The sequence below is a fragment of the Gymnogyps californianus genome, chromosome 1, assembly GCF_018139145.2.
Source record: "Gymnogyps californianus isolate 813 chromosome 1, ASM1813914v2, whole genome shotgun sequence".
NCBI classification, from domain to species: Eukaryota; Metazoa; Chordata; class Aves; order Accipitriformes; family Cathartidae; genus Gymnogyps; species Gymnogyps californianus.
The window spans coordinates 155,837,987-156,411,963 of NC_059471.1; the positions used below are offsets into that span (position 1 = coordinate 155,837,987).

The following is a 573,977-nucleotide window of genomic DNA, read 5'->3' on the forward strand; positions in this document are numbered from 1 at the left end:
ACTTTCTTCCATTCTTTTAAGGTATAACCAGTTCGGAGATTAAGTGCTAATGAAGTTTTATGTTGCAGAAATGCTCTATTTTTGTTACTTCGGAGAATGCTACTGTTTGTATGCCAGGGCACACCTGAAGGGTCTTATATTCTTCTTCCATGATCTGGACCATGGTCAGGCTCTCTCCCCCTCTTTTTTCCCCACACTTTCCCCAGTTTCCCATACTTGATGTCTAAAAATCTATTCAACAGCACTGATGTCTCAAGCGGTGGGTATGTAAATATTTACTGGCATGACTGTCAACAACAGCAGGAGCGGGGAAATTGCTACATCCTACCGTTCAGGGAGCCTTCAAGTTCTCTCTCACAGTGTGCAGTCGATGAGAACAGGAAAGGTTTGCAGTTTGTACTTGACTTGATGTGTTTTTGCTCTCTTGGTTCCTGTTTTGTTGCAGATGTCATTCACGTAGCTGTGGAAGGCTTTATCAGCTCTTGCGGAGACTTTCCTCTGCACAAACCACTCAAGGCTGGAGCTGTAGTGGACAAAAATGGAGCCTGTTGATCTTCTGGCATTTGCCTCTATAGAAATGAATAGTACAACGGTCACCCTGGCTTTGATGGCGGTCTTCCTGGTCCTGCTGTACTGGTAAGTGATAACGGTGATACGGGCTGCGTATCAGACACAAAGCCTGCTGAAGCTCCCCCAACATCTATAGAGTGTTTTATTTGTAAGGGGAAACTGGAAGATAATTGGCTAGAAGGGACACGGAGGGGGAGTTGGTTTGGATGCAGAGGTTGAAATAAATACTCACAAAACTCGTGATGTGTTTTAGAGAATTCGCTCCTTGCAATATTTTCTCATAAGTGCTTTACCAACAAACTGCTAACAAAAATTGTCTTCAAAATTAAGAACTTATTATTGTTGGTTTCCTATTAATTTCTGTAGGCGGCAGGAACACTGGTGCTGGTCAGAAAGAAACTGAGTACTTGTTGGACCTCTTCTCTGTACTATGCTGCACACTTGTCCCTTGCCAGGTTTCTTGGCTTAAGTGTACAGATACTTTAACTGCTGCTTGAATTTCCTCTCTTGTTATTTCCACACTGAGTAGTGGATACAAATCAGAATAACAGCAGCCCTAATGGTTAGCACAGCAGGCATTGCAGTGAGCTGTGCTGAAAAGAAAACCCCACCCTGTCCAGATAATTTATTTCAGAAATTAAATTAGCTGAACTGGGAGTGCTTTTCTGACTGTTTTTGCTTGAATACCTCTTCAAATCCTGCCTTCCAGTCAACAGACGTTTTTTCTCATTTGTATGTATGTTCAAGAAAAAGTTTCAGGGACGGTGGTAAAAAAAGAACCTCTGACAAAAACTCAAAGCTAATCTAGAAGAGAATAGTGATGGCACCATGAGTTTAGCACAATTCTTGTAGCAGTGTAGTGACAGATCACTTCTGCACATATTTCTTCATTCTTTGACCCTGTTGAGCTTTGTTCAACTTCCTTCTGTGTCAAGGGAGGGTCTAGAGAGACTAAAAATAGTCAGGTCAAGCCCATGTTTGATGTGCATTGCCACATCAAGTAGGTGGGTGAGCCTGCTTTCTTAATAAGATCTGCCCAAATAATCACAAACATCCAAGTCCTACTTCCTTTGAATTTTACTGGGAAAAAGAATGGCAGCACTAGATCTTTCAGTAAAACCATGGTGTTTAGCTGCTGACCTGTGCATGTCTGTGAGCTTAAGGGGATGCGAGGGAGGGCAGAGGCACATCCACAGTACAGAAATGCAGCAGATCGGCTGGTGAGATCTGGCCGCCTGTGAGTCAGCTGAAAGAGCCTGATGCTTCCACATAGTACATGTCAAGATGTGCTGAGGTCTCTGAAGACACAGAACTGCTCTGTGTAAATGCAGGGTACGTTCTGGTGCATGCTTCTCCAGAGCCTCATTTTCTGGTTCAATTTAAGGAAGGCTGTTCCTTCCCTTGAAGTGAAGACATGGCAGTTTAGTGCAGAATTCAGTCTTGCCGTAGACATACCTAGCTCTAATTGCAGACCGAAGTCAAAGTTAAACCAGGCTCCTGGCTGTGGACAGTCAGCTGCTGAATTGAGTGCCTACCATATAAGTAAGTTTCCAAAAGTTCAATTTAGGAGTGAGGTGGGAAATTGCCTTACAGTAGAGATACCCCATTCAGTGTTTCTCCTTTCCTGGCTGAAGGTGAGTTCTGTGAAGGCATCAAGTAAAGGAAGCTGGAGTTTTATATGGGAAAGTGTTTTATACTCTTATCTGCCAATGGTTATTACTAACCAGTCTTGTTGATCTACAGATACAGGTTGATTTTAAGTAGCTTATTAAATATAAGTGCCTATAGGTCACTCTTCCAATGAGAAGCTGGTGTTCCTTAAACTTGCAATGAAATATGCTGGGCAACATCTGTGGGCTATTGGTAGGTTTGCCTGGTGGCTAAGCTATTCGGATCCATTTATTTCAGTAAAATTCAGTGACTGAACCTGTAAGGTTAATGGCTTGAAGCACATCTGCAAGTGCAGTGGTGGTTGTTCAAACCTGTCAACCTATTAATTTGTCTATTTTTTATAAAGTTTTTTTATACTGCATGTCTGTTTAAACAAATGAGTAAAACCCAATGCATGCTCACAGCTTCCTTTATTCATGGCTGAAACCTTGGGTTCAAGGAATTATTTGAAGAGTATGTAAAGGGTTGCTAATAGGTATGCAGGTCCCTAATTCTAGAGAATGTTTTTATTGCAGTCATGCTGCATACCCAATTGTCTGGCTCTTCTAGGAGTCGGAAAACACAAGTGTTATGTATGGCAGGAGTAATAATAAAGTGATAACTCTTCAAGTCCTTTGACGTTTTTGTTCTAAGCCTTATTCTCATTTTTTAATAACTTCTGAATTCTTCTTTTTTAGCTTTTTCTGCCAGCATTGTATCTTTTCAGAAGGGCAGTAATGGGGGAAGGGAGGAATGAATATTTGCTGTTGTTAATTTTTTTATGGTAGTAGCTTATAATTGATCGGGATCATATTGTGTCAACTGTTGTGTGAGTACAAAGAATAGGCAGTTTGTCCACCTTGATGGCTATAAAAGGCTTACAGGCTAAACAGAAGGCAGTTGCAGGTAGAGAAGGGAGTCAACAGATCTAATGCACACTAGGATAGCAACATGGTGATGGCAACTGTCGTGTTACTGAGCTATTTCCTTAGCATGACTTTTGTGGATGGGGGTACTCGGTAGTTTAAATGACAGCCTTGAGCTGCTGCCCATCAGCTCAGCCTCAGTCACTGTTAGCATGTGTATTGTAAGGCCAGCTGTGATTTATCACAGTTCAGCTGGCAGGTGGTATCTTTCTAAGTTGTGATAAGACCAATCTCTTCACATTTTTGGGTAAGGTGAGGTCATATGAAACAGGGAGAAAAGCAAGGGTTGATTGGGAAAGGGAGGAGAGGCTGTAGCTGCATAAAAATAAACTTCTAGAGAAGATACAGGTCTTAGGAGAAACTTGGATGATTTGATAATTTTTTTTTAGACTGTTATTTATGGTACAATGAAGATCATCAATAATTCTTTATAACAAATCCTCTAATAGCACATCTCTGATTTGTCATGCGTTGTCATCAGTGTAATATGAAGGTGATGCTTGTAGTGTATTGTGTCAATTTTAAATCAGTGGAAAATTCAGCAACTATAATCTCTCAGTGTTTGTCTTCCACATGACCTTAAGTCAGCTATAGAGAGGCTTTTTAAGATAGCTGATTTTATGTTGGGAGTAGAAAGAACAGAGACGCTTTTGGGTACCTAGTCTCTTCAGATTTGAAATGGGAAGAACAAACCTGAGGTTGCTTTTTTGGTAATCTGTTGAATTAACAGGCTGCTCAAGCCTGCTTGCTGTCCCCCATTCCTGAAGGACTTAGTTGTCTGCTACCCTCCCCATCCTTACTACTTGCTCTCAGTAGGTCAAAGTCTCTTCTTGCAGACCTCATATCATGGATTCTTCGATGGCTGTTGCTACCTCATTACTATTGTGATAGACAATGAAATTACTGCTTTACCAACCACAAAAAGGCATAATATGGCTAAATACATAAAGTTCAGTAATACCAGTGGCACAACACTGAGCACTCTTAAAAAATCTCTTGTCCTTGTCCTTCCCACTCCCTGTGATTTCTATTAGCCAAACTGATTATCAGAGCAGTTTCTTTTAAGAGCACTTTCTTTCTCAATTGCAAGGACTGCTGTCTCTATTTGCTTAATCTCTGTAAATCTCAGTTTTTTTTCAGGCATGAAATAAAAACAAACACTTAAGGGAGGAATGAGGTTAACATTTACAAATCCCAGTGATATTCTCTATCGAAAAATACAGTTGTATATCTATGCAACATATTGTTCATTTTCATTTCAAACATACGCTGAGTTGGGTATCCCATGCTTGGTTGTAGCTGCATTGCTTTGTGTCTTTCTTTTTGCTGTCTGGGAAGATGTTTGATAAAATGAAAGCAGAGGTTTATCTTGCTTTAAAGTTTAATGTACCATAAGCTTAGCATTATGAAGAAGCTGTCACAGCATTCAGATACCTGTGTTCAAACTGGATTATCAACTCCTTGTCTAAACAAACCTGCATTTTTTTAGAAACATGGAGGTTGGATGGGAGGTGTTTGTTTATGTTTGTAAGATACATGTGTAATTGCATGCTTTCAAACATAGCAAAACATATACTAGCGGTGTTCTTGTCTGTTTCTGAAAAGCTAAATCATTCAGAAAGATGCCATTTTTACACTGAAGTAATATTAATGATCACTTGTGTTACAGAAATGTATAGAGAGATTGAGAGATTTGGGTTCCACTGGATCTGGATACTGTCCACCCATTGCATAACAAGTCAATCCTGACCCAAAGCATTTGTAGTCTCTGATAAAAAAAAAAATGAAAACTAAACTTAATATTTTTTTTTTCTGTGGCCTTAAGCCTAGACATTTGTATACACTTAGATGCAGGAGATACTTAGACATGGGTGACAACATGTGTTAGAGTTCATTGGTTGGTACCATACCTGTACTAGACCACATCAGAAGTTAATCTCAGGACAGGCAGTATCTTGATACAGGTGACTTCAATACTATTGCTTGTTTGGCATTGCTTTACATCTGTGGTTTTGGAAAGGGCTCTGAAAGAGAAAGTTTAGAGATAATCTGTCTCCAAATAAAACTTCATTCTGGTTTTGCAGAACCTTGCTATTTGGGCTTGAGTTAGGCAAAACTGAGATCAAATAGATCTCTGTTTGTTTGTTTGTTTGTTTTCCAACTAGATGCCACCTAAAACTAGATCTTGCACCATTTTTTGCTCCTCAAAAAATCAGTATTTACAAAAGATGTTTGATTGCTAGATCTCCAGGCTTATGGTTTGAGTGCAGGCATAGGGTGAGCAGGTTATTCTCCCTAATGCATCCAGATAATGCTTCCAGAGAGATCCAGTGTCAGGCAGTATATAACTTGGATTCTTTCTGGAAGGAGCACCAAATGTGGGTGGGTAGGCCCAAACTTTTCCAGCTGTCACTGCTGCTATCAAAGGCACAGGGCTGCAAGGACCACTATGGCTGGAAACAGGCCTGGGTACAGAGCATCAACATACAGCCATAAAGATGTACAGCTCTGCTCTCATGTCAGGCTCATTGAGTTGAGAGGTTCAGAGAGGCATCCTAATCCTCAGAGGTTAAAGCATGCTGGTTTCCCTCACTGGCAGAAAGCAGAGCTCCGCAGACGGCGAGTGCTCAGGGGCTGGTGCTCCTGTGCTGCTGCTGGGCTCTGGCTGTTGAGCTCTCCTCCTTGCACATCCCTCCCACAGCGGGGGCTGACCTCAGAGCGGGGCTCTAAGGTTACAGTCCCTAATGAGTCTTCCCCTGTTACAACCTTGTAGCTTCTCAGTTTGCAGTGAACCCTGCATCAGGTTTACAGGGTCAGAAGGCAGGGAAGTTTTGTTTCTTTATATTCTGTTAACCCCAGCTGTTGTTTTTTTTTTTCCCCCCTAAAATGGCCATTATGTCAGTGGAAGTCATTCTACTTCCCTCCCCTTCATTCAAATGTCCCATTATGACAGCTAGAAGGATCTGACTCAACAGGAAACACCAGCAAATTGCTGTTGATGACAGAAAAAACTAACAGATTCTGAATTGTCTTTGTCACGCAGCTCTACATCAAGCAAATCTGGAATTCCCACTAACGTGTCAAACATAATTTGATCCCACAGCTGTGCAATATATGGCCTCGTCTTTGAGCTAAATCAAGCATCTCTAGGTGAGCCTGAGAAGGAGCAGAGTAAGCTACTGAATTATAATTTGGAAAAGTGCCATGCCACAAATGACTAAATACTTTCTTTCTCTGAAAACAAAGTAGATTTGATCATCCAGAATGAAGTTCACTCAGTGCCCTGATTATGCTGCTTTTAGGTAAACAAAGTTCTCTTATTTTTGGGCGACAGGTAGAACAGTTTTCCATCATTGCTTTTGCAGCTTCAGAGTTAAATTCTCTGGAATGTCCTCAGAGGCTGTTATAACACCTTGGTTATCCTGAGAAACGTAGCTGAGCCTCTAGTGCTGTGCAGCTTTGGTTTTCTTGCTTGCACTTCACTGCAAAACTCAGAGGCCTCTTATGTTTAAGTTTGGTTTTGGTTTTTTTTAAATTTAGAGATTACATTGCCAGCCGTGTTTATTTGAAGACCCTCAAGTGCTTCCTGTTTTTTTTTTGCTTTTGTGAAGGTGCATTTTACCCTAACAACTCTGTATAAAGGAGTAAATCTCCAGCCTATTCATTCCTCCTTGTCTTCGTTTTTCCCTAAACCTTTTCATGCCTCTCCCCATAAAGTCCCTCAAGCACAATTTGTTTTTAGTGCATGGAGATTATAGTGTTAATAGTATGTTAGGGTAGACCTACAGGGATAGGTTAGCTTCCTTTCACGAAACAAGTATATTTACCTATATTGTGGCATTGTCTCCAGATCTAGTGTCCAGTGGAGCATGCTACAAAGCTGGCTAATGCTCACAAATGCCACCAGGCCAACAGGAGCTGGACACAGCCCTTAAGCAATCCCATTTCTGCTTTCCCTTCCTGCAGGACTGGCCCTGGTCTGGACTGGGTTGCACAGGCACGTGAGGTTGGCAAGGTGGGGAATTACTCTGGCTTCTCCATCAGGCAGCTTCTGCCCAGGAGTCTTCTCTGGAGCTTCATTTATCTCTTCTGGACTAGCACTTTGGTTTTAACTTCCAATCTGCTGTTTGCCTTGGGGCAGGTTGCTTTGTTTATCTATCTTGGGGATATTCAGGCACCTCGAAAACTAATTCTGGGTGCTCTGAATTAGCTTCTGGGAGCTCCTGCCTCCATCTACTGACTGTATTAGGAACCTGAGGAACTTAACGCACTGCTCTTGGTGCAGTAAATGGAATTGAAATTAGATGATGAAAGAAGGCAATGTAAACAACCTCCTTAAAGAGAAGGCTCTGCCTGTGTGAGCAGTGGGGCACTCCATCCCATTGCACCGGGGTTGTCTCTTGCTGTGTCTGTGCATTTAATTGCCAGGCTCAGAGGGGCCTCTCAGGGCTGCTGTAATTCCTCTGAACAGTGCCATGAACTCTGCTCTCCCCTGAACCCCAGGGGAGCGTATTGGCAGTTCTGTGACTGCCCTGCACTGGGGTGACTAGTTTTGCATCCTCATGTGCTCCAAGGCGTGTGGACTTGTCACTCCACATCTTTCGGATAGCAGACCAAGTGTCCTGCCAGCCTGGCTGTGCTCCTTCTTAAATGGAAAATTAAATCAATGGGCAGTTTTGACCGCTGAGATTTCCTCAGAGTGCTGAAAAGTAAATCTGTGTTCTCCCTTCTCTTGTCTCCTTCAACACTGCTCCCATCATTAAAAGAAAGTTGCCTATATTCTTCTTCACTCCTTTGCATCAGGCTTTGTCAATAACTATGTTCGGTGTGTTTTGTCCTCATTGCTGGCTCACCGGTAATTAATGCCTTTGATTGCCATGCCTTGCTCTTCTGTAGGAAAGTTTTATACAGTATTTAATGGAGCTGTCTGAAAACTATTTTAAAATAAAATATTGACATATTATTGAGAGATTGTCTTTTATCAGTTCCCCTTGACGTACCCAAAACCTTTAGATGGATTTTTCTATCTGTTATCTCCCTAGGTTTGTTTTTGGCTTTTTTCCCCATTGAAAACAAAGTTTACTGTTCCATGAGCTCAGTGTGTGCTAACTGCTGAGAAACAGCCAGCAGAAAGAGCTCAAAGTGTTTTCTGGCTTGGGTCTGGAAATGCATTTATTTCACAGGAATAGTGGAGGAGCTTGAGAAAATGATGTTCAATGTCTGTCTCTTCAGTCCCTTGCTTTATGTGCCATTGCTTACACTGGTGACAATTTTTTTTAAAGTTCTGCTTGTTTATGTTACATGTATTTTCTATGGCTGGAGTAACTGTGCAGGTCAATAAGGATAGAGTTTTAATGCAGGGGTCATCTAGCATGTGGTAGATTCTCCATATCCATTCCTCTGGTAGCTTCTTCCCTGGCCAGTCCCTTCTTTCGTGGTTCTGCAGAACCTGTGGGGTTGTTGTAGGAGTTTATTAAGGAAGCAATAAACAAGGAAAAGGGCAAAATCTGTTATATTGGTTTGTTTCTTGGATAGGAAAAGAAGCTGGATGCCCAGCAATGGCTGAAGAAGGACTGGGAAGAATGAGTGGGAACAGAAGCATATGACTCCATATGAATTTGAAGTGGGTAGTTACAGATTGAGGCCAAGTATGTTTGGGAAAGTTGAGGCTTGAGGAAAGGACCTGAACTGAGATGTATGTTGGGAATAGGGCATGGGGCAGTGGCTGCATGCTTGTGTTGACAAAGTGAAGTCTGCTTCCTCGGAAAGAATATTTCCTTTCAGCTAGTAGAAACCTTATGATACTTGTTCGGAGTTGAGGGGTATGGAAAGGGTGAAAAGGCAGTGGACTTGGCAGAGGAGATGGGTAATTGGTAACTGTCTGATCACAAGGTCCTGCTGTATGAATGCTCTTGTATGAGAACTATTGGCAGAGTTTTGAACCTGTAACCCTAAGTATTCTTTTAACGTATACAGTAGCAATAAATCTGATGTAATCTGTGCATGCATGTTTGTGGTTTCTCATCCAAAAAGCTCCAAAGAGCATTTATGTAAACACCCTCTCAGTAGAGCTATAACAAGATGAAGAGGTCGTCGAGGCACGTGGTTTGAAATGTGGGAAAGACATGAAATATAGCCACCCTGGGAGAGGAAGGAGCAGCTAAAGGATCTTCAATGTGTTGCATGCTAGCATGAGGGACAGAGAGTGACGGTGGTCAAGAATGCAAGGGCCTTCTTCCAACTCTTAAAATATCAATATGTGATCTGTTTGCTCTCTGAAGACTTTAACAAACCTAAATTTTAAGATTTTCTGAAATACTCATCATGGGTTGAGATGCAGCAGTCTCTCCAAGAGAGACCTCAGTATAGGCTTCATGATAGGAAAACTGAGAAGCTGTATGTTTATGTAAGAATAGATTTCAGTAAGTAAAACACTAATATTCTGGATTGTTTCATGTCTCTGAAAGTTATGACGTATTGTACCCAGCATGGGACTCTGGGTTGCCCAAGTATTTCCTCAGCAGCCAGTCTGGTCAGAGCTCTGGCCGAGTGAGAGACAGCACAGCTTTAAGAAGAGCAAACACCTCTCGGTGGTTCCAGAAAGACTTCAGATCCACTCTGTAGCTAATGAAGTGGGGCTGTTCTGGAGTGACGTTCAGCAGCCTTCACTTCTAGATATGTATCTGGCTTGCTGTCTGTCATCTCCTCTTAAGAGCTAAGAATAGGTGGTGCAAAGATAAAGGATCCTCAGTTTTGTGATAACTATTCCTAGCTATGGCAACAAACCTTGAGCCTTTCAGATCTCAGAAGAATAGTATTTTAAACTTTGTTTGTCTACCAGAAAGTTTGAGACTTCAGGTCATTTCTCACAGTTTGGACACCATCCTCAGTAGTTACGTTTTTAAACTTTAAAAAATTAAAATTATTAGCAGTAGTTAAGTATTTAGTGGTTTCACAATTTATTTTCTTTCCTGAGATACGACTTTTGCTTAATACAAATGACAGTGCTATCAACTTGAGTAGAAAACCAGCTGTCTGGTGTTCTCCTAGGACACAGAACCCTGTTGTTGAAAGAAAGAGATCATCAGATTTTGGGTGTCAGGCACAGAGGAGTGAGGAATCTCCCCAGAGCAAGGTTGCAGCGGGAGCGTGGAATATCAGCTGTGAGCACAGGATGGTGGAAGGACCGTAAGAGTCTGTGCCTTTGCAGACCATGCATCTCATAAGAACTGCTGTATTTACAGTGTAAGGACATTCATCCTGCCAGGACTCAGGCTGGGATTTGAGACTTGGGATTTGAGTAGCTTGTCCCCTAACCTGCCTCCTCAGCTTTAGTAGAAGCAAGCTATTAACAAGCATGGTAAGGAGGCCCCATTTCCATGATAGCTGGTGACTCAGTTCCTCTTGCAAGCCTTGACTGTATCATTGACGGACATTTTGCTATTTAATTTTTGACGTTGCTAAGGATTCTGTGCAGTAAAGCCTTTTCTCCCTCCTTCCCCCCCTTCTTATTTACGTTCCTGAGTGAGAGCATAGCCAAGCAGTGAGCTCAGTGCCATGAAAGCATTTTATATTTTGAGCAGAGATAAAAATCTCATTCCTTCTATAAACAAAACAAATCAACAGATGATGCCCAGGAGAACCATTTCTCTATAGCCATTTTGCTCCAGCTGCTTTCTATTCTGTGCAGCTTGCAATGCACCATATGAAATACGTGTGTGCCTTTCTGTGTGTGCAAAACACAGGTTTCCTCCAGACAGTGGCAGCTCCATCATAAAAAAACCTCTGCATTTTTTCTTTTACAATGCTGTAATAATAAGATTACTAATAGAGTTGAGACGTTTGGTGGTTTAATAGCATATAGCTTAGCAATGCTAGAGGATATGCTGGAGGAGCTCTGCAGTCACAAGCCACTGTGTCTTCACTCTGAATGGGTTTGGACTCTTGTCCGTGGGAGGATGAGAGGCAGAAATAATCTGAATGAGTTTGAGTGCATCGTAAATATGGGGGGGGTGAAGGTACAGCCAAAATGCTTGTTCAGAGTTTGCCGCCCTGTGTGTGCTTGCGTGTGTCTATGTGTCGGTGAGGAGTTCCTCTCTGGTGCTGCCATGGCTTTGTGGCCGGGCACAAGTCTGTTGCAGGAACGAGTGCAGTGGAAGGCAATGAGAAGTGGCCCCTTCAGCCTGTTGGAAGCCCGTGGTTGATGGCACCTCTTGCTTTCCTGCTTTTGTTTGGCCATGGTGAACAGTTCAGAGGCTCAGGTGAATGGCCAAAAGCTGCACTGGCAGGCGTGAGACCCAGCAGCACCATGGAAGGAGATCAGGCATGGGAAAGAGCAGAGGGTGCTGGATGAGGAGCTGGTAGATAAAGTACACGGCGAGGTCTCACATGCTTGGGAATAGTTGCGGGTCAGCCCTTGGCAGAGGTGCAGCTGCAGATGTCTCTTATCTCAGCAGCGTCTTTCTGCTCATCTCCCCCTCCTGAAATGTGTTTCTGTACAGGAGGAGGGTGGCTAAGCCAGATGTTCCTAAACTGGGGCCGGGGCGAGTAGTATTTATCCTTGCAGGGGCAGGGAAAGGTGATAAAAGTTTGAGCATTGCTAGGTTAATGGACTGTCTTTTTGCCATAAATAGTCAGTAGCCTCTGAGACACGGGGGAACTTGGAGCTAGCAGGGGAGGCAGGAGGGCAGTAAAATTTGGCAACACTTCTTCTGGTCATCTTGATAAAGCATGGTTTAGAAGTGAAGGAAAATACCGTGGTTTCTCATCCAAAAAGCTCCCGAGAGCTTTTATGTAAACACCGTGTAAGTATACATGTATGTACGCATATATGTACACATTTATATTTATATATGAATACATAGCAAGTGACTCAGGACAAACAACTTCTAAATAAGAAGCAGAACATAACTGATCTGATCCTTGGATAGATCGCGCTCAGTGCCCAAAGCACCCCCCTTATCCCATCTCTAGCCAAATGACTTCTGGCAGATAAGGAAATAACCTTGGGTAAAACCAATAGAACTTTTATAACAGAGACGTTAGCTATTGACCCTGAATGTATTTTATGACACCACCTTGGTTTTGCCTTGTATATCTTCATTCTGTTGTTGATATGTTGTTCTGTGTTTTTGAAAAACTGCAGTCTCCACACACCACTCCAGTATCTGTCATTGCGGCACTCGGGCTGCGGGTTCACACTCATCAGCACTGGATCGTTCACTAAGGCAGATCTGATCCGGACTGGGGTGGGGACATGAGACAATTTTGATTTAATTAACTGGAGTGCAAGACAAGTAATTTATACTATTTCTGCTATGCTACTGGGAGAAGATAGGCTGCACCTGATCTGGTTCAAAGTTCACTTTTCCATATTAACAAATTTGAGTTAGCAGAGCTTGTTTCTACCAGATCAATGCTTTGGGTGGTGTGGCTGGGATGGTTTTGATCAGAGGCTTCTTGCCCTAAACCTGCATTTACTCGGTCGTTAAAACAGGGTCTCAAACTTGCTTGAGAGCTCAATTCCATTTACTTTGTGCAATTGCCGTGGTAAAGTTCGGGAACAGCAAGAAAAGTTCGGTAGAAATTTCACCAACTGCCATATGCATGTGAATCAATTTTTTTAAAACTTGTATTTGTGAATGTGTTTCTCAAGGTGATTTGCTTATGTCTGAGGATTTAGGCTTGTAGCATCTATGGAGCTCAAACTCAGATCTTTAAGGAAGTGAAAGGTAAGTGTTGTAACACAGCTGACTTTTTTTCAAAGAAGCAAAATATTTTAGGTGCTCAGTTCTTTTGAAAATTTGGCTTTAAATGGGAGTGGTTAACAGTCAGAAATCTTGTCCCAGTTGTTGGTGGCAACAGCTGGTTGTTTTTCTGGGTGACACTATTTTGTGTCAAGTTATAGAGCTGACTGTAAAATTTAAAAACGTTTTGGTAAAGTTTACATGGGCAACTTGTCTCATTCAATATCCAACAAATTCTGAACTCTTAAATAACCTCTCTAAGCTGATTTACTAGTGCCAGCCCTTTAAATTCATAGGCTGAATTTGGCTTGCATTGCTTAGACCAGTGATAAAACAGTGGTGTGGGTTTTTTTCTCTTACCTGAGAACAGTTAGAAATAATTCTCTCACCTTTCAACTTTCACATGGACCTTTTTCTGACTGAAAAATGTTGTTAAACATAATATTGATATAGTAAAAGAGCAACCCACACAGAAACCGAAGCTGCACCATAAATCCTTCTCTGAAGTTGCTCACACTGGTTATGTAAATAAAAGAAAATTGATGCTGTTGCGGAATTGTGATGATATAGGGGAAATTGCTCTTACGTGATAGAAATTGTGTGTGTGTGTGTGTGTGTGTGCCCATCTATCTGTCCACCCACGCACCCACCCAGCTCCTTGTTGTTTTGGTTTGCTCTGTAGCTGGCATACATACCACAGCACCACTACCTGAGGCGGAAAACGTCCTTTCTCAAGGTTTCACAGAGGATCATTACAGTGGCTGTTTTGTCTTTTCCTTGCTTGGCAAAGACCTTTTGACTGAAAAATATATTGCTCAGTTCGGGAAGAATTACTGTATGTAGTCAGACACTAATGACTTACAGTTGAATGTGGTGGGTTTTGGTTCCCATTCCAAATAGTTTGTAGAGGTATAGTGCACGAAGGGACATTTCAGCCCCAATGACTGTTGATCCCCAAGGTTGCAGCTGATCCATCTATGGTTTTTTATTTGTAAATTGCATTGCATTTGGAAATAGTTGGTGGCCAAAATCATTATCAATGTGTTAATTTAAAGATCAGTCAGCATTTTCAAAGGCTGGACAGTTTCAAGAGCTTTCTCTGAGCAAGTTGGAGGCTTTGTCTTGTAGGCTGTGAGCAAATTGTTGCAAAACACAAGAGAGTTGGTAGGAGTTTGTGGAATCATAATTAATTGACAATGGTTTTTCAAAAACCACATTTTCCAATTTAAAATAAGCTGTTAAAATAATTTAGAACAGTGTTATGATAGTCCCTTGACACAAGTGGGTAGCTTTGGGTTAAACATATAAATAATGCTGAAAGGACTATATTTAGTTCCAGACTGATCCAAGGACAACTGAAAAACTGAAGGTCAAATAACGAAGAAAAGAAAATTATAGCCCTCCTTGTTCTGTTCTGCAGCATGCTGCTTGGCAGCCGTGAAGGTTCAATACTGGGGAATTTGTCACATACAACTATTTATGATTTGTGCTTTAAGTAAAGCAAGTAAGCATGAAGTGTGTGTACTTATTGACAAAAGCACATCACTGAGTCTTGTCACACTGAATCTAGACAGCAGCTCCTGAGTATTGCAGAATTTCTGGGGCCTGGATATTAAAAGATCTGTGAAAGACTAATTAATCAATGACGGCTTTCCCCATGCTCTGTCTTGACCCTTGGGCTCTAGCAGTTTCTACCTGGAACACTGAGCTAAAGTGTAACCAGGTGCTAAATGGTGGGCTAAGACCATTGCGTGATTTTTTTTTTTTTTTTTTTTTTTTTTTTTTTTTTTTTTTGTACAAGCTATTAAAACTGTTGAATGAGAGGAACTTCAGGTCACTGCTGACTTGGGAGAACTAGGAGTCCGTGCTTGAGCAGAAATTTGTTTAAACAGCCCAAGCGCAGACCTCAATGCTTCCATTTGCAGAGACAAGGCAATGAGCTTCAACCCATCTAAGTCAACCCCCCCGTGGTGGTGGTTTTCTCCTCCCCGACAGAGGGACCTAGTGCCTGTGCTGCTGATCCAGGCAGGATCCAAGGTAGGTGCTAGGCTCTATTCTCTTCACCTAGGAAAAGTATTTCACTTAGGTGGCTGCAGGTAACACAGGCACTATTAGAGCCACAGGACCAGATCTTAGTGGGTCATGCCTATTTGTTCAGCTGAGGATCTGCACAAGGACGGCGAAACTCAGAATGCTCAGGCTGATGATAAATTGATGGAGATTGTCAGTGATGTGATTCGTGCAATCATGTTTATGTGATATTTCACTTGACCTAATCTTGCCAAGCCTGATCACACCTGCCTGTCCTCTTGCACAGCCCAAAGCACTTGCCTACTGGCCAACCAGGCCACAGTTCCTGGGGCCAGATCCCTTTCCTGGGGTATCCACTGGCCACTTTGCTCCAGCCAGTTGACACATTCTGACTGCCATGATTTTATTAGGGGATTTTGGTAGTACATGGTGTAATTAACTATTTTCAGGGGCTTTATTCCCTTTAAACTAGTTTCACACTAGCCTTCCTCTCCCAGAACTGCTTATGAAACCTTATTCAGTTGAAACTGCAGGGTGGTATCTCACAGAATAGTGGGGTTTTCAAATTGAGTAATATACTTTATATCAAATCTGTACATTGTATGGACAATGTCTATTCAGACAAAACATTGACTACCAGTTGGGTGAAGATCAAATGCATCCTTAGCGGTCGTCAAAAATGAATGGGAATATATGTGGTCCAACTTGTCTAGCAACTTGTCCCAAGATGGATGCATTCAACTCTGAAACTGCAACATTCAGAGAAACTGGCTTCTTTTTCTTAGATGGAAACCATGTCTTGCATAATCTGTGTTTTTGCAATTTCACTTTAAATCTAGGATTTGCGTGTCAGAGATAATGGGAAACAATGATTTCCTTCCAATTATTAGCTGGCTGTTGTTTACATTTCCTACGAGCAAATCTCTCTCTTTTAAAAATATTTTTGTGCATGCTGTGTCTAAAAAGAAATCAAATTAGAGGCCCAGTAGTTAAGGCCATCCCTTCAGCAATGAGTTAATCTCTTTGGAGATGCGAAGAACAAATTGGGATTGTCCTCAGCCAAGGTCCCAGCTGATGCATCATTTTTGGTCTGGTTGTTTCTTCAGCTCCTGAATTTATTATATGTTTAATCTTGACTGTGTTTTAGAATAAGATGTAAACTCAGTTATGGCTTAGAAGATTGGTTGAAGTCTTATCCTGGTGAAGGCCCGTATAAATTGAAACTTGAAATTTGGTCTTAGAAGGTTGTGTAAAACACTAATTCTTGCAATTGTGTCTCTTAACAGACACGTTTCTAACAAATGGTTGTTCGCCCACTTCTTTTTTCTTTCAATATTACAAGGACCACTGCATGAATGGCATATCTTTTCATTAGTTTAGTGGTGCTGTTCATTTATAGCTTCATTTCCTTTACCTCAGACTTTTACAGATTATTTACAGACTAATTCTGAGTTCATAAACTTAGATATGCAAACATATGATTTTTTTTTTTTTTAACCACCAGATATTCGTGATTTGGGTGAGGAATCCCTGGGCAGAACAGGGAATTCAGCAGTGCCACAGGTGAATGTGGGTACAGCTCTGGCTTTGTTTTAGTATATGAAGCATGACACTTGCATGTGCATGCACAAGAGGAGGAAGAGGAGATAAATTCCTGAAACTTCAATTTCCCTTACAGTTGACTACCAAAAAGGAATTAAAAAGGAACTCCCAGCCCTCACTATTTATGGTATGTCACCACAGCGTATTTTGGAGTTGTTTTTGAAGGGCCATTAACCTCACTATCTAAAAGCAAGCAAGCAACTAGCATTCTTCTAACTGCCAAATGCAAGTTAAATGGATGCTTTTAAATTAGTTTTCATCTATGAAGAACATTTTGTTGTTCATGTTTAGTCTGTAAGGGTGCTCAAATGCCCCAGTTAAAGTCAGAGCCAGCTGCATCAGGAGAAATAATCTTTACACAATGTGCTATCTAACTATGCATGCCTTTGTGATGAGAGGAATATACCTTTCCTAAGAAAACCAAGTAAGAAATATCTTAGCAGCATAGAAGGCTTGATTATGATCTTTATTACCTTGCTGTAAAGCAAGAGCAGCACCGCTGAACTCTGTGGAGTTGCTCTAAATTGAAGTGTGAGCTCTGAAATACAGAGCAGAATAAATTCACTTTATATACTTTAACTTGGAGAAGACAAGTCTCTGTGGCAGTCCCAGCAGGATTACCAGCATTCAATCAATTTTGGGGCTTGTATATCCCAGCATTGTAGGTAGGCTTGGGAAGCTTACTTTGCAGTAGAAATGTCACTGCTCTTCCACAGAATGCTCCAGCAAGAGCCAAACCTCCTAAATAATTGTCATCCCTACTGTTCAGCGTGTGAACGCTGGGAACAGAAGTGTTGGGGAAATCTTTTGCAGTTCTGGCAGAAGACGTGTCTCTTGGAGAATAGGAGACTTTCCACTGGCACAAGTCCTTACTTTTAAAGACCTGTCTATTTGCTGAGACAACCATCTGGCCATCTTTGAGGGATGGCAGTTTGCGGTGTGTCGCTGCTGGGGGTGGGTGTTATCTTTCCAGGTGGCTAGGAAAGCCTCTTATGCTTGCACGCCATTGCCATGGGCAGAATGCACAACTGCAGGATTTTGAATGCTTAAATTCATTATTCAAATTCCAAAATATTGTGCAATTATTGGGGGGGGGGGGGGGACCCTAACCCTGATGATGACTCTCACTTTTGCTATTTAAGCCATAAACAAGTCTTTACTTGCTCATAGGTTTCAGGACTTTGAAATTGCTTTCAGTTCTACCTAGCAACCACAAGCCTAGAAATAAGCTTTAGTTGGAGCCCTTTATCTATGCCCAAACTCCACTTCCTTATGCAATCATGCAGCTTTAATACTGATGCTTTCAGAAAAATCCAAATAATGAGGGATTCATGATGAAGCTGTGAGATTTTGTTGCCTGGTTTATTCTTGTGGAGCAGAACTAATAAAACTTTAAGGAAGAAGCCTTAGCCAAGTTTTAAAAAGTAGGCTATTTTTATTGTGAAAAACAAAATTAAAAAAAAAAAAAAAACAAAGCTTGGAGATTGAAACTCAAGTTAATTTAATTCATGTGGCCAGTGTAGGCTTTTTGGTGAGCTGGAACAAGACAAACAGGTGTCAGGTGCATAGAAAACGAAGTAGTATCAGTATGTTGGCTATGAACTGAGCCCTGCTTCCTCATCCTTGCATGCATGACATTACGATGAAAGTTGGCAAAAGGAAATATGATTACACGTGGTTAAACGTTGACAGCCGAGGAGCCTGGCTTTCTGTTTACAGAGGTAAAAATGACAAAAAAGTTGGGAAGTAAAGCTTCCTATGTGTCTTTACACAGTCCTGGAAAATATGAGCTGAAAAAATGTAAGACAGGCTGTAATAGCAATCTGATTTAAAAAAATAATAATAATGTTTAAGATCTCCAAAATGTTCTAATGAAAAAAATACTCTGATGCAAATTGCAAAGAAAAATCACTGCTCCCCCCAGGTGTGTGCTGTATTCCAGAGAAACAGAGAAATGCATGCTAATGGGAAAGGGGGAACAAGTTTTCCTCTGTCCTGGACTTTTGATATAATTATTTAGCCAACGCTGAGAGAATCTCTGCATACTCTAAAACTTCAGTCACTTCTGAAATATTGATCTGGGAAGGTCACTAAATTCCAGAGCTAGTGAGGTCAGGGTAATGAGATCAAGTGACAGGCCCAGTGGTACCCACTGATTTAGTTGTTTAGACACTGTAACCAAACGATGACCTTCTTGTTCTGCAGCCTCTTTGATCTAACTATGTGAAAACACAGCTGCTTACTGAATATCGCATGTTAGTATGCAAGTAGGCGTTAGGGTAAATTTTCGTGACATTTACTTCAATTATTCTGGTGTCGGATTATAAAAAGGAGTATCACCCACCTGCCCAGCTTTATCTGTTACTCAGAGCCCTGTTTTGCTCTCTGTTGGTGTAACTAGTGAGAAGAAGGCTATGCAGGGTCTGCAAGGTACTCCCCCATCAGACTTGGGGGAAGGTGGAAAAAAATCCTCCTGAATGAGGCAGGGAGCAAGACCTAATCTTCACAGTCTTCTAGAAAGATGTTGGGGGGGGGGGCGGGCAGGCAGGGAATTACTGCTATTTACAATCCCGGCAGCTTTGCCTAAGGACTAGCCCTGGATCAAAGTCTCTTCTAACAGATGGGTGGCTTCAGGTCGCTGTGACTTGTGCAGTGTGTGCTGGCAGAGGACCCTCTGGCTCACAGGCTTTGCGTGAAGAGACTCATGGATGTCCTGCTCCCACGCTCAGTGCCGATTCCTCGGTGTCTGCTTTCCCCTGTGCCTCTCCGTGCGATGCAGCCTGTGGTACTGGTGTTCAGCGGGCAGGGCGAAGCCTCCAGCGCGGGACCTGGGTCTGCCCTGGGCTCCGCCTCTGTGTAAAACTGCTCATGGTACAGGTCTGTTCCGAGATGAACCTGTGTTTTACTATTCTTTGTCAATCTTTATATTTCTCTTGCTTTTGGATAGCTGTTTGGTTTTTGACATCTCTGCAACACAATGGTTCCCTCTGGAGATACTCTGCCGTCAACTCTCCACTGCCTGTGCCAGAGTCCACAAGGCATTTCCTTCCCCAGACAGAAAAACACAGGTATGGAGCAGAAATTAAGCCTGCTAAAAGCAGTACCATACTCCCATGGAAATATCTACCCAGATCCATATGAGATCATACACTGGAGCCCAGCTGCTTCCTGCCCCAAGTTTAAACACTGTGAGCACAACAGTAAAGTTTCGTGATGTATGGATGTGACCTGGAATCACTTAGAGCAGAGGAATGGGATGGAGAATTTATGTCTAGCCCAGGGCAGAGCACGTGGGCTCCTGGCTATTGTGTACTGTTGCCTTTCCACTTGCACACAAGCTTATCAAAATGTTTTTGCAGGCTTGCTCCAACTTCCCTGCACAGCTTTTAACTCTCCAGTTGAGGACCTTTGTGAACTAAGCAGTAGCAGGCAGCGCTCAAAGAGGGTGAATGGTGAGAGCTCAGCCAGAGCCAGGCTAAAGAGCCAGGCTGCTGCAGAGCTTGGCAGGAGCTGGGAGCCTGCAGTGCTGTCTCTGCAGGTATGCTGACTGGTCTCCTTTCCCCACAGGCATAAGAGTAGATGCATTTAAAAATAAATAGGAAGGCAGCCTGGAGTGCCACTGTGTGTCCCTCTGAACATGATTCGAAAGTGTGCACTGGGGAAGTTTAGAGATATGGACTGGCATTAGAAATACAAAGTGCATCTAGAGAGGCACCACAACTCCCTACAAAGTCAAGCAAAAATAATCCCATGATGATTTCTCTCCCTACACACATACACTTCCACGGAGACTGGTGTGGGGTACGGAAACCTGGCCCCACAGTACTGAATGCTGAACAAAAGATGAAAAGATGGTTGCTGGCCTAATAATCTTGAACACATTGGAGTCCAGTTTAGTTCATAGTCTCTTTCATGTGTACAGTAAGCAATAAGGTTCAGATCCTTAAAGTATGTTTTGTGTTTAGTAGGGAGATGGTTGTCTTTTGAGGAAGACAGGCAATACTTCAAACTTTCATCCACACTGAAGTAAAGAATTGAAGCATCTTCTTTATACGATTTTTCTGTTTTTTTTTTAAAAACACTGTCTCTCCCACTTTGTATGTAACATTTGCACAGCGCATGCATAAAAGGTGAGCAGAACAGTCACTGTAGGCACTGGCAGATTTTTGCAGTGTGCACAAAGGTCTGGAAGAAGCAGTTTGGGAATGTCTTCCCTCCTGCCAAAAAATGTCCCTTAGCTGTAGAAAAATAATTTACTTTAAGGTGGGGGATTTTTCTTTTTGCATGAGAGTGTAGATGTTTTATGGTAAAATTAAATAGTTGAAATGCTCTGGTCTTTTTCTTCTTGTGTTTATGTTTGTTCCTTGCTGTGGTTACCCATCAAGCACCAAACCAAATTGCTAAACATAGTATAATGCCAAAGCAAAACTGCCAAGCATGGTCCAAATTCATAGCAAGGCAAGAAGTATAATTATATTTTTTTTATTGTGGATATCTGAGGAATCAGCTGAGCATTTGTGAAGTACCTGTCTGAGCTTTTATCAGGTTGATTTCTAACGTGGATTTATATCAGAATTTGTATAATGAATGAGTGTGGAAGGAATTATTTCTGCTGCTTAGCATTATTTGTATGAAATACTCACCTAGAACAGAAGACCTCATTGAACAGTTCAAAGAAAAACAGCTTTCAAAGCATGCACTTTCTCTCTGTTATAGGTTAAAAGTATTATGCAGAGGCTTAACTAGCTAGCTGTATTCTGCCCTTGCATATAATGCGATAGGGAATGATAATTTACTTTTGTGTTTCATATTGTGCAGCTGTGAGTTGGCTGTGAAGACTGGAAGCATGCTTACACCCATACGAGATGCGTGCTCCAATTCCACCGTTGAAGAGTTGGAAGAAGTATTGCTAGAAAACTCCACAGAGTGCTGTAAAACTGTGTCAGGAGCATGTTGCTGCAGGGATCAAATAACTAAACCTGTGAAAAGCTGTTGTCTGTTCTTCTGATATGATGCGTGTAGATAATAGAGTACTTCTCAAAGAAAATTCTGAAATGGCCAAATTTGAAGGGGACCGGAAAGTCACCTTGCAAAGCGATGAGCAGTTCATGTTTATTTGCTTTGTTACTTGTATGCAAATTGAAAACATACACACATGTATAGCAGGGAAAGTATGTCCAGAGTATTTTCACATGTGGCTCTTGAGGTGTTAAATCAGCCAGCACCTTGAATTGCTGCAACGCAGGAAATTGGAGCTGGGTCCTGATGCAGTTCAGGGTGAGGCTGGCCTGCCCAGGAGACCTCTCACTGGAGTCAGTGGGAGCTTTCCTGGAGCAAGGTACCTGTTGTAACGCACGGTATCATGGCCCAGTACAAGTCAAGGAAATGGATTTCAAAGATGGTGTAGTCAAGGGAAAACTGGGAGAATGAAGGAAGAAAGTCAATGATGAGGTGCATGAGCAAGTCACTGAGAAAACGCTGTTTCAGTAGAGGGTCTTAGGTAACTGTGGGGAATGCTGGTAGTATTTTCTGCTTTATTAAAGATGGGAACACTTTGTTAAATTTAAACCCTTCGCTAACTTTTAGCTATCCGGTTCTTATAGCAACCCCGTGAAGCGCATATGTAATATTGAAATGGATTAGATATAGGTTGTGATGGAGACTGTGGGATTAGAGTTCACTTTCCCACAGTGATCCTCTCGCTCTGGGCTGTGTTTTTGCCCCCTGTACAGCTGTACCTGGCTATGGGCATGCTCCTGCTCAAACTCTCCCTGGGGTTCAAAATACCACAGTCTTGCTGGCATAACACTGCCAGCCGTGGAGCGTGTGTCACCCCAGCAGGCTGTCGGTACAGTTTCTCTTTTCGAGAAGAGGAGAGGGGGGGATGCTTAGGAGGGAGAGGGTGCTGCCATGAGAGGTCACATTTCTGTAAGCTTTTCTGTAAGCTTTGCTCTTCCCCAGTTTACAAGCTATGCTGGAGAGAAGGGCTGATGTACAGAGATGTCAGACTGTGCTAGAGCAGAGTTGTGTTCTTACATAGCTCAATATTCTGCTGTATCTGGGAAGAAAGCCTGAATTATTCAGTCATAATAACTTGCATAACTTGCATGTAAGAGTGTTTATAATCAAGGACTTGGGTTCTGTCCATATTTATGAATGACCAGGGCTGAGTCTGGGCGCAATTCCAGCACTGATACTGTGTGTGAGTTGCACAACTATTGTGGATACGTGACATCGCTGCTCCATGCTAGGCCATGGCACGGACTGGACATCTGGCAGAGTTTGTGCTCCCTGCTTTGAAAAGCTCATGGACAGTGGGGATTGCTACTGTATAAGCACACAAGCCCGGCACACTTAGAAGTCCTTCTACTGATTTAGCCACTATCTCTGGCTAAATCAGAGATCCCTCTCCTTCAGATGATTTAATTATTTACAAGCCACCCCTTGAATTTACCAGGAGCCTATCTCCAGCAAAAATAATAATAAAACCCCCCACTCCAGCTATTAACTTCCTTCAGTACTAATTGTTGACTTTTTTTGCCTTTTATTAATGGCATATGGATACAGAGTATTTACTGTACTTGATGAAAAGTTGGGCAAAGTGTTGCAATTAGTTCCACAGCTGCTTTGGTCATTGATATTAAACACTAGTACTTCTCTAGAGGCCACTTTAAATGGGAACCTGATCCAGGCCATTATTACCAACTTCAGCTGAAGGAGTGGAAGCCTTGATGTTACCTCGAGGAGAAAAGTAGCAAAACTGCCATATCTCAGTTTCACTCACACCTCAAGGCTCTGCTCCGTAATGCGCTCTTCCTGCACCACTACTGGGCCCCACCACATAGGGGATCAATGTATTGCTTTCATCCCCTAGTTACCACCTTGCAATGATCTAGTCACAGGCAGTCTGTTCGTTGTATTTTCCTCCTCTTCAAGGTCCCCTGTGTTAGGTGGCCGGGTGAGAGCCCCTGCTGACAGGACTAGCTCCCGGAGCTGGTCTTCAGCCCCTCCTGGAAGTAATCAGGATGCTCTCAGCCCTCCGTGTCTGATCGTGCAAGGCACAAAGCAGAGAGACCTTCCTGCTCTGCAGATCCTATGGTCTAAAGCAGAGGACTGCTGGTACTGCTGTATTCATTATATGCTAATAGCTGTTGGCCCGTGTCCTGGATGAAGGCTTTGCCTGCTGTACTGATATCCATCCAATTTGGGTAAATACTGGATTAAGCAAGAGAGAGGCAGCGAGAAAATGTCACGCCGATCTCCCAGAAACAACCTGTGATGTATGACTTCTTTGCCTCATCCTAAATGAATTAACACTGCTGTAGAAAATGGAAAAAACAATCCTCTCTATGCTTTCTACTTGTACATAATAAGAGAGCAAATTTTCCTTCCTGACCACACGTTGGCAGGTCAGTAGATTTCTTCTGAAATGACACAGAATAAGGATCTAGAATAATGTTCCTGTGGTTGCATAAGATACTCTAATTTCACTTCCTTACCAAAAGTAATCTCTTTTTTCAAGAAACACAATTCCAAGTTAGTGGGAAGTTGCCCTATTTATTTCTAGCAACTATGAGTAACTACTGACAACATAAGAGGAATTTGTTTTGAGGGGGAAGCATCATTCCCAATTGTAGCGTGTCGTGGGTCATTTGGTCATAGAAATATTCTGTTGTTTCTCTTCTGGAGATACAATGGACTTCCCTCTGTTGCTTCTAGAAATGTGCATGTACAAAGCACACAGCAATGGAGCTCTGAAGGAGCTCATCTTTCCAAGTAGGTGCTTATCCAATTCGGTTTCAAGTATATTTTTGTCCAAAGCCAGGATGCAGCATGTTGGTCGTGCACTCTGCTTGAGGAGTTTTAATTCTTCGTAGTTCTCCGATGGCTGGACCAGGGCAGCACAGCATTGTCCCCATCCAGCAGCAGGAACACAGTCCAGCCCTAAATGGTTAACTTCCTCACGGTGGTCTGTCACCAATTATCAGGAATGTCACTTCTCTTTGAAGACTAATTCTCTTTGGGAGGAAGATGGTGGCTGCTGTTTTTAGAAAGCAAAAAATGCAATTACCTCTACCAAAGGAAGGGAGCAGCTCTAATAGGATTTTTTTTATCAGACTATTTTTTTAGACTATTTGGGTAATTCAGTGATTATTACTGCACAGTTCTTTTTCCTTAGGGGATGCTCGACTGTTCCAAAAGGTTTGTTAGTTTACTTAGACATTAAAGGGGCCCTTATGAATTTAGATTATGGTAAAGTACTTCAAAGTGTCCCTAGAGGTCCAAGCTGCTTTGAACTTAACCTTTTCTGCCCAGTCTTGTCATATGTGTGAGCCCAAAGATTGTAAGCAAGAGGTCGGTGATTCTCAGTCTTTTTAATACTTTGACCTATGTTACAACAGGAAAAAATAAACAAACCAGATTCCCTCTGATCTAGCCAGGAAGAAAGAGAGAGGACGGTTTCAGTGGGCCTCTTTGTAACCCTCTTCTTAACCTGCTAGCTCTCCTGACCCATTAAATAGGACAAGCAGGAAAAAAACAAACAAAACCCAACTTTAAATACCCATTGCCTTACCTCTAACTGCTTTCCTTTAAAATGTGTTTGGTCCTCAGGGCACCTTGAGATCTTACTGTTTTTAATATAAAATTTGAATAATGAAGCATGTGAGACACTTGCGATTGGAAAAATATGAACTTTAATAAAGCTGGTCACGCTGCTTGTGAGCTGTGCATATCACGCAAAAATGTGTGGCTAGATCCTCCACTGGGGCTGTTGCAGTGACTCCAGCGGCGCTGTGCTGATTTACGTGAGGTGAGAATCTGGCTGGCATCCCGTATTATCTTGCAATGTGACTGTGCAGCTGTAATGCAATCTTACTCAGCTTGTTGGGTTCAGAGGCAAAATAAGTGCCCATGGTTATTTTTAGAAAAGCACGTCATCAGAGGGGTTCATATGATTCTCTCTCCTCATATATTTCTTTTTTATTGCTGTTGACCTACCTGAGCTCTTTGGTGTCTGGAGATTTTAAAAAGAATAATTCAATATTTTTCTCCACTGGGGTAGCTGGATGGTGTTTTTTCCCCTTTCTATTGCTTCACGGTGTTGGAGGCTATACAGGCAAGGCATTATGTTGCACATGATGCAACACAGCTCTTGTTTTTCTTGAAAGGTGGGTCCGACTGCACCTCTTTTCAGTTTTCAGGTGTCTCTACACAGCCTGCGTTCTCCTTCACTCTTTAAAATAGAAATTGGACTGCTTGAGGGTTTTTTGGGTCATGTACTTCTCATTTTCCCATCTGAAATCTGAGCCCTCAGACCTTACAGTCATCTTGGCTACAGATAATCGTGACGGTTGTTTTTCCCATTTTGACCCTTTGCTTCAGTCCCTGGGCTACAAAGGGAGCACGAGGGCTATTGGTGTCCTTCAGATCAGGGTCTGCTACCGATCAAAAAGCCTCTTGGATGTGTGCATCCTGTTTATATGCCAGTATCTCCCCTAATAGTGTTAGGGAGGAGGAAATTTGGAGTGTCAGTTATTTTTGTAAGCAAAAAGTGCTGCCTATTTCCCCGTGAGGCATGAGCAGCTCTTTAAGAACGTTTGGAAGCATGAAGCAACAAGGTACTACTGGGCATTATCACCAGCATTCTTTAAACTATTTTTATTTGCACGTACTTTATCTCCAGCATTTCTTCAGTCTGAGAAGATCAAGCAGACGCCACATGTACAGTGTAGCCCAGACAGCCAGATGACACAGTACTGTTTTGACTCGAAAGTCAGACTTCTGCTAAGCATCAAGGGGCGAACCTTTATCTCTGCACGTAGTGCTGAGGGGTGTAGGGAAGAATTCATTCCCTCAGTCAGTGGAGCTGATCTAGATTTTCCATTGCAGTCTTTAACTGCGAGCCTACTAGCTACAAGGCTCTTTTCTCCAAAGTAGCTCTGGGACCCCGCACAAAAGTTAGATCCACCAGCCCTGTACAGGTTCCTCTCCCTTATCTATTTCTCCTCTGAAATTCAATTGCTGCAAAGAAAGTGCAGAATCCTCTGCTTGGTGCTCACATAAAGGTAAATGAAAAGTCTTTCCATTCTCTTTCTATCCCACCTCTTAATGAAGTGTAATCGCCACCTTGGTCATGCTGGAATGAAGATCGCCAGTGCCCCAAAGGAAGTGACTGGCTTCCCCTCAAGAAATATGTAAACCATAGAGGTGGTTCTTGAAATGAAGAGCTTTGAAATAAGAATTTGTCAGTAGATTGTAATGTAGAGTCACTTGGACTGACATGGGTTCTGGGCTGCAGCTTGCTGTTAAGGGCAAAGTCTTGTCCCTTACAAAAATCCTTAAAAAAAAATTTCTTTTAAAAGCATGAGGTCATCTTGTTCTGTGGAAAGTTTAGTGCATTTTTCTTCCCTGCTGCAAGGTAAGCGTAAATCAGACTGTGTTATGATAGAGGTGCTCACTGAAACAAATTCCTAATAAAAGAATAAACATGGAAGTAATCCATCTGTACCCTCCACATTCCTCAGTGAAGCTTTCCTAGAAGCACAACTTGGAAAGGAACTGGTGGGGTGGACGGGGGATACTGCTTGCTAGTAAGCACTGACAAATGAGGAGAGGTGTGTTAAAGTTAATTCTGTTTCCCAAAAGGTAAATCAGACTCCCACTGTACTTTTATTTTGCCAGCCAAGCTAATCCAACCCCCACAAGCCTTTGCTTTCAAAAGCTGGAGCACTAACACAGTGTGGAAAGCTCCTTCCATTAGCTCAGATGTGCATCATCTGGACTTGCTGGTTGCAGTATTATCCTGAATTTAGCTACTGAAGCTGGCAACCCTGTATATTTATAAATACCTTTATTAACCTCCTTCCCTGCCTATCCTTTCTGCCCTTCCAAGAAAACCCCACCTTCAGAAACAAACCACCTCGTAACAGATCCAAATTCAAGTACGCTATTCCATCTAGGTTAAATTTTGCATAGGCTTGGCCTGGGTTTGTTTGTGGCTTGCAGTCTGTCTTGTCCAACCAGAAGACTACATTTAAATAACACTCGATAAATGGATGCTTATGACAAATGTCAAGAACTTTTAAGAGGAATATCCATGGAGGAAGCATAGAAGAGGCTTGACCAGTTTCATCCACAGTTCCAAGCTACTGATCCTAAAAACTAAATTGACTACTGAGCAGTGTTTAGATTTGAAACTGTGGTCATTGAGAAAGAAGAGAGAAGTGGCTGTCCTTTATGGAAGAGGAGTTACTCTAACACAACTTTAGCACAGAGCTGTACTTCTTATACTGGTTTCTGCAGCACCTTTTGCTTTAAGACTTCAACTGTTCAATAAACAAACCTGGAATTCTTGCAAGAGCATTGTTTTTCCCATCTAAAGGTAGGAGAGCTTGAACACAGAGAAATGATTTGCCACTGGTGCACAAGTCCATGTCAGAGCTAAGAGTGGACCTAAAATTTCAGGCTTTCTTGGCGGCGTGCTAGTTCTTGCGCATTATATTGTGCTTGTGTGAAGAATGAGTACCATGAAACTATATCTCTCCTCCCCAGTGTAGCTGCAGTGTTTCCTGCATATTGATAACAAAGCGAAGCATCTGTAATAAATTCCAGGAACCTTATTTCAGTTGTTCTGCAGACAGTGATTATAGAACAAGGGGAAAGTTGTGGTATCAATGAATGCCTTGTCACTGTCTGAAAGCTGACTTGGCTTGTCTGCACCTTTCCGGCCCTGCATCACATGGACTGAGCCGAGTTCCTAGCGAGTTTGATGCACTTGTGGTCTCCTACGTAAATGACTTGGACTGCAAGGAAGAATACGCAGCATTCATCTCAACTTCATGCCCATCCTGGGCTGTTATTGAAAAGACAGTCTGCAGTGTCAGATGGCTGCTGTTATTCTGTGCTGTTAGAGAAAACGTAGCTTCTTCTCATGTTTCATTGCCTGCCTATCTGCTGCTGCTCCGTGTAGCTTGTTTTACCGTGAGAGCCCCCATGCTGAATGATTAACACAGTTGTTTGCCCTTGCAGACTGGGGCAGGTACCCAGAAGAGGTGGTCTGGAACCATGATGGGAAAAGGAGGAGGCTGTGGCCCGAGGTTTGCTGGTACACTTTGTGTTTCCTCACCCATGCAAGTGCCCAGAGCCACCACAGACCCTCCAAGGTGTCCTTTGCACCGTGCCCGTGTACTCGCTGGCTCTCGCAGCTCTGGCACAGCAGTGTCAGTCCCTCAGTACTGTGGTGTGACTGCCAGCTCAGCACAAATCCTGCTTCACCTGTCCCTTTGTAGGATCTGGTGGTACGCTTCCAGCCGTACCTCACAGTACTGAGAGACCTTTCAGAAACAGCATTATGTATGGGGGGGATGGGGTGGAGAGACAGAGGGGGGAGGGTTGTTTAAACTGTCTCCAAATAAAGATTTGCTCCTGCTGTCTGTGGTTAGTATTGATTTAACATATTTTTGCTACAACTCAATTTAGCCTTTACTCTCATCCAGCTGTGGGAGCTCTGGCTCGCAATTGCCTGTGCGATTAATCCTTTTGTGCATTTCTTTCATTGTATGCATAGTGTCAACTCTCACCTAGCACATCACATGCTGAAAAAATCCAGAAATCTGCCTTGTTTTCATTTTCTCTGTTGTACGTACACATCAGTGTGGGGGTTTTTTTTAAACAAAAATATCCACGAAAACAATGCTGTAGTGTTAAACTTATATCCCTCCCTCCTTCCCCTTCTCCCACACCCTTCCATCCTTCCTAAACCCGTTAAAGGCATATATAATCATTTGGCTTTCTTGGCTTACTGCCATATTTATTACACGAAAGCAATGCACAACAGCACCTGTGAGCTTTATAAAGGTCTTATTCATCTGATGGGCTCACGCAGCACTCGGCACGGAGACGAGGAATACATACAAACAGAGCGGGAGGAAATACTGAACGCGTGCTTATGGGAGAACCTACGAGGAGTGCGGGAGGTAGGGTGAGGGGATTTTTTGAGTTGAGGCCTCTTTTGTGTACTTTCTACTGATTGATGAAGGCGAGCGCTCACCCAAGCCACCACCCGCAACTCACTCCCACATACGCACACATTCCTGCCTATAGATCATGCTCCCCTCTGGATGCACGCGTAAAGGGCAGACGCAGCCGTCAGCTCTTACCGCTGTCCTGTGCCTTCTGGGAAGAGACTGTCCTCCTGCTGCTGTGCGTTCTTGAGGGAGGTGGCCGTGGGACGCGATTTCTGACTTTCTGTGCGCACAGTCACGCTTGTGCATTGGCGGTCAAACAGGACAGTAATATTTGTTGTGTTTTGCTCTTTCTTTTTTGGCACATAAGTAGGGGATCATATAAACAGGGAAAATAGTTCATGCAAGCTGTCTTTTCCTGCAGGTATGCACACACACCTGCACAGGTTTATCTGGAAGTTTGACGTTCTTTATACTGAATTAATAAAATAGTTGCAAGTTTTTGTTGGTAATTTTGAGAAATGTTCTTGCAATTTTTTTGTTAGTCTCTTTAAAGAAAGCCAAAGTGGTATAAATTAATTTTGAACTGGTATAAAGGTGTCCACACTATGTTGTCTGCAATGAATTTAATCAGTGGAAGTTTTATGTCAAGGACAAGATCTACTGAAATTAAATGCTCAACATCCTCCTCCTGTATTCTGCTCTGTTCTCATAGTTACATGCAGGTAACCCTTATTTTAAGATCAGTGAGATTCTCTTGCTTGCAGACAACATGATTAATTAACTGAGGGGCAGTAATTCTGTAATCAGTAACCCGTGCAGAGTGTTAGCAGCCCAGACGAAACAGCCTGCTTGTGTATCCTCTAGAGCACCATCATGGGCATTTCTTCTTCTACAAAGAGAGCCTGTGCTGGTGCAGTTGGACAGCAGAGTCTGTTTCTGGAAAGGGTGGTGAGGGATCGTGGTAATGAATTCCCTGAGACCCAACATAGAGGCAGACATTGCCTTCACCGACTGGAAGCCAGGCACAAATCTGAAGCTCTGCAGTGATGTGCCACCCCTCTAGTGTGAGTTCAAACTTTGATGGAGGAGTACTTTAATTTGAGGTGAAGTGATTAAAAGAGCTGTGGATTTTTCTTCCCCTCTGCCAGAAGAGAAGCACCATCTGGCCAGGATAGGATGCGTTCCACCTTTCCATAGCAATGCTCCTTCCTTGCTCTCGGAGAAATAAACTGGGCTTGATGTATGATTCTGTACTACAAGATGGTGATGTGCAGGGAGTATGAAGAAGCGTGGTCCTTGATGGATACAGCTCTGCTGGCAGAGCCTGGAGTGCTCTGATTCCCCTGGTAGAGCTCCACTTGGTCCTGGGCACAGTGGCTTTGCTACACTGCAGTGGAGCACGGCTTTGCTAGTGCAGGGTGAGACGTCGATGTGGTGTACTGGTAGTCCTGTAACAGTATGGATTTTGTACTACAGTCATAGTTTTGCCATGGCTGTGTGAAGGAGATCAGGAAAACAGCTTAGGATCAGTCTTTTGGATGCAACAGTTTTAAGAGCCCCGTGGTGCCTCCCCTCCTATCCCGGGCTCAGGCCAGCCGCAGTTCTGGATTAAACCCTCAGCAGAAGAGGAGAGACTGGTCAGGACAGCGAGTTAGATAATATGAGGGTTGTGGAGTTTCTCAAGAAGCAGTTATGGTTTTGTTTTCCCTTAAACAGAAATTAGGTTATTTTTTTTCCATAGAAGTCTGTGGAACTATGTTGCTATAAAATCCTATTAAGAAAGATCATACTTGAACACTGGCTTCTGGTTTTAGTGGGGTTTTCTGGATCTTTCCTAAGATTGTTTTCCTGTTGGTATGTCAGTTACAAAGAGATGCATTTGGAATCTCATGTAGTCTGTGAAGCTTTAAAGGTTTTTTCCACTTGATAAGGTCCGTTTTTGAGAACATAATGTGTTTATTACAGGTTATCAGATCACATCACTTATAATTTTCTCAGAAAAGCGATCAATTTCTTAGAATAAAATGGCATTGAAAAAAACCATTCAAGTGTTTCCTAATATAGTGCCCCTTAGCCTATCTGTTGAAGGTTTTTTTTTTCTTGTAATATCTATTTGCACAGTGCCTAAGTGCTGAAGTGCATTTTCCTAGTGTTATGGTTTGCATGAAATGTAACTCAGGAAACGTGCAGTACACCCTCTACGAAGGCTTAATATAAAATCTAAGCGCTACTTAGAGTTTAATGTAAGCCCTGTTTTGATGGGCTGAAGTAGGATACCTGCTGACTCTTTGCACAGTGATTAATTTCACCTCTACAGTTTGATTTGCAATTGATGTTAATAAGGGGATGGCTAACAGGGAAAGCAGTCAGCATGAAGACAAGTGTGGAAGCCCTACCTTCGACTAGAAGCAATAATAGGTGTGGAGCTTTAAATTTGACATGGCTTTTTTATAGCTTGTGAAATACAGGAATGGGTAGGCCTGTCAAAAAATAAACAAAGGCATGTTTTCTACTTTCCACTGCTTATAGTGCAGCCCAGCAATAAACGGCAGTAAGCAAGCCAAAGGTAGGGATGAGAAAGAGTGTGTCAGGGTAAGTCTGGAAAGGGGGCTCCTGAGATGCTGAGCCCAGTCCCCAGCAATTGCAGGTACCTGTGTTATGCCCTAAGCCTTTTCATAAACTGATAAAGCTTTAAAGCTCTATCTTATTAGGTGATTTTGGCTCCTCTATGCGAATAAGCTCAGTAACACATATCCTTGTCTTCATGCCTCAGAACTCATTGATTTGAGGAAATTTATTTAGGAGACCAGTAAGAGATGTTGTTAGGAAAGGGGTAAGGGGGCCAAAAAATTCAGCTTAGTGGCCGGATTTTGGGAAAACTTTTGCAGACGGGTGGATGGCTTTCTCATATCTATGAAAATAGGAAAAAGAAAAGATGGGAAGACCGATGTCTTCGGTAGGACAGAAAGGAGGGGAGACACAAAAAGAGAGTAAGTGAAAGATGTAGGAAAGAGTTGTGTGATTTTTCAGTTCATAAAAACAAAGATGAGAAGACTTACTTACATTTTTAATTCTGTTTGCAGAATATACCGTGTTAAAGGGGAGGGGTTTTTTAATTCGCTGATTGTAACTAGAAATTCAGGAACAGCCTTATAAAAGCTAAGCACTGAGCAGAAGCCAGCAGTGCTGAGCAGTTGCGTGGTACAGTGACAGCCAGCAGATGCAAAAAGCAAACATCTGTTGTGCTGCCCAGCACTCACGGGCCAGCTTTGTGCCTGAAGAACAGGCCAGGGTCTGTGTGTGTATGGTTAAGACTTTGAAATGTCATGGGTAATGGGGAAGGGAACATATCTGAGTCCTCTATAGCGCCTCCATAGAGTGGTCCTCTATGGCAGGAAAGTGGGGTGCATGCACCCCAAGGGATGTGCAAGGTAATCCATTAGAGTGCAGGAAGAAAATATTTTTTGTACCATTAATTAAAAAAAAAGTATACTACATCTTTATCTCATCCTTTCTTAATTTCTATTTTTGTGTATGCTTTATAATGTACATAATTTATTAGTACAGTAGTACATGTATATAATTTATAAATAAGTACATATACATACATTGGGAGTGCGTGCTCAAAAATGTTCTACTGTTAGGGGTGTGTGATCAAAAAAGTTTGGAGATCACTGCTCTATGGATCCCTTAGAAACAGCAAATGTAGCAAATTAATTGATAAGATACAGTCTGACAACTTGGACAATGCATTTTTTAATGCAGATCTACAGTGTGCTGCGGACATTACTGCTCTGAAAGTCGTGCATAGGGATGTTCATCCATCAGAGAACACCAGAGCTAAAAGGGCTTCTTCACATTGCTTTGGCATGTGGCTGAGCACGGCAGTGAAGCTGGACTGTCGGCATTGCCCATTCCTACATCTGGCTAAAGCATTTACGGAGGAGGGGGCGCTGGGAACAGGACCAGTGTTGTCACACTAAATGTAAGAAGTGGGTTAAAGCACTTATTTGGCAATTGAGAAGTAACCGTCACATTACCCGAATTATTTACGTGCTTCACCCTCAATCACCCTAGTGCCCATACATCAAGGGCAAAATCCTTATATTGCCTTTATCACGCTCAAGCCTTGCTGCTGCTGTCCGTAAGTCAGATTTTGTCAGCCTTTCTAATGCTCTGCAATATTTTTTATTCTAGCAGTACAGCCAATTAACACAACCATATCAAATGAGATTACTTGCAGAGTGGGTCTGATCCAAACCCCACTGAGGTCAGCTGAGGAACTCCCATGGTCTTCAGCACATTTGGGATAAGGCCCAGAATAATGAGCTTGTTGAAATAGGGTGGTTGTATGAGTCCCTAGCTCTTTTCAATAGATTTGATTGAGCTGTGCTAACAATTTTTTCCAACTGGAAAAAAACAGATAACAGCATGTTTGCATACGGGCTTGTGCTCTCCTCCTTTCTCTCCCGCTCCTCCCTGCATGCACATGTATTTAGCACAGAGGCAGACGCGTGGTTGTGTCAACTAACTGACATGAAGCAGCATATCTCTGATAAAACTGGGACTCTGTTTGATGTAGTTGCAGTCAAATGTGCTTGATTTGAATAAGATTTTTTTGAAATCTATTTATGCAGATTTTAAAGCCTGTAAGGTAATGAGTCAATAAGACAGCTATTAACACTTCAATCTTTCTGATACCCAGAATAAGAGAAAGAGATGGATGAGATCTGGCTGCTGTAGATTTAGCCAGCCTTTTCATGCTTGGGTTAAGTTAACCCTGTTTTATATGCTGAGTTTCACGTTTGAGTAGTTCCAGATTTTTGCAAATGTGAGGTTCAACTACATGAAAGACTTTTTAGGTGTGTGGAGATGTGCACAGTGATATTTCTTGACTGCATCCTTCCTCCACTTCCACATTTATATTTCTCTGATAATGTCCATTTTTCAAAGTAATCACACAATAACTTTCACTGACCTTAAAAATTGTGTGCTAGGACTGCCTGCTCATGACTGTCCTCATGTTTTCTCTATATTGATCACAGCAGGCTTGAATAATGAGCTTCAATTTCTGTCATTAGTGCAGGCCATGGAAGCACTGTGTCCAATTATTTAAAAGAAAAAACACAGAAAACACTTGATTATATATTTTAGAAAGGAATTTTCTGTTTTCATGTAAGGTCCCGGGATAAATGACATATACACTAAATCTTTTGTTTATTTTGCTTGCCCCTTTCAGGGTGTGATCTTAGTTAATCTTACTGAGAGTTGCCTGTGTACAAACACAGGATGCTATTGAATGTATGAAGTGTGCCTAACATTAACATATTTACGAATACTACATGTTCAGACTGACTAATTATACGTGACAGTGCAGATAATTAGGGGTTCGTGTAGTCACGCACTTGGTAAAATTGTACAGACAGTTGTGTCTCAGCTGTGTGAAAATTGTGTCTCTACTCTTCAAATTAGAGCTTTTGAGGGCTGAAGAAATTTTATACACAGAACAGGTAGGGCAAACCCAGCAGTTCAGTTCTTGCCTTGCAAGACACAGAGCAGACGTGCGTTAGTCTGCTTCTTGCCGATGCGGCGTTTCTCAGGGCTGACCTACAGGTCTGTGTGTTGGTGAGATGGGGCACCCCGTTCCCTGTGCTCTCTCAAAGCCCTGGCCCCCTTTCTAAGACACACACTTAACAAATCCCTCATTGTTCATCTCATCCTTCCTCTCTTCTATTTTCCATTCCTTCTATACACTGTTACTTCTTCCTTCCATTACTAGAACAGCAGCAAACAGTTTCAGCTGGGCGTTTCTGTCATCTTAACTCTTCTGGCCAATGTGGTCAAAAGTTCTTTCCTCTGCTGTCTTCAGGTGCCTATATTTGGACACTTACATGTACACAATGTGAAGATTTCTTCTTTTCTTTAGAAAAAGTTGGGTGCCTGCAACTTCCCTTTGTTTCTGGAGAATTTCTGTGCAATGTCTAGTTAAGATAGAGCCCCTTTATTTGAGTAGCTAAATGTAGATTTAGGAGCTTTGTCTTTTGACACCCAAGTTGCTTGAAAAATGTGGTTGCAGGCAGCGATGCAAACTATATAATCTTTCTCCATTATAATGAGAGAAACACTGAAATACGTTTCTAATAAGTGAGGATAATGCGATGTGGAATATGCAGCCTCTGGGTTACTACTTGTTGTTTTTTAATTAAATCCAGGAAAGTTTGTTTTGTTTAAGATCTTTGTAAGCTGAGAGTTGTGGAGTACTGGTTGTGTGCAGAACTGCTGTTTTGCTGCTTGAACAGAAACAAGACCACAACCAATTCACTGGCAAGGTGGATAAGCCAGAGCAGCTAACATGGGTGCTGTAATTACTGTGTACTCAGGGTGCCTTGGCTGCCTGAGCTGACATACCATCTTTCATAAGCACTAAATTATCTTTAAAAACAAACAAAAACTACCACACGCTTGCACCATTTTAGAGACAACCTATTTTATCACCAGCCACAACTTGCTAATGGAACAATAGGAACCACTGTAGCCTCAGATGACTGGTCCGAGGATGTTTCATAAGGGCTTCTGAGTCATCTCCTGTCTATTCGTTGCAATGTTTCACCAACCAGGTGCAGGCAAGTAAGAGACTCAGCTACCCTTTTGCCAACATGCCAGCAGCTATAACTGTAAAAACCTCTTTGTCTAAGCTCAGTCACAAGCACTTCAGATAACCCAGTCTCCAAATTTTGTCCCATCACCATGTACTGCTGTCAAATTCTTCTTTTCCTTTTCCTTTTTCCTTCTCAAATGCTGGTTTCTAACATCACAGGTCAGTCTTTTACTGCTTTGCTCCATAGAAAGAAAAGCTATGATAGGGTGCATGTGAAAGCCTGTGCCAGCGGTCAAGCAACAGGAGGCAAATTGTGCACACACAAAAAAGGGCTATGCTGTGCCATAAAATACAACTCTGTTCAAGTAGACTTGTTTCAGAATCAAAAAAGCAACTGTTCTTCTGGCTCTGATCTCTGAGGAGAGAAGAGTAGTAACACACCTTTAATTTTGAGGTTTAAGTGCATAGGTGGCCTGGCCATAGTAGTAAGTCTCAGGTGTGTGTTATGTTGCTAATGGAATAATTAATGCTGCCTGCCTGCATCTCATAGAGACAGCTGCTGAAGGATATGTGGTCTCCTATGAATGCTTACATTTTGAAGTTGAGAATATACCTTATGAGGTCTGTTATCTAAGAGCAGGTTAGAAGAATGAGTTGTTTCTCAGTTTATGTTGAAGAGAAGACTTGGTTAGAGGTTTGCTATATCAATACGTCTTTTAGAAAGTGCTCTACTTATTGGAGAACGTGTTTGGGTGCACTGACTTTGAAATGGTAGGTTTTTGCAACTTTTTTCCTCCTTCCTTAAAAGATGCTTTAGGTTACTGGCAGTTACTCTAAGTTAGAAACCATTCTTTACAGCTGTTCATACATCCAGACATGCTCATCCCTCTGTACATCCAGAGGGTTGCACAAAATCCTCTAACGATGTTGTGCTGTAGTTGTAACATTCAAAATGGTGACTATGTTGTGGTCTTTCATCTCTGTCTGTGATCCTGCCCTTTAATAATAGACATTCCCCTGTGCACATGTAGAAGAGTTTTTTTTTTGTTTTCCCCTTTGGGAATCACTGTTCCCAATAGTTGCCTGGTTTTTTTTATTATGATGATTTTTTTTTTTTTTTTTAAAGTGGAAGACTTGTGGAATGATTGGTTTCCCCAATAGGCTTTATTTGGTATGAGGAAGGGAGAATTGTCTTTCCTCACAAAGGTCTTTGTGTTGTCTTTAGATAGAAGGCTCCATGCTCTAAAACATGTTTAATGAAACTGCATGGTAGGATAAGGTAGTAAAATAAAAGCCAAATGCTAGATTCTAATAAAACTTTCAATACAGAAAGGCCTATACATGTCTGGGACTGCTTGGCTAATTGTTAGCTGGCTTGGTATCTTTGCTTAGGCTCCCACTTAAAGAGACAAAGTATTTGTCTTTGCAGATAAGCTGTGGGCAATTTCTAGCCAAAGCCTTTTTGTTGCTGTCTTTAGCTGTGTGACTGTATTGGTGTGGAAGGGGCCAGTTCCCTGACTTTGTCACTGATTTGTATTGGTAACACAAATCCCTACCTGATGGAAGAGGAGGAAAATAGTCCCTCTTCCATCGATAGCAAACAACAATTAGAGCAATAGTTAATCACTTGTTTATTTATAGACCAGAATGAGCTATGCTTCCATCTAGTTTGACTTCCTGTGTATTCAGGCTGTGCATTTTCCTTTAGACTTTGTAGGGGGAAGTGCTGTGTGGTGTGGGTTTTTCTTTAGTTGTCTTTTTTTTTTTCTTTGAAATAAAGAAAGGGGAGTCGTCTTCTAAAAGCTGAAAGCTACACTGAGTCCACTAGCTTCCCTGGTAAACTGTTTCAATCTTTACGTGCCCTCCATCCCAAGAAATAGCATCTGAATTCAGGGTTACATTTCTGTAATGTCTATACCCAGCTCCATGAGTGTTTTGGCGTTGTCAGGGAGGGTGGAAAGCTGCTCGCTGTCAGAGCTCGTTCCTGTGTAAGTATTTGTAGGCAGCAGTCAAGGCACCTCTCAACTTTCTGTTCAATAAGCTGCATTAACTGAGTTCCTTAAGCCTCCCATTTAAAAGTTCGTATTATTTTTTCTTCCCCATCCTTAGGCCTCTTTCTACAAGCCTCCTTTGAGCTCCATCCAGTACTCCCACACCTTTCCTGAACACGAGTGTGTGTAAGAGTTGCACAGTTGTCCTACCCATGCTCTACATGTTGTTTCCTCACTTCTGCCTGGTAACCCCTTTTTATACCCCTGGGGATAATGTTGGTGCTTCTAGCCCCACCAGCAATGCTTCCAGCTCTAATCGAAGCAGTGACCGAGGACACGTCTGTGACCTTTCCAAGCAGAGTCTTCCATCCTGGAGGTATGATCTGTGTTTCTGCTTCCTAGATGTATCATCAGGGCTGCCAGATGACTTCACTTCCCTGTTCTGTAGCTGCAGCCTGTCCTTTTTGCTCTGTGCTATCCTACCCATCTTTGTGTCAGTGGTTAACTTTGCCAGGAAAGAGCTTTAGAGCCACTGTATCTAAGGGAAACATTTCATGTAGTGACTGAGCTGACCTAATAGCTTGCAGCTGCCAAAAGGGATATTCTGCTTCCCATCAACCAGTTGCTGGTGCTGACTCCAGCACTCGTTTGGCCCCTTGACGAACCTGTCATCGGGCTAACTACATGGGCACCCTTCCCTCTCCTAGATACAAAACCACCAGCAAAGTAAGTTCATTTCTGCTGGGCTGGTTTAGCGGCTGCGTCAGCTTGGGAAGGGATCAGATGAACATAGGGAAAGCAGCAAGAGGGAATATGTGGAGGTGGGTGGTAGGGGGAAGGGAACAACTCTTTTCAGCAGCAGTGAGCTCTCCGATTGTCTCAGCTGCCTCCTGCAGCCCTACTCTAATAGGTGACCTGCTGGCTGGATTGTACCCATATAAATGCCATGGCCAGGATGGGTTTGTCATAGTTCGGGTGAGTGGGATCATTGTGGGGGTGTGTGATGCCCAACAACTATCAAACAGCTGCCAGGACAGATTTCCAACTATCAAGTCCCATGGCCACTCCAATGGCTCTATGGCAGCAGGATGCTAGAGAGAGACCCGTGGATACATTCCTGAGCACAGAAAACCTGGGGTCAGATTTAAGTGGCTGTAACTCATGATTCCTTTTATTAGTGAATAAGAAAGTATCCCTGTAAATCCTCCTAGTAAGAGTCCTTCTGATTAATACCTCATGGTTATTGGCCACGTTTTGTGGCCAAGCATTGAGCCAACTTTTAGCTTGTCTAGTTTGGTGTCACATTAGTTCTCCATGTAGCATGAGGTCTTTTAGGCGAGATGTTATGTGGTCTAGTGGTTCTAGCACATTGGACTAGACCAAGTAGATGCTATTGGAAGAGTTGTATTTATCAACCGTACCTACACCCCTGCCAAAAAAACCCCACCCCAGCCCAAAATGAAAGGCTTGTTTGACAATACTGAAAGGCATTAATTACATTTTTAGCCTCTCCTCAAATTCCTTGTTGATGGCATCCCAAATTGATAGTTCCATTATTTTATGTAAGGATGATGTCAGGCTAATTGACTTATCATTACCTCTACTTTCCTCTTGTCCCTTTACATTTTGGGATTATGCTGGCGGTCCTTCAAATGCTCTGAGTTGTGCTAGTGTTCCAGGATTTTTTAAAAATCAGTATTGTTAGTACCGAGCATCTTAGCCATTTTGTTAGGCATATGTTATATGATGCTACTTAATTTTGAAAATGTTCACCTTCAGCAGGATGCTGCCTTGTTTTTTCCTCGGTTACAAATTGTACCTTTTCTATCGTATAAGTTTAAGAAATGGTTTTTGAAAGTATTGTTTGTCTAAATACTGATACCTGTGAATGCAAAAGTGAAACCAATCAATCTTCTAAAACACTTCAAGTAGGCAGCCACCCGATTCTTTCCTCACATAACTTCCATTTTCCTCTTTCCTCTTCCAAGAATCCTTAGGCTTTGTTATCTTTTTTCTATTTTATCTTGAGGACAGGGAAATTGCCACAGCAGAGAGCCTTTACACCAACTCACAGGTCCCTAGGCTAACGTGGTAGTCATGGGTGGGTTCTGGCCCTTTGCATGGATTTGAAGTAAAAGGAGTTGAGAAGGGCTAGGTTCTCCAGTGGGCAGCACGAACAATAGAAGAGAAGAAAACTAAGTGGGACTGTAGCATAGAAAATCTTCAGCCTTGCATGTTAGGCTTTTCTTGAGCGCTGTTCAGTAGGGGAGCTTCCCAAGGAGGCGGAAAACAGCCCTTTCTGAAGGGAGCTAGTGTGAATGCTCTATAGCAGAGCGTCATCTTAACGCGCCTCTGCTGCAGATGCATCTTCAAGGGATCGATGCATGTTAAAAACGGATGCTTAGTGTGAATAAAATCATGAATGATGTTGTATTGGGTCTAGCTGAGATGGAGTTAATTTTCCCCACAGCAGCCCTCGTAGTGCTGTGCTCTGTATTGGTAGCTAGAACAGTGTTGATAACACACCAGTGTTTTGGCTACTGCTGAGCAGTGCTCCCACAGCATCAAGGCTGTCTCTCCAACATTGCCCCCCCCACCAGTAGGCTGGGGGTGGGCAAGATCTTGGGAGGGGACATAGCCAGGACAGCTGACCCAAACTGACCAAAGGGATATTCCATACCATATGACGTCTGCTCAGTATAAAAGCTAGGGGGAGGAGGAGGAAGTGGGGGCATTCGTTTGTTTACGTTTGTCTTCCGGAGCAACCACTATGCGTACTGAAGCCCTGCTTCCCAGGAAGTGGCCAAACATCGCCTGCTGATGGGAAGTAGAGAATAAAATCTTTTGTTTTCCTTTGCTTTCGCGCGCGACCTTTGCTTCTGCTTTATTAAACTGCCCTTATCTCGACCTACGAGCCTTTCGTTTTATTTTCTCCCCCTGTCCAGTTGAGGAGGGGGAGTGATAGAGCGGCTTTGGTGGGCACCTGGCATCTGGCCAGGGTCAACCCACTACAGATGTACAGAACCCCTTGTGGAAAATGAACAGTATCCAAAGCATACAAAATTGTTAGGTATTCATTTTGTTCTATGGGGAAATGTACAGATTTAGTGTGTGTGTATGCATGCACATGAATGTACATATATAGATGTATACATAAATATATATAAATATGGTTTCCTAAAGGATTCAAAAGTATCTTAGCTTGAGTTAGCTATTCCTAGTGTAGTGACAGAGTAAGAAAATAAAGCAGCCACTATGCAGTGTGGTATGCCAGTATGGGAATGCATCACCTTACCTGGGCCTTTGCATTGCAACCATGGTTTCACTTACCACTTGGGGGAGACATTAAAATTAAAGCTTATCTTCAGAGCTCTGGTAGTGGCCAGTGAGGGTCACCTTTTCCCAGGTTGCCGTGTTTGGCACATGGTATATTAGATTTGTGCACTACTACACTTTACTTGGTTTGAGTGGATTGTGCTAGTGCTTTCCTGAGTGTCTTTTTCATGTTCCTCCAATTCAAAGATCTCTATCCATTGCTTTTTTTGCCATGATTGGATCTTCCAGTCTAGCTTCTTTTAGGACAGGCACTAAACTCAAACTCCTCAACGATAAGTAAAAGTATTTGTCTTCAGGCATCCAGCTTCATGTCTTATGGTTAGCTCCTTGGAGACAAACTAAAGCTGGAAATAATGATGCAGATCTGTAATGAGCCTTAAAAAAATTTATCGTTGTTTTAGTTAGCACAAGAAATACACAAATCCAACTGCAATAATTAATGAACCTATTTCATTGCATCAGAGTCTCTTCCTTATATGTGGCTCAAGGTAGCGTTGAGATCCAGCATCCCTTTTCCAGTACGTGACTTCTCTGAGACTGTGGCTGGCTGAGAGGCCCTTTCCTTTCTCTCGACAAGCCTCTTTCTTCCTGCCAGGATTGCTGTAATTTGTATCATGCCTTGCTCTTATTCTCTTCTGCTCTCAATCCAATTCTGTTGTCAGTCCTTTTATTTTTATCAACTTCTTAATCTCTTTTAAAGCCTCTGTGTATCAGCATCTAGTTTCTTTGTTCTGCCTCTGGAAAATATCACCGATCTGCACCCAGGCGCTTGCGGAGAGGGTGAAGAAAACTGGCTTCTCTGGGCTTCAGCTCTCCTCTTGCCTCTCTTTGAAGGTGAATCGTTCATGGTAATGACTCACTATCGTTACCTCCCTGTGGAATTTTAGTTCATTGTGGTAGTTAAAAAGTAATCGAATGACAGTGCGCAGACTTCCCTCCACTTTAGGGGACCCTGTGATGATGATTTATTTATCATTTTCGTTTCAGCAGGAGCTACGAACCCGTCAAAGATCAGGGCTCTGCTGTGCACGTGAAGGCTGTGCGATGTAATGGAAAGATGGTCGCTGTCTCACTGAATTTGCAGTTGAGGCGTTGAAGCGTTTTGCTTTCATGTGCCAGGAGCGTTTGAGACTGTTTAACTGAAGGACAGAGGGTGAGCTGGGACAGGGGTGCAATAGCAGGTCCTTTGAGAGATGCTGTGAAGGGGGTCTTTAACAGATTCATACGGTACATTACTCGTGCAACAGTATGTCAGATGTTAAAAACCCAAGAGTCAAAGGAACAGGCAACAGTAATGGACTTTCCTTTGTTAGCAGAGAGCAATGATTACAAATTGCATCCAGGAACCTGCCAGATAAACAGTTTGAGAAAGAACATGACCGATACGAGAGCAAAGACGCTTCATTAAAATTAGCTCTTCCTGTCATGTGCACAACTGCTTCATGGAGAGGAGGACTGCGGCTGTGTGGATTATGGAAGATCCAGACAAGCAAGCTGCAGAGTAAGCTGTCATGTGCTATGACACCAAGCAATGCAAATCAACTCTGTTCCAGGAAAGCCATTTCCATGTCAGCCTCTACATGAAAATTATCTGACTTGAACAAGGGTTTCTTTATGAAGTTAAGAGAATTATTCCTAAGGATTGGAATTTGTCTGTGTCATGGAGGAATGGCCAGAATGGACTTCAAAGTGCAGTCAGAAGATGAGATAATGTGCAACAAGCACTTTTTTTTATAACCAGCCCAGAGAGGAGCATGTCAGCTTAAAAAGTATGTTTCTCTCTGAACAGTCCAACCTGCTGTTTTACAAGTAATGCACAGTGTTACTGCGTTTTTTCAGTGATTAAAGAAGGAAAATACCTCTCAGTCCATTCTGCTCTGGGTTTGACGCTTTGTGCGTAGCCAGTGTTGCTATTCCTGCGTGTAGTTGGTTGCTCAGTCTCCTTATGGCTTGAATGGGTGATTCAGAGCTCCAGGAAACCCCAATAGCTTTTGTTTTGCTTTTAATCTGGATGGCACTTGGGAGCAGCACTTGAGCCCACTTTTTTTAGGCAGTTTTTCGAGTTCAGAGAATCTCCTTGAAGTTTGCTTTCTGCGATCCTTTCATCCAGTCTGTTTGAAATTCTGCTTTTCCTTTGACTTTTTTTTGGCATCTATTCAACTACCTTCTGTTTTGTAGTAGGTATCAGCCTTTGTTAGTGGCCCACGATAGCTTACTCAGGCTGGTGATGGTGATTGACTGCTCAAGCACACTGAAAAGTGATTGAAATAATTCCGCTGCTCTTCTTGTCTCATGCATATGGTTGCTAATGGGTATTCTGCTAGTGCTGGGGTAGGGAATAAAAGTTACGCATATTCCTTACTCTATCTGCTTTGTCTCTTACAAGATGAATTCACATTATGAAAAGGACTGAGTTACTCTTCTTTCCTGTGGGGTAAACTCTTGCCAGTCCATAGGTACTCAAGAAGTCATGAATGAGGTGCAAAGGAAAAGAGGAGGCTGAGTTTATTTTCTGTTATTTTCTCAGAAGCCTTTGAACCCCGCTTCTGTACTTCCACTCACTGTTCGTGTGTGCAGGAGCCTTGAGGTTGGAAGGATTGTCTCTTCTTCCCTTCAGAAATTAACGATGACGTTCCTTGGTGACCGCAGTGCTTTGCTGCTTTTCACGAAGGGAGCCCGGACACCCTTCGCTTTAATTCTAGTAGTATTAAATCATGCAGCAAAACACAGAGCTCTGGACTCGCACTATTTAGATGCATGTATGGTAGCTTCTCTTGTTTAATTCTGGGGCTTTGCAGCCAGCACTGGTGTTATTTCATGATGTAGCAGATTGTCATTTGTTCCCTGAAGCATTCTCACTTCCAGTGGGTCCTTCTATGCTGCTTCATGTGGCTGGTTCAGCCTGCCAGGACATGGGATCGCTCCTCCAGAGGTGTTTGTGCCTCCTTTGTACCTGAATGGTGTGGAAATGAAATGTGTATGTGTGAAATGTAATTTAATAATTTGTGGTGGTTTTTATTTGTCATTGGGAATGATGGAAAATGAGAGAAACAAAGGAATAAAAATCTGAGCAAGAAAAGAAAAATAAAGAAGCATCCTTTCTCCTTGTGGCATCAGAGTACTCCCAGTTTTCAAGTCATGGGGAGCAGGCAGAGTCTCCAGTATTAATTTCAAGGTTATCATAGGCTGTCTGGTATGTACAGTATTACACCATCTTTCCTGTAATTAAGGGTCAGACAACATTGTCATTGTCACCCCCCTGCTATAATGGATTAGAACTTGCATAAAATAACTAGCTATGAGCTGAGATTTTATGTGCGCTTTCAGAGTGAGAGCCAGCACTTCCTTTATTTTTAATCTGGCATACTTTATTATAGGCGGGTCTCTGAGCACCACAAATTAAGGTTGTGTGATGCTCCCATTATACAACTCTATTTTCAATTGCCTATTGCTTTATCAAACTCTAAGCAGCTGGGCTTGAAGTTTTCCAGGGCGGGTGTCTGCCTTAGGTGGAATTATTGAAAAATGTCAGTTAAAAGGAGCTCCATCATTTCTGAGACAAAGGCTAAAGACAAATGTTTGTTTGTTTGTTTTATTTCTGGGATCTTTCTGGGGTTTTTTTATTATTACTCTTCAGAGGTGGTGTTTGATTTTTATATTAGCTTTGACGCAGGGATTCAATATTTGGTGAGAGGACTTTTTTTTGTCAGTGGATGTACTTTTTGCCTTTCTTATGCAAATTTGGGCAAATTGTAAGTCTTTGAAAAATTGCAGTTAGCACACATTCACTGGAATCTCTTATGTTTATATATAATTTTAAGCTAATATTTCTGATTCTGTCTTTGCTAAGCATATTCCCACCCTTTGTCTGTGCTGAGGGTTGGCCAGGCAGCAAGTCCCTGAGAGCAGTTCAGCTTGCTCCAATTACAGGGACTGAGAAAAGCATTTCTGTAACGGATCCCCTATGTGATAGCATCAATGAGGCTTGGGCACAAGAACTGCAAGTGGGGAGCCTGTCTCACCTCTCCACAAGCCCTTTTCCCCTCGACTCACCCACCACCTGTGTGCAGCGCTGCTGGGGAGGAGGGAAAGGTTGTGTACTGTGGGTGTTGAAGTGATAAGAAAGGAGGGGACTTTTACAAACAGTCTGGTAAGAATGCAATTAGGGGAGGAGAAACTGGGGTAAATCACTGCGTGGAGGAGGGTGAATGGCTGATACAAAGCAGTGTGGGACTATGTTGGGAAGGGATCGGTTGGGGAGCTCATGACGGGAGGTGAGGCAGAGGCTGGGTGAAGGGAGCAGTGCAGGTCTGCTCAAGTGAGAAGCAGTGATTGGGGCTGGGGGTGGCAGCAGGTCCACAGATGAGGAAGAGCGGGGAGGTGGCGGTGCTGCCAGAGGAGCAGATGAGGGCTCACTGGTGAGGTGTCAGCGCCCAGCAAGGAGCCTAGCGTTTTGGTTTAGGAACTCTTCAATTTGGCTGTTTTTTCTCTCTGAGGAAGTATTAGAGAGACCCTCTGGCAGGCTGCGCCTCGCAGCTCCCTTGCGTGAAAGACAACCTGCTTCTTCTGTCAGCTCCACCATTAGCTCACTTGGCAAAGGCCTCTGCCATAGTCCTAGGGTCTTTTGATGACCCCTGGGGATGCAAAATGATGCAATGATGTGATGGATTTTTAATGAGCTTTTAAAAAACCTGAGAACTTGCACAGAAAATTGCATTAAAGGCACATTATTGAGGTTGTAAAGTCAAGCACACACAAGTTAGGAAATGCCAGAACAAAGTTGGGCTGTGGACCATTAATTCAGGCTCTCTGTACACTATGAAATGATCTCTGGCACTCTGATCACATCTGTTTCTGGTCGGCAGGACCTCTGCCACATTCAGCGCACTGGACGGATGGTGACCCCTTGATGTTAACTTAAAAATAAATAAATAAAATAATTATTTCATGTGCTGTGTAATCATGAGGCCTGTCTGCATTTATCCAGAACTGTCTAAAGGGAGGTTAATTGTCTCTGCATTCTGTCAGAGCTGCTCATTTGAGGCTACAAGTGGGGAAGGTGCCTGGAGGTTTGTTCCAGTAACTCTTTTTGTCTACGCTTTGGTGCCTGCCATATGTATGCTGACAGGCTGGTCTCAAAAAGGGAGGAAGGACTGTGTTCCCCACCTCACCCTTCAGTCAAGGAAGACGTCTCGGGTCCAAAAGCACTGGGAGGCATTGAGCCTCTTGAAGCAATTTTGTCTTTCCCAGGGCTTTCCCTGGCAGAGTGTGACTCCATGCAGCCCTTGTGCCAGCTGGTTCTTAATAGCACTGAGTGGCTCTGTATATACTGTTGCTGTTGAGGAATGTGGCACAACACCTGAACTCTAAAACCAGTTTCCTGACAGCAACAGACATCAAGTTGTCTGATAGACCAGAACTGCATGGATTAAAAAATGAAAGGCAGCTGAGGTACGTATGCGCTAGTGGGAATACAACTTGCCTTTGCCTGCACAGCACATCACTACTTGATGTGTATGCTAGATAACATTTCAGGAATGCAGCCACCGTAGCATTGCAACCCCTTTTTGACCCTATGAAATAATGGGCCAGTGGCCTAGTGAGTACCTCCTTTATGGCAATGAAAAGCCAGAATGATCAGGCTCCCAAGCAGACTTTCCTCCCTTGATTTAAACATGAAACTGCGTCCCTCATCCATACCATTATTCCTGGTATGTAGGATTGGTTGAGATGCATACAGAAACAGGTGCCATGTTTTCTGCAAATGGAGTTGCATCACTAGGATATGAACTTGCATAACAATTAGGAAGACTAATTAAGCTGAAACTTCATGTCCTTTTAATTTTGTAATTGGACATCTTAATTGCATAATTAAGATATGTAATTACTTGGGGAGGGAGAAAAAAACTATGAAATTTTACTATGGTTTCTGAAAACTGTGTTTCTAGCAGTGCACCTGTTTATGCAAACTTCAGTCTTCCTGGCTGAAGGAAGAACGTTTACGGCTTTGAGGTGGTACCATTTTCTTCTGTATGCCTCACAATATCTGTGTGAATAAAAAGAGGGAAGAGGAAATTAGTCCTTAAGAAAGGTATGGTACCAATGGTCCTAGGGAGCGAAAGGAAGGCTCGGCCTGTGGTTAAGGCAGCGGGATTGAGACATGAAAGCTGAGCTTAGCTATCAGCTCTGACCCAGGCTTCCTGCAGACTTTGTGTATGGCCTCACATATGCACCAGACCTCGGATCTGCTGTGGACACTCCTCCTGGCAAGGAGACCACCCTTTGTGCTCACATGGGGTGGAGGTCCCACCTCCTTTCCTAAGGATATATGTTGCTCTAAGGACGCAACAGCCTCTGCTGCTGTTGACCTCCATCATTTTGTTTAAAGGTGTTGAGCCAACGGTGAAGGGCTGAAGCTGTGGATTTATGACTCTTGTTCATTTGCTCTTTATTTGGAAAAGTCACCGCCCAGTGTGAAGGGGCTGCACTCTGAGAGAGGTGATGAAATATTGTCATTGGCCTGCTGTATGGACCATCTGTCTCTCCCAGGGCTACTCTGGAGCATGGTGAAGCGTATTGCTTTTCTGTATGGGCTTTTTCATTTAATTGGCCTTGATTCACTGCTAATTTTTTTTCTTTTTTTAAATCAAAGCAACCCCCAAAACTTTAAACACACTGTGACAACCTGCAGCCTTATTACAACCAGTCCCTTGAGCCTATCAGTTCTCTTAAGATAAGAGACACTAAAAAAATTGTTCAGCAGACCAGAACAGTATGGATTAAAAAATGATTGTTAGCAGATAGATGAGGTATAAATTTAATATTGGGCATATAATTTGGCCTTTCCTGCACATTATTCCTGGTGCATTAGCAAATGTTTCAATGAAATAATAATCCTATGGTCATTTAGGTTTTGCAGCTGGAAAACATCTGCCCCTGTGGAGGCAGATGGTGCAAGTGTGTGTAATGTCTGTCTTTTTCTTGTGCAATTATGTCAAAATTAAAACACTGGGAGTGCATGCAACTGATTAAGGAGAGCAAGTGTTACATGAAAGTTCTCATTATCTCTGAAACTGGTATTACAACTCTACAAATTCGTAGTTAAAAGGTATAGATTTTTTGAGCTTGAAAATGAAATCGCAGTACTCAAATAGCCTTATCCCAAACTGGCTAAAGTCTCTTTTGAAGCTTACCTCTAGAATGTACTTAAATTATACTTATGGATATTCTGTATCTTTTTTGGAGGAATAGTAATAATTCCTTATTCTGAGCCTGATATTCTACACAACCAAGTGTATTTCCTTTCAGCGAAAACCTCCATTTCCACCAGGGGTACTGCTAGGTAACAGTAAAGGGCAATTTGTTAACCTTTGACCAAGGTTAGAACAGGTTTTAAGAGAGATTTACTTTTCCCATTTTCCTTTTTTCTGCTTTGTGGGAGAGTGCTTCAGGACCTACCTGTCTTTTGGGGATGGTCAGCTGACTTAATTTTGTGGTTTGTTTTAATTTTAGTGAGTACACTTTCTGGAGGTAATAACCAGAGGTGGTTGTATCCATCTGGGTGGTATCCACTTTGGCTGCAATACTCACCCACTTGCAAGACCTGGGTTCTGCGTGTTCCTCTGTCGGAATGGGACCAGATAATGATTTTCTGTCTTAAATATCGTGAGCATCAGACAAGAGGAAAGACTTACGTGGTGGCAGCTCTGCAGTGACCCTGCTGCAGTATTCATAATGCAAAATTTCCCAGAGAGGGCTAAGACCAGAAAGTCTAACTCTGTAGCCAGCCCGGGGATATCATCAATGTTTTGGTGAGACTGTGCTGTCTAGGCAGTGCTCCCAGGAATGCTTGTATATTTTTATATGAGCCATCATTGAAATGTTGGGGAGGCTACCATTATTGTGTATATTATCACTACTTTGTGAGCAAAACACATCCCAGTGTTAACTGGGATCTGGTATGGGTATATGTAAATAGAGGCAAATAGGAGAAAATGCATGATGGTTATCTCTTGTTTGGCAGGAATGATTTCCATTATCTCAGCAAAATACTTTGTTTTCCCACTCAGTCTTCCACAATAACGCACCTCCCAGATCCCAACAATGAGATTAAATAACATCACTTTTTTATCTCTGAGTGTCCTAGTTTATAGCTTTCAGATATTATTAGGTTGTGCGTTACTTAGATGTAGAAGGAATGACGCACTTTCTCTATTGAGAGAAATTTGGGGTAATTTCAATGGTATGTTGAACTCTGTGATGCAGAATTGGAAACTGTAATGTTATCTGCTACACAAACTGATTGCACTTAATGGTAGACTGTATAATACTTTTTCTTGCAGTACTGATCAGTACTGACCTGGCTGGGCAGATGGCTAGTTCTGTTGATTATATATCCATCACAACTTATGTTAATTATCTGTTGAGTTTAAGTCTTTCTCCTTATTTTTTTGCATGGTGTTTTGTGGAGAGAAGTTCATATTTCAGAGAGCTTAAATCTGCCATGCTGGCCTATAGGAATGTATTTGGCATGTTAACTTTCTTTTAACAGTCATGTTTAATATATACAGAGAGCATCTAGCTCTGAGAGGCCATCAGAACATCTTCAAAGAGTTATTGAATTGTTTATTGATCTACTTCATTACTGCTGTTCCTCTGGTTCCTTTTGATGTCTTGTCACTTTGTTCAAAATATAATGCCAGGGTTTTAAATTAATAGTTGTGTAGGAAGCCCTACATGTGTAAATATTAGGGTATGTTTCTCCTTTGAGTGAGAATGTGCTAGACTGTCCAGTAAATATTGCTGCCATCAGAGTTTTATCCTTTTTCATGCCCCTCCCTTTGCACAAAGACTCCTTCCTCTCTTCCTCTTAAGAAAACTGAAGTGTCTGAGGTTTTATCTTTTAGGTTTTGTAACAGTCTAATCTCTTATTCTGCCATTGGAAGCTTACAGACTAGTTCCCTGCTTAGGAAAATAAATTTGATTAATTTTCCCTCCTTCCCTTTAATTTTTTCCATGTGTCTCTCTTATATTTGTTAAATTCATGAATTAAAAGTGCCTGCTGATTTTTTTTTTTTTTTTCCCTTTCCTTTCATTAATTTATTTAATCACTTTTTGAAGCTTTTTAAGCTTCTGGAATAGACAACATCCTATGGCAAGGAGTTCCATAGTTAGCATATTGATTACTTGGAAAAGTGCTTCATTTTTAATCCTGCCACCTGAATATTAATTTGTGGATTTTAATATTTTTTTTTAATAGTGGGTAATAATTCTTTATTTATTTTCTAGGCCATGTGGGATCTTAAATATGTCATATCCTGCATCAGTTGCTGCTTTTTCCCAGATTAAGATTATAGCCTGTTTGCTTATTCCTTGTACAGAAGTTGTTCCATATCTTTGGTAATCTTGGTCACCTCTCAGTCTCTCTTCTATTTCTAGATTTTGCATTTGACTTAGCCGTCTTAGTCCATTGGCTGGTCTTCTACCCTTAGTGTGCACCCACAGCAACAGCAGGAGGTTGCTTCATATCAGATTAATTTTTGTGATAAATTAGCACAGAAGTGTGTTAAGTGGCAGAGTGAGAAATAAGACTTTCTGCTGGTGATAAGGCAGGCTCGGAACCATTTCATTTAGATGTACGCCTTCTCCAGACGAATGTCTTGTGACTGCCTACAAGGCCACCCTGCACTCTTCCAGCTTCTAGCCCACCTCCCCTTCCCAGCAACAAAACCCAGCCACTGTTTTCCCAGTGCGCTTCGCACGCAGCTCTGAGTCACTGGCCAAGTGTGTGTCATGGGTGTGCTGAGTAGCCGAATCACATAAATTAGCCTGTTCAACTTACCGGTTGCTTCTGGCTGAACAGGCAAAGGTTTGTGCCATGAAGCTGTCAGATTCATGTATTACTGGTGTTCATTGTGTGTTACACAGGACAATTTTTCTTTCTTTTTTTTTTTTTTTTTTTTTTTAAAAGAAGCCCCCAAGTCACTCCTTCCTCTCTCTCCCCCACCCAAAATGGTGGGAATGAGCTGAAATATTGCAGAGGTAGGGAAAAAAAAGGCTCTTAATATTTAAGGTTGCAGAAAGTAAGCTGTTACATTAGAAATGGTCAAAGTTAAGGTTACCTGTGCAGTGTTCGATCTTCCTTCTTTTGTGCATACAGCATTGTCAGTCTTGAAGCACTTGCATGCTGTTTTCTTTTCTGCAAAACTGCAGATATTTCAACAATACCAGAAGTATTGTGAAATCATAGGGTATAGCTAGATGTGTTTATTGATGAGATTTCTTTTTTTTCCTGCTGGCCCTACCCTTTCGTTGTTTTATTTCGGTGTGTAGCTTGACTACAGTGCTTCTGTTTGCCGTCTTGTTTTAAACCGTGTTTCCTTACCTTTTGAAAACCTACTTCAAGTGTAACTGAATAAAAAGCATCAGAGAAAACCACGTTAGGAGGGGAAAAAGGAAAGCAAATCCTTACCTGTGTGGAGCTGCCAGTAATGTTCAGAAGCTGACAAAGATGGACTGCTCATCTAAGCATAAATAGTCTTCAGAGTCTGTGTGTTTCTTGCCTTGTGAAACTGGGTGCACTCTACTCATTAGTTTTTGTTCCTCTCTAAGTATTTGGTGATCACATCGTTTACTTTGCGTAGTGTGAGGCTCTGTTGCAGTCACTTTTCACTTTGCAGTACATGAAGACCAGGAGTCTACAGAGTGTCCAGTCTACAGTGAAATTAGCAGTTAACTGTAGCCCAGCCTGGTGTTTTGTGATCTGCCATGTATTTTACAGTGAAAACATCCAGGATAAAATGCCACAAAATTGACGGGTTTGCATTGAGAGAGATTTTCATCTTTTCCACCGTTTACATACTGAAGATGAGGACTTTGTTATGACACAAAGACACTTTAGGAAGATTTCAAACAGCAGCAAAAAATCCTCTCTTTGGGGAAGAAAATGTATCATGTAGGCTGTTTTGTCATTTTGAGGTTAAAACTTTTTTTCCCCAAGAATATTAGCTGTTTCAATAAGGAAAAACTCATATTTTTTAAAGCGGTTAAGTAGCCAGAAAGTCAATAATATGTATAAAATGTGTAATAAATGTTGACTTCTATGCCTTTACTCCACGATACCCTGTCATACTGAAATAGTGCCCTTGCATAGACTGAAGACACATCATTTCTATTGAGAGGGTTTGTGTTTGTGAAGGTTTGTACTGCCCCATAAAAAGAACATTGTTGCTATTTAAAAATGATCAAATCTCCATCTTCTGATTATGATTTTTGTGAAATATTTTCACAAAGAAAACCCATTAAGAGAATAGGTACTGTGCTGCAGGAAATCTTCTCGGGGAAACAGAAGTACAAAAAGCTACTAACTCCATACTCAAGTCCCATTCTGCTTTGCTGGTCATATGAGATTTGATTCTCTTAATTTTATATATTTCATTTCACAACACCATTCTTTCCTGTCCCTCCCGCTGGAGGAAAGGACCATTTTCTGACACCAACTCTTCTTTTCTCTCCTCCCTCCTTCCTTACCCCCAAGAATTGTGCGCTGTTTGCCCATTAGGTTAAACCAGAATATTCCTGCCTGCATCGTGTAGGGCATTTCAAATGAGGCATGTGTCGATTATTGGACCTGAAGGAGGAGAGGCCCAAGTCATAGCAATGGGTTAGCATAGTCTTTGGAGTCAACAAGGCTGTACACTGCGATTAAGAGGGAGTCAGCCCATTGGGATCTGAGGGCACTGTTGTGCTGTCTCTGTTATGTCATTCAGATGACTTGCAGACTCGATAGACTAAAGCAGTTGATATCGCGACCTCTACACTATATGCAGTTCACAGTTTTTATTTTGAGCTAGATTTAATTTGCTCCCCAGGACTAAACAGTCTCACTGCACTTGGAGTTCAAAGCTGAAGGACTGCTTATTAGTTCAGACCTGCCCTGGTAAGAGATGAAGGATTGGAACAGAGCTTCAGGTTCAGTTTCCTCTCAAAAAAGTTTGGTCGCATGTGCCAAAACTGCCCCGGACACAGAACCATCATGCAGGGGGAGAGCTTTAAAACTATACTATTGCTCTGAGCTAAGGTGTTAATATAGACACAGCCTTTATTAATCTTAAAGATCTTTTGCCCTGGTCCTCCTGGTGATAGCGTTGAGCATGATAGTATTCAGTATTTTGTGTCTTTGGCTAATCAAAGCTGCTGCTGTTAGCTCCTGCTCTTTCAGGTTTCACTAACTGAAGTCCACTGACTTAAATCCATCGTTTGTATTAAGGGGGAGGGGAGGGGAGGGGAAAAAAAAAAAAAAAGACTTTGGGGTTGGGTTTTTCTTTTTTCTTTTTTTTCCAGTATTGTCCCTGTCAACATGCCACAGTTTCACCTGAAACAAGGGATGCATGAAGCTTTTCAGTCTGGGTTTTGTTTCCCTGTGTTTTTTATATTTGTTTAATTTGCTGACTGGCAGCTGTAAAATCACTTAATCAGCATATCTGGCCCAAATACTAGGCTTGACTTGAACATACTGACAGTGTCTTGGCTCATGCACAACTGAGACTAGTTTGAATTCTTGTTCTGTAATCTGTATAGGTAGTGGTGATGGAAGAAGAAGAAAATAATAGTCTGAAGATGTGTCTTGTTCCTTTCCCCGTCGTGCCACAGTAGTCATACCCTGAATGCCTGTTTTGATCTCGCTTCTAACCTCACGTAGCTCTGGAGAGTCGCTTCTGACTTACAAGACCCTCTGTGGGAAGAAGAGCAGCTCTCTATTTCCACTGCTCAATTTGCAGGCCTGTGTTTGAGTCCCTTCGTTCTTTTGCCATCTCTGAAGCACCAGTGTATTGCATTTATTTCTGTGACCTGGGGAGCTGCTGAGCAGTGTCACTACATTGGCAGTTCTGTTTGGCCAACACAGAAAGCATCTTCTCCCTCTCTGAGGGAAGTCATCTGAACTAATTACTATGGTAAGTCCTATCATGACAAAATCCAAAATTAACTTAGTACCTTATTTTTTTCCAGGTACTCCACATCTGCATTCTCCAAACTAAGCAAAGTAGGGATCCGACATCCTCCACCTCTTCCTTTCATTGGAAACCTGCTCTTTTTCCGTGAGGTAAGATACGTTTTTCTTTGCATCTATTCAAAGTGATGGGAAGAGGGGACAGGAGGTAGGAGGAATTGAAGGGAATCCTACACTTCAATGGTACCATCTCTTCAAGCATCTTCCTCTGGAAAGAACAAACAAAACTCAGCTTTTTGAGTGAATTGGTAGAAGCAGTTGTGTGCAAGCAGCTCTAATTTCAGGGTAAAATAAACTTGAGGGAAAGAAAATGTGTAAGCTTCTGCAGTTAATTACTTCAGCTTTTCCAAGAAAGTTCATGCCCTCAGTGAAACAAACTTAGTTATGTGAATAGAGCAGATTATGTTAACTAGCCCCAACTGGTTTGTTCTGAGTGGTTTTGGCTCTTATGACCTTTCTGTTTGTTTGTGCTTTTGCTGATTGTACACATTTATTTTAAAGCTTGTAACAGTGCTTGCTCCTAAGCAGTAACTGGAATTAGGTACCACTGAACGCTGTTGCTCTGTGCCCCAAATATTGGGACTGGGAGGAGGGAGGAAGGTGAAGTATTGGGATTCTGCCTCCAGGTTTTGTTCCTTTATTTTTCTCACCCTTCCCCTTTCATCAGTCTGCTAATGCTGTGTTTTTGTTCCTTGCTCAATTTCAGTAATGCTTCTGAGGTCCAAGATCTCTTAATACTGAGGAGCTGCCATTTCTCTGGTTGGATCTTACAGTAAAATCTCTCTAGTGTGTCTCTGTTGCAGTCCAACAACTTTTCAAGAAATCTGGGCTAACTCCAGCTGCTGCCCAATTTCCTCTTTTAAGTGCATAGTCATAAATATCTGTGCTGAGATTTGAATTATTAATGAGAATATAGTGCCTCTTACCTTGGTCTTCATGGTGATTGTTCTGTCAATATCTGACTCATTATTAGGTAAAACCCATTTAAATACCAGTTTTACATGTACATCTGATTTCATTTAGAAAATAGCATAAAAGGTAGACTTGATCCGCTCTTGATTAATTTGAACTGGAATTGACAGGGTGACTTTAACATACAGGGGATGCTGGTGGTGTGGAATATAGACCAGTTCACCCTCACTCTTCTGGTTTCACTTCAGCTGGATGGCATGAAGCTACTCGTTCTGTAGCTCTTTGGTGACAAAATCCAGTTATCATTAGTCACCTGCTAACACTTACAGTAGGAAAAGGAGCCTAGAGACTAAATTATTTTGATATGTTGTAGACAAGCTTACCCTGTACCAGCATACAAGTGGAAAGTTTTTGCGGACCCTTATCTATGATCTGTTAGGCAAATTTCATTACCAGAATTGCATTTATTAAGTTCACTTAAAGCAAGCTAATGGAGAAAAGATAAACTTGATTTTACTAACTTTTAGGAAAAATATAAATTAAAGGTAGCTGAGAAATTATATCTTGGAGTACCAAGAAATAATAATTCCAGACAGGGTTTTGAAACAGAGTCGAGTGATGCAAAACCACAAGCACCACCAGGCTGTATATCCAGCCATATGACATTTCACTGTCCATCTTCTCTACAGTCCTTTCAGTGCCGGTAGGAACAGGCAGGGATGAGTCCAGGCTCTTTGTAATTTTTCTTTCTTCCCTCATATATTTTGCCATGTTTTCTGGATCTGCTCCTGAGGCCGCTTTCTTAGAAATAGTGCCCATAGCAACGCGCCGTTAATAGGAGGGCTGCTTTTATACTGCAGGCTGTTCTCTACGAGAGCGTTTTCAGGGACACAAGTGCTCTCCCTGCAGTCAGTAGAGGACAGCTTCCACTTTCCCTTCACCAGCAGGGGAGAACCAGAGGTTGCCCATCACCTTCCTGGGGACGGAGATGGTTTTAGGGGCTTAGCTGCGAGGGGCACAGCTGTTCACAAGCAGCGGTTTGTTGGGGGCTGGGGTTACTTTTTTTTTTTTAAAACAGGAAGTAGCAAAATGTTGATTTGTTCTGTTGCTACAGCTATAATGTTAAGGAGTTCTTGCACTTGCATATTTATGCAACCACGTCTTTTTCACTGAATTGGCTTTTTAGAGAGTCTCCATTTTAAATAGGCCAGCTCCTTCTTGGTATTGCCAATGCTGTGCAGGGAAAACGCAGGAGCTGCGCTCCCACTAAATCATCAGACTAGTGGTTTTCAACCCATGAACATTTATTTCAGAGGAATTCATGACTGGTGACTAAGAGGAATGAGTTGATGGGCGCCGTATGGGAATCTGCATATGTGTAATTCATACGTTTCCAGTGTCGAATTTGGTCTGCAAATCAACACAGGCTGAAAAGCCCTGCACAACAGTGAGATCTAGAAGAGAAAGGGAAATCAAAACACTTCAACATACACAGCCTTCCAGTCCAAAAAGTGTCCTCATCTCATGGTTTCAGGCTTTCCTCCTAGAATATGATTGCGAGAAACTTAAGGAAAAAATAGAGGAGGAGAGGGAGTCCCTTTGACAAAATCAAGTAAATCTAGGACCTGGGGATTTAAGAAAAAACATTAAATATCAAAAGCTCCCAACAAAATTGTGGGAGTAAGCAGTATTTTTCAATTTGTAATGGCATAAATTCAAGGATTTGCTTGTTTTTTCCCTTACTTGGGTGTAAATCAGTTCTACTGAAATGAACAGAGGTTCCTGTTTTGCTCCACTGTATATGTGAACAGAGCATCAAGCCTCATCATCCTTTTTTTTGCTATTATTCTTCTTCTGTAAGTGTGCCTGAGAACAAATGAACAATTCAAGCAGGATTTGACCAATAGCGCTGGGTTGTGGGGTTTTTAATAAACTTTCAAATGTATTTTAAACAAAAAAATCTTATGGAGAAAACATTTTCTTGAAAGAGTTGTTTCAGGGATTTCTTGAACAGTGTATTTTCTTTGAGTAAAATAAGACTTGCTGTTAATATAGTGTCTCTGAGAGAGGAAGTGCTGAAAGTTAAGGGGCTAAGGGAAATGCAACAGGAAAGACCTATCTCCATCACAGAGAAGCAGACTTTAAGAGCTGACTTGGGGAAAACAAAGTTATTTTACTGTAAGTCACCCCTTCTCTCTCAAGTACAATAAAGGGAGATAATCGCACCCTGAAACTAAAATATATCCAAGTTAATCAGCTTATCTCAAAAATAAGATAGGAAATTATTGCAGTTCTGCAGCTGGGAAATTATCCTAGTCCAAGATATTAGATTAAAAATTCTTCCATTGCATGAGAACAATTTGTGGTGGGTAAGTCTGATGTAATAGTAAATATGATTAGGCTGTTTAAAAAAAGCAGCATGCTCAGTTTTCCCAATAACGGAGCAGACTTGCAGCAGACGGACTGCTGTTTTGCTAGAAACTCCTGACTGTTCCCCCACCTCTCCACGTACTGCATTTTTCCTACCAGCACGTGGAAAAACGTGAGATTTGTTTGCAATAGCTGTGTAATGGGAGACACAACGGTATACACAGCATGGACTTTCACACATGGATCTGCATGGGCTTCAGAGCAGCAGGTTGCAGAAAAACTAAACAAAACTCTCCTATTAATTCCCAGGCTAATGATTTTATTACGTGACAAATGCTCTGAAAACCAAGGCGGCACACGTGCCACATTACCCTTCCTCCCAAAGAACCGCGGCAAACACTTGACCTGTTGCTATGGCTGGGCTGTGCTTTTCTCCCCCTTTCCCATCCCTGTTCTAAAAAGGCAGCTACGCTGTTTTTAAATGTCATTGGCTCTGACATTTGCACGGCTCTGGTCGCCTGGTACTGTACCTGTGTGCACTGTTCTCTACTCAGCCTTCCAGAGAGCAGCACTGTGCTGCTGCAGCCTTGGGGCTGGCGTCTCTGATGTTTTGGGGTGGTGGTGGGTGTGTGGTTGGCTGCCTTGTTTTGGTCCTTGGTAAGCGGGATATGCAGTTGCGCCCTGCGTACAGTTGGGTGATGTGCTTTGGGTCCTTATAATGGCATGATCGTGTGTTGCTTTCCTCCTGTTACTCCTAGCAAGCTCCAGTGACGCTTTTGACTGGCTGTGTGCTTGTATCCCTGCCTTGCATTTTAATGAAAGACATCACTCTCTTTAGCCCCTCTCTGCTTGGACAGGATACTCTTTGTTTACTCTGTTTATTTCTGTCTGGCCTACTTGTAGATCCTGGGCTACCCCAGAGCGGCCCATTTCTGCTGAATGGAAGTGGGGGCTGTGTGGGTGCTTTGTCTTGCTTTCAGTTTGGGATCTGGCTGGGCTGTGTTGTTTCATGGCTGATGGGTGGGAGAGGAGAAGGGGGGAGTGTAGGGAGGAAGCAGAGAGCAAACATGATCTTTTTCCACTACGCATCTGCCAAAAACATCCTTTGAGTTGGACGTAAAGAAAAATAGAAGGCAGAGTCCTTGCAGGAATGAAATTAACCCCGTGTCTAATTTTCAGCCTAGAAAGCAGCGTGTCAGTGCTTAGAGAGAGAGGCTGCAGTGTTTACTGTTCTGGAATTTAATGACACAGCATGTAAACCCAAACAAGGTTGGAGGTTGGTGAGGGGAGCAAAGAGGGGGGAAAGGGGGAAGGGAAGAAGAGGAGTTCTCGGATAGGCTGTGGACCTGGATTTAATTACGAGAATAATAGACTTAGACTGACAGTGAAAGCCTGCATATGGTTTTGTGTTGCTTCACACAGATAAACAAAAGAGGAATGGGATAGGGAGCATGTGTTTTGCCACTTGATAGCTATCTGCGTGGAACCAGAAAGGGCGGCTGTGGCATCACCAACCAACCTGGCTATATCTCCCCCAGTCAGCTGTGCGCATCTGCCATGAGCTGCTGACTACCTGAACAGACCTCACGGGGTGTCTCAGGTCTTCTCTTATGTCCTGGGAAACCCCCCTTGATTGGGAGGCCTGTATACGCATGCATTTCATGTGACATGAATACATGTGGTGCAGATCTAAACCTAGCCATGTCACAGTCTGCAACATGACAGAAAACCTGGGGTTAGATGTGTTTTTATGTGTATATTCATATGTCTATAAAGCCAGTCTCTCTCCCCTTCAAATACATGTATATTCCTAGTTTCAGCTGATACTCTGTGCTACCTCCTTTGATCAGACGTTAGCGTTGTCAGATACCCTGACAAATTCGGTGCAGTATCTGTTTGTGGGAACCTAATGCAGGAAATCAAGACATTGCAATTAGCTGTCTCCCACTTGACTAAATGCTGTTTGCACCCTTCAGCACGAGCTGGACCTCTGGTTTCTCAGAAGAGCGTTGGGCAGAGCTTTGCTGTGGCTCACCCCAGCTTCTTCCTGAGCTTGTGGGATCTCAGCAGGGTGAGCCTGCCTCTGGGGGAGCAGTGCGTACACCTCAGAAACCCTTCTGTAGAGGCACGATGTTCTCGGCTTTTTTGTGCTTGATGTTTCTGATAGCTGTGTTTGCAAGGTATCCCTGAATGTGATGTCAACTTTAAATAACGTTTATGGAAGCTGGAGACGGTATTGGGGTATACAAAGCAACTAGCAAGTTTTACGTGATGGAAAAAGGGGGGTGAATCATTGCTGTTTTGCTGGTGGATAATGGTGACCCAAGCGATGAAGGTGGTAGTGGTCATGACAGATGCTTTTGCTCTTTTGGACTATACTGTTTTTCCTTTGAGGGAAGAAACAGGTCCCTTTTGTATTGCAAGGAATGGCATGTTGACTGCGTGGCTTCTGGCTAGAGTAGCTCCCATATCTATTTGCTGAGCAGGGCTGGATGAGTGTTTCCTGTAGACCTCAGCAGTTGCCCCTAGAAGGAGATGCAGACTTCGTTGACGAGCAGCTTCATAGTTTTGGTATTCTTTAAGCCATGTTTTGGTGGTTCCTTTTGGCATACTTTATGCTTGCTTTATTAAACACTGCATGAGGTGAAGAGGCAATGACTGAGGCAATTGCTAGCTGTGTGTGAAGGGCTTTACCTGTTAAGTGGAAAGGGGATGATGTTGTCCATGGCAGCACAGCACGTGAGAAGAGAGACTCTTCGATCATGCTCCTGGCTTTCTCCAGACTCCCGGTGTGATTCTGGGCAAGTCTGACTGGGGCAAAGCTTTCTTATTTTCTGGGTAGGCAAGTCTCTCTTGCTTCACCTTGGGCCTCTTTTTACCCACCTGCAAAATGGCATAGATGGTGTTCTGGAGTAAACAGGTCTGCTTTTTCATCAGGTTATGGTGAAACATTTTGAGCAACTTCTCTGGGTACTTTCTCTGGTAGATTTGGGGAGGCTGGTGTCACTGCTGTCTTTAATGGACTGGGCCACTTGAAGGCTGGAGGTAGATTAAATGATTTGGCAATAGTCGCAGAGCAAGTGAGGCTGTAAATTAACGCCAGGCCTGAGCTCTGGTCTGTGAATGAAGGTGTCTGAGTAAGGTGGGTCCCCAAGATAACAGCGCCAAAGGACACTTCTCTGCTGTTCCATTCCATCCTTGACCAAAACCATTACTCTTTGATGGGTTTTTGGTGGCAACTGACAAATGACTACCCAAGATCCATCAGAGCAGAGGTCTGCATCATTACAATGACACCTGGCTTGCAGGAGTGGTGTAGGGGAAGTTTGCCATGTGTTATGTCTTTTGGAGAGTATATTTGCATCTTCATCACGTAACCTTCTGGAAGTTGCTATGTAGCCTGCTCTTTAAGCGGTGTGTACTGCTAAATTAAAGCCAGCTCTGGCATGACACGTAGCAACAGTGAACACAAAACAGCCATGCTACACAGTAGTTGGTTTAAGAGAATGAAGATGATGTGTAGTTGCAATGATAGTAGCATACAGATAGACCGAGTGTGATCGCTTAAACTGGAATTTACCTTGGACTCCAGGATCCCTGTGATCATGCACAAGGAGTAGGATTCCCACAAGAAGTAGGGACCTTCACCTTGAAAAGCAGCGCAACAGTGATATGACTGAATAGGAGGACTCCTGTAGCTGTTGTAGTAAACTTAATGGGCTTCTACACACGGACTTAAAAAAGCAGGAATATTTCTTAGGCGTGATTGTCTGCTGCTCAATTTTGGCTGTAGTCACATCAGTGTGGTACTGGCCTGGAGAGAATGGGATTCAAGGACTAAAATCTTTTAGTCCTTGAAATTAAAAAAGAAAGCAATAGACTCAGGGCTGCAATGAATAAGAGCAATCTCTGTTGTTTTAAGTGAAGTTGTACCTTGCTCACATTACCTGTAAATCTGGAGTTTAGTGGCATCATATGCTGCTCACCTTATTGCGATGTGGAGAAATCCGTATTCAGAAAACCAGTTCTTCTATGTCAGCAGGATCAGTATGGATAATAATGGCCAGGTATCAGTTGTAAAGCTAAAATTATAGCAGGCTCAGATTGGTTGTTGAGAACAGTTGTTATCCATGAGCCAACAAATTTAGCTGAGTCTTAACTTCATTAGCAGTGTCTAAATGCATTAGCCATATGCTCCTCAGCATATGGGTAAATACCTAACAATTTATTTTCATTAGGGTTTTCTTACAAGTGCTGCTAACCCAAGCTCCACTAGAAATGTTTACAGCATGACACGTCTCTTCAAATAAGAAGCGGCCTTCTGTACAGCAAGTCATCCTGAAAGGGTGGCAAGCAAGATACTTCCCCCACCCTTTCAGAGAGTAGGAAGGTACAGCTGCTGTGGGTCTGATCCATGGCAGCTAGCTGGGCTCGGTTTCTGCAAGGCTTTATATTAAAATGAGTAATAGAAAGCTTTGGAGAACTGCCTGTTCAAACATGTGCCATTAAGTCCCTGGTATTCATGGTGTGCTGTCTTCTGGCTGCCTGTGGTGCGCCTTGGGTGGCATCACCTCCTGTTAGCTTTATCTGGATGTAAGACTCATGACCCTCTGGGTTCTTCCCCCTTCCTCCCCTCCCCAGGCAGGATGTAGAAATGAAATATAACTTTCCCTAAAAGGGACTGTGTGTGAAATTGGGTCTTAGTCATGGCCCATAGTCAAATGGATGCAGTGCTGGGAAGGGCAGGGTGGGTTTGCAGGATGGGCACTGGGGCAGGGCTGTGAGGGCTTCAGTAGCTGCGGACGTGGGACAGATGCAAAGCAGCCATTGTGTGCTCGGGCTTCTCTTAATTTGTCAGAAATAAGTGAAACATTATTTTCTGGAGCACTCTTTTTTTGGTTAAATATGCGATTTGATCCAGAAATGCAAGTTGCCTAGAAAGACATGGAAGTGTAAGAAAGGACGAGTCTTGTTGGAGAGGTATAAAGATCAAAAGTTAATCTAGTTCTCCATGTCTTTAGAGGCCTCAGCACATGTCTAAGTGTAGATGATAATGTGAAACCAGAATCAACCAGAGCTGGATTCTAATCAGGTTTGTCTGAGAACTGACTGGGGTTTTTTGTGGTTGTTTTGGTTTTGGTTGGTTGGTTTGTTTGTTTTTCAAAGAAAAGAAAAAAGAAAAAAAGTGTTTCGACAGGAAGTGTAAACAAACCTGTGTGCTTTAAAAACATGTATTTCAAATTGCTGGGTTTTTTTCTGTTTTCACCATGCAATGCAGTGAAATGGATGATACAGTCTTGGGTCATCCTTGTACTTTTTAAGTTTTCATTTTGTTTCTTTGTTATTAACCTTTTTTTCCTGCTTCCATTCTGTAATTTTTAAATATTCCATGCATTTTAGATGATTTCTATTAAGGCAAAGGGAAGAGTGAAATGCTCTTTGGACAGCTGCACTGGTGCAATTTTAAATATTCGGGTAGAAAAAACAACCCACTCACTGAATATTAGTGATTTTTATTTCACCCTGTGACAAGAAAAAATAAAATTACAAGCAAGAGAAAAAGAAATTGAAACCTATATATATGTTAAAAAATACTCCCAAATACATATTTTCATAACAAACTATGCAGAAACTCCATTAAAATAATTGCAAATTACTCTTTACTATTTTATGAGCTTCCATAGTTTCTGTGCATTATATCTGATGGCTTTTTTCAATTCTGGGCATATGTAAAGCTGTTAACTTTTCATAGGTAGCATGATGCCAGAGGTGATTTAGGTAGGATTAGTGAAAGCTGGGCTACAGGGCCCGTAAGAAGTCACATCTGATGATGAGTTAAGGAGTTTAAGTATTCTCTGGGAAGCTGAGTGGGACTTTAAACACGGTGATTATGTTCCACTCAAGAAAAGGGAAAAAAGATACATGGCAAGAGTAGGGTTTGGAGGGAAGTGTCCCTTTGGACACACAGGAAAAGGGCATGGGGAACCCCAAAATCTTCATTGATTTGCCTCTATTTGCTTTTATGTCTATGTACCGAGAGGAAAGAGCAAGCCCTGGATAGGATAAGGCACCCTGTGGCTCTAGATGGTAGCCTAGGAAAGAAGTACAAAGAGGTATGAACAAGAAATGCATGATTGATATATGATTTTTGCAAAGGTTACAGCTTGCAAAGAGATGAACAAACCTACCTTGATCAGTTAATACGCTGCAACATATAATATGTTGTGAAAAGTGTGTGGCAAGGCAGTTGGAGGAAGGGTGGCGTTTGAGTTATCCTTCTTTATGTTCCACATCTGAGGACGGTCTTGGACAGGAGCACCTTGCAGCCGAGGTGGGGTGGAAAAGGCGCTTGATCACACACAAGGGGAAAATGGGAGAGCTTTGGGAAAAAAAGCTACAGTTGGTGACCTTATACAGGGGTCTCTATTTTAATAAAGAGTCTCGTATAGTTCATGACAGATAGAATTAGGAACCGTGCAAGTATCTTGTCGTTATATTTGTGTTTATATTTTTCACTACCTTTTTTTTTTTTCCCCAATGCCCCAGGGAGCCATCTCGAAGACCTCATAAACGTGAGATTTCATTTTCTAATGCTATTTCATTTCCTGGATGGAGGACCTGCCACGAGAAGACCAGACCTCAAATTATAATAGCCCTATAAATAACTCCCTAAGGCAAAAGGAAAAAAGAAAGCCTTTGAAAGACAACCGCAAATGCAAAAATGGAGGTGTTTGGGTTCTTGCAGAACCAGACTCAGCAGCTCTAGTTAGAACATCATTAATTTAGTGTAAAGTTTTTTTGGGCTTCCCTGTTTATCTCTGCGCACTGTTTACTTACAAACTTGTACCTCAAAAGTCCTCTGAGGTCTTTTACTTGAGTTTAATTTTCTACAGTGTTTTGGTGCCTTTTGGCCTGTCTTTAGAGCCTGCTAGAAAATGGAGTTTCCAGGTAAAATTGAAAACAATCCAACAAACTGACTAAAACAAATACAATCACAAATCGAGTAAAAATAGTCTGAAAATGCAACTTTTTCTACTTTCTGGGTGAAGTCGTTTTATTTCAGCAGACCCAGACTGTCTGCCTGCTTTCCACTGGAAATCTGTGCAGAATTGGCACATCGACTAGAATAAAAACATTCCCAAGGAATCGGCATGTTCTGTCAAAACATTTGAACAGCTCCTGTCTCCTGGAGCACAGCGCTGCTGCAGAGCCGGCAAAGGGAGCTCTGCAACGCGCGGTGCCGGCTTCCCCTCCAACTTCCCATCTCGAATCCACCTTTTCGCATAATTACGGGCGAAGTGCTTCAGGTTACATTATATTTAGCTGTGGTGGGAGTAGAGAAGGAGGTTTGTGGGAGCCTTTTGCACCATGGTGTGACCTATGTAAGGGCTGTCCTTTCTCTGTTCCCCCTAAGGCTGTGTTGTATATGTGAGGAAAAGTCAGGAAGGCGAGGCTGTAGGATCCTAGTATCTTCCTGTAGCAAGCCAGGGTCAATGCACTGGCCAGGGACAGCCAGGCTGGCAAAGCTGAGCTCCAGAAGAAGTCCTGCTGCGCAGGGACAGGATTCCCACTTGACAGGTGCCTCTGTGCCATGCCTCTCGCTGCTGCATGACTCTCTGCTACATGTGAGCTCAGTCTCCAGCAACTAAGTTCAATCCCTGTGTTGTGGAGTAACAATATATATATTTTTTTTTTTAATGACTTGATTGATTTAAAAAAAAAAAGAAAGAAAATTGTAGTCTTTGGCTAGAAGATACACAGCAATTGCAGAATGTAACTAAGCAAAGTGTGACTAGCCTCAACCTTTGCAGCAGGACACTGATTACTTTACTTTTGCTAAGTAGTATCTTAGTCCTCTAGCACTGAAATGAAAGGGGTCTTGCTCGTAGGCTCTACTTGGTATGAATGAGAGTGGTAAAATCAGGCCTGCAGCCAATTTACCAGAGGTGCCGTCTGTCTGTTATTGAGACCAATTGCTTAGGAATGTAATTATATCATTCTTGTTACCAAAATTGATATCCCCCAACTGACCGCAGCTAAATGAGTTTTTATTTTTGCAGAATTTCTGGGCTGTTGCATGATAAGGCATTGTGGTGGACAGCATGCAGTCAGTGGTTTGAAGCAAATGAAGTTTTTCTTCATATTTGAAACAGAGATGTGTATTAAGCAATGCTTTACTGTGCTGATGAACTAGCAGATGGTGTCCTTTAAGGCTGCACATGTGACAGTAGCCTGTTTGAATGAGCATCGTACCTACTTGTCTCAGCCCCGTCCAGCAGAAAAATTCTTTATAAAATAACATAAAAGTAAACAAGGTGGGAAGGCAAGCAACCCTACGTATGTGCTTATCTTACACACCGTGGCACATGCCCACATAGCAATTCAGAGCCATTTTGATAAAAGTGGCATCACTGAGAAATGTGATGGAAGAGAATGAAAGAGAATGATCCGTGCCATGTGGAGCAAGGAGGGCAGAGGTGGCTGATAAACCAGCCCTAGCTCTGCTTGGGTTAGTGGCAGAGCAGCAATCTTACAGCGGGTGGGTTGTGAATGTGCATTCCTAACTCTATTGCTTATCCCCTGGGCCAGAAGGGCCAGATGTGTTGCATAGGCAACATATTTAATCTGTGAATGATCATTCCTGATGGATCCCCTCCAGCCAGTCCAAAAGTTGCATTACTGGGCCCCAGCCCACTTCATGTAGAAAGACAAGACCACCCAATCTGGTGCCTTTAGGGAAGGGAGAAGGTGGAATTACTGTGATTACTAATTTCACATTTTATGCAAGCAGTTGTACACTCTATGGCCAAAATGCTTATATACTGGTGTCTGACCCAAGGCAGCTAAAGCCACACTGTGGCACCTAAAAGTGTAACCATATGATTCTCACAGGGGTTGTTACTTTCAAACATTGCTATAACTCCTTTTCTTTTATTTAGTTATGCAAAGTTTAGCATGCTGCACTTGTAAATTTTGGCCTGAGCATAAACCATGCTGACAAAATATGGTCGCCTCTGGGACTGAGGCGAAGGCAATTTACCACAGTATGGCCATGTGGGAGGGGAAAACCTGTTAAAATCCTTCTATGGACAATTATGGGAAATACATGTTAAAAGGCTTTGAGACCTTGCACAATGATGAGCCCATCTTTTCATAGGAGAGGTAACAGGCTGAAACAACAGTGTCAGAATTGAAGCCTCTTAATATATTATATTACTGTCTTGCAAAGATCTGAGACTCAGGTTTGTGCAGGCTTACCACTGTCCTAACACAGGAGTAGTTACTTGATTTGCTAATATCTTATCATCTGCAGAGGCAGACCTGGAAGAAAGGAAGTGTTCTTGCAGTTTCACGGGCAAGGAAACTACGGGCTGTGGCTATAACAGTTTTGCTTCGCCGCCCGTTGAGACCAATGGCCAAGTGCCCACTGTCTCTGCTGGGCACGGGAGCAGGTAGCGAGTGACTCCTCCAAGCTTGCGCAGAAAGAGGTGGTGGTAAGGCTGCAAACTGCCTTTGCGTCTGACGGGCTCTGGCGCAGTGCTGCAATTGCTGCCACCTTCTCAGAGCCTCCTGTTGCTGCAGGAAAAGTTTATATTACATGGAAGAGGATAACGCCTCAAAACATCCCCACTGGAATAAATAAGCATCTTAAGTTGAGAGTTCAAACACAACTTGCTTTTCTACTACTTCTGTAGTCAGTCCGGTAATTTTTGTTGGGCTTAGGAAAAATAGGAATAAGTGTTAAATTCATGCTTAAAAGATTGCCTCTCTTCAGAGAAATTTGTTGTCCTTTTTCTCACTTTCAACAAGGAAAACTTGCTTTTACAGCAGAGATTTTGACGTTAAGTGTCTTGATAGAATAATAGGCATGAGATGGATTGCAATCTATTGCCTCAAGACTTTGCCAATCATAAACTAAAGTCAGTTAATGCATTGAGTTAAATCTTGCTAGATTGTGCAATGTGCTAGTAGTATTAAAAAAAAATCAATCCAGAAAATATATTGATTATATTATCTCCATAGCAACAAACAATAATGGGATAATGTTAGCTTAATAATTGTGCTTTGTGAAAACCTTTCAGAATAATTACTGCATTGTAATCTTTTCACGATGTGGAATGCAATAACGCTTCTTCCTTGACTGCAGTCACCATCAGCACTGCGTCAAGAGATGCTGTTTTTGTGTGCATGCATATGTATTCATGGGTAATTTTGCTCCTGGTGAAACAATTTAGCAGACTATTTTGGGATCCATTTTTAAATGGTCAAGACCACAAATTGGCAATTGTTTTCTATGTGGTTTGTTTTCTCCCACCTCCTCTGACAACTGGCTACTGTAAAAAGAGGCTGTTAACATTCCTTCTCCTCTGTCTTTCTTTACAAGGCACAAAGATTTTGGCATGTAACAAAACTAAATGTCCAGCTACTGTGTTAAGGATTTGCAGGAGAGAGGAACTCTGCTCTAAAGATAGTGCCTCAAAGCTGTTCCTTTAATTGAATTTCATCTATCATCTTCTAGAAATGACCTGTTCCACAGGAGCTGAGATATTTGCCTGTATTTTGGAGGACCTGATTCTCTTGTGCATCCTGCATTGTCATATAAATAACCTGAGGTTGTTATGAATAAATATATATATATTCTTACATATAAGAGGGGGGTGTATAACATTTTTAGCTTGAAATTTTAGCAGGAGAGTCACAGGAATAGATAAATACACTCTTCATCTGGGTCTTGCTTTTATTTTTACTTCCAGATCAACCCTGTAATTTTGATCTTGAATTAAAAAGAGGTGTTGACCCAAATCTATGATGGAGAGGCCAAGTTTTTAGAGTGGTCAGAAGACCCCGGTTTAATCCCTGAAGTTTAAGCAGCCCCTAAACTGTCCTGTCTGTATAAAAGCCCTCAGGGACCTGGCAGTGGATCAGGAGTCCATTCACCTTCTGGTCATGCAACTATTTCCTGATGTACGTGTTGCACAAGGACTGGGTTTAGAGATCAGCAGCAGAGAGCAGGCTGCTGCCAGATCTTGCACCGGCAGGAAATTCTCCATGGCTTTAGCAGGGTGCCCTGTACTACCCCCAGTGGTATGGTGGGATGCCTCTTTACTTCCCAGGGTATGAGTGGATGACACATTCTCCAGTGGTCACTCCTCCAGCCCTTTTCCTGTGGGACAAACCCTGATGTCAGACTTCTAGCACTGTTGAACTTTTAGCACCAATTCTTAACAGTGCATCATATTATTTTGGTTCTTACTTCTGGACAGAATTTGTCCTTCAAATGGCCCATAATTTGATCTCTTACCGTTTACCAGACAGGGGTCCCCTTTTCTTTGAGGACCCCCAGGAGAAAGCCCCTGCTTTGGAACCACTATTTACAATATGTGACCATCTTGGAGCCAGGAATGTGCAAACCCTCAGCTCTGTAGGTGGTGGCACTTTGGTACTGTATACATAAGAAATGCAGTACAGTGCAAGTGCTGACAGCTTTCCATTTGAGATGATGTCTTCGTAAGGAGCTTGATTGTGCTGTTGTCCCCTGCCATTGTTTTCCTCTGCAGTCCCTCCAGGTTGTTGCTTTATGGGGAGGGTGTGATGGAAGAGTTGTTTTCTGTCCCAGGCAGTGGTTACTTTCTGCCAGTGGCCCAGTCCCCTAGGAATGTGGTTAATTCCCAGGGAAAGGGAGGAGCAGCGGTTGCTGTCGACTTTCCTGCCTTGTGCCAAAGCATCTAGTTCTGTGTAGCCATTGTACTGAATGAGGGTGCCAAGACCCTCTCTCCTTTTCTGGGTGCAGACGAATGCAGTTATGAAAGGGCAGCTAAATGCATTGGTTTCTCTGGAAAATATCTGGTATTTGCAGGTGTGTAGCATCATTCACTTAAAAAAAAAAAAAAAAAAAAAAAAAAAAAAAAAAAAAGCCCAGATGGATTGACAAGGTGCTTTTTCTGATGATGCTGCAGAATCCGGCCCTGAGTGGTGATCTAGAAACAGAAATGAATGGCTGACATGAGCCAATTCAATCCCTACCTCCAAAACCAAGCTCTTCTGTCTATGAAATTGTCACAGTTGAAGCTGTGACTGTGTTTCTGCTTGGCACCCCCTGTGCTCGCCCTAGGTGCTGGCCAGTGGCCTTGCTGATCCCTAGAGCTGTCCCAAATTCTCAGTCCACTGCAGCCTCCTATTTAGTTTCCTTGTGCTGTCTTAGCTCCTACTGCTCTCCACAATCCTCTCTCCAGCCCACACAGGGGTTGGCACTGCATGTTTCTGTCTGTCTCTTCCTAATCCCTTGTTCCAGGGAGGCCTGATATGGCTTTCTAGTGTGTCTGTTTTCCATGCTTGGATCCTACCAGCTACCTTATGGGTGGCTTGGGTCTTAAACAGTGTTTGGCTTCAGGACAGAACATGAAGAGTAACTTACCTTATGAAAACAAGGAGATTTTGCTGGAATAATTATTTTAAGATAGATGGAGAGTCAACTGCCTGGTGTGATGCGGCTGTTGGGACTGCAGCTTGTCTTATTCCCGAAGGGATAAAACTATTCTGTCCTGCACAGGATCTTACAACACATTTCTGTCCATAGTGGTTTAGGATAGGTCTGTCCTACCTGGTGGACTGTCGGTCTGGGAGCAGGGTGAGGCACACTGAGTGTTTGTTCACATGGCTAGGGTGAAGATACTTGTAGCTCAGCAGCCACGTACCCCCTCGTGCCCTGCTGAATGTATGGGCTCACCTCAAGGCTTGTGTGTGTCAAGCTGACTTGTCTGCCCTTAATCTTGTGGCTTTTACAGAGGTGCCATGTGATAGATGGTAGTAAAAAGGGACCTGTCATGCCTATGCCTGGCCTGTCCATGCTACAGATAGCAGCAAGCTCTGTTCTGCATCAGAGGCCAGTACAATCTATAGGGACATTTTTCTCCTTTCATGCTTGAGAGTGTGCATCCATACAAGGTGGGAATCAGACAAGAGGAAGCTGGGCTTGTCCAGCTATGTTAAAATACAGAAATAGTCCTAGTATCTTTCACTAATGCATTAAGTGGCATGATTAATGTCTGTCATGTGTAATGCTCTTTTCAGGTCTATTCCCTTGATGGAGTCCTCTGCATGCAGCCTAGTGCTTTGATTTGGACACTGTTGTGTGTCTTAGTGTCATCATGATAAAAGATCAAACTCTGGGAGCTGAACGCAGATGGAGTTTGTGATAATCTTTAGTTCTTTCAGACATATGTTTCATAGTTTCAAACTTGGTGGTCACAGATAATTAAGTGGCATTGATTTCATAGTCAGTTCATAAACAATGGTAGAGACTCCTAGCACTATACAAGGGAAATGTCTCTGAGGAGGCCAAGGTATTATCACCCACTGAATGAGTAATGTTGTTTCCGAAAGCTGAGGTTTTCTTGAAACCCACCTGTCTAAATAGTATCTACTTAGGCACTAGTGAGTTAAAGCAATATGAGATAGCCCAGAGTTTGCATCAGAAAAGAAAACTTAAACACTGTCATCCTAATTCTGTAGGTGAAGATGGAAGATTTGCACGTGGACATGTAATTTTTCCAGTACTTATTTCAAAGTCTGTTTGCACTCTATGGCACCTAAGAGAGACTGTTGCCCAATGGGATTGGTTAATATCTTTTATCCTTAAAAATGACCTTTTCATAATCTGAAGGAATCTGCTGTTGATGGATCTGAGAAGGAGGGTGGCACTCTGCAGAAGTGGAGAAGCTCCTTGGAGAAGAAAAAAAGAACCCCTGTCTCCCTTTCTTGGGAAAGAAGTCAACTTTCATTTCTCCAAATGCCAATTTGTTGCCCCCTAAAACAGTGCTGTGCTGTCAGAGTACTCTCAAAATGTTTGTTTTCTTTACATTTAGCTAGCATGTCTGTCTGTCCTACAAGAAGTTGTTTCCATTTCTTTAAATTATGCAATTACTGCTTTGCTTCCCTTAAGGGAGGCCAGCAAAGGAAACTAATAAAATTCATTCATCATTAGTAAGATGTGCTGAATGCTTACGCTAATCCATCTGAGAGACATTGAGCACACAGTGAAAATACACATTGCAATGGTCTTCTATTGCACAATGAATTCCCTCCTATAGAGAGCACTGTAATTCTCTGTTTTCCTGTTGTAATTTGAGGATGTAGTAATATTAAGAAAGGCAACAAAGATGGTTAGTGATCCAGTGGAATTACATACAAGAAGAGATTGTGTAGGAGAGAATTACACTCAGTTTGGAAAGAAGATAACTTAGAAGAGATTTAGTGGAAATTACATACTCTAGTAAAAAAAAAAAATCCATCATTCCTTTCTCTTTTTTCTAGTTTCTTGACTTATTATAAATATATGTTTATCACAGGATCAGAAATTGCAGTGAGTCTGTAAGACCTCATATGGAGCCTTTCATGAACACACATTGCACAAATTGTATTTCTCTTTGTACATGTCTTCGTAATGACATGTTTTCTGTTTTTGATAAAGGTTCCTAGAAGCCTGAATAGGTGTCTTCTGTGACATTTACTATTAAGTAAAATAAGGGCCTAGCAGGTTTAAGTGTTAGCTAGACAATAGTCCTAATAAAAATAGTAAGGTTGCAATTATAGCTCTACAGCAGATATAAACAAGGTCTAAGCTAATGGCAGGCAACTGCCAAATAGATAAAAAGAAATATTATTTTAGCCAGTGTAATCAGTCTGGAGAATTCATCATTGCAAGAATCAGGGAGTCGAATACAGCAGCTGGAATAATTTGAGGGTCTGGATAATTTTATGACTAATTACATTTGTAGCTATGCATATTATGATAAGAGTAATTGAATCTTAAGTTAACGGTTGGGTGAGGAAGAAACCTCCCTCTATCTAAAGCATTTTAGAGTTAACCTTGTATGTAGGGTTGTTTTCCTCTTGCCTTTCTCCAAAGCTTCGGGCATGTGATACGTCTGAAAGCTCAGAAATAGATTGAATTTGTTGATATTCCTATCTCATATACTGTCTGTGTTTCTGTGGCAGAGAACGAAAGGTTTTGTAAGATAGCAAGAAGGAGTACTGAGAAACCTGCAACTTGTCTCTGGCTTTACCGTTGCCTTCTTGTGTGGCATTTGGCAAATTGCTTAATCTTGTCTACTTCCAACTCCCCACCTGCGATAGATGGGCACTTACCATCCCAGAGATGTTGTGGAAATGAAGTTTGTAAAGTGAAATGAGATTGAAAAGGGAAAGACAAAAAGAAAGCAAGAATCTCATTGCAGTATGCCAAATTAATGTATGAGGCCATATCTATACAGGAATGCTTTGGAAAGTTAAGGTGAATCAACTAGAAGTGTGAATGCAGCGTGCACATATGAAAATGCAGTAAATCTTTTCCACGAGAAGACTCTCTCATTCTGGAAGTCGCTGTGTATCACCTTGAGGGGGTGGCCTAGATGGGCTGGGTTATTCATCCTACACTCCATTTTTTTGAAGTATCCACATCTTATCTCCTGTGCCTCAAAACCCTCCTTGAGGTTCTTGCCCCCACTATTCTAACTGGGAGGCTGTTCTAAAATCTTACTACTTTGATAGTCAATAACTTTCATCTAATTTCTAGCAACGTTTATCCATGGCCAGTTTATACTCATTTGATCTTTTAGTAATGTAGGCCTTTATATTAAATAAATATTTTTCCCTCCCTGATGATTACTCCCAGTACATTTATAGACAGCAAGCATGTCTCCTCCCTTTGGTCTGCTAAAATGAACCTTTGGTTTGCTAAAATGAACTCTCCTAACTACGACTTGTAAGACAGGCCGCCTGTTCCCTGAGGATCCTTATAACCCTTTCCTCCACTCATTCCATTTTTAATTCATTCCTTTTGAACGTGCTCATCAGATTTGCATGCAGCATTCCAGAGAAAGTGTATCCCAGATATTCTACATTTGTAGTTTCTATCATACTTGTTGTTCATTGTTATCCTGTGGTTGATGTGTCCATCCACGTTTTTCCCTTCTTGATTACTTTCAAACAATAATCTGCTACTGCAGAAATTCTTGGAGTTAACATAGTCCCTCTAAGGGCATGAAGCTTTGCTTTCAACTAAAGACTCTCCTCTGTTGCAGTTGTTCAGGTTCCTTAGGTCATCCAGTTCTTCTGATACGACAATCTCAATCTCTTTGCCTGCTGAGGAAAGAATCTGTCTTTCAACCCAGAACCATGAACATACTTCACTAAAGTCTGTCTGCTTTTTGTGCCAAAGTCAGTCCTCAAAACATTGAACAAGGTTTGTCCCAAGACTGACCCCTGAGAAATCTATGGGTTTCCTCCTTTCATGCCTGTACTTCTTCTTTCAACTCAGTCCATGCTCATTTCCCTACAGCTTGCATGTTTACTGTCTCTTGATTTTTTTTATCCTGATCTTCATCCTTTTGGGTGTGATGACTGTTCCCCTGCCACCAGACCAAATGCATTACTGAAATCTGTGTATGTCTTCCACTGTTGGCTCACCTAGAAAATGTGTTATCTTCCCAAAGAAAGATAACACGCAGTGTATCCCATTTCCCATTCCTCTGACCCTCTTTCCTTTAGGTATTTGCTGTGAAGCAGGGTGCCAGGATGTTACCGGTGGGCCAGAAGTGGGGCCTGAGGGACTGTTAACTGGCTGCAGCTGCTCCATCCAGCCGTGCCACTTACACAGTGCTGGTGCTTACGACTCAAATGTTAAAAACATATGGTGGGGTTTGTGAGAAAATCTGAGGACCGTGTGTGTTCCATGCACTGGGAAATCTTGCACGGTATTGAGGTCAGGCTTGCAATTGTGTATTTAGTTGCTTGGCTTCCCCTCCCTCCCGCTGACTCTTCAGTTACCAGCCTATTAGAATCAGCCATTAACCTGGTTAATGGGGAGAGACAGCAAATACCAGAAAGGATGATGTGCTTTTCTTAATTCCCTCTTGGAAACCTGACTGTTTTAAACTGTAAATGTCTCAAGAAAAGGCTGAAAAGGGTCCAAAACATGTCTTGCTTTTGTAATGCAGGCACACCCAGGCAGAGGAGAATGAGATGAGGCTGTGTTCTCCTTAGGACTTCACTGGCAAGTGATCTTTGGAGGTGAAAGGGTTGTGTCCTGCCAAAGCTGCCCAGGTGGCTTCGAGCTGGCTGCATGCAGGCTTTGGGGTGGTGAATTGGCATGACTGGATCATATTGTGCCATCTGATTCTTTTGGGTGATATGATCCATTGAGGTGATATCTTGATGCCATCTGATCCTTTGGGTGATATGAGTCAACCCGAAGAGCCTCTGCCCTCTCTGACCCAGGGCAGGTGACAGCAGAAGGAGAAGAGAGCGATGAAAGGCATGGAGTAAGGGCAGAGAGAAAGGGAGAGCTCATGCAAGAGGGGAAACAACCATCTTTCAGGAAAGGACTTGAGCAGTTTCTCCGAACAGTGATGCAACAGCTCCTTGTTCCAGACAGCAAGGGCTAATACAGCACACAGAAATAAACCTGCCCACTTAGTTTTTACTAAAGACCTGAAAAGGTAGAAGGAAAAAAATTTACAAGTTGTTTGGTATTTAGTTCAGGTACTCTTTTCTTTAATTGTGTAATGAGAACACATTGTCCAAATTTTCATATGCAGATTCAATTAGTGTTCAGTTAATTAGCCTTTACAGATGAGGATTAACTTAATTACATAACACTAACCTCTCTTAATAACTATTAAGGGTAGGAAGGCTGCTTGTAATAAATTTGGAAGGGCTATATGTGTTTTTTAAAATCTGAAATGGCATACACATAAATTAAACCAAATTACACACAGAGGACAGCCATTAAGGGTAACGATCAAAGGAAACAAACTATGTATATAGCTCGGAATCAGGCTGGTTAGAAGTTCATGCTGTTTTCCTCCTCTTGTCTGCTGGCATCCTAGTGTTTTCACTAGGATTATTACTGGAGATGATGTACAGTCTGGGGTCATTCCTTCAAAGTGGGCTGCAGTCTGATACAAGGTTGCTTTAATTAAATGTTAGCTTGTATTAAAAAAAAAATCAATTTGGGTACTAGGTTACTAGAAGTTGTTTTTTTGCAGGTGGTCTAAGGAAAAAAGACATGTGAAGCCCATTGAATACTAAAAATATGATCCATAAATGTCATTCATTGTCATTATGTACCATAAATAACTGTATAGATTTTTGTCTCGATATGAGGTATGCACTCACACAATGATGCTGTGGTTATTAATATCACAGTGAAACAGAACATCATGTCTGACTACAGGGTGGTGAGGGTGGAGCATATATGGGACTAGTGATGGGATGTGGAGTCTTTGGTTTCTGAGTCACAGGTTTGAATCCAGGCTGTCTTGGTAAGTGACTGACATCAGGTAACATGTGATGCTTTTCAAAAACGGGCAACAAAAGAAGCCTTTTTCCCTTGGCTATTCTTGCATGGGTAATGTTTCCCACTTGCAGTAGATTTTGATGGGCACACCACATCCATCTCCACACAGCTCAGTAGCTTTTGTGGCATTCAGTACACTACAAAATTCAAGGGCTACCCTCATTGCATTCTGGAAGTCACTTTTTTGGAGTCCAAATTTTGAGTTACTGTCAGGAGTACGCATCTGCTGGATCCCAGCTTTGTGGCCCTCTTCAAACCATTTTATCTAGTGACCCTTAAGGACTATAGCTAAGTTCATAAACCACATGATTTGTTTTCCAGCTGCAGCAAGCTGAAATGTTACAAAGCATCGTCCATGCAGTCTGAGTCACTTTAAGCTTGAGTTTAAGCTTAAAGTCACTTAAGTCCCCATTTGCAGCCACGAGATCTGCAGGTATTGAGCAACTAATAAGAATAGGTTGGATATGCCTCATGTTAGACACCCCAAAAATTGAAATGCATGGTACTACTGCCTCTTTCTGAAAACTTTGGCTTAGTGCCTACACCCATTTTCAGCAAGGAGGGAAGATGACATTGCTGCAGATTTTTTCCTTGCTGTGAGGAACTAGCAAGGTGAATATGCAACAAGGAGGAAATTGCTGAAGGATCCATATTGGAGTAGCAGAATCTATTGAAAAAAGGAAAGGGGATACTTGAGCCAACGGAGTCCCTTCTGAAGCCTTTTCATGTATGTGCTGCTCAAGCTGAAGCCTCAACGTTCAATATCTCAAGATAGATGGTTGGCAATGACCAGACTTTGCTCTGGCTGATGCAGACCCAAATCTTGTTCCCTTTCATAGGGGTTGCACCTGTATCCCTGAGAGCAGGATTTGGCCTGGTGAGTGGATCTGCCCACAGATGCAGCTGATGATACATGCTCAGAGGAAGGGGAGAATGCAAATTCCCTGTAGGGAGGCAACCGCCAGCCATATAAACAAAGAAGCCTTCTGGGTGTGCAGCAGTCAGCCCACTTGAGCTGCTGTTTCCATGGTATACCAGATGCTGTAAAATATGCTTTCTTCAGGGAAAGAAGCTTTTCATACTCCTGCATTATCTTGTTTGATAATGGGCTGTCATCAGGCTGGTACCTCACTGTAGGGGCCACACGCAGCAAGTCCCCCCTGCCCCAACCCTTTTCTGAGTTGTTGATGACAAGCCATATTCTGCAGCTTCCAAACGAAGAAAAAGCTAAGTGATTTTTCTGACTTGGAACAGCATTACTGACTATGCTTTTACACTTCATTGTTACGAGTGACTGTTTAATGTGCTACAGTTCCTCCTGATGTACATGGTGTCATCTCGTAATACTATGCCTTGTTTTGCTTTTCAGTTTCCTTCTGTTTTCATAAAAAATCAGAATACATATGTTTCCATTTTCCCCTGATTATCCCCTTCCTAACCCCCACATTGCTTCATTATAGCTCCTGTCTTATGGCTGTTTAAGCCACTGGGTACGTGTCAGCAGGCACCATTTCTGAGTTTGCTTCCTCTCCTTGTGTTTGCCCACTGGGTGATCTTGAGTCAAAGAGAGGTCTCTACCTCCATTTTCTTGTAAAACAGTTGCTGCTGGTGGGTAGGTACTTAGTTATCCTGTAGGTACTAAGTACAGTTGCAATTATAAACCTGGACAAACCTGCAATAATAAGCCTTGGAGCAGATCGACCTCAGCTGGTGTAAATAAGTTACCAAAAGCACTTACGAGGCTTGCTGTGTTCCAAACATGACTCAGAGGAGGAGGAGGATGTTTTCGAGGTACCTGTCGACTGGAAGCCCTGTTCAGGGATGATGCTGCAAAACTGGCAGAGCTATGTGGACGTGGCGTATCCCCTCACTGTGTACTGAGACCATCACAGGTTCATTGGCCTTCCTCATGGCTATCAAGAAGAAACACAAGAGCCTTCATACGACCCCAGCTTCCTCCAGCTGAAAGGCGTGCCTTGGCTTGTAAGGGATGCACACACACGTTCCCTCTGCCTTGCCCGTGCTCTGGCCACCGCAGCCTCACAGGGCTCTATGCGTGCTGTTTGCTCGCCTTTCCCAGGCAGCCTGACGAGACCTGCTCCTGGGTGCTCACCATGCCTGTGAAGGGGGCCAGGATAGCAGTGGGTCCCGGGGGTGGATGGTGGAGGCAGGCAGTGTGGTGTGTGTGTGTGTGTGTGTGGTGGTGCAGGACGTGAGAAAGTATCCTGGAGTGTAGAAAACAAGCGCTGTTTTTACTCGCGAGTATGCTTTTTCACTCTCTCTCCCAGCTACTTTTCAACTCCTTCCCTCCCCCCATCTTGCAGGCTTGTACTTCTCACTTTGGGGAAGAAAAACTAAGTGTGGTTAATTTTAAGCCAGTGCAATCATTTAGGAGACCTGGAGGTGGAAAACCAGTTATTGGTTAACAGGCCTGATTTGAAATGTGTTCTGCCTGACCCCTCTACTGTAGTGAGCCAGGAGCAGCGCTTCCAAGAAGCTGGCTTTCTGGAAGGCTTTTTCACTGAATCATTTAAAGCCTAGGCTTCTTGTAAATGTTAATATCCTGCTGGCTCGCTGGAATGCAGCTGGTGGATACAGCAAGTGCAATACCTATGTGCGTGCTCGCAATCCAAAGCAAAACTTAGCAGGCAAGGTTCAGGCTGTAGTTTGGGATGTCCTCGCTGAAGGCTCAGGCTAGGAGGAAAGTGGGCAGGAGGGCAGACCCGATTTGGCATCGTCTCCTAAGACTGGAAGTCCCTTTGCCCCGTGCAGCTGTTAGTGTTGAGATACAGCAATGCTTTGCACCCCGTGTTCGGCTCTGCCCAGTAACCTCGAGCAGTGCCCTGTGTCGCTCTGGTGCCTCAGCGTGGCTGTAAATGTCAGCTGTGTTTACGCAGGTTGGAGTCACTCTCCCAGGCAAAGCGGTCAGAGTGCACCGATGAGCTGAGCCTGCTTTACGCAGTCTTAGATGGCTGCCTGGAGAATAGCACTGGCGGGAATTTGGCCCCAGGATTTCCCCTTGCATCAGCAGGGGAAGGCAGTAGGCAACCTTTGTAATGCTGAAATCATACCAATTGCAGGCTGAAATCCTGCTACTGCTGAAGTATCGCTATAGCAAAATGCAGGTCGGTGTGAATGCATGGGTACCTTTTCCCCTCCCTCGGTGTCTGCAGATAAAAGCCTTTTTGAGATAGCTGTTTGTGTTTGTGGTATCACAAAGGCTTTGTCCACCTTAGTTTCTGTGTGCTAATGGATGAGGCTTTTCTGCTTACTTTAGTAGTAAAGTATTTTTCAGGTGAAAATATATATTTTTTTCAGGCAATCATCTAAACCACCTCTTTCATAATTTTATCTTTAGTGTGTTTTCTTACATGCTATCCAGTGCTTTAGATTTTTGTAGCTTAAGGAAAACTAAACTTCTTGCCTTAACCTGGAGACATATTGTCCTGTAGAATAAACATATTGCAAGTCCAGGATTAAAAAAAAAAAAAGCACAACTGTATTAAGAGTAAAAAACAATTGAAGGACTCTATAAGAGGAAGACTGTAGATGGTGGCAAGTGCTCTACTAATTTGAGTGATAAGTTAGCACCCAAGGGTGATAAGTAGGATAACTATTTTTGATTACCAGATTTTCTTTTGCTTAGTGTGGTAAAATGCTCCCAAAGCATACACGCATTACGTGGTCTTGTTTATTTATGTCTGCAGTTAATGTATTTACAATAGTTCATATTGTTCTAGCCAATATTCTGCAGTATGTCATAAAAAATAAGAAAGATTTAATATGAGGCATAAGTATTCTACTTTGTTAGTGAATTTTCTCTCAAGAATGAAGATAGATCACAATAGTCTTTCTTGCATTAATATAAATGCAGATTAATGCAGTCAAATGTGTTATTTTTCCATAGACAAGCTACAAACACAATGCAGTACGATTCTCAAATATCACAGTTTTGTTAAAACAGATTTTTTTATATTCACTTTTGGGATACATTTTGCACACCTTTCAGATTAATCAATTTGAATTCATTTAGGACACTAACAATTTAGTATAGTGGCAGGTTTATTTAGATAAATGGATACCGATTTTCATCAATTATGAAAACGAAACACAGTAAAAATTCTAAAAGTTTGTTAAAATAAATCTACTTAGTATTCTGCAGAGTGTCCCAGGTGACTGCCTCATGCTAAACTCCAACTTTGCAGGTTTGGGGTTTTTTTTAATAATATAACTAAAACCAAAACAAGACAATCTTTCCACATTCCCTGTGTTTCTCTTGTGTGTAGTAAGTCATATACTTATTCTGTTATTAATTTCTCTGTTGGTTTTTCCATCCACACACATATCAGAAAAAAATTATGAGTCAGGACCCAATCATGAAATTAGTTTTTAAAAAAAAATAAATCATGAAATGTTAACATAGTTTGGAGTGTAAACCTTCATGAAAACATGTTTCATGGCTTTCCAGGTCTTTTTGGTGGTTGGGATTTTTTTTCAGTCATCATTTCTAGACTCTACTGTCACAGATGGACAATGAGAGAAAGGTGAGGTTATGAGTTAATACCATGGCTCTCCTAGTTGAGGTTCAAAGCTTTGGTGTGAGTGTTAGCAACACTGTATAATAGAGTTTCTGTTAAGTACTGTTCTAAAATACTTTGTTATTTTTCTTTTATCCAGGGTTTTTGGGAAAACCACACAAAACTCATAACAGAGTATGGACCTGTTTGTGGGTAAGCTTAGCAGTGCCATCAGCTTTCTTCTTTTCTGGCTGTTGCTGTTTGGGTTTGTTGGGTGGGAGAGGAGAAAATTCCAAGATAAGATGTTCATCAAAATGCAGAGTGCAGTGTTTCAGTCTGGGGGACAGAGGTGGAGGTTGTTTGATTACATGCAGACAGTAACCTTGGCTTATTTTAGTTCGCATTTGGTGTTGGACTTCACTCTTCTCTCTAATTGTAATTATGCACATAAAGTTTAGTCTTTTTCAGAACTGTACAAAGCTACCAGCTTTCAATATTCTCTTTTCATCTGCATATTCTTTATACTTACGGTGAACAGTGGAAATAATAATTTATCGTCTTAAAAAAACCTCACTTAGTTTATGAAATGGTATGAATTTGGTTCAGCTGTTACTATCTATATTTATGCAAAATTCCTAAACTTAATGGAGTACAGATTAGAAATGAGGCATTTCTCTCTCTATAGCTCAGCTGTGCTATCTTAGCAGTTTATTAGGAATGAAGAGTTTAAGCAGTATATACCTTCATACAAGCTCTTCCACATTTCTGTGAATGTCATTTCTGTTCCAAGAACTACTATCCAGTTGTCATCACTTTAAATGGAAATGCAGTTATTTCATAGTAGTTTCTATCGTTGTGGTCAGTTGGTGTTTCTAGCATAACTATTATTTCAATATATAAGTATCAAGCAATATCCACAAAGTACAGACAATGTCAAAAATTTTTCCTGTGTTCTGCAAGGGGTTTAAGACACTTGTAAGAGACCATATATGAATGTGTGTGTGCATATTTGATCATAAATGATATAAATATGCTTTGTATGCTCTTCCAGAAAAAAAGCTCTATCGGAAAGAAGTCAGGCTCAGCCATATGAAGCATTTGATGCTCCAGTCACAGCCACCTTGTGGCATTTATGCTCAGCCCTAAGGACGAAGTGCTGCAAGAAGTGATGGAAATAATGAATTCCAAGGGTTAGGTACTTGTCTAAGAGGAAATAATACAGTGTCTTAGCTGGCCAGGAATGGAGAAAGATATTCATTAACACTGTGGCAATTTGTATGTTGTGTAACAAATGGAAAATGACTGAGGCTTATTATCTCCGTGACCTTTGGTGTGATGCCCTTAAATGACAATAATGTAAGAACACTGGCATTCATTCCTCAGTGTATTTCCTTCCTTATTAATATCATGCCTATTTTTTTCTAAGCTGAATTTGAGACAAGTTGCTATTTAGTCGTCTGTCTGCTCACCCGGCCAGGCAGAGGCTATGTCATCAGAGAAGGAGATGTATAATTACAGTGTGTGAGCGGATAGATAGAAAGTTTCATTTTTCCAATCTACCCACAGCTGTTAGGGAATTAAACCTCTGTGAGACTTGCATGGGCTGCAAAGCTGGATGATGGTGATAGTGGTCATCCAGGACTGTTCTGCCTCTTTGTGATCCTGTAGGTAGGAGGAGTGAGCAGATTGAGCATAACTACGTCCCATTTATTGTATGCATGAAAAACTCAATTTGTGAGGGATCTAGGAGGCTGGCAGAGAAAAAATGCTGCTTTTTGATATCTCCCAGGAAAACAAGGCTGGGCTCAAATATTGCTGTGCTTGAGGTAAGCTTTATTTGTAGTTGAAGGAGGATGTTTTAAAACCTGGCTTGCAAGCTGCTGTTCAATAGGTGTGGTATGTGTCGGGGGGTATTTATCATGGTCCTGTCAACTAAAGAAATTCCTTCTCCTTCCCTGTACATCTTCTGTGTGATTCTTTCTGTGGTTCTTTGAAATAGGCAATAAATGGTAGGTGTGTTTATGTGTATGGTCCCAGCAAAGTATTGGATCTGGCAGTTGGAAGAAGATGTGGCATTTTGCTTTTTCCAGATTGAAAACTGCTTTCCAATAAGCATAAAGAGCAATGATCTTTATTTCTACAGTGGTGAAGTGAGTTGAATACAAATCTTTGGAACTGAAACCTTTTTTTCTTTCTAAGGTCACTTGAATAGTCTGAATGATACCATCACAACTGTTTTCTTTTGTGTGTGAATTGGTTTCCTTGACAACAGGATGTCAAATCAACTTTTCAGCTTTAATCAAATCAAAACAATATATCCCTTCCATTCCAAAAGGCCTCAAGTCGTAGAGAATTATTTCAAGTAAGGCTTTTGTAGGTCACAATAGCATTTTTTTTTTTCCCTTCGCTCCTGTGTGCGGATCTAAAGGAGAGGTGATGGTATTACTCTTTTATAGAGAGAGACAATGCGAATAGTCTTCAGTTTTGAGTGTGTGCTGTGAAAACTGTTTTCATACAGAGATGGCCCAAGATGGAGGCCAAGGCAGAAACAAACGGCTCTGGTTCGGTGCAAAAGCAGAGTTGGAGCATTTCTGTTCAAGCGGGGAATCCAAGCCACTGATGTGACTTTTGAAGAGATCCTGCAACAGAGTGATAGTCTTTTGGTTCAACTATAGTTTGGAGTACCTTCTATAAAAATACCTTGTCTAAAATATGTGTGCTGGTTCTCCATAACAAAAATAAAAGTGAAGAATATCCTATTTGGAAAGCAATGTACTGATACATGTTAAGATTTGTCTTGAATATTCTCCTTTTTATGGTAAGAGTTTTGCAGGAAAGTAGTTCTGGTTTCTGTGGAAATTAGTGCCTTATTTTTTGGATGAGCTTTGATGTTTTGATACTTTATTTTCACTCTCACCATATCCAATTGTTCCATTTCAGTTGTAGGTTATGGCTACTGATCGGAAATAGATGGTAAGAGTAGACAGAGAAACAAAGAGCTTCTGGGTTGAAGAGGAGAAATAAGAGGAGAGAGTATAGTTTATGGAATCAGAAGAGCAACTGCTACAACATGAGCAGAGCTGTAGAGGCAGTGAGTTAATTTTACCTTACATACACACTGCATATGCATTCGACCACTCTACTGCAATTGCATCATTATGACTTTATAGCACTGTAAGCATGTATGGCTGATTTGGAGTTAGAGAATAGTGCCAAAATAAGTAATATATTCTTGGCCCAACAACACACTACCAGTGAAGGAACAGAAAATACGATACAGCCCCAAGCGGGCAGGTGATTGCCTCCGGGATGAACAAACCTATTCTGCCTTCAACTGTAGCAATGCATTTAGATGTGGGGAAGAGTGTAAGAGTTCATAACATAGACCTCACTGCGTATAATCAAAAAGTAACAACAGGAGATTAAAATTCAGTGCAATTTGTAGGGTGACACTCTTTCTTCACGTCCTTTTGCATCTGAAACAGCTTATAGCAGGTCAAACCCTGTTCTTACTCTTCCTTCACTTGAACTCTCAACTTCAACCTGCTGTGAGAAGTCTGAACAGCTATGTAGTAGAATAAGTGCTAAGGAGGACAAGAACAAAGTAAGGCAGAGGTGAAGAGATGGGTCTAGGAGTAGCAAGAGGATGGAGTTTGGATTAAACCACCTCTAGAAAGCAGATGACAATTGGGGTGTTTGAGCTCAGGGTTGTCAGGCTGTGAACTGGCAAAGGGAGGCAACAAGCTCAAAATCTGCATTTTCTAATGGGGGGAGGAATTAATGAGAACATTTCTGACAAGATCTAGTTGTAAACCATTCTCAGTCCCTAATAAAACCACCAGCAGCAAACTGCATCTACCCACGCTGAGCCTATGCCTCCAGCATAAGCATACCAGGATCAGCACAGTACCACAGAAAGCATGTCAAGGTGCAGGCACTCCTGAAGCATCTTGTGAAAACACAGATGTGAATGGAGCTCCGTTTCCATATAAAGAGTATCCTGTTTTGCAGTTGGGTTACTTCAACATGTTTTTAAGTAATACACAGAAAGAACTTAAAATAGGACAGGCGATTTTTCTTAAGGTGCCTATGGGATTACTCAATGTCTGATCTGTGGGTGGTGTTTTTTTTTTTTTCCTTAAAGACTTCCTAATGTTCCTTAAATGATTACCTAATAAGTCATTATTGGAACCAAGATCAAGCCTGGTCACTTAAATGACTGGGTGGTTTAAAGGATTAGGATAGATCATGGAGCCAGTCACTAACTTGAAATGTGTCCAGGGGTGAGTTGTGATTGTAAGCTATGCTGGCAGCTGACAGCTTTTCAGAAGTCTATGCAGCCAGAGTTGGTTCTGTCTTAACGCTTGACTTCTCCTCTCCCAAAAAAATGTCGCTGCAGATGGCACTAGTTAGCATTTCTGCAGATGAGTCCATAATCAAACAGCTGTGGACAAGAAATAGGCTTTTCTTGCTGCTGCTCCTGGCCTCTGCATTGGGGCTGAGGCACACTGGTTAGTCACTGTGGAGGTTTGGGGCTTTCCCCTTTTGTGGACAGAAGAGGGACATATGTTTCTGGGATTTGGGCATCTGGAACTTTTCTTAAAGCCTTATCCTTCCTTCTGCCCTCCTCGAACACCTTGGCACAAACCTAAGGTGGATAGGGGCAGGATCTCCTCCTGCAGGGAACAGCTGATGTCTTCATCATGCAGTTAATTTACCTGAAGAAACAGTGTCTTTATTGCCATTTTAATGTCACAAACTTTTTTTTAACCTGTTTCTAGCCTTATTCTGCTTTATGTGGAAAGAGTAATCCCAGGACAGGTATTCTCATCTTTGTCTCTGAAGGCTCGTGTAAAGAAATAATTTAGTTTTATGAAATGATCTTATCCTTTTGCACTGGGGGTCTAATGGACTTACTTCCTCTCCTGTGGTCCTTCCTTTATTTTGATATTTTAAACAATTTACTTTTCATATTTCAGCTAGAGAAAATCATACCTGGGCAAGGATAGGGGGGAGGGCAGAAAAACAGGCTTCCTATTTCTGACCTATAGCTCTTCATCATCTCTGTTTCACATTTAACCTGATAAAGATTTTTGGGAGCCTCACTTGCCTGGAATTTTGTTTTCTTAAAGAGTGATATACTTTTCTGGTCGGAGTCAAGCCTTTCATATTCCATCAAGATTTTTCTTCTCACTATGTTTCCTCATTTATGTGTTGTGATAAGGTCCTTTGACTCTGTAGGATTGTTGATCAGCCCCAGAATGGCTATTGTGCATTAGAGTTATCTCTTTTTCCTTTAAATACCTGCAAACTGTGGATACAGTACAGAAGAACCTTTAAACATGTGCCTAACTTTGAGCACATGAGTAATCCCATTAAAGTCAATGGTATTACTCAACATGCTTCAAGTTAGGCAGAAGTTTATCTACCTTGCTGAATCAGGGCCATAAAAGAAACAATTGCATTTGTGCCTGAAAAATATTTTTACTGCTGTTGGTACACATAAACACCTAGGTTTATTGTAGCTGAAAGAAGTTAATGGTGAGAAAAATATTTCTTCCCCCTCCCCACCCTCTCTTTTGACAGCACTTTGCATGTAGACAATTTTATTGCTCCTCTGTGTAATGTGCTAGCCATTCTCTCTGAAATGGAAAAGATTATCTCAAAAATTGACTGAACAATAGGAGAATCTTAACATTCTTAAATTAAACTTTCAGACCCCTTCTTTCTTTTTTTTTTTAATTAACGCTTTCAGAATTTGTTAATAGTAGCCTATTTTTTAAAAGTTGTGTTTTAAAAAAGAACTGAAACCCAACAATATTCCTGGCAGAAATGTAGTGTCATGGTACAATGCTATATCTCCATCTGACTCCCCACACTTAACCATAATTAGGTATTGGTTGTAGTTAGTTCCAAAGGTTAAATCAAGCTGCTGGAACAAGTCCTGTGAGTTACTTACGGGTATATCATCACCAGTTTTCTTCTTCTCTCTAGAGCTAATTGGTCTTAAAAACATAGCCTTTTATGGGACTGATGCCTAAAGATTTACCCAAAAGGTGGCATACCACACTGTTTTGAGATTTGGAGTCTAGTGTTATTGTTACAGTTGTAATCGTTTTTGTGCGCTGCCTGATCATTATGGAGTATTTTACGTTCTGTGTATGGAGACCTGTGGGATGCGGTTTATAGGCAGAATTTATGGTAAATTAGTTGTCTAGTTTAATTCTGGCATGTTTCAAATATACTTAGGTCTCTGGAACATTGCAAATCGATGCTTAGTGTACTAGTAATGTTGAAGGTATTCATTAATGAGCTCCTAGCCATGGACAAATCTTATGTGTCGACTATGGCCTCCCATGAGAACCATGCAACTTGAGCTTGTCTACTCTGTGATGGCTGTTGATTTGTTACTGTAGCCTCTTACTGTCCTGATCAGGTCCAGGGACACTTGCGTTCTAGGTATTCACAGACAGAGACTCAAAGGCCCACTGAAATGTCAGAGTCCCAGCCCTCAGCACAGGCAAAGCCATTTGGATGGAAATGTTTGATACAAGTGCTAAACTATTCTGCATGCAAAGCTCTCTGTCTCTTCTCTGAGATTCCAGACGTTGCCCTGGGGTGGCTGAGCTGCAGGCATGTGCTCACTGCTGCGCTTTTTCCAAGTTTCTTTCCTCCATCCATGACCGCTCCATGACTCTACTGCAGCTGTTCAAGCCAATGTAAGTCAAAGACCTGATGTAATCTTTTACCTCTGGAAAGAGAGTGTGAAATCCAACCAAATGAGACAGACAACATTTTATATGCTCTTGGCAAGGCAGCAAAGGACAGTGCCTGTCACCTGCACCATGTTCCTGATGCTTGTTTCTGTACTCACGGCATATGCAAACTGCTGTGGTTGTAGCTTCAGCGAATTAGTATTTGTGTAGAGGCAAATCCCGTGGTTGGTACGGCTCCGCTGAGATGGCTCAGAAAGGCTATGTGAGGTTGGCCAGAACTGTGTCAGCTCCTAAGATTGACGAGGGAAGCAGAGAGCAGGCCCTTGTACCATATCTTAGCATTTGAGGAGCCTGATTAAATCTTGGTCTGCTTCTGCATGTGCAGGTAGCAGCTTTGGCTAGGAGGAGGTTTCACCTCCATTTGCTCCTGGGGAGGTGTTTCTTCGTTCCCCTGTTTCCTTGCATGTTGGTAGTGCAGCACTTAGCTGTTAAAGCACAGTTCTTGTGAGTTCCAGGTTAAGATTATTTGAAGTTTCTTTTGAAAACATGCTGCCTGAGGAGCGTTTTACACCTAATGTACAGCACAGGTGATCTTTGATCTGTACTGCCTGCTTCTTAGCTAATTAATGCTTAAAATTGTCGTTTTAAAGGGCTTGGGATGGGACGGCTAAACAGATTGCCTCTTCTTATCATGTAACACCGTCATGATGAACACCTGCATACCAGACTGTGTCATCCTAATTCAAGGCAGGGGGAGGAAATATTCTGAGAGAACCCCACAGTTATAAAAACTAGTTTCCTAGACTTAATTTCACCTTGAACTACCCTCTTCACCATCTACCAGAGCCTGCATTTGTTAATCTTCTTAACAGGCTGTAAAGTCCACCTTGTAATATTTTCCCCTTTTGCACCATTTGGGAAGAAGCAGGCTGAGGGCTTTGAAAAGACTGAAAAATCTGAGGCATTATTTCAGTATACCAATCCTACTAGAAAGTAGGGGAATACAGCAGTATTGTAGAATTTGCTGTGCATATTAAATGCTTTCATTAGAATTTCCTACAGCACCCAGAAGTATTGATGCAAACCTGAAGTGGATACATACAATATGTAATGTTCAGGAGCTATTAATGGTCTCTGGCTTCACCCGCTATGTATCTGATTATGAACTGGTGTTCCCAGTGCCATGCACGGTAATTTTTAAATGAAGTTCCTGAATCATTTCCCCCCACTGTACACAGAGGGAGGAAAATGCATCATCCCTCCCAATGTGTGTGTGTGTGTCCCCTTCCCTTTCTTGCCAGCCTTTGAAGCAGATCAGCTTTAAACTAATGCTGCAACTCAGGAGCTCCTCCTGCCCTCCTTGGTCGCCCAACACTTTACAGGAGAATCAGGTTACTGCCTCTCCAGGTGACTCCTCACTGCCAGATTACCCTTCTTTGTGGCAGCCCAAAGAAATCCAAAAGCAGCTTGTGACTGCTGTCTCATGTGCCATGAGAAGCATCAAGCAAAAGGGATTTCCCTTCCCCACATATCCCCCACTGGGGCCTGGAGAAGAGGGATGCAGAGAAGAAACTGCAGATCAGCAGCCCGTTGCATGTCCCCATTCTCTGTAAGCCCCAGCACAGGCTGGAGCATCCATGGCTCTGTCTCCTCCTCATGCCCACCTGCTAGGAGCTCCAGGATGCAGATGCTGGTTAGACCCTGTCTCCCCATGCTGGGGAGTCCTTAGACAAGACCTCGTGGGGCCTCTGCCCCTTAGGACGCCAAAACATTGCACAGGAATGGATTGGGGATGTCTCTTATTGAGTTTCTTAGAAATAGTCATATTTTCCCCTTTGAGGATGACTACACTTTGCCAGGTATCTACGGAGGTGCTTTCCATCAATTGCTGCCTGTTGTCCTTCGATGGTGCCACCACTTTGTTGGCTCTGGGGTTTGTTCTGTTTTTTCTTTTTACATTGACAACCTTGTCTTGTGGGCTTTGTATTCATGCTTCTTGCTGTAATTTTTTTCCCCCTAAATATTTGCTCTGGCTTTTTCTTTCTCTTCTCTCCATCCTCTTCAGCCCTGTGCTATCTTTCCTCCATGCTCTAATTTTTATTACTCCCTGTTTTTCTTATCCATGTTGAGCTGAAAACAGTAACATGACCTGACAATTTTTACGTCATTCCAAGGTTTTTATGTACTTCCATAAATCTCTTCATTACTTTTTTATTGTTTTGTCATATATAGGTTTTAGTTTTTCCTCTACCTTATTAGTCTGGGGATCAATTTTAGTCTACTATGTTTTATTAGTGGTAAGGGGAACAAAATATCTCCTTTTTCTGTGTTGGTTTGGCACCATCTTCAAATTACCCTTTTTTCTGTGTTTGACTACCTCTCTTCTTTCCCTGGAGAGTCTGCTTTATGTCAGACCTTCTGCTGGTAGTGAACTGGGTATGATTTCATCAGGCAATAGGCAAAAGTATACCCCACTGCAGAGGAAGAAGTTGTTTTCAGCTGTTATTCTATTTATTTTTTTTCTAGCTTGGGGAGTGTGGAATGAGCTGAGCCACCATTACCCTGGGGATTGTGAATCTTTCTTTCCTTCCATTAAATTTGGTGGCTAAACCTGAAGACTTGTCTTGAAGGAGGATTTACCTTAGTCATACTGATAAAATTGTACTGGTATAATTAAACAGCTATAGTAATGTCAAAAAACCTCCCATGCACAGACACAGCAGTTCTGGAATGACACAAACTACATCAGGGAAAAAACTGACCATCCCCGCCATCAATTAGTGTATCTATAGGGGTGTGCTCCCATAGGAGTTTTTTCTAGTCTAACTTTATTAAGTTCAAATCGCATCTTGTCCCAGAATCTCCTTTCTCCCCCACGTAAGCAAGCCTGAAAATAGTGGTCTGGACCTTCAAGCTGTTTACTTCAGTGCAGCTCCCTTAAAGGCATAGAGCTGTGACTATATGAGGATCTTGACCCAATGTTTTTAGGTCTCTCTCATGTTATATAACTTCAATTTTTGGATGATGGTGCCTATTGAGTAAAATAGGTTTTGTACAGCAAATTTTAAGACGTAGCCAGACGTCTTAAAGTAGTTCACAGAAAAAGGAGTGAGTTGGGAGCAATGTTCTGACTCTGTAAGGGCTAGCAGTAGACATTTTATCACTCAGCAATAATCCAAGCTTTTCTGTCAATGTTGGAATCTCTTTTATTGAAAAAGGATCTTGGCAAGGACACTGGGAATTGCTGCAGAGTCTTTCAAAGTGACATTATGAGAGGATCTTGGTTCTTTGGGACCTTTTATCGCATGGAACATCTTATGAAATACTCTGTGTGAAGGGCCAAAGTAAAATGTTATCAAAGCAGCCTAACAATTTTATATGTCCACTGGCTGTCCATTTGGCCCAGTAGGAAATAAGCTATGCATGGGGCAGGAGAAAAGAGAAAGTACATCTACAAGTGCAGCACAGAGGTAAATGTTAAAATAGGTCAGATGGTAATGTAATGTCACATGGAAAGGCATTAGCTGTTAAACATTAAATTATTTTCTATTAAAATAATTTGAATTCTGATTTTTGAGGCAGTGAAGTGTTTTGCAAAATGGGAAGATTAATACTTGAAGTACCTAAACTTATTCTTACTACAGACCCAACTTTTCTCCTGCGTCAGTAGCATTTTATTTGCTTTTGTCCAATAACTAACACAACTGGATTTTCATGAACAGTGAAGAATATAATCGAGTTTGTGAAACTACTGTAGTTTTCTTCATGTTCATTTTCTTAGCAAAATATTTAAACAAATACACAGTTTGTAAGCCCTCAAGTAGGCCCTGATACCCCTTTGATACACCACTGTGTTTATACGTACTCACAGGAGTGCTCTGCGCGTTGCATTCAGCGTATTTCCCCATCCCATGCCTCTTTTTGAGCTTGCCATTTTGAATATTGGATTTCTGCAGGCAGCTGTTTACATGATTCGCTCCGACGGGCACCCCCAAAATCCGCAGGCTGTCCCTGCCTGCCACCTCCTGCCGGAGGAGTCGGAGCAGCGGATTGCGCTGAAGTCAGAGGACAAGCCGGTGTTGCTGGCAGCGCTAAAGCTGCCATGCAGGCAGCGTGGCATATTTAACTGTAAGGTCTCTGCTGGATTAAAAAGGCTCCAGGTGAGGAGAGCATGATCAATAATTACAAATATTAAAAGTGGTGCCTTCTCTTGCTTTCCTACCTTTTTCCCCTTCCTTCTTTGCCTACAGGACTCAAAGCATCTGAATCCCCCAGACGATTGCTCATGCATTTACATTTTCATTTGCTTGGTTTATAGCAAGATTGTTCCAGCTTTTGGGAGGGGCAGCTATCAAAGACGTACAGGCACTGCCATTGTGTTTTATTGTTCCAGTCCATTTTTCCCTGTGAATGCAGGTGGGAGTTTTTCAGTGGGTTGGTTTTGTGGTTTTGCTTTCTCTTTCTTCTAAGCATTTATAACCCTTTTATTGTCAGTCTTCAATCATTTTTGATAGATCAATATATTTACTTCAGTGATGGTTCATCCTACAGTTGTGCTTGTATTTTTTTGCTTTGTTTATAGGGGTTATGAATAGATTCAGTGGGTTGTATCTCTGCTATACCTCTGTCATTGCGTGAGGATCGAGTCGCTTTATCTTGCCCCAATACCTGTATATTTAGAAGGAATATGAAGTGTCTGAATGAATGAATGACCAATGAAGCATTGGTCTGCTTTCAAATCTACTTGTTTTCCCTTTTTCCTAGGTAGACTTTGAGCAATTAAAAATGTAACTTTTGGTTCAGAAATTGCCTTCTCAGAAATCCTAAGTACGATTGCTGGTGTTTCATGTATGCTTGAACATTTGGAGGGAAGGGCTCTAGGAAACTGCTCCAGCAGACTCCAGAGATCCAGAAGGCTTGGGGAGTAACATAGCAAAGCAGTGTTGGATGATAACATTTACTCAGATGACTCAGAAATGAGGCAGGTCCATGGGAGTCCTGAGGTCTTTAGCCAAGCAGCTACAACCGAGAAGAAGAGGAGATGTTCTTGAGCCTACATCTCGCTCATGTCCCTGGGCAGCCAGAGGCTGGCCGGGACAGCTGTTTAATATAGCTGTGAAGAGAGCTCAAACATGTGCAACATGCACATGGGAATCGGGTCCCAGCATCAGTGTGATATGCTGCGTGCTGGCTGGCCATCAGAAGAAGGAGGTGGGTGAACAGGACCTGCTGCTCCATGGTGAAAGGGTACATCCATGGAAGAGGAGAGGGCTAAATGTACTCCTCCATCCTCAGGGATTTGGGTTGTTTCAGTATACGGTGTCATATATGCCATTTGTTATACAATTATCCCCTTCGCCCCCCCCACCCCCACCCCCCCCCAAACCGAGCAGCAAAACAAGCGTGTTTGTTACAACTGATAGTATGTACAAGGTGGTAAATGGAAAATAGGTCAACTAGGTAGTGCTCTTACTAATATTACTGTTTGAAACATGATCTGTGTCTTATGACTGCACATTAAATATTGGGAAAAATCCCTGAACATGCATGGAATTCAGCGAGGTTTAATAATTTAAACCAGGTGAGCATATTAGCTGTTCATAGGATGTTACCCCCATAGTTGTCTTACCAGAACTGTATACATCCTCTTTTTCAGTACGTCCATTTTTAGGCTGAAATAATTTGCCATGTTATGAAAGTCATGACTCAAGTACTTCTGAGCAGCGTGTTGTCCATTTGTAACAGCAGATTTTCCTGGAAGTCATTACTTTGGAGTGCCATTGTCAGCTGTACACATCACTCCTGCTCCTCTCATTCTTTGTGGCGCAGATTTGGCTGTTGTTGTTAGCGAGGATGTTACCACTGATGCACAAGCTATCAGGTTTTTCCATTCTTTTCTTTCTTTTCTATCTCTGTTGAATTGCAGTTTCCTTTGTCTTCTGCGTGGTGCACTGAAAGAGGTTAGAAAATTTATCAGGGTTATTTTTAATGGGTTTTTAAAGTCCGGCACGACACAGATTGAATTGATTCAGGAAAATTTCCTGGAGCTGCAGTGGTTTTTATTATTAAAAATATTTTTATCATTACAATTTTTCTGTAAGAAAATACATCTATTTTTTCCTTTTAGTCCTATAACAAAGCCCTGCTTTCTAATGTTTCCACATGGTCAGATATTAGCCATTTCCCAAGATAATTTAGTTTGGTCATGTGTACGGCTAGCATTTTTATTGTAAAGAATTCTGCTAGTGGTTTCATGATAAATGCATGAAGCATTGGGAAATGACTTTTATTGGGCTTAGTGTGCATTTAATAATGCATTAACAAAATTAAATGATTTTGTGTGTATGTGTGTAGATCTTAAGAATGTATAGAAAAAGTACACACTACCATAGGTATGCAAGGATTTTAAAAAATGAATCTTTCCTATGTGCATTTTGTATGCTGTAGCATAAAAAAGGACATTCCCAGGAGCTCAGTAGGTGGTTACTATCCTTTTTACTTTGTTTCAACATATGTTTTTAAGGCAGATAGGGAAAGGAAAGTGAGTCCCAATGACTGTCCCCCTCGTGGCCAGTCTGGCAAACCCTTACTTGCCTGAGTAAGGCTGTCCGGTGTTGGCTGGGATCTGTGTCTTTATTGCACGCAAACCAGATGAATGGATTGCCCATTGCTTCCCACTTATGAAACCCTGCTTTCATTTGCTTAAACTTCACATGTCTTCAGGCTGGTAGCCATGACCAAGTCGTAGCGTCTTGTTTCTTATTCAACAAAACAGTGTATGCATGTGTAGTTACGCAAAACTCAGTTTGGCTTACTCATTTCACCATGTTATGTTTATGATGCAAAAAATCAGTATATTGAGTCCCACCTATCATTGAGGAATTAAAATTTCCTAATATTAAGACAGTATTATTTCAGAAATCCATGCATCTGCATTAACATAAACAGAGCAAAGGAATAAAAAGGGATGGTGTGCAATATATTGTATCTCTCTCATTGATTTAAGATCAAAATGCCAGTAAGAAGGAGTAGACTGCAGAAAAATTATGTATATGTTTATTTCAAACACATGCAAAAATAAAATATTGTATCGTCCACCACTGCTGATCATATTTACAGGAGGCACATCAGCTGTCTTGCCTATGAAGAAATCAAAGATAAAGTGCAGAATTAAAACAAACAGGAACAGCCTACTGATTTTGAATGCCTCTATTCTGAATGCCTCTTTTGAAGATATGTATGAGGACATGACTTTTCAGCAGATAGAGATACTCAGTGTTTTCTGAAAGCCTTTTCTTTCCTTCAGGGCTAAAATGGCTAACCAAAACCGGAGATGTGAAAAACTCTAGTCACGCTTGAGTCCTGGCCGTGATATGTGAAGTATATATGAGATGAAGGTTGCAGAAATGCAGACTTATGGATGGCTTTTCGTTGTATCCTGATGTCAAGTCTCAGGAAGGAAAAATAATACAAACCTCAATTTTATCGTGGTCAGAGATGCCTTATGAGAGGCAGAAGTCAGATCACACAGGTTTTGTTTTAGTCATCTTGAAGTGTGTTTGCTTATATGAAGTTTAGTGATGGGCGTGTAACTAGCAACTTTATTACACTTGTGGTTTTATTATAGTCAACCTGTTTTATAGCTTGCTGTATCTTGCCGTGTCGTAGTAGCACAAATTATATTTAAATCCTTTGACCTCCTTCCTGTTTCATTTTCTCCGTATGGTCGCACATATGCTCTCCTCTTTTTGTCCCCTGCTCCCAAATTTTCCTTGGAGCCTGCACCACGACACGCGCATGCTCTCCGGCTTTCTGGGACACTGAGGATCTTCCCTGGCTTCATGGCCACCCATTCGGATGGGTCCCCCCTGCTTTGCTAGAAAGCAGCCCTGCGCCACACGCCCCTCTTCTATGTGTTCTCTCAGCCATATTATTCAATGTAGCATCACAGTCGTATCCTTCATCTTCTTCAAGTGCGCTGCTCTGTCTCCATATATCTTGTACGAAATGGCTGTAGCCCTGCCAGAGTAATACTGCCTGTTAATTGCTTACCTGTCTGTCAAGAGAAGCTGCTTAGAGCTTCTGACTAGAAATCAGGATAAGAGCTGAGCATATCCCTCTTGTGCCCTTACGTGGAAAAAAAAAAGATGGAGAAAAGGCAGCCTTGTTTAGCCCAAGTAACATTGTCTGCTTATCCTCCTCAGCCATCTTGTAGCCTTTTTTCCTTTTTCACTGCACTGATAAAAATAGGTAGCACTGTTGAATATAAATAATAGACTCATGTAATCCAAACAAATGAACACTGTGTAGATGGCAGCCAGTAAAGTTTGGACACACAGAAAGTTTGCTATCTCCCAGATGTAGCCTTCCCTAGAAATAGTAATCCAGTGTGCTGGAAATAGTAACCTGATGGTTTTTCTGTCAGGGTATGGCAAAGGACTACTTTGGTAGTGAATTAGGTGCAAAGAGCTCGAGATGAGACTGCCCTCATGCCGTGTCTCACAAACCCACAGAAAGGCCGGGCACAGAAATATGCTGAAACCCATAGGAAACGTCTGCTGCACCATCACATGAGGTCAGTCAGGCATACTGTGCTTTAACGAGCGCAGACAAAACAAGCTTTGGTGAAAATGTCACAGTCTAAACATGGGTAACAAAACACAGACTAATACAGTCCAAGCTTGGTGGGAAACACCATGGGAAAAGATTTAGAAATCTCCTTCTGGCACTCTTGCCGAGGTGAAGAGCAATGAGTGCTTTAGCGTCACCCAATAGCAGTAGCACCGCACACCCAGGCGGGAGGAGCAACTGGTTTCTCATTAATATCACAGTACTCCTCATTTCCAGTAGCATCCTATAAAAGCAGTACCCTATTTACAGCTTTCATTTCGCATTAATAAAGTGGAATACTGATGTAGCTAATCAGCACTAGTGGTATGATGCAAGCATGCTGAGCGGCGGCGGCAGTGATGGCAATCATCTTAGCCCAGTTGCCAGGATAAAAATAAACCCCACCAGCCCTGGGAAGTGGCAGCTCCCCAGCTGCAGAGGAGCACAGCCCGGGACCCCACGGCTCCGCACTGCCCTGGCACCCAGCTTCTCCTGCAGCCCACCTGGAGCAAGAAAAGAAATGATTCTGTTATCCCTGTCCATCCCCTTTGCTGCTTCTCTTGCCAGCCCCTGAACGTGGGCATGAGTTTTTGTACTTGCGCTTGGATCTGGACTGAGATTTCCTCAGAAAACCAAATAGACATAGATTGCCAAATATGCTTGTATAATTCAGAGGTGGTTTTTTTTTCCTCTTCATGGCACTTTGTGAGCTTAATTTAATCCCTGTCATTCCTTATATGTGGGTAAATGTCATCTACTTCATTTCATGAATGAATTAACACAACCATGCAGAGTCTGCGTCTCCTGCACTGCTCACTTGGAAGGGGGAAGGGATTAGTAAATGTGTGTGACACCCTCAAGTTGCTAAACCCCAGCTGGGGTTAGAGATGCCCAGAAATAGATCTCGTTTGCACCCTGGTGTAAGGTACTTGAAAGACTCTGACAGCTCTGTACCTTGTAATGGCCCCAATCAGCCGCCCTCCTCTTTATTGTCAACCCTAAATACATTACTTTGGTACCATGAATCTCTTACTGTACCTGACAATGGAGGAGCTCCTTTAAAAATAGCTGTGCTTTTAGTGGTGGGGAGAATATAAATAATCCCGGAATTTTCTTCCTTTTTTGATACTTCCTTAAGCATGTCAGAAAACAGAAGTCTTTTGGCGCAAGGTGCAAGTTTGAGATAGTGCAGAGGTTCTTGGTATGTAGAAGATGGCATTTTTAATCCCGGGTATGTGGACAAAGAGGTGGATGCATAGCAATACAGAGCGGCGCAGAAAGTGTGCACGAGTGTCTGGGCATCTTGTTAAGTGATATTTTTAATACAGTCAGGAATTAAATTAATAGTTCTGTGTGCTTATTTTAAAGCTTTCATGACATGAAAAGAAGCATAGTTCATCGAAAAAGGAAATGAGGAACAATTTATTCTTAAATAGAAGTCACTATGGCCATGTCTTCTTTTTCATGAATTTACACAATGGGTTGGATTAGTCTCCGGCTGAGGGCTGTGTGTGTGTGTGTGTGTGTGTTAGCAAAGCTGTGCTTTGAAACTTTTCTCTGTGCCTGAGACTGCTCACTGCTACCAGGGCTTCATTTTCATGTGCAGTAAGTTCACCTGTTTCTAGGGTGTTGTGGGGTTTTTTTGGTTTGGTTTGGTTTGGTTTTGGGTTTTTTTTCATAAGTGGTAATGTGCATGTCTCAGTTCTCTAATCTGGAGATGCTCAGCTTGTCAGTGCTTTATAAAAATAGTCCAGGAAGGCACCCTGCCAGCTAGAGTCACAGCCCAGGACGCAGGAGAAGCGGCATGGGGGTTAGCTCCTGACTTTCCAGCAGACTTCCCCCTGCCTGAAGAAAGCCGGTGTGGGATTTTCAGGTGTACAGGGCAGCTGAGGAGCTCTGTTCCTGCAGGGAGTAAGAAAAAAAAAAATAGGTGATTGCTGGCAATTCCCGGCTCCTCCGTACCTGCCTGTGCCCTAGTCCCTCAGATGGAAAATGGAGGACGTTGTTTGTTTTCCCCACTGCTTGTCGCTCCTGTTTATTTAAATTGTAGACTCCACAGGCCTAGAATAAGCCTTCTACTTATGTATAACTCCTGCCAAATTAGGGCCTGAGGACCTTGGAGGCCTCTAGCTGCTATTATAACACAAATAATAATGGGACTCTCAGTACCTGACAATTTTTTGTTCCCTCCTTTCCTTTCCTCTTAGCCCAAAGTAACCCTTTCTGCGTAGATTGTTTGGGCTTTGCAGCTGTTTGTTACATATCGCTTAGTCCTACAGAGCCTGAATTGCCTGCAAGAGCTGGAAGGGGACAGGGGACAGTGTTCATGACAAATCAATTTGCTGACCTCTGAAATAATTAAGCAAGTAACACCAGGCTTCAGTCCTATTTTAAACAAGCAGTGCGCTATACGTTTTTTTGCGTTTCTCTGCCTGCAGTGAATGGATGTCTCTAAAGAAAAGAGGCAGAGTGATCGAGGAACTTTTTTTTAAGGAAATGTCTCCTAAGAAAATTAGTCTTTTCCCCTGTATCTCTGTGTCTTTGCATACCTCTCCTTCCCCCCCCCCCTTTTTTTTGGTTCTTTGTTCTTTGCTCTTCCCTGAGGAAGATAGAGATAATAAAATTTTCTATTTTCATTTAGCTTTCCAGATGATCTTTGTGTACTTTACCAGTCTGCAGCATAGAAAACAAAGCCTTGTTTATTGCCTAACAGCATATATGTGTTTTATGATTCATGTGATGTGTTTGTAATACATGGGGTTGATAATAGATAGGGAGATCAAAGTCTTCTGTGAATTGACAGCAGCACTATGAACAAGGTGAAAGGGTTGCAGGTGTTTCCCACACGGGTGTTACACAAAAACATATGGCCCTTTGCCATGATGTACTGCGCACACACTCCATTTTTTCCTGTGCAGCAAGGCAACATTGCTGTGAGCTTTGCTCAGAGGGCACGTCCGTGGCTCAGGGCCTGGGGGACGCTGTCAGAAGCAGATGACCGTGCAGCATGGCCAGAACAATATTGGGGGCACAGAAAGAATAATGCTAAATTGGTCCTTCAAATTAAAAGTAGCTGACTGATCTGCTACATCGCCTGAGAACAGAAATCTGCGTTCCCGAGGAGTCCCTGGCAAACATTGGAAAGGGAGATGGTGTGCTTGGGCGTTGCACGAGGGACTGGGCAGTCCCATGTGCCTCTTGTCTCACTGCTCCTACCTCAGCTCGTAGTTGGACTTGGCAGGCATCTCTTACCTCCATGGGGTAATTTTTGTGGCCATGGCCACGGCAGGCACAAGGTGCAGGTTGAGACACCTGGGCCACATCTCTGCAGAAAGCAATGGTGGTGCATGTGCAAAACAGCAGAAATCATGGCTGGATTGCTGCTTATTCTTGTGAATAAAAGAAAAGATGTGTTTAGTAAATGACTAAATCATTGCAAAGAGGACTGGAACGTCTTGGGTGAAACCTGAACACAAGACAGAAGTCTCTGTCCTTTTCATTAATTGCCCTAAGAGTGGTGCTTGTCTGCTCTTACAAACCAAACTGCTGCAGTTGAGTGTGTTGGGTGTTTGTAGCGTCTTCAGTTATTAGAACACCCTGGATGCAGATTAACTTCCTTTGCTCAATATACTATAACATAACCACCCCCTTGACCTGCGAGCCCTTTGTTAAACGCGCTGGAGGGCAGCGTGCCTTTTCGGCAACTTCTGGGAGTAGATCCATGCCCTCCATTGAACACTTCTGAAAAACTTTTTGCCTGGCCCTCCTGGGGACAGTGCAGCACAGGGCTGCCCACTTCTGCGCTGGCAGCCCACTGGGGTGATGGCTCGTCATCTGCCCTTTCTTCTGCTGGAGGAAGCTAATGCTGTCCTCATGCTGTTGATGTGCTGGTACCAGGTCTTTCTTGTCTCACCTTCCAACGGAGCTAAAGCTGCTGGTCTAAAAATGTGGATTTTTTCCTCTGTTTTGGAGGGCTGCAGTTTAAATGGAAATTTAATAGAAATTGCCCCAACAGCATAACTTAAATAACTGAGGCCTCATCTATACAGGAAAATTACACTCATATGTGGGTCATGAAATTCATTTTTACCTGTATGACAGTGTTACAACAGATTGCCATGTGGAAAGAGTTGCATCGCTCTGAGGAGGCCATACTACATTCATGTGTTCTTGTTTCTCTGCAGGACTGAGCTAGATAGATAGTCCTAAGCATTTACATTGCACCCTGAATGCCCTACATGAAAATATTACAAAGGGTTGGGTCAAGCAGTGTAAAGGTACTGTATCACTGTAGTTAAAGGTAGGACTTTTGTGTGTGGACAAGCCCTGTGAAAAGATTAACCTAGAGGAAGTTAATAAAAAGTGCTGTCCTAAATTATTCATGAATCCATTTGTAATGCATTTGCCGGGAGGCTTTTGTTTTTCTCAAACTCTTATTTATTAAAATCTGACAAGAATATCGGGTTTTGTTCAATAATAAATCTAAGTCTATGTGAGTCTGGTGATATCCTCATGTAGTAATACAGAATCAAAATGAAGTTACATGGCAGGGGTGAATATGTTATTTACTTGGGAAGAATAGATTATTGTTCAGGAGGATTTTATCTTTTACCCACCATTTCGGAACAAGTGAAAAAAAAAAACCTAGTTGGGAGATATCCTCTTGGTTTGTGACTGAGGCCTTGATCCTGCAAAGGATTTTAAATATGTTAAAACTCAGTTAAGCATCTTTCTGGTGGTTTTGCAGGTTCTGGACCTGTGTTTGCTAAATGAAATAGCTCAGATGATCTTGTTTCATGCTTAGCTCTACTTGTCCTTTTTCCTTAACTTCACAGGAAGATCATGGAAGTCGTGCTCCCAGCCTGCGGATTTTGACTTCCAAAGCATGTCCATACACACCCTTTTCTTTTTGTGTCCTAGAAAAGGCTAGAAAGATTATATACAGAAAGTAGGAGAATGGAAAAAAGCCAGGAAGAGAGCTTGTGCTGTTTGGGATACAATAAAAGATGGTAGTCTGTGTGTGCTTTACAGCAGTAGTTCCTTAAAAGCAGGCAGAACTTTGCTTAAAAAGCAATTTAAGATATTTTTTCAGTGTTTTCAATTTATTAGTTTTAGGAGATTTTTTGCCCTTCTTCTCCTTCTCTGCCCTTATTTATAACTGGGTAAGGAAAGGAAAAACAGGTGCCTATAGATAGAAAATTAGAGAAGAGTAAATAAAAAAGAGCGAGCCTAGCTGTGGAAGCAGAACTGGGAGTTCGGGTGACTGGTCTGAGCCGGAGGATGATGAATGGATTTGTTTGCATAAGCTTGGCTTGTGAGTCACTTTCTCATAAAAGCAGCTTCAGTAGGAGAAGCTCCTGCCCCAAATTTTAGTCCTGAATGCTTTCAAGCACAAAGTTCACTGTGATATAAGGACTCCAACTGTGAGTACTGTCCTGTTATTCCAGTGGACCAGAGCTGGAGCTCTGCAGCTTCCCAAGTTTGAAATAAACTAGAAGTGTCTCTCACTCACACACACACACATGTGCTTTGCATGATGTATCATGTGGTGCCTCTTGGTGGTCAGAGTTAAGCTATCTGGGTAGACATAATCAGCTTCTGATTCAGGTTTGGAATCTGGTATTAGGGATTTGGTCCCTGTGAAAAGCTGTGTGTTGGAGGACCATCAGTCACTAACAATTAAATAAGACAAGGAACTTGATAAATTTGGAGAGGGGAAGGGAAAAGCAAGGTGTGAGTGTGAGAGGTCAGTATTCATGGCTGATCATCCTGGGTAGGTTTGCAGCAGCACAGGTCTTCGCCTTGGGAGCTTGCTTTGCCTCTCTGATGCCAGAGAAATTGTACAAAATACATGCGGAAGGGGCACGTAGGGCATAATGCTCTTTTACCACAGACTGTGATCAAAGCACTCTTTAAAATGAGGCCTCAGCTCTTTCTTATGCACCTATTAGCATTCTGAAGAAAAGTTTGACCATTAACAGACAGCTACTTTGCTGTGGTTTAGCAAACTGGGAGAGGTGAAAAAGGTTTATTTTAATAGAATGTACCACCTGTATCTAAGGTTCAAGTGGAGCCTGTGGGCTGGATTTGGGAAATAACAGTTCCCTCTGGAAACCCACCAGAGAAGATGATCTCTTCCTTCCTGAAGAAAATTATTTTCTTGTTCTGCTCTGCCATTTGTTTGTTATGAGTTTTGGTGATATGGAGGTCAAGGTGGACTGTGAAACCCTGCTTTGGAATCAAGATATTTGTCTGACTTGTTTGCCCTCGGTGAAATCAGCACTGCTGCAGCTTCATTGCCATGGGAACCTCCAGTTACTAAATTTAATTCAGCCCAGGGTTTGCTTGTCTGTTCTGTTGCTGCAATGTAGACAGGTGATAAGCAATATATTGATACTAAGGTGTATCATACCAAAATGATTAGGCATCGATATTACCACGGTATTGCAGCATCTGTGGTATTGCTCTTGTGTTCTGCTCTGAGCTGCCTGGCCCTCCTGTGCCTGCCTCCAGCCTCCTCTTCCTCTCTCCTGGCAGAGCAAAGGCAGCGCTGCCTGCATAGTCAGAAAGACGGTCCAGCAATCGGCAAAGGTAGGGACTGCAGGCAACCTCTGCTTGCTGGTGGTACTTCTCCCTCCCCCTGCAGAGCAGCCAAGCATGGAGCGCCCATGGACCTTGGGGGGGAATGCTGCTGGAGAAGGGAGCGCTGCACCCCTAGGAGTTGTGGCATTGAGGTGGGTCCCAGTATCTCTGCGGCATCCATGATGGTGTGAAGTCCCCAAAGGACAGACCCTGGCTCCACAAGATCAGATTAAACTGGGAGCAGGGAGATAGAGGGTGTACAAGCAGAGAGTGAGACCCCTGCCACCCAGTCTTCTTCTGAAGTTTTATTAATTCCTTTATACTTGGTGAACCTTTTTTTTTCTTTTTTTCTTTTTTTTTCCCCCATTGGTGTTATGTAAGGTTCAGATGGTATCTGTTAGGCAGTTAAGTTTGTGATAATGCAGAGCCTGATGTCTGAACCTCGGTTCCAGTGCTAGTAGAAGTGGTGGAAATGTGCCTTTACTACAGCCAAGCTGGGGAGACTTCGTTGTAGGCTCATTGACCTCAATGCAAGGCTCATTGTAGACCGGGCTTTGTGACGGAGAGACATTTCACGTGGCTAACTGCAGGATAATCGATTTTGTAGGTCTTTCATGATTGTTTGGGTTGTTGATTTCTAATGTTTTGTCCCTCTGTAGTTTGGTTTAGTGATACTACATCACTTTGTACAGAATTCATAGTGAGCATAGAGTGTGTAAACCTTTACGTTAAAATCTTGGCTGAGTATTGATTAATCAGTAAAAGGTTTTAAGCTGTTTCCTTTAAATTCCAGGACCATACGTCTTAATTTAATAGTTGAGAGGGATGGGGAAAGATACTGCTTTACCCAAAGGAATACATTTTCTGTGTTATTTGTTCATGACAGGTATTTTCAAGCCAAAAGGGGTATTTTAGGGAAGGAGACGGTTCTCTGGTGGTCGTTATCTGATAAAATGACTCTCTGCTTTCTTTCATGTAGGTATTACATTGGTCGCCAGATGTTTGTGGTGGTCTCCACACCAGAGATGATCAAGCAAATCTTAGTGACAGAATTCAGTAACTTCACCAACAGAACTGTAAGTAGACAAAAAGGTTGGCTTTGTGGATGGAGTTGGTAGTACTGCTAATTTGAGCTCAGACCGAAACTGACTGCAAGGGAGCTGGAAATAGAGAGAAAAAGTGCAACGTGGTTCAATAAGACTTAAAGCTATATAAACTCAATATATACATTCAGTCAAAGACTCCTGTTACCAGGACACTCTGAGGATGAAAAAGAATGTCCTTAAAAGAGACGCACTGCCCTTGTGACTGAGCCACCAGATGGATGCTGAAGAGAGAGGGTTTCAATATCCAATTTTGCCACTGACCTCCTGTGAAATCCTGGGAAAATCACTTACTAGCTTTCTTCCTTGGTTCTCAATCTGTAACATGGGGACAGTATTATTTGCTTTCTCCCACCCATGGTCTGTTTTTTGCTTTTAGACTTTCTAGGGCAGGAGCAGGCTGCTTGGGACAGGGACATGCCTCCCACAGCTACTGTATGTTGCTTTGTCATACTTATCCCTCTGAAAAAAATAAATAGCAAAGAATGAAGTTGGAGTTAGCAAGGACTTATACATATGCTGTTGGTTACACGCTTATATATTAAAAAGCTCTTTTTCAAGTACTGGTTAGAACAAATAATGAGGGGGGAGCGGCCAGAGGGACTGTAAACATTTCCAGCAGTTCCTCAGCATTTTACAAGGAAATACTGTCACTGTGACTGCACACTGCCTCAGTGCCATCCATTCCCTGCTTCCTCCTGGCCTCTTTGTATGCTCAAACGTGCTCAAATAAACTCACATGTATTCAGGAGGGTTGTTTGTGCCCTCAGGGAAAATTTCATCTCTGATCAGCTGTCTGTCTCCTCTGTCCCTCTGATCCTCTGTGCAACCAGACAGTCTGTTTGCAGACTTCTTGTCTCCTTTGCTTGCTTCTTTTGTTACATGAGGTTCATCTTGTGACTACTTGTATCTTATTTAATAACCACTTGTACCAGTCGCCCTCCATTCTGCCTATAACTCATATCTGAATGGAAGAATCCCAGTGTGCAACCTTCTTAGGCTGAAGTTGTTGTGTGTGGCAAGGGTCTTTCCCCCATTTTCTCTGTATTTGAAGGAATTTCCCACCCCTTCCCTTCTTCCACCCCCAAGCAGGAACTCTGTTTCTTCCTGTCTATAACTTTCCCATGCTCTTCTCCTGTATATTTGATAGGAGTAGACTGTACTCACTATTCATAGCAGTAGCTGGTGCCCAAATAACACCTCCCTGAAATTAGAGAGCATTCCTTTGAGGGTACATTCAGATATTCATTCTGCTCTTAATTTTAGTCAGCCTTGTCATTTGAATATATCTGTCTGTGCATTGTCACCCTTCTTATTTGGCAAAATTTTTCTTTCTCTCCAGGCTTTTATGGTCAGAGGTTTATCTCTCTTTCTTGTGGTTGTACATCCATCTGTCATGCTCTGTAACATTTGTGTTCCTCTCTAAAATTCAGGTAGGTCAAGTTACTATAGCCAGTCTCTCTCCCTGTCTTTCCTCATCAGGGATCTGTTAGGTATAGCTGTCTATGTAGGTTCATATCTTGCCCCTATCACTTAACTGTCCCCTGAACCATTTGTGGCTTTTCTGCACAACATCCTGCTTTATGGATGAGTAACTGTGGCACAGACTGAGTGACATCCCCGCCACTAACCAGAAAGCCTGTGACAGATGAGAAAATTTAACTCCTACCCCTCTCTCTAACAAAATGAACAGTTTCGCCCCCTGTGCCCTGTTGCTATTTCTGGCTTGCTTAATGCCCATGAGTCTAATTCAAATGAACTTGCTTCATCTTATATGCTTTTATCTGCTTGTTCCGTGGTCTTCTGACACAGCTGCAATCTTTGAGCATTGTTATTTCTCACTTTCCACTTTGTTCCCCCTCTTCTACCCATTGCTTTTCACTTACTGAAGATAAGCAGCCTTCTGTTTCTGGGTCCTTCCACATCTAACTTGATGATCTTTTTCCCCTCTTGAATTTTCACACTGGAAGCCCCCTCTCCTCTTTAATTCACAATCAACTGTCTTGATGAAGTTTTCGGCTATCCTGTACACTAAGGATTCTATATGAAAATAAATAATGCTGGATGGTATGTAATGAAGGCCAGTGGTATTTATTCAGATGTGATTTTGGTTATATGTGAATAATAGTTGAAAGGCGAGAGTGAGAAAAGCACTTTCCAAGTAATAGAATTCTTTCTTCTCATATTGACTGAATAAACGTCGTTTTAAGACTTTTAATAGGGTTGCTTCTGTTTATGTATTTTAAAATGACTCAAAGCAAGGTCCTATAATTTAAGTGAGAGTTTATCTTCACTAGTGAAGAATTCAAAATGCAAAATAGATCCTCCTACCTTATTTTACCCATTGCTTCCCCAAATGGTCTACTGATGAGTGGTTGTAGAACTGGCTTTGGAGTTAGTGCTGTTCACAAAGCTAGGCTAATATCTTTCAGTCCAGACATGGCATACACTTCTTATTTCAACCCAAAGCCTTTTTTTAGCTTGAGTGTCAGTCTTTAAGGGTGAGAAGGATAGGAAGGGAGTGAGACTGGTAGGTTTGAACAGGCCTTAGGAAAATCAACTGTGCTTCCCCCCCGCCAATGCATTTCCAAAATCAAGATTTGTACTTAATCCACCAGAGGTGAAATGTGAGTTATCTAACCCAGAATTCCACAAAGAGAGATTATTCACCACACTATGCAGCAGTTGTAGCAATCACATGTTAGCAAAGCGTCACTAAGTTGCAGGCTGTGCAGGACTAATTCTGAAAGCTAAGTGTAGAAAAAGTTTATATTCTGTGTTTATTTTGCTGCTCTTTCAATTAATCTTAAAGTATGTATATATTAGAGTAAGAGACAATGGGAAATTGAACTTGTGAAGGGTTGCAAACAGTGGATGAACTTGATAGACAGAAGAGGATAACATAATGATTCCGTGAACTCCGAGCTTTTATTAAAGCTGTCTGTAATGTGATGTCATGCCTTTGAGTGCTCGTAAGAAGAATGACCTTAATCTGGGATCATGCACTTGCTGGCTACTTGCTGGGAAGTCATCAGAAGACCTTTATGGAATCAGGGTGGTTTTAATTTGCTGAGAGGACTCTTCTGGAAGCATCTTGCGTCTCCACATCCAGAGAGACCTGGACCACTTCTACACTTCTCACGCACTGAACCTATCCACTCACTCATTATATGGACAAAGTAGATTTTGCATGTGATTAGAAGCCAAACTCTTGTTCACTTTATGCAATTATGTTTCCCTTTTATTATTATACATTTCACATCTTTACTATGAATATCTTTCAAATATTGCTGTAAAAAGCCTTTTAGGTTCCCTTGCCATCTTCTGTTGTTTCTGAGTTACTAATCAGTAATTCTTGCAACAGAAGTGTATGGTGGCTGCACATCAAATCTGCATTAAGGTTCACTTCCTTTTAGAACAAGCAACCAAGACCAGCACGCAGGGTGTTATTCGCCTGTAGGCATGGGATATATTTATTGTTAACTGTATAATCACAGGCAATAATGACATTCTACTTTCCCACTTAATTTTGACTTGATTAAGGTAAGCATTGTAGCCATTTAAAAACAAAAATGTCTACTGTAATGTACCTTCATACTTGAGGCATATGAAGCCTTTTCCCTATGTTTTTAATTATAGTTGAAGAAAAAAACATGAAAATTAGCTTATAGACCTTCTGCCAAAAAATATGGAATTGATTTTAATTTAGGTTAACCATGGAAACCTCAGCCAGCATTCTAGGCAGGGCTGTGCTGCAGTAAATGGTACCTTTTTCTCACAACTATGGTAAGTTGTCTCTTGAATAGAAGTTTTCTTTTAAGAGCACTAAGACCGTTTTTAGCTGCATTACTGTGTTGTGAGTGAGATATAGGTTTACGATGTTTGTTGCATTCTGCCAGGCAGGATAATGATACATAATCTGTTTTCAGATTGTTTTTAATTTCTGCATTGAAAATTTGTTTTTGAATTAGTACTTGAGAATCATTAAAGTGTACTTTTAAAAATGTAGGAGCAGAATGTTAAGATGGAGCAATGTGAAAAGAGCTATTACCTGATACATAATTTAAATGACTCAGAAGTTGTAGGCCAAACTATTTGCTAAAAATGTGGATCAGTGAGCCCTAAGGCAAAGTTAAGTACCGGCTAGTCAAGGTTTGCCAGGCTGCTGGAGTCAGTGCTCTGCCAGGATTCATGTGGCTATCACAGGTGGAAACTCATAGTTGATCCAGACCAAATCCTTAAATCTGCATGCCAACCAGCTGGAGGAGGGTGACGTTTTTAAATATAATAATCTACACCAATTCCAATAGCTGTAAGAAAACACCACTGTTTTCTCATCAGGAGCTTTGCTGTTACAGTGGAAAAAGTAACAGTGGATTAACAACAAATAATAATGAAGTAGTAAAAGTAAGAACAAAAAAGTAGCAAAGAAGTTGATATAACATGGCAGTGCAACTTCTTTGTATCCCTGTTGAAGGAAAAGCGAATTGCCTGAGCTTCTTTTCTTTTTGCTTGTCTATCCTTCCCCCTCTCCTAGTTCATCTGTGTGGGACATGATTATTCTTTTCACGTGTAGAATTTGCCTGTTACACTAAGCTGTTGGCTTCATCTTTATTTTGTTAAATCTGTAAAGCTTCAGGCCTACCTGTGGCATTAAACAAATAAAATACAGCCACCAAATAGGAAGGAGGCTATTTTCTGCATCTTGTTCAGCTGTGGTCCAGGATGGCTGCCATACCCCTGCATTGGCTGTTCTTTCTGGTATCTTATTAGGGGACACAGTACTGGCAAGAAAAGTGTCTGTGTATATTGCTCTATCAAAAGGTCTATCCAAATTTGATACAAGATGCCCTCCAGAGGTCTCTTCCAACCTCAACCGTCCTGTAATTCTGTGAATTTTGGGTCAGGCCCACAGCCAGCATAAATCAGCCTACTTCCATTAACTTCAGATGACCCTACACCAACTGATAGCGATTATGCATCTCCAGAGCAGGGCTGGGATGCACAACTGGCTTCAAACAGCTGAGTGGTGCCTCAGGAACTGTCCCTCTGTGTGTGTGTATGTGTTCTTGGCCTTTTGCAAGTAAAAGGTCACTTGTGTGTCTTGTGCAAGAACTTACTTGATGCATCCTGACTTGGTTTTTAGAGTACAGGCATTGCCTGTACGCAGCAGCCCTGCTGATGTGCTGTCATTTGGTAAACGGTGGTAATTCAGTTGTGTATCCAAACCCATAGTCTGACCAGGCTTATGGGCTGGGCTGTTTCTTCAGTCCCTCTCTCACAAATATGGGTTTTGTTTTGAAAAATAAACCCAGCAACATATTCATTTGGAGACGTGTCATATAAAAATAGTTAAGGAATGAAGAGTTGTGTACTGTTGCCAAAAGACGCATATACATGCTGTCTTGACCCTGTACCCTTGGTGGTTTGGTTTAGAAATGTTTCTTTTCTTCAAATTAAATGCCCTAGGATTATTTCCAGCTGTGTCAATGCCATCATCATTATCATCCTTTCACGTGAATTTCTTAGTTTATTTCCAAATTGTTGTTGCAAAGTGTGATGAACTCAGTTTGTAAATAGATGATGAGTGTGCTTTGTTGGAGGCTCACCTTTGCATGGGCACATGGTTTGAAGCACTAGTGACACACTGTGACAGTGGGTAAGTCAATATTTGGAAAATGATTCAAAGAAATGAGAAAAAATGGTGAAATATGTATCATGAGATCTTCATTTTTCTACCCTTTAAAATGACTGTTCAGTGGGATGGTTTAGTACACATGTGATGTTCCAGTGTGTGCTAATAATTTGATTGTGATCTTGAGTTTTAAAAACAAGCTGGTTTTTGTGGCAGCAGAGGGAAGGAATGTGCTTTAAGTTTGTTCACTGCCTCAGTCTTTTTAGATATGTTTCTTCATTTTCCCATTCCTTCATCTTGTTTCATCTTGTTTTTTGTTGGGTTCACATAGGACATGGAAGGTGACCAGCATAATGCTTCTGGACACAACATGTCTCAGGATTAGTTGTTACATCTGCATGTGTGCATGCATGCATATTTGTATGTATTTATGGATGCATACAGATGCACACATATTTGATTTGGGGTCTCTGTGATTTGAAGAGATGCTGAATCTCTAGTCCTCACTAGAGCCTTGCGGACATCAGTTGTGCCATATCTTATTATGGAAACTTCACAAAATGTGCTGCTTTGTACATGCCGTGGTGACATTTCAGTTCCTGATGCAGCAAAGCCATCACACCTGATGGCAGGCCATGCCTTGAACATCCAGTTCTTTGTGATACAGAGCTGCGATGTTCTCTTCTCCCTCCCTCCCTCCCTTTGTAGGACAAATTTAAGCAAGTGTCGATCCTGCCACATGTACACTAAGGCTCAGTCTTGTTGAGCTGAGAATATTCAGTGCTTCCAAAAATCATTCTCTGCCTTACGAGGGTAAGTGAAAAGGTGTCCAAGCAGTGAATTTATTAAGATTTACTTTTTTGCCTAGCAGTTTTCTACAGCTGCTAGATCATAGTTTGTTTGAAATCTTGGCTGGTACAGCATCATTATAGAAAGGGAATTACGCTAGCGGGGAATGCATTTGGCTGTATAGCGCTTAACTGTTTAATATTAATTTGTTTGACTGCATATTTGTGCGTGCTATTGTACAGCCATGTGAGCCCAGATGCGTGAGAGATTTTCCAGTGCCAGTGTCTGCCGAGCAAGAGCTCTTATCCTTGTTTTGACCTAATGGTTCTCACTGGGCTGTGCCAGAGCAGGAACTCCTAGGCTCAACAACCATAATGATGTATCTGCTTTCTTTCCCCAGTGTGCCTCCATGGCTGTCTTCTAGACATACCAGGATACCTTTCTAGCTTGGTCAATGTGTGTGTAACTATTTTGCTGCCTTCTTTACCTGGTAAAATAGCTTTTAATTCTGGATTTTTTTTTCTTTCCTCTTTTTGCTTTCAGAGCTTGCTGGTTAATTTTTCTGAGCAATTAAATCCAGTTTTGTTTCAATGTTTTAAAGTAGCAGTGCATATGCTTGCAACAGACACTTTAAAATTAAAATAATAAATATTGAGAGGGTCATTTCTTTCAGACTGTGTATAACTTTTTATGCATGCACAACAAATTGCCCCTTATTCCCCATATGCTGCAGCTAATAGCACAAAACTACTGTTGTCAAATGATCACTGCTATTGACTGTAAAATTAATCAGACTTTGGCTTCAGTTAGCCTTAAAGAAAGACTTGATATATTAGTAGACCGTGTTCTGGGAACCACCTGATCCTCTGAATCCCAGTGAGATGAAGTCTGGTTTTGTGATTAGGGCTCTAGGTTGGGATTTAGGAGCTCTGAGCTCAGTTTTTGGCTTTGCTACAGAATTCCTGTGTTCACAAGGGCAAATCATTTAGGAAGTGCTTTGTCACCTTAACAAATGTAAAAGAATATGTTGGGAATTTCCAGCTGAACATTATCATTAGTGAATGTTAGTGCTTCAGAACTGACGGCAGAGGGTTGGGATTTGGTTTATCTGTTAATTCAAATAGTTGTGGTGGGAGGTTTTTTTGTTTGTTCTTAAAAGAAGCTTCAGAAATGTAGAGGAAAAAGTTTTATTGAAAAGCTCTTTTTTTTTTTTCTTTTTGAGTAGCTTTCTATTGTGAAGTATTTAAAAAAAACCCTGAAGTACTAAAGTTAATATTAACAGATTCAGTTGAATGTATTTTGAGGATTATCTTCTCTTAAGTTTGTCATTTTTATTTGTAATTCTAATTCAGAACAGGAAACCAAGTGAAACCTCTGTCCTGCAAGGTGGGAAAGCTCATTTGTACCTACCTTGAACACCTGGCATGTGCCTCTGCTGACTTCTATTCCTAAAAAGATGTTAGCATTTACTTATTTCTATGCACATTCTTATGTCTCGTTTAATTCAGTTGGCTGTGAGTGTGTGTTTACCTAAGTATGTTTATTAATAGTCTGTCCACAATGGGGACGTTCCCTTAAATAGGAGCCTTTATTTTTCTGCGCCTCACATGGTCTCTTCTCACATATTTAAGTATTTGATAAAGACGAGTTTCTGAAGGTTTAGGAAGATATCGATAACAACAGTTTGGAGTGCCGCAGAACAGCTTACAAGCAAGCAATCTAAAAACGCTGACTGTAGTTAACAATTAGTTTAAGGATGGTCTGGAGGAGAACCTCGAACAGATATTTTATTTTCTTTGAGCAGTTACTTAGATGGTTTGTTGTTTGACGAAGGTTTGCAGTGTTGTCGTGGCTGGAGGCAGCTCTCCTGCAAGAGGTCAGCATATAGCCAGCAGTGGTGGTCAGACCGTAGTTGGGCTTGGAGAAAGCCACACTTCTTGTGAGGCTGCTATTTTAACTGGCTAATATATTGTTGTCCAGGTAGGTCATGTGAATTTGTTTGCTTAAGGTTTATGAATCTCTAATTGAGTAAGCAAACACTAATATTTGTCACATTTCCAGGTAAGATAGATAGCAAATAAAACCAGCTGATCCCTCCTGTATGAAGGGCTAGCAATGATGGTGGAAACAGATGGGTTACACACAGATGGAATACAAGAATAAAAACTTTCCACTTTTTCTCTTTTCCAGACATGGGTTGTCTCTTTTCAGATGCCGTGGGCCATAAACCTTGGCAATATAAAAGCAATGCAATTGACTGTAAGGAGGCTAGAAGGCTTAAAAACAAGTTTCCTCTTCCCTCGCCCCCATCAAGACATGATGAATCAGTAGGTTGAGACCATGGCTGATGTTGAGATGCACAGTCATCTTATCTTTTACAGGATTTATTACGAAGTGAGTTATTTTTCAGCATGGGTCTGAGTATTTGAATCTATCCCTGAGTCTTTCTCTGGTTTATTAATGGGCTGCAGTGCTGCCATCACCATGGTATCCTGCTACCTCTTCCCCTGTGAAGACTGCAAAACCGCATGTTGATGAAATTTACATTTTTAATTCTCCACTCTCCAGGCCTATACGTATAAAAATGGTTTGCAAAACCATGGGGGAACACAAACACAAGGACAATCTGGTATCGAGAAATGACTAGGGTTGCTGTGTTGTTTTGTTCGTTTTTAATGCTCTCTCTTTATGCTATTATACTGCAGCCATCATTGGTTCAATACCTGCTCCTAGGTAGACACCAGAACACCAGATGGATTACGTACTTTACAGCACTAATGATAGTGGCTGATAATGTGTGCAAATCTCCCTTTCACTGATTGTTCAAGGCAGTTAAGAAATACTGAATACAGCTGTACATAATTACGCTTCTTTTGAAACTAAACCAGCCTGTGAAATTTCTGTTCCTGGAAAATGGTCAAAATTAGTCAATAACAAAAACAAAACAAACAAACAACAAAAACCCAAGCCCTTTGCATGTGCTTAGTTAATGGTATATTGTGACATTCTGTTTCTTAGATGCAAAACTTCCCTGCCAACTCTATTGAGACTTACAGGGGGGGAAAAAAATGCTGCATAATGAAACTACAAAAAGGTGGTTTTGCTGCAGGTGTAGCAAGAGCTGATGTGACAATGCTCTGTGTGTATGCACTTGTTTATGTCAGAAGAAGTTTGTGTAGGACTAAGTATGTATGTGTCTTAGTGTGTTGCAGGTATGTGAAAGGATATTCCCTCTTTCTACCCACTCCCTATTTCTTTCACGTTTCTTTGAGTTACTGTAAGATCAACTTTTGAAATTATCTTTTTTGGCTTGTTTATCCTCACCTTTTTTTTCTTTCTTCTATCATTCTGCAAAATTTCCTTTTCTAAACGACAGAAGAAAACAAGATCAGAGTTTTATTAGGTTTTGCCTTCCCTTCCCCCAGTTTTTCTCCTGTTGAAACTTGCCAATCACTTTTAAAGCCTACATTGGGCTTTTCTGCAGCACAGGAGATATCATTAAGGCTTTAAACCCACTAATGAGGGAAATGTGCGCTGCTTGAAGGCTCCTGCAATATTAACTACATCCAATTATGTTAGGTAAACGTATGAGTATAGTCAAAACAGGATGAAAGCATATCTTTCTATTCAGGCCAAAAGCAGTCTTCTGAGCCAATCTTTCATCAAACTTACATTGGCTATTTATTTACTGGTTTTGCAGCACTTTTTTTTCTTTATACTGCAATGCTGAAGACAAACAACGCTTACAGACAGGAAAGGACTATCTATTCCCAGGGCTCTGTTCCGTATTTAAAGAACACGTTTTATTGCTGGATAAAATATGTGAAATCTTAAGGCTGATAAATATTTTTTCCTGTTTAAATACAGTATTGCTTCCTTATCTAATCCTGTTCTTAGCTGACTGTGTTATGAGTAGGTGTGAAACATGTGAGTGGAGATGCAGTTCGTGCTGGTCTTTGCTGGTCCTGACCTTTGATTTCTGTTGATTTGTTGTTTTTTAAAGGGAAGTTCAACTTATCCTACTTCTTTAGGCATATGCTGTGGGGATATTTTTTCTGAAGCTTATTCGGTCTAATAGCATGGGTTTTCAACAGTCCCTCATTTCTGACTTCTGAAACTGTTATTTGTCAGTAGCAGATTGGTTGTTTTGTTTACAGTTTTCTCCCTTTTCCCTATTCTTGACATATAGTAGAGCGTCATGTCCTTTGATTCCTGCCTTTCCCAGTCTGCTTTTGTTAGGAGAAGAGTAATTAGTTTGTCACTTGTTCCAGAATTGATACAGGCTCAGATCACAACATTCAAGTTGGCCTCGAGCGATCAGAGTTCAGACCCAGTACTTTGCTTTGTTTGCATGTCTTTATCCACATTTGGCGATAACTCACCTGCTCATGAACAAAAAGTCCTTTTGAAGCATCTGATGATACAGGAACCCGTTCAGGTCTATGCAAGTGATGTTTCACAGCACAGAGAAGTGATTTACATGTACTACCTGGAAGCCTAGAACTTCAGCACTGAGCATTGGAGCAGATGTGACACAGCAGTATATGATAGTTTGAATGGTTGTCGTGTATCATGCCTAAGATCTGTGTAGCCTAGCTGAGTGTCCTCTTTCAAAGGTGGCAAGCAGCAGAAGTGAAAAGACCAGCATAATAGCAAGACAGACAGTGACAGTAACCTTCCTTCTGGCTTATCTGCCCAGCCTCCAGCAACCAGTGCTGTGGTGACATCCAGTGCCAGAGGTTGCATCTGGGCATCATTTCTCTCAATGGCTCTACTGGCTACAAATCAGTTTCCCCCCACCACTTTTGAACCCTTTCTATTAACGATTACGCAAGCAGGTGACTTTTTTTCGTGGATGATCTTTTTGTTTCAAATGTGATAGGAGTTATATTTGGGGACTTGTGTGTGTGCAAGTGAAGTTCGTTCCTCTTCAGTGAGAGTTAATGTGATACACATGGGCATTATTATACTAATCCTTGCAAGCCTCTGCTCTTCATTTTAAGTCTTTTAAAAGTAGTATTGTCATCTCAAAAATAGTGGGAATAATTCTCCCTTTAGTCATCCATTCAGATAGCTTAATCCATTTACCTGCCGTTATGTTTATTTTTTAACTTAAACATGTGAAAGATTTTTTCCTTTCCTTTTTTTTTTTTTTTTTTGATGTAAGGGTAATATTCTTATCTAGTACAATGCTAACAACCTTTTGTTAAGATGTCTTAGCTGGACTTACCATTCCCACAGCAAGGCCTACAAAATGGATCATGTGAGCATTCCTCATCTGGTTCAGCTCAGAAGCTAATCCATCTTAGTTTATGTATCAAGGCGGACTTTTTCAAAACTATGCAGGCTGACTTGGCACTGAAGCAGATGATGAGTGCTCACAAGGGCTCTCCACCAGCTCCATCTCAATGGTGGTAATCTCCAGTAGATGGGGGGTGGTGACCAGCTGATGGGGTAGTAGCATCTTAAATTGATGCAGCTGTTTTTGTAGTGGTTCTCTGACCAGAGCCTGGAAAGTTCTTTTCTGAGCTTTACAAAATTACCTACCAATTAACTCCAGTAGATTTGTTCTAAGCAAAAATTTTTGCCATCCTGGTTTTTTGCTTGTGATCGTACACTATGTAATGTTCGTTCTGCAAGATTAAAACCTCCATGGGAAAGGATGTTTAGAGACAATGCGCTCCTTACCACTGACAGTGTGTTACAGCTATAAATCTTATGGATCATAAGTGAAAAATGAGTCGGCAGGTCTTATTTTAGTCTCTAGTGAGAATTCTTCTTTGTTTATATAGCAACCACATATCTTGGCACCATTTGTTGTAAATAGTTGATAGCAAATAGTTGGCTGGTCTGAGCCTTAGGAAGGGAACACGCTGCAGTGCGTTATGTAGGTGCTGGGGAAGCGCTGCGCTGTGCACGCAGCGCTCCTGACCGCGACCAAGGAAAGTTGCAGAGCACTTGCCAGTGCTGCTGACTTTTCGTCAGTGTTAAATTCACCACACTTAAAAGAAAAAGGAAAGAGGAGGAGGAATGTAAAATTCAAGTCTTCGCACTGCATGGCTTGCTCCCAGCTCTCCAGTGTAACGAGTGCTCCCTACTTTGAGCACATCTGGCCACTGCTCATTTTGACGTCGATTCACCTGTTTCTGAAGGCTCGGTGATGGCTAGAGGAGGCTCCATTTAGTCCCACAGACACATATGCGGCAACAGATATATACAGGGATCAGGAAACAGCTATTCTGCAGCAAAAGAAAAGGATTGTTGATCATTGTTAATTATTTACTCCTACCAGTCTCCTCTCACTGGTGTTAAGCAGTAGAAACTAAAATAACTACATTCTTTACTGAAATAATGTCCCATTCTTCTTCTTTTCGTTTCACGCTTGCTCTTGCAGAAAAGGGTTTGGGGAAATAAGTAGTAAAAACAAGAACTATCTTGCACTGTTCCCCTCTGCTAGATTAATTGTAAGTTGAAGATACACAAGATATTATTTTTTTCACTTTTCAAGGCAATTGCAAATGACAGTTTCCCCATTTCCTTTTCCATTTTCAGTATGCGCATTTAGATGAAGCTAAAACTGCACTCTTGCACTTTTTATGCAGCTTTCCTAAAATAATTCTGAATAATTTAACAATGGCTCAGAAACATTCCAGTTTAACCAGTCGTTGACCTTCAGTCATGTTTTAATGTCGTCAGGACTATACTGGTATTTCATCAGTTCCAAAGAAGCTGTATTGTAGCAGAGGAAATGGTGATATCTATAATTAAAGTTGCCCAATGTCTTCCATTACAATGTTTACCTTTCAGTAGCTTATCAAACTTTAACTGCTTCAATTAATATTTTCCATTTAGAATTTTTCAGTCAAAATGGTCTCGCTATTTCAGAGAAGCCGCCTAGGGAAAAGATAGGGTTATTTATCAATTGTGGGGGAAAAGAAACCCAGAGTCTTTTTCTTTGACTTTGGCTTTGTTCCCTCTAGTGTAAGGGCTGGATATAAAAACCACTTTGAAAATCTGACCAAACTGCTAAAGTTTATAAGCCCCTGAAGAATCTTAGTAAACACAGACTCAACAAAAATTATTAAAGAACAGGGAAACTCACTTGCTAGTATCGCTCTCCGGTGACAGGGCTCTACAGATCACTAACTTCTTCCACAAGTTGTCATGTGAGCTTTATGTCTAAAGGTTGAGAATCCTGAGTTTGTGACTGATTCATTTCACGTGAAAGACTTTTTTTTTTAATATGTAATATTAAAACCTTTCAGGACATTATTTTCTTTATAAATGTTACATTTGCAAAATCAAATAGAGATCCTGTGGGGAAAAACTAGTGCAGGATAACATAACTAAAGAATTGGACCCATTTTTGCATATGCTTTAGGATACAAAGACTGCACTCAGTCTAAGAATTTCAAGCCTTTTAATGCTTTATTTTGCTCTCTCAATTTCCTCCTAATATAATCATAATTGACTGCAGTAGGAATAGATAGCATGCTATATTGCCAGCATCAAGAATTAAAAAAAAAATATACCTTACATGGCCCTTAATGTTTTCTGAGTTTTGATTAGGAAATGTGTGGAAGATAGAAGTTTCATGTTGTGGCTGATTTTGAAGAGTCAAAAGCCGAAATAAAAATAAAAGTTGATTAGAATATTTTGTTTCAGTTACAGCTTCTAATGTAAAGCCAAAGTTGTTTTAATCTGCAAAGTAAAATTATTTTGTTCCAAAAACATATCTAACAAGATATGTTGTTGGAACTTTTCTCCATTTTTTCTTCCAGAAAGCCTGGAAAAACAAATTGATTTTGCAGTATTTCCAGTTTCTCTCAACCATGCGGCTTTATTTAAGTTTCTCTAACCAGCTCTGGTTTTATTTTGTTTAATGTTTGATTTCAGTTGTTAGACGGAATGCCCCCTCCCTAATTGGTGTTTCACCATGTCAGATTAGACATTCTCTGGATGCCCCAGCTGCTGGATGGCGCAGACTTGGTTTTTCCCTCCTCAGTGGTCAAGTGGGGCAGCTCTCATTTCCTCACTTTTTTCAGCTGTTCTCTTGGCGCTCGTGGTAGCTTTTATATTATATTGGCAGTGCACAGTCAGTTTTGGCTGTAAGAAGTTAGGCTGGTCCCAGGGTTAAGATTTATTCTAAGTAAAAATTTCAGCAGGGTTTTAGACATGTTGCAGAGGGTTATTTTTTCAATTTCGAGATCCCTTTTATTTTTCAGGCTGTTGTATGCTGGGGGGATTCAGCACGGACCTCAGATGTGGGAGAAGCAGCTGTGCAGATGCAAAATGAGTTCTTGTGATGTGGGAGCGTGTGCTGCACTAGCCAGCACTGATGGTTGGAAACTACAATCCCTTCCTTTCCCCCTCTCCCACCCACCAGTAAAGCTGGGCTTGGAAGCGCAGATACTGATAACTTGCAAAAATGCTAGGTGCATGCAATCAAGTGTGATGTGCATGCCAAGTATGGTGCAGCCTGGCGATTTCACTGATGCGTGGTCTTCTAGAGAGTGAGGCCTCTTTCCTCCTTCACGTGGCAAGTCCCAGCAGGCAGGACTATGGCAACCTCCACTCGAGTTCCCCATTGCCTTTCCGTGTGCGCCTGGCTGTTGTGGGGTTAATACTCAGTGAAAGGTTGCAGGTGTTTCATTCTCATGGCTGGCACACACTCTTTCCCTGGGCATTCCATAAAAGAGAATCTAAATCCCAAATACCGCTCTGTCCTAGTGTGCATTTGCTGAGCTTCCAGCTTGTCTATGCCTGAAATGCTAGCGCTGGCTTTTTGGGCAATGTAAGGGGGGAGAATTCAGGATCTGACCCATCCTTCTAGTTTCATGTCACAGTGACAGTGCAGTAAAACTGAAGCAATGGGGTGGTGAAACAGGCCCTCCAAATGCTATGTTGCCTGAAGGAGGCCTGTTTTGCAAGAAAGGGATCAGTGAGCTCTGGGGCGTGGGCTCCAATCTGTGGGGTTTTTGGTTGTTTTTAAATTTTATCTTATCTAGAACTCTTAAGATGACAAGATATGGCGATGTTCTTTACGCTTCATAATCCGCACTGCTTGCTATTACAAGCCTAATATGTTTGAGAATGCAAAAGTAGCTGATACTGTTAATTTATTTTGAACGAGGTACTTGCTGATACTCAGAGGAGCATTTTAGCTGCTCTCCTTGAAGAAATCAAGTAAGAGCGATGTGAGGAACAGTCTGGTTACAGGTTGTTTGGGAAGTGAGGCTGTTTTACTGAAATTGTGAGCTCCAGGGAACTCATAAGTCCTGTAATATTATCTGTATGCAGTAGGACTTTATTATTGTTGAAATTATTTTATGACAAACTCTTAATTCTCGATGTGCTCAAATTAATTTGTGAGAGTCAAATGAACAAATGCTATTTCATATAAGCATGTTTTGACATGCTTTGATAAATTAGGATTTATTTTTTTTTTTTACTTAATTGAAACCAGACAAATAACCACAAATATGAAATCTTGGAAGATAAAATCCTGAAAGTGTGCTATGCAACTACTTACCAAGTTTTATAGCCTACCTCTTCTTGAGGGACAAATAAATGAGGAACGAAAGTAGCTACTAATATCAGGAAAATGCATTAGTGTTTTGACAGATAGATGTGGAGATCTTAATACATGAAGTTGGTTTTTTCCCTGATGTGTAAATATACACTTAATGTAATTAGAAACAATTGTGAAGTAGCAGGCAGGGAATTCAAATTCTTCAGTTAAGCGGATATTGCAAATGTGATTTGTTGACAGCTTGTCATGCTGCCATTACATCTGACCTGGAGTTTTCTTTCTGAACGACTTTTCAAAGGAAAACTAACATAAAAAGAGACATATTTAGCCAGGGAGTGCTCTGTCTCTGACTAGCAGCAGATGCTTAGAGAAAGAGCAGAAGAACAGGGCAAGTGCAGAGTGGTATTTCCTACAGAATAGCCCCCTAACATCTGACTGTCCATGGCTGACTTCCTCAGCTGGAGGTTGCATCCGTGTTTTTAATTGTTAATAGCCCTTTTCTTCCAGTAGTTTGATTTAAATAGCATCTTGAACCCATTTGTATTTTTGAAAACCATGAGGAGTCTTCACAAGCAAATTTTTATATTTGCTTTGTTTGACATTGTTTTCAAATTTTCATTTTGGCATTGGGGGGAAAAAAGGTGAAAGACTTTTTCCTTGAGTTGTTTCGCGCATATTGGAGGTCATTGGTCTGAAGTACTGATTCCAAATGTTCTGTTTCAAATTAGATAAATGACAGTTTGAAGTATATTTTGTGTATCAGGATGTTGTCACACAGGGAATAGGATATTAGGCAACAACTTTTAGGTGCTACATGGGAACTTGTAAGACTGATAGAAACCCTTTGAAAAGACTCAGCTTTTGGTCATAGTTTACTACTTACTCACTTGTTTACTTTTAGTATTTCTCAGTGCTTTGAGATTTTAAGCTAGACTGGCCAGTTTATAATTTTATTTCTATATTGCAACATCTGAGTGAAAGAGGTCAAACCAAAATTGTCAATAAAGTATGAGATACATGAAAGAGTGACGTGTTTTATATATACTCTGATCTGAAGAAAAGTTTTGTATGTGAGTAATATTTTTAAACTAAGCCATTGGTAAGCCTCCCCTTCACCTGGCTAGCTTGCCTCTGCTAGAAATCAGAAAGTTCTGAGCATTTAACTCCCATTTAAGGAGCTTAATTTGAAAATACAGATTAAAAACTCTTGCTCAGTCATACCTCGTGCTTGGAAGTGCCTTGAGTCTCTTGGAGCTGGTGATTTCAACACCGAGGTTTCTCAGGCACCTGCAATTCTTTTTCTAAGCATGGTCAGAAGCACTTTGGTGCCAAAGTGCTTAGCAGTTTTGAGACCTACCTCGTGTCCAACCTAGGAGACCTATGAATATGATGTTTCAAGAGGAGATGGACCTCACAGGTACCTTTGAAACTGGCTGGTGGTTCAGGCTCTGAAGAAAATGTAGCAGCAGCAAACATGTTCCTTCGAGTCATGCAAGAAGGTAGTGGAACTGTGCCTTTTCAATACAGGCCTCAGGGACAAGGGGAGCTGCCCAGAGTGCAAGAGAAAGGCTTTCATGCATTTTTCTGCTGGAAATCGTTCCAAGACGCTCATCTCATCTCTCTGGGAAGTGCCTTACCTAGCAACCTGTAGGTGATTCTTGGGGAAGATGAACTTGCAGCCTTATGTGTTGAAGCTACTCCACATTCCATGCGGTCCTTGGCATTCATGGTAGAGAAGTTAGTGAATCTCTGCAGCTTAATAGGGCAGTCATCTGTATCAGGGAGGCCAAGGTTTCAGATACTACTACAAAATATTACTTATGTATCTTTATCTAATGGCAGTTTTATAGAAACAGACCTTGGAGAGGAACTGGGACTGAAGCCCTTTTCACAAGGGGAATGAATGCTCTAAGTCCAGTCTCAGTTCACTCCTAAGTATTCCCTGGAAAGGACAGGAGGGTTTAGAACTATCCCACCCTGCACCTTCCCTTAGCCTGTACTCCTGCTGTGATAGTTCTTTCCTTCTTCGTTATTCTTATTTCCTTACTTTTCTTCCCATCCTTATCTACAGGAAGGAATTACAACTTTTTTTCCCGTGTGTGAGTTCGGTTCCCTCAGCGACGGTATGAAAGGGAGTTACCACCATGACTTCCTTCACTTTTCAGTTGAAACAAAGGGAGTAATCCCTGATCACAGCTGTAGTGGCCTCTCTTGCACATTGTGTTATGATGTCCATGAGGAGGGAGGTGGCGAGGCCCTAGGGAGATGTGGGACTCTTCCTGCATTGCTGTCATGGCAGCTTGGACAACTCTGTGCTCAGCTTTGGTGAATCCTCTTCTGAGGTATCTAACTGCATACCCAAGGCATTTGGGTCAGGATTACGACAGGGGTCACCAGCCTAGAGGACAGGCAGTGGGAGGCTGGGTAGTACTTATAATCTCTCTTGGTGTTCTCCAGAATCTCCAAGGGTGCTGCAGAGGTGTCTCTGAATGAGCACATTATGGAATGTGATGTTCCTGTGTAATGGAAAGATCTAGCCCAAGTTCTTATGGACATTGCCTGCCATTCCTATGTATGCCAATGATTGAAAGCATGGGAATATATCTGTAGCAAAAGTTATTGGGGACTGGTTTTCTCCAAATTCTCCTTACAATCTGTAAAAGGAACCTTCTGGTCCTCAACCTTTCCTCTAGGAAAAGTGTGCATAAACAGAGAGGCTTTTAATAGTCTTATGACTCAAAGAGTTGCAGATAATGTCTCGATGTCCAAGCGGAGAGCAGTGATGAGTGGCATTCCTCAGGGGTCGGTATTAGGACCAGCACTGTTTAACATCTTTGTCAGCGACATGGACAGTGGGATTGAGTGCACCCTCAGCAAGTTTGACGACAACACCAAGCTGTGTGGTGCAGTCGACACGCTGGAAGGAAGGGACGCCATCCAGAGGGACCTTGACAGGCTTGAGAGGTGGGCCCATGCAAACCTCATGGAGTTCAACAAGGCCAAGTGCAAGGTCCTGCACATGGGTCAGGGCAATCCCAAGCACAAATACAGGCTGGGTGATGAGTGGATAGAGAGCAGGCCTGTGGAGAAGGACTTGAGGGTGCTGGTTGACGAGAAGCTCAACATGACCCGGCAATGTGCGCTTGCAGCCCAGAAAGCCAACCATATCCTGGGCTGCATCAAAAGAATTGTGACCAGCAGGTCGAGGGAGGTGATTCTGCCCCTCTACTCCGCTCTCGTGAGACCCCAGCTGGAGTAGTGTTCAGCTCTGGGGCCCCCAGCATAAGAAGGACATGAACCTGTTGGAGCAAGTCCAGAGAAGGGCCACGAAGAGGATCAGAGGGCTGGAGCACCTCTCCTATGAAGACAGGCTGAGAGAGTTGGGGTTGTTCAGCCTGGAGAAGAGAAGGCTCCGGGGAGACCTTACAGCAGCCTTCCAGTACCTAAAGGGGGCCTACAAGAAAGCTGGAGAAGGACTTTTTACAAGGGCATGTAGTGATAGACAAGGGGTAATGGCTTTAAACTGAAAGAGGGTAGATTTAGATTAGGTGTAAGGCATAAATTCTTCACTGTGAGGGTGGTGAGGCAGTGGAAGAGGTTGCCCCGAGAAGTTGTGGATGCCCCCTCCCTGGAAGTGTTCAAGGGCAGGTTGGATGGGGCTTTGAGCAACCTGGTCTAGTGGAAGGTGTCCCTGCCCATGGCAGGGGGGTTGGAACTAGATGATCTTTAAGGTCCCTTTCAACCCAAACCATTCTATGATCCAACATTAAAAAGCCCAGTTACGTCAGCTGGAAAGTAGATTTAAATATTGTGTTTAAAAACTGCTTCTCAGACACAGCAGAAACTGCATATAGAGCACAGGTTCTCTAGTACAACCTGAATTTTTTTATAATACCAAAACTCCTAATTAGTTAACAGTAAATACTTTTTTCTTTGGTTTGATTGTTTTGACCCCAAATATGCAAACTGACCGCCATATGCAAACTGATGAAGGCGTGGACTTAATTTTGATCTTGCTTACACCAACAAATGGAATGATGTGTGACTTGCATCAGTCTGGGTCAGACTGCAGGAGGCCATATGTGTTTATTTTAGCGTTTATGAATGGTTATATTTACCTCATTGCAATGACTCGCTTTGGTTTCTATTGACAAAACCATGACTTAATAGAATGTTTGCGAAGACAAGAACAGATGTTTCCAAGCTGCTTGCCACAGAGAGGAAAAAAACCCAGTATTTACTTGTAAGCTGGTGTTGGCTGTGCCATTTTTTCCAATGAGTAATGATGAACAGTAGCCATTAGTCAGTTGCTGGAGATCCTGACTTGACAACAAAGGAATGGGCTTGGAGATGCCTTTTTGTATAGTCTGATCTATACAGTAGAGTGGAAGACAATTGCTGTAATCACTGAAACCAATTCTACCTTGTAACACTCTTTTGAAGTATCTTAATGACCAAGGAGAACCTAAAAGCTTAATGAAATAGATAATGCATGGTATTTTCTTCCCTTCTTCGCAAGCATGTTGGTTTCAAATTAAGCTAAAAACTTTTGCTAGACACTTCTATGAAATTGCAAAGCAACATAAGCTTTTTGGAGTTAGTTTGGTGATTTTCTTGTTCCCTCTGCAGCCATATGAACTCCTCCTAAATCATAGATACTAAAATCAAACTTGTTTTAAATGGACTTTTATGGAGGGGAAAAAAGTGTAATAGACTATCGGCAGGGTTAACGATGATCAGGGAGGGTTTTTGGGAAGGTGTTTGTGAAGAAATATCTGTGCACATAGTTTTAATGTGCAAGGAAGGACTGACTTCAGTCACCCGGGAGCAGCAGTGTGCGGTGTGTGGCATCTGAGGATTGTGGATGTGGAGTTTTGGAAAGGCAAATGAAGCATGAATGTACTTTGGGAGAGACAATACCTGTGTGTAGCGATTGCCTCTGGTGTTATATGAGTGGGAGGCCCCTCGCAGGCAGAGCAGAGGTGTGGAAGGGACCCAGTGGTCTCCCACACTGGGGCACGGCGCTCAGTGGGCGATGCCAGGCCTTTGCCCTCCGTGAAGGCTGTGATCTTTGGGCAAGGAGTTGAGTCTTGCTCCAATATGATGATGATTTGTGAAGAGAAGAGATACACATTTTGAAGAGATGTGGCTATAACATCTGTGTAAGCAAGAACCTGCTAGATGGAAATGATAATGAATTACAGGGTATGTCACATAAATGAACTCTCTTTTGTTTTTAAAAACATGCAACACAGTGCTCTCCTGGTTCAACCAGAAGTTACTACACAATGTGTTTTTGAATGTCATGAATGCAGGGAGAGCTGAACATGACTTTTCCTCTTACAGAACACCAAGCAAGTTTTAAGGAATATACTGTATCAGTTTACCAACAGGGAATTTTTAAAACTAATATATGGAGGCATCTTCTGCCTTCCCACTTTCATGATCCACTTAATGCAGGCTTGGTAAGATGTATTCCTGGAGATATCTCGGGGGGGGGGGGGGGGGTGTTCTGTTACTTTTTTTAATAGGAAGTGTTATGTTGATCTGTAAGTGTCATGCCACTGCCACTGGCTGGATGAAATACCGTGTGAGCAATTCATGGGCTTACTGGTTCCACCTGCTGGCTGAACTGGTGGTGATGACCTGTCAATCAAGTGGGGTTGAACAAGTAATCTTATGAAAAGATTTTATGAATAATTCCTGTCTGAGGTATGGGGATAGAGTCTTCTTTTCGTGCTACAAACTTTCTCTCTGGTTTTTCATTAAATTTCATTTCATTAAATTAAATTAAATTTAAAAATGCAGTTTCTTAAGTAGGACGGCAATACCGAATCACAAGTGCATTTTTAGTAAGAGAAGGACAGCAACCCTCTTTGAAAATAAGAAGATGAACAAATTAACCCACTGATGTGCCAGTGCTGCTGCTTGCTCATCACTTCTGGAGCTCACCCAGGGAGAGAAAGGCTAGACCTGTTCCCCCTAGAGCTATCACAGATACTGCATGGCAGGCACGAGGGCTGGGAGAAGGACGACCTCTTGCATTGGGAACATACCCCAAAAATTTCCCCAAAAAGGGAAAAGGGTGGGGGGAACCCAGAGCTAGACTTTACCCTGGATACTGCAATGTCCAAGAGTACAGAAGAAAGGCTGGAGGTGAGAGGAGCGAATGTCTCTCATTAGCATGGGTTGTAGGGTTGAGACTAGGGCTAGAGTTCAGGGGAGCATGGGCATGGGATTCCAGTTAAAGCTGGATCCTTTCCTGGAGAAAGCTAAGGATTTACATGAAGGCAAATGGTGTTTGCTAGGTATGACTAATGCCAGAATTAGTGTTGGAGCTACTGTTAGGATTTGGGATTTTGGGTGCTCTAGAGCTTCGTTCCTTGTTTGAATCTCACCAGGCTTTCAGTGCTGAGGGTTGGCTCCAGCCAAAGTAAATCTTTTTTGATTGGTTTTGTTAGCACTAGGCTATGATTAAGTCTAAGTTTAAGATAACAAAGTTTCTGAGATCCTGTTTTATAGAGTTTCATTTCTTGCTGTGTTGTCAAAGCACACGGAGTAGATTGGCAGCTGGTTCTGAGGAGTTGAATGGTTTATATCGTAGGTTTCGGAGCTAGTAGGTTTTTAAAAGTCTTTAGAAGTACCCTTTAGGTTCTTTGAAGATTCACCTATTCAGAATATTTTAAGAGTGCGTGGCTGCATTAGCTTTCTTCTGCTGGTTGCAAACCTTCATCCTTCATTTTTCTACCAAAGGAAGAAGAGAAGGTTTCTGAGGGAACATCGTGGTGCTACTGCCCTTCCTCCTGCTCCCGGCAGTCATTGCTGGCTACCAGAGGTTCAGTCTAGCCTGCTAGTGACAAACTCAGAAAAGGAGCAAATGATTTATGAATCACACAAGGCTACAGTTATACTCCAGAATAAAATAGGGACAGGGTATTAATTAGTGCATGAGTAGGTCCTACAGATGTCCATGTTGACATGCTTCTTAGCTACAGTTATACTCCAGAATAAAATAGGGACAGGGTATTAATTAGTGCATGAGTAGGTCCTACAGATGTCCATGTTGACATGCTTCTTAGCATGGTTTTGTTCTGTATCGACTAGCTGTCCCCCAGGCATGGTCTGGGCACAGTTCAGGAGGTGAACATGCACCACAACCATAAGCAGTTTGGATATGGCCGATCTCTTCAGGAAAGTGATTTAACCTCGGGGACAGGAAGTGTTCTGTACCACTTGGTCTCAGAGCCAGAGAAGATTTGCTTGCCTGAATTATTTAGTAATACACAGCAAGCCAAATTGACTCAGGGACAAACAAGCCAGTAACTGGGTCTGAAGGGTCAGTCTAAGGAACAGCTTAATGGGGAGGGAATTCTTGCATCAGTTGCAAAGATGCTGCTCATCTGCAAACGTTATTTTGTTTTCTGTTTTAAAAGCACTAGTGTTTTAAAGGATTTATTTGGAAGCATATCCCTCCAATTTTCTTTGTTTTTTCTGATGGCATGTCTGTGATTGTGGGAACTCAGTAGCACTTGCAGGTATGCTGCAGTAGATTACCATGCTGCCTGTAGTTTTCATGCAGCATTACTGTACCGCGGTCAGAAATGGTTGATTACACAGGAGAAGGAAGCGCAGAGCAGTAGTTGAGTATTTAGATAATGCTAGATGGAATATGAGTCTGATTGCATTTGACTTAAAAGCAACCTCCTTCCCCGCCTAAAAACCAAAATCCCACCCCTGAAAATATTACAGCTGCCTCCCATGGTAATTTTTTTAGTGATTCTTATAGGCTCAAGAATTCTCAGATACAGCTAGTACTTTGTCCATTCAGAGAGAGGTGACACTTCATCTTTCACTAAGATATTTCAGGCTCATTCTCATACCAAATCCATTTTCATTCCTGCTATATGAACCTGTAACATAGATTATGCAATTAGGAGGAAAGTGTTTGCAGAAACGATAAGGAAAACCTGATAAATTAAATCCGCTATACACTGTCAGTCACGCTGATGCTATTCCAATAAACACAAACATGTTTTTGTGTACCCAGTTTAAAGAGACAGAGTAAAATAATTTATGGCCAAAATTGTCTTTCCTTCCTTGCAGCTTTTATACATATATACTACACACACCAAAAATATGTTAAGGGAGCATTACTGACATAAAGTAGAGTGCTAAAAAGGCAATGCTATGGTTAGTGTCGTAGTTATAGCATTATAGTTAACAGGCTTTCTGTTCAGTAACTGGGCCCCTCTCTGTGAATGCGCTATATACAGTCTTTATGCAATTAGGAGCATTTTTAGGGTGAATGTTTGGTTTTAGGAAGGGGCTTTGCTTTCAAGGCAAATGCAGTCAGATTTATACCACATCTGTTATTATCTAAGTGGAGCCTTGTCTTCCAGAGGAGATTTGTCTTACAGAATGCACAGATTGGGCAGCCTTCAATTTAGGAGTGGATGCAAAATACTTTTCCAAGTGTTGCCTTATAATTTTTTCCTTTTTTTTTTTTTTCTGTACACTATTCAAACCTTGCTTGGAAGACAAAATCAGTTATTTCTTTGTGGGAATTGTTATTCTGCTCTTTCACTGTAGTTTCTGAGTGCCTCAGAAATGTTAATGTATCATTAGCAGTTCTGAGGAGGTGATGTGATATCTCCACTTTATAAATCACGAGTGAAGGCTGGTGGTTGAAGCACAGGTCTGAGAGTGTTTGCTAATTTGGGGGCCCCGTTCAATGACCTGATTTCTTGGACTCATGCATTTCATGTGATCAAGGCACATTCCCTGTTGTTGACTTCAGTGGCATTAGTGAATGCTCAGGAGCTCTGCAATCTAGGCCTCAGGGCTTGAAACTGAAGACCAAAGATATGAGGAATACTTATTTGGTGACTACCTGAGTCAAGATTTAGTGTAAAGGGCTTCTCTAGCAGTACATAAGAACTGTGGAGCAGAGGCTAGCATACAGTACTTTCTCCAAGGACAATGCTAATTTCCAGTTGTCCGGAGCGTCTTTCTTCTGATTCTACTGTGCCTTTGAATATCTGTAACAAATGAGGCAGCGGTCCAGTGAGTGATGGTCTCTCTAGCTGCACTTCTGATCCTCAGAACAGATACCTACTGACAAGTTAGAAAACAGATCATTTATTTAAAGAGGATACTCAGAGAAAACAATCCAAACCACTTCAGCTTTGACAGCCTGTCCCAAGTTTTCCTTGTTATTGCACGAAATAGGATAGTCTATGTATACATTAAAAATGTGCCCATATTTTATCTTACAGTAGTCATCTGATGAGAGTATCTGAGTCAGTCTCTTCCTTCAGGTTAATATCCTGCTATGTACTCTTCTACTTAAAAACAGCTCATCTTTGCTCAAAACTGGTCTGTAGTGTCAGCTCAGTGACATTAGTTTACTACACTGGGTGGTGTTGCTGAGAATGTAAAACTATCCCATTAGCCTATTTGCAATATAAAATAGGCTTCTGCATTTTACAAGCTTATGCAGGGTAGCAAGATTCTGGCAAGTGTAAAGGAAAAAGGTGTTAAGGAGAGCTGGCAGCTCCTTAAAGAAAAGATATTAAGCGCAAACTCTTCCAATAAGGAGGAAAGTTAAGGAAGTGCAGTAGAAGACCAGTGTAGCTAAATTGTCAGCTCTTCATGGCCTCTGAAGAGAAGAATTTTTTTTACAGAGTGGGAAGTAGGTCAGATTTCCAAGAACAAGGATAAAAAAATAGCATGTAGGGACAATAAAATCAGAAGTCTTGAGGCACAAAATGAGATGAAAGTATCCAGGTATGTAACAGGTGGTAAGAACTCATTTTTCATGTACATTAGTAATGAAAGAAGGACTGAAAGAAAATATTACAGGGTGAAAGGGATCAACAGATGGCATTGGGAAGGCCAGAGTGTCTTTGGTTTTTGTGGGTCTTTCCCAGTAAAGCGGATACTGCTGCTACTGATAACATGGGGACTGTACTGCCACTGCTATCCTGGGCAGGTAGGCAGGGGCCTGGGTGCCAGAAGATCTTACGTGCAAATGAGTGTCTCTGTACAGCCTGATATCTACAGAACTGTACACCTTCCACCCCCACCCACCAATTTTAAGATGGTTTGTCTGGAGGACATTGCTGTACAATACCTGAAATACTGATTGGAGATGACTTGGAATGTGTTTGGAAACAGTCCACTGTTGGAAGGGAAGCATGAGCTGGGAGGATCCCAGAGGTGGCTTCTTTGCAAGTGCTATTTTGTACTTTTGTTAATGGGTTAGATGATGGCACTGAGTGCGATAACAATTTATTTAGAAGGCACTAAGCTGGTAAGCCTGAAAGACACTATGAAAGAAAAGGCTACAATTCAAAGGGGTCTTGATCAGTTGAAGAAGTAATCATAAAAAGAACGGTCACAGTTCAACAAGGACATGTTCTATATATGACTCTTAGGAGTAACCAACTTTAATGATAAAGGCCGGGGAATAACTTCCTAGGGAGTCATTATTCAGAAAAAAGTCTGAGAGTTGCAGGGAACCACAAGCCAGTACATGAGTCGACATTGTCATGCTGTGGTATGTAGCATTCCGGGGTGAACAGAGAGGAATATAGCCTGCAGAATGTATGGAAAAAAAAAATCCTTCCTTGTCTGGGGTACCATGTCAAGTCACAGGAAACTATACCTTGAGAAAGATGTAAATCAACGAGACTATGCAGAGGGAAAGCAACAAGACTGAACAAATGGTCCCAGAGGACATGACTGATAAGTACGTATTGAGTGAATTGGTGTTATTTGGGGTACATGGCAGCAATATGATTAGTGGTTATTATAGCCTTCTGTGTATATGGGCTGCTGCAAAGAGGGAGAGAATAACCTGTTTTATATGCCTGTGACAGCTCAAAGACTAAAGACTGTAAGTTCCAGCAAGAGAGATGGTGCTACCATGGTAAAAGTAGTCCAGCACTGGAAGAGTTTGCGTGGGGAGGTTATTGAATCTCCATTGTTGGAGGCCTTCAAGAACAATTAGGAAACATCCTCTGGCAATAATATAAGTTGTAGCAGATTCTGCTGTGGGGCTGGACATCTCCTGATGCCTCTTCCAGGCATAATTGCATTGTTTTCTGACATGCTTCCTCTTTCATCTTTTTTATCCTTTTACTCCTTGGGGAATATCACTATTCTCTGGATAGCGATTTCTTAGTTGGGGCGGGGGGATTAAAATTTAGCAAATCCATAGCAGTCATCTTCGTACAGAACTTCATGGGGCAGTGCCTTAAACTACTATGTTTGACCAACTGCTGAAGCTGTAAGAGTCCCAGGCCATGACTTCTTAGTGAGAGTGTTCCTTATAGACAGAGTAAGGACTGGGACTTGCTTTCTAATAAACGTATTTTCTAAAGACTTTTAAAATGCATGTAACAGTCTGACATACCAGCTGTCACCAGAAATCATGTCCCCCACCAACACCCTCATGCGGTGTGTTGGCACTCATGTCACATGGAGAGGGAGTGTTGACAGGTCCTCTTGCTAGTCACCTTTGAAAGGGAGGAAAGAAGCCAGGGTTCAGCAAAGGAGAACTGGCAATTGCAGGAGAACACCAGGAACAGCAGAACCAGAACAGTCTGAGCAAGGAGTTACTGGACTGGCCCGGGGCTTTTACAAGCCCAAGAGGAAATGCGTGCAGCAAAAGGGAAATTTTGTCCAGCCTCATCCATGTTTAGCTTGGTATTTGGGACTGATTCGAACCTCTGTTGTTGTGGGACAGCAATGCAACACCATTCATGGCCAATCTTTCCAAGTTCCAGAGTCTCAAGTAGCTCTAGTTGCATTTGTGTTAAAAAGTGAATCGTGTTTTCTTTTGACTTAGAAGCCGAACTTGATTTCCAAGCCAATGCTTGACAGCATCCTTTGTCTTCGTGATGACAGATGGAAGTGTGTCCGGAGCCTCCTGACCCCAGCCTTCAGCGATACCAAACTGAAAGAGGTAAGGTATAGACAGTGCTGCTTTCATAATTAAGAATACATCGTCATTTTCTTTTGCGCAGGCATCTACTTTATATAGGTCCATATTAAGGATAGGTAAAACCTGTTACTTTGTGCCGGTTTATTTAGACCTGAAGAGCATGTGCAGTAGAGCGTACGTATGGTGTGGTCCAGGTCATAGACTGGTGAAATCAGAATAGCTCACCTGAGGATATGATCCTCTGTCTTTATATAAGCCAGTTTGTCCATAAAAGTGTAGCAAACTCAAAAAGGACCCTTACACCTTCCTCCCCCCCGCCCTGTTAGAAGTAAGCTAAAGTACGGGAAAGGTTATTGCTCCCAGTTGGAACATAGCTTTTCATGATTTGCAGAGTCAGCAGCTCTCACGTTAACATGGGAACTGCTGTCAGTCTATTTTCATTTCTCCATCTCCTCCCCCCCCCCCTTTTATTCTTTAATCCTTTCATATAATAAAATTAGTCACTGGAACAGAATGTCATTGCCAGATAAATACCCCTGACTGAAAATAAATGTCTTCGCGCTGACCTGCTGCTAATTTCGTATAAATGTCTCAGCATTTACTTAGCCATGGGAACCCATTACCTGGTAACAAAGTCCTATTCCAGTGACACAATATCTCTTAATTAAATGCAGATAAATGATTGACTGGTTAAAGTCTTCTTTCAAGGGAAAAAAAAACCACCACAACAAAAACCACCTCTTTCTTTATGTATTTTATTCTGAAAGGGAACCATGCCTCACTCCAGTGCCCAGTCCTGGGTTGTAAAATTTTCCACTGGGCAGACGCTTGTGTTGTTTTGACATGCCGCTGTCGAAATCCACAGTAACATCTAAATGTGTCTGGCTCTCCCAGCTCTATAGACAGCGGTCGCTTAGCAACGCTGGCTGTCACCTCCTTATTATGGTAAATTCTAATTGGTCGCCAGCCTGGCGGAGATGCTGATTAATCACGACTGACAATGCCATTGGTTATGCGCCCCGACATTTGCTCTGTCACCGGCTCCATCACGAAATTTTAGCAAGGCGAGGATGTTTAAATATGCAAGTGATTAGTTGCTCATGGCATGGTGGGGAGAGGAGAGTTTTGCATTTTCCTAGCGGAAATTAATCTGCCTTACTGCAGGTCATCGGCTCTTTGCTGGCGGACTAACAAAAGATAAAGCCGCGCTCCCCTCAATTTGCGGAGAGCAACCTCTGCCGGCACCAGCCGGGCAGACTTGACTGAGGAGAACGGTGAGGGCGAGCAGGCGGAGGCCCTGGGCATTGTGCTTTGGGGCTGGGCATGCATGGGTTTGCAGGGTTTGACCAATTAAACCGGGGCGGGACAAGAAGTCACGGTGCTCACTTCACACTGCTTGGTGGTGGAGCTGCAACGCAGGAGTAGTGGTAGGAGGTAAAATGGAGGGCTGGCTAGTGCCTGGTAGCTGTCTCACATGCAAAAATTGAGATCTTTATTTTTAGCCTGATGATCAGCTTTCCCTGTGTTGCCTCTTCCAAACTCTGTGGAAGGAGTGCGCTTGTGCGCGGGCTTAAGGTGACCTGGAAATGGTCACTTTCTCCTCCCAGTGTACAGAAAGTGGGAAAACAAGGAGTGGAGAAGGTGTCTCTGAAAGGCCCAGCTTTGTTCCTCTGTCCCATGTCTTCACCAGAAGGCAGTCCATCCCTACACAGAGAGGCACTTGCAGTAAGTCCATGTGAGATTAAGAACCTCTTTTGAATGGATGCACTCCTCAGCCTTGCATTTCGTTTTCTACCCAAATACATGAACAGTCCTGGGATTTGAAGTTAATGCAACTTAAGTCCTCGCCCATGCGCTTCTCTTGCTGTTGCTTAATTTAGAAGCCATACCAATACTTCTCAAAGGAAATCAATGCTCATTAATTATGATCTCACTTTAACTCTCCCATGTTTAGTACTCTCTCAGAACCTCTACAGGAGCATGGAAATAAAAATACCATGTTCTAGTATTTGCCATACTACAGAGTATTCAGAGTTATGTAGAAGACATCCTTTTTATAATAAACTCTTCCTCTCTACCTCAAAGGAGTTACAAATAAGCTAGTTTTTGTATTAATTTATTGCATAAGAACCTGGATATGTTGTTTTATACGTATTTATAAATACTGCTAGACACATTCCTCATTTCTTCTAAGACATTGATTCCTTTGCCACAGAGATCTGAGCTCTGACAAAACCCCACACCAAAGTCTTCCTTTCTGTTCACTTTGGATGTGTGCCTTGCCTTCATTTCCCTTTGCAAACTCCCCAGTGATGCTGGAGAGACTGCAGACCTCCCAAGTGGCTTTGGAGAGTGGTTCCCCTCGAGCACTGCAGCTCCTAGTGCCACTCCGAACATAGACTTGTCTGTCTGGATGCTCTGAGAGAACAGGGAGCTATTAGCCTGTGACAGAGCAATAAATGTTAACAACTCCTTGTGCTCCCCATAGCAATCACTTCAGATAAAAGATGCACAGAGGGCCAGAGAGTTGAGTGTAGATTCCTGATATCTCCATTTCAGAAACACAAGAATCTACTACTAGGCTAAAAGACAGCTTCAGCACTAGCAAGAACAAGAAGCCGGTCATCCACTCTCTGGCCTGGCTGCTGGAGGACAAAACCCAAGACAGAGCTAATGTATGTGGCTAAGGTTTGACCTGCGATGCCCCACAGAGGCATCTAACTGCTGTGGCTGGGGACAGAGGTGTACTTTGCCCTTGTCTCTCCACGGAAGCCGTGTAGTGCCACGGAGAAGTGCACTAAGCTTGAGGAATTTCCCCTTAGTTTGGCAAAAATCTCCAACAGCCAGTCACCAAATGAGGAAAAGTTGATCCCAGAAATTTTGAAGGTTGCAAAGTTGCAAGCAATTAACTGAAACTAGAGGTTATAGAGCTGTTGGCTAGCCAGTGTACTGATTGCTGCGTGTATGCAGAGAGTTGTTTTCCTAACATTTTTCAAGATTTTCTAGTATCTTCTCCAGCTTTCTCTCTCTGTCTCCTCAATTTCTCTTTAAAAGCCGTGCACCGTTGCACTGTTGCTTTTATAGATTTCTATACATTGTGTGTTCTGCCTTTTTAATTTTCTTTTTCTAAAGAGTATGTAAAGATTAGTAAAGCAGTCCGCTCCAACTGAAGGAAGTTTTGGCTCCAGATAGCATTAAATTCAAATACTATAGTGGTGAGCATAGCATAAATCAATAGACTTCTAAGCTTGATCCTGCAGTAAGATTTGGTAGCATCCCACATGAGATGCCACTGGAGTTGGTAGCAGATTTGATAATAAACTCTTTCCAGTGAGATCCCTGAATGGACCTTATAGTGCCATTGCTATGGGAGCACTAAGAATGAGAAATGAGAGATAGGAGGCAGGAGACCCAAGAAATTTCACTTCCAACTCTGCCATCATTGACTGCCTGTGGGGATTCTGACAGAAGCTACTTAAATTCTCTGTGCATGAAATGACTTTCATCTGTTAAATGGGAATAATACTGACCACTGAAAGTTGATCCAAGATATAACTCATAAGGAATTGGTGAAGTAAAATACCTGGGGGTCCTTAAGGAAAAGAAGCATTCCCCGGTGTTCCTGTCATGCTGTATTGGGTTTGTGTGGCAAGGTTTTGGTAGCGGGGGGCTACAGGGTTGGCTTCTGTGAGAAGCTGCTAGAAGCTTTCCCTATGTCCGATAAAGTTAATGCCAGCGGGTTCCAAGACAGACCCGCCGCTGGCCAAGGCCAAGCCAAGCAGCAACAGTGGTAGCGCCTCTGTGATAGCATATTTAAGAAAGGGAAAAGAAGTTACAGGGGAGTTGCAGTTGCAGCAAGAGAGAGGAGTGAGAAGATGTGAGAGGAACAACTCCGCAGACACCAAGGTCAGTGAAGAAGGAGGGGGAGGAGGTGCTCCAGGCGCCAGAGCAGAGATTCCTCTGCAGCCCGTGGTGAAGACCATGGTGAGACAGGCTGTCCCCCTGCAGCCCATGGAGGTCCACAGTGGAGCAGATATCCACCTGCAGCCCATGGAGGACCCCACGCCAGAGCAGGTGGATGCCTGAAGGACGCTGTGACCCTGTGGGAAGCCTGCGCTGGAGCAGGCTCCTGGCAGGACCTGTGGCCCCGTGGAGAGAGGAGCCCACGCTGGAGCAGGTTTGCTGGCAGGACTTGTGACCCCGTGGGGGACCCACGCTGGAGCAGTCTGCTCCTGAAGGACTGCACCCTGTGGATGGGACCCACGCTGGAGCAGTTCATGAAGAACTGTAGCCCATGGGAAGGACTCACTTTGGAGAAGTTCGTGGAGGACTGTCTCCCATGGGAGGGACCCCATGCTGGAGCAGGGGAAGAGTGTGAGGAGTCCTCCCCCGAGGAGGAAGGAGCGGCAGAAACAACGTGTGATGAACTGACCGAAACCCCCATTCCCCATCCCCCTGCGCTGCTCAGGGCGGGGAGGAGGCAGAGAAAATTGGGAGTAAAGTTAAGCCCGGGAAGAAGGGAGGGGTGGGGGGAACGTGTTTTAAGATATGGTTCTATTTCTTATTATCCTGCTCTGATTTGACTAGTAATAAATTAAACTAATTTTTCCCCAAGTCGAGTCTGTTTTGCCCATGACGGTAATTGGTGAGTGATCTCCCTGTCCTTATCTTGACCCACGAGCCTTTTGTTTTATTTTCTCTCCCCTGTCCAGTTGAGGAGGGGAGTGATAGAGCGGCTTTGGTGGGCACCTGGCATCCAGCCAGGGTCAACCCTACCACACATGCTCTCCACAGCTATTATGTATTGAAACAAGCTGATATGTTAGTGATCTTTCTGTACCAATCTTAATTCCCTATTTAGTATTTCTTATTTTGTTCCTCTTCTTTTTGCTGTGGTGCCTGTGATGATCCTGCAGTTCTGAACCCCTTGTCAGACTTGATAAATAGCTTTGCTCTCTTTTACAGCCAACACCAGCAGAAAACCTATTGATTTTTATTTATTCTGATGGTGCTGCAGTAGTCTTGTCATCTTCTATCAGTATGCTGGGAATCCTCTCCTCCATTAACCAACCATTAAAAAAACAGAACACAAAAATTAAAGAAGAGAGCACAGCATAATGTAGCATTGTCCTAAATAACCTGTGAAGTGGAGTTTGTGTTGAAGCATTTTCTTTCAAACGAAGGGAGACACAAGGCAGAACTTGTGATAACATGGCAGAACAGTGCAGGAAAATCCTCTAGTGTCACTCTCTGGTATGTAGATCTTCCAGGTCCCACTAGGACATAAGATCTGACAGTCCAACCATTGAGGTTTCCTTGATTTGCTCTTACTCTGCTCATGCATATTGGTCAGAGGCATTTTGGAAGGGTCTCTGGAAATTGCTAGTTACTCAGCAAAGCAAATGTACTCACCTGAGACAAAGCAAATCACTAACGTAAAAGCTGATATGTGAAATGTGCATATCCTTGAGCCACAAGTCAGTGTCTGGTTGAGTTGCTCACTTTGGTAAGTTGTGCCCATGAATAGCAAGGCCCCACTGTGAGGTGATGGAAACAAATCCTCTCACAAACATCTTCCTGACACTCTGCTCTTTTCCTGGTTTTAGTCAGGGACTTGAAATCTGGTGCAGAAGCAATTCTTATGTTAGGGATGTATCCTTTTTCCTTCTCCTTCCTTATATTTCATCCCATTTGTGGGACAGGAGGCCCAACACAACTTCTGTGTACTGTATGTGAACAGTAAAGTCTCCAGTGTGTTTGTCTACAGCGAATGTGATCCAGCCTTCTACTTTATAGTTTGGGTGCTAATAATAAGGGGGATAAAAATAGTGAATACTGAGGACCACATCTAACTAGAGGAACGTGACTCTGATGCCTTTGAACAGTGCAAACATCCCCATGCACTGTGCGTACGCCGAATCAGAAACTAATTGTTGTTATGTGCCAAATAGCATATTGGCAGGATTTATACAGCAAAGCCCCTGGCATCATGAAAACCCTAACCCCAAATGCTCTTCTTTGGCAGAAAGAAAGAAATTTGGACTCTGGGCTACTCTTGCTATTAGATAACTGGCAGATCAAATATTTACAGGGACCATATTGTTTAGATTTTTCTTCATCCTGTTACTCTCAGCCAATCTGAACACAGAGCAGCTGGGGTTTGTTTACCCACCAAGAACTGAATCTCAGGCAGGTTATGCAGCTTTTATGTTCTGACTGGCAAATGATAATATATAGGAAGTTACTGATATCCAAGGCAGTGCAGATCAACATGTCTGTTTCTGTGCCGGTTTTCAAAGTTTGGTATAGTTCACCTCCCCCAACGCTACTTTATTTTTCTTGATAATTGAACAAAGAGTTTAAAGTGTTAAGGGACTTGAGAATGTTTCAGTCTGTGGTCTTTGTAGTTAGCAATCTTGGACTAATTTATGTCCCTCAGAGGAATAAAAACCCAAACCCGAACCCAGGATTCCCGAGTAGATATCCCCCATAGCTTTCATATGCACATAATTGTCTCAATGATATGACTCTGTCCTATCATGCTAACAATAAATCTAATCCATGTGCCCCCCTCCCCATTTTCCTGGTTAGATTTGCTAATAAAAATATCTTATGGCTAGAGATGAATTGCAACGGTATTTTGAAAGGCTGGTGGAATGTGGAAAGTGCAGAGGTGCTGTGAGATGCCCTGGCCAGGCATACGTGCCCCTGCCATCTCTGCCAGCTGTTGGAAAGCAATAGCAACCAGCTGGGTGGTTTCAGGTCTGGTGATGTGATGAAGAATAAAAGAGAAAATAAGGCAATAAAAGGAAAATCTGAAATGATCGCCATCTGTTTAGGAAATATCATACCTGTTAAAATATGGATTTTCATTTTGTTCTCCTTGACTGGTTCAGTTCATCGGGGGGGCTGGACCCAGAGATTATAAAGCGTTTCACCCTGGTTCAATCTGTTGAACAGAAACATGTTAATTTTGTTGAACCATTTGAGAAGAAGCTCACTGCAGGGGACCTTCTTTAGAAAGCCAAAAGGGGAAGAAAACTGCCACATAACGTGGTGTGCACCTCCCAAACACATAGAGCTACTTTTACCAAATACTAATCCAGCTTTAGAATTGTCTTGTGAGACTGTGGCAAAGCCCAAATCAATCCGGCTTTGAACTGAAATAGCGACAACCTGCTCCGTCCCATATAGGTATGGGACCTTGAGAGCAGCTAGACACATTCTTGACTCAGACTTCTGCCTTTGGAAAACAAGTTGGATGCTCCTGCATTGGCCTTTTGACTGCGTATAGTCTTGCCCATGTGTTAGGATGGCAGTGTGCCTGTGCACAAAGTGTTATGCCAGTTTCACAGAGGTAGAAGTGCCAAGCAAAATGGACTTGGCTGGGCAGGCTGCATAGCTCTTGGAGTGTGCTGAGAGGCTGCAGTAAGTCTTTTTTGGTAACAAGAATGTCAGAGGAGTAGGACAAGTCTGTTCTCATGTTTGTTGACATCCGTATGCTGAAAGAGCTTGTTCAGGAAGGAAAGGCAGGTTTCTGTGCGTATGTCTGCTGATGCTTGGCATAATTGTTGAGGCAAGACTGTGGTATTAAATTGTAGGCTGTAAAGATCTCTCAGCAGTCTATATGGAGAAAGAGCCATAGCAGATAATGCGTTAGGGTCACGGCTGGATTGCTGGTACACCCTTCCTCTGCCCCCGTAGTAGGTGTAATCAAGGCAAGTGTCTGATGCCTTTCATATGTAAAAAGTTAAAAAGAAAGAGAGAGAGACTTTAATGATGACCACTAATGAGGTCTTGATGGTTACCTCTGTCATGGTTTCCATGAAGCCCTAAAGAGGAGACTATTGCACTGTTAGCTACAGCCAGGCTGTGGGTAAGTCTACCTGACCATCATGTGTCAATGACTGGAAAGAACCATCAGCTGAATAAATTCACATGAATGTCCATTTGTCATGGTTTAACCCCAGCCGGCAACTAAGCACCACGCAGCTGCTCACTCACTCCCCCCACCCAGTGGGATGGGGGAGAGAATCGAAAAAATAGTAAGAAAGACTAGTGGGTTGAGATAAGAACGGTTAAATAGGACAGAAAGGAAGAAAATAATAATAATGATAATAATAATAATAATATGACAATAATAACACTAAAAGAATTAGAATATACAAAACAAGTGATGCACAATGCAATTGCTCACCACTCGCCAACTGATGCCCAGTTAGTTCCCAAGCAGCCATCCACCCCTCCCGGCCAACTCTCCCCAGTTTATATACTGGGCATGACGTCATATGGTATGGAATATTCGTTTGGCCAGTTTGGGTCAGCTGTCCTGGCTGTGTCCCCTGCCAACTTCTTGTGCCCCTCCAGCCTTCTTGCTGGCGGGACATGAGAAGCTGAAAAATCCTTGACTTAGTATAAACACTACTTAGCAACAACTAAAAACATCAGTGTGTTATCAACATTATTCTCCTACTAAATCCAAAACATAACACTATACCAGCTACTAGGAAGAAAATTAATTCTATCCCAGCCAAAACCAGGACACCATTTAATGGTATCACCACTCCAGAAAACCCTTTCCTCAGGTAGCAATAGCAGTTTGCCCTCAGCAAATTGTAGTGGTATACACGGTGCTTTTCTAATGTACATGTTAAATCCCTAAAACTGAGGGACAGCAGGATGGAAATGCTGGGCCTCTGATGCTAATATCTTTACAGGACTTTGGGACTATGGAAAATATTATTCCTTCTGCCCTGCAGCATATGTAGCCTGAATGTAATGTACTGGCAATATGGATCGTGATAAATCATCAGTTGGAACAGGAAATGATTAAAAAGAGAGGGGGATGTCTTTGCTTGATAGCTCTCTGTGTATATAGGCACAGGTGGGCAAGAACCAAAGGTCAGGTAAGCAATAGGGCCTCTCGAATTTCGGCCCAGAGCTGGAGAAGGGCATCCCTGTAATGTGTAGGTTTATTTTTAGCAGATAGTCCCAACATTTCATCTTACCTGTGCAAAAGTGCCTGACTACACCTGCAGAGGATCCTGAGAGCTCTGTCCCATCTACTGGATAAAACTAATTCAGAATAATTGATTTTTTTTTTTTAACATTTTAATGTTTTTCACAATACAATGTGTTCCTTTCTAGATGACACCGCTAATAAACCAGGCCTGTGACGTCCTGCTGTGTAACTTGAAAGTCTATGCAGATTGTGGCAAAGCTTTTGATATCCAGAGGTATGTTCAACATGCCAGAAATTAGTAGCAGATTTAAAAAAAAAAAAAAGTCAATAGCAGCAGTTATTCTAAATATGCACTTACTGTATAAAAAGATTTTTTTTCTGTCCTCGCTTTTATAAGTGGAGATGATAGTTTAATAGAGGATGTGTCTGATAGATGCCTTTTCTTCCTGGGGGCAGCCATTGCATACTTGAAAAGTAATTTTGGAAAAGCATCTAATGTATTTCTAGCTGTTGTTTAATGAAGTTTTAACAGCTGGAAGCAGAAAGGAAAGCTGCATCAGTCCCTGTCCAGTCTGCTCTCTACAGTCTGCCAATAATGTACAAATATAGGAATTGATCTAGTATCAAATCCCACTAGTCCATCACCCTCATGCTTTTTTTTATATGAGGTTGTTTGAGCACTTAATCATTCTTACCACATTCTTCCTAACCCCCTCTAATGGCACGCTAGCCTTTTGTGAAACGACAGGATCAGTACTCCAGATGAGAATGCACCATTGATTTATAAAATGACACTTTAATATTTTCCATACTGTGCATTCTCCCATTTGTTATGCATTTAACATCCTATTATCTTTTTTGTTGCTCTTTCATCAGAGGTCTTCACTGAACTGTTCACAACACTGTCTAGCCCCTTCTCTGAGCGGATGCATTTCTTCTAGGACCCTGTATGGCATCTGACTAGTTCAAACGCATTCTTTCTAATAGGCACTATTTTGCGTACACTTCATTTGCTGGATTGGTCAGCACCCTCCGAAGCTCTTCATGATTTCCCCCAAACTGGAGCAGCACAAATAATTTTGTTTCATCTAAAGAAACGGATATTTAGCCACAATTCATCCATCTCTTTTCAAGTACATGTATATGTACGCACACAAGTGTATGTGTGTGCACAGAGATCTCTTTATTAAACATCTGAAGAGATGCTATGAAACCTTGAGAAACATTACGCTTAGCCTAGTGCTCTGATGAAAATTGACCTTTTGAGTCCTTCCAGGCTTTTCCCTTTTTTCCATTTGTCCTTTTCTTTGCCTGGTCTTTTAGCTATTGATCCATGATAGGGTTTCACCTCTCAAAAGGCACTTTGGAAAAGACCTTTTGAAAGTATAAATGAATGATGTTGCCCATCTCAGAGTATGATCTTCCAGTTGTTTTATCATACTACCATTTCAGCAGGTTTGACATATATAAACGTGATTCTCATTGCACTGCAGTTTCCCAGAATTGCCTTGGGAGCTTTTTTTTGAATGTAAATACCCTATCTGCAACCTCCTGTCGTCTTGTATGTTAGCTGTCTTTAGCCATTTTGTGTTTTGCCAACAACTCAAAATTTAGTTAAGATTTTTCAGTACCTTGGAGAGGTAGGTGATTGAGTGGTTCTGAAATTATTGTTTTATTGCAGTGCCCCCCCCCTTTTAACATTTCAACTTCTAATAATGCTTTTTTGTGTGTGTAAGAGTTGAAAACCCAAAGTTACTTAGCTTTGCAGTATTGTTGTTATCTTCCAGATCTGCTCTGGTGTCATCAGAATGACAGTGCCCAAAGATCATAGTTTAGAAATTCTGCTTCACAATATATATACAGGATATACTGGGCCTGAGTCCTGTCTTTCTCTTAATACATCTTCACTCAGGTTAAAATACCAGAGAATTTGATATTAGCCTTTTGTAAGGGAACATAGAAGAACAGTCATTGCAGACTTGACCACAGATCAGAAGAATCAAATCTCAAGGATATTTTATGTTCTCAGTTGATTTATCTCATAACTAAATATAGCTGCTAATGCCCAGCAGAAATAAAGATGGTGAGACAACTGGATAGATGGTCAGATGTGTGGGGAGAGATTCAGTAAGTTCTGAAGTTTCTAGATCATGGTCCACAGATCATTTGTAGTTCTCAAAGCATTTGCTGCTCCTCTGCAGAGATACAGCACTATCACATGGTGTCAGTTTCTCTTGTTTTTGACCACAATTTTACATTACAAAGGAGCTACCAAGAAGACGAAGGAAATCCTTAATAGGAAATTTTACTTAAGCACCTCTTTTCACTGAGAGTTTAAAGTGGACTGGTAATAGATGTGGTTTCTGCAATTTAAAATGAGAAAGGAATGATCGCTTTTATTAGGATGCATACCAAGAAAATGCTTATGAATCTCTGACCTGTTGCATTTGATTTCTCAGTAATAACAAATGAAATTGTTTATTTTTTATAAATTTTTAGTGGAATTATTGAGCTATATGAAAATACATTCACTTTGTAGACGGAGGGAAGGTGTTCATGATTAAGCACCAGCATTTGTCAGAATGATGGAAACATCTCTTGTTGGCAAAGCTCGAATCTAAAAGCAAAAAGAAAATCAGAGGCAAAAATTAATGTTATGTGATGTTTGTAGAAGCAAGATGTTAATGGTTATGTAATTTGTAGCTAATAATTTATCATTCTTCATCTCAATGCAGGTGTTATAACTGCTTTACCTTGGATGTCGTTGCTAGCGTAGCTTTTGGTACTGAGGTAGATTCTCAGAAGAATCCCAATGACCCCTTTGTTAAGAATTGCAGAACATTCTTTGAAATGGCTTTGTTTAAGCCTCTCCTCATTCTAGTCCGTGAGTATAGTCTACCTTTGTCTACTTCCTTATGGTAATTTTCTAGAAGTCATTCTCAAATTGCAAAACATGCTGAAGCAGGAGCAGGAAGATATATAGCAGACTTTATATCAGAGGTGTTCAGAATGCAACCTACAGGCCAAGTATACCCTCGAGATTTCCACCATATGCTCTACAGCTCTTGTCACCATTAATGCAACTTCCTCCAGAAAATGAGAGTCTGGGAAGGCAGTGCTCCAGGTTGATCTGAGTGGAAGGTTTCTGGGACCTGCATTTTCTACGATATCTCTTTTAATACACTTCTGCATTAAAACAGAGTAACTGCCTTTTGGAGCCTGAGAGTAAAGTTTTAGTGTACTCGGTTTGCTTGGTAGGGATTGAAATCCCACCCATAAACAATAGTGGGCTAATAACCCACTAAAGAAAAGGTAGAGGAGTATAAGCAGATAGTATAAGTCCTCCAAATTCTTATTTGAATAGCAGCAGCAGGCTGGTTGATGTCTACAAAGGATAAAGATGATAAGTGCCAGCACAGGCTGTTGTAAGAAAATGCATTTATTTTCAGGTGAATAGATAGGGAATGCAAGAATGGGGTATAAAGCCATTTAGTTCTAGGGCATGAAAGCTAAGGCTCCATGGTGATGGTGGCCTTGTTAATGCAAGGGCAGTAAGAATAGTAGCTGAGGAAGCCACAGCATGATTGAAGTTGTTGAGGTTTTACCATCTTGCTATCTAGACCTGCACACAGTAGTGTCAGGTGGCACAGTGGCAAAGTTTCCTGGGCCCATCTGATCCTGCTGGCATTACAGATTGCACCTGTACTAGCAGCACATGAACTGTTTCCTTCTGGAATTGTGTATCCAAAATGTCCTAGGGTTAATGTTTAACCTGATTGCAAAGTGTGATTTGTGACTAATTTCTGAAGGGACAGAAATGTGCCCCTATATGTCTAAGACCATGTCCTTCATTAAAGAAAGTTTCTGTAGGGTTTGGGGTTGGATTCCTTGGTTGATCTCTTTCTGCTGGTACATTATGTGGTCTGAATGTCCACACTGTGTTGCCCTGTTGGCAGCACAGGGGTTTTCCGATGACTGATTTGTTAGTCTTAAGCTGTTCATAAGTTAACAAGGGATTTATTAAGATGCAAGACTTCACTCAGGTTTCTAGTTCCTAACTATAAAGGCCATGGACTGGCGACCATCCTTGTGATGACATCCCAATTCCAGAGTCTGTGGCCTGTTTAGAGAAGCAAAATAAAATAGCAAACCAATATCCTAATATTGGAGAACTGTAAATGAGAATGACTGCTGCACAATTTCATGGGTCAGTGCCATAAGCTGCTAGGCTAGTTCAAGATCCCTCACCTTCTGTATGTAATTGTTTTAGTAGGCACGGAAAATAATTCTCCCTTTTGTTCTGGTGGCTCTGTGGCATCAAGAAGCTGAACTGAATTCCTGAAGCATTGTGGAAGCAAGCTGGGAAGGCATCTGTCTGGCAGAGGAGTACCGGCCAACATGGAATTTCTAAAAGGAAATCCTTTACCAGCCTATGGGGGTGGAAGAAAAAGAGGGAGAGGGAAAGAGAAAGAGGAAAAAACAGGTTTCACAAAAGTAACACATCCCACTTGATGAGTTTTATAAACTTAATGAAAGGAGGGTGTTATTATATGCCTTTACAGTCTGATTCAGTGTTTTCTTCTTTAAAATCTCTTACAGTTTCTTTCCCATTCATAATGATCCCATTGCTCCGGATTTTGCAAACCAAGAAACAAAAGGAACTGAATGGATTTTTTATCCAAACCATAAAAAATGCAATTGTTTTCAGACACCAGCAAGATGCAGCTGAGGTAAGGCTATTTCTGTGATAAATATATGGATAAGCAAATGTTTTGAGGAAAAATCTGGAAGTAGCATAAGCCTTAGTTGAAAAAGCAAACTCAGTCTGTTTGAACATTCAAAGCAATTTAGTGAAGATTTTATTCATTTTTAGCTTTATGTACCATCAACCAGGCTTGGTGTTGATGCAGAATTGTTAACACATTACAAGAAAGATTGCTTCTCTTAGTATTTCTGTTCAAATAAGGATGTAGAAAATGTTACATCTGGGATGACTTTTCAACCCAGTTTCTAGACCCAGAAGGAAGGATTCACCCTGTAGAACTTTTTCTCATCTTCAAGTCAGGAGTTTTGTCCATGTTGCTTTTCCTTAACGACCAGAAAAAAGGGAGCCCCCACTGAGTGTTTCAACCCAGTCATTACCGAAGAGCTGAGGCAGGTTTTATATAGTCCTGTGACAGTTCCTACTGCTTTTGAAAATGGAAAGAACGTGAATGTCTGGTTAAGAGCAGACACTTGATATTGAGATGGCTAAAGAGAAAGGCAGTAAATACTACCTGAAGTATGCAAACTAATGGGTATGCATTATTAGCAAATCGTTTGTTACCCATGTATTTCTCTTTCGTCTGGACATAAGGCAGTTCTGGGTTTTTTTGTTTTGTTTTAATCACTGTTGTTTTATGAAGTATCTGAAGGCACATGCATTTTTATGGAAGTCTCTCTATTTTTGATATACGAAGCATTTGGAACATAGGCATGTGCTTCAGTTCTGTGATACAAAAGTTCTTCAGGTCTACTTGTCCTTTTGGACCATTCTTTACTGCAGACTGCACATAATATCCCTAAAAATAAGTTAACCACTTAATTATGGATGTGTAGTGAGAAACAAAGAATATCAATGAGAATTCCATTTTAAAGGTAACCGAGACAAGTTTTGCATATCAATTGACATGAAACATGCTACAACATACACATTAAGAAGCTGTTAATATTGAAATATAAGAGATTTTTTTACCACTTTGAGATGACAAGCAATTCTGATGGGGTAACAGGACAGGTGAGAATGGATCCTCCCAACTTTTTCTCACAGCTTAGGCCCACAGCTGTCACCTTTCAGGAAAAAATGGATTTTAGTTTACCTTACATTACATCCAGGACACATTTAAAAATCAAATCGATTTTCAAAGATATTGCTGCTCTTTTCTGTGTTGCGTGTTCTGCTCTTTTTCTTTGACTTTTTCTGCAGTGAAGTCTCACTTCTGTATTTGTTGTGCTTTATCACCACATGCTTCCTGTCTTTCCTCCAGCCCATCTTTAGGAGTCTTTGCCCCCACTGGCCTTTAGGTCTTTGTCTCCGTCCTTCTTTACATCCAAAAGATTGTAAGCACCACTGACCGACCACAAACAATTCGTGATTCATGAACATGCTTCCTGGCCCAGGCTGAGTGCTGGAGGAATATTTTCTAACAGGGATGGTGTATCTAAGCTACTTGCAGACACCTCATTTCTAGCGCACAGATCCAGTGTGAACTTTTAATGGCATACTGGTGTGGCTCTAGGTATGGAGAGTTTTGAATCAAAAGATTTATGCTGAAGGGATCTGCATGAAAAGTCTATTCTGTGTATCATTTATAAAAGGGACAATGAAACAATCTAATGTGGATTAAAAGTAGTTAATGTATTAACTACTATCAATAAAATGCAATGTATTTCTGTGGCAGTAGCACTGAGGGCATTGATCATGGGCTAAATCCTTCACTATACTAGAGATGGTCACTCCCTCGAACTGCAGACTAAGATAAAGGACAGCAGGTGGGTATGGTTAGGAGAAAACACAAAGAAAAGCAAGATTGTAGTGACAAGAGCAGGAGGCAGCATTCTCTGCATATGCAGCCTGTTTGCAGATTTCAGTGGTTGATGGAGCAGAGGTTTAAGGTTATATTGGAAGGGATGTTGGGAGGTGCTGTAAGAGATAACACATGGCAGTAGCTGCCCAGTATCAGGGCAGTGTGGAGGAAAGTACAAGGTCCGTGTTTGCCTTAACAGTGTATGCACAAGTCCATGACTGGCTGTGGTCCCGCCTGCTCCTGGACTTTTGCCTAGTTTGCAAAATTGGCATATGGGAACTATTTCAAATGCTGGGAGTTAGACACTTAAGACCAGATTTCTGAGAGCGCATTAAGTCCCCTTTGCAGTTCAGGATCATTAGCATGGTTTTCAAAAGCAACTGGAAAGTTTGGAGCTTCCTTTTTTTTCCCTTTTCACTGCCTGTCTTGTTACACGCTCTCAGAATTTTGATTATTTTAGGTTGGTGGCACACGAGTCTTGTTACAAGTATAGGCAACTTAATAATTTGCCAGGAACATAAAAATGGTATGTGAAACAGATCAAAATGCAGCTGTGTCCAATTTAATGCAGAAATGTAATCTGTAGAGATTAGGTGTCCTAGATAGCCCTACATTTGAAGGAGAATTATGTCCTGTGTCCTAGGTCTCAAATGATGAAATGTACCCACTGAAGTCAGTCGGAGTTTTGGCACTGAATTTTAATGAGGCCAAGATATAATCGGTAGCTACTGGTTCTTTGTGCTAATAATGGGAGCTATAAGCAAAGTCTTACAGTCTCCCTGTGCTGCATTAGGCCAATGGGTATTCCTTAGGTTGCCACATTCCTAGACGTTACATTGTGTGCATCTTTTACTCCTCATTAATTTTATCACCATTAAAAATGCTTTTGGGTTCTTTTCTTTGGGGGGGTAGGAAGGCAAAAAAAATAAAAAAAGCCTTCGGAACAAACTGTAAAACAATGAAAAGCTCCACGAAAGTGATTCAGCCAAAACTTGTCTTCCTCTCATCTGCAGCTAACTTGTACAAAGAATAAAGAAAGGCCAAAAAACAATGTGACAAGCAAAGTCAGCCTGTTATCATCCCTGTTCTATCAGTAAATGAAACAATGCTTCTGAATGCCTAAAGATAATCCCATGGGCAGATAGTAATTTTACAGCGAGGTTTAGATCTAATAATACGCTTGCAGCTTATATGAGATCTGTGATGTCACTTTCTCTCATCCCATCGGTTAGTGCTGCAGATGTCATTTTAATTATATATTATCCTTCTGTGGTCAGTCAAATAATTTCAGTCCTGGATATTCCACTCATTTGGCTTATGTACAAAAACATTTAGTGGTCGTACTTTAGAAATTTTAATATATTACATTTATTCATGGATTCAAATTATTGTAAAATGCTTTTCCCACTATTTACAGAAGAGCAAATTCGCCCTGCTCAGAAGAAACAGCACAAATTTAATGCACCACTTAACACCTACTTTGAAGACTCCAGCAGGATTTAAGTGTTCAAATGCCTTATCCTGATTATCTGCCCAGGTTTAAATTTTTCCCTGAGGCAAAATGTTTCCAGAAACAGGGCAAATAGACTGTTTGTTTACTTCAATAAATGATAGTTTGATAGATTTTCACTTAATAATCTGATATGCAAATCATTATTCATATAAGAGTTGTTTTCCTGTCATGTTATAGCTCAGTTCTTAACCTACCAGTCTGTTTTAAATGATGCTATCTAGATGAAGGAGTCTTTAACGGTGCACAAAATTGAGACTCCTTTCTAAAACCGTGGGTTGAAACTAAGCCCCCTCAGCAGATGAAAGGCCAGAATTTCATTTGTAATCCATAGTAATAATAACAATTGGAATGTAACAATTTAAGGATATTGCAAAACATTATTTTTGGAAAATCACAACAGACCTGTGGGAAAATCTAGTTTTCAAAAAATGCTCCCTTTAACAAGGAGAATTGGAGAGTTCACAGAGGCTGCAACACATTCTTCTGGCATCTCCTGATTTTTCCAGTCATACTGTCTGCTGTGAATGCATAACTCAAGGTTACTGATCCATGCCAGGCAGGTAGTAACCTGATGAGGTTTCTGAAGGTGATCAGCTGTTTCTTGGTTGTCTCAAGCCGATTTGAAATGAGAGGGTGACAAAGCACAGAGAAGTATCACCAGAACTGTATTCATTGGCATCTCGGTTGGCAGTTTAGTCAATCTAGCTGGAGGCCTACGGACTACCTGAATGCTTTTGGTGTAAGTGCAGAGCAGACAGAAGGAACAACAGGAGAAGCGTGTGAAGGCTGTGCTGCTGTGAACCACGCTGCCTGTGAGCCACGTGGTGTAAAGCCACAAAGAAGCTGTATGGTGCTGTCAGTCGTGGTGGTGATCTGGCCTCCCGTGAATCGGTATGGCCCTGCGATGCTCTGTACTCTGCTGTGCTAGGTCTAGATCAAAAGAGGTTGTCCTCTGGTCAGCAATTGCCAGTGAATAATTGCAACCCCCTCCAGTTTTCCCTGCTTCCCATCCTCATTCCTGGCCAATCCTTTCCCTGATCCCAGGTAGGTACAGTCAGTGGCTCTGCTGCCCCTGGTCTGCCCGTACACCTGGGCAGGCACGAGTGATTCCTGGTGAGTTGAGATCCTTTGGTTTTCCAGCATCAGCCATGGGAGCCTAAAAAGGTCAGGAAACTGAATTTTGAGGAAGTCTGAAACTAAGGTATTTAAATGCTTGCAAAGGGGAGAGAACCACCCTTTCATTACAGACTAGAAATAGAAATGTGCTATAAGGAAGTGGTATCTTTTAATTTCTTTCTGGGAAATGATGGCCTGGTTACAACTTTAATCTCTGAAACACTGATTCCCAGGGAAAAACGTGCAATGAGCTCCCCTAAATGCTTTACCTAAGGGGAAGAGGGACATGCGTGTGTGTACCTGCATTCTGGAGGATAAGGGACAATCTGAAAACCTAATTACTGTGGCACTCTTGTTCTTTTCTCTTCCTTCCCCAGCAGTTCCCTGGAGTTTTTCCTTTTCATGAACTAATGAACTATTTTATTCAAGAGCTGCTTGAAATGAGTTGAGCAGAGGTAATCCTCCTGAAAAAGTCTGATCCTCTCCTTGTCAAGGGAAAACTATACAATTACTAAGAAAACTTAGTTAAAAATTTGCTAAATACTATGTACATTCCAGGAGCTATGTGTGTGTTTGAACTGTGGAAATGCAGTACAGATGTTAAAAAGTAAATATTTTTCTAAGGAAACAGCAGATGGGAGGATTAGACGCCTTCTAATAGTGTGCAGTTTTCTTGCCTTTGTAGAAAACCAAGCAAAACTTGTTTATATTTGAAAGAAGGTGGTGTCCATTTAAGGATATACACTATATGGCAATATTAAATAATCAATTTTTATTGATTAATAAAGTCAGTAAAACAAAGGATCAGTCTGGTCCTTTTGTTTTTCTAAGTCTGTAGGAGGGATGCTGCGATTCTGTTCCACTGGGCTGTTCTCACGGTTTGATCATGTCATTATCCACTGCCTTTGTCAGGAGGAAATGTGAAGTGGGCTTTCCAGAAAGGTAAATGTGTGTCTTAAAGATATAGAGGGAATTTGTGCTAAATATGGGGTTTGAACCCAAATCTCAAACCTGTATCTCTGCTGTTTTAAGAGAAGGGTATCATTCCTCTAGAATATGTTAAAAACCTTTTGAACATTAAATCTGGTGTCTGTGCTTGGGCAGCATACAGTGATTCTAAGAGGAAAAAAAAGTGGCATTATGTTAAAAGGCATTTTAGTTATTCACCTTCATTAAAAATAAAGCCATTACTGCTTGCTTTTAAAATTGTGTTCCTTCCTTCCCACATTTGAAGAAAAATCCTTTTTTTTTTTTTTTTTCTTTTCTTAGAGATGTAATGAATTTTATAACTTCCTCAGGATTTCTTAAGTGGGCATTTAAACATAGCAAGCCTCAAAACCTCGAATGGAGATGAACTTGAAATCTCTATTACTTTTGGTCACCAGTTGAAATTTCTTGATCAGTCTGTTTTTATCTTTCCAATGATGAATTGCAGGCCTACGACATGATCTTTTGGTTTCAGGCCTGGGCTGAAGTGTCTGGCTGAGGTTCTTTCATCATGAAATGCAGTTCTGCAGTCTCTCTGCTCAAAAGAGATCAAGGACAGAATAAGTAACGAGAGGGGTGACCTTCTCACCTCCCTGAGGCATGTTGAAGGGGAAGCAGGAAGAGTTTTGCATTACTGCTGCATCTGTCCCAGTTCTGCAGCCCAGCACACCTGTGAGCCCAGCGCTTTACGAGCACTGCAGTCACAAGAAGATAGCGAATGTCTGCTTGGTTACCTGCTGCCAGCAAGCGCATACCAGGTCTGCTTGCTATCGCTCACCCTTTGCTCTTTTCGCACCATTTCTACTGCCTCCTCGGTTATGGATCAGAGTACTTTATGGATCCTAGACAAGGAACAGGCAGATGGTATCATGTATATATTATCTGCCTCACTCCAGCAAACCCTGCAGCAACCGTAACAATATAATGTTGGCATCTGGAACTCTTTCTCCAATACCTCCATCTCTCCCCACTCCCTTTTAGTCTTCTTCAGCCACTGCTGTGTATCTTCATTTCTTCTTCAGGAGGTGACATGAGCGGTGTCCCTATCTCGTATTTCACGTGTCCCACCTCAGCTGCAATCTGGGGTTCAAAGTGCTGTCATGCACGTGAGCCATCTCATTGACTTCTTGGAGCACCGCTCACATGCTTCAGTTTGCAAGAAGATAGACTTGTACCAAAGGACGGAAATAAAATGAAAGCACCAGAGTGTTCATACTGATTAGGCTAGTGAAGTTTTTGCGTATCTGGAGTTGCCAAGAATGATCTTGCAGACAGTACTGGGAAAATGTGGGTATCTATGCAGGAAAAGCTAACCTCACTTTCTAAGAGATGTGTGGTGGAGCTCCTTCAGAGGGCCTTCAAAAAATGGTAACTTCGCCCCTTTCTCGGCAGAACAGGGGAGGTTCAGACACTCCCTATAGCAGCATTAATCCACAGGAAGTCGTTAGGCCAACAGGATGCCTTCAGAGTTACAGGGAGGAAGGATTTAAATGCTTCTGTCAATAAGGTTTGCATGCATTTTCCTCCTGTTTTCACCAGCTGGTGCAGGAAGTGAAGATGGACATTTGGCTTTGCTGATCTACAGCATACGAGAAACGTCTTTTAATTGAGAAGGGTGGGATTTTTAGTGTTGAGAAAAGGCTTTTTCATCCAGAGTAAAAATAAATAAACCCACATGCTCAGTTGTTGGTAATGTCAAGGGGTTTAGTGACTTTTTAAAATTGTGTTTATATGGTAGAATCAGTCACTTAAAATAGTGTTTATCAAAAATCCAGGCCAAAAGATAGCTTAAGGCCTCTTTCAAATAATGTTTGCAGTAATATTTCTCTGAAAAACTGGAAGAAGAAAGAATTGAAAGGTAAACCTGTCTTTTTCAAAGAAACTGCCCCATCGTTGAAGGGGAGTTTAAAAGTCCTCTTCCCCCCCCCCCCCCCCCCCACTTTTGGCCAGCCCTACTTACACCTCTTTGTAGGTGCTGGTTGTTGTGGCTATACCCTGTTTTTCCTCTTCTTGATACTGAAGGGGAGGGAGTGTGGTTGCAGCTCTGTTTTATGTGTCCATAAAAATAAGAAGAGCAAGAGCTCATTGTGCTTTGAAGGTGGGATCCAGCAAACGCTGGTCTGTGTCACTGAGCTTTGTGGTGGCTTGACCAGTACAGGCGAAAAATGGAGGATGAGGAAGCCAAAAAAAAGGTGTTTGTTCCTTATAAGGGTCTGGGTCTCTCGCTTCTCTTGCTTCTCCTCTGCAACCTAGACCTGGCCCACACCATGATGAATTTTTTGCTTTACCCTCCCTTATGATGGCAAGGGGACCCTGTGCTTGTTATCCAGAGAGAAGTTCAAATGTTTAAAATCCTGTTTATGCCTGTGGTAATTCCCTGTAGGCAATAACGTCAGTGCTGGCCACTTGTCCCAGCCTGATCCTGTGCTAGTAATGAGTATTCGCAGCATGCATTTCAATGTCTGATTAAATCTTTCTGAAAGGCCATCTGTTTGAGGAGGATGTGGCATAGGCTTTAATACTTTTTATACCTAGTACTCAATACTGCTGTTTCATGACCTTAGACATAAAGTTTGTCCCCTGGTTAGTTAGCATCTCTCCTGATACTCTGATCAGAGAAAATAATTGGATCAAGGCTGTTGCAACCTGTTGGGTCACTGTGTGTCTTTGGGGAAATGTTCCTGGGTGTTGGTTCACAGAAGTTACACATACCCAATGAGACTTTGCTGTGTCCAGGGCTGAGAAAAAGGTATCTGTTTTCTGGGAAGGGAGTAAAGCATCTCCAGCTGCCTTTCTTTTATAGCACTTGGGGCAGAATCTGATGTAGTCATATATCTGTTGATACATGCCAAATCAGTAAGTAATCTGGCCTTTCTGCTGCATGTTCTCATCTGTGCAAAATATCCAGCCTACACAGTGTTACATCTGTCTTTCAGGGTCATTTTCCTATAGGCTTGGAAGCACAGTTTCCCTTTGCAATTCCCTCAGCATAAAGTAAATCTTCTCCAACATGTCTTTTCCCCACTGGCTATCATTTGCTTTCCTTCATGGTACGGTCTTGGTATTCATCCCTTTGGCTGAAAGGAAAAAATGTCACCCTGAAGTTGTGTGCATTCCCTTTCTTTTGTAACTTCTCTCTCTTACAGTTCCTCATCTCTTCTCTACATTACCCGTGTGGTCTGTCCCTCCCAAGTTTCTCAGAAGATCCTACTTTAGGTCACTGAAAGCCCTTCCTTTTTCCTGCTTAATCTGTGATCTGGTCTTCATCCAGGGTGTGGAGTTTTCAAATCAGCAAACAAAGGGAATCTTGCCGTAAAATGAAATCATCTGAATATTAATTTTCTACATAACAGGCTGATGGCCTTTAATGCCAAGGTGGGATATGAGATCTAATCTTCATTTACATAGCCTTTATTTTTTTTACTTACTCTTGATCTAAATCTGCAAGGGATCTGTTGACTGGGACTGGGAGTTTTATGTATTTATTTTACCTTGCCATTCAGAGCAATAGCATGTTTGGGTACTTTCCCTCTACAAACAGACTTTCTTCTGACATATGTAACTAGAGCATAGCATCTAAATTCTTAATTTAGAAAAAATCACAGATTTACTGACCTAATTGCAATAACAGAGCTTTCCCTTTCTCTGTCATTTTAAACATTTTCAGTTTTATCTTTCATATTTCATCCTTTTTTTTTTTTCTTTTATCTGTTATTGGTTCACCATCCTTCCTCCCTGAGTCACTCCCAGAACTAGGAGGGGAGTTGCAGCACTTGTGATATTAGTGGGTGATCTTTGAATTTGTCTATGTTAGTCTCTCTGTGTCTCTATTTGCCTACAGTGACCTCTCTCAGCCCCACACACTGCCTTCTTTTTGCAATACAGTATGACCTTTTCTGAAGCAGTTATAAAAAAGCCATTCCGTGATATTTCATTCTGGTTCAACTGTCTGGTCCATCTGTTGGCATGTTTTGATCTCTGGAGGTTTCTCCCTTGATCCATCTCAACTGTTGGTATCTACTTTGCACTCCTTTGATATTTCTCCCTTTTCTCTTGTGTCTACTTACCCTAGCAGATCCATACTCCTACTTATAAGAGACAGCGACAGCCCATCTTGCCAACAGGAGAACGATTTATGTGGCCACCATTTGGATGCCAAGTGCATGAAGTTGCTTTTCTTTTGAACCTGGTGGCAAGTCAGTCTGACCGTCTCAATGCACAAAGGTGACCAACTTTGCCAGGGCAATTCTCTTCTTGCCGCCGTGCCCAGACCGCCCCGGCAGCTGCCTCTCCCCCCACAGCCTGCTGGAGCCAGCAGAGCCGGAGGCCTTCGCTAGACCCCATCCGCTCATGACCGTATCTGGATTTTGAGGATAATTTAACATTAGAGTTACTTATTATGGAAAAGGACAGATTGCCTGTCACTAGAAACCTTGAGGAGAGGCTTTCTAAAATGTGCCCTTGATGTCAGCTGGCTGCGAGGCAGGAATCCCTGCGTGGCATTCCTCTGTCTGCCTTTTGCAAAAGAGCAGCCTGAACGATTGCGGCGATTCCTCTACTGCCCCGAAAATCCGCCTAGGAAATCCTGCGTCTGCGGCAGTCAATGGCAGCCTTGCCCTGGCTTCATAGCCTGTGACTGTGCAGGTCTTTCTCCACTTTCTTCGCAACGACTACCCTTCATTTTTCCCTTCCGCTGGGATGAGCAAGCTATATCTAAGAGAGACAGAGACTAGAGGGGAGCCAAGCATCTCCTTTCTCTCTCCAACAGAAATGTACACTTTTTAATAATGTAATCTCAATTAAAAACATACCAATTAAAATGGGCTTTTTAGTAGGTCTCTGGGGAGAGGGAGCCATAATTCACATTAAAATGTAAAGCTTCAGAAGCAGGGAGAGCTAGGTGCATTGCAAGTGCCCAAATATTCAGTGATTTTAATTACAATGGAAACTTGATAAATTGCTTTGTGCCACGATCCATTATTAACAGCTTAATGAATATCACTGCTGCCTGTTTTAAACTGCTCCACAGTGAAAATTGTTGTCAGTATTTCAGTTGCAAACTCTGATTTTTTAGCGTGTTTGTAACTTGGCCCCTTAAAAAGGGGAGGAGGGTGAAAGTCCGCAGGCTTGGCTTTGGATCTGGGTAAGTTCTGCTGGCTGCAGCATCCCAAGAGAGAGACAGGAGGAAAGATGGTGCTTTCTTTTGTGTTTCACCAGTATTGGGACTGACCAGGGGTTAAATCTGCTCCTTGCACAGTTTAAGAGCAGTGTCGCAGCTATTCTTTGAGCATGCAAAGGGCCCTTATGCCAGCTGAGGGGTCACCAGAGCACGGGGCTACCTTTACATGTGCTGTTTCTCTGCACAATAGCCATTAGGCTGAAGGACTGTTTGGGATGTCTGCTCAGGAGTAAAGGGAAGCACTAGTGCAACAGCCCATGATCAAGCATGCTGATGAGGTTATTTTGGAGTGAGCAAAGTGCAAGTTGGTTTGAATTTTCCAAGTTTTAGCTAGCAAGAAGCTGATTTGAGGTATGGAATTAGGCAAGTCCTTTTGGAGCACTGAAATGTAAACAGTGATTGTGCTCAGCTTTGAACAGGGACAAAACATTTATTTTTTTCTTGACAGTTATTATGGCTATAATTGTGCTAATGTTAAGATGCTATATATTTATATGTATATTTATAGTAAACTGGTACCTTTCCCCCCCTTTTCAAAGCAGCTTAATATTTCAAGGATAAAGGTTATTATTAGGAATGTTATTATTTTAGATGCTAACAGCAGGTATGGTGGGCTTATAGTTGTGCCCCATTGAAGTGTTAAGCCATAGGGATTTAAATAGCCATGGTCTGGTTTCTATGAGATTTATTATTTATTGTGGGTGTTCTGTTTTCACTTGTTGCTTGATCGTGTGGTCTGACCGGAGGGTCGCAATCCCCAAAGTGGGGTTACTGCCAGGTGTTTGACAAGATCTTGGCAAGATCTGAGTGAGGTGCAAGGTAGATCTCAGGACAGAAATGACTGGGAACTGCTCTTCTGATTCAGAGGAATCACAAGCGCATATATGGAATAAACATGATTTGTCTGAAAGTAATTAATGTCTCGGGTTTTGCTATTATTATTCTGATTATGTTTTTCTGGAAAACAAAAAAAGCTTATTCACTTTCCCCATCTCAGAAATGGCAGCATTACTCATAATGATATTAACTTGCACCCTGCCAATTACACAGAGCTCTCCTGGTTCGTTATATCAATAATTACACTTAGGATTTTTTTTTTCTTGTGAAAAATCTTTCATTGACAGAGGAGTAATGATGCCTGTAAGTTGCTTAAGTATTGCTCAGTCAGGGATACGTAAGATGTGGGAGATGTCCTCATATTTTCGGGGAGAAAGACAGCTGGTATTCTGGCATGCTGTTAATATTCATGTGTTTCTGAAGTTGTATTTTTTTAGTTTGACTTTAGGAAGCATTACAGACCACAGGGCTGCCTGACTGTCATTTTTCATGCATCCCTGTACTGGCAGAGGACAAGGTGGCATGAAATACATAAAATGCCATCTAATTTTTCTTTTGTTCTTTAATTCATGCACACATGCTTCTTCTGTGTGTTTATCAGTGTGCACAAAATGCCTATATTTGCAAGATAATAGCTGTGTAAATATTAGAAAGTCGTATTGAAACTCTGTGAAGGAAAGGAAAGCAGGGGGAGAATCCTTCCTGCTACCGAGGAGCCATCTATTGGATAAAACCCATAACTGAACCGAGCATCCATGAAACTGCAGAGGATAACACAATTTGTTATTGGTCACCGGGCAGCTGAAAATAATCCTTTCCTTCCCAATGCTGCTTTCACCCACTGCGTTAGAAACCTGTACCCCTTCATGCGCACAAGTGGAGAGTCAGATGTAGAGGCGATTTATGTGCTACAGGTAAAAGCCAGTTTAATATAGCCGAAGATCAAGGATAAATCCAAATGTAGGGTGCAGGTGTGATCATGAATGGATAAGCCAGCAGTAGGATTGCCTGCCAGCAGTGGAAAGCAGTTGCTCAGAGAAGTAATAGGAAAGAGAAGTGTTTTTTCCATATTGTTAATAAAGAACATAAATAACGTTAACTGTACTTTTTTGTAACATTACATGTCATTTATATCAGTCTCACAGCCATAATTAATTTAGTTTAAAAAAAAAGCTATTTTTGTAGTTACCCAGAATTACTTAAGGCCATCACAAAACCAAATAATGAGGTGTTCCTTCCCTCAAAACATATGCAATCTATATGTAATGTGATACAGAAAGAGAGGATCTTGAACAAACCGTGGGGAGAGATGAGGGAGGACAGGATGTGAACAGTGAATTCCCAGGATGGCCCCCAAAATGTCCTGATGGCTCTTCGAAGTGAGCGGTGGGGCTCTGCAAGCATGTTAAAGAGAGCATATGGGGCAGGAAGAACAAAGGATAAAGAAGCAATAATGAGATTCCTGTGCATTTTCTTGAATGTCAGGCAACTGCTAAAAACAGAACTGATTATTAATCAGGAATTAAATTTAAGCGAATACAGTAATAATCTGTGGCAAATAGAAAAGGAACAGAGGGCTGCCTGCAACAGCAGCCTTTAGTCAGCAATTTGAGTCAGCAAAGGGTCAAGTTGCTGGGTGTCAAATGCTTAGCCTAAAACACTCCCTTCCTGCATCCTCCCTTCCTCCTTCGAATAGCGGAGGGGAGGAGTGTTGGATGGTTTACTGGGAGGCCAGATAAGCTTTGGGAGAGGATGCATGCATACAGTGTGCAGCAGGGTGGTCAGCTCACTGCTGATTTGGGAGTCGGTGCCTGTTCCACGCACTGGCGTGCATGGAGGGGGGCCCGGCCCAAGCTGTTCTTCTTCCCCAGCGCCCAGTTGTCTCTTCTCTTGCTGTATTTGCCCACTGTGTATTCTAATGACCTCACTCCTCCACCTCCAAGCAGTAAAACATGTGGGGCAGGAGAAGCTCAGCTACCACACACACAAATCCAATATTTATTGTTTGTACTCTGATAATGCCAGGAGTCATTACTGGAGTGTTGTTATCCTAAATGTTTTGCAAATACAGAATAAGGAGGTTGAAGTCCACTGTTATTTGCTACCAGTGTCTCTTGCTCACCATGATGCAGGGATTAGGAAAGCTGGATGAGGCTCTCTAGCCATTGCATTTTGGGCTGTTTTCTGAGGCTTCCCCAAGTGTGCATGTGATGGAGGGAGCTGTGGTGGTTATACTGTTGTGCCGTGCTCTGTGCTGAGGCTGCCAGCCCAACGCAGCAGAAATGCCAACCAGCTGCCACAAAGTGCATGACACTTGTTTGCCATTAGATTGAATTTCATGGAGAAACTTAGTGCTTCTCTTAGACACCCAGCTCATTCTGCTCAGCCTGGTATTGGAAGGAAACTCCCCAGAGTCAGAGACAGCGGTCAGTTCATTAGGGGTGTAAATGGACCAGGCTGCAGGCAATCCCTTGGTTTTACACTGAAGAACTACTGGAAGGGTTTCCAGCTCTCTAGGCAAGCCATAGGTTTCTCTGTGGGCCCACATAATTAATGAAACAATCAAATAGGTGTGTGCCTTATTTTCTCTCTCCCATAACTGTAGGATCTCTTCATCCTACATATCACTTCAGCCAAGTTAGGCCTCCAGCTAGGATCTTTGCAGCTCAGTCAACAGGTCCATGCACTTAAGATTAAAAACAGCCTCCGTCTACAAGAGCCATAGAGAGCTATGTTAAGCTTATCTCAACTAGAAAGAATTCTTTGCTCTCTCTCCATTCACTAACAATTAGATCTGAAATTCAAATTTATTTTCATCCCTGGACTATGTGGGAACATCTTGAGGAGGCTGTTGTCTTTCAAGATGTGAGCCCTCTAGTGCCACCTGCAGCAGTTTAAGCTGAAGGGAGATGGGTCCCTGACAAAATCTTGTTTTTACCAATTCCCCCCAGCTTCATTTTTCAGGTCCAATTAGGCTTGCCCATGCCTCTGTAGATTACTAACGCTCTTACTTTAACTTTGCATTTTGAAGGTCAGAAAAGTGCAAAATTTTTGAGGAAGAAACCAGCAGTACCTGAGCGCTCTTCTCCCTCACCTCATGAATGGAGGCACTACCATAGTGAAAAGTTTTGTATTTTTCAGCAGTATGATTTTCCTGTTACCAGCACGCTTTATTAAAGACCTACTGAAATAATATATATATAGAGAGAGAGACATACACAAGTACAGGTTGTGGAGCCTCAGACCTTACGGATGTAGCTGGGTGAAATCTAAAGATCTGCAATATCTGCAGTGACTCACTGGAGGAGGGAAAACCTCTTCAGTGACGAAAATGGTTCAGTGCTGGGATGGACTGCCTGGGGAGGCTGTGGGAAGCTGGAGTTTGGCTTTTTAAGAACAGGTTAGATAAACAGCTGTCAGTGTTGGTTTGGCTGATGCTGCCTCGTGGCAAGGGGATGGAGTAGATAACTTGCTGAGTTCCTTCCAGGCCTGTCTCCCACATGTGATGGTGCTTATGCCTTAAACTCTTTGAGTCTGTGTAAATCTGTTTTCATCTTAGGTCTTAAAGGGTTTTCTGAGATCATCATTAGCTTTTCCTCGCGGGGTTTTGTAAGATTTGATGCGTGTTGTACCGATTTTACAGATGGAGAACCTGCACCAGTTATAACTGTGTTTTAAAAGCAAAAAAGGGAGTGCAGCTTTAAGCATCCCAGCTTCTTTGGAGGTCAGTGCTTTAACCAGTAATTCATATCGGCCACTCTGCAGATTTAGCGGCAAACTCAGCCTATAAAATCCATGTCATACTTGAATTTACACTTACTCTTGGTTTTTTATTCTTATTTTTTAAAACAACATTGGTCACATGTAGAAGATATAGTTTGTTACCGTGTTTAATACTTTCCATGCTCAGGTGCTTTCATCAATTTGCTGACGTACCTACCCATTCTGGGCCTGCTCAGCATTTCATGTAGCATTTTTGCAACATTATTGTAGGGATGCTTCTTTTTTCTTTCAAGTAGAAAGCAAAGGCATTGCTATGGCTTCTGACATCAAATGCAGTGTCATTGAATACTCACAGTGCTCCCTCATTGCTGTGAACTACTGCCAGAAACTTGCATAGGACTTTAGTGATGATAATATATGAAAATACCAGAACAAGTCCAATGTTATACAAAATCTTCTCAGTCTGGGCTTTCACTACAAATGTTAAGATCGGGCCAGGCTGGCAAGAGGCTGCTCCACTTTCCGAGTGGGCACTCAGTGAGGTGGTTTGGTTTTTTTTTTTGCTTTAAATGTACTCAGGTTTTTAATGCAAGTTATATTGCTTTGTAAGACATGCCTGCCCTCAGACATTCAGTCCATTTACAATAAAAACATTACAGTGGTTTCACCAGCTGATGTTAACAAATGCAAACAAAAGAGTTTTTTATGCCAGACTGAAAGCCTCCCAGCCACTCTCGAACAATGGCTGTACCCTGCAGTTCAACAGACTCCAGGTCCTTCCAGAGCTGAGCATCACCTGGGAGAGCACCATGCCCTCAACCTTCAGACGCACAAATTTGAGGGCTGTCAGCTCTGGCCTCCCAGTTAATTCCAGCTTCTGGGTTCAAGCACAAGGCAAAAGGACAATCTCTCTGAAATGTTTTGAGACTGGATGTATTGGCAGAGAGACTGGCTTTTTTGTGATTTCACTGAGAAACCAAATGAAACCTGCAAGTGTTAGGGAGAGGTTGAATTTGATCCTTTCAAAGCAGTTTGGCAAAATGATAGTTTTAGTGGGACTGCATTTTGTGCTTCTTTTTCAAAAGGATCTGGGTGGCTACCACAGTGCTCTACTGATAACTTCAGGGTGACACAGGTTTGTCTCACTTAAAAAGATGGTTGCTAAATCAAACTTACAAAAAGTGACCTGAATATGAACTAATATAGCAGTGTTTGTACAAGTTTGTAGGAAACTGAAATAATATGAGATGTGAGCTTTTCACCAGTTAGATAAGGATTCTGAAGCTTAGCTTCTGCTTTTTGAGCTGCCATCAGAGCATTTGAGAAAGGCTAGGAGGGTCTGCACAGTTTATTGTGAGTGGTATTATATTAGCAGCATCGCATTTGTATGACTTTTGCACCACAGCAAGTGCTTTACAGAATACCAACCGATTATGTCATCTAGTTTGATTCCTTGACTCTTCTTCAAGTTGCTTTTTGTAGTTCTGGGCTCTTTTGAACTCAAAATAGGGAGCTGAACTATCAGAATTGTGCAGAATTTGAGTATAGTTTGCAGAAAAGACAACTGAAATCACAGCATTAAGAAGAAAAATTCCAACTTATATACGTTTGGTAGTTTTCCTTAAGTAATTTTTGACTTCACCTTGCAGAAAAGTTGAATGGCTCAATCTCTCTACCAAAAGCGTAACCCAAGGGTCCCCTGGATCCCCAAAGCAGTGGTGAATTTGCCAAAAGGTCAGCCGGTATGTCAAACTTAGATAAGAAAACACAGTTCCCTGTTTAGGATGGAAAGAGCCGGAGACATCCTCCGTGCCCCCAGGACCCTTGCCTCCTGTGAGAAAAGTCATGATATATCACGCGTGTGAGTGATATTGCTCTCTTCTTCTGACAGTTGCAAAACTTAAAAGCAGTGATTTGAGGAGGGGTGATAGATACTGCCGGATTGGCCTTCCCCAGTATAGCACACGTCTTTTCTTCCAGTGTGTAGCACATAGCTCGTTACGGTTCTGTGCAGAATGATTTCTCTGCATGGCCAGGTGATGTTTAAGGAGACTAATGAGAGAAATGATACGGCCCAGAACACTGGTGTCAGGAAATATATTGCAAGGTGTCTATCTTGGGGAAGCTGAAAGCGGGGCTTGTCTTATTATATATTTCAAAGGGGATGTCTGTGTCACCACCAAGTTAGACGTGCACCCTGTCCCATACTGCATTCAAATTAGATTTTTTCAAATAGTAGCTTTCCATTCAATTTTCATTGGCTTAATGATAGGCTCTGTGTTGTACGGGGGCAAAACAAGAGTCCGTCGCATTGGCACGCCATTCTTTTGAAGCAGGAACTTGTTTCCAAGGCCATTGTAGCATAACTATGCAAGTGTCAGAGGACAGGATAGAGGCTATTATGGGCTTCTGCTTTTTGTGAGGAAAATCAAACAAATGTCCCCCATGGAAAAAGGAAGCCAGCAGCTGTATGTGATGACCAGAGACTGTTTTTGTGCAGTGACACTGTCAGTACCTGGTCTGTTGTCAAACTGAAAAAACTGCCTTTTTTTTTTTTTTTCTGCTGTCAACTGAAGTGGAGAAAACCCCCGTGAATTTTCATGAGATACCTTTTCCTCATTTCCAGCACTTAACAATCCAATTATATTTGGTTTTATGCTAGTGTTTGCCTCTATTGCCATTGTTAGGTTTTTGAGTCAGAGTGATTTTTCCATCCTGATGGTGCGGAAGAAAAATATGTTTCATTATGACTGGTTATAACCCTGGAAATCTTTTCTCTCGCTTGGGTTGATGACGATTTTTTATGTTGCGTTCTATACTGATGCCTAAAGTGAAGTAGAATGAACCATAAGGAAGAGAAGCTTTGCTAAAATATAGCTCCTTTCACTGTGTAGAATTATCTTGAAAAAAGCTCGCATCTTTCTAATTTTATGCTTTTTTTCCCCCCACTATTATTCAAGTAGTTTTTACAAATGAATGTTGTTTTTGTAAGGATTGTTTAGGAAGCCATTGCTCTTAGCAACCCCTGCTCACCTGTGAACAAATTACATGGCACAGATAAGCTATCTAGTTGTTTCTCAATAGGGTGACCTTATAAACAGATTCTGCAACAAGACAAGCTTTTAAATTCCTAACCAAATATATTATGTGAGTAATAAAAAGAGCTCCTCAAAATGGCCACAGAGGCATTTCAGAGCACATTCTTGGGAATATTCACTTGTGCTAGCATTCATTAAGTTTGCTTTCAGCAAAAATTCTCATGAATGAATTTTTATTCACTAGTCATTATGATTATTACTTTACTATCATAGCAATAACCAGATGCTTTGTATAAGGCCAGGACCTGATTTTGTCTAAGGCTGGAGAAACATCTTATAGGGTCTCCAGAGAGTGTATTGTCTAAATATAAGACTAGACTCAGCTAACAGCTCATGACTGGGAACTGTAAACCCTCAGAGAGCAATGGGTTTGTTTACAAGAAAATTCACAGCTAGAGAAGGATGAATGCAGAACCATACCAAATGTTATACCATTTGAACAATAGTATGTTGCAGTGTTACAACTCCACTGAATATGAATGTAATTACACATTTTTACGTTATAAAGGTAGTTTAGGTGATGATGACTAGTCTTATGTGTAAGAGGGAATATCTCTACAGATACAGTTCATTACTATACTGGACTAGTTTATCCACACACTAATGAGCACACTGGAACTGGACCATTTTGTTTTTTTTTTTAATTTAAAAAATGGCCTAACCCAAATATATGTACCAGGAAAATCCCTCAAGTGTAGGCTGTGCCAAACAGTTGGACTCTGGGTTGTGCAATACATGGACTCCCAGAATGTGAATAAAGCCTTTCCTGGAAAAGTTAAATGAGATTTTTAGCTATGCACAACTGAAGTATGCGTGAAGTCTTGTTTCCTCCAGTCTAGGGGAACACAAAAGAGCAGAGGTATCCTATCACGCTGGAGGAGGATGACTGTGGCAGGGCAGTTGCAACTTTTGGCTTGCTGTATTAGAAATGAGAGACCAAGGAAGCATGGCCAATTTCAATCCGGAAGTTGTGCCTAAGTCTAGGTTCAACGGAGTATTTTCAGAGCTGGAGCTCATTTGCTGAGCACAGTGTGTATAATGTTGCTTTGTGTGCCTTCACTTACTGGAGGAAAAGCATGTATCACCTTGGAGGTGATGCAGTTTGACTGGCCAATTTGTAGAGTCCTTCAGCGTGCAGTGACCAGCACCGGCTGCTATCTGGAGCATTGATTCTTGGGTGTACAAGGGTGCAAGATGCACTATGGTCATGGATACAAGGTGCATAATGTACACGTGCAAAATGAAAAGGTTCTGTGGGGTGGAGGGAAGGAGCTGTTAAGAGGCAGTGTGCCAATGCCTTGTATTACTCAAACCTCAAAATAACCATTCCTCTCTGCCTGCAGATTGGTCAGAACAGTTTGTTGGCAGCAGAGCTAAGCACAGAACACTAAGTATTTCTCCTCTTTTGTTGTCTCACTGCTCTCTTTTCCCGTGTTGTGTGGAAAAAAAAAAATCTGATTAAGTCCTTTGACATTTATAATTAATTAGTCCTTCCTTACTCTTATGTTGTTTGCCTGTCCTTTTCTCTGGCTTTTCCTTTTTCTACTTTATCTCTCAATCATCAGATCCAAGAAATCATTCAAATTATTTCTTTTTAACAGATAAATGCAGCTTTACAGCATTTTTTTTTCTTTTGAAGAAAGACTTGGTCCCTTCTTTTGTCCATCCCACTGCACAAGTTGTCATGTTCTGGCACTGCAGTCACTTCTAAGTCCTTGAGCTATCGTGTATTCTGTTGGTATTTGAGGAATTGAAAATCAATCACATAGCCTTATGGCTTAGGTTCAGCACAATTCTATTATGCCCACTCCCAAAAGTCAATTCAAACCTTTTGGGTTATATTTCAAAGCCTAATCAAGCTTGCTGTCCAGACTGGTTTGGAGTCAACTCACTCTTGTCCGTAGGTCTGTTTATTAGAGTTTTTCTGTCAGAAACTAGTGTGAAAGAAAGCAGTTTTCATAACAGTAGAATCATTCAGTGGGCATTTTGCAAAGACAAGCCACCCAAACCGGTTTTGTGGTAGAGAAATGCTTACTGTTATAATGTGTTTGTGCAAATATGTTTAAAACAAAATTTAAAAAAAATGCTATGTTGGTACAAGTGTTCATAACTGTACTTTCTCATAAAAAGACGCACCAGTTTACTGAGATCAGTTTCTAGTCCTGTCTTGTTAAGCTGATACAGAAATTATTGTAGATGCAACCCTAAACCTAGATGGTGACTTTCATGCTTTGGACCGTGTGAACAAATGAGGACGGTGCCTCCAAGCAGATGGGCCAACTCCTCCAAGCATGCGTTGTGCCACCTCCACTTGGCAGGTGCACATGGGACCGTACATTGACCATGTCAATCCCCTTATTTCCAGCAAGTGCCAAGAACTCACCCTTAGAATGAAAGAAGCTCTGTATGGAGCTGACCATTAGCAATCCTCTGTGAAAATATGTACCTGTTATGTATTGGGGGCAGATCAGTCTCATCCCACTGGGAAGAAAGCAGTGGCAGGCTTTTAGCGATGGCATTTCCAGCTGATTTATAGATGTCTCTTCATTCGGTGAAAGGTTGGTGCCCATTCTGTGGGAGCCAAGTGGGCAGTATAAACACGAAACAGCTCTCTCCTTCCATCCCCCATGGGTAAAGGCATTGCTCTGTGACCCATTCTTCATGCTTCTTCTCATCCTGTATTCTGCAGAGGCGCAGAGATTTTCTCCAGTGGATGCTCGACTCCCGTGACTCAGCTGACTCCCTGGCAGCTGGGTGTTTTGATGTGATCGATCCATCGGCCGCTTCCAGACAGAACGAGGCGCCTCTTGCTGGCAGGGCCCCATCTGAAAAGGTTCAGAAGACGTTAACGGAGGATGAGATAGCAGGCCAAGCTTTCCTGTTCCTCATCGCTGGGTACGAGACCATCACTAGCACACTGTCCTTTGCCACATACTTGCTAGCCACCAACCCAGAGTGCCAGGAGAAGGTGCTTCAGGAGGTTGATGAGTTCTCAGCAAAACACGTGAGTACGATGTGCTGGTGTGGAGCTTCATGCAGGGAGCAAGGCAATGTGAATGTGGTCATGCAACTGTGGCACCCTATTTGTCTCAGTTATGTATCCATGTATTAACATTTTATGAATATTTTCAGCCAAAAATTCAAAATTAATCTCTATTGTTTAGGTTTTTTTGAAAACTGTTAAGTAATGTCACTTTACAGCAACTGCAGAGATGGCCTCGAAACTTTGTGTCATAGTGAAAGCTTAAACTTTACAAAATATTTTACATTATTGAAATAAACCAGCTGTCACCAGACTCTAAAACTACACATTTCTATTTTTTTCCTCTTGCCCAGGTAGTTTTATTGGTTTTGGGGTCAATTTTATTTACTGATCTTTGTAAGGACATAAACAGCGTTCTTACAAACCATAAACTACAAAGTTTTGCTTTAAATGTTCATACTTCATTTTTTTTTCTTCAGCAGCACAATATATGTGTATGCTTCAAAAAAAATCACAATATCTAATTCTCCTGTACTTCGTTCAAATTGCTTCTCCTTCACTATCTGTATTTACCAAGGGCATTTATGTTTCCTGGATAACCATTGACAATATTTTGTATATCTAGCAGATCATGCAGCAGCCATTCTTCCACCCTACATTCTCTGCACAAGTTGTTAGTTATGAGAATTCAGACTGAGGGTCTTTTTCTTTTCATGAACACTTTATAATGGATCACGAGGCTAACAGGAATAAAATGACACCAGGCGTGGCTGTCTTGCAGGATTTTAGCTGCTGGATTTGCATGCTGAAATCCTTAACTATACAATTTTGGGAGTTTCATACTTTTTATGCATTCCATGCTCTGTGTTGTACTTACAGAACAAGAAAAGAGTTGTATAATTTTCTGCTTTGCTGGTAATAGAAAATTCTCGACTATGCAGAAGTGTGCCCATTCAAAAGCTACCATTTCCCTCCTTTTGGTTGTGCAGGATTTGTGTACACAGAAAATGTCTTCTTTTGTCTTGCATGATGAGGTTCTGAGCGTGGTGGTTCTCATCTAAAATTGCTTTTGTTCTGAGGGTGCAGATGGATGACAGCAGTGGAGGTTAGGACTGCGCAATCTGATCCACAGAACTTTTTCTCAGCATGTGCTTCGTACCTCTGGTGTGAGTTAACTCAATACAATGAAACCGTTGATGTGTTATGTTCTAACCTATAGGGCTTGGGTTATATTCTTAGGTTATTAGCTCTACAACACTCCAGCTGGAGCATATTTACTTGTTTCGTTCAAATACAGCAGACCTAATTATGCCCTCACGTCCGGTTAGTTCAACTGACCTCCTTAAGGCCTGCAAAGAAGTGAAGGTGCAACTTGGCCTGGAGTATGTGCAGTTTACTGGTTAATACTGGTGGCAGAGTTGCACATAGAAACCCCTATTATGTAGCCCCACAGAAAATATGGTTCATCTCCTCGCCAGTTCCTGAAAACTGACAGCCTAAGAAACCAGAGCGAAATTGCTGGGAGAGGTATCCAATACGATACATACGCGATGTCATTCATATCTGTCTGTAGATGGGGATATGAATTAGTAAACTTTTCCATGTAAGTGCATAGAAAGCTGACTGCAAGCAGTCATTAACTGGCCGATTGCTTACAGACATTTCACATAAGGAGACCATGTATATAGCTATGTCTACGTTAACAAGTAGCGTGCTCCCATAGACATAGATTCGTCATCTAGCACAGTTGGTAGGGAGGACTGTTGTGTGCACGCTGTACACGCCTCGGGAGTTTATTTTGGGTTAGTTTGAGTCTGGCCCTGTGTACCAAACTCCCCTTAGCTGTTGGACTGATCTTCTGGTTTAGTTCCAATTAAAGGAGCCCTTGCTGTGCACTTGGAGACTGCAGTGTGAACCAGTGCAAGAGACTTGCATGTGAGTGTGCTCCTGATCTAAGCTAGAGAACTAAATGGACCCTATGTTGTATATGGTCTGTCTGAGCTGTCACTCACTATTAGTAGTATTTCAATAATAGTCTGATTCAAACGTGTAATGCTTGACTCTCTTGGTTCTCTAACAGGAATATTTTGCTAATAATTTCAGCTTTTGCAGTATCTAGGAGAGGTTGTGGCGCTAGGGACACTCATGGCAGAGAAGTTAAAACTTGGTCTAAAGAGATGGCACTCAAATTAAATGAATGATTTTTGCAGGTCAGCACTGTACCCAGTCTGTGTGGTGCCTCAACCCAAACTGGTGGCCTCATCCCAAACCATACTGTCCCATGTCATGTATTGATTGGAATTACCTTTCAAATCACTTCCCCATACTTCACTGGTTTTCAAGGTTAGCTTTAGATGATGCATATATGGCTGTGTGGCCAAGAAGAGGGAGAGAAGGATAACTATTCATCTGCTGTCCTTGATACCAGAAAATCCATAGATCTAATCTGTGTAGCCCCATCCTTCAAAAGATTTCCTATTATAAACAGTTCATAATTTGAGGGGGGGCAATGCACTGCTCAAGGAGTCCATCCCAGAATAAGGAAAAGGGTGCAGTAGTGACTGTAATTAACTACTTTTAGCCTAGAAGATAAGATCTATGTGAATGGTTTACAAGTTATGGGAGCAGAAGCTATTTTAAAACTGGGAATATATAGATGCTATGTTCAGTTGTCATGCAAGGGAAAGGAAAGGAGGGGGCATAGCAGCTACAGGCTCACAGTTAGTTATCAAGTCAGTTGCTAAGAAATTTGATTAGGTTATTGCTTGCGCTCAGCACATCAGTTTCGCTCTTATAAAGGTGCTTTGCAGTTTTCAGAAAGGAAGGGCTTTAGAAGACCAAAACATGGAGAAAGGTACAGTCAGGTTGTTTTGACAGGTGGTGGAAGACTACTTTGATTTGCAGATATGCAAGTGTTAAACACAGTACCCTCTTCAGCCAAATTTATACTCAGGTAATTATAACTACAAAATGATCCCCACCATGTCCCCCTTCCTTCCTCCAACCATTTCAGTTGCCTCATGCAGCATGTTTTATTGCCCTAATCTGTGGTGTGGAGCTGCGGTCTGATTTTACAGCAGCTGCTGTGTATCATCCCAGAGATGGCTGTGCTTTGGTGGTGGACAGAGTGATTTATACACTCATTTACTAAAGTTTATAAAGACATGTCAGAGCCATCTGAGAAAAGGTGCTATAAATGACAGCACAGTTCCAGGTTTTTTGGCACACCAGTCAAAAACTCAAAGAACAGTAACCTTGTGATAGCCAGTAAGTAGAGCAAGGTCGGTCCATCTGGGTGTACAGCAGTATTTTGGTGGCTCTGGGTGTTATACTTGAGGATACCCCTGAGTTTGCTCTGATCTTCATCTGTCTTGCTTGCACTGTGGGTACCTTAGCAGAATCGGACAGCATGAAGGGGAAGGAGAAAACCAAGGCCCTGCTGTGGTAGAGATCCCTGTGCTAGCTTGGTGCAGGCTGCTGTGCTGTGGTGCAGAAATACGAGGTTAGGTGCTGGAAGTGGTCTAGCCCCAGCACTGTGCTGGGAGTTGGGAGCCCAGAGGAGAGGCAGGTCCGACTGACTGTGTTGTACTGCTGTGTTGTGTCCGGCCAAGTTTGTCTCAGAGCTGTCTTGGGAGACCTCTCTGCCTCTTTCCACCACGCTGCCTGAATACACTGTAGAGATGGCACTTCCAGGCAAATGTCCTCAGAAACCAGTGCATGGGACGAGTCGTGGGTTGTCACCTCTTTTTTTACCTCCAGGACCTTCCTCATCTGTTCGCTAAAGGACTTCTTAGGTCTTCTCTTGGCTGATAGCTCAGTGTGGAGGCTTGATGATGTCTCTTTCCCTGAAAGTGAGAAGAGGCACCTGGCCCATTTCAGAGTCTGGCAAGCAGGAGAAATCTCTATCCTCGCTTATTGTAGAAGGCAATGCACACAGGTTATTGCCCTCCTCACCTCTCTCTGGATCTTTGGGGTGTCGGGAAAGGGAGTGCACAGCTTTTCATTGTCTCTGGGGAAGCAGAGAGACAGGGTACTGAGTGGTGACTGCTGTCACCACACACTGCATCTTCCCAATCTACCTGTGAATCCCTGTGTCTGCTCCAGCTGCACTGGGAAATACAAGTTTGAGCATAACTCCTCTAACGGGCAAACTGAAAATTGTAGAGACTCTGACCTGACCCTCTTCGTTAATCCCTTCGGGGTGTAGTATGTGCCCTGTGAAGGGCCGTCCACTGAAAACAAGATGCACCTATTTGCTGCAAGCTTGTTGCTGGGTGTGCAGCTTGCTTTGTTACTGTAAAGACAAAATAAACAAGATGAAAAGAGAGTTAAATATGAGCTAGTGGGGGCAGGACGCCTACATCTGTGTGTGTATAAAAGAATATTACTTTCTGCCGAGACCACAGATCTGTTTCCAGGACAGCAGAGAGCGGTCAGACCTTCAGAAGGCTGTAAACTGGCACAACATGTTTGGTATTAGTACAGATATGTTGATATGCATCAGTTGAGAAGCTAGCCTGGTATATACCAGTAAAAGAGGACGGGGGGGGGGGGGAGGGGCACGGGAAAAGGTTGCTATTTCAAGATCAGCTTATTTTTATAGGGTTTGTGGCTAACCATCCCTAAACTGTTAGAGGCTATACCGTTGTGAAAGAGATGTTTTTATCCACATTAACCAGGTGAGAAGGAATATACCCATGGTCTTCACCCTCTCCATTTCAGTCAAAAACGATCCCTGCGCAGAGTTGGTAAAGAGCCCTTCAGAAGACGTATATTTATGAACCGTTTTTACACTTGTGACTGATTATTTTGTTGTAAAAGCAAGTTGATTTTTATTTTTGTGTGTGTGTGCTTAGCAAAAGCGTAGCAAGCCTGCAGCACACATTTGTTTTGAGCAGATGGACACTTGCTCCTGAGCCCCACTGCACTCTGAGCTGCTCTGTGTGTTTTGTCCTAAGCCGCAGTGCTTAGGGCATGAAAAATTGCTGCGTCTTCCACGCAGGGGATTCCCTTAATATGAAGTCTCTCTTTCTTACCTCTCTTCCCGTTTTAGCATTTAAATGTCGCTCTCCCTCCCTCCCTCCCTCCCTTCTCCCTCCTCTCAAGCCTGAGTCATTCACAATTATAAATTATAGTTTTTTGTTGTTGTTTGACTGGACTGCACAACTTTAGACAGGACAAATTTTAGTGGCACAAAATAGATTGCAAAAACATAGGTGATCAAGTTAACTTCTCATAAGAAGTTATTTGTTGCCCTTAGGTGAAATGTGGTAAGTGGCTATGTATGTGCTCCTGATCTGTTGCAAAGTAAACAGATCAGGTTAAACCACTGAAATGAGGTCATTTTCTTGAGGGAGGGAAAGCAAGTATGCTTTGGGGTAGCTAAGGAGGGCAAAAGAGGTATAAGAATGAACTGCTCTGCCTCCATGTAATAAAGAAATGCATACTTGAAGGTTCTGAGCATAGAGAAATCTGGAGCAAGGAGCACCCTGAATTCTAATCTCAGCTTCAGCACCACAAGAACTTAAAGCAACACAAGAAAAAGTTGCATTGAAGGCCTAGTGCTAGTTACAGAACCTGAGACATGTTGCTGCCCTGATACACAAGGTTGCAGGGGCTCTGTGCCAGCCAAAAGAGGGCTGGTGAAGCACAGAGTGGCAGCTCGCTCCTCTTTGCTGCTAATGCCTAGGAATACTTTCAGGCCCCCTGACAAAGGTGAAGGAGAGCACAGGAGTCAGGAGTAGTAAATAAAAGTAAATAGATTAAAAGGCAGCTATTACTGTAAAACATTCATTGGAGACTGCAAGACTAACTGGGTTTTCCATTCTGTTTTTAAAATGCCATGTATAGTTCTTATTTATCACTGCTTGATATGATACTTAGAAACATCAGTGTGGAGAGGAATGAAGAGCAGGATAAGCCCCAGCATGTCTCTACTCCATCCGATTTCCTATCCACACAAAGCACTAGCATAACTATTCAGTGCTGGTGTGACTTACCAACATTTTCACCGCTGGCTAGAGCCCATAAAGTTTGAAGAAACTTCAAAGCCCTGCCATACTCTCTCACTATTTAAATGGGGATTTGGAGGTTTTTCTTTAATGGAAAGAAATGTCCTGTTCCCATAAATACTTGCTTTTCTATTGCTCTAGGGCCCAGGAATATTTTCAATATGTCTAACTGAAAATGTTGACCAGATTATGTTTCAAGTGTATTCCTTCATGTCAATAATATTGAATGATGCCAGCCCAAAGTCATTGCAATCCATAGTTTCATTTATGAAGAGGTACAGTTAATTCCATTTTAACTGCTGTGTGTGGTCAGTTGTGAATGGGCTGGGTTGAACTGTACTGATACATAAGCTCCTCCTTTATGATTTATGACTTTGGCGCTGTAATTTATCAAACATGTTGGGTGTGGCAGTTGCTCATCTGGGGTAACTTGGCACGTCATCATTGACTTGAGTGGAGTCATACCGTTTTACACTGGCTTATGATTCTGTTCTCATTGAAGAGCTCCTTCACTAATATCTCTGCAGTCTAATGGAGATGTCTTATTGTAAAGAGATTTTGCCATTTCAAAATTTTCCCTTGCCATAAAATTCCCAGAGAGCAGTGAGAGGTAGGGCCATTTTTATGGTGTCTCTCTGTGCCTGATTGAGTACTTTAGATTTTTAAGCTGTTTATGCAGAGAATCTTCTTGGTAGCACAGACTGCTTTTGCTGAGCATTAGTGAAAATGAGAGGTGAAAGTCACAGAGATGGCACTGTCAGGGAATTACCACAACAATTTGCATGAGTTTGGTGCCTTTCATGCAGTATCTCAAGGCACTATGCTCTCAGAAGCTTGCAACTACAGAGACTAAGCTTCACTAAGCAAATATTGCTGACAGTGGAGGCTTGCATTTATCAAGGGAGACTGAATTGTAAATAGTTTGCAGAAAAAAGTCCACAGAAGAGAGTCGCTGTTACACATGCATACACATACACACACAAAACATACAAAACCAGTAAGCACAAGCAATACTGTATGGTGTTGCTGTTTATTCTGTTGAAGGAAATGACCCTCTTTGATTTCTTTATTTGCTTAAGAAGATGTTGCAGAGCCTCACATCATTCACGAGTGTCAGCTGTCAGCAATCAGTTTTGTTGTTAACAAATAAAAAGATACTTTTAAACATGTAGAGACTGAATGCTGTTAGGTTATACTTCTGCAGTTCTTCATACAATTCCTCAGTGTCTGAAATCAGTTAATTATCTTTGTCTCATGGTGCTTCTGTACATAGAGGTTGAAGATTGCTAAGTTAGGAGAAGACAATAAGCCCTTCCCTGCATTTCCCCCCTTCTCTTAGTATCTAGAATCTACTGATTTGAATGCAGGCTTTGCACTCAAGAGACCCAAAGTCACTTTTCTTGGGCAGAGGTTATTTTGGTTCCTAACTCTTCTGAACTTTTCAACCACTTAAGGACCTCTGAGACTCAGGGCTTTGGTCTCTTTACTGACTTGTGACTCTGCTGTATAAGGAGAGGTAGCCTGAGAAAGCTCTTGAGCCCAAGCCCGCCTCATGTTCATCCACTTTGTCACAAGCCTGTTCCTAGACTCAAACGCTGAGGGGAAGCACCTAGGGGGGAAAACTTGGGCTCAGTTTGTTCACTGTGCAAACCTTAGCAGGTATCTCTTTGCATGGGTTGCCTTCTGTCCCAGGTACCCTCACAGCGCTAGCCAGAGAAGTTGTCCTGGAGGCCTTTCTGGAAGATCCGTGTTGCTTGCTACCACTTTACAGAAGCTGTGGTTTGTAGGCAGCCACAGTCATCCTTTGGCAGAAGCACGGGCAGGCAGGAAGAGTGTGACCAGCCAGGAGCCACGTGAGGGCAATTCTTTTTGCTTACCATGTTTTTGTAGTTCTTACACTGTATCTACAGGTCTCTGCTCTCCACAGGTACCTCTTAAAAAGATAAGCACTTCCTGGAGAGTCAGGTTATTTATAATATGGAAAGAGTTGAGTCAATCAGCTGGTAAGCCCAGGGTGTCTTTTAGGAATGTTTTGGCTTTGCTTTTTTGAAAAGTCTACTGTTTGTTAGCTTATAGGAGCAAACTCAATGTTTTAAACCCCAGTGGTATCTTGGCATTGTCCCCCTTCCTTGACTTTTCCAAGAACCCTACCAAAAAAGACAACCTGGGTATGAAAAAAACTTATTTCTTTCCTGGGGAAATCCTTTTGACAGCTGAGAATTGGTGATTCTGTGTGGCCTGGAATGAGGTGTTGTTGAGATGATTAATGTGCCCATACTTCAAGGAACTTTTTGTTGTTGTTATTGACATTGCAAGGTTCATTTACCCCTCTTCACCAAAGTAAAAAAAAAAAAGACGACTTCTATTTTTCCGTTTGTCCAGTTCAAGCTTATCAGTCTCTTGCCCATGAAGACTAATTTATCTTTTGCTTGCAATGTCACATGTTGCTCAGTGACTCTGCCTTATTGCTATTCTTGAGCAAAACTGAGTCTCAGGTAATGTATGCTAGACAGATACTCATTTTCACCCCTGAATTTTCCTGGTATTTTGCCATCCTCATCATAATTGACCCACTATCACTGCTACAGGGGTTCATGTTAAAGAATAAATTTTTCTAGTGACATGGAACATTTAATGGTGAAGATGTTAATGATACAGTACTTTAAATGTGATTAGACAGATTTGTTTAAAGAGGAAGTAAAGGGAAGGATGCATCTTCCCTCTCTTTCTATTCCTTCCCTTCCCCTGCTCCCCTCTCCCGCCCATCTGAGGCTTTTATGGAGGAAAGAGCATATTTGCTTTTAATCTAAGGAAAAATATCACTGCTGAGTAAGAAGCTGGTTACAGTTTTCTTCAGGATTCATATCCCAGCTGCTCCTGTGTACCACTCTGGACATTATATGGCAATCAACATGCTTCCTCCAGGGACAGAGAAAACCAAATTCATACCAATATCAATGTTTAATCAATGCTAACTACCAGTATCAGTGTTAACTGTTTAGCTAGAGATAGGTAACGTTATTTGCAGGGTGGAGCATAGTTCCAGGTAGAATTGGTAGATCAAATTTTGCACTGGGCAGTTGAGCCTTGCAGAAGTGAGTAAGGAGATGAGCCCAAACCACAGTAAATAGCACCACCCCGCTCCATGACTTTGGGAGGGACATACTCTCACCAGTCTTGCCAGAGGAGTTATGTATGGCAGGAAGAGAGGTGCACATGGGGTGACTTCTCAGAAATCGGGATGCCCTTCATGGGTATAAGTGCCTGATCTTTGGATGGCAGTCTGTCTAGCACTCAGGAGTTTTTCTCTGTGTGAAGTAGGGGTCAAGTCCAGAAAGGTATTATACTAATATATATATTGGGTTTTTTTCATGGAAGTTAGGCACCAAAAGGTTTTCCGTAAGGTATGTGCTGCTGAATTGTAAATACCTAGCAATGAAAGGGAGAACAGCCAGCCATAGGCACAACCTCAGATGCAAGAATTCGGAGAAACCAAACCATCTGGCCCTGAAAGAACTTACAAATGAGAGGGGGTGGCCTTGGACATCTCTGTCAGGACCCCACACTGTGTCTCAGCGTTAGCAGCCAATCGCATTCATCAGGTAGGAACTTGTCTCCTGGGGAATATTAAACACTAAACTAAACAAAGAAGCATTTTCAAACTCTATGTTAGTTAGCATCCAATCTATTTGGAATGAGATCCCTCCGTGTCCCCAGACTGACAGGCAGATTTTTTAGGGGATGAAGATGCTGGTCCAGCCCTGTCATCCTTGTCTGCTGCGGGGATCTCCATTGACCTGTCTACTTCTGAGATGCCTTCAAGACTCAGGGATAAAATCTTGCTTTAATAGCACTTTCCCTGGTCAGGACAATAGTGACTCTTGAGATTTGTGAAAACAATTATCACTTTCTTGGTAAGGACTTTTCATGGGCAGAGGAAGAGAAGGAGAGGTATTGGGGAACAGCTCATAAAACAAAAACGACTAACAAGTCATGTGTGTGCGCACATGCCTGCATATGTGAGAGAGGAGGAGGGAGAGAATGAATCATGGCTGAAGAAAAGAAAGTCTTTCATCTAAAAGTTCAGCACAAATTCCTGAATTGCACATATTATATGCATAAGGTGTGAAAGCTGAGCTGAGGAGAACACATGCCTAATTTGTTAAGAAACAGCAAATCCCCAGCAGCAACCAAGAAGAAATTAAACTTGTATTCAACATATTCATAGCTTAAAAATGATCTTAGCTTGTATGAATGTGAGGTCAAAATGGAATTTTTCCTGCAGGTATGTACATAAATTAGGTAGCATTAATAGGAAGTAACCAGTCCATTTATTTGTCAATAAGCATTCAAAGTGAAGGCTGAATGAGCCTGTGCCAGAAGGAATGGAAACTAGTTTGCATTTCATGATTATGTAAAGCAGTTCTTGGTAGAATGAACTTCTTGTGACCTCCTCCCCTCCCCCCCCCCTTTTTTTCCCTTCTCTGCCACCCTGGCAGCACATATGTATTTAAATAATTTCCATTTCTAACAATGTGTTTGTGTGTTACTTTTAATCAGCATGAGAAGGCTTTTGTATTGTTTGTCCTGCTTCATCTTATGCTTCCCTTTTAATATGGAAAGAAAAAGTGGTATTACTGGGTGTGCCCTTGCTCTAGAAATGTAGTGGTCTTCCAGTGATATGAGTGAACATTTCCTTGCTTAACCAGATAGCAAGACTGATGCAGAGGGAGTAGTCAGGAAAACACAAAGAAAAGTAGGAAACACATGCTATTTGAGGACTGTTCCATTTCACACCAGTTAATAGATTTTACTGTCTCAGAGAACTGGATGATACCAATTTTTCAATAGTATTGCCAACTAATTTGATGTCTGGTTTTCAAAAGGCAGGTTGTGGGTCTTTTCCAAAATCAAATCCTTTAAAGCTACCAAAAAACTTTTACCTCAGTGTAACTAGTCACGTTTTGAATGTTTTTGTCAGTGCCCCAAAATGGTTTCTGTGGAAGTGGACTGGTCAGAAGTGGAATTTCACCACTGTAGCAGCTGCTGAGATAGGCATTCGGAGCCTCTATCAAGGGAGACTGAGAACTTTTATACACTAGAAACGCCAATAACTTGTATGGACTGGACTGTTGGTTTCTAGCCAACACAGAGTGGATAAATAGGTGCTTGAAGGAAGACTCATTTAATAACTGGTACCGAATTCTGTGGTTTCCTTAGTCAGGTCTCAGATGTAATGAGACTGAAAACTCAGTTACTTTCTTAGTCCTAGGAATTATGCTTCCTGGCTACCACTGAGGCATAGCGCACTAGGACACGTTGTGCAATCAGAAGAATTCATTCTTCAGTACTGTTGACTCAATACTTTCCACCTGTATGAAATCTGTGCTTTCAGAATTCAACAAAATATTCATATTATTTTGTATGTAAACCATTTTGATTTTACATCCATCTTAAACAAGAATTGAATTTCAGAAAAGTTTCTGTTAATATGTGGGAGTGAAAAATACATAATGCTTTTTATTATTTATTTAATTTTTTAAAAATGCTTAACACGCTCTCAGGTCAAAAGAAGGAATGTGTTAAAATGATTTTGACCTTCTGGTGGAATAGAAATTTTGAATAAACTTTAATATCTTTCTCAATACTCCTAGTTACACTTCAAATTTAAAGGAGAAAATTGAGAAGTGAAAAAGTTGTGAACATTGGGCAATTATCCACAGCCTCTTGCTGCTGTTGTTGATCTAAATGAAGGAACAAGGAAGTAACAAGACGTCAGAAAGTTGTATTGTGGGCTGGAACAAAACACTTTTAAGAGCTTTTGCTTTTTGGAATTTGTTTTCAAGATGCGTCAAGTTCATATGCACTCAGGATACAATATGAAGAAGATTTTGTGCAGTCAGGAATGAAGATTTAATAGCCTGATAAGTAGAGAACCTTACAGATAATTTCAAGGTGTTAATCTAACCTTGCTGTGCCTTTAATCTTTTGGCATTCTGGAGAATGTAAAAAACAAAAGCTGACTTTTAATATCATAGAGTAGTCATGGAGAAAAAATTTCTTCCAGCAGAGCAGCTTTTAAATAAATTATTACTTTTTTTTTCCATGATGGGGAAAAATAACTGTAAGGTGGATTTAAAGGGAAGTGAATTTACTAAATGTCCTGCATCTTTCTTTCGCGCTAATTAGTACCAGTCAAATGCTCTTGTTCTGCAGACAGTGACTACAAAGAAAAGGATAAAGAACTTGGGAAAGACTCTAGAGCCAAAATAATTAGGCAATTTATCATTTAGGGTAATTGGACTTGTGCAAAGCAGCACTGTTTACCACAGGTTTCCATTTCTTCTAACTGGGTGTGAAAAATAAGGCTACATTGATTGGGAAATGCTCTTAGTGCTTTTTCCAATATGCATTGTGCCAGGGATGTTCAGTTCAAAGTGTGGTGTTCCTCCCAGTGATTTCTTTTCCCTCAGTGATCTTCAGAAGGCAGCCTTCAGCTTCTAAAACCTCAAACCAAAATTAGATTAAAGTGCCCAATATGGGGTCAGAAATGGGAGGGAAAGAGAGAGGGGTTTCCACTGGGGAATTTTCACTTAACAAATGAAAGCCTTTGCTTTGTTTCAAAGGGAAAATTGCCAAGTGGACGCACATCTTAATCACATCGGTAGCCAGCTGAGATGTTTATGCTAATTTCCAAAGGTATGTAACTATAGGAATCAGGGGGTCCAAAACTCCTGCCTCTGTGATGTGAAAAACACAAGCATTTAAGCACCACTGGCAGATAGCTCTAATGTTGTTTTAGCATAAGGGGAGAGGGGGGAGGTAGTCGCAAGGGGTTTACTTGAATTTCACTTCACAATTTGCCAGCAGTATGAATGCCCCTTCACCCAAAGGTGAGTTTTTCCATCGTTTTTCCAAGCAGGAGGGCCCAGCTACCCCTTTGCAGTTTGTGAAATTATGGCACTCTCCCACCTTTGTGCTGTTGCCTTCCACTCTTGAAGATTACATCTTCACAAGCAACTTTGCTTGCAATGGATGCTCCGGAAGCGTTCAAACTCCCTAGATTTCACCACCAAAGTCTCTGGTGTGTGGTGACCCCACGGCTGACTTTCTGCCAGACCCCAGGGGTGGCCCGGGGTGTCACATCCCGCTCCAGCATATGTGGCTTTGCGCTGCGGGTACTTTGTGGTGCTGGCACCCCAGTGCTCAGATATGTGTCACCGAGCTTTGGGGAGTGGAAATCAAATAGTGGAAGAAATTGATATTTAAAAGTGATCTCGCTCTACCTGCCTGGTAGAAACCAGCCAGCAGAGACCCCCGCTGGGAGGAGAAGTGGGGGGAAGAAGGTGATGTTTAAAAGCATTTTACTCCCTGCCTGTGAGAAATTCACGAATACGCACTGCTGGGCTGTCATAGGTGGGTGCTGCAGAAGTGCTTTTAAGTGGCACAGCTTGACACCAGTTGCATGTGTGTCTTCAGATAGTGTCACAGGTTGTGGGTTTTTCCCCCAACGGCTTGTTATTTTAAAACATTTGTATGTGTTTGATACCTTCTTTAATAAGAAAGTCATGACTACCAGCAATTTCCTATGGAGATATGAGGAGCAAGAAGTAGTAGGTTGTTACCTAAAATACTGCCTGTCACCTGAGCAAGCTCAAAGTGAGATAAAATGCACAATTTGGATGCAAACTGGGAGTGCTTGATCCCTCGCCAAAGGAGCGTGTGAGCTCTGGTACTGAAAGGCATACCTCTGCAAATGTGGCCACGTTGTCAACCGAGAAAGATTCCAACATTTGTCAGCTTTTTTGCAGTATCATAATTTGTTGGCTGTTTACATTGATTACCTGTGTTGAGCAGAGCAGCCAGCTAAAATTTCAGGGCCTTTGGGTTGTTTGGCTTAGAGCTAGGATCCAAATATCTTTACAAGGAATGTGCAAACTCTCTTTTTGCCCAGCCCAGCAGGAACTGAGCAGCAGGATGTGGCTCCTGCGCTCACAGCTCCGGGGAGCGGCATGGATGGTGGCAGTCCCTCGCCAAGCCGGGTTTGCTGTACTTCTGAGACCGCGCCTGGTGCTTCCTCGTCTCCTCCTTTGTTTTCCTTTTCTGATCCTTTTCCTTCTTTCCTGAACACACAGGTCTGCGCAGAGAACTACTGCGAGAAACCCCTCTGCCCACAGATGCCTTGCTTGTCATTTTGCATTGTACCAGTTGCCTGTGCGACTTTGCACAGGGGCTGTAATCCTCCTCACTTGATTCTGTAATGGAGCTTATCTGTTTCTTATATTTATCCGAAGAGACGAGTGGTTGCTTTACCTACTGTTTGGGTTAAACATTGTTGAAACCTGTAACTGTCACGCAAATGACTTTTCTTTAGGTTTGGTACTCTGCCACTTCAGCAGAGCAGACTTCTGCCAGTGGGAGCAAGATACCATATCTTTTCTAAATATTTTAGGTTGTTTTAGCACTTTTCATGTGATAACACCCGAATGATACATACATACTAACTACTAAATGTACCTACAAGGCTTGTAATATTAATGATACTGTTTTTTCAGGGTGAGGCACAGAGAATTTAAGAGTTTTGGCATGGGAAATAAAGAACTCATCAAGCAATATTTGCATATTCTGGTTAACTTACATCCCACAAGGAATCCTTTGTAAAATCATCTGGTGTTTCCCCCATGGGTTTAAGTCAAAATACAGTGATTTTCATCAGAGATCCAAATCACTAAAGTCAATAGGTCTACTGGTGTGCACAAATCACCCTATGCAAGGACAGAAATCCAAACTGTATTTTTGCCAGTATTTTGAGTAGTCCCTACAAAGCACACTCCTTTCCATTCTGCAGGGGGAAAAAAAGAGGTATTGTCTATGAAATTCATTAAACCATAGATTTTAAGTTTAGGAGTTTGTTACTGTGCAGTCTAATCTTGTGTACAACCAAGGGCATAGGACTTCACTGAATTAATTCTGTTTAAATTAGTATATCTGTTTAAAAAGAACCCTCCCGGTTGTTTTAATTAGGTGGCATAAAATGTCTTCCCTGACTTTGAAAATGAAGGATCCCAAGAAGAACAAGCGAAACAAAATGCTTTAGTAATCTTTTTAATTATCCGTGTTCCATTGTTGCAAGTTTTGCTGTTCTAGAAATGTTGGGCAAAACTGCCTTTAGCACGTTGTCTTTATAGGATTGTGGAACCTTCCACCTTTTGTGTTAATTAAACATATAAATCCTACAAACTGTTTCCAGGATAACTGCAAAGCAAGAGCCTGATTCTCAGTTTACATTTATGCCCTCTTTCACTGCTCATGTAATGGGAATGGACTGTCAAGGTGTGTGTACATCATCCTCACACTTTATCTGCAGCAGTATTATCATCACCTCATTCCTGCGTGATACTATCTTGTTAACATATAAACAAGTGCTTGCAACTATGGTAAGGCCTGTTTATGCTGCCATAGTAGGGCCTTAGTGCAACTGAGAATCAGGCTCCAAAGACACATCTCTTGTTCTTACAATCCAGTTACTTCAAGGAAAGGAGCAATACTCATCTTGATGGCAAGGAGCACAAAGCAAAACCAGTAATTCAGAAAAAATGATAAGAGAAAGAAAAGACAAAACATGACACATTCCATTAAGTTTTCCTTCTTTATTAGAGGGAAGAACATGGGTGTTTTTGTCATGCTGTGTACTGACTTTGATATAAGAAGTGTAGCCCATGCAAAATAATAGATGTTCTCATAAAAGTTAAAGATGGAGTGGAAACAATTTTTTAAATTCTTTTTTGTTCACACTACCTTCTTTTATATTCTCTGTTGGACTGAAGTAGGAACCTTGATATAGGAATGCAGATAATTTGATTAAATTTTGGATCTTACCGAAGATTAAGTTCAGCTTGTAGAGTAGTGACATGGAGATGCCTGTCATTTAGGAAATCTGCAAAGACTTGACTCAAAGCCATGGGAGGGTGTTGCTTTGGTTCAGATCCTAAGTGAGATCAGTGCTGTGCTTTTACAATCAAGAGGCTGCTGTTGCTGGGCTCAGGGTTACAGTTGTACGCTCAGCCCCAGAGGACCAGCTGCTCTGCTGTAAATTGGGGCTGGTACCGAGGGGGAGTGACAGACACAGTAAACACGCAGAGTAGCAGTAAATGACAAGAGGATATGATATGTAACATTAACCAGGCTCAGTATTTGCTTAGGTTGTAGAATGGTCTTTTAAATCAATCTTTTATTATCAGTGGAGCCTTAGCAGTGCACTTAAATGGAGAACAATGCAAGGACACAGAGACTTGGTGCAAAGTGAGCTTCCCGCTTTCTGTCCTAGCTCCGATTTTACAAGAAAAACCATAGATAGATCCAGGTCATAACGTTCAGATGTGAACTTTTTCCATGTTTGGCAACATTTGGAATGGGGCTCTGATTTCATCCCCATTCATGCCATAAGGATTCATCTCGCCACCAGTCCTGACATCCTGGATAAATATAGCTGGGAAAGTCATGCAAGGAGTCCTCCTGCTTCTACGCTAACCTTTCTGGCAACAGCAAATTTACCACAATTTTGTTTCATCTCTTCCCATAGTTAATTATCCTTCTCCTAAATAAAGATTAGGTTTGTTTCCATTTTGAGTTTATTGCCCTCAGATTCCCCTGAACTTCCATCATTCTTGGACTGCTGTACAAAAGACCCTTTGCATAGGAAAAGTATTCTCTCCTCATTGTGTGACTATAATTGTAAACTGCAGTGATATCACCTGTTAGTGTTTTCTTGTGTTAAAACTGTAAGTTCCTAAAATTATTTCTTTTTATTTCTTTTTTTGTTTGTTTTTAGAAGTTGGACAGTATGTGTGCCTGTTTTCAGAGGTTCACCTATGGGTTTTTAACATCCTTTGGAAAATGTGGATATTAGAATTGGATAGAGTATTCTAAAAGTCACCCCCACCAGTGTGAAATCTTACCAAGCTTATCTCACAGACCTGGTTTTGCTCAGTGGGCCCTTGTTTCAAGTGTTGTAGTTGTTGGTGGATTTAAGTGTTTCTAAGTGTTGTTAGATCTTTTTGTCAATGTATTATTTTCCTGTTTCTATATTTCTATAAATACACAAAGAGAAATTAGATTGGAAGTGTTGTCACAAGTTGGGGGTTAAGGTTTTGTTTTGTAGGAAAACAATGTTACCAGATCTCTTAACTCGCCCCAAGTCAAAACTGATTGATGGAATGGTTGCTTGAAACTGAATTGAAATCTGAATTCTGTCTTTTATATTTTTAGCATTTCAGAATAAGGAAGTAATAATTTTAATCCCACTGATGCTCAGACTTTGCAGAGAAATGTGGTAGCCATGAGACATTTGCTGTGCATAGGCAGATATGCAAATTCTAAGCAGTGCATTGGGAAATGTTACCAAGCCCTCATGTGCATCTGTATGCATCTAAATATATGTACACTTATATATCCTTCAGCACTGGACTATGCTGTGGGATAGTAATTATAGACCAGATCATTCTTGGTAGTAGGTTTTTTTGAAAAAGCTCTTGGGAGAACTTTCTTTTCCAAGCCAGCGATGGGGAGAAAGGGTATAATTTCAATGCGTTATCCAAAGGGCTACAACTCTTCAGTGGTGCAGTACACCTCGTCTCCTGGTCCAGCTCTGCATTTCTGTCAGCAATGCAGTAATCAAACCAAGCTATGGGATTTTAACCTCTTCATTTCTGGACTGCAAGAGGCAAACAGAATCAAATGAGCCCACATTACCAGCTGGAGCTAGGAGGTTCCTCCGCTGTGCTAAGAGATACTAGACTGAATGCTGGTCCATCCAGTGAACACTAGAGATGTTAACTGGAGCTGTTTGGGTCTGCTGCAGGAGGGAAAGCTGTAGGAAATGGATTTACATTGTTCTTCAGAGCGAGGTAGGAAACAGATCTCCAGGTTAAAACTCCAACAGGGCTTGTGGATGTATTCTGTCTGGATTCGGAGTGGGGAGAAGCAGAGCCGCCAAAGGAACACTCGGAGATGTAATGTGCAGTTAAAGCCGCAGCACTGGTAGGACTGGACAATCACTAGTTAAAGGTAGTTAATTATTTAAGAAAAAAATTATGAAGTATAAAATATTCAAACTGCCTGTGCCTGATGCGTGCCATTACCACAAAGGCACACGCACCTGGGTTTTAAATTCTTGCCTGTTTATTACATTTTTTAAAAGTAAAGATATTGTAATACTAATGATGGAATAATATTATTTGTGAAACATTAATAATAAACAAAATATGGGGGAGAAACTTTGCTATTTGTTTCTTCCAGCGGGGGATATGCCTGCTTTCTTTAAAATGAAAATAATTTACAGCGTTTCTTAGCTCTCTTGGAAATGAATAACTTACTAAGTGTTGTGATAATTGTGCAGAGAACGCGTTACGGTAACACAGTGTAGCTACAAACTGACTGGGAAATTGGTGCCTTGAGTCTGAAATTACATGTTGCAGTTACCAGGCGTCATTTCAGATTAGCTGTACCTGTCTCGTGGGCAGCTCATCGGGAGCCGCACGGGTGAGTCAGAGAGACCTACCATTTTCCTCTCTTAGAAGCTGGCCTGGTGTAGAGGGCTTAACTTAGACACAAAGATGAAATACAAATGAGGCTATGCGGAGCTGTTGAGCCCAGAGACAGGGTCTGCTAGGGAAGCAGTTTGTTGGAAACCTCAGCAAAAAAAACCCTGCCTCCTGCAAAAGCTTGGAGATGGTGTTAGGCAGCTTACATACCCAGTGACAACTCTCGAGTACCTGGCACTCGCCTGAACTCGCTGTCGACATCTGTACACCTGCTCTTAGCAGGCAGAAGGCAACATTTCTCTGACTGTATCTAAAAATGGCATTTCTCACCAAAAAAAAAAAAAAAAAGGCTGTTAGTCGCGGTATCTTTGCCAAACTCCATTTACATGTTGGCTGCTTGAAGACCCATCTGCAGCGTCGATCGCCTGACACCGGTTCACTTCCTGTCCTAAATTGCTGAAAAATCCCAGCGCATAAAATGCTGGTACCGTGGCTTTTTGTCAAATCCATGACCTTCTCCCTCCCCACGTCTGCTCTGTGTGCTCTCGGCTCACCTTCCCGTGGCCTGCCCTTCTGGGTCTCCATGATAAAGCTGGGTTGGGTAAGACCTCAGGACCTGGCCCCGCAGACGTCAAAGCTGGCACTTTCCAGCTTCTCTGCTTGCGATGCCATATATACTTGCACTTCTACCACCGTGATCTGAAGTCCTCACCCCTAATCTGGGGGCCATTGCTGGGTGTGCATGAGTAGTTCGAGTCACCTTGGGGAGCAGGACTATCTGGATGTGGAAGCACGCATTTTGAAAGTGCACTGAGATCCTTCAGGATCAGTTTTATAAATGACAGATATTATAAATCCTGACTGCCTGATGGCAGGCACTAGAGTGGAACATTTTGTCATCAGTGCTTATTATCTCAAGATTCTTAATTAGTTTCATTGATAATTTTGTCGCACTTGAATGTTTCAAATGATTAAATATTTCAGTGCTTGTTTGGTGGAAAGTCTCTCCGTTGTGTACAGCAGGACATAATACCAACTCCAGATAGTTGGTGGAGAAGTGGTGTTCACCGTCTCTTTTGCAGCCCCTCGTGGGAGCTGCTTTCTGAGCACCAAGGTTTTGACTCATCGCGGCCGGTTGCAGAACACCGAGGTGGCTGATTTAGGCGTACCAGAAGGGCAGAATGGTGAAAAAGCCTAGTTTTCCCTCTCAGCTTTGAATGCAGTATTTTTCCTCCGCTGTCTAGTCCACCATTCAGGTGTCCCAGCTGAACACACAGGAATCGTTTGCCCGCCTCCTGCAGAGAAAGACATTTCAGCTAGATGAGTTTTCCAGATTTAAAGAATTATACCTGAAGGAGGCTGCCTGCAGTTTTCTTTCCCTCTCCTTCACACTTGTGCTGAGGGCAGCGGGTTCCCATGTCATGGCTGTGGATCGGTGAGTCTCCCTTTTGCATTTACTGTGCACGTCTTCGACTCCTGCCCACCCTCCTGGCCGGGGCGAGATGTGCCTCCAGCATCTGCTGGGGCCCAGGCGGCCGCTTGTGCGGTGCGTGCACACACACACCCCAGCCAGCAGAGCACAGGGCCCGTTTTAATCCCTTGAAACAATAACAATAGTTCATGTCCGAGCTCAAACCTGTCCTGAATCACAAGGATTTTCACCGCAGCACGTGGCATGTCTAGTTTATATGAAAGAAAAAAAACAAATCAAAGCACCAAAACCCTTTAAAATGCCACTTCTCATAACTATTTACTTAAGCTATAGGCCTGAATGCTGAATGTCTGTTGTAAATTGATGGTATAAATTCCCTGTTTGCTTCAGCAGAGAATTTGGCTCTTTGCCTTGAGACTTGTAAGAAGAGAATGTTTTAAACCTATGGTTAGGAGATGCGGCGCATTCATATCATTGCTTTAATCAGATTACTTTTTTCCTCTTTTTTTTTTTTTTTTAAGACCAAGTTGTGGGTTTTTTTTCAGAGCCCTGTTCCTTGAATGTTCCCCATAGGTGGAATGTAATTAAACTCCACTGGCATCTCCCCCTGCTGGGATTTAGACTAGGGACAGATCTTTAGGAAGCATAAAACAAATACTGTGAAAAAAGAAACCTTGTTAGAAGAGTTGCCAGAGAATCGGCTCTGCTCCATTTACAAGCTGATAGTTTTGAAAATCTCCCCTTTCTCCTTCTGTGAATTGGTTTCTAGAAATTGTTAATTAATCATTTAAACACCAGGGGCAGGGGGGAACCCACGAATCTTTCACAGTTCTCTCTCTGCTCATGGGCTGAGAGTTCACGTGTCAAGAAGCACCTTCTGCCTCAAACCCTGGCTTTTGCTTAAAATAATTCGGTGGGGAAGGCACTGCCCTGACGGTGCTGAGGAGGGAAGGCTCTGACAGCAATGGCAAGCGCAATGGATGCTCTAGCCCTCAGCATGCTGGCGTGACGGTGACCTGTCCCCTGGGAAGCCCCCATCACAGAGGACGTGGGGCAGCTCCTTCCCCGGCCAGGTGTCGTGGTTTAACCCCAGCCGGCAACCAAGCACCACGCAGCTGCTCGCTCGCTCCCCCCACCGGTGGGATGGGGGAGAGAATCGAAAAAATAGTAAAACTCGTGGGTTGAGATAAAGACAGTTTAATAGGAGAGAAAGGAAGAAAATAATAATAATGATAATAATAATAATAATGTGACAATAATAACACTAAAAGAATTAGAATATACAAAACAAGTGATGCACAATGCAATTGCTCACCACTCGCCAACTGATGCCCAGTTAGTTCCCAAGCAGCCATCCACCCCTCCCGGCCAACTCTCCCCAGTTTATATACTGGGCATGACGTCATATGGTATGGAATACTCCTTTGGCCAGTTTGGGTCAGCTGTCCTGGCTGTGTCCCCTGCCAACTTCTTGTGCCCCTCCAGCCTTCTGGCTGGCTGGACATGAGAAGCTGAAAAATCCTTGACTTAGTATAAACACTACTTAGCAACAACTAAAAACATCAGTGTGTTATCAACATTATTCTCCTACTAAATCCAAAACATAACACTATACCAGCTACTAGGAAGAAAATTAACTCTATCCCAGCCAAAACCAGGACACCAGGTCAGAGCCAGTTCCCCTCTGCGTGGCCCTGTGAGCACAGGTGGCCTCATGCTACTCCTGTCCGCAAGGAGCTGCTCCCTCGCAGCTCCTGCGAGGCTATTCCCATGTTGTACCTCAGCTGTCTCCGGCCACAAAAAAATAAAATACGAGACCTGCCTCTCAGTTCTGGGGGTATAAATACAGAATAACTTTGTCAGCTCAGGGGGTTACTGTGCTGTAACTGGGAGGAGAATCTGTCCGCAGATATTGCTTGACTAATGGCTATCAAAGGCAGAAGTGAAGTGATAATAGTTTGGGATCACCTCCTAGTAAGCCTCTGTCTATATTGCAAAATAAACCATACCGTAACTGGGGCTGCCTTTGATGGTCCTCCTGCCTCAGGATCATCTTAAGATGTTCTCTTTGGAATCAGGAAAAGATGTAAGGCTGGGAATGGTGTATTTCTCACCTGCCTGATACGAGACTGCTTCCACTTTTCTACATACTCTTGCAACAATGAAATGAGAGTCCTTATTTCTTGGTCGGCGAAGTCTGTCGCTGTGGATGGTGGAGCAGAGCTCTTAGCCTCGTAGAGGAGAAGGGTGTTGTGGTGCTCTCCTCACAGGGCAGTGATTGCAGTTGCTGAGACCCAAGGTGGGTGCAACCCCGTCTCAGTTGGAAAGTAAGTTGTCTTGAAATAGTCCTTTGCTAGGTGGTGACAGGAGAAGCAGTATTAAGAGATTTTTTTAAAACCATTTGGGGAAAAGCATACAGCATGCAATGCAATGGCTAGAAACATTGATAGCTTGTAGTCCAGTCAAAAGCAGTTTTTAGTGGTTTATGTATTAACTCTATTAATTTGCTTTTTTCCCCACCATCTTTTTATCTATGCCAATTGCTTTAGCATCTGGGTGCCGGATGTACAGGTGATTACCGCACTGTTGTAGTGTAAACAGAGTAGAGGTCACCGTGAAGTCGTTACTCCCCTCTTCTCCCCTCCGTTATCTGTCCCCTCTTCCATGCTCTGTACTTCCTTCTTGCTCTCCTTTGTGTTGTTGGTCTCACCATGGCCCCTCGTGCATGAGGGTGCTAGGCTCTGAACTGCTCCCTGTTTGGTGAGGGAGCTTTCTTTGTGTCAGTCACATGTGGCGTCAGAGTGACCATATAGAAATAGGATGTTCCCCTAAGTGTTGCAATCTGAAATCACGCCTGCTCCAGAGGCCATGCATAATTTACAAAAAATAAGTACCCAAGTTTACTATGGAAAAAACAATCCAGTCTGTGCATCTGTTCACTGCTATTAGGAGTATTAGTTTTCAAGAGCAATCCATTATACTGTGAAGTACCTTACTTTGTTAGACAAACAAGAAAACCCACACTTTTAATCTCCTGAAGCTTTTAATGGCATCACAGGATGCAGGTACTTGAGACATTGATACCTACAGCAGAGGGATGAAATGGCCTTAGCTTCTCCTTACTGCTGGCCTGAAACCAGCAGAAAACAGAGCTGTGCCATTTCAAGAGGATTTTGCCAGCAAGGACATTTTTTGTAAGCACATCAGGTGCATGCACTTGGGCAATAAAGGCTATAGACGAGAGAGAGGTCTGTGCTTTGAGAGCTCTGAATTTTCTATAGCTGTATATTAAATTCAAAATAGCAATCTACAAGCATACCTTCATCGGCAGAGACTGCTGAAGGGCGGAATAACGGTGGAGTGGGAATTATCTGAGGCGCTGTCGCCTCATAGGTGCAGTGTTTGGGGGGCCAGGGAGGCTTCAGCATTGGCTGCTAATGTACAGCAGGAGAAAGAGCAGCAGCGAGCTGCTCACCTCTCTGTGTAGCCAGAGATAAATTGCTGCAGCAAAATTGCGAGCAGTGTCTTGTAAAGAAAACGGAGGAGCTACTCTAGGAGTTGAGGGAGACGAGCTGTTTTTTGGGGCTGTCTGGAGCAGAGTGAGTTCAGGGTGTTCTGACATGTTCCAGCCGCAGCAAAAATATGAAATGGGGGCGAGCAGGCTCGCCCACAGCCAGGCATATTATTATATTATAGCTGTATTATAACTGGCTATACTTTATGAATTGTCTCTTCATGTTTGTGTACATACTGTTTGTGTGGTATATGCACAGCGTGGGGATGTTTCTGTGCACACAAACTGGTGAAGCTAGTGTTTGCTGCCATGCTTCTGCATCTTCTCTAATGATCGTTGTAAATTTGCCTCTTCCCTTTTTGAACTATGCAGCTAGCACTGTAATAAAATGCTCTTTGTGAAGAGAATATTGAAGAGAAGAAGGGGAAAAAAGAGGGCATGGGTGTGCTTAATAAAAAAAGATTCTCTGCACTATCACAGGTGCAGTTGATGCTGTTTAGAGCAGTCACTCATCTCGCTCCAAATAAATAGTAATGACTGTTTCCTGTGACTGTGCTGTGAATCATATTCAGTCCATGCAGGGGAGTAGAAAATAAAGCTGCATGCAATCCACACGAGATGATGGCTCTTGTAATATTCAGCAGTTGGGCCTGGTTAGAAGCGTTTCATTATCTCAGAATTAAGAGAGAGCTTCCTGCTGTTGCAAAAGCTTGTTTATTCTTCTGCCTTCCCTCCCCCTCCCTCCATTCTTTCTTTCTTTAAAATATATCGCCTCTCCCTTTCTCCCATCTCTGAAATGTTGGCTTAATGTTTTCGAGCAGAACTGCAAGGTCAAATTAGGGACAGTGGCCCTGGAAGTACATTAGTAGTTTATTGCATGGGTTTTGCCTTAATAGGAGGGCGCCTGAATTTTCTTTTATCTTTTGCCCTCTGCTCCTTTTCTTAGCTTATACTCAAAATTTATCAGGAAGAAGCAGAAGAAGCTGACCTTCTTTCTCATTTTTCAGTGAACTTCAGAGTTTTCCCCTTATCCTTGGCTTGGTCTAAAGTTAATCAGCGGGAGTCTTTCGGTGAACTCCAGTTGCTGTTGCCACCTTAAGTCACGACACAGTTGCATCTAGCAAATGGCTGCTCTGTGGGTGCAGATCCGTTTGTGCATAAGCTGGGTGTCAGAGGTCAGCTAGCAAATGGGTAGTAAAACCAGTCAGATTCCCTCCTTGACTGGAGGGCTGAGCTAGAGCTTCTTGCCTAGACCCTTAAGGAGGAGGCCAAGAGCCAGAGCCTGCTTTTCAGGCTCCACCATCTCTGCAGAGTGGCAACATGGGGTGAGTAAACCCGTGTGAGGCTCACGTGAACCCGCATCATGGGCTCCCTTTGTAGTTGGTGGGGAAGGACACACGTAGAGGGAAATGTGTCCTGTCCTAAGGTCTGAATGACTTTTCTTTCCCTGTGGACCAGGGAAAAAGGGAGCCTAAGGTAGCTGTGTTTCTAACATAGGTGCCAAAAGAAGATGCGGTGAAGCTGCATGTGCCTTGGTGCTTCAGAGGCTGGGGAGGATGAGACACACACAAGTTCCCAAACTCATTGTATGTCCTATTTAGAATAAGCGTGGATAACGTTGCCCTGTGTGTTGTGCCTCGCTACAGTCAAGATTGCTGGGGCATCCCACTTGCGTATCAGTCACAGTCAGCAGAAGCACACAGCTGGAAAGCTGAAGGACCATCTCAAGCCAGGTGTGATTCAGGAAGCATCTCATCTCAAGAAGAGCTCTGATTCAGCTTTCCACAACTGGATGATTGCTTTGATTCCTTACAGGTGAAGGAGGACAAGCTGGGCTGTGCATCCCTTGAACACGGCCCTGCTGTATTTAGTGGCCAGCATATTTGACACTAAACTGGTGCAGCCAGGGCCTCTATGGGGTATCCGATTTCAGCTCATAGGTGGAGTGATGGAGGGACCTGTGTGATCCTTTCTGGCTCCTCTCCAGCAAGTTCTGAAACTAGAGGAAGAAGTGTACTGCCTTAAGGACACTGGCTTACATGGACGGTGCCCTCCTGGAGGGTGAATCCGTGAATAGTAATGAATTCATTAAACCTCCTAAAGCATCTCTGTTTCAGTAGTGTTTGCCTCAGCAGCAGTCAAGATGGTTAAAAGGCAATTGCAGCCACTGAAATACGTAGCAAAACTATTATCAGAAGATGTCATTTTTCGTAAATGTCAGTACGTAGATTTTTTATGGGGATATGGTGACAGGTAGTGAATAATTTAACATAAATTTACATAATATAGTGCAGCTGTTAATTTATGGCCATATTAGACTACAAGGTTATGTATCTAATGGCTTTTGGTCTCTTCTTTTTTTTTTTTTTTAAAGTTAAAACTTTCCCTAAATTGTCCCACTTTACTCATAATTCATGAGACACCTGTCTTCCCTCCCTTGTGCCGTACAGAAGGCTGTGCATGTCATACCCTTTATGTAGCCATATGATTCGCAGTGAACTCATTCACGTCTCCAACCTCAATCATTTCAATTCAGTGTATCCCTGGTTTTGTTCAAAGCAGGCCTGTGAGGGGCAAGAAGTGCTGTGACTGCTGGTTGACTTGTATTCCTCAAGGCTGAGCTCTTGGACATCACTAGAGACATACATTGCTTCTCCCTTGTTTGAAAAGCTGGAGATGTGCAGCTGAAGCTAACTACTCAGTAATTCAAGGTCTCCACCTGCCTACCCTTTCCAAAATAGTCAGTGGAGGTGCCTTCAACTCAGTGCTTGGCATCTGCAATTGAGGATAGATTTTTTCCAAACATTTGTTTGGTGACTTTCCATGGCACAAATGCTTGCCTAAATGTTAGAGAGGTGTCCATGAATCGATCCTTGCAGGACACTAGTATAGAGGTGAGGCTTGAATCTAGAGGGGCTTGTCAGGTCATAAGTGCTGGCAGGACCTCTCAGAGTACCTCATCTCTGGAGTAGAGATTATGGACCACACCGCTGCTTCTAGGCTGGCCTGAAGCTTCATCCTGCTGCCATTTTACCCAGACGATGTCCAGCTTGTGGGGCAGAGCAAGAAAGGTACGTGCCTAACTGCACTTGATGCCTCTGAAAGCTTTCCCCATTCAGGCACTTGAATAAGACTCGGGCTTTCAGGATGGCTGTGTGCGTCTAGCACACAGTAATGCCAGTATGATACCAGTATGCCCAGCTGTTTGAATCGCAGATGTTTGGTTGCCCCCTGCACGACACCTAGGTGGGAGGTGAGCTCTCCGTAGAAACCTACTGCAGAAATCAAAGCCTCTGAACATCCAAGACTCATTGTACAACATGCAGCTCGATCGTGAAGAATTATGATTAGAAGTTAGTGTTCCTAACCAGAGCAGAGGCCCTTCTTGTGAGGCACGTAAGTTGCCATCCAATTTGTTGGGGATATTACTTGAAATATTTAAAAAATGTCCAGCTATAGCTTTCCTCCCCTCAACACACCTCCAGATGGACATGAGAAAGCATGATTCGTGTTCAGCAGATGATAGGTTTGCACCAATGTGTATTTGAATAGGGTTAAACTGTATGCAGTTTTACACATAAGCTTTGGTGAAAGGTAGTTGGAGCAAAGGGTGAATATTTGTCTTTTTGTCCAGGGTGATGGAGTGAGATTTTTTTTGTTCTCTGGAGAGAACAATAATCATTAGCAATTTTTTTCAGATGAGGTACAATGTGTACAGCTTCACACACCCTCTAGGAGAGTGGCATACGCCCTTTCTTATTTGCAGGCCTGTATAATCCTGGGGGTGGGGAAGAAGAGCGATTGTTCCATTTCACCCTTGTCCCTGTCTTCATCATTGTGTCCCTCTCAAGGCTTCTGGGAATAAGAAAATCCTGTGTACCATTGACCTCAGGGACTATGTCCGTTCTGCATGGAGTCACGAAAGAAGTTGTCTCCTCTGCCAAGGCAGGTAAAGCCCTGACAGCAGCGTGATCACTGTTTGTTTTTCTGTACAGCACTGTGGAAAACGATGGGTGTTCTAAAGAGCAAGTAAGAGAAGTGTAATTGTGCTTTACTGTCTCACACCAGAGGGGAGAGGAAAGGAAGCATTTGGTTACATACAGCAGGGTAGTTCATGTTCCCTAAAATGAAATATCATTCCTTTGGTTCCAAAGTTTCCAGCAGACACTGACTTCTTGTCTCTCCTCTTCCAACGAAGAAGCAAGTTGACTTGTTTTCCCAAGATGCTTCTCCATATGCTTTGTTTCCTCATGAAACATGAAGCATCATGTGCTCTGTTACCCCTCTGAGGCCAAAATATTACACCCGTGTCTCTACCCCAGGCTCAGTGCAGAGTTAAATCAGCATGATGGAGCCCTGAAGACCTCCTCTTGGAGCTCACCGCAGCGTAACGATGGCAAACGAATGCCTGTTTGCCTCTCTAGGAAAGGGTTTCTATTAATACTCAGTATGTATGTTCCTAATTTTTCCATCTTGCCGTCCCACCTCGGGTTAAAGCTCCTCATCATAGCCAGATAGCAGGGAGAGCTGTGATTAAACAAGATCTCCCCGTCCCCCTCCCACCCATGCCTGTTGTGTTTCCAAAACTCCCGATTCAATAATATATTAGCTTGATTCATAGAAAAACAGTGAACCAAATGCCTACCTCTCTTCTCATGTTTCTACAGGGCTTCCAGGAATGAAAAGAATTAGCACACAGACAGCCGATTTCTCTAGCATACCAGAGAGCTGTATTTAGTGTGGCCTCAAACCTAGACTGGATTCCCACTGGACACCATACAAGTGTTTAATAATTAATGTCTCTTTTTAAAAAATCAAAGGGGGTAGAAAGAGGTTGATCTATCCCAGCAGTTCTTAACTGAGAAATGGTAATGGATTGAAGAAGCTTAAATTCTTCCTACCCTCTAATATTTCTTGTCAGGAACAGTAAACAAGCCCCACATTTTTGGGACACTGGTGCTCAGTGTTCCTGGAGCACTAAAGGGAATATTAAGTATAAGACAGCTATGAGTCACTGTGGTTCTTATTCAAGTCAAAAGCATAAATAGCACTTCTCATATATCCATGCTGTGTCAGTCAAAGATACTGCATTTCCTTTCCCCTCTGCCTCTAATAAACATCCGCCGACCTTAAGCTGCTATATACAGGAAACAGCCTGTTGGTTATTGTGTAAAACTGATAAGGTCCCCTGGGATGCTTTATCTGTCTCTGTTATGCGTATAAATTTAGCTTCAGTCATTGTAGGTTTTGTTCTTTTACCCTTTTTCCTCTCCTCCTTTTTTAATGCCTGCTAAGTAAACATGGCATTGTGGAAAAGGGGATAAAGTAATTTTTTAGCATAATAAGGTCAATATCCAGAGACTTAAGATTCCATCAATACACTTTGCCTTTCAGTTCTTCTGCCTGCATCTTTCTTACAAATAATAGGTTTCTCTGTTTTGAAATCTATACCTGTTATTTGTTACTGTACCCTACCCACACCCCTATTTCATGCAATTGTAAACTGCAGCAGGCCATAGTGCCTGTCACTATGATTTTGCTCTGAGACATGATGGTATTTACAGCAATACTGTATTCCTGTCTGTGTTTATGGCAGGTTATGGAGCTTTCCTGCTCGGCACAGTGCTGTGAGATGGCAGCCAGAATTATCTTCTAACGCAGCACTCTCAGGAGGTTGAGTTCTTGAAGCTGTAGAGCAATTAACACTCTTAATACTTCCAGTATTGCTTAAGGGTTTGGTGTTGGGAGGGTGGAGCTAGGGCTTGGGTTTCTTGGTTTGTATTTAAGAGAGTCCTATCTCTCATTCTTAATTATTGGTACATGGGCCAAAAATATGGCCAGCGGTGTCTCAAAGGTGGCTCCAGCTTCTGGGTGGGACGTGTGTGGTGCAATACCATTGTTCCTCACTTTTGCCTGCAGTGTGCTCCATATACTGAAAGCATGTTGGAGAGCTGAAGGATATGGCCGGATGTAGCAATCCTTCCTTATACTGCAGCCTCTCAGGGGCCATTTGAATTGGGTTGTCGTGAGGTGACTCAAGCTCTTTTTAAGGCTCACTTACTGCCTTCTGTTATCACTCATCTTCCATTCGGGAGTTGGTGAGCCTGATCCCCTGTGGTCTGTCTTTTGTATAATTCCTTCTTCTGCAGCTCTGAGGTAAGCACCTCAAGGTGCGTTTTATGCTCAGTTTGTAAAAGTACGACTAATTTGGCAGGACAGAGAAGATTCAGGCCAGACATTTTACCAGCTACTTCTCAAAGGCTGAAGTGGTACTTGGGCAAGCTAACTGCCATTTGTGCCTTGGAAAATCCCCTGCAATGTTCTAGCCTAACTCTCACTGTCCCTTGGTAGAAACTGGGCACCTGCATACTGGGTTTGGCTTTCAAAATTTCCTCTTTGGTCTCTCTCTGAAGATGGCTGAGTGACTCCCTTTATTGCTGAACAAGCCAGCAGGGTCTTGCTGCTGCTCCTGTAAATACTGTTATGGCTGCCTATGGGGTGTTGAGGGCCGGCAATTTACATTACTCTTTCATGGCAGAACATCTATCTCTGCCATGAGAAGCCAACAGCCTACAGGACAAACAAAACAAGTGAGGAGCATTCAAAGGGGCATGCCTTTACCAACCCCAGACACAAAAAAGATGCTGGATTGGGCCTGCTGTGTATACACTCTGTGCTTGATAGTATGGCTGTTGCATAGCCAAGATAATGGGTTTGCTTAGCTTTTGGTTAGCTAAGTAACCTTGGCCCAGATGACAGGACAAGTTAATTATCTGAGCATTAACCTTGTTACTCAGGTAAATTTCAGCTCTCACTGACCTTTCTGCTTCTAGTGTGGTTTCCATTACTCTTAGCTGGCTCAAAGCTAGCTCAGCAGGTACATCCCCATTAGTGGCCTTAACTGCAGTATAGACTTACTCTAAGAAGCTTGGTGTGGTTTTCAGGACAAAGGAGATGGGATCAAAAAGTCTTAAAAAATGATAAGATAAAAAAGCCAGAGAACATCCTTTTGGCACCTTGTCCTTGTGTCGGCTTCCCTGGGGCAAGGGCTACACCTCCTTAATATTGAGAGCCTTGGGAAATCTAAGTGAAAGCAGGATCTTCAGGAAAAGGCCAGATAAAGTCTTCACAGCACTGATGATTCCCAAATTTCCCCACTCCAACATAGTCTTTGCATTTAGGCTTGCAAGGCAGTTGTTGGAGAACTTCCATAGTGTTTGGACGAGGAATTTGTCGAAGCCAACCAGGGGTGAGAATCTTGCCCTGCTTTCTTCAAAGATGATTTTGTCATGAGTGGTGCATAAAAATGCATTAGCACTTTTTGTCAGTAATGAACTTCTTTGTTCATTAGGTTAACATTGGCTGCTGTCACTAGTAAGTACATTTTAATGAGGAAGAGAGCATTCTGAAATTGTGGAAACCTGGCACTCTCAGGTCTAATTCACAGCTCATTGAAGTCGGTGAACAGATAGACTCCCACTGAATTCAGGTCCCATTCAGAGCTAAGGCAATTTACCCTGGTTGAGGACCTGCCCCTGGTTTCCCCATGTGGCTACTCAAGTGTAAAGTGCAGCTGCTGCTGGCAGGTTTTTTTCTTCCATTTAGAGTTCTGAATCCATCCAGCATTATTTTCAAGGCAACAACACAGCAATTGAAGTTTTGTTCTACCTTCCCAAATTAAACATAATTCTCTTACATCATTTACTTCCACTTGCTGGTTTGCTTTCATTTGACCTGCTAACCATGTCACACAGCATTAGCTTTGTAAATGCTGTCACGAACTTGGTTTGAAGGTTTGTGCCAGGTCAGTTGTAATTCCCTGTTTTTCTCTTGCATGCCAGAACAAGCAGAGAAATGTATATCATGGGTGTGAGCCCAAGTTTGAAAAGCTTTAGTTGTAAGTAAAATGAACTTTTAAAATTTAAAGAGTTTTCTGCTGGTAAAGTAATGGAACAGGTTCTCAGTTACTGTCATATTTTAAAGCTGCTATTTTGCTTTTAAGTGCCTCAAACCTGCTTTGTATCCCTGTTTCTGGTGTTTCTGATTGAAAATATATACTTTTTAAAAACAGACAAACAAGACTTTCACAGTAAATAGTTCTATGTGCAAATTCCACTTGTTGCTCTGTGGAAAAATTACGGATGTGTTTTAAAAAGCTCCTTCTTCATTATTTCCTTCTCTTCTTAAATAACAATTGTACTTATTTTCATACAAGCCCTCTTTTCCTGCATGGTATATTTGAATAATTTACATATCCCTGCTGCATGGGAACCAGAGAGCAAAGCAGACTTCCTGAGGGAATGTCGCTGCAATCCTTATTCCTGTGATTATTGCTACAGTACCGCTGAGAATTTCCACCCCAGATCTGGGTTTTATTGGAGCATACGATGTTCAAAAAACCTAATAGGACATAGATTCTTAAAAGCTTGCGGTGTGTACTTAAACTGACAAAATAATGTGGATTTAGAGATGTTGACTCCTTTCCTAATACAGGAACTGCAGATCAGTAGACCATTGCTCTTCAGTGAAACACCACTGAACTGATTAGGACCCTGAATAAGTACTTGGGTTCCCAGTGTCCCCTCTGTGGTACTAGAGCTTGGATGTTTCCTAAGGTCACCATCAAAGCTTCTGACTGTGATCATGTAGTCCTCTAGATGCACTTGAGCTGGATGCAGGACAGCAACAGTTGGTCAACCAACCTTTTGCCTGCACCACAGCTTACATTCCTTTCAAATCTGCAAGCCTGAGTAGTTGCCCCCCACACCTGCCTCAGTCAAAATGACCCTATTTAGCACGAAGAAATTTTAATTTAGTGTAAGACTTCATCATAAAGTAGTAGGGATTTTGGACTGAATGAGTGGATAGCAATTACCTGAGCAGATCTGCTGTCAAGATCTGAGGGTTTGTAGCTTGCAGTTCAGGGTGGTGATGAGCAATGGAAGCAGTAACTTCGTCCAGCTCAGATGCACACACAATGCATGGTGTGCCTATGATGCAGCCATATGCTGACCTGCCCAACTTACTACCACAAGGCAGCACTGTCCAGCTTCCAGAGGCTTCTGTGGTGTGCTCATGTGAGCGTGGGCTGCTGAAATGAGTCCACTGGCCATTCTGAGTAAAATTCAGAAAGTTAAAGAAAAGCATGAAGGTAAAATGCAGTCTTAGATTTTTGCACTCCTTTCTTAAGAACCCAGGAAGACCACACGGGTCATCACAGCACCTGCCTTCATGTGGAAGCGGATGCTCAGAGTCTCATTTGAAAGGGCCCACAAAACTCCTTCTCCACACACCACCAACACATCGTGGATCATGGAACGTGTCCCAGGCCTTCACAGCCAACTTGAAAGTTCTATTAAAACATCACTAGCTGCAATTATAATGTATCACAGAAAGAAAGAAAGAGAGATCAAGATCTTAAGTCCTGGCAGTAACAGGGCATTTGTTAAATAAAACTCATCTTTAATGATCAAAGCTGTTATTAATACATTGGTGAGCACAGATATCTTTTTAATGGTTTTCATTTTCACATTAACCTTTTAATAGTGAGTGAAATCTTTCTAAACTATAGAAAGAAATTATATTTTCACAGCTTACCATGTCAGAGGAAGTCATAAAAAGGGGGCCTTTTCCAAGTGCTAATTTTTCTGAAAATTGAATTTCTCAGGACACTCCCATTAGGCAATGGTTGAATCTGCCATCACACAATGCAGGGTCACTTCCCCAAAGCCATCAGTTTACGCAAGGTTTCCCTTGGATTCCCATAGACAGCTGCTGCAAAGGATTCTTGCTTAACTTCTCCAGGCTCATGTGTTGTTTGGTTGCTCTTTTAGTACAGCCTTGACCTCCAAGGTCTTCGGATAGGAACAGTGCACATCACAGTTGGGATATGTTTTCCTTAAGGGTATTGTATTGTGGCCCTTTCATATGAGTGGATTGAACTTGATTTAGGGGGAGCAGGAGTAGAATGAAAGGGATGTTTCAGTTTCCTAAGGGAAAATGAAGTGAGCTGTATAATCTTAACTGTTTGTTTTAACTCTTGCTGCAGTCTCTGGCTTTCTCTAAAGAAATTCCTTTGTCTGCTGGCAGTCACTGCAGAGTGGTTTATAGCTTCCCATGCTTTAGCTTTGCGTCGCAAGAGAAGTGGTACATGTAGGCAGTGCTGTAGGCAAAGCCTTTTATGTTTTAGTGGGGGGTGTTTTCTCCTTTAAAAATGTCAAGCTTAATACTGTGATGCAAAGGAGCAGGGCCTCCATTAACCCTCCCCAACAAGGAATGATCCCAAGATCCTACTAGTTCTTTATTAGAGCAGTGGGGTTTCCCCATAAGGCATCATTTGTTATATTACTTCCACCTTGTAAATTACATTTTCTTTTTTTTTTCTTTTTTTTTCTTTTTTTTAAATTATGCTCTAGGGAGGAGAGGGGAGGGAAAGGGCAAGGTATGCCTCTGAATTAGGGTTTAGGGGGTGGGGGGAAGAAAGGAGCATAGTGAAATCCTTTCCATCCAAATGTAGGGAATAGAGCAGGCTCCATAAGGAGAAAGTGTCCTGCAGAGACATGCAGAACAAAAGAATTTTAGGAGAGGTCTTGGATCAACTGCATCGGGATTATTTTTGTCAGCAAGGTTAAGTGCTTTTGGAAACCTATAGTGTTTGCACCTTTATTTTCCATCTGCTTGATCCTTTCTTATATTCTTGGGAGGGATCCCATCACCCGTTGCATTCTTGAATACAGCCAGAAAACCAGTGATGCTTTGTGCTAAAATGATTTGATCCACCTCAGAACTGCTTTGCTGTCAGTGGTGAAATCTGTGTGGTGATGAATCTGTCATTCCTCCTCCCCTCTCATGAAAACACGCTGAGGTCTTTGAGCTGGTCGAGGACTACTAAGACTGGGGACACTGATTATCAAGCCAAAATGAAGGAATGAATGCCTTAAGAAAGTGCATGTAGCATCTGTAAGCTGGAAAACATTTCTTAACAGCTTCTTTAGCCAGTAACGGAGTCCCTTCATACTCCCTTTTGCAAGCAGAAATGAAAGCAACAAGGCTAAAACCTAGTCAGTGTTTTAGCAACATCTGTCTTCATAAGATGTTTAGTTGCATAAACACGGTCGCTTCCTTATGCCCTTCCTGGATACTATTAACATAGCTGTGATACTGTGATGTGATGTCATATAAATCGATCCTTATGCATCCATCGTTGATCAATTACACAACGACTGTTAAATATTTATCTGGTATTTTTTTCAGTTGATGCCACAATTTCAGCATCCAGGTTCCTTACAAAGTGTAAATAATCTCGGTGACCTATAAAAATACCCAATTAAATTGAATTTTTTACTGTTTGTGTCACTGGCTTCAAAGGAGCTAAGCTGATTTGTGCCAGTTGACACCCTGGCCCAAAGCCTCAGGCTCAAATCCAGAGATTCCACAGTGGAGAGGGACGTGTAGCCCAGAGGCTGAGGGCAACCATCTCTGCTGAGGCAGGTTTTGATTTTAATGTATTATGAAGGTTTTTCAGATCTTTTAACTACTTTTCATAGTCATAGTGTTGAAATCGTGACATTTAACAGTTGCAACTTCTCCTTATTTATTTCTTCATTGTCATTGAAAATAATGAATACTGGATCTTTAAAATCCTGCGAAGGCAGGTAAATTGTAATTAATCATGAGCCCTTCATCAATAACTAATTATTCAATTACATTAAAGATAATTTGTTTTCAGTGAATATCAATCATTAAATGAACTATTGTTTATTTCTAATTCCTAACATCAACACTATTAATTCTGTAATTGCAAGTGTCATGAAATGGCCAGAGCATAATAAAACGTACATGCCCTATAACCTCCATATTAAATCAGAATGTCATACTGACAGATACTGTAGCATTGCAGATAAGTCACCCTCTTTGCAGCCACCTTTTTCCAATTGAAATAGCTGGGATTAAATAAGAAATAAATACTGTCTGTGTCATAGTTAAGCCCGTTTGGAAAGGTCTAAAGAAGCAAACTAATAGTTAGCAGACTGATAATTACAGACGTTTAAAAATAGATACGTAGCTATTTATGCTGTCTGGAGTATTAGTAACTTTATTTACAACTGGAATAAAGCTCAGCTGGGAGAGCCAACCCCTATATGACATTTCGTTGTTCCATGTGGGAGCAGAGGTGGCTCTAATATTTTTAACTAGTGGAGATTTCACCAGAAAATTTTGTAGCAGAAGTTGTGTCTGTATGTGTGTACAAATAAAGTGATGGAGGTTTGAGAGAGCATTATTGTGCAAAACAAAAATGGTACAGGTTATTCATTATCCAAACAGTGCAAACAAGATGAGAATATTTGTTGTAATACACTGGCAAACAGGAAAAAAAAACCCATTGCCTTGTAAAGGACCTTGTAACGTTTTGCAATGTGCCATGTTCACACTTAGCCCATGTTGCCATATGCTTGTCTTTACGAGCTTGGAAATGGCCAGGGAAATCCCTGCTGCAGGCTGCTGCGCAGGTCCTGCGTCCTTCCCGCTCTGGCATGTTGTGGTGCCGGGCTGGGTGCTACCAGGGGCACCATTTCCACTCAGCGCAAGGGGTAAAATGGGGCTTACAAAGATTTTACTGAAGGTTGTAAAGTTCAGGTGGGGCTGGCACTCACCTTCCCCAAGGTAAGAGCCACTCCAGGGTAAGAGTAAGAAAAAGGATGCATTCTTGCAGGATTATCAGCATTTAATAATCTGGGGGCTCAGAGGGTGATTCAGGTGAGGTGGGCTTGCAGGTTGAGTGGTGGTTGCCTGGGTCTGAGCCCCCAGAGCTCAGTGCCAGCTGCTTGGTGCCCACAGTACCAGCCCCAGCAGTGCAGATGAGGAGGCGGTCATCTGTTCAAAGGCTGGTGCCAGTGATCTTTTAATTCCTCTGTGAAATGGAAGTAGACGTACCCATCAACGCCTAGCTTTGCTGCTTCAGCAAGGCAAGCTGTTTATATTATTAAAAGACGGGTATTTGAATTTGCAAAAGCAGTTTTTCCCTGTCTCATTCAATCTTTTTGCTGCAGCAGTTTCAGTCACTGAGCAGGGTCTGTGTGTGTTGTTAATACACGGTCGTGGAGAAGGCTGGGGGAGCCGAAAGGAGGGGAGAGGAAAAGGAAGGGCTAACCCTTTTCCATCTGCGATCCCCATCACCCCAAACTGCCCTGCTTTAAACGCGAGCAGCCAGATGCCATGCGGAGCAGCCCTGTGCTTGCCAAGAGCCATCCGGGGCCGGTGTGCAGCCCGCTCCTCGTGCTGCCTGAGGGCACCTGCAGGGCTTGTGGAGCTCAAACCCTCCATTTCTATAAGAGGCAGTGGGCCTGTAACTACTGGCAAAAACAGGGGTGTGAGGAAGTAGCTTCTTGCGTTTATCATGCCATCGGTCTCCCAGATGAGATGGTATTCATCACTCTGTTAATGAGGGCTTAACACTTTCTCTGGCCTGTGCTGCTGTAGTGGCAGGTGTTTGCCTGGCCCCTGGGTGCAGAGGGTGCGTCGCCTCTGCAGCCGGCATTGGGTTTCTATCTGCTCAGATCCTCTGCCGGTGAACGGGCTGAATTAAACTCACAGGTCTGCTTTCTCACTCCCTGAAGTCACCAGGGCTAAAGCTCCCACAGGAAGAGCCCAGGTGGTTTGCGATGAAGAAAGGCTGCCTGGCAGGGCTGCAGCTATCCCCCGGTTGACCTAGGGACAGTCCCAGAGACCTCAGGCAGGAGGCCCATCAAACCTGGCCCTTCTTCCTGGCAAGAGGAAGGTGCCAGCAGTGACCTTGAGCAGGAGCCTGCATGCAGCTTTGGCTGTTGGCTCCTGGCAATCAAACTCTGGCTGTACAGCTCCAAGGGGAAGAGGGTAAGGTTTCAAGGGGTGTAAACCCCTGCATCTTGGGTTTCTGGAGTATGTAAGAAGTTGTGTAGCTGTAAAGTTAATGATTGCTGAGACATGTCTTAGCTCTCTTCTCTGTCTACCTGATGCATGCCACTTTGGTACTGTTGGTGTATCAACAAACAACAAGGGCTTTGTTTATTAGATTGATATAGCAGCATTTAGTTTAACTAACTGCTTAATCAACAGTACTGCTCATGAAGCTGTAACAAGCTTGTCCTAATAGCTGCACCCTGCTAGAAGCTAAACGGTTAATTCCAAGGAAGAGAGATGGCTGCACGGCAGAGTGGCAAGTCAAAAAGCAGACCCACCATGCCACGGCTTAGTTGTAGGACATAGGCGCTGGAGCGGGTGACAGAGATAATGGCATCTTCAGAGTCAGAAGATGATGTGGGCCAGCCTTTTTGTGCATGACTGCCCCTCTTACCCTGTGCCAGCAGGCACTCGGATCATCTGCAGAAGCATATGTTTGACCAGCCCTCCTGCCAGGGGAAGGTGGTAGCTTGGGCTGATTTAAGATCAGTAAAGAGCACAGTGAGCAATACAATTGTTTCCTTTATCAGTATGGGGTTTTTTAGTAAACTTTAAGCTGAAAATATTGTTCCCTTTTGATGCAACTTTGGTGTGCGCTCAGACCTGACCTATGGCATCATAGAATCATTTAGGTTGGAAAAAACCTTTAAGATCATCGAGTCCAACCATAAACCTAACACTGCCAAGCGCACCACTAAACCCTGTCCCTAAGCGCCACATCTACATGTCTTTTAAATACCTGCAGGAATGGTGGCTCAACCATTTCCCTGGGCAGCCTGTCACAATGCTTGATGTTGGGCTTCTCAGAAAGACCATAGGAAACATGCTGAAAGGCATGCTGTTAGTCCTCCTCTGAAGAGAGAGGGAAAGGCTGGTTTCTTGTTTGGGGAGTGGATGCTGGCTAACGTTACCTGAACTCCTTGTTTCTGACTTTTCTTAACTTCTAACTTGCTCTAAGACCACAGCCTGTTCATGTGGTAAATGGAGCATGCTTATATTTCTCTTAATGGATGTTTGAGATTCTTGGCTGAAGGGCATTAAGGAAGAGAACATATTATTATAATTTTATTATATCTCCTACTTTTTCATGACATTATAGAAAGTTCATAGTAGTATTTCAGCATCAGCCTACACAAATAGTATTTAGCAGTGGTATTTTCAGTTACGGGTGCCTAAAGTTAGGCCCCTAACTCTAGATTTAAGCACCTAAATTGGTGCCTAAGTTCGTTAGAGGGACTAACCACCGGCAATCTCCACCAACATGAATGAGAGATTTAGATGTTCAGTGCCCTTTAACACCAAAACATTTATTTATGAGGGTTGTCCTAATCTGACATCTCATTTTAAGCATCAAAGTTTGAATATGGTATGTCATCACTGATTTTGTCGTCCTGATTTTGCAGTCAGCATGTAACTGCAAAGAAACAATAACTAAGTTTATGCAGTTATCAAAGACACTTGCTGTCTCTTTGGGGCTTCTGCTTAAATCATCCACTCCAAGAAACACAATTCACATGTTTAGCAGTGTTAATGTAAAAAAATACTGTGTGTTTTTGAATTAACCCAGGCCCTGAAGTGTTTTCTGGATCTAGCATCACTTATCTTCCCCATCAAGGTGCACAGCAGTGAGCACGGCCAGGCTGTTATTGCTTTTCTAAACACGCACAGGCATACACACACATCTGTATCATCAAAATCTGGCAAAAGTATTTGTTATTGTCTCTAAGAAGGAGTAATACTCTCCTACAATGTGCAATTTATAGGCACTAGTTTTTGCTGCCTCTTATTATAAAAACAATTCATCTCATTGCAGAATGTGTGCTTAATTATAATTTGCTAATGCCCTTGAGTTTTTTAAAGTCTAATTTATTGCTCAAGTGTACTGTAGCCAATATTATCTGGTGACAAAGCAAAGGAATTAGCTTAAGGAACTGATTTTTCTAGCACTGAATTTGTGATCTGTGACCTTATGCAAAACATTTTACCTTTTTCATGAGTCAGCTTCCCCATCTGTTTTTAAAAAATGGCTGGAGATTACCAGGTGAAAGGTGCATATTTTTACTTTGTTAAGCGTCAGAACACTGGATACATTCAGCACATTATTTATAATGTACAGCTCTGCATTTGAAACACCTCTTCATATTTATACTTTTAATTTGGCTTTGCTGTTGCTATCGTTGCTAAACATAAACCACCCACAGATTAAGGACGCTGTTCATAGTAGTCTAAGTCATATCAGTGATTCAATGTAAACTTAGTGGTATAACCAGTCAGTACTGCCAGTGGTCTTAGGGCTTGATCACAACAAAGCAGCGTGAGGAGTGAAACCCAGTTTTCTCTTGGCATCTGGTTCAGACCAAGCTGACATTAGCCTATTTGTGCAGTGGCTGAGGCACATGGGCTGCGTCCACATGGTGCGTGGATCTTGTCTGCGCTCTTCATCAGCTCCAAAGACCCTTTATCAGCTATGCTGAGGGAGAAGAAAAGACGAGGATGTTATGTGTGATGGGAAGGAGAGAGAGAGAGGTCAGCTTTTTTCTCCAAAGACATGAATTTTCACTAGTTTGTGATGACTTCAAGTAGCCTGCTAACAAATCTGCGCTGCTGCTTCTGTTGCAGAAGGCTGTGGATGTTATGTCAGTGACTGCTTTCAGAGCAACCCCAGGGGCATTTGAGTGAACATTTTCTCCAACTGTTGACATCTTGGTGGCCTCAGAAAGCTGGTCCCCTGTGGCTCATAATGGGATGTTGGCTGGATGAGATGAAACAGGGTGTTTAAACAAACCACTGTTGTTTTTCAGTTCTTGCTTGCATTCCTGCTTAGCTGTGTATATATCATATCACATAATGCATCCACGTCCTGTGAGGCATACGTAGTTGATAGAAAAATACCTTTGATGGGAGTATGCAAAGAAATTCCACTATTTTTTAAGCAACACTGCCCCAAAAACTTTGCTTTGCTGCTGACAGCGCTGAGATGTTTTCTTTTACAGCTACAATGTGAATACCATTGGGGGAATACTGTGTGCCCCGGGGGTACGCATAAACTCCTGACCCTGCTTAAACTGTGTGGCACACGACACTGGGCACATGTCAGCAACATTTGTGTGTTCGGCACCACCGTACCAAACCATGTGTTATAACACATCATTCATATCCAGCCGACCATGGGTCCAGCAATAATGTTGCAATCACTGGTCCTGATCGCTTCCTGCCAAATAACAAACACAGTCTGTCCTCCCTAAAAATAGAGATCTTTCTTACTGCGCGGTAATCCCAGTGCCAGCACCAGAACCATACCTCTCCACAGTCTGCTTCAAGTCTTAAAATATTTTTCTCCTACTTTCTTTCTGGCATAAAGCACAGTTTGGGAAATCTATTAGAGCTGTTCATTTTGTTTCGGGGAGCGCAGGGGTGCTAGTGTTTTATTACACAGTAGCTCTGCTCAATGGCAACATCTGGTTTTCAGTGAGGTTTCAGGGGCTTTTTTTACTCCATTTTCCAGCTGTGTTGACTCAAGTCAGAAGGCAGTCAGCCACTTTGGAGAGTGAAGTCTCCAAACACTTAAAGAGCTGAGATATTCTTTGAAACTCCTGAATCTTGGAAAATTAGGGCAGAATCTGACAATACCAATTTTTCCTCCAGAGGCTTCCAGCACTCACAGTTCTGATTCCAGCCAGGACCAGGAAATTAAAAATCACATGGAAACTTCTGCAGCACTTTCAGGATGGCTGATCTGAAAGGTTAGATCTGCACAGAGGCAGAAAGTGCAGGAGGGAGACTTAGTTTTCCCAGGTCATTTGTGTTGTGTTGTTCATGTATCCTGAAAGATGACTTACTTACCCTGCTCGAGAAAACATGTAAGTCAAAAGAGTAAAATCTAGGTTGTCTGGAGCAAAGAATGAAAATGCAGCTTTGGTGGTAAGGCATTAACAATTCATTAGGCTTACCTGTGTCCCAGCAGTGGGGCCAGCCAAGAGACAGATACTCTTACAGCTAACACCGGCTGCGTGTCTGATGTGCATTATAAATCCCATCCCTTTGGGACTTTCGTTAGCCAGGTGTGGGTACGCGCCTGTGGCTTGAGCTCCAACCGAGCAGGGAATGAGTGGCCAGAAGGACGGATAAAATGTGCTCCTCCACGCTGCTCCCTGGCGCGGCCTTGTCCCCAGCCTTCCCCTGGCCCCAGCCCTGTGGCACCGTGCTAAATCTCAGGGAAAGGCCAAGGTGCCTGAAAGGCTGTGACCGCTGGCAGGGTAGCTCCCCTGCCACTTCATCCACCATTGCTTTTGTCTTTGCCTCCTCCTCTCCATCCCACGGCACCCGCTTTTTATTCAGCTCTCCTGTTTTCGTTCCTTTTGCATTATTGAGCTTTCCTTCTCTGGTGGTGTTTTGCCTCCTCCTTCTCACCTCTCAGCCCACCACACTCCTCATACAGGACAAAAACAGCAAGCCATGCGATACAGCCTTGTAAGCCATGACTAACAGCAGAATGAAAGGCAGAGGAGGGAGGGCAGCTTTATCACCAGCATCCAAAAATTAAAGTTTTGCTTTTTCTGCGGTCAGTTTTGTTAGAGGAGCTCTGGGGTTCTTGTTCCTGTCCCAGTTACCTGACTGAAGCAGGGGGCAGTACCGGCTTGGGATGTGGACTTTGAGTCCAGACTCTACCTCTGCTTTCACTGACCAAGCCCAGAGGAACTTCACTGATGCAGCAGAAACTTACCCAGAGTTAAGCTGGTGTAGGCAGTGTCCACTGGCCGTGATGCCTCATGTTCTCAGTTTCAAATATGTTGCCCCAACTTTTGCCCTACTCTCAACCCTCATTTTTTTTCTGAAAAAAGCCTAGCTGAACCTAGGAAAATCAGTCTGCGGAACAGGAACTGTTGAGTTGTTTTAGGGTTAAGTTACAACTGTGTTGTTTTTTTCCATGCATGGTTTTTCTTTTTTTTTTCCTTTCCCAGACTGCTTGAGTCCTAAATTCCCCCTGTAAATCTGCTTTCTGTACCATCAGTTCTCGGAACAATGAACCACTTGATATACCTGATAAGAGTTAACATGAAAAATGAATAAATCATTTGCTACTCCCTTTTCTTTTTTGCTGTAACTGGGTGTTGGTCTATAAAATTAAGGAAGTTACATTGAGCAGGAAGTTTAAAAATGCTTAGACAGATGTCATTAAAAAAAAATATCAAAATTGGCTTCCTGCCAAGTGACTGTAATTAAAATTATTCTTCTTAGTGAGAAAAAAGCAGATGCAAAGGGAGGTTTCCTGTCTCTCAAAGTAGGAAATATAAATAACTGTTAGACTCTCCTTTGTGTGTGCATGTGTGCACGCATGTGTGTTTGTGTGAGTGTGCGTCTTAATGTAGGACTCTGTTGCTTATTTCTGAAGTGGCTTGTGATTGAAAACTTCAGTCAATACTGTGTGAATGGGTGCTTTATTAATCTGTCCTTTTTTTGGCCTTGTTTTTAAATTAGATCTTTGTTGAAAAATAATGTATATAAATTGCAGTATATAAATTGCCCTTTCTGTATTACAGATTACTGAAATGGCTGCTTTTACAGAAAAGAACAGTAAATTTCTGTATACAGTGTTGAAGGGAGAACAGGATGTGGGTGGGTGTACACATGTGTATATAGCTATACACATCTATACACATCGTATAGCTATAACTGATAGCTATATTAATTTAGAAACCAATGCAATTAATGCCTTGCAACTTCCTAGCATATATGGAAGTATACAAGTATAAAACTGCTTCTATCAGCATAACTTCTTTTTTCCTGTACAAGCATCTTTAGTTTGATATAATGCCTTTACCTTACACTTTAATTTTGTTTTAATTACAAAGGTTTCTCATTTGATATAATTATACAAATTCTAAACCAGTCTATTAGCCAAATTAGGCAAGTCTACCATCAGGGGATGTGCTCTATGGCTCTTTTCTGTCACCCCTGTTTAAAAGGGGGCTGATTCCTTTACTCTCCTATGCATAGATATGCTAATGACTTATGCAGGTTGAAGAAATTCTATCAATCCATTTACTGTGTTTTTTTCCGATGTTGCACTGAAGTTTGTAGTTTTGTTTCTTTTTAAAAAGAAGTTCTTTTTGAGGAATTGCAGACAAGGCATGGGCATCTGTTTCAGTGTTGATCCATGAAAACTGGTAGATGTTGGTGGAGCAATACCTCTTAGCAGTTGCTAAGGCTCCTACCTAGCGCATTAGTTTGTGTAGAGTGTGTTCCATATACATATCTGGATGGGACATTGTTTGCTGTTTTTAGCAGCCTTACATTTACACAGGTCAGATGTACCGTGTGGTTCTTCCACCAATGCTCATTTATGAGCTTTAGTTATTGCATATCTGTATTGAGATGTATTATAGCATAGATACAGTTCCCTGGCAAAAGTGTCCTGGTAATATTGTTTCTTCTCCTCACTGTATTGGGATAAATGGGTCCAGTGAAAGAAGTCAGTAAAAGTGCGCTTGTACTGACATGGGTTTTCCTGATTTATTATGCTATCTAACATTTTTAAGTAAACTATGCTTGAATTTACCTCCACCTGTGAAGTAAGGTTTAGCCCCAGCACCATTCTACCAATCAGTGCATACCACTCTAACATATATCAAATAGCACATCAATACAAATATGCTATATGCTGTACAAATAGCACAGAGTATAGGTGTCTGGGTGCAGGGCCTCGGTTTGGTATTAAGCACATGAAATGAGGAGTAGGAGACAGCAGATAAGCCCCCCAGTGTGTTTTGGGAGTGATGATCACGGGCAGGCATACCTCTCCTTTTCCATGAGTGCACTACAATACAGAGGAATAGCTTAATTTTACTGCTGTTTTCTTCAGGACTCCACAACCGCTCAGCTTCTGTTTGTGGGCTGACCGGTTTCAATGCAATAAGATACCTGCAACAAGAACCACCGCTTATATTGATAAACCCTGACTGACTTGAATATCAGAAGCTGGATGGCATGCTGGTGCAGTGTGTACTGACCTCTGTAAACAATTCCTCCATGATTTTGGCATCTTTGAGTGGTCCTGGAAAAACTTTCCTTGGAACAGATAGCAGAACTCGCTTCTGTATTTTGAGTTGCCAGATTATCTGGCAAGAGAGCTGCTAAAAAGAGGTTATGAGAACAGCTGAAAAAGAGCAAGTACATGCCTGCTGCAATCAATAGAGCAACTGGCACCCACTGAGCAGAAGTGGCGGTGATCTGAAAACATGCAAGAGGAATATGGACATGTACATCCTATGGGTGTTGCAGTGCTGCGAGAGCTGAAGAGAGTTCTTAATTGCTCAGAGAAATATAGAGGGACTAGTCCGAATGGACGAGTAATGTAGGCTTTGGAGATGAGATCAGGTTACAAAAGCTATCCCCGAGAACGCTGTTGGAAACTTTAGCAACAACTAAGCTTATAGCTCTTTCAGAAAATGAAACAGAAACATTTTAAACTCACAATCCGCTTTACAGCGCAGCCCAGGGCCATAGGTAATCCATCTCTGCCAATCCTAGGATGTCCCCAGTAAGCACATGTTTAAGAACTGCATTGCAACAAACCTCCTTGTGTCCTGAAAAGAGATTACTGTCTCTGTTGAAATCCAGAGGCCCTATGAAAAGGTGGGGAAGGTCAAATGTACAGCACAAACCATGAGAAATCCCTTGTTGTTCCTCCAGTCCTGACTGTGCTCTTCTGGAGGGCAGTTTGCCTAAAGCTAATCCATTTGGGTTTGCAGTTGTATCTGCTACTGCTAGGAGAAGTCTACCAAATGCACCTTTCAGAGAGGTCCCAGGCAATCTGCTGGAGAGGTTTTATTGCTGCTTCCCAAGTGGGAAGGGAGCCACAGTGGGATTAAATGGCCCTTTCTGTGGCAGCACTCACAGCTCCCAAATTCTCATCTGATGCCCTAGGCTTCGAATCAGCAAATAAACTCTTGCCTTACTTTAAGCTGCTGAGCCATTACATGGAAAAGATAAGACAGTCTCTGCTCTTGGCAGTGATGCCTTCCTCGCATACTTCCCCCAGTAGTGGCATGGTCTGTATTTGGGGAGATGGGCTGTGAGGGAAGGGAATGGGGTAGTTTTATTTGAGGCAGGTAGAGGGAAGACTGATCCTTCTTCTACTAAGAGTGTCAGAAAATACACCGATGTTTTTCACTCTTGTGCTGCTCTGCTGCAGACATTTTGCGAGCAGAAAAGGAAAGCAATGGGGGTTTTTGTTGGCGTTTTGGCAAAGTGTTTTCATAAGCACGGCTGCCCATTGAAGACATCTGTTTAAGTTCCCCACCCAGGATAACAAGCAGATCTGGGCAAACATTCGGGGCTGCGATTTTCCAGCAGGTTCGCTTACATTTCGTACACGTGAATCCAGGGACGAGTAACAGATGCCCTGAGCAGGCCTCGCCAGTGCTTTCAGCTGAAACGCATGTTTTGTGTCCGGCTCATGGGAAGGAGATTACATTCCCAAGGAGCTCTTTTGAGGAGTGCTAAGTAAACAATAAATCTCTCCACAATGGAATTTATTCTGAGTGAATTATCAGGGTTAAAAAAATACTCTGTTGCTTTCAGCTCTTATCTTTGTTTACCATATCGCCAAGGACAGTGACCTGCCTTTGTGCCCTAATACTGAACTGTTAGCAAGAGGGACAGGAAATGCTGCCTTCTCTATAGGCTCAGCATATAGGCTTAATGAGAAGAATAACATCTTAGCAGCAGTTGTTGGTTTTGCTCAGTTCGGTTTATTCTCTTTTGTTGTCTTACTTCAGCAAACCTAGATAATCTTAGAGAAAGGCTTTTGTGCCAAATTTCTGCACTCTGTAATTTAGTGACCTTCAGATATTTAAACATTATTAAGACCAAGTCGAGCTGACAAAAGAGCCTATATCCTTTTCATTTCCCACCGAGCCGAGCATGCTGCATCCTGTCTGGAGCCTGGTCGCGCGCAGCACTCCCTGAACACGAGCCATCTTTCAGCTTGAGCAAGGAGGGAGCGCACCGACACCAAGCAGAGCATCGGCTCCATCCCTTATTGTGGTAACGCCGGGTTTGTGGGAAGACCCACCACTCCTGGGTCACCTGATTAATAACTCCCCTTAATGAAATAAGAAATGCATAATGGAAAAAATAATCAAATAGGGAAGCACCATCCAGGCTGGAGCAGAGATGTTCTGGTAGCACCGCATGCAGTGGAGTAGCGTTGCCTTGTCCCGACAGCCTCCCCTCTGGATTTTGGGGAGTGCACAACATGACAGCAGCATAAGCCCGGCTTCTGCACCCTGACACTGGCTGTAGGAGCCTGTCTTGGTGTCTGCTCAGGGAGCACTTTTGGTGCGGCCTCTCTTCCACAGGTCCCATAGCAGCAGCAGTTTCCTTGCACGGTTTCCTCTTCATAATTTGAGAAGGCAGAGGTGCAGGGGGCAGGGAGGATCCCCATCAATCGCAAACTCTGTTTGGGACCCAAAGGCATCATAGATAGATAAACCTTGAAAGCAGATCCCTTAAACTTCAAATTACAGCTATTTTTTTTGATGCAAAGGTAGGCAAACAGTGAGTTTCTTTCCCTGTTTGCCAGTGTGTGGGTGAGTGTGTAATACCCATTACAGCTTTTTTCCCCCAGCAACTGCACATCGTAAAGCAAAGCTTTAATGGCAGGTTAAGTTCACTTCTTCATTTACACAGAAGGAATGTGTAAAATTTCTGTTCTGGTAGTCCGTCCACAATTTTGTTGTCCATTCAAGATTTTCCTTTATTTTGTATAATATCAGTATTAACTGCCAAGACTTACCTTACCCATGACTTAAAAAATTAAAAAAAAAAAAACCAACAGGGGAGTTAGTTACTGTTAGTACCATGTAATGATCAGGCTTTGAACAGGAGCATCATATGCTGCCTGCCTCTAAGCATGCCAGCAGTATCCACACAATCTCATGATTAAGGTTTACCGGTCTTATTAAAAGTGCTGGAGGAGAGGAAGAGACTTTCCCAAATTCACTTGGAAAGCTGTGTCAGGACTTGACCTCCTGACTGCGAGCCCCGTGGCTTCGCCACACAACGGCTACTCCCCGCGCTCCTCCTGCCCTCGCAATAATGTGCCTGGAATCTGACCCCGCATTTTCCACTGTCACGTTGGTATCAGCTGGAGATAAATGAAGCCTTTTGTTAACTTGTTCCTTGCTTTGCAGGCTGCTTTTCTCTTCTGCTTTAAAGAAGAGCCAGTGGTGATGTGGCACTGAGGCAGAGCTACATACCTGCACTGTCAGCACGGTATTAATAATATACTGGCTGAAGCATCTCTTGTGGTAGAGATGAGACCAGACTCCATTATAAGGAACACAAAAGGGATTTTTCTATCAAGTCCACTGGAAGCAGGGAGCAACCCATCATCTTCCCTGGCTCTTCAGCTCCCAACCTGTGTAGTACCAAGGAGCAAAAGCGGTGACGTGCATATGCAGAACGCAAAAAAAAGTCTTCCCACATCCTGACCTAGATAAATAGGACTTGGAAAGAATTTTCTGACTTCGCAGCACTGACACTTTGAATCTTCTGAGATTTAAAGATCGGGTTTTTTTTTTTTAGTCATTTTTATACCATTTCAAATTGATGGATGTGTTGCAGAAAATACACATGCATACATGTGTGCGCACATGAAGAGAGGCCAAAAGTACTAAAACCAATTTCTTTTACTGTGCCATAATGTGAAATGGGAAGCGAATGTGTTAGGAAAAGCAGTGGGAATGGACAGAAGTGCAAGATGCTCTGGCTTTTCTGAGCTGCATCGCAAATGCCTTGGGAGCTAAGGCAGGGAAAACCGTGAGGTTGCTCTAAGTTACGCTGGCAGAAGGCAGGTCTAAGTATGCAAGAGGTGCAAAAGGGAATCACATCCACTTGCAGTTTTTCCCAACATGTTTCTTACAAGAGGTGTAACTCAGGCAGAGTATGATCCCAAGTAACCTCCTTTCCAAAAATTTCCTTCATAATTGATCCAACCCCCTTTTTTTTTTTAGTGCATCACAGATATTATATGACTGGGACTACCAAGATGTTGCATGATGACATTTAAACTAGAGCAGCAAAGTTGGAATAGCAGCAATGTACCATTGGCTTTGTGATTATCCTGCTTGTTCACTAGAAAGAATTGTAGGTTTCTTTACACACATGGAAGTCAAAGAAATAATAAGCACCCTTCATCAGTTAGATAGTCTCTGTTTATACATCAGGGTAGGTGTGGGAAGCATGAAGTCCTGTTTTTCCTCTGTTTTTTTCTTGCTGATTTTCATTTTTTACTTTTTAATTAAATTTCTTCATTTAGAGTCACACAGCTGTCTGGGCTTCAGCCATAGATGATAAGTGGATCTGCGTATGACAGCAGCAACGAAAATTTATCTTTCTTTTCCCTCTCTCCCCCTCACTTCCTCCCTTCCCTACACCCCCTCTAGTACTCAGCAGAAACAAAATGCTATATATAGACTCATCACAGTTTCCCCCCCAATTACTTTGTCTGCATGTTTCAATTTCGTTCTGTGTCAAGCTTTGCCAAGGTACCAAGTTCGGCATTTTCAAGAGGAGGTTGGATGCTTAATCCCCGAGGCCCCTCTTGCAGCAACACACCCCACCCCCCCCGAAACATGTGCTGCAAAACCATGGACACTCCGAGGGGCAGCTCACGCTTGTGTGATGTTTATTCACATGAAGTTCCCAGTCTTGTAGACCTTTTTCTTTTTTTAAAAGGTCTGTGTGATTCTAGCCGAGCGCTAGCAGCAGATGGCCAAAGGGCAGGCAGGGATGGCCCATGGTGCTCTGTAAATGGAATATTACCAGCATCCTGCCATCGCACTGCAAGCCTCTGGTATTTGTTTTGTATTCTCTCAAATCACTCGACACTGAAGTCAGGTGTATAACTCGAATCTCATCTTTCATTATTAAACCAAAAAACAACCGATAAAAAAGGGAAAAAAGGTTTCTAGTTGAAAAGGTAAGACTGAAAGCACGAATCCCAGTTCAGAAGCCAGAAGGCAAATGAAGTTCAAAATATTATTATTTGTCATAAATCTCATGTGTTTTCCAGCCAATTTCTAAGTATGTTGGGGCCTCGCTCATAATGTTTGAGCGATCGGGATTGGTAATATTCTGAGTATGCCTAGCTGCTCTTGTGTGTGACAGGCCCTTTACAGGAAGAGCCTACAGCTGTGCTCCATCTTTGTACTCTCAGAAAATCCCTCCCCACAAATTAGCCCATCTATAGATATCCATAGATCTTTGTGCCACAACTCGTGCTAAAAAGGGCAAAGGATACTATCTTTTATTAGGTATTTTATATGGGCAAAATTGTTAGTGAACCCCCTGCAGAATGCTATGGTTTATGCACTTTTCTTGCTTAAAAGTGCTCTTTCATGCTGAATGATTCAGCAAATGTGTCACTTTGTGGGTGCCATCTTTGTGTCTCAGTGGCATCTGGATCGAGTGGCCTCCATGGCAGGGCTGGCTCAAATCCAGGTAGGTACCACCATGTTGGCCAGGTGCCCCTGTGCCCCAGAGCTTTTGCGACTCTATCGGTGCAGGATAGAGCTTTGAAAAAGAAGAAGAAAGGATAAAATACTGGGTATTAAAGTAGTGTGGCCATAAGTGAAACGACAGCACAGATGTGAGGTGTGGGGAATTGTAAAAATGAGGGTATCCTCGGAAATACAGAGAGGTAAAGGAGCGAGGTGGCCAGGCACTGAGACAGGAAAGGGTCTGGTTCAAGAAGCAAAAATATCCTTGAGAAGCAAGAGAGAAAGAACAGCAAATTGGTCTTCACACCAGGATCATTGTGGGACTGTGAGGTAATAAATAAATAAAGGCCAAAGCAGCTTACTCATAAAGCAGAAGAAATCGTGAGTAATACTTTCCATTTGCCTTCCCCGTAAAGTCTTATATCATCCTAAAACATGCTAGAAATGACCTTGTTCAGATTACAAATGAATTCTGTATTTTCTCACTGCTGACCCTGTGACTTCATCCTGCAGCTTTTTGAGTTGTGCTTTTTTTCCCCTCACTCCCGTGTGCTCACGAGGGCCAGAGATTCAGTACGCCTGGAGGGGCTTCCTACCCGTGGCGGTACGCAGTGCCCCCCAAACGGCTGCGCTTCCCAGGCTCCGTCCTCAGGTGGTGCAAATCGGTACAGTTCCTCTGACTCTGTGATTCAGGTCTGTGCTAAAGGAGACCACGAAAGATGTGGCCTCCTGAATTGAATGCTGTTCTTTATAATCCCTTCTCCGATATGCATCTTTAAACGTCAGAAAGACCCAGCTCTCGGTTTCTCTTCTTGTCTTCTCTTCAGTTTTTGTGGATCGCTTGGACACTGATAATTGCAGAAGAGTTCCAGATAAAAAATTAAATTTTTGTTTTTACTTCCTGGGATTAAGGACAGGAAGGCTGTCCTGGGGGAGGTCCTGGTGGAGTTTTTCCACTGGCCTTTTTTTGATTGGAAACATTCCCACGATTTGGGTACAGTTTGAGTGTCATCACAGAGGTCCAGTTGGCCCTCAGATAACCTACTGTGCCTATCAGTGTAATCGGGACCAAGTCATTGTGTGAAGTAAATCATAAACAGATGGACAGCCGTGCCATGCTGCTCTACAAAGGGTAGAGGAAAGCAAAGACACAAAACAGCGCCAGAACATGACACCATGATGGCTTCACTAAATCTAAGCGTGAACAGGCTTAGGGAAATTTCTGTGTTCCCAGATGGAGAAGAGATAGAGTAAGCGAAGAAAAGGAAAGAAATCCTTGAATAGGAGTCTGCCAGGATTTGTCGCAGACAGCTTTATCTGAATATCTAGAGAGGTTTGTCATAGGATAGTGTCATGGTAGCAGACACCTCTGCTCACAGCCAACTCCCCACTGAGCTTGGGATAGTGGGTTTTGGACTGGCATGTAGGTTTTTTTTAAAAAAGATCCTCTTCATGCATTGGAGGGAGAAAACACAAAAGCTATTTCAAGTGCTATCAAGTTTTTTCACATACCAATTGTAAATTGCTCTGTTGTACCCAAGGCAGTCAGCACTTTACAGAGGGAGCAGAAGAGGAAAAGGCATTGAATAGCTTTGGTCAGAAAAGAAATTTTCCCCCTTTCTTTCTCCATTTTTCATATTTTCAGCTAAAATGTGAGAAGTTTCAACAGGAACAAACTCTTCCCTCATGCCTTGTAGAAAAGCCATATGCGAAAATTTGGAGCTAGGACTGGACATGGCTTTTACCTGTAGATTTTACCTTTATTAGGTAGGAGGTGCAGAAGTCTACAGCAAGGAATTGGAGCTTTGGCATCAGAAAAGCTTCTTTACTTTTTGTACTTTTAGTACCATCAGTTTCTCAAGGACAGGCTGAGCCCTTGGCAGCTAAAAACAAACAAAGCTCCACTTTGTTTAAGACATATTTAAATGCCATGCAACGGATTTCTTTCTTTTTTGGTCATTTTAAGTCTATGCATTCGGAGCAGTACTTGCCTGTTTACTCACAGGAGTCACGCTGAGGCTGAAAAGAAAATCAGGCTACTTATGAAGGCTCGACTTGGTGGGTGCTCGACTCTTAAGGTTGTAAATTGTTGGCCTCAGTCTTCAGCACCTATGCTGGCCCCTTGTGTACAGGGAGGGAGTATTTACCAGGAGCACCTCACACATGCGTTTGGAAGATGACCAACTAATTAATGTTTGCTAAACGCTTCGCAAGCCTCAGGGAAAAAACAGCTATGGAAAGGCAAAGTTTTATTATTGTTGTACTGCACCTAATGTACATAAAATATTTTCAAGGCATCAGGCACTACATAAATGTTATATGGTATTAAAACTGACCTGCCCTTGTCAGAGCAAATAATAATTATGCTGAGTGATGGGAGAATCTTGCAGTTTCTTTGCTGTGAATGTTTGCCTGTTTACTAATTCAGAAAAGGTCTCGTCCAGCAACTGCTGAAGCCAATGACTTAAGCAGCCACTGGCTCAAGTCCATATTTAAGTATCTGCAAAAGGACGAATTACCGAAGTAATTTATTTTGTATAAAGCTCTGCTCTTCTCATAGGTTGGACTGTGCTCTCTAGGGCATATTTCCCCAAACTGCATGCCTGGGGCTGAGTCACCTCTCAGTCCGTAAGGCTGCCAAGCGTACAAGGCCATAGAGATGAAGAACGACCGAAGAGGACCTCACTATATAGCACATAGGATAGCCTCTATTTGCAGCATGAAAATTCATGCTGATGCCTTCTAATATAAATGTAACGTGAGGAAATGAACATTTGATTAAACTAAACACTCGGGCCTTTTATACGCAAGACCCTAATTTAAAGCACTGTCACCTCCATACAGAAAATACCAGCTGGAGCAGGAATGATTAAATTAAATCATCTGGCTCTTATGTGATACCATGAATGTCTGCTGAGGGGGGAAAAAAATCCCTCCTCTTTATTCCTGTAGATCTGCAGCAACCACCAAGGGACACTTCTATAGCAGGAAGGATTAAGTCTTGCACTAACTTCAGTGCTTAATGTGCTTTGGACTGGTGACATGCCCTTCGGACAGACCTACCCCAGTTTTATAATTCTCTTTCTCAGCCTTTTGGGCCTCTGGCAGTCCTTTCTCCTGTTTAATTTCCTCCTTGCCTCCCTCCCACTGGGATCCTTCACCATTCAGCATTTCTGCCACCCAAGTAGAAATTTTGATTGTGTCAGACAAGTGTAGAAAGAGAGACTTTCGAGCCTCGGTGGGCTGAGGAGAGAACCAGGGGGGATTTCCTGGGGGCTGAGTGGTTTTTAAGGAGGCGAGAAACGGGCAGTCTCTGTGCCTCTGATGGGCTTAGCCTGCTACAATGCACGGCCAGGGATTATATCACATCCACAAATAGCTGGAGCAAGGCACACATCATTGCCTACAGGTAGGGAGCCACTTCTGGAGAGGAGCTACTCTTCCCCACCAAACCTAAGTAAAAAAAAAAAAAGTATAGTGAGGGTACTTGTGTATTAAAACCTGCCTGCGTGGGCACTATCAGCACACTGGGGACCTGCCCCTTCCGTTGTGACAGCGGAGTGCCCCAGGCGCCCAGTCTCACTCCCAGTTATTTATTTGCTTTTTGTTTAAGGGCACCCACTTCTCTTGGCACGGGAATCTGGGACTAGGTGGAGTTGACAAATTTACAAAACTGAGATTGAAAGAGATTTTTTTCTCCTTTCTTTTCATTTGTAGCTTGCCTTATAAAGGATTTCCTTAGTGATTTTCTTCTCTTTTCCTGCCTTTTTTTTCCCAGATCTTCTACCTGATGGCACTCATTCTGTTCTTGCTGATCACCATGTGTCAGTACTAATGTAGGTGGAAGAGAATTTCTGACTGTTTTGATTGCAGCTTTTGTGTTTATCTGTTTGGTTTTGAGACACTGTTCAGTTTCAGCAAGTATTTTTATCTCACAGAAGTTTCCTTGTGAACAGTGATGCTATGAAGACCTTGTTTCAGCACCGCGAAAGCTACTGGAGGTAGTGCAGGTCTGTCTTCTGTCAGGAGCTGAAGTCTTTGATTCGAAAAGCAAAGTAACATTAAAGAGAGTCAACGTTGGTGTAACCTTATACTTTCTGGCTCTTTCCCCAGGACTATTGGGTACATACTTAGAACCGCATTTTCCTCTCCCTTACACTGATACAACCCCAGGGAGCTGCGTGGATTTGCACCAAAGTAGCGGAGGGAATTTGGCTGGAAGGTCTGCGTGTAATGTGGTTATCAGTGCGTAACTGGTGCGCCGGCCTTTCCCACCACCTCTGAACTTGGCCTGCAAATCGGCACCTGCCTCTGCCTGTGCTCACGCAACGTGTGTGGCGATGGACCCAGCGAGAGGGGAACGTGAAGGGTGGAGTTGGAGGAGGTGTGAGGATGACTGGCAGGTGCTTTGAACGAAAAGCTGTAATACTAAATTTATTTGGCATGCACAGTCTTTAGGAGGAGCTGGGAGGAGTTTGTTTGAGATGTCTGAAGCACTGAGTGCTGTTGCAGCTTGGGAAGTGCCTCAATGAGCAAAGTAACACTCCCAAACCCAGTGAGCATCCACCAAGGGTGAGAGTGAGAGCCTGCGTGCTGCCTTTCCATTTGAATGACAACCCGAGCAGATGAGAGGTGGCAGGTAACCTACATGGAATAAAGAAATAAAGGGAAAGCTTGGGAGTACATGTTTTGGATAGCCTTTGCTTGCTTCTGGGGAAAGAGGCATGAGGGGATGGAGCTGAGGACTTGCTTTAATGTTCATTTCTGAGAGCATGTGAGAAGGCACAGTGCTGCTGGTGAGGCTTTGGTGCTACCAAGGCATGCTATAAGGATTCAAGAGTAGAGGTGCTAGGCAGCTCAGGAAGCCTCTTGCTGCTGCATCTTAATCTGGAAATCAGGCCTGTTGTCCTATTTTTCATTCCTGAACCTTCTTCTCAATTCTATAGTCAAGAACTGAGTATTTTGCTAGAAGATACCCTTCTGTAGGCCTCTGTCACTGGAAATGGCCAACAGACACTTGGTGATTTTAGGTAGGCTCTTCTCTATCTTAAAGCAGTGTATTTAAAGCAACACCTTCTGCCATGACCTGCCTCCTGGGACAAGTGGGACTCAGGAGCTTCAGGGTCCTGTTTCTCCAGCAGCAAGGGCTGGTTCTGCCTGGTGCCATGCCTCAAAGAGGCATCTCACTTGGCAGGTGCAGGCTGGACCACAGACAGCAGAGAGAAAGATTTTGCAGTAAGTATCGCATGAGGACGGCCTTAAGCATTTTTTTAGTATTTGGTCCAAGTTCCGAGGATAAAGCCAAGAAATTTTACTTTATCAACTTTGTCCCTATTTTGCTGCCTGACATGGTAGGGAGGTTTTAGTTTGGTGCTTTACAGGTATTCCAGCATGTTGTTGTGGAAGCGGTAAAACATGAGGCAAGCTTTCTTTAAGCAAGTTAAAGATAGGTGCCTGTTGAACCATCCCACCCCTTTTTTTCATTGATCTACATTTTGAGTGCTGTCCTGTCTCTAACCTTTCCTTTCTTGATATGGTTGTTAGCAAGGTTGTCATGGGGCAACCCTAACTTGACATAGTATTCTTGCATTTCTTCCCCCTCTCCCAGGCTGAGCGTGGCACACAGGCTCTAGTTCTGTTAGGGGATAAGCAGCTCCTAGAGGTGACCAAAGAGAGGTCAAAACCCCAGGCAAATTCTTTGATCTATCAGCAGCTTTTGATCCATTTGATCAAGAAACATTATTGACCTGTTTGTGAATCCTAGCTATGGCTATGGTCTGAATAGCTCTTTTGGCAATTTGAAAGGGGGGTGGGTGAGAGTCACTGGGGATGATGCTGGCTTGTTTTTGCCTCACCGCCTCCTATCCTATTACTATCCAAAGTCTACATTTTGGGGGAGAGCCGATGTGGGCTGTGTAGCTATGCATACACAGATAACTCATGGATCTGCATCTGCACTTAAGCAGATCTGCACATCATCTCTCTGACGTGGACTTTGTCACAGTCACACCTGCCCATGAGGCATTTGATTGGGATTGCAATTTCTCAGAAACCGCAGCCAGTTCAGTCTCAGGCCATGACTCAGCAGCACTAGTTATGAGGAATGTGGTCTCTGCAGCCTTTGCTGCTTCCAAATTGATTTCAGGTGCATGTCACACTCTGTCAGCTACACAAAATTTCTCTGTTTTTTTTCATTTCTGGCTGCTGAGCACCACCAGACCATGACCAATAGGATAAGTGGAAATCTCTTATTCACTGATGTGTACTTGGATTACCATTCCCAAAACAGAGGTGGTAGAGGAGGATCTGTGCCTCACTCATACTTTGGGGAAAAGTTAGTATCTCATCTTAAACTGTCGCTGAAGGTGGGTTCATGCTGGACGTTGTGTGGAAGCAACTGAGGTGCAGGCATATGTTGCCGTCTGCTGACTTGGCTGTGGTGACGCTAACCACAGCCAGCAAAGAGAAGCGAGCAACTGGGAACAGTAACATCTCAAACTGCAGCAGAAAGATTGGCCAGACCTCTCCTGTCAGCACTTGGATTCCCTTGGTGTTCATTGAGGAATTAGAAGTTAACTGAGGGTGGTGGCAAAAAATAGATTTGCCTGCCTAGAAAATGCTAAAGCCAATACTGAAAAGCAGAGGTAGATCTGAAGGCAGTTATCTCTCTCGGAATTTATATGGGGATTAAAACACGTATCATCCTTGTAGCACATCATAGGCACTTTTATAATCACTGCTGGTATTTCACCTCAGGGTACTCTGTGGGGTGAAGAATTAATTTCCCACCTTTTTCTAAGGAACAGAGGCCTGGGATTTGCTGTCAGTCATAAAGGAGAGTTTGTGGCCAAACTAGATGCTTTGTGGACCTCAGAAGTGATTGAATAGTCTGGGATGGGTGAGGGTGTACCACCACACCTGCAGAAATCAAACCTGGGAAGCATGCATGCAGAGAAATGCCACAAGATGTTACATGGCCATTTGACTTCCACGTCAACAGGAAAAGATACTACAAGGCTGTGCAAAGCATAAGACAAACTGCTGTGCAAAGCAGTGGCTGCAAAATTAAAACATAGGATGTTTTATTACATGCAATGTGGTGCCTCCTTTCTCCCACCACATCTCTACTTGTTACAGAAAGGAATCTCTTTCTTAATGAAAAAACACCCCATCTTGAGTGAGAGGCAATGTAGACTTTTTTTTTTTTTTTTTTGCAGAGGGTTAAAGTGGCATCTTTGCACAATACCAGCCCCCACCCCAGCAAACCTGCCAGCAGTTGAAAGATATAAATAGGGACATTTAGGGATAAAAGCATATTTAAGTTCCTATGAAATGTGCTTGGCTAAAGGAATATTTTGAAGAAAGGGAGTGGAAAAACAAATGGAAAATATTTTCTTTGAAAGGGAAAAAAAAGCAACAAACTGTCCTTCCTAAATAGAGATACTTGGCTGGTGTGTACTTTACGCAGCCATAGGTCAGACCTTGCAAACAACTACTAAATTAGGTTCAGCTACTTTGATGCTAAAAGCATGGAAGTGCCAATAATTAAGTTGCATCAGATGTAGGAAATGACTGATGTGTCTGCCATGCCTACGATAGCAGAGTTCACTGTGCTGCCATTTGACCAACTCCTTTTTCTTTATGTAAGCAAAAGGAATTTTCTTCTGAGGAAAATCAGCTAGTTTTGCACCTTTGTTTTGTTTTCTGAACTGCTAATCCCCTGAAGGTATAGAAGCTATTTGAAAGAGCAAATCAAAGCTCCCATAATTTAGTGTTATATTATTTGTTGATGTATGGTTTGATTTAGTGGCTACTTATTATATCAGGTTACCATATAATTATCTTAATTATTGACTCCAGAAGTAAGTAGAGGGATTATGAGAGAGACAGGAAGGCCCAGTGGAAAGAGCATGGCTCAGAGAATCGAACACATCACGGTGTGCTCTTGGCTCCACCACTCATTTACACTGAGCCTGAACTCTTCCCTCAGCCAGCCCGGCCATGAAATCAGGAGAGATTGCAAGGACAGGACTCAGATGCTGACCCAGGATTCAAAGAGATGCAGGAGAGCAGTATAAAAATGACAGAGGAAAGTTCTGAAAGACAGATGTAAAATTAGCAGAAAAAGAATGAATACACACCACAGCATGCATTTGCATCAAAGCATGGAGCACTTAAGTGGTCATGGAGAAGGGTAGCCTGAAATTTGAGTCTGATCACAGTTCATTTCCAGCCTCTGCTACTGATTTCCTGTACGAAATCAGGTAGCCCTTGGATCCCTTTCAGCAAAACAAGGATGATAAAAATCATCCTCCTCTGTTTGGTTTTAGCTATTCAAATTATTGGAGCACAGCTCCTCGCACAGCCTTCAGCCATGGTTCTCATGACATTGGGGCCATTTGTGGCTTTTAGTCTCCTAGTCCTTTGTGTGATAACCATCAACCTAAGCCAAAGGTTTTAGTTAGTAGGCACTACTGCAATATAAAAGCAACATTGAAAGGCTGTCAGTGCAGTCTATACTTCCTGTATTGATAGTATTTGAGATATACTGACAAAATACGTCGTCTATTGACAAGCTGAGTTGCATCTTTTTCCCTAAGAGAGGAGCAGACACACTGGTTCTGCTCAGCCTGCGCAAATTACTTTCTCTGGTTTTGCTTTTCTTTCCTGAGCCAAAAAATGAGGATAATAGAATGTATCTATTTCCTTCCTAGAAAAGATCAGTTAATGTGAAATGGTGCATGGTGGCTTAGTGCTGAATAAGTGGGATACTCTAATCCAGCAAGGTATCCTCATTCTATTGTACGCCTTTTCTGCATACCATCTGGAGTTGTTCTCTGCTTAGTATTTTCAGTATGTACCATATGTTTTTGCATGAAAATTCAATAAAATATGCATTATACATGAAAAGTGCTGTAGTAAATAAAGGAAGGATGGAATCCAGTCCCCTTTGTGAACGGCAGGGGCCCCAAATCTTCATAAAAGGTTTAGTCTAGTCTGACGTCTGTGCTTTTCTCCAATTTACTCTGTGTCAGTCTTTAGGAGATGCTCTAATTTAAAACAAAACTCTGCTTTCCTGATGAGGTTATTAGATGTACTTCGGCTGCCCTCTGCTGAGAGCACTGAATAACACAGGGAAAATGTCCTTTTTCCAAGGAAGGTAACAGTGGGAGAAATGCTCTCTTGGTCCATGCGCCGAGTTGTGTCACTGCTGCTGGTGGTCATCCGCGGTTCGGTGTCTCTCGTTGTCTGTTTGCTGCCTGTCAGAGGGCAAAGTCTTCTGAGCTACAGCCCTGTTTGCGTTTTAGTGCCCACCATTCGTTGTCAAGGGCTGGGTGGTTTTGTAGACTTATGAAAATGTGGGCTCAGGCATTGCCCGCCATGCAAAATTAAGCAGCATTACACAAGGGGTGGCCACGGGAGGAAACAGGCTTCTCTCCCCAGGCACTATTGCAATCCTGCCGGGTGGGATTTGAGCTGTACCTCAGCCCCCTCTACTCGGCAGAGCAATTCACTGCTGCATGCCGTTCCTCATCGGGGTGCCCGTTTCTTCCAGTGCCATCTCCCACCCCTCCGCAGGCATCACAGCACTAGCACTTGGCTTTATTTCTGTAACTGGGAAAGGGCACAGGGTTTGCTCCAACATCAACAAGAATAACTGAAGGACTTGCTGTTTCTTGTGAACAAAATGCTCCTGGACTGCCACACTCTTGTCTTTGGGAAGAAACAAGGGTCCTGGGCAGATTTTAGTGCATGTATAAAACAATAGCTCTGTTGTAGCTGTTAATGCTCTCTGTAATGCCCTGTTTTTAATACTTCCTAGCAAGTTGATTTATTATTATATCTTCAGCTGGGCTGCGCACCAAAGCGTTTTGATGATGAAAGGAATGTTATACACATATTTAATTACTGCCCACATTTTTGTATAATTTTATCATTTACTGTTTTAGATGAGACATCGAGTTCTTCTACAGGAAAAATGCCCAGTAAAAAATAGATGATTTAAAAGCTAATCTGAGATTAGTTTGGCACTTAAATGTGAGAAAATGTAATTGTTCCTTTCTTCCTGCCTTTTCAGATGGTCCCTGATTACCAAAATGTACAAGAACTCCCTTATCTGGACATGGTGATTGCAGAGACATTGCGCATGTACCCGCCTGCATTCAGGTATCTTTTCTTTTTTCCCCCTTCTGATTCCACAGGGTAGATCCCTAGCTCTATAAAATGGAAATCTGCTGTTGGAAGACCAGTGTGCCCTTGGTCTCTGTGCCAACATCAATACTGCTTGTGCATTTGAAAGATATAATGATGTGGCCTATTGAAGGAAAACTGGCTAATAGTGTATTTCTAAAGCAGTTTTTTACAACGGGTTGGCCAAGATTGCTTCCTCACCGTTCTTTACATCCCCCAAGGTTAGAGGATGGAGCCATTTTGCAGCAGGACTGGCCTTAGAAAGCCACATGCTGCTGCTTCCATATAACTTGGGCTTTGGGGATACGGAACAAAGACCTACCCTAGCCTGTTGGTCATTAAGGCCCTGATCTGTGGAAGAGTTGCACATTCAGGAAGCTGTATTTTACATCTGTGTTTAACTTGGACCCCTACCGTTTTGCACTTAGTACTGTGTTATACTAGTATAGCTAAGCTAATGGCTACATCCATTAAATTTTGAAAGTTTTGCCCCAATTCACACAAGACTAGTCTTACTAAGTTATATTGATGAACTCAAAACAAGGGGAGAAGAAATTAGAAAACTGTTTGATTGTCAAATTTCCAAGTTATCACAAGCATAAATGCAAATGTTAAGAATGGAACTTTTCAAAGCAGTCAGCCAGTTGCACTGCTTCTTGTGAAGCCAGGGGAAAAATTCAGATGACTGGAAAGGAGCCAAAGCTGAGCTTGCTGTGAGAGCCTTTGAAAAATTTACCCCATGATTGCAAGCACCTTAAAATAAAAAAGCTTAAAATCATATTCTCTTTTATATGTTCACAAAAATCAGAAGTCAAGATTTTTCCATGGACATCTGCAGGATTGTTCAGAGAGTAAATGTCAAAGATATTTGCTCCTGGATGAGATGACTGGGCTTTACTATGTTATACATGGTATACAAGTGGAAATTGTTTTGCCAGTTAAAGCATCAGGGATCTTTGAGTTTCTGCTGAAACACTGGGAAACAATCAATGTTTGTCAGATGGGAAATAGAATGAGAATGGAGCAAAGTTGTTCCAAAGTTTCAGTTGCTGTTGTCGGTGGTGTTTATTGATCTGGCTTTTACTCTGATGGATGTGGAATGGATAGGACAGCCCAGTGCCTCGGAAAGATGCTAATTGCCTATGACAAGGATAATGCTGAGTTAGGGGAAAATTCAGTAGCAGCCAAACTTGTTATAAAATGAGTTGTTTTTTTTAAAAAACAAACTTACTAGCCAGAGAACTTTCTTCCCCAGAACTCATGTTTCCACTATCACCAAATTCATGTAAGGATGAGAAGGATGGCTTGTCAATGTGTTTTTTAGCATGCCAGTGTTTTGTTCCAGGTTTGGAGCCTCTGTTATTTATTTGTCTATGAGAAAGAGAGAGATGGGTGACAGCGAGGAAAGAATGTGTTCCTGTAATGATACAGACTGACAGCCCTGAAACTGAAATCTTTGATCAACTTTTTTAGGCACAGTGCGGGGAGCAGCAAAGGGAGCTCCTGTAGGTTGTCTCGCCCCTGTGCTCCCAGCTGGTGCCGGCGAATAGCTCCTAGGCTGAGATAGCAGGGCACCCGCCTGGGTCTGGGCTGGTTTGAGGTCTGTAGTGACCACCCAAGCACCAAAAGATCTAGATCAGGATCTGCCACCACACATGCACACCCACACACCATTTTTTACAAGGTTTACAGACCCAAGCTCAGCTTTGGCAGGCGGCTTTTCTCGGTCTTCTTGTCACGATGGGGTTCCTAAGGACAGTCCTATTCTGTCACCTGTCACCACAGGGTGGGAGGAAACTGGAGAGTTTTGTTGCTAACATCGTGCCTATCTTTGATGAGCGTATATGAAATGCAGTTTTCCAAGGCTTGTGAATTGGTTGTATTTTTGTAGCAGCAGCAGCAGAACACTTAGCCCTAATATTAAAACCACCCCCTGCTAAGTTTCAGGTGCTGTCCCAATGTGGAGGGAGCTTCTCAAATAAACAAACTCAAAATTATATTTGATACAATTTTTTCCTGAAAGCAAACCAGCATACTCTTTCTGCCTGTTATTAGAGATGACTGACACATTTTATCTGCAGTTTTCATAAAAAATGAGTCTAAAACCAACATTAGCTGCAAAATTGCAGTTTAGCAGTTAACGTTTTGGAAAACTGCAAGCAACCAGAAATGCTTTACTGTGAAAAGGGCAAAAGTTAGCCAGCTGGGTTGGAGCTGTGTGCTTCTAGGTGAAGATGATTGTAACCTGAGAAGACACTAGCATCGGCAATGGTTGCTGTATTTATCTACTCGGAAAGTTTTACTCCCGAAATTGCAGGGTCAGTCCAGCTGAAGAGATTGACTTTTATGATTCCCTCCTGCTGTGTTTTTACCTTTATTAATCATCTGGGATACATGACACTTGCTGTTGCAGGTTCACTCGGGAAGCAGCTAAAGACTGTGTAGTGCTGGGGCAGCGTATTCCAGCTGGAGCTGTCATTGAAACCGCAGTTGGACATCTCCACCACAACCCTGAGTTCTGGCCAGAGCCTGAGAAGTTCATTCCTGAGAGGTACGTGGAGTAATGCTTTCCGTTCTCAGGTTGAAGTCCTTATTTGGGCCTGTTTAGATCAAAGGCCTGCCTTAAATGCTGTTTCACGCATTAGGGTGGGCACAGGACTCCAGCCTGTCCAGTGGAGACACCAGATTCTGCTGCTCCTTCACACCCACAGTCACCGACTATTCACCCGAAGCAGTGGAGCACAGTTTAGTTTAGATCATAAAAATATGTTATTTCTACCGAATTAGACAAGTGGTGATAGTGGCACATCCCACAGAGGGTGCGAGGTTTGGTCAAGGTTGAAATGTGGCACAGGTTTTCAGACCCGTTTCCAAATCAGATGCTGCAAATAGTGTCGCCTCTGGATGCAGAAATTCTGAAGTGAGATAGTTTACTCACTGGCATGGAGGTACCCAGGAAACTTGCCCAGCTCCTGGCTGGTTTAGGGCAGCCTTTTCACCTGAGATCTTGTAACGGTGTGGGTACACTATGAGTGGGGAACCTATCCCATCTCCCACTGGGAATTTGCTCTCTGTCCTTAAGTTAGGAACATGGGTTCTTAGCTCTGCTTGGCAAGACATACTTCCACATGGAGCATTTATTCTCTTCAACTCGGGGGGGCCACTGTCAAGTTGTGGTTTTGTACCCTGCCCTATCTTACAGATGCTGAGTTGAGCTTACAGGGAGAGTTTCAGCTGATGTGGTGCTGTGTGGAAGCACAATTTAGTTTTGTGGGCAGCTATATTTTAAGCTATTCTGTGGGCAGCTGCATTTTAAGCTACCACTACGTTGAAAAGTCTTCTAAGAAAAAAAGTGCATGCTCCACAAACAACTGGGTTTGAGGCAGGCAACCCAGAACCATCTTTGCCAGTAAGACAACACATGTATGGTGTAGGTGAGTTTGCCCAGTGCTCCTTCTGGAGCAAATCTTGGCACATGCTATATCAGGCACCTTAGGCCATGAAGAAGAGCAATGCCAGGGTTAGAGAAGCCCAGAGCTTTTGTTGGGGAGGAATCTTAGCAATAACTGGAAGTCTGGGTTGTTGGGGGTTTTTTTCAGCAACACTTATCCAGAAATGCTGTCTTAATTGTTTATTCACCACTTGAACAGTAGTATGAAAGTACATTACAGGGTAAAATGGATAGTGGGGGCTGCAGTCCCCTTGACTCATACGGTGCTGTTTGTTATGAATCTGAGATGAATTCCCTTTTGAAATTTCCCTGAGGAATGAAGCATAATTACTAACACTCTCCCCAGCTTGCATCAGTTGGTAATGTTAGTAAGAATTATAAAATAAGAGCTTAACAAAAAATAAATTAATTCAGCTACAGCCTTTTTTCCCCTAATATTTCATTTTGAAATCTGCCTCAGGAATAATACAAGGGAGACTTTAAATTTACCAGAATGATATATGGGGTGAACAAGGCAAGAATTGCATTAACCTGTTTGCATGGGATATGCAACAGTGCTCAGTACATGAGTTAATGGTCCTTCAATCTCAAATTATGGGCCTCTCTAGTACTTCCTGCAGTAGTAACCTAATCTTATTTAGGATATCTAAGCATGGGGATGGGGTTAGTGGAAATAAACAATATTATTTTCTTCCAAACCTCAAAATAGCCTGTAGTACCTCTCATCTCTTTCTACCCTGCATGAGTTCTCTGGGCCTTAGCAGTCGAAAGTTCTTGCAAACTGTATCTAAACAAATGAGAGATTTTCAGGGATGACCCTATACGTGAAGGACAGAACCTTTGTTCACATACAGAACTGGAAAAGTAGTTCTGTACTACCAGAACAGCTCCAAATACCTTATGACGTGGGAGGACTATGTAGATTTCCAGGGTAATGCCATCACTGTAAAGGTTTGCTTGTTTTAAGGAACCACTCTGAGCAGTGACTCAGCACAGGCCAGGATGAGCCTCACCTTGTTGATTATGCATTGGCCCTAATAACTTGTACTGACTCAGACTCTGTAGTCTTATCTGTACATATTCTGTCCAGTATACATCCATCTTTGCAGATGCTGGCAAACAGATTTTACTTTTTTGCTTTGGACTGCTGTTCAAATAGGGATTTTGTTTCCTTCCTTTTGAAAAAAAAAAAAAAAAGAAAAAACCATTTCTACTGGGCTGATCAAGTATTTTAAGGCTAGCTAGTTGATGCAGATCTGCATACAGACTGCCACATTAATCAGTCTTTCCGATTGGACTGAGGTACTTCAGCTCTAAGAACAGAACTGTCTGCAATTTCAGTGTTTCCCAACTGGGAACCTGGTCTCTTTGGGCCAAAAGCAGAAAGAAGGGCTGTACTGAATTGTAATAACTGTCTTCCATGGCCTGTCCAATCCCATGACATCTCATCTCCCCTTGCAGGCTTCAAAGAGAAATTCCCGTTGATCTGCATCGGTGGTGCACAGCAGGGAAGCTGTCCTGGTTTCGGCTGGGATAGAGTTAATTTTCTTCCTAGTAGCTGGTATAGCACTGTGTTTTGGATTTAGGATGAGAATAAAGTTGATAATACTGATGTTTTAGTTGTGGCTAAGCAGCGTTTACACTAAGTCAAGGACTTTTCAGCTTCTCATACTGTCCTGCCAGCAAGGAAGCTGGGGGGGGGGGGGGGGGGGGGGGCGGCGCACAAGAAGTTGGCAGGGGACACAGCCAGGACAGCTGACCCAAATTGGCCAAAGGGATATTCCATACCATATGACGTCATGCCCAGTATATAAACTGGGGGGAAAGCTGGCCAGGGGCCACTGCTCGGGAACTGACTGGGCATCGGTTGGCAGGTGGTGAGCAATTGCATTGTGCATCACTTGTTTTGTATATTCTAATTCTTTTATCATTTATTATTATTATTATTATTCCCTTCCTTTTCTGTCCTATTAAACTGTCTTTATCTCAACCCATGAATTTTACTTTTTTTTTCTGATTCTCTCCCCCATCCCACTGGGTGGGGGGAGTGAGCGAGCGGCTGCGTGGTGTTTAGTTGCCTGCCAGGTTAAACCATGACAGAAGTTAGTTCACATTGCAGCCTGTTAGTTTCCTCTCCCTCATACATGCAAGGGTCTACACAGCTAGCATGTCTGCACCTGAAGTTATCATTCTTCTGAGCATGGTCATCAAATGAAGGCAATTCATTAAAGATAGATTGGAAGTAATGCTAATGTCTGCCTGTCCTCTCCTGGAATCACCAGCTGACAAAGGCTGATAGCCATAAGTCAATTGTCTGTTTACTTAAGGGTGTCAGCCCCATCAGGACATAATCTGTCAATAGTCCCCTTGACCTGTCCATTAAGACCAATTGAAATAACCACCTTTTGAGATGTAATTGAAAAACATGGAATCAGGAGCAAAAAGCATTTCTTGAATCAGTTTCCATCTCTGCATCTTCTAGGTTTACAGAGGAGGCCAAGAAGGAACAACATCCCTTTGCATACCTGCCCTTTGGGGCAGGACCCCGTGGCTGCATTGGCATGAAAATGGGTTTGCTGGAGACAAAAATGACTCTGCTGAGGATTTTGCAGAAGTTTCAATTTAAGACCTGCCCAGAGACTGAGGTTTGTACATGCAGAGGCTTAAAGGCCACACTTGTCAACTTCAGGGATTTGACAGTGTGTCCTAGACAGAACAACTGACTTGCCTTTGTGACTTTCTTTTTGTTTGAGAAAACTGCTAGAGCCACTTCCATAATAAGGAGGGACAAGAGGCCTGAACTGCATGTTTTAATCAAAATGTGATTTAACCTTCATGATTTTTCCAACAAAACAAACAGTTACACAGCCCTGCCTTAGTGGAGAGCAGTGTAGCAACACCACAGTCAAAATACCTTGATTTATACAGGGTGAGAACGGGTGTACATCTTTCGTGGGATCCCAGCACTTTAGTGTATGCCTAATGCTGTATACGTTGCACCTAGCACTTAGCAGCTCTAGAGTTTACAGAGTTAATTTCTTTCTGTTCAGATCTACAGTATACCTGGGCAACCACTGCCTCAGCCTCTGGCTGTAAATTCTATTTAATATTATACTACCACAGCTGACTGTAAAACAAGTACTTTACAGCTTACACAGTAATCCTGGTATGAATTGGTCCCCCAGCAAAAATGTCTGTCTGTATGTGGGGGTGTTATACACACATAAACAAATACATACAACTGTACATAAGACGCTCTTTTTTCTTTCAGATTCCTTTGCAGCTGAAATCAAAAGCCACACTTGGACCAAAAAATGGAGTCTACATTATGCTAGAATCTCGCTGAAAGAAAATGTACATCCTGAAGCCTCCTGAGATGGGACCCCTTGTTCAGTGACTCACTGGGTATAATTATTTTTCAAAACCCCAAAGACAGATAGGAGCCTAAGTCCCACTGATGGTCAGTAGATGGTGCCTCACTGCCCTCCTGTGGGAGAGCCACCAGTCACTTTTTTAAGAGACATGGGCTCTACAGTCTTTTTGGTGGTTTTCAAATTGCTGTGAGTAGTATCTGTAAAGAAGCATCCCACTTTCACTTGCTTTTCTACATTACACTTGCTTTCGCTCATCTTTGAGAATGCTTTATTCATGCTCAAGTTCAATAAATGGAGCAGGTGTTAAGCATACATGTGATTTACAATAGATTTTAATTACAATTCATTATCTCACACATCCTTCTCATGCACTTGTAAGTGCCTACTCTAGAAAAAGCCCAAGAGGCACCACAGTTATAGCAGAAGACCTGGGATCCAGCGCATTGGATTTTATCATGAACTCTGCAAAAAATCAAAGCTGAGTCCCCTGCACAATGCTTAATCTCTCCCTGTGTCTGTAAAGTGGAAGGAGTTGCACCTTCTTCATACTTTTGAAGTGATTTGAAATACACTTAGATTAACAATTTGCACTTGGCACATTGCATCGACATGACTGAAGAGGAATGAAGAGTTCCCCTGCTTACCAGTTGAGTTCCAGTAGCTAAGACCAAAGAAATGAGGTAACAGACATTTTGCTGGCTACTGAACTGCTGTTGGAAAGGTGGAGAAAAAGAAGATATGAATTTAAAGAAAGCAGGAGGACTGGAGGAAATTTAAGGATAATCAGAAGGTGTTGGTACAACATCTGCTTCACTTTGAGGCCTTTCCTTTCCAAGCATTGCAGTTGGCACCATCTTTGTCTAGCTCATTGACTCAGGGAAATTCAGAGAACTGCATCCACTAAAGCCAATGGTAAGGGAGTGGGATCCAGGATCATCAGTCCCAGCAGCTCTCTTGATTCCTTGTGTGACCCCAGAGCAGGTCATGTCCCAAGTGCCTCACTCAGGAAGGAACTTGTCTGATTGCCAGCTGCAGCAGCACCATGGATCCATTCAAGCTGTATGACTGTGCACATGCATCTTCACAGCCAAAGCAGCAGTATGCTTCCACTCTTCACATTCCCTCCGTGCTCTTTCCTACTCCTCTATAAAGCCCTTCAACCACCACACAGCTAGTGGGGCATCACACAACAGTGATCAATTGACCAGAGGAAAAAAAAAACAACATTTCCTTCAGTGGGCACCACAAACTGGTTGGCTGTACAACAAAACCATGAGAGGAGGTGATCTCAGTCTCACGGTCCTTTTTTTTTTCTTTTTTTTTTTAAGTTTTTATAAATAGCAAAAATTCTTACAGCACCATAAAAATAAGGAAGCACCTTTTGGTTCTTTGCAAGTGTTGACCTTCTGCCTCCTGCCATACTCTGCTCGAGGTTTCCTTAGGTACAGCATCTCTCTTGGTAGTATGCACAGAGAAGTGTCATGGCAGCAGGAGGAAGAGACTGACTGCTCAGCTTCACTGCAAGGATTGCTGGAAGGAGCCATCTGCTCGCTGATCCCTAGCTAGTTCCCTAGCTTCTCTCCAGCAAGCACATTTTGCTGCCTTCTTCCCACATGCTGCCTTAACATTGATCAAATTACTGTATCTTGCTCCTGGAAGATTTTGTCTTTCTCTTTCATGTTTTTTTTTTTTTTTAAACCAGAACTGTACAGGTAGTAGTGGTAAAGTACTGACCTGGCAGTCTTGGAATTGTTCCTATTTCCACAGAGCATCTCTGGCATGCTAAACAAGTGCCCTGTTAAAGACACACCTATTACATGAATTACTGAGGGAGTGATTATTTATTTGAAAAGCAACACACTGTATATACGCTAGTTTCTACATGTTATCCATCATTTTTCCCTCTTGAAAACAGTGTGCTGGCAGCTGATTTACTATACAGTTTGCTTCTACATAAAACTGGCAAAAAGTTGGATGGGCCTTGCCTGAAAACTTCTCACCTACCTGAATAAGCAGGAAGATCATTCCAGTCTGAAGTCAGCTGTCAAAGGCTTGTTTGTCCCTAAAGTTTTTTTACTGTTTTTCTTCCTCACGTGAATTAGCAGGTCGTTGTGTGCTTCATTTTTGACCAAATACTCCAAGCCTAAATCAAGCTTGTGCCTTTCTTCCATATGCTTTTGTATGGACTGTTCTACAGCTTGTCTGAATGCTGTTTATCTCTCCATATTTATCCAAGGAAGTGCCACTAACATGTAGAGTAGTTGAACAACTCATATTTCTGTGCCTGAACAGAGCATTATCATCCTGAATACCGTGTTGACTCCACTGGAAAAAACACCACTGCAGTGGCTGCAACTGTGCATCACATTTTACAGGCTTGGAAACTGCACCACGAGGCTTTCCCAGCTGCTTCTAAGTTGAATGCAGACAGTATGCATGCAAGTAAACTCACTTGAGTCCACGCTAACGTTTTTTCAACTGTCCTGCAAAGTTTTCTGGTTAGGAAGTATTATCTGTTTTCACGTGTCAGTTTGTAGTGGTATGGAATAGAGGAATCATTTTTGCAGCTGTGGGCCAAGTCAGATTTCTGGGAGTGCATCATCCCTTGTTCTACATGCAGGCCTAGCAAGACAGCTAGAGAAGTAAGATGGAGAAAAGGTTGCCAACTTTCCAGTAACATCAGAAGAGCCACAAGCCATTTCTTCCTTTTAAACAACAGCTGCTGATACAGTCACCAGATACCACACAGACATTTTACCAGGATACTTAATGATGCTGGCCCTCGCCCTGGCTGTGTAGGCTCAGCAACATACCTAAAAAGCAAGCTGTGTTGAGGGACCAGCGCTGCCCTAGCCCCCTGGAAGCACACATTTGCAAAAAAACAAGACACGAGACAGCAGCTCTTCAAAACAGAAACCGGTAATATCATCAAGCGTGTTTGTGCACCCATATAACAGGTCCCGAACTGATCCTAGGCAGAGCTGGCTTTAGGATTCATTAAAAAAAAAAAAAAACACTACCAAAAAAAAAAAGCATTATGTTTATAGTTGCAACATCAAAACATATCTTTGTATCCTTAAGTTATGGTGACTATTAGCATTTCTGGTACAGCATGCTTCAGTCAACAGCAGTTGAGTCTAGGGAGGAACAAGGAAGCTGATTTAAAATAATTCCTCTCCTCAGGAACAGTAAGTGTGTTGTCTTGCATTACTGAGCTGTGGGTTTGTTTAAAATCGGGCATGTCTGTTTTACAAAAGGGTCTTAGTCATTCTCTGACAGCTGATATGAAGCAAAGGCTGCTTGGTAAAGGAAAGCTTCTATTAAAAACATCTTCTGGGACTTTGCAATGATTACAGAAAGCTGTCAGTTTAAAATGGTATTTTTAATGAGACTGCTGATATAGAAAACCTTTACAGTTTTGTACTTTATAAATAGTATTCCTAGAAAAACAGAACTGGGTGTTAGAAATTATTATGCTTCATTGATTACAAATTTGAACTGTCTATTCTTACCTGGCATTAAACTGCAGAATTTCCTCTCTGCATGTGATACTTTCTGAAATGACCACCTTCTCATTTCCCTTTGTTAAATGATGTTTCCATCTTGAATACAGCTTCACCCACTATCAGACTCTTCTGTCCATTTACAGTAGTAAACATGCTAAAAGAATTTAAAGCTCACTTATAAGCTATTTCATTGCTTGGTTCGCTCCGGCCCCACTCTCTTTCTTCTGACTGTGATAAGTCTGATCAGCCCATAAGCTGTTTGCTCCCTGCACTGCTGGGCGCTATGGATACTTTCAAGGAGGGATCAGGATTCCCTCAATTACTAGGATTTTTGCAAGTAGAGATGAATTCATGACCAGGCCTGAAACAAGAAGTGCAAGGGAGCTATGCAGGCCCATGAAGCCTATCCCCTGCTAAAACAGGTAAGCACCAATAACCCTGGCCATATAACAGCCATCCCTCCTGGGTTTTGTGCTGGAATTACTCCAAGCAAAGCAGCATTTCTACAACTCCCACTTGCCCTTTGGCTCAAAGGCAGCTCTGGGCAATGGTTTCTAAGAAGCAAAGTGCAAGTCTTCTCCAAGCCAAGCAGCACTGAGCACACTACCGCAGCTGGTACATGCCATCCACCTGAGTTCCTCTTATCCACCACCCCTACTTCGCCAGGCTGCAGGTATCCGAACTGGGTAGTGTACTGCCACTCCTTTGCTGCTGCCACTTGTAGACAGGATTTTGACACCCACATCTTATAAAATCTAGGCAGAATATCACGACAAACCTGATTACAGGTAAAACTCATTAAATGGTGTGGCGGCTTGAGCTTGGCTGGCTGCCAGACCCCTACCGAGCCCAGCAGGTGGGGGGTCAGGGGTTCATAAACTACCATGCTCCATCCCGCACTACTGGCATAGCAAAGTTGTTTGGCTTCTGCTGGCTCGCCATCTGTCTTGCCAGGATGGACCTGTTACCGAAAAAGGAAACAACCTTCACAGCTTATCTTTCTCCTCGCATGGTGAGATTATTACGCTGTTCCTGCTCAGTTTCTTAAGTAGCCACGAGATATCCTCCTCACTCAGAGGAGAGGTTCAAGATCAATTTTTGTCTAAAGTTTAGATTTAATGCAAACGACTCTTTAATCTGTTCATTTCCAAATGCAATCCAAACTCCGCCACTTAACAGCAGCATCTTTAAGAAAGTTTCCAAGAACTCAGAAACACAGTGAAACATGGTGCTTTTAGTATTGAGAGAGAGAAAACCATTACAAGGAATTTAGTGGTTTGAATACCTGTTTATTTACTACACACAAGAAAGTTACCACTGCAGTTTCAAAAGTGGAAAACACGGTAACTTTTCTTTTTTGTGTGTTAATGGAGAAATAACAGATGATAAAGTAACACAACCATCCATTTTATTCCAGTTACTTACACACATGCACACACACACATCCCCACCAAGAATTAAGTTAAAGGTTTTAAAAATATTCCAAGCCATCAAAAATGTTATTAAAAAATATCTCAACTTTTTGCATGAAAAAATGTTTCTTTCAATTTTCTGGCAAAAGATTAACATGACTTTAGCTATTCCAGTTCTTAGCTGAAATGCTGGTTATGTTCAGAGGAAGAAAGGCATACTACCAGTATTCTCATTTGCCATGAAAGCATAGATGAACATGTTTTTTGTTTTGGCAGAAAAATCTTATTCTGCACAGGTATGAAATCTTTCATACGTAATTTTATCCTCCTCAATGAATGTCGCATTTGCTGACATTAGATTTATCATGTATGTTCTATTACAAATCTTTCAAAAGAAAGAATACAGTCAACTTGCTTGTCCACATTCTGTGTTTTACTGGGTTTAAACACAAATAGGAGTATTTTCCTTTAGATATTATGCTGCTAGTTTCACAGTTCATATAAAAAGGAGTCCTGCACAGCCTTACTCCAGCTAATCATGGCTAAGCTCCTGGTTCACAGTGCTGAAGTAATGAAGTTACCCAGTGTACACCTGTCAATCATCCAGATGAATTAAAAAGAAGTGCTTCTAGAATACAGGTAGAGATGAGCTTTTTTTGATCCTAGACAAAGTGTATCTTAAGGCTTTTGCAGTACGCTATATCTAACAAGTACTCATTTGGGAGCATTAAAGCTGGGATAAAGTATCTGTCTATGCATCAGCAACTTTAATCTTAAGAAATACCTGACAGTTCAAGTTTTTTGATTATCTGCGTACATGTATGCTGACTGCTCAACACTAATAACATCTTTTGCTGAGAACAATTAAATATTCAACCTAATCTTCAGATTTTTAAAGGTTTCAGCTCTGTGGCTGAAGACCACTCCCCAGGTAAGCATATTTTTCCTGCAAGAAAGTCCAAAGACACCTTGATTACACAGGTAACCAGTGCATCTCCTGCAACCAAATGGGCAGTACACCTAATGAGAGATAGTCACTCACTGTCCTTCCCAACAGCTGTAAGAGAACCATAAAGTTGCTCCACTGAACAGTGTATTGCTAATCAAGGAGTGCAAGCAGTGTATTTCACTCCTAAGTATGATACTCTTAAATGACAGGGTGAGTTGCCTCCTCTTCTTCCCTGCCGGCACCTGCCAGCACTCTTCGCATTTGGAGGTGCAGTGAAAATCATGAAAAGCTCATGTTCTCACAGACCTAAAATACAGCATTTATTTGATAAAGTAAACTGAATAGCACAGCACCAAGCAACCCTTGCTATGCTTCATGTCTTTGGTACTTGTTTTAAATGAGAAAATTAACAAGTGAAAATAAGTCTCTGTTCCTTTTCAACAAGCAAGTTTAATTTTTGAGGCTTTGTTGGTGAAGATTAAGTAGGGACAAAAATCAATGCTGCTAAGAACTTAGGCAATGAGTTAAGCACAGAGACAGAGATTGTACAGTCTCATCTGCAAACACTTGAATGTCTACTGTTACATGAGACAGATGATTAAAAAAAGCAGGTTTTATCAAATTTTGAGTTAAAAGATAGACAGGTAGAAGGAGACGGCCTCTGACCAACAAGCACATGTAAAGTTCTATCCTGAAACAATTACAACTAAATATTGTTTAAACTTGGCAGTCATAGCCAATCTTCATGTTACAACCATCAGTGAATTCATCTAATAAATTTATAAAAGTCTCTAGTAATGCAGGGAAACATGATACCTGCTAAAGAATAGGAGACAGACACAGGATTTTGAGAATTCTAAGACATCCTTTGTGTCTTTTTACCCATTTTCTATTGCATGGAAAGGATAAAGAATAAATGTTTCTGAACACTCACCTACCTAATTACGCAACTTCTAAAAATCACTTTTTCTCTCTTAAGCCAATACTAAAAACATGTTTATACCAGCTAAACATAATGATGACCGGTTTTGCTGCTATAGCATTTTTGCCAATGCTTGGTCAACATATTCTATGAGATACTCTGGATAAATCTGCTGCTTCTCAAAGACGACAAAGATAGAAGGGTTTGAAGAGTTATTCACACAACTGTCATAGAAGTTTTGGTTGTCCTTCAAGGGAGGCCGAACATAAGAAGAACTACCAAGAGTGAACTCCCCCACCAGCACCCGTGCCAGAAACATGGTCTTGGTGTATGAGCCTTCCCTGCAGTAGTTGTCAGAATAAGATGCATCCCTTGCAAAATAGCTTCCTGCAGAAGAGACACCAAGACAGAGTTGATAAGACACCAAAATTGCAGGGAAGGAAGTGATACAGTGTGAAAGCAAATTCATAAGCAAATCCATTAAGCAGTTCATGAACGGCCTTTCCAAAGCCTTCACTTGTCCTGTATGTCCTTCTTAGGGAAAATGACCACTATGTATTACCTACACTTTTACTTTTCACAGCACACATATTAAAAAGCCACACAAGTAATGTTTTAAATGTTACCGTATTCCTCAAAAAGATTTCCTCCTGACCCTAGATGTCCACCTTCCCCAATCTCACCCAACTTCCTCTCGTGACAGAGACTACTAATATTCATTAGAACATTTCTGAGTTACAAAGTATTCAATTGGATGGGTGGGTAATCAGTCAGTCGGCCTGTCTCTTGGCTATTGCACTTGGTATGTTGATCCTTTCCTATACACAGGACAATGTAAAGGAATATAATTTGCTAACAAGGCAAAAAGCCTGTAACCAGGATGGCATTTATGTTCCTGAAAAAAACAAATGCTGCCACATTGCCTTCCTGTAGGAGCGTGGAGAAACTGGAGCAAAAGTAAGCCTGGACTCTAGGAGAAACTGTCCGTAGAACTGGCCTCTCCTAAGCTTGTTTTTTCTTGCAAGGACAGAGTGGAGCATAGAGGCCAAGGCCTTTCAGTATGCCTTAGCTCCAAATGATCATTGCCAAAATCAGCTATGTTGTCCACATCATCAGAGATAAGCCCTAGGTTGGCTGAGTGCCCTCCTTCTAACTTTACATCTCTGCAGTAATTACTGAGAATTTTATAGCAAGTCTAGGGTTAACGAAAGAGCTGAAAAACAACCTTTGCCGTAGACTGTCCCATGAAGGCCACAGATCCTCCAGTCAAAGTTTTGCTGGCAGATGGCATCAACGTATTTTTTACTGGTCCCATGAAATAAAAATCGCTCATCCACAGCCTTTCCACCATTGCTCTTCTGCATTTGTTCCTTCTGCCTGCAATAAGAAGCAGTATCTTTGCAGCTCTACTGTGGCTGTACCCAGACAGGTTCCAGCCATACTAGCACTCAGAGACAATTTTACACAAAGAGTACATTCTGAAAATCCTTACGTTAAGGCCTAAACTTTGGGCATATAGGGTATCTTGCTGTCTAGCTGCATACAAGCATGCTTTCATTACACACAAATGCCTCCAGATATTTAATAATAAAAATGTTATGTTTCATTCACTGCCTATTGGGAGAGGGGGAGGAATCTTAGCATTATTTTTTTTTTTCTAAACAGAGGAGTTCATGTTAAGGCTTTCCCTCAGTGAGTTTTGCATTTAGTTTTGAAGGTTGTTTCAGTTTCGACCAACTACAAACCGGTGTTTGTGCCAGATGTGACTGATTACCAGCTTCAAGGCTTCAGTGGAAGGGAGCTGTTCTGGACACAGACCTGGCAGAAGTCAGAACCACTTACTCAGGAGCAAGGATTCCTCCCACAGAGCTCATCTGACTATTCTAAGCTCTATGTCTTGACTGAGGTTTGGTTTTGTCGGTACCTCTTTATCTACTTGTTGATCCTGGCTAGGTATTTCAGTGGGGGAGTGGAAGCAGATTCTTAAATGCAGCTGCATTTCAGGAATGCATGTGTCTATCTTTAGCATACGGCTAACTGCAGAAAGAACAAACTTCATGCACACATACCAGAGCAGTATTTTACACATACCATTGATACAGTTCCCAGAGAGATGGGTTCTGAACTCTACAAATCCTTTTAATAACTGTTTTGGGCATTGTGCGTTGAAAGTCCACCTTGACTTTCTTGTATTCTTCTGAAGAACTGTCAAGCTCAATCAGCTGTAAGGAAAAGATTAAAAAGCTACTCTCATCTTTTACTAAATCATAACAAAGCCACCCTACCTAGTGCACTACTCAGAGCTTTAAAGTCTTTTCTGTGAAGCAGCGGTACAAGCAGCAAAAATACTCTTGGAAAAAACGCAGATTAGAGATCTCTGCTCTGTAAAAGTGAGCTCTTACCTGGGGAACATTAACTCCTGGGGTTTAAGACACCCAGGTTGCTCTCTCACAGGACATTAAAGGAGCTGCATACTTTTGTGCAGCCACCCAACTCCTTTTAATATTTGGGCCAAGATACGTTTGCATGAATATATCAAAGAGTACCTAAATACATAGAAGAAATGAGCACACAAATAAAAAAAAAGACAGAGAATTTATGTTGCAGCAAATCAAAGAGTACCTCTACACCCATGGTTTTTAAATCTTTATAGTTTATAGTCCCTACAGCCAGTGAGCACAAACTGCACTGCCTGTTATGTTTTTAAATAAATTGAAAAGGCTTTATTTGATCAACCATTTTAGGGAAGAGTAGGGACACACTGCCAAAAATCGGTTCCTTACATGACAATCCTGAAAGCAAGCAAAGTTTTCTACTTGCCTGTTTTCCCTAGGAAAATCAAGAATGTCAACATTAGCCTTCCCTATTTTTTATTGACAATTTCTTGAGGATTTGCATTTTGCAAGTTAGTAATTTTCAAGCTTCATATAAGATGATCTTTTCTGTAGGTATAGTTACTAGAGTCGACAGAGGTGGTGGTGGAGGCAAGCAGGAAGTCAGCAAAGGTAAACCATGCAGATATTAACTGGGTGTGTTACAAAGGTAAACAAGTTCACTCCACTGGAGTTATGGTACATTTTAATAAATGATCCCAGCCTGAACTCTGCTGATTTCAGCAATGCTCCATAGACGTACAACAGTCTGCTTATACACAGCTCAGGGAATGGCTACCCTGAAGTTTAGAGGCATGATTTATCTGTGATGCTTCTGCACATACTGGACTTCAAAGCTATGTAACTTGGGCACCAGTAACAGTCTCGCTAATACAGCATAAGCTTCAGGCAAATTTGCCAAGCAAAGGGATAAATAGTAGCAGTGAAAGTCAATGTTGCCATGGTTATACTGCCACCATTTGGTAGTTTAATTTGGGTCTAGTTTCACCTCTAGGTCTGCCTAGTGTGGTATCAGGCTCAAATTTACCAACACTTCTGCATTACGTTACATGAGAAACAGTCATCTACAAAAGCAAAAGAAACACTGAACTTGTGATGTAACAAACCCGTATGCGACAAAACTGATGGAGAGAAAAAACAAAAAGCTCCAAACCTTGAATCCCAGTTCAGGCAGGGCAGATTTGTCCCAGTGAGCTGGAATGCCCTTAAACTCTTCTGTATGTTTAAAGCCCCTGTACAAGACATTACAAATAGGTAATTAAAACAAAACAAATCCCTACATTTTATGTACATATGATACTAAACATTTTTGCCAAGGTTAGGGAGAATACAGGCAAGTGAACATACTCAGAAATATTTCAAAATTGTCTTTTCAGTTCAGTGCGTAAAAATATTTGTTCCAAATCATCATGTCAAGACTTATGGCAGGAAGCAAGATGCCAAATGAGAAAAAAAATTAGATATACACTGAACTAAACATGAAAGTAGTTCTCTTAGTTGCAAAGAGTTGAAGGTTGTCGTGGTTTAACCCCAGTCAGCAACTAAGCACCATGCAGTCGTTTCCCCCTTCCCCTCCCAGTGGGGTGAGGAGGAGGAAAGGAAAGAAAGAAAAGCAAAACTCGTGGGTTGAGATAAGAACAGTTTAATAACTAAATTAAAATATAATACTAACAATAGTAATAATGAAATATAATAATAATAGTAATGAAAAGGAATATAACAAAAAAAAGGAAGGGGGTGGGGGGGAGAAAAAAAACCAGTGATGCACAATGCAATTGCTCACCACCCGCTGACCAATGCCCAGTTAGTTCCCGAGCCGCACCTCCTGGCCAACTCCCCCCTGTTTAGATACTGGGCATGACGTTCTATGGTATGGAATAGCCCTTTGGCTAGTTCAGGTCAGCTGCCCCGGCTATGCTCCCTCCCAGCTTCTTGCACACCTGCTTGCTGGCAGAGCATGGGAAACTGAAAAGTCCTTGGCTTAAGATAAGCGCTACTTAGCAACAACTAAAACATCAGCGTGTTATCAACATCATTCTCACACTAAATCCAAAACACAGCACTGTACCAGCTACTAAAAAGAAAGTTAACTCTGTCCCAGCCGAAACCAGGACAAAGGTATACATAAAAGCTCTGCCACACTGGGGTAAACAAAAATGCATCCAGTACCATATCAGTATGACAGAAACAGGATAGATACAGCCCTCCCCTCTACTTCTGCCCCAATTTTAATTAGTGTGTTTAGTTGCTCTTTTCTATGTTAAGCAAGCACTGTGTGCTGCAAGGGAATGCATAAAAAAAGTTGGCTGTTACATGCAATTACATAAAACAACTCCCCTCGCAGACTTCCACCTTTTGCTCCACCTGTAACAACTACTACTTTCCTCTCAGATTGTCTGGTTGTTCTCAAAAGAATTGTTTCTAAACTTGTACTTAGCTTTGAAAATTACTGATCGCAGGTGTCAGAAAGGGCTAGTATGCATAAACGTTATTGCTTCCATCTGTATCAGCTGCTCTAATAAGATAGCTCCCTACAACATTGCTATATGTTGAATTATCTTCTATGCTTCCACACTTTCTGTGGCCAAGCTCAAACTTTCTTCACCCCCAAGCTCCTCACTTGCTTGAAAACTGTTGGCCAGGCTGCAATACTGCCCTGACTAGACGTTGTTGTAGGAAAAGTATGTCCCTTCCCCTCTCAGTTTCTTTTACAATTGCCTTAACAGCTACTCCTTCACCTTATTTACATCCTTGGAAGACACTGCATTCACAAGGCACTAAATCCATCACCTCAGAATGAGCAGTTGCAGTTTACCTTGCTCTTGTCTTTTCTACGTCTGTCTGAGACACAAATTTAGGTCTTCTGCAAATTTCTCTCTCTGTTGTGTAGCGAAGGTTTTTCTGAATCATGGCTGGGGAAAAAAAACAAAAAAACCCAAAACCCTTAACAATCAGACAGATGTTTTAGAAAGCCTTCACACTGCAACAAAACTTGCCACTAAGTTGTTTTGTCAAAAATGTTGACAAAAAGGCACTGAGCTTTCTTCCTTGCTACACAAAGGGAAGTCAGAGCAGGATGTGAAACCCACAGTCTATCTGTATAAATCACCGAGAAGGATTTCAGTTTCAGTTTTGCTCTTAACTTTAGAAGGAATGATAGATACTGGTAGCTATTTTCCCTTCATTGTTCCATCAGCCACTCTTAACCGAAAAGGATCATTGTAAAATAAGTATCTACTTTTGCTCCATGGATTGCATCCCCTCCTTCTCAATTTGCAATCAAGATACTGTTTTCCTACATGTAGTTGTAGCTTTCAAACCCTATAAATGCAACCTAGCAGCTATCACAGGCCATTCATTTTTACTGACCACCAACAGAAACAAGTCAGAGCAACCTGAATTTTAGAGGCATTATTTCTGGATCTTGGAACCTCTGTAGCTACTGCCACATCATACTAGCAATTAAGAGTCAGCAGCAGCCCGGAGAACGAGGCCTCATCTTCAGAGAGAGATACACAGGAAGAAAACAAACAAACAAAAAACCTCTTGGCACCACCAAGCCTAGAAACTAAGTTTTGGAAGACATTTACATTGTATATGTTTGCCTAAGTTACTAAAAAAGCCCAAACCTTAGAAAAGGGATTGATTTACTATGTAATTTTCCCTTCTAAGCCAGACAAGTTTCCCCAGCCTATAGAGAAAATTACAGCATTGCTTTCAATTGAATCACAAACATACCACAAGACCTTTCTGCTTGGTTTTTTTTCCATGGAGAATGAGATAGTAATGGTGAGTTGGATCAAAAGCAACTACACCGAAATGACAGTCTAGGCAGCCTGATTCCCACCACCACTGTTCCCCATGGTTTTTGAAAAGGATACCTGCATAGGCAACAGCTCAGAAAGGACAGTACCATCACAAGTGGCTTAAATTTCCTGAACTCTTGCGAAACACATCTTCCTACTTTGACATAGTCAAGGTATTTCCTCGGCCTTTCCAGACAGGCAGAGCTATGAAAACAAAACAGCTACATAAATCTTGCAATGCTAAGGATTGTCTGGACCCTACACCTTGCCCAAGTATTCGTTTTTCTGCAAGCCAGTCATTAAAGCAGACCAGAAGCTGGCTTGCCAAGTCTTCCAGAAGTTTCTCACCATTTGTGTTGGTGCTAGCCTCAATGGCAATGTCACACTCGGACTTGCTGGCAGACATTTGGAAACCTAGCACAAGAACTTCTCAAAAATAAAAGGTTTGGAGAAACAGGAATGCCACTTTGCTTATGTGAACAGCTCTTATCCTGAGAACTTTGATAGAAGCTCTGTCTCTGTAAGGACTGCAGTTCAAAGTTCAAATCTCTCTCTCATATCTCCTCTAGTAATGTAGTTTAAAACCACAAAAGACCAGGAAGGGAGGGAGAAAACAAAAAACCAAAGCAAATGGAACCTACCTCCAAAATTTAATTCATATTCATGTCTTCCAGCTTTGAAGTTCAGCTTTGGAGAACCTTTGGCTATATAAGCTTTCTCCAGGTCATCACTGGAGACAGTGGCAGCTACATGATCATCATCCTGTCAGGCCAAAACCAGAGAAAAAAAGATTCTCCTGGGCTGTTATACACAAGCAAGTTTAAAAACCAACAACTGTCATATGGTATGGTGGCTGCAGTATGTATCAGCTTTTGGGCATGATAGTAGCTATCGGGCAAAAGCCATGTATCAAGCAGTTGAAACTGCCCCTAAAACAAAACAAGCAGTGTTATGAAGCCTAAACTTACACTGCAAAGTGCATGCTGTGAACGCTACTACTGAGATTGCACATTCACCAACCAGCCTTAGCAAAGACACACAGAGTACTACTGGAACCTCAGAAAGGAAGTTTTAGTCAGGAGCAATGAAAAGAATGTATTAATATGATCCTATCTGACATGACTCACTGACGAATTATCTGTCAATAATATTTGTGACTCACCAGTGAGCACTCCCCTACCTGAACCAATCAAATTCACAGCGAAAAGATCCCATTAGGCCTCTAAAGTCCATCTGTACAGTATGAGGGAGAGGGAGGGAAGGAGGGAGAGGGTGACAAAAGAGGAGGAGGATATAAACACTGTGCACTTTTCAGTAGTTCTGCACTTTTAACACAGAGTTGAGAGTCTCCCCATTTCTCCACACTTACTTTTTTTCCATATTCCTGCCACTGGCCATATTCATCTTTCCAGTACCAGATCCATTCTGTTGTAAGAATGAAGTGAGGGGGTTTGGTCACAGAGGAGGCTGTAGAAAGACGTCTAACCTTTGCAAACCCACAGCACATATTCAGAAAACAGATACATGACAAGACAGAGCCACTTTCAGTAACAACGTTATTAAATCTATAAAAAAAGGGAGGGGAAAAAAAAAATCAGAACTGTTTGTGAAGCTTTACACATAGGTTCAGAAGCCCACCACAAATTTGCAAATTAAGTCAACATCACTCAAAAGCAGAACACAAACCTGCAGTTTCCACAACAATCCCAGCTCTGTCTTCTGTTTGTACATATGTTGCATTACAGTATTACGTCTCACATTGGTTCCATGGGCAGTAACCATTATCAACTCGTAAATTAGTGAGTTACATAAGATGAACAAAAACAGTGAAAAACGTACACTGCCGCCTTCTTGCTAACCAACTATAGCCTAAACAGAACACTGCCTTAACTTAAGCACAGCTTCAAAGAGCCTCTAACATAACACAAGAGGATGTCGTGGTTTGACCCCAGCCAGCAACTAAGCACCACACAGCCGCTCCCCCTCCCCCCTCCCAGCGGGATGGGGAGGAGGATCGGGGGGTAAAAAAAAAAATAAATGTAAAACTTGTGGGTTGAGATAGGAACAGTTTAATAACTAAAGTAAAATAAAATATAATACTAACTAATAATAATAAAAATATAATAATAATAATAATAGTAATGAAAAGGAATATAACAAAAAAATAGAAATAAAACCCAAGAAAAGACAAGTGACGCACAATGCAATTGCTCACCACCCACTGACCGATGCCCCAGCAGCGATCTGCCCCTCCCGGCCAACTCCCCCCCGTTTATATACTGGGCATGACATTCTACGGTATGGAATATCCCTTTGGGTAGTTCGGGTCAGCTGCCCTGGCTATGCTCCCTCCCAGCTTCTTGCACACCTGCTTGCTGGCAGAGCATGGGAAACTGAAAAATCCTTGACTTAAGATAAGCGCTACTTAACAACCAAAACATCAGCGTGTAATCAACATTATTTTCACACTAAATCCAGAACACAGCACTGTACCAGCTACTAAGAAGAAAATTAACTCCATCCCAGCCAAAACCAGGACAGAGGGCTAGATAAATTCTCCAGCATTGGACACAGCATACTGGTATGAGCCCCTTCCAATACCCCCTTTGTGCTATATAACCAGTTTGAAACTCTTAAAGGTATTTCCCTATTCTTAATGTTCTCTGCACCCAAGAGTATCTCTCTCTCCAGGTACACAAGGTATTCTACCAGTTCCACAATATGGACTGGGGGAAAAGGGGGCAGGAGGGGCAAATCTCATGCCATCTTTCCATCCTCCAGCTCAAAAGGTGAAAGAGAAGGTTACTTCTCATCGTGGGGTCAAGCTGTGTATTGACAAGCTCTAACCAAAGACAGATTCCCACAAGTACTTCTGATAAAATCACCATTTTCTGCAGTTTTCCAGCCATTCTTAGTGAGGATTACAACTTCCTATGGTAGCAGCAGTAGGCAGTATTGATACATTTTTTCACAGCAAAGAATACTAGAGTCTACAGGTCAGTCACATAAAATAACTGTGGTGGATTGACCCTGGCCAGCAATCAAGTACCCACACAGCTGCTCGCTCACTTCCCCTCCCCTCCCCTGAACAACAGAGAAAATAGGAAGGGCAAAAGCGAGAAAAGTTGTGGGTCAATATAAAGGCAGTTCAATAGGTGAAGAAGGGGGGGATTTGTTTGTAAATAAACAAATAAATAAATAAAGTGAAGCAAATCGCTCACCACCTCCCCAGGCAGTCTAATGCCCAGCCAGCCTCCAAACAGCAGCCACCTTGGTAACCAAAACCCCAAACTTCTTCCTCTGCTCCAGGTTTTATTGCTGAACACGACGTTACATGGTATGGCAGATCCCTTTGGTCGGTTCAGGTCAGCTGTCCTGGCTGATCCTGTCCCAACCCCTTGCCCACCCCCAGCCTACCCACTGTGGAGGAGCAGGGCAGAGTAGGAAAAAAAAGAGAAAGCCTTGACTCTGGGCAAGCACTGCTCAGCAACACCTAAAACACTGGTGCATTATCAGCACTGTTTTCGTCACAAATCCAGAACACAGCACCATACGGGCTGCTATGAAGAAAGTTAACTCTATCCCGGCCAAACCCAGTACGGTAACCCAGAGGGTCCTATACGGACTCCAGGCATAAGTCAGTCACAATGGATCAGATCTCTAGCAACAGTAGATCAGCAAAGTGAGGTCAGGAGAAGAATACCGAATGAAGCTACTTACATAATGACTGCAATAGAACTGTAGCAATTTATAGCCACTAAGGGCCTGGTCCAATATAGCAAACTCCAAACATTATTAAATTTTATAAGAGTTTATACCTGGCATTATTGGGGTCACAATATGCTTTTTCTATTTCTTCCATATTCTTCAAGTCCTTCCAGGTATTACCATCAGAGATCTGCCATCTATATGGCAAGTGAAAATGACTTCTGATACACTTGTCTATAAAAGTTTAAAAAAAAAAAAAAAAAGTAAGAGATGCCTTGTTTTTACAGGCTATGAGAAAAACTCCAACATTTCAGGGCTGTACACCTAGCTGGTGAAAGTATCAAATGCATAGCTATGGAAAGTGTTCACCTATGTAATCATTACAAGCAGTAGTTCAGAATTTTTCAGCGTGAGCAAGCAAAACTTAATTTTTGAGCTTAGGCAGAAGTTCAGTTTCTGTACCTACTAGATTCTCTTGTGTATCAAAATTGCTAGCAGGAGCTCAGTGGTGAAGGACCATTCTGTCTTCTCAGTTTCAGAGACAAAAATTTACAATGAATCGAGACCACAAGCTCATACGAGGCTATTATTTCATATATAGAATAACAGTGTAGACTCAAATATCTATGCTTAAGCACTTAGTCCCAAAGCGGTATTACTGAGGAAAAAAAAAAAAACAAAACAAAAAACGCACAACAGTGCTTAGTTTTAGGAAAGGAGGTAGCTCATTTAGAGACTTCAAGAAGTCTCTAAGGGTCCAGGCCTCACCAGGAACAAGAGTAGTGGTAGCAGTGGCCCAGGTATCACAAGTGTTACTCAGAAATCATTTGAAGAGTCAGTATACAGTCACTCCTCGATAGGAGTGAGGATCACATCACCGGTACACATATGCATAAACATCAGGCTAGCTTTCATAGTAGAGTAACAGGCAACTTAACTACAGGGAAAGTCAAGACGACTGCAGCACACAGTTCATATGAGGAGGTGTGCAGTACATCAGGGAGCTACTACAGGTCAAGAACATCAAGAAGGAAAAGGACGACAAAAGGACAAGAAAGCTGGCACAGCAGCTTTTTTCCTGGACAACTTGTAACATTTTAAAAGGGAGACAGCTCAGACAGATGGAACAGAAGAGTGCTAGAAGAAACAAGGAAGAATGTACAATTCCAAGTATCTTTTGTAGCTATTTGGAAATGGGACTCCTATCATTCAGCAATCCCTTAGGTGAACACAGGTGGAGTAGCCAATCTCCAACACAGGCAGCTATTATACATTTCAGAGTAAAACAAAACAGCTCCTTTGTTTGGTATACCAGGTAGGTCAAACACTTTCCTACCAGCACTGAAGATTACAATGAGATTTAACTAAAGATAAGCATAAGCTCTGAAGTTTCCCCTTTCTGTGAAAGATGTCTATCACTTTATGAGAAAAGAAAAATAGACTGGACTTGCTACAGTCATGACCTACCTTTAAAGTCACAACTTCTGTACAGATGATATAAACAGATCTGTTCCAATTCATCATCATTTGTAGTTGAGGACTCTCGGCTAGAGCTGTGTTTTCTTTCTAGAGAGGGGAATTATAAACCTTATTAATACACTTTGTTTCAACAAGCCCTCTTAGAAGTGCACCTATGGGTAGGGAAGATGCCTAAAAACAGTGTTTGTAACTACGTAACTGTGTTCAGCTCCAGACCTTGTATACTCAAAAGTCCTATCCCTTTATCCATGCTTTCTGAACTTGACTTTCCTGTAAATGCTAAATTACTCAGATACAGTCTTTAGCTATCACCGCAAAATAAGAAGACAATCCAATGCCTTTACATTTCTAGATGGACTTGAGTTAACCATGCATTCCACATAGCAGTTCACATTGGCAACTATAAAATCTGAAGTCTCAAAATTTGGTATTTCTGTAAATTAAAGCACACCTAAGGAAACAAAGAAGGGAAGAAGAAACTGCAGGGAGAATAGCAGAGATGAACACACACACTTGGATTTTCCATTCTGTTTTCCTTTTCTTTCCTGCTAAATTATACTTAACTTGCAATCCTAAGGAACTTCAAAAGAAGAGAACAAACAAAATATTACATCTCTGAGAAGTAACTAGGATAGTGCTGTCTGTGAATTCCTGTGCTAGACAATCACTACATTAAAGAAAAAAATGGATAAAGTAGTTTATAACCACAAAAGTAAATGCCACCCCTATTTGTAAACAGTTCTCTACCCTTGTTTATGTTTTTTAACAAGAAAAAAATTATAGATCTCCCTATTTCCAGTTCCTGTGATGCTTTTCTAACCCCACATTTAAGACTTTTATAAACACCAAGCACTTTATTTCTCAGGAACCAATAATGCCTTGGAATCCACTTCACTTGTTAAGACACAAATCTGTGTCAAGGAGATAGGTGCAAGGGCCCCCCTAAAAGACACATCAAGATGTGACCTCAGTTTTCTTTTTCTTAATGACATCTGTGAGAATGTTACATTCACTCTAGTGACTTCTTCTGATGTTTTCAAAAGATGGTATCATTTACCTTTGCACGGTGAAGACTCAGCATCTTCTATGTCATACATGTTCCTGTTGCCATTTTTTATGTCATACATATTCCTATAAATGGAGGGTAGTTTCTCAATAATGTTTGAGCTTATTCCCTGTCTCTCCAGTTTCTCATAACATTCTGACTTTAATAAGTCATGGGATCGCTTGCAGCTGCTGCCAAATCTGCACTGTCCCCGCAAAAAGTACTGGCAAACATGCAGTTTGGTGCAGATCTTTTTATAGGTACAAGATCCGTAAGGTCCATCACCTTTGTTATAATGCAAGCAGACCTTGGGTAGAGGGGAAAAAAAAAAAAAAAGAATTTAAAGATTAAAGTACAATGTGCTCACATAGACTGTTTGAATTCATGATTTTTAAATTTTTACAGCTACATGTTTACATTCGCATTTAAGAGACTTATACAAGTTTCTTCTTGTTTTCCAGATGATTGCTTGATAATTTTTCCTTTTCCCTGCTAATGTCTAGAAAGATTTCTCAACAGACACCAACCATCTTACAGACATTCTCAAGCAGATGGGATTTTGTTCTAAGTCACATAAATGTAGGATAGTGGATTTTGTTGTGTCACTACCCAAACTATTTGGTTTCCTAGTTTTGGAATAGTGAACTTTTTTGACCTAAATTTGATGGTAAGAGGTACTGGATCTGGCTGGGATGGAGTTAACTTTCTTCATAGCAGACCATACCGTGCTATGTTTTCGATTTGTGACCAAAACAGTGTTGATAACACACCAATGTTTCAGCTACTGCTGAGCAGTGCTGGCACAGTGTCAAGGCTTTCTCTTTTTTTCCACTCTGGCCCCCTGACCCCGGGTAGGCTGGGGATGGGCAAGAAGCTGAGAGAGCACACAGCTGGGACAGCTAGCCCAAACTGGCCAAAGGGATATTCCAGGCCATATGTCATGCTCTAAAATAAAAAAAAAAAAAGGGGGGGGGGGGTGAGAGTTCCTTCTTACAAGGTGGCCCTCACTCAGAGACTTGCTGGGCATTGGTCTGCTTGTGGGAGGTGGTGGCTAACTTCCTTTGCAATACTTGTTTCATCCCCAGTTTCCTCCACTTGCTAAACTGTCTTTATCTCCATCCACAAGTTTTGTCACTTTTGTTCTTGTTTTCTCTCACCTGTCCTGCTGGGGGCAGGGAGAGGGGAGTGAGTGAGGGGCTGTGCGAGTGCTTAGCTGCCAGCTAGGGTCAACCGACCATAGAGGAGAACAGAGGATGCAGATTTAAAGTTTTAGATTTGCATTACACTAACTAAACTGACACCTAACATCTTTATCTAGTATCAAGCCTCTTCCACTTTGTGATGCTCACTGAAACACAAGGCTAAGAAACTGTCACAGTACTACTCACCTCTGGTAAGAGGGAAGGGTCATTTTGAAGCAGAAGCTGGCGAAGTTCATTACTGTTTAAACTCTGAAGTCCATATTGTTTTAGAACACAGAGATTGTGGTCCGAGTGGAAGTTGTGAACAAACCTGCATTCCTTCCTACAAGTTAAGAAACCCAAGTGCAAAATGAGTGTAACAGACTAGCACTATTTTGCTACCCCATCGGTATTACTCTAAACAGTTTAAAAAGCACACCAAATCAGCTAGTTTCAGCAAAATCTGTAACGGTCCTTTATAAAGTAATTATGTGATTTGCTAAGCAGACTACATAATTACTCTGAGGATAATTGCCACGCTATTTCTGATTCACAGTCATTATAGCATTAGTGTAGTCTGACAATATTGGCATTTTTGACCTGCAGCTCACAACCACGCGTAAGAAAACGCCCAAACGCCAGAGTAACGCTCTCTCCCACTCGAATCAATAAGCACATTCCCCAACTTCAGGCAGCACAAAGCGCTCAGATTCGCTGCGTGCGGCAGCGTGTGCGGGGAGCGGGCTAAGCTTTCACCCTCGCACGGGCCCTACGGGGCGGGGGGGGGGGAACGCCAGAAGCTGGGTGGTGAGCTGGGGAGGAAGTGTTGCAACCCAAAGTCTGTGAAACAACCGCCTGAAACTGTCTCCTTTGGGGGGGGGGGGGGGGGGGGGACACACAAGGGAAAAAGGAGCGTTTCCGACAGGGAAAGAGCAGCAAGGCCTTTACTGAAGCCTCCTTCCGCTGAAGGGGCCACGCCGAGCCCAAGGCCGAGCCCCCCGCGCCAGCGCCCCCCTCGCACCGCCAGACAAGCCGGTTCCGGGACCAAGCTCCCAGCCCACAGTGAGAGAGGCGGAAGCGGTGGCAGCACCCCCGCCTCCCCGCCCCGGTGCCACCACGGCTTGTTAAAGTAACGAGACTTTTCTCTCCAAAACACTTTCCCACAAACGCGTTTGGTGAGCGCTACCAACGGCAACAGGGCAGCCAGGCTCCGCCGCAGGGCACAGGCGGCTTCGCTTCGCAACCCCCCCCCCCCCCCAGGTCTGGGCGAGGCCCCGGCCCCCGCGGGGAGGGAAGACCGCCGAGGCCCGGAGGGGAAAGGGGGCTCTGCGGACGTCAACCGCGCCCGGGGCCAAGGAGCAGCATACGAGCCCCGGGCAAACGCCCCCCCACCGCGCCCGGGGCCAAGGAACAGCATACGAGCCCCGAGCAAACGCCCCCCCCCGCAGGGCTCAGCCCCCCTCTGCCCGCCCCCGGCCCGGGCAGCGCTGCGCGGGTCGCGCCGGCAGCCCCGGGACCGGAGAGGCGGCGATGGAGGCGCCCCGGGCCGCCCCCGGCCCCTCACCTCGCCTGCTGGTTGCGGCAGAGCCCCTTCAGGTGGTACTTGCAGAGGTGCAGCTGCCCGCACCACCCCTCGCAGCCCGCGCCGTGGTCCTGGCACAGCCGCACCGGGCTGGTGGCCACCACCGCCACCACCCCTGCCGCCGCCCCCGCCCCGGCCTCGCCGGGCCGCCGCACCAGCGTGAACCGCTCCGCGTCCCGCAGCACCAGCGCCAGCTGCTCCGCCGTGGGCCGGCCCGGCAACCGCCGCTGGAGCTCGCCCCGCTCCAGGCAGCCGCCGCTGGCGCACAGCTCCCGCAGCGCTTGGGCGGCGAGCGCCATGGCCGCTGCCCGGCTGCCTTCCCCGGCCGCAGCCGCACTCGGCGGACCGGCCCCGGGCAGCCCCGCCCTGGGACGCCCGACCCGCCGGGGAGAGGAAACGAAAACGAAACCGGCGGCCCGGCGTGCGGAAGGGTGGCGCCCGGGCCGCGGGGACGGCCGCCCCGGGGAGGGGCCGGAGGCGGAGCGGGGTGCGCTGCCCTCCGTGCCTCCTGCGCCGTCCCGGTGCCGTGGCTTGTTCCTGGCCCGGGCGGGGGCTGTCCCGCACACCCCGGGGCTGGGCCGCCCCTGAGGGGACAGCCAGAGGGACAGCCCTGAGGGACAGCCCGGAGGGAGGCCCCGGCCCCGGGCGCTTGAGGCGCCCTCACTGCCGCAAGGGCAGAGTCTCCCTTCGCCTGCTGAGATGCTCCCAGAAACCCAGGGTCACCCAAAAGGCTTTCATGGCTCTTCAGTGGGGTTTAGGGTGTGGTTTGTTTTGTTTTTCTTTAACCTGACTGCAGGGAGTGAGACACATGCAGTGGTACTGCGTGAGGGCCCTTTGCCTCCCTCCTCCTGCTGATTTTTGGGATGTATGGGCCATTTTTAACCAAATTCGACCAAAAAGGGGTGGCAGCTGCAAGGTTGCACATCTCCTATAGGAATAAGTGGCCCGGGGGAGAAGAGAGACTGCAGCCAAGTCTCCTTCACCACCTTCAATTACAGGAAGAAGGCTGGTGTGTGAGTTCAACCATCGTTAGGCACCAGAAAAACTTCTCAGTTAAGGTTTCTGACCTGTGTCAGTTTTCTGATGATACATCATGAAGGCCACTCTCACACTCCTTTCCTTTCAATATCTAAATTAAAAGCTCAGTCATGGGCACGCATCTGCTGGACATGCAACTGCTCTGGTTGCAATGCTTGTAATACCACCTGCTACACAGTGTCACTGCATCCTCTTGCACTGCAGCCATGGCACCAGACTGCAGCCAAGCAATGTGCTCACCCTCTGGGAGCTCATCAACTCCTCAGAAGGGGGACCATCTTTTCATTTTTTTAAGTGCCTTCCTCTGGGTCATTTCGGCACTCCTGGTGCTGCATCCCATTCACTCAGAGGCATGCTTTAAATGATGGTAAAACGATGTAAAATACCATTATTTAAGTCAGACTGGCAGCCGTAGGCATGGGGACTGTTAAAGCGGATGGTGATTCTCATTGAACAAGAATCCTACCTGCTTCCTTGTTTTGCCAGTCAGGTTCTGTTGCGTCTTTCCCCTTGTCTCGTCTTATTTCCTGCTTGCCCTGTGAGATCAGGAAGGGAGCAACAAAATGAGAAGCTAGACAAGTACATTGAACAGAAGAACAGCTGTACTAGGTCACTTAGAGGTTCATATAGATCTGTAGCCTGCCTCCGACAGGCCATCAACAGATGCCTAGGAGGCAACATGAGAGGCTGTAGCGTTACTGTCCTTCATCCCTCCTTTCCAGTCTCCACTGATTAGCTCTCCTGAAACACAGGAAAAGTGCTATACACTTTCTTGGTTCAATTTCTGATTTTATATCCACTGATCATATCCCTCTTTGTTGTCTTTTTTCCAAACTGAAAAGTTTTGGTCTATTTTAGTCTTTTGTTTTATGGAAATAGTTCCATAGCTTGGGCTGTCTTTGTCCTCCTTTGTTCCTTAAGACAGTCTTTCCTTAAGGGGCAGACCTGCAGATGGTCTGCAAGATGTGAGTGCATCAGATGTGCACAGTGGCTTTTCAATGTTTTTTGTCTTGTCTTCTGTTGCTTTCCTAATAATCCCTACTGTTTGATTTTGTTGATTACTTTTGATGTTGGAGTGTCACAGTTCATTTAGATATCTCAAATTTACAGGACAATGTACTCTATAAATTGAACTTTATTTTATGAACTCATTAGGAAAGAAGATAAACAAGCCTGTCAAACAAGGGCTCAATCCCCTTTTGTACAGAATTGTCTAAAATGTGAATTCACTAACTCATCACTTCATTAATTCATGAAGTTTCTAACTCACAGGTTCTCTAATTCATAACTCATAACTCGTGCACCTATGAGCATAATAGTTACCTAGCCGAGCGTGAGAGTGCTCATTCTTCCTCCTCTGTCATGGTGCGGGCATTCCCGGTATCACACCAGGAAGCACAAAATCCTCAGCAGTCTGGCTGCTGTTGGATCAGCTTCAAAAGCTTTTTGGGTAGGCTGACGGCATTTATACCTTCCAGCTTGGAAGTTTGGTCTATGCCATTTCCATAAGTTAGTGGATTCTGAATAAACTTCCAGATGATTAATATGCAAGAATGCAGAAGACATGGCTGCAGGAGACAGCAAGCTGCAGGTGGTAATGAGTGCATAATGACCTTTATGCTTTCCCGTCCATCCTGTCCTGCCTACGTGTTGCTCTTGCTTTGACCTAATGGCACTACTCCCAGCATATGAGTCAACAGACACATTGGAGCTGGTGTCTTCACAGAATGATCCCATTTTCCCTAGATCTCATTCCTGACCAGTAATAGTTCAGAAGCCATCACTGTCCATATGAAGATAGGATAGCTTCTGCCTTCTTGTCTAAATCTACGCTGAATTTCAGCTGCTGTTTCATCATCCAGTGTACTATAGGGTCTTTCAGCAACTCTTCATAGTTTGCCATAATCACTGTTTTCCTGAATAATATAGTGTTCTTGGCAAATCTTACTGCCTTATCCTCTTTTACTGATGATTTAGGAGTATGTTCACTAGTGCAGGGCTGAGCAGGCCTGCACTGGGGGACTGCCCTCTGCTGGGAAGAGCTTTTGGAAATCTAAGAAGTCAACTGTACAAATTCTTCTGACCCTTGCCTACATACTTGTTGATGCCCTCAAATGGTTCCCATGTGTTTCTGAGGTATAAATTTAAAAAGGCCTTGCTGGCTTTTCCTTAGTATTTTCTATTTCCAGCACCTTCTGTTCCAAATTGTAGGTTTCAGTGATTTGAATTCCTGCTTTGCAGGAAGAAGGTGCAGGAAGAATTGCAGAGAATCTCTGGATCCCCCCTGTGATCCAGGTGCCACATTTGCTACTGGAAGTCCTCTGGTAGCTAGGCACTTCTAAGTGAGAGATCACACACCACAGATAGTAATTGACAGAATCACAGAACAGTTGATGTTGGAAGGGGCCTCAGGAGGTCATCTGGTCCAAACCCAAATTCAGCTATTTCATCCCTGAGTTGTTCAGAACATCGGTGGAAGCCTCCTAATTTGGTGTTTTCTCTAATGTTTTCAAATTGTTGGATAACTATGTATACTGCCACGTCAGTAGGAGATATCTTGACTGAACCAAAACTCAGGGAACCCGTTAGAGTAAAAAGCATTGAAGCCAGCATGGTACTAGACAACTCCCATTCTCCCCAGTAGGCCTCCATTTACTTTTTCTGTCCAGTGCCCTAAATCCATCCTATCTAACTGGTTCCCAGCCTTTTACATCTTAAAGACCTGTCTCAGCATCACTGTGCTGTCCAGGTAGCTGTTTCAACTGCATCTCCCCTCCACACTTCCTTTCCTCATGGATCTGAAAAAACCCACTCATTTGGCAGAAATACGGCAGGTTTTTAATCATAAAATTTGTATGAATGACTATGCCAATGCAGATGTCAACATTGTAGAGAGAGAGGTACAAAGGAGAGCAATGTAAAGTTGGAGTTGGAGGGGTGTTTGCAGGTAGCTTTACACCACTGCAATTCATTCCAACGTGTTGGTGTGCGTATCACAAAGGAAGTTCACATTGCTGTTCCTGCTTTGCAGCTAGAAAGAGTTTTTCCAGGCTCTGGAGTGGATCTATCATTATATCTCTTTTCATGAGAACAAAAGCAAAACTAGGAAAACAGGCAATGATTGATGCAGAGAGAAGATGTGCAGAGCTGCCTTTGAATTTAAGTACCTTCCCATCCCCAAACGCATACCCGAAGTAAATCATAGCTTATTCCTTCTCACACAAGTTTCTTGTAGTTTGTTTCGTGGCATGTTCCTCAGGAAGAAAAAAAGTACCTCTTTGATTTGATAGAACTTCCCCACCTATGGATTATATATAAGCAAAATTGTACTTTCTCCTTCTTCAGAAGAATTTTCTGCTAATGGAAAAGCCAGTTTTCATTTGTAAAATTAAGTACCTCTAATGTAAGAAAGGGTTACATTAGACCTCAAGGGCACGTAAGGCAAGTGGCTCCTCTTCACCTCTCAAATACTCTAACTAAAGGTAAGGCTGGAACTGTTTTCTTAAATGGCATTGTAGGATAATTGTGTATGAGCTATTCTACAGTTCATGACTGCTCTGTGTATTGGCCCTGTAATAAGCTCCCTTTAAGCAGTTCCTATGGTTTCTGAACAGCTGCTGAACTCAGAGCACATGGATTTTCAATAATTGTGGGACTTCAGGTACTGCAGTTTCAGTGAGCCACCTTCACTAACATCTGATGTATTGTGCTACGAAAACTTTACTCTAGAAATTTTCAAGTGTCAGTCATTAGACTAATATCTTTATTTTTAGGAACAGTTGATGGATAATTGTGTTATTTTGAATTGCAACATCATTTCATAATCTTGCATGCATCGATCTTCAAAATGTAGTAATTTAATGATTTTCCTGTGAATTTTTGTACGCATCTTTAAAACATCCATTATCGTAATAGTGCATGGTGCCCCCCCTTCCCACCCCATCCACCTGTTTTAGCCCTTCTCCTAGCTTTGTGTTGTCTATTCTGGAAGATGATGTAAGGAAAATGGGCAGAACAAGATAGATTTTAGACCCAGTTGTGAGCTAGAATCTTCTCTGGTGAAACATCACCTTTTGGTTGATACAGCTGCGTTGCTGACTCTCAGGGTTCAGAAGCTTAGAAGTGTGGTATGTTTGCTCGCGAATGTTTTTGCCTCTCAACCTGCATTTAAACACTTGTTCGGAAGGCTAATCATTTTCCCAGTGATGGTCTGACAGCATGGTTACTTTTAAACACTTGGCTAAACCTTCAGTAATTTTGTCTGCAACTGGTCTGTTTATAATGGCTTGTATTGGCTATATATTATTTCTATGTACTACTCTAACTTCTTCGCTTATGACGTGTGTTTCTGAAATCTGGACTACTTGACAACGTATCAAGCTTAAGGCTACAATCCCAAGAGTTTCCCACTGGCACACTAATCTAAAAATCAACCAGCCAACAGGTAACATGCACCCACAACTCGAAAGCAAGAAACTGGAAACTCGGTTCTGGTGCAGTACATGAGGAGCACCAGACTGTGGGGCTGTTGGCTGTCCCAGAGATCTTGCAACCGCTACAAAGAGCAGGCTAAATCCTCATTTTCTACTGTTGCCTCAGGACTGGGCTTATTTTCAGATACTAACAGAATAGTCTGGACAGGATATAGGACAAACTGTCTATTTTATAAGAATAGGCCAGCCTAATGGTACGTGCAAGAATTTTGTATTGTGTACGGTTTGCTTTGTTGCATAGAAATGTTTCAAGTGGCCTTGCTTCTGAAAATAAAAATAATTTTGGGCTGAAAATTGACAGTACAGTTAGCGATGCTGTTGTTTGTCGTTGGCACACCTCTAGTTTCATTCTGTTGAAGTTTTAGTTACTTGGTGCAGGTGTAAATACCTGTTTATTGTGCGAGCCATAAGCTTTTGTTCTTCTCAGTTTCATACCCTCAAAAAGGTATTGTATTCACACAGACCCATCACCTTCTACACTGGCTTCCTCCACCTTTCAGAAACCTCCTAAGACTCTTCTTTTCTCTACAGACTGCATGTCTCCCCTACTTTATTCTTGTAAGGACTGAGTCATGCACTCTTCTCCGAGGTCTGATCCTAAACTCACGGGGGTTAATGTGGGAGGGAATCTTTCCATTGCTTTTGAGGCCACAGGTCTCATTCCTGGTGGCTGTTTCCCTAATGCAGTATTTCAAGAGGCTCACCTCTTGCTAGAAGAGCAATGCACAGCCCTGTCAGCTCACATGTAGACATGCCCCTAGAAGTTGTGTGTTTGCTGGAACTAAGCCTCTGAAGCACATTTCTCTTCCAGGACTTCTTGACAGGGTTAATGACTCCTTTAATACCCAAATGAGCAGTAAGTGAGCCATATCCTGAGCAACAGTATTTTCATTCAGCCATGGAGAAGCTGTGTGAATGGTAGTATATATGCTGGTTACAGCTATACAGAACACCCTTAACAAGTGGCTCTGCGTGGTTTTGTCCAAATGTCTTGCCATGATCATTTTTGTACCTGTGAAAATATCTTAGCCCACAAAGTCACTCCTTTAAAGGACAGGGAAGGTGTCACAATTATGATAGGGAAGAAAAACCAAATCCATTGATTTTATCTAAGTTTTTATGTTCCTGTTTCTCTTCATTTAGAATAGAAATTCAAAGTGAAACTTGTGCAAGGTGGAGGGGGAAAGCATGGGAACCAACCCAAACAAAAAAAGTTTATTGAAACATGCAAATACAGAGGGCCAAAGTCTAGAAGCCTTTTGTTGTCTCATAACAGTTTTGCCTGCGTTTGTCACCACATTATCCACTGTCTACATTATCTGCTGTCCTAATATACTGAATCTGAATATGCCTGTTAATTCCTCCTTTAAGCCTTCCACTTTCTGATGGGAGTGACCTCCCTGTTGACAGCTAGTGAAGAGCAATTCTATTTTCTTGTTGACAGCTAGTAAATAGAAATTCTATTTTCTTTAAGGTATGAGTTGCCACCAAACCACTTATCTTTGTATCACAAATATTTGCTTAACATGCATGCATTTAAATTAGCAGTTCCAACAGTTCAAAAAGTTCTTTTAAAAGCTCAGTACTTTTTCAGAGTTTTTTATGATTAAAAAAATGTAATTTATCCAGAACCAGAACAGTTATTGAACCCTATGTCACATTTGATTTTGCACTGCAATCAGCAACAATACAGAAGTTGGCCTCATCATACGGTGTTTCATCCTGTGTTAGACAAAATATGAAATTCCACTGATAAGGTCTTACCTCTGCTCAGTCTCCACCAGCTATACCAAGAGATATGTTTGTGGCAACATGCAATACTTACGAATGAAAATTCTGTATCTGCACATAGTAGTTCAAAAAACCCATGCTATTTTATGGCTAGATTGTTGGTATTTTTATAAAATTAAAACAATGTGGAACATGAGACAGAAAGGATCATATAGATTATCAAGTCTAGTCACTCACAATCAGAAGCAACTGATTTTTTAGGTATCCAATTCAGAAAAATCCACAGCATAATCAACAGACACCCTGAGCCCCAGAAAGCTCTTCAGCACTTTGCAACAAATTTAAGACCTGTAGCCTCTGAACACACCAAGGAAAAAGCAGGATCATCATCACTGTAGGAGAGGGCAATAGATTTCAAAAGGAGTTGGTATGTTTCTCAGGCATTCTGCCCAAAGCCTTTGAAGACAGCAGTCAACTGCATATGGGAAACATCCAAAGCAAATATAAAAAAGCAAGAAATCAGAAACTTCTAACTTTATTTTTCAGCTGCTAGACCCTACTTTCAATTGAAGCTTCCTAGTTTCAGTGAAAGCTTTCTAAAGTTTTCTTGTGACTTTTTCTTCTGTGAGTTCATTTACTTCTCTGTGTGTTCATCAGCTAAATTCACAATTGTTCATGGGGTGTGTCACACATCGCCTGGAATGTCATAGGGAAATGATTCAGAGATCAGTAGCGGCTACTTATGGTGACAGGGGATAAACAGAAGGAGCAAAGGATCTCATCAAAAGAAAGCAACAATCTGTGCTTTCAAAAGCTTCTTGCAATAGTATACTAAGGTGCGTAACTAACATATTCAAACTATCTTAAACAGCTGGCTAGAATCCTAACTAAAATAAATGCTTGGTAAAGGGGGACCTAAATTACACATAATACTTAAGCGTGTACAGTTTAACTGGAAATGAAGCAGCGAAATGTATTCAGAGATATTTATCAGATAAAGGGCATTCTGCAGAAAAGTAGTTCCAGTAGGACCAAGGACAATATGCTCTATAACACAGTTTACTGCTGGTGCAGAAAAAAGCATCATTTCAAAGAAGTCTGCTGCATCTTTGGTTCTTTTGTCAGATGACCCACGAGAGAGGTTTTTTGCCCAGGTATCTCTCCCAGCTAGCAAGATAGGCTGGCTAATCTGAATTATCTGTGGTTGGTCTGTGCAAGGCAAATGTTCTACATTGACATAGAACAAGCACGTTTATCTGCTGAACGGCTGTTAGCCTTGTACTCCCTCTTGCCACACAAGGGCAATCTACTTATGTAGTACAAGGCCTATCTACCTATGTAGTACCTTATAATTTCTGTATAAAAATACATTCCGTGTATTTTTTGTGTAATGATTGCATTTACTTCTTCTTCAAAAGAGTCTTAAAATAAAGCTAGTATGTCTGCTGAAATGTAAGATGTGGAAATATTGCTTTTGTTCTGCAAGAATGGTGCTACTATATTGTAGCAAGTTTCAAGTTCTATTAAAAAAAGAGGAACTTATTTGTAATAAACATTATGCTGAGTCATATAAGTCTTCTAAAAGTAGATTTACAATTGTTCCCTAGCATTCTTCTGGGAATTCCATACTTGCAACAGAGATTATTTTAATTAAAGCTGATGACATTTTTTTCGGCTTATTTTCCTTTCATTTGGTACCTTTCAGTTCCCAAGTTTTTACTGGTCTATGTCATTTTCACAAGCAAATGTTTTTTCATCAGTCTTTGTACTCTGAAATACCAAAGAAAGAACTCTAAACCGCCACTTGTGGGATTTATTATCACTGATGCTTAATATTTAACTATAGGCAAATAGTACTGAATAAGAGACAATCTGATTACTTTGAAATGATGCACAGAAGAAACTATAGCCATGTTCTTTTTCTGCTTTTAATTTTGCCTATAAAAAAAGACCTGGTGTCTCTCTTTCCTCATCAGTATATAAATGGATTATTTTTGCACTACACATATCGAGATCTTCATGTCATGCTTGTGTTAGAAGACCATGGACAGCTAGAAAATGAATGAAACCATGAAATGAGGAGAGCAGATGTGCCAAAGCTCCGGCTTCTTAGCCACAGGCACATCTCAAGCTCCAACTGCATCTCATATCTAGCTGGAGTCTGTACGAAGACAGAGGCCTTTTAGTAATCCAGTTCCTCACGTGGTGCTGCTGAGGCTGACGTTGCTTGGAAATTTATTTACAAGCTCAGCCCAGACACTTTCCCAAATGAAGCACTAGCAATATCTTTGTCATCTCTGACCTGTAAACACTCCCAGAGATTCCCCTTCCCACAACTTTCTGAAGTATGTTGTATGCGCTTTGTGCCTGTAATCAATCTGAGATTTTGTTATTTTGGTCATTTTAAAAATATAGATGAACACTGAGAATCTGAGAATTGAGGGGAAGGAATTTTTAGCTAGTTACATTTTTTTGTTAATGTTGTTTTATAGGAATACCTCTATCTGAGTCAAAAGTCTTCAAAACATTTTGGAAAAAAATTGTTATTGCTGATAAAGCACCTTCTGGTAAGGATCAAGAAGTCCCTTTAGAAGTCCATAATTTTCTAAAAAAAGGAAGACGAGACTATATTCTAAAGTAACAAACTAGTAAAAACACAGCTGTCCTGTCTGTGCACACAGTGAAAACTCTTTTAAAAGGCTATTAAGGTTACAAATAAAGTAATCAAAAGTTAGTTACAGCATGGCAAAATTAAGTTGACTGGTACAACTTTAATTTGCCCTCACTGTGTACGTGTGTTATGGTGCTATTTTGACATGATCACCAGCTGTTTCTGCTACAAGATCTTTCCTTCATTCAGTGCATGTATAGGATAGTGCTCTTTTAGTGACTAATTAGCCAGTGGGATTTCAGTACTGATTGCAACCCCAAGCCTTATTTACTACACAGTCAGCTGTTGCTTTCAAGAGAGAATTGCTAACCTCTTTATGGATTTCTTTATGCTTCCCCCATTACAGCATAGGAATGTTATATAAGCATGAAGACATTTATATTCATAAGAACATTGTGATGTGAAGATAATTTTATTATCCCTGCTTTACAGATGAAGGCACAAAGAGATTAAATTAGAGAATACCCACTAATGTTGTGTGTTCGATATAAGATACCTAAGAACTCATTTTTTAGAGAGTACAGCATGTGTGGGCAGTTTGTGGGCTCAGACCAGTGCTCAGTGACTACACTTGCAGATGGTACTGCTCAGCATTTCTGCGAATCTGATACCGGGGTCTCAAGTCAAAAATCCCAAAAATGAGGAACAGACAGTAAGTGACCACCTGTGAAAGTTTGTTCGGAGGGACTTGCCTAGCATCATTTGGGAACTCTGTGGTAGAGACAGGGTCAGAACCCACTTCTCCAGGGTAACATTCAGCTGCTTTAATTTTGAGAGCATCCTGTCTCTTCCTTATTCACTAGACAATTTATAACTTCTGCAACAGATGCAGCAGGGTTTCTGCAAATGACAGTCTCATTTACCGAACAGTCCCAGTTCACCATTAGAGCAAGATTTATTCCATGCACAGAAAAAAGTAGGGTCCTTCAGAGGAAAATGTTAAAATATACACCCAGGGAGGAGGGAAGGGAGATGATTATGTTTTGATTTGGTATTTTCTGTCTTTGGAGCACTTCTGCATTCTCCTAGAAGAGGCTCCCCTATGCCCCGCTTTCAGATTCCTCAGTTAACAAAAATAACATTTGGAAAAAGCCTGGCATAAAATATCCCTTCAGTCTGCCACCTGCATCTCCACCATTTGAGTTAACTGCTCAGCAATAACAGGTTGCTATCTTCCTACTTCACCAGAGAGTTTCACAGATACTTGCTGCAGCAGGGAAGCATTAAGAGTCCAGGTGAAATCTTGGGCTCCACTGTAGTCTTGGGAGTTTGGGAGCGGGAAGAGGACATTGGTCCTTCCTCCTCCATTCCTCAAGCTTGCCCCCTCCTTCCCTTATCTTTCAAAAGCCAGTCTTCCCTCTCCACTATGTTTGGCTTCTATTCTTCTTGCCCTCCTCAATCCAAAACATATGTTGGCCCAAGCTTCTCATCCCCAATCCTACTCTTTTCATCCAGGTCCCACAAAATTAGTCCAGATTCTGTTATGAATCTTAGCCTTCCTTTTATCTTCTTGCCAAATAGGTTCCAATCCTCTCTTCTCAAATCCTGGTCAAATCTCTTTCTGGCACCTCTCCCCACCACTCCACTGAGCACACTGGAGTTCAGAGCCAGTGTCTGTGCAACCACCTGCCATCTCCGATGACTTCCAGCTCTCAGTCTTACTTCCCAGCATCTTCTGCTCTTCTAATTACCAATCGCAGTTTCCTTCTTACGTCTCACCTGGAGTCCTGCATAGCAGTCTCTGGTACCGCTTCCTCCCACATTCAGCCCTTCTTGTGCCTGTGTTCCAGTCAGGCAGCTACTTGTCCCATGAAGCTTCAGTGCTGTCCAGGTGGCAGCAGAAGAAAAAGTTGATCTGAAAGAGCAGGGAAAAAACAGTTCTCGCACTGCTAGTGCTCAACCATATCCTGGTACAAAGCTTCAGTTACAGGGCAAGTCCTGATTTGCCCCTGCAGTACTTGTTCACAGCATGTGCTGGTGGAAGAGTCCACGCACAGTCCCGTGCCTGGGAAGAAGCTGGGAAGGAACACAGCGCATCCCCTTGCCCAGGGTCCTCCAGCTTCAGATGCTGAAGTATAAAAATTCATTGAGCATGGGTGAAGAATTGCAGTGGCTTGCAATGTTATCTAAATTCAGATGAGTTTTTACAGAACAGAAAAAACCACGTCCCCAACACAAACCGTACGACACCTGTGAGATTTTCTGTGTCTGATCAATAACATAAACAGTCCTAAAGGAGATGTTTTTTAAGGACAAAGCAGTTCTGCTTGCCATGCATTTCAGCTAACACTGTTGAACAAATGTTCAACATGAGGCATACAGTGGCATAAAAACATAACATCCACACAGTTATTTCTGTCATGATTTGCATTTATGGACCTTTCTCAACATATATTTAGAATCAACCTTGAAAGCAGGCAAGAATTACAGGTCATCCCCCACATTGTTATAACTCCCTGACATGGGATGGAGTAAAGGTTGATCTCTTAGGCTGTGCATATGAAAAATGTAATGTTTCTGTTGTGCCTAATGTAACTGAGTAGGCTCTATATTCCCTGAATCTGAAAATTGTTCAAGCCTCCAACATATATTTTGCACAGGTAATGTTAAGAACTTGGCTTAAAATGAGAAAAGTACAGCAGATACAGGTGAAAAATACTATTCAATTTGAAGTTTGATGTGGAATGTTTCTCATTTTCCATTGAGGCATCATGTTAACGATGTAACTTGCAAGCTGCCTTCTCTGGAATCCTATTTATATTTGTTTCTGTAAGGTGTTTGACATCTTTTGGGGGAGCTATAATACAAGGCATTACCTCTTGCCATGCAGCAATCAGGACCTCAACTTGTCCGGGCATGTTAAGCACATACTTAGTTTTAAGTTAAAATATGCTTCTGATTAGGCATGAGTTTAAGACCACATCTGAATGTTTTCTAGAACTGAGTCCCTAGCTCTGAATATCTTTGAAGTGATCTTTAAAGAAGTCACTTTAAATTAAACCTCTCATATCTTTATTCTAGATTCTTGTGTATGACTGACTTAAGCAGTTAGCTGGACAACAACTTAATAACAATTTCATAAAACAGGCTACCAGAAGCCTTAGCTTATAAACCCATGATTCCACTTCTCAATTCACTTCATGTTTTTTTATGTTTCTTTTGTATCTACCTGTATCAGATACATCCTAGAAAACTTGAGTGAGCTAGACTCGCTGAGATCATGTTGTAGGTGTCGGTTGGGGGAATTCCATGGAAGACATTTACAGGACATGTGTAAGGCTAAGGTGTGGCCTAACTGTCAGGTCTCTTGCTTCTTTGTTGAATTCAATGATAATTCAAAATGCTGGCATCTAGCCACCTTCCGCTGTAGGTCTCTGTTGCGGTTTAACCCAGCCAGCAACTAAGTACCATGCAGCCGCTCACTCACTCCTCCTCGCTCCCAGTGGGATGAGGAGAAGAATTGGAAAAAAAAGCAAAACTCATGGGTTGAGATAAAAACAGTTTAGTAACTAAAATAAAATAAAATAATAACAATAATAATGAATAATAATAATAGTTGTAATAAAAAAGAATATAATAAAAAGAGAGAGAAATAACACCCAAGAAAAGACAAGTGATGCACAATGCAACTGCTCACCACCCGCTGACCGATGCCCCAGCAGCGATCCGCCCCTCCCAGCCAGCTCCCCTCAGTTTGTATACCGAGCATGACGTTCTATGGTATGGAATACCCCTTTGGGTAGTTCGGGTCAGCTGCCCCGGCTATGCTCCCTCCCAGCTTCTTGCACACCTGCTTGCTGGCAGAGCATGGGAAACTGAAAAATCCTTGACTTAAGATAAGCGCTACTTAGCAACAACTAAAACATCAGAGTGTTATCAACATTATTCTCACGCTAAATCCAAAACACAGCACTGTACCAGCTACTAAGAAGAAAATTAACTCTATCCCAGCCGAAACGAGGACAGTGTCTCTTAAAGGAATTAGATTTTAATGTATTTATTTGATTCTGTGGGCTTCTGCGGCTGACGAGTGGAAGTGGGAATGGCGATATGGCCAAAAAGACATTCCTAATTTTTTATCTTAACTGATAACTTTTCCCCTTATATTTCACTTTTCTAGCCATTTACCAATGGAATGTAGGAAAAAACCCTCACAGACAAGTTAGTTTTAGATTTTACCATTTCTTTTACCTCAAAAAGAAATTTAAAAGAGTGTGGCCAAATAGAAGCCATTGCAAAAAGACAGTTTCATTTGAAATTTAAAACCAAAAACCACTCAGCTTTAGAAAATTCTGTTTCTAAAAAGATTCCAAGCCAGGAAACAATTTTACTGACATGCCTCCTACCCTACCATCAAGATACAGGCTTTCTTTAACACCAGTTTGTAAAAATCCCCAAAGCCTAAGTGCTTCTTCAGCACTTCCTTGATAATATAGGAAGCATTTATTTGCTAGTCATAGCACTTTATGCCCACATAACTGTTTGCCTCATCAAAGCATAAAACTCCATTATTTGGGACAGCTGTTTTTTAGTCACCTTCAGAGTTTAGTAGTGAGAGGAATTATATTTTTAAAGAATTTCCTTTACTGCTCTGCAGTTCCTTAAAATGTATTTCTTCTATCTAGAATTTTGGCAGAAATCTGACCTCATTCTGCTCCTTCAATAAAAACAGAATGTGCTGGCGTTTTTTTGTGATATGACAATTATAACACTTTAAATAGTGTTAATGGCTTTAAATAGTTTTTGTATTTTAACTACTTTTATTCATAGCATTTGTCTGTAAGGTCAGACATGTTTTCGTGTCTCCAGCTGAACTAGATCAACTGGTTACCTCTCACAACTTTTTATTACTATCTTTCTCCCAACCATACAGCTTCCTTCCTTTCAGATGACCTGTTTTCAAGTCTTTACTACTCTACTTTTTCCATCTCAACCCTGAGTAGGAAATATCTGTCCAGCTCCCTGGTGGGACTTAATGTAGATGTCTGTCCCTGAAAATAGACATTTTGTCAGAGCCTCAAACTGCTATGCTTTTGATGGTTGCAAGCTTAAACATTTTCTTAAGTTTGTGATACCAGTCATGTAGTATGGTAATAACTTGCATGGCAATGATGTCAAAATGTGATCCCACATTTTGCCTTAACAGAAAAAATAGGAGCATATTCACTTTGCAATGCATCTGCCTGGGAAGGGCAGTCGGCCTTCCTGTTGCACATTGTGGAATTTGGGCCAGCCTGTCAGGGTACCCTATTTATAATTATTTATGACAAAAGTACCTGCGGCAGAAATAGCTGGAGAAAAATTCCTATGGAACATTTCATCTTTTGGTTGAAAGCCCAAACTGATTTCTCTTTTCAGTTTTCAGGAGGTTAATGCCAACATACAGTTTGCTTTTCTAGTTCTTGGTCTTCTGATGAACTTGCACATTTTCCATGAAAGGTGGTGCAGAAAACTCCTATTTGTGTTAAAAACATTTTCCTCCCATTTTAAGTGGAAATTCCTTTTATAGTGTCTCATACTATTTCTGCCTATTTTGAAGTTATAAATGAAATACATACACTTCATAGGCCTTATACTAGTACCCTGTAGAGTGTTGAATTTCATTTAAGGTAAAGGTCAGCTTGTATTCTTATAATGAAAAAAGCACGTTGTATTCTTATAATGTGTAATATTGGTATTTTCATTAATAGTGCACTCATTATTTCTATTCTCTAGCTCAACAGACTTAGGAATCCCAGGGTGGCCCCATGATTTTCTTCCACCACTTTTTGTTATAGGCATATTTTTCCATTGCTGGTAATTAACAGAGGATTTAAAGGTAATTTAGGGCCTGCTTAATAATAGATGTTGATTTTTCTTCTTGTTCAACAACTACAGAGATGCTTACATAGTCTGTCTGCCTGAACCTGGTATGTATTTTGTCTTCAAAATGTTAGGATTACATTACATTTATACTGTTTGCTTCTGTATAAGTCTACTACAGGTCTTTTAATTGTTTGGGGTTTTTTTTCATCTGCTACAGAGTTTCTAAGACCTTCTTTTCCTTTTTCTTTAAATCTCTGTCCTTCTTTTTTTCCAGTTACATCTGTTTTGTGATAACTATCATCATTGTATCCAAAACCTTGGTGCAGGTCCTTTAAAGTCAACCTGTTCTGAGACTTGATAACAGCTATCAGTGATTATTCTTTTTTCATATGAATGTTAGAATAAGAAATTCATGGAAGAAAATATGTTAGCCACAAGGAGGTCTGTGTGCATTTGATCGCTGGAAACTAGGTCTCCATGCTTCTCCTGTTCTTATGCACTTCCTTAGGCATCCGGTGTGAGCAACAATCAGAGACAAGATACTGAGCTGGATGGACTTTTGGTCAAAGTCATTTCAGCCATGCTTGTCTTCTTAAGCCTTGTTCTTAAATGCTGCCTCCCCCCAGCTCACAGCTAAAGTGGAACATTTTTCATTCCCTACATACTCTGTTTTTTGAACTGCAAAATGAGTCCCACCAACAATTCCAAATTCTTGCACTGCAGCCAGCAACCATACTATTACATGCTTTTATCGGTTTTCTTAGAAGGCATGTATATATTCTGAGAATATTTCCTTTTCTCAAATAGTCACCCCCTCAGATTTGTTTCTAGGCTCTACCTGGAAGTATTATCATCAGGAAATGGTTTTGTACACTTACACAAACTGAGCTAGAAAGCACTGTTCTGCAGTTGCCTAACTCTGTAAGCATTTAATTTCATCAACACCTCTCCAGTTGCCTTTCAAGTTTTCTAGATGATTAGAGATCTGAATGTAACACAAAAACACCTTAAGGGTCACCATGTGCAGACATCCTGGCATTCCCCAAAGATTTGTAGCATATGGAATTTGATAATATCTCCATATTTAATAGCCCTGAGTAGATTTTCCTCCAATTTCTTTTTTAAAAGGTCTTATTTCTTAGTTTCTGCAACGTCCTGTAGATAACTGATATCTTCTGTAAATTAGCAATTTGTTGTGTGAAGTACAGTATCCTTTGCTGGTTGTGTACTTACCTCCTGTGGTGTCCTTTAGTGTCCTTTCTAATACAAGGACTGTATTAGAACTGTAATGTATCTTTATTCATATTCTCTAAGTTAATACTGATTTAATAGATTTCTGCCATCCTCCCTCTATTTTTTTCCAGGTTGAAGAAGCAATGCTGCTTTTATGCATATCTAGAAATGACCTAGTCTGACTAGATCAGTGCCTTCCTTCTTCCTAATGCTGCCCAGGATCCAGATGCTGCAGTTTTTCCTGTCTGAGTTCCCCTGCATTGTCCAAGCTGTCAGTTGTTTCTAGATCATTCCTAATGCTAATGAACAAGCCTTTCACCTAATGTGATTTCAGACACTTTGTTTTAAAATATGGGTAAGAGCTGCCTCTTTTTAGTGTTGCAGTTCAGTGGCATGAATGCTTGCTATAGAAATAAGAGATTTGGAAACAGCCTTTTCAATGGTTAATGGAGATTCAAATTTAGAGGTCCCACTGAGGCACAGCTTCAAGGTGAAGAAGTGCCGTAGCCTGGATTTAACAAACAGGTCTACTGTTCAGGGCCTTCTCCTGAATGGTGGGGAAAGTGAGGTTAAACTCCTGAAATTGAGGAGGCAACTGAACCCACATCACTACTGTCCGGGGCAGCGCTGCGATCATTCAGCTAGCATGCACACCGCTGCCCTATTCACCAGTGGGGCTTTAAAAGCAAAGAAAGGGCTGGGATTTCAGACACCTTGTTTCTTACTAGCTAGATAAAGTGCTTTTCCTCCTGCGTGGTGCTGCGGCTGCTGGTTCTATATTGAGATACAAAACTGCCTCCAAGAGCTTCAGAGGAGAGTAACGTATTGCATTCTGAAGACACCTAAAGCATATGTATTTCAGTACCTAAATTGTAAAGTCTGCTTGTTATTGACCTGGCCATAAGTCTATGCAGTGGAAAGGCAAGGTTTCTAAGTTGTTATATGGTTGCAGATGCTACAGCAGTTATTATATGCCTGTCTTTTCAACTTTTCCAAAACAGACACAATTGTTTCCATCCATTCTTTGGAGTTCAAAAGGCTCTGTCACCTAGTCTTAACATTTGTCAAATCTCAGCTTTATGATTTAGGGGGAATGGGATTGAAATGGGGTATTGAATTAATCCCGAATGACCTAAATGCCCCTTGAATCTGAAGGCGTGTTTCTTCCACAAATAGCTCAGTTACTTGGAAAATGATTAGTTCTTATTTGGATTCCCCAGTTGCACCATTAAGGGTTATTAAAATACTGTGTTCTTCTTTCTATATGCTTTCTCTTTAAGTAAAAGACTTCCATTTTTATCCTTTATCAGGCTTACCTCCTAATGACAGTCTTTCCTTTATCCATTGCTATTTTTATGAAATACTCTCATATTATTATTCCTGTCTTGCTCTGACAGTTTTCCACTGAAGTATTAGTGACCTGTGGATGTTTTAGCTATCCTAATATTTAAGGGGGTGCTCATTATACCTGTACATTAATCAAAGTAATTATTTCAAATTTCACTTTAAAATCTTTTAGTTAGGGTTGGGTTTTTTTTTTTCCCAATGCACTTTTTGTTATTAGTTCCTTGTGCTTCTGTTGTGGTTTCTGGTTTTTTATCTTCACGGGGCTTCCCAGCAGAAAGTCACTTCCTTTGGTTATACGGAGCCAAAGAAGAAGCTTCCTGAGAAGCCCTGCTGACACGGACAACTGGACCAATATATTGGGTCTAGTTGTAAAGTGGGGGCTTTAGATGTGGGTTTTCCATTGAAGAGCTATCTGCCCACTCATGCAACTTCAGCCTTCAATGCTGCAGTTCTCTTTTTAGGCCCCAGAAGAGGTAATTCCATGTTTAGACCTAACCTCTGCAATGATTTATCCAAATAATACCTAATTTTATGACTGTAATTATTCGATGGTTCTAAGTGGAATATGTTACAGATGTAAAATTAGCCAAGTAAATATATCTTTTAAGGTTGGATCATAAGTTCTTAAAGCAGAAAAACATTAAGATTCAAACATATCAGTGGTTCCATTTATAACCTTTACATTAAGATAATCATATGTAATTCTGAAATAGTCTAAAAGTAGAGAGTATCTTCTTAAGAAATAGCAAGACTTTTTTTTCTTTGGATCTTTAAACTCTAAAAGGATTAAAGCATTTTAAAAGCAGAATATTTTAAAGCAATATTAAAATTTAAAACATGATTCTGAGATGGGAATCCCAATGTGATACGCAAAGGTTTCATATTCAAAGGTAAGGAAATTAGTCTGATTGAGATAATCTCTCATTTTAGGCTTAAAATTCAATTTGTAAAACATTTTCAATATCTTTTTTGTTCCTTAAGAAGAGAAAAAGCTTCGTACATAAGATGTGCTTGGAGATAATGGTTGGACAAAGCTCTTTTAAAAAAATGTTGCTCTATAAATAACTATAAAGAGCTCTTACAAGGATTAAAATGCAAAAATGCCACTCTTTCTGTTTAACCAACTGTAATGCTTTATAAGGTAGCCAAAGAATTAAAACAAATCAGGAAGTCAGGGAAGAATGTGCAACATTAGTGCTGGCACAGCAAGTTTCCCCTTACTGTACTGAAAATAATACTAGTGTCAAATATGAGCCAGAACCTCTGTTTGTACAAATCATCAGTGATCCTTTGGCTTTGGTGGCTCTATACCAATTTCTGCCAGCTAAGGAACCGATACTATAACTCCACCAATTACAATAAAAGTCTATATTTTGCATTGCAGAGAGTTTGCCATTTGTAGCATGATTTGTAAGGCAAGTAAAGAGTTTGAATTTATGATATATCCTCATCTTCTGATATTTGAATAAACCATCGTGTTTGTTGAAATGCATAGACTAAAGTCTCCCAACACAAATGGAATTGTTAGACCCAGTTTCATCATCTGATTTGCTTATATGATATGATGCCATAATTGTGTTTTTGGCTTTTATGTTCCCTTTCAGGTTTTTTTCTGTATGTATTCTACACTAAATTATCTGACCAAAATCGTGGTAAACAATAGTACTTAGGCTGGTACTAAGCAGCATTTATTTCCTTTTTGTGTTTGTTTGGTGTTTGGGGGTTTTTTAAGAAGAGTTTTCATTGTATTCTGGGGCTGGGAATGTGAATTCAGGCATTTTCTGAGCCCACTAATTTGAAGTTCAGATTGCAGACTGATTCTATGCGAAACACTCATGCCTGGATTATCACTGCACTCTACATGTAAAAGAAGAGAGCTCTCCGTGTGTTGATCCCCGTTCTTGCCGTGTAGAGAAAAGGCTGCATTCTTGCTGCAAGAAACTTCCCAGTTTCTTTTGAACCTTGAATGGAGTGGACTAGAAGCAGCATAATGGCAGAGATTTGAAAGTTCGCTGGTCAACATGGTTAGACTCAGGAGGTGAGCACAGGCATGTAATCTCTCAACCCTTCCACTTTCAGGGAGACAGCATCTGTGGTTGTGTAATTATTGTGAACCTACACCCATGAGGATTCATGACAAAGATTATTCTGCATGGCCAGAAGAGGGGAGGCAAAGGGGTCTGCCAAGGGCCAGAACAAGTATGTAAGCACAGAAGCTCTCTGTGGCTGTCACATTCATGCATTTCTGATTTCTGGAGATTGTTGAGCTGGCAGGCAGTCTGTTATGCATGGGCAAATGACTCCCCGTGACAGAATCATTTCTACAACCAGTTGGGTTTTTTTTTTCTATGAAGTGCCTTCTATCGTGAGTGGTCTATCTGTGCTATTTGGGCAGTTACAAATTGCCTGACATTCAAAAAAATCTGAGAAATCTACAAATGCCTGGTGAGAAAACTTGCCATTTCAAGTTTTACATTCCTTTAGGAAGGGAGAGATTGTTTTTTATTCTACGTTTGAACAATGCCTCATGAGAGAGTCTTTATGCTTTCTCAAGCCCTCCGACAAGTGCTGTAACACATTATTTAGCTCTGGTTTTTATTCAGAGAGGTGAAAATTCTTCTTCTGTACCATTGCTATGAACTAGCTTTGAGTGCCAAGCAAGGATGAAAGAAAGTTCTGAAACTTAAACAATCGTTCTGTTGTTGGAAATTTATTTTTAAAACATGGAGGAAGGAGAAGAGCTTGATGTTGTGGTTTCTAACTGATACTCAAATTTTGATATCAGGCACATCAATTGTTTGAGACATAAAAATGTGAATAGTAAGTTCTCTTTCTCAGGCTTGTATCTGGAATCCATCTTCCCATCCAATGCAAAAATCAAAGCAGGCTTTCTTCTGTAATAACATCTCTTGGCAGATGCCAACATGCTGCCAGCCTTGACTGTACTGTGATTTGTTGAGGAGCGAGCAGTCAGTGTTAGCTGATGCTCAGTGCTGAGCTGTACCTTACTCTGCCTCTTCCAAACCCTTATAGGCTTCCCAGGGAGGTAGCCTGAGCCCTTGCTCTGAGCTTGTGACAGGCCAAAGATGCAATGTGCAAATGAGTTACAGAGTTTAAATCTACCCTATGAGACAGCATTTGCTCTTGTTTTTATGTTGTGTGTTTGTGCTACGTATGGCACCTTCCCATTTCCTCTGAAAACAAACCTTTTGATGACCTGCCTTATGGTGTAGCCTCTTATTTGAAATGAGAACATTCTGATCAAGCAATTTGATTTAGGCAGATTGATCGTTTTAATGGTGTTAAAACCATTACCTTTAATCTCTCGACCTTCACCCTCTTTTACTACTGGGGTGTGTTGGCCCCAGCCAGCAGCCACACACCCACACAGCTGCTCGTGCACTTTGGGAATTTAACTTAATTTATTACCTTAATATATTTAGTTGCTGATTCGGGTATTGGGAAGCGAAGAAGACAAACATTAAAACATCTTTCCTTCCTCTTTCCCAGGCTCAACTGTACTCCAGACACATCTCCTCCCTTCGTTATCTCCACAGGTTACACTCAGTCCCTTTGGTGAGGTGATGAGTAGCACAGGGGATTGGGGTCAGGACGTAGTGGTTTGTCTCTGCCTGTCCTTGTTTCTCACCCTTTTCTTCCACTGCTGCTTCCTTCTTACTCATTTCCTCTGCTCCAGCGTGGTCCCTCTGTGGGCTACGGTCCCTTTAAGGGAGTGCCTGCTCAGTCATGGAGGACCTCCAACTCCTCTGACCTTGTTGTCCCCTCATTCCCCTGTTTCTATCCTTGTCGCCTTGTTCCCTTGTTCCCTCCCTGTCCCCTCTGGTGTTCCCTCCCAGGTTTGTCTCCTCCCCTTTGGCATTTTCTGCCCTTTCCTCAGTATGTTTTCACAGAGGCGCCGCACGCGTGGCTGATGGGCTCCGCTTTGGCACGTGGTGGGTCTGTTGCAGAGCCAGCTGGAATTGCCTGTGAGCAGCACAGGACAGCCCTGACCTCCTCTGCAGGGGTCACCCCTGCAGTTTCATGACCAGGATGAGTGGGGAGCACAGGAGGCCAGAACAGTAACTGCCCAGCTTCAGGTAGAGATGTAGGAGTAGGCAGGTCAGATTGCATCATCAGAGGGCCTATTAGGACATCATTTATCAGGAAGGAACCCAGGAGGGATCTTGAAGCTCATTCATAATTTTAAATCCAATACATACTTCTACTTCAGGAAAGAATTGAACCATGAAATCTATGCTTTTCCATGTTGCAAAGTAAAGTTAACTGTATGTGGAAAGGAAGTTAATTGTGTAATCATATTTTGGCCTGAAATCCAGTGCTGAGTCACAATTTGATGTTTAAAGAGCACAGTTGCCAGTTAATTTTCCTTTATAAGCCCAAGTCACGCCAGAGAAGTGCTACAAAATGGAACTTGTAGTTCAAAAAACCACTAAAAAAAAAGATATTCTGAAACTTTGTGGTGCAAATTTTGAAAAGGCAGCTTGCATCTGAAACCAGCAGAAATGGTTGATGCTGACATTGGCTTCAAATTGCTTCCACTCAGCATTCATAGCCAGGCTAGTTCTTGACTATGGTTCTTGGTGGAGGGAGCATAGATAAATATCATAAGAGGTAATTACTATTTTACAGCAATTTCATGGCAAATGCTGAGGAAATTTTGTAAAATGTGCCTCTGAAAGACTTGGCCACAAAGAACTACGGCACAGGATAGACTATGTCAGCAATAAGAAGTTTTGTACTGAAAAACATAGAGTTCTCATCCTGTAGGATGCAACATCATGGCTTGTAGCTGCTCAGAAAGTGTGTGGCAAATTAGCAGCTACAGCTTGTCTGAATCTTTACTGAATACTTCAGTAAATGCTTTAGAGCTGGGCCTGGGCTACAAACATGAGCTTTGAAGCAGAGTTCTGAAATTCCCTCAAACTCTTATTTTGAGGTCTAGTTTGGCCCGCTTTTTACACTGAGCTAAGCAGGAGGTTCAGATAAAACCTCAAAGTCCACTGCAGTCTATATGGGACAAATGAGGGATGTAGGTTTTTGCCCTAGACATACCATACCGATGACAGATTTGTTAGGATGTGCCATAGCCAAAAGGAATCTCTCCCAGCGCTTAGAATCTGCATGTTTTGGACAATAGTTAAAACATTTAATTTTATTTTGTATCAGTATAAATCACCCTTCTTTTGTGCAGAATGAAGGGCCATGCTAGCAGTTTACTATACCTTTACTCTCAAAAAAATCCCTAGCCAAAACACTTCCCTAAAATCAGCTATTTAATGCAGCCCCTTTGCCAGCCCATTGCTGTGGGAACTCAGTCTTTCGTTTATTTATGAAACCAGACAGATTCTTGTCTTGTGTGTGGAGCTGAAATTCTAGGTAAGTCTCCAGACCTTTTTTTAAACTTACTTAAGGTGTGACTTTTTCTTTTTTGGTATGAATTCAGCTGTGTAAATGGTATGACCATTCAACAGTACCTTGCCGATACTTGTACATTTAGGCTTTGAAAGGCATCAACAGTGACTGTAGATGTTCTGTCAAGGTTACCAAGTATCAGTTTGGAGTTTGAGTTAGGCAAAAGCAATTTAAGGAAAGCGAATTACTTAAAATCAGGGGAACACTATGTGAGGATCTTTACAAAGGAGATTCATGTCTTTAATTTCTACAGCTCTATACCCCAAGAATCTGTGGCCACCATTGCAGCTAAAGGACTAGTGTGGCCCATTCTAGTTTTCACATAAAATTAGATCAGTTTATGGAAATACTTGCTGCACTGAAGTCAAAGAGAAAAAACCCCATTGACTTCAGTGAGGCCAATTTACTGAATCACCAGGATTTCACCATATGCGCTTGGTCACCAAGATTTCAAAAAACTTTGACAAATTTTGACAGTACTTTTTAACATACTTATCTGAGGCATAATTACCAGTTAGAACATTCATGGTTAGTCTTGGATAAAATTCTTCCTCATTTATACTTATGTATCTTGTCTCTCCTTTGTGTTTTAAAAAATCACACAGAGACAAATCTTGCATCTGCTGAAATCACTGCCAAAATGTCCCGTATTTTCAAGAGATTAATAATCAAACATTTAATGAGTAAAATGCTGATATATTGATTATTATATTAACAATTTTGAAATAATAATGTAAATGAGAACAGGAAAAAAACCTGCAAGGCAACAAAACCTGATTATTGTAATCTGTAACAAATAAAAATAAAAAAGAGGTACTAAGGAATTGTTTCTCAGTAATGTTGTATATAAAGTATAATCCATGTTAAACGGGCTGAAAATGTGTCTATTTTCACTGTTTATTAAACAATCAAGTTTGCATCTGGAACTCACAATTAGTCTGAGAGTTTATGTATATTCATATACAGTCATATGCTAATCTGCATTATGAAAAAACCCTAAGCTTGTTTCAACCGTGTTTGCAAATCAAAGGCACTTAAACACTTGCGTTTAATTCAGGTCAGTATTTTCTTTGGGAAATTAGTAGTTGTGCTAAGACTGAATGTCAGCAATAACATATTTTCACTTCATTATGTCTTTAAAAAATGTGTTTACAATGATGTGGATAATAATCTAAAAGTTACAGTATTAATGAAACTGGAAACTTTAGTAATGAAAAATAGTATGCATTTAAAAAAACAAAATACAATGTTACAAGTATTTAATTTCATTAACATACCACTTTCTAATCCTAAATTACTTTCATCTGTGTTATTAAATATATTTTATTTCATCACTGGAAAAAATACAGAGTTATTTCATTTAGTTAATTTTATTTATACGGAGAGAATTATTGTTTATTTTGAAACATACAATTTCAAAAATATTGTTTATTTTAAACAGGATTCAAGTTTCGATATCTAAATAATGGTAAGTCTACAATGCCTTTATTCTCTTTCATTATTGAGTGCTTCAAATACGCTACAGAAAACTTAGGCAAACTCAGATTTGGGGGAATTTTTTAGCTTTTTAGAACAAGGTGTTCTAAAATTATAATAAACGGTTTTCTGAAAATCCACACTTGGTTTCCTATACTGGCTTGGTATAGCATTTTCTCTGCATAACCACTTCATAACTTGTGTGTAATAATTTTTGTCATGTCAATGTTATTGAGTGATAACTTTGGCTTCATAAATCATGTTATACAAGCGATACATACCTCTGTATTACATACTATAAAACAGTCCAATAGCAGTAACACCCTTTATGTAAACTTCTGCTGCAAATTAAGGAAATGAACCTCGAAACATTTGCACAAGTGAGTAATGTTACCCGTGTGAGTTGTCCCACTGACCTCAAAGAGACATCTCAAAGGAGTGAGAACTTTCTCATAATAGTAAACAATTACGGTAATGCCTCAGTGCCTGCAAAATACGTATTCCAGGAGGATGTATATTCTATATACTCACTGTATTTATTTGGGATTTTCCGACTGACAATGTTGAAAGAACCAGCCTGGTCTTTTCTGGCTCCTGACAGAAAAATGTTCTTGCAGAGTTTTCCTGACCAAGACGTACTGGGCCAGGCTTTCGAAGATGCGCTAGAAGTACTGCAGCAGCACTCTGACAGAGAAATGCAGTGTTCACCAGGTAAAAAAGACCATTATTCCATTTCATTTACCACTTTGTATTTTTACAGGAAAGTACAGCTTGAAGCACATAGGTGGGAGAGTAATTTCCCAGAGGTGGCTTAATGGACAGCAGAGGGGTATGTTGGGAGGATGGAAAGGGGGAAGAATATTTGGAGGGTTTCCACCCCTCCTTTAGTACTGCCCAGTGTGGCGTGCATCTTCCATGTCACAGCATGTGGAAACTGTTGGACAGACCCCTTTTATCTTCCCCCCAGTACTAGCCTAGGTGCGCTGAGCTCAGATTTCCTATAATCAGAGGATATATGACCACAATACAGAAGCCATTTTCCAGTTTTAATGTTTTAATTGAAAAATGCCCTTCTGGTATGCTGTGAATAAACTCATATAACAAGGAATTCCGGGGGGGGGGGGGGGGAAGACCAAGAATCCAACAAGTGAAATTAATTTCCACAATTACTTTTTTTACATTAAAATATAAATTTTAAATATTTTTATGCAGAAATGATAGTTTGAGTCTAAATAATTAATAGAAAAGTGTTTTTCTTGGCTTCAAGCATTTTATACTTTACAAAACTTAAAATACAGGCAAGCTGTAAATTGTTGCAGTTCAGGCAAGGTTTGGCAATTAAATTTCTATAAAATTTAAAATCTATTTGGTGTTTTTACATTGTAAATAGAAGTGGCAGGAAAGAAAAATAAGAAGCTACATCACAAACCCTCTAAGTCCAGAACAAAATATGTACTGTCTTTTGTGTGGAATGCATTTCATACAAGGAAGTTTATTTACATATTATCTATTATATACTGAAATGTAAATAAGACCAATTGGGCCATATCTTCAGCTGTTGTTAATAAATTTTTGGCTCAACTGCACTGGTAATTTACATATGCTGAAGGACCCACTATATATAATTACTTGCAATGTTGTTGCCTGTATCTGTTGTTACAGCCAGTGGAGAGAGGTATCAAACACTTGCAACTCAGTATTTAGTATGTCCCACAGCTGCACCCACATTTCCACTTGCAACAGATGTCCCCTCCAAAATCTTCTTCTGACCACCTGCAGTGCATAAGTTATTCCAAGTGCCTCAGTCCAGTGTTCTCCTTTGCTTCTTTTAAGCATCCTAAGGTCTTTGGTTCCTTCTGTGTCGTTCTTTCAGGCACTGCAGATGCTCTGATGCTCCTTCACTTCATTCACAGTTGGAGACTCTAACTTGCATTGTACTAATAGCCCGCAGAACTGCATGACATTCCCTTTTCCTTTCTCATACATTGTCCTGGTTTCGGCTGGGATAGAGTTAATTTTCTTCTTTCTTAGTAGCTGGTACAGTGCTGTGTTTTGGATTTAGTGTGAGAATGATGTTGATAACACGCTGATGTTTTAGTTGTCGCTAAGTAGCGCTTATCTTAAGCCAAGGACTTTTCAGTTTCCCATGCTCTGCCAGCAAGCAGGTGTGCAAGAAGCTGGGAGGGAGCATAGCCGAGGCAGCTGACCCGAACTAGCCAAAGGGGTATTCCATGCTATGGAACGTCATGCCCAGTATATAAACAGGGGGGAGTTGGCCGGGAGGGTGCAGATCACTGCCTGGGCATCAGTCAGCGGGTGGTGAGCAATTGCATTGTGCATCACTTGTCTTTTCTTGGGTGTTATTTCTATTTTTTTGTTATATTCCTTTTCATTACAATTATTATGTTATTACTATTATTCTTAGTTAGTAGTGTATTTTATTTTACTTTAGTTATTAAACTGTTCTTATCTCAACCCACGAGTTTTACTTTGTTTTTTCCTCCTCCCCACCCCATTGGGAGGGGGGAGGGGGAAGCGGCTGCGTGGTGCTTAGTTGCTGGCTGAGGTTAAACCATGACATACATGTATTATAGTAGTCTATAATATCCCATTCATTATGTTTGGTCATCTGTTTGGCCCTCCTTTTTCTATTAACCAAACTATTTCATGATACTATGAAATATCTGACATTTTGTCTTAACAAATATTGCTTTTCGTTGTGAAGGCAAACAAAATCAGCCCAAGGGTGTGATTAGCAGTAACAGTACAGATTATGTTGGATAACCTGCTGATATGAAACATCTTGGCTCTGGAGACTTTATTATCTAGAAGGCAGCCATAGCATAAATACTTTTTGACAGACCCAGCAGCATGTTAGATTGTTTGCCGCTGGTTTTTTTTTTCCTTCCTCTCTCTCTTTTACTCACTCAGTTTTTGCTCCATCCTCCTAATTCTCAGGTTATAAAAATTGCCTGGCTGTGATCAACCATCACCACCACCTCCGAGCAAGTCCCAGCTACTCTGCAGCACCATCTACAGAGGACCAAGGGTACAGCTGGAGAAATGTGATTGTAAGTGAACCGATTACTAATAACAGTCAGACATAAATGGAAAATTGGCTGCCCGTTTGTGATTCCTAATACAAATCATTATGCTAACTCTAACAGAAATTCGGTCTGGCCAGGCATGATTCAGATGAAACTGCCTTGGGAAACATTTGCAAAACATGTTTAATAGTCTCTTTTTAGGAGTCATCTTAGCTGTTTGCCTCTGGTGCTCTTCTGCGGTTCATCATGTAACATGACAACTAACGAAACAAACCTACTAGTACGATAGGGAAAAGGGCTTCTCTCTATTACCCGGGAACAGGCAGAGAACAACTTCCAACCTCTGCATAGCTTCTGCCACTGTAAGAAAGTACCACACCTTTGATTTCTTCAACAGCAGTTTGCTTTAAAAGTGCTGGAAAGATCAGCATTATCTGGACTCTGAGCTCAGCTTCAGCCTGCAGAGTCCATATTCATTCTTAAAAACACTAGGAGTGTGGCCTCCAGGAGTGATGGAAAATGAATATTGCAGAGGAGGTGATAACTTCAGGTTAAATAGATTCCACAAAAGCCCATTTTCAACCAGCAGATTAGCAACAACATGACACAGGAACTATGGAGTCTGTAGGGGCCACTGTCCAGGTGGCCCGCGTCTTTTACTAACTCTGGAAACAGAGTCCACTGTTCCTCCTCTGCTTCCAGCAGAAGGTCCAGAGTGAGGCAATTACGCTGTTTTCCCTCTTAATTTCTCCCCCCATGGGCAGTCCTTCCAACTGCACATAAATCAGCGCTGCCTGTTACTGTACTGTACTGTACACTACACTGCATGCCTTCGTGGCTGAGAAAAGTCTTCCATGGGTGAGGTGATGAAAGGTTGCATTTTGAAGGCTTCAGGCAATTAATTACTACAAGTTTCTTCTTCCTCAGAGAATGTACTCTATTAGTAACTCTTCGTTGTCTTAATTCTTGAAGAACAGTGCAGCAGATTTTTATGCAGATGAGACTGTCTACCATACGCTGCAGAATACTCCAGAAAGCCAAGTGATGCATGCTGCTGCTGGCCAGCCAAAAGCAGGGAAAGGTGTGTAGAAAGACCGTATCTTGATATGTACGTTATGTTACTTTAAAAAATCTCTTGGCAAATAATGCTTTCTCTTTTTCCTAATTTTTTTTACTTTTAACAGGAAAAAATAAGTTAACATTTAATAGTAACTAGAATACAACTGCTAGTGTTCAATTCCTATCTGCTAAATCTCATAAGATAAGATAAATCTGTTGTCATCTTATTCTGTCCTCTTGTTTAGTACATGGAAATACAAACCAGAGATGTGTTTCACTCCAGATCATCTGGGATGAAGTCTGATGCAGAGAAGTAAATCTAGCTATCAATAAAATCTTTATCCACTTTAATAACTTATTTTATTACATGTGATCCAACAAGGAGTGGTTTTCTTGAAGGTTTTTCACATACATCAGTATTTTTGCACCTGATTTTATGCCTTTCTTTGTTTACTTTTCAAATTACCTCTTAGCTTTTGTCACTTCCAGCTTCTTATAATTATTTTTGTGCTCCTTTTGGTTGACTTTACTTGAGAGAATATCTATTTTGCAAAGAACAGGTCGGGTGACATTGGTCATTACAGTACTTCATTTGTTTATTGCATTCATTCTTTGGGTTTTGTTTGGGACTCAGCATCCTTTCTATGACTCTGCTAGATGAGATTTCCACAGCTTCCACTCTGAGCCATTGTACCTACTTTTGACTGTGGGGTCTTTTTGAGTAGCTTCCTGGTTTTGTTGCTTTTGAAATCCCCTTCTTTCAACTTTAACCACATGGTGTCAGTTTTTGGTATCATCTCTTCCTATTGATGCTGAACGCTGTGGTTTCTGTTGCTTAATAGCAACTACTACTACTACAAATTCCTTGGGAAGATGGGAAGAGTAGCCTCTCCTTTTAAGTTCTGTCCTTCTAGTACTTGAAATTCACCATTGCAAATGAAAACCTTTCAATCCAGAAATGTTGCTTTTCTAAGTCTTACCCAGTGTTGCACTGGGGAATTTTACATGTCAGTATCTGAATTCACCTTCAGTTGTTACTGCTCTGTTAAACTTCATTTCCTATTTTGTATTTCTTTTACATTATTATCAATCTTCTTTTCCAGAAGGCCATAGTGCCTAAATTTTCAGAATGACTGACTATTCTTGTCAGGTTTTTTGTGTCCTCTTATGGGTTTCTTTGTGTCCATGGCGATATTCCTGCCAGAAACTGTGGTTTGGGGGACTATTTCCACTATACCTAAATAAATTTAGTCTTCTTGGCTTCTTATTGAGACATGAGAGGTTTTCTGTACACTAGCAAGTAGTTTGGCCCTTTAGGAGTAGATCTGTAGATGAAACAATCAGTACTGAGGACCCAAAGTCTGTGTTTCACGAAGGTTTATTTAGGGCAATCTCTAGGCTGGCCACAAGTTCTGCAAGCTGCAGTGACTTAGATACGCTTCTGGAAAGCATCTTTGAGTTAGGTTTCCTCTGAAAGGAGTCCAGTTCACGCACATCAAGACCATTCCATGATCTGAACTAAAGCTCGGTGAGTGGAGACAATCAAGAGAGGTACTTCAGAAATGCATCTGAATTAGACACATCCAGAGAGAATTAGGCTGCTTCAGGACAATTCAGCACAGAAATCTAACGCAGATGCTCTGAAACACCTTCTGGAGGAAACTGCCTCTCTCCAGTGACCACATAAGAAACCTGCAGACACTAGCCAGCTAACTTAGACTGAAGTTTAGTGCCTGGTAACGAACACCACTAGCTTATGCAATGAAGTGCAGTACAAAGATCTGTGAACTAACTCCAGCTCAAACTGGTGCATCCACATTGTGTAGCACTTTGGAGGTAACAGCTATGCTCTAGAAACATAGCTGCATTAACACATAACAGCAAATAAGCCCTCTCAAACCAAGACATCAGCTAGAGATGATGTGTCTAGAAATAAAAGCTTGGGCAGGAATGACAGCTGAACTAAGAGGATAGACAGCATGAAAGCAGATGCTGCTGCAGACATGGCTACACTATTGTTTTCCAGCAGAGACTCAGTCTGCAGTAGTCTGCAGAATTCCCCTGATCTTGTGTGTTCTACCATAAGTTCATAGGTTTATAGGATAATTGGGGTTGGAGGGGACCTAAGGAGGTCACCGACTAAGAAGTGTTTACTGTGACCAGGCAGTGTCCTTCACCGGTTTGCTTTTAAGCTTCTCATCTTGATAATACTATATGTATTTCTAGTAGAATAGGTAATTCTAGTCATAGGCCAATTTTTATTTAGATAATGAAATTTTATTAATTTTTTGGAAAGTACCTCTGATTTCAGGCTCTTCTTCTTCCTAGTCTGACTGTCACTTCTCTCCTCTTTCCTTACCACCAGATGCAGAATTACTGTCATCCCTAACAGATGTCTTGGCTTGACCTCAGTGTTCCTTAGCAACTGTTACTTTTCCCCCGTTCCTAGTTTAAAATAGCCACGCGAGACAAGACTTTACGAACTTTAGGTGCAGCTGCTTGTTTCCACTTTGGTTAAAGTGGAAGCCGTTCTTCTGCATAGACTCTCCTTTCTGCAAAATGTTCCTCTTTGTCTCATAATCTTAAATTCTTCCTCCTTACAGCAGCTTCTTGGTCACCCTTGGCTTTGTGAAGGGAACTAGAAGTACTTCAGAGAGAGAGATCCACAAGACCTAAGTGAAACTAAATAAGCCTCACTAGTAAACTTAAGTTTGAAAGCTGAGCCTGTGGGGAGAAGCAGTTAGCTAACTGAAAAATATTGCAATACTGAGCTTGCTTTATTCTGCATGGGAATGCAAGTTGACATGTCTGCACATTTTTAGAAAACTACAGGGTACCAGAAGGTTTAGCTCCTTATTGACTAGGTGAGGTTTATGGTTCAAAACTCGCTTGCTCTTCCCACTCACCTGCTCACCTTTCTTATATCAGAGACTACCTTGCATCCCCAAAACATTCCTGAAACAAACCTGACAAAATTGAGTCATCTCAAAATCTTTGAGTTTTGATTAAGCAGGGAAAGCATTTATTCAAAAACATTCAGATTGGCTCTCCAGAACCTCTTTCCTGCACTGTCTGAGGATGTCATTTCCTGCAGTGGGTTCCTTGACCATGCATCTGCACAGCATGTGTCTGAAGACTGCTGTAAGTGGCTTCTGAGACATACTACACAGTGAAGTCACCAGATATTTGTTACGATCCCCAAACAACCTGCTCTTGAAACTCTAATGACCAAATATCTTTCTGTCACCACAGATCTATACATGTTTCAGAACTATCATCCCATTTGCTGTTGCTGGTCTTCTGTTGCAATTTATACTGATCTTTTAATTTGTGACAGGGTATTAGGTTCACCTATGCTTTTGCCTGTAAGGTCCTTTCCAGGAAAAAGGCAACTGCTCATCTTTTAAAACAAGTATGAGTTCTGTTCTGACCTTTTGTACTTTATGTCTTAATAGGTAGAAAAAAACTTCGACTGTTTGAGTACCTCCATGAGTCTCTGTATGATCCGGCAATGGCAAACTGCATCCAATGGGTGGATAAGCCCAATGGTGTCTTCCAGTTTGTCTCCAAAAACAAGGAGAAACTTGCAGAGCTGTGGGGAGAAAGAAAGGGAAACCGCAAAATCATGACATATCAGAAAATGGCCAGAGCACTCAGGAATTATGGAAGAACAGGTGAAATCATTAAAATTCGAAGGAAGCTGACATACCAGTTCAGTGCTGTTGTTTTACAGAGACTTGCTCCATCTTATTTCTTGGGAAAAGAAACAGTTTATCATCCGTATATTCAAGCTAATCAAGAATATCAGTGTGCAGATGACTGGATCAGTTACAATAATTACATGTATAACAATGGTTATGCATTACAGCATGCTAACAGCTAGACATACCTTTCACATAAACAGGTCTTTGTTAGCTAGTAATACTTTCCAGCACAGGAACTCTTCTCTGTACATAGCTTTTCCTTTAAGATATCATGCAAACACACAAAGAGGAGGATTTTAAAAATTATATTGGCCTATTTTGTTCCTTTTGAAGCTAATGACAAATGGTCATGGACTATTGAAGAAAACCAGCAGCTGTAGGGCACGTTCTGTTCTCCGTGACGTTAATCAGAGGAATTACTTCAGATTCAAACTGGTCTATCCAAGATCAGGATCAAGGCTTTTGTCTGTTAGTGGACATCAAAGATCCCATCTTGACAACACTCATTGGAAGTTTTATGCATATCCCAAACATTTCGAATCAGAATTTATATGCTGTTGTACTATAGCGCATGCACTCCCTATCAGTTGAGTGCAAGTGAATTAGAAAGGGAAGAGATTTGCCAACTGCATGAAGGCACTATCTGCTTTTTTCATCAATGTTCTTTATTAAAAGACATTTTCTGAGTGAATGACTGGCTGAACAGCAGAGTCCACATGAAGGTGCACCTGTTGGCCAAGCTGTTAATCCTTAATCACTTAAATTAATATATCTTAGCACAGATCCTGACATATGGTATTAGGATTGCCAGGTGCACATTTCACTGTTGGCAGTGTATTCATTGGGAAAGTGACCATACCATGAGAGGGTTAGTAAAGGATTATGCTTTTCACGAAGTTATTTACAGTTCTTCCGCCACTAATATGAGAAGCTGCACTTTTGTCCAGCAGTTCTGTACTCACCTAACAAACATAGCTTTGTTATTTATTTTTGGAGTTATAACTTTATACATATAAATACAATTTCACTTCTCCAGCTCTTTTCCTACATGGGATTGTAGCTGAAAGGCTCAGTGATTTTACACTCTCTTCATGGGGAAGAAGGACTACATTTAGGTAAAAAGAGAGTACTAGCCACTTATGCCAGGATGATACCTATAGATCTACTTTTTCTCATACTTCTGTTACCTGACCAACATGTATCATCATATGAGTTGTCTGTTTCGCCAAAATACTTCCATTCAACTGCATTCAATTCCAAGTTCTGCATTTTGCTTCAAGTGAGTGCAGGCCCAGATATTAATAAAGACAAAATTAATTTCTGTGGAGGGGTATAAATGGTGGCCTGATATGTTTGATGAAATTCACTGACTTTGATAGTTGCCCCTTGCTCTAACTCCTGCTTACTTGTACAGGGATATAATTTTATGTAATAGACACAATGCAACACACTCTGCTCAAGCAAAATTCAAGGTTTTGAGTTAGCACTTTGGTAAGATGAAAGATGTGTACTCTTAGAAATCTGAAGCGTATTAAATAGCACTAAAAACAGACCCAGATTTTAAGTCAGTAAACATCTGCCAAAATAAGAAAGTCGTAACTGTGTTGTTAATATTTCATTTTGAGTGTAGTGTCCTGTAAAATGTAAACATTACTATAAAATAGACACAAGAATGCCTCTGGTCTTGTAGAACTGAATCTGGATCCTGCTGTAGCACTGAACACAGTGGGAGTTTATCTCTTACAAAGGACTGAGGTCTTTCAGTTGGGATGCCTTCACTATGTAAGCACATATGTAAATACGACACCTCAACTGTCATAATGTACATAAATTTGCCAATAAACTGCACAGTTCAGTTACTCCACATCTGTCACCCATTGTACACTGACTTTGTGTTATTTACAATGCTGGTAACATACACCGGGTTAAGAGTCTGCTTTGTGTAAAATGCTTACTTAATAAATATGTTTAGATTCACTTCCTCAGCCTCATCTACTTGTTAAGGAAATAAATACTTATTCAGATTCTGTGTTACGTTTTTAACTTAGGTATAAACATTAGCATTTGCTTCCTATAAAACTGGTAACCAGGTGAGATGTTATGGCTGCAGCTGGGAGAACAGTACAGAGCTGAAAGAGAAGAGCATGAGGGGTAAGAAGAACTGAAGGAAATTCAGGCAGAGAAGAAATGAGGGAATCATAATATCTGTGGATAGGAGGAGACAGATTTCAGCCACAGGAATAATCATGGAGACTGACAGTGTTAGAAAGAGATTTCTTTGAAAAAAGGTAGCCCCCTTCCCCCCATCAAATGTACCTGGAGAGATTTTAGAAGCTCCTACTGTAGTTCTGTGGCTATACAGAAGGATATTTAACTGTGCAATGCGCTGATATTGGGCTTACATACAGAAAAGAGTCTTGACTGTTAGCAACACTTTAACCTAGCAAAGACAGGTTAAATCATAAGCAAAAGCACAAGGTTACCAAATATCTGAAGCACAGACTTAGACTTACTGAGGTCTGAAATAAGGTGTAGCTGTTTTTAACTGTGCGAGTGTTTAACCACTGAAAAAACACACCAAAGGATGTGGTGGATTCATTCTCTCTCAACATCTTTAACCCAAGACCATATCAATTTCTAAGATGTACAGTACTGCAGTAATGTCATGGTAAACTCATAGCCCTACCACAAGACACAAGACTGAATGTAGGAAATGGGACTCCTGCTACCCTCAGTATTTGCAAGATCCTGTCATGTAACTCTGTGTAGGAAATTCAAGGCTACATGTGGAGATCTAAACAGAACTGAGATGGGTACTGGTAAGGCATTTTGATTCCCAGTGCAGTCCCCTGTGCACCTCACCCTCCATCACTCTCCTCCCACTCTCAGCCTCTGCGTTGCATCTCCTCCCTCCCGTCTGCACACAAGATGTGATGGTGCCAAGCACCCAGGGGAAACATGAGAGGCAGCTCCCAAGACAGCAGCTTTATCCCATATACGTAACTCTTGATAACTGGCCATTGCCAGTTCTTCGCCTTTGTCTCTCTCCTGTCTCCTTTCTCCTCACCCCCAGCAGCCAAATTGGGCCAGAAAGCAGTCTGCCTGCCCACCCATCTGCCTGTATTTCACACTCACCTCTGACTTAGAGGCTGTATCTTGCCTCAGAAGAGCCTGGGATAGGGCCTAGGGGTGGGGAAAGAAGCTGGGCTCCTCCCAGCTCCCACACTCGTTATTCCACTGTAAAGGATACGCCAGCCTGAGCAAGGTACCCCATAGTGAAGTCCTGCATGTGACTAATACTGTGCCTCATGATGCTTCAGGCACTTAATGAGGACGTGAGCCTTTCAGAGTGAAGTGTGCCTCTGAAGGAATGGCAGAAATCATCTTGCACAGGTGTAGCTAGACATGTGGACAGTCTCCTTGCTCATCCCTTGTGCTGAATTTGCAGCCTGGTTTCTGTTCAGACATGGCAGACAAGATCAGAGAGTCCCAGGCGAGTGCTGGGCTGGTGCCTCTCCCCAACACACAGTTCTTGTTTGCTCAAGTGATCGCAGGTAGGGTATCATGCCTTGTATATCTGCTGTAGCTTCAGCATTGTCCTCTGATGGAAGGTCCCTGTGCTACAAGCCAGGATAGCGTGAGGTGGGGTTGCACCTTGGTGGAAAGGCTTTGCCTCTTTGGCGTGGGGGGGGGGGGGGTGTAGGGGGGTGGGGGGTGGCTCTGGGCCCACAAGATGGCACTAACGGACAGCTTTTCACACTGAATTTGTGATGCTTGCAGGCCACCAGGTCATTTGTTCTCTGCACGTCCCTTTTGTTTTTTTCTTTTTTTTCCCCCATGTTTAATTTTTTCATCTTCCTGCACAGCGCTGCTGCAGATGTGGCAGAAGCAACACCTTTCCTTTTGAAGTTATTGCCAGGCCACTTCCAGCTGTGGCAGGTACAGAAAATGTCGTGACCAAGGTAATGATACGAAACCCACAAATTAAAGCAGATATATACATTATATCAGCAGATCCACAACTCTATGTCGACTACCCTGGACAACAGTCAGTTTCACAGCTGCAGCTCAGTGTCTTCTCCAAAATAAGTGTGGCTGCAGTGGCTTCCAACATTGCTGAGGGTGGTGCATGAAGAAGAAATAAAGCTGATCTTTCAGAATTAGACTTCTGAATTCCTATAAGCAGGAATTACATTGACAGCCTTACAGACTCTGTGAAGGAGGCAGAATCAGAGCATCTTTGTAACGTATTTTATCTACCCCATCTTGCCCGGCCTATGCCATACTTACATATATATATCCTGTTCAGGAGGCCAAAAGCAGGAGAGATTCTTAGCTTCCAGCTGAGAAATTATTTGATTTTATTTAATTTGATTTGAATTTGACTCCAGTGAAACTTTTCCCTCTGGTAGCACTTTGAGCACACATCAAGTATCTGCCTCCACCTTGTCAGACACTTACCAGGTGTGCATTCTGGTGGCAGATGGGTCGGACTGCCCCACCATCCCAAGTGCAGACGGATGCTGTCTGATGGAGAGCGTTGGGTTACCAATTCCTACTTTTTACAAACTGAGATCTTCTCCTATCATATCACAGAGCTGCGTGTGTGGGTTTACCATTAGTACATTGCTTAGTGAGTATAAAAAGGATGGAAAATACTACGAACAGTGGTGGACTTTTTTGCAAGAAACTGCCCCATGGATTGTTTCCTAAAAAGTATCCTGAGTGCCGGATGTAAGCAAAACTATGTAATCTTCTTTTTTGGTTAATGAGAGCTGCCCCTACATTCTTGGCAACATCTAAACAACCATAGCTAATTGCCTAATAGATGAATGACTGTGAACACTCACTGGTGTATCAGGGTAACACTGGAGCTCAAGCTGGGTGTTCAGGCTAATTTCTAGTTATGTTTCATCGACCTTCGCAATTTTCCTAGTTTCATAGTTTCCAAACGTTCTTTTACAAAGAAGGTCGAGGCAAACTCCCAGACTCTCTCTAAACTGCAGGAGCAGATTCCTACATCTGTGCACAAGCTGAGGGCAATGACATTGCATGTGCCTGCTGCTGTCTGCATGAACAGATTCACTTGATGGACTGGAGAGAGTCTGAGACCATAAAACAAAATTTGTATTTTAAATCTGTATTGGACAATGGTTTTCAGTTCTGCTTTCAATCAGGTTTACAAAGATGCTGCACTTCAGACTGAAACATTTCCTGTAATATTCCATTAGACAATGTGATTAAGGCCTCACATGTATTACAGAAGACCTGGAAAACTGCAGTCAGTGCACTATGTAGAGAAATCCCTTGTTGATAGTGACAGCAGAGGGCGTTTGCCAAAATGCATGTTTTTCTTGGGTTTTTTAGGTCCAGCAGAGCTCCTTGTGAGTTACCAATGGGCCTGCAAGTGGCACTTCACAGGCAGTTACTATCTACCTGTGTAAGGACCTTTGCTGAAATCTACCACTGGTTTAGAGCCTTATTTCATCCAACTTCTAGTCGTCTTACCTGCTGACATGTTGTGAATTTCATGTGGTGTATTTTGGACCAAAAACTGGCAGCAGTACCTATGAACTCACCATTGGTTTATTCAAAAGAGGCCTAGACCTCTAACACTAGAGTAAAGTGCGTCACCAGCAACACAGTGCCTATCTTATAATATGGCTGTCTTATCATGTCTTTTATTATATGGCCTTCACCAGGAGATTTCAAAGGGCTCTGTAAAAGTACCATTATCCCCATTGTATCTGCAGGTAGAGCAGAGCACACATGAGGTACAGTCAGATGTCCGTGTACTAAACAGCAGGTGAGTAGAATGTCAGCACCCTGAGCCTGTCCTGCCCACCGTGTGCCGGTCCAGCTTCCTGCTGTTTCCGAGGCATCAAAAGAAATAAGTAAAATAATTAGCAGACTCCAATCCATGCATTGAAAGTGCCCAAGAGAGAAGTAAGCAGTGCTCCACTGACACATATGGCACACCTGGAGGCAGCACAAGCTTTTCATATTACTTAACAGCACACCTCAGATTTGAAATGTGGGATGTGCTAGTGCGGAAGGGCAGTCCTGAAGCAGACGGGCACCTTTTTGCCTGAGCAGAGTATTTGTTTTGTTTTTTTCTAGTGAAGGAAGTTATATGTAATTATGACAGTTGGGAGCTTCAAGCCAGACAGCCTTGGTGCTGGGCATACTTTTTAAAATACCACTCCCCCAAGGCAATATAGCGCCTAAGAGGCACCAGCCACCTTGTTAGGAAGTTGCACATTGAACAGTCGGTGTTGATACAATGGATTATAAGGTGAATTACAGTGCAACCAGGCTGTATTAGCAAGATGCCATCAAACTGTATGCAGAGTGTAAACTGATGGATGGAAAAGTAAATTCCTTATTTGACATTCCAGAAACACATAACCTGAGCCAAGAGTTCAAGAACCACAATGAAATAAAAAGACAGACAGCTGGTTGTTTGTTATGATATCTCTGTGTAGAATTAGAGGCATTAATTACATATGGGGAATATTAATGACAGTTTAAAGTGGAATGTAGCTAATCATTACAGCACAATCTCCAAGCAGAGCGCTGGTGAAGCCATATAATATTTTCTTTCAGAGGAAATGAAAACTCAGCAAATCTATTTGGAGTACTAGCAGCATGTAGTAGTCCGAGGGTCTAGGTTGACTTTTCTGTCTCATTAGAGCAGAATTCAATCACGATTAGAAGACACAATTTTTTACAGATTTGACTAAGCCTATTAGTCTTGTTGAGATCCAGAAAGCACAGGCGATGGCTTAAAAATCATGAGATTGGCTTAAAAATAATAATATTTGAATGATTTGATTTGCCTTCTAGTTTTTAACCTTCTTGATTTCAGGTTTCCAGTCTGCACCCAGCAATGTTGAGGCTAACACTCTTTTCAAAAAAAGAACCAAAGACTGGGAGAGCTGAAGTTGTTGGAAAAGTAGCACATTTGGAGGGATGCAGAATAGTGAGGAAAACTCCATCTTCTGTACAAGCAGCAACATGCTTCGTAAAGGAGGCAAACCCATCCACCACAAGTGGTTAGCAACTTGCAGAGAAAGGCAGAGGAAAAAAGATGCAGCAGTGACATGGTATCTGGCCACTGGAAGTCTGCGCAATCACACAGGCAGCCACGTTTTCACCCAGCTCCTACTGCTCTCAGTTTCCTCTTGGCTGGTTTTAGGCAGCTGGATTACTTTGGACCTCTGAGGTCTGCAGAGCCTCTCAGTCTTCATAGACTAAGGCAAGGGATTTAGACGTCATTTCGGTATGCTGAGACAAAATGCAGAGAGCCTAATTGTCCATTCCACTGGTTTAACAGTCCACAGTATTTAAACCAGATGAGAATCAGGCTTAAACATCTCAAAAGGCCTTGGAAGGTCTGAGCATCTCCCTAAGAGCAGTCCTGCAGGAAAACTGCAGTTTTCACTTGGTGTCACTGTGAGATTATGCTGTATCCTGTGAAAAGCACACTAGAAATGGAAAGTGCTGAGTTGGCTACAGAGCATCAGGGCCCTGAGTGCACGTCCCCCTCTCCTGTGGGTTTGGCTGCTTGGGCTCAGGGCCAGGTTCAATAAACAGCTATCTGGCCTTGAAAATGTTGTGAAGAAAGAGCTGTTTGAGAAGAAGCTGAAAGAAGCCTTATCTCTCTCTTTGCTTGAGAGCTGCATTTAAGCTGACTTGGACCCTGCCTGAGCTGTGCTGCATCCATGCCCTGCCTGGCCATGTATCTTGTTGATCCAGACCGTCCCGCTGATCCATGGACTGACTTTGTGATGTTACCTCAGACCTTGCTTATCACTATGGCCATCACTGGACTGTGTCTGACCTGGTTACTGCCACCAAACCTGTTCTGCTCACCTTGGTTGGGTGCTGCAGGACTGTGCCCTTGTCAGCGAAGTCTCTGCCTGGTCCACCTTGTTACGCTCGGCATCCTGCTCCCTTTCCCTTGTGGAGCAGCTTGCCCTTGCTGCTCACGGACACAAAGGCAGCTGAGCTGCAAGTTGTTAAAATTTTCAGTCCTAAAGAGTGGATGACACACTACCACATCCTGGGAAGTGTAATGAAACACAATCTCAAATGGAATTACTTGAAAATAGTATCTAATTGGTCCTTCAGAGTATTGTTTGGTATATGGGAAGCATTTAATTCTCTCTCTGACCTCTGTGCAAAAAAAGCCACCTCTTACGTAGCTCTTGTCTACGGAGGGAAGTTCTCTTATTATGTGCTAAACTGCGAATTTAAATCAATGTTGTTACACCAGTATTCCCCTCTCCTCATGTGAGTTCTTATTCCTCGTGGGTCTCTGCCAAATCCACACTTACTCTGGAATAAGCAATACGCAAGTATAGTTGTCAGTGCTACAAATGGTAGCACTTCCTTATCTGGACTAAGCAAAGAGACGTTTTAATGAAACAGCTCTGCAGGATTTGGACTGTTGCAGGCCGCAAGTAACTGGAAACATAAGTCTTTCTGCTTTCTGTATTGATTTCTCTCAGATACAGCATGCTTTAATTTCCAGTGTGTGTCTGTCGGTTTGATTTCTTCTCATGTTTTGGAGTGCCGGGGTAGCTGTAATTCACCCCTTGGCTTGCCCTCTGACATGGTGAGGACAGCAGCACATAATCAATGGCAGGCTTGCTCCTATTAATCTTGTTCAGTAAGGGCCTGATCCTCTTTCTGCGAAGGGCAAGAGGACAGTTCGACTCCAGTGTAGGCAGGAGAGTGCCCCAAACACTAAGGGCTTCAGCAGCAGGTGTTCCGGGGAACCCACATCAATCTTCCCTTTTGTCGAGATTAAGACTTTTGCCACCTTATGCTGGGCTGGAAGTCAAATATCCATGCAACCTGACTCTCCAGCATTAGGTGTGAAAGGTGTTGCCATGCAAAGCTCTCCATTCATTTTAATTGCAAGAAAAATTAACAACTAGCCCACTTGAAAAATGAACACCTTTGAAAGTGCTCACAATTGCCTTAAGCTCTTCTACTTAATGATCTTCTGAGATTGGAAGGAAGAAGCACTATATACCATGAGGAAGGTGAATTTCTTACTTTCCAGTGGCAAAAATCTGCCTTTCTTATGTTTTTTAGGCCTGGAACCAGGTGGGGTTTGGGTCAGAGAAATGACCGTTTCATCCGCCTGAGACTTGGGCCAGAGTCATTTGGAAGCAGAGGAGCCCTCATTTCAGAGTCTCAGTCTGCCAAGACTGTGAACTACCTGCACTGGGACTGGACATGAACATAAGCCTTTGTACTACTCTGTCATAGTTAATTTTTTAACAACAGCTGTTCAGAGATATTCAGAGTCCTGGAATGCTGCAGTACTTCCTGAGAAGGTAATTAAGCTCCAGTCTTACAGGGATTTCAGTCTGCAAGTCTTAATTTTGTATTGTGTAAAACTCATGTAAGTCCTTCTAGGCACAGGCTTGTTCAGAGGACACCCATGGAGTGGGCTAAATGCAGTCCAGCTAGTCAGGAGCTCAAGAAAGACGCAAGTTATATGATTACACAACCAAACATGCCATTTATTGCATGTAGATTTCCAAACAGTTAGGGGCATATATATGTGCATAACTCAATTGTTCAATGTCTAGCATTTAAAGTTTTTATATGTTTGCATCATTTATGTTGCATAATGCAGAACATATACATGCACATAAAAGTTTATATACACAAATGGGTACCAATATAGTAAATATTTAGATTTTCTGTATAGATTGAAACAGAAAGAGAGAAAGGCATGGGCTATTTGAACTCCTCCTACTCCTGTAATATGATATATGATTGTTGCTGTTCGATTGTTGATGTAAGTGGTTCAGCAGATAGGTGAACTGTATCTCATGAAAATACATTTCTTATCATGTTGCCCTTTGAAAATGAGTCTATTTTTAAACTTTTGTATGATTTATGACTGTTTGACAGGATCAATTTTTAATTCCAAGGTAGTGAGAGGTGTGAGTGGCTGTAGAGACACAGCTATTTGCTTACAGTTATTCATTGCAACTTCTAGTAGTACACAGAGCTCTTATTCTTTTAATTGTTTTGAGGACTTTGCATTATAAAACAGAAAGAGTTAAGCAACTGAACTTTATTTTTGTAACTGTACTGTTGCTAATACTTGATAATAGATGAATAAATGCTTTGTAGAGCAGTTTGAAATAAAGCGATATGTAATTAGATATTTGCCTAGATGTGGAAGAGTGCTACTTTGTATTGGTTGGAAATATTTTTACTCAAATGCAGGGTAGATGGGATCTTCTTAGTGAATACATATAATGGAAACACATACATACATAAACTTTACATACGCACTCGTATCATCTTGTAGGTAAAATATCTGAATAAAATTTGTCTTTTCATATTTATTTCCTGATTCAGACATAGGTAACTAGTTAAATTTTGTGCAGTGACTTCATGTCCCATTGGAAAATCCAGTTTAATTCCTGTTCCCTAGACCCTGCGTTGCTCCGAAGTGACTCCGGTCGCCCACCTCTGCAGGGACAGGTCTCACCCCATCCCAGGTTTGCCAGAGGTGGGAAGGTGTCTGTGAGGTTTAAAGGTCTGAGCAGTACTGAGACACGCCGCATTGGGGACAAGGTGAGCTGAACCCCAGAATGCATCCTAATGACTTTTGTTCAGACACTAAAAGTTAAAATAGAAGTGGGAGTTCGCTCCAGTTAATTAAGTGTTTTGTAGGCACCAAAATATTAGTCCAGGGCATGTTTTGGGAAAAAATACCTGGGGTGGTAAATATCCTGTTGTGCTTCATGCATCCGCCTGTGAAGGTAAAAAGTCCCCCCCACCCTGAGCTGCCATGCAGCAGCTACAGAAATCGGAGTGGGGAAGGACACTGAGGTCCCCAGGAGCACCATCAGGGCTCCCAGCAGCACCGTCAGGGCTCCCAGGGCAGCCTGGTGGGGTCAGTCCCTGCAGGTTGGGGTGCACAGGTACAGGCATTTTTCAGTGGTTTTTTTCTGTCAGCAGCTGTGACTGCCTTTTCATGTTGCAACCAACTCTCATGACAGATATCGCAGAAAGTGCCAGGCTGGGCCGCTTCAGTTTCTTGCTTCCAGCAATGGCCCATGCCAAGAGCTTGGGGAAAGGTGCAAGAAAGGCTGGCAGTGGTTGATGGTGAGGATAGCCTGCCTTTCATGGACATCTCTTCTTTGGTGCTATTTGGTAGCTGCGGCATTGCAGGAGGGTTGAAGTTCTTTCCCAATCCTAGAGGACTTACAAGTATTTCATCAGAGTATTTCATAAAGAGGCACGCAAAGGCTTCACACAGTGCTTTGATCATGATCTGAATACTCCCAGTTAATTAATTCTCTTGTTATGACTAGTCTGGCCTAGGAGTCACAAAATCAGCATTTCAAATTCCAATAGGTGGTGTTGCTTGGTCTGCTCCATTTAGGGACGAGCACACCGTGAAGTCTGTATTCGGACCCACCTCCCTCATACTCCATGAGAGTAAGGGGTATTAAAAATTGGTGTTTGCATTTGATCCTCTCTTCAGCTTAATGTCACCGTGGAGCACTCTTTTGGATCGGGGTATTTATTGCTGTTTGGTTTTCACCCTTTTTCTCTCTTGCCCTGTACTGACACGTCATGCTCCTAATACCTTGCAAATATACTCACTAGGTAACAGAGAAACAATGCAGGCTCTTGCCAGTTGTCTATCATATGATCAAAGAGCACAGCACTGTATGTCCCAGGTCAGTGATGAATTTACATCCAGTCTTGTCTAGCACTTTCTTACTCTGGATATTAAAGAGAGCATTTAGATGTGGAAAACTGGAACCAGAGAGTCTTTGTCACAAACTTAAGAGCTTAAGTCCTTCACAGGTTGCTGCAGAGATCATTACTTTTTTTTCCTGAGCCAGGTAGAAGCAATGTCACCTTCACCACTTTACCCTGCATGTGACTTCAGTTGATCTTGACCCACAGCCAAGACGCTGAGTGCTAGCTTTATGATTCAAGCTCTGGCATGCTGAAGATGGGAACAAAAATGTAAGACTTCAGATTACACTTTGGCAAGGTCTGTAAAATTCAACACTAAACCCCTTTAAATCCTTTTGGTTAAAGCTTCATTTTTTTAAAGGTTAATGATCACTTGATCATCAGAATGAGTTGCTGCTGCAAGTAAGGAGCATAAATTAGATCACAGTAGAGCTAATAATTTTTCTTTCGTGCTCTTTTTATGCAATTTAAGCTTTAGCTTTAAAGGAGTGTTTTACTCACATGGACAGAAGTCTTGCTCTGCTTTCCTCTTTAGGCAAAGAGTTGAGATGCCAGCTAATTGACAACTCCTGCTTGTAGTGAGCTGAGGGCTCCATTACAAGCCGTTGTCCAGTGACCTTGGTTTTAATGTATTTCCAGTATGTAGGACAGATAGGACGCAAACAGTGCTCCTTAATTTTGCTAAAGCTTTATTTCAGAGGTTTGGGGACACAAATATCTATGGGAAGGAAAGATTCCCCTTTTGGTATAAAGCAATTTTTGCAGTGTTATAACCGTGTCCATGAGCTCATGTCTATGGCATTTCTATGAGGAACCTTAGGCTAACGCGTGCTCAGCTCACTGTACTGTTAACATTATTCCTAATGGCTTTCCCTCCATCCTTTTCCCTCCTCTCTGGTCATCTCCTATGCTTTGACCTTTTCCAGTCCCATGTCCCCATCCCCCAACACTTGCTAAAGTTCTCTCTCTGCAGTCCTCCCAAAAGTTCCTAGTCTCACTGTCTACCAGCCTTCAATGGTATCGGTTCATGTTTGACATTGGATGGACCTAGACAAAGTTTTAGCATGCCTTCTATCCAGGAAAACTCAGTGTTCAGTGTACTAGCAATGCTAACATATCAGCTTTTCACTTTTCCAGTAACTGCATCACATATCTGTGTGTAAGGTATACCTCATCTGTTTCCTCCTGCTAGACATGAATGTTTTATAGCTTTGTATAGAAATTTTTCAGCAATAAAAATAGAAACACTGATGTCAGTTCTTGATAAGTAACTCATATCAAATCACATCCCACTGGTAATCTGGCATAGCTCTTTCTTACAAGAGTATTATGTGAATGGATGCCCAAAATAACATTTGGTGTTATTAGGAGTATCAAGGTCTCATCTGTAATAACAATAACTACTGAAAATCCTGCAGGAATAAAACAGATGATGGTTCTTATGTAAAAAAAACTTGTGAATGTCTTTTTAATTTCCTTGTGTGACACGACTTATTGAGATCATTCCAACATCATTAAATGTCATCAGTGGTAACATAAACTTCAGAAAAACTAATCTTCATGAAGGTTTTCAGGTCTTTTCTCCAGTTATAAAAGTTATTTCACAAATGCTGACATAAAATAAAAATTGCATTACTCTCTTTCATAGTTCCTCTGTAAGTTTTCCCTGAAACCATTACATCTGCCACTTAAAAGTCAGCATTTACCACTGTGGTACCAGATATATTAGCATGGAAGATTCAATTTAGTTAGGAAAAATTTTGGGAGTGTGAGGGCAATGAAGCAATGCAATACATTCGTGGGGAGGCTACACATTCTTCAGCCCTGGAGGTGTTTGTGGTCAGGTTAGAAAAAAAACAGGAATCATACTAGGATAGGTGATGTTGCCTTAGCATAGGGGCTGCATGAAACAATCTTTTGAGATTTATTCTAGCCCTATTTTCTTACAATTTTATGTTATAGCATTTCCTATTGCAAATATTTTATAGGAGTAATAAGTAACAGTAAGTAATAATTGCAGGATAGGAGCTGTAAATAACCATTGAAACCTCTAGGTACAAGAGAAATAGTGTCAAAACATGTGAAAAGACTGAAATGAGTTACTACTGTAGCTGACTTAATTGATATGAAATGAAATCCAGCCAAAGGAAGCTGAAATAAAATTCTGAGACCATTAGAAACTAAGTGGTGCTTTTGTTCACGTCTAAAGACCCATTGATATATATGTGTATATATGCATACAACATATTTACATATAGATGGGGATCTTTATTTGGGCTGGAGGTAAGGGCATAATTATATGAACGTAGGTCCTGTGAGTCACCTTTAACACTAACTTGACCGTCAGAGCATAGGCTGGAGAAATGAATATTTGGGTAATGTTGGTTCTGTCCTCAAAATACGCTAAGGCCCTGCTCTACTTAGCTGTGCAATACATGTAAAAGAAGGATCTGTTAAGTCTGGCAGGGCTCTAACTGCTGAGGCACCACTGGGAATCAGCTGGGGATGACGGGTCAGTCATTTGGGAAGGCATTGCTAGGCTGAAGCTAAGAAAGCAACCTGATCCTACTTGATTTTGACAATTTAATTTCCATCATTGGTCTCTGGAAGTGACAATGCGCTGAGAATGAAGGATTCTGCTGCTCAGAAATTATTAAGTAAGCCTTGGTAGAGAGGGGAAATGCAACATACCTGTGTGGTTCACAACTCTTTCTTAATCGAGTGCTTGCAAGATTTCCTAGAAGGGGGAAAAACTGCATGGTTTTTGCCAGCTTACTGTTGTTTTGGCTTCACTCCCAATTTCTGCAATAAAATCTCCATCCAGGGAGAATTATTCAGTGTTCACCACAGCCTCTACCCTGAACTGTCGCTCTCAATTTTGATTAAGTCACAAGTCCTGCTCTAAAACCGCTAAGCAAAGAAGGCAATTGTATGTTCACACCAGAGCAGAGAGCGTGAACTTTCCTTCACGTATCGTTACATATGTTACAGCTGTGACAGCTACTCACACTGTGGTTCTGCATTAAATATAAGACAGAGGGCACTATCCTGCAAACAGTTGCTCTAGTCAACACACTCATTCCCATGGAGAGTCATTAAAGCCTATTTTGCACAGGATTGCCCGCAAGGAAGTAAAACTGGCGCTTGAAGCAACCCAGGTGGAAATGCTTCCAAGAGGACTCATTCTCAGAGTTTTCTGCAGCTCTGCACAGTGCTCACAGAAGTAACCGCATAAAATTTGTAGTGCTAGCAGGGCTTAAATTCTCTGTGCCAGACACAGCCATTTTTAGAAGCTTATCCTTTCATTTCTTTTCTTCCTTTTTTTTTTAATCATAAAGGGCAAAGAAACTGATAGGCAGCGGTTAGGCACAGAACTATGCCTAATCAGGCAGTCTCTATGTATTAGATTTCTGTATACAAATTCATAAGCAATGATGACATTTCAAGGGTTTTCTAGAATTTCCATAACCTTTATGTCTGGATCTGCTGTGTATGCTAACGGAGACATGAGTACATGCATTGTAACACCAGAATGGCTATTCTCCTGAAATTTTGCCCATGGTCCCATCTGTCTAGCTATTGAGGTATCCAGAAATCCTAGAGAAATATATAAAGCTCTCAGAATCTATCTGGGCAAAATTCTTAGAGCAAATAGGTTGTGTCAGAGAAACCGTAGATAGACGAGAAGCTCAATTGTTGAGGAAGTCTTATTAAAATCTATTGGATTTTGATCATACACATGCAATTACCTTGCATTGCTAGTAGGGAGAGAGCAAAGCAGAGCACAGCAGAGAGAATGGCAACCTCCCGGTGGCCTGCTGTCCGCATTGCTTTATGTGAGGCATGAAGCTGTACCACAGCAAACAGATAAAGTTTTGTTTGAGGAGAGCGGGGAGGGGAAAATTAGCTGGCCCATGGGTGAGCTATGGCAGCAGCTGAGGCCAGAACATTCCTTTTCAATTGAATTTTCCTGGCATGCAGCTTCTAATGTGTTCTCCCCTAGAACTGCAAGAAAAATCAAAGTGGTTTTAATATCTTCCAACACGAAAAAAGACGAGGCATTACCATGCCATTCCATTGCTTTATTGGCTTATGGAAAGAAAGAAAGAAGAATTTCTTTTGATCCCACACAAGAACCATGTCTGTTTCTCATTTTGAATTCAAAACCCATGCACAAGGAAAAGGAAACTAAACTTGCCGTAGCTCTGTCCAAGCACGTGTAGGGGCACATACATAATGCCTGATTTAACCAAGAAATGCTTCCCACCGAGCCCATCCCATAGAGTGGAGTGGAGGTGGTCTGTTCTGATGTAGTTTTGAGTCACTTCAGTAATGCCATGGGTTTATCGTAATAAAAAGTTTGGTGTGAACATTGTACCCCATGGGTGCAATTCATTAGTAAATTACACACTGATTTAATCTCTTGAGACACTGAATATTGAGTTTCTCTTTCTTTTGAGTTCTTCTAAGTGTGCTCCTTCAAGGTAGCTCAACAGCCTGCAGTCAGCATCTCAAACAAAACAGTAAGAATGAAGGTGTGTGTTTATATGCAAGAGCATGCGTGAGAGAGGGAAAATAGGTGACAGAGAAGGGAAGGGAGAAAGAGAAAGAGAAAGAGAGGAGAAAGAGAGAGAGAGAGAAGGTGTGAAAGAGAGAAATAGAGCACAAGAAAGGAAGAGAGAGGGGGAAAGAAAGAAAGGGATAGGAATGCCAAGTGGGAGAGTCTGCTGTCTTTTCCTATGTTTATCCTGTGTTTATTTTCTGAATTATGTTGAACAAAACCTATTTTGCCGTATTGTAAAGAAGCACCTGGGTAAAAGGATACCCTTTAAAGAAGTACAAGAACTTTCTGTAAAGACACAGTATGCATGTAAAGTGCTTGCTCGTCACTTTATTGAATTCTTATCCAGGCATTATTTAAACTGTTTCCATATGGCACAGGTCTTTTTTATAAAAACCCGCCCACTCAGATACCATATTAAAAAAGGCTATCAGATTTCTTTGGCATTGTCTGATTCACAAATCCCTCTTGGCTTTAAGCCAATAGGTTTGCCTGCTCTATCCATCTAAAAATAGATGCTCCTCTCAGGTTTTGCTAATATTTTACCTGGAACTGAAGTCAGGCTGCCAGAGCTAGAGTTACCCGGTTCTCTAGTCTTTTTAAGGATCGCAACATTTCTGTTCTTTCACTTTGTCTCTTTTCCAACTTTTGGCATTTACAGAAACTTAAGCATTCTTCTGAACATGTGTAGAAGTGTCAGGGCTGCTAGAATAGTTGTTTGCTACCACCTCTTTAATAAGAGCTTTGGCTTCTTTTTTTCATTATTGTACCCTTGTGAGAATTAGAGTTGATGAATTCTAAATCTCTTGCTGCTGTTATCCTCTTGCATCAGTGCTGTGCTGTGCTGTCCTCCTCTACAGATCAGCAAGAAGCTTCTCCTATTTCCCAGCTCCTGTGTAATGTAAGAGTTTCCATCTTTTTTCTCCCTTTCTCTTTTTTTTTATGTAACTGGACCAGAATGTAACTTTCAGGCACAGCTCTGAGGAACGGGTGGTGGATAAGCTGGGCTAGGACAGGAGTGAGCTGCCAGTCTGAGTTGGAGGCAAACCTCTGAGCATGAGGATCCTTCTTGCATCATCCTTGCTTCCAGGAGTTACGGAGAAGAGGGGAGTGATTTGTTACTAATCTTCTTTCTCACGCTAGCTTAGCCACTCTGCATGGCAGATGGTGGTGAGGGGGCAGAGCCAACCATTGTCTGTCTCTTACTCACCAGCTCCGAGTTGGCCCTATTGAAGTCTGCTATCTGAATCCATGGACCCAACTGCCCCTGCTGTGTCGAAAAGGTTTCTCATTTCTCTGTGCAGATATTTAATCTGAATTAGACAGTAAGAGAAGTGTCTAGTTTAGATAAGTGCCAAAGCTGCAGTGATTATTCAAATCTTGTCAGAGCCTCTTGGCTGGAGTTATCATGAAACCTCTCATGAAACAGTCGATCTTGTGTTTTTGGCACAATATGTGCTTATAGCTTCTAGCAGGGAGGACAGAAACAGCTACCCTTCCTGCAGAGCTCTGGCCATAGCCAGCAGTGGAGAATACAGGGATAAATAAAAATTAAAAAGATGTTTAAAACAGAATGCAGGAAAGCCAGGGGGTGTTGCAAAAGTTTGAACCCATTCCTATTTTATCTGACTTCAGATATATCCCCTCTGATTTCTCCACTTCCAAGAGCACAGTGGCTACTATGCAAAGTAGCCCTTGCCTATGGCTGCCCAGACAGCAGGTGTCTCCTGTCTTGCAATTCCAGGGATAGTATGAAGACTTCCATCATGCCATCACCTTGACATCATCAGGAACGGCAACTGCTTGTTTTGCTTGTGATATATTACTTTGAAACAACATAAATGTCAACTGGCTGCCTGCACGTATTACACTGGGAGAAAACAGCATTGCTCTGAACCTCTAACTTAGTTTGTGGGCAAGCTGAAATGCTTATATCTTTAAAAAACTAAACAGAAGTAGAGTATTGCAACCCAAGGAATAGTTAAAATCAAATTTGCTTCTTATTTCTTGTGCCACCTCTCCTTTCATACTGCTAGGATGATTTTCCATACATTCTTACCCTTGGTCCCAGCTAGTTTCACCTCACTTGTGCTGGTCCTGGCTATCGGCATAAGGCTGTATTCATTTGTCTCAGGCCTCTGTCTGTTTAGTGATAAAATGATCCTAAACAAAAAATACTAAATGTTGTTACCTCCTTCACTGCAATGGGTGTCTTGATACCCTGTTTAGTTTTGAGGTAAACGGTTTATAAAAAAAGTGAAAGCCAGTCTCTGTATTATCATCAAACTTCAGAAAGGGAACCCAGGGCTTGGCTTGAATGATGGGATTCTCCTTGGCAGGAAAATGTATGAGATCAATGAAATTAAATAGGAATCTTTGTATGCTCCAGCAAAGACTTGTTATATTGCTGTAACTCCTTTGACAATTTTGTAAAAGATGAGTTCTTTTTACAGAAAGATGTATTTGATCCAGCATCATTATCTTAGTTTGAAATCGCATAAATAATTGCACATGATAAATCCAGTTAATTTTAAAGAGTGTACTTAGGAAAACACAAGCTTTAAAAATAATCTCTTAAATAAGCATAATCTGTCTTCTAGCTTTGACAGTACACCTATCCCTTTTTTTCAGTTCCTGGCTGGGACAGTGGAAATAGATTCACGACTGTTCTCGGGACAGTTCAGAAACAGTAGATTAGAGCTGAACCACCAGATATTCAGAGATTAAGTCTGCCCTGTTGTGGCTGCAGTTTTAAGAAAACTATTTCAAGGACTGATTGCAGTATAGTCACAGCAACATGGAGCTCTGTACAGCCTGCAAAGCCCCTCCAAATATCTATCCAACCACTTGCATGGGTTTTGCAGCCTGTGCTGTATTGCTGGCTGCCACGGATAAATCTGCTACCACTACCCAGTTTAAATACTGGGTAGGTATCCTCTAAACAGGTAGGTATCCTCTAAATGGGTAGGCTTATGTGGCAGGACCTACAGTGCACTCATCACTGTAGCACAAATTCTTGTATTTAAGTTAGTGGACCTATTCTTGCAAGCCAAGTTATTTGTATGCTTATATGTTCACCAGGTGCTGATATTATGCATGGGGCTCTTTTTAATAAATGGAGAGAGTCAGCACTTGGAGTAGAGTTTGCATGTACATATCTGTAAATTAGATGCACATGAAAAGTTGTACTCACTATACATAAAACAAAGATATTAAGGCTTCCAGGAATTATGCAGAAGGTAAGAAGTGTTGCCTGTTATTGTCCTCTTAAGAAGAAATGATAAATTAAAGGAAAAAATACTACACTCATGAAACATTCCGCTTGCACAGTAAAAATAAATTCAAGTAATAGCAAAAGATTAAGTTGTAAAGATGTCTACATTACACTATGTGTTATTTTATGCTATACTATATTTTGCAGTTCTACTGTTATATTTTCTGTCTTAGTTGGTTTTCTCTTCACCCTGCAACAGGGTGTTAGCTTTTGTTTTGCAGTTACTGATTACCGTGCAATTGCTCAAAGTTGAGCAAGTCTGGGGAATCGTGACCGTAATGCATTGCAAGAGACTTCATTTTTTGTACTTTTCTTCTGATACCATGAAGGCTGTATTTACCAGAATAATTTAGTAAGTATAGTTTTATCATAATGCTTCAAAGTAACTGCAAACCTCTGACAGCTGCAGCTGTTTTCAGACCCTGTAATGAAATGGAAGATGAGTCAGACTGACACTGTGCCAAGGGATACTGCCAGCGCAATAGAACCTCCGTGATACCTCCAGTGAGGAAAGCAATGTCAGTGAAGAGGAGGTGTCTAGAAAGGTCGAGCCAAAATATGCCTCAGTGACAGATCTCAAGAAAGGAGCTACATCCCTTAGAAGGGAAGTTAATAGATTTAAACCTGTTCATCCAGGTTTGACACTGTCAGCTTCATCAGTTGAATGGGCAGACCGTGTCTGCTACACAGTGCTCACTGGAGAACGTACTTGAAGATGTGTGCATCTTCTGGTAGCAGGATCAACAAGTTTGAAGGGCCTCACTGACTCAAAGATGTGTCCTCCAGTGCCTTCTTCCAGAAGCTTTACCACATATAAGTTGTAAAAGAGAAAAGTGGGTAGACTGGGAAAATGAGAAAAATGAACAGCATTAAAGTGGTGGGCTGCACATACAAGGTAGCAGATTCCAAGATGGAGATTTTTCACTTCAACAAAAAAGAGGAAGGAATGTGTAAAAAGGGACCGTGACAGATTCCATCAATAACAGAACAGCATATAAGGAATTAAACCCAGGAAAATCTAAAGCCACAACCCTATAATCTTTGCTGTACAGAAAATATTAGAAAACGACGAGGTTTTGGAAAAGTGTTGCTCAGTTCTTAGCATTATGAGCTTTTATCAAATGGAATGTGCAACCTGCTAAACAACTCAATAAATGTAATCTGAGATATATATGCAGCTGTCCAAAGGGCATCCCAGATAGGGATTCCTATAAATTTAGATATTAAGTTGATATTAAGGAGGAGACAGAGCACATTTTGATCCCCCGATCACCTCCAGCAAGCATACTTTGGTCTTTGATATGTTCTCACTTGCTGAGTAAGTAGAATAGTACTTGGTGTGAGCTTGCTGGCTCCTGGTAGCACCATTTACTAAACAACAACAAAATTAAGGGCTAGTATTATTTACAGTGGACTTTTCCACAGTAAGTTAGTCAGTTTTTCCAGGCAAAACACTAAGGGCGGGAAGGATAACTTAGTGTCTAGGACAGGATTAGAAACCATCTCTATAAGAATACAAGAACTCTGCATCCTGTCAGAGGCCATTTAGCCTGTGGTGTTTGCTAGTATGAGATCCTACAGATAGAGGGTTAAAATCTTGTTTAAGTCAATATCTGTCTAACTGTGGGCAGCTGGATGTTCCTTTACATCTGGAAACATGATGGCTGATACACTCTCATTTTTTTTAGCCTGTGTAACTGTGGATGAAACTATTTAGACTTCTGAGAAATGGGCAGCTTCAGGGACAGCTGAATTTGTTCTGACAAAACCTTTTCTTCCTGTGCAAGAGCTGGCCACCCTCACCCTTCTTTCTGCAAGTGCTAGGAAATGACACTCTTACCTGGAGGGTAGCAGAGTTTCTTCAGGGAATGATGGATTTTTGCATTTTCATTGAATTCCCAGAGGCCTCTTCATACACTCCCACCAGCATCTGCCTCGAGGAACACTGCTAGGTTCAGTGGGATAAGTACTTGGGGAGAAGCATACCTCTGTGCAAATATGTTTGTTCATACACCAAAACTGTATGAACGAGTATGGCTAACCTAACATGTTGGTTGGCATCATTGTGGCTTACACTAGAGCTATTTCAGTTATTCAGTTATTCATATCATCTTCAGACTAAATATCCCTTTGTGCCTTAACCTCACTTTGTAACCCAGGAGAGGCTGAAGTTATCAATAAAATCACTCCACTCTTTGGTACTTTACATTGCTTTGAATCTTTTCACTGCTTCCTCCTTCTTCATCATGCCAAACTGCATTTCATGTTCTCACTCTCCTAAGCCCTGAAGGTGCCATAATCCAGCCTTAACTTTCTTTGCTTGCATCTCTTTCATCCTACCTATCACAACATCCAAACATTTTCTTTCACAACTCCCTCTTTTTCTGAGGCCTCTTGTAGAAACAGAATTACCTCTTAGTTCTAGTTTATAACTCTTTCATCTTCTTGTTTAAAATCTTCCTTAAATTCTTATTGTCCTGAAAATGCTAACTCCCTCTGAATTAAGACTGTGTGTGTGTCAGCAGCCTTCTTACAGACATCTGACTATCAGGACAAAGACTGTCTTATCCTAAGATTTATACAACTCCCAAATCAGGATAAAAGTTGACCTGTGTGGTGTGCCACAGATCTGCATGGCAACAGGGAGAAGATACATAGGATTTTAACTTTCTAATCCATTGTATAACTTGCTCAGTTCCTGAGGATGCTATGTCTACTCCAGTTGGTGGGCTAGGCAGCTTCAAGTGACTAGGAAGCCAGAGGTGGTCTTCTCCAAGTTAATGATTTTCATTGTCACTGGCAAAGGGAAATGGAGATTTTTACCCATTTTCCTCAGTTCTTTAGGTATGAGAACCACAGCGGAGACTGGCTTGCTCACGGTGACAGTGGTAGAGGACGGGATTAGAAATTCTGGTCTGCATATTCATTATTAAGCAATATAAACTCCATTGGCATATCTGCTCATTTTTAGTAAAATAAGACTAGGATTTTAAAAACTAGGAGTCTGAATTTAGATTCTTAAGCCCATATTCAGATTACTGTGACTAACTTTGACAGCGCTGCGTAGACTGCAGCTCCCTGTGACAACTTAGGGCTCCTGAAAGCTAGACTAAAATTTGAATATTGGGTTTAGCAGTCACCTTTAAATTCTGTATTTTTTTATATTTTTTTAAACAAGGCACAAGCATATTCAGGAAATTATGTGACATTTATCCCTATTCATAATGTTTAATGCCAAGGAAAAATGATAGTGCTGCACACAACCTACTGGATGATCCTTTTGACATTGCAGAAATCTGATAGTTTGTTTTTTTCCCTCTATTTTTATAGTTCTCTGCAGCTTGATCCTTGGCAAAAGCACATGACAGACAATAATTGCAGAACACTAACAAAAGAAACAAGAGAGGGTGAGAGATTTGAGACAGGAGATAGGAGTGAGCAGGAATATGAAGGAGAGACTTAATGGTCTCTCCTGGAATACACTGGAAGTTCCTGGACACGTTAGCCAGGTGGCTGCTGGTGAAACTAGCAGGAGGGTTTAAGAAGAGGCCATTTTCAGGTAGTCCCAAATACCAGACAGACTAAGAATATGCAACAGAACCTGAGAGTGCTCCTGGTCCACTTCAGTGTGCGGTTAGCATCGCTAGCTGAGATCAGTGCTAAAGATATCCGTAACTGCCAAAGGAGGGTGAGAAGAAACTAGCTGAGATGATAGTAACTGCTTAAACTGCTAACCCATACCTGCGAGAAGGCAGTAGTAGAGGGAGTGTGGAGTACCGTCCAGCTGACTTGGCCAAAATGCCTGTAGGAATGATTCGCTGTGTGACTCACAAGGAAGAAGTGTTGCGACTGACAGTCTGGGACTGTGGCTGATTCCTGCTGGGCAGGGCAAGGGATGGACTGCCACTGCCTGCCTGAGAAGTTTATGCAAAAAAGCATTTTCAACCATATAAATGATCATTTACTGCAGATATATTTCAAGCCACAGAACTTTTTTTTAAATTTAGCACTTGAAAGAAAAAAGTTTGTCATGCTTGTTTAGGTGCCAGTAGATGGCACACAGTCTTCCTGCTTATGCAGTTAATATGCAGGGAAAAAGTCCTGCGGAAGCAATCCCATGAGGGTTATTGAACTGGTAATGAGAAAGCAGTGACGGCATAGTGCACAAATGCTGTTCAGCCCCGTTTGGGCTTCTCATGTGTTTGTATTGTTATGGTTCCAAACTGCTAATACCCTAAGCCTCAGGCTCTAACTTGAGCAGGAAGGGTTTATTTTTGGAAGAAGAATTTTTCCCATAGAGGAGTGCCTGCAATACCAACTTTTTTTTTTTTTTTTAATAAAACATACAGTAAAACTTAGGCTAAACTGAAAAGATTTGGCCCAAAACATCATTGTACCACTGAGAAAGGAATAGTCAGAACCCAGACCATAAAGTCTGTACACTGAGGTGCACTGCTCTGCGTGCAGCGTGTCTAGGAGGTGGCAGTGGAGAAAAGATGGAGCTGGGTGGCTCATGTATGCACAGATGAAAGACTTTGGCTGACATGCAATTCTGTGGGTGCACAGCCACTGCAACGATGAAAATCCAAACTGGGCTGATCTGCTGTGGCCACTGAGGGAGAAGCCGCACAAGCCCTGGGGTTTGGTACACATGAGGCAGCTGCTGGGAGTAGCCTGTGGAAGAAGGGAGGAGCACATGAGAGCGCTCACTTTTGGGCATCCAATATATTGTTGCAGTTATGAGCCTCAAAATCTCTCATAATCATTAATCTCTGTGAAAGATGCATTGAGCAGAGCTCTCTGGATATCTACACTGGAGCACTGACATGTGGGCTGGTCATCGTAAGGGGTATCACCATTGACATGCAAGATATGAGACATATTATCCTAAAATTCACTTCTGCATTGCCCCCTGAAACCCCTTTGATAAGGGCTTAGTTCAACTCCCTGAACATATGTGTCTAGTGCCATCGGAGATGCCTGCAGTTACTTAGTGATATGGAAGAGACGGATTTGACACCAGACTTACTGATGACCCACATGCTCTGCAGGGGCAACGGGAGGCCATGATGAATACCAGAGGGCACTCTCAGATGGTTGTGTGTGATCATATTTAAGTAACTGAACTGAGCCCAATGACTAGATGTCCGCTGACCGCGTGGTTGGGAAAGACGAGTTCAGGTGCAGAAGCTGGCACTACACTCACTAAAACTTAAGCACAAGGGATCTCACCCAAAAAGTCAAAACAATTGTCTGTTCTGAACTTCATATGAGCAGTCCAGGGCAAAAATGAAATCCCCTTGCAATTTCTCTTCCAGGGTTCACAGAGCCAGAAAGCAGCATATACCTTAGACTAGGAGCCAAGGAAAAAGACTGAGAGCCATATCCCTGGGGTCCTGTTCTTTGACCCAATACCTCACATGGATCTTCAAATCCCATGAGTTCTTTCTGTTTATTCCTTTATATATAAAATATTCTTCCTAGCCTACTTTCACCAGGCTGTTTGTGAAGCTTGATTAATGCAGTAAGTCCTTGTTAACTGATTCTAACAGTCTTTTTAAATCTTTAATCTTACCACGTCATGTAACTTTTTGAGTTACAGCCTATCTTTAAAATTCATGCTGGATGTTCTCCAAAAACTTCAAGTCAGAATCTTCTACATACAGGGTTTTCCCTAAGAAAATCTCCTCATCACTCATTTAAAAGACATCACTAATTTCCAGCCCAGTGCTGACTTGGAGTGAATACAGGTTAGAAAGACTTTGGAAATACTAGTAGAAACTGGCACGCTATTCCTGTTAAAGCCAATAGGTGTTCATAAATGAAGCTAGGGTGGTGCCACCACATTCCTGTCATTCAGCCATATTAAGTATTTTACATAAAAGATGACATTTGTTAGTACAGAAAGGGAGTATGCCATTCCTTTCATTCCATAATGTACATAGGAAGAAGGTAAATCTTCAGCATCCGTTGAGTTCAAGGGGAACCACAAAGTTACAAGGACCGGTCAGGCTCATAGAGCAAACGATCACCTAAATGAATAACCCTCATTTCTTAGTGAGAAGGTGAAGGCCTCCACCAAAGCGGAGATTCATGGCTAATTATTGCTGGTTTGCTTTGTGCTCTCAGTGGATGGTGCTGCGTTTTGAGTTATGTCCCCTGCAGCCCATGTTCACTCTCCTCAGTGAATTAGTGGGACCCCCCAGTGGTTCACTGAAGGTTGAAAGGAATTTGATTTTTTTCATCCAATACAAAGGAAAAAAGGTTTGGATAAATTAAAGGAAAATCTATCTCCACACAACAGACATTTCTGGAATTAAGAGATCAATATGCAGTACTTCACACGTATCTCAATTATCTTCCAGAATAGGAAGCGGATGTTTATAAACTGTGGACCTCGGACACAACGAGGGTATAATTTCCCATTAAACCTAACACTATGTGTGTGTAGGTTGCAGCTAAGAGGGACAGTCCCGCTCCCCTGCCTGTGGCTGTGCACTCCCTTTGCCTCATATCCAGTGATCAGGGCTGCTAGAGAGTATTGCTTCAGCTAGCTAAGCCAGCAGAAATAAAGTACCTCCTGCTCCAAATGAATAAGATTCACTCAGGTCAGTAAGCTGAATTGACTCATCAGTCAGTCCTAGGTCCATAGTCACTAGGGCCAGCACAAGGAAGGGAACAAGACCTTCTGGCTGAGGGAGGATGAAGAGAGAAAGAAGGGGAGAATGGACCCATCCTGATAGCAGCAGTCTGCAGCAGCACTGGATTACGTGTATCAGGAAACTATACCATTAATATGTCAAACAAATTAACCCAGTGTATTATACTGTTATAATTATACTACAGTTATGCTAAGAACAAGTGATTTAGTAGATAAAAGATAATACCAGCCTCAGAACTTGATACCTTTTATTCCTTCTATTCATATGCAGCAGTATTTTTTAGGCATTGTAAATAGTAATAATACATCACAGTAGCAACTGAGATTAAGGTTCCACTGTGCAAACAGGTACTAATGCATACTCCATAGGCTCTCTAAGGAAACAAAGAAGGTATGATGATAGCTATAGGGTAAAAGAATGGATTATCATCCCCACTTTACAAAGAGAGAACTGAAGTATGCTCCAGTTAAGGAAGCTGCTTATGATGATGTGTATGAACTCCTTTGGACATCTGGGAATTGAATGTATTTCTGTTAAGTACCTTCATAGAGTGATCATTATATAGCGAGGGTGACCTTAGATGCTGTCAGTCTGAACGGGAACAGCCACTTTGACAACATTTCCAGGCTATCAAATAGTTAGAGTGAATTTTAAAGTTTTATTTTCAGCCCCTTCATGGTTGGGACTTGAATGCTTTTCTTTGAACGCTAATGCATTGTGACACTTGGATTTACATCATTCATTCTGAATTGTTGAATATTTATCTACCTCTATGAAGTATTACAATTTCTAAGACTGCAATATTTAAAATTCTAAAGGAGACCAAAAAACGTTTCTTAATATCAATGCATTTCTAATACTTTCATTTGGAGGCTTGCGACAATTTTAACATAGAAGACTGGTATTGTAAAAGCACTAATTACAAACTCTGCCTCTGTCATTGCAATAATTCTAAAATTGTCTCAGAAACCTTAATCAAGGTTACTTGGAATCCCCTGTGCTAGCATTTCCCATAACACAGGGTGTGCATCTTTGGGTACAAGAGGTACCTGAAGAATATTGACACTGGAACATGCTAATTGTAACCAGTAGGGAAGCAGACTTGGAAAAAAGAATTTGGGAAAATTTGTGCTATTGCTGGGATAGTTATGGAATTTCCAGGCATGTTTTTGAAATTCTGCAGACTTCTAATAAGGCAGATCAAATACACTGAAAATAATTTAAAATTAATCCACCAAGTTCAATGGTGAAATGCTATATTCACATCAGAAAACACAAAAAAATGCAATTCTGAGAGAGAACTCAAGATCAGAGTCCTAGGTTTATAATGATGAAGGGGCATTTTCCTCATCCCAAGCCTCATTGGCCAGTGCTGGAGACACCGTACCAGTGTGATACACCATAATGTGCTGGGGCAAATCATGTGCTCTTTGTAAGCTGCTGAGGTAAATTTCACATGCTTAATGAACAGATCAAATCAGGGCCGAAGAAACTTCTGTTTGATATATTGCATCAGGCATTCACAATTAGACAGATTTCAGTACAACGGAGCATGTAAATCCAGCATGGGTCTTGCTTACCTAGGCACAGCTCAGGTGAGGAGCTGTTCCCAATTTCACTTGTGGAAGTAAGAACAAAAATTTGGGTCGCAATGTCTCTCTCCTCTCCTGGCTGCAAGGTCCTCTTTCAAGTTGCCTCTTAAAGGCAGAGTGAAATAAGCTCTGGCTCTCTTGAAGTCAGTGGCAAAATTCCCATCACTTTTACCTTCTTAGCAACCCTCATCTTAATTTTTTCTGACTGATCCAGCCAAGCAGTCAACAGAAAGAAGCTGCTCTCCTTCCTCCTCCTGCCGTTTTGCCTGCTGCCCTGACCTAGGGACTAGCTCTTGACTTTGGTGTCGAGTGCCTCAGTGCGCTGGAATTTACTGTCAGAAAGGAAACACTCTGACTGCTATAGGACACCATGGGGCATGTGTTGCTTACACAGTAATGTCACCCTTTGGGTCATTGTAAGGCAGAAGGTGAAGTTGACAAGTGGTGTTTATCTGTCAACGACATCTTGTGCATGCCTTGAAGTGTCTCCAAGCCGACTGTCTTGGACAAAAAATGCAATCTAGGCTTTAAAGTTTAATCTTCCCTCGTCTTGCTACATAGAGTAAGACCCCATTTGTGGATGCTACATCTATACAGAAAGTATTTCTCATTACTTCTCAACCAAGGTCATGTCTCATTTACACGGCAGAAAAGTAGAGTGCATGACAGAGTAGAAAAGTCTTTTTTCCTGGCAGGTCTACAGTGCAAGGCTGTTTAAACTGAGCTGGCCAGGTAAATCCAGGTGTCTTTCATCAATACCAATAAGTTCAGCAAAGATGTCAGACAAAAAAGGACTGCCTTCACAAATTAGATGGGGACTTAAAAAGTAACAGATATCCTGAGATGCAGCATTCTTCCATGCTGAGATACTTCCCTCTCTTGCAAAAGTAGAAGTTGTGCATTTTTTGGTCGTACATTTTTAGTCTTCCACTTGCCAGCATGGTAGAAATTGAAATAATTGATTTGTTATTTTTATTGATAGAAAAGAAAAAATGCTCTGCAGATTATCAGTGACATCAAAAGAAATACATTCACCGAAATCTATAATGTCCTATTTTAAATATAGTATGCGGCAACGGCAGAATCTGAGCACAAAATGACGTCACTATGATGTGACTCTGCTGTAGACATGGAAAACAGGATTTTCAGGCCTTGTGCCTGGTGGGAGGGGATGTGGGACTTGAATGGGGTTTGGGCACCGTCAAACCTCATTCCAGCGTCCTCCTGGAGAAGTGGATTTATGGGTTCCTCCTGATGGGAGGGAAGGCTCCATCTGCTGCTGCTTCTTATCCTTCATCCTTGGGCTCAGTAAATAACTGTTTCCTAGAGGCTCCAAAGCTCCAAATATTAAAACTGGTGAAAAATGGTTTTCTGTTATGTAAGATTTTGAAACTTTGAATTCTTTATTAGTACAAAACCAAGATGCTGTTTATTTTTTAATGAAAACACATAGACACGCTAGCATTTTGGGGGTTATTTCCAGATTTTGTCCTGTGTGGACTGGGAATCCTTTCCCATTCTTGTCTAAACTGATAATTTCTGCCCAGCATTCTTATTTCAATTGATCAGCTTTTCTCAATATCAATAACATCTTTCAGTGGAAAATTTTTAAATACAATCATAGAGTCATACAATATCTCGAGTTGGAAGGGACCCATAAGGATCATCAAGTCCAACTCCCCGCTCCTCACAGGACTACCTAAAACTAAGTCATATGACTAAGAGCGCCGCTTGGTTAAATAGTTTGGTTAAAGATTTGTCTCTGAGGTCTTCTGGGCATGTCCTGATCCTTTGGCTTGGTGACAAGACGAAGATTTTTCTCTGGTAACAAACAGACAGTGACTTACTAGAATAGCGACTGAAGTGAGAGAGTTCAGTCCTAGGAATAGCAGCAAATATGAAGTTATGGATGCAGATCTAGCAGCTGCAAGAGCAAATAAGGGCTTTGGATGTTTGATCAAGGGTATTTATTAAAAACAGACGAGAGAGAATGATTTAATTATCTGACGCCTTCGTTAGCTGTTGTTTGGAAACTGCTCAAGGAGTTGAACAGAGTTAAAATAAGATAGTCACGTTGGAAAGAGACCACAGAAGATTAATTGGGGCAGGCATGGAAGGGAAAGGCTTAGAGAGCTTAGCATGTTTGGCCCCAGAGGTGGCTGAGAAGAGGGCTTACGGTGGTACACAAAAGCCATACTGCGATGAGGATAAATTTTGGTCAGAAGATATTCACTTTACGGAAGGGCAGAATACAGGGTCACAAGCCAACTTATGGGAGGTGAATATCAAGTTGTGAGAAGGAATGTTTCCATCCAGAGACATGAGGCAGCCTGTGCAAACAGGGGTGCTTTTAGCAATAGGGTAAGTTAATGAAAGGATGGCTGGGGATGGCACAGCCTCTAGTTCTATCTACTGAGGTACAGGAGGTGGGCTAGAAACAAGGTGGAGCTCAGCTCTTTCCACCTCACAATTTCTGTGAAGGGTCTAGCTCAGTAATGACTGGGAAGTAGGCTGGCAGCTGAGTCAGAAGGTGGTTCATGGCCCTTTCACTTGCTCAGGAGTTGTGTTCAGCACAGAGGAGCTAAATGCTTCCTCTTCTGGCTCAGCTCCTTCACAAGATGAGTTGCAATCAAATCAGCTGAGTGATTGCTATATACAGGGAAGCAGAGCAGGACTGCAGGAAAAAAATCGTTAAAAATCTGAACTTCATAGAATGAATAGATAAATGCATTTATTAACAGAGAGTGTACAGGTTGGGTGGATGGATAATTGTAAGTATGTTTAGACATCTCTGTGATCCAAGAAGCATAAGCTTAGAGATGACCAAAATGGAAAAAACCAAAAAAGGTCAGGCATTTCCCTCTTTTTAGTTTTTTCCTTCTTTTTTAACCAGTCTTAAAGCAATTTGGATAATTGTTGGCCAAAATCAACACCTCTTCTGTATGCAGTGATAAGGCAAGTTTGGTGACTACATTGCATCCTGCAAATGTGGAAAACAAGTACAAGAAGGCAAGCTCTGAATGACATCTATCCAATAGCACCAAAGTACTAATAACTGTTACGGCACAAGCAAGATGGGGTCAATATTGTGACAACATTTGTGCAGGAAGAAAAATAAACTAAAATGACTAGGTTGTCTTAGATTGGAGTATGAAGTATCAACAGGTGCTTGAGGCATGGACTCAGCTGGGAATTAGACTGAAACAAATAAAATATGGCTTGCTTTCTTGGGAAATAAACTGCTGTCCTTGTCACTGCTAGTGCTAAGGTACACTGAGATATCAGAGTCTAAATCTACCCCAGTGGCATCTTTTATAATACTGTTAAAAATTACATTACAGGAAAGTTGCAACACTGGAGTTTTTTATCAGAGTAAAAGAGAACGTTACATGAAATGCAATGAATTATACAAGTATAATGTAAGGGTAGGAAAGAGTGAAAGGATGAGCAAATTTTAAGATGATTGCTACTCCACAGTTTCAATTTATTTTGTGCAGTTGAAGAGCCTTTTTCTTGCACTCAGTTGGCCTTTACAAAACAGAGACCTCAAGAAACGCACATCTCTCCACACACTACAAAGGCAACTATAGTATTTCATGATTTTTTTCTACCTATAACCTATCTTCTTCCCTTGCTGCCTAGCAGAGGTTATAGAGCCAATTTAGTTTTTCTAGCTATGTTTATACCTGTAAATAAAGCAGGGCTAGGGCATGGGTTCAAGTGTTGTCCTGTGATTATCCATGCTGGGGGACGGTTAGCATGCTCCCTGGTACTATTTTGGCTCAGGCCAGCTAGCAGTGTCCCACCTATGCCTAAGCATAGCTCAGGCACATGCCAGCAACCATTTCCTGTGGACATTTTGGCTGCAGTCTCCTGGTTTTGGAGTAGAGAAGGAGTTTTGCTGTGCAGATGAGAACCACACACTTTCACTTGGCCTCTGGGTCAGTGAGCGCTCTCATTACTGATTTATTTAGTAGTATTAAGGTAGTCTATGAGTTAGATTCTATATTCCTGAATATTCTTCTTCTTCTTCCTGTAAAGGAAGCCCTTTAAGGCTGTAAGGATAAGCACTGGCCTCCAATCCTTTCTCACCATGAGATTGCGATGAGCATCGTGTCTGACCCATCCAGTGCTAGACTGTGACCATATTTAATTCTGTTTGTATTAACAGGAATCTCCAGACACGTAGTTCTCAGCACCTCTTGGCACATGATGGGTGAAGTGCAAAGCAAACTGTCTTTACATCTTACAAGGGGCCACTAAGGAAACATCATGCTGGAGAGAATCAGCAGTTGCTCTTCATCCCCCTCTGGTTCCAGCCATCACAGCATTCGGTGCCTGGATGTGAGCAGAAGAAAGAAGAACAAGAAAAAATGATCTCTGCAATGTTATTAGGTCTGTTCATGCACTGATTCCCCACTGCCACCACACATACACAGAGAGACAAAATCCCCAGTTACCTATTCAGGGTAGAGTTCTGTTTGCTTTCCAAGGACAGGAATTATTTCAGTGATATAAGGAGATTTACCTAGATAATGATATGAAACAAAGGAGGAAAATAGCTTTAATATTCCTTGTTTAGGTTCTTGTAGGCAGGGGTCTTTTACCTTCCTCTGTATTTGATAGGCACATGAATCAGTCAAATAAAAAAACACCACAATGAGTAGAGCAGAAAAAGCCAGGTGATAGTCTGGTCTCTTAAAAAAAGGAATGAAATGGCCATCTCTTATAAGATGTCTACAAAATGGCTAAATAGCCAGAAGGCAACAAAATGTAGAGGAAACAATCATGCATTGGCTAGAGGATAAACAGGCACATGACCACTATTCCATCTCTAACTCCTATTCAAAGATGTAAAATATGTTTTCCATAATATTTGGGTGTATTTAGACACTGAGCAGTCTGTCTAGTAGCCTAGTTCTTATTGATATGTGATAATAATATGAACATGTGTTTTAATAGCATGAAACCCTTGAGGACCACTTCATTTATTGCACTAATCGCTACAGTTTTGTCTCAAAATCCTAAAAGGGCATAAGAAAATAAATCCTAGTACACGCTGATTAACTTGACCTGCATTTCTATTAACTACATATTCATAGTTTAAGTAGGAGTTTAAGAGGAGGAGAGCCCAGTGGCTTAGTTTAGTGGCTCAGTGCGTGTGCTACAGATAGGATTTCCATTCCTTCTGTCTGGTTTCCTGGCTTGGCAAAGGCAAGGAGTGTTGCATCTTCTGGATGAGTGGAAAAGAGAGTATCTATCTCATCTCTCAGCAGTGACCTCTCCAGTTGATGAGGTAGCAGTGCTGAAAGGAACACTACAGTCTCCACTGAAGCCAAAATGAGGATGGCTACAGGGAAAGGACCCAAGAAAGTGTAGTAAATGTAAACCGAAAAGAGATATGGAGGGTCTTCACTGCTCCAAACAGGAACACAATAACCCTTTTTTCTTCATTAATACTTCAAAGTACTCTACTTCTCACTCCATCTTTGCATACCACTTTCTCTTAAAGGAAGGAAATGAAGTTTCACTGCAGGCATACTGTCTATACTTATTCGTCCCTTCTATGTTGTGGGAAAAGGCGTAAATGTATACAAGTAGTTTCTATAAGTTCTGCAGGCAGCAGGGGCTCTTTAATAGCATGGCAGTTACTTTTTCAACCTCTATCTGCATGTGTATGCGTGTCTGCATGTTACAGAGAGACACACAGAGAGTGAGCAGTGCGGCTGAATTTAGAAAGCTATAGATGTTCTCATCAGCCCCATGCAATGCAGCAGAGATTCCTTCCAAAAGCCAAGGGAGCAGAGGCTGCAGACAACAGATGTGAGAGGGGTTCCCATAACTGTCAATTTTCAAAGTGTTTGCATTGAAAAGAGAGGAGGTGCTATTTTGATTGATATTTCAGTCACAGTATATAAAGCAGAGGAATTCTTCTTACCCTCTGCTTGTCATACTGATCTGCATACTCTCTCAGCTGGACTTGGGGCTACTACTTACTGCATCTGAAAGGCTGAAACTCACTGGGAATAAAGAATTCTTGTAACCATGCCGGAACCCACGAAGAAAGATGGTAAGCATAACAAATATTACCTGAACATTTCTTAATTACAGGAATTATGAGTACGCACGCACAAAACACCTTTTAGACCATCTTGCAATTTCAGCAACAAATAATATCTAAGAGTGATAGCTGCGTAACATCATTATATCATTACAGATCTCCGATCCTTTTAAACTAAGAAATTACTTTCAGGTAAGGGTATAGCACAAAACTGTTTTGGCCTCTAACTGTTTTAGACAATAAACAATGGCTTTGCAGAGATATTGAGAAACTACTTGATTGGGCAAATGTTGTATTCATTTTTTAAAGACTGCAGGATTTTTGTAGTGCAATTAGTGGTTTCTCTATAGCTAAGACATCCAGACTCTGGAAAAGAGGGAATAAGCATGTCTCACAGTTTAAAAAGTCAGCATGTTGATATGTTTTTCATAAATTTTTGTAAGTTATTGAGTAGAAAGGATGTGTTCATGAAACAGTTTTAAGGTTCTGATGAAAATATATTCTATATGTCTAATGCATAAGTGAAGAATGTAGTAAGTTTTTCTGTACAGGTCAAACTGGAATGATACATTTTTCCACACTACAGAAATTATTATTTTATGTTTCAGAAGGATAGTTAAAGGCAGTAATACTGGCCCCTTTTGTGGAACTATTAAGTTCATAGCAAAGAAATTGAGTATGTACTCTGCCAGCAAGATACAGAAATGCCCACTGGAGGCTGTCCAAACAGACATAAAATGTCCAGGGTCTATTAATTCATAACTTTTTAAAAGCTAGCATTTATTTTTTACTATTTTGAAAATTTAAGCTAAATAAGCTTCTTATATTTGCATTACTTCCATAGCCCTTCTTTTTTTTTTCTTTCAAATTCAGATGTTTTGGTAAGAATTTTTGATGATTATTGTTTAGCATTGACAATATACATAGCTTCTGCAAAGCCACAAATGCGCAAACCGTATATACTTTGCAGGTGTTGGCAAACAAGAGGTATACAGACAGGTTCCCTAGTGCATTCCCAAATGCAAAACTGAGTTTAATCTTAAAGACAATTTTGTGGAAAGTATAGAAGTCATTAAATAGAATTTATTTCCCATCAATTCTGAAAGATCTGATAGGCCCATGTGTGTAGTTTGAACGAGTACATTTGATTCAACACTGACCTATCCATAGCATTGGCTTTATTTTAAAAATCTTTTTGAAATATTTTCTGTTTTTGTGGAAGGCAAGAGCAGAGCAACTATCAGGAGCATTAGGCATTTTCAGCACCTTGTTGGGTTGGGGGATATGAAAACTAAACTTTTTGCATGACTGAGTCTTAAGCAAGTAGTGTTGACAGACCAATGTGATCATTTTACTTACTGGCCCTCCTTAGTGCTTGAGGACAATGATGGATGAAGTATCCTTCTGAAAATAGCTACACCAAGTGCACGTATTAATACGAGAACCTAATCCTCTATATCAAATCTAGACCCAAGCCCCTTCTAGAGTGTCTTATTTGTAATTCAGATGATTTACACATGTATTAAGTGTCCTTTTTATTTGATCTGTTATTTGACTGGATATTATACAGTTTAATCAGAATGCATTCTGTGGCTGCCAACTAAAAAAAACCCTAAAATATTTCTGCACTTTCAAAAGATATGTGCTTTGGAGAAAATTTGTTAGGAGGCTCATGTTTCTAAAGGTTATTATTCTGTTTAAGACTAGATTGTTTCAAAGATGTTCTTACAATGCAGTGATTACAAATGCAGCTCTGTGGTTGTGTTACAAAATAAGTTTAGCAGCTCTGAGTTACATTATATTGACAGTGGAATAAATGTGATTTTTGATGAGTCAATATTCAGGAACATAAAAAATATTGAAGCCTTCTGTCCTGATAGAGCTAGAGTTCACAAGTAGTAATGAGCTCTGGAAAAGTGATACATACAAGTTGTACTCTGGTTGTTCCTCATATCCTTATTTGCAGCCAGTAGATCAAGGTGATAACAGGTTTATCTTATTGTACTTAAGAGATTAGCTGCTTCCTAAAGATTTTTCATTGATCAAGAACTCACCTGAGCTGGTGGCAGTACTTGTATAGTAAGTACAAGTACTTACTATATTAGTGGCAGCAGTATTCGGTACCAATAATAGTACAATACCACTGCTATTACTCATACTAGCTCTACCAGTAAGAATTCAGAACCTCACGTGTCCATCAAATGCCTGTTCTCAAGGTAATTTCCAAGGCGTGAAGGATTGAAGGTAATTAATTAATGAAGCTGAACCTTGGACTGACTACATTCTGGAAGGTACCACTGGAAGGACTCTCTGAGAAACCTTTGGGGAACTTGTTGGCAAACTAAAATAGAAAGCAGAGAAAAAAAGAGGCTTAAGGTTTCTGCATCACATGGGCACCTAAGCAGTATTCTTCTGACATTTCCAAAAGAAGCAATCTACATGAATGATCCCATACTCCTTATTCTCGCAGGTCCTGCCAGTTAAAGACAGCACACACAAGAGCAAGCAGCTGAGAAATCAGAAACTGGCTAACACTTGAATGTTAAGAAAATCTCAGCTTTGCATTTTTTTGTCACTGTCGTCTCTGAAGTACATAGCTAGCTTTTTCAGAGGCAGTGCTGTAGCAAGCTCCCAGGCTTTTTTTCAGGCCAAATGCTCTTTGAGCTATTTTAAGATTATTAGATTACCAAAGTGAGAAATTTCCTGACTTGGTGAGAGTGTAGCCTCACAATGCGCTCTTAACAAATAGGATCACCAAATTAAACACACCACTCAGCTTAGAGAAGGTTGCTGGAGCACTTCAGCCTTATGGAATTTGTCACTGTAGAAACAGGCTTCCTTGACCAATGATTTAAGGCCTTTATTGTACTCCTAAAAAGTCGAAGTCCTATATATTACCTCAGCTGTGGCTTCTTTGGAGTACATGGTCATGCTGTTGTAAGACAGTTTTGTCTTAGCCTGTTCAAAATTTCATATTTGCAAGGTGAAGTTTACATCAATGGGTTAACTGATCCCAGTGGATGACTAGGATAGGACTGTGATGCCAAAGACCTTTACCAGTGCATTTAAATTTAACGGCCTTTAGTTTTCCTCGTGACTAATAAAATAACCCTCCCTCATATAATTACTTCCTGTAATTTATTGTAATCACGCAGTCAATCTTTCCTCTCCCCCCTTTCCTTAACCAATATTCATAATAAGAGCTGCCCATTAATTAGGTGCCCTCTTAAACTGTCACAGGCCACGGCATTTGGATATGCTTTTGTAAAAGTGCCAAGTCTCTCAAGAGCAACGGTTTCAAACTATTTGTGGGCATCATCCCACAGGGACAGGTGCAAGTCAGTCCTCAGTAGGCAGCTCTGTAAATTTGCCTTATTTATTCTCCCCAATCTAGGAAACAACTCATGGCCATGAGTTAAGCGACCAGTCCAAATTTTAAGCCAAAGCATTTATCAACTGTCTGCCAACTTCATTTTCTAAGAGTTTGCACGCTCTGCTTGAATACTGCCTGGAGCATCCACATATTGGCAAGGAATCAAAATTAAAAAGCAGTGTGTCTACTTTAGACAGTGTTTTAGTAAAACTTTTTTTGATCTATAAACAGCATAGATGTAAAAGTTGTGAAGAAAACTGTGCATATATTGTCTGTTAGAAAGACAATCCCTAAAACATGAAGCAATTTGTGAAAGGAGGTAAACAGACATATCAGTAGAGCCCGCTTTGGAGATATGGTAACACTGCTCTCTCTGAAGAAGCCCAGTTGAAACAGCCTTTACTTATATTGGCTTTTAAACATGACTGGTTTTGTTTCATTTCATGATTCTTCTATAATTATATTTGCATTATATTTATAATATTTAAAACTATACCACAGTCTGGTGTATCAAGATAATAGGCACTGTCAAACAAGTCAGCTAGTCATATAAATCATATAAGTAGACATGTAGAGCAGCATTCCAGAGGGAAATCAATCTCAGTATCAAGGTTGGATAAGAGTTAATTAAAGTAAGATTTCTATTAATATCATATTTTCAAGGCTAGACAATTTTTCAGAGGTGAAAAAGAAGTTAAATGGTAATTCTGCTTCAGTGTATGGATTTGGCTTGTGTCAAAATTAACACTGCTGATGGAAAGTTTTCCTGAAAATTCAAGAACCCAGCATGCAAACATTGTATAACGTTGCTTAGTGCTTTCCATGCAGAAGACTGGACCTGTATAATCATTTTATTATGGCACCAAACTGGGTAGTGCAGCTGCTGCTGTCCTTGCTGCATAGATACATGCTTCAGTGAGGCAAAAGAAAAGCATACAGACATCCATCTTCTGCCATCATCATTGCCCCTCTGCAGGACTGACTGTAAAATGCATTCCCATTATTTCTAACTACCTTCAGTCTTAGAGCCAAATCACACTCAAAGTCAGGCCCATATATATAATTTACTAGCACTGTATTAAAGTTACAGGTAAATGAGTTTGGGTGGATGAAGGAAGGAGGAAACCCTAACCCCTTATCTTATTTTCCCTCTCAATTCTTTAGAAAGTTTCTCTTCATCACCTCTGGCTAATAAATTTAAAGCCCTCACAAACGGAAAGCAAACTTATGCCTAACTGTTGTAATTAGATCCGTTAGGGTGGGCCCCGCTCCCATCCCGAGCCCTATAGAGCAGTGTCCTCCTGCATAGATCTTGTTGCACGCTGGGAATTGGGTTGTTCTTAGACTGTCTTTGCCCTCCCATTGCTAAGTTCTAAGTGTTGCTCCCACACTTCCTTCTGAGATACCAGAGCATCTCAGATTTATTCTTTGACCTTCTGCCTCCCCTGCTCCTAAGTTTAAGACTACTTTTCCAATCAGATTAATGTGATTGAGAAAACCCTACACTGGCAAAAAAAAAATCCCCAAACTTGATTTATTTTGGAGTTTTTATGCTTTGTTTTATTATGGTGTAAATTGAAGGAACTACATCGATTTTTTTTCTTATACAATGCATTGATTTTTTTTTAATACCAGTATAGGAGGATAATGCAAGATTGATCCGGCTTACTGTTGATCTTACTTGAGTTGAAAATCTCGTCCACCCTGTGCAAAAAGCAGTGCATCTATGCACAGGAAAAATATTTACTATTGTCACACTAAAATAAAAAACTCATTGAGTTTAGGAGGAAAGCAGGGAATAGTCTTTCAGCAGACCAGAGGGTGCTTTGTACTTGGCAAAACTGAAATTAGCAAATGCTGCCTTTGTGCCTCCCTATGCTGCACCTGTTGGGAAGATAAATAAAGGACTGCCCAGTTCTTTCCCCTCATACCTCCTAAATATATCACTTTAAGAGAGCTTTAAAAAAAACCAACCATGCTACAGTACCCTTCTGCTCCATGAAAAAGTGGATGAGTTTCTTCATGTTAGTTTCAGGGATCTACCAAACAAGATGCGAAGGTCTGTGGTCGCATAGCAAAAAAATAGCAGAGAGATCTGGGGAGACTTCAGTTATCAAAACATTAGTAGCTACCACACACATTAACGGTCCTTGGAAAATACGTTGTACAACATATCTCATGTTTCATGACGGGACATCCAGAAGGTTCCTTGAAGTGGAAGAGCAAATCGAGTTTGAAAATAAACTGCCTGGGGAAATTTCCCCTGGGATAGGGCCAAATACTAGACTTGTCACTCGGGGAAAATGCAGAGATTCCACTAAGTTAGAGGTCCTAATTTAATAATTGCTCTAGAGTGAGGGGAAAAAGGTTGTTCTCATCCAGACAGTAATGTGGCTTTGCACTGAACGTAAAAATCTGTAAAATAAAGGAGAAGGCAAAGGGATAGAATCATTAACTTCAGTTGTAATTAGAGTTTTCTCAGTCCCACTGCAAACAGCTTTGTCTCTTGAGTCTGAGGAACTGTGTGGCTGAGAAACAGCTCCTTCTCTTCCCATCCAGCCTTCTCCCTCTGCTCTCAGTCACAACTGAAGTGCTACTTCTGAAGACTCCAAAAAATAGGTTTCTCTTTTTCACTGCTGCCAGGGAACCAATATTTGAAGCCATTTTTCCATCATTCACTAGGGGAGTTTGATGCACTTTATGACCACCAGGAGATTTTGTTCTTTTGCTTTGAAGAGCTGTTGGTGTTTTAAGAGTTAGGGAAGAGAGGACTGAGCTGACATGAATGTCCATGTTAGTTCATTGAAAATTTTGATACATTTGCAACCGTACAAAGATCCTAATGGTCTTCACACTGCCACAGAAGATCTCTGGGTTAGGAACCAGATATCCACATGGAAGTATGTGCAAATGAACTAGGTGTCCCTGCTCCCATTGGAGTCATGGACAGCAGGTCATTACAGTCAGTGGAGCCCAGACTGCTGCTCAGCTGACCAGCCAGCAGTTGCCTAAACATAGGTGCCTACTGCCATATGAGACACTCTGGGATACACAGAATATCCATTTTGGGCTGGCAGATATGACTCAGGACCTATGGGAGCTTTGCAATACCCTGGAGTCGCAGCTAGAAACCAGAAGGGTATGCTACAGCATCTGAACATCATTGATCACCTATGTTTAAGAAAATAAATTAAGCCATAAGCAGCTATTTTATGGCAAATAAAAATCTAATTCCATTGATTATAATGGTAGCTTGGACTCCGAGCTCACACCATAGACACATTCATGTGTCTCCCTTTTTTCTGAGTACCTTAACAAAAAGGCTGCAGTTATTCTCTATAATTTGTTCAATTACTATTTAAGGATTTTCTGCAATGTGTAGTTTTATAAGAAGACAAGGAGAGAGCTCCACTCCAGCATTATTTGCATGTGATACTCAGATGCTCTTCCTCAATAAATGAGGGAGTACATTGGGCCCAGATTCCCCTGAGCAGAGAAGAGTGCACCCTTGTGTAATCTGCTGGGTGCACTGATAAAAATTAAAAAAAAAAAAAAAAGGTGCTACTGCCATTTTTTTGCTATTTGGGAGATCCAGCTGGTTTTACTTGCTTTATTTTTTATAAGAAGGAGTCAATGTATTTTATTTCATGGCTAAGATGAGTGTTTAAATCAACTCAAAATTAAATTTCTTTTTTGCATCAATGAGAGGAAACAGAAAGTTGCATTTCTGTTCAAATCAATATTAATTCCTCTTCTTCCTTTCTACTCTAGCTTGCTCTCATTTCCTCCAACAGCTTGATGTTTTTAGATGAATGACTCTTACATCAAGGACATTTGTAGCTATGAGTAACGAGCACTTTTTATGTTAAATAATACAGTGTTTCTGAATATTGTACAATGTGTTCAACAAAACACATGTAGTTTTAGGAATCTCCATGAATTCCTATTTCTGGAATTTATTCTCCCTAATTTGTCAGGTGTGGTTTTAGCTCCTAGAGCTCACTGAACTAGCAGGTGGTTCAGCCAAGATGAAGATGCTTGCAGAAGAGAGTGAATTAGAGTCAAAATCCAGTTCTGTGTCCAACAGGATTTTATGTCCTAAGAAGCTGTTCTAGCAAGCATATTTTGGTAAAAGTTTCAGTCAATCTTCACTGCTTCCTGAGATGCTGTAGGGACAGAAAGAAAGTTACTGTGGATTCAAAAAGTATGAAGATAGATTTCTGCTCAGAGACCTCTCAGAACCCTAAAAAATGCAGCATTCACAAAATGGAGTGTTTTCTCTCTGGCTTCCCTCCCCCGTTACCTACGTCTGTATTGCTAATAGCATCTCCACAGAGCAGTCAGTGGGACCTAGGCTAAGCGATGCAGGATGTCTTACATCCACACAGCTTAGAACTGCCTCTTCTGAAGAAGACCAATTACACCCATAATCCTCTACTGCTTGGCCAAGTGTCTTTATGTGTATTTTCAGTTCAAAGTGCCAAAATAACCTGTGGCCTCTGCTGCAGTTAGCCATCGTGGTGTTAGATGTCATAATACTGAAATGTTGCATGCCCTGCTCTCTCGTAGTGCTAGATGGGGGTTAATTTAGGACATCAGACCTCCTGGAGTAGTGTCAGAGGGTTGTTGAGCAGAAAGTCAAATATGGCACAGTCTCAGAAAAGTTCCAAAATTCCAAAAAATTCACCATCCTAAAAATTGGGATTGTTCCATGCTCTGCCTTGGAGTAAAGCTGTTTGTTTCAGGAAAGTCCCTCACGAATACGATAACTTGCAAGTCGGTCAGTGCATGTGACTTCCATGCAGTGCAGAGAGTTGCAGTACCAGGACGTGGGAGCATGGCTCAGTGACTCATTCCACAGTTTAGAGCCCCGCCATGTCCCATCTCCATGTTCCCAAAAGTGTACAGACACTGCAGCAAGAAGGGAGTCCTGCCATGTCTTGCAGCAATGGAACATGTTCAAGAGAGTCATTGCTCTCCCTTCCCTGGAGATTAGGAAATATTTCTTACATAATTTGCTATCCCCTGGCCCTACTACTAATTGAAAATAGCATGTGATCTACTTCTGAGGGCAGTTATCCTTATATGTGATGGCTCCAGCAAGTTATTTTGATCAGGTGATTATTACAAAAAGCTCTGTTCTAATTTAATTCTCCATAGGATCAAATGGTGGTTTTAGTGAGCATTGTTCAGTAGTGCTATGATGCTTCCTGAGAGGGATCTGTATTAAAATACACACTCATCACGACTTTGCAGGCTCAGAATAACTTGCTAATTTTGGTCATAAATGCCAAGAGTAGGTTGCAGTCATACACAGACACAGATGAAGATTCCCTTTTCATACAGATTTCTGTTTATAAATCTTAGCTCTGTGTGCATAGACACAAATTGCAGAGACATTTGCTCCACTTCTTGCTATTGAACTGACTGGATGGAAAATGTTAGGTAGGGGCTGAGCAAAAGCAACTCACAAACCAGCTCAAACGGTTACTTTTTTCTTGAACGGGAGCCACGCTTTGCTCAGCCAGCATGCAAACCCAGTCCGAAAGCCTATTCCAAATTTTATCTTCTCTCGAAGCCCTGAAGATGTGATGAAATTAAACTGAATACAGATGCAGCTAAAACTGAGAGAGACCCCAAATGAAAAGCTTACTGGTTCAGCTGATGGGATAGTTCTTACTCCTTGATACTCACCTACTCCAGTGTGCTAGTGGACTAGAAAGAGCAGTAAGACATAGTTGTTGAACAGTTGTTGAATTCCAACCTTTGGGTATTTTTATGTTCATTTTCATAACTTCGTGCCACGAGATCTTTTCTGCGCAAGAGAAATGCACAAATTATGGCCCCTAGCACCAGTTCCAACTGTTCTAGAAGGAAGAAAATCTTCCTCTTATCAGTCTGAGCTGATTGTGCTAGTGCGGTAGGGCCTTTCACTGTTTTCAGACCTGAAACGAAACATTTCAAACCTTTTGCGCACCTGAACATACACGGCATTGCATTTCTGTCCTTTTTCAACAGCTTTATTAGTTTCCAGTACCCCTAAAGCATTGTTCCTAGAAAAAATTACAGAAAACACTTATCCCTGGTGATGTGGAGAATATCTGTGGCTAGAGATATCTAGGAACAGTCACACGAGAAATGCCATGCAGATGGAGTAATTCATTGACTAATAGCTTCTGGGTCTCATGCTGTGATATTCACATAGATAGAGATATACATACACACACTGTAGCACATTCGGTATCTCCTGTTTTTATAAGAACATAGTATCTAGGCCAAAAACCTTATTTTAGACCCAAAGAGGAGCGTAATACCAATGGAGGCTGTGGCTGCCACTCCTCCACAGATGCAGACTTCAGTGAAGGCACAGAGGGTCAGATGCCTGATGACATTTTTTCCATGGCATTCCCTCCAGCCTTACTAATCTTTCATCTAAGCTTTCCTTAGCCCTATTTTTAAAGGGGAAATCTGACCTCTGTCCTCTGCCCCTTTTTCTTTGCCCTTGTTTTGCATTTCCATGTTTTGCAATGAAGGTTGCTCTCTTACCCAACAGCTTTTTTAGCTGGAGAGAAAGTATATTCAGTGAGCTGTGACTGTTATTCACAATAGCCTCTCAAATGCATTTTGCTGTCATGCGTTGTAAGAGCTTTCTTTTATACATATCACTTACTGATTTACTGAAGCAAACCCCCACAGTTTGTCTGCAAACATCCTGCTGTGGTGTTTTCCCTAAAGGCAAAGTTAAGTGATTTTTTTAAAGTGAAGGCTTATAATTCTCACAGTTACCCTCATTGCTGCAGAATGGGATTGAGAGGTAGAAAATGTAACAGTATTAACACAGAGGGATGTATGTAATTTCGTATGCCTAACATCCACAAAGGGACATACGTGACTTTCATGTTCATAAATATTGCTGCACGATCCACCAAAGATTTGCCTAGTGCCATAGGTCTCTGGGACCTTAGATCTCCTAAATTTTTACCTACAGAAAAAGTCCTTTCTCTCCACATATGCAAAATACTCCTAAAGGTTTTTCAATACAATGCTGAATTCCAGGCATCTGAGCAACAATAAATATCTATATGCAAACAAGCTTACAAAAAAAAGAAAACTCCCAAGGTCCGTACAAAGAATTCCCATTAAATAAGTAAGTTTCTGAGTTTTAGGGTAACATCTGATTCTTTTAGTGTTTGATACCAGCAACACTGCAACTCTGATACAAAGTTTTCCTGCATTGCCAGTTATGTTTGGGGTTTTTTTAGTTCTTCTCCAGACTGAATTACAAATCATCTTTGGTTGGCATGTACTGGAACATCAGCACTCACAAAAAGTAGCAGCCCCTCAATCTCGTAGCCCATAAATACGAGTTATCCTTAGTAAACCAAGAAAGTGGATGCTACTACCCTCTTTTTGATCTTGAGTGAGCTATGTTCCACAAGTCTGATGACTGAAAATTACCATAGGGTAAAAAATTCACGTTGACATAAGTAATGGATTATTAGTGATTAGCTACTTGAAACGATCTCTAATCACTTGCACACCTGACAGCCCTGTGTCAGGGTTCCTCATTACAATCCCATTCTGTAAGACATTGTCTCTCAAGAGGAGGCCGAGTACTGAAGTGCAGATGACAGGAGAGTGCTCTTATCTGAAGGAAGTCTGAGAAGACTCTTCCTTCTTGAAAAGATCACAGAGTATCAGATTATCTGTCACCTACTGTCAAATAGACTTGAAGCAAATGCTTTTCTTATTTGGTATTTGGACACAGTCATGACAGTGTTTAGACACAGTTGTAGTACATATTACTTTGACAAAGAGCTGATAACAAGCTGATAAATTCAGTCCTGGGGAAATCTCAACATGTGCATGTTTGGTTTTGCCCTGACCCTCAAAGAAAAGTTGACATTTCAAAAACGGTGGAATGGGAATACCAGCAGGTTTCCATTTTAAATTGTTGAATCATTTTAGTCTGAAATTTGGTTAAAATTAAACCTATCAGCATGTCTCAAATGCTTCCTTGTAATTTGCTGAAATAAGTTAGATTGCATGAGTTCACGTCTCCACAGCTTTATGCTGATGCCCTCATTTTCCCCTAAGAGTCAAGCTCTCTAAGTGGAATGATTTCCCACTATCTGCACATATTCACATGGCTCTCAGGACTAACCTGGATGCACTGAACAACAGCAGATGTAGTCCTTTGTGGATCTCACTCCAGTTATGCAGAGCATCAGGTCCATAAAGCGATTTCCATAAAACAATACTGCAATTGATTTCCTTGATTCAGAGTGAAATATTTCAGGATAGTTCAGCAAAACAACAGTGTTGTGATTTGGGCTGAGCAAGAGTGAAGACATTTTTCTAAATTAGGAAAATGCTTCCTGAGCCGGTTTGGAAATTATCTGGACAATCTGAAAGGAAGTTCTTTATTGGTTAAATACTCATCTCTTGAAATAACTGCCCTTTCAACTTTATTGCTGACTTTTATCCTATAATTAGAAGTGCAACTGTCATTGGAAATATATTGTTAAATTTGAGGAATAAATTACTGTTGTTCCTGAGCAGCAGTTCTTTGTTTTATGATGTTTTTAATCCAATAACCTGGTCCACTTTATTACATTTTGCAGCTTTCAGAAAGGAAATTAGCATTACTCAGTGTACTGCTATCTCTGGTATCATACTGTGGTGTCTTTTGCTTTCATTTTTCCCTATGGACTCTCTTGAACTAAATGAAAATATTTGCTTCCAGAGAAAAATTATTAACAAGCTATTGCAAGGAAGGATAGGAAACTGAGAATAAAGTCTATCTATTGCTATACTATTTTACATGGGATCAAACTTTTCTGATGAGTGAATTAATTGATTTCAGTAAATATATAACGAAGATTAATTAGATTTGGGTTATTTAAAACAAGAATATCACTTGGCTGGGCTAGGAGTAATTTTGAAAGCTTGATTTCTCATTAGCACCTGCTGCCAAAAAATCATATTATTTTGCAGGCAATTTAACACATTAAAAATGTGTTGCAACATCTAATGAATCTAGGAATGTATGAACTATGCTGTGTTCATATATTTTGTGTTTACGCAGAAAAGACTGTCTCCTGAACACTGGAAGTAACGAAACCTGGCTCTCTATGGCTGTGTGTCTTTTGTCCCTGCAAATACGAAAATGAGAGATCACTGAATTTTGACCTATGAGCCAGATCACTAATTTTTAACCTGAAGACAAGAATCAGACCTGCTCTGACTCCTCCTTGCTCTCTGGCAATCACAGTCACACCTGAGGCTGGGAACCCAGACAGCAAACGGGGGACATGGGCAATATTGTTAGCCCGCAGCGCCCCTTACGGGTCATTAGCAAATATAAGACAGACCATCAGGTGTAGCTGGATCGTGTGAATCTGTTCACGGACCTTAATGGGACCTTTTTAACATACACTATAAAAAAGGCAGAGTGAATGCTCGCAGCTGAACTATAGTATAGTGGGAGTGGTTCTGCAGCGCTTCCACCACACCTACAGCCCTTTTTTAATACAGCAGAAGACAGAAATCTGCGCTCACTGCTGAGACCCAGCAGAGATAGGGCTTTCAGGTATGAAACTGTAGAGGTAAATCTGTCAGGTTGAGAAGTCCAGATCTGGTGTTTCAGGACTGTTTTATTGTTGGTTTTACAATGTAAAAATAGGAACACTGCTTCTGTTCTTTAGACATAAGCACCCATCTGGTTGGCAATATTCACACAGCCAGTTTTCTCCTTCCCCTGTTTAACTGGAGCCAGAACCATGTAGTACATCATGTGAAGCAACATTAAAGAACGGCTCAGATGATTGAGAACAGGTAGGTGAGGAATATAGAATTTCAGGAGTAAGGAATCATTTCAGACTTACATTAAATTGGTGGTATATAAACTGAGATGGTGCCATAATACAGGAAAGTTTGAGACTTTCTATCATTGAGCTACCATTTGTAGGAAGAAGCTGACTCGGGGTGGAATTTCCACAGTTTTCACTATGTAAATATTATGGGGAAAATGCCTACTAAGTATTTTTTCAGTGACATTTGGGATTGCGTATACCTCATTTTGTAACAAGTTCTGCAATGATAGTTCAAAATAAAATGTTTTTATTTCCAAACATGGAAATAACACATCAAGATGTGGAATAAAAGATAAATCAATATAGCCACAAACAGACTCAGGGCTAGAGAATTTTTCAGTGGCTTTGCAGGTACAGCTGTGCTGACAAAGACTTCTCATAAAGGTGCAGTTATGATGGCAAACTGAATTGCCTTATCAGCACAAGTCACTTACTTTGGCAAACGCTATAACACATTTCAGCAAAATCCTTTCGCCATATAGGTGGTGTAACCAGCAAAACTTTGCCTACAAGATTTTGCAGGATAGATAGCATCACAAAATTTCAGTTTTGGAAGTTTAAAAAAAAAAAAAGTGTTGTTGGTTTTTTTTAAAATGATGGAATAAGTTAGAAAACTGCAATTGTGAAAAGCTCAATGGAAAAACATTTAGTCAAAAAGTTTCAACTAAGTGTGGCCTTCAAATTATAGTCTACTGCTAGTCTGTGGTCTGTGAGATACAAGCATGAATACTCTTTTTTTCTCTTATATGCACAAGTGCTCAGGAACTAACTTCTATGGATTAACATCTTTGATATAAAGTAAGAGAAGAAAGATACAATGGAAATACAAATGGAATTTAATTACTCCATGTTGGTGCCTTGTGGGCTGAGTAGGTTAAAAATGAGTTTGAGAATGTATGGAAACTTGATAACTAGACTAAAGCCACCAACTTTAGCTTTATTTATCTATCTATTTTAAATACTGTCAACACTTGGCAGCCTTCTAGTTCCCAGTTACAGTACATACGCAACTTCAAGACTGCCACGGAAGTCTTGCACGATCTGATGAGGGTGCTGACTGCTGATGGCTGCCTCCTACCTTCCAGAAATTAAATGGGGGGGGGAGCGGTTAATGCATGGATGATGTAGTCCTTTACTGGACAGTCTACTTGCACAAACTTAGGGGAATATAGATATGTAACCATACATTTTATTAAGGAAACTACTTTTGTTCAAGGTCATGGTTACAGTGTTCTTTAGAGATTAATTCCTATATGAAAGCAAAGTTCTCATAAGAAATGAGAAAGATGTGGAAGCTTACATATGATCAGTTTTGATTTAATAGCATCATTTTAGAAAAACGGGAACTGCAAGGAAAACATACTAAACAAGCAATGGTTGCTTTAAGCACTTCCATAATTATGGATGGCAATGAAGACAAAATCTGGAGTCACCAATTACACTGCAGGTCCTCAAGTGGATCTATGAACTATTTCTTTGGTGTCTAATCCATTCCACAGAATTCACTATTACTAGGCTTTTGTTCCAACTGTTCGTTCAGTTTTTTAGTCCTTAAGTCAGGGAACATTCTGCATTTATCATATGATGGTTTGATCGGATCCTGTGGCCCATAAAATCCTTTATAAATGGAAGTATTTAGATTATTCCTGAAACAGGAGTATTGTAGGTGAGATTATATGCTGGGACTAGTTATTATCCTTGGTTTTGTTTTTTTCCTACAAGCTGAAATTCATTAGGAACGGTTTTGAATTTCAATCATATGCAAAACTAAATTTTTAAGCAAACTCTTTGTTAAGTGTATTTCTTCTGCAGTCCCCACCTGAAGATGCATCACTGGATTATGATGCTTTTAATTGTTGGAATATAAAAATAATTTCAGCTTCAGTAAAAATGCTGATTTGTTCACTTTGTTGCAATAAGAGGCAGTATTTAACCTAAGGTTGCTGTTTTCATGTCTAACCAGAAACAGTCATAGCTAGCCAAAACAGGCAGTCTCATCTGTTTACACCATCATTACAAGTGGAAACAGAAAATAGAAATACATTAATAAATTTATCAGTCTGGCTCCATCACACTGTTGGCCACAATAATAGTCATCTAGGCAGCCACCAGAGCACCACTGTTTATTCACTTCAGTCCTTTAGAAGGACTTTTGTTCTCAGGACCTAGGACCGAAGTCTGTTTAGAAGAGTTTCTGTAGCTTTATTTTAAAAGTAACATAGAAAATGTCCATGGATATTCATAAAAAAGGTAATGATTTCATCTGGTATTATAGTTTCTTGCTTCCACTCAGATTGGGAACTGTCTGCAGAAGTTGCATGCAAACCAGATTACTTCTCCGTGGAGAACTGAGACTCATGAGGCAGTGGGCAGACCCTGTCTGCATGACTGTGCTCAGCTTTTGCAGAATGCTGAGTATTCTGCTCTTTATTGATAAGAATAGTATTTACTCCCATTTAAGTCCAACTGAATGCATTAAGAGCGCTCTTATTGATTACAAATTACTTTGAATCAAGCCCTCTCTTTCCCAGCTCCTTTAATCTGGGGTCTGATAACAGTATTGTTTCCTAATGAAATGCTCATCATGCTCTGGTAATCTCTATAGTTTGTTGAGCAACTTCCTGTCTTCCAAAAGATGAGACTATGGCTTTTAATCACATCACTGATGCCACTGTGACTCTGTACTGGCCTGGGTGAAATGACCTATAAAAAAATGGTCAAACCATTTTGAGCCATTTCTCTTCTTCAGAGCACTTTTGTTGCAGGCAATGTAAGTAACACTGAAAGGAAGAAGCTTTACTGCTTTTCTCTGCTGATGATCTGGACATGAGGTCTGCGAAGCAACTGTTCCACACCCTTGGTCCTTCGCTGCCCACCTATTTCAGTGGAGCATCTACCCCAGGAGAAAGCCATGTGCCACAACGGCAGCTCTTGTGTCTTATAGGGGCCACGCACAGGGGACAATCCTTACACACAACAACTGTACAAGGGCTGGTGTGAGCCATGCTCTCTCCCCAAACTAGCATTTTGTCTATTTTTGTCTGACTAGCAGAGTCAGCACTTTAGGAATGTCTATGTAATAGTTATATTTGTCTGATCCCTTGAGGCTATGTCCGCAAGCTTAATCCACGTACTTAAATTTGACACAAGTTGACAGGTCTTTGTGACAAAAAGCATTAAGTGACCATCCTCGTGCTCTTTGACATATGAAAGTCACTTCAATATGCTGCTGTTACACAGACAGATATCATACCTGTATCCATGATGATGCAGCTATAGTCCTGGTTTCCCTTTCAGGTAAATGGGAGTAAGCCCTCTGGTCAGACTGGGTGAGATCCTGAATCCCTTGGCTGTTCAGACCATAGTCTTTGCTGGGTTCTAACCAATCTAACTGCAGGGAGAAATTAGTGCAGGAGACTTTCCTCCTCCCTCTTGTGAATGTTCCAGTCCGGTGATGGTGAAATGCTATCTTTAGACTTTGTGCAAGCCCTGATTTAATGCTTAAGGTCATTTCTTTCACCTACGGGAAAAAAACCCCACTACTCATTTTCCAATATCATTGGGAGTTCCTAAGCCTACCCAAAACAAACCTGGTCATGAGTACAGAGTCGCAAGATGAGAAGGGTTATCCAGCCAGACCTCTTTCCCGGTATGCTTGCTGATAACCTGTAGCTCTCAAATGGTCTGAACTGCAAGTCTCCAGAATACTTTGCTCCCAGCACAGTAGTAGAGTAGGACCTGGCGACTGTTTTAGAACTGTCAGCATGCCTCGTTATGTTTACACTCCAATGTGAAAAGTAATATATATGATATCAGGGAGTCACTATGCTTGCTGCTGTCACAGAAGCCAGTGGAAGTGGGAATTTAGAGCCCTTGAAAACTGGCCACCACACATAAGGACCCTGTCAGTTCCCTGCCAAAGCTTCTTGTGGTTATTGCAGGTCGGATGTCAGTGCAGCCAGACCTAAAATGGAATTGAAATTTTAAATAATGATAGTCCCAATTTAACATGGTTCTTAAGCATTTCCATAACTTTAGCACATGGGTAATTTCATGGAACTTTTTAAAGCTTAGTTATCTATATGCATAGCAAGAGGGTTTAAGTCTTATTTTATCTGAAAAACTGAACATCGTAAATGTGGAACAGTGATGGAAAATTGTTGGTAATGGTTCAAGTTGCATCACTTGCTGATTTTCAAAAGTGTATGTGTGCATGTATAATTATAAGTCACAAATAAAAATGTCTTGGCTCTAAGTGCTCATATCCCATGTCAAACTGGATCCTGATTGCATCTCATGGCATGGCTGAGGCATGAAAGCATTTCTGGAGATGTTATCTAAGTGACAGTTGTGCTTTCACTTTATTTGCTAACTACACTTCTCAATATACTATCTTTTCTGAGTAGCCATGTAGAAAGGACTGCTAAGTTAATTCCTTTTCTTGCTGTAGAATTATATATAGCCAGCTGCTTTACAAGTTTCACAACCAATGAATAACCCAAGGTCTGTGTTTAGCACGACATAACCCACTGAAATGCAACATTCTTGGCTTCTTAAATAAAGAACTGCAAAGAAGACATCATTACCTTTTGTCTTAGAAACTGTGAGGCAGTAGTTAACTTCAGTTGCTTAGTAGAAGGCCCAGTTGACATTATGGTATCAACCCAGCGGTAATTGAACCTTCAACAGCCTCTTTCCCCTGTAGCTCAAGAGGCATCATTACAACCCAGTGAAGAACATTTCTTCTCCCAAGGGGTGAGGAGTGCATGCTGGAGGCAACTCTTTCTCCACTTCTAGCCCCCCTGACAATGCCTCAACAGAGCACCATATTAGGCAATGGGGCTATCAGGAATGGCATCTGGGGACTCCAGTGAGCATGCCTCCTAGGGAAGGAGCACAACCGTAAGCTGCTGGCTGAGTGCACAGAGCCCTTTCCTGGCTGACAAGCCTGTTGCAGAGGTCAGCCAGAGAGGGCTATCATTCTTTGGGGAGGTGGAAACTACTCGGTGCTATTAATGGGTTTTTTCCTGGCTGTCCTCAGGAATGGGACTGTAAGCTAAGCATGACCATGAAAGGGGTCGCACATGGCCAAAAGATTATGTTGAAGTATCTCCCATGTCTCTGCCACCCCCAGTGCCTGGAACTCTCCCCCTTCCTTTTTTCCTCCCACATCATACTTCAGGTCTCTCCCCTGAGCTCAGTTCTTCCCTCAGTTTTCGAAGCAATAGCCCAAATAGCCTTGAATTGTGGTTTAGGAAAGAAACCACTGACTTCTTGGTCTGGCTTCAGTCATCATCCCATCACAGAACTGCAGAATAGCTGAGGTTGGAAAGGACCTCTGGAGATTGTCTAGTCCAATCTCCCTGCTAGGAACAGGGTCAACTAGAGTAGGTTGCCCATGACATTGCTCAGGTTTTGAATATCTCCTTGTACGTCTCCATGTATGAGATGAAGTTTAGACTATAATAACAGTGTTTCAGGTCTGGTCTATGCTGTAGATTTTGGCTAACATCTGAGCCTACTGCTAGGTCAGACAGGACTGGAAAGATGTGTGATTTCTGACCAACACTACTGTTGGTAGTAGTAGTTTGAAATAACTTTCAAAATGAAAGAAAAACTGAAGGCAAGTTGCTCAAAAGGCTCATAAGCCTTTCATCTGAGCCTGGAAAGTGCTTAGTTTGGTGAGCTTTTGTTTATAAATTTGTGGCTTTTGCTGGTGAGCCAGGGAGAATTTTCTAATTCGGTGTTCATAAGAATACTCCCTGTTTCTAGCTGTTAAATTTCAAAAAGACAAGTATACAGTCAATAATTTTCTGCTGTTACTTTTCCGTGCAAGAAATAGACTTCCGTGCCACAGAGATGTGATTTTATTCTCAGTGGAAGCAGTGAGAAATGTCATGGTAGTAAAGGGGATACGTTCCAAGACGTACTTTTTGTGGTGGAAATTTCATATTTTCATATGAAAAATTTAAATATTTTCCTAGGCCACAAAGTGAAACTTAGTATGTCAGTAATTAGATCAGAAAAAATAAATTGCTATGAACCTAAGTAAAGCTTTTTTATTATTATCAGGCTCTGTGTCTGTTGGTCTTTAATATACATTCTCCCTTTTATTCTGTATGATAGGTGCTGTGACCAGAATGTACAGCACTAGGCTATTTCCCTGTAGCAAGGGATTCTCTTTGGACCCTCTACAAGGATTTACTATAGCATCCACTTATGTGGCTGGAAGTTCCTAAACCATATCAAATTCACACACTCAGCTTAAAATTGTGTTTGTACTAAAAGTATTCCTCCCTTTTAAATATTAAATGGATTTATTAAGAATGAGAAGTATGTTTTAGTTATATTTAGACCTGAGTGCAAAGGAATAGCCTTACCAGCATTTCTGTGTGACAGAAATTGAAACTTTATTTCCTGAATATGACCTGAAGTGGGGTCCCAAAGGTTAATACCCATAACATGACAAAGGTTAGTAAGAGCCATCTACTGTTACAGTTAAGGATTTCAACCATTTAAATCTTTGCTTGTTGCAAGTAGTTGAACTATAAGTCAATGCACTATCTCAAATAAATATTACTATTTTCAACCAGTGTAGAGTCCTAAGGCTTTTACAGGTTGAAAATAAGCTTCCTTTAACATTTTAAAAATAAATTTTATCTAGTTAATTTGTTCTTATGTTTTTAGATCAGAGAACATGTAATCCCAAAAGGATAACATTTAAATAGGATAAAAAGCCTGGTTTCTGTATTACACATCTGAAAGGGAAGTGATTTAGATTAAAAACCATGACTGAAAGAAAGAAAAACCAAACATACTGTAGGTCCTACACAGAGCAGCTAAGCTGATATTTTTACTTTCTGTTTGCACTGAACACTGAACTTTAGATCTAATGGTGTGGTGAAAATGAGGTAAAGGTCTCTGGATTCTCTGTGCATGATCCTCCTCAGTTAATGGATCCATTACACTTCACAATTAAAGTCGTATCAGATATTATTCCAGTTGATGGAAAGTTTGCTTAAAAATAGGTTATCATCTGACAGAAGCATATTGATGTGGTAAGTTATACATTTAAGCATAGGTTCAAGACCAACTGACTTAAACAAATCAAACCCAAACTTGAAATTCAACTTGGATTCCATGATATTCCAGAACTGTCCTAAACTGGAATTGCCAAAAGGTCCCCAAATGTACTGGGGCCCACCTGTATAAATTAATATCAATACATGCAAGTAGATGACCTGCATGTCAGGGAGACACCTTATCACTCTCTACAACTACCTGAAAGAAGGTTGTAGCGAGGTGGGTGTTGGTCTCTTTTCCCAAATAACAAGCAATTGGACAAGAAGAAATGGCCTCAAGTTGGGCCAGGGGAGGTTTAGATTGGATATTAGGAAAAATTTCTTCACTGAAAGGGTTGTCAAGCATTGGAACAGGCTGCCCAGGGAAGTGGTGGAGTCACCATCCCTGGACGTATTTAAAAGATGTGTAGATGTGGCACTTAGGGACGTGGTTTAGTGGTGGACTTGGCAGTGTTAGGTTAGCGGCTGGACTCGATCTTAAAGGTCTTATCCAGCCTAAATGATTCTATGATTCTATGACTCTATGAGTATTATATCTCTCCAGACTAAACAAGTTCAGTACCCTCTCTTCACAGAGCATAAACTTTAGACCTCTGACCATGTCACTCTGAAGATGCCATGTGTTGCATGTGTGAAAGCAAAAAAAATTTGAGAACTGCATTAAAACACTAAATGAACCCAAACTGTGTTCAAATGCAACAAGCATATACCAAATGTGTGAAAATATTTGCTTTTACTTGAAGCTCAATATCTGTCTTCTTTCCTCATTTTTCAGAGACTGAAACTGAAAGTGCACCACCACCTCCAGGTTAGTGTAAAAAACGCTTATTTGTGCTGTAACACTAACAATGGTTGCATGAGACTAGATACTGCATAGCCATAATATGATTTGTGTTCATTGTCCTTTTGAAAGTGAGAAGACAGTGAGAAAAGTAAGAAAGCCTGCCTAAATAAGATATTCTCACTTCACTGGATGTCTATATATAGGCAATTGCCCTGAGGAGTCCGGTTGTCTAGACTGGAGTGGGTGAATAACTTCCAGGAAGCCAAAGTTAGGTGAGGTGAAACTCATTCATAAGGACTAGGGCTTCAGGTAAAGCTGAAGCTCTGTGCAAAGCTGCTACATTTTCTTTAGCAGGAGCTGGAAAGGTAGGCAAGCCTTTGCCTTGTGGGTTTGATTTGCATTGAGTAACTTGAGTTATATTCTTAGGTGCTGGTTAATACCTATATACATTATGCATGTCTAATTTAACCATTTGGTGAGTTTTATTCTCTGTGTAGCTACCTAAACAGCAATACCAAACAGAATAAATACTCTCCAAGTGTTAAACCTGCATTTACTTACAGTCTTGCAAACTGGCATTTTACGAGGCTGATTCAAGACATTTTTGTTTAAATGATACACTCTTTCATTAAAAAATGACAGAGTCTGGAGGTAGTAGTATCGTTTGCCACACGGAGTTGCACGTTTAAATAACCCATATATTATTTTTATGTTAGGATGAACTCTTTCATATTGCATATATTTGTAAGGAAAGTTAATTGATATTTCATTCATGATGGTTGCATTTTACTCAACCATAAAATCTGTACAGTTGATATTAAAGTAATTAATTTCAAAATATTCACACTGATGTTCTTATCTGATATACTTTGTACTTGAATTCATGTTCTTCATCATTCTTAACATTTAAGTAGAACTGAAACGAGAAACTGCTTTTTGTAGACAGAAAGGAATAGCATCTTTGAAGCATTATATTAAAAACATCTATTAACATTTTCAAATAAATAACACCTTCTTCGTTTCTATTTAAATATACAGGATTAAATACAAAATCGCTCTTTTAACCCCCTTCCTTTTCCCCATACCTGTACTACTTCTGTAAAACAAGTAGGGTCTCAGTAGGCCTTTATGGTTAGGGACACACCAAACTGGGCTATTTCTAAGCTGGAAGTGCCAGTCACTTCTCCTAGCTTCCTTCTGCCTGACTCAGGGTGCTGTCATCTTGGATTACCGAGTGCCATTACACAAAGAGGGAAGTTGGTTGTTCAAGAATCGAAATGCTGTAACATATAGTTTATTGGACATAATCAGCATCTTGAACTACACCAGGAAATTTTTGGGAAGGTATTGTAAGAGCTCCTTTGAGCTCTCAGTGTCAAGCCACCAGGTTGGTATACTTAGCCCTGATGAGGTTTTCAAATGGGATTTAGACATGCTACCACCTGCCAAGAACAGTGAATTCTCCTAATCACAGTTCCTACCGGGAAAGGAAAGTGTTACTGTAGCAAAATTCCCATTAAAAAGGAACAGGTTTATCCATCTGGCCAAGATGGACAACCTGACAACCGGAGCTTGGAAATTTAGGGAATCCAGACAGAAGCATCCAGAAGTCTGTCATGCTTCCAGAATATGGACTTATCTCCAAATTTCAAGTTTTATTTTCATAGTTACCATGGCTATGCACATGTGAACAAGAAATCAGGATAATCATAATATCAACTGGCTCTTGCAGATGTTTCCTCCATGGCACAAAAGTTATCTTAGCTCCATCTTGACAATGTTAACCCATTGACCTTCATTCAAACCCGTGTTCTATCAGGCTGTTGACAGGTAGGTTTGCCACAGAAAGTCATTGTTCACAGGCAATAGAATATTGAGTGTTTACACCTTGAAGGTAGCACAATTCATATGATTTGACAAGTCTCTCAATGGCCTTGTATGTAAATTGAACAAGATAGGAAACCAAAGAGAATAGGAATCCTATCAAATCCTGAAATACAGAAAGCGTAGACATTTTTATTTTGTTGAAAACACAGTCCAAGTTTTCTCATACATATAAGGTCAAAGATAATTCACATTCACCTGCTTGGAGTAGAGGACAAGCTGGCAACTCTTCTGATCGAGAAAACTAAAAACAAATAGCCTAGGAAAGATTATGATGATAATGATGAAGATGATGATGATAAAGAATTAAGAACACCCTCAATATGATCTCTCTGTGGTGTACTTTGTTTTAAGGATAAACTGATCAGGGTGATGGAGCTCTGGATACCATTAATATTTGGCAGTATCTCATGTCTGATCCAATTCCATTCAAATTGACAACGATATGTAACTCATTTCAAAGACTTTTGTAAATAAGCCCAAGAACAAGAGACTAACAATTGCTACTTCTAAAAAAAACGGTATTTTTCTTCCACTGAGTACAGGAACATCAATTTTATATGACTCGTTCAAAACATAGAAAATGCATTGATATGCACAGAGATGTAAAATGCTTTATGGGATTACAACTGTATATTACATATACATGTTTATTGATAATTCTTTAACTTTGGTTTTTCAATATTAGCAGAACCTAGAATATTGCTGTATTTTTTAATGCTGTGTAAGTTTTTCTTTTTACTTTAAGATCCTCTCAAAAATATACTTGTACTTCCTACACAGAACAAAAAACACCGCAGGAGGGTGGAACTGGAAAGGGTAAAGGTGAGTCTGAAATCATATCTAAAAAATGGGCACCAAAGGGAACATTCCTAAATGCTGTTCTGATGCTGGATTGCTTGAGCTTTAATTCAGAATTTTGGTGCCAAATTTCAGAAGTGTGATGTGAATGGATCCTTTTTCTGCATGACTTATCCAGCACAAGGAAATTATGATACTTATGAGTATCTTCAAAAATTCTGCAAACAAGACTTACACTTTAGCAACAGTATGTATAGAGACCGTTTAATTAATAGATCAAATTTCAAGTAATTTGCATGAACAGAAAGCCATGTTTAAGTGAGCCTGGATGTTGACACTGACCAAGCTTGCTAAAACATAGATACTATGCACATTGGTAGCTTTTAAATAAAGCAGACAATCTCCTACTGTCATTCTAAGCTGTTTCTATTCTACCCCAGAAACTTGAGATTGCATGTTTTACCTTTCAGCAAAGTCCAATAGATTTTTTCATCTGAAGAAAGAAATCACACATTCATCTTTCTGTCCTCATTGGGAGCCCAGCATTACAAGTTCTGAAAAATGTCTTTGAGGACTGTCTGCTGTGAACAAAGACATAACTGTTCCACTAGCAATGCGTGTAAAAATCAGCTCCATTTTTAATATATATTTTTGTGCCACTGAGATTAGACTCCAGCTCTGTTGGTGATTCTTCCAGTTACGAAGATATATTTTGAGGGAACTGGGCCAAATTCCACCCCTTTTTGTACTCACTGCCAAAGTAGAATTCAAACAGCTCATCAGCTTATTTTGAAATGAATAATCTTTTTTAGTTCATTCTGATAAAAGGCTAAACCAGACCAAAATATACTTACAACTTATACAATGCTTGCTTTTCATTTGGCACGGTTATGCTTTTTCATGGCAAATCAAGAAATGGCTTGGTTGGAAATGTATTCTGGCTTTTGATCTCTTCCAGACAAAATCTTGCTTTTTAGACACACTGGATGCATACTTGATACTTGCAGATTTATTTGGCAAAGGCGTGCATGGCTATTTTTCTCAGCAAAGTCAAAATATAAACACTGAGAGTGTGTGATTCAGATACTCTTTTTGAAAATAAAAATGCTGAACCAGGATTCAGTGCATGTTATTTTGCCAGCTATCTTTGCATTGAGCAATTATTTTGACACACAAAATTTCGTGTGAGTAATCAAATCTGTCATCTTAGTCATGGAAACCCAATTCAGGAATACTTTGCATGCCTAATGATAGGAAGAAAGATGAAGCTCTTGCCTCAAGCTATTCCAGCAGTTAGTTCTGCTTGCTTTAATTTTGATATGAGAGAAATGTTTGTTCCTGAACTGAACATGAATGGTGTTTTCCCCACTGCTTACAAGTCTACATTTTACTGAATAAAAAAGAAAACATGGTAGGTATCTTATAAAATACTTCTATTATCTTTTTATACATTATTATGTTTCTGTTTTGAATTTAGTGAATAACACAGGTATTTCCTAAGGGGAAAAAAATGCTTTCTTGGTGCTTACCTTGTCTAGGAGGATTTTGCTACCAAAAAACCTGTTTGAGATCCTAGCATGGGAAGTATTTCCAGTTTCAGTCCATGGTGGTAGCAGCCGCCCCAGTAAGAATTCCAGTGAAAGTCTGAATACCAATATGTAGAAAGAATTACCTTCTGCCATGCTCCAGTGAAACTGTCACCTCTGCAAAGCAAAGTACATGCCATTGCCAGACACTCAGTAGTAATTTTTTTTTTTTAATTAGGTATAGTGCAATTGTTCCTATCAGCTCCTGTTTTGTTGCAGAGTATCACCAAGTAAGGGAAAGTATATTTTCTTAGAGTGATTCCTTCATGTTTGTCTGCCAGAAGAAAATCTTTATAATGGTGAGCATAATTCACAAAATGGGAAAAGGTTCCGTTTTTCCAATCTGTCCAAAACCATCTACACTAGAAAATGGGTGGTTCAACAAGGAAATGAGGACAGACCCAGCTAGAGGTTAGCGTTTGATAAGCTATTTATACAACTGTTTCTATAGCTTCAGAAGTAACAGATTTGGGTACTTCCCTGAATGGGAATGAGGTGGGAAGGATTTCATATCTCAATTCCACAGTGATTCTACAATACCTTTGTGTTAGCAGTTGTGACCTCTTTGCTGATAATTTAAAGAAACGGCACACCGTAGGAACCTGGGACAGCCCCTCTCTGCAGCACAGTCACGCTGTGCTGGAACGCGGCACCAAGGAAAGAAAGCTTGGTAGTCCATGTAAACCACGTAGTCCATAATTTTCACCTCATTTCTAAGACAAAGTTAACAGCAGAAGTTAGGAAGATAAAGTATACCTATCTGTGTGTCTGTTTTACTGTTCTATTTCTTTCTAGTAGTTATTGTCTGTGTGAAACTACATATTTATGTTCCTTTATGTTCACTGTAAAGTTAAGAAATGGTGGACGGTGTCATAAATTCTTTGTTATCTTGTGGTTATTTTGCTGTAAATTAGTAGCTCAGAGCAGTAAAAATAAAATTGTCTTGCATAGAATAATCTTTTACAGCATTTCTAGTTTCAAAAATATCTGAAATAATGTTGTAAAAAATTCAGGATATATATGATCATCAGTTTTATTTTCAGAGAAAAAAATGACTCAGCAGAAACCCCACCAAATTTACTATGTTATCCCATATTCATTCAATTTAAATTCTTCTGCCTTTGTTTTTAATTTTAGCACTATTTTATAGATTGAATATTGTTATAATTGTGTTCCCACTTACTGCAATAATAATTGAATTTTAATATCAATTTGCTCATTCCTTTTTTAGGTCACATCCAGCCATTCAGAGAGCTACTAAAATTTCTGCGTGTTTTACTGATACCTTTTTCTCTAGGTTCCATCCAACCATCTACTAAAATGTTTGCATGTTTCATCCTTGTATTTTTCCAGGTTTCACTTATCCATTCATCTCTCTACTAAAACTTCCATTGCTGTATGTACGTACTTCACTTACCGTTTCCAAAGTGTCGAGTCCCCGTGACGGGACGGCTGAATACTCTTTGAAAATCAGACGGGTAATTGAAGGCAACTACATTTTAAACTCTTAGTCGCAGAAGGGTTAAACTGTGCTCAGTAATTTCAGCATAAACCAAAATGATTCAGCCAGTTGTTTGAGTTAATCTGTATTTATTTACGTACCATGAAGACAAAGGTTTACTCTTTGTGGTGTTTATCTACCTCCTGCTTTAGCCCTGAACACTTGCTCCAGTGTGCAGCAGTACCGATAAATGTTAAGGCACTCTGAAGTCACCTGCAGCTGCAAAACGGTGTCTCTCCCCTGTTCACCATTCTGCCTATATACGCCTGCCATATCTCTCATGCCAGCTCCCGTGGTTGTCAGTGAGTGAGAGCAGGGAACAACAACAAAGACAGATTAATTAGTTTACCGGCTCTGTTAGATGATTAAATCAAGTTTGAGATGCTGCTCCAGTGGAGTCAATTCCAAAATTCCCCTGTTCAGTTCTGTAGCACCAAGCTTTTGACATGGACACAGGGCTTTCAAGTCTTCTTTTAAACAGGTAAAAAACTGAAAAGTAAAATAATAGATTAATATGATTTTGCCACTTTGGCAAAACATTAAGTTTATCAACAATGTGACTGATGGCAGAATAGCAGCTTCCACTTTTGCGTGGTACATTTCAAATCAAGGGAAAGTAGAAGGTCTAAAATTCTTGATATCAGCAGTTCATATATAAATCAGTAGTTATTACTTACATTTTGACAGATTTTTCTACACTTTTGCTGTGTCAGCAGTCAGAAATTCTAATATTGAGGTTACTCTAACTATGAATATAAAAAAGTTTTACATTAGCTACTTCTGATATATGGAGTGTTCTTTCCTCCTACAAGACTCTACTCCTGACAGAGATCCAAGAGGCCTGGTCCTCAGTTAATGCGATTGTTTAGATACAAGGAAATAAACGTAAATACCTATTTGTTAATGAAAATGTGCCATAGATGAATAGAAGCCAGAGAACAAAAATCTCTATAGAGTAATACATCCTGCCGACCTACTGTCAAATGAATGAAATGATTTCTTCAAACCTAACTCTTATGCAACAGATTGCTAAATATATTCCGTTAAAAGTTTACTTGCAGAAGATAAGGATAGTGAACTAATGATCATAGTTCTACTGCCAGGTCTGCTATTTTTGCAATTTTTGCTATCTTTAAATAGAATTTATTGCTAACGTAAACAATCATTCATCACAGAAAGCAAATCAGTTATAGCTGTAGAACCATTTTTTATATTTATTCAATAGTCAGTTCATTTCATCCTAGAAGCCTGAGATATAAGGAGTGATGGATTGACAATTACCCATTTGTCAAAACAATCCTACTGGCATGTATTGTTTTCATACTCTTTCCATTTACAGCACACTCAATTGTGCTTTCATTTTTATACTTCTGAACAGTTTCTTTGTTTTGATTTGTTTGTGTTTGATGTTAACATTTTTTTTAAAAAATGATAGATTACCCTGGAGAAACCCCAGCAATCCCTCCACAAAACTAATAACACATTTTTGTTGTTTTAGTTTTTCAAATGTTTAAAGAAAATAGAAGTCAAATAGAGTGGTCCTTTAATAATATGATTATCATAAATCATCATGTAGGGTGCATCACGTCAAATATTTTATGCTGATTGATCTTAATTATTTTTTTCCGGCCAGAGAGAATATTCTTTACCTCTTCAAGCCATCATCAACCACAATGGTGACATTATTGACAAAAAGAGCTGAAAATACACTTTATACTTTCATGAAATATGGACAAAGATTTGCAGCGGAATTACTTAGCCTTGCATTCATTTAGTTGCTAGCACAATTTGTTACAACATCTGACATTACTTTATCATTACTATGGTTTCACTGAAAATCAACATCTTCAACGTCTGCTTATGCCATTGGATGATTTTTTTTTTTTTTTTTTTACTATGAATAAGTAATCATTTTTGTAAGATAACACATTAATCCTTCATGTGTAGGCCTACCTTTTACAACTGACATCCTCCTCCCAAGGGATTTTTAAAACGAAGTTTGATGAATCATTAAAAAGGAATGAGTAAAATGTTACGACTAAGTAGTTAAATTCTATTAACAGAATTTCAATTAGCCTTCAGGGGTTAAGCAAGCATAAAAAATTAATACGACCGGTATTTACAAAAATGCAACTACATTTTATATGTGGTTTTGTCATAATTATTACATTTGTCCTTGAGAAAATATAGACAAATTATAACTTTAAGATCAAAATCAAAGGATAACTTCAGAGTTAAAATTTTATTCTGGAAACCCAAATCTAAAATCTAAAAAAAAAACCCCAAAAAACACTCTTTAAAAATGTGGGTTAATATTTTTCCAAAGTTGTTCTTGTTCAACAGTCTTTTCCTCCACTTTGAAATGTTCTCCAGATGATTTTCTGATACCCTATAAAAGACATGTTGTCTTTACATTACATATGTATTAAATATTAAATATATCTAGTTTATTCTAGCCTTTTAAATGCTACATTGGTAATTTTTTTTTTATTTTTTTTTACCATTAGGCTTTTAAGACACTAAGACTTTTTGCATATTTTTGTCAGAAACTGGTATCTCTGAGGTTTCTAGTCAACATCTAAAGTTCAGAGAGATGTAGGAGACTCTTGTAAAGATAGTCTTTACCTTATTCTGGTTTTCTAATAAACATGATTACAGTATTTCAGGTTTAATGCCAGCTTCATGTTTTTTCAGGCTTTTGTTTTATATAAATATATACCTCAATGTACTCTATGAGATTAAACATTTTAAAATACCTAGATAACAATCGCTTGTAGTGATTTAATACTTGATGATGGTTAACTTTTAGTGTGATTAAAAGGAAAATCCAGTGTGATGACAATAGTTCTGTCCTTATTTTAAATTATTCTCCTATAATATGGGAAAAAATGAGTTGTTTATTCTTTGCGTTTTAAATTAATATTCTAATACAGAAATTACAAAGTATAAATACAGGGGACTATTTTTAACTGTTGCATATCTTGATTTAATGATGCTGAATGCATATATGGTGCACATTTTAATTGCAGACATGGACATCAGAGAAATGGCATCTTCCTCAGGTCAGATATGTGATTGACCTTGATTTCATTGTGGCTTTTTTGTATTTACTGTGGATTCCATCTCTAACAAACAGAACCACTCAGCAGCTTTCATATAAACTCATGATTTAATAATAGATCACAGTCCACATCTCATTTTTCTTTTACTTGCTTGAAAGATTAAGGTTTACCATTTCAGCTACTGAATTACGCAAAGCTTTCATCAGTTTGAAGCTTCCATTGTGAATGCTCCTGACTATTATGATCTCTTTCCCTTTCTTTTGCAGGTTTTACATTTTCACATAGTTGTTTTAAAGCAGATGATCGTCTGTGCTTTCAGTTTCTTTATGTACGTTTTTATTTGTATTTCTTTTCACAGATGAAGATGACACTTCAGTTAGTACTCCACCAGCAGGTTAGGACTGTGATAGTGCTTTGTGTGTGTATGTATGTATGTATTTTTCTCTTGACTATTAACGAAGAGAGTCCAAACCACTGGACTGAACTTAAAACATACTAATTAGAGAAAAAAGTTTTTTGAAGTTCCCTACATTAAATTAATCTTTGTTCAGAAGTACAAGAGCTTCATACCAGATAAGTTCCTTTCCAGTCCTGTCTTGAGGTCTTTGGTAGAACTTCTGCCTTTGGAAGGTAAAATACCGGTTAACAGCTCTGAAAGCAACTCCCCTTATCTTTTCCTACCAACAAATATGGAGTGCATTTTGAAGGTTAGTCTTGAGAGCAAATTCCAGAATTACAAATAAAACAGATGCCTTATGACTTCAAAACAGGTTTATCCACATAATTGTCTACCACCTCACCTTAGGCCACATGACCTACAAGGTAGTTTGAATGTACTGCTCCAAGCCATTGCTGTCAAGCTGGCAGATAAAATGCCTTTGGTTGTTGGCAGTAAAAGAAAATCAACAGCACAGGGGTCCATCATGATAAATGTGACATGGGAAAAATTTCTCCATTGCTTGCTTAATATGTTTTTTAAAAATAAACTGTGAATGAAACAGAGATTTTGAACACTAGAAAACGTTTTGCCGTGTGTCAAATGAAAAACGTGCTCTTAATTATCTTCATTGCCCTAAATGATCACATTTTCTTGATTTCTCCCAAACTTGCATTATTAACTTTGGGCTGAATGCTACCTGTAAAGTCAGTAGCAGTACATTGATTTACAGTACTAGAGGACCTCATTGGTAAAAGCTAAATATATAAATAACATTGTAAAACACAAAACCCTAAAATTTAATTTTAACTATTTATTGTTATTTTGCTCAACTTAGATAAATAATAGACTATTTAAATAATTCAAAGTACTGTCCCCTCAGATAAATATTGAACAACATAAATTCATCTGTTATCTGGAACTACACAAATCATGGAGAAAACATCAGGTTCACGGAACCCTTCTAAATATGAACTACTAAAAAGGAAATCTTGAATGGGAATTAAACTAAACTAATTTAGATTTTCTAGAGAAAAGGGGGAAAGATTTCTGATTTTTTTTCTCAGCTGTTCACTTCCTTTTTCTGGTATTCTAGTAGTTCCTCATGGGTATGGTCCTAAATATCTAGTCTAATCTTCTTGCATGAAGAATCAATGTTCTTAAAATCCCAATGATCTGAGGTCAGTTAAGCTGTGATCTCTGAGCTGGTGTCACCTAAATTGCTCTTCCCTTTCAGATGGGATGTCTAAGCCAGCGGAAAGAAAAGATTCAGGTGAGATCTCCTGAAAAACACGATGAAACACTCCAAAATTTACATAATACAATTATTATTAATACTTTATTTCTTAAAGATAATATTTAATTTTATTTTCATTGTTTATACAGTATCAAACTGTAACTGTTGAAATGCTTTCAAGTATCAGAGCAAATAGGTTTCTAGCAGCTCAACCAGGAGTGAGAGAAGGCTTTGCTGCACAGGACAGGACATATATCAGTATTTTACACATACATACATACATATCTATCTATATCTATTTCTATATAGATAGATACACAGCTATTCCCTTCCTCCTCAGCCTACAGGGTGACAGTGGCTTACCTGAGTCCCACACACAGGCCCCAGGAGACTGTAGGAGAATGGCTTCTTCTCACAGCTCAAAGGATGGTGGGGAAAACAGCAAAGTCATAACCTCTTTCTTCCTACCCTGGCAGGTAACGCATACTACACCCACTTTTGTGGTTTCAGGATTTGCAGCCTCTGGAACAAAATGAGCAGCAGGTACTTCAACCATGGTTATTGACCTGGCATAGCCGCCTATGCCAGCCTCCTGAGCCAACATCAAACCCACGTTTTGCTTTGTTTGTTTAATAAAGAGGAAAACGTTAGTATCTAAAGGTGATGATAATATTAGGTGTTATTTTATGTGGTACCAAATTAATGACTTCTCTATGTAAGCTTCTTCCATTTATTAATATCCTTTTTCCATTTCACCCTGTGGCGTGTTAGGTTTGTTGCTGCACATGACCAGGTCCTGTACCAAGCATTGTCACATCATTCTGTTCACACCAGTAACTATGACTTGTTCTTACGTTGTTTCCATATACTAGCATGTTATACTGGCATAATCTAAACATCTAGATTATAGAGAGAGTATATATAGATGTATATCTATATATATTTGTGTTCATGTATGTTTGTGTATATGTTTTCATATATGTGTATATACATGTGTGTATATACATGAATGTCTTTACCTGTGAGAAATATTGTACAAGCAGACACATGCAGAGATGTTAGGCACACCACCCATAATTCACTGAAAGACTGAAAGGCAAAGATTTTATAGCAAAGCTATCTAGCATTTCTATACCTTTTTAAAATTCCTAATAGACTTTAGGATAATAAAAACAGTTTGGTTGCATTTTCCCATGGTTGTCATGAGTTGTGTTGCATTTGTGAGTGATGGAAATTTTCATGAGTTAAAAAGGTTCCCGTAGCACTAATCTCTATATAGCAGAATGACAATTCTGACTTCTGGCAAATGAGTTTCCACAGAAAATACTGAGCAGGGAAAGGAACTTTTAATTTCAAGACCAGGGTTTGACTAAGTGAGAAGTGTTGTGTAACCGGTTCCTCATTTATGCTAGTTATGAAACCAAAACCAAAAGAGCATTGGATAAACTATAAAAAGCTACCTTTGCTTCTGAAACAACTAGAAGTTCAAGGGGAACAAGGGAGATGCAGCTGTGATTTGAAAGAGACAGACGGTTTTGTTAATTATAGTTGTGCATTTCCACATTTGCTCTGCTCTTCAGTACTACCATGGCAGCACTGGCTTTACTCAGTTTCCTCTATGCGCTAGCAATAACTCCTCAAAAAAAGGAGATGTGGCATTCAAACTCCGCAAGTTCTCACTTGGAATATGGGACACATGCTTTGCCTCTCTGCAGAAAGGGAGCAAGTAACGGACAGATGTTCACTGCCTTGCTCTCCCTGCCTTTTCTGTTAGGAATCAACTTTGACCACGGTTTCTCATGTATTTACCTGAGATGTAACTGCATAGCACGAAGCCAGGGCTGTTCAGATGAGCAGAAAGACCAGAAACGCACAGCTGTGCTGGCACAGTTCTCTGCCCTGGGGAGACCGCTGACTTGCTGCTTCTCTCTGTACCGTTGTTCCTTTTCAGTTCCAAAATCCCAGTTTCCAGAAGAGAAGGTTCTGTGTCTGAACATATGACACAATCATTTCCATCTGACAAACTATTTTTCTGTAAAATATCAGCCAATGCACATGGCAGGACATGGTATTGACTGCTCCCCAAACTCTCTGCTTCTATCATGGTAGAAGAGAATAAAGTTCAAAAGTAAGCTTCATCCCTGCCCTATTTTGCGGACAAAGAGGAAAAACTAGCTTGTACAATTGACTGAGTTTGGGCTTGAGAGAGACCCACCAAAACTATGCATTATATGTGTTTTGTTTGTGCTTATAGCTGTTTGTGTTTTCAGAACCTCCATCTCTTCTGAAAAACAAAGAGCTAACTTTCGTGCATTGCCTCTGTAAAGCACTCATGGTTGAATGCTGGTGCCATTCAAGTTGCTCAGTACCCATCTTGGCTGATCAGGTCCCCCTCTCTTCCTCCCTGATAGTTTCATTTTCTGTCACCACAGAGGTAGCGTTCTTGCAGGAACTGTACACAAGGTGACAGCCAAGCAATGGATGTCATTGTGAACAAAAACTTACATATCTTTCAGGACATCTGAAGAGAGAGGTAATAGGGTTAGAGAGTATAGTAAGTTCAGGTAAGTGTATTTTTGAGGGAGTAAAACACACTCAGATGATTGACATTTCCCCCTCTCTCTGCATCTCAGTATGGTCTATTGGAGAAGGAGCTCCAGAAGAGACAGAAAAATGTGATGACTCCCAAAGATCCACTTTATTCATCGAAAAACCCCAGAGCGGTTCAGTGAGTGTTGGTAAGTGCTTAGAAACGAAGTCAAAAGCCACTCCTAGACAGACAGAGACTGAGGCAGAGCCAGGAAATGTCTGTGCAGTTCCTGTGACTCTCAGCTTCTGCCCTCAGCTGCAAGTACTTCCACTGATTTTAGTTGGATGTGAACTCCACTCTTCAAAGGCAAAAAGGACGGTACGAAGAGAAGCAAAACCCGATTGTTTAATTCAAGACAAGCTCAAAATCTAATCGTTTACTGAGCACAATGAGTAAGAGGTATCGTTTCTGGAGAAGAAAGCTGGTTACTGTGATGCTGTTGGCTGTACTGTTACTGATATGTCAGCAAGATCTACCCAAAGGCCTGCAGTTTAGCTTAGAGATTGCCAGGTCAACTTTTGTACCCTACAGCTGTGTGTAAATTAGCAAGCAGACTAATAGGAGCAGCTCTGTAGGGAAGCTGGTAGGGTCACCCCCACTGTAACCATTCTGGGGGATTTGCTGTGGACTAGCCCTGCTTTCTTTAGTCCAGTGGTCTATATACCTATTAGCAGTTGGAGCACAGGTGGCAAACTCTCAGAGCACATCTTTGGTTTTAATTTCACCCCAGAGGAATCCAGTTCAGGCACTGTGAGGACTTTCTGTGTTGTGAACCAGAGCACAGTAAATGGGGACGGCTAGGAGGTTCACTTCCAAACTGCACTCCTGTGCTATACTATCACGGTAAGGTAGCTGCACGCTACGCAGGGTAGCAGCAATGGTGAGAAGTTCAGTACAGGCTACTTAAAATGTCTGTTGTGTACTTGGATACACTAAGATGTGGTCAGATGGGGGTTTTTTTAATGCATGCGTATTATTTTTTCCAGTTTCTGAGTAGAAAAAGAGCATTTGGGGAGAATTTATTTGGAAAATAAACATAAGGAGTTAGCTGTATTTTCCTCTGGAGCCCGTCAATGTTGGGATGGAAACTCAGCAGGGGCTGGGCAGTGGTGTTCTGAAAATTGAGCTAACTATTCCCAAATTATTGTTTAGAGAAGACTCTTTCCCCTCCCTTCTCAGCTTAAAGAATTAATGATAGAAATGCATGAAGAGCTCCAGGCTTTCTTTTCCAGACTGGAGTTTATTCATGTTACAACTGCCTGGTAGCCTACGAATACCTGTGCTTGTTTTAAGCAAGGAAATTCAAATATTGGGAACAATTCGCCCATGACAACATGGAGTTTTGCCTTAACTAATTTATCCTGCTTCTCAGTGTCTCAAGCTCCACATTGACGTGGGCAGAAGGCTTCCAGACCCAAAATCATTAATCTCTGTAACACTGCAGCACTTTCATTGCCTCCATCTGATTCCTACTGTCATGGTAGAGCTAGCATATGGAGATTGGAAGGAGCAGTAGTAAAAGAAACTTGTACAGACATGACTGACCAACCATATCTTCCCCAATGACTGCAATATTCTTTTCTCTTTTTGAAAGGCGGGAATATTACATTTATAGCCAAAGTAGAAGCCAAAGATCTTCTCCGAAAGCCAAATGTTAAGTGGTTTAAAGGAAAATGGATGGACCTGGCCAGTAAAGCGGGCAAGCACCTGCAGCTGAAAGAGTCCTTTGAGCGTCACACTAAGGTGTGTCTTTGCTTTTCCTTCTTACGGGGGCACAGCTCCAAAGAGAGCTTAAAGATCAGTTTAAGACAACAGGTAGAAATTCAAGAGCAGTGGATTCTAACCGTGGCTTCCCCATGCAGATTTCAGTGATGATCTCTGACCCTGTGCAGAAGCAGACTTTTCCGCTCTCCCAGCACAGGACAAGCAGTGGTGGGGAAATCAAAGTTTTCCATTGCCATTTCTGGGTTCCGGTTTCTTTCCAGAGCCCTTTATTCAAGTTAGTCCTTGCTCCTGGTTTAGGTCTGAAAGATTAATCTTCTAACTTCTGCTTTGTGCAACTGTATCCCCCCCATTAATGAACAATTATGTTTGATTTTTTAGATTCACACATTTGAGATGCATATCATTCAAGCTAAGGAAAACTACGCAGGGAACTATCGCTGTGAAGTATCTTATAAGGACAAGTTTGATAGTTGCTCTTTTGACCTTGAAGTCACTGGTAAGATTCCACTTGTGTCTGTAAAGCTTTATAAAGATTTCTTTTTTTTTTAACCTGAAATGCCACCTAATTTTGTTCAGAACCTTTAAATGAAGTAATGCTTAAAGTGAACATTTTTAGCATAGAGCTCAGAGAATTTTCTTAAGTGTCTGTAATTTATTGTTTAAATGAACATTGGGATAGATAGCATGTGAGACATTTATCCAAAAATTAGAAAAGCTGGCAGAAAAAACTAGTATTGAATTCAAATCAGGCTCTGGCACACAAGACAGAGAGCTAAGCTTAGGGCTATTCAGAGAGTGAGGCTTCATCTGGCAGCATCTGAGCAGAGGGACATGGAGTGGTCATGGCTCGCCAGTGCTTTGCACCCTGATCAGGCACGGTATGATCATACTCCAGAAAGCTATTTCTTCCACTCTTCATCAAAATAAAGAATAGCACAACGTGGAGAGCACTGGAGAATTGTGCCTTTGTCTGCTTCTGTGTTATACCTTTTTTGCCTTACTCTGGCAAACGTGAGCCCACAGGCTTATCTTTTCCTTTGAGAGCAGTTCTGCCAGCACAACAGTGCACACATACCTGCACGATCAGACCGAGAAAGATGGGTGTCTTCCGAAATGCCAGAGCCAGCAGCCAGTGGACAAAACAGTTGTTCACCCTCATAAAGCACACCTACCAAATGGCCTAGACCGGACTGTTCGTTCACCAGTCAGGGGAAGCCGGTCACAGTTAAGGGGACATTTGATGACTGACTGACAGCCCAAGGGGCATAGGTAGGTGTGTGTATTCAGAGGTTAGCAAGGCAGGGGCCAGCCTGGCTGCATCCATTCACTGGCTGTGGATCAGAACCACTTAATCTGATTCAGTCTGGCACAAATGGGTAATTCACACAAGGGGGGATTTATCCTTGCCCTGAAAATCAACATGAGTCTGTAGTTGTAGAGAAGACTGTCCCTTTCCTGTGATGCTGAGCGTACTGAGAAAGTGCAAGATGCAAGCAGGAGAGAGAGCATAGGGAATGAGAAGACAAAAAGGCCAGAGCCTGTGTATAGGCAGGAAGGGGATCGGAGAGAAACATCACAGAGACAGATCTCCTATGCAGAACTGCAGAAAGTAGTTTAGAGAAATGCATTAATTAAACTTAGCTTAGCACCGAGCAGCTTTGCATTTATCAGAACTTAACGCCAAAGGAGACACACAAACTGTGGTCACTTAGCAGGAAACTGAACAAATTTCATATGCCAAATTACTGATTGCATAAATTACATTGATTCCAAATTATGTTTTTAATTCCTGTATTACCGTTATTTCATAGAATCTGCCCAAGCTGCTCCATCCATTGACATCAGATCTGCTTTCAAAAGAAGGTAACTTCACACAGTGATCCTATGAAGCTCCTCAGTAATGGATGTTGGTAGCATGCACAGAACTTACATCAATCTTAGCAGACAATTGTATCAAGTGCTTTAAAAACATGTTTTTGTAAATAAAGATTAAAGAAGTGGGGTTAGGGTAGTTGGTATTGGGTAGAATGAAATAGTTACAACACATAGACAGTAAATATGATATTAAATACTCTTCCGTGAAATGACAGTGTCATTGCTTTAAGGGGAGATGGAATATTTAAGGCAATTAAATATATGTTTCTTCAGAGGTTTTTAAAATCGTATTTTCATTCACTAAAATATTCTACTGCATGTTTCCTGAAAGTTGTCAGCTACAATATGAAAGTTCCTGGTCCCAATCCTGTACTGATTAAAAGCAGAGAGAACACTCACACTGATTTCAAGAAGATAGGATCTGGCTTTATGTTATCTTACAGTAAAAAAGTGTGTCATAAGGCCATCATTATGGAAAAACTACAAATAATATATTGCAGAGGATGTAAGATAAAGCATTGTGTCTTAAGTTTTGTTACCTTTGTGATAAAATAGCAATTCAAACCAGTATAGATGTCATCTTTATATTTTATGGAGAAAGTTGTCTTACAAGGAGAGAAATATTCAGAATGAAAATGTTTTACAAACAGAAAATGGATGCAGTTTGTTAATTTACACATACAAGCAAAGCTGTGATTCAGAAGTAACTGCTTTTATTTAGAGGGATTTGATTTAAAGAGTAAATGCAAAAGATATTACATTCAAGGTGCACTCCTTTCTTGAGCACATTTTAAAAAAACTGCAATACCTATTCTGCCCAAGCAGATGAGGATATCCGAATATTTTCTGATTTTCTAAGTAATATCTTGCATGCAAAATCTGGGATGAAATATTGGCTTAACATTTACAGGATTTTGCCCTTTTTACAAATATTAAGGGCATTCCTTTTGTCTATATGTGCTTTATAATAAGGTATTACTGCTTAAGGTCACATTATAGAAAGAAATGCACCTTCACAGGACTGTGATTCCATCTGTAAAAATGTACAATGTACTGTTTCTTCTTTTTTTAACTTATTTCTCCCTTCATTTAGAGAAAGGTTAAACCTTAAGAGTAATGCTTTGTAATCAGTATTTGACACAGCCATGCATTGTTAAAAGCACCACCCAGCAATGCAAATCTTTGTTTTACATTCATAGCAAAAGATCAGCACAAGCCCTTTGTTTTTATACACATAGACTATGGCAACGAAAAACAAAGCTCGTTGTGTTGACTAGCTCACATTTATTTGTGTTACTGAAATCTAACACAAATCTTTGGCAAATTTATGTATGCAGTTACAAAAATTTGTCATCAAAGTATAACAACAAGCAATACAAACCTTTGTGTTATTTTTCACAAGTGCCTAAGGAAACATAATTCGTGTGAAAAAGAATACAAGTTTGTGTTGATTTTATACCATTATTTGTGTGTCTGGACAGTGTTGAGTATATGAGACATGTAGAGCGTTTGCAATGTGTGTTGTCTAAGTCTTCCTGTATTAAACAAAGATTTGATCTTTTTCTATTAATAACAGCGGTGATGGACAAGACGATGCAGGAGAACTTGACTTTAGTGGTCTCCTGAAACGTAGGTGAGAACCAAGTGATGCAGTGAGCAGGTGTGGATTGCAAACCATTAGGTTCGCACATAGAAAGAGTCAGGTGTAGCTTTAATAACTTAAGAATTTTCTGACCTTTCATTTTTTTCAATGTTTCTAACTACTATTCTCATAGTATAATATGCAAATGTTCAGTTAATTGTACCTTTAAGTGTGCAGAAAAGAAACCTCAGATTTGAGTGCACTGGGAAAAAAGTGAGCCACAACCTAAAGAGGCCAATAACATTTTGTTTACTTGCTATTTCTTTTGTGTTTGCATGGAGGGTAGAGGGGGACAATTTCCTACACAGGGATGAGCAGTTCAGAAAATTGAGTCTGGTGCAAGAGTAAAAAACTGCAAGGGTTAAATTTACCTCTTTGGGTACATCTTAGTTTCATTTTATAAGCATCCTGATACGAAAAAACATATATCATGCTTTCAAACCATAGACATTGGTATTAATTCTTTGTAGCTTTCTGTTTCAATATGGGCACACAAACGTTCAATGGTGCTTTATTCAACTTAAATGCTGTGATGGAGAAAAACTTGGGCACGGGTTTCTCTGGTTTGCCTTGAAAATCTGGTGTTATGATAGTTATGCCTCTAGCTATTTCAAATCTTAAATCTAGTTTAGTCTTTTAACAGGTTAAGACAAGAGAGTTAATTCGTCATTTTTTAAAATTTATCACAGAAATTCTGTATGCCATGGAAATCAATGGCAACTGACCACAGAGAATTGGAAAAAGAACTAGATCCTTTACCTCATCTGCCACTTACTCTGAAAAAGGAAAACCCAATATGCAGTATTAATTACATAAAAAGTTCACAATGGGCTCATGGGCTATGATGGTGAGGATAGTATTTAAGCAACTAAAGCAAACAGGAAAGGCTGAAGGTAAAAGCAGGCAGTGAGAGAATTACCTGAACCAATTCAAATCCACCAGGTCTTTGGTTTTTTAATCTTCTCATCCCTAATTAGGATCTTCAGTTTGACTTTTTATCATACTAATACAACTTACCATGACAGTTCTCATGACTGCCTGTGGGGTGTTTTATTAGCAACGTGAGAGTTGCATGTAAGAGGTCTTGGTGTTTTTGTGGAAAGAGAAATGTGATTGAAGAGTCATTATCACTTACTAACAAGTAACTCACATGTTTTGTAAGATAAATACTGTATAGTCATATAGACATAGTATACCTATCGTGTGGTTAATGGGCAAAGCAAACTTTCAGCTTTTAAACACCATTATTTGATATTGGTCAAATCAGTTCATCACCTCCTTGCTTCAGGCAGTGAAATGTAACCTCATACTTCTGAGCTTAATTGAGTAAGATTGCTAATTAAGCCCCAGTGTGGATATTAATATCCATTTTTATGAAGACAAATACATGATTTAATTTCAATTTTTTCAAGAGGCAATGTTGCAGGTGCATTCCTTCTCTTTTGTATGCTTATATTACCAAGGAAAGAGCTAGAACTTTTCACCTGTGGTGCATAATACTTGAAACATGTTTTTAAAAAAAACCTAAATGCATAGAATCTATATACTGCCTATTTTCTAATTTCGTGCTGGTCTTGCAGGAAGACAAACCAGTTCTTATCTCAGTAAGCCACTCTGTGACTGGTTATGCTTTGTCAATGCAATGGATCAGTAACTGCACGAAATTCCAAAAGGCACAAGATCTCAAAAACACTCAAACATTTAGGTCCTTTTTTTTTAAAAGTACATCTTTCAATGAAATGCACATTTTCGGGGAAAAGATCTGAAAGTGATTTTGTGGAGAGGTCAGTCTGCTTGGAAATACTAAGCATTGTTTGCCCACTATCCACAGCGGAAACTATTGTGGTCTCAGAACAAAGTTGGTTTGCTTTAAGTGTCAAAATTTGTTCTCCAGTTACGCAAGAGGAAAAAAGAGTCTGGAATTAATTATTTCAAGCTGGTTGAAAATCAGGATACTCTAACTGATCCCCATTCTCAACTACTGCCTGATTTAAAGGGGTACATTATCTCGATTCCCATGGAGTGTACCTCTCCTTAGCATGGACAGGCGTTGCATGGCAAGCGGCCAGCCCTGGGAGAGGAGAATGCCACCCCGTGGGGTGTGTCAGATTTTACATATGTTTGCAAGCTGATCTCGACTTGCCGCCATGCAGAAGGAATCTCACTGAACCACCAGTGTTTGCTGTACATAGCCACCCTCCAGAAAGCATGAGCACAGATAGAAGTAAAAGGAACAAAACATAAAATTATATACCTGAGATTGTCTAACAATAATTCTAAGATAACAATGTAAGTATTTCAAAGACTCCTCAGTGAGAAGTTTTTTTCCTTTTTAAAATAACACTGGCATATTATGAAAATTAATAAACTTCATGGATTAAACAGCAAAGTGGTTTTCTATAGTTCCTCATCCAACCATGCAGAAATTCTCAGGGACCCCCAGTGCTATTTCTGTATATGTTAAAGAAATTCTCTGTCAAACTTGATAGAGCTCAACTCTAACAGTGTCTCACTCCAAAGCTCAGTCTTTTTTTATTTCTCAAAAGTTTATTTTCTCACTCTGTTCTCAAAAGTACTGATTTCATTAGATCAAATCAGAATGATCCTGGTCTGATCCTAATGAATTTACAGGAAAAAATGTCTAGATTTCTGCTCCAACTCCCGGATTGTTCTAGCAGTTCACTTTTTTGAGCTAAGCTGTCAATCTCAAAAATTATCATTGTGTTTAAGATGCTTCCATTGTTCTCTCATTTAGTGGCTGCCATTGTGAAATAATTATACTTCTCTTTATTGGTTGTCTTAGCCTGGAGTTGCAGATAGTAAATACGGTATTGAAACTTCTGTATAAAGGTGATGCTATTCACACAGGCCTCTGAAAACACTTCCTGCTCTTAAGGCTGAAATAAACACGGAAGCCAACAGATCCATCCTGCAAGCCCAAGCTGGTGTGGAAATCTCCAGTTCCTATCCATATGTCAACTTTAAGTAACTCTGAGAAGCACTGGTGTAACTATAAACAGACCTAGATTCCCTTGGATTTCAATGTCCTTTCATTGGTCACCCCTAGTAGCAGTTACAGGGACTCAGAGTTTGAAAGCATTTTTATATAATTATGAAATGTACAAATTAGACTCAGATCTCAGTGGTGCCATCATAAATTGTAACTGATTCCACTCAAGTTACAACAGATAAAACTGATTTAAGTGGGATTAGTCCATATGCTACTACAGTATTACATTTTCAAACTGTATTTTTTTTTAAATAATGAAGCAATATAAAAACTCTCATAACTGATTACATCAGCAAAGGCCAAATTAAAACTTATATGCAAATTCTGCCTTGAAGAAGTATAAAAAGTAAGGTGTGAATGTCATTCTGAGCTATTCCACTTGTACTGAGTTAAATAAAAAAATATGATGGCAGCCTTCAAATTTTAATCAAAACATTTCTAACCTCACCATAGATTCAGCTTCACCTTTTTTTATGGTGTGATAAAGCCTCGCTAACTCTTTTCCTGTAATTTTATTTTGCTACTGTTAGGGAGATTAAACAGCAAGAGGAAGAACCTGAGGTAGATGTGTGGGAGCTGCTGAAGAACGCGAATCCCAGTGAATATGAGAAGATTGCTTTTCAGTATGGTATCACTGACCTGAGAGGCATGCTAAAGCGTCTGAAGCGCATGCGCAGGGAAGTGAAGAAGAGTGCAGGTATGGATAAGGCAGAATATTCTTATGTTCAGTAGTCAAACATGAGCGTCCACCTTAAAAACCCAAACTTGCTTCATTTCCATGTGCGAGGACTTGCACACTACAACTCAAGCCTTATTACTGCAAGGAGTTAATCAGAAGGCGGCTTTGGTCCACTGTGGTTAGTGTAAACACCCTATCCCATTCAGTGCTTACCAAAAGCGTCCCTCCCTTTTGGCCAAACAGTAGTTCCAACTGGAACAAAGTCCCCCAGTTGTGCGGAAAGGTGTTATCTGATCAAACAGTATGGAAATTAGACTTTGTGTTATCATTAATATCTTCTGCTCTAAAATAGAGTCACTCCAAACACATTGTTTGCTCTTCATATTTTCATTTTGCACTTAATCTGACGTTCCTCTGAAATCCCACCTGTACTAAAAACCCTCCACCCTGCATTGGGTGAGGACATTCAAGCCTGTCTTTCCCCATCTACCCTACTGAATAGTATGAGTGCTGTAATACATACATAAACATAGATATGTGTTTGTATTTTGTGCATATATATATATGTATATAAAATATATGTATATGTTGCATAATACGTATACACACATAGACACACATATAAATACAACACAGTATCCATTATACTATTGTGGCATTTGCTTGTTCCTGGAGAGCATTTCAGGACTGGATGCAATATATATATCTGCTGTTCCACTGATTTCCTGGAGGAGTCCCTTTTGTGTAGGTGAAATCCTCCACAAACCCAGCTGTAATCCAGCTGCCTGATAAACCCTCTCTCCTCATCCATTACCTCACATCATAACGTGTTATGTTACTACACATTAATTTTTATTTATATTTTTCATTTGCTGGTATATCTGATTCTGGTTACAGTTGAGGGAGGGAGAAATGGAGTCGATGGGCTTTGGCTGAGCCACTGGGGCAGTTTCTGTATCCAGTGGAGCTCTCTAAGGGGTCAAAGCCCAGGGAAACTCCTCACCTTCCCCCAGGAGACTGGAGCAGGGCTGGAAGCTGGGGCAGGAATTGCGTGGCTGGCAGGAAGAGCTGCTCCCTACCCAGGTGCATCACATGGAAGTGCCTGAATGTTTTACTGGGAAAGGGGCATCTCTCAGCACCTGGGACCAGTCTGTCTAGTTCCTCTCCCCAGTTCCCTGTTGAGTAGGATGGAGCTGCCAGCCATATCAGGATTTTTCAGTGGACAGGGTTTTCCCTACAGGAGGGGCTCTAGATGTTGGGGAAAATGTCTATAGCAGTGACAGGATGAGAGTAGGGTGTTCTTCCCCTCACACCACCTTTATTATAAATTGGCAACTTTTACACTGCAACAAGATACATAAAAAATCCTTTTCAGATTTAGTAATTCTAATCCTGTTGTGTCGATATATTCAGTCCCCTGCAATCAGACATATGCATGATATAAATCTTAGCAGAAATTCATTACTTAGCTGTGGGCAATTTGTTTGAGGCACCATTTATTTATTTATTTTTGAGCCACAGATATCTGCTCCCCTGGGTCTAACTTTTGTGGCTGGCAATATCTAAATGTTGATGTTAAAGTCTTTTGAAATGTTTGAGTTGCACCTGGTCTTACCTTGCCCTGAACAACTTGGCTTACATTTGCACATCTCAAAGAATGTTTTTGAAAAGCCCCATTAGGATTCACAGACTGACAACTTTTGCCTGGTTTCAAATACTTTTGCAAATGTTTTGCAGCTCTAACATTTATCACAAGTGGAACTGCACTGTACACCTTGCAACCTAGAGAAAGAATCAGGAAAGCTAATTTGGCTGTTAGACAAATCAACGTGTTTATTCTGATAGTGGGAAGCTCAATAGGAATTTTAGCTTAAAATTCCCTGTTAACTTGCATGGCGGTGCTAATAGAGAAGTCCTTTGTAACAGATTCATTGTAAATGATTCCACGGCACCAGCTGTATACCATTTTATTCTGACATAGCACTTCTCAGCAAGCTGTCAAAGCTATGTCTACCCAATCCTATTCAGAATACAGTCACACTGCAGTGTCATGAAGAAATACTAGCTTGAACTTGGTCAGGATAATCAGATCTGCATAGCTTTGCACTTATTCTAATGTTTCTAGAAAATAAACTGATTCACATGGACTAGCCTAAGAATATAGAGTGATGCATAACATCGTGTGCATGTATTCCGACAGCTTTGATGAGATTTATGCAATGTCATTTCAGCATTCATATTCTTGTTTTCTGATCTTCTTTTATACTAACACTTGGCTTCCACAACAGCTTTTTCCAAAGGTCTTGATCCTGCATATCAGGTGGACAAAGGAGGTAAAGTAAGGTTCATGGTGGAGCTAGCAGATCCAACAGTGGAACTCAAGTGGTATAAAAATGGCCAAGAAATACGACCAAGTGCAAAGTAAGTGGTTTTACTGTATGTAAGCAATAAAATGGGTACACATGTACTTCCTTGACAACTGTGTTGCATAGATCTATCTCTTTGTTCGGGTTGCACCAATTTTATTTCTGAATTTCATTATGCGTGAAAAGTATGCAAATGATGCTATATTGCCCATGACCCAGAAAAGTCCACTGTATGCTAAATGTTAATGCAGATTGGCTCCTTTGCCTCAAGAGAAAAGAATTAAAGTTCCTCAAGCAAACATGGAGCCATTTCCTACTCGGTAGTTTTTAAAAAATCGGGAAACACTGTGAGTAAATAAATCTCTTGTCCTCAGTCCTACGTCTGAGGGAGGTCAGAATCTTTCTATAGTAAGTGGGTGCTAAGAGTAGAGATGTTTCACACCACATACTTACCCACCTGGCTCATGTTTGTCTCACTTTCTACTACCCAGCTAATGCTCACACTGAAGCCAACAACCTGCGTTAGCTCAAAGTGACTTCAGTCATGTGCAACAGGTCTAGTGTACCCAAGCTCCTTCATCATCTGTATCACCTGCATATTGGTTTACTCTCTGGCTTTATCTAGAAGAAGTGGCTTTTCAGGTGCAGACACTTGAGTAAAGGTAGAGCAATGGCTGGAAGTTGAGCCCAGTCCCTAGTGTGGGCACAACCAGCTCTTACAACCTGGTGCAGAAAATCCCATTCCACAGTCAGACACAGCTAGGAATGACAATGTGCAACCAGTAATGCACAACAATGTAAAGTTCCTCAAATGTTTCTCAGCAGCACAAAATCCTAGCAACTTTCTCCTCTGGCCTTGTGAAAAAACAGTAATTAGCAAAAACCCTCTTACAGAGAAGGGGCAGATCTTCATTCAGTTGCTGCAAAAGTCAATGAAGGATTTCGATTAATATTCATAGTTGACAAAAAATGCATACTAAAGAGGGTACCTTTTCTTTAGTCCCTATATCTGCCATGAGCAGTTCAGAACTGTTTCGCAGGCAGCTATACGGATACCTCTCCAGTAGAAGGACCTGGACTGAATGCACCAGTGCATTTCTTCCAGGCTGCTGAAGCAGCTGTCAGATGCTAATGAGCTTTGGTCATTACAAACCTGGAGCAGATCTAAACTGGTGACATAAAGGTGAAAGGTTCCCTATCCCATTACCAAAACCCCATATCCCATTACTGATCTCTTGTGCCATCTGGCCTACCAATAATATTAACTTCTTAACTTTGGCTATTATTATACTTCACAAAAATGTTAAGAGTGTTGGAATGAGGATGGTGTCCTGTTACTGGTTATTTTCATCTTTACTAATCTAGAGTTTCAGACTCCATTTTATTTGCCATCCTCCAGACCCTGCTCATTTTTTTTATTTTTTCATCTCACCCAAGGCTGGGATTTTGGAACAAGCCATAAGATGCTCGTTGTCACTCTACACCATAGCTCTTTTTGCTAAAAAGTCTATGACAGTTCTGTTGAATCTTGGAAATTGCTTCCCAGGACAATTTTTCCAGTTCTATGTAAAAAACAGGATTTTCACCTCTAATAATCCCTAAAGCACTTTCTACATAAAACAAAAGAGGTTCAGCAGTTTTGCTAATGTATCTTTGCTGCATTTCTGTTCAAACAGATACATTTTTGAGCACAAAGGTAACCAGCGAATTTTATTCATCAATAATTGTACGATGACAGACGATGCTCGCTATTACGTAACAGCTGGTGATGAGAAATGCTCCACAGAACTGTTTGTGAGAGGTAATTACGTCAGCTTGCTCCTATTTCACCTGCTGTAAATTGGTGTGGCTTCTTTGGCTTCAACAGAAATCCACAGGGAGGATCTAGTTCAGTATATTTTTGTATTTGTGTTAGCAGCCCTTGGGATCATTCTGTATTTCTGTGATCCCTGACCATTTTTTTTCCTCATCCTGTATTTAGTAATTTAGTGAAAACCCTGAAATGGGGATATGGTTGATTTCATATTGTGCATTGGGATCTAGTGGGGCTGTGCTCCTCTTCATAGTTTTAAGCCATTTTGGAGACTCATAGCGTTGGCTTTCTCTAACACCACACTTAGGTACCTAATGACCCTGATACTCTTGGTCCAACTGATCTGTTTCAAGTACCCTTAGGTCAGACTTTCTAGCAGTTAGTTTTCATTCCATCTGCACAGATGTAAGGGAAGACTCGATCAAAAGCTATGAATGGGTGGCCATTTCTTCACCCTTTTTGCTCCCACAGTGTTGATAGTCTTACTGATAATATTCATGGCATTACTCACACATGCACAACAAAACAAAGAGAAAAACAAAACTTACAGTGAGAGGGAAAAATCATCAAATATTTCAGAAAGCTATTTAAAATGATGGAGCCCATTGCCCCTATAAATATCATAGGATAACTGTTGTACAATCTCTTGCTATTAAATAAACTTGAGTTTTGACAGCAGGAATAGGTCAAATGAATAAGGGCACCGCGTTATGACATCAGGTCATCTTACTGTGCACAACGGGCTATAGGACCTAATGAAAACGCAGCTTTATGAGAGGGATTTGTGGGAGGCAAGAGGGGAATGTCAGCTTCTCATGTTGACCTGCCTGGACAAACTGTCAATAAAACGGGATGCAAGGCAGGTATTAACCTGAACAAATGTTATTTTTTTATTTAGCACATTTCCTACTGGCATCTTAATGAGCAATTGCTTTTCTGATTTAAGGCAGAAAAAGCTGCACTGAGACTGATATTAGAATTTTAAAGTAGTATAGTCTTCTATAGCATGACTTTGAAAACCTCTTTCACTTAGTTTTCTCTCTCAGATTGTAAATCTGTAATTTTCTCTTTCCAAAGATCCTCCAATTTTGGTGACCAAAGGCCTGGAGGATACCAGTACCTATGTTGGTGAACGAGTAGAACTGAGCTGTGAAGTGTCTGAGGATGATGCAAATGTGAAATGGTAAGCCACACTTTGAACAGATACTGTTTTCCTTGAGAATAAAACCCAGAACATTTTAATTGTAGGCAAAAATGTGGACAGCTTTTTCTATACCAGTAAACCTGAAAATTGTTAAGAAAATCTCAAGAAAACATGATTCAAAAATGTAACAACAGCAAAAAAATCCTTACACATTCATGGATGGGTTTGTTTAACCTTTTCTTGTGCCTTAAGTCTTATAAAGTCTTCTCTGGAAGTTTCAGTCTATGAGAGTCTTACTTGCAGAAGACTTCTATTGGAAAAATAATCTTTCTTTGTTTTCCATTAGGTTTAAGAATGGTGTAGAACTCACCAATGAACCTAAATCTCGGTATCGAATCAAGGTTGAGGGTAAAAAACACACTTTGATCATAGAGGAAGCTGCGAAAAATGACAATGCAACTTACTCAGTAATGACAACTGGAGGCCAGTCAGAAGCTAAGCTTTCGGTTGACTGTAAGTATCATCCATCTTGCTCTTGAATTCATATGTCACAGTTTACTAGCTTACAGAAATAAATAATTTGCTTGCCTTTTCCTGGGGGTTTAAAGGGAGACTTAACTTCCATACCAATTTCTTTGCTGCAAATCTCCACAACAGTGACTTTCCTTTAGACTCTGTTTGTAGTAACAGGCAATGAACTAGTCCTGCTTGAAAACTTTCTGTCACTCTGTTAAGACGGAAAACAAAGCTAACCATCCAAACATATAACAGGTCAACAAAGTGAATTTTCAAGGGAAGTATCTGCTTTTCCTTAATCCTTTCAGGTTTTCACAGGAAAGCCAAACCAAGGCTTTTTAGCCAAAATCAGAAAAAAAGTACGTTGGAAAAAATAAGCAGTTCTACAACTAAGCATACTGTTAACAGGCATCAGGGTCACTTAACCTGAACTCATAAGCACAAACACATGACTATGTAGCTCCCTCAGTATCGTTTGTGCAATATCTCTTTAAAACACCTGTGTTTTTTAGCGAAATGTGCCCATCCTCTAAAGTTATCATACATTATGCATAAACATACGCTGTTTTGTAATACTCATACTGCTTTTGACTATTTTGTACAAATTGGCATCCTAAGCACAACCAATTCACGCTGTTCTATTACCAAGTTGGAAATTATCCTCCATAGCTATTGAGCTCTGTCATCTTTCCTTTCATGCAACTTCTTCTGAGGATTTTCCAACTTGCTTCCTATAAAACACTGCCTTTCCCATCCCTTTGTTTCCTATGCCAGATTACAGTCAGGGATATTTACTGCATACAGATGGTACTGTGTGTTCAGAATGGACTCTGGTCTACAGCATCTAATCTTCCAGAAAGTGGAAGTGAACTGGGGCAGCAGTTCTCAGACTCAAGTTTTACAAAAGCTAGTAACATCTGTGGGTATTCGTACGGTGAGTTAAGGCAGTTTAGCAAACATGAGAACAAGTAGTGTATGAAGTTAAGCTTACTGGCCAGTCAGCCTTTGCTACCAGTCTGACAAAACAGGTTGAGAACTACAGTCCCCACTTGTGATGAAATACTTTGGTAAGTCTCCAAATTATCTTGGATCAGCTGGGAGAGCTATGAGAGCAGTTAGATCGCTGTTAGATCACAGGAAAAGTGGGTTGTAATCCCTTCTAGTGCATAGGTCTGGGGACACAGATCTTTCACTTCTTGAAAGTTTCTTACTGGACTCTGGGGGATAGAAAAACCCTATCTCCAGCACCGAAACACCAAAAAGGGGACAGCATTCAAATTATGCTCCTGGGCTTAGTTCTGCTACTGGCAATATCCATGCAGTTTCCCCAGTAAGGGCATGGGTTATTTTGGATCACCCTTTCTAAGGCATCAGACTACATGAAAAGAGGTTAATTTATGTAGCTTACATGTACATATTACTGGTATTTTGACTTGAGAACTTTATTCTTGGAGGCTTGCTTCTGATTTGAAGACTACTGTGATGGCTAGTAGCAGCTCCATGACAGAATCCTGAGCTATTGTTTGATATTAGCATTAATATCTCTCCTTCTGTTTTCCTAAGTGAGACCACTGAAGATATCACTTGCACTAGAAGACCAGACTGTGAGGCTTGGACAGGAAATCCACCTGAAGTGTGAGATATCTGAGAATGTGACAGGGAAATGGTACAAAAATGGGCAACTGGTCGAAGCTAGTGACCGTGTAAAGCTTTATCACAAAGGAAGGTAAGCCTGTTGTGTATTGACTTGACTTTTGATGGAATGACACTATAGAGATGTGCCAATATGTGGGTTACTTCACTGAAAATGATCTGATAATCAAGCCTAACGTCTGTCCCTCAAACATATTTATTTTTATCATCATAAAAGCCATGTCTCCTTGCCCCCTTTCATCTTGTGTCTTTTGGCTGTGGAGGACAATAATCAAATCCTTGATCCATCTAAGTTCAAGCTATTAATATTTCTTGACATTGCTGTTGCTATTAGTATGGGAAATTAACCAGAAAAGTAAAATAATTGTTAGACATTATTAAAAATATATAGCTTTTAAATGTCTGGTTTTCTGATAGCCTGTTTGTGTCAACTCAGACCACGTATCTCTGCCCATGCAAAGTATGTGGAGATATCAGATCCCTTTGCATTTATAATCCGTCCTTTTTCATGGAAAGTTTGTCAGTTTAAAAAAAAACCAAAAACGGGTCCTACCTTTAACTATATCCCCTTCACTTCAGCTTAGCAGACCATTCATACAGCTGGGGATGGCACTTGTGAAGATCCTCCTAAACAGGCTATGAAATGTTTGCATTGACTTCATAACGCTGGCTAAGTCACAGTAAGGGACAAGTGCCAGCTGTGCAATGACCTCTTGGATTGACATAAGGTGAAGGAGCTCCCCACAAGCCATGTAGGCCCATAGGGTGAGGTGAGAGAAAGGGGAGCAGGAAGGGCACAGAATGAGTCCGACCTTGAACAAAGCTTAGCCACAGCAGGTCATAGGAGAGCAAAAATATCGTACTGGAAGACACAGTTAGGTAATAAGAGCAGCATATGCTTTGCTCACCTGTTTCTTTATTCTGGCAAACAAATAGTAGATTGGATCCTGTCACAAAGATGGTCTAACAAAAGCCAGAATATTCCCACAATGGGATCACCTAAAGATTTCTTCTTGAACAACTAAATTACAATCTAATGGCAGCAGCACAGAATCCCTTTGTCAAAGAGATTACACTCCTGTATTTTTCTACTTCCATGTTCAAACAAAAAATATTAGAATTGGTTACATTATTTGGTGGTTGTCTCAATAATATTTTGTACAAATCACACAGTATTTAATCAGCTAAAATACCACTAAGCAGCCAGCAAAGGATTTTTAGTCAGTAATTTTACACACTTGCACAGATCTCCTAAATTTTTCACAGATTTTTCCTTATAACTTCAAGCAGTCTTCAAAAATAATTTACATTGATTTCTTTTTCAATTTTTTACAGAATCCACAGATTTGTTATAGCAAGCGCTGCTGTTGATGATGAGGGTGAATACATGTTTGTACCAGATGCCTATAACATTAATATTCCATGCAAAGTACATGTTGTGGGTAAGTATATGGCACAACGACTGACATATAACATCTCTTTCTCTGACATTTGGAAATTAAAAGCAGTGTGACATATCCTTGATTACAATCAGTTTGTTTCCTCTGAGCAGGCATCTACCAGAGAAAACAGATCTGCTGCTTTGGCAAAGTGCAAGTGAGCTAGTCAGAGAGCACTTTGCCTGTGCTCAGGATCTGCTCATGGTTTACAAGCTTGGGGGAGCTCCCAGGGAAGGCTTCTTGATGTTGAATTCCTAAACCTACACCACTATTAAGAGTTTGTGTAAAACACCTGTTGCTATCCTCTTTTCAGATATACAGTGTTGTCGTCTTTGAAGAATTGGCTTGCTGACGTTGCAAAATATGATTTAGTTTGGTAAAAGATTAGTAGAATAGGTACATATTTACCTATTCCCTAAATACGTTAAATGATATCTAGAGAGCAAAATGTTTCTGGCCAGCTTTTATTCACTCAGCAAAACAGAAGGCTTGTTAATGATCCCAGTCTTTCAAACAAAAATAAAACAAGGCATTGACTCTTCCCACAATACCTCACTGGCTTTTAACTGCAGCCAGCAACTTGGAAGTCAAAAGGAGAGCAATATAAATTATCAAAGTTTTAGAAAATATGTTCTCTAATTGAAGCTGAAAGAAGTGGGATACCTGTGTTAGAAAAAGTATTGGCAAGGTTTAGGGAGAATGAAGAGGGAAGGGGTATTACAGGGGTATGCCCACCGATATAACTTCCAATACATTAAAAAAAGTTGTAAGAGGATATTCATCAGTTGTTCTCCATACACACAGGATACAATAAAAGTGGCCACTTCATTTTCAGAAAAAGGATTTGGGTTAAGAAAACTTTTAAACTGTAAGAACAGTGATGTCTGAAGCATGGTAAAAGGTGTTGTAGAAAGCCTGCAATGGAGATTCTCAAGAGCCACTTAGAGGAAATCTCTCCCAGAAGTTACCTGAATACACATAGTTCTGCCTCAGGAATATAGACTTTTTTTTTTTAATGGTCCTACTATTCCAAAATTTCAATGGTGCCATGATTTAGTTTTCATCAGACAACTATTTTCTTAAAAATAAATTTTCTTCACAAATTTTCTTCCGAACAAAAAATCAGTTGACTAAAAATACCAGGAAAATACAAAACATAGAGCATGTTTCTCTATGTTGCAGACCTGCGCCAGGTCACTGAACTCTCAGAATGGCAGCCACATGGCAAATTTGGACAATCTCTCCTTTTTCAGATCCTCCTAGACTCCACCTGGATGGTCTTGGGGAAGGTAACACTGTGACAGTAGTGGCAGGAAGCAAACTACGACTTGAGATCCCCATCACTGGCGAGCCAACTCCAAAAGTCATGTGGAGTAAAGGGGACAAGGTACATTGTTGTTATACTTGTTTCTTTAGCTTAACAAGAGGCCTCTTCCTTCAAAAAATAACCTTTAGCCTTGTGAAGACATTGATTTTAATGACAGAAAATAAGGAGGAGATGCATTTTATCTAAAAAGCTCTCCTCGCTCAAAAATGAAGGGTAAAATGCATAAATATTACTTAGTACCTTTTGGGTCTTTTTGAGGAAAGGCTGAAATTAACGAAGGAAAAAAAATATGATTTTGCTATAAATAAATTGTAAAGCAGAGGAACGTATAAGATGTAGAAGAAAGCCAGTGAAAATCTACCAAATGGCTACTTCTTCTGTACATATTGCCCAGAATGGCTGCCAGGTTTTGACAGGAAGCCATGGTATGGTCTGGTTTTGGAAAATGAATGATAAATTCTGATGGAGTGTCAAGTCTCAAATCAACCAATAGTCTGGGCAATTGGTGTCTTTCACCTGGTGTCTTAATGCAAAACTTTGCACAGATCAATCCCTGGCTGTGTAATACCAAAAAGCCATTTTTCACATTTAAATTTTCATTGTGGTATGTGGAAGCTGGAACATGTTGTTATTACGGGATTTCTCAGACCTATCTGGTCAAATCTCTGACTACTATTTTTCAAATATTAATTGTAGTATCACCATTGTGGACATGTCCAAATAGGAATTATTCTAGGAGAGCTCTTACTCCAAAATATGTGCCAGCATTTGAACTCTGTGAGGACAAACTGCTGACCATTACAATCACTCTGACCTTTAAACTGAAAGAATTACATTTCAATCTGGCTTTTGGGAGAATCCACTACTCTCTTTCCATCAAATTAATGACAGGTAGTGTTGAGAAAAGCATGTTCCTGCTCACAGGACAAGTAAGCCTAGTGCCTCTTCCTTTGAGATGCAACGGCTGAACTGAGTACTAAACAGTTACTGTATTTTAAAGTTATTTAGTTGTCCCTCAGTTATTTTGTCATTTTTGTGATCATTATGTGACTGAAATTCTGAGCTTTAGTGTGTTTTTTCTTACCGTTGCTTTAGTATTTTTGCTGAAGTGTCCTATACTGCATTTGGATTTTGATTTTTGAGCATTTTGATTCTCCAGAAAATATGACTTTTCCCTCTGCTTACTTTGATTCCTAGTGGATCACAGACAGTGGGAGAATACGGGCAGAAACATATCCAGACAGCAGCTGTCTGGTCATTGATACAGCTGAGAGGGAAGATTCAGGTCCTTTCAGAATAACGTTAAAGAATGAGGCTGGAGAGGACACAGCTCTAATCAACATTAAAGTGGTTGGTAAGTGGTGGAACAGTGCACATAAGCTGTGCCTTTTATCACAGCCCTTTTCAATAAACGCTCCTTGAAGAACCCTACTTTTCTGCACCCCAACAAGAGACAAATTCTTCTTCCTCTATCTGAAAGGTCTCTTCTGTAAATGCTGTCCTCCCTAGCTACCAAACTGTTGTAGATTCTCAGAAAACTTCTGTTTCCCTGTTTGTCCCCATTTTCAGATATGGAATTGAGGTACAAGGACACTAAGGCCCCGTGTTACTGAAGGACACAGGAGTTTAGCATGGGATTTAAGTAGGAGTTAATTATCATCCTGCTGCCACCTCATGCTGCAGGGGCCAAACTTGTGCAGTTGCCTCAGGCTGCCCTTAACACTCTCCATTCTCCATTCTCCATGCGGCTGTGGGCTCTGTCTTACCACATGCCCTCAAGTGCCTCTCAAGTGTCTTGACTGTGATGAAGAGCTTGGCATTTATCCCTTCCTAACTGCCTGCCAGGATCCACAAAGACCTTCTTTCTCTCTCTCTCTTCATTAGGAACTCCTGTTGCACTTCAAAAACTATTCAGATTTGTTTCTTATTTGACATTTTTTATTTCAACCTATGCAAAAAGAAGAAAGATTTTTTTAGTTTTTTTTTTAACAATGTTTACTTCATTTACAACAGATGTCCCTGATCCTCCTCAGGCACCAAATGTGACTGAGGTGGGTGAAGACTGGTGTGTTATGACCTGGGAACCTCCGGCAAATGATGGTGGATCACCCATCTTAGGTATATACTTTCCTTTTTTTTGTGGTGATGCTCTAATACAGAGAAAAGAAACAAACCCCAAATAATAGACGCCATAGGATCAGAGTTTAGCTCAGGCCCTGGAGAGTTGCACTTTGACTACCCAGTAGCAAGAATGTTCTACCCAGTCTTCGACTTTATTGGATACCTGTTTTTCTAATGCTTTGAGATTTGTCATTTTGTATGTTGCCGCATTATCAACCCCCCTACTTGAAAGACAACCTCTTATAATACCAAACTTTGAACAGTTGGCCTGTTTGAATGTTAGCAGGAATTTCAGAAACAATTTACTGAGTAAATTGGAATATCTTCTAATACACTGAACCAAGAGGAAAGTCAGAGGGGCCCAGAGGCCAGCAGAATCAGGCCCTTTTCACTCAGAACTAAATACAGTGGTGGTGTAAGTGAAGTCCGAAAAAAGCTCGTACGTGGTCGTGAAAGCCAAACAGGTGACTATCAGATAGCTTGCAATGGGAAAAATGTAACAATAACCCCTAAACTACTCTGAGGTTAGAAGGGGATATTGGGTGTATCCAGAAAAAATGCCATTGGGCAGTCAAAAAATAGACCCCTCACTTACAAGTGCCACCACCAACTATAATAAAATTTTTTTGGTCAATAGGATATTTCATTGAAAGGAAAAAGAAACAAAGCTCCAGGTGGATGAGGTTGAATTTTGAGCTGTGTAAAGAAACAACTTTTGAGCCAAAGAAGATGATTGAAGGTGTTGCTTATGAGGTCCGTGTATTCGCTGTTAATGCAATAGGCATTTCCAAACCAAGTATGCCTTCGAAGTCCTTTGTTCCTTTAGGTAAGTAATTGAGAGCATAGAGATAGGTGTGCATTTAGAAAATTATCATTAATACATTATTAAAGTCATCTAATTATATAACTGTAGTTCTTGTTGCACTTGTGTTGCTCAGGACCTGTCTTCATTAGGTGCTGCATAAACTATATGTCTATCCCTGAAGGATATATAGTCTTTTATAAACAAGAAACAAGGATGTATAGACAGAAAAATGGTGCACTACAATAAAACAGTGACATGCTATAGGTGAGCCTGATATAGTCAATACTATGGTCAATATGTCTTAAGGACCAGAACTAATAGTTCCATGTTTTTGTGTATCATAGGTACCTCCTGAGTCAATAGAGTCAAACTATTGCCAGTCAAACTGGCAATTTAGGGAATTGATAAAGATGATGGATTATAGTCTTGGTTGTTTTGTGTGTCTTTCTCCTGCTATAAGTTCAGTCAGGCACTGGCTTTTGGCCAAAAACGGGCAGGAAAAGTGACCAGAAGTCTAAAGATCACTATTTGCAGGCTACACTGTATGAAAATGAGACTTTCTTTCACATTTCACAACTTATGCTTCGCTGTTACATAGTAGCTTGCCATTTAAAAATATACAAGTATTCACAAATAATCCATACATTTCCATTTAAAAACAAATCACAGGTATATGATCTATCATAAAGGTAGAAATCTATGGAAAAAAGCAGGTGAATTTGCCTAATATTGCAATAAATCATACGATAAGATACATTTGAATAGTCCCTAATTTCACTCTATGCCTCGTGGATCCCCATTAGCTGAAGCAGGAGCTTTTTTCCCAGAAAGGGATCACCTATTGATCACATACTTTCAATATTCTTTTGCAAACAATCCAGATTAGGCTAGGTCATATTTTATACTATTCTAGATGTCATCTTACTGCTTTATATTAACGTGACAGCTAGAGGGCCTTGTCATTCACCTAGTGACAGACTAACTTGGTGACCTTTTCATATAAAGAAACAGATTTTCAAACTATTGTGACAACCACAAGTCCCTGTAAAAGAAAGGTGTGTTGTTCTGTAGGCCAGCAAAGGTTCCCACCTTGCTCAGCGGCACCCCCACAATGCAGAGGAGGAGGAAGGTGGTGGCTGTTATTGCTACAGCATGCTCTCCTCTTGCCAGAAAATACCTGCTGTTGTAGAATATGCTACTCTCAACTTCTCTGCTTACCTTCCACTGTTCTTTGTCCTTCTCACTCCTCAGCAGGAGGAATTTAACTCTGGGTTAGGCTGTGAGCAGATTTGGGATGAGGTACCTTTTTCTCCTAGTTTGGTCCTAATTGGGAAAGACGTGCCACGGATGATTGGAAATGCCTCGTAGGCAGGATTTAGCCTGTTAGCTATGACGCTAAATTAGAGGAATACACACCATAAATGTAAACCTTTAATTGTAACACAGTTTTCTGCCTTCTCCTCGCTGCCTGCTTGCTTCAGCTGTTACCAGTCCACCAACTCTCCTGGCAGTGGATGGAGTGACTGATACCTCAGTTACAATGAAATGGAGGCCACCAGACCACATCGGAGCAGCAGGGTTAGACGGCTATGTTGTAGAGTACTGCTTTGAAGGAAGTAAGTGACGACGACTGTGGTATGTTACTCATAGTGAAAGTAGGTGAGACTTTCTCCATTTTTTCTCTACAGGTATCAGGTGCTCTCACTTTAAGGCAGAGACTAATCAGTCAGAAAACCTCAAGCAGCAGAGTTTTGTTCAGGCTTCCTTTGGTTTGTATTCCAGATCTCACCCATTGAATGTAGTTCAACCCATCTTACATTTGATCTGAAATCCAAATCAAAAGCCATATAATCTGTTGTAGTGTACCAAGTGTTAATTGCTATCCTCTTTTTTGAGCTAAATGAAGAGTCGATGCAGTAAAGAGTGGATGGATGAACGAATAGGTAATAAAGAATGGCTATAAGTGTGGTCCAAAATACGTGCAGGTTGGCTGGGTTTTAGGGACAGGAGGTCCTCAGCGTGGTAATCTCTATCTTGACATATCACTAATTGGCTACTTCAAGTGCCAGTCGCCAATACTGAGGACAGACAGCCTCTCCAATAGCTGGCTGTAGAAGTTATCTAGGCATGCAAAGTTCATGTCTGGATATTGAATTTCTCCAACATTTCAGTGTAGTTAGATACAGAATCTTTAACTATGTCCATCTAAGACATAAATCTATACAGAACTGAAGGAGAAAGATAAAGATGTAAGAGACTGAATAAACTTATGAGAATAAAATAACAAGGAATAGGGAAATACAATTTATATTTTACAACTAAGAGTCTTTGGTGAACAAGCAGCAGAATCTTAGCATTTTCCAGCAGATTTTCTTCTGAATTGGCATCAAATGAAGTCTATTTTCAAAAAGTAAAATCCACCAACACCTGGGTAAGTATCAAATAGCCTGGAGTGGTATGTGCAATACCCAGCCTCTGTGGGCAAATGCCAATCAGTGAGACTGCAGCAATGTTGTGTATTTGAATGAACGGGACACAGTTATCTTCAGCTCCGCTAGCTGCTGCTCTTAACTGCGCTGTAAACCAAGTGATGAGTTGGACACCTTTTTTCATAAAGGTATTTATTTCAATGAAAGCTTTTCATGAATGCAGTCCACAGCCTGGAGACAAAAGGTAAAGGACAGAACTTGTCATTCACACTGTCACGTGTTTCAGATTCAGACAATCCAGGAAAACAGTAGTTCACAAAAGTGGTCAGATACCACAGGAGCAGAGTGCCCTCAGCTCTCACTCAGGCGAGTGGGAGAGGGAGTGAAGAAGAACCACTGGCTTTTCTCAGGAGCACTCAGCATCTTGTAGTATTGAGCTGAGTATCTGTAAGGAGCAGGAACAGACTGCAAGAAGCTCAGAGGTCTGGAGAAGATTACCTGAAGGCAGACACAGCTGGAATGGTAGGAAGGGTTTTCCTTGTATATTGGGAGGGAGCTGCGGGAACAGCTCAGAACGAGTAAGCACGCGGTCTTACATCAAGATGCAGCATTCCTATAATGTTTCCATTGCCCTACAGGCAAGATGCATGGGAATATCAAGGGGACTGTCAATGTGAGGACTTCAGTGTATGCTGTATATTATGCTCTGTTTAGCATTGGTAGGATCGCAGAGAAAAAGTTAAAAGTGCTTGTAATATGCCACTGTCACAAAACCCTTGACATTACAGTATGTGATATCCAAATTAGGTGACAAGAGAGGATGAGAAATATATATACGCTAATGCAAACTACAGTTTTCAGAGGAATCTTCCAAATCTATCTTTTAAGGACTATTAGACAGAAGATCATTGTATACCTGTTGAATGGAACAAATTCTTTACTTTTTTTTTTCAGATAGGTTTAAAACATATGAAGATACAACAAAATGGCAGTCAAGTCTGTCATTTTATTGTTACCCACCTCAGTTAAAATACAATGGGTACAATGTATTTTACGTAGCTTTCTGAGTGTTTATGTATATCTATATATGCCTCCTATATATGCATATACATCTATATATACACAATTGACATTATTTATGTATATATGTTATGAAAATGGTTAGGAAGAAACAAGTTTAGTAGAAAATACCAATTAAAAAAGACGTGTTATTGGAATGTACATCCTTTTCTCTGTGTTCAGTCCTTTCTTTCTTTCTTGCAATATCGCAGTGCCTCCTTTTCTCAGTCCTTTCAGTGCCTGTTCTGCCTCAAACTAATTTCTTCTATAATGTTTAATAACTCTTTTTAATTTCAAGGTACTTTTTATGACTGTCTATATTCATTCTGCTGTTCTTTTCTTTTAGTTTTCTGTTTGTAAACTCATTTGTCTTTACCTTCTCCATTCTTTCATCATTGTAACTGAAGTAGTTTTAAAGCGGGCTTTTTTGAGTCTTCCTTATCATAGCAACCGTTAGGAGAAATCACAAGCTGAAAATAGGAAGACAAAATATATATATAATTATAATTTAGAAGAATCATGTACCATGAGCATTGGTTTGGCTTTGTGAAAACTGGTATTTCCCTTTAGTCTGAACCTCATAACTTGATCGACATGGTGGACTCTTGGACTTCCTTAACTATGGCAGCACCTTTGACAGCTCTCTGTGTATATTACTGAACTGGAATCTCATCATGAGTATCTGGATCTGGCATTGCATAGGTGTGAATAACGTGAATATAGAACTCCCCAGGGCTAGTTTACAACATCCAACTTGAACCTCTTGCTGTGGTGATGTGGAATAGACCAAATCTTGTTGACACTGGAGAAGTCAATTCCTAATAATATATGCTGCTGACTAGTTCTTGTGTGACATTTCAAGGGTAGTCTGACGAGCTTGGCCATTGTACCTGCAGATGATCTGTTTTCATAGCTAGTAAATAAGCACTTTGGAGAGTCTCTGTTGGCTGAGATCTTTGCCAGTGTACCCATCCAGGACCATGCACAGATACTAGAATAGTATTTTTATTATCCTGAAAACAGCCAACTCCAGGATTCCAGGAAATCCAGGGCAGTGATAGCTTTGTCCAGGAAATAAAGCCTTAGTGATTACATCATATCTGTCGTCATCCATGGTCTTGGCCTTCTTTCATTTTCTTTCTATGTTGCCTTTAGCTACATGTGTTCTCTTCCTCTGTTTCCCCAAGTTTTTTCCCAAGACATCTCTTTCTCTGTCTCTCTTACTCAGAATTCTTCTCTGAATTTCCTCTCTCTCCTATGATGTGTTTTCTTCTCCTCCTACACTTTCTCCCATCATCATTTTGTTTCATTTCTCTCTTCCAAATGTTCCTTTTGTCTCTTTGTTTTCATCTTTCCAGGGATGTGATCAGGCCCAAAGAAAAAAACCAACCTTATCTCCTCCTCTTCCTTTATCCTTTAGCTTTCCTGTGAGCATCATGCATAACTGTTCTTTGATCTAGATGACCTCTTCCCATCTCTTTCCTCCCTGCAGTAGCCCTAAATACAGGTCCTCTAAATCTTTAAAGCCCAGCATCTATCTTTGCATACTTACTAACAGGAATTGCTAACCACTGACAAAATGCTCCAACTGTGTGAAAGTGGGTGTCTCTGATTAATTTTAAAGATGGATTCTCACAAGGTATATCAACAGATCTGTCTGAGGAATTGGTGGAGCCACCTTTTAACCTGGAAGGTACAGTATTCAACAAAGGATATAAATCTTCTTTAACGAAAGAAAAACTCTCTTCATAAAAGTAAAGATAAATTTCTGAGAGTGAATTTTAGGGGCAACAGTCTACAGAATTTGCTGTAGTACTTGTGTAAGGGGAGGGGGAGGTGCTCGGGAAACAGTCATTGATTGCAGTCCTCTTCTGCTAGAAGCTGAAAGAAGCAGCTTGAAGGAGAACTTAATTCCTAAAAGTAAGACACATAGTTATGAAAATGTACCACAGTATTGCACTCTAAGTCTGCAGGGCTCTCTAGTTTATAATAGTTGTCTTGTCTTCTGTGCCAATTTTATAATGCTATCTTTACATGATGTGGAAAGTATTGATACTGACTTGCTACTGCATAAATCTGACTCCAAATGTCAAGGTGCCAGCAGTGTTAAAGCAATCTATGTTTGGAGGACAGGGTGGAAAAGAAAGTATCATTTGTAATTGAAGCTTTTGTGAAAGACTGTACTGTTATGATCACTCTATGGATTACATGCGACTGCCTAGGGATAGGATAAAAAATCCGAGAATGCTGTAATTATGTGAATAATTCTGACACAGCCTTCCTTTTTTAAAGGCATGAGGAGAGATGGCATTTCATTGCAATTTGTAAATATTCAGTGTTTCTCTCATCCCTGCGCCTCAGTGGTACTTTCAAGGGTACTCAGTACTGGTTGAAATTAATTGTAAAACCCATTTCTCTCCAAGGAATCCGTTAAAGCAACGATGAGTGCTTTTGGAAATCTACTCTATGTCCCCCTTGTTTTCTATTAGCTGAATTTAAATACTAATTAGTTTTCTCTCTGGTACAATTAAATGATAGGCACATTCTAAAAACATTTATTTCTCTAAATATAAATATATAATCAGCCGAAACCCTTTAAGGTTTGAAACATTCTTCCTATGTATGAAAGTGAATCAATATCATGTTATAACATAATTAGAAAAAACAAAATAGAGGTATTAATTAGAATGTAATGAATCTATTACTGTTCTGTAATTTTCCTCATCTGTGCCATGGATGTATGTATAATTCCCTATTCTTTCGATTCGTCCTCCCCTCCTCTTTTCCGTAAACTAGCTGATGAATGGATCGTGGCTAACCCGGAGCTGACAGACAAAACGAGATTTACTATCAATGGCCTGCCGACTGGCTCGAAAATCCTTGTGAGAGTAAAAGCTGTGAATGCCGCTGGTGAAAGTGAGCCCAGGTACCACCCACAGCCTATTTTAGTCAAGGAAGTGATAGGTAAGATCATCCTGCCTACGCTCACCCACAAATACACTCTGCTTCCATACTTAGTTCTGTTTTTTTAAGGCTAATACTTGTTGTTGGAAACTGATGATATGGCCTTACAAAGCCATTGTGCAGTGGCTAGAAATCATGAAACTGTCTTTAAAAAAATTCATAATTCTATTTATTTGTTTCATTTCTGAGCCTTTATTGCTTAGGCTTTCAAGGCAGAACTTGAACTTTTCTGCAGAACTTGAACTTCATGTTGCTTTTTTTAAGTTGCGCTCAGTTTCTCACCTGTTCCTACCACCATAGCATCTGGTGTTACAAAACCCGACAGTGTACTGAATGTAACATTGTCAGACCAAGAAATTTAAGATACCTCACTCATTAGTCATTTCTGGGAATTGTAGACCACACAGTCTCCTATTTATACTGATGCCCACTAGTGCTATCTCAGTTAGAAAAGAAGATAAATGTCAAACACAAGCTTTTGGCTTTTTTCAGAACCTCCAAAGATTCGTCTACCAAGACACTTAAAACAAACCTATACTCGAAGAGTTGGAGAAACTGTGAATCTCGTTATTCCTTTCCAGGTGAGAACTAAAAACACAGACAGGAAAATACTCTATTTTTCTTATACTGCTGCTTTTTAACTTATTTCCATGTAACTTTGGTAGGCCAGTGAGTTAACTTAAGCAGATGTGGAAGCACGGTGAAGTACACAGGTGCTTGAAAGCTTTTGCTTTGACATCTCAAAGAAATGATGTTAAGCCAATTAATTAATTGGGTAACTAGCTTAGACAGATTGATTTGTCATCTGTCATCCAAAGGACACTTATAAATCCTCACAGTAGACATTACATGTGAGATAATCACTAGGAAAATGCAAAATGGTTACACTGGCAGTAGTTAGATACGGTATCAAGGGTAGGACTGCAGCATTTAATCATTTTCTTGTCATGAGAGAGGAAAAGGGAGGGGAAGAGTGGGCAGAGTTTCACTGTCTCCTATAGAGACTGCAATTTTAAAATCCTTGAGATCACAGCTATAATATGACTATATCTAAGGATATAGCACGTTTTCCTACAGCATCGTGTTAACCTTCATTCCCATACCTTTTACAACAGTGACTGCCTCTCTACCTGCAGGGTCCTTATTCTTCTGAATACAAGAATTATGGCAGAATTAACTTCTATTTCATGTCTGCACACCTAAAGATACTGAGTGGGCATAATCTGGCTTCTACAAGGCTGTTAAAAGCGTAATAAAAGCTTGATCAGCAATACATTGCAAGATACGCCACCCTTGAGAAATTAAAGGAATATTCTATGGTTATTCTCTAAGATAAGGCATTCAAAAAGGTGTGAGATTACCCTTTTTGGACAGCATCTGCAAATCGTTTGCCTCTGGAAGGCAAATCCCATGGTAAAGCAGGTGGAATTCACTCTGATTTAAGTACCTAAACTGGGCACTACTAGGCCCACAAAAATGGCACGCAAAAGATGTCAATCCAGCCTACCTAACAACTATTCCAACTGCTTTTGCAATGAAAGATGGTTTGGGATCCCTGGAGGTTTAGTCCACTACTTTCCTCTTTCACTGGCGGTGTAGAGAATGCAGGCACTTCCAGAAGGTGAAATATTTTGTTCTGCATTTTCTGTTTTTTTCTCCTTTTTCTTTTAGAAAACTGGAAATTAATTGTCAAATTTAGTCAGAAAGTTAATTGTCCAATTTAGTCAGAATTTGCAAATATTTTCAGTCTCCTGGGAAAAAAAAACCAAAGAAAGCAAGCTGCATTTTAGATGAATTAATATGATTGCATCTCAAGTGTTGTATGATTTAAAAAAGAATTCTCAGTTTCTTTAAGGACGGTTTTTATTTCCCGTTTGGGAAAAATGGGAAATAAACCCATTTTCTCTCCCACCCTTTTCTCTCCCAAAATCATATACAAACTGTTTCCTGGCTTCTTACAGGGAAGACCAAGGGCAAAAGTATCATGGCAGAAAAATGGTTCTCCAATTGACAAGAACCAAATCAACATCCGCAACACTGAAAATGACACTATCATCTTCATCCGAAAGGCAGAAAGGAGCCACTCCGGAGAATATGACATGAAAGTGGAAGTAGAGAACTTGCAGGACAAAGCTACAATAGATATTCAGATTGTTGGTATGTTTTGAGAAACAGAGATAAATGCATGCCAGAGAAGCAGACTCCAGCCATTCCAAGGCTATAGGAAAACAGAGGAATCCCAAAGAGCATCTTTCTTGACAGTGATAACTCCTCAGGTCCACTTACTTGGCTATAAATTTGTGGTCTCTAAGTAAACCTCTCTACACAATGGCAGGTGCTTGTTGGAACGTGTCAGTCTTTCTTTCACTGTTATGCTTTTCATGTTTTTGTCTATCCAGGATGCAAGCTTTTTCCTGTTGAGTGGTATCCATAGCCAGAAACGGTAGTAAATTCATAGTAACTTTGTCACAAGTCTAATGTGGAAGAAATCCTAAATGTTGAAAGTACATGAAAGTAGGAAAGACAGACAAGAAAACACATTTACTTTTCATTTTTACCAATCTATTTCTTTACATAATAGGCCAAACTGGTAGCACAGCCTTTACAATGATTGTCCGACTTTGTCTTTTAGGTACATATCTTCAGCTGTTTAAATTTTGCAAAATATCATGTCCTTATGCAATTAAAGAGCATATGCATATTAGAAACCATACTCACAAAGTGGTCAAGTTAAGTTTTTCATCATTCTGACATGTCTTAACTTTGGAAAGTTTTATTTTGCAACCTCAGCTTTCTTTTGATGTTGGTTTTGGCATGCGCATGCTGTAAAAAAGAGAAAGAGAAATCAAACTAAGTGGAAGATGTGCGTAGGAAAGAGAGAGAGGGAAAGCAAAGAGTGGAACATGTCAGCTGCCATATTTTCGTTACAGATCGCCCAGGCCCACCAGAGGTTGTAACTATTGAGGATGTCTGGGGAGAGAATGTAAATTTATCATGGAAGCCACCAAAAGATGATGGCAATGCTGCCATTACTGGCTACACTATTCAAAAAGCAGATAAGAAGAGTATGGTAAGTAATAAGGAGATGTTTAAAAGGCTGATGTACTCGTGAATTCTCCCTTTTAAAAATAAAAAGCCTTACATGCTTAAATTAATGTAGGTGGACAAAGCATTGATTAGTCAGTGTTCAGAAAATCTGCAAGGCATCTCTAAAAATTCTAAAAATCTCCTGTTCACTGTATCTAAAGCCTAGAAAGGGCAATGTTTTCAGATGATGCCAAAGAGGAGGACTAAAAAGGAAAGAACAGGTGGATTTGAGGGAAGTAATTCTGCTTTTTTTCCTTTGTCTCAGTAGAGAAAATAAAACCCAAAAATATTAATTCTGAAGTAAGTAGGTTGCTACTAGAATCAAAATGTAGTGCTGTTGTTTTCAAACCTGTAATGTCACATTGTATAAGTCATTGCCACTCCTTACTACCCATGGCAAAATGGTACATATGTAATTCGTAAACTGCTTTGAGATTTACAGACGAAAAGTGCAATATAGAGATGTTTATTATTTTCATTAAACTAACAAGAATTTTACACTTCCTTAAAAGACAGTAGTTGGGTTCTTAACGTTTAACACTTACTGCAAATTTAAACACTGGAAATCTAGGACAATATTTTCGGAATTTCCTTATCTAAGGGAATCTTTCTGCTGCCCTCCCTCCCTGCCCCCCCAATTTAATATGTTGATCTGCTTCACGATCTGATCAATTCATTCTTCCTGTGCCACTATTTCCCTTCCCATCCTTCATTTTTTCTTTCTCTTCAGACTGTAAGAAGAGATGGTCTCTGTACAGTGACCAGAACAATGATGTCCCCTGTCTCTAAATTACTGTGTTAAGGAGAAAGCAACAACAGCAGTGTCTAGGGTCCAGTGTGTCATGAATCATTCAGGTCATAGCTTCCCCACGTTCTCTGTGGTGGTGAATTTTGCAATTCTGGCACAGCTGGCCTTCTACAGAAAACTGTTTTCCCAAAAGGCACTTTGGCTCTTAAAGATGACCAAATATCAACGCGAACTGTGGCACAGGGAACTCAGCACAAGTTCATCTTTAGAAAAGCAAGAAAACTATGTAGGGCAGAGTAAAGAACAGCAAAAACATTGCTGTGGTCATACTGCACTTTATATTAATTGCACTTTTAGCATTAACCTCTTTCATCTCAGTTCGTTATTTAGGTATTGTGTACTAGGATAGAATTCACGTCCTGTTACTGCGGCAAGTCTAAAGCACTAAAACCCGCCTCCCCATCTGAGCCTTCAGATATCAGAGGACCACCTGCATAAAACTACATTTCTCATGAACATTCAACCTGTGGAACAGGGGGTAGATAAGTGCATTGGCCTCTTGTGAGTACATGTTACCACAGACCAGTACATGCTACTACTTTTCCCCCCCAGCCCGCAGTTTTCTTATCTGCAGCATTACCTTCTCTGTCAGCAGCGTGGACTAGGAATGAAGGAGCCTGCCTTGCCTCGCACAATACAACCTTTGTAATATTGGATTTCCGAAAACGAACCCTCCCAGCTAACAGAGTGTAACAATTCAGCAGGGTTTGCTTTCCATTAGGCCTTCACTGCTCAGCAGTGAGCTCTGCGGTATTCTCATTATCACTCATTTCATTAATTATTGTTAGCTTCACTATTTTAGTATTCATCAACATTCCCTTAAAAGAAAAAAAAATCTTACACCCACAAGCGTGATGATTCTTCCAAACAGTTAATGGCTGAGAGGTGCAGGGCGCTGCGGGGAAGCTTACTCTCTGTGCGTGTCTTTCAGGAATGGTTCACAGTAATCGAGCACTACCACCGCACCAGTGCCACCATTAACGAGCTCGTCATAGGAAACGAGTACTACTTCCGGATCTTCGCTGAAAACATGTGCGGCCTCAGTGAGGATGCAACGATGACCAAAGAGAGCGCTTTGATTGCAAAGGATGGTTAGCTAATTATCCATTCCTTGTCAAAAGGGAAGGGGTGTGTTCAGAGGCTGGAAGGTGGTTAGAGGTAAAGGCCATATCTCTAAAGCATTCAGATGCATTCCTAGCCCCAAGACCAGGTACAAGTAAACAGCTAGGACATTTCATATTAGGACTTCTTGGTTTGTCCACATAGTTCATAGTTGTTTTTTTTAATCAAGGGTGGGACATTTTTCCCATGTTCTGACATTTTCTACGGTCTTGGACCTCAGACTCATGTCACCACTGGCAGACCTAAGTCAAGAAGAGCTGGAAGAGGAGTAAAGCAGCTGTTCTCTTAGAAGCGGTGGGTCACTGCCTCCCAGTGGAGACTTGGCATCAGCTGTGCAAGTGCTCCCCTCCATTTCAGGCGGGATCCAACAGAGAAGCATAACCCCTGCTTCACATCTCTTGCAGGTGGAGCTGGAGAAATTCTGACTCTGCGGTCAGAAATCCTGACATTTCAGAAATTGTCAGTTTGAAATGGTACTGTAAACTTTAAAAAAAAAAATTAACTGCCCCTTTATGGAAGGGAAATTCTACAAACAGGTGGTTTAAAGGAAGAAAATCAAACCAGATCACCTCAGTTTGTCTGAAAGGAAGGAATACCTAACTGCCATGATGCAGAGGACAGACAACCTGTAGAACTCACACAGCCAGGCTGAAGGAATGAAGAAGGTCCAGGGTCCTGGACCTCACTTCCATTATTAAAAAAACCCCTACCTTTCTTTTAGAAATGGGATCATGAACAAAAGAATGTCTATAGGAGTTGCTTTTCATCACTGCTTACTTGCCCTTCTCATGAGAGCAAGTATCAGGCCTAAGCTGCACTGAAGTCAGTATGAGAGCTTGGACGAGGTTTCAGTGAAGCACAGATGTTCAATGATACCTGTGCACAGGAACAGATGTCAGTCTGTCCAGCTGTTTTAAACGCCAGCTTAGTTTGTGGGTGAAGAGGATTTATTGATGGTAATCTCCATTGCAGAGCAGGGATAAAGTGGCAGTGAGAAACGAGATTTTACTACCATGTTTTCCTTGTACAGAAACTACATCCATTCAAGTATCTGTATGGTTAGTGCACTGTATGAAGCAGAAAGAAAAATGGATTTTCAGATACAGAGCCAGTTTGTAATCAGAACAAACTGTGAACAGTGATTGGCAACAGAGTGAACAAGGCTTGCCAAGGCAGGCATCCTGCAGTACATCAGTCAGGATGTGTCCTGTTCTGTAACATGCAGGGCATGCAGGCAAAGACACAGGATAAACATGTATTATTTTGTATACCACCTACTCAGGAAACAAAGAGAAGCTCTCAGACATCTACGCTATAGCATGACCAAGGGCTATAGTCACTTTGCAGGCTCACTTCCAGCCTTCCCTACAAGTGCAATTACTAGAGTCATGTTGGTACCTAAAGCAGTGCAGATCAGAACTGGCTCTTTGTAGCTGTTTATTTAGCTTGGGTATTTAGCTACACGCCAACACTCTTTTTATAAATTTTTTATTTTCATTTCATAGGTAAAGTCTACAAATATCCAGTTTACGAGGATTTTGACTTCAGTGAACGTCCATTGTTTACTCAGCCTCTAGTCAACACGTTTGCTGTAGCTGGTTACAATGCTACTTTGAACTGCAGTGTTCGTGGCAACCCCAAGGTACAGAACAGCTCACAACAGTATCAGTTAAAACACGAGGGAGTTTAACCTGACAATAAAAATTATAATACCATTTTTACTATTTGTCTCACTCACAAGCCAGGCTGAAGGCAAAAAGAGTGGTGTGGGTTCTAAAGAATACAAAAAAGGACCTACTTACCTTTGTTATAGGCATTCTAATAGTTACTAAATCCACAGATAACTCAGTGAAAGGGCAGAACCTCAGGAAAAGGCTGGGCTATACTGGGACCAGCACTGACAACAGCTGTACAGTTAATATATCAGTAAAGGTTGTTACTAACATAAAGCCATAATTATTCTATAAAAAGCTAATTATGCTTTAAGTAAGCGCATTGCAGGAATGCTCTGGGGACCACGTTGGTTCTCAGACCCACTGTGCAATGCATCTTCCAGTTTCTTTTGAGTTGTGTCTTTTTGTGATATATTTTCTGTTGTGAGAAACTGAACTGACCTAGTAAAATGAGAACTTGAGTGCTTAAGAACATGTTTGCTGTTCACTCTTCACCTTCCCAGTTTCTGACTGTGCAAATTACTCTGAAAAAACATGCTTTACTTATTGACTTAAAGTAATTGGATCTCAACAGCTGTTGCTCAATGTTTGCTATCATTACACAGCACCTCATATTGATAACAGGCTTATATTTATGAATTTAATTATGTGATGGGAGCTGCACTGAAAAAATCGTGCTTAAAAACAGATGCATGATGCAGCCCATGTTTATGTTTGAGATAAGAATTACAGTTTCCTTTTTATCGCTACTTTATCTATTTTGTATCATTTCTGGATTACTCAACTTCAACTGAACATCACAAAAAGTGGTAAAATATTTCAGTTCATAGGTTTGTGCATGTGGGCTTTCTTTTGTTTTTGCCACAGCCCAAAATAACCTGGCTGAAAAACAAAGTCATCATAATGAATGACCCAAGGTACCGAATGTTCAGCAACCAAGGTGTCTGTACCTTGGAGATCCGCAAACCCAGTCCCTATGATGGAGGTACTTATACCTGCCGAGCAGTCAATGAACTTGGAGAGGCAGAAGTTGATTGCAAACTGGAAGTAAAAGGTAAGGATTTTAAAACATTGCAAATGCCCTGTTTGTCTGAGCACCATCTACATAGGAGTCAAAAGTATGCAAGGCAAATCCAAAAGGGAGTTCAAACAACTTTTTTCACTTTCCCAGATGAAAATAATAACTTGGTTAGGACAAAATAAACTATACTGGTTGGTTTTTTTTCTTCTTGAGGACCAACATGCTGTGCTTATGCTATATTGTCTTCCCCCCCGCCCCCATGCCGATTCACATCTTCAGTGATTGCAAGGACTTTTTCACAAGTGACAAAATGGTAGACTGTAACTCTCAGAGCTATGCCACTTACCTGAGAAACTCTAGTAAGACTCAGCCATAGAGCTGTTCGGGAAAACATTAGGAAAATCATCTTGGATAAGAGTCAGCGCTCTGAAGGAAATGGCAAGGGGAGAAGGAGAGAAGGAAGAAAGATTAGTTCAGGGCAGACTTTGTCTGCTTTAAAATTATTTGTTAAACAAACCAAACATTTGCTTCCAAGGAAGTTTGTTAGCAGAATGATGTAGCAAAAAGCAGGATTGTTCCCAAGGAACGATCTAGTTGATTGTTCAACAATCAACAAGCTAGTTGATACAATTGCCGTATTTGCTTTAAGAACAAAGTATTCAAAACTATGGATTTTGCAAATACAGGGAAAGAGGACGAAGTAGGTTAGCCTTCTACAACTGAAGACATATCTTTATTTTCATTAATAGATAAATTTTATGAATTCCAGGTAGTTTAGCATGGACCGGGATATCATGAATGGCAATAGGATTTGGATTGGACTACTAATGAATAATCTCAGGACCATATTTTTCAGAAAATTAGTTCCTAGGAAAAGATGGGGTCATATTTAGCTGGACTAACTCCCACCAAAGGCTTTTGTTTCAACTGTGGAATAAGCTAAGTATTTCTGAAAAAATTAATCTGAGGTTATAAGTAAGGAAAGCTGTCTAAAGCCAGCTGATAGGAAGTGTCTAACTCAGGAAATTAGAGGGAATTTAGGCTAGCTGAATATGGCCCTAATTATATTATTTCCATCATGCCAGTCTATCATGAAAACCATAATATTTAATATTCTTATGGATTGTATTGTGTTTATTTTGGATTTCAATTTCCTTTTTCTGTATTTTCTGATGTATTGTGTCCCACAGCTCAAATACGCTAGCAAGAAGCCATTGCAGTAAATGTTTCATCTACGGAGTTGAACATTTAACTAATGTAATGAAAATATGCATAATATGTTTCTTAACTTTCATGATTTATTTTTAAGATACTGTGTTTAAAAGGTGATGTCCTCATCCTGGAAATACGCTTGTTTTCCTTAATCACAAGCAAACTTTCTATTTCACAGCGTAACAGAAGACCTCATCACCGGAGAAGGTTGCTTCATCTATTTTTTTATACTGAAAGGCCAAATTAGTTTGCTATTTCATTAAACTTTGTAAGTCCCCAAGCCCTAAAGTTCTTATGCCCATTTACACTCAGTTGTAACTTTTTAGTCTTCAGCACATTGCTTGTAGTACAACCAAATACTACATTTTAAATACAAGAAGCTGTTTATTTCTGTCCTTTGTTTTACAAAGAAATTTTTACACATAATGTGCAGAATACTGTGAAAAATTTTTAAGATAAGAAATAATTTAACTAATATCTCTCCATTTTAGGAAGTCCAAACTCCAAAGGTTGCCATGGATTACATATTATTCTTCAGTAATTCCCTTTCCAGCTGTTGTGAAATATAGATGCTTCTGTTGATCTTGGAACTTTTTTTTCACTGAATATCAGGATGAATTAGTTCACTGGTTTTGAAGCATAATACAGACACCATGTCGTCATTCAGGCTCTCTTTTAATATGCAACAGTTTCCAAGAAATGGTTCACCAGCAGTGGAAGCTGCTCTCTGTTAAGAGTTTTTAAGAGAGAAGTGTGGAGAGATTTTTGCCTTTGATCAATACTGATGGGGAATTTAATTTCTTACATTTACGGACTGGTATCTGAAATAGGCTGGGAATGCTTAGATCCTTTTCCAGTCAATTACAAGTAATGTATCTAGGAAAAAAAGCCACAGTTCTATTCATTAAAGTGGTCACTAGGTACAGCTGAGATGACATCCCTGATGATTTTTGCTGACAAATGTTTATTTAGGTTTCATAGGTCCAGTTTTCTGAGTAGTGTTCTGAAATGGAGAGCACATGAGTGGAGAACACTATGTTCACACGCTGCCAGACCTGTCCCATTCACAGCTGATTCTTTCCGTAAGGGTTGCATTAAAGATCAAAACAAAAAAATTCTATCTATCTGGTGACATGGCAGCAAACATTTAGGGTAGCCAACAGTCAGAGCAGTGAAGTACTAGAGCAGATTTCCTGCAGAGGTTGTACAGCTTTGGTACCAAGAGCTTTTAAGAGCAGCTTAGAAGAATGACAGCAGTACAATTTGTTAGGATTATGATATGTACTAAATGACATCTCAAGATTGCTTCCAGCTCTATGAGTCTGAGATTTTGACTCAGTTCTTAACACTGCCGACATACCCTAGCACCTCAGTCAGATTCAAGTATCCCCCCGATCATTCATCCCACAGGAAACCTTGGATAGATGCATGGGCTTTGCATCATGTCCTGAGGGTTGTATTAATCATCCTACTAGCTGGTTGCAGCACGTCCTACAGTCTCAATTCCTCTCACACCTTACCTTGGGGTTGCAGTTGAACATACCCTTGCTACAGTGAGAATGAGGCTGTAAGAATTATTCCATTTAGACATCTTTAAACAAAACCTCTCAGCCACTGACTGCAAAAGACTTGTAGCATAGACATTTCTAGACTCAAAAAGCCTTCTTTCTTCTCAAAGGAAGTAATATTTACTTTAAGAGATCAACTGAAAAAATGGAATACTATGCCATAGACATCTTGCTCAGAGCAGTACTTTAGTTTTGCATCACACCTGGAAGAAGTCCTGAAAAATGCAGGCTGTTAGGATCCCACCGGGGCTGTGTGCTGTTTCTCTCTTCGTAGCTATGTGATGGGCTGCTTCATTAACCTAAATCCCACCTCCCCTAGTTAATGGTTGGCTTCTGAACCCGATTTCATATCAGCCATCACCTGGTGCAGTCCCACTCCCTCCCACCAAGCTTGGTATTGTGGTTCTCTCCCAACTGTTTGGGCTGTGAGTGGTCACCCTTGCTGAGATTCCTCTGTCCATCCTGGCAGGTTTAGCCATTACTTTAGACTCCTTTTTGAAGACTGCTTAGACGAGCAATTTGTAGGGCTTAGACACAGGACAGCTGTTGTAAGGGTTCAGTGCGGACACTCTTAACATGACTGCCAGTTCAACTGATGAATTCAAAGGGAATAGGATTAAGTGAATACAGTAGCTGTAGCTTGGCAAACCAGGGTAGGCTCAGGGTTTGCTATATGATACAGACAAATGCAAATGAGTGTTAAACAGCCGGAGCATAAAGACATAATTACATCTTATTTCACTCTTCTATTGACTTACATGTTGAATTACCATTCTCTTAAGTTTCCCAGCCTGTTTGTTCATTTAGGAAGGCTCTTCGGAAGACTGCTCATCACACTGATGCAGAGCAAAGACTTACAGATTTCTGACTCACTCGAAATAGATTGCTGTGTGTGTGTGTGTTTTCATATGGATAGCTTTAAACTGGTTCAGCTTTATTCCAACAAGTGACAATCAAGGTCTGGATTTGTAAAATGATAAGATACAGTTGAATGTTGCCTGAATAAGACCAACAGGCTCAAGGCTATGCTACCTATCTGGTGAACATACTAGCTACAGTGCTGTTATTACAGATCTTTGGATAGTAAGTCATACTGGAGAGCTCTATGCCATGCAAGAGTATATATTGCAGTAAGTGAATTTCCCTTATGTTGGCTAGAATTTCTTTTATCCATCTATTTCTGAGGTATTGGAGATCTGAAACTTATCACACATAAATACATGCTCAGTCCTAGGAATGTCATACACCTACTCACAGAACAGTCTAGGATTTCTGATTTTGCATAGTATTTGAACAACTGAGTAGCTATGAATACTCTGGCTATGAATACTATCAGTATGCTACAATTTTCTACTTTTTTAGCCATTTGCTTATATTATTTTAGGTGTAGAATTAAACCTCCTAGTGGTTACTAAATTTAACACTCATTTCCTGAGAAAGTTTTAGTGATAATTATGAGCACAATAATAAAAATTATAAAACCTTATTCTGTCCTCAAAAAAAGGTTTTGCATGTACTGATGTTATTTCAGATAGACAGTACTTCGTTCTTCTGTTTTAAGTTTTGCTGAGTGAACTTAAAGATGGCAGTTATATGAGCTGCTTGGTACAATTGCATGTACAATGGCTTTTTTTGGTAAATATAAGTGTGCTGTAAAAAGTCATGTAATAGATCTTAGAGAAAAGAATAACTCTACCTCATATATCTTGAAAGATGATGCATACACAGAATCTCATGATACATGTTTCATACTCATCTTACTACAGAAAATAATGTATATATCTTTTAAGTTTGTTGAGGTAGATCCCTAAATATGGCTGTAAGTCTCCCATTACAAGCAATAAGGAACTGATTGCTTATCAGCTTCACTGAGGTCAATGAAAAGATTCAGATAAAGTGCCATACTTCTTTTATCATGAAACAAATGTTTTTGGAGAATGTTTATCTTAAGAGCGAAATCAAGGTTGGTGATCACTCTAACAGATTGATGATAGCAAAGATGCTGTATGAGAAATATTTTTTAAAAAGGTGTAAAGATCAACTGGGAAGAATTTCAAATGCGAATAAATACCACTATAAATATTCTAATTCTGCAGTGATATATCATGGAGTAATTAACCCAGGAGAACCATTCTTCTTGGCGGGGAATAATCAGGTTTATAATAAGCATACTCCTCTGGACATTCCATTTCATTTCCTTCCTCTCTTTCCACATGCAAACGCATTTTCTGCATGCAAAGTGTGTATTTACTTGCTTTTTTAGATCAAACTAGCTAGTGTCTCATGGCATACAATGTCTATGTCACATGAGCAAAGAAGGCCAAATTAATCAAGAATATGGGTATTTAACATCAGAGTTACAAAGGCTTCAGACATATTTCTGCTATGCCACTGGGCATAGAACTACCTGTACCTATAAAGAATTTATTTAATGACTGTGACTACCTTTGACCACAACTACCTTAGACCTTTCTAGGAGATAGAAATTTGCATCTCAAAAAAACAGCTCTCAGTTAGTTTGTAGAATTATTGAAAGAACAGAAGTATCATAAAGTCATTTGTTGTGCTTAAAAGGCATTCTTTATTACAGATTAGTCTTTGGTTACAAGTTAGCGCTCAGAATGATAATCCATGCCTGAGCTTAACCTACAGAATATAAGGATGAAATCTTGATCCAATTGAAATCAGTGAAAACTTTTTGCTTACAAGTATATAATTTTACTTCATTTCCTCTAGAACTTATTTTAAATTCAGGTTCAGTGGGGTTCAGAGATTTGGCTCTTTCTACAGAAATGTGTTTGCTTGTAACCTTGCCCAAATCCAGACTATTGACAGTGTAGTTTTAAAATGACAGAGATGCCCAAAAACCAGTCTGCAGTATATTATGCATCCAAATTTACTATTTCAAACCTAAAACATGTTAAGAATTCAGGCTAGATAATGTTCCTGTAATTTTTGAGGTATTAAGGTATTTTTCTTAAAAGGCTACAATAGGTACAAAGTTGAGTGCTTTTATAGACATACACATATATAAATGTATATATATGGGTGTTTCATAGAGTCAAAATGTTTAATTAAAGGTAAGGGCTCCCATAGAGTAAATAGCATGATTTAAGTAATGTAAATGTGGATATGTGACGAAGTATATACTTTAGTGCACAGATATGTAATTAGTCTATACTTGATTATTTTGCCTCATAGAGTTTCAACATATATATATATATATATATGCTTCAGTGTTACGTGTGTGCTTTTTTTCCCTGGTGGAAAATACTATATATATATATGTTAGCTTCTTTGAAGCTACGTTTGGAAACTTTTATCATAAATGTCAGTTGCATAATTTGGTTCCAATCTATACTTTAGACTAATTACAGGATTTATAGTTACTTGTACATATTAATATAGCTTTTACATATTAATGATAATTTTGAAGTGGAACTGGATCCCTACCTTTTACTCTTCATGTGCTTCTATTCCTATGTATTTTACATGACTAAGGATTAAAACATCATCTTGACATAATTGTAAGCATAATTTCACTCAACATTTTCTCTCTACTTTTGTGTTTGCGATTAAATTGTTACTTCTCTCTCTCTCTCTCTCTCAGTTACACAGTAAGGATTTTTGAATGTATATTGTCATCTAAGGTAAGCTTTCATATGGTTCTTGCATATGAAGCTTATGTCTGTTTACACGTCATACAATGACTGCCTAGTATGGCATGATTTTCATTATTTCACTTAATGAAAATGTTTTTTAAAATGAGTAGCATGATAGTTTTAATGCATATAAATCCAGATTTTTATAATAACTGATTGTTATGGTAATTCCTCTTAGTAGTACATCCCACTACCTTCTAATAGTGCACATTTCAATGGAATTTAACAGTGCATGAGTTAGCATGATTAATTAGCATGAATAAAATGCAAGTAATGAGCATTTTGCATTTACAGCCAGTTATTTTCATATAGGAATATACCTCTACATAAATGAAATATTTATTCCACAGCTAATTTCATTTAAAAATGAATGATTCGTATCACAACTTGCACTACATGAGTTGAAAAGAATGCCAAAAAGCATGCTTTTTTTGGTCTGTATTGTGCATCTACCTAAGGTTGGGAGCGAACAGTTCTGCAACAATATGACAGTGTTAAATGAGATAGTGCAGTCTCATTATCACTATTAACTAATAGCACTTTAATTGGATAATCGTTGTGTTAATAAAGGTTATAAATTCCTAAAATCTGTACTCAGGATAAATGCTGTACGTAAGTATCAGCTCAGCTGCGTTTAGCTGAAGCACTCAGAGACAGTGATATCTTCATCCTGGCAATGTACTTTTGCTTTAAAGCTTTTGGTGTGTTTCAGAAAAGGCTCAGAAGGTAAGTGCAGTTATTAGCGGGTGGTTTTGCTACTTGCAGAATGGAATACTCATGCAGATTTGTAAGAGGAATAGTAATGGTATGTAGCTTTCTTACAACAAATGCCACCCTTTGCCTTGAGAAAGGGCAGACTCTAATGTTTTTAGCAAAATATTTATCTTTTTCCCACTGTTCCTTCCAAATGTAATTTGATTTCAATGAAATTAACAGAAATACCCATGTGTTTAGTTTCCGTGTGTCATGGTTTAACCCCAGCCGGCAACTAAGCCCCACACAGCCGCTCGCTCACTCCCCCAGAGTGGGATGGGGGAGCGAACCAGAAGAGTAAAAGTGAGAAAACTCGTGGGTTGAGATAAAGACAGTTCAATAAGTAAAGCAAAAGCTGTGCACGCAAGCAAAGCAAAACAAGGAATTCATTCGCCACTTCCCATGGGCAGGCAGGTGTTCAGCCATCTCCAGGAAAGCAGGGCTCCATCACGTGTAACAGTTACTTGGGAAGACAAACGCCATCACTCCGAACGTCCCCCCTTCCTTCTTCTTCCCCCAGCTTTATATGCTGGGCATGATGTCCTATGGTATGGAATATCCCTTTGGTCAGCTGGGGTCAGCTGTCCCAGCTGTGTCCCCTCCCAACTTCTTGTGCACCCCCAGCCTCCTCGCTGGTGGGGTGGTGTGAGAAGCAGAACAGGCCTTGACTCTGTGCAAGCACTGCTCAGCAGTAACTAAAACATCCCTGTGTTATCAACACTGTTTCCAGCACAAATCCAAAACATAGCCCCATACTAGCTACTATGAAGAAAATTAACTCTATCCCAGCCAAAACCAGCACAGCATGACATTTTTTTCAATGGCATGAAATTTCACTCCTAATTTGGATTATTTGTATTACATTACTGCTTCTACATCAGTGGGATCTGGGGTGCCCTGGCTGGTGTGTTAGACGCTACATACATGTTTTTCTGGGCACTGAAAGAAATATTTTGTCTTGGATTGCTAAAATTATTAAATGTTCTTCAAAAATCTTTTGCCCTTCTTCCAGAACACCAAAGAAAACATTGAGTACTTCCAATGGCTTTCTTATAAGCCCAGGTTTCTATTATAGCAGTGACTTAAAATAGGTTCGGTTCAGTTTTGACCCATGGTGGCTAAGACACAGTCATAAAGCACATAGACCTAAAAGGCTGGGAATGGTACTTCTGATACCTGTTCAGTGAATATTGACTCTAACCATCATAAAACTGGAAAATGGGGAGGGGAAAAAAAAAAAGAAAAAAAAAGAAGTCTAGTTTCACAGAGACAGGAAACAAAGTTTGGGCAGGGCTGGAGGAAACGCTGAATACAGAAGGCCCCTATTTGTTAGCGGGGCTTGTGAGCATGGACACTCACTGCTGCAGCTAAGGAAGATGCTGGCCACAAGTGTGGAGTAAGTCTCCCCTATGGATTGGTGCAGGACCTGCCACAGCTTTGAGATCACATAGCAATAGCTTCAAGCCCTGCGAAAACTCTAGAGCTTTCAGGGAGTAAGCACCTGGATCCACGGTGATTACATGTGGTCTATTTTTTATTTAAAAGTGAATCCAAAGTCATTCTTCAGACTTCCCCAGCAGATGAAAATTTCGACTTTCATCACCTCTCTCTGGAGTCTAAAGGCACCTGTATCTAAAATCCTGGCTTTTTTCCATATGATTCTTTCACATATGTCATCCCCCCTGTTATTTTCAAGCAACATGGTAAATATCTTGCTAAATACTTATAAACCATTGTAAGACCCAACACTAGAATAATGTGAATGTCTGTGCATGTTTTCCACAACTCATCATAGTCAGGTGTTTTCTACGTTGTTCCCTCTGGGCTGACTTCCATCTCTGACCATACTCCATCCAGCCTGATGGAAATCCAGGAGGGTTATTTGAGGTGAAGCTTATCATAGACTATTGCATGGGGTGAGATAAATGACCAAATATATGACATCCTAGAAATGAAATTCACCCTGCGCAAGAGGACAGGGAAGTTCTGTATAGTACAGAGATTAAATAATGGTTAATTCTTGTGCTGGACTTTTGAACAGGGATGAATTTTATCACATCTCAAAATGGAAGTATGCAATAGGGATTGACTAAATCTTTGTTGCTTATGCCAGAAAATAAAGGTACAATGCTGTTGCTCCAGGGACCTTCAACCTGAAGATTGTCTTATTCTTTGTTTGCAGGTGGGCTTTCGTTCTTCAGACTATTGATGGATGGAGTGCCTCCGCATATCATTGATTCATACATGCGTGAAGTACAGGCAGACAAAACTGAGGGGAAGTGAGAGTCCGTCCACAGTGTTTCCTCCCACTGCGCTGGAAATTGGTAGCAGAATTACAGCATTTTAGTTCTTGCAATGACAGAACAAACGTGTGGTTGGGGTTTTCTTTTTTTTTTTTTTCTTTTTTTTTTTTGGTTCTTATTTGTTGTTTTGTTTTCCCTACCTGCTCTTACTGAAAAGAAAGAATACGCATGGATTGCTTTGGGGTTGAAATGAAATGAACTAAAGACAACACACGTTTTGTAATGTTCAGCTTTATTTTCTGTTTGATATTGTGTTCTGTTTTTTAACGAGGAAAGAGGAGAAGCTGTGTAATAAACATGAGGCGGCAGTCAGAGTTTGTACTTGGTGGTACAAAGCATATCTTTCTCAGACTGAAAGTACATGGATTAGCCAGTAGCTGTGCAATAAGACCTTGGAATACATACCTCTCTGATAATGTATCTTATTCACCTGAGAATTGTTTAACAGAATATGGTTTTACTATAACGTAATTAATACATATGTACTTAATGATCATTTAAGCTGAACATATCTTCCTTTAGAAGTTTTGATTTCCTAAATCTGACCCATCAGTCTCTCAACTGAACTGAAATTGTTTTATTTAATGTACAATAAATATGAAGTGTTTAAGATCTATCAAGTTCTTGTTTACTATTTTTTTAGGTTTTTTTCTGTCTCATCTTACCACATTTCTTGTTTAATTTCCACATACTGTAAAGCAGGAACTTGAGCCCACCACACTGAGTGGAAAACAGTATCGGCAATCACCTAACCCAATGGGCTTACACTTTAAGATACGACACAGAATGTGAGTGAAGATAAATGCTATAGATACATGCAATTTTGTATCTATATGTTTTCAATATTTTAAATATTATAAATGCCAACCATGACAGCTTTCTTCATTCTGGATCGGCCCCCTTCCTCAGCAATCCATGGAGCTCTTGTAGGTATCGTCGCAGAAAAGGGACTCGGATCATCACTAGTGACTTTATTGTGCAAGGCAAAAATGACGTAGATAATAAGGTGAAGTGGCTACATTACTTTTCCCACCCTAGCGTTATTAACCTCCAAGTATTTCAGGAGTGGGGGTGATTGTCTGTAAGTCTCCAGCAAACTCTGAAGCATGAGAGACACAAGGTCACACAGAATTTGGCCAGGTTGTTGATTCTCTATTGCCCTGTCATTTATTTACCAGTTCTCACTCTGGCTGTACAGATAGGGTAGGTTATGTGCTTAGTGACTAATGATTGATCTCCAACTATGGTTTATGAAGATAAAGGTCTACTTAGACCAGCAGTACATTACAAGATGGTTATTTGATGTGAGCGCATTTTCAAACATCCAGCAGTCAGTAATTACACAATAAGAATGTGTTACTATGAACCGCCACTGCTGAACTGGTGTTTTTGCAGTTGAATTACCACTTCTTTCACTTTGGGGATCTGAATGCATTTTCTCACTTTGTTCTGTAAATCCTACTCGCTCCAAAATCCTTTTTCTTCTTTCTCTCCTTTCTATCTTTGTGATTTCTTCTGTGCTGCCACCTGTGCAAGGAAGCAATTCTCCATTCCCAGAGATCCTGGACACCTCCCCACCTGCATTTCACCCTGCTCCTGCCAAAATCAATTCTGTCCTACACATTCATTCACACCTACACATGAAAGAAGGCAACACGTTTCCTAAGAAGAAAATTTCATAGAGGATTAATAATTTCTCTTTATTCTGTATCTCACCAGTGAATCGGGACTCCCTTCATCTGTTTTGAAGCACAGAAGGCTGTGGGAGAGGGTCAGTTTGAATATATGCCATGCAGGTTTAAGCATTTAAGCACATGGCCCTCATTTAAAATAATATCAGTCTGTTGAGATAGATTATAGTCAGCACCACAAGCTATAGTTATTGTTTGTGCTTTTCAGTAAGCCAAAAAGGACACGCATAGCCATCTGCACTTTGTATGCAATGATGTTTACAGCTTCAAGCTTATGTATCTATCTGCCTCCTCAGTCTTAATATACTACACATAATAACCTGGAAGCCAGCATAAATCTCAGCTTCTGTAGGCTCTCTGCCGATGGAATTAGCTACTCTAATTTCTACCAGATGCCAGCAGTGTTAAAAGACAAGCTGAACTAAGCTACTTTTCACTGTGTGAACGGTCAGCTTTATGTTCGGATGCCCTTAATTCCTCCCCAGTTGCGTTGCCCAGCATGTGCCATTGGCTGTCCCTCGGGCTCGAGATGCGCCACGCCAATAGGAAGTACTGGGTATCGGGCCGTGGGTGGAATTGAGATGAGTGGGCATTAGTGTGCTATAAATTCATACTCTCACTAACTATGCTGACCAGCCAAGCCTCTGGATCAAAAATTAATTGAAAATGACTTTGAGAGGAATGATAGGATGGGGTGAGATAGGAAAGGGATTTCTAGTAGATCTAAAACAGGCTGCAGAACCTTAAATAGAGAATAACAAAAGATAAAGTTCTGACTTACGATGATTTGCCTAATGGGATTCTCCAGGGATGGTGTTCGATAGATGAAATAAAGTGACCAAAACTACAGAGTTAAGAAAATGCTAATGAAATCTGCAGTTAATACTAGCTTGGGAGAATAAACACGTACCAAAGACAATAAAAACTACAGGCAAAACAACCTAGAGAGAATAGAAGCAGCAGAATATCATGCTGTAGAAGATATGACCCAGTGCTCCCAAGAAGAAATTTCTCCAAAGTCAGCTCACATGGAATTTCCATGAAATTAGTGAACTTGAAAGAGACCTAGGAGTAACAGAGGACAGCAAATAAAACCTGGTCATATGAGATAAAGTAACAGCAAAACACAAAAGCTGCAGGAGAAGTGAAACTAGCAGTGCTTTTATGGCTTATGGTTGTATTCCCTGATGTCTCATAATATGTGAAACCAGTTTAAGTCTTCAGCTAGTTGCATTATTCATATGTTTGCTACATACACTCTCCATCAACTAGTACGTGCTGAGGGTATAGTTCAGTAGCACCTTTAATAAGGTTTTTCTTTTCTGCACACTTTCACATTTCTGGTAGGAATTTAGTATTTTTGAAAGCTCTGCCTTGGTGTTCAGTTTCACTTACACAGGTCAAGGAAAGTTATGACTTGGAATAAGAAGGCAGACCCAAACGTATACACACACAGATACACACACAGTGAAAGAAGAATCAAAGTTAATAAAAAAAAGGGTTCTATTGTTAAGGAAGCCAGAGGCAAATATTTTGTCTTCTCTTGGTTTGCTCTCCTTGCCCATGGAAGGGCATTTGGCATATAAATGTTACTCTCGTATAAATTCAGATCCATTGTCAAATTGCTGCATGTGGAGCTTGATACAGGCATTGTAGTTATCCATTTGCATTGGAAGATCATGGCCAGTGCCAGACCATTTTTCCCTCACTGAAAAAAATCTCACAAATATAGAAAGGGGAGGGGAAAAAACACAAATCTTTTAAAGAATGCTTAAATTGGGATATGCTGTTCATAAGGAGGTCTTTACTGAGAGTCAGAAATTTTAAAAAATACTCCTTTTATAAAAAATGTTTCAAGTTTCCTGTACTTCCTTTTGGGGGGGGCGGGGGGGAGGTATAATATTGCTACCTTTTACAGAGCATTGTGAAGCGAGACTTACTTTATAAATATCTTTTGTTGCATTTTGAGATTCTGGAGCAAAAGGCATTCTATTTTAAGCACAGTGTACTTACTGTCACTTGGTTTTCATGGCCTGCTTTCCTGACTGACAAGTAAAGCTGCTGCTTTGCTGAAGCAGAGAGCATTTGGAAGCAAAACTGTATCCTGAATACTGAGGAAGCGCTGAAAGTCTAAACGCACTGGACTTTAAATTCTATGTTCTCTTGTTCTATGCTTTGCTGCTGAATACTTTTTAAATTAAAAGAAACCCTTCCCCAAGCCTAGTGATAAATTCAGTAGGGAATCTCTTTATACCTCTACTTATACGGCCCTCACTTTTTACACCACTTACTTTCCCCTCCACTTCTTTTCCTGGTTTGTTTTCTCTTCTTTTCCTCTTGGTATCACAAAGAACTCGAGCACTGTCTCCATAAATACCAGTACCATTACGTTCCTTGACCACAGCGACGCACAGGGTATTGAAAGACACAGTGTTTTACCTTTTTCCAAACCCAGAGATTCCGGGGGACTGGGGATCTGGCTGGTTGTGAATCTGTCACATTTCCCTTTTGCCATTCTCTAGTTGGCTGTTACTGAATCTTTCTTTATTATGTCATATATTACCCCCTCCTTTGCTGGCAGTTCCCCTCTTCTCTGTTTTGGCCCCTAATCCCAATTGCCATATCATACTGTATTTAGTGATCTGTAAATGAAATCAGCTGATGAACGACATAGCACTTGGGACGTACATACCATGTCAACGGATTTTGAAATCACCCTTTTGTGGATGTCAAGCATTCCTGACCCTTGCAGTAGAGAAGCCTACTCAAAAACATATTAACTTTGTCAAAGTGAATTGGCTCACTTTGAATAACAGGAAACGTCTCTGTCCAGGAAATTGTTGTCTGGCCAGAAAGCTGCAGCCTCTGGCTCACAATGGAATAACTGAAAAAACGATTTCCGATTCTAAGAAGATGTCATTTGAGTATATAATACTCGTTAGAGGTTGTATTTTACACTTTCTGCTTCATCTTTCATCCAGCTACACAGTGCTCACCTTTCCTTGGCCTCCTTCAGAAACCACACACCTCCCTAGAGATTCAGGGATACATCTAAAATCCTTCACATGACCAATTCACATAATTTGACGTGCCACAATTTCTGAAAAGGCCTATTTGTTTTCAAGCGCCTTCTCTAAGCAGGTCAAGGAGGTAAAGCAAGTCCTGCGTTAACACAGTGTCCAGGTGCCACATAACGTGTAAGACCACCACTCCCCGGGGCCGCGGGTCTCCTCCCGCTGATGGAGGACCCCTCGGCTGATACAGCGGTGACCACCTCCCTGCAGACATAGCTGTGGTGTCCCGCTGACTGCAAAGACGTCGCCTGCAGCCCAAGCCCTGCCTTTATGCCTTGCCCCGGCAAAAAGCCTTGCCAGCCACCTGCCGCATGCACCCCCGCCGCCGCCCTCAGCTGCATTATAAAACGTGCAAAAGGAAAAATAAGATGAATAAGGAAAATCACAGGGGAGAGGGGGATTCAACCCACCCTGCCCGCATCCAGCGGTGACGAGACATGGGCGCACAGGCCCACCACATCAGGCCCCAGCACCGGCCGTGACGGCCCACGGGCCTGGGGAAACGGCAGCAGGCGGGACGGGCCTTCGACGACCGAGGGCTCCCCCCCGCCGCCGGCGGGATCCCCATCCCCTCACGGCGAGGCGGGGCTGGCGGAGCCGCCACGGCCAGGGCAACCCGCCCAGAAACGGGGCCCCTGCTGCGGGGTAGGGAGGGAGCCGTGCACTCGGGGTGAAGGAAGCAAGGGCGGGCCGGGGGCGAGGGCGCCCACCCCGCGTTAGCTGTCGCGGCGGCAGCAGCTCCCGGACCGCAGAACCGCTGTTGGGCGTCCGCCTCTTCCGCCTCCCGCCGCTGCGCTGCGGACCTCAAGCTCAGCCCCGCCCCCAGCGGCGGCGGCGGCGGTCTCACCCCGGTCCCGTCTGGTGCGCGGCGGTGCCCGCGGCGAGGTGGCGGCATGGCGGTGCCCTGGGTTCTGCCCACGCCCCTCGGCCCGGCGCAGCTGAAGCGCCTGGAACAGCACCGCTACAGCGCGGCCGGGCGCTCGCTGCTGGAGCCGTGGCTGCAGCCCTACTGGGCCTGGCTGGTGGAGCAGGTCCCGCTGGGGCTGGCCCCTAACGCCATCACCCTGGGCGGCCTTCTGCTGAACTGCCTGACGGCGCTGCCGCTCATCGCCTGCTGCCCCAGCGCCACCGAGCAGGTACCGCCCGCCGCGGCCCGCCGCCGCCTCTCCGATACAGCTTGTCCCCTTCCCCCGCCTGCCACCACCTCCTCCCGGCACGGCCTTGCCTCTGCCCGGCGGCCCTGCCCCGGCCACCGCCCGCGAGGCCCCCGTACCCTCCCGCCCTGCGAGCCCCGGGAGCCGGTGCCGCAGCTCGGCGTGGGGGAGCCGCCTCGGTACCTCCTGACAGTACCCGGAGCGCTCGGGCCCGTGCCCAGCGCACGGTGCGATGCCCTGTCACTTGCGGCTCCACCGCGGTTATACGCGTGGCCCTTCCCGTGGGAGGGAGGGTTAAGGTAGCGCTGCGGGTTCGCCCTGAGAAATCAGGGGAGCGGTGATGCGGGGGTCACGCTTCGGGGTAGCAGGGGTCAAGCTGGAGAAGGGTGTTGAGGTTTGAATGCCGAAGTGCTGGGGGGATCACGTGAAAGGGCGAGTTTCAGTGGGCTCCTCTCTCCTCCCCGGCCCCTCGCTGGCCAGAGGGCCCCGTAGGGCCGGGGCTTTGATCGGGCGCTTGGCCTGCACTGCATGCTGTGGAGCAAGGGCGTAGCCGGGCTCACCCCAGTGCATGGGACCCCAGCCTCCTCCAGGGACCATCTTACATCCCACTCGCGTGCCTCTGCTGGGGTAGCTTGCTGGGAAGGAGACGTAAGCTGTGTCAACTCCCTCCTCAAGAGGAAGGCTGTAACAGAGGGGCCGTGGAGGTAGAAACAGCTGCTGGCCAGGAGAGAGGGTGCGGGATGTGCCCAGGAGCAGGGCAGAGCTGGCCACCAGGAACGGCTGATGCCACTTCAGCATTGCTTAGTTGAGAATCGAGGTTCGGTTGTGTTGGTGGCACGTGTTAGCTGACAGTAGATCAAATGCTTCCCGTCCTCGCTTTAATTGCTTTAGCTTCTGGAGGGAAAACAGGCTTGTTAACGTGGGCTGATGATGCTGTCGCTTAAACTGGGTTGCCTACACTTTCTCTGACAATTTAAGGAGCTCTGTCAGAGCTTCCCAGCCTGTTAACGAGTTTCCCAGTGCAGAGTCTTCGTGGTAGTTATGGCGGGAAATATCAGGGGAAAATTGCTTTGTGTAGGTAAAATATCTTGAAGGGTGGCTGTTTTTCTTGCATTCTAATGGGCTTAAATCCTAATGGCGGAGGTAGCGCTTGGTTGGGTTTTTTTAATAACTTAGATATACTTTGGTGAGTGTTCTTGTTGACAGAAGAACGCTTCTTTTTTACTAGTTGCTTTGCCCTTTGTGTTAGTAGAGGTGTTTGTGGCAGACATATCAGGAAGCTGATCCAGATCAAAATTAACTTTGCTTTGGTCTCACCCTAATCACTTCCCTGATTTGCATCACCAGGTAGAGGCAGTCTGTGGCATTGCAGGCAGTGGGAGAAGGGAGGATAGAGATGAGAGTGAATGGTTGGAAACCGTAGGTTGTCTTCTAGTGGCACTTTCAGAATTAAAATGCTTGTGGAACTGCTACCTTTAGCTTAGTTTTGTGATGTAGATACCAATCCTGTGCCAGCTATGTGTCTGGATGTTCATTTTAGCTTTTTCTCTTTGCTATTCAGAAAAAAAAAAAAGCCAAAAGTAAATTTTAAGTTATTTTTCCCTTGAGGACTCTTGTACAAAAAGAAAAAGGTTGTGTTGCAGACATCCAGGGAATTATTCCTTCCAGGAAAACTTAGGTTGAGTTTTAGGAACTTTACTGGGGTTTGTTTTTTTTTTTTTTTAATTGTGGAAGCTGAATTTTATAAGAACCTACAGTTTGGACTAAACTTCCTTGTTCAGATATCAGTATATCCTTTATAAATATGTAGTGTAAAGCCAGACTCTTTATCCTATTGTGTTTTTGTTGCCTCTGTGCTGTGAGAATAGCCCTCACTTTCTCTTGCTGCATCACTTAGGGCATCATTATCTCTCTTCTGCTTGTTTAGTGACTCAGCTTGTGTTCCACCTAAGATGTCATGGTTCAGGATGGCTTTTTTAAAAAGCTAAAACTGTTGCAACACTAATAGGTGCTGTAAGTACTGTTGTAATATCTACTTTGTACTTTTGACTTGGATGTGTAGGCTGGAAGGGCTAGGGGGAAGGTGGAACTAAAAATGTTAAAGGTGATTGAATCACAGACTGAACTAATAACATAGTGCACTTCAACATCACCTCTCTGTACTGCCAAGCCACCTCTTCCATTCATGAACAAATCTTGATTACCTGATGGACTGACAGGAACTTGTTATATTCTCTTGGTGGAAGTGCAGGAGCACTGGATAGAAGACTCAGATAAACTAAAAAGCAGGTTTTGGTTTTAGGTGATTTTTTTTTAATGAGTTGGTTTGTGTGGTAGTTTTTTTTTTCCCCCTAACCAGTCTTAAGTGGGCCATTTCTATTAGCCCTTCATTGAAAACACTGAAGCCTTGATGTTTGTACAAACTGTCCAAAACAAGTAAGACTGGTAGCTGAAATCCCTTGGAGAGTAGCTGCTAGCAGATGCTTAGAAAAAAGATCTTTCCCCAATATACCCTTCCAGCTGCCAAAAGACTGTGGTTTAGGGGTTTCTCGGTGAGCGATTCTACTCAGGTTACTTGCTAGAGCAGCAACTGAGGGATCTATTTCCCCACACACACCTTCCACCTCATGATTTTGCCTTTTGAATCATTTGTTTTGAACCTGTTTGTACTTTCAGCTTCCATTATGTCCTGTTGCAGCGAATTCCACAATTTAGTAATACTTCCCCTCCCCCCAACGCAATTAATGTCAAAACCCATACAACGCTCCCTTGTTCTCTTACTGTGTAGCCGTTATTTCCTTACACACTATTCTTCTTATCTTCATCAGCATCAGTAGCCACTAAAAGACAGTTTTTTCACTGACTAGCACAAGATGTTTTGGCTTTATAAAATACTGTCTGCTTCAGTAACGTCTTCTTGTCTAGTAGGAACATGGGTTGTATCACTGTCTCTTGTAAATGCACATTTCAACATAAGCTGCCGTCTTTGTAGCTAAGCCATTAGCAGACTCCACCCCTCAAGCACTGTTGTAACTAAAATCCATGTGTGTAGATTTTTGTAAAGTGTTTGTCCAGTTTCCTACTCCGTGTAACTTAGGACAGTAATTTATAGAAATAATGTACGGGACTGCTACACCAGGTGTGGTGGTGGGGAGGACACTACCTGCACATTTCGTGTTCTGTGGAGGGCTGAAATATCTTGTTCACTGTGACTGCAGGCTGGGGTTTTTTTTTTCTTTTTTTCTTTGGCCTTTTTTTTTTTTTTTGGACCCTAATTATAAAATATTTAGGAATGCAAAGTTTTGCTGACTTTAAGTATGAGCAGTGTGTATTTGCTGCACTAGAGTGTAAAAGGGGCACTTCTTAGGTGAGGATTTCCATTTTATCCCCACCATTTGACAGTGAACTGTTTTGCTCTACTGCCAGCTGACTTCTCTGAAGTAGCTACAGTTACTTCATTAGGTTTTGTAGGTGAATCTCTCATACCCCTTCCCATTCTGGGGAAAACTGACATAATTTTTTCCTTGCATCAACACTAGGAAGAAAACTGGCTAAACATAATTATCTATCTTTTTAAAAGGGAGAAAGGAAACTCTGATCTTGCTACTTTCATGGTTGTTCGTGGAGAGGCCTAGCTTCGGTAATCCTTCAAGCTCAGCCACAGGTCTGTCTAAAATACCATGGGAAGCTAGAATTTTAGGACAGAAGTTCATGCTAAAAGTAATTATTACTTTGTATTGAATTTATGTCTATGTAAAAAAAATTTTTTAGCAGTTACAGCAGTGATAAAGACTCGTCCTGCTTGCTCTCAGCTTCTTAGGTTCCATCATGTCTCATTTATTTGAGGTTTTTTTGAAGCCTTTGTTTCTGTTGTCTCTAATTTCCTGGAGGTTACTGGGAATAGAAGAAGACAGGAAGAGAAAAGCATGGATTATGGATTTGCAGTTTGGGCAGCGATGGCGAAAGGGGCAGGGGCTCAAGGGTTCTCATGCAGAAGCAGAGGGATGGAAGGGAGGCTTGTGATGGCTACCTCTGTAGAATTGTTTAAGAAATGGTGTAGTGAATTTATAAAAGGGTGCCGTACCTTGCTGAAATATGCTACTTAGAAAGCTATGCATCTAAGGAGACCAAAAAGCAGCGGAGGTTCTAGGTGACTCCAGCTAGCTCTACTACTAACTGTTTGGAGGGAGAGGAACATCAGTGAGGTGCTGTCTCTGCTGCTCTCTCTCTCTTTTTAAAAAACTCCCTTTGAAAAAACCCCAGCCCCCCAAACAAAAAAAAAAACACTCCACCTTTTAAACTGAAAGAGGGATTGTCTTGAGTTTTTTCCTGTCAGAGGGAGAAATGAGGGGAAGATACTGACAGGCATGACATTATGTAAACTGCAAGGGCACAACTGAGCTTTGTGGGAGAGAGAATAGAGAAGTAGAAAAGAGGGTGAACTGGAGCAGCTGATATGAACTGGGGGTGTGGGGGCGTGAAGGAAGAAGCATTAAGCCCCTGACCTGGTAGAGGAGAAGTGTGAAGCACTGATTGGGGTGGGGAATCCAGCCAATACCCGTGAGTGAAGAATGGAGCACTCAGTAGTGAATGGGAGAAGGAGGTATTTGGCATAAAGTAAGACAGCGAAGGTTCAGGAACCCTGACAGAGAAGGACGGGAGCTCTTTCAGAGGGAGCTTGTTGGGGAGAGGAGGATGCTAGAGGAATGCAGGGAGTCCCTGGTGTGCGTGAAATGTACTTGGGCTGCAGTATGATTATTTGATTATTATTTTTATTTTTTCCCTCCCTGCCCTCTCCCCCTGCTGTAATACAGGTTTAAACAGCCCCTTCCCTTCTCCTGCTATTAGTACAATTGTACATAGAGCTTTGTGCTGAACAGAAGTGAGGGAAATGATCCATGTTTGGGGAGAAGAGGGAGGGAGTCCAGTCAAAATGTCTCTGTCTATTCTGGATCTGTTCCAGAGAGGGGCCATGTAAACTAGGGCAAAATTAGTAGCTGTGGATTGAGGAAGCGAGATTATGACTAAATGTGATGAGTAAGGGGAGCTGAATCTTTAAATATTGCAAAAGCTTGGGCTGTTGAACTTCGGGCTTGAGAACTTTGCTTGAAATAAGTGGTAAGGGATCTCCTTGGCACATGTAGTCGCAGCTGTCCATGCTTTTTTGTGGGGTGGAATCACAGGAGCAGAAGAATAAGGACTTCTGTTCAACCTACACTTTTTCCTGAAGGAGAGGCGTGCCACACATACCTGTCAAAACACTACATGCACATGGCTTTGTTTTGACACCCTCTGGTTCGGTAGATGACCAGACCTGCTGTACTAAATCTGTGTGTGGCAAGATTCTGGGGCTGTATCATCTTTCAGACATCCTTTTTAATTGAAGCAGAGAAGCATCCCCCCCTCTTCCCCAAGGTTTGTGTTCTCTTCTAGTTCCATGAGAATAGCATCTAGCTCTGGCCAAATAATACATTTGCTTGGACAGGATATAACTTTGGGCAGAGATAATAAACACCTCATCAGTGAAAAGCTGATGATTATTGGGAGCCTCCTGACCTTTCTGCTGAGTCTGTCAGCCATGTCAGCATTCTCAAACGCTCCCACTTCTCTAATTTGCCAACTAGGGTCCAGCGTGGGAAGCCGGCAGGGGCATCCCTGGATGGACAGCCAGGCATGTGAGAAGGCGGAGGAGACGGCAGCTGTAGCTGTATTGAGAGGGAGGATAGCAGAGAGAATCCATGGTTATTAGGAACTTGGAAATCTCTGTGCGCCTTCGGTGATTTGGAAAACTGTATTTTACCGATTAAAACATTCGAGCATTCATTTAATCTGCTAAATGCGTAGTTGATCACAAGTGACCTTTGGTTATCACCACTTTGGGTTAAATATGAACTGACAGCCTAGGAATTAAATGCTCTCTCAGACACCTGTTCCCCTGTTCTTACTCGGATCTTCTTCCCTTCTCCACAACTCTGGGGATACAGGTGCATCCGCTACAGGTGTTAATGGATACAGATGATCCTTACTGGGAAGAGGATGAAAACTCTCCCCTCTTTCCAGATCGTCAAAGAGCAGAGCATTTTAGTTTTGGAGTCTGGGGGGACAGTTGCTTTGATTTGTCCCAGCAGAAGCTAATGCAAACAGATTTGGATCAGCAGTCTGAATGATTATACCTGTACTATAACTTGCAACTCAACAAAAACCATTGCTTTGTCAAAAAGACCTAATAAGAGAAGTTTGAGTTGAAGCTGATTTATTTGTTTATTTTTACACTTAATGTGTTACACTTGTTTTGAGGTAAGGTAAATGTAGATGATGTTACCTTGAACAAGAATTCTTGCATCATGTTCTGTGGGTTATGGAAACTTTCATACACTGACTACAGTACCCAGCATGCAAGCCTTCTGTTTTGGTTAGAATTGAGGCTGTATTTCATGGAACTTGCATTTCAAAAGATTTTTATAATACCAAGCATACGGCATACCGCACTATGGCTAATGATAAAAAAATGTGCCATAACAGGTTTCTGTTCCTGACTGGTATTTCAATTATGGAAATGATCCAGTTAAATAAGAAACTGCCCATGCTCTGGCATTTGACTTAATTGGTGATGTGCCCCACAGTGGGGGGGGGGGGGGGTGGGGTGTGAATGCAGAGTGGGTCAGGAATTTGGCTAGCATATTTAGCACTGGATACAGTCTGCTTTTGTTCATGATATGGAGAACCTGATGATTTTAAAGCAAACTAAAATCTATTTCAGTTATAGGTAGATGGTTGCAAAAGGAGGGGAGCCTAATGCAACCAAAAAAACAGTGGTGTCCTGGACAGAATTGCCAGGTGTGTCCCGGTTTACTTGCCAAAATCCAGGGATTAGTGTGACAAGTTTGATAGATCTCAAGCTATCTTTTCGTAACTAGTAGAAGTATGTCACAGTAAGGATGCCTTGTAAAACACTGCAGATTACCTTTGTGGCACTTCACAATAATATCGGTGATAAAATTGGAAACTTTAAAATCCTACTTTAAAGGACTACAGTGAAACTAGTGGTTTCTCCTAGCCTTTCTGCTCATAGTGCTTCATTCATAGTTTTTTGTCAGGAGCTGCCTTGTTTGAGAATATCTGTTATTCTCCATACAACAAAGTTATTCCGAAAAAGCTGGTATAGGTACTGTGGTAGCTTTAGGATGTGGATTATATCACAAGTAAAATGATCTTAGCTACAACAAGGTCCTGACTGTGCTTTTATGTCCTGAAATACCTGAGCAGTGGCTGACAGCCCCGTTTTGGAAAGGTGGAGAGCAAGAATGGGGGCCGACAGGTAGCTGCTGCCTCCCTGCAGAACGTCTGACCAAGTGAGCTTGCGCCAGGAGAGGCCCTTGAGCTCTTTTCTTCCAGGTGGCTCTCGGTGATCCACGAACCCAGGGTGGCAGTAAGCTCTTCCTGTTGTCCACAGGCTCTGTCCTTCCCCCTTTGTCAGAGGAGAGAAACCTTTTCAAAAGATGGCTAAGTACTCTCTCCCTGGTTTAACCCCATCCCCCAACACAAAATTCCTTTGTTGAACTGAACTAACAAGGGAGAAGAAACCTAAATAACTCAACTAATTCCATTGGTAAACATCAAACATGTATTGCTGTCTTCACTTGCTGTGGACTTCTATAGTGTGATCTTTGGGGAGGTTATCAGATACCAGTATGTTAAATGTCCATTGGAATGAGAATATCTACTCATCCTCTTTCACGTGCTCAAGGCTTCCAATGTGATCTGTGATTACAATTTTTCTTAGTTTCCTTGGATTAAGGGGAAAGATGGCCTTGCCAGTTTTGAAGAATTTTCTAAGTTTCTAGATTTCTATATACATACAAATCCAGACTTCTCACCTATAGCTGAAGTCCCTAATTCTTTGACTGTCTTTTGCTTCAAAGCTGGGCGAAGCAGCCAACCATCTGACTTTAAATGGTGGAATGTTTTATTAATGAAATTATCCAAATACTGGGTAGCAGGAAAATCATAAATTTGCTGACAATATTGTTTCCATATTAAAAGCACAAAACTAAGCAATAACGTAGTGTATCAGCCAGCCTTGAATACATGAGGAAGTCTTAAATAACAGCAAAAAAGCTGTTCAGAACTGAACTTCCGTTAAGCATGCTGGTTCTTGGGAAGGATGTGTTTTGTGATCAGTCTAACTGGAGGCATAACTTTTTTCCTAACTCAAGTCAGTGAGTATAACGATGATGAGAAAACAGAATGTCTGGAGGAGCAGCTCACCTCATCTGCATTCTTATTGCTGCCTTCTGTCCCTGCCTATGAACTGATTGGCAACTGTCATTTTTCCTTTTTCCCCAGCAGTGACACTGGGTTTATGTGAGTGTGGACAAATCTCAGCTCACTGAGATTTGATCTGTTGTCTAAATCTGCTTAATAGCCTTTACTGGACTTAGGAAATACAGGTAATCATGTTGGTCTGTTTGTGCTGCAGGAGAGGAATTGCAGAGGTGTAGAGCCACAGCAGCTGTCCCTTACCTGGGAGCAGGAAAGGATTCAGCTCTGTCACTGCCTGTGGCCGTGCACTTGTTGAACCTGCAGGTTGCATTTCCAGCATTTATACCTAACTTTGACTCTCTTTTCGTGAACAGTGCTTCTAAATGTTAAGGATACCGCTGGAATCTACTTGAGGCAAAAATGTTACCTGTACTTTGTTCAAAAGGTGCTATAAATAATTTTTAGTAAAAACTAATTCCTAGACAAAGACATACTGACTGTGCGTATGAAAATAATGCTTTTGAAAGGTACTACTGTAGGACAGGTCCTTTGAACCTAAGACTGGTGTTAATGTAACTGATTCACAGCTTGTTTTGAAACTCTGAGAGTCTGTATTAAGTAGATAGTTGCTCCTTCGTATTTAGTGAAAGACTTAATTTCTTCAAACCCTTGTCCAAAGTGCCTATGTAGTCAATTTTTCTATGTTGGAAAAAATCTTTCTCTAAAAGCTGAAGTCTTTATGTATTAATGTAATGGGTTTTTATAATCTATATGTTGTAAATCTGAGCAAATCATCTAAGCGTCTGTCACATAAACTGCTGAGAACTTTAGTAAGTGCCTTGCTAGTACTTTCTTTTTTTAAAGATTAATTTTATTTTCATAACATTTTTCAGCACAAAGAATACACATAATTATAGAAATACTGTGGTTTTAAAGTGGAAAAATAAGTCAGTTGATGCAGAAGAGAGGTTAAAGTTTTCTGTTTGTTTGTTTGTTTAAATAAATAAAGGACCTGTGTTTCACTGGTGTATCTGGAGTAGTTCATTATAGTAGTTACTACAATTCATGTAGAGATTAGCGCAAGGAATTTGGTTTGTCCATTAACTAAGTAACAAATGGCACAATGTAGTATAGTTTTGTGCTAACAATATTTTACCTTTAATGAAATAGATTATCAGCTAAGAAATTGGGAACTGCCTAGTGACCTTTTATGTGAATCTCTTTCAGGCACCTTTTTGGGCATACATCCTGGGTGCATTAGGACTTTTTATCTACCAGTCTCTGGATGCCATTGATGGGAAGCAAGCCAGAAGAACAAACAGTAGTTCTCCTCTAGGAGAACTCTTTGATCATGGTTGCGACTCTATTTCCACAGGTAGCCTTAACCTACTGTTACCCATCCTAGTTTTAAAAAAGTTACCTGTTTTCAAGAGGAGCTGATTAATCACAGATTTGTTGAAGTTGGAAGGGACCTCTGGAGATCATCTAGTCCAACCCCCAGCTCAGAGCAGGGTCAGCATGTTCCCTTCTTTTAGGATAACTTCACCATCTCCTGGTCACTGCAGCCAAGGCTGCCCCTGACCTTTGCATCCCTGACCACTATCAGGGAGGATATTTCAGAAGTACCTTTGGCAGATGTTGAGTAACATGCGTTCTGCTCTTACTGTGCATCTTCATGTACAGTGTTCTTTGAATGAGCTAGATGGTGAACAAAGAATTCCATAAGAGCATGCTTAGAGATTCTTTACTATACATAGCCTGTGTTTTCCAGTAGGGTACAGGTGATGCCTAATAAAGGATTGTAAGGACCTAAAAGACTGATGCTGGCATGTGAAACTAAGGATGCCGCTTTAGGAGTGAGGTGCCAAAATATCAGTTTGGTAATAGGGCATCCAGCCTGGCACTTAGGAGAAGGATAATTTATATTCCTTAGAAGAATGAGTTTAAAAAAAGTTGGAGTCCTTAAAAAGTAAGCCCTGCTCTGCTCAGTTTTACTTTCCGTAACTTAGCTGCTGTTGGTGGCAATGCCTGTACTGCTATAAAAGCTTAATGGCTGAAACATTTGCCCTGGGAGCTGGTACGTTCTTTATGCCTCACTTCCCAGAGAAGTGCAACTACCAGTCTCTCTGAGCTGGGCCCTTCAGTTGAAGCTGTCAGTGTTGCACAGAACACGAGATGACAAGGCGAGGAGAAGGGAGAATGACCACTGTAGGCTAGAAGGCGGGGCCCTCACTTGGGCCTGTGTTTTGGTCTCTCCTGCCAGGACTGTCCCTGAGGTTAGCTACTCAGTAAAGTGTTAGTCATACCATTACTTTGTTACAGTGATGTAAAATGCCTTGTGATTTTTTTAATTTCTCTTAACTGCAAGCAAAGAGGGTATATGACTAACGTGTTCATTTCTGCTTTTCAGTTTTTGTTGTCCTTGGATCCTGCATAGCAATCCGACTAGGAACAAATCCTGACTGGTTGTTTTTCTGTTGTTTTGTGGGACTGTTCATGTTTTATTCTGCTCACTGGCAGACATATGTATCAGGCATACTAAGGTTTGGAAAGTAAGTAGGTATCTTCAGAAGTACATGTGGCTTAATGTCTGAAACTGCTAGCTACTTGATTTCCATTTCTTCTTGTTTTTCTCCCTGCTCTCTCCTCCTCTCACCTTCTTCCTCATCTCCCTCCCAACCTAGCAGACTTGTGTTTTGCCTGGCAAGAACTTTAAAACTCTGCATAATACTGAGTAGAGGACTTGTTCTTTTAGCAGCTGATTTTAGCTGTATATGTTTTGTTTGCATGCGTTTGGCTCTTTTGTCTGCGGATTTGTTCTTGGAACCCATACAAGCACCATGCAGGCTCAGGTCAGAGAGGTCTTGCCTGCAGTGTAAACAAGTGCTCTGTGTAGGAGTAGGGACAGAGAAAGCATCTACAATACCTCCCTTTGTCATCTCCCAGCCACAGAACAGTTTCAGCCCAGGGGACTCTGAACCACATGCACTTTTAGAGAAATTCCCCTGCTAATGGGTTTCCCTTCCATAGATATCTTCAGTCTTCCTTCGAACAAACGCTCTGCGTCCATTGCATCCTTTGGCACGGAGTTCCATAGAGCTATGGCACTGCTTGAAGAAATACCCCAGGTTTATGTGGGGGCTTTGCTTTTAATCTGGCTCATAGCAGCTATGATGTCCTTTAGGATTTGTGTTAGGTCACAGTTCTAGAGATTGCTGTGATGCTGTTCATGACTTGGTAGAAATTTCATCTGTTCTCACTGCAGTGTAGGAGGAGGAGGAGTCATGGCATTCATGTAGAAGAGACAACAATTTCAATTTAACTCCTAATAGTATGGGGATTGCTGCACCCTCCTGCAGCTGTGGTGGTGCCTAGCCGTGGCCTTTTGCTGTTTTTAAACAATGAGCTGCACTTTAGTAATGATTTCTGAAAAGAGGAAAAGATCAGAGACTTCTGTAGCAGCAAAACTGGAAATATGTGAGATGAAGGCTATCCTTCTGCTAATCCTAGTCACTTGCTAAGTCACTTATTTATAGTCCTACTTAGCTCTGACCTGCAAGAAGCACCTTAGCAAATCTGAGCATCACTGAGCACACAGGCTAGTGATCAGCTATCCTTGCATACTGTTCGATGTCTGTATCAAAAGAAAGCTGTCTCTGTGGTAATGCGAAGAGCTCTTTTTTATTTGCTGATAATGCATTTTACCACACAAGCTATAACTCTTCTACCTGCCTACCCATCCTACTTTTTTTTAAAGGACATCTTGTGCTGTAAACAAAAAAGACGTGCTTTAGAATGATGGCTGAAATAGGATTATTTCCATACATGACAGTGGACGACACTGAAGGGAGATGGACTATGCCATGAGCTCTGGGATTTTGCATACATGATGGCTTTTCTGTGCCTTTCATTCTTGCATAAAATGCAAGAATGATTTCCCTACATCAGGAAGGCGCTGAGACTCCTATACCACATAAAAATTTCTTCATTAAAAACTTAATGGCTTCTGTGTAAATATAGTGATAGTGCATAGTACAAGCAGTTTGGAATGGCCTGGTGTTCCATGCTTACTGTTTGAAGTTAAATAGACACAACTTTTCTCCAAGATAACTTATTGCTGTTTAGTGAAAACAGGTCAGAGTTTTTTCAAGGCTCACGATTTTATTTCTCTTAAGCATAGAGGTGAGAGTCTAAACGAAGGCATTACTATATTGCTCTAAATATGATAATACATAATAACGTGGACAGAAGCTTTCGCTGATGCTGTTCCTGAATTAGCAGCACTTGGTTTTAGAAGTCAAATGACAGATGAGAGAGTCCTAGTGCTGATGGCCAGGAAGGATCAAAGCAGCTGGGTACTGTGCCACTGTCAGGTTATGTAGAATACCACACAGTGTCTGATTAAAATCTGTGGGCTCTGATTTGGGCTGTGTTGCAACCAACAGTCTGAGCCTCTGTAAAATTAAGTACTAAACTTTGGCACATATGACTCAGCTTCAAGTTCGAGCCTCCTTCTGCCACCAGCAACAGCAAATGCAGTACAGCTTAGAAATCTAGGTTTTAATAGTACAGAGAGCAAACTCTGAACACCTGCATATGTATGCTTTTGCATGACGTAACCGACAAGTTCAGTGTGCAGCTACAGTAATGACTGGGCAGATATAACACTTCATCCCTGGCAGAGAGGGAAAAGCCCACTCCCAGCACCACTGTCCTGTTTCCCCCCTGCACAGACTCTGTCACTTGACTTCAAGTCAATTCATGAAATGGGCAGAAGATGAAAAACCTACAGTAGGCTAGCAAGCTGAACTGGTTCACCTTACAGTCTGATGAGCACAACAGCTAGTACAAGTGAGGGAGCACAACGGCATAGAAAGGAGAGGACGACCCATTCTAACGGCTTTGGACAGTGCCAAGCACTTCAGCTTGTCATCTAGTTGCAGCTTAAACTTTGGCTCTTCTAAGACTAAGAGTCTGAAGCTTGTGATGAAATTTAGCATATTTTATCACCATCTTTCCAATGAAAGAAGAGAGTTTAATGTTACTGTGATTATCAAGATCAGATAAATGTTTTCCGTTAGCCAGGAGTTGATTCCTATCTCCCTTTAAAAATAGTTTCCTGTACTAGGCAAGTAATGATACTTGTTGACTTTGGTTGTAATACCTTAAAACAGCAAATTTATTCTGACTGCTTAAGGAAATGTATTTTAAACATCCATTGTCACTGTTGGCTAGTAACTTCAGTACAAAGATCAAGCACCTGTCTCAAAACCTTCGATAGCATAAACCGTACCTTAGATGTGCACTTACTTATTTTTTTAATTTATTTTAAAGCTTTATTGAAAATACCGATTTTTTTTTTTCTCTTGAGGCTCTTCTTAACTTTTTTTATATATTCAGGTCTTCTCAAAACATTTCATCAATCAAATACAGAAAGAAAGAGTTTAGCTATCTTGTCTGAGAACAAAAAAGGTGGAATACAGAGTCTAGACTTTAGGGGGCATACAAGGCCACCTATTTTTAAGATGTTTTTATGGAAAAAAGCAAGATATCAATTATATGTCCTCTGAAACAGGACAGATGCTTAGCTATCCACTGACTCAGTCCTCAAAATACTGCCCTTATGTTTTGCAGGCTGTATCTGTCAAGTTTTCATACCATGGCTTAAAGAAATCCCTTCTGTCCCAGCCTACACGGTCCATACTTTTATATGATATGCTTTTAATGGAAATGTTTGATTTTGTTTACTATGAGCTTGCCTCAAACTTTGATTTGATGCTTACACGGCAACAACTCTGTAAAGTTATACAAAATCCTCAAATAGTTAACTGTATTCATTAAAGATTTTCCCCCTATTACAATTATATGTAGCTTGCTCTAGATAAGGAGTATAGGTTTAATTTTAAATCTTAACCAAAGATGTATGCCTCCATATAGAGTATCTTTCTCAGTCAAGGAAAATCATATTCTATATACGTTGATGTAATTTGAAGTACTTTTAAGGAGATAATTTAAAGTCACCGTTTTTTTTATTCCCCCCCTTACAGCAAAAAGACCTTTTCTTTAACTAAATCTCCCTTTTTTTCCTTCATAGAGTTGATGTAACTGAAGTTCAGATAGCCATAACAATGCTGCTCTTGATATCTGCATATGGTGGCGCAGCAATATGGGACTACAAGGTAAGTGTATTAAGTATTCAGAGTTCCTGTTGAGTATTCAGTTCCTGTTAAATATTCACAGTTCCTATGGTATTTGAAGCTATCCTGTGCAAGTACCATCAACACCTACTAGTTGTCTAATGTTCTGTTTTAGCTTATTGTACAAACGTAGGTTATTTTTATGTTGTAGTTAACTTGGGTATAATGGTGTGACTTCCTATGCACAAATTTAGAGCTATGTAGAGGAAAAAAGACCCCATCTGCCACATACAAACTTCTGATCTGGAACTAATACTCTGCAGATACTTAAGCTTTAACAAATAGGTTTTGTTCTAGTTTTATTTCTTTTGTATATTTTATTGTAAGACATACATTTCTGTTCAGTTAAATGATTTATAGGATGTTTTATTTTAAAATTTAAAGATAAAATGCTTTAATCTAACAAAACTATGGGATGAAGTTAGGGGGTTTTTGGTTAAGTAATCAATATTTACGTGCCAATGGAGATGTACTGATTTTTAACAGTTATGTCACAGCTGACATAAATGTAAATATTTATATTTAAAGAATTATTTTCTGTCCAAAAGCATTTCCCTATCTCTGGCTTTTATTCTGATCTTTAAAGATGCACTTTAGTGGATGGTATCAAAAGTATATTAGACCAACATCTTCATCCTTTCTAGGGTCTTCACTCAGAAGTGTATAGTTCCGCTTGGTTATAGTGCATGGAAATGCTGAGACCATTCCATGCTATTGATAACCAATGCAAATTCATCTAAATATAAACCACCAAGTAATTCAAATTAATTCACGATTTTACTCAGCAATTAAGAAATGTTTAGCTAAACTTTGTTTCCTTCCCCCATCCTGCAAGATGCTTTTGTTCTATTTTCAAAGGGCTTATTTTCATGTTGGAAAATAAAGTAGGTGCATTAAACTTTAATTATGGTTGATTTTTCCTCAGTATTAAAATCTGTGGTAGTTATGCTGTATCTCAAAACAATCTATATTCAAAAATATAGTCAATGGTTTCAATTTATTACTACTTCTTTTTTTTAAATCCTCTGCTGCCTTTGGAAGTTTCCTTGAAACTGCAATTGATTCTGAAAGGTAACTTTAATTAGAATTTGTATCTGGAGACTATTCTAAATGCAAAGATACAGCATACAAATAACATGTACCAAAACACAAAGCAGGCAGATGGTGTTTGTGTTTCCTGTGGTTCAGTGTTGTGTTACCCAGTGAAATAGGAGGAACTGTCCTTCTCCCCCCTCCCATGCCTTGGTGATGCAGTAGTCTGTGTCAAGTTTTTGCTCATGTAGTAAAAATATTTGAAGAAAATCCTAAGGACAAACACAGTAAGATCTAGCTGAACTTCAAGACCAGAACTTAAGTACTCAAAAGTCAAGTTTAAACATTACAAAGAAATTCATTGTCTCTTTAGTAAGGAAACAAATTCCAAACACTGTCCTCCTGAGCTTGTTCCCAGGAAAGCGAGAGTTCAAATAAAACAATTGTTTAGTAGGTATCAGTAGCTTTTTTTCATCACTTTTTAAAAAAGGTGTTAGCCTTAACTTTTAATATCTTTCTCTTGTTTTTCCTGCTAAGGTCCCTTTGGTGGGCTTAGAACTGAAGTTCTTTGCAGTTTTTGGCATACTGTGTGGAACAGCACTTGCTTTTTTCAATTACTTCCGTGTCATCTTTGGTGGAGGGGTTGGAAAGAATGGATCTACAATAGCAGTAAGTTGCTTTAAAGATCTGCATGAGGTTTGAATAATTTATGCCCATAATTTATTGCATTTCAGATTTAGGCAGACAAGCATGTGAGTGTTGGATGGCTAAAGCAAAGACTTCATTATCTACCTTCTCTTTACCTGTTACTGGATTTCTTGTGTCACAGGAACCAGCAATGAATTTTCTTACAAAATTGATTAGTGGTCACTGCAAAGGATACTAATAGCATTGGCATAATGTTAATGGACTTCCCCTGAGTTTTGACAACTCTAGTTTTGTTTAATGGGATTTGCAATACTTATAAAAACTGGACCTTACTGTGTGACTGAAGCCTAAGACAAATTTTCTGTCCATTTGTATTTCAGGGAACAAGTGTTCTTTCACCAGGCCTGCACATTGGACTCCTTATCGCACTGGCCATTATGATCTATAAAAAGTCTACAACTCAGCTGTTTGAAAAACATTCTTGCCTTTATGTCTTGACATTTGGATTTGTGAATGCTAAAATCTCACAGAAATTGGTGGTAAGGAATTTTGTTTCAGTCCTAAACCTCCTAAAACTAAACTGGTTCTTGGCTTAACGCTTGCTGGATCAGTGGGCACTATGCAAGTTTTCCCATTCTGCTCTGCCACTGTATTACCAGTTTCATTATGACCAAGACACTGAACCAGACTCAGGCTCCGACAGAGGTTATATATGACACTGATGCAAACACATACTTATTGTTGAGTGTATTGGCTAGAACTTTCAGTTTTGTTTAACTTACTCCTAGAAATATACTGTCTGTCTTTAACGTCATAACTGTGGTCCCTCAAGCCTTACTATCAGTGCTGTGACTTCTGATTTAATTATCTGAAATAGGAATTTACTTTAATCATTAAAATGAAGAGATAAACTTTTCTATCTTTATCTCTTTTGTAATTAAAAACCTCATCAATGGATTAAAAAAAATAAAATCTGCCTTACTACACATTTGCTAACAACAGTAATCCAGCCAGCTGATTTCCCCCCCCCGGCATGACATTTTTCAAACACTAGAAAATGGGTATTCTACAGACTTCCTTGCTAAACAGGAGTTCACCTAGTGAGCTACTAACTTGGTTCAAGAGAATGCTGATAAGAAGACTGAGCCTTAAGATTGAACTTGAGGCAGTTCATCTATTCTGTCAAACACCTTGGCTCCCTTGCTCATTCAGAGGACCCCTGGGTCCTTGTAACCAGCAGTCATCACTGTATGTATGTCAGCTCACTCATGGACACTTCTGAGCAAACCATGTTTCCCTTGATGCTTTATGTGTAGCTTTGAGGATAGTCTGTTCCAGAGGCAAATTCATAAAGGTAGTGGGGAAGGGATTTCGTGGGTTTAGCTCTCACAATTGTCTGATACTATTTCAGGAGGCCTTGTCCTTCAGGCACTTTGGAGTGAGCAAACTGCAGTAAAAACTTAAGGTGTGACCAGATGGGAAGCCCAGTGGAGACATGAGCCAAGGTCTGTGCAGTTTGTGTGGATGTGCCAGAGCTGCTCCATGGGTGCTAACCCTGCGTAGCTGTTGCACGTCATGCCCAGTGTGAGCCAGGAATTGTTCCCTGCAGCAGACCCCTTTAGCAGGAGAGATGCATCCTTAGCTGGCTTAGAGTGGAAGCCTTTGTCAGCTCTCCTCTGGACGTTAGCCTTTTTGGTTTGTCCTGTCTTTAGACTGGGACACTCACAGGCTTTTCTGTGAATTCTGCTGTTCAGCATGGAGTTGAACATGATTTATATTATGCCAAGAGACCACTTTGTTCACAGGAACCTCTCAGTACTTTAATCATATTTGCCAAGTGTCCTCAATGCATGGAAACAAGGAATGACCGGGTGATTTCTTATGGCAAACTTGGCACCTAGACTACGTTCCTTCCGCCATTTTTGAGCTTCCTGGTATGGACTCTTCATATGTCCTTTATTAGGTCTCCAACTTCTTACAAAAAACTCTTCTTCTGCCTCTCAATTAAAGGTGAGCTTAAGTTGTCTCTAAGAATGGTAAATATGGAAGAATCAAGGTGTGTGTGGGGGGAAAGAGATTCCCTCCCCACTCCCCCCCAGTAATCTTGCTTCTTTTTCTTGGTCATTCTGTAAGGTGTCTCTATGTGTACATCGCTATCTTTGCTAAGCAGTGAAAAGAAGTCTTGTCACCTAAGCAAAAACCTAGTTTCTAGCTAGCTTTTGGCTAAGTAAAGCCAAGATTTTCAAGTTAGACTTGTAAACAACATTTCAAGTGAATAGTATTCATTTTCAGTAATACACTTGCATAGTCTTACCCTTCAAATACAGTACTGAAAAAATAGAATGGGGAGCTCTTGCAAATAGCTCAAATGCACTGGTATAGACGTAACATACTACAAAAGCACACTGAAGGATATTTCTTATTACACATTTCTTAGTACACATTTCTTAGATAATAAAGTCAAAAAATACCAACTGATAATTCAAATAGCTGTTATCACTGATTGAAGTGCTATATATTGATTGAATAACCTGGAAAGAGGTTACTTGGTCCTTGGGAAAGAAACTGTCAGGGAGCAGCAGGCCCTGAAGCATTTATGAAGCCCTTGGCCTGCCTGCTGATTGCTTCCTAAGAACTGGGGACAGCAGGCGGTTGCTGAGTAAGGATGTCATGCCCTTTCATAACCAAGGTGGAAGTTTTCTGGTAGTTACATTGATCTTGCAGTGGGGCATTTTTGTCACTCTCTGTTTCTCTCCCCCCCCCCCCCCCCCCTTTTTTTTTTCCTTTAACATAGGTGGCTCACATGACAAAAAGTGAAATCTGTCTTCAGGACACTGCATTTATTGGGCCAGGACTTCTGTTTTTGGACCAGTACTTCAACAGTTTCGTTGATGAATATATTGTTCTATGGATAGCATTGGTAAGCATTTTGTTTTATACTTTTCATTTGGGGCATACTTAAAGGAATGGATTGAAAACTGTCCCTGTCATTCTGCTCTGCCATTTCTGACTTGCTCAGCTTTCAGCTGTCACTGTGGAGGGAGTGCCAGGATACCATGTAAACATGTATTTTGGGAGCTGACTGGCTTTCTTTCCTTGGAACAGAGATGTGAAAGTAAATGTACAGATCTTTCTTGTAATTATGCTTTAGTTCAGGTGATCTGTTTAAAGTTATTCTGCTAACTGCAGACTAACAACCTTTGTTTATCTGACTTTGTAAGTGTTTAATACTGTTTGGTTTTTTGTTTTTTTTTTTTTTTTTCTTCTAAAATAGACCATTCTATGTCTATATGTCAAAATGCTTGTTAAACTTGTCACTTGGATAGATTGATTAAAGTATAGATGAATTTATAGTAAGGACAATTTTTAAAAATATGTGGGTTTTTTTTTTAACCTGTTCTGTTTTGTTCTTTTGAAGTTCATATCCTTGTTTGATATGCTGAGATATGCCACTGGTGTATGCCTACAGATTGCTGCTCATCTTCATATACATGTCTTCAGAATTTCATCTCATCAAGCTCCTGAACAGGTTCAAAACCATAATGACTGATTAAATAGGTCAAGGACAAGAGGAGAAGCAGTTAGGGGAATGTTGAATGAAGCAGCCTCTCTTTTTTTCTGGGAAGACAGATTAAGCTTTTCAAGAAAATAGTTTTATGAGAAAGCTCACTCTATCCCAGACATTACCAGATGTTAGAATTACTAAATATAAAGTCCTGCAGATTCTATTGTGATCAATACTTTTGAACCAGGATGTATCTCCCCCTGTGTTTTAGACATTGCAGCTGTTACTTCATACCATGAATACCACATTTGAAACTTTTGCCATTTCCTGTTAGGTAACCTTAATTCTGTAGTTCTGGTGTGGTGAATGTAGACTGCAAACCAAGGTGCTACCAACCAGAATTCAAACAGGAATTTCACTTTTCCCTAGACCAAGTGACTAATCTTTTAGCGTTAGTTTCTAACGTCTTCTTGGAACTGCTGTGAAGTGGTAGTCAGAGGTATCAATGAATACCGTACTGCATTATTAAGACTGGTAAAATGAGGCGTCCATGAGGTAAAACTACTTGTTAATCTCTGTTCTGGTATTTCTAAAGAACAAGCTACTGGATCAGTAGGATGAAGGAGATATAGCTCAGGAAAATTTTCTTCTATTTCAAAATACTGTTATGAGTGCATTTAGGATTCATGCATTCTCTAGTATGTAAGTACATAACCTACTGTTGTTAATACAATTGTAGCTGCTATTTTCTTTCAAGGCCAGTTTCTGGTTTTGTGGTCATAATAAGGTTTGCCTCATTGTACTCCATCATTATCTAGACTATAGGTAGTTGTGTACTTCGAGGATGCTAACTTTACCTACCCTAACTTGTATCTGTGAAACTGCACAAGTGAACGACAGAGTTCATTGATAAACTTAAATGACTGTGACTGTTTGACTGTGACAATGCAACCCACCCATATGTAATTCCCTCTGAAGTATGTTTGCTATCACTATGTTTATCTACCTTACAATCTATCTATCTAATTTGTCTTGTAACTATCACTGTACTTTATCCAAACAAAACTGCACGGAACTAAACCCTAATGTATAGTGAAACTCTCCAAAACAGAAAGTCAGGCCCACTACCAGCCTTTCTCTTTCTTTAAAAACAGACCCACTGGCTAATGGGCTGTTGTTGTCACTAAAGAAAAGCGGAACGAAAGTAGCTTATTATCTGTATGAGCAAATCACGACTTGCACACAAACCCTATAAGCTTAGGCTCCTTTGAAGAAGTACTATTTGAATATGATTTTTGTAAAAAGCTGTTGAATGTAAGTGTCCGTTACCACTTTCAGTTGCTGATATGTAGCTAAGCTGTGAGTTCATAAAGTCCTTCCTGAACTGTACAGTAAAGAATGCTATGGTTTGTTTTAAAAATATTATCACTGCAGCTTCCTAGCTGCACATTAATTCAAAAAGACTTCCTGAGGTGTTCAAGGAACTTTAGAAGTGGTGTATTGTCTGCTAAATTTGGAGGGAATAAAACACCATTGACCACATTCCTGCCTAAGAAGGATATACTTATACACTCTAAGTGACTAATATCAATTCCAAATGAATCCTACTGCTCCTGTTTGAGGCTGGGAAAGACACAGCATCTACACATGAACTTAGCCTGAACCCAGGCCATGGGCAAACAGAGGATGGTAAAGGCCATTTCAGTTTGTCTGAATACTGTAAACAAATTAACCACCTGATGAAAAGACATAGGCAACTTTTTCAGAGTGAGAAGATTTGGTTCCCCAGAATGCCCAACAATGTGTCATGTAGTAGTAGGTATAAGTAATTTTAAGGATATGATTGAGGTATGTGGATGATAGGAAACTAATGCTGAAATTGGTCAGAAAACCAGAAACATGAGGCAATACTAACAAATAAAACCAGAAACATGAGGCCATACTAACAGATAACCTAGTATTGAAGATAGGAATCAAAAACTGTTAACTGTATTTCATAGCATCATGTAATCATCCTTAGAGGGCTGAGACTCAGCAGCACAGTTACAAATTAGCATAGTTACCTGTTACCCACCAGAGGCCCATACTGCCTCATCCATCATTCTAGCAATGTAACTTCTGTGTTTGCTCCTTCCCTGAGTCCTAGCAGACACAGAACAAAAAGAGCTCCATACCGGTTGCCTGTTCAACTTCAGTTGCAACCTAATAGCTGAAGTTTCTGTAAGTTAGCCATCACTAATCTGGCTCCCAGAACTGGAGAGCCATCATCAAATGACTTCATTCTGAACTAAAAATGCTAGTAAGCTGAGGAGAAGAATCTGTATGGACTGGTTTTGAAATACGTTGTAACGAAAACATCACATTTGTGTGTGTGGGTGCGTGGATGGTTTTTGTTTTATCTGCTATTGTATTAAATTTAAGCATTAAATATGTTAGGAACTACCTAATTTCTAAAAGTGGATATTCAGGCATAATGGTTTTCTGTAAAAACAAACTGCATGCAAGCTAAGCCAATTGTTTAATTTATACTGATTTACTGTAATGAGATACATGAAAGATAAATACTTTATCCTTAAAATTTAGGTCTCCATAAATTGCTAGTCATTTGGAATTGCAAAAAGTAATATTCCATCTCAAAGGCTTGTAATAACTTGTACTAAATAAATGAGCTAGATTACTTCTAGCAGTGGTTCTACAAGAACTATATACCCCAAAATGCATAATGTTTAATTATGCTTACTTGACCAGATGTCGTATAAAGCTGTGATACTCAGCTCATCATTCAACTAAAGAAACCTGCTTTTTGGACAAATTACAGCAGTTCATACTTCTCTTACTAGTACAAAGATATTACAATGCCTAGCCTAACAAAAGAGTTAACAAAATTTACTTTAATTTACCATAATACACATCATTAAACAATCTTATATGAGCTATGTCATACTCTGTGAACTTTTATAACTGCTGATATGTCAGCAGACTAAATGTTGAAACTATGAAAATCTTAAAGTCTGCAGCTTGTGAAAAATGCTTCTATTTGTACAAGGTACCTAAAGGCCTAAAATTATTATGTAAACTCTGGGTAATCCATTTTTCATTAATTCTGCCCATTGTTACAATTTGGCATTAGAAAAAGTGAAACAATTTAAACAGTCCAGTGCTACTGAAAGTGAGTATTAAGTAGTTAAAGATTAATTGGACAGACAGTAAATGTTGGGGTCCATACTGCCCCCCGCCAGAGTAATAAATTTACTAATATATGTTCTTACAACATTATCAGACACAAGATTAGAACAATCCATGAAAGCGCTAAAACATTTAAATCTTAACATATTTCTCTATGGCTAATGCCTATACTTGTATCATGTTACTTAGGTACAAGTTGTTTCTCCATTGAGCCATCAGAATAACATGGACTGAAGAGACTTGCGAACAGTTGCCATCTCCTGCTGTTGCTGTTACAAGAAAAGGAGATAATACTGAACAAATGCCATATCAATATGATTCCTTTGAGCTAATTAAATGAATGTCAAATGACTTTTTTATAGAATGTTCTATTTTTGCATTTAACTAACTTCTTCATAGATCTGATACTTACGGTGTCCATCATAATCTTCTTCTGCAGCATAGCCATTTCTTTGCGAAGTTCACTTTGTGCACCAACTAGAAGATTTTCATTGCTCTTCTCCAGCTCTTCCATGCTCTGAAGTTAAGAATAGAGAATTGATTAGTCACTGAGAATTTATTAGTTTTGTCATGAACTTGACAGAAAAATCATACAGGATTTTGTACTCCAGTCTGCATTCCCATTTAAACAGTATGGACCCTGTGAAACAATATAGACCCTGTGAAGGAAACTGTTCCCTCCACTCAGCATCTGAGAGGTCTCAGCTAGTTATCCTGCCATTTCAGTAAAGATAAGAGTTCTACAAGAAAAAATTAAACAGACATCTGCCAGGAATGATAGGGGTTTAATATTATGACAACCTTGAAGACTTGAAGTTAAGGACTATAAAACCCATTAAATTTCCTTCTCTTTGCATACTTCTCCCCAAATAAGCCAAGTAAAGCTTGCTGGTTATCTTCCCTTTTGTACACACAATTATGCCTAACTCTATGTATGTATGTAGTTGCATTTTCCTTGACTTGTATTTAGTTAAGCTTATTTGAGGCTTGATTTCTACCTTTTGATCTTCTTTGAGGAGAAAAATCAAAGTAATACTTGACCTTCTGTTCAGTTTTTCATCTTTGATGAAGACATTTTTGACATTTTGGAAGAGTTATTTATTAATGCTTCTGTAATATCCTCTGTAAATTTCAACTATCTTAAACTAAGAGTTGCTGTATTTCAGATTCATTTTTTGAAGCTACCAGACTTGAAAAAAAACCCAAACATATCATAACTAACTGAATTTCAAAAAGGGACAAGTTAGGAAATGACTTGAACAGAAATTAAGGTTTGTCAGAAACTGACAGACTTGAATCCGCCCCATGTACCAGTATATACTGGGGGCCACACAGCTGGAGAGCAGCTTGGCAGAAAAGGACCTGGGGGTCCTGGTGGACACCAAGTTGAATGTGAGCCAGCAGTGTGCCATTGCAGCAAAGGTGGCTAACAGTCTTCTAGGCTGCATTAGGAGGAATGTTGCCAGCAGGTCGAGGGAGGTGATCTTTCTACTCTACTCAGCAATGGTGAGACCACACCTGGAGTGCTGGGTCCAGTCCCAGACTCCTCAGTCCAAGAGAGACGTGGACATACTGGATAGAGCCCAACGAAGGGCCACAAAGATGGTTAAGGGACAGGAGCATTTCTCTTACAAGGAAAGGCTGAGAGAGCTGGGACTGTTCAGCCTGGGGAAGAGAAGGCTCAGGGGGGGATCTTATCTATATAGATAAATACCTGAAAGGGGGGTGCAAAGAAGATCGAGCACTTGAGGTGCCCAGTGACAGGACCAGAGGCAATGGGCACAAACTGAAAACACAGGAGGTTCCCTCTGAACATCAGGAAACACTTTTTTAGTGTGAGGGTGAGTGAGCACTGGAACAGGTTGCCCAGAGGCTGTGGAGTCTCCATCCTTGGCGATATTCAAAAGCCATCTGGATGTAAGTCCTGGGCAACTGACTCCAGGTAGCCCTCCTGTACTACCTGCTGGCTGGACCAGATGCCCTCCAGAGGTCTGTTCCAAGCACAGCCCTTCAGTGATTCTACGGTACTGTGCCTCTGCATTCATTACAAAATGAATCGTATAGGGTACTTTCATTTTTCTCACAGTTTAGATTTCTAATACCTTACTTAGAAAAATAGTGGGGGAAGGAAATTCTGGGAATAAAATGTTTTGTTCTTCTTGTAAAATGACAGGGAAAAACTTTATCAAAAAGTCAAATTTTTGAGTAGTTATAATCATTTTTTGTTTGCTGTCTAGTATGTTAGCTACTTTGTTAAAAAAAAAAAAAAAACAAAACACACCACAGTTGATCAGTATGAATCGTGTTTAAAATACATCATCTCCCTAAGCACTGTCCAAAAAAATGGTGTTTGTAGGGACTCCCAGCAAATAAAAAAATGATGCATAAAGCAACAGGAGAGTTAAACGGGACAGATTACATAACCATCCAGCTGGGCCTGTTTTCACCATAAATCATTATTTCCATCAGATTCTTCCTGTTGACATTTTAGTGAATGCTTACCTTGAATACCAAGTTACAGAAAGGAAAACCCTTTCTAATGAATGTTGCTTAGGAAGAGATGAAGGGAGTAACTGGGCAATTTTAAGGGAATTACAATTGATTTTCTTTAAGGGTCACTTTCCTTACATGAAGCAGCAATAGCTAGAAAGGTTAACAACAGAAAAAAAAATGGTACCTAATTCTCATTATGGGGGGTGCACCTGCCAGCAGTAATAAAAGCAGTAAATTGCAGCCTGAGATGTATTTTTAATAGATTGTCAAGTTTTGCTTTTTTAAATACATATCAAAAATCTAAGGGAATAATTAAGGCAAAATCCTGATGATTTAACTGACCTATATAACCTTTAAACTGGTACAAAACTGTGTTCTGTTTAGAAAGTATGCTCTGAGGGTTATGGTTAAATATTTGAAACAGGCGAGCCAATCAGATCCCTGTGAGAGCACATTTAACTAAATCATTTATTAAACAGATGCAATCTGTATGCATGTATAGAGAGAAAAAGCCATGTTCTTAACAAATAAGGGAAAGATACTAACATGAATATTCATGCAAAGCTGTTATTTTCCTTAAATGAACCTTAAATCTCTGTATTTCATAAAGGTTGAATTAATACAGCTTTCTTAAGTGATGTGATAAGGATCAGCTGCCATCTTAAGAAGAAACTTACTGTACCTTTAAGAATTGCTCATAGAGTTGCTTAATGGTTTTCAGTCTCTGACTTTGAACTATTCTTGCCTGTTGAAAAACTTTTTGTTGCTGACGAAACATATTCTGAAGCAGAAGCAAAAGAAAAAAATAATCGCATTAGTTAACCAAAAGCGCTGGGACAGCAACACTAATATCATTTATTAGAATCAGAAATTCTGCCTTCACTGGAAATCTGGGTCATGTAATGTAGATCTCTGCCTAGAGAGTTATCCTTGTTCTTATTAATGAAAGAAAGACTGAAGACTGGATTAAGCCCTGAGTCACCTCCTGCGGTCCCTTCCAACCTGAATTATCCCTATGAGATCCCATGGAGATTGCTATCTAATGCAGTCCTCGAGGGTGTCCCAGGGAAACGTGCTGCCTAGGGAAAAGCAAAACTTGCAAATGTGCTGGGAACACAAATACAGCAACATCATGTGATTACATTCCATTGTATAGCTCCTATCCCCTTTCAGTGATCAAATTCTCATACATTTATTATATGCAGGCATATTTTTAAGCAGTGCATGCTAAAAGACAACTACTTTCCTTTACTCCTTTGTTGCCTGAACCCAAAGACTATGGATGCACAGAAACAGCACAGATCTTTCTTCTCCATAAGTGGTCTTCGCTTTTCTCAAGCCATATGCTGGCCTAGGGCATCACTTACTGCCATTTATAAACTTGCAGTAAAGTTTATACATGCACCCCTCTTCACTTTAAAATATATCCCAAAACTTAAACATTTACAGTTTGAGAGCCACCAAACTTGAATGAATTTTTTTAATCAACTACATAAAGTGTTTTTACATTTCTTGAGTGTCTAATCAACAATATTCCCTCCTTGTGAAAATACTGTGAAACTCATGCCATGCTGGAAACCCACCGCTAGCTTTTCTTCCTGCTCCTCTGCTTTCTGCACATCTACATCCCATTGCTGAAATAAAGTCAGGAACTGCTGAGAGTACTCATGATTGAGCTTCTGCCTATAAACAGACACTAGCCGTAAGTATGACAAAGGCTACAAAGAATTACAAGGAAAGCTAAGGTTCAACACAGAAATGGAGTAGAATAAAAGGAGCTGGCATAGATAAAGAAACGGACTATTTTGGTATCTGGGCCTAAGTGAATACTGTACGTTTTGAAAAAAATGCATGCGCGCGCGCACACACACTTTCTGAGTGAATGTGGTATATACATATAAGGAGACAGCACTCATATACAAAACTCAGGTTAAAAAAAAATTACAACAACTTTTCTTCCTAACAGTGTCAGGTTTTCTGAGATTTACTGTTTTTCTAACCCAGCTACAGATCTTGGCTTTAACACAAGGGGTTTATAATGAAAAATTGATTAGCTCATTCATTAGTTCACTATGCTCTAGCTTCTCTCTGTAAAAAATTTTGTGAATGCAAGTTTCAAATATATATATACATATAAACACCAAGACAGTTACAAGTATTGCTGACTTCCAGTTTTTAGCTGTCTCATTTTTCCGTTTGCTCTACTTGTAGTATCAGATGTAGTAATTAAATATGCCTTAAGAGGCGAGAAGAATGTTATGTAGGGTGAAAATTATTGTCTTTCTTAACTGGAATGGTATAAAAGTTTTACTGAACATTTTTCAGTTTTCAAGTAGAAACAGAAAATTCCAACTAAAGTGGAAAAAATAAAAACATTGGTTTAAAAGACAAAAATAACATCAAAGGTCATTTTCCATAAAGATAAAACAAAAGTAAAACCAGCTCTTTAAGGTACCTTGCTCTCAAAATTCCAAATCTTAAGTTTCTCCATTCGAAAGAGAAAGCACTATGCTAAACTATTACTGTCAATTTAACCAAGTGGACACAACTGGAGGCAGCAGAAACAGAGGACCTGAGCAGATATTTAGTAGGTACCCTACTTGCTATTTAACTGCAAGAAGATGGATCAACTATCCATGCTGTGACACAAAAGAGAATTTGACTTCACAGATTTGAAAAACAAGCATGAATGTTACCTTTGCTCCTGCTGTGTTTTCCAACATGTTCAATCTTCTGGTTACTGGTTTTGAGTGAGGCTTTCGTATACATTTCTAATCTTTTCCTCTTAGCTAAGAGAGCCTTGTTAATGTCAGCTAAACATCAAAGAATATTTAGAAATTAAGCATACCGAGATACATTGTGCCTTTTATTAAAAATGCTGATGAGTTACGCTTTGGAGAAGCGAATGAGGTGTGTTCTAATGGAAAGAAGCCGATGTGATCTGGGCTCCTGGCTGCTGGGTTTAGTGTCCCTCAACCTGCTGTTGGCACTGGTGTGAGTGCTGCTTCCCTAAGCCCCCCATACACCCTAACCAACACCTGGCCTCTAGAGTTGCAACTGCTCGTTGCCCAGCCCCACCAGCTACTCCAGCATCTGCTTTGAGTCCCACCTCTCTCAGGGGCCGGACCAAACAGGACCTACCATGATGTGACTCAGCTTCAGCTTCTTTCATTCTGGGCAGGATGGTAGTGGGTACAGTGTCAGACTGGCTCTGAGCAGACACAGTGAACTGAAACTGTCCAGCGGTCTGAACTCAGGGTAGCTGCAGTACTTCCGTTATGTACATTTAAATCTGTTCCTTACACACTGTCATCATGTGTTCCCCTACTGATCATTGTGGTCCAACATGCACTTCTTAACATACCATCAATAAGCACACATATATGCTTGAAACACTAGAAGTACTACCCAATCAGTTCATACTGCGTATCTTCAAGCACTGTATTTGGACATCTCACAGTCTGTAAATTCTCCATTCTCCATCCAAGCTAGAGATACCTTGCACAAACCTGACTGAGTACAGACATCTTGCTCTTTTCTCTAGTATTGAATGATGTTTTAGTCACACCATCAGAATCTTCCTCAGTTTAGCTGCATGACTGCAGTGCCAGCTCAGTTTCCAGACCTTCAAGGAATTTAGCTATGCTGACACTTTGTAATTTTTTTTTCTTTTTAGATAAAACCACACATTTCAGAGTAATATTCAAATTACTTAGACTTTAGAAATAAAGGTAGTATGTGTTTACTATAACTGTGAACATACTGAATGACAAACTATTTTTTATACTTTGGAGAGACTTACTACTTTTAAAAAAAGTATTCAAGTTAATATAAGTTAGTATGTTTGTTTCACCTTAATTTACATTTGGAGATTTAACAAACAAGTCACAGCTTAAGGTTAATACAGCAATTTCTTTTCCTTCTCACTGTAGTTTTCAGGAAACATCTGTCAAACCTCTCTCTCTAATTTGCTGAGGCATCTGCCCCTGCTAATGCCAAACCTATTATTTTTGAGCAGACAGCATCCTCTCCCTGATCCACTCATTTTCCTTCCTTCCATCCTATTTTTGAGTCTTCAATAACAAGCAATCCCAGCTTTTTAACATTGAAAGCCTCCTCCCATCTAGATCGCTAGATCTACAATAGCATTCTAATAATGTACCTTAACAGCAAAAAGTCTTAATTCATGGATTAAGGAATTCCTTGAACTCCTCTTTCACCTTAAGATTTACATGCAAGTAATGAGTGTGTACAGCATTTTCTTATACATACAATGAAAGTATTAATCAGCTATTGAGTATGTAATACTGGCATTAAGATGGTTTCCCTTCCTTCCACAGCTTTTTGATGCTTTGTTATGCTGTGATGTGTATTATACATTCTTTACAAGTGAAATGTGTTTCTTCTCTAACCTGTCCACTATCTAGAATTCAGCTGGAAATTTAACTAGAAGTAAAGCCATCTGAGGATCTGATTATGACTAAACTAAATCCAACTAGGTGACATGCATGAATCTCATCACTAGATGACTGGCATTAATTACCCTCATTCTTTAGCTCTTCTAGGAACTTGTACTCTTCTTCCTGACTGCTCAAATTCTCTTTTCTACTGATTCCCTGTTCTCTAGATTTCTGAAGGTGCAGAGTACAGACTACTCTCTAGCTCATTCTGTATCGCAACTACAATCTACTTCCAAAATTCCTTGTCTAGAATTAGAACTATTTGTTCTATTTAGCTGCTCATATTAACAATTACAAGCCCCTAATTTCCCACCGAGTCTTGCAATCCCCAGTCTCTTCTACGTCATTGTAACAAAAAATTGAGTAAGAACAACAGCTAACTCATATTGTCCCTTTTCTCTACAATATAATCCCTACCTCTTAAACTTCATCTTAAAATTGGAATTGATAATCAAAAGCAGTCATGCATCTTTCCCTTTTTGCTTTGTAATTACCTACACTTACATCTCAATGCAGTTATTTCCTTCTCTTCTTTCCCTTTGCTCTACTTAGAGATCTTTTTTCTGAAAACTTGTTTTTTTCAGAAATGCTGAAAAATGCTACAAAGACTGGTCATTTTATGTAAATCTTGAAAGTTATTTTATGGTAAGGAATTACTGCCAATTCTGCAACTTAAACATGAATTGTTTTTTAATTTATTAGAGTGTAAACATACTTACCTCCAAATCTTTCCAGCATATTCTGTACTTCACCCCTACAAAATAGTGTTTAAAATTTTTATTTGCCTGTTTTCTGACTTTAGAATAAGACCTGTTGTGTATGCTTAAAACTAATTTTTTTCACATGCCTATTACTTGTAAGCAGTGACAGAGCTGCTACTGTTCTACAAGGTAAAAAATGACACTCCTTTTCTCCTCCTGTGAGAGGTCTCTTTTTTTAGACTAATTTGCTTTTTTAAAAAACATCTACTAGAATATGAACTTACTCCCCAGTAAAAACGCAGTATTAGGCATTTAAAGGGTCCTGAGTGAGGGAGGATGGTAAATAAAATTGATCATTCCCTATACAAAAAGAAATCACAAAAGGTATTTGCAACATCAAATAAAAAAAAGTCCGTCACAGTTAGCATGACTGGCACAGTAAGAAAAATCCAAGACAAATAATATCAGGGTTGTTTTTACAACACCTTTAAGATCATAACACCAGTGTGTAAGGCAGTGGTACAATAGCTGACAAGTCCAAAAAGGGACATGGTGGGTAAAGAAAATGTTTATCTTGTTTTTATATCATCTTCTCCACAGGATATCACTTTCTTTTTTGAAGAGTAAAAAAAAAAAAAAAATCATCTTCAACTCAACAGCTATAATCTTGCTAAAAACTACTTCAACATACACTTTTTTATTACATTTACACTGTCCATAAATATTGAATTTCATAAGAGTTATCTGGAAAAAGGTTTTATTTTTCATGCAATAGTTGAATCATTTAAAGTACTGTTAGTATCTTGAAGCAACTAAGATCAGAGGGGAAAAAAACTGATTAAATTATCAACAATTTAGGATAAAACTTAAATCATCTTTTGAAAGAAACAACTTTAAGAACTCACAGAAATATATCAATTTTTTATGCATGTTCAAAAGCATCTACAAAGAAACTGCAGAATTACTCATTTTAAAATGTTAGTTTCTTTTTGTACCTACAACTACTGTATTATCTGTCACCTAATTTTTGAATCAAATACTAAAAAAAACACAAACAAACAAGCAAAACAAGCATAGTGAATAACTGAAATCAGTATCTATTTAAGACTTGCTTATTTTGAAGGGGGGGGGGGGAATCCTAACCTTACCCCACATCATCTGGAACCACATGAGTAGTCACCAAAGGTCTTTTCTTTCCATGCTTGTCCATTACTGGTGTTTCACCTTAATACAAATTTCAAAAAGATTGACAAAAATATCTTATATTTTGTGGGGGTCATTTGAGTTATTAAAAGTGTAATTACTTTTCTGTAATGCCACTTCTCTGAACATGTATCATGGGTCTCAGTTCCCATCCATAACACATGCAGCTCCTAAAACTTTGAATCTGGAGTTGATAGATGGTGGTAAATTATTCTGCAAGGCTAGACTTGAGCTGGCACTGCCTTGAGATCCTCTAGACTGGTCTCAACCAGTTTTAGTTTCTCTGTCCACTGCTACACAATTACTCCCAACTCACAATATAACAATCATCAGAAAGGTAAAAATAATCTAAAAATTGAAAAAGCCCAATCTGTAAGAATTTCATTTTACTGTAAAATAAGTACTGAAATTGTGTACTCTGACCTTTAAAAAAGCAAAATCACAAATAGATATTTATATTCTTTCCAAAAAATAAAAATCCTTGGCTGTCAGATTTCTATTAATGGGGGGGAGTGGGGGGGTGGAATTTAGTCTGAACAAATGAAGAAGGGGAAAAATTAAGAGAAACAAACCCAGAGATAACTGCTGAAAGACAAAAATCCAGAAATGCAGTTACATCAAACTTTACAAAAAACTATCATGTGATGAATGAGAACTGCATTTTTAAGCAAAGTCTACTTTTTTATGACACGCCCTCAAAATTAAACAAGAATCCCTTGGTTGACTTTTTCTTTTTTCCTCAGCTTTCTCTACTTCTTCCTCTTTCTTTTCTTCAGTTCAGATTCTTCCTGAAGTACTGTTAACCCTGCCAGCATTAAGACTCCAACCACCCTACCTGACTCAGCACTCCATACAAGCAAGGAGAGCTCCTCTTCTGTTCTATCCTGATCTCACAATGTTATATGCAGCCAGGTGATAGAAGGATATGGCATTAAAGTAAGGTAACAAAATCCTACTCTATTAAACTCCACCTATAATTTTAAGACATAATAGTGCACTATACACAGCTATTCTATTGTGTTCTCTTCTCTTACCAATCAAAATTATACAATAGGAGGCTAGCTGTCACAAACATTATGAACCCTGCTTACTCAGACACTCGCTAACACGGAAGTGTCTTCATTTCTATTCATAGTCAAAAATATTATAAACTTCACGTTTTAAAAAAAAGTATAAAAAAATCATATAAGGACCTTCTCTAATATCTTCCTCTGATCCACTCAGCTCTTTTCTTTCCTCCTGAAAGTCATAGGCAGGTATGGCTTTATCTTCCTGTGCTGATTTACCAGCTTTTCCTCCATGCTTTCTTCCCGAAGGTGCCATAATGAGATTTTCTTCCTACTGAAACGGTATGTTGTATTTGTTACGTAACTTTCCCCACAATACTTTGAAGATAAATATGTTTTCATGCTTACATTGACCTGTTATGGACATCCCTGTAATAGTCTCCACCTGTAATGATATTCAAGCAGTTAAACTCTTTTAGTTTTGGGGTAATCCACAGGATTACCCATCAGTGGTGTTTTTAAGAACAGGGTAAAAAAAGTACCAGGGCTAGTAGGAACATACTTGATTCTACTGAAAAACAAGGAAGTAAATTATGCACCTTCTTAAGGTGCCTGCCTGCTTGGCTTCCATAATGTTTATTATGTATTTTGTCATATTCAGTACTGAATTCCCAAAAAGCTATGACAATATTCCATTTTACAAAACACAGAAATGATAAACCATAAAGAACAATCTAATTCTACAAGCCATCCCACACTAGAGAGACAAATATACACACACATATGCCATTTTTAAAAATCCTGGGCAACTTTCACTTTCTGAATTATCTTTATTTATAGCTATTATGCCTCTGCGTTCTGTAATGTAACTAATGCAGTTTTTTGTATTCGTGAATGGTTTACAAGTACACTGCCCTCTTAAAAAAACAATATTCATTTCTTTAATAATACTAATTTTTATATAGTCTGTGTATTTTTATAAATATTCAAGGAGTAAAATATCTATTTAGAAGGAAAAGAGCACAGTTGTAATCATTAAATGCATAAGTGACAAAATCATTTTTTCCTTAAAAATTCTTCAAAAAATAACAGGATTACTTGGAAGATGGAAAAAATACAGGGAAAAAAGTATCAGCTGCAAGTACCCTGTTTTCCAAACTGATCAAGACGTGACTCAGCAGTGGCTAAACTTCTCATTCTAGACACAATTCAACAGAGCTAGAAATATCAATAGGTTTTCCACAAGTTAGGGCAAAGACAGATCTGAAAATTAAGTTCACACACTGAAATTGAGAACTCCAGTAAAGATCTTTTGAATTTCCAGGACTGTGAAGTCCCCCCAACATTAACAGCTGTCTCACACACCTGAGTTTCCCATTTCTGTTTTTTGAATTAGTTGTCCATAGCTATGAAAATGTTTTTTTAACCACATATATTTATTACATAGATATATACAAGTGGATCACACTAAGCTACTAAGCAAGGAACACTGCTTTTGAATACCCAGCTTTTTCTGTGGTTGATGCTTCTCTATATAGTATAAAGATTTTTAGACCGTAGTTTCTTGAAAAACAAACTCAAAACCTCTTTAAATTACTAAACTGGAAAATCAAAAGCTCTTGCATTAAAATTATCCTCAAATGAGAGAAAATTTTCAAAACTCATTCTGCTTTTCAACTACTGCGCGCGTTGAAAACACGTAAGGAGGAAAGTACTGATACGACATCTGGCTGTGCATGTCTCTGCTGCCAAACAAAGTGCTTCAACTTTAAACTGCAAGCATCTATTTTATCTCACATACAGGTACTTTTCTTTGTACTGAAAATTGGTATACAAAGCAGAACTCCCCAGTCCCTCCATACACTGTAAAACAATCTTGCCACCTCACAACCCCATACAGCCCTCACCCATGCTGTGTAGCTACCTGCTTTAGCCGATTCAAGTATCTTCAATCCACAGTTATGTGTTTAACAACAGTTTTGCAGAGAAACTCGCCTCCTTTTTTCACCCTACCCAAAAAGATGTGAAATAAACCAGTATTTGTGTGAATTTGCTATGTGGGGCTTTTCACCATGGGGGCCCATCTGTTTCTACCTCAGAGCAGCACAGGAGACTTGGACCCGCACCACACCACTACCACAACAGGTTTTGCGGGAAAGCCATTGGGGTGTCAAAGGCTGAGGAGCACCGCGATGTCCTAACCCTGTTCCTTACTCTCCCGCCCAAACACCTTTCATCCCTCCGCCTCTGCCCTGCGATGGTCTCTCCTCCACTCTCCCCACCTCGTTCCCGCGCAGCGCCTACCACGGAGGGGACCCACCAGCGGCAGGGAGAGAGTGCGCCTCACAGACTCCCGCAGGCAGAGGGAACACCGCTTCCTCCCAAACCCTTCACCCGAACTCGCACCACAGCCTCTCGCCCCCCTCACGCTTCCTCCGGCGCCCCCCCGCCCCCTCTCCCGGCGGAGAGCGGCAGACAGGGACGACGGAACGCGGTCCCGCCTCGGCAACTCCCACCCCCGAGGAAAAGGCGGGAAGCCGGCCGGGCCGCACAAACGGGAGGGGGACGCATGCGCAGTAACAGTCCCCATGGGGCCCTCGGGAACGGTAGCTGCGGTTCAGGTCGGGCACGTTGTGCAGATTCAGCATTAAACTCGTTTAAACCTCACCTACCTTTGCCTGGTTTTATTCTTTTCTTTATAGAAATGTCTTTAATTTCTCATTCAGACAACAAAAACTGCAAAATAGGTTGTTCTGGTGTATGTAGGCTAGGGTATGATGCCAAAGGAGGATTTTCCATAAGTCAATGCAAACAGGCAATATTTCTCCAGTCAGATTAATTTTACAAACTACATGTTTTATGTTTCAGATTTTTCTACTGTTCTCACAGGATTTTGTGTCCTCAGGCAGTTAAGGTATTTTGCTTAACCAAGACCAAATACAAAATCTAAAAAAAACCGTAACACTATTTCTGTTTTCAATCTTTTCATTAACCTCTACCATTTGAGAAATTTTACTTAGTATTTCCTTAACTAAGTTTAATTTTTCACTGGGTCTGGCTGGGGCAGAGTTATCTTTCCTCACAGCAGCCCCGATGGTGCTGCATTTTATACCGGTGACCAAAACAGTGCTGGTAACGCCCGAACCAGAGCGGTGTGCGAGCCATTGCTGAGCAGGGCCTGCACAGCGTCGAGGCCTTGCTCTGCGCCCCCCACCAGCCAGGAGTGAGGTGGGAAGGGGGAACACCGCTGGGACAGCTGACCTGAACTGACTGAGGACCATACTGTACCACACCAGGCTCTACAATAAAAGCCAGGGGTTTGGTCTTTCCAAGGCAGCTGTTGCTCAGAGACAAAGCAGGGATCGGTCTGCTTTTGGGAGTTAGAGTATCTCTCCCTTTGCATCATTTGGTTTTGTGTTTCTTCCTCCCCCTTCACTTAAACTGGCTTTATCTTGACCCACAAGTTTTTTGCACTTTTACTTTTCCAATTCCCTCCTTCATCCTACTGGCAGGAGTGAGTGGCTGGGTGGGTGGGTGCTTAGTTGCCACCACAATACTGTTCGCATCTTACCCTGCTTCGCTTGCTTGCTTTTTTCCCCAGGTACCATGCACACAGATCTTAGCAGTGATTTTCAATTAACGCTTCTCAGTAAGTTTATGCTACATCTTTTGGGCTCTTACTGCTGTAGTGAAACAAAATGGCATGAATCTACCTTCAAAACTGCTTAAACAAAAAGGAATTGCAGTGACAGCTGAGCTACCTATGCCATCTGTTTATTTATACATAACTTCAGCAGAAAAACTGCCTTAAAATTTCAGCGAAGTTTTCCCAACTATTTTTATTAGAATGCCAAATATCATTTTTAAAAAAACAGATCCTAGTCAAACTTGAATCCACCTAGTAATAGTTTGAAGTGTAAGAAGCTATCAAAGCTTTCTTGTATTTCTTGAAATGTCTCATTTTCTGCTAGTCTGAAGTACATAGATCTAAACTACTTACTTATATTCTATGTTTCAGCATTATATATTGCTAGTAGGAAAGACAACCTTAATAATTAGAAGTGCTTGCATTTTTACAGTCCTCAAAAGTTTGATTCTACTTTGAGAATCCATTCATGCTTCAAATTAGTATTAAATTATTACTATTGGAAGTTTTTAAAGGGAAAAATAAGAACTTTTAACATAAGGATTCATACGCATTAATGGCTAATTTATCAAAATGGGTGAGTTTTGGTTTACTTTAAAACAGAATTTAAAACAGAAACAACAGACAAAACTTTTATCACATTTTAGTTAATTTCAAAGCAAACCAAGTCTCTTAAAATACATATGCACACACATTTTGTACATCATCTGATTACAAAAATTAATGCTTTTTTGAATACTGCTAATACAATTAACTGAAGATACACCACCAAAAATTTCTGCTTGAAAAGATTCAGTATCCTTTCCCACACAAAACCGCACTATTCTGATGTCTCAGCAAAATACAGGGCCAAACCCTGTTAAATTTAAAAACACCAAAGCTTCATATGTCAGTACAAATGTTGTTTTCTGAAGTGAAACACTGCTTCCATACATTGCTACATTAAAACAGTTTGTTATTCATATAGAGAGGCACTTTTGCTTTTATATTTACAATGCTTGTAAATACTATACCTTGATCATTTTCATTTGATTACAATCCTCTCTTTGTAATCAAGCCAAGAAATAACACCATTGTATTCTTTGGAATATAATACACCAGATATAAAGTATCTTTCAAATAACCATTAGTTGTTCTGTTACTGTGTATTTTTTTATTAGCACACATTTTGTCCAAATCCCAATTAAATACTACAAATGGGGATAAATTGTCACTGTGCTTTAAACAATGTCAACATCAATAAATGTATACTAAATCTAAATGACAAGTTACATAATTCTCAATTTTCCCGTAGGGCTAAAAAAAGCAGCAATGACAGAAATTTGCAAAATGTTTTGGAATGCAAGATCAAGGACCTGTTAAGCTGATCCCAAACAACTTTGCTTTCCAACATTTTATCTAGTTGGCAACATCCACTGCAATAAATGCAGTTACATTTCTTTAGGTAACCCCTTTTTATAAAAAAGGATAACATGGCCATGAACTAACAGTTGTAAAGTAAGATCTGTTGAAAACTGCCTATGTACAGGTTTCCTGCAATTATTTTTTTTTGTTGTTTTGCATTGTCACAGCTCCAGCAGCTTGTATATCATGAAGAGTACTGCAGAGATTCTAACTGTAGATGCACGATTTTTTTTCTTCGTATCAACATAGTTAAATGTCAAACCATAAGAGACACTTATGAGAGAGAGATTTTAAATGCTTATCACATCTTGAGGTAGACTGATCTCCAAAATAAAGCTCTTTTACACTTTGATTCGTTCATGACCAACTTCCTTTTGGATCCTTCTCCTTGGAAAAATCTTTCGTTTAAGTGCAATTAGCTGAGGAGAGAAAAAAATACAATATTTAGTTCTCTGCTGGGCTAGAGGTGCACAGCTGGTCAGGCTTTCATCCTAGAAACTATAAAATCTGTAACATCCATGGTAATTAAGTCAATACTGTCTTTTTTTTTTTTTTTCCACTGCACAGGAAGAAAGTTATTTACTCAAATTCATCTATTAGGCGTGCGCATTTCCACTGGACTTCTCAATAACCAGAATACAAGCAGAAAGTGAAAAATACAGTATGCCTATATTCTGATTATTTTAAAGTTAATTTGTGTATTTAAATTAATATAACACCACGCTACATTTAGTTTCTAGAAGATCAACACAAAGCTGGCATCTTAAAACAGTATTTATATACCTAGCTGTACTACCAAGTTGAGTACCCCCTTCCAAAACCAAGTTACTAATGGAGGGTGAGTTTTCTAAGATATACAAAAGGCTGAAAATCAAGGGAAAGATTCATGCAAAAGTTACAGGTGGGAAAAAAATAATAATCAAAAGCCAACCTTTCAAGAATTACACCCTCTTCATCAGACCACGGAAAGTGTTACTTAAGGCCCCAACCTGCAAAGAATTACCCATATGATTTGTTCCATTGACTCCCTCTAAGTTTAGTAGGATTAATCACGTTCAAGAAAGCCATTCTATGCTTGCAGAAGTGAAGGCGGTTTTTTCCTTTGAGTTGGATTCAAAACCTTTTGAATTCAACAGGAGTCTTTGCAATTGCTTAGGGATGAGATTTAGATAAGGCCTCTAAATACCTTAAGATTCTCTTCAGGACCAGAGTACTGCTATTACTTAAATTTTCTTCCTGTTAACTTACTTTGCACTTTTACCCATATGTGTGTTAATAGACCAAGAATTTCAAAAACAATTAATGATTTTGAGCATCCAAATTTAGCACACTGACGATGGACTTGACAGTCACAAGGCGCCTGAAAAGGGAATACCACTCTCCTTCCCCCCATATGACTCTCTTCAAGGAATCTCAACATGATGAAGCATGAAACTGAAGCAACCTAATCATTAGTCATGTAACAACTTTACTTCCTTTATGAAGGAAAAATCCTAGCTACTCTTCAAAATCTATTTAAAAAATCCATCTTATGTTATCCTCAAGATTCAGCAATCTATTAAGTGTTATAGATTTGATAACAAGATATTAATTTTACCTGTTCAGCAAAAAATGAGATGACCGTAAATACAATAAGTGTTACTAGAACACAATGGGTCCAGAATTTGAGCTTGTCTCTATATGCCCTCCTGCACAAAGAAGGAAACAGAAAAACAGCTTCATATATTATAAATGCAAACATATAAAATTTAAAGAGTTTCCATGAAACAGGCAACGAAAGTTTTTTCCAGTACTGAAAGGGCAGCTAGAAAGAGGACAAAGGCACTCTCTTCACAAAGAGCCGCATGGAGAAGATAAGGGGCAACAGGTACAAGTTGGACTGGGAGAGGTTTCACCTTGATATAAGAAAATTTTTTTACAGTGAGAACAATTGTTCACTGGAACAACCTCCCCAGGGACATGGTGGAGTCCCCAGCACTGGAGGTTTTCAAGATGCAACTGGACAGGGTCCTAGATAATCTCATCTAGGCTCCCTTTCCCATGAAATGTTGGGCCAGATGATCTTTTGAGGTCCTTTCCAACCTGGGCTCTCCTATGATTCTGTAAAACATTTTGATAAAAATGGATTTCTACCAGCACTTCAGCATGCTTTAACCCACCCTGCTAGAAATCTGCTTTGGCTACAAACAAGTCAAAATAAAGCGTTCTTTTGAAGCTAACAAAGTCTTGATGGATGTCCTCAAAAAGAGAGCCAACAATGTCTACTCCTCCAGCACAAATTTCTACAGCTAACTGCTGAAATGAGTTTGCCCCCGCCACTGCTACAGCAGGGCTTGTAGCACTACAATCCATGCCCATTCTTGTCACCTACAATCCTTCTGATTCCTTGTACAGTTCCTCTAATATTTTCTCTTTCCTTACTAACAGCTATTTCTCATAATTTGCTGATCAGCAACAAAATTACTATACTAGTCTTCTTGTCTCATTTTTATCACTGTACCTGCGAACCTTTTGCTTGTATTCTCAAATCAACTACCCCAATTTCTGAAGTTATTTATAAAATGGCAAGAGGTAAACACACAAAAATTTCACACATTACATAAAATGAGACATACATGTATCTTTTCTGATGATTATTATCCAGCTGATTATTGCTGTCTGACAGATTAAAAAAAAAATCTGTCAGTGAGAGACATAACAGTTTATATTACCCCTGTGCAACAGGCATTCCAAACAATTTTGGTTTTGGTTTTTTTTTTTACATTTAAAGAAAGCCCGAAGTCCTGAATTACTTTAAAAAAAAAAAAACCAAAAAACTTTTTCTTTGAAGTAGACTAGAGTCAATCAATGAAATGTTAATGACTTTACGAGCATCAGAAAAACCCAAATCCTGCAAACCTCAAATTTTAGTCCATTCAAATCTTTTCACATTATTTTCACTGTTAACTCCTTCATGACAATACTGGGGAAAAAAAATGGCTTGTACCAATATGTTCTGTAATTATATGCTATCGCACTACAACAATTTGAAGATAACCTGTGTGACATACCATTCTTGGAGTTCATGCATGTGAAGGAAACGATTCCGATATTCTCTTGGCAGTTCAAATTGGGAAGGTATGGGAAACATTGATTCATAAAAATCCCTAAGCACCGCTTTCACTGTCTGAGCATCCTTATGATTGTGATCAATATTGTCATTTAGGCAAACAAATTTTCTAGAAAACAAGAAGTCATTAGAATATTTCTTTAATAATATAGCAAAGGTATTGGCAAACCAAGAACACAAACAGAATCCTCTTGAACAAAATTGATTCAGTATCCTTTTAAACCAAATCGATATATTTGATACTGGTAATCAGTTTCCTTATTGTTGCATTATTTTAAATTAATTTGATTTTAATTATAAGAGCACCAAGGCTGACAGCGAGTCAAAACCTCTGAGGAATCCAGTGACAAGCCACATTTCTCTCTCTTTTATTTATATAATGCTGCCATCTAATGGGCACTAGTATGCATCATCCCAGAGCCCACCACTGGATACGGACAGCAGGTTAGAAGGCCAGCTTTATGATTTGGATAAGGGGTTTTATAGTTTTAAATAAATTATGAGTAAAGTATCTTAAATAACAAAGTGAGCTCTATTAGTATTTTACTGTGTATGCTGCACTCTTCAGAGAAAGTCAGCATAAAAACTAGAAGATTGTACAAGAGAAGGCAAAGCTTGGTCCCCAGGCCTTGAGTTACTGAGAACACTATATAAATTGGGCAGGACATGACTTGAACCACAGACCCAAAGCTGAACTTGTATAATCAGCCAAAATACAAACAACAACAACCCGTATAGAATTTATATGGAAATCACTGTGACCAAATAACCATGCTCCCAATAATGCCTCTTGCAGAGACTTATTTCTTATATAAGAAACACACAACTATCTAAGTTACTGCAAATTATTGAAACTAAACCAGCAGCTAGTGTGCTAGACTGCTATGTACCCTTGGCCACTCTGACCTGGTGCTTGACAACAAAAATTCCTTTTCCCACATATGGGCAAGGTTATGTGCTTTATTTATATTGTGAGATACAAGACCCTTACATTTTCCCCAGAGGAAGAAATCTTATCTGGTGACATATGCCTTGTAATTGCTAACCTTTGTAAATAAGTAGTTCTAGTCAGCTGTATTCTCTATAGTATGGTATGCTCTTTCAAAGAGCAAAGTTCAGACTTCCTACTTGAAGCTGGAAATAAGCAGAACTCCAGAGCACGTGAATCGGCCTACACAGGGCCTTACCACTTTTCCCCAGTCTGTACTGAATCCGGCATAATTGGTAACCTTGCTCTAGAGAATTACATGCAGAGTATAAATAGTCATTCAAATTGCTACATCTGAGAAGAACAAACTACGCCTCTCCTCTTCAAAGATGAGCAGGCTATGTCTACACTATCGAGTAATACTATGCAAAGCAGCTAGTTATGGCAATCATATGTCTACAGTATAAGCATTTTGGGAGTTCACTCTGGACTATCCCTGACCTTGTCCGTTGGACTGGCAGCTCATTAGCCCTGGGAATGCAGTAGCTGCACTCCTGGAGTGTATATCCCTGTTTAGCTTCATCTGAAAGAGATGCAGTTTACAGACTGAGAGGTTGCTACACATAGCAAACCAAAGCACAGTAAGTGGGAGCAATGAGGATATTAACCTGTTTCAAATGGAAAGACTGTTTTAATCCATCCAAAAGAAACCAAACCTGATATTCCTTTGGATATTCCAGAATTAATGCCTAGACAATTAAGGCTCGCTTTTCCTTAAGGATGCAAACCAAACATTTTAGGCAGATCAGTAAGTGAACGATACTTTTAGTTCATCCCAAGAGAGGCACTGAATACCTGTTTTTAGAGACTGTTTATAATTATTGTTTTATATGCAGGGAAAACATGGCAAAGAGAAGGAAACAGCATGCCTACATAGCCATGCCAGCCTTCCTTTGCTAACAAGATATGACTACAGTACTGCACTATACTTTGCAGGAGCACAGCCCAAGCAATTGACTCAACCTCACCTCACGAACCAGCCAACAATCTGGGACCACAATACACTATTGTTCCTGAAGAGAAAAAAAAAAAAAAAAACAAAAAACAACCAACCAAAAGGGTATGCATATATGGAGTCTCAAGCTGAGTCCACAATAGCATGCCAGTGCATGATATGAAAATTAGGGAAGATTCAAGACAGATCAGCTCACCTGCCTCATCTTGCCTGCTAGGTTCCTGAGACAACAGACTAGACACCCTTAATCAAACACATCCTCATCTAAGGATACAATCACTCCACAGAATAGGCAGCTCCATTTTAAGTTGCTAGAACGCCTTAATCCGTTACACATACTCATACCACAACCAACACAGCCTCAGGATCAAGTCTGACATCAGCGACCACCCTTCAAAATAAGAAGCCAGTGATTGCAAGCATGAACTTGAACACTGAAGGTGAGAAACTCATGTTACGTGCCCTCTTTAGGCCTAACGCAGCTTGAAATCACACCTACATTTAAAAAAAAAAAAAAAAAAAAAAGTCCTAGCCAGCAGATACAAAGAAATGGAGAAGGAAGAGGAAGCAGCAGGATGAGTTAGGGCACTGCCTACTTTTCTTTTGAACCAGGTCATTGTGGGAACTGGAATGCAGGAGTTATGTGGCCAGAAGGCACTCTTGTAAGGAGGAACAATAGAATCAAATCACCTTCAGCTGCAAAATGTCTCAAGACTAGCATTCCGCTTTCTGAATGAATGACCTAGGAAGTAGTACAGTGTAAGATGCAAGTGAAAACCTGCTCTTTATCTACAAATGCAAATAATGTTGTAGCTTTACAGGCAGCTGAGATTACCCAATAGCTTGCTGTGACCTGCAAGAGGAGGTTTCACTTTCCCTGGCCCAAGGTACCTGGTCCTCCTTTCCTCCTTGCTCTGTTTTTGACACTTGTCAGACCCCTCCTTGAGGCCAAACATTACACTGGCAGAGAACTCTCTAGTTTTCTGAAGACAGAAGCACGATGCAAGATAAAAGTGTGCAAGCGAGAGCAAGGAAGGAGAGGAGATGGGTGGAGGCACCGTCTGACTTCTAAGATTAAAGATTAATTTCTAAGATTAAATTATCTCACCATGTCTTGTCAAACCCCAGACTTACACAGTGGGCTAAGGACTACAGTTAAATGCTTCTGCGAAGCAGATTCAGACTTGAGTATCAAACACAGCATCCTTTGCTTTGCAAGGTGGTTGCTGTGAAATGTATTCCAGGACATTTCTTTTCCACATTTATCTCACAGTCATTTCAGGAGCCTAATTCAACACTACAGAGCCTACTCTCAGATTTGGGTATTTAAACCTTTCACCACTGCAGAGTGGAGAAACAGAGGACTACCTTCCAGCTTTGGATTGTTTCTCACCAAATATTAAAAAAAAAAAAAAAAAATAAATGAATACCTCTTGCCATGTTGTAACAGAGCATGCAAGCATAATGTATATGCAAAACTGATTTCGTAACAAAATAATCCACACCTCAGTTTTATTTTAAAATTGCTACATAAAGCAGATCAAAATGCTCTTCCTTTAAAATAAAATTGCCTGCAATATAAACTGTATGCCCTCTAGAATGGCAAAAATGAAAGCCTCAGAAATAGCTGAAGTTTATAAATTTTCAAAGGTTTTAGATACATAAAAATGTAACAGAAATTAATGAGATAACCCCTAGTGTAACAGAGAGAGCAGCCACTTAGCTTCAGTTATACAGAAAAAATTAGAAGTGCTTCTGGTTGAAATTGGTCTTACCCTGTAACACACAGTGTAGAAATACACGGAAATAAATTATTTTTTCAACACACAAACAGTTTAAACAGTTGAAGCAGAAAATTAAAACCACCTCAAAACTTCATACAAATGAAGAAACAGGATACCTGGGATTTTTTCGTATGTCATCCAGCTGACCAACTACATGAGAAACATTTGTGCGAATCATTTTGAAGGCAATTTCCTCTTCTCCCATGATTTCAAACCTTATCGTTAAAATAATATTTATACATTAATAAAACAACCTAAAGTCAGGTTCAATAAATATTACTCTTATTTAATAACTTATTTCTAATCTGACTGGCCAACCTTCATTAGAATTTGCCATTTGCTTTCTATCAGTATATTTACTACTAAGCTAATGCTCTTTTTCAGCTAATGCTCTTGCACAGAACTACTTTCCTATCGATTTATGGGTGGCTACTAATAAATCTAAGAACTGAATTCTAATACAAAGTATATAAACTATGAGTTCTGGCATAAAAGTAACAATTGATCTGAGAGTAGACATAATGCTTACTATGCTATTTACTTTTTTTTTTTTAAAAACACACACAATTTACAATTGTCATTTATAATTACACTTCAGACAGGAGAAAACATGTTCTTATTTTCCAATCACCAACCCCAGAAAAATCTTAAAATAAAATTACAAGAAAGTATATAAAACTACAACCTTAAATACAAATAAAACCTGCCTCACCCACCTAATCAATAACTTGCAAACAAAACAAGTGTATGAAATCCAGAAGTATATCATCTCTGAAGGGATATCTTGGGTTTGAAAGAGCAGTTTAAAAGTCTTACTAGAGGTACCACACTTATATTTTTCACCTTTCTTATCTTGACATAAGAAAATACCCTGCCTGCTCCTTGAAGTCTCACCTGAGAACCCACTCCATTTATAAAGCTCACAAAATTAATACACTTATTTTAATATCAAAGATCAACAGAACAAAAGAGCAGCATATATCCTAATGATATAAATATATTACTATAAATCAGTTTAAGTACAGCAAATCCTTGCCCCCACCCCAACATTTTTAAATCTCATGTGTTGTGTCAGCTTTTCAGTTTCAGCGTAAACTCTCCTGAGAAGGGAATTACTTATAAAGCTTACAGCACAACTTGAGGTACTATGAATTAATGCATAATAACGTCCAAAAGCTGCCCTAAGCAGCATCTGTAACCTTCTTCCATTCTACAGTTTTATTTGACTTTGTAGCCACTCCTGGGGCAAATGCAAGCTTCAGAGACTCCCCACCACCCTCCCTCGCCCAGCACCACTGGTGAGGAAATGGACAGGAGACAAGGCTATAAGCTCCACGCCAGCAAACAGCCTCATTGGCATGCGATTGGTTTGCAGGTTTCAGAGAAGAAAGATCTGAGAGAACCTGATCTCAGGCAGATCTATGCAAATACAATTATTCAAACAAACCCATGGTCACGATCATGGTTTGTCCTGCCCTTTGCAAAAGGGGATGGAAACACTTTTCTTGTCCCCCTCCCTCCCTACCTGTCACTCCTCCTCCTTGCAGGAAAACTACAAGGTAGTTAAGGCTAAAATGCTTCTACTGTTCTTTTCTTCTTTTAAGCTTCAGTAGAAGAAAGGATGAAGCAGATTTACAACTTCTAGGTACAGGACAGGCTCCTTCCTCCTTTTTATGCTACTTTAACTGCCCTCACTGACTACATATAGTCAATTTATGTAGCCATCTAAAGATACTCTGGCTTACTGTTGTACAACACAAATTAGGATCTGGCCCAAGATGACACAAGTAGCATGGAAATATTTAGTCTACTAAATAAGAAACTATGAAAAAAATCACATCATTCTGCACAATCAAACATACATAAGTAGGTATCAGTACATTTCTTCAGTTCCACTGTTAAAATAAATTGAGCTAAGATTTGTTAACATATACATACAATCTGTGGTCATGTATGTATTTATACCTCCCTCTTATTGCTTTACAAAACCCAGCATGGCTTTTCACAGGACTGTAACAACATACCTGTATTTGTTTTTGTCCTTGTATGCCTTACGAATTCTGTCAGTCACAGGTTTGCAATTAGTCACTAGGTTTTTTGTTACTGGAGGCTGGAAGAAAACATTTTTTAGATTATAGGTTACTGAAAATTACAGAATCTGTTATAAAGATGTACTTTGTAGAAAACTTATATTACAGCTAGAAAGGCCTGCATACGCTTACTCTCCTGGAATGAAAAGCAATAGTTTCTTGATCAACTGTTGCGGGGAAGAACAGAACAAAACAAAAAAGATACTGGTGCATAACATCACAACTTCCTATGCATACAAATATTATATGAAAAATACAGACTATTTTTGGCAAAAACATTGCAACTTCTAGATTTCATCCTCAATAAAATATTCAGAAATTGTAGCTCATTTGACAGCTGTCTGACATTCCTCTAGTAGAGGCCACCAGTAACACTGGCCAGGCAAACTCTGCAGAACAGCTGATACACATGAGGCCTTATTTCTATCACAAGCTATGTTAAAACAATTCTGGGAAATAAAATCCCTATTCTCAAGGGATATTTCTATGGTAGTAGACTCATTCCAAGAAATTTAGCTGTTGCAGATAACAGAAGTAAAAATAAATCAGGCCTCTGTGCCAAACACAAACGCTATTTTGTCACTATTTGAACTGACTGATAACATTAGTACGTTACGCATTACTGCTTAGATTAGTAATATTTTACTAACTCTCCAAAAAGATTAATTTGACATTATTCCCAACCACTGAGACTTATTTTTAACCCCATCTTAAAACATATTCATGGCAGCCATCCTTTACTACTACTTTTCAAAGTTTTTACTTTACAGAATTTTGCAGACTGAATTGAGTCATAAAGAGGCAAAATGAAGTAAGGCTATACTGGATGTAATGTCCTCAGACTGCGCAGGACTCTCAAATCCACACTTCCATTTCTTCAAATCAGGCTGACAGAATGGCTTTATATAGAACTTTGCTGGAATTCAGACTTAGGGGAAAATATTTTTAAAACCTTGTAACATAACCTGATAAGAATACAAGGCAGGATAGATATACAGAGGGAAGAAAAAAAAGAAAAAGAAAAAAATAGTCAATGTCCATATACATTTATCTACACACACACTGTAGATCTCTGTACTATGATTTGCATGTGTTGGGGATCAATAATGCTCTTCTACTATCCAAAAGTTCACGATCTGTACTCATCGAAATTATTTTTGCTTTGATACCGTATTGGTTTGAAGCTAGAAAATACCAGGTCATCAATTTAGCAAAGCACAAGCATGCTTTTTTTTCAAATGCATAGGTTGATGCAGGAATTAAATTCTTATTGTAAAAGAAATGCAGGTATTAGTGTCAGATCTAAAGATTCTAGATTCCTAAATTCCAGCAGGTTTTAATGAGAGTTTAACCACTAAAATAGAAAATAAAGACTTAAATCCTTAAGGAACATCTAGTCCTAAGACCTCAATTTTCAGAGAATCACAGAATGGTTTAGGTTGGAAGGGAGCTCAGGAGCTCATCTGGCCCAACACCCCTGCTCATGCAGGGCCACCTGGTGCCAGTTGCTCAGGACTATGTCCAGATGGCTTTTGAATATCTCCAAGGATGGAGACTGCCCACAAATGGGCAACCTGCACCAGTGCTTGGTCACTATCACAGTAAAAAAGCGTTTCCTGATGTTCAGAGGGAACCTCCTGTGTTTTCAGTTTGTGCCCATTACCTCTGGTCCTGTCACTGGACACCACTGAGAAGAGCCTGGCTCCATCTTCTTTGTGCCCTCCCTTCAGGTATTTATATACATTGATGAGATCCCCCCTTGAGACTACTCTTCTTTAGGCTAAACAGTCCCAGCTCTCTCAGCCTTTACGCATAAGAGAAAGGCTGCAGCCCCTTAATTACCTTCGTGGCCCTTCACTGGACTACATCCAGTATGTCCATGTGTCCCTTGTATTGAGGAGCCCAGAACTGGACACAGCACTCTAGGTGCGGCCTCACCAGCGCTGAGTAGCATGGAAGGCTCACCTCCCTTGACCTGCTGGCAACACTTTGTCTAATGCAGCCCAGGATACCATTAGCCTTCTTTGTGGCAAGGGCACACTGCTGGCTCATGTTCAACTCTGTGTCCACCAAGACCCCCAGGTCTTTTTCTGCCAAGCTGCTTTCCAGCTGCGTAGACCCTAGCATAATACCGGTGCATGGGGTTGTTCCTCCCCAGGTGCAGGACTTTGCACTTCTCCTTGCTGAACTTCATGAGGTTCCTGTCAGCCCATCTTTGGGTGTTAAAAGGAGTTAGTCTGAAGCCTTCAAATTAGGAAGAATTATTCTAAAGATGTCCATCTGATGGTTTGGTGGCGGTTTTTTATTTTGTTTTTAAAGACATGGGTTATAATTCAGATAAAGACTCAATAGAAAGTTCTAGTCAGAGAGGTACTGGGCTTACTGTCTTTTTGGTTCACAACAGTGAATTTTCCTAACACGGTGACTTTTTAAATACCATATATAATAACATTCTAAAGCTCAGCTTTTCTCTGTTTTTGAAGGAAATTAATGACTTTATAATTTAGGACATAGCTTGTAGAATTTTCATTTTATAACACTTACTTCATGTACACACAAGTAGATATTTTTGTTAATACTTTCCTTCTAGAAATCAAACCAGCTTTTCAAGCACAGTAAATACATGCTCAGGAAAGAAACCAAGCATCTTTTAAGACCAATGTTTCTTACCAGATTGGGATCATAATATGCTTCCTGAGTTGGTGGAATGACATGGATCTGAGTGATGTTGGCAGGAAGAGCTTTAGAGCAATTTATTAGCATTTGTTCCAGACCCGTCAAATCCTAACAGAAAGAGAAGGGGGAAAGAAAAAAAAAAAAAAAAAATCCTGTTTTTTCACTGACACAGTTCCAAAAATCCAGGGTGCACAGACATATTTAATGTTATCTACTTAACAAATTTCCATGCTACTGTCGGAAAAAGACGACTTAATATTCAGCAGACCCCAGTTCAATAACTGCTGAAGTCAGTGGGACTCCCCATACACCTAAATTAAAGCAAATGCTCAGTGCATAGTTGAATTGAGACCAGATATGACTCAACGTCATTTTCATTTAAAATGAAAAACACACCTTTACTGATGATGTCAGGACAGCACAGAATTCCCAAACCAGCAGTGGCATATTAAATCCCAAATCAAGCAAACAAACAGAAAAGTGAACTGAAAGGACAGGAAGAAGATTTTCTGATTAAGGTACAGGCCAGGAACACACTAAAGCAGGGCTGTGTTCCAGCTATGCCAATGATTTTGCGTGCTGTTTCAAGAACAAATTATTTCATTGGTTTGTGCCAATTCCTCTCTGTAAAGCAGAAATAGTACACTTCGTTCTCTACCAACTGTCTCTATGAGTGTAAGTCCTACAAAGACCATGTCTCTGTTTATCAGGTTCCTAGAAAACCAGAAGTGTGAGTCTTTGTATATGATCATAGTATTTACTAGTATGACTTCTTTGCTACCCTTTTTCTCAATTCTTTCTTTAGGCCACAAGTTCCTCAGGGCAAGAACTGTCTTTTAACTATGTGCAAGAACAAGAGTAGAGCACAGCAGGATCCCACTCTTCACAGTGGCTTTCACCAGTAAACACTTTTTCTGACAAACTCACACTACCTGCTTTCTTGAACTCGGACACCAGTGATCCATTTTTCTGATGCTGCTAGAACTCAATTTAATTGTTGACTCCATAGAACAATGATAAAGTAGAACACAATGTTATACTCTCCAGGTAAAATTTAAGAATTGCCAAACATTACAGATGCTATAAGCAAGGATAAATGAAGATTTGACTCATTTTATTTTAACAGTTTTGGACTTTAAAACTGAAATTACTCTAAAAGTTATTGCTAAGTAAAGAGTACCTGCAAACTTAATGGTAGTTCATAGATTCTCGTGGCTAACGTGCGAATCTCTCGGTCAGACAAAATGCCTGACTGGTCTGTATCAACCTCATCGAAGATCTGAGAAATGTTCAGTGGCTGGACTGCACTCATAAGATAGTAGAAATACGAAAAAGCAAACTGCATGTCTTCTGAGTGCCGCACTTTGTGAAATGATGTCTTGTCAAACTCCTCAGGAAACCTGTAAGAATGTAAACTAATTTAGTAGTCCAGTTTCTTAAAGTAAAACATTCCTTACCTAAAAACAAATTCTCATCTAGAATTGTAAAAGGTCCTCAAAAGTCTCCTTATTTTAGCAAAACTATCATGTTATAATAAATTCCCTATTTCCTTTTTCAAAATATAATTTTAATGATTTTGATGATTTTTTTAGCCATCAACACATTGGAAATAGCTATAGCAAAGCATCAACAGAAAGGTAGAATTACCTACAGTTTTGCATTATTCCAAACAAAGACATACTCACATATCCTGTAGCTCTTGCATAACAGTGCGGTCAATCATGTGAGGCATATGAGCAGGGACTTTCCGAGATGTAAATCCAAATTTGCTGTTTAAAAGCTTATTTACATATCGAAGGGAATCGGCAAATGTATCTTTCAGCTGCCTTCCAAAATATTTACCATCAGTAAAGTATGACATTTGTTTGAGTAATGACTCTTCTTCCTAAACAGCAGGACAGGCATAAATCAAGGTTACATTACCGAAAACATTAAACACACAGGAAAAATGACATTTCAGCCAGGCACCAACTCTTTCCAGTATTTGAAAATGGGAAAAGAAGTTTTGAATATTTTTATTCATATTTCTTAGTTCTCTCTTTAAAAAGAAAAGATAAAAGGTAACCTTTTCCTTAAAATTTTCATGCTTTGAGGAAAAGCAGTCTATAAAAAACTTCCTTAATATTTGTGCTCTGACACCTCCCACACACACACACTAAAGTCCCTGTTTGCTATCAGATTTATTTGTAATATTGCCTTTTTTTGCTGATTATTCATCCATATTTCATAAACTGAAGTCCTATGAATATAAAGATTCCTCATGCAACATCCAATCTCAGATGAACAGAAAGAGGTAGTCTTTTAAAAACATAGCCCCTTTGCTATTTGGAGTAGTGCAAAGCAGTTGCTACCAACTGAAGCACAGTCTCTATCTTCTCTTCTAGAGGTTTTCAAAACTGCCAAAATGCTTTGGGCTGGAAGCAGGGGAAGCTTCCTACACGTTTTCTTGACACGGTCTGGATATTCAGTTTTGTTGGCAGACTTTCAATTTAACTTTTAGAACCCAAGTATTTACCATTATACATATTTTTTACTTTTTTTTTTAATAAACTGGATCCATATTTGCATAAATGCAATCAAAACATAATTTAAGCTTTCTGTTGTAGTGCTATATATGTCTGAACAATAGCACTGTGCCAATATACAATGAATAAAAAGTGAATCTGACAAAAAAAAAAAGCAGTAGAAAGGGAACAGAAACAGCTATTCAACTTTTACCACCTAGCTAAGAGAGGCCCAGATCATAAACAAATTAGATTTTATGTGAAAAGTCAAAAGGAGCTTTCAAAAAATCTCAGTATTTGCCTCAAAGGCAAGACACATTCCAAATTTATAGATCATATTAACAGTATTCCACTAAATGCAGAAAGATGCAACTATTCCAATAAGCAATGACGTTAAGATACTCACATCAAGAAGGTCCTGGAAATACTTCTTTTTCTCCCATGGCAAAAAGCCTTGGTAACTTCCAGCATAAGACTGTAACTTTCTTCCCACTCGCCCCTCCCTCACATTTGTATCCACCTGCACACGCCCTTTTCCTCCTTCCATTCCCTGTGCATCTTCTCCAGTATCTAAATCCCCAGTATGTTTGGATTTCTGGGTTTCCCTTAATATGAGTGCATTCAATACTTTTTCTCGAGTTTCATTTTTATTTCCCATGCTCTGGGAGGGAAGAGTGGATTTAGGCTTTACTTTATAAATAGGTTTATTTGTGTTCACTGTCACAACAGTCCCCTTTGTTCCTGCAAGTCTTGAAGGAACTTCTTCGTTTGCTTTTACTGTTTTTATTTTGCCATCATTTACATCTTTATAAGGCTTCTGCCAGCTGGTACGGTTCTTCTGATCTTCTGAACGATTATTCACGCCCTTCTTTTCCAGGCCTATAATACTCTTTACTGTAGTTAAGAACTGGAAAGGTCTCAGGAGAGCAGCCTTGGATAGGTTAAATCCTTTCTGAGTGATATCACCATTTAGTAGTTTTAAGTCCAGGTTCCGCAGTGCTAGCTGAACATCTTCAGGAAGGAGAGACACGTTTACTGACGGTATTATCACCTCTTCATGTAGACTCTCTTTTGTGCCATTTCGACGCCTCATGACTCTTGGAAAGCGTTTTTCTTCAGGAATATCCTCAAATATCATTTCAGCTTCTGGTACTGAAGTTATAGTTTTAAAATCAGAGTTGGATTTTTGCATGGAAGTTGTGTTCAGTTTTGGTTCCTCTCTAGTATCAGCTTCAACAGCTACCTGCATTTTGAACTCTTCATCATTTTTATTTAGAAACGTAAGGTTAAAATAGATCACAGTTGCATTCATGCCACTATGCATTAAGAGGTGGATAGTCTTCCATTTGTTAGCAACTGAAGCATGCCGGATAATTGGATTATCACTATATGAACCTTCAATTCCTTTCTTGGCTATTTCACTGAAGCTGAAGTAGGGCAGACATTCACCTTTGGGAATAACATAGTAGGTCTGATTAAGCTGAAGTGTCACTTTGTACATCTCTTCAAAATGATCTGGAAAAAAAAAACAAGAAACAAAACAAATTTCTGTCAATTTGCAGTGTGACACTTATCTTTCAGTCTTTTTGAATTGTAATATGCCCAGCTAGATTCATTATATTAGCAGGGAGACAGCTTTGTGAAAGAACACTTACTGTAGCTTCCAGTTCTTGCTCACCTATCTTTAATAATGACTGACTAGAACATACTCAGATATATAAAGCTGCCAGACATTCCAGTGGTAATTCTAAAAGCCACTATAACTTACCACTCTTTCAGTCTCTACCTGAAGAGCCTAAGTGGCTCGTTATCACATGTCACTTAAAATTATGTATCAGTCATAAGTAACATGCCCATACTACATTTTTGCCACATTTTAGTAGATTGATGTCACAACAGTTGGATTTCACTGCTACTCTGCATCTTGATTTGAGACTTCCAAAATCAGATAGGCTGAATCAAACTTCTCCCTCCCCCAGCAGAAGACAGATTATCTGTCAACTCTCACGTGAACAAAACCTCGCTGCCAGCAACAGAATTGCCAGCAAAGCATTTGTCTGAGCTGAGATGCAGGGGAGCCTCTACTCTTCCAAACAGGCCAAATTCTTCCATTTCTGTTCCCCTGCCTATACCAGACAGCACTCTCAATCACTTCATTCACTCCTGCTAGTCTTTCATATCAAAATAAACTTCACGCAACTTCACAGGTGACCGAGAGTAGCCTTTGGCAAGAGCTCAGAGCCAGGCTTGAACTCACACTGTCAGCATCAGAGAGGTTCTTTAAATTTCTTAACCACTACGGGCATCATCAAGTCAGCAGTCCTTATTTGGGTAAAGACTTTGCATAGCTGAAATGTAATTTCTCCATTTAAAATGTAAGCCTCTTGGGGCAAGGAGTTTGATGCTTGCTGCTCCATAAAGTAATCAAGCACCCCACCCATGCCTGGTCAATAACGGTTTTATTAACTAAAGCAGCATATAGTATTGATTCAGGTTTGGATTAGTGAACACAAGAAGAATCTGCCTTTTTTCTTCAGCTGCTAGCAGCTCTTTTCCACGACTCTGTACAGGGCATCTTAGCCCAATCTGAGAGTAACGATGAACCAAAAAGGTCAGCCAATTCAAGAGAATCCCAACAGAAAGTTTATCAGCGATGTATTTTACATACCCTGGCCACAGTCACCAGCATCAAATCCACAGGAGAGGACATTGCAGGCCTGATCACAGAATTTGTCTGCTAGCCAGGAATTAGCACAGCCTTGGTTACAGTATGAAACACCACTTATTCCGGCACCAAATTGCCATGGTGGTCCATTCCCAATACCTCCAACTGCACCTCCACCAGCAACATAGCGACTACCCCCACTGTTACCTACAGGGAGAGAAAAGAAAAACAAAAAACCCCAGTCATTTGAAATCCTCGTTTCTGAGGAAATGCATGTTTTAAGCCACAGTGTTAAAGCTAGACTGAAGAGTCAACAATCTTATTTATCACCAGTGAAATTAAAACAGGGCAAATGCTAACTAGACCTCTGTGAGTTAGTGTAAAATCTATAGCGTGCACAATCTCACTGTAGAAGTTTAGGAACCAACTTAAAATTGCAACAAAAACTCCAACATATTTTGTGTTAACTTCAAAAAGGCAAACAGAAAACTGATTTACTACTTCTCATGCTTGCAGTCTTGACTTTACAGCCCCCTAGAGGGGTATCACTTCCTCAGTCCAGAAGTACCACTTCATTTTCATACCCTCAGTCCTGAAAATTCAATCTAGAAAATAACGGTGCAGCTTCACAGTCCTATTATTATTTTGGATTCTGAGTCCAAATAATATCTTATTTTATAATATACATACAGTATTATATATTATATAATAATTTGAATTTCAAAAATCTTCCTTTCAGCTAGTCAAATTTGGTACCCAAAGAAAGCTTTTTCTATGCCCTACTATTTGCTGTCATTTTCCGTAGAAATTTGTAGTTTGCAAGAAATAAGGTTTTCATCTGTAAGCCAAATTTTTTTTTTATTATTAAAGGAGGCAAATTTTGTAGTTATAGGAGAATGACAAATTACAGAATTATTCTTATAAGAAAACACAGTTCACTTTTTCTAAATTTAACACTGCTGTCTTACCAATGCAATCACCTCCATCCCAATCACATGCTGAGTTATTACAGGCTTTATCACAGTAACCATCTTTAATCCATGAGCCAGGACATCCCTCAGCACAGTTTGGCACAGGCCAAGTCAAGTAAACCTGGAACAACATTACAGTCTGAGACAAGGACTGGCAAACAAAAGTCAACTGAGCTCGTTTCTTGGAATACAGAGACTTAGAATAATGCCTCCCTGTGTATAGTGCCTTAAGTATTCACAAAGCTTTACAAACATCATTTAAACCCTATCACCTGTGACGTAAGTGTTATCCCTTTCAAAGAGAAGGGAAAGCTGAATAATTCCCAAGGACATACAGCAAGGCAGCAAAAGGCCAGAAACAGAAAGCATGAATTCCCAAATCTACTTCTGCAAACCATATTCTAATGAAAATCAATATTTTATCTTTTATCAGATAAGAAGGGGGAACTTAAACTCTGAAATAGCTCTGCAATTCACTTGTTCTCCTGACTTAAAATGTTTCTTCATTACTAACCAGTCATGAGATAAGCAGCACATGTTGAACATAATCCCTGAAGCATCTGATCCTCTATGACTTAAATAATTCTAAGAATTGCCAAGATAAAAAAAAGTGTGGGGGTGTGTGTATTTTCAACTGGGGCGGCATTAAAAACCACACACATTTTCCTTTAGGCCTTATTGTTTAAAGATTTAGCAGCACATTTCCTACTGAAACACTTGCTTATCAGGTTATCACAAACAACATTGCACCTAAGCTGACTTTATCATCATAACTGGGAAGAATAACTGAAGAACAATATAAATACACTAACAATATGATTTTGCAATTATATGCCTACGTCCTTAAAGATTTAAAACAACTAAAAGCCTCCTAACATTGTCAAGTACTGAAACGGTAATTTTAGGGTAGCTTAAACTAATGTTGTACAACTCTTCTGTGTGTATGCACAAGTATGCACATCTGCCTGCATGAATTGTTTAATTCAGTGGTCTCTAGTGTCTTGTGTACTTACTGATTTAATATAAACAATAAATAGAAATCTTAATTTTTTCCTCCACGTTACTCTTGTAGATCAAGCTCATGGATGAAAACTCTGTTGGCAACTAGAGTCTTTATGCATGACTATTGCTAATGTTTCCTCAGCCTGTTTTCCTTGCTTAACCCCAGTTGTTGATAATAGGTCTGTTGAAAGACTAAATTACTTGATGTTCATGAACATGCAACAATATATCTTTTAGTAAATAATTATATATATGATTATGTATAAATTGGGCAAAGATATTATGGGTGTCTGGAACAGAGGTAATTAAGCGTAAATTTAAATATTAGACCAGTTTGAATGTCATCTGACCTCAGTGTTCCCATGGAAGAATTGATTCTGTTTTGTTTTGAGTATTTCCCACAAAACAAAAATTATTTACAAGGGAGGGAAGACTGACAGCTGCCAAACACCACATCGGTCTTACCAGTGCTCCAACACAAAGTGGCAGAATTAGAGAATGACACTGAAACTAAAGCATGAAGCCTGACAGAGGAACCATTATACCACCAGATACCTGTGAGTGAATATGAAAAGAAGTAATTCTGCCACCCAAACATCAACACAGCACACATACAAAAAAAGACAGAGCCCTCCTCACCATGCACCTTTGCTAACAATTGTCTAGTTAAGAATAATGAACCTTTAGAAGTAAAAGAGGGAGCAGGGAGCGAAGGGAAATCTTCTTGTATTTGCTCTCCCTTTCAAAGTAGTATTTCTTTGATTTTTATTATATTAGCATAGAAAAGTTTTACATCTACTTCTGGTAAAAAATCCTTTCATAATGGCTTACCTTTTGACCTTTAGAGTGACTGTAAAAATCATCAGGCCAAACATCCTTCCCAAACATAACATCATCATTGAGATAGATAAACTTCTGAGAGAGGCCACTGATACGATGAATGTGACTTTCAATAGCTGGTGAACTGAAGGTAGGCAAGTGACTCACATTCTGAAATATTTCCTAAAACAAAAGAGCCCCAACAACCCAAAACAGTTTCAGGAGGCAAAAATAAATAAAAAAAACCCCAAACCGTAAAAGGTCAGGCACACCAGATATATTTGATACTTACCTACTTAAAAAAAAAAAAGTTTTATCAAGTACAAGGAGAGATATGAAAGACAAAAAAAGTGAAAATATTTTAGCAAAAAAGAAAAACTTTGCTATCTCATTTTCCCCACACAAAACCATCTTCAAGTCTGCTGCTTAACTAAGAAACTGCACCTGGTTCAATGCAAAGACACAAATTCCTCTTTCACTGGGTACTGGATCAGGCCCAGTGTACACATATTTATACTTCTCATGCAGTATAGGCTGCACAAAATTCAAGCAAGTTGAACCTGTTCCAGCATTTAAAAAGTCAGGATTCTTCCATCTCTTTCAAGTAACTTCACGAACAGACAGCAACAGAAGTTGAATTAGTATCTTGTTACCACTTAGGTTGCTCAGGGCTCCTATGGCATGTACAGATACCAAAATTACTCCCAAATTCGTAATAAGAAGCTACTAGAGTATTTTTGTTTCACTTATTCAGGAAGCTTGAAGGATTCCCCTTCCCTTTTTAAATAACATTTTTAGAATGCATAGCTACTTTTTTTGCAGCCATCATCTTAGTTCTAGTAATTATAATCCATCCTGTCTCAACACAAGCTTATTAGTTTATTATTGGTCCTGAGAGAGTGTTTATGGATTCAGATTACATTTTCTTCTCCCCAGGTTTCTTATAAATAGACTTTATAAGGAAATTAGACATGAGTATATGTTAGCTGAAGCCTCAGTATTTGGAAAAGTGGACTAAATGAAGGCTTGATATATATTCAGTTATCTGCTTAGCCAAAATACAAAGACATACTGGGGTTTAATAAAACCATGGATGAGACTGGGAAGAGGTGGTCACTTCTACCTTCCAAATAAATGCAGCCTTTAGCTGAAAGGGGAAAACTGCATTTCAAAACAAACACAGAATCTTTACTAGTAGCACTTTCATGCTGGTATTTTTGTTTGTTTGGGGGTTTTGGTGGGCTTTTTGTTTGGCTTTTGTTTGTTTGTGTTTTACCTGATGTGTCACTATGGTTATCCGAGGATTATCCAGGTTAAGCCAGGAAGGAATCTGCCCATTAGTGACAATGAAAATATGTCGCACCCAAGGGGCATGCCTCTCTATTGATCGTAATGAGTATCTCAGCTCTTCATTATCTTCAAAACGGCTGGCAGAAATATCCTCATCCTGTTTAGACTATAAAAAGAAAAAATCCTTTCTTAGATTTTAAATAAAACATTCAAGTTCTGATCCAGCTAGGTAACAACAGTGTGCTTTAGCATATGGGTGCATAAGCATTTGAGGACTTAGTCAAAAATAAAAAGTACATTGATCAAGTACCATTATTCTTCTAAAGGATCATATTCTTCTGAATTATCAAGGTGAACAATACAATCTTCTGACATCAATGGCTGACCACCTGGTATCATTAGGATGTCTGCTGACCACACTGCAATATGACAGTGCCTTGTGTGATCCCAGCTCTTGAAGAACTCCAGAAAAAACATACCCTCCTGTTTTCCTGGATTATTAGTCTCAATTATTTCCTGATCTTGATCAAAAGCCAAGTTGCATTTCAAATCCGTAACATCACCTTTCAGAAATCTAGTTTTAAGAGGCTGGGGCCTTCCAAGTACATTGCATCATAAGCCATATATAAATGTCACCTGATACAGATACACGGGAAGTGTCATGATGTAGCAGCTCTTCAATTATCCACTGCTCTTTTATTTTAAAGAGCTTAAGCAGGAGAAAATTAACAGAACTGAGCCTAATATTCACTATCAAATAGCTAAAAGTTTCCAAATGTTTTTGTTAAAAAGACAACATTTTAATTAGAAGCTCTTCAGGTAAATAACAAAATTAGGTTACATGACATTGTAACATATGTTTCTTTTCCCGTTTATTAGAACTTCATGACCTCTTCTGAAAACAACAATTAAGGCTGCCTAAAAGGAACATTTCTAAAAGAAGTATGCCCAACCAAAACAAAAAACTCAAGAAAAATTTGAACGTTTAACAATTACCATTTTCACTGAAGATTCTACACACTGTAATTAAGTCTCCTTTTCTAATATGTACAGTAACACAGCTTACACATTCTCAAAAACATAACAACTGAAAACATTTCAGCAACACCAGCATCCATTGGCTAGGTACCCATTTACAAAATAATGCATAATTTCAACATGGGGAAGTATAAAGTTTGAGTTCAGGGTTTGTATTAACAAGGAAAAGTTTCCCAAAAGCCAGGTTCACAGGGTACAAAGACAGACTGCAAGCTTTACTGGAGAGGGCACATTTACTTTACCCATGCCACTTGACATTTACTGTAAAATTAAATTCTAGCAGGAGAAAAACCCCAAGATTTTAGAAGATCTTATCTTGAAACAGACATCTTGTTATTTTATTTCCTTTTGCTAAACCAAGCATCCTTGCTTGTATCAAAAACATTCAAAGTAAACCTCCTTTCCTTACAGACATCTGTATTTCAGGTCTTCAAAATTTTTGGAAGAGAAGTAATTAGCAGTTGCTCAGCATATATGATGCTGCAAAGCAAAAAATGTGTAAGAAACATATCGGGAAGGAGATAATCATCTTTGCTAATAAAGCCCTCTGTCTCCCACACAAGAAGCCTGCTTATCTGCCAGTCAGAATCAGTTAAGCCTTTCAGGACTTGACTGCACACAACTTTATCAGAACATGTGCAGAGGCCAAATTTTTCCCTGAGTTGAGAACATGAATATTTCAATTAAATGTCACTCTGTTTGATCCTTCTTCCTCCTTGATTTCAGAATTTGACAGTGTTCTTGTAATGTTTTCTTACAACATAATAAATACTGGATTCTTAACAGCTTCTGGAAGAAATCATATGTTCCTTGCCATTGACTAGTTAGCCTCTACTTGCAGTTTTTAAATACTACAACCTTTACATGCTGTAACAGAATTTACCTACCTGACTGACAGAGCTGAGGTCCCATAGTAAATAAGCAGGATTAAGCGTCAGTTCTTTTCCATCTATAGTCATGTTCTTCTTTGCTTGCTTGCTCAGTTCTTGGAAACCCTTAGGGTTATTTAGTTGCAAGAGAGCCACGCTGGCTTCTGAATAGAGCTGCAACTATACAAGTAGAGAAAATAATTTCTGGCATGCACCCACAGCAGCACTCTTCCTTTGCCAATTCCATCTTTTTGTTGTATTTTTCTTACTAGAGTTACTAATAAGAATGACTGGTAAACACTGTTTTTAAAAAACTACAATTTGGTAAAAACACAAAAAGGGGTAGTAAAATGAGAAATTAAACACATTTAAAGATACAGAACATTTCTAGATGCTTAATTTTCACTTTCCAAAGAAAATTTCTCTTTACACAATGATCCAGCAACGGTAAAGCTGTCCATGTTATAAATATTTCTGGAGCAAGTGAATAGTAAGTCCCCATCCATTCCCTCCCACCCCTAATAACAAAATTCATATTTTATTACAACTTTATTATATGACTGAAAGAATCATACTTTTTTTTTTTCCATCTTAATCAAGCAATGCTTTTCTCAGAAAATTAAGGCCACCAATTCATCATTGCTGTCAGAAGCGTGAAATTTTCAGAATGGTTTACAGATCAACCTACAGCTCAGAAATCTGAGATACAAAGGGCTCCAGAACTAATCCACATGGGTCTCCAAGTCCTTAATGATGGTTGCCAATATGCTGTTAAGGTCATTTCTTAGTTGGGGACTGTTTGATCCGTTTGCTGTTTTTATCTCTTGCCACTAGTAAGTCTGTATATCAGATTTCATAATGCACAGGATAAGAAGGGGCTTGCACTACATGCCCTCTCTAACAGCTAGTATAACATACAAATCGCAGGGCACCAAAACATTTCACTAGAAATATAGCATAACCCATTAAAATGCTGCATTTACCATAGGAAGTAGCATGAGCAGACACAAATAAGCTAAAAGCAGAACTGCACTTCGATTCTCCAAGTGCATGCCTTCAACAGTCAGATTGAGAATAAATGCAGTTAATCATTAACAACATTTATTAGATGCTATGCTTAATTTTTGTTCCTTCATGCAACATAAAACAAGTAAGCACGTCTACCAGATTTTCAGTTCCATAAGAACTGTAAAAGCAATTCTAAGTTAACAAAATTTGAATACTGTCATGTTCGAAAACAGCAAAACCATCACAGTTTTTCATAATACCCTTAAGTGATTTTTTCTCTATTTTTTATTAAATCTGACTCTTTCTGCTCATTTTAAACAACACTTGTCCCAGAGTTAGCACCCCTTCCCTTAGCAAGACCAGCTGTCCCACTTGTGACATTTTAAAGCTGTTGATGCTTTGACTCATATGCTATTTGAGATCTTTCAATCTGACTTATGAGGCCTGCCATTAGAAAAATCTGATAAATCTCAGACCTTCCAGGGAACCATCTGAACCTACGGGTGGAAGGGATGGCTTCAGTAGCTAAATGGCTGAGGTATAGTTACGGACTGCAGCTAGCAACCTCCAAAAATATCGATATCAAAATGCTACAGATTGCAAAGCTGCCATCGGTGGGTATGTGCTTTATTTAGGAATACAACAGTGTCACACAGTCCCTTAGAATCTGTCATTTAAAACATACGTATAACAAACCAAAAATATTACCATTCTAGAGCTCTGAAAGCATTTAAGAACATTTAGTTTCTCTTTGTTTCCACCAAAGTCAACAAAATAGGTACCTGTACTACAGATTCCTAACTAGATTTATTACAAACACTTCCCCTTCCCCCCACTAACACAGCATATATGCTCTAGGTTTTTAAATATGTAACAGTCCAAACAAACAGTCCACTACAAACAAGAAGTAGTGAAAAAAATGTGCTCCACTGCTCAGCATCGGACTTAAGAGAACCCCTACATTGAATAGATTATTTTTACTACTTCAGTGTTTTTTTCCACCAATACCTTTTCAAGAAACAAGTCTTTTCATAAGCAGAGCTATCAATAAAGTTAGATTTCAGTGAAGTTATCTGGTGACATAACTAACTAGATTCTAATAAATTGCAAGCTCTGCTCAGAGCATTTTCTTGCTGATATATTCAAAATGGAATTCTCCCCTGGCAGATTTTCTGATGTCTCACAGGTATTATCCTCCTCTCAGTGGGGACACACGCAATGTGCGCCCATTCCCTTGAAATATTATTTTCTAGAGATCATTTCATCCTGACAAAACAGGTCAGCAGATCCAAAGGTATTGTGAAAACAGAACAGAAAAACAAGTAGGTAGATGCAGACAGTCAGCATGATCAGGCGAGCCTCGGCTTCTAACACAGGCTGAAAAGACACCATGCAGGTACACGCCCAGACCACCACCTATGCACATTTATATTATGCACTCAAAAACAAGACATGAAAACTGCATTCTCCCCACCAGGTAACTGTAAATGCAGGTTCTCCTTTGGAGCCAGCATGTTTGGCAATGCTTAGACGTACTAGACTAAGAGGCAGGCCGGATGGGCTATGCTACCCCATACAGAAGTAAATTTTCATTTCCACATTCTCAAGGTAAGAGGCCTAAAGAGCAGATTTTTCTCTGAGGTGGAACTTGGACTCTTATCCAGTCTTTAAACTATTATGCTTTATCTTCTTAATGACCAAAGCTGATTGTTAAAGAAATGAGATGCTCCTTTTTTCACACTCCACTAAGGATACTGGGAAAGCTCACATGCTGACATAGCAAGGGAAGGGGGAGGCATGCGTTGTGTTAAAGAGTTACAAAAAGCTTTACAAATATGAAATATTGTTGTCTTTACATATTTATCAAGTTCCCTTTATAAGGTAACTAGTAGGAGGGTCATCTCAGAGCCAAACGCAATGCCTTTTTTTTTTCTTTTTCTACAAAGCTTACTTATTACATCTGTGTGAACATACAACACCGACTCCTGAAGCCACCTGTCTGCTCCATCAACACCGACAAAAGCAGCAGTAAGAAACCCAGACCCCCCACCCTCAAGGCAGTGAGGACAGCAAACACCCAGCATCACTGTGCCTGCAGGTTCCTAAGTGGATTTTCTTCCAGTAGTAAGACAAGGTCGTTAAAAGACACGTTACAGCCCTTAGTTTCCAACATAACTTGTCCATGTATGTGCATATGTGTGCGTATGCAGAATAAAGAGGAAACAATATTTTGCAAAGGAAGGAGATCTGCAAGCTCTCAGTTTTCTCTGAAGCAATCAGGATATTAAATCTTGAAGGAAAGTCACCTTTCTCCAAAGATTTTCACTACTGTATACTATTTTAGTGAAAAAGTATTAGCATGATAGCCTTAAAAAACAAAATCAAACAAATCAAATGCCCTTGCCCTTTCAATCCTTCCCTTGTCAGTCTTTATATCACTACCTAGTTTTCAAGTCACAAGCGTCTCTTAGGCTGAACAATGATAGGGTTTTTTTTAGAAATGTAGGTAAGGGGGGGAAAGGAAAAGTGAAAAAAATTTTTCAGTTGTTCTTCACGTATAGGTACAACGTAACATCTTTACAGCCTTTAAAGAAATACGGCTTAGCAGCAGACAGCTGCACAACCAGCGTAACACCTCCACCTAGTGGCTTACTAATGTAGTGTTAAGAAAGCATGGAAAATAAAAAGCAGCCAAATATAATTTTCAACCACACCTGTCATAACACAATGTAGAACAACAAATGTGATAAGCAGACACACGGCTGCTTACCTTTCATCTGGAAATAAACTTCCATATCTTTACATTACAGCACAGGCTGTAAGTACAAAAATTCAGTAGACTGTAACATACATAATTCACCTCGGAAACTGATTCATTATCTATTAAATCTTCACAATTTAACCCCCTCTACTTGAGCTCAGCTGCTTTTCTCAGAGATTTTTAGAGTAAGTAACACCTGGCCCAGATGTCCAAGCAATTTTTGGTCCTCATTGGATTCAGAAGTGATTTCAATCAAACAAACTAAAGCGATCCAATTAAAGCAGCATTAGCCACATTCAACACAAATGCACCAACAGCTACACTCCTCCCTTTGACCCCTTCTAATAGCAGCATTGTTGAAATTTTTTATTTCTGTACTTCCAACATTTCACTAAGAAACAGCCACTTAGAGCATGCAGAAACCCATTAAGCGTCAGGAGGCAGCTATGAGACACAAGTCTAGCCTAAACTCAGGTGCAACTTTCTTCCACTCCACCGAGCATCTCACACTGCTTCACAGATCTTAGATTCCAGAAGTGATAACAGCAGAGGAATTGCTGCAAATTTCAGTGGAGACTGTAAACAACCAAGCTTTCTTCTACTGAACTGTAATATTAATTGAGCATCTCTCTCTTTGGTAAGGAGAAAGCCACACTTGGTTATGTTTACCATAACTGCCTACCTACAACATCCACTGAATGAAGAACTAATTCTGAGCTAGGATGTTAGTAAATGCTTCTATAGAAACAACTTCATCCACGCTTCATATGTAAAAATTTTTATCCTTGCAAATAAAACATTTCTTACATTTATATACACATATACATACCATTGTAGGTATAACATGAATAAACTGCTGCTATCAAGAGTAGAGAACTGGTTGGGGAAGAATCCACTGCTATAACCACACAGGCTACAATAATCCCAATTTAATTGTTCTAAAGCATCCACCACCAGGAAAAGAACCACAGGCAGCAATGACGACTGGATGGAGAAACTGCAGAATGCTGTGGATACCTGAGAAAAATTGTGTTTATACAGAGATGTGCCTAACCAAACTGCAGAAGAGGAGCTTTCAGGAACAGATAATGAGCTGATCACAATAGTAATGTTTACACAAAGATAAGAACACACCAAGAAAAAGAGAACCAGCACAAACAGAAAGATTTGTGATCCACTGGATGAGACATGACTGACAACAAGGAGAAAAACATAACCAAGACAGCATAAGGAAAAATCTTGTAGAAAGATAACAGGCATGGGATGTTGCTTCCATAAAAACAGACAAGGAGATGGGAGACATATCTAAGACACCCCAGAGATGCAGCCTTTACGTTCATCTGGACAGCAATGCAAAACCATGGTGAAACTATGGTATTTTTAAGATTTGCTAAAGAGTTAATCTAGTCATCAGCTTGGATACAGACAACAGATTAGCCAGCTGCTTGGACATGAAAAGCAGAACTGAAACACAGAAAGAATCATGTGTTTTGTTGGACTAATACTGCTAGGAGATCCTACTGGAACAGAAAAAGATGATGAAAGGGATCACCCGATGAAACGGAAAAAAGATGACTGCAATCAAAAAATTAAGGTCCAGGCAGAATCACTCCACAAGTCTTAAAACCACAAGATAATAAAAACCAGCAAATGGCTCAAAAGTAATTAAGATAAATCTAAGTATTTCATTTTTCCAAGGTGTCCATGAAAGATGGAAGGTCTCTGTTATAGCACAAGAGACACAAGCTAGTCTAAGAATAAAGTCTGTGGCTTGACAGATTTACAGCAGAAATCCAGGAAAGAACTATGACCTTCTCAGTGCTGGAAGCAAAAATCCACACAGGACTATTAAGGAGAAAAAGCATCAACACTGACTTGAACAATAGTTAGATAATGCAATTAGAGAAATAACCACAACTAATGAAGTTAGAAAGTGCCTGGAGAGAGCTGGGGAACAAGGAAAAACAAACAGAAAAAAAACCCCAAACCATAACAACAGGTACTCTTACACTGAAAGAAGTATGTTTTAGCAGCAAAAATATTAGTACAAGCCATGACACCAGACATCAGAGGGAAGAAGAGAAGCTGGTAGAACATCAAGGACAGAAGGATACTGAAGGACCCAAGAAAGAAGCATAAAAGTTACTCTGACAAAGGAACACCAAGTGTTAATGATACAAGGCACCAGAACTCAAAAAAAAAAAAAGTAGGGTACTATGGATAAAAGAACTTAAGTCAAAATAATTTTAGAAAAAGAGCATAAAGCAACATCTGCTAAGAGAATGAAATTCCAAATATTGTTTGAGGGGGGAACATTCCTCAGAACTATGTTACTATGAGAGCTTCTATCTATGAAGTTCAACCAGAGAACAAACATTGCCTAGGATGGTGCTCCCATATATTCCCAGATGTGGAGCAGACAGATTTCTTTTCCACCAAATAATCTCAACTGATAGAAGCAATATTATTTCAGATACCAATTCAGTAATTAATAAGAACGTTACAGAAGAGCTGCCCCTCGAAAATAACCCTAGGTCAGGAAAACATAAGTTAATTGATTTTAAATTGAAACAGAAAAAAATAATTAAGGAACATGTTACTAATTTTCTTGAATGCTAAAAGGGCAAGTTTAACAAATGAAAAGAGCTGGTAATTGAAGTCAAAGGTATTCTCAGCTCTTCAGCTCCATTAAGTCAAATGTGTTAAAACAACGAGGAACCTGTAACTTAAGCAGTGGTGAAGAACTAGAAAAGGCTCCAAACCCAAATGGATGAACCTGCACTCAAGGAAGATTTTTCAGATGGCTCAAAGTCAGGAAGCATTTAACTAACACTGTTCCTTACACAAACTTGAAATGAAGAACCTAGCATTTCAGACAGCAAAACTGAAGGACTCTCTCATGTTGGATAACAATCTCATTTCTCTACAGTAAACACCGTTTCTTTAAAGCGATAAAAAAAAAATGCCCATAGCATACAAAACAAGCAGAGACTGGCAGATTGATCATATGAATATCCACTGCTATTTAACCAATGTGCTACTAAGAAAGAAAAGGAAGGGTGCCTTGGCCACACCAGAGCACATTGGCATCACCCACCCAAACTAACGACAGATTCACAATAGCAAGAGACAATTTTTATGAACAGCACCAATACACAGCAGTGGAAGGATGCAAGGGAGGTCACATAGAAACAGTGGCAGCACTGTTTGCAGTGAGCATAATCTAGCACACAGCAAGTTTCTGACAGTCTGCCTGCCTTGGGTTAGCTACGTACTATGTATTTTTCACTGTGTAAAAAGTTCTGGTGATTCCTCATTTAAAATGCTGTACAAAATTCCAGTCAATTGTGTTGAAGGCAGACAAATCCACAATGGAAGTGGCAGGGAAGGGCTGTCAGAAGGATGAGAGGAATGGAGAGCCCATGCTTGGGATATGCACTGCCTGATTAACTTAGTAAAACAAAGGCTAGGAAAACCCACAGCCACTCTCTATGTATACACTAGAGATGTAAACAAAGGCAAAATAAGAGCTATTTAAGCTTAAACAACTGTTTAAGAGCTCTCTCTATTAAGCTGTTTAAGAGCGTGTAGGAAGAGAGGTACAAACATGTTTACTTCAGAAGATGTCTACCATTAGCTAGATGCTAAGACAGCCTGCTAACACAAGCTGAGACAAGAAAGAAGAAATTCAGCTTGCATTAAGTTGGAGTGTGATCAGCCTAAGAAAGGGGTTACACAATATCGTTTCTGCAATAGCAGAATACATGATTTAGTAACCCAGCCTGCCAAAAAAAAAAGACAAGGAAAGGAAGTCATGCTCATTCAAGCACCAAGAACATGCCATAAAGCGAATTAGCACATCCTACAGGTGGGCATCACACTAACAAAGACAGATTACCTATGGATTGACATCCCTTTATCCCTGCTAATTCCTGCTCTTCCACAAACTCCCTGGCCTCAGCCCCTTTCACACCACCAACCACATCTCTCTCCAATACATAAGCCAACGACTTTCACAAACTTTTGAAACTTTTACCGATCTGTTAAACTTGGCTGTAACTGGAAAAGGTGTCCAAATGGGGAAAACAGAAGGCATGAAATATTAATGGATGGCACAGTCACACAAGTTGTGATCTACTGTTGCCTTGCAGGTGGGTAAGTTGAAGCGCAATTTGCTCAAGACCATAGAGAGTACTTGGCAGAGAAAAATACAGAATTCAGCTGTGAAACAATCCAGTGTTGTTACTACTAAGATAATTCTTCTAGAAGCAAAGAGGGAAGAAAAAAGCTAAGCAGCTACATAAACAAAATTCTGTCACATTAAACAAGCCAGTGATATAGTATACCTCAGCAAGACAACAGCCTATAGTAAATGGCTGAGAGAAACTGATGAGGCTGGTACTTTTTAATCAGTTGCAGGCCAGCAAATCTAATGCCTAATAACTTGCAGTCACAGAATGGACAACTGGTCTTTTGAAGGCAACTATTTTGAGTCACTATTTACTACTCTTCACAACTCAAGGAAACAGAGTCACACAGAAGAAGAGATTACTATCAGAAACATCCTAAGTCTCCTAGGTGGGTGAGATCCCGTATGTGAACCATTCAAAAAAAAAAAAAAAAATCAATACAACTAAGTTACTCTTTCCTCCAGACCCTTACCAGTTTTACTTTAGAGGCCAGGCTCTCCGGTAGTTTTGTTCGTAGCTGATTTGTTTCTTTGAATGTAGCTGGAAATCCACTAAGGAAGGCCAAGTCTTGCATTAATACTAGACCTGGAACTTCTTTGTCTGTAGTCTAAAAACAAGAAAACAGAGTATAAAGACCTTTTTAAACTTACAATACTTCACATTTATCTGTCAATCCTTCAGGTGACAGATCTAATAGTGTATATTTTGTCACTTAACCCAAACTTCAAAATTGAAATCATTTTATTTTAAAAGCTTTCACTTTTTACCACATGTGAGTTATGAAAGAGGCTAGCACAGAAACACTTTCTAGAAATGTACAAAAAGTTTAATATATACAAAAGCTAATCAGCAGATTTTAAAAGTACATACCAAATAACCCCTCCATACTATCTGTTTGCTGTTGTCTTTTAACATTCCAGAATGGGCAGCTTCAACTAGAATACATAAAATGCATTGCAAATCAAAAACTGAAAGTCGCTTCTTTTGTATATTCTAACAACTAAGATATACTTTTGCAAATTAAAAAGATTTGGATATTTATGGTGTGAAGAATTGTCTTTAAGTGGTAAATAAATCTTGGTGGTAAAATAAACACCAGTGGTAGGGTTAGTGGGTGGTAGTGGTCGGGCACTACATATTAAACGAAATAAGAAGCCCATACCTACTCTAAGATCCTACTTATATGTGCTGAACACGTGGATAATTTTTTTTAAGGTATGCAATCCTTTGAGCAAGGGCAGAACTTATTGCACAATATTCAAACTAGACTTCACAACAATTAGAAGAGGATTTCTAAAACTAATCTTCCTCAGTCTAAACCTCAGTCTTCTGAGATTATCAGTGCAACACAGATATTCAGATATCAAACCTGTTTTGCAATAGTCTTTTAAAGCATTGAACTCTAATCATCTGTAATCAGTTGTCTGGGAGGTAAGCAAACAGTATCATTAATGTCATCATTTAGAGGAACAGACTGAGGGCAAGAGATGCTGAATGACTTGCTAAAGTCAAACAGCAAATTAGTGGCAGAGTCAGTATTGGAGGGGAAAAAAAAAAAACAACACAATTCACAGCAGCTTACTAAGAAGCTTCCTCTAGAAAACTGGTTGGAATCTGACAAATAGGTTCTTACCATCCTTAGGGCTATCAAAAACAATTACTGTCACATTGGTAGAGGGATTTTTTGGTTTTGCTACAAAGAACATATTGTTAGCAGCTTGTAAAGCAGGATGAATGGACAGCAGGTCTTTCAGTGTGACGTTGGTAGGCAGCGCAGGATCCAGGACAAGCATTGGCACTTTGATGCAGTGTGTCAACAAACACTCCAGTTGCTTCTCACTACAGCAAAATACCAAAGGTATATTTAACACTAGTAGAAAATTTAAGACAAAAATCAATGTTAGATACAATAAGAGATGTTTTTGTAAAATCCGATCAATTATTTCTAACATCTGCTGGGGCAGGGGGAAATTACTAAGAGCATGCTTATTTTGCTGCAGAAGGCAAATATCTGACTGTTACAGTTCATTCCCATAACTGTTTTTTCAAAAGTTTCCAAGATTTCAAAGTTTGCCCACAGAGGAGGCCTTATAAAGATCTCTAAATAGCAGAATGACCAAGCCAAATGAAGAATGGGACAGACCAGCCCCTGCTGCCTCCTGGCAGCAGAGCCACAAGAGACTTGGCCACTCCACAGACAATTACTTGCAATGCCACGTACACAAATGGCAAGTGAAAGCAACGTTGAAAAAATTTTCATGCTTTTGAATTATAAAACTCCAGGTACATATGCATTAAAAATCCACACTCAGAATAGGAACTATGCCTAACCAGTGATAAGGACACACTTTCTGAACTTCAGAAATTGCCACATTTTAACAAGCTCATTCATATATGTCACAATAACATTACTTTTAGTCAACATATATATTATCATGCTGTCAACTGTTCTTCAAGTGCCATAGAAGGAAAGCATGCACAGGCTACAGAATACCAAACAACCTCCCCAACCAGCATCTGCCTTCAGCTAACAATGAGTAGGATATCATTTATTCCAATTTATTCCCAAAACCACAAAAACTCACCTCTTCTTTGTTGGTTCTGTTGCGTTCTTTCCAAGGATTTCCCTATTACAAAGTTAAAACAACTACAGTAAATAACACTGAGTTGACAGTAAGGAATTTAGTCTAATTTCAGATTGTTGAGTCAGGGACACGTTGTGAAAGCACCAATAACCCAGTTATAAAACTGCCAAGGCCTTGCCATTGGCCTTGCCATGGCGAGCACAGGCTGACACACGTGCCCCTCACTGCTCACCCTCGTGCAGTGTAGCTCAAAAATTCTTGGTTGTGCTGACAGCTGTGGCAGCGGGACTCTTTTTGCTAACAGGATTTTCAGGGGTTATTAGATTATTTAATGAAACTGATGTTGATATGAAAAACACTGGTAAGAAAGCAGGATGAAGTGACCTGAAACTAGGCTGACTTGATTGTTTTGCTTAACATACATATTCTGATAAGGACTATCATGCATTTGCCATGTGTACGCAGAAGCTAATGAGGATTAATGTAAAGGTAGTGCAGTGCTGCTGCTAAATAATAATCATAATTATATCAGAAGGGCACCCTTCTACACACCAACAGAGAGAGAGAACCACCATCCATCAAGCTACTTTCTCCCACTGAAAAATAAAGCACCTGGACCATGACTAGCTCAATTCAGGCATATCAACAAGAAAGTTACAATTTACTAAGTTTTGCTATCCAATACAAAATGTACACTCATTAGCAGAGATTTATAGCATCCTTGCCTTTGTCTTCTGCAGTTACTTTGATCCCATGAAACAGCTCTTTTTGTAACAGTGTTAACTGATTTCAAAGTACATGAAAAAAGTTATCTACAATGGAGAGAACCAGGTGCCCCTCTAGATAATGAACATGGTATGGGAATGAATCTTACTCATAAGCTTGATATCAACTTTCCAAATCAGTGTTATGGAAAACAAACAGTATGTGGGGTTTTTTTTATATATATATAAAATAGATATGTATATAATATGTATACATTATGTATTTTATATATGTATATAATATACATGTTTTTATATTTTTTAATATATATGTTATGTCCCTTTGTAAAATGGGAATCACAGCATGAGTGATGACAAAGCTAAAACCACTAACATTTGCTACATGAACTGCTAGGAAAAGATAAGTATAAATTTGAAAGCAGAGACCATGTCTATGTTTAAGATGTTTAAACTTAATGGATTTGAAGTTCTACTAATACTTTCATTGTTTAAGTAGCAAAACAAAGATCCAGAATTTCACTTGTGATCACATTGTCAGTGGTACCTAAATTGCAAGTCATAACATGCCAAAAATCAGATCAATCCGCTCACTTGTGGATTTCAGATTATTCTGAATTAAACTATTACAACCCTTAAAATACAGATTTGTTCTTCCATTTACCGTATTTTCTGGTCAAAACAGATCACATGACCACAGAGTTGCTTATTAAGAACTAAATCAATGGTTACAAGACACAATCCAAGGTATCTGCTGCAGCCTGTGTTTGAAGCCTTAGATCAGTAATTTTGCAGAACAGTATAGCACAATCTATAACACCAAACACAGCAATACATGTCTTTCCCTCCTTAGTTAGAAGGCTGACTCATACCTTTAAAACATGAATAAATTATTTTTCTCTTTCTCAGTTCCAGTGTTTGGGAGACTACAAATCTAATTTTTAAAAGGAGCCTTTAAGAAACATATGCTTAAGATTTTATTAAGCCCATTATAAAAAGAAATACTGGTGGGGGCTGAGGAGGAAAAAGGAGATGAAGAGAGGTTATACATTTGAGATAGAGTTTTATTATTATTATTTACAAACTGAGTTATAGAAATCAATACAAGTGACATACACAAAGCACAGTTTTCTGCATGGCATTTTACAAATTCAAGACAGAATAGCCTTAATTACTTTAAATTATTATGCTTTGTATCTTAAACAGTTTTCTGATTAGACAGTACTTCATAGATAAATGTAGAACTGAAACAAGGTTTTGAGAATAATGAAATGAAGAAGTGAGTAAACGCGCTTTGAATTTTCATGTTGAGTAACATGGGAGAAAACCAAAGAGGGCTAGTACTGCATTAGGCTGCTGCTGTCGGTTAAAGGGAAAAAAAATACATAAGATTATTACCTCATTATTTTCTGTTCTTCCTCCATCTGTTCTCTGACCTGTTGCAATTCTTTGATCAGTTCAACATCCGTGCCATTCACCCAGGTGTATACCACATCAATCGGCATAGGTAAACAAAGCCTATATAATTCAAATTAGTTACATGAACTGTTTAATATTACAAGTGTTTGTGGCATCCTATGATAGCAATTTCTGTCTAACAACAGAAATACTTGGTGTCTGGGCTGCAAACAAGACAAAGCAAAGAGCTTCTCTTAAGACATAAAACCAAAAGGGACATAAAGTGGCTATAACAGTTCAGTAACTAAATGAAGTCTGAACTTTATGCTTTAAATTTCACTGACATTAACCTATAACCCCACTCCTTCAAACCCATAAAATATTCCTCAAATCAGTACCAGCATCCAGGCACATCCTTAATTCACCAACTACATTAGACAGGACAGCACAAAGTATAAAGACTTAAATCATACTTGCTGTTATTTAATTGCACAGAGCCAATAAGATGTCAGCAGGACCAGGTCTCTATCCTAGGAATGCCTCTTACATATTAATAACAGGGCATTTCATAAACGAACAACGTAAGTAAGTGTACACGAATTCAGACCCTAGACACAGCAGTCAAATTCATTCTTGACACAATTCAATACCCTGGAGCTGTTTCTGGACAGTTACAGATTTCCCAGCATGTGCAAAGAAAGGGGTTCGGGTACCTTTTTTCTATTTGTTTACGATAATCTCCTCTCCAAGGCCCACAGCTTTGTTTCAGCAGGTACTCCAGGCTGCTGCCATAGGTGAACCTCTCAGTCCCAGACAGCAGGAGGATGCCCCAACTATTATTTTCAAAAGTTCCAGTGTCAAGCTATTCAACTTCCTAAACTGTAGATGGCCTAGCAAACATTGAGCACTCCTCTAACGCTAAGATCCACGGGGTCACACAATGAGGATTCCAAGGAAAGGTGTTCCCTCCCCACCCACTGCATCCTTCAAAAAGCTTTCAAAGAGAGACAGAGCTTATAGGCGAGTATCTCCTCCACGTTCCCTTGCACAGTATGACATGCAGACAACTTCCACCCAGCTTCATTTTCTACTGGCTGAGACTCAATAACAAGCACAAAATTTGGTAAAAGGGCAGCCAGTAGCTGGTCACAGCACAATAGACAGGAACATTTGTACTCAATTCATCACTGTTCCTAACTGAGCTATGACACTTAGAGGATAACGGTGGGTCAGTCTGAACACCTAAGAAGCAGCACTGCCTTCCCCAGCAGCACCACCCAGAAAGTCTCTCACCTCTGACATGAAACACACTGCAGGAGGCTACCCTCTCAACTGGCAAAGTCAATTTACTGAATACATCTACCCTTCTAATCAGTTATTTCACCTCTTTCTTAGGAGGTGACACTAGCTTCTGGTTCATTAACAGGTGCAACTCAAGGCATGTTTTGAACTAAAAAGTCCTGCACAGGAGTAGAAATTCAATGGCAGGAGCTCTTCCAGCTTTTCTACATTTGTTGTGATCAGTTAAATTATTGGATTGACAGTCCCTTGAATGCTACAGCTAGGACAAGAGTGTTTTAGGTGGAAGCACCTGACTCAAGTCAGCTGATTTCAAAAATGCCCAACCCTCAGTCTTCTGAGCAAAGTGCAGAGTTTATTTACCCAGGCTTCACTGAAGAACATAAAATGTCAAAAAAAAAAGCCTCAACTCCAACTCTTTCTAGGGTATGAGGCAATTTTGACTTCTGTGAAGCCTCTCCCCAATTTATCATTTGCTAAAAGTGTGTTTCTATGCAACAGCACATATAACTATGTAATACGCTACACTTAATTTTTAGCATTGAAATGATGTCACATACAGCCAAATGCTAATAAACTCCACAAAGGAAAGGTGGTTTTGGTCAGATGCAGGTATGTCAACTCTGAATTAACTCTGGCATGGCAAGCTCATTCTTCTTTACCAGTGGCAATAGAGACTCGTAGAAAAGGCTATTGAAGCAAGTGAACTGTTTGCAGATCCACTAATCTAATTGCTTAAACTTTATCCAAATACTCTGATAAATTTTCTTAATGCATTTTTACAGCATACATTGTTTAGGAAAGTAGTGGTTATCAAACATAATAATAAAAAACAGATATCATACACAAATTAATTTGTTGCTCCCAATTAGGATCAGTAACACTGTTAAGATTTTACCTTTTTGGTCGTTGCCAAAGCTTTCTGGTTGATTTCATGGCTTCTTAAAAAGTACTGAGAGTTTACATTTTGAAAAGCATGTAGTGGCATTTTGCTTTAAAATTAAAAAGGAACAGGAGAGCCACTTCTGCATTATCCTTCTCAAACACTATTTTTAATATGCAAAGTCTTTTGCAAATTGTTCAAGGTCAGAAAAGATCAAAAACTTTCTCCCTCAAATTCTGTAGCTGCATTTCTCCTTCATGTGGATTTATGCATTTGGTCTTCATCACAAATACCAGTCTGGCAAACAGATTAAGCCCAAGATGAGCTGCCTAAATGGGAATTATGTAACATCTTTCTACAGAAAATCATCAGTTTTCCTATTTGTTACTGATTTTAATATCAGCAAACATGGACTTTGGAAACTTCCTTGAAGACTCCCACGCAATTAACAAGGCTTGTTTTGGATACTCCTTTACATTTTCCTTTTGCAAAAACACACCCATTTTTTTACTTGCAAACCTAAAAACATCAATAGGATCCTGCTTGAAGACAAAGCCAGAGCCACCAGCTCTCCCAGACAGGACAGGAGACCTGTCACATGCTGCCTCTTCTATGCACCTGCCGGGAAGCATTTTCCGTACCCGTGACGTTTGTTTACATATGAGAACCATGCTCACAGCGGAGACTGCAGCTAGAAGACAAAGCCTCATTGTCTCAGTGTCCACCGTTGCTGAAGGAGTACAGCAGCCTCTGGATCTCTCCCAGGCTACCAGACGGTGATCTCCAACCTTGCTGAGCCTCTTTATGAATAAGCATAAGTCTATTATGCCCTTAAGCTCCCCACTGTAAACCTCCCAGCCCTCCTGCCTGTTACATCTCTGTAATTACCCACCAACGGCAACTCAGCTGTTCCATTGCTACTCCCGCTCCAGCACCTCTTGGCTCCCTAATTTGTGTCTCTTTTCCTCCTCCAGCCTCACTCTGCTCAACAATTAATGGCTCCCCAACCACTGATGGCTCTCACTTGCTGTACCATACTGAAATCAGTCTGTACATTTTAAAAGCTGAGGATTGTTCCTTCACATTTTGTTTCCATACATATTTTGGAGTTTTAAATATGACTTGGCCATGTCCTGGAACAGCAAAATTACACTTCAGTACTTGCCAAAATGCAGAATTTCCTGGTGGAGAGTAATAAAATACAGTTCTCGTCCAAGACACTCATGCATGCAACTCCCATTATTTAGTTTCCTTCTCTCCCTTTTTATTTTCATATCAAAACTAACTAAATCTTCAAAAATGGGTTTGGGTGAGGTGGCTTGGTAAAAAGCCCTGGAATTTCTACTCCACTGTCTCAAGCTGTGTAAGAGTCTGGGCAATGTAAGTAGGAAGTTTAGCGGCTGACATGACTACCTGGAAAGTGCAACAGCTGGGATGCCACAGGACATGCGACAGGAGGGAAAAGCAAACCAAAGTAATTGCTAAACTTCAAGGCAAAACAAGAAGTCTTCCTTGGTGTGGCAGAGAACATCATTCAATAGGTGTAACTAATGATGCTAGCAACATCACTGTTCTTATGTTACTCAGGAAGAAGAGCTTTTTGAGTTTATAATCATAAGGAGCTTGCCCACATGCACAAATTTGTCTACATTTTACACTGAGGTTTTCCTTATAAAAGTTTATAACAAAACTGTTTGACAAGAACAGAGATGTTTTCCTGCAAAGCTCCTAGAAGATAACACCACTTTAATTCAGTGGAAGGTCCATTAATATTTCCTAAAGGCCATGCAGCTTTTACTTTCCACCAAGCAGTGGATCTGCTTAATTTCCAAACCAACAAGCTTCCTGTTCTCCAATTCTGAATATTTTTCTCTAACACTAAAATAAGAACTGATTAAAATTAATGGATAAGCTAGGATCAAAACTGGAAGTCCACAATCCTCACTTTATGTAAAAACCATGTGACACCCTACATGTTGCTTTGATACCAGCCTTAAAAACTCCATCAAACCACCGATACAGTACATACTGCAGGATGGGGTCCATTATTGCATTCATGAAGTTTGATAACAAAAACAAATCAAACTCCTGACAAGGGACTTCTAAAAGTTAACAGATGCCTAAAATTATGTCTCCGCAAAGACTTTTTGTTGGTATGAATTTTTACGGGAAGCTGGTATCTGCACACAAATACCACAACAAACCTCCCTGTCACGCCTGACATAAGAGTATTAAAGGCGTATGGGTGAACTGGAATAACTTAAGCACCCATCATGAAAACCTTCAGCTTTTGCTCAGGCAGCCAATAGTTCCTCCCCAGGCACTGGATGTTTTGCTCACAATTCACAGAAATCAACACTAGCTAAGGAGTGCTTTACACAACCAAAATGAAGTAAGAAAACACACTGCAGAAATGGGAACAGACTATACCTACATCACAACAGTAAGATTTGCGATTTTGTTTTGGACAAACCCAACCATTTTATAAAAGCACTGTACTTAATTATCACGAAGTCAGGCATTTTAGTACTGACAGGAACAAACTACCATGCTTTCACTTCAGTACTGCAGAAACTTGTAACCATTAAGCTAATCACCCATATGAGCTGTATCACTCTGCTTTCATCTGTCATCCTTTCGAAAATGGGGGTGGGGGATAAGAGATGAGAGTATAAAAGTGCATAGGATTCACTGACACCATGCAATGTACTTTTACAGAGTTATCTCGCACCAGCTAAAGCATGACAAACCGATCTGATCATTTCTGCTGTCCCGTGATTCAACAAACCTCAGGGTAGATTAAGCATCTGCTTTCAGGGTTTTTTTTTTTTTCCAGTCAAGTGTATCAACACTTAGGAGTCAGATGATATCTCCTTAGTAGCTTCTTCCACCTACCAATTCATAGTCCACTGACTTCCTGACCAACAGACCCCACAACTATTCAGACACAAACGATGAAGCCACAAGAAGTCATGCAGCAGTTAACACAACTGAAACAAATGACCCATATGACTTGGTTTCCAACTTGCTGTGAGTGACTTCTCCCATGCAGTCAGCTTTAAAAAGCTTCCTCTTACTAGCTTTGTGACTTCTCTACTAAATAATGTCCCTCATGAGATGTCACAGAAAACGTAAAGTAAAAGAAAAAAAAACTTTTCAAAACATTGAAAGTTGGAATTTTAAGTGCATAGGAACAGTACTTATATTTTCCTATCTTAATATGGAAAACATGTCATGTCCTCCCTTTATTGTTAACTTTATCATCATTTTGATGTTTCATTAGAAACTGGATGAATTAAATGCATTTAAAATGTAAACTCTGTTATATGACTAGAGCTTCCAAATGCCAAACATCTTCCAAGCTGGGATATTAAGCACTAACTCACAATTTTAAAACCACTAAGTTTAAAATTTGCTGCAGATTTAGAGCCCATATAATAAGGTCCTACTCAACAGTATGTTACTTCATCTAAAATATTTGATTTAAATATTTGAAAATTCATTGAACAGTAAAATGTGCAATACTGTCAACTGCAAGTAAAGCTCACCGATTCTGAAATGATTTGCCAGCAACGTTGTCTCTGTATGAATCAAACATAACATGATACTGGTCTCTACTCCACTCCAAGACAACCTGTAAAGAAAAAAATAAAACAAAAAAAACACTTGATGTCACCATCTTCTAAAATTAGACACTTAAATTTCTCCTTTTGAAATGTTTAATCACAATCAATTTCATTCAAATTGATCTATGCATTAATGCACAACTGACCAGACCTTAATCCAAACTAAGTTATTATACTGAGCCAGCAATCAGACCCAGAACTTAAAAGCACACTTGATTTAAACAAACTTTGCTTTTTCTCTGCGAGAAAAGATTTCATGTTTTACAGATGTGCTTTTTAAGCTACTATTCATCTAGGTTACCTCCCCTTTGTCTCTTAGCCTTTAAAAATTCAGGAATGTTTTCCCAAAACAGAGACCTAAAACAAATATACCTCAATGCAAGCAGGACACCCCCATCCCCCTTGCATAGTTTTGCTCGTCTTCCTTTCTATTCTCATACAGGACACATTGAAGTATACACACCTCTGCAATCTGAGCTTTGCAAACAAACAGCCAGGCCAGGAGATATCAAATTATGCAAATTGACCTGGCCACAAACTTAAAACACAATAGCTCTTTCCCAATACAGGTGACATCTTACTTTGGAGCCAGACTAACCCAACAGCAAAATATTTCTGCAGGCTGCAGCCTCTCTTCCATCCCCCTGCACTTCTGCCACCCCCCTTTAGCTTGACAGAAGTTCACCCAACCCTGCGGTAAGCCAAGTCACAGAGCTAAACCAACAGAAAGATGAACCTTCAAAAACCAGAGCACTTGATCTTCCTCTACTTGGTTGTTGGAGCAGACAAGAACACAGGTGGGAACACACAGCTGAAGGCAGGGTCGTCTTCCCCACCTTCGTCCAGCCATCAAGGTTGCTTAACTAAAACGTCAAGCTGCACCTCACTTAAATGCCCTTTGCCAGCCATCTCCATTCCCAGGCATTTTCATAAATTAGCTATATGGGAAACCAATCACAAGCCAATTCTTACTTCAGAAAGCTGCAACTTTACATTCTGTTTCCATTCTTAAATGTACATACATACACACACAAAACAAAGGCACATAGTTATGTTTCTATTACCAACAAAGTATCTGACATCGCGGTTCTAAACAGAAAAAAAACCCACCAGACTTTTCAATACTAAAAATGCTTAATATACTTTAATACGGCAAAAAAGCATAAGTAATTTGAGATAATAATAATATAAAACATTTAGGTTCTACTCCAAGATAATGCTATGATATCTTTTACACTTGCTATGATACCTTTTACAGTGAAAGTCCAACCTTAAAAACTACAGTAGCATCTTGTGCTGCTTTAGAGATGAAGGCATAGTAGCTTATTTTACCTGGATAAGTACGTATTTATATGTACCGGAGAGCAAAAAAAAAAAAAAAATACCAGGATAGGACAGTACTTACTTTACACTACTCTTCCTAGATTTAAATTTTACTATTGCTTATTTCTTGTATTATGGGAACTATGAAATATACCATTTCTCTAAGATAGCATTCAAAACCATAACATAAAGACTACCGCTCGCCCTTCTAAGAGGATACACATCTCTGTACCCTCATGCCCACTAAAGCAAATTAAAGCCTTCTAGAGAGCAGGGAGAGCAGGGAAGCCCCATCATGTGGCTGGGTGACAAGCACACACACACACACGATTCCTGCCAAAGTTGCAAACGGTCTCTTTGTAACCAAGATCACATCTGTACAAGCTCATTTGCCTTACACAAAGGACACATGATTTCCCAGGTGAGCATAAAATCTCTTCCCTTAAATACCAAAGTCAGGAACTGCCTTAAAAATACATTATTACACTTTTTCATGCGCAAGTCATTACGTCCTTCTGCCAAATACACTAGTTTAATACAGCACACACTGAAAGATATCCACGCAGAAACATTTGCTACTACTGATAATGATGAATTGACACACACTGATCTGCTTCTAGAAGAAATACAGAGGTATTTTAATAAAAATGTAATTTATTATATGAATAATATGGCTCTCCAGAACAAAACCGTTAACCGTTCGAGCCTTTGCTTTTTACCTTTGTGCAACTATAACCAAAAAGACCCAGGACAGATCTCTTTAGAAACACATTTAGGAAAAAAGTTAAGCTCTTCCCACCTGATACATTTTTTTTCCTGTAACTGTTTCCTCCTGCCGCATTATTTGTGTTGCAATAATGCCTGGAGGCCGCTTTGCTTCAACTTTACTTACTGACATCATAAAACCACTAAGGGAACAACATTAAAAAAACAGGGGAAGGACACCCTCTATTAGGAGACACTGTATCAGACAGGTGATAACAGTGGCTCTGGCACGTTCCAGTTATAAAACATTTTACAAAGCTGAGTGACCTACGGAAGGATGGCCAAGAAGGGTTCACAACCAAACTGTCCTAAAAGTTAAAGCTCATCTTACGACTAGGTTACAGCATTGGCTTAGACCTGGCTACCCTGTATGTTTTTGCAGAAATGTTCCTGAATCATGCTTAATGCACTTTTATTTCATTGAGCTCAAGTTTTTTCTTGAAATGAAGTTCATTTTCAGCTTGAGGCTGTGAGGACATCATTACCAATCTCAAATTATTAGCCCTAGCCATCCATTTTTATGCCACCATTAATATTGATATTAGCATAAATCTAAGCAAGCAGATCTAATTTAGCCTACTAGGACAAAAAAGCTGGCTCTGAGGGTGGGGGAAAAGCAGAACTGCAAACGCTGCTCAGACACCAGGGTCTGATAAGCTTTGCCTCACACTGCTTTTTATTGCTTGACAGTTCCCCGCAGATTGTTAAAAATGGTTGAGCCGATAATTACTAGAAAGATTTCTTGGTTTCATTTTCAAAACAGTCATATATTTTTATTAGTTGCTGCCCTGCGGACTCTGTAGTGAAGAAGTGTTTTCCATTCCCACTACAATTGTCAGAAGAGGTCTAACAGTGTTCATTCTCACAAGCCTAGTCTCTCCTAAATCCTTAAACTACCACTGTTTACCGAAACACACAACTTTAAATCATAAAAGTAAAAAGCAAAATGCATGCAAACATCTCTTACCAAGCTCATTTACCATCAATGTAAAAATGCAAAAATAAGTTTTAAAAGTGTTTTCTATATTTCTGTATGGTCATTCCATAAAGGGTGGGGGTATTGTTGGTGTTTTGGTTGGTTTGTTTTTAAAAAAACATTGCTGGTCACTTTTCCTTTTTCTTAACATATAATTTTGAAAATTTACTCCTACATGAATCTGCCAGTTCTTTGCTCACTGTCTAAATAGTACCTAAGCTTTCCAAATAGCTCTAAAAGGGCTGGAAGTAGCAAACTAAGAATTGGTAGGAAAATAATTCTGAGCAGTGATTTTGACTGATTCTCAGCAAAATCAGCCATAACTTGGACAACTACTGAAGTGTTTTAAAAAACCTTCAAAGTTCTAAGAAATCCTAAAGTTGGGTTTAAGTCCCCATTCTGAAGAAAGGCAAAACCATACTCAAAGTTTCACAGCACCAACAGGTACACACCAATCCAAGTTGATAATCATGTACAAACAGGTGCCTAAGAGTACTACACAATTAATTAATTCGCTGACGGCTTTCAAGTGTTTCAGGAACTTGTGAACCCTGCAAGACAGCAGGGATGAAGTATTTTATGCAAAGAAGATGTACAGATACATAAAATAAAGCTCTGATTGTGCTACACTCAAGAGTTTCAGATAATACTCTATATGGCTCTTCATTTTTTTCTGTATCTGAAAGAGCCCATCAAAATAAAACAGGGAAGGAAAAAAAAAAGAGGAGGAAATAAAAAAAGAAGAACAATTTAGGAATCAGGAAATTCCAGTCTGTTTGCATTTAGCACTGCCATCCTTTTACACTGACAAAAATACTTTCTTTAATTCCCTGAATAGTTACTATATTCTCAAACACTACACTGGAGCAGGATTGGGTTTTTTCCCCTCCAGATTCTTTCACTGATGACTTCCAAAATAGATAGGGTAATATGAAATAAAGTTTTAAAATATACTATACATCTGTATAAAATCATATATAGAAAAAGTAGAAGTTATGTTGCATCATTTACAAAATAGCAGGCAAACTGAGTAATAAGCAGCAAGCAATGTAATACAGACTGCTGAGCTGCAGGCAGCTTGGAGAGAGGCTACGTTTAACTCCTTAAACTCCAGAAGGGCGAAAGATTCTGTCACTGGCGGTTTCCATTTGAAGGTTACATCCAGCACAGGCTTTAAAAGAGTCAAATAAAACAAAAATACAGCAGTAATAAATCACCTGATAAGGGAAGCGGAAAAAATTGCACAAGACAACACCAGCTCCTGGAGCACACAGATTTGTCTCAGCTTCTCCTCTGCCCGGGCCCGCCAAGACCGTCAGAAGCCACCTAACAACCCCCTGGGGGGCACTTCACGCTCGCGTCACACCCGGCGTTTGCGGGAGCGCGGCGTTACTCCCCACGGGCGCACCTGACGCGCCAGCCGCGCCAACAAGTGCGAAGAAGGTCGCCTGACGAGAGGGAGCCGCCACACAGCTGCTTTCCACGACGCGAGAGACAAAGCCCCTGTAGCCACGGCAGGCTGGTGGCCAGCACCACTCATCACACCGAAAACACGGCACACGGGGCTGCTTCGTGGCGCTTCCCAGCCGCGATGGTTAACGTCCCAGAACAAAAAGGGAGCGTAAAGCGCGTTTTCTCCCTTAAGTGCTAAAAATACATACGTAGAGTCAGCACGCACGTCCAAGCTGCCCGCTGAAGGAACTCGCCGCTCACAGGACGCGACAACTACCCGGCTCCCGAAAGGAAAAAGAAAGCCCCAAACCAAAACGCACCCGCGCCCTCCGTGCCGTGCAGGCGCGGGACTGCGCCGGGCGCCGCCTGCGCGGCCGCCTCTGCCCGCCGGCACCGCTCGGCACGGCACGGCTCGGCTCCGCACGGCACAGGCCAGGGCCGCCCGGAGGAATGGAGGGGAAAGGGGGGGGGGGACAGCCACGCCACGCCGGCGCGGCGCCGTACTGACCTCCCCGAACTGCAGGGCGGAGACGATCATGAGGACGAGGCCCCCGAGGCAGAGGCAGGGCCCATACCTGTGCGACAGGCAGGTATAGGTCTGGCGCTGCAGGAGCTTTAGCAGCATGGCCCGCCGGCGGCCGCCGCTACCGCCGCCTCGCCCGGCGCGGCCCGGCCCGGCGCGGCCCGCCTCACCGCGCTGCCGTGCGCCGGGGCGGGCGGGCGGATCCCGCCGCCCCCAGCGCCCGCCCCGCTTCCGGCAGCGCCGCGGCGCCACCTAGCGGCAGCGGGTGGCGGCCCCGGGGCGGGGCGGGGCGGTGCTGGATGCCCCGCCCCGCGGGGAACCTCGCCCCTCTCGGCTTCCCGCTGAAGGGAGCGGCGCTCCAGCCCCTCACGGCGCCGGACCGGTCCCGGACTCCGCCGCCACCCCCGCTTCTCCGCGATTTATCCTCTGCCTTCCCAAAGGGCTCGGCACCAGAAGGCAGTAGCGGGTCAGGCGGCAGAATTTTTTTTACTTCTTCGGCTCCTCGCCGCGAGCGCTCAAGGCGCAAGGCTTCGAGGCGCGCCAACGGCACGGACGTGCCGGAGGTGGCAGACCGGCCCCGCAGTTTTTCAAGAAGTCGCACGGACGGAGAGATCCGGATCCAGCACTGTGTTTGCGGCAGGTGCGCCACAAAATACGCCGCGCCCTGCGCGCCGGCAGTGCTCGGCTGAGCTCGCTCCCCCAGGCGCAGGAGCCGCGAAACGATGCACGTGAGAACGCGCACCCAGGAACGAAGAATCACACCGGTTTCACTTCGTTGTCATGCTCGTCCTTCTGGCGCTCTTCCCTTGTTGCCTGCTGGCTGTGGGATAAAATTTAAGCGTTTTGATGTGCAATGGGCTAGGTGATCTCGAAATCGCTGACCCGCAAAGACAATTTTTCTGCACGTGTAAACACCTCTCCAGCTGTGGCCAGCGGAGCTGCACCATCCTGTCGTGCTTCCAGATATGCTGCAAACCAAGTTTATTTCCCCTAGCTAAGAGGGATCGGGAGGACTCTTGGGTATCATAAAGATACAGCAGAGCTACATGCCGAGATTTAATTTAAGCATTCTATGCCTGTTTTGGCACAGAAATGAAGTGCAGGGATAGGTTCATGAAAGGGGAACCACCAGGCTAGAAGAAGGTTATTCATGGAGTTCTTCAAGAACAGTTCTTGAGGCAAACACATGATAACAAGAAACTAGTTAGAGGTCACTCGCTGACAGCAGACTCTTAAGTCCTTAATCTGCATCAGTCTGGTTTCTGCCATGAAGTTCAGACATCTACATAGGACACTGCTGGTATTGCCAGTGTCAACAGTTTCATCGGGCAGAGGCACTTCTGGTTACCAAAGCAAAATAATGTGGAGTCATAGGCCCTCATGAGGCCAAGGACAGTAGCACCTCTCTCTGTAGTCCTTTATCCCTGCATCGAAAGGTCGTCTTCTAAGTGTTTCTTGCAACCCACTGCAGTGACTTTTCTGAGTAACAAACATCACCCTCGTGTTCTTGTTTTTCCCTGTGTAAAGTAACAATGCCTGACCATTTCCAGAAGCTTGTCCTAGTATATTTACACAGTTGTGGTGTGAGAGGACTGCACCTGGCTGTACTTCTTTAGGAAGTGTCCAAGAGCGCATGGCTCTTTGGCACAGCTCTCCCAATCCACTGAGCCCTACTCGTGTTTACCTTTTTGGTGTCACAGTGTTTTTCCTTTCTTCATGGGACAGGACGGCAAATTCACTAGGGGCTACCTTTAGAGTCTCAGAGCCCACCACACAGTGCTGTGTTCCACCTCCTTATTGTGTGTTATCAGCATGATTATACTTACTTGGCCCTTCATGATAACCCAGCCCTCCAGTCTTGGTATGCAGAAGCCTCTAGCTAAGCTTTTATCACCCCTTGTGCACAGCCAGCACTTTCTCCTAACATATGCAGTCTTCTTCCTTCACATGTTTTCACCAATGTGCCAAAGTAATACCCTGGAGGAATATAATCTTTAGATATTTGCTGGTACTTCCCTCACCTGCACCTCCTGTTCAAGCACTGCGCTATTGTTATTGAGCTATTATTACTGAATGGCAGCATCTCTTTACCACCACCTACAGCACTGTGGCTGCAGTACTAGTGATGGCCTGGTATTCTGAGTCAGCAGACTGAGGTTTTCACTGACAACTGAGGTATAGCATGTATGCAGATTATGACAACAAAAACATTAGTTCTGGTCAACAATACAGCATAAATGCAGAAACAGACTAAAATGTGCTGAAGATATGAAGCTGAGAGACATAACACCAAAGTAAAGCAGAAAATCAGTCAGGGAAAACTGAATGACTTCAAGGCCTGGATTAATAATTAGTGCAAAGTGTGGGATGATACATTTATACAGACTAATAAATGCTTCCATGTAATACCAATGTGATAAAGCCATTAAAATTCACATAATCTTTATATGATTTTATAAGGTACTCGCTAAAGTATTCCAGGAGATAGAGATGTAAAAAGCTACTGTACAAATCACGATGGGACTATATCTGTCCTTGCTTGTAGAATACTCATATTCAAGGAATATATATTTAAACTGAAACAGATGCATGGAAAGGAACAACCAGATCCTGCCTTCTGAGAAGACACTAAAAGATTTTGGCTTGTTCACATCACAGGAATGAAGATCAGAAGTTTCTTTAAACTAAATGCAAAACTGTCACCAGGTTAAAAACAAAACAAAACAAACCCAAAACAAAACAAAAAAAAAAAGGAGAGAAAAACAGGTTCTGGAATATATTTGAACTAGGAATAGCAGGAATACCTATCAAACCTTGAGAGACAGCTTAGCCAGCTTGTGACAGGAGACAGGACTCTATACTCCAGATGTTCCCATATATTCCCATTTTGCCCTGGGTTCATACACTGTTGCCATCAAAGGCTTAATTATTCCATGCAACACTGAAAGGCATGATGGAAAATGGATGAAAACAAGGCCATCCTCAACTTGCTAATTAATTGCAAGTTATAGGGTACACATAGTAGATGCAGGTTCAAAACCCTTTTGAGACAATCTGAATCCAAGTTGCTTGGATCCTTCTACATCTATCACTAGAAAACCTTTCCAAGCTCAAAACCAGAAACCAGATCAGGGACCTTGCATGACTTTGCAACCAGCTTTGTGAGCATGTCTCTGAAAGGGGCAGGGCTCAGGCCAAATTCTTCTTTTTTCACATTTTATCTAATGCATTACTTGGGCAGCTGTCCAGGTGAGTATCTTGCTATTGCATCCAAGAACGGGATACTTAACTTTCTTCATTTCCCCAGTCACTGTACAGGCAGATGAACCAAGACACTCTGCTTGGAGCAATAAATTCCACTAGGTGTCAGGATATCTAAAAATTAGATGCAGCATTTATAATCAAACATATACTTAAGGGCCTTGCCAAATCACTATCCGTGTAAACCGTTGGGCTCTTGGAATAATCTGCTTAACTGTACTTGTATTAACTTGAAGATGCATGTAGCAGCACGTAAACCAAAGGCATGCCTTCTGTGGAATATGAAGTAATCTAAGTAAGCAGTCAAATAATTATAAACACATTTTTATCTTGATCCTGATTTCCTGCAAGTTGCCTTCACCAACATTTTCTAGAGATCTCAGAAAGCTCTCTGAACTTGAGATGTTTTTCTTACTACAGTTAGACCTTTCTAAGAAGGGGTAGAAGCTACTTTCAAAAGGAAAGTAATAACTACCTCTTAAATGGGACTGGAGATCCTGTAATGTTCAAAGGCTTGACAAAGGCAGGAGAAAGAGAAGCCTGGAGTTGCTACTATTCTTCTTCATGTCTACCCTGGGAAAACAGCGATCGACTGCTCACACTGTTCCTTCCTTAGAAAGGCTGAAGTAGCATGGAGTACTCTTTCCAAATCTTTTGCATTCTAATTTACTGGGAAGGTAAAAGAGTAAGAGCTAAATATCTGAGGCAATAATGTAATTATCTTTCGTTGAGGCAGAAGACCAGAAATGACCAACCTAGCATCTCAAGCTTCTCTGTTAGCCAAGAATAATATTCACTGCACACTCCTCGAATCTTGCTCTAAAGCAAAGAGAATTAACGTCCTCATAGGCTTCCAGTGTTTGTCACTGTACGGTCTGTTTCACAAACATGAATTAATCTTGTAGCACCTCTATGAAGCAAATATTACCGAGCACAAAGGCAACGACAAAATTGAGCAAGTTTGATGCCCTGCTTCCACTTTAGGACCGATTTTTCACAGTACAGGACCTAACCGGTAATGCTCTGAAGGCTCAGCAGTTCGCTCTTAGGGATTTTGGTTACATTGCCAAGTGTCTCAAGTCAGGCAAGCAAAAGTAAAGAACATAGAGGTAATGACTCTACCTGCGGAATGTTTGTTTGAAGCGACTTGGCTATCATCATAGAATAGTTTTGCAGCAGAGGCAGGGGCCAATTTATATTTGCTTATTGTAATTATGCAGCCACCATTTCTATTCCTGCCCTATTCACAAGAGATCTTCTAAGAACTTTTGTAAAAAACCTAGAAGTTCTTCTACACAGCTGTGAACAGGTTTGCCCCATGCACTGAAGGATGGAGAGGAGAAAAAAGCAGCCAATTATTTCACCACTTACTCTTGTAATGTACATGCTCAGAAGGATAAAACTGCCACTAAAATCGATAGGAATTTAGACAATCTGGACACCTGCCTAAATGCCTGTTCCATAATTACCTTTGTGCATCTGGTCTAAACAGTCTCTTTTCAGTAAGATTTAGGAAAAAAAGTAATAAACGCAGTTTTATTAGCATAATCCAGAAATCCTCCTAATTTTTTCCTTGGTTGTCAATACCTACCATTGAAATTACATCTCTGTATCATGCAAAAATGGCATGTGTAAGTATCCCGGGTAGCTTTGTCCTGTTTAGTAGAAGATGAGTAATAGTGAAGCCTTGCCAGTGTGGACTTCAGGGCAGGTTACATGAGCTCCTGGTAAGAAGCATGTGAGTTGATGGTCCACAGCGAAAGCTGTGTTGCCACATCTTCACAACTAACAGGATCTGTAGCAGCTGGGTTAAAACTAGCTGAGTTGCAGCATGACATTTTGGCAGCTGGGCACACTTGCTGACCCACCAACAGGGACCTACAGCCCCTCTCTACAGCTCTGGCCCATATCTTCCCTGCCAAAGCCCATCACAGGTTTCTCTGCTACACTTGCATGTTCATTTACTATATTAACATACTCCTAAGAATCAGCTCCTCTAAGAATTTATGTGTCTTCTGCGCGCCTAGGAGCCAACAGAGGTCTTCGTAGAGGGCTAGGCCCTAAACAGCAGTCAAAACAGGCTGGTGTGCGTGTCAGTATGCTGAAGAGCTGCATTAGTACTTTCTATGGAAAGAAAATGGGAGACAATAGGACTTCTCTCCCTGCCCTTCCACTCCCCAAAAAACTATATCTGAATGTTAATATCTATGATTCTGAAATTTAAAGCATATCCTTAGGCATATTGGAATGAGTAGCTCAGTACAACACAGTGAATTTGGTAGTACCACTATCTATCAAATACAATAATTAAATCACATTAGTCATTCAGAACATAAAAAAGACAGTAACCAAGCAGTATTCTATCCTTCAAAAAAATAATCTCATTTTTACTCACCATTTATAGAGATCTTAGCCTTTGATAACTCAATCCCACTAACATTACCTCTAAAATAGAGATTGAATGTAAGCGATCAGTTTCTGAGAGATGATGTTAGACCCTGATGCTATGTCTTGTAATGGATTCTCTCTAAATCAGTCTGCAGTAATTTTAGCCTCATGAGTGAATGCATTCTGATTATATGCAGCTAGTGAGAGTTTTCATTTGAAAATCATGCTCAGTACTTCAGTGTGTCACTAGTTTTGAAAGTCCTCAGATGTTCAGCTCCTAACCCTCTGGATAGGTATGCAAGGAACATTTATGACTTCTTTCTTGAAAATTTTGTTGACAAAATACAGAATCCTTTTTTTGCTTCAGACCCCATTTCTCTACTGGCCCCATTTCTCTACAGGAAAAAAATATTTTGTTCTCTCTTAAACAGCAATCAGTCATCCTACCCTCTCCACTTCTTTTTTATTTGTGCAGATACTAGAAAGGATATTTACAATAAGCTGAAGAGCATGGATTGTAAATATGAGGTATAACTAAAGAAAAAAGGAAAACAGTAATATCTTAGGAACTGAAGAAAAAGCAGTGACTGGAGGGCAAAGGATTGGAACAATGGTGTTTTGAAAATCTCTGAAAGCGAGCATCTAGATGAGGCTGAGGCAGCACGTGCACCTGGCACCAAAATCAAATTTTCAAAGCATAATACTCACCAACATTTTACTCTGAAAGACCTCATTATTTTATGAGCGCTTCAAACTAAAATAACAAATACCTGCAGAAAGCCGGAAGAAACCTTTTGAAGCTTTGCAGATAGATGTACAATGTCATTGTGGTTAAATTAGCAGGCAACTTGGCCTGGTTCCGTTCTTCTGCAGAATGTCAACTGCTCTGTCTTCTGTGGAAGAAGGGATGAAGAGCCATCAAGTACTGAAATGAGTTAAATTAATCAGGGAGTTAGGCTGCAGCATATTTAGAACAGAATATTTCAGTGGGAAGAGACCTACAACAATCATCTAGTCCAACTGCCTTACCGATTCAGGGCTGACCAAAAGTTAAAGCATGTTATTAAGAGCATTGTCCAAATGCCTCTTAAACACTGACAGGCTTGGGGCATCAACCACCTCTCTAGGAAGCCTGTTCCAGGGTTTGACCACCCTCTCGGTAAAGAAATGCTTCCTAATGTCCAGTCTCAACCTCCCCTGATGCAGCTTTGAACCATTCCCACACGTCCTGTCACTGGATACCAGGGAGAAGAAAGAGATCAGCACCTCCCTCTCTGCTTCCCCTCCTCAGGAAGCTGTAGAGAACAGTAAGGTCACCCCTCAGCCTCCTTTTCTCCAAACTAGACAAACCCAAAGCCCTTAGCCACTCCTCATAGGACATGCCTTCCAGCCCTCTCACGAGCTTTGTTGCCCTCCTCTGGAGCCATTCGAGTACCTTCACATCCTTCTTAAATTGTGGGGCCCAGAACTGCACACAGTACTCAAGGTACAGCTGCACCAACGCTGGAAACAACAGGATAATCACCTCTTTGACCGGCTGGTTATGTTGTGTTTGAGGCACCCCAGGATGCGGTTTGCCCTCTTGGCTGCCAGGGCACGCTGCTGACTCATTCTAAGCCTGCTGCCAACCAGCACCCCCACATCCCTTTCTGCAGGGCTGCTCTCCAGCCACTCCTCTCCCAGTTTATACTTGTGCCCAGCATTACTCTGTCCCAGGTGCAGAACGTGGCATTTGTTCTTGGCGGGGGGGGGGGGGGGGGTGGGGGGGGGTGGGGTGTTTGGGTTTTTTTACACCAAGTCCTTGCTTTTTAAAGGGATACGCTCCTAGCAACAGGCAATGACAATTTAAATAGATTGTGGCCTTCAAACTAAATCATATCTGTATGTCTGTTTCCAAAGTACCTAATGGAGTGGACGAAAGAGCCTGGAAAGTCTCCCCAAGCCATGATTTAATATATATAATGTATATTAAAAATTATATATTAGATAAATATAATTTTTTAAAGTATTAAATTTCATCATGCTTTTGGAAAATACACAGTTAGAATTCATTATCCTTGATATTCAACTATCATTTTAGAATAGAATAGAATAGAATAGAATTTCTCAGAGTAAAGACTGGTTCTCTGAAATGTTTGATTGTTCTAAAGAGTAAAAAGGTATTATTTTGTATTTTAACACTAAAACCACAGGGCCTTTAGTCCATTGATGTCATTGTTACATAATAGTGCTGGATTTTATGTTTCTTTTGTTAATCCTACCAAGTTGTAATAGCACAGAGAACAGACTGTATGGATCTGATGGTTAGAATGGGCAGGGCAGTCTTTTAAACCCACTCAGCAGCACACTTAGCTGAAAAAAATGGAGGTGCCTTTAGTGATGAGCAGTGGTCAAGAAGATTTTGTGGCTGTATCAAATGGCACGTACTTTTTACATGACAGTAGTAAGATGGAGACTCAGAACATTAGAAGAGCATTTAATTTTGGTTAGTCAGCTCTCAAACACCTGATATGGATCACAGTATCAGACAGAAGGATGAAATAGATAAAGGACCTATTTAGGATGAACAATTTCCTTTGTTGCTTGGAAATATACTTTCTATGTCTAAAAATGCTTAAGAGACTACAAAGAAAGTAAAGTGGAAATAATTACTACAAGATCTTTTTGGAAAGCCCTATTAACTGTTGTTCTTCGGGTTTCTTTTATTTCAGAACATGATAAGAATTCATCATGAGTCCTTTATTTTCGTGTACTCTACACCTACAGTGAATTACTCTGTTATCCCCAGAAAAACTAGACTTTGAAATCTTGCCCCATGAGCCTCCAAGGAACAAGGTGAATGCCCTAGGGCCCACACAGGGAGAAGGACCAAGGGGGTTTTCTCCAGCAGGGCAGTCGCAGGTGGCCCCATGAGATGGAGCAACCACTCAGGTGGGCTCTAATGGGCAGCCTCTGGCCGCTGCTGCCTATGGCACCACTTCCCACCTCCCACTGAACCCTGATAACGGGCTGCAAGAATACACAACTTGAACCACTGGAAAACCTGATGCCTCTATCTGCCACTGCTGTTCATGAGTGTGGAAAAGCTGGTACAGACAAGACCCAGGTATAGCTCACAATCTTTTCTCTGGGACTCCCAGAGTTGCACCAGCTTTTCCTCGATCCAAATTCCTCACTCAAGTAAGAAGCAGCGATGCTCTGCTCCCACAGATTATCACAGCGCTCGTGGCCAGGGTACAAAGCTGAGCATTTGCTTATGCCTCATGATACTGATTTCACTGCACCTTTACTGAACAAGAACAATCCTTCTGCCTTTATTCCATATTATTTGTGCTCTTATCAGAGCTGCTATGCAGCGCAAATCTTTGATATCGAAGAACTATGAAGGAAATTGGCAAAGGCCAAGAAAGGATGGAAAACACAGTTTGTTAAAATTGAAAAGACAAAATTGGACAAAATATTTAGATTTTGTAAAATTACATTTTACTAAGTAAGTCTGTTTGTTACATTTGTATCAGCTTGGAACAAGCAGTTCCAACGTAAAGAGATTTCATAATATTACCCTGAAGCACATGTAGCTGCTCTCTGTTGCCTTGTTAGACCTTGGTGTCAGCTGTGACCAGACACAAAAGAAGGAAGTTTATGAAAGGAGCAAACAGTAATGCAGCCAGCAATGTGCAAAACATTGTATAAACAGGAAGAAATAGTTGAATGCCCTATATTTAGCAATATGCTGTGGTAAAGGCAGACAAACCAATGCTGTAAATTGTTCTGGCAAATCTAGTTTAACATATTGTTGTGGTTTAACCCCAGCCAGCAACTAAGCACCACGCAGCCGCTCGCTCACTCCCCCCCACCCTGGGACGGGGAGAGAATCAGGAAAAAAAACCTCGTGAGTTGAGATAAAGACAGTTTAATAGGACAGAAAGGAATGAAAAACAATGATAATGATAATAATAATATGACAATAGTAATACTAAAAGAATTAAACTATACAAAGCAAGTGGTGCACAATGCAATTGCTCACCACTCATTGACCGATGCCCACTTAGTTCCCGAGCCGCAATCTGCTCCTCCCAGCCAGCTCCTCCAGTTTATATACTGGGCATGATGTCATATGGTATGGAATAGCTCTTTGGCCAGTTTGGGTCAGCTGTCCTGGCGGTGTCCCCTCCCAGCTTCTTGTGCCCCTCCAGCCTTCTTGCTGGCTGGGCATGAGAAGCTGAAAAATTCTTGACTTAGTATAAACACTACTTAGCAACAACTAAAAACATCAGTGTGTTATCAACATTATTTTACTACTAAATCCAAAACACAGCACTATACCAGCTACTAGGAAGAAAATTAACTCTGTCCTAGCTGAAACCAGGATACATATGAAAACAGGATCTGATTTTTCAGCAGTGGGTACTTTCCATTTCCAGGAGGTTTTATGTTGGACATAGCACATCATTAGCCACTTCTGATGTTGAGAGAAAGATATTTTTGATAGCTTTTCCTAGGATTGATCAAATTCTCTCAGTTTAGACTCTGATTCCTTTAATCCCTTTGCATCCTAATTGGACTCAAGGTCAAGAATTTCATTACTTCCTTTTCCTCTTCAGCAAGCAACTTGGTGTCAGTTACTGTGTTCCACTAAGAAAACTGCAAAGGTACTTCCCTCAGATGGCAAGGCCACATAAAAAGCTACCATTTTGCTTTGAATGATTGCCTTTTCCCTAAAAATGTGCTTCTCTAAAAATGTAGTGCCAAAATTATTAAAATGCTAGAGCCAAATTCTCCCACTACCTGCTTCAGCATGTTGACTACCTCATTTAGAGTGAGGGGGAACAAAGCCGCTGCAGAATGGTTCACCTGCAGCTAAACAGTCTCTTTCTTGCCCTTTATAGCCCATATCGGTCTACAGCTCATGCATTCTGGAAACAAAGATTTCTCCCACTAAACCTTTTCTTTTGAAAAACGTCACCTGTAAAGAAAGTGAAAATAGAGAGTAGAGGAGTTAAAAATATACATTTTGAGAGCTAATCTTCTCTAGGAATTCTGGAATAAAACTTTTCAGGTCTCAGCATTATCAGGAGATATTGATCCAAATCTGTCCTGCACCACAGGAAGCTTCTATCCTTTTTTGGAGAGAAAACGGCACAATTTCAACCCAGTAGTTATCTCTCTTCGTTCTTAAGGGACTCGTCAATATTTTTTACTTGCCCGGTCTTTTTGACAGTTGAGACATCTTTATCTATATTTTCGTTCGACATTTGGTTAGATATTATAATCTAGCTAACTATAGAGGGAACCATAACAAACTGAGCAAAATAAACCGTCTTTTCTCTTCAACAGTAACACCTGACAACTACTTTACAACTAAATCACATTACTTGCCAGAAATAGTAACGTAATGCCATGAATGCCTCACAGCATAAAACTTCACAGATGTTGTAAGTTGTTATTATTGCCATTCTGAACTTCATGTCAGAAGTGAGAATAGCTTACACATGCTTTTGTTACTGAGAGAAGGTCACAGACATTTAGCATGTGACCAAAGAGGAAGGGAGGCGATACCACAAACCAGCTTGAACATAGGAATCTGCAGGAGTTACAGGTAGTGTGTTTGATTCCTCCTGTAAATGTCCTTCTGGCACAACCTGTGGCTGGCAACTGCATCCTTCTTTCCAGCCAATACCACCTTTACCACAGCAGTCCCCAGCTGCTGCACAGCTGTCACACCCTCCTTTCCTTATTTCACCATACACTGCTTTTGTCTTGACAAGCAACAAATTCTTCCTCTTCTCTCTCACTTTATTCCCTGGGAGGATCTAGTTCTGTAAGTCTGTGAATTCCAAAGGGTATGTCGTTACAGTGGAGTTCCCTGGATATCCAGGTCTAGTTACATATAAATAAATCCAACAAGTAATCTCTGAGTGCAAAATCTGCAGACCTTATGTTTTTATATTCTAAATGTAATCTTCCCACAGATTTTCAGGCTTCTTGTTCTACACTGGAAACAGTTTCAAGTTTAAAGAAAGGGTAAAAGTGCTAGGAGGACAGTGAAGTAACAGGCTAGAATAAAATTGTATTTTCAATTTTATTTAGGGTTTTGAGTGTCTGTGTATGATAGCCAAAGCTAGCTTGGGAGGTACCCTTTATTCATCTTTAGAAAATACATATGATGTAAGACAAAAATCACTTGGCTTTGCTGTAGAGTTTGCTAAAGGATTGGCAGGTATTAATAAAAAAATTTTAAGCATTCCATTCACGGATTGAGGCTGCTTTTTTTCCTAGCGCTTGTGTGTAGCAAAATACAAGATTTCAAGAAGTAACTGAACTACTTAACCTCTCTCTTGCTCATGTTCCAGACTTTCACTACTGTCATGTTCTCATCTCGCTTGTTCTCCATCTTCCAGCAAGTTCTTTACCAAATTAGGGAAGTAAGAGCTATCATAACTGTTCTGCACAGGATCTGTCTGAACACTATGCAGACATATTAAAGACCAACATATTTGGGGAGGTGGAGTCTTTTAAGTAGGTCTTTTATGTTCCAGATCACTTAATAACAAGTGAGTTTGGAATTACACATTGCAGCCAGCACTTTCTTATTTTATTTAGATCTCTTTCAAAATCTGCCTAAATTAAGCTATGCTGCTTCTCCATACCCTTATTTTTGAACAGGTTTCTTGTAAACCCTTTTTTTTACAATTTATTTATGTTGCTGTTTATAAGCAATATAAAAACAGGTGGATGGGACATATTCTGAACTTCCATATACCTTCTTTGACTTACCTGACTACCACAATCTAAATCTTTCTACCTAGAGATCACTCTGATGTCTACTTCTTGCCCAAACACTCTGTTTTCTCAAGAATTGTCAGCAAAAGCACAGCAAGCTGTGCTTGTGGACTTCACAGGCAGTGAGCAGTCTAAGTGCATGAAGTATAACAGGGGAAGGACTGAAGCAAACTAGTATCATGACCATGCTGTTACAAGATAAACCATTGCAGTGCCTGTTAGCTTCTCTGAGAGGAAACCAGGACTATTTACAAGCCAGTCCAGAAACCCCCAACCTCCATTGTTTAAATACAAGAATGGATTCACCAGAAAAAATTGTCTAGATGTGACAGATACAAATACCAGAGAAGTGTGCAAGTAATCTGTCTGGATTTAGAAGGTACTATTCAATATTATTTTTATCAATGCTCAAAGTGAGATGCCCATGTGTCTAGAAAATGTGATTGCTCCACTATTGCTTCAATCCCTGAGCCTTCAAACCAGCCCTTCCCCCCAAATTGTTTAGCTACCTGTGTTTTCTGTTAGAAAGAGAATGCCTGTCAATGACAAATAAATAAACTTTTCACCAGCAGTTGAAAAAGTCCATGGAATACACACCCACAAGGCAGCAGGAGTGCATTCGAGTAATAAGTGCATTTTTGGGGGGTCAAAATACAGTTATGGACAGTAAGAGGAGCGGAATGGGAAAGAGATGGGTTTAAAAATCAGTGTATAACCATTCTCAAATTGGAGGTGCCAAGGCAAAATTTATTCTAGGACACAGTATTTTAAAAACTGAAGAGTGCTATGTAAGTGACATAACAAAAAAATGAGCTTCTTACATGACACTTTGCACAGAAGATCTCTTTATGCACCTTAGCTAATTGAAATTACCTGACTTTCCTCAGAATGTAATGTGATAAAGAAAATAGTCCCATATAATAAATATAAAATCCATGGAAACCACATTGTGAATAAAATAGAAGAAAAGTGGGGATACAAGTACCACCAGCGTAGCCTATTTTAGGTCTCTTCCGTTACTATTTCCTCTACCATCATATGTTTTCAAATCACTGACATGGATGTTATTATTCGCACATCTTGACATATCTATTTTTCTAATAATTCTAATATGATATTGCACTGACAAGCATAAATTTATATCAATGTTTTAAACATATAGGAAGTAGCCCGATCACCTTGTTAAATCACAGAATCATAGAATCATAGAATGATTTGGGTTGGAAGGGACCTTTAAAGATCATCTAGTCCAACCCCCCTGCCATGGGCAGGGACACCTTCCACTAGACCAGGTTGCTCAAAGCCCCATCCAACCTGGCCTTGAACACTTCCAGGGATGGGGCATCCACAGCTTCTCTGAGCAACCTGTTCCAGTGTCTCACCAGCCTCACAGTGAAGAATTTTGTCCTTACATCTAATCTAAATCTACCCTCTTTCAGTTTAAAACCATTACTCCTTGTCCTGTCACTGCAGATCTTGGTAAAAAGTCTCTCTCTCTCTTTCTTATAAGCCCCCTTTAAGTATTGAAAAGATGCAATACAGTCTCGCTGGAGCCTCCTCTTCTCCAGGCTGAACAACTCCGGCTCTCTCAGCCTTTCTTCACAAGAGAGGTGCTCCAGCCCTCTAACCATTTTCATGGCCCTCCTCTGGACCTGCCCTAACAGGTCCATGTCCTTCTTGTACAGGGGACTCCAGAGCTGGACGCAGTACTCCAGGTGGAGTGTCACAAGAGCGGAGTAGAGGGGGAGAATCACCTCCTTCAATCTGCTGGCCATGCTTCTTTTTATGCAGCCCAGGATACGACTGGCTTTCTAGGCTGCAAGTGGACATTGCCAGCTCATATCTAATTTTTCATCTACAAAAATCCAGTGAACATTAAAGTCCATAGTTATTTTATATTTTTATACCACCAGTGTTTTAATAGAATTTATCCAAAGCACAATAAATCAAAATACATAGACCTTCTTTGAAATATCACACTAATGTTCTCAAGTCCAGTAAATAAAATTACTCCCCCCAAGCTTGTAAGTAACCTGTATTTGCTACTTCTTGCAGCTCCTAATGATCTTTTGAAGAACAACGTACTAATGCTGCTGACAAAAACAAATTAAAGATCACTGCTAAAATTGTATGTTGTTACTGGCTACCTCCTACAATAAAAGTATAAAGAAACATCACATGAGCTGTAATAAATGTTTACATAGCAACAAAGTGCCTTTGCTAGTGATCGCCAAACAGTAAGTTACCACCTGCTTGAGCCAAAGATGTGTCTTTTTCTTTCACTCCAAATAATGTCCAGGCAGTGCAAAAAGTCATGTGAAGAATTTAAATACTCAACTCTCACTTAAGAGTGAGTTATTTACTACTTACGAAACTATAGTTAGTATAATGAGATTTTGCAGAACGGTGGATGAAACAGTTTTCCAACAATGCGACTTAAATGTTGAGGCAGTAAAATAAAGTGAATCCTATCCTTTTTCTACAAGGAGCCAAAACAGAATACTACGTTACTGACAAAAAAAGAAGTCAAATTCTACTCCTATAAATACATTGAACATTGATACATTTCTGCAGTTCATTTATTTACCAAAGAGACTAGATATAGTGCCTGTATAGTACTTCTTTCAATTTTCTGTTTCAAGGGAAAAAACAAAGATACCAGATATTGAGGGGTAATTAAACAAAAAGTTTTAAATCAGCCTATATTAAGACAGCTCAAATATTAATTTCATTCCATTATTTTTGCATCTCTAATTTAAAAAGAAATAAACCCTTTCTTTCAGCCAGAAATTTCTGCCACTCAAAATTACTAGAAGCCAGATTACCTATGGAAAGATTAAGTATGAATTTGTGGTTTGTTGTGGGTTTTTTTCCAAACCCTTGCTTTCCCTATACCTAAAATACCTCTCTTTCAGAGTAGTAGAGAAGTATTAGCCAGTATGAAAAGGGACAGGCTTTTTCTTTAAAAGTGCTCGACTGTAATCATGAAGTATCAGTGAATTATTAGACTCAAGTTATACGTTAAGAATGTGAGCAACATACTACTGCCAAAAGGCATAGGGTGTAGAGTACCTCCAGTCTTACCAGTAGAATAATTTGTGTGATTGCTTTTCTGTACTTACACCAATGCACACTGTCCCAAGTCCTTTTATTAAATTCCTATCTCACTTCCCAGTGTCTTCAAAGGCATGCAAAGTACTCACCTTCTAACTTACTACGCTTCCACCACAGGGAATGTGTACTGAAGGTAGCAAGACAAGACTCACAATAAATTTTCAAGGAGATGAAATGAGAGAGGCGGGGTATGCACGTATTTGTCTTTGTTTCAGAATGGTGACCTTGCATTTGGATGTTAGTTTGGAAGGCAGACAAATATGAACAGTCAAAGGAAACAGAAACAACCTTGACAGATTGTCCATGGCTTCAGGTTAAACCAGAGCGACAATGCTGAACGCAGCGTGATTTCGAATTAAACTGTGGTTTCCCTCTAAGCGCGTGAAAAAGTGAATCCCCCAGAAGATTTGCGAATCAAGGCTACATTATGTGCTTGAAATGAAAGCCCAAGGTGGATGAGTTCTGTACCATGTAGCATGTACCACCTCTCATGTACCGCAATGAGACCTTCAAACCTCAGGGTTTCTGAACCAGTTCGCACCTCCCGCGCCGTGCCCCCACGAGGAGCGGCTGCGCCCCAGCTAACCGGGCTCGCCGCCCCGCCGAGATCTCTGCGGGCTTCTCGCCAGCGCAGCCGGCGGCCTCGCAGCGAGCACAAGCGGCGAAGCCCGCAGCGATAAACGCAAACGCTGGCCTCCATTTTTAGCCCTTTTCCTTTTAAAGATAACTGTGAACGCACAAGTCGCCGGCACCCCCCGCAGACCCTGCCGACCACTCCCCGGCAGCACAGCCCGCCTCCGTGCCCCGACCGGGGCGTGTGCGGCCCGGAGAGCCGGCAGCGACCGAGCCCGCCCGGGGACGGGACCGGGGCTGTGGGGAGAGTTTCTGTCGTCCATCAGAAACTCTCTGAAGCCCTTCGAGGTGCTGCCACAGGTGAACGCCGAACGGGACCACCCCGGCCGGCCCCCTCGCTCCCCACCGCCCGGGGCACCCTGCCGGGCCGGCTGGGCCGTTGGCGGCCGTTAGCCGTGGCGGGGGGGTGGAGGGGGGGGGGGGAAGGGGGCGCGGGCGCTGCCCCCCAAGGGGAACGCTGAGGAGAAACGAAAGTGAAGGGAAGGCTGCGGGAGGTGGAGGATCCACGGGGCTGTGGAGGTGGCAGCGCCGCTGCCTGGCGGGGGAAGACACGTCTGGGGCGGGCGGGCGGGAACCGGCCGGGGTGCGTGTGTGGGGTGTGTGGGGGGGTGTGGGTGTGCGTGTGTGTGCGTGCGTGTGTGTGTGTGTCCCGCAAGTCCTCGGTCGCGACTTCAGGGCGCCGCCACGGAGGCCGGCCGGGCGCTCCCGTCCCAGCCGCTGATGCCGCGGGCAGGGCAGCCGCCGGCGATGCTGTGCTGCATGCCCGGCGTGGCTTTCGTCCCCGCTTTGCTCGTCAGCTGGTCCTCGGCCGCCTTCATCATCTCCTATGTGATCGCCGTGCTGGCGGGGCACGTCGACCCCCTCGTCCCCTACATCAGGTGAGGCGGGGGCGGCGGTGGGAGCGGCTGAGGTGCCGGCGGGGCGTGGGGGCTGGCGCCTGGGCTGTGAGGCGGCGGCTTAGCCTGGAGGTTCTGAGGGGCTTCCTCACCGCCGGCTCCGCGGCTCCTTCCCCCCCGCGGCTGGGGCCGGGCCCCCGGCGCGGATGCGTGGTTCCCCGGAGGAGGAGGTGCAGCGGTGGCAGGGCCTCCCCGTGAGGGGAGGCAGAGCGGGGGCCCGCTGTACGCTCCTGTCACCCATCACACCTCTAGCACCCAGGCCTCTCTGAGAGCCACAGGACCCGAACGCTGACGGATGTGGTAGAAAGGACCTGCAACAGTTTTCTGCTGGAGCCAAAGTGTGCTGCAGGCCCGATCCTAGCAAAACTTAAGGAGTAAGTGGTGGAAATATAGTTTTGGTTGTATAACTCCAGAGCTGGGCCAAAGTGCACTGGATGGTGACAGGACTCGAAGCCCTACAATAGCTTTTGTAGGATACACACATCCACAAACATGTATTTTTAAAATTTCAGCATAGGAACAATGAGTGTAAAAGGCTCCCCAAGAGATGACAGGCATCTCTTTTCTATAACCTTAGTAATTTAAGCGCAATTCTATATAAATCGTTCTTTATACATTGCTTATGTTAACCTTTAAATCTGAGCTGTAAAATTACTAGTATTTAGCTCTTAATAGATTAAAGGTAAGCCAGAAATCCAAGAGTGGTCTCTGATATATAGAAGATCTAAAAAAGACTTTCAAATACATCTTTCAAGATATATCTAGACCTAATTCCTTGAAGGACTTCATGGATGTGCATAATTTCAGAAGACTACTAACTTGATTTGTATATACACATAAATTTGATTGAAAATTAGGGCCTGTCATCGTAAGTGAGATGGTGCCAATGACACTGCAACCCACACGAAAGTTGAGCTTCATTCAAATTGAACCAAAAGAAAGTTGGGCTTCGTGCTTATGTTAGCAAAATTTTTTAAGATTATGTGCCCAAATCTGGACTCAGCTCTTGGAAAGCCTTGTTCTTGTACATGCACAAATACCCTACTGCCTTAACAATTGTGGTTATACTCATGCACTTCCTTGGTTACATACATAGTTTTACTGACACAAAAGTGCTTGTAACCAGTGCAATTTATCCATTATTAACCAAGAAAAATAAACCATTTGATATAACTGTGTCCACGCTCAGTACGTGGTTTGTGCTCAGAAGGATTTTGAGGTCCTGTAGCAAGAAATTTGACAAATGATGTTTCTGATGTTGCAGCCATGTCCTTGAATAGAATACATGAGAGAACAGGATGGTTTTTTTCTGTTTAATTGTGTTTGCAGTCAAGTTTTTGACAGCCCAGACATCTCAATTGTAAGTGTCATTCTGTTTAAAGAGGTAGACCAAACCTGTAAGTCACAGCCGTATAACTCTGATGAATGTATCACAGCTGCCATAGTTATATCAATCTAACTGAACATCTCACTAAAAAAATAATTCTTATCCTTTAACTAAGGAATCACAATAAATGTCCACATACCCTAAAAAAACCCAAGACATAGAAGGCTGTGTCAGTGATGCAAAAAAAACCCAAACCCACTCACATTTCAGGCTCTCTGCATTTGCTAGTAAAGTTTTTTAAAAGACAGATGTCTTGTTTATTTTACATCCTTTTAACACAACATTTGGACTAAGGATGTACATTGATTGTTGGTGAACAATCTGTAATAATTCTAAAGGCACATGGTCTAAGCATGTGATCTTTGTAGAAGGTGTGCTTGGGAGTAATATGATTATTCCTTCTAAGTACTCAGGCCAATAGTCATACCATAGTTCATATTCTTATTTTGCAGGTCATTGCTTTAGCCTAAGAAGCGGAATCATGGGATTAAGAACGTGATTTAGTGAAACTTAGAGTGATAAAAAAGAAAGAGGAAGAATGTTGCAACATTTCAGTTGTGCAATATCTTAAAATGAACTATAAAAATTAAGTAGAGCTTGTATGGGGAAATTGCAGTTACACAAAGGAGAAAAATACTGACAAATTTTAGTTCAACATTTCTGTAATTCTTATTTACATTCCTCAAGTACCCTGTGTATGCCTTGAGGTAACTTGTTAATTTTATTTGTTTACCATGTAACAGCTGTCACAGTGAGAGAAAACCCACATCTAAATTTATCATTGAAACTGTGCTAATGTCTCATCAAGTAAACCATATATATACATTTCTGATTAGATAAAAATGAATATGATTTTGTGTTTTCTAGCAGCTGAGGCCTAAAAGATGATTAGGTTGTGCCCAAATTAGTTCTTTTGCTCATACTACTCAAAATCCAAACTAATCTGGATGTGCTGGGGTGGCTGTTCGGTGGTTTGAATTCTCAGTGGAAGAGTAAAGGGAATTTTCCTTAAGGTATTTGCTGCCAGTTAGTACCTCTGGATCAATCAGAATCCCTGTAGGCAGAATATAATATACCTACTTTAAAAATTTGGGACTTCAGTTTGGAGAGAAATAGTTTATGATGGCTATGAAGAAAATTTGATGAATGAGTCTTTTGGCCCTAAAATATTTATTCCCTGTCTCCTCTACCTTCTTGTCTTTCCACTCTTCAGAAGACTCTCTGACTGTTTGTAGAATTCTACTACATGAGATGGTGACACAAATGCTGTCATTTTCATACAGGGTTCCTTGTCTTTTCCATGGTGATTGTGCTCACCTATGCATCATTGCAAATAAGTGAGCACATGTTTTTGTTTCATATATGCCATTTGCTTTTTTCTTTTTCGTGAAAAGAAAGTAACTCTCACAAATACTTTTTTATTTTTTCTTTTTTCCAAAGCAGCAGACCAGAAGTAAAACAAAAATGTACCTAAAAGTCTTCATTTAGCTTCAGGCAGTTTTTAGTGGAAAATACAGCATTAAAAAGATTGTGTCCTTAAAAGTCCAGTGCAGTACTTTGTAAATACATTGTAGATATGATGTGGTATTCTTGTTACGAAATTTCTTGAAAGCATACATCTAAGATTATTGAGTTTAAAAACCAACAATAGCAAAATTCACCTATAAGGCTTTAGCTTGAGAAAAGCTTTAATTAAAAAATGAATGGAGTTCAGTGCAATTTCAGGTTATTTGGATTGCTCTTATGATGTGAAGTGTTCCAAGAACTTCAACTGGTTTTCGCTGTGTGTGCTGATTCCATTCTCTTCTCGCCTAAAGTACTTCATAAGCTTTGAAGTGATCACAGTCCTGTACTTAGCATAGAGCAGTTTCTGATTTGCAAAAGTCCTTCAAGATTGTCACAAGTGGCCCACTCTTTAAATGGAGTCCTTTGTCGTATTAATGAAAAAACTCCAGAAACATGCGGAAAAGATGTGAAATTCAAGGTTAAAAAATGGGGCTAAATGAAGCATGGATTAAGATGATTTTCAGAAATGTCGAACAAAAAAATGAGAGTTACTGTACTGTTTTCATCAATTCCACTATCAAAGAGAAACAAGACTAATACAGAGTACAAGCTAGAGCAAGTCTTCAGAAAGCATTACAACAAGAAAATACAGATGAATAGGGATTCTTAATGCCTGAGAAGTTGTAAAAACTTGTCTAAAAGCCTGGTCCAAGCTTTTCTTGTCTGAGAATTTGGAACCAATCTAGTCAGAAGAAATACAAGATTTTTCTCTATTTTTTGCATCAGCTTTTCATAGAAAGGGATTCTCCCCTCACCCTAAGCTTCCTCCCGTTCTTGATAAATCATCTTAGCCACTGATTACACAAATGCTTCTGTAACATAGAAGCGGTTTGAGAGCAAATAATAATTTCTAAAAAATTAAATCTTTTCATATGGTCATACTCTTCTGGCTTAAACTTAACAAAATTGTCAAAATCTTTTAAGAATGATTGCCTATGTAGTGAGTGCTTTTGCTTTTGGGTGTTAAGAGCACAGGCATTCATGCAGAGCACCTGTCATTTTGGCTGCACTCAGTGGTAGGTTCAGGAGTTTAGCACTGAAAACTAATCCAGCCTCACTGTTGAAATGAAGAGTATTCATCTTCTTGAATCACATTAAAAAAATCTCTAGCTAGTACCTACTTGTCCCGTCATACATCTAAGAGAAAGTTTTGTTCTCAGAATCTTTGCTAAGTTTCCACTGAACTTTTGACATTAGCTAAAATTCTTATGTGTTTATGTTTCTGACAGTAGAGTTCCTTGGGTGCCTCTGTTTACACACACCATCATGCCTCTTGGTACTGCTGAGTAACTGAAAACTCAGCTCACACCTAAATTATGTAAAGATTTATGAGCTACATGTTTTCCATTGGCTTGACCAACAGAGCCTGATCAAATAGGTATCAGCTGGTTGTATGTTAGACAAGAAAAAATAGCGTAAAGAGGTAACAGCATCACAGTATTCTTCTTTCAACAGAGCACTCACCTTGTATAGAAGAATCCTGCTTGAGGGAACTTGAACCCACATACTCCCAGGAGTATGTTCTTCCTGCGAGGAAAGGGCATTCTCTGGGGTGGGTGTTTGCACATATGTAGGGAAAAGAGGGAAAAGGATTCTATGATGAAGGTATTCCATTTTCTACGTAACATATATTTTGTATATATGACATTTTTCATATATATGTATGCATGTATGTAAGTGTATAAATTCTGTAGATATTCTCACACTCATGCTCCGTCTGTCTGTCCCAGTGAACTTCTTATCCCCTGTAAGGGTGAGTTGCTTCAGCAGAAGAGACTTACAACACCTTGGGCCTACAGTACTCTTAAGCTGTATCTACATTAGTAAATTAAACAGTGCCTAGGAACATTCCCAGGCATTGGAACGCAATTGCTCTCCTGGGGTAAAGTCCTTTCAAACAAATCAGAAAATTAAGTGCAATTCTCTCACATCTTAGGATACTGAATGCCATTAGATATGTTTTACTCTGTCATGATGTTAATTTAGCAGATAAAAGAGGTGTCATTTCTAAAATGTCATTTATGTAATCATTTATGTCATTCATGAGCAAAGTATCACTCTGTCACATCTCTGCATATTGCATACAGAAAAGGAAGATATACAGTTCAAATAGTATGCTCTAAAAATACCATTTCTCTCTAAAAAGGAAGATTCAGTACTACAAATGGAGCTTAAGGGTGCAGCAGATGACATTCCAATTTATATGTTTAAATGTCTTACGCACATAACAGCAGCTCACACAAGTTATGTTTCTCTTGGGGTTTCATGTGTACATCTCATTTATGTTTCATGGATCTCAACTAACTTTTAATTTCTTTGTCTTCCTGCTTTAGTGACACTGGAACGAAACCTCCAGAGAGTGGTATCTTTGGTTTTATGATTAATATTTCAGCACTTTTAGGTATGTATAAGGTACTTGGTTTGAACACAGCAAAGAAATGAAAACTAGCAAAAGCTGTCTGCTTACACTGCAGTCCATACAATATTCTGCAGAAAAAGTACTCCACAGTCAAATGGTAGTATCGGACAGATGGAAGTAATACCTAGAGGGCCAGGTCCTTAGGGTCAGTAAGGGCAGGCTTAGAGGTACTTCCGTCTCTTAAGAGCACCTCATTAGTGCAAAGTAGTCAATGCAGCTGGAAATAAAAAGTGGAAGAAAGATGGTGAAATTACTTTGCAAAAACTGTATCTTTGATGTAGGGAGACATTAGGTTCTAGGATGCTGCAGCAAAGGGAAGAACAGTGTTGAAGCAATACCTGGTGTCCTCTGCAAGATGCCTGCTCCTCTACTAAATGTCTGCTGGCCTTGAATCAGGAAGTTTGGCAATTTCTATTCACTTCTAGGGGATGGAGGATCAAGAGCTGTGTACCTCTGTGTACATGTAGTCCATGACGGCCTTCATGCAAAGTAAAAATCACATATTTTACCTTTTCTAAGAGTCTCATTCAGTCACACTATCTTGGTGTGTTTTGTGTAACCTCATAGTGCCTGGACAAAGTTACCTGATTTATTTTTCCAACTGTAGATAGACTGAAACTATGTTCTGTGTTATTGAACTGTGGAACCCAGTCTACAGCTTATTATATCCTGATGAACCACGATCTTCTAATTCAGTAGAGGTGTTTGTCAGGAGTGAACTGCATATTTGGGTCACATAGGCTGGAATAAAATCTGTGTGTAGTGGTTTGGGGACACTGTTGTACTAAAGAGCAGCCAGAATTGGCCCAAAAGCTTTGAAAATATTTTCTGGATACACAGCTAGTTATATTTTTTTCTGTTTACACTCTACAAAAATGTATGCATTCTTCAGGGCATCCATTATAAGGAGATGTAGTTCTGGTGCAAGACTGCATGTCAGAGCAGAATAAATTCTCCCACTTCCAGCTTATGGCTCATCTCCCTGTAACATCTATTCCTAATGTGGAATGCCAATGCCTCTGTGTCTAAAATGCACAGGAGAATGGGATTTAAATTAGTGTTTTCTTGAAGTGATGTGCAGTTATTTCTAGATAGCATTAATGTGCAATGTTAAGACTAAGATAATGTTAAGACAGTTCTATCTGAAAGTAATGCATCTAAAATTCACTACCTTTCTTTTTCATCCCAGTAGAGTTAAAGGCAGTATTATTTATTGTCTTATGCTTATAATTTTATTCTGTATGCTAATGTGTTACAGGGCAAGGTGTTAAAATGTAAGCAATACATGATCAAAGAACAAAATATGTATTTTTTGTTTTTCAGGTGTAATTACAATGTACATCAGATATTTATTAATAGAGAAGCAAAATGAGTCATCGCACTTTGTTAGGTCTTCATGCAACATGTTTTCATTATGTATTGGATTGATGGGCTGTATTGGAATGGGCATAGTTGCAACTTTTCAGGTATGTCCGTAAATTTCATACCATAAATGAAACTAAAGTTGCTTTACCAGTTAAAAAATCAAATAGATCAGAGTGGTTAACATTATCCCGGTGTGGATACTTGGCAAATGGAGTAAGAATGTCTTTCTTGCTCCTGCCTTTTTTCAGTAGCTTTAAAAAGACAGATTTGCTTTCTCCCTATATGCTAGATTTTTGCCTTGTACAGTTATGTCAGTAAGGGGTTTTGTGTGTGCTTGTCTTGTAACATGTCTGTACTAGAAAACAACTTAATATAGATGCTTTTGCTGTAAAATTGTTACAATGAAAATCTCACTGTAAAAAAGCTTTGCTATTCACAGTTTAGTTTGCTCACAGTCAGGTAGGGCAGAATAAGTCAGACTAGCAAAAGCACCTGTATTTTTACCTGAATGATGGCACGCACACTAGCAGCATTTTCTACAGAATAAGCTAGACTTATCTGACAGGTTAGAACATTGAGCACAATATTAGCCCATTGTTTTGAGTCTGTAGGAGATGGCATAACAACATGTTAAGTCTTTTGATAGAGACATGTAGAATTACCACTTACTTTGCCAGAAAGGGTAAGACATCTCATTATGAATCAAAGAAGTCCAGCCCTCAGTGTCTGAAAGAAAATTCAATAGAGAGGAAAAATATTGAAACTTTTGAACTTGATATTGAAATATTGAAACTATTGAAATTGAAATTCTTTTCACCTTTTCTAGTGAGGAAGCGTGTAATAGGGCAGATTCTGACACAAAGAAGTATTAGGACAATTGCACTGAAAACTTCAGCTGAGAATCAAGTCAAGTTTAATTGGCAGGTAGTTTGAGATACTGCCTTTAAAGCTGTGGAAACAGCTGAATTATTTCTTTTAAAGGATGGTCTACCTTAAGGAACATTTTGGTAAATACTGTCGTGCTCATATAGTGACCTGACAACATACAAAGAAATTGAAAATAAAGATTGTCAGGGCTTCAGCAGCCAATACAATTTTGTATGTAATTGACATGGTATTTTCAGACAAAAAACTCTGCCTTAGACTGGTATCTTGCTCATTTTAGTTTTACCTCCAGGCAGTGCGTGTGGATTGCAAACACTACAGGCACTGCAGTCTATTCTAAGCATGCTATTCTACTTTTAAATATCTGTACTCGTATTGATTAGATTTATATGTGGCACAAAAAAAAGTTAGAGGATGTGGAACAGTGTTGCTTGACTAAAAGAGAAAACAAACTCAGCTTCGATAAAGAAAAGACAAATCAGGAATGCAAAATAAATTGGGAGAGTCAGGGAAGCAGAAACTTTGATCCTAAAGTTTCCAAAGGGGCCCCTTAACAGTTATAACATTGGTTCTTATTTAATCTCTCTTGTCTCTCATTGCCTGTTCATAAACTCCTTCCTCACCTAATTTCTCTTTCCTCTGCTTTGACCTTACTTTCCATGTTAAGTGCAGTTTGTAGGAAGGGTTCAGAACACAGTAAGGATCTAACCTAGCTAAGGATCTGATCTAGCAGATTTTTGAGTATGCTTAATTGCCCAGGATGATGGAAATGGTGGCTTGCAAGTCTTCGGTCTTTTAACTGTAGAGTGTACAACTAGTGAACAGTACACTCTTATCCCCATTTACCAGCAGAAAATTCACATTCATGTGCACTACCTGTTTGTTTCTTAACACTTATTTTTCCCCAGCAGGTAAGCTAACACCATACCTGAGTACTGTAGTAGAGCTGATAGACGCTGTTGGGCATCATTTCATTTTCTCTTTCCCCAAAGCAAAATATCTAGTTTGTTAAAAAGGCTTCAGTGTGAAATTATACTGGAAATATTTAAGGTTTGCTTTTATTCACTCAAATCTAGTGCCACTTGTGGTGAGTCTTTTAAGTAGTATAATTAGTTGTAAGGAAATCCTTTTCACCCTTTTTGCTTCAAGGTAAGATATGGTAGGTAGCATGGGGTTTTAATGGTATTGGTCTCTAAACACTTACCAAAATGAGGAACGAGATGGGAGAAAACACTAGGAGTGTGTCCTCTAAAAGCAAAAGAGTTTCTGAGAAAATAAGTAATGATCATGAATAAGGTATTTGTTCTCAGTTTTAAATAACACAATGCTTGAAATACTGAAGTGAAAGACAGTGAAGAGTTAGCTTTAAGAAGATAATTGGATATGGAAGGAAAAATCCCGTAGCCCTTAATGAATAAGGCAAAATGAAAACCCAGGTCTTAGCAGGTCTGGTTTTGCCTGTTAGACGTTACACATGATTAAAGAGAGATCTTCCTGTCTTTGACTAGAAAGCTTAGGAGGCTTACCATAGCAGATGTAGCAACATTTCCCAAGTTCTGTAGGGGTTGAGTGTGATGGGCTTTTTAGGGAAGCTGTGGCAGTTTGATAGGAACAATCATGAGAGCCATGTTAGAAAAGCTCTGTGTATTGTGTATGGGGCTAAATGCAAAAGCCAACAGTTACGCTTGCTTAATGCTTTCCATACCAAATCCTGTCATTCCTATATGGAAGGCAAAAAGTGGGACAGAGGAGAAGGAAATGCACGTATAGATGAGATGCCACTTAAATACCTGTGTGAGGAACATGCTTTAAAATCTGACAGAATTTAATATGTCACAGAGAGATAGAAGGGAATTAGTAGAAAGAAAAGCACGGGAAAAAAGAATTTAAAAGAGCATGTGAACATAATCACTATTACAAGACAAAGAAAACAGTGGCCTCCAGGTAGGAAAGATGTTAAAATATGTAATGAAAGGATATAGATGTGTTTTCATGAATCACTAAAATAGAACTGTAGCAGGTCAGATCATAGCACATGTTTTGCTGTGCACTGGTGACAGAAAGGAGCTTTAAGGCTAACTCACCTGTCTGATATTGGATTCCAAGGTGGCATAACTTTGTATTTGTAATTTTTTGAAACATTTAGAGTACAATAATTTCCCTGGAATCTTCATCTGTTTTGTTACTGGGTATTCTACTTGTTCGTGTTTTAAAGGAGAGAATCTTCCATAGGTAGGATATTACAAAAATATAGGCCACATATAGTGATACTGGAATTTTATACACACTTTCACCTGTTGCAAAACTTGAATAAAAGTGGCTGATGATGTGAGGAAGAGTAAGAGGGCTGAATAATTCAAGAGACTGACAGTGTAAGAGTTTCATATCAAGAGCTTATTTTAGGTAACACTTTTTTTTTTTTAAATATGTAACTAATTTTCTGCTGACATATTTCCTGGAGCCTTGTGGCTGGCCACTGGAGGGTGGGAGACGGAGCTATAGCAGTCACTGTTTAGAACAGCTCTCATGAAACTTTACCATTAGTTAGAGTATGGCCACACAAATGCAGGTTAGACTTTCAATGCAAAAGGATGAAAATCTTTGGCAGGGTAAAGGGAAAAAGGAGGTATAGGAACCTCTTAAGAAAAACGCAAGCCAGTTCCTGTTTGTGGAAACATTAATTGGTAATAGACCAACTGTTGAACAGCACTAAAATTGATGTATGCTTTTATGTGAACACGAGAAAGGACTTTGACCTGGTGGCTTTGGACATAGTTAGTTTACCTCTCTGAGCTACTCTTTCTCCATTTTCTTTCACCTTCCCTGCGTAGACTGTTGTGAGAAGGGACTGTTTCCCACTGCTTGTACGTGCCCCGCATAATGTGGCTACCGTCTTCTCAGGGCTCATTGATTCCTACCAGTGTACAAATAGTAGCAGCTAACCATTGTGCTGATTCTCTTTCCAGGAGCTGTCTGTTCCCAGTGTCCATGACATAGGAGCTTTGGTGGCATTTGGCTCGGGTGTTGTATACATTACACTTCAGTCTATAATCTCTTACAAGTCCTGTCCACAATGGAACACTTACTTTGTGTGTCACATAAGGATGGCCATATCTGTAATATCATGCATTGCTTTCATTCCCAGTATCCTTTATGGTGTATCCCACAGTTTTCCCTTTATGCGTTCATGATTTTCCTTTTAAGTTAAACCATTGCTGATAAAGGATGAAAATGAGGTTACAATCTTTGCTTAGGGCTCTCTAATATTTCTGCTATAATAATGTATACTGCATGTTGAGACACCATTAATAGCATAAAGATGAGTTTCAGGGTCTTCTAAAAAACTGTATCTCTTCTTTCAGTGGTATATTTAAATCTAATGCCCCAGTGTTCTTCATAGGATCATATGATAATAAAGCTAGACCAACTTTCCAACCTCCATTTCAAGGAGGGTACGGAGAAAGGCCTGCAAAAGAGGGGCACCGCTTCTAAAATGAACCTAACACACAGATATATAAAATACAGTTGGCATACACAAGATTTCCTTCAAGCCTAAGCAGATGCTTTTGATCATGTTGGTTGCTGCTTGGTTTCATTAGATGCCTCCCCTAGAGACACACTCAACACACTTACTGGCTTTTCCCACAGCCTGCTGAAATTAGAGTCATCCCATGGATTTTATTGGTCTTTAGGTGATCTGCCGGTGTTGAAAAGTGGTTGCAGCAGATCACCACATCAGCCAGCCAGCTACAGCCTGCTTTTGGTTTCAGCAGCTGTGAAAGCGCTTTTAAAGAGGGCCCCAGTCCTGAGAGAAAGTTGTACAAATATATCAAGGCACCTATTGTGAACCAATGGAAACCAATATGGTTCCCCTTCCAACAATGCAGGACTCTACTCCCACAGTTCTCAATCATGAATGTGATCTAAGTTTTGGAGTGTCTCCCCTTACCCTCTGTGCTTTGGAGGAACCCGCAGAAACCTTTATTTGTGCAGAAATTTGTTTTGCTTGCTGCTGTCAGTTACCTTTCAATAATGTGTTTCATTTACTTGTCTTCTTAATAATTTGATTTGATATTCTGGTTGTTCAGGATCTCCTGTGTTGCAGAAGGGGGAGATGGGGTCTTTTTTGTAAGCAGACATTTTCACTATTACTCACTAAACTTTTATAGTTTCCTTTACACTGTGTTTTTCCCAGTGATTGTGTTTGCTTCACAAATTTCCATGACAAAGATTGATTGGACTCCAGGTGAAAAGGTAAAATCTCATTAGGTAGCCAGCTTACCCTGTATCATATTATTTGGGGTATGCTGTTATGTTTATTTAAAAGTGTATAGCATTACAAACACTTCAGAGACTTTAAATAGTACATTATCATGAACAGATTTGTGAAATCTCACCGATTTGTGCAATGCTGGTTTCCAGTTGTTGCTTCATTAGAAAACTGTCTGTGGCTTGGGTAAGAAAACTTGTCATGGATGGGTCAATGTTCGGAGAGTTAGACTTTCATTTTAGCCAAGCGTTTGAAACTTACCCATAGAACAAGTTGTAAAAAAAAAAAAAAAGATATTCTGGAAGTGAGTTGTTCTACTTCCTTTTATAGTCACATTTGAAAATGAACTTCACACATGAAACAAAAGTGGACCAATTTGATTCTGAAGTTTTTGAGGTTTTTTACAACATTGGTTTTCTCAGCTTTTTCACCATTCTTTATTAAATAGTCTTTACAACTGTGATAAACAGTGGGGGTCTGACCTGAAGCATACTAAAGTCAGTATCAGGTATTTGAACTGATTTCAGTGTTCTCAGAATGATAACTATGAAAGGTAAGTTTTCTTTTTGGACAAACCTTGCCACATGGAGGTATTCAAAAAACGGGTTAAATAACGCAGAGAGTGTATCCTGCTTGAAGAGCTTAATAAAAGCAAACTTGGCAAATGTACTTCAACCAAACAGTGGCAAGGCAGCTGTGAGATAAATCTTCACAAGTTAGATAATCTTAGTAATATCTACCTCTTGAGGTTTTTTTTTACTTGAGATGCAAGGATGAGAAAATGTTTTTACTGAAACGGATGGCATATTTGTTGATGGCATGTTAAGAAACACTTTACATTCTGTTTGTGTCATATTACATAGGTTTTCTATGACGGTCTACTCAAAAACAAACGTCTTGTCAGGAACTGTCATACAAGCGTAGCCCTCCATTTTAAAACATCATGGGAATTTACTGTAAGGGATAGTACTACTGAACTCAGTGGCTCTGAGTAAAACTTTTGAATATGGGCACTTTGGTATCCTTCACATAAGAACTAAATTTTTTCAGATGCAAATTATATTCAAGCTATGTTTTGATCTCTAGCTAATTGTAGTTTTCTTGTACTATTTTTTATGTTAGTGCACAAGACTTGTTGCTTAATGGAACATATGCCACCTTGATAAATATACTTACCATTCTGTAAAAACTAAATCTGAATTGACTTTTATACAACAGGGTATTGGGATGATGAGTCATAAGTCTTAGAATATTTGTTGAATTTACAGAAACAAATGTCTATTTTTATACCATTCCACAGTTATTTTGTTTAGCTGCTTTATCTGAAAATTTATTTTATGTCTCATTGCATCAGGATTATACTTATCATTTTGTGAGTGCGATCTGTGAATGGACGGTGGCCTTTGGTTTTATCTTCTTCTTTTTAACGTTCATTAGAGATTTTCAGGTTGGTAACTACATATTTTAGCAGTGACTAAGAAGTGCTATGAATTGTATAACAACAAATGCAATAGAAAATCACCATTCTTTATCTCAGCTAAATATACCAAAGCTATACAGAAACAAATTTTATCAGTCACAGAACTGACTTCTTTCTACCTAATGAATATTTTTCCTCTGGGTTTTAAAACATAAAAATCAGTTTTATAAATCAGTTTAATAGTTTAATAGGTGTCTAGTCTTGAAAATTATTCAGTAAATTAATATCTTCTACTTATTTACCAATCTTTTTGTAGAAAGAGGCCCTCTAAAGGTAACATAATACCAAAATAAATGATGCAACTAAAACTGCATTTCTTTCTACCTGAGGGATTTTGTATAATAATCCAGTGCATTTCAACCATAGATGTTTCCTTTCTTTTTAAAAATTACACATTTTGATATACATTCCCTCACAATGCGAAGAATATCAAATACTTTTTGAAAAGTATTGACGTGAAAATCTTCTGGTTTGGGTAGCTGCATCTGGTGTTGCATCAAGCCTGACTTTAAGGAAAAGAAAATATTAGATTAGTTAGTTAAAAAGAAAACACTTTTATACAATTTGTGAAGGGCATGCCTTGAACTTACTTTCCCAAGCTTTGCCTCGCCAACTCTTGTTGTTTACACAGCATGTTCTAGCTGCAATGTTTCATGGGGTTTTTGTTTGGGACAGGGATACAAAATGCTGAAAATACCAATGTGTGAGGCTTAACTTTGGCAAAAGAACTTGTAAAAAAAAATTTAAAAAACATTGCTCATGCAAGTGCCTTGTGGAGATTTGAGGACAAAACCTCCTGGATATTACTGTAGGTGTTAGGAGGATCATGGCCTCCTTATCCTTCTCAGACTTCTGGATATTTCTTTTCCCCATAAAGTAGTTGGATCTTTGCAAGACTGGAGTAGAGAGCTTAAGGTAGAAAAGACTGAGAAGTGCTGCTTTATACCATAATTACAAAGATGAACTAACTCAGTTGTAATCACTATAGATGTCATATCCCATACGTAGGTCTTTCATATATACCATTGCCTCACACAAGTCCCAGAAAGTGAAAAACTACATCCAAGCTCTTGCATAACTGTAAAACTAATAATTGAGATCACATATGTGAGCCAATTGGTGCTGTGATAAATTGCTGGAAACCATATCCAGAATTCACAGAGGTGGGAAGGGAACAAAAATAGTGAGAACCCTGTAAGTCCTCTGGCATAAACCCAAAGTTTGACATCAGATCATGTAAAACTTCGTAATTAATTTACTTGCTTCTTCACTTACATGCTTGCTCAGCATCAAAGTGGGTAATACTTATATAGAATCTGTACATAACTTTCATAAGCATATAGAGAAATCAGTTTTCAACTAAGGGTTCAGAGTTAACATATATTTTGCTAACCGATAGCAAACATTTATATACCTGTTTACTTTTGACTGGTAGTACTGAATAGACCATGGCTGTAGGGCTTTCCCTTATTAAAAAAAAAAAAAAAAAGCTAGGTTCTGCAGAACAAAATGCTTTTTTAAAAAAAGTAATTGTTCAGAATTACACAATGCATTATCTTAAGGGCATATAATTGCCTTCTAAAACTGGCAAAAATATTGAAGTACCATTCAGAGCATGCATCACTAAATTTACCATTTTGGGAGGGAGGTATTTACTGCCAGTCTATCACTCCCTGATGTCTACATATATGATGGTATCTGTTTTATCAAAAGCCAAACTCTTCCCTTGGAGATACATATTTGTGGACAATGCTGTAGTCCTCAGAGCGGCTAAATTAGTTGAGAAGTCTGCTTCAGATCACAGATCCCAAAGTGTTCAACACTGAAAGTTTAACTATATATAAATATTGTGAACATAATAAATAAGAGAAAGTGATGGAATTAAACTAAATAGAAATGCAGACATTTTAAATCACAGCTATAAAATAGCATGAAATCCAATGTTAGTGTTTGACAATGACAGAAAGATTTTTTAGATTCTATTCTCTTTTTGTCCTAACCAGTGCTCACAGAAAGCAAAACTATTAATACAGAAAAAACAACCCCCAGACTCTTAAGAAAAATAAGCCTTCTTTTTTTTTTAAATTTCTCACACTATGTATTTCACTTAAATACATTTTTTTGTTTTGTCTCTGTACTTTATATCACAGAAGCGTAAAATTAATTTATCTTAAGCTGATCTTGTTTTATTTTTCTTTTAGAGAGTTTCTTTAAGGATATCAACAGAAATACATGAAGACTCCTGACAGTGGAAAAAATTATATTTTTTATATATATGAATATTCTACATTTCTTTTTACTTACAGAAAATGTTGCAGAGGGACAGAGATTTATAAAGTTGTATAAAGAACCCGTGCCATTAACTCCGCAACATCTATAACAGCATCCACTAAAACATTTTAAAAACTTGCAGCAATGATCCTGCTACTTTTTTGCAATATTGTGTAATTTTTATACTGTTTGATATATTAAAAATATTGTAATAGAAGCAATCTGTAGAAGCACTTGAAAGTCATTCAAAGACTTTTGATCTCCTCAGCTCTTCTCTTTTGGACATATCCATACTTTTTCATTTGTTATAGTCTGATTAGTAACATTAGTTTTAAACTTGAGAAAGTACATTTTGCAAATAGTTAGGAAAGTCTAAAGACAATGGAAAACACTAAGGCTGAATTCCTACTCTTAAGTTGCAAGGACTGTGGAGGAAGGTGTGAGCAGAAGTGGGCATCTTTGTCTCAAGACTAGAAATTTGCAGTTAGTAGATGACAACGCTGTGCTACATGTTTCTGATAGTGGACAGTGTATACAAATACAAATCCTAGGAGGATTTTAAACTATATTGCCTGAAAAATGTTTTCTACTCATCAGTGCAATGTATGTTGTAAAAGTCTACCCCTTTTTCCCCTTTATGCACTGCTGGCCATAGGAAGCTTAAAACTGAAGCGGGAATAGAAAGTAAATTTACATTTATGCACGACCTACTAAAGAGAAATCTTACTGCAGTTTGGTTAATACAAAGCAGAAGTTTTCCAGCCTGTGTTTTAACCTACAATGATGGAATGAAGAGGGCCTCCAAAAAGTCATTGGGAGTGAATGGAAAACAAGAAGAGGCACCAGTAGTTCTCAGGTGTTCAGTTATATGTGTGTGAGTGTTCCATATATATAAAACTGAAGAAAAAAAAATCCTGGAGAGCTTCTGTAGTGAAGACATGGCATATTTGCTGCTATAAACTTACTTCTGTAATGAAAGACTTGGAAAGGAACTAATTGAGAAGTCGGAAGTTACAAGTAGCTGGAGGCAAAAGGGTGTTTCGTGGACTGATTCACTACCTCCATTTAGTGCATTAACCACTTGGCTATCAATCAAGTTCTCTGAAAATTACATTTGCCATGGTCTATCACAGTTTATGCAGAAATACTGATGATTTTTAGTTGCTAATCTTCCATGAGATAAAACAAATGTGTGTTTTGGAGAGTGATGTCTTAAGACTAGTCATCTGTTGATATTTCCTTTAATGTGTATTTTAAACTGTATTAAATTCAGCTGTTTCACAACTTAAAGAGCCCATGTTTTCTTTATAAATTCTTCCAAATAAAAATAGTAAAAATGTTTTTCACTGGCAGACTTGCTTTCCACAGTATTCAGGTTATCTTGCAGAGTTTTATAGTTACAATCATGTTAAAAATCGAATCTAGTACTGACTAAATGCAAGACTTGCATCTTGCTGATTAGGTATCCTGCAAGGGGCACACATTCCTTCAAGTGAAGATCAGAAATACTCACAAGAAAATGTATACCAACCACAAAAAGTGACATCCTGTTATTTTGAAGGCGATGTTAAGAAAAGACCATATTTCTTAGTGCATTGCACATTGTTCTTTTATTGCTTTTTATTCCTAGCTTTCTTAAACTAAAGTATAAGGAGCTTGAAGCTGTTATTTCAAATTATATCAGATTTCAGCTCATCAATTTACTAATGAATGAAATCCTTCCCATTTTTCTGAGCTTCATCATCATACATTTTTATGAGTTACATTCATGACCAAAAGAATGCGTCACCAACAGTTTGCCTTTTATTTAATTTGTTAGGCCAAAAACATCGACATGCATCAACATGCAGATGGAGACAATGGATTATTACCTTTCCATTTGTGCAGTGAACAACTATTGAAAACACTTTGATTATTCTCTGGCTGCAAGCAGCTTTTCAGTCAAGATCCTAATTATTTTTTCAGTTGAAATATGAGTTGACAAGTTGCAAGCAATTGGAAAAAAAAATTATTCTAGCAAGGTGTACCATTTTAGCTGTGGATGACTCCTGTTAAATAATGCTATTTGAATTTTTACAACCAAGTGATCTCTACAGGTTAGTACAGATAATGTCACAGTACACTTCTGTTGCTTTGCAGCAGGCCCTTTTTTCTATATTTTCACAGTTCTTAACAACAAGAAATAGCTATTTTTTCTTGGGAGCTATGCTAGAAATATTTTCACTGTCTACTCTGTTTGCGTGATGTTTTCTATTTGTCAGCCCCTCACGAGTGATTGAGAAACTTCTTTTGCATAAACTACAGTGAATCACATGGCAGTTATTGTTATTTTTAGTGATTATGCAAAATCGTTTCTCTACCGCTTCCAAAAGTGCAAAGCCTCATTTTTCTAGGTTGTGCAGCTTGATCGACTGAAATACTACCGTTGTGGTCTCTGTCACAGTTCCAGATTATGTAAGGATGAAACTCGATCAACTCGAAATACCTAAAACCCACTTTGTCTTAGGACACTGTTACTCTTTCTCCCATCTGTGCTCAGCCAGTGAACACCGTATATTGCACCTTTGTTTTTTCTCATAGGGTACTCTAGATTTTTTATTTCTGATCTGCTCTGTTTGCATACTGCCTTATCTGTGACAGCAGCGTATGTTTGAGAGTAGTAAAACGATCTTGATGGGAGGGGTTTGTTATTTGGCAGTAATACTGGTTGCAAAAGTTTCAAGCACACTAGAGGGATTATGGTAACATATGTCAGTAAGTTTTGGACATTTCAGTGTGAAGTTTGTAAAGACATTCAAGAGCTTGGTATTTTAAACTGCTTTGTAAATACAGAGTCTTAGTCTCAATATTGACACCGCATTTTCACAAGCCTTCAGGTTTTGGAGGGTCTGCTTGAAGACCTCAGAGTGTTTGGGGTTGGTGAGCCGATCGTAGTGGTTTACAATGATGTCCACTACAAGTATTCTCTCTGGAAGAAGCCGGAAGAGCTGGAAGAGCTGTTCTCCAAGAAGTGGTGAAAGGCAGCATGGTACTTGGATTTTACGAAGGGGTAATGTTCATTTCCTTGGAAGATGAACTAATGTCCCTTTATTTGGGAGAAATTTGACATAACGTAATGAAGTTGCAATAGGTTTTAATTTATAAGATTTCTGTAGCTTTGACTAAAACTATCAGAGCTGGGTCTGTCTTTCACTGCATTTGTGTGTGTGTGTGCCCATATGGTCCATACATGCACACATGAACAGCACTGTCATGATGAAGCCTGACAGTGGTTAGAGTCCTGCATGTTGCTGTAATACACATAAATGATAATAATTGCTGTATTTTATAAAAACAGAAGTGATTTTATGAGCTTTGGCTATGTTTTCTAATTGGTACTGTAATGCAGAAAGAGTATTTCTCACATTTTAAAGAGAAAATAGGCAACTTCTACATTTGGTATCTGTGTTTTTCCCTGTACACAATAGATGGCACTAGTAGACCACATGATCAGGGTTTATTTTCCACGTTCAGGCTAGCAAGTACAATAGTTTCATAGGTAGCTTTAACTGTTCTTAATAGTCATCTGGAGACCCAGTTAAATGATTTTTTTATTATGCCTTTGTGGAAAACAAGTCAGACCTAAGTTTTCTTGCCATCCCTTCCTGCCTTAATCTAAGTAAATATGTTTTGCTACTCCAACATGTAGTTTCATAGCAACTTCAAGATTCAGATTAATTTGTCTAAATCAAAGGAGCCACTTGCTGTAGTTAGCACTGGCGGAAGCTGCAATTCAGCTGTCATTATTAAGCCACTTCCCTTGGGAAGTTTTTCCTACCCTATTACAAAGAAGGTACATTTTACTCAGCTTCATAGACATTTAGCTTCAATAGACTTCTGCCAGTTTGCAATGGAGCATCAGAAGACAATATAGACCTTATTTTCATGAGACAACAATATAAAAAGAACAAGATTTTAACATTTCAAAATTGGAGCTATTCTGCACCCAGAAACAGTGACATGTCAGTTTGAAAAAAAAATTCAAAGGCAGCTGCTGTACTATTTAAAATCCACTTTTGTTTACCTATTATAAGTCTGTTTTCAGTTATTTCCTTGCCTAACTAAACACTTGGATAGCATTTTTTGCATGTCTTCTGTGAAGTGTAGCAATAATCCAGGCCTCTGAACATCTATTATTTTACCTGGAATTATACAAGTTCAGCATTCTCGGGCTTAAATAAGCCACGCTGAGCACACATATTCGTCTAAAAACTCTCATCAAATGTTGCATGGATTTTTTTTAAATATAGAAAGTGCTTTAACAAAGTATGAATACCTTGTTATTGGTAGACATCTTTAACACGGTAGAACCTTCTTACTCCACAACATGACTCCTCTCCCAACACACACTCATAAATTTCATTGTAAGTGGAAGGTACATTTCAAAGAAGGTTTCTCTGATGAACATCTAGACTTTCATCATGAGATCTGCCAGAACAGTTTCTCTGTAGCCCTGCTTTTATTAGAGATGTTAGCAGCTGTCAGATCTCCCTGCAAAGAGGTATCTTTCCTTCCTCTTACACTGCATCAAATAGTTGAAACACATTAGATGGTTTTCATGGACTTTTTTTCTTTTGGTTTGAGTTATTCAAGAGTATTTTGCTGTGGCAAGAGGAAGGAGAGTGGCGGCAGCACAGGTTAACATCAACTTGGTAAGGTGGTCGCAGCAGGTGTCACTCAAGTGTGCAATGATGTCACATACAGAGGCAGGTCGGTATGAGAAGATCATCTGTCTGCAATAGGGGTTTTGTTTTGTGTTGTTTTGCTTGGCAAAGGTGGAAACCACGCAAAAAATGAATAGCTTAAAGTTAATTTTAAAGGTCTTGTGGAAGACTAGGGAAATTCTAACCAGGAAAAAAGGAAATAACACTGGTAATGAGATATAATACATGACTTTTAGCTTTTATCTTTGTGCATAAAGGCTCTTTTTTATCTTTCTTCATTTTAGCTAGAATCTGGAACTATTTATTTTCTGTCTGTCTATGGGTGACTGGGTGATGCAATTCTTGAGCAATATTACAATTCAAAGCAATTTTTTTTGTTCAAATCAACCAGCTTCCCCCTTGAACATCCAATGTGTAGATAGTTCAAAAACCTTGACTATGCTCCAATTAAACGATCTGAAACAAGGGCTTATGCAGCTAGGCTTTGTCATATCCCAGCATTTCTAGGCTGGCTCTGTTTTTTCTACAAATCTGTGCTAGATTTAACTCATATAGGTGACCTGGGAAAGTAAAAAACTATTATTTTGGGGTTATCATAAATATCGTTTTATACAATCGCTAATGTCTTCGCCAGGATAGTTTTTCATAGTAAAATAATTTGTGGGCTTTTTTCTGTTAAAAAGTGATAAATAGAATTTTGTACAGATTTGAACTTTCACTAGGATTACACATAAAATCTTGTCTTTACTGCTTAGAACTGATTTTGACCATAGCTCTTGATCTTAAGACAAAAACGTAATGTTCAAAAATTCCTCCTGATGAAATATCACTCTGTTATTATAGACAGCTATTTAATCTTTGAAGATCCAAATCAATAGGAGATAAGAAGCTTCATTTGAAGCAAAAGTGATCTTCTTACCTTTAATCAACTAAAATCAGATTACAAGCCTTTTACTGGCTTTAATTGTTAATATTTCTTGCTCCACTCAGCAAGCGCCTATGTTGTTCACAGAGCCTGGGGATGTTTCCTGGATACATTCTGGAGTCAGCAGAATAACCTCAGGGATGAATCTGGAAAATAAGTTACTTCTCTGTAAGCAGTTTGAAGGAGACGTCAAGTTCTAAGACTCTCTGCTTGTTCTGCTCTTGCTCCTTAAGCCCATCTTGTTTTCTTATTGAAGAAACAGAAATGGAGTGTTCAAAGTGAAGTGTTTAGACATGATCAGTTCAGAACTGATACGACAGATTGCAAAAGGATGTAGTTTTGATTGAGCCTCTAATAACATTTAATTTGAAATTCAGTGCAAAAGCTATTGTGTGTAAAGATCATGGCACTGTGGCAAGATCTGAGAAGTCCCCAAGTAGCTTTAACAGTCTTAGAAGCAACTGAGGAACCAGGAGCCAGGCTTCAGCAAGCACTCGTTTTCTCAGGGGTGTGGAAATTGGCATGGCTTCTTCTCAGTTTTGGGGGCACGGAGATGGCACCATTTCTTATTTCTCCCTTTGTCCTCTGTCCTTCTGTGTTACCTAATACTCAATTCACACAAATTGTGTTGGCAAACGGCTCTCCTAGTATGTTAGTATTAGGATGTGGTTTCTATGACTCTGTTCCAGAAATCATCTTTCTTCATGACAGTCAACAAATTAGCCTTACTTTCCTCCATTTTGTGGTCTCAATGTGATGTCTGGGGAATTTAAACGTACGCAGGTAGTAACTCATGGGTGCTCTCTGACCTGACTGCCGACCAAAATCAACTCTCAACTGAGATCCTGCCTACAGCTGACATGGCTGGTTAGCTTAAAAGTGTTTAAACCACATATTTGGGGTACTTACAGTATTGTAGCAGATTTTAAAGGGTGATTGCCAGTGCTGTCAAAGGGTGAAGCTGACATTTTTTCAGTACACCTCCTTGCCAAACAGCTTTAAAATTTGAACATTATTATTGTATTAGCATAGCTTTTTAGTCTTGAACTGAATTTAAAACATGCTTACTGTTTAGGGTAAGCAATACAAAATCCCTATTGCTACTTTCCTGGAATTTCAACCAAAAGGAATGGTACAACATTATATAATCAGTTTTTTTTAAAAATCAACTTGCAGTTTTACATGGCATCTTGTGTCTGCTCATGGCAGCCAGAACTGAGCGTTGCCATTGAAAACAGAGAGTCATGGCAGTATATGCACTCCAAAAATACCTTCTGGTTGCAAAAATATTTAACAATGTTAGGACTAAAGAGGAGTGAGAGGAAACTAAAGAAAGACAGGGTTGGAAACTGTTCATTGCACTGTCAGATAAAAATTCAATATGGAAAAATGCACAAACAGACAAATAAAAAATAATTTCTGGAGTAAAAACACAGTCCTGCAGACCACTGAGTCTTCTTGAGTAGGGGCTGAAGGATGAAAGGGGGTTGACTCTCAAACCACCCAGTTAAATTCAGCGAGCAGAAAGCGCTGTGCATCAAGCATTCAGCTCAGGACTGGGGACAGATAAGTCTCTCCCAGATTTCTAGAAAGAACAGAAACACTGCCTTTGTGCATACCTATGGGTTTTGGAAAAACAGAAATCTCGGAAACCAAAATCCTAGCAATACCATGGGTGGGTTATTGAAAGCATTCCATAAATCATAGTAGCAGTTAAATGGAATGGCAAAACAGGAATTAGTGATCTCTCAATTTTCTTCAAGGGGAGCTGGAGATGCATCATCATCTGGAATACTAAATTATGTAACCTTATGACAGAATCAGCAATTCCCCCGCATTTTTGTCAGTTACTCTCAAGACATGCAGACTCAGAAACAGGTTGAAAGCTTAGAAGCGGAGAGAACAGGTAAGAAAGAGGAGAGTCCCCATATAAGAAAAGAGGGGAAGGAAAAGGTAGGACTACAGGAGTTTGCCTCAAAGCCTGTGGAAATGAACATGCCACTTTTCCCTGGCCTCAGTGGAAATAAAGAAAAACATAAAGAACTCTTTATTATCTTGTAAGGAATATACAATCAATTACATTAAATGACAGCACATTACATAGAGGGAGCAGGAAGCACTTTTTCTCCAGTTTCTGGATACTAAGGATCAATACCTTGGTAGGTTTCTTAGGAGCAAAGTTATATTGTAACTGCAGCCACAGAACCTGGAGAAGAGCTACCTGCTCACAGATTGCAGCAGATCAGTCAGAGCCAGGAGGATTTCTCCTATCTGTGGATTTGCAGTGTAGAATTTGGGATAACAGGAGATCGTGCTTGCTTGTAAAGGTCCCCATGTAGCTTCTGGTGGGAAGACACCAGCTTGTTTGGCAGTGCCATAGGGAACACAGGAGAGTTCTTTGCCAGCAAAACGACAGAACTAGAAGAGGAACAGAGCCTCTGAAATGAAACACTGAGGAATGAGCTACACAGGAAAGATGTTTGTGGTGATCTGCTCCTGTCTCCGGTGCCACGTGGGAGACTGAAAAGGGTGTCACTGTGGGTGCAAGGAGGGTTTGCTTGATTGTGATGGGTTCTCCACTCCCGGCAGGTAAGTGATGGCTGAAATACATCTCAAGGAGTCAATGCACAAGAACCCTTCACATGACAAGATGAGAAAACAGAAAGCTAAGTCAGGAGCCCCACGCTCATCACTGAAAATTAAAAAATAAAATAAAATAAATTAAAAAAACAGGAAAGAAGAACAGTGAAACTGGAAATAAAATAGATACAGAACTACAAACCTCTGGTGAGTCTAATGGCCCAGTACTGATCTGGGGAGGAGCAAAGGGAAGAGAACTATGCTGATGCAACGGGAAGAGCCACAAGGCAAATGACCACCCATCAAATAATATGTAATGAAGTCTTAAAACATCTGTTGACAATCAGAAGGAGGATAGAGACTCCAGCAGAAAAGGGTGGAGATGGCTTTTCTTATCTGTGTTTATACTGGGCTGCATTAGGATCAATCAAATGTGCTGTCATACTTCATCCAAGCAAACCTATCAAATTAATTCTCCTCTCCTAAATACTCTGCACAGGGGATAGTTCTGTTTTAGGCTACTGCTAAACCACTGTTTAATGTAAAATATTGCTAATCTGAACTCACTCCTTAGCATACATTTGTTGCTGTCCCGATCATTTATTTTTGGGCTATTGTGAATTGTCAGTATCATTTTCTTTAAACAAGGGAACACATTATTCAGAAAGTGCCAAACAACATCTTTGTAATTATCATGAAGTCTCCTATAGAGCGTTTCCTGTTAAGTTTCATAGTGTTTTGAAGAAAATTCTTTTGAAGGCTTTTGTAGGCATTTGTCCAACATATCTGGGGAGTCTGTCTGTTTTTCAACATCTAGTTTTACTCTTTAACATTTATTTATGGCCACTTTAGTGCCTTTAACTTCCTAGGATTTTAAAATATTTTTTTAACCAATTTACTCATCTCAGATTTGCACAAATCTGAACAGAGACCAGCTGATTCACTAGTAATTAAAGTGTAATCACAAAACCTGTTCTTAAAAAAACTTCATTTACAGCTTGTGTTCTTCTTTCCAACGCTGTGCATGACCAGGCACACAGAGCTAGCTTTGTTTCGGCCGGGTACAGCTACACCAGAACTGGGCAGGATACAAACAGGAAGCTATAGAGGCTGAAGTTTACAGCAGATATTGTAAACAGGACATGAATTCCCATGCAAGTTCCTTTCAGGAAACCTAGCCATTTTTGCCACTTTTTTCTTCCAGTGTTTTTCTGCTTTGTTTTTAAACTTGCTTCTTTTTAAAGGATACCAATTGGTGTCCTCTTTCCCCCACCCGCTTAGCTACCACCTCTTATCAGAACTGCAATTTAAGATCCTAGAACAAACTGGAATGATTTAGGCTTATGTTATTTCCTGGCTGCTTATAAAGTTCAGAGTAGCTGGCTACTTCTTGCATGTACATTTACAGTGATGGGAGCAAACGTTTTTGTAATGAATCCTCTTAAACTTGAAATACAAATCCAATCACATTCTGAAACACCCGTTCCCTTGAGATCATTTCATGTTTGCTGCTGCTTTTCATTCTCCATATTGTTCATGGTAATTCTTCTGCTGGTGCAGTGTAAACTGGTTTTCCTCTGCCACTCAACTCTGTGCATAACATGCTGCTTTGTATACAGCTCATTATTTCCTAACATCTACTAAATAGGGACAGTGCTGTTTCAAATAAGGCAGAAATGACTAAGCCCATCATACTACTGCCCAGGTAGCCTTAAGCTACCTTAAGCGTGTGTTTCTGCAGATCATATTGCAGCTGACATCTGGCATGCCACACAGAAAGAGAGCGTTCTTTGCTTGATGGTTGAAATGTTCTCAATCAGTAAATACTTAAACATAGCTGGAAATTGGCAGAATATGAGGGGTCTCCTGTTAAGTAGGACATCTGCCTGTAGGGTATTCCAAAAGAAGGCCCTCGAAAGGAAAATTATGAAGTGAGAAATTGTTTGAGTTAAGGCTAAAGTGTTCAAAAAACAAGTATTGTTATTAGATCTGAATTAGCTCCTCTGATGTTACATCAAACCTTATTAGCCTCTTTTAGCAAAAAGCTGAGGCTGTTGCTTAACTTTCTGGAACGAGCCATGAATTCCATTGTTTTTCAGAGGCTGTGGTTTGATTCCCAGAATCAAAATGAATCTGATTCTTGAGCTGGCATATACCCTTAAAGCATTCCTAGATCAGGGCTCTGAAAAGAGAGGTTTTGGTTTCAAAACCTCTTCCACATTAATGGGTTCCTTATGGGTGATAATGGTGCAATTATGAGATGAAGAACCAGACTGAGCAGTGGGCTATGCAGCAGTCACCGTTTTCAGATTCATTGGAGAGAAAGAGTAGAGACTGGGGGTACTTAAATTTGGCCTCAGGAGGAAAACGAGATCTACTAATCATGCTACATGGTAGCTGCTGTGTTAAGAAGGCTGTTTATGAGAGGACCCATTCAACACCATCAAAATCCTGTGGAATCTTTCCACTCCGCTTCGATTTAAATCACATTCTGTTCCTGTCACACTTATCTGCTCAATGATGTTAACTACCTTGCAAAGGCCTTTGAGAGCCATCTGCAGAAAAAAAGACCCTGCTTACTATTTTTGGTTGACACCTTCGAGAGCCATTTGCAGAACGCTCCCACACACACCCACACCCCCCCCCGCTTACTATTTTTGGTTGACAGTAAGGTGAAGCAGGTGAACAGCAGTGGTTACTGATACCACTTTTATCTGCTGACTAGTGAAATAGTGCACACGTTACTGGTGGGGCTGGTCTATATAATTGCTGTTTCCTATTTGTCATCACCTGTCCAGCAGTTGAATGCATTAACTAAATTTTGTCCTCAGTTCTACAAATACATACGTGCTTATAGTTGAGCCTAGGTATGTCTGAACGACTGGCCATGAGTTCTGTGCACTGCTGTGGAACAACAAATAAAAACGAGCTTCTCCTGAAAAGAATTAACTATCTGTACTATACGATGACATAACGTTAATGGTATCACAGAGATCAGGTTGAATGGCACCATGTGCCCTGGGCTATCCACCTTAACACACTGGGTTAATTAGCAGATTACAACTGGCACTCCATTTATGATCATTTTCAATCTCTTATCCAGGAACAGTGCTTCATGTAAAGCAAGACTGATAAAGACGTACTCATTTGCAAGAGAACCCAGAGCCAAAGCTAACATAAGTTCTGTGCTCATTTACACGCTGCCAAAAACTAGAGACTTCACAAAAGAGCTTGCTGATACCTTTATGGCAACAGTGTGGAAATGCCCAGCAGACTTGGCAGGCTAAGTTTTCAGCATTCATACGGCTGCAGATGTAGAAATCTTGGAGAGCTGTCTTTATCAGTCCAGTCTGCATATGTGACCTCATCTTTGACCTGGCTGTTGGAATAGTGTCAAAAAACATATCTTACCTCATTAGGTAGCAATCAATCAGAACTATCTAAATGTGATCTGGATCATGTATCCAGATTCAACAATAAGGACCGCTGGATGGAAAATTTCAAAGGTATCCTTTGCATAACTTCCTTTTGAATGGCTGATACTCCTCCATCTGACGTAATCTAATCAGTAGATGTTTGTCTTGGTTTTCATGAAGTGGTCTCCAAACGGTTGTTTTCTCCCTTTTTTTTGTATCAGTCCTGTATTTAAAATTATTCTATGCTAGATGGGGGCAGAAAACTAGAGAACAGATAGCCAAAAATCAAGCATTCATCAGATATGATGGCAAAAACGAACAACCCAGACCTATGTTGTGATTATGTTAGATTAGGAAAACTCTTTTATGTGCCTGGACCAAAGCTGCTAGGTCCTGTCTTCTGGAGCTATTCAAGGCAGCAAGGCTTCAATATTCATGTGGAAGGAGCCCCTGAAGGCTGCTAAGCACATGGGCTTCAAAGCCTTTACTTCGGAGGGCATGCCAAAGAGTACAGCTGCATTTCTCTCTTACCCAGCACATAAGGTTTCTTGCAGTTTCAGAACGGAGTACATTTGCTGTGCAGGTTCATGAGGCACAGGGTGTCACCTGTGAAAGGAGTAACTAAAACACCTTCTTTCAGAAAACAGATCTTCCAGTCTTACTGCACAAGGGTGGAAGTAGCAATGAAGAAATTCTCCTTGGCTATGTTACATGTAACCTAATACCACTCAGTACCAAACCTTTTGTTCTTGCAGCAATTCACAAAGAAGCAAGCAAAGATAGGTGACAAACTTTTCTTATGAAAATCTACATCTTTGGTCACCAGAATTCAATTAGACTAGAATAGAAAAGTACTATATTAGTAGTATTATTAATTATTAAAGCCAAGGAAAGTCTTCCCTGGGAATGAGGGAGTTTGGGGTGATACCACTGTCCTTAACTATCCATACAACAGGCTACACCTAATGAGATGAAAGAGGCAAACTGTCTTTACAGGAATTACTCTGGGCTTTTTAAGGTACAAATGGCAACAGCCTGGCCAGGAAAGTCCATTCATTCTGAAAGAATATACCTAAACCCAAGAACTTAAAAAAAAAGTATTGATTTCTTTCCTGGAGGCAGGCCAATCAAATGAAGAAAATCAAACTGTAAACTCCATGAACTTTGTATGATGCTGAGATTTGTTTATTTGTAACAAAATGGAGAAAAAAGAGGCAGGAGCACCTATCTTGTAACATGAACTTTAAAGTGTAAAATAAATATAAAGCTAAGAAGCAGTCAGGCCCAGGAATCCAAAACAAAGTTTGTTCAAAACGTGAGCAGAGGCACAGCTGTCACAATGCTGACTTAGCATTCTTCAAGTTTCAAAGGAAAGCCAAGTCCATCAGTATTTCCATATCCAAGTAAATCGATCCCTAGCCTTAGCTGCAGACATTGCACTCATTCGCACTCCCTCATCAGGGAAACAACCAGAATGTCAGTTGTCCTTGGACACACACAAAAAAAACCAACCCCAAACCAAACAACACGTGAATAATGGCACAGTGATATCGTATTTCTGCCTTTCATATAGAAGCCAAATTGGAGTTATAAGTTGTCGTAATTTCAGTTACAGTTTGGAAAAATGATTCCCAAGCAGAGTTTGTGGACCACTAGTCATCCACAGCAATCCTCAGAACCATTGGTGCTCCGGGTTCCTGGCGGACAAAATCTGAAGGTTGATAATAGTTCATGGCTTTAACTTTTTAAATTATTACCGACTTGGAATAGTTTTTCTCACAATTCTTTTTCAGAAAAACAAATTCTTTCTGCAGTCATTTAGGTATTACACTGAGCTTGGTCTACAGCACGTAGTTTAGGAAGTGTATTTTTTTGTCCTTACTATGTAACTGGCTATTGCAAACTGCCTGCAGGAAATTTAGAAATAAGACAAGTTTCTCAAGGGCGACTAATGCTTTATCTGGAGAAAATAGTCTCTATTTTGCACTGTCTACATAATTTCTTTTAAAAAATGGGTGAAAGTTTACATAGTGTATTTCCAAAATGTTAATATTCTGACAGATCAGCAAATATAAAAGCTGAAATCAAATGAGAATTTGAGTAATTCACTCCATTTGACTGGAAAGAGAATTTGCCCTCTGAATACTTGCCTTTTTCAAGTTAGAGGGCGGTGGGATTATTTTCCAAAGGTTTGCCGGCACATGAAGGAGGACAGGTGTTTCCATGTTTGGCCAGCCTAACAGTGGTAGAAATGATGGAACCACGCTACATTTACTTTATCTTAGTTCACCAAAACAAGGTTTCAGCTGCGGTTTTAAAAAGAAGCAGAAAACATGAACGGCCGGCAGCAGCAGCTGATGAGAACCAGAGAAGAGGGCAGCCCGCTGTGAGAGAGACAGAGAGCTACCTGGGTTTGTCTCCAGCGGTCTCCTATAAAATGGTGGCCGGGACAGACACCTGCGAGCTCCCGGCCAGCAGAAAAAAGCTGAGAACAAGGGGGACAACATCCCAAATAGGGGCCATTGCGGTACGCCATGGAGAAAAAGCCAGTCTTCTTTACTGCTGCCCTTATCCTAACTTCAGTTCGTCCCTACAGTAATCTTGGCACGCAAGAGAATATTTCTCCTCTAATCTCCCATTCTTGCTCCTGCTTGCTCAGTTTTCGGTGTCTTGCCGACAACGCTTAGCTTGGTTAAGTAGCACGACTCTGCTATAAATCTCAGGTACAGCTCTGTTCTCAGCAAGTTAGACCAAATGGCAGCTAAAACTCTGGCAACTCCCTGCAGCCTGCCTGCAGGAGGACTCTGACTTTTCCTGCCTTTGGTGGGTCAAAATCAGTGGGAGGCAATTATTGTTATTTTTAGCTGAAAGCAGAGTGCAGGAACCATAAACTGGCTGGAAAGGCCTGAAATGTGGAAAATCTGAAATTATACAAAGGCTTGTTTTCAGTCCTCATTTATTATCATAAAGTAGCAAAATCTGATTCTCTTCCTATCACTAAAGCTTTCTTACTGACTAGTCTGCCATATTTCTGTTGGCACCTCTCATCACAGGTGTCCTTGATCCAAGGTTTGTATCCATCATTCAAACAGTAACGAAGGAATGCAAATATTTTAAATATTGAATTAGTTTGGATTGAATGTGATTTTTGAGCACTTTTGGACTGTTTGCTTTTAAAAGAAACAATAAAGAAGCAAAAAAAGAAAAAAACCCTCACCTTTTAAATTTAGCTTTCTGCACTAAGGTGATTAACTCCCTTCCATTGCACTCCCCCCAGTCACCCTGTGTTTTTACTCTAGTATTTGTATTACCACTTTGAGAATAAGTTCCTTATGATTTTGCTTTGTGGAAAACTATGCGCCAGCTTTAAAGCTTCTACAGTAAGTTTTTATTTATGAGTCATTTGTACCAAAACCAGACCCTTTTGGAACTGAATGCTGCCAAGTCAGGACATCTAAGGAAAACAAAACTGAAAATTTAACATTAAATCTTTTTAAAGTTCTTTACGATGATCTGACAGCAGAAAAGCTCCTGCCTCTCATGATATTTAGAATTTCATATTTTGTCATATATTTGCCTAACTGTATTGATGCACTCAGATGTGATAATTTCTATTAGGTAGCATGTCTGTGCTTTTGCAACAGTTTAAGCATTACTATACTTGCTATTTTAAAACAGGTGATGCCAAGAAAATTTTTGGAGCAGTCACCCTTTGGCCACACGTACACATGTGCTGATGTGGGACAAAGGTTTTCTCAGTGGGAGCTCATACTTTCTGCTCTACCCGTACCTATTGGGGACCTTAAAGAACATTTATCATGCTGGTCTAAGTTGCTCTCTCTCTTTCTGTCTTGCCATGATGAGTATATGATCAGAGCAAGTGATGTCAAAACCCAAAAAGTTCATACCTGCAACACACTGTTACATAGTCCCCCTTTTTCCTTGGGTCTTTCTCTCCCGTGCATGCAAATCATCTTCTACGTAGACAAGAAAAGGAATGAATGCAATGATCGGTAGAACTTTGTCAATCAGAAATGACTTCTAGTGTGCAATTCAATCTATCCTTTTGCAAGTACCAGTCTTTTTACTGCAAGGATGCTAAGGAAGTTAATAAGCAGATGTTACAGATCTTATACTGATGATGTTAATAAAGACTAGAAAGACTTACGGCTTTTCAAATAGGCAAAATCACGTAACGTAATATTTCCTATTTGCATGTTTTAAATATGAGACAAAGTATGGGCTCTCTTGATCATTCAGTTCCTCTTTGGTAATAAAATGCTTCTGGATTAAGTATGAATTAATCTAAAAAGCTACGGTTGTAGGACAAACACGAGTCTCTCCACTCCTACTTTTTAATTTAAGACAGGATTGAGATGAAAAAGAAAGCCGAAACGTCTCACAGTATAACATAAAAAGAACAAAATACATCATATCTTCATTAAGGCAATCTTAGCAGCTTTACGCAAATATTTCTGACTGACCATAAACATTTGTAATATTCCAAAGGGAATGTGACAAAAATCATTGTTTTAAAGTTTCACACAAATAATTATACCTCCTTCCAAGTACTCTGAAGTCTTTCAAAATCAGAAAACTGTTTAAAAAATGTTCTTTCCAGATCTCTCCATTAAATCTTTCAAACATTCACTTTGTCAGACAAATTGAACTCACTTGCTGAACACAAAATATCTACACAAACACAGATGAACATTTTTGTGTTTGTGGAATTTAAGCTACTGCCCCCCTAGAGCTCAAATGAATGACACAGAGTCATACTGGCTGCCGTTTTACTGGATTGCTTGTTTGTTTGTTTGTGTGTTTTGTTTTTAGGGAAAAACTAACTTTTAGTATCTCTGTGGTTCCACCTAGCCAATTAGAGAAAACCTGCTACTGTATAGGACTTACGTCACCACTTCTGTGTTTTATTATTTGCTACTATCTTTTTTTCTCATTAGGAATCCAAGTCACTAACCATGTCAGATGGAAAAATACAAGTTTACTGAAGGCTGCAACTGAGTTTTAACTCTGAGGAAATGCAGTTCTAACTCATTTCCTCAAGCGCCTGCCTATATATTTGGGGACGGCCAAGATACACAATTTATACCATTCAGGCGTTCTCCAGACATTCGAAGTGGGATGCAATTTTCTTTAATCCTAGATTTGCCCATTTTTCCACTTCGCCAGCCAACAAAACGTGTTTAGAGGATGCGTTATAGGTGTCTGTGGCAACTGGGTATGTTTATCAGGGCATCTGTTGTTGCACCTTTTTACTGCTCTGTCAGAAAACTATTTCCTTTTATTACAATTGGAGTTTTCAGTTTTCTTTCAAGAAACCCCTCCAATATTCAGAGAGCCTTTCGGTGTGTGCTATTAGTGCCAAAAAATAAAGTTTTACCAGACCTCTTCCCAACATCTAATTTATATGCACCACTGGCTATTTTTTATTAGGTGTTATTTGGTATCTTTTCCACACTATCCCTCCCCACACAAGAAGAATGAGTCAACTCTTTTCTCTTAGTCTCTGCTGCTTTTACGTATTAAAATTTCAAGCCAAAACTGGGCTTTGCAACCATCATGCGTTTTTTCCCATAAACATGCAAGCTGTAAATTGTCAGTTTTAAAGCTACCTGTGCAACAGTGCAATCTGAGCCTCCTCTGCAAGTGCACTGCCATTTGTGTTTTAATTTTGCAGTTATGCTCTGTATTTCCATAGGGAGCCTCCCATTTCATTATCTTTCCTGGACAGTGGTGCCGGGCAGCCATTACTTTCATGGTTCTTGCACATGGTGCTCTGACGCTTTTAAGCTGAGGGGAGCTCAACAGAAAATGTTGTAGCAGAAATGGCCAGGGAAATCCCTGCTGCGGGCTGCTGCGCAGGTCCTGCGTCCGGCTGCTGTGCAGGTCCTGCGTCCCTCCCGCTCCGGCGTATTGTGGTGCTGGGCTGGGTGCTATCACGGGCACCGTCCCCACTCGGCACAAGGGGGAAATGGGCTAGCAAAGACTTTACTGAAAGTTGTAAAGTTCTGGTGGGGCTGGACCTTACTGGGAGGAGAGAGACGATCGAGGAGGCCAATCACTAGTCTTGGAGCTCTTTGAGAAAACCCTCAGATCTGATTTTCTAGCTTGACTTCAGACCTTCCTCCACACTACGAACATGCTTGGTGATCATTGGACTGTGTAATGACTGGGGTGTTTGTCTCTGGACCTGATCCTGAATTGCAAACTCAACCTGACCTCAAACCTGTCTCATCACTACGGACTTGCCTGGTGATCTGGACTCTTGGTCAGACTTGGCTCCCGTCACCGGACCCTCTCTGCTCACCTCGCCCGGGGGCTGTGGAACTGCGCCCGTGCTGGCCAGCTCTGTGCCCTGCCTTGCCACCAGCCTCAGCTCCCGTCTCGCCCTCCCTCAGGGGAAGGGAACCTGCCCTTGCTGCTCCCTGACAAATGCTTCCCCTCTGATCTAAACGCGAGGACACTGAAGCTTCTCAAAAATACTATTTTTTAAAAAAACAGAAAAAAGCAACTGACTTTTTCTCCCTAAATTTCTCAAGAAGACATTTTGGATGAAACTTTTCAGAAACAAATCATCCCAAGAAGGGCACCTGGTCTGGAACATTTTGCCCCAATGGCTGAAAACACGGCAGGTCTAAAAATCTGCTCTAAGTGGCTCTGAAATTTTTATAAATACATCCATGCCATTTTGCAAGAAATGGATGCAGGGAATGAGAAGCAGCATGGAAAGAGGAGACTGGGCAAGTCAGCGAGGCATTGTGAAGGAGCTAGAGGAAGCAAAAGGAGCAGAAGGTCAGTCTTTCCTCTCTGGGAGCTCCAGTCATTCTTATGAAAGAAACATGAGCTGAAAATTGACTCAAGCTGCTGCAACCAGCTCAGATTCACCGTCACGGTGTAAGAGAGCAGGCAGGAATTTCAAGTGGCATCTTGACCAGTCGCGCTCAGAGCTGACATACTTTTGGGAAATATGGATGAACGCTCTGGTTTAGAGAGCTAAATATTATTCCTGCTATTGCCATGGGATTGTTTATGCACATGAATGTCATGCAGAAAGGGTTTAGAAGGAATGAAAAATATGACAGCCCCTAAGTCAAGACACTAAATTGGGTAGTTGAAGTGAAAGGGACTCTTAAGTCAGATTCCTTAACTTTAGCCTTTGTTTAAGCTCAATGACTGATTTAACTATGGGGAAAAGAAAGCCTTTGTTAACGATTTAATACTTTGCCTTTCACTGAAAAAGCTTGTGCATATACAAAAATCATAGAGCAACACTGAGAAATACTAGCACTGGTGTTTCTTCTATTTGCAGTTCACATGTAAGTATGTCATCCTGGCAGTAAAATGGAGCTGATAGTGCTTAAAGCAGCTGTAACTTTCCCCTCCCCACATACCAGAGAACCAAAAACTGGAGACATCCCTCCTGGAAAATTAAACATTTTCAAAAATACTTACTTTCTGTGTTCTGTTCAGCAAATTTGGTTTTTTGGTTTTTTTTTTTTTTCATTTCTTCCTTCCTTGTTTCACATGTAGCACAGACCATTTATAAAGAGAATTACAGGTGGCTTCCTGAGAGTAATGATCCAGGAGAAGAGGAAAGGGACAGCAGCCTTAGGATGTTTTCTATTTACAAATCCTAACCAAGAAGTTTCTGTTCCCTCTCATGCAACTTTACAAAACTGTCTTGAAAACAACAATCAAGCCACAAAATTATTCAGCTACTACTTTTCCAACATTACTATGAAATAATTCAGATATTGCACGCCCTAGTGTTTTGGAGTTTGGGGGTTTTTTTTCACTTGTGTTTTGTTAAAGAATGATTTTTGTAAGGCTGACTTAATATATTTGTGATTTCCCTCTGAGACTCTTGAATGGAAGTGCTAGGGAGGAGAAAAGCTTTTATGTGGCTTTCCCTTCCCCATTTCTTCTTTGCTGATCTAGAACCATCTGATCTTGGCTTGTGCCTAAAGGCAAATAGACCGAAGCTGTAACTGCGGTGTAATGGTTTCAGTGATTTTACAGAAGAAGGTTTCATCACAATGTTTGCCTTTCTTCCCAAATCTTGAGTAACACAAAACCATAAACCAAAGAAAAAACACTTCAGAGCAAGGTGAGGAGAAGCCAGGAAATGGTTTGTGATGGCAGGAATTAGGGGAACATAGTTGAAATTAGGGATGGTAATGTATATTGCTATCACTCCATGACTTAATGAAGTTCAACAACAAGCCTGAATATTTTTCAAGGCCCTTGGGACAGCAGATGAGAATTTATGATCTCTGAAAACACCAAAGAAGATTTACTGTTTTCTTTCCATCAAATTACCAGCTGCTATGGTTAAAAAACAAATCCTACCATAATCTATTTTGTTAATTCTTTTTTTTTTTCAGAAAAAGAGTATAACCTGTAGACCAAAACCTTATGTAGGTCACGAAGGTTGCATAAAACACTGTGTAAATGCTGTCATAAAACCAAAGCAAAATTATTCTGCCGTAAATAACATGTGGTTACCATTTGTTTACAATTTAGTCCAGCTATCAAAACAAGCTAAACATTTTGATAAATGGTTCACAGTCATTTTGTAAAGAACACAGATTAGGGGAGGTATATCCAACATCTGCTCTTCTAGTGTCAGCAGTACTGCTGAACCTCAGGTCCCTCTGCCTGGGCAATATGCAAGCTACCAGAGCGCTCTGGGGTCAAGCTCCATAGGCTAATTGTATATGCTGCTCACTGCACTTTCCACTGATAAGCTGATTCCACTGAAGTCATCCTAATATTTTAAAAGAAAAGAAAGAATTGCAACGAATTCCCTCTTCGTTTCATTTAATTCTTTATGAAAGAAAGGACTTATAAAGAAGAGTGGGATTTGGGGTTGACAACACATCATTTTCTTAGTACACAAATTACTTAAGATCAGCAATTGTAATTTGTCTGGAGGATAAACACGGAAATATTTTGCACTAAAGAGCTGTTGGAAGTGATGTGCAGAGGGGGAATGTCTGGTTGCCTGTGGAGGCTGAAGGGAGGCTTGCTTCAAAGCCAAGTTTCAAATATCATCTGTTTTCACTATAACACTATGTAACAAAACAAGCCTCAGTAAAATTTTCATTTAAGTGGGAGAGAATTTAATTGTTTTGCTTTTTTTCAGTCATCTCTCCTCTAATTCAGAAAGATGTTTGAAGGAATTTTGTTTGCTTGGGTCTTGGACACAAATAAAGAATGTGCACTGCTCAGGAACAGATGAAGTGTTGCAAATTGGAACTAAAAATGTAAACATGTTGGGAAGTTAGGAGTGTGTATGTGAGAATGTGTACGTGTGGATGCATTTTTTTGTGAAGTGAAAGAGTTTATATAATAAAAACTTTCAAAATCTAAGGATAAAGACTCTGTCCATAATCAAGTTAACCATCAACGAATGCTTTTTTCTCCCCAGTTCACTGTGTTTTCATATGTAAGCTAGAGAAAGAGAGATCAAGCAAAACTATTAAGTGAAGACTGGCACTAAAGTGAATCTGCTATGCAAACCTAAAATTAGAAATGCTGTCTATCTTCTAGCTAAGTATGAACTGCACGTGTTATTGGAGAAAGGACATGAACTGCATTGGTGGACAACTGCTTGCAACTGAGAGATATGAAACCTGGAAGGGATGAGCAAAATGACCGCTGATCATGAGTTTCTCTCTTATGGCAGGGTGATACTCTAGGCAGGTGATTCCTGTGTGATAAGGAGTCTCGCACAATAAGGATGCATACTGAAAAACGGCCAAAGTATGGCATTCAAAGTTGCATGGCTAGTACCTGAACTGATTGTGTGACATTAATTGTGGCTATAGCTTGATTGTATCCTCAGTGTGTGAATAAAATGGTAGTTGAGATGCCCAACAGAGACATACTAAAAGCTAACAAAAAAAATATAACCTCTTTTAAAAAAGGAAAAAGGAAGCCCTCTCGGGGGAAGGTGGGGCTCATGGCTCCTGAAGTCAGGTTATTGAGTCAGCAGAGCCCCATTGTATATAGTCAGGCAAACTCCCCTACTGACAGCACGTCCATTACTTATCACACTGCCCTAGGGAAGGCACCTGATGAAAGAATCCAGTGTCAAATACTTGGGCAAGATTGAGCAATTCAGTCCCCGGGAGAGGTGAGATTAGCAACACACCGTGCTGCAGCCAGCTGGGCCCTGACGATGGGTACCTGTACTTCGTGCTGCTGGTGGCTGAGGCTCATTGTAACGCCTGGAAATCCTGTGGAGGGCAACAGCATGTAATGGAGCAAAGGGATGGATGCCCAGGAGAGGCAGGTCCCGGAAAAAACAGCTAGTGCATCGTATGCTGTTATGTATGACAATATAGACACAATAATTGAAATGGAAAAAAGGTCCAGAACAGGAGAAAAACAAGTTCGGTTACGCAACCCACTCTGTTTATACGGCAAAAGGAAAGTTTGTACTCCCACCTGATTTTCTGAGGACTGCCTTACACAACACTAGCACAGCGTGGCCCACTTGTGAGCACAATATAAATAATTCCCAACGAGAACTGTCCTATTGTTCCCATCCTCTCTGCCAAAGCTTCAGTCGCCACAAAAGCATGGCATCTCTCTTCATCCAAGCTGGTCACATTTTGAAATGTTTTCTGGTAACTGTATACTTACAGCAAGAAGTTCAGGGAAATGAACAGAATTTTATTTCCTAGGGAGCTCAAGCATGTGCCTGACTGGCTGTGATTTCTAAGATGCAAGCTCTACGTGTACATTTCCTATAGCAGGGGTACAGACCATGGCCTTACGCTCATAAAAATCTGTTGGAGACAATGGAAACCCTGCTTAGCGAACCTCAGATTCTAGCTGCTGGGCAGACCGGTTGCCACTGGTTATAATCTCACTGGCAATGTATCAGTGTTGTGCTGTTCTGCTGCTTGACACATTGCCGAAATAAAGAAAATCCAGGAGACAACCCTAGAGTTGAGTTAGGGCTGTAACTAGAGAGGTCTAAAGGCTTCTGACTGATGAGGGGCCTAACCTTAGGGGAAAAGCATAAACGGGTACTTTATAACACCTCTTTCTGACACTGATCACTTGGGGTCTAAGAAGGCTTCAGCCAGGGATGCAGTCTTTCTTCAGCTCAAATGCTATTACATTATCTCTCCCTTTTACCCAGTTACTTATTTTCACCAATCTCATAGGGACCTCGATCTTTGAGATGTCGTCTTCTCTCCCCTACCAAAATGTGACTGAAACTAGCCAATAGGTTCTGAAAGTTGAGGAAAACTAAGGACAGACACATGTACAAAGTGATGGTGTTTCCACAGTAAATCAGGCTGAAACACTTTCCACAATTAAAATACTATGCAGAAGCTATCATAGAGTCATCCTATAAAATGGAAGAGCTCAAAAGAGAGACTTGCATGGTTTTAAACTATGGTAATAGGTCAACTCAACAGTGTTTGAAGAGCAAGGATGCCAGGAGGCTGGAAAAACAATAACAAAGACTAACATTTACAATAGAAGAGAAGGCAGACACAAAAGCCAAGTCAGAGGAAAAGAGAAGTTACAGTAAGAAAAATACTAATGATCACCCCCTGCCCATGATATTTTAACCGTATTCAGCTGCTTTGAAATTGTCTTCTTGACAAATGCTTTTGCGCAGGCAGGCAAGCTTTTGACATTGGTTCCCTAAACCACACCAAACACATGATAAAGCATTATGAACCATTTTTCACCTAATCCATTTTTACAAAAATACTGGCTGCTGCCTATTCCACCCTTTGCTTTTGATGATGCCAGGCATCATGCTGGGCAAACAAGACTATGTTGTTCAAGGTTTCTTGGAAAAAATCTCCGTTGTTATTATCTGGCAGTTCCCTAAAAGCACTGCACTGAGGAAAACGCAAGTGATGAAACAACTGAGAAAAAGACACTCCTCGGTTTCTCTGTTCATCCCCCTCCCTACTTCTACTCTACTTTAAAAGTAGGTGAACTGGATCTAGAAGATCAAAGGATCATCTCAGCACGCAAAGGCATTCTTTTTCAAAGAGCTGCTGGGAAGCGGTATAGAGAAATCAACACTGTAAGACGTTCACTGCAAACAGTTTAGCTCTCACTGGGGAAGCATTCCCCATGCCCCTGAAAAACGGTGTAAACTGGGCTACAAGAAAACACAAAAGGATTATGGAATCTGTTGGGAGCATGGAGCCAGCAGAACGCTACAGATCATTTGTTTGAAAGCAAAAAGGATAATCAAAATGCTTAGGAGAGTTATCATTTAAAATGGGCCTTACAAGTTTTTTCCACTGTCCAATTCTTCACAGCAGGGTAATTCAAGTGTACTCAAGTTCTCACCACTGCAAGTGACATCAAGGGTAAGGTTTATTAAACAGTTGTTGGTAATCACCTATAAAAAGAACTGTTCATATAAATGCAAAAAATTACTCCCAGATCCCTTTCTTCTGGCCTGTCCTTTTCAGCACGCAGATGCATGCTCTTTCCAGTAAAAGACTGGTCGCAAGCCTAGCATCCGCTTTACTACAACTTCTGATTCCACAGACCAGGACAGAAGGCGATAATGAAGCACAAAAAGGGATTTCTGGTGTACAGGGAACAGCATGTCCTCAGACAGAGTAGACAGCTGTGAAGTACAAGCTCATATACTAGAACATACAAGAGCTTGATAAGCAAAAAGTAGATTACCTAAATCAGAGAATACTATTATTTGCCATTTCATTCCTTCAGGGTGAGGGTACCAGTTATGAAGTCTGATGCAAAAAAAATCAACTGTCTGCAAAGTGAATGTTTGTTCAGAATCTTCCTTTCCACCTATTTACCTGAAAATCGGAAATACACTGAATGAGAAAATAATCCACTTGTTTAAGGTCAAGACATGGACTTAAACAACTTTAAAAAAAAAATCCAAATAAAACTGAGTGTTTCATGCTACAACTGTCCTCACCTAACAACCTGCATTTTAATTTATAGCCATTTAAACTTGTTTCCTCGAAGTGAATATAAGTATGTGGAGACACATTCTATGCTAAGCTTGTTTCTGTCACTCATTTTCTGTATGGCATGGGGTATGTTATTTTCATTTTCCGCTTAGTTTCCCTCATAATGAACTAGCCCATGGAACTCCCTTAAAACAATATTGTATTAGCAAAGTTAGACAGTCAAACACAAGGCAGGAATATCCAGAGCTTTCCGAATTAATGCAAACGTTTTTGGAAGCACTAACAAACTTGGAATTTAGCACTGAACATCAATCTCTGCTCATAGCTGGAGGAAAATCTTGGTGGCAGGAAAAGGGACTGCTGGAGCACTGCGATACTCCTCACATCTTCCATTAAAGCATTCAGTATTGATTTTTACCAGAGACAGAACTGCAAGACTCAGCAAGCCACAGGCCTGAGCTAATGGGGCGGTTCCTGTTCTGCCTCTAAAGTGGACTGAATGGAGGCACTATCACATGAAGTATCAGGAGAATAACACTTTGGACACTGGTGCAGGCATTTGACCTGCAGTCGTCTCAGACAACAAGTTGCCAAATTTTCTGAAGACTAAGAAAATACACATTCCGTTTTGCAGACAAATCCATTGTAACGCTGTAACCTTGTATCAGCTTTTCAGAGATAAATCTGGATTCCCAGAAAGCTTAAGACCGTGATGAACTTCGGTTTCTTGCTACGTAACATTATGGGAAGCAAAATTGACCTGATCACACGCAATTCAAGTGCTGATCTTAGTGATACTCTCTTTTTCCAAGTACAGGCTATAGCTTCTTATGACTTTTTTTTGCAGAATGTCGAACTACACACTTACTCACTGGTGTCAGTAACACACACTGGAAAGAAAAACAAGAGTGAGGAAGAGAACCAGCTTGGAAAAAGAACCATCAATTTTCTTTTCAAATGTAGCTGAACAGGAGAGTTGAGAGGGAACAGATTAATGATTAAGAGTGCTAAACTAGGACTTTACAGTATAAAGTTATTATCATGTCCAGATGTTGTTTTTGCCTTTGACAAGGTTGCTTGAGGTTTCACTTACATAAATACAGATATGCATCTAGTCTTAAGGCACCTACATGCATTTAAAGTGCCTGTAATACTTTAAGAAACTGATCTTTATACATTCTGCACTCCAGTTCACCTGCAAAATGAGGAAGATGGTGATGGGGTAAAAAAAAAAAAGTTTGTTTAAACATTGAGTACATAATTTACTAATAGTACATACTTAGTACATAATTAGTATTAACAGATGCATTCAACAGTTATTCCAGCAACAAGCTGAAGTAGTTCTCATGCCTACAAATTGTAATACTGACCTGGATGATGATTTTAAATCCATGTAAAATTTGGGTATATTAGATGTGTATGACTGACACTCTTAATGTATACTGCATCTTTTAAAATTTCTTGCTGTTGGAAGCTTTTTAAAAATCAAAGTCACTTAAAAATGGACTTCTTCCCTTGAAAGTATTGCGCAGATCTGATTACTATGCAGCCAAGTTGAAATACTCCCTCCATCTTCTATTCCAAAACAGATGGCAAATAACGAGCAAGTTGGAATATTCTCTGCTTATAGTATTTAGCTTGCGGTTAAGGACTTTCCAACTTTCTGGGTTAGCATCATCTCACTAGAAAACTGCTGTAGATCAAGGAGGACTAGCACAGCTGACATAATTCAGTCTCAAACCAACCTTCCCATACTTAATAGCTTCTTGTGTCAGCATGTGTCCTAAGCTGAAACATCTCAGATTGAATTTGGCTACAACCTAAGAGTACAGGGATGTGTTTAGCAGATGAGACTGGCAGAAACAGAGGAGCTTAATGCGGTCAGAGGTTCCGAAGGCAGTGGAAGCACTATGGCTGCTGATGCACTGAAGGTAAAAAGGGAAGGTTTTATCTTTCTTTCCCTCGTTCCTCACAGTTTAGACACTTGGATTTTACTGTGCAGTGTGTCACCACTCAAGTGGGAAAGGAGACAAACTGGCAAGATTTTTCTTAATGTTTCTGCAAGCCTACCAAGATTGCACTATTCCAAAGTAAACAGCTACCCTGAAAAAAAACCACAAGTCTTAAGCAATTAAATTCACGATGCCTACTAATGAAATTGTTATTCTATGACATATGTAATTACCAATTAATTATCCCTCATTTTAACAAGTGACAGGAGGCTAGAGGCTTTTTCATTCCACTTAAAAATACACCTGTAGTGGTGTAAAAGACAATTGATTTTAGGTTTTTCAGACTAAAATTACTTTACACAAAAAGCTTCTTCAAAATGATAGACGATGGAAGTCACACCTCCTTAAATGTGTTTTGGTAACCTTGTTTATTTCTTTAAAAAAATAATTAACTACTATGTCTCAAGTCAACTCTTTAAATCATGCTAGTTCCTTGCAGAGGTTAATATCAGTTCAAGAGTACTGAACATACAGTCCCCATTAATTTCAGTCTTCCTTAAATTTTCTTGTTAGAATAGTGGCTATGGATGTTCAGTTCTCCTCTAGTCAGAGTGCTAACATGGCTTAGGTTAAACTCCAAACCCCTATTTTCAAAACTCTCCCCTTCAGCTAGCGGACTGATACAACTTCAACATAACTAGTTTTGGAGAAACATGAATTGCAGAGACTTCAGAAGAATTTTCATTATCTTGTTTAAAACAAGATATGGGAATAAAATAGAACCACAACTTTGGTTTACAAAGCATAGCTTTAATTATACAGATTGCTTCAATGAATTTTCAAATATAGATTTTAAAAAGTCACTAGTGTTTTAATATATGCTTTCTGAAATAACATGGTAACATTTACTTTTGAAATACTTATTGCTAATATGTTAATATTTGTCCAGTTTTACCGAGTGTTAACTATTGAATATTTTTGTTTAAGTGTTCAATAATAATTAACTCATCATTGAAGTGCCATCTCTAGACATTCTCTAGTGCATATATGCTTTTGTAGGGATTTAGGCATTACTCTGATTTACAGGTTATGAAGAGCTTAAATATGTCTGCTAGACTCAAATGGGAGCCATGCTTAAGTTACAGGAAAAAAAAGCACCTAACCTACTGAAGTGGCATAAATAACTAAGAGAGAAGATAATGACTCGGTCGTAAAAGCTAACAAATTTATATACTTTGTGCTTCAGTTTTAGTCTTTTCTTGGTCTCAGGAAGAATGTGAAATACCAGAAAGTGAACGATTGCCTGGCCCACAGCATTCTGGTATAATCATAATAATCTGGGTAATTCAAATAGATTGTGAAGAATTTCATGTGGAACAAATTATGTTAAAGAAGATTCTTTAATGAAATGTCATTTTTGACTCACGGAGTACATTAAGTAATTTGAAGGCAAGTCTTCAGGGCCAGTCAGGTTCCAAGTGGATTTCTTTATATGGTTCCCCAACACATACCTCAAGAAGTAGCAAGGTAGTTTTATCATTATACAAACTGAATTTTGGCTTCTTTGCTGAAATTATCAGCAAAGGCACCAACTTGGAGGTGATTTCTTATCCTATGCAAACTGCTCAGCCACAGTTCCTTTCGAATAAGCCCAACAGCAGTCAGAAAGTGGTTTCTACTGACCCATGTGACAGTGAACAAGTAGTGAGAATCTGGTATTCCACTAATAATCTCCCAGTCACTTGCTTCTTTCACAGTGTCATTTTCAAACCAATCTTGCAATGTTGTAGCTTTCTACGCCACTGTAACCTGAATTTGATAAATCAACTCTTTTACAGAGCAGGAATTTCTTTAACAACTTTGTACAGACTCTAACGTGACATCAAATAGCAGTATATACTTTGAAAATAGATTCAGATTGGGTTTTAATATATTTTTCACATGTATTTTAGTTTCTCTCAAAATGGAGTATCACTGATTTGCAATCACCCTAAGACAGCTGACTTCTATGTAATTCTTATTGTGTCACTTCAGAATATAGTATATTAGGAAAAAAATACAGTTCATCAATGAAACAATTTCATTTTGAAAAGTTACTTTACCTGTAAGTTATGCGACAGGAAGAAGGCAACTTAGGTTAAATGTGTTACACAGAAAATCCACTAATGACCAGAATGCAGTCTTAGAGACCTGGAGGTTTAGAGGTGTGGAATTTTTAGAGTTTTACAAAGTAATTTCAGAAGAATCAGAAAGGAATCTGAAATGATGCAGCATAAAAATTGCAAGGATCATATGACTAATTTTCATGGTGGAAAGGTTCAGGTTGAAACACGCTGCCTGTTCAAACTTTCTGGGAGAGAACATGGAGGATCTTAGTTCTTAAAAATGCTGTCAGATAAATCACGTCACCTATGTGACCCACGCAAAACCATTGTTTGCTAAAGCTCCAAACACATTAGCATTTAACAGAGGTTTCCAAAGGCCAAAATCAGTCTCTTCAGTCACTAAACGAAGATTCACTATCAGAACTGTCTTCTGCTTTCCCATCATCTCCCCAGGCAGGCACAGGGGCATCTGGGGTCCTGCAGGCAACAAAAATGTTCTATGTTGTAAATCCTAGAAGGTGGCTGAGAACACAAGCAACTTAGCATGTAATGCTAATGCCCTTTCACTACAATTGCATGCACTTAATTTCCACAACATTTAACATATTAACTGGTTATGGTTTACAAACTCACACCTTCTTGGTATTGCTTCACTTACAACTGAAAGATAAACACTAGAAACTGTAACTCACCGGACATCAAAATTCTGTAGACATCAGTTTGAATGCACATGTTTGAGGTTATTGGAAACAACAACAGATCACTAAGAAGTGGTAAACACTTGTAGAAAGAGTTGAAAGTAAGCAATACTGATTAATTCAATTTTTTTCAATCTTCAGAGGTTCTAGGGCTGAAAGGAACATGCTGTACACCATTAAGCAGTGTAAATAGTACATGAAAAAAATAAGACAGGAAATGAACAATATTGTATCCAACTAAAACTGCAGGGATAATTTAGAGAAGCAAAAAGGAATTACTCAGAGTGGAATTTGGCTAGAACATTGGGTTAAATTTGACATGCAAGAGCAGCCATGGGATTTTTATTGACCATAAATGATCAGACCTCTTGTATTTAGTTTTGAAGAGAATATTTAAGATGGATCTTAAAATCGTGTCAAAACATTTGCTCAGGGAATCTACTGGGAATGAAGGGGAGAGAAGCAAGCCATCTAAAGACTAGCTAACACTACTGACTGAAGACGTTGGCTCTCCCTGGAGTCTCCCTCCTAAGTATGTAATGACTTTGACAATACAAGCAAGACCGAGCCTGGTAAATTCTGAAACCAAGGTAGGAAATACACATGCAATTATACTTGGGGAAGAGGAAGAATGATCTCCACAGAAACTAGCTTCCTGTATGATAGTTAACTGCTTTTTTTGATAAAATATTAGATTTTAAACTAAGCCGACAATTGTACTATTCGTCCCTTTGTTATTTATCTTGGGGCTACCCTGTGTGTCATGCCACAGAATTTCTTTTCCAACTTTAGTTCTGTTTATTATAATTTCTCTGTTGGAAATCCCTAAGGTACCTTTGAAGTGTTTCTAAACATTTTGGGTGCAAAAATGAGAAGTGCATTAAAGAACTGTAAGAGAGCCTTCTCCCTCCCCCCTGCACACCTCTAAAATAAATTAAGAAAGCGTTTGCTTTCTCATGCAAATACCACTTCACAATATTATTCCTTGTTGCTGTGGTAATGACAAAACAGAAGAGCTGTGCAAAGACATGTGATCTGGAGAGACCAGTGCAAAAACTCTCCTCTAGTAAGGACAGGAAGATGGCAATGAATTCCTTTAGTTTGTGAGAGCAGGACAAATTCTCCTGGAACTGTAGACAGGCAAGAGAGGAAGGAGAAGAAACAAAGGTTAAAAATGGATAAATTGGGAGCTTGATAGAACAGGCAGTTTTCAAACTCCACAAAAAGTTGAGAAAGGAGCGATAACAGAAGTAGAACAGCTGAAGGAAGAGAGTATAAACTTCGTATTATTAGAATTAGCATCTCTGTAGCCACAAAACCACCACGCTCAGTCACTGGCAAGTAGCTGGGAGAGTCTGCAGTAAGCGACTGAGCATACAGCAATATGTACATTTTCTTAATTTTCACTGGGACTGAGTGAGCAGGCCTAAGGAACCTGAAGACCCAAGAAATGTGGTGTGAATGGCAAGATACATATAAAAAAAAAGTCTATGATATTCAGACAAGAAAGCAAGAAAATTAAAAGAAAGGTCACCCCTGACTCCTTAAAATATTATGCATTATGCACCTTGCCAAATAATTAGCTTTCTTTAACCAGGTAGATTTGCTATACAGTTTTCAAACGAATAACATTTTAAAGAAAATCCTTCTAAGCATTACTGTTGCACAGAATCTTTGAAGATGGACTTTGAGACCAAACCCCAAACATATTCTATCAGCCCCAATCCACAGTAATAACATTTCTGTCTTAACCCAAAACAGACAATCCAAAAGCAGGTACTTGTTTTAAAAAGCTTCTGAAATTTTAATCTATTACCCTATTTTTATCTACTATAAAAATCCATCCAAACATGAAGAAATAGCAGCATTTACAGAAAGGTATGGACCAGAAATGCAGAGTAAAAAATACAACACATTTAACACACATATAGTAAAACCATGTTTGATAACCCTGTCTCAGACTTGCACAGGTTCTTACTTGTGTTTTCTTATTTCTCATTCGATCAGTAAAAATGCCAAATGAGGAATAACTACTTTAGGCTTATTTAGACACCAGGACGTAGCTCAGAGATAAAGTAACTCAACATATGACGATACTTCAGTTTTCCTATATTTTTATTTATTTTATTAAACAAGTTGCTAGTTTCAGAATAAGCCTTTCCAAAATGAAAAAAGACTTCACTGGAAAGGAGAAGTGGACTTTCTAATACATTGACAGTTTCTGAAGAGGATGCAAAAGTTTTTGAAACAGTTTAGTGGCTATAATGTAAGAATGAAAGTTAATATTTTCATCCGTTTAACAAATTCTGTGAAATAGTACAGCAGAACTAAATTACACATCAAATATAAAATAAGCCTAAAATTCATGCTTATGGCCAGACAAACAGCTTTCAAAATGAGTATCTATTCTTAGTAGTCTTCACATCAGGTTAGCTCAATCATCAGTCACAATTTCGAACTGCTGACTTCAATTTACACTGTCAATGTTGAAGTCAAGTTGTACACTCCATCTACTGAGGGAATCTGGAAATAACTGTGTTGTCCCTCATGCACTCGGCAAAATAAAATAGAGTTTGTTCTTATTACTCTACAGTGATGACAAGTTGTTATTGAAGTGCTGAAAGAAAGTATCGGGGAAAAACCTCATACTCTAAACAGTACAGTGAAAATGGCCACTGACATATTATTTGATTCCTCATCGCTAAATGCACATTGTCAAATGTTACCTTGTCACTGCCATATCCTTTTCCTTGAACTGCACCACCTTCTGCTTGGCTTGGAAGAAGTCCTTCCATTTCCTCTCAAGTCTGAATGGTAAAGTCCTGCAACTTTCTGTTTGGGAGGGTGCAGTACCTACCCATTTATATTCCCGTCTCTGTATTTCCTGGGCCTTGCCTTGGACTAAACAATACCGAAAAGACAGCTCAAACTTGAGATTGCATCCCTCCTCCTTTGGTACTGATGGCCCTCTTCAGACCTATAAAATGCTAAAAATGCCTTTCATGGAAGACTTCAAAACCTGTTTTAATGCTGATAATTTAGATTCACAATACCATAAACAAGCTTTTCTAAGCACATTTTATTCCAAGTTTTTTAAACGCATGGTTGCATTCCAGCCCTACTGAAAGTTACAAATCACTTACTCGAGAAGATCTGGATTTAGCCCTTCAGAAATCATTTTGTTTCGTATTGCCATAACAGGAACACCCTGTGTAGGAGGAGGAAGAATAATATGAAACTACTGGACACAAACAGGTGAACTAAATTCCACAGGTTCTTTTAGGGTACACTTGCATACAAATTTATGCATGTCACTTGTTGAACAAGAGCATGGAACGATAATCTCAGTTGCCATCAGTATGAACCTAGAAGCAAGAAATGACTGAGACCAAAGGCCCTTTTAATCCTTCTTATATTTATGGCAAAACATCTAGAGAAAGTTGCAGGGAGAGAATCGGGAACGGACAGATATATTTGCAATTCATGCAGACAAAACCAGGAAGCTGAAGTTATGTGTATGGATGAGAATGTGAAGAAAGCACAAAGACAGGAGACAACAGTTGTGCTAGAAAGATGAAGAAGACTCGGACATGCTGAAGGTATAGCCAAAGAGGGAGGAAAACCAGGAAAGTGCATCTGCTACCGCTCTGGAAGGATACCTTAAGGCAGTGCTAAAAATTGGAAAAGTCTTTAAAAAGCACGCAGAAAAAGGCAAACAGGACATAAGAACAGAAGCACAATTTAGAAGTGATTCCTCTGAATACAAGTGCTTGTACAGTCAGGCTTGAATATTCTATGACTTGTGGACAGATTTTAGCCAACTACGTATGTGTTAAAAAAATTCCTTCCTTTCACTGCAAGTCCTTCCACAGCTTCTGCACTTTATTTTATTCAGCAACACCTAAACATGCCCTCATCTTGGATCGCATACCCAAGAACACTTTGACCCACGTCATCTTAGGAGATACATTCCAACAAACTGCTCCTATGTTTCCATTAGAGTTGCTCAAAGACAACTTGTTGCTTTGCCATCCAGTGTTGCAAACCATCAGAAATACCACCTGGACCACTGCATGCCAAGATAGGAGGGAAAAAAAAAAGAGGACACAATTTCTGATTTCCAAGGGACAAAGCTACTGATGGTCTAGGAAAGTCAGGAGAGGCCTCACAACCTAAATGAAAAGTAGTGTAGGATTCTTTTGGCACAGGACAAGTATCTTTTGTCCAAAGTAAGTAAAATAGTGATAAAATAAAGGGCAGCCATGACTAATGTTCCAGAGAAGCATGTGGTACTAGTGACAGTTGCAGCAGCTAACCTGGCAAAGTAAGAGCTAAGCTAGCTGTCTTACTGTGTTTTCCTTGTGCAGTTCCACAGTAAGAATCACAATCAAGACTTGTGCATGAAGATTCTGGAATAGCACACAGACAGGTATGTAGTTTTAGCAATCTATTAGGCATACCGGCAAAAATGTGACTCAAATAGTTGCAAGGTATTAGCTTGTAATAAAGAATTTCTCAGTAATTCACAACTAATGTACATCGCAAAGGGAAAGCATTTGAGTATTTCATGACAGTTTGAAATATTCACTTATTCTAGTATAGATTTGGACACCAGGGATTGTGTGTCTATACACCATCTCATACTATCTTTTTTCCCTCGCTTAACTCCTCTTAGGGTTTCCTTTCCCCAGCTCAGAAGTCACTGATGAAGTGTTTATGCATCAATTCAAACCAAGTGAAAACAAGATTGAGTCAGATCAGGCAAAGCAGAATTTGTATTTGTTTTCAATGAAAGGGAGCTTGGTATATGAACTTTTAAGAATGGATTGGAAACTTATGTTTTTACGTTCACACTTGGAGAAGTGTTTTATTCCAAAATTGTATGCACCAAAATATGTAAGAAAAAACCCTCTCAGTACCCTCGTATATCACGGATTTACAAAACTAATCTGAAGTTTAACCAAAATACCCTTTAATAATGGACTTTTTTCCTGAAGGAAAACAAGTAAGATTGTACCTATATCTGTTTATTGTACAATTAGGGCATTACAATTACTTTACCTTTCATATGTTCATAAGTTTTAATCTGGAAAATCAGAGCCTAATACTGCTGTGACTCTAAATCTTACTAAAACGGACAACTATTTTAAATCTAAACAGTAACTACACTGTTGGGCAATCCCAAGCACAAATACAGGCTGGGCAGAGAATGGATCGAGAGCAGCCCTGCAGAGAAGAACTTGGGGGTGTTGGTTGACGAGAAACTCAACATGACCCGGCAATGTGCGCTTGCAGCCCAGAAAGCCAACCATGTCCTGGGCTGCATCAAAAGAAGAGTGACCAGCAGGTCGAGGGAGGTGATTCTGCCCCTCTACTCCACTCTCGTGAGACCCCAGCTGGAGTACTGCGTCCAGCTCTGGAGTCCCCAACATAGGGAGGACATGGACCTGTTGGAGCAAGTCCAGAGGAGGGCCACAAAGAGGATCAGAGGGCTGGAGCACCTCTCCTATGAAGACAGGCTGAGAGAGTTGGGGTTGTTCAGCCTGGAGATGAGAAGGCTCCAGGGAGACCTTATAGCAGCCTTCCAGTACATAAAGGGGGCCTACGAGAAAGCCAGAGAGGGACTTTTTACAAGGGCGTGTAGTGACAGAACAAGGGGTAATGGCTTTGAACTGAAACAGGGTAGGTTTGGATTAGATATAAGGACGAAATTCTTCACTGTGAGGGTGGTGAGGCACTGGAACAGGTTGCCCAGCGAATTTGTGGTTGCCCCCTCCCTGGAAGTGTTCAAGGCCAGGTTGGATGGGGCTTTGAGCAACCTGGTCTAGTGGAAGGTGTCCCTGCCCATGGCAGGGGGGCTGGAACTAGATGATCTTTAAGGTCCCTTCCAACCCAAACCATTCTATGATTCTGTGATTCTACACTGAGCATACAGGTCCACTGAAATGGCACAGGTGTACTTTTCTAACATAGGAGCCAATACTAAATTTCCATCGCATTTGTCTCTGCCCAGTTAAGATTTGAAATAATCCAAATCATTACACATTCAACACAGTGTACCCCAGCCCTACTCCCAGCCTGGTCCTGCAGCTCGGGAAGTGTGCAGGTCCTGGAGAAGCCACAGTGCAAGTAGCAATCTTGTTGCCAAATAGGTTTTGGTTCTCCATAGTGCAGAAAGAGGTCACATATCATCAGTGCTGGCAATTCCTGAAGAGCAGTGCACTCTCCATGTTTGGTTTTTATGTCAGTCCTTTAAAGTAAGGATCAATCTATATCAGGCCAGTCAGTATCTTGGCGTCTATGCAGTCATGTTTGGTGTTTAGAATCAAGTAAGACTATTTGTACTTTAAACATGAAGTTTATCTGAAATCTCAGACTGCTCCTCTCACGCTGTCAATAGAAGTGTTCTGAATATTTATTGTAGCAAATATGATGTTGCTTTTGTAAGGTTTGCTTGAATATTATTGTTGTATATTTTAAAAAATATGAATTTAGTATGCCTAACTGCACTCCATCAAAATGAGTTTGTTACTATTTCACAGAACAGCTATCTTGAGTGTGAAAGAACTATCTGTTCACAGTGCTAATTCTTAAATACTACAAATACTGTGTGCAATAAATAAATGATCAGTTCAAACAAATCTTCAGCTAGAAACTTAATTTGGGCAAATAAATGACACTAAGTGAAATACTTGACTGTACAAGACGACAAGTTTGGCAAATTTGGGCAAACAAATGACACTAAGTGAAATACTTGACTGTACAAGACGACAAGTTTGGCAAATACAAAAACGCACATTCATTTGTAGTATGTTAGTTTGACTTTCCTACAACACTGTTTACAACTGGCAGCGGAGTCACCAGGAACTGCCAGTACAAAGGACAAATGTGGAAAGTGAGATCTCGCTCCTCTAGCAGTCACCAAAAAAAAGTCAAAGTAATTAGACCATACAGGACTTTCACATCCACTTTGAAGTCTGGCATTAAATCAATACACTAACATAGCGTTCTACTCTCTACCGCCCCACTGCTAGATTTTCAAAATGGTTTGTAATAAGCTACCCATAAAGTGCCAATTTGTGATTTAAATGAAAAATAAGGTCTGGAACATCATCCAAAGTACCAAGCACACCAATTGTAATAATTGCTCTGAAGAGGGAGTGAAACCATGCAGTTAGTTTTAATATAAGTAACATTTTACTAATACCATGACACAGTCATATTTTCCAGAATTATAATATATATTTTAGAGGAAAATTCCCACTGACAGCTTGAAAATAAAGACAGATTTTTGTCTTTGTTTCCAACCTCATTTTTAATTTTGTGAATGTGAAAAAAAGAGCTCTTAAAAAATGTCACCAAGAGTCTCCCATTCACCTTTTCACTCCTTCAGTAGTTTTCACACATGTAGATATTGAGATTACATTAATTTATTTCCTACTTATCTGTAGAACAGCCCACAGATAAAGAGGTAAACAAAACCTGCATCATGAGTAACAGGAAACTGAAGTGGAACCAAGTAGTGAAGCAATTCTTGTATCTCTATTTTGAACCCTACAGAAATATCAAATACTCCTGCTCTGGACTATACTAGCAAAGCTGCATTTTGTACCCTACAGCAAAACCAAACTATAATCATGTCCGTGTGTAAGGAATGACACTTATTCTGCCAGAATAACTACACTTTCAGTGGCATCTTCTGTGACTCCAGCTAATATCACTCTGCACTTACACATCTTCAGACCTTCAGTTCACAAGTTTATTGGCAGAATTTTGTAGAAAGATCTTGCCTGAAGCTGTCTGAGGGAATATATTACATCAACCCATTTATTAGAGAAGATGTGCTAGAAATATTGTGATGTTATCCTAGCTTAAAGATTACTGTTGCACTATATGTCTTCAGACATTTAACGTTCACTTACAGCTGTGTGTGACATTCCACCTAAAAATAATGAAGTCCTCAAAGAATGATAAGAGAACTGACTTACCACTTGTACCATTTTGAGATATCTGGCATATCTTGGATCCTTGGCCACAGTTCTGACATTTTCTGTTACTACCTCTGTTTTCTGTAACCCTTCTTCATGTATATCGTTTTGCTGTATACAAAAAAGATAACACTATAATGGTTAGGTATACAGACCAGAAGCATGGAGAGATTTCAGTCCATAAAATTTGTAATTTGAGGGTAAAGTGCAACTCTTCTTCATCAAGATTATTCTGATCTACACTCACAGTATTAGAGATTTCCAAGATGTATGAATACACAAAACCCAGCTCTTCCGTTATTCACTGTTACAAGTGTGACCTTCTACTTTTAGTCACAATTTTAAGTTATTGCACAATACGGGGGGGAGGGAAGCTTATAATAGCCCTGTTAAGTTTGTTGTATTTAATGAATAAAACAGAATTAAATTTAAATGCTCACTTTACAAAAAATATTTTTTTTAAGGATTATAGCTATATATCTCCTCTAGTGGTCCAATGCATTTTTTCCTCAAAATATTTATTTGATCCCCTGACAAATGTTTCATACAGATCATGCAACTTTTAAACTATAGTTTTTAGTATAAACCATTAACCTAAAGGATAACATAATGAAATCAAAGAATCCTTGAGAGTAATTCATTAAAAAAATGAAAAATGACAAGAAGCTATAGTACTATTTAAAGGACAACAGAAAACTGCATGTTTGCTATTAAACTAACCATTTGAAAGTAGCATTGGAAACCTCCTTTCAGGAATATCTGTCCCCAGATTAACATCTGAGAGAAAGAACATTTTAAAGAAAACGAAATAACCGGGAGTCATTCTCTAACATGACTGAAACATGCAATGCTAACTGTCCATTCTGTCTCCCATGTTGCTGGCTGCAAATTAGTTACAAATTTTAACAGGCAGGGAAAAGCAGCAGAGTACTCCAGCTATTGCTGCTCCACAGCAACTTCCACCAAATAAGAGAATCCTGAGATTGGAATTGGAGATTCCAAGAAAAGAAACTGTAATAGGAAACTGGGGAAAGAACTCCATCTACAAATGAGCCAGAAAGCCTCACTTAGTGAAGTGGTGATCACAGCATTTAAGTCTGGGTTAAAAAACCAACCAAACACACACACACACAAAAAAAACCACAACAAAAAAATTAATTGCAGGGATAGGATCTTAATGTTGATCACTTACAATAAGCTGGCATTTTGTGTACATAGATGATAATATACAGAAAACATTCGCTGTAATAACCTCTTTGAAATAAAGTATGCTAGAAACTCCAATTTGAGCTGAAAGCTCACATTCTAAAGGAAGGAGAAAAGAGTTGGAATTATGTGATTCGAACTGTTATTTTCATTCATGACCTTCCCAGTCCCCTGATGTAATTCATGTTCGTATTTTAGTGTGACTGAAGAAGAGGAAGGAGGCATTTACCATTAGATTTGAGTTAGTTCTAATTATTTAAGCCACATACTCAAGAAACGGTATACCCTTTTTTGTTTTAAGTCACTCATTAAAGAGTTTCATTAGTGAAAAACGTAGTTTTACATCTTTACAGTTGATTGCTCTCTTCCAATAGACTTGCTTCTTTCATCTATTTCAAATGAGACCAGAAACTTGACACTTGAAGAGGTATATTCCTTCAATGTATTAGTTATGCTTCATTACTTACTCCAGATTGAGGTGATACAGCCGTCTGTTGATCCGTAGTAGCTTGTGCCACAGGACCATTTGTAACTCTATTCATATTTGCACTGGACACTTCAAATTTGACATCTTCTAGGCCAGGAATAGAGGATAACTGAATGTACAAAACATCATCAAATAAGCAACGAGCATATTGTAAGTCTATGTGTACAATAAAATCTGCAGTATGCTGCTTACCACATATTCCCGAGGTAGGTTTCACATTAGTAAAATCGTAACTTTTTATAACTAGTTTTGGTATTTTGATTGGCAAAAAAAAAAAAGATTTTTCTATTCAGGTGGCTTCTACAACAAAACCCCCAAAATACTCCATTGGAGCTTTCACTGTTAACACAGGGTTGCAGTGCAGGAAAGGCTTCAACATCTTCCCAGCATTTTGCTGCTGCACTTATCAACCACACAAGAGCCGTGCCATCTTCTCTGCTACTTCCTCTACAGTGAAAGAAATCATGACAAGAACAGCTCTATTACCTAACAGATGGGTAACTGATTACAGATTTTGCAATTTTCTACATCTTTCACTCTTTTTTAAGGAAATGCTGAGAGTGGATATTAAATACGCCACATATCTATTTGAAGGAAATTCTATTTAACATGATTATGGAGAATTCTGCAAAAACTATCAATACTGATCATTCCTAAATATTTTGAAATAAATAAGAGTTAGTAAGCACTGTTTGCACTACTACAGTATTTTTTTCACAAAGATCTTAATGAACGGTTTCAAAATGTCCTACCCCTGCTCCCAGAAAAGCCAACCGAAATTGCTTCCATCATTATTGAAAGAAGGATTGGTTAAAACTTCACAGTGGGTGTTTTTTTGGTTTGGGGATTTTTTTTTTCTTTTAGCAAATTAAATGATAATATATGACTATAGATTATATCCTTTTCTCATTTTAGCTAAAGAAGATACATCAAACACATTTGTGTTAGCTTAGATCCAATTCAGGTCACATTTCAATATCAAAAGGTTTACAAGGCATCTAGTTACTTATACCAGTTGAAATCCTTACAGTCCGGTAACACTTACAAAGATACTTTTGCTTTACAAAGGGGTCAAAAATTTGTTATTAGAGTTTGCCTGGCAAATGCAATTTCGTACTGCAACCCTGCAACACAAGTTGCATATTTTAATATCGGAAAACTTCTCTCCATTTTCTTAAAACCAAACATTGCAATAAAATCAACACAAGTAAGCTGTCATATAGTTCAGTCACCCTTTCAAGATCCAAGTGCTCCTTTCCTGTTCAATATGCTTAACAGAGACAAAACCAACATTTCCACTATGTGCTGTTGGTTCCTTTCTTCCATATCAACTACATGTTCAAATGTTACACAATATAAGTGGCATGGCATGCAAAGAGAGAATTTGCCATGGGAGCATTTTGTATTAACTCCTTCAAATCATTACGAAAACTTATTTGCTCAATTCAGACTATGGAAAGGAACCTATCTCATGTAATCTAGGAAGCTGTCACTGTTAGAAGACAAAGTCTGTACACATACAAACCTTTGCATCCAAAATATTGAGTGTTGTTTCAATTTGTTGGATACGGAGAGAGAGTGCTGACAATTTCTAGAATAGAAAACAATTAGGACGTGAAAACACTCCCCTAGGCACTTGCACATATAAAACAGTTCACGTCTAGCTAAACAAAATCACTTCTGTCTTCTACCTGCTGAAGGCAGAGTAGAGTGTAAATGAGATGGTAACATTATGAAACAAATGAAGCAATGACATCCCTTTTTAGTACAGTAGCTACATTGGTTCAAATTTTAAATAATTTTACTAGGCAGTTAGTTTTCCCAAATAATGACTAACAGAAATGAAGACAGACTATGTACAAAAGAAAGCCAAAGTAAATAGGGTATTACTTTGGGGAACTGGAGAATAATGGTAGACATATTGTACTCTCACAGTTACCAAAACATCTTTCTTCAAAGCTTTTTCCAAATGTGGAAGATGAAAAGATGTGATGTGTGTGTATGTAACCGAGCAAATACGAAGTAGAAAAATCTGATAAAGAATACAGCAGGTGATTGAAAGTCCTATACAGTCAAAATGCACAGTGAACCAGAACTAACCAGAAGCTTTATATGCTCCAGGTGCACCTCAATCACATTTTGACACTTTTTTTTTTTAAAATACAACTTAAGTTTTTCTAAATTAATCTATAAGAACTGTCACTCTTTTAACTAATCACTACCATACTCCACCAGACCTGTCCAAGTGCAGTTGGCTAGCATGCTGGCTGGCAGCTATGTACCACTCTGACAGCTTTCTGGCACATTGGCAAGATTCTGCCTGGCTCTGAAGCAGAACTTTAACACCCTAAGAAAATGGCAGTTCTGCCAATATGCTAGAAAAAGTAAAAAGAGACTGACAGGAGTTAGTCTTTTTGGATAGTGCACTGACTTGTTTACAGATGGTTCTTCGTTCATGAAGAGGAGTTAGTTCCTATTGAAAGGAACTATGTGCCCTACATGTAGCTGGGTAAAGGGGAGGAAAGATGTACAAAAGACAGTTATATAACTTCACGGGTCAGTTTGACTAGACAAGAGCCAAGAAATTTAGAGTTAAGGATGGTGTCACCCCTAATTTTGAACTTCTTGGCTTTCGTTGACTTACACTGGGACCTTTCACATTAAAAACACTTCTGTACTTCACAAATACAAAAAACTTTTCAAGGACTTTACAAAGCAACTATTTAGTCTCTTGGGTAATAACATGTGTAGGTTAACTAATAACTGTTTTATTAAGTAGACTTCACAGCATTGCTGCATGCTGAAGATGGCTTTAAATATATGTGTTCTGATTTCCACAGTGCCTACGTAAGAGGTAATATTGAGATCGTGTGACAACTGAGTTTTGGACAACCGACAACAGGATCACCACGCAGTTACACCGTCCCACGTATCAAGTTACAGTAAGTTTAAAAATCTAGAAAAAAATTACTTTTTTTCCTCTGAAGCTCTGTATGTTGATGTGGTAGCCGAATTTTATACTTGTCATGGGTCTGGCTCTAAACTTTACTAACAAATAACAGAATTTCTCAGATTACATGGCTTAGTCTAATTGGATTTGACTGCTGCCCTAGCCCTGCTGGCTAGGGCTGTATAGTAGTCTTTGTTGCATAAACTAGCGAACAGTTACAAAAAAACCACTAATGACAAAAAGGTTAAGCTCAAAGCCACATTAGAAAACACTCTTTCTACAAGGGAGGAAGCACTCTTGTCCTGTTCAGTGGACAATTCTAGTCCTGTCAGTCTGGTATATTTCCATTGACACTAAAGTCACCACAAAAACTTATTAACACTAAGTATTTTTATTTTTCTCTTTTTTACAAGACACTAAAATTAACTGCTTCATGTTCCATACTAATCACTTGCCAGAAATGACTTTTTTTCCGCATCAAAATTATTTACATTCAGAGCTTAGTGTATCACCCTTTTAAATTAAAGATAGTAAAATCTGAAAGCAAGTTTTGATGCAATATCCTGGGACACAGATGAGAGGGATACTGACTGTCAAAATGGATTCAGCACCATAGGAATATGGCATTCTTCTTCCAAAACAAGACGATATTCACAGATGGAGCACAGAACAAATTCCCTGTATCAAAAAGTTCAAAGACTGTGCCAAATGCAAAAGTTCAAGGAAACAGGATTAAGTGTGGTATAATCAGCAGTTCATGTGGATCTTGGGGAAAAAAATCTGTCTTAAGCACTTACTCAAGAGAAACCTTGAACAGAAAGCAGACTAAATTTTTTGGTTTAAGCCACCAGTATTATTGCATCCAAAATATTTAAATGAATGGTTCTCATTTCTAGGATTTTTTTCATTGTATAAATTGACAGCTGGGAAAATAATAAACATACCTCTTCACAAACAGTAGAAAAGCGGTTGAGAAACTGCACTGTGTGAACCACAAACTGGTTTAGAAATGCTACAGTTCTTTTCTGCTGAATAGCAGGAACCTGCATTAAATAATATAAGAAAATTAGATTATACATAGATGTCAATTCTCACATTTGGATTCAAAGACCTGTTAAAAAATGCAAATGTTTTAGAAGAAAATATTTTAGAAATCTGTCTTAAGTGTGCTTGCTATGAATGCATATATATATATGAACAATTTTTTAATATATATATGTATACATGTATACAAATCCTTTTTCACTAAAAATCTACTAACATGACAGTTGAAAAGTTGCAGGATACAGAGAAAAGGCAACAAGATCCACATAAATGAAGGACCGTTATTTAAGAAAACACTTTTAGATGAAATTGTGAACATTCCTGAAAATCAGTGTTAAATTTTTTAAAACAACAGAGAGGAAATCAGAATCTTTCCTTCTGAAGCTTAAGAAGGAAAAGCAAACTTGGCCATCCATACAAATACTCAGTTACAACAAACACCATAATAAAAAATCAAGAGTAGTGAAATTGCTGTCTCAGTCTTTACTGGCTACCTATACTTTTTATTTGCAAGCCCACACTATCCTAAAATTACACTTTAGTGTCAGTCCTCCAAGTCAGATCCGATGCACACACATTCTTTTCAGACTAAAAGGCAGAATGTTACGTTTGTCAAAAAAAAAAGCCTGGTGCTCATAATGTAACAGACAGTTGGCATTTTTATTTAAACTGTTATACAAGACTGGGACCAGGAACATTCACACAAATGTTTATGTATAAAATTATAGTGCCTCAGGGTTAATTACCTTGGACAATTGTTTAAGTCTTAAACTTCACACAGGAAATTACTCTATGGAATCATAATTGGTTAAAGTGAAGGATTTACAAGGAAAAATATTCGCAGCCAAGCTTCAGCTGCACTGAACAACAGTTTGTGAATATAGTGACTCTCTGGTTTTCACCTCTTCTCTGGTCTTTCATTTGTCAGCGTGGCCATTCACTACACTTTGCCAGTCTTAAGATGTCCTGATTTTTTGTGAGACTTTTGTTGCTACTATCTCAAGTTTTCAGTATGGCAGGGTTTGCTAAAGTTCAGTTCTGTACTTCCAAAACTGTCAAACAGTGCTTACGACCTTATCAGAAATTTATGGGGTAGCACAGAGGATGGCAGGATCAGTGGGGCAATTGGAACTGTCCTATCTTCATGCTCTGTATTTGAGAACCAAGTCTAAAAAAAGGTTTTTGCATCATTAAAAGACATGAATAAGCAGCTTTGCAGGGGATTTGCCTCACAGTTCTAAGACTGAAATGGCTTAGCCTTTAAACATAACGCTATCACAGAACTTGTCGCAAAACGCCTTTGGGAAACATTAATACCGCACTCCTGGAGACACAGCTTCAGACAAGACGAACCGCCTCGTCTGCCTGCGACCCCGCTGCGGGAACTCGGCCGCTGGTACAAAGGCAGCAGGTGCTGACGGCACCGTCTCGGCAGCCCCCAGCACATCACCCCGCAAGCAGCTCTCCTCGACCGCGGCAGCGGAACGCCCCGGCTGGCCGAGGGCGCCCGGGGGGGTCCGGCAAGGCCGCGGCCGGGCCCAGGGGCTCGCCCGACCGCCGGGCCAGGCCGGGAAGCGGAGTGAGGGGGGAAGGAGACGGGGCTCGCCCAGCACCAGGGCCAGCGCAGCCGTCGCCGGGGGAGGAAGCGGGACAGCTCCGGACCCCAGGGCGACCGCAGCCCGTACCTTGGTGAGGTCAATGCCGGAGCCCACAATGGGCAGCCCGTCCTCGTCCATCCCCGCGGGGCCGAGGCCGCGGGACGGAGGGCAGCCCCGCACCCGCCAGCCACCTCCCGTCGCACCCCGGAAGCCCCTGGCGCTCCGTACACGACCTCTTGACCTCGGCCCGGAAACAAAACCTACACTCCGAGGGGCGCGGGACCGTGCCCCTTGGGCGTGCGCACGCGCAGCCTCCCCTCCCGACACAATGCCTCATGGGAAGCGTAGTCCGCGGGAGGGCGGGAAGCGGAGCGGGGGGCGGCAGCGAGAGCGGCAGGGCCGGGGCGGGCCGCGGCCCCGCGGAGCATTTCCCTCCCCACCTCCTCCGACCTCTGCCCGTCTCGTTGTAACCCGCCTCTGCGGCCGGGCGGCGCACAGACCAGGCCGTCGTGGCCAGATGCTCCTGAAGGATAAATGCACTGCTTTTCCCCAAACTTGTGTGGTTCGTTCTGCAAATCGCCCCGGAGAGGCCGGGGGCGGCGAGGCGGGAGCCGGAGAGGCGAAGGGAGCCCCCAGCCTGGTCCTGCTTCATATCGCACTGATTCACACCGCTGCGGACATGGCTCCGCAGCCTCAGGGCAAGGCCCTGGGTAATGCAGGTTGTGAAGATAAAGCATCTTCCCCAGTGGTCAGACATCAAAGTAGTTATGAGAAAAGCCAGTGATGAAACTGTTTCTGTGCTCTGGTGCATTACGGGGGTGGTGAAGGGCCACACTTTGAATATGGAGAACAAAAATAACAAGCACTGAATGACCCTGGGATCTTCTGAAAAAGATAAAAAAGCATGGCTGTAATCACGTTAGGAAAGACTCCTGTACTTTAATGCTTACGCAAAAGGAGAAAAGGTGGTATGGTAAACCTAGCTGTGGCTTAATGTTTTTGTTTTGTTCAGCAATACCTATCACTGCTGATTCTCAAGCTTAGGGTATAAGTAGGTCTATTCCTTTTCAGCCAAGGAACCTCAGAGGTACCAGGCTCCAAGAAAAGGGAGAATAGTCTGTAGGTTTGCAAATGTTCCTCTGGAAGAATTCCCTAACTGGAAAATAACCAACCTGGTCTTTTTATCTTTGAGTGGTTGCTTGTATTATTTTTCTCTGCGACAGATTCAAAAGACTGATCAGACCACTTAGAAGTGGGGTCCCAATACGAAGATAGGTTGAACCCCTCTAACAGGTTGCATCATCAGAAAGGGTTTCCCATCTCTCTCTCGCTCCCCACTGATGGCTACGTGCGCTCATTTTGCCATTTGTCAGTTACAGCACACGGTGATCCCTTCCTTAAGGCAGTTCAAATTGCCATCTTGGCACATAACTAGCATTAGAGGAGTTCTGGTACTGCCTGGTACTGCCAATTTATCTACCATCTGTGCTAATAAAATTTTGAATGTGACATCTACAGTTATACACAGTTACATACAAGAGATTGTAAGCTGAACAGAAAGTATATTTGACCTCATCTTGTACAATATTAAATAATCTGGTTTCTGCATCTTCAACAGGTCTTCTATGAGCGAAGACATTTATTCTTTGGGACGGCCAAACAACTGATTGGGATCAAAGCCATTAAAGAACAAATCATTAAACATTTGAGGACATGTTACCTCTATGGAGAGCCAGGAATGCCAACTGCATATAGATCATGCATCTAACCCCCAAGCTGATTAACTATGCATGAAAGATGAGAAATGACCTTTAAATCCCCAAAGACATGGCTCCAGGCAGAGCATTACGCACACTTGCATTTGTAAGTAAACTCCAAGTCGAACAGCATGTGGAAATTGGATCTATTGGGTTATTCCATGAAAACTATTGTTGACTCTCAGAATTTATTCTCATGTTAGCCAGGAATAATCAATTCAGAAAAGAATCTATCCTTTGGAAAAGGGATGGGATGTCAAACTGAACACTGAATTCCCAGTGCTGATGTCTGGGCTAAGTTTTGGAGAATCTAGGCTAAGCAACGAAAAATCTTAGAATGATGATGTGCTATGTTTGTTATAACATTGGAACAAAAGATTACCAACAGCTCAACCTGTTAAGTAAAACTTTACTTCACTTAAATTCTAAGGTTGTGTACTACTGGAAGGCAAAACAAATTGGGGTGATTTGGGGTCCTTGTTTACAACAGTGAATCCAAATAGAGTGTAGTGGAGAAAATACTTGGTGAAAATTCTTCATGGTTACATCTAAATACTGCTATATGTCATTAAAAAACTATCTAAATTTAGAGCAGTTAAGAATCTACCATAGTCTGAGGCTATCAGTAGGAAGCTTCTCATGTGATGAGATGAATAAAGGCGCAGTAATTACTTTAATACCTTGAAGATTAGAACCCAAATGTGCTATGCTAATTTTGGTTTAAAATTTAACAAAATTCTCAATTTACTTCCAAATTATTACAGTTTGCTAAGCATTCTACAAACCCATATACAGAATCCATGGTAGCTGTACACAGAGCGCTTAATCTGTTACTCAAATTTACATAAAATTCTCATTTATGTACTGAAGCAGCTTTTCTCTGATTTTATATTTATTACTTTCACAATATATTTAGTACTAACCTGCTGTCATACGCACATCATTATTACTCTCTCACTAAAATACTGTAGCAAAGTCTTTTTGCCCATACTGTTTGAATTATTGAACAACCTGTTCATACTGTTTTGGAGCAATGACATGTAGTTGGCAATTTCTCGCATCTCCCAAAGGAAGGACAGGAGGTTAGCCTACAAAGTTCAGTAGGTTTAATCTAGCTTATAGGAATTGTGCAAATTTTTGTGCAATTTTTTGTTGGGCAAAGGAGCTGTTTGTTTAAATTATCTAAGTGAATTATCTTGCCACCTTAATTACCTCAAAAAAACCCCCTAAGTTATATTCAAGAAGAATTAATGTCATTTACCATAAAATGTCCATAATACAAGTTTTCCAGGCAATGCCACAGAAATTTAATAATGTAAATGCTTAGTCAAATCTTATCTGAATCTCTTGGTCTGTAAAGCTGGACAAGAAATCTCACAAGAATATGCTCTTTTGTGAACTTTCTGGTACTTCCTGCTTTTAATTTGGCCAAAAATACTGCATAGAAAAGTGCAACACAGCACTTTTTCCTCCCAGGTGGAATTAGGAAATGCAGGGTATGAAAAGTGAAAAACAGAGAGTGGAGGAAAATGATCCAAATTTTTCCAAAACCTCTTAAAATGTTTTAAACTGGTTTGTTAAACTGGAACTATGAATGACTGAACCCCCAATGGGAGGATTTATAAAAAATAATTGAGTGATAGTACCCAGATTTAGGCTGTGTACGATTTGAAAATGTATTTTGTACCAGCACCCATACTGGATGATAAATGTCAAATTAAGGAATAAATACTGTACAGTACGTAACTGCTGGCAGTTTATACCCTATGTATGTGTACATATATATGCAGGCATTTAAAGACACAGTCATGTAGCTCTACTTTTACGTGAAGGAAAGATTAAAGACTGTTTAACAGTTACTGAAATGCAGTTCAGCTGAACTGCATTAGTATTTTGAAGATGTTAACCTTAAAGATGGTGAGGCTAACTTGGAGTGCAAAAGGTGTGTGTACAGAAAACTGATCAAAGCTTTGTCTTCATCATTAGTAAAAAATATGTCTTGTGATTAGCGTACACGAAAAAGTAAAGGCAACAGCATGGGTTTCAAAGCACTGAAACTGATCTGCTACATATATTTTTATATTGCACAAAATCAGAGCCTCTAGTCAATTGCAAAACAAAACTGCACAAGCTGCAAAAAACTGGCAAGTGCTACTGTAAATTACAATGTTCGTATGCATTTTGTATGCTTATATACTGTTACAGGTCCCAAGACACAATATTCTGTTAGAATCAGCACAGAACTCAAATAGCTATACAACTGAGAGGCAAGTTAAACAGAAACAAAAAGCTGATCCAAAAAAATTTCCAGACATGGTGTCACCTGATCCTCCATAGAGGCAATAGTTGTTTTTACTAAGGTGGTCCAGTGAACAGCTGAAAAAGTCAGAGTGTGGATTAACATTTTTTTGATTTCCCATGGAGTCTTCTAAACCCATGCTTGCAAAGGGTATTCTGGCAAAGCTTTCTATATGAAACTTATATTGCCTCAATGATTTTTCCCTCAACTGAATTAAAAAAAAAAAAGTATCGCAATAAACTAGGTATGTCAGAATATGTACGAATTTAGCAAAATAGTTCAGAGAATTATCAACCCTTGACAGTTAAATAGACTGAGAAATACAAATGTCA

At 40.7% G+C, this 573,977-nt stretch overlaps 9 protein-coding genes across 13 annotated transcripts; 5 read left to right on the plus strand and 4 right to left on the minus strand.

Moving 5' to 3' along the window:
• Positions 1 to 489: 489 nt before the first annotated feature.
• TBXAS1 (thromboxane A synthase 1) lies at positions 490 to 233,695 on the plus strand. Its single transcript, XM_050899408.1, has 13 exons — positions 490 to 636; positions 54,427 to 54,520; positions 80,745 to 80,797; positions 103,472 to 103,568; positions 131,403 to 131,519; positions 140,646 to 140,734; positions 143,196 to 143,344; positions 145,060 to 145,190; positions 166,169 to 166,483; positions 226,484 to 226,572; positions 229,010 to 229,147; positions 232,530 to 232,692; positions 233,319 to 233,695. The coding sequence occupies exons 1-13, from the start codon at positions 539 to 541 to the stop codon at positions 233,391 to 233,393; spliced, it is 1,608 nt and encodes a 535-aa protein (XP_050755365.1). The 5' UTR covers positions 490 to 538; the 3' UTR covers positions 233,394 to 233,695.
• A 4,500-nt stretch (positions 233,696 to 238,195) lies between these two features.
• LOC127018064 (protein mono-ADP-ribosyltransferase PARP12-like) lies at positions 238,196 to 255,719 on the minus strand. Its single transcript, XM_050899417.1, has 12 exons — positions 255,387 to 255,719; positions 254,030 to 254,165; positions 252,654 to 252,948; positions 251,585 to 251,683; positions 250,228 to 250,351; positions 247,779 to 247,974; positions 247,051 to 247,171; positions 245,419 to 245,515; positions 243,757 to 243,835; positions 242,302 to 242,432; positions 241,436 to 241,587; positions 238,196 to 240,597 (listed from the first exon to the last, which is right to left on the minus strand). The coding sequence occupies exons 1-12, from the start codon at positions 255,701 to 255,703 to the stop codon at positions 240,323 to 240,325; spliced, it is 2,022 nt and encodes a 673-aa protein (XP_050755374.1). The 5' UTR covers positions 255,704 to 255,719; the 3' UTR covers positions 238,196 to 240,322.
• Positions 255,720 to 281,191: 25,472 nt separating this feature from the next.
• SPIC (Spi-C transcription factor) lies at positions 281,192 to 290,419 on the plus strand. Its single transcript, XM_050899441.1, has 4 exons — positions 281,192 to 281,342; positions 283,590 to 283,702; positions 284,651 to 284,759; positions 288,193 to 290,419. The coding sequence occupies exons 1-4, from the start codon at positions 281,192 to 281,194 to the stop codon at positions 288,618 to 288,620; spliced, it is 801 nt and encodes a 266-aa protein (XP_050755398.1). The 3' UTR covers positions 288,621 to 290,419.
• A 61,840-nt stretch (positions 290,420 to 352,259) lies between these two features.
• MYBPC1 (myosin binding protein C1) lies at positions 352,260 to 402,401 on the plus strand. The gene is made up of 32 exons (XM_050899402.1): positions 352,260 to 352,290; positions 352,649 to 352,684; positions 353,964 to 353,999; positions 356,597 to 356,701; positions 358,148 to 358,296; positions 358,657 to 358,774; positions 360,090 to 360,141; positions 361,730 to 361,786; positions 365,336 to 365,502; positions 367,773 to 367,905; positions 369,527 to 369,651; positions 370,741 to 370,846; positions 371,154 to 371,320; positions 372,887 to 373,049; positions 374,312 to 374,418; positions 375,669 to 375,802; positions 376,940 to 377,096; positions 377,756 to 377,860; positions 378,501 to 378,689; positions 380,150 to 380,284; positions 380,357 to 380,437; positions 383,781 to 383,849; positions 384,953 to 385,120; positions 385,613 to 385,701; positions 387,082 to 387,277; positions 388,051 to 388,190; positions 389,947 to 390,106; positions 391,643 to 391,779; positions 392,678 to 392,864; positions 397,708 to 397,766; positions 399,222 to 399,228; positions 402,209 to 402,401. Exons 1-32 carry the CDS (start codon positions 352,260 to 352,262, stop codon positions 402,307 to 402,309), a joined length of 3,666 nt encoding a protein of 1,221 aa, XP_050755359.1. The 3' UTR covers positions 402,310 to 402,401.
• Positions 402,402 to 407,958: 5,557 nt separating this feature from the next.
• Positions 407,959 to 432,113, plus strand: CHPT1 (choline phosphotransferase 1). 2 transcript variants are annotated; one of them, XM_050899427.1, is made up of 9 exons: positions 407,959 to 408,230; positions 417,738 to 417,885; positions 418,921 to 419,062; positions 422,605 to 422,689; positions 424,277 to 424,408; positions 424,768 to 424,926; positions 427,182 to 427,307; positions 427,806 to 427,916; positions 431,268 to 432,113. In XM_050899427.1, the coding sequence occupies exons 1-9, from the start codon at positions 407,988 to 407,990 to the stop codon at positions 431,310 to 431,312; spliced, it is 1,191 nt and encodes a 396-aa protein (XP_050755384.1). In that variant the 5' UTR covers positions 407,959 to 407,987; the 3' UTR covers positions 431,313 to 432,113. The 2 variants fall into 2 exon arrangements, with proteins under 2 accessions (XP_050755384.1, XP_050755387.1); XM_050899430.1 differs by lacking the exon at positions 427,806 to 427,916.
• On the minus strand, positions 430,357 to 442,929 carry SYCP3 (synaptonemal complex protein 3). Its single transcript, XM_050899453.1, is given in 10 exon segments — positions 430,357 to 431,347; positions 431,491 to 431,595; positions 434,254 to 434,352; positions 435,155 to 435,254; positions 436,268 to 436,292; positions 436,295 to 436,384; positions 438,751 to 438,785; positions 439,881 to 439,956; positions 441,129 to 441,276; positions 442,867 to 442,929. Coding segments are annotated over 9 exon segments (714 nt in total). The 5' UTR covers positions 441,259 to 441,276; positions 442,867 to 442,929; the 3' UTR covers positions 430,357 to 431,293.
• Positions 442,930 to 445,215: 2,286 nt separating this feature from the next.
• On the minus strand, positions 445,216 to 492,365 carry GNPTAB (N-acetylglucosamine-1-phosphate transferase subunits alpha and beta). 2 transcript variants are annotated; one of them, XM_050910725.1, is made up of 22 exons: positions 492,249 to 492,351; positions 487,147 to 487,232; positions 481,417 to 481,536; positions 479,297 to 479,338; positions 478,345 to 478,550; positions 477,582 to 477,646; positions 477,184 to 477,318; positions 468,771 to 468,932; positions 466,832 to 467,011; positions 465,568 to 465,738; positions 463,732 to 463,855; positions 462,767 to 462,970; positions 460,505 to 461,613; positions 459,280 to 459,479; positions 458,775 to 458,994; positions 457,589 to 457,702; positions 454,853 to 454,938; positions 452,945 to 453,043; positions 449,043 to 449,210; positions 447,590 to 447,680; positions 446,924 to 446,981; positions 446,349 to 446,411 (listed from the first exon to the last, which is right to left on the minus strand). In XM_050910725.1, the coding sequence occupies exons 1-21, from the start codon at positions 492,276 to 492,278 to the stop codon at positions 446,934 to 446,936; spliced, it is 3,660 nt and encodes a 1,219-aa protein (XP_050766682.1). In that variant the 5' UTR covers positions 492,279 to 492,351; the 3' UTR covers positions 446,349 to 446,411; positions 446,924 to 446,933. The 2 variants fall into 2 exon arrangements, with proteins under 2 accessions (XP_050766673.1, XP_050766682.1); XM_050910716.1 differs by lacking the exon at positions 446,924 to 446,981 and having other exon boundaries at positions 445,216 to 446,411; positions 492,249 to 492,365.
• Positions 492,366 to 509,162: 16,797 nt separating this feature from the next.
• DRAM1 (DNA damage regulated autophagy modulator 1) lies at positions 509,163 to 526,265 on the plus strand. Its single transcript, XM_050909005.1, has 7 exons — positions 509,163 to 509,320; positions 514,625 to 514,692; positions 516,034 to 516,176; positions 519,927 to 520,104; positions 521,156 to 521,214; positions 522,585 to 522,677; positions 524,912 to 526,265. Exons 1-7 carry the CDS (start codon positions 509,163 to 509,165, stop codon positions 524,954 to 524,956), a joined length of 744 nt encoding a protein of 247 aa, XP_050764962.1. The 3' UTR covers positions 524,957 to 526,265.
• Positions 526,266 to 551,992: 25,727 nt separating this feature from the next.
• On the minus strand, positions 551,993 to 569,754 carry WASHC3 (WASH complex subunit 3). 3 transcript variants are annotated; one of them, XM_050896837.1, is made up of 7 exons: positions 569,677 to 569,754; positions 567,892 to 567,990; positions 565,523 to 565,588; positions 563,999 to 564,106; positions 562,305 to 562,415; positions 557,460 to 557,524; positions 551,993 to 554,095 (listed from the first exon to the last, which is right to left on the minus strand). In XM_050896837.1, the coding sequence occupies exons 1-7, from the start codon at positions 569,725 to 569,727 to the stop codon at positions 554,011 to 554,013; spliced, it is 585 nt and encodes a 194-aa protein (XP_050752794.1). In that variant the 5' UTR covers positions 569,728 to 569,754; the 3' UTR covers positions 551,993 to 554,010. The 3 variants fall into 3 exon arrangements, with proteins under 3 accessions (XP_050752794.1, XP_050752783.1, XP_050752776.1); XM_050896826.1 differs by having other exon boundaries at positions 563,996 to 564,106; XM_050896819.1 differs by having other exon boundaries at positions 563,978 to 564,106.
• Between the last annotated feature and the right edge of the window lie 4,223 nt (positions 569,755 to 573,977).

Coding starts and splice junctions, on each gene's coding strand:
- DRAM1 (XM_050909005.1), top strand. CDS start 509,163: ATGCCGCGGGCAGGGCAGCCGCCGGCGATGCTGTGCTGCATGCCCGGC. Junction 509,321..514,624: donor CCCCTCGTCCCCTACATCAG/GTGAGGCGGGGG, acceptor TTCCTGCTTTAG/TGACACTGGAACGAAACCTC. Junction 516,177..519,926: donor GCATAGTTGCAACTTTTCAG/GTATGTCCGTAA, acceptor TTCTCTTTCCAG/GAGCTGTCTGTTCCCAGTGT.
- CHPT1 (XM_050899427.1), top strand. CDS start 407,988: ATGGCGGTGCCCTGGGTTCTGCCCACGCCCCTCGGCCCGGCGCAGCTG. Junction 419,063..422,604: donor GGCATACTAAGGTTTGGAAA/GTAAGTAGGTAT, acceptor TTTCCTTCATAG/AGTTGATGTAACTGAAGTTC. Junction 424,927..427,181: donor AAATCTCACAGAAATTGGTG/GTAAGGAATTTT, acceptor CCTTTAACATAG/GTGGCTCACATGACAAAAAG.
- GNPTAB (XM_050910716.1), bottom strand. CDS start 492,365: ATGCTGCTAAAGCTCCTGCAGCGCCAGACCTATACCTGCCTGTCGCAC. Junction 461,614..462,766: donor TGCTGGTGACTGTGGCCAGG/GTATGTAAAATA, acceptor TTTTTTTTCCAG/ATCATTTTGAAGAGATGTAC. Junction 459,480..460,504: donor ATTTCCAGGACCTTCTTGAT/GTGAGTATCTTA, acceptor CCTGCTGTTTAG/GAAGAAGAGTCATTACTCAA.
- MYBPC1 (XM_050899402.1), top strand. CDS start 352,260: ATGGACATCAGAGAAATGGCATCTTCCTCAG. Junction 352,291..352,648: donor AGAAATGGCATCTTCCTCAG/GTCAGATATGTG, acceptor TTCTTTTCACAG/ATGAAGATGACACTTCAGTT. Junction 358,775..360,089: donor TTTTGACCTTGAAGTCACTG/GTAAGATTCCAC, acceptor GTTATTTCATAG/AATCTGCCCAAGCTGCTCCA.
- SPIC (XM_050899441.1), top strand. CDS start 281,192: ATGTTGAAAGAACCAGCCTGGTCTTTTCTGGCTCCTGACAGAAAAATG. Junction 283,703..284,650: donor ACAGCTGGAGAAATGTGATT/GTAAGTGAACCG, acceptor TAATTCTTGAAG/AACAGTGCAGCAGATTTTTA. Junction 284,760..288,192: donor CCAGCCAAAAGCAGGGAAAG/GTGTGTAGAAAG, acceptor ATGTCTTAATAG/GTAGAAAAAAACTTCGACTG.
- LOC127018064 (XM_050899417.1), bottom strand. CDS start 255,703: ATGGCGCTCGCCGCCCAAGCGCTGCGGGAGCTGTGCGCCAGCGGCGGC. Junction 252,949..254,029: donor ACCCTTCCCTCTTACCAGAG/GTGAGTAGTACT, acceptor CCTCTACCCAAG/GTCTGCTTGCATTATAACAA. Junction 245,516..247,050: donor ATATGAATTAAATTTTGGAG/GTAGGTTCCATT, acceptor TTTTTTCCCCAG/CCATGATTCAGAAAAACCTT.
- TBXAS1 (XM_050899408.1), top strand. CDS start 539: ATGGAGCCTGTTGATCTTCTGGCATTTGCCTCTATAGAAATGAATAGT. Junction 103,569..131,402: donor GTAACTTCACCAACAGAACT/GTAAGTAGACAA, acceptor CTTTTGACTTAG/AAGCCGAACTTGATTTCCAA. Junction 166,484..226,483: donor ATGAGTTCTCAGCAAAACAC/GTGAGTACGATG, acceptor CTGCCTTTTCAG/ATGGTCCCTGATTACCAAAA.
- WASHC3 (XM_050896819.1), bottom strand. CDS start 569,727: ATGGACGAGGACGGGCTGCCCATTGTGGGCTCCGGCATTGACCTCACC. Junction 565,589..567,891: donor TTTCTACTGTTTGTGAAGAG/GTATGTTTATTA, acceptor TTTCTATTCTAG/AAATTGTCAGCACTCTCTCT. Junction 564,107..565,522: donor TCAATATTTTGGATGCAAAG/GTTTGTATGTGT, acceptor TTGTACATTCAG/TTATCCTCTATTCCTGGCCT.